This window comes from Opisthocomus hoazin, chromosome 4 (genome assembly GCF_030867145.1).
Source record: "Opisthocomus hoazin isolate bOpiHoa1 chromosome 4, bOpiHoa1.hap1, whole genome shotgun sequence".
Lineage (NCBI taxonomy): Eukaryota > Metazoa > Chordata > Aves > Opisthocomiformes > Opisthocomidae > Opisthocomus > Opisthocomus hoazin.
The window spans coordinates 3,538,529-4,105,238 of NC_134417.1; the positions used below are offsets into that span (position 1 = coordinate 3,538,529).

The 566,710-nt window shown below is 44.5% G+C and overlaps 18 protein-coding genes, 2 long non-coding RNA genes and 2 other non-coding genes across 67 annotated transcripts in view; 7 read left to right on the forward strand and 15 right to left on the reverse strand.

The window, feature by feature from the left end:
• Nucleotides 1–17,224: 17,224 nt before the first annotated feature.
• Nucleotides 17,225–64,574, reverse strand: UGGT1 (UDP-glucose glycoprotein glucosyltransferase 1). The gene is given in 42 exon segments (XM_075417582.1): nt 17,225–20,748; nt 21,193–21,352; nt 21,695–21,811; nt 22,446–22,560; nt 23,037–23,197; nt 24,396–24,578; nt 25,896–25,980; nt 26,589–26,693; nt 27,168–27,256; nt 28,263–28,347; nt 28,684–28,769; nt 30,542–30,700; nt 33,013–33,202; nt 33,689–33,768; nt 34,258–34,360; nt 34,699–34,794; nt 37,175–37,305; nt 38,224–38,355; nt 38,972–39,178; nt 39,841–39,935; nt 40,461–40,484; nt 41,844–41,942; nt 42,735–42,855; nt 43,086–43,250; nt 44,979–45,110; nt 45,986–46,121; nt 46,568–46,653; nt 47,760–47,879; nt 48,144–48,294; nt 48,965–49,056; nt 52,125–52,185; nt 53,288–53,387; nt 54,260–54,360; nt 54,561–54,639; nt 56,335–56,431; nt 57,712–57,886; nt 59,036–59,148; nt 60,030–60,160; nt 60,698–60,780; nt 62,463–62,601; nt 64,476–64,553; nt 64,556–64,574. Coding segments are annotated over 42 exon segments (4,707 nt in total). The 3' UTR covers nt 17,225–20,722.
• An 805-nt stretch (nt 64,575–65,379) lies between these two features.
• SAP130 (Sin3A associated protein 130) lies at nt 65,380–85,550 on the forward strand. Of its 5 annotated transcripts, none has more exons than XM_075417583.1 (21): nt 65,380–65,469; nt 66,168–66,267; nt 66,561–66,796; nt 67,420–67,578; nt 68,669–68,780; nt 70,290–70,414; nt 71,265–71,389; nt 71,980–72,130; nt 72,333–72,423; nt 72,715–72,819; nt 73,931–74,072; nt 74,345–74,466; nt 76,418–76,720; nt 77,747–77,924; nt 79,189–79,293; nt 80,048–80,409; nt 81,838–82,086; nt 82,387–82,512; nt 83,449–83,552; nt 84,239–84,352; nt 84,576–85,550. In XM_075417583.1, exons 2-21 carry the CDS (start codon nt 66,174–66,176, stop codon nt 84,732–84,734), a joined length of 3,162 nt encoding a protein of 1,053 aa, XP_075273698.1. In that variant the 5' UTR covers nt 65,380–65,469; nt 66,168–66,173; the 3' UTR covers nt 84,735–85,550. The 5 variants fall into 5 exon arrangements, with proteins under 5 accessions (XP_075273698.1, XP_075273700.1, XP_075273699.1 ...); XM_075417585.1 differs by having other exon boundaries at nt 81,841–82,086; XM_075417584.1 differs by having other exon boundaries at nt 77,750–77,924.
• A 2,430-nt stretch (nt 85,551–87,980) lies between these two features.
• On the forward strand, nt 87,981–102,283 carry AMMECR1L (AMMECR1 like). 2 transcript variants are annotated; one of them, XR_012763612.1, is made up of 8 exons: nt 87,981–88,294; nt 90,303–90,747; nt 96,139–96,249; nt 96,736–96,850; nt 97,596–97,686; nt 98,185–98,231; nt 98,674–98,770; nt 99,982–100,069. XR_012763612.1 is itself a non-coding variant. In XM_075417588.1 (7 exons), exons 2-7 carry the CDS (start codon nt 90,341–90,343, stop codon nt 100,091–100,093), a joined length of 933 nt encoding a protein of 310 aa, XP_075273703.1. In that variant the 5' UTR covers nt 87,982–88,294; nt 90,303–90,340; the 3' UTR covers nt 100,094–102,283. The 2 variants fall into 2 exon arrangements, 1 of the variants encoding a protein (XP_075273703.1); XM_075417588.1 differs by lacking the exon at nt 98,185–98,231 and having other exon boundaries at nt 87,982–88,294; nt 99,982–102,283.
• Nucleotides 96,671–107,626, reverse strand: LOC142361081 (uncharacterized). The gene is made up of 4 exons (XR_012763613.1): nt 107,452–107,626; nt 104,562–104,797; nt 98,768–98,883; nt 96,671–97,489 (listed from the first exon to the last, which is right to left on the reverse strand). It is a non-coding gene; the product is annotated as an uncharacterized LOC142361081 (long non-coding RNA).
• Nucleotides 107,627–107,655: 29 nt separating this feature from the next.
• POLR2D (RNA polymerase II subunit D) lies at nt 107,656–110,806 on the forward strand. The gene is made up of 4 exons (XM_075417589.1): nt 107,656–107,755; nt 108,861–109,041; nt 109,490–109,585; nt 110,198–110,806. The coding sequence occupies exons 1-4, from the start codon at nt 107,683–107,685 to the stop codon at nt 110,274–110,276; spliced, it is 429 nt and encodes a 142-aa protein (XP_075273704.1). The 5' UTR covers nt 107,656–107,682; the 3' UTR covers nt 110,277–110,806.
• Nucleotides 110,807–112,779: 1,973 nt separating this feature from the next.
• Nucleotides 112,780–183,699, forward strand: WDR33 (WD repeat domain 33). Of its 7 annotated transcripts, XM_075417597.1 has the most exons (23): nt 112,780–112,938; nt 130,612–130,836; nt 132,699–132,767; nt 133,206–133,310; nt 133,979–134,074; nt 134,562–134,713; nt 136,477–136,574; nt 164,003–164,129; nt 164,718–164,872; nt 165,006–165,084; nt 165,605–165,715; nt 166,549–166,643; nt 166,862–166,870; nt 167,518–167,604; nt 167,857–167,996; nt 168,356–168,508; nt 168,863–169,885; nt 174,422–174,524; nt 174,809–175,271; nt 178,841–179,007; nt 179,138–179,230; nt 180,100–180,285; nt 183,047–183,699. In XM_075417597.1, exons 2-23 carry the CDS (start codon nt 130,633–130,635, stop codon nt 183,277–183,279), a joined length of 3,948 nt encoding a protein of 1,315 aa, XP_075273712.1. In that variant the 5' UTR covers nt 112,780–112,938; nt 130,612–130,632; the 3' UTR covers nt 183,280–183,699. The 7 variants fall into 7 exon arrangements, with proteins under 7 accessions (XP_075273712.1, XP_075273710.1, XP_075273708.1 ...); XM_075417595.1 differs by lacking the exons at nt 164,003–164,129; nt 164,718–164,872; nt 165,006–165,084; ... (11 more) ...; nt 180,100–180,285; nt 183,047–183,699 and adding exons at nt 153,715–153,736; nt 154,039–154,854; XM_075417593.1 differs by lacking the exons at nt 164,003–164,129; nt 164,718–164,872; nt 165,006–165,084; ... (11 more) ...; nt 180,100–180,285; nt 183,047–183,699 and adding an exon at nt 156,532–156,769.
• LOC142361082 (uncharacterized) lies at nt 179,131–187,055 on the reverse strand. The gene is made up of 3 exons (XR_012763614.1): nt 186,735–187,055; nt 183,866–183,955; nt 179,131–179,207 (listed from the first exon to the last, which is right to left on the reverse strand). It is a non-coding gene; the product is annotated as an uncharacterized LOC142361082 (long non-coding RNA).
• Nucleotides 187,056–187,078: 23 nt separating this feature from the next.
• Nucleotides 187,079–187,827, reverse strand: SFT2D3 (SFT2 domain containing 3). The gene has a single exon (XM_075417604.1). The coding sequence runs from the start codon at nt 187,757–187,759 to the stop codon at nt 187,079–187,081; it is 681 nt and encodes a 226-aa protein (XP_075273719.1). The 5' UTR covers nt 187,760–187,827.
• On the forward strand, nt 187,597–219,715 carry LIMS2 (LIM zinc finger domain containing 2). Of its 3 annotated transcripts, none has more exons than XM_075417603.1 (11): nt 187,597–187,726; nt 188,808–188,892; nt 201,922–202,081; nt 202,911–202,977; nt 203,279–203,399; nt 212,550–212,699; nt 213,572–213,722; nt 214,846–214,938; nt 215,816–215,864; nt 216,051–216,126; nt 216,919–219,715. In XM_075417603.1, the coding sequence occupies exons 3-11, from the start codon at nt 201,926–201,928 to the stop codon at nt 217,064–217,066; spliced, it is 1,011 nt and encodes a 336-aa protein (XP_075273718.1). In that variant the 5' UTR covers nt 187,597–187,726; nt 188,808–188,892; nt 201,922–201,925; the 3' UTR covers nt 217,067–219,715. The 3 variants fall into 3 exon arrangements, with proteins under 3 accessions (XP_075273718.1, XP_075273717.1, XP_075273716.1); XM_075417602.1 differs by lacking the exon at nt 187,597–187,726 and adding an exon at nt 187,983–188,344; XM_075417601.1 differs by lacking the exons at nt 187,597–187,726; nt 188,808–188,892 and adding an exon at nt 189,504–189,628.
• Nucleotides 203,910–210,708, reverse strand: GPR17 (G protein-coupled receptor 17). Its single transcript, XM_075417284.1, has 2 exons — nt 210,378–210,708; nt 203,910–206,293 (listed from the first exon to the last, which is right to left on the reverse strand). Exon 2 carries the CDS (start codon nt 206,253–206,255, stop codon nt 205,221–205,223), a length of 1,035 nt encoding a protein of 344 aa, XP_075273399.1. The 5' UTR covers nt 206,256–206,293; nt 210,378–210,708; the 3' UTR covers nt 203,910–205,220.
• A 374-nt stretch (nt 219,716–220,089) lies between the features above and the next one.
• On the reverse strand, nt 220,090–267,869 carry MYO7B (myosin VIIB). Its single transcript, XM_075417605.1, has 48 exons — nt 267,852–267,869; nt 266,224–266,337; nt 265,460–265,612; nt 264,061–264,245; nt 263,110–263,231; nt 262,278–262,420; nt 262,073–262,186; nt 261,705–261,858; nt 260,684–260,760; nt 260,248–260,367; nt 259,888–260,030; nt 258,384–258,594; nt 256,951–257,086; nt 256,626–256,723; nt 253,580–253,726; nt 252,450–252,602; nt 251,830–251,922; nt 251,185–251,283; nt 249,510–249,590; nt 248,234–248,452; nt 247,490–247,597; nt 246,730–246,906; nt 245,781–245,990; nt 244,699–244,861; nt 244,335–244,411; nt 243,642–243,769; nt 242,239–242,365; nt 240,731–240,850; nt 239,735–239,908; nt 238,556–238,783; nt 237,945–238,109; nt 237,246–237,363; nt 237,024–237,150; nt 236,269–236,438; nt 235,372–235,553; nt 234,440–234,567; nt 233,731–233,888; nt 233,110–233,263; nt 230,982–231,137; nt 228,157–228,262; nt 227,926–228,039; nt 226,966–227,053; nt 225,766–225,872; nt 225,121–225,306; nt 224,167–224,283; nt 223,400–223,483; nt 222,570–222,689; nt 220,090–221,795 (listed from the first exon to the last, which is right to left on the reverse strand). Exons 1-48 carry the CDS (start codon nt 267,867–267,869, stop codon nt 221,691–221,693), a joined length of 6,477 nt encoding a protein of 2,158 aa, XP_075273720.1. The 3' UTR covers nt 220,090–221,690.
• Nucleotides 267,870–277,942: 10,073 nt separating this feature from the next.
• IWS1 (interacts with SUPT6H, CTD assembly factor 1) lies at nt 277,943–295,537 on the forward strand. Of its 2 annotated transcripts, XM_075417599.1 has the most exons (15): nt 277,943–278,102; nt 278,402–278,517; nt 284,374–285,400; nt 285,978–286,173; nt 286,417–286,474; nt 286,827–286,927; nt 287,665–287,815; nt 289,459–289,541; nt 289,818–289,947; nt 291,110–291,227; nt 291,994–292,105; nt 292,319–292,375; nt 292,575–292,686; nt 293,308–293,468; nt 295,119–295,207. In XM_075417599.1, exons 1-14 carry the CDS (start codon nt 278,069–278,071, stop codon nt 293,434–293,436), a joined length of 2,424 nt encoding a protein of 807 aa, XP_075273714.1. In that variant the 5' UTR covers nt 277,943–278,068; the 3' UTR covers nt 293,437–293,468; nt 295,119–295,207. The 2 variants fall into 2 exon arrangements, with proteins under 2 accessions (XP_075273714.1, XP_075273713.1); XM_075417598.1 differs by lacking the exon at nt 293,308–293,468 and having other exon boundaries at nt 277,944–278,102; nt 295,119–295,537.
• A 2,563-nt stretch (nt 295,538–298,100) lies between these two features.
• LOC104327848 (coagulation factor IX-like) lies at nt 298,101–310,116 on the reverse strand. Of its 9 annotated transcripts, none has more exons than XM_075417607.1 (11): nt 309,681–310,116; nt 307,687–309,234; nt 307,438–307,557; nt 306,922–307,101; nt 305,496–305,656; nt 304,825–304,849; nt 304,585–304,698; nt 302,886–303,020; nt 301,552–302,204; nt 299,776–299,893; nt 298,101–298,880 (listed from the first exon to the last, which is right to left on the reverse strand). In XM_075417607.1, the coding sequence occupies exons 3-11, from the start codon at nt 307,514–307,516 to the stop codon at nt 298,303–298,305; spliced, it is 2,043 nt and encodes a 680-aa protein (XP_075273722.1). In that variant the 5' UTR covers nt 307,517–307,557; nt 307,687–309,234; nt 309,681–310,116; the 3' UTR covers nt 298,101–298,302. The 9 variants fall into 9 exon arrangements, with proteins under 9 accessions (XP_075273722.1, XP_075273725.1, XP_075273724.1 ...); XM_075417610.1 differs by lacking the exon at nt 309,681–310,116 and having other exon boundaries at nt 307,687–309,052; nt 309,153–309,662; XM_075417609.1 differs by lacking the exon at nt 309,681–310,116 and having other exon boundaries at nt 307,687–309,068; nt 309,153–309,662.
• Nucleotides 310,117–310,213: 97 nt separating this feature from the next.
• On the reverse strand, nt 310,214–320,308 carry LOC104327835 (vitamin K-dependent protein C). The gene is made up of 9 exons (XM_009932782.2): nt 320,203–320,308; nt 319,749–319,832; nt 319,204–319,364; nt 318,248–318,272; nt 317,583–317,693; nt 316,744–316,884; nt 316,272–316,381; nt 315,281–315,398; nt 310,214–310,884 (listed from the first exon to the last, which is right to left on the reverse strand). Exons 2-9 carry the CDS (start codon nt 319,813–319,815, stop codon nt 310,316–310,318), a joined length of 1,302 nt encoding a protein of 433 aa, XP_009931084.2. The 5' UTR covers nt 319,816–319,832; nt 320,203–320,308; the 3' UTR covers nt 310,214–310,315.
• Nucleotides 320,309–323,598: 3,290 nt separating this feature from the next.
• Nucleotides 323,599–385,917, reverse strand: DGKD (diacylglycerol kinase delta). 5 transcript variants are annotated; one of them, XM_075417615.1, is made up of 30 exons: nt 385,767–385,917; nt 370,061–370,171; nt 369,284–369,364; nt 353,624–353,728; nt 352,649–352,781; nt 351,669–351,775; nt 350,995–351,120; nt 349,810–349,912; nt 349,133–349,295; nt 347,357–347,465; nt 346,454–346,593; nt 345,621–345,705; nt 345,010–345,104; nt 344,811–344,910; nt 344,388–344,661; nt 342,374–342,535; nt 341,462–341,590; nt 340,391–340,487; nt 339,853–339,963; nt 339,027–339,123; nt 338,152–338,259; nt 337,413–337,526; nt 336,871–337,005; nt 333,894–334,045; nt 332,998–333,109; nt 332,739–332,831; nt 332,257–332,376; nt 331,803–331,920; nt 330,429–330,559; nt 323,599–329,264 (listed from the first exon to the last, which is right to left on the reverse strand). In XM_075417615.1, the coding sequence occupies exons 2-30, from the start codon at nt 370,151–370,153 to the stop codon at nt 329,175–329,177; spliced, it is 3,483 nt and encodes a 1,160-aa protein (XP_075273730.1). In that variant the 5' UTR covers nt 370,154–370,171; nt 385,767–385,917; the 3' UTR covers nt 323,599–329,174. The 5 variants fall into 5 exon arrangements, with proteins under 5 accessions (XP_075273730.1, XP_075273731.1, XP_075273732.1 ...); XM_075417616.1 differs by lacking the exon at nt 385,767–385,917 and adding an exon at nt 377,702–377,763; XM_075417617.1 differs by lacking the exon at nt 385,767–385,917 and adding an exon at nt 377,407–377,475.
• A 2,621-nt stretch (nt 385,918–388,538) lies between these two features.
• On the reverse strand, nt 388,539–406,020 carry SAG (S-antigen visual arrestin). The gene is made up of 15 exons (XM_075417285.1): nt 405,885–406,020; nt 405,247–405,307; nt 405,113–405,157; nt 404,623–404,816; nt 403,404–403,463; nt 402,174–402,241; nt 401,843–401,978; nt 401,413–401,497; nt 400,115–400,187; nt 399,058–399,195; nt 398,683–398,760; nt 396,746–396,769; nt 396,255–396,319; nt 390,246–390,255; nt 388,539–389,581 (listed from the first exon to the last, which is right to left on the reverse strand). Exons 1-15 carry the CDS (start codon nt 405,981–405,983, stop codon nt 389,488–389,490), a joined length of 1,230 nt encoding a protein of 409 aa, XP_075273400.1. The 5' UTR covers nt 405,984–406,020; the 3' UTR covers nt 388,539–389,487.
• A 4,781-nt stretch (nt 406,021–410,801) lies between these two features.
• On the reverse strand, nt 410,802–432,545 carry ATG16L1 (autophagy related 16 like 1). 7 transcript variants are annotated; one of them, XM_075417621.1, is made up of 19 exons: nt 432,354–432,544; nt 431,184–431,277; nt 428,694–428,799; nt 427,053–427,126; nt 426,598–426,849; nt 425,643–425,708; nt 423,327–423,413; nt 422,782–422,838; nt 422,536–422,583; nt 421,717–421,819; nt 419,100–419,205; nt 418,909–418,979; nt 417,297–417,368; nt 415,224–415,344; nt 414,280–414,385; nt 413,602–413,751; nt 413,155–413,202; nt 412,704–412,805; nt 410,802–412,308 (listed from the first exon to the last, which is right to left on the reverse strand). In XM_075417621.1, exons 1-19 carry the CDS (start codon nt 432,466–432,468, stop codon nt 412,215–412,217), a joined length of 1,872 nt encoding a protein of 623 aa, XP_075273736.1. In that variant the 5' UTR covers nt 432,469–432,544; the 3' UTR covers nt 410,802–412,214. The 7 variants fall into 7 exon arrangements, with proteins under 7 accessions (XP_075273736.1, XP_075273735.1, XP_075273738.1 ...); XM_075417620.1 differs by having other exon boundaries at nt 423,327–423,416; XM_075417623.1 differs by lacking the exon at nt 422,536–422,583 and having other exon boundaries at nt 432,354–432,545.
• Nucleotides 418,239–418,500, reverse strand: LOC142361276 (small Cajal body-specific RNA 6). Its single transcript, XR_012763871.1, has one exon.
• LOC142361275 (small Cajal body-specific RNA 6) lies at nt 421,240–421,510 on the reverse strand. The gene has a single exon (XR_012763870.1).
• Nucleotides 432,546–442,037: 9,492 nt separating the features above from the next.
• Nucleotides 442,038–497,379, reverse strand: INPP5D (inositol polyphosphate-5-phosphatase D). Of its 3 annotated transcripts, XM_075417656.1 has the most exons (28): nt 497,194–497,379; nt 492,167–492,230; nt 470,107–470,257; nt 467,852–468,023; nt 466,434–466,574; nt 461,562–461,649; nt 460,708–460,788; nt 460,459–460,530; nt 460,059–460,182; nt 458,844–458,950; nt 458,202–458,304; nt 457,175–457,371; nt 456,257–456,374; nt 455,660–455,756; nt 454,191–454,329; nt 453,394–453,502; nt 453,150–453,238; nt 452,854–452,935; nt 451,574–451,663; nt 451,299–451,412; nt 450,103–450,185; nt 448,976–449,063; nt 448,075–448,224; nt 447,190–447,280; nt 446,850–446,957; nt 445,958–446,227; nt 443,821–444,397; nt 442,038–443,079 (listed from the first exon to the last, which is right to left on the reverse strand). In XM_075417656.1, exons 1-28 carry the CDS (start codon nt 497,325–497,327, stop codon nt 443,077–443,079), a joined length of 3,642 nt encoding a protein of 1,213 aa, XP_075273771.1. In that variant the 5' UTR covers nt 497,328–497,379; the 3' UTR covers nt 442,038–443,076. The 3 variants fall into 3 exon arrangements, with proteins under 3 accessions (XP_075273771.1, XP_075273770.1, XP_075273772.1); XM_075417655.1 differs by lacking the exon at nt 442,038–443,079 and having other exon boundaries at nt 443,800–444,397; XM_075417657.1 differs by lacking the exons at nt 442,038–443,079; nt 497,194–497,379 and adding an exon at nt 492,412–492,478 and having other exon boundaries at nt 443,800–444,397.
• A 5,097-nt stretch (nt 497,380–502,476) lies between these two features.
• NEU2 (neuraminidase 2) lies at nt 502,477–518,949 on the reverse strand. 6 transcript variants are annotated; one of them, XM_075417671.1, is made up of 4 exons: nt 518,819–518,872; nt 511,508–511,647; nt 505,206–505,410; nt 502,477–503,503 (listed from the first exon to the last, which is right to left on the reverse strand). In XM_075417671.1, exons 3-4 carry the CDS (start codon nt 505,407–505,409, stop codon nt 502,565–502,567), a joined length of 1,143 nt encoding a protein of 380 aa, XP_075273786.1. In that variant the 5' UTR covers nt 505,410; nt 511,508–511,647; nt 518,819–518,872; the 3' UTR covers nt 502,477–502,564. The 6 variants fall into 6 exon arrangements, with proteins under 6 accessions (XP_075273786.1, XP_075273784.1, XP_075273787.1 ...); XM_075417669.1 differs by lacking the exon at nt 518,819–518,872 and adding an exon at nt 511,894–511,958; XM_075417672.1 differs by lacking the exon at nt 511,508–511,647 and having other exon boundaries at nt 518,819–518,949.
• Nucleotides 515,914–566,710, forward strand: part of NGEF (neuronal guanine nucleotide exchange factor) — a 53,254-nt gene continuing 2,457 nt past the window's right edge. The window contains exons 1-17 of one of the 7 annotated variants that reach the window (XM_075417659.1): nt 515,914–516,089; nt 523,882–523,939; nt 527,751–528,123; nt 531,546–531,660; nt 541,804–541,980; nt 542,114–542,226; nt 547,011–547,285; nt 554,590–554,750; nt 554,972–555,124; nt 557,127–557,256; nt 558,027–558,101; nt 560,044–560,133; nt 561,813–561,976; nt 563,039–563,194; nt 565,388–565,467; nt 565,901–566,005; nt 566,626–566,710. The exon at nt 566,626–566,710 is cut by the window's right edge and continues 2,457 nt beyond it. In XM_075417659.1, coding sequence (XP_075273774.1) covers nt 527,856–528,123; nt 531,546–531,660; nt 541,804–541,980; nt 542,114–542,226; nt 547,011–547,285; nt 554,590–554,750; nt 554,972–555,124; nt 557,127–557,256; nt 558,027–558,101; nt 560,044–560,133; nt 561,813–561,976; nt 563,039–563,194; nt 565,388–565,467; nt 565,901–566,005; nt 566,626–566,710 — 2,147 coding nt within the window. In that variant the 5' untranslated portion in view covers nt 515,914–516,089; nt 523,882–523,939; nt 527,751–527,855. The other 6 variants (XM_075417660.1, XM_075417662.1, XM_075417663.1 and 3 more) reach the window with 6 other exon arrangements.

The following is a 566,710-nucleotide window of genomic DNA, read 5'->3' on the forward strand; positions in this document are numbered from 1 at the left end:
TACCCTGTTAATCTATCGTGCTTTCCTGATCTACAGAACAGGGAATGAGCCATAATTTTTGAGGGGACAATGATTTGATGACACTGATGGGGAAGACTGAACTCTCAAACTCCATTAGGGTGCATGAATCACAAGATTTTTTTCTCACAAGTAGTCATTTTTCCTAATATAATGAAGTTCTGTCTTCGGTCCCCGAATTTCTGTCTCTTGTCAGATTTATTATTATCTCCAGATGGGCTGTTCTTTCTCCTCTCCCAAAACTTTCTCGTTATGAGGTGAGGTTTTTAGAAGTGTACAAAATACTAGTTTCTTTTCTTTGAGTAAAAACTCTCCAAGGTTATACTCTATTTCACACAAGTAGAGTTGAAACTACAGCTTGGAGTTTCACAGGCAGTTACAGACAGAAAATTATGAGTTCTGCTTTATGCTCTAGATTGAGGATATTAGAACCTGACTGAGTATCAGTTAGTGACTTCAAAGCAGAAGGCAATTTTGACCACAACTGATTGCAGCTCTCTGAGCGGTGCTGCAGTGCGGGAGCCGTGGCGGGCTGGACCACGTGTGCTCCTGACGTGCCCTGCCGAGCAAGGGGCACAGGGCTTATCGAGAGGCGGGGGACTGGGGTATTTTGTGGAGAGCCCCGCTGCTGTCTCCTGCCTGTGCTGCTGCTTGCTGGAGGTGCTGTGGGGGCTCTTCTGCTGCCATGGAGCAGCCCCACCGATGCTCTGGGATCTTCCACTCGGGAAAGCCCCTTTGTGCTGTGAATGAGCTTGACTACATCGAAGGGGCCAGGTTATGCTCTCTGACTGTGCTGTTGGAGCACAGGAAAATCTGGGGAAGGATGGCCAAGATTTTTCTTGGCAGTTGGTGGGAGAGCAGAGCTAAAGTGTTGGAAGTCATCTGCATTACTGGCAGACTCCCTGGATCCGAGGCTTCTGTCTGTGGGGACATCCACTCTTTGTTCTGGTAGCGTCGGAGGGGAATTTTCATTATTTTGAAAGAGTCATCTTAAAAATGTGGGATGCCTCAGGAAATGAACTTCTTGTAGCAGCTTCTCTCTGTGGTGTAATCTTCCTTCCAAGTCTGCAAAGGCTCACCCCATCTCCCTGTCCTGCATCCAGCTGGAAAATACTGACTCACTTAACAACCATAGGATTGTCTTGGTGTGCATCTCCAGATCTCCTCTCAGTGCTGGATCAGGCCAGGTCTGAGGAACGAGCACAAGTATGATGTAAAAACTTAATGAGAGGTAAGGGGCAACTGTGCTCTTCACAGTGCTGCTGGCCTTTTTTATCGCAGGAGTTTGTGTCTTTGGTTTTTTGTTTTGGTTTTTTTTTCCCCTTCTACTTCTTAATGTTCAGTATGTGGAAGCATATGATAAAAAAGGAAGTTGAAATAATAATCTACCTAGAGTAGAACAGGTTTGGGGGGTGTTTGGTTTGGGGGGGGGGGTTGGGATTTACATCCTTAGGTTACAGAGGGTTTCTTACACCCTAAGGATGCAAAACTTGCAAGGGTGGTGAAGAATGTGAAGGTTTAATTTTTTTTAATTTTTTTTTTTTTAAGTAATTTTAAAGTTCTCTGCTTGAAAGTACTGGAGGTAGTTGGATTTCGGGTACTAGTCTAACTGCTTTGTAAGCATTATGGTGTGGTGTTAGTAAGCTGTTACACAGCTTTCTTGTTGACCATCTCTAAAAATGCATCTGGATTGCTTTCTGCAAGACAGGGGGAGGCCTGGGTGACTGTAAGGAAGGTGGATATTGTTAGCTGGGCAGAGGGTGGGATGTGGCAGAGGACAGTTTGAGTGTGGTAGAATTATGCTTGGTCCTGGGATGTGGAGCAGCACGTTTGAATATGGTACAGTGCAGGAGGAAAAGAGAGTTAAGGAAAGAGGAAGGAGGAGAAATGGTCTGGTGAGAGCCCGAGGAAGCTGTGGGCAGCAGCAATCCCTGCAGATGGGAGTAGGCAGCATGGGCGTGAGAGAGCCTGGGCAGGGGGGCTGCAGTAGTCAGGCTGGGAAGTCCTGATGGCCCCAGCAGCAAGATTTTTAGTTCTGAAGCTGCAGAAAAACAGATTGTTTCCACTTTTGTATTCAAGAACTGGTCTATGTTCAGACATTGACTGTTTGCAGTAGTCACATTGGTTTGGGGCTACTGATAAAAGGTGTGGGGAGCCAGACCTGTGTAGCTCTTGAAATGCGAGTGAAGAAGTGACAGAGAGGACATCAGTCTGTTCTGATATGTGCACGTTCTTGGTGAGGACTGCGAAGCTACCTTAGCTATCAGCACACCATGCACGGTAACCAGCGTATTCAACAGCACGTTATCCAGTGGCAAGCTACCTGCTTATTTTGAGTTTCTTATCACAGCAGAGCTGCTTACAAGTGAACCCTTCCTTGCTCCTTTCGCAGTTGAGGTTTCATTGCCTTTCCGTCCAAATTCTCTGCTTCTTTTAATTACCCCATGCTTTACTGAACTCAACTTGGCACAGCATGCAGTATTGAAGGAGTTACCCATCCAGAAGTCAGGGGAATAAGTACATTTTCTGACAGGTAAAGTGAGCCTGCATCCTGTGGGAGAGGAAGGGAGACAGGGTTTAAGTAAGGATTAGGCAGTACCAGCTCTCAAAGGCGACAGTTCAGTAGGGACTACTCCTTCCATAGTCCCTTGGTAGCAGACGCTGTCTTGTCTGATTGCCTCTCCCTTTTGCGCTGCTCTGTGCAATACCTGCCAGGTTTGTATCTCATCACTGAAACAGTGACAGAAGTGCTCGTGCACATAGGTGTTTTGTGGGAGTCTGTAATATATTTCTGAGGGCATTTCCAGTGGCTTCACATGAGGCTGTTCCTGCTGAAGGCTTACAGAGGCCACCAGTGCATCAGGGCTTCTCCCTGGGAGCCCTGAGGAAGTATCAGTACCTGCTAGCTGTTGCCAGACTTGAAGACAGAGGCTTGTGTTCAGTCCTCAAAGCGTTTTGCCCAACTGGGGCCCTAGTAAGTATACTCAAAAAGGGAAAGAGATCCGAGAAATTACTCATGCTTCCCTGTTCAGAAGTGTGCTAGTGAGAAGGAAAGAGATCTGCTCTGGTTGGAGCTCCAAGGAGTAATGATCTTTCTAGATCAGGGAATTTCCCACAGTAGTGCTAAGAAGGAGTTCGTAGACTGCTGCTCCAGCACAGCAGTTAAGCTGTGTGTTTTCCGAGGCCAGGGAGAGGTGATGCACTTTGATGCAGGATTTGAATGGTTTTTTTTTTCATAAATCCTTGAGAAATCTGCATGTGATCTTGCAGAAGACCAGGCTCAACTGTTATCTTTGTCTTGTCTCAAAAAAAAAACACCTCACCCAGGAGAGAGAAGAGGAGAGGCTTTTGATTTGTAATGACTATTTCTTGGTGTTGAATTTTGAAGGAGCTCAGTACAGGTGTAAGAACCTTTCCCAGAGTGACATCACGTTCGGAAAAATGCTGAGGTCCTGACAGGGCTGCCAGAGGGAATCACGCACAGTTAGCTGCTAGATGTGTGCATGCATGGCTGCCTCCCTGCCCTTCACTCCGACGGGGAGAAAAACAGCTCTGCTCTGGAAGAAGAGGGAGGGGGAAGACGGGAAAGAATGTTTAAAAGTAGATTGAGTATTAACCTGTGTGGAAGCCTGTCTGCCCATCCGTAAGCCGCTGAGCAACTGTGACGCTGCTCTGAAAGTACTCAAGTGCTAGAGCTGTGTGAACTTGGCCTGACAGTAACGGAATAAAGTGCAAGTCCAGTACTGAAAATTAGATCCTAAATCCATCTATATACTGAAGGTCTGAGAAGATCTTTGTGTAGTCTGATGCTTAGGTATACAGCAAAGTACCTGGCATAAAGCCTGAGTAAACCCTTTTGATTTCATGCTTTGCATAGCAAGATACAGTTCAACTTGGAGTCAGTGACATAAAGGGGCCTTAGATACTGTGCACAGGATAGCGCAAAATTGGGTTGTTTCCTCCATAGGTTTGTTGGAAAAGTTACTGTCTCTGTACAGCACGTGAGCATTGCTTCAGGTCTTGCGGACTAGGCTTTAGGAAGCTTTTCTTTCCCATTCACTGAATTTTGGGTTCTGCTCTTTCGAATAGTCTGAGGCAAGTGTTTGTGTTTCTTGGCAACTGAGGTCCTGATCCAAAAGCTGTCTGAATTGCCAGGAATGGTTTCACTCTGTGCAAAACCTGCCTCTCCATGCCTCTGGGGTGGAACAGAACAGTTCACAAATGTCTCCCGTGGTGGGAGGTGCAGGTCTCCTGGCCGTTCCATATGTCAGGCTGTGCCTGAAAGCTTGGCTCTTGGGGTCACCTTTTCTGCTCCTGGAGCCAAATCCCGTGCTGTGGAGATTATAGCATTTGCAAGAAAATGGGTGAGGGCCTCCAAAGCGCCCGTCTGTGGTGGGTGGGCAGAGGCTGGAAATAGCAAAGCCTCTCTCTTGGCTTGAGCCTGGGGTTTTTGCTGGTGCCCAGAATGCCGTGACTTCCCTCCTTGTTGTCATGGAATAGCTTGATGTCTGTAGGAGTCTGACCAAAAGTGTGGCTTTAGACTTGCTGCACTAGATTTTAAGACGTAATAGAGTGTCAGTGTTACAGAGACAAGCTAGAACTACAGCCAGTTTTCAGGGAATTTGCTGCGCATCTTTTTTTCTGGATACTGCCAGTGGTTTTGGATATGAATATAGGCAAAGCCACAACTCGGCTGCTGCCTCTGGTATGAAAAAGGTCCAGAGCAGTAGTATTTAATTTTTATTTTTGCAGGCTAATAATGCTTATTTTGCAGGATAGTTGTGTACCACTGTATGGCATGCTTTAACTGTAAGAGGAACAGACTTGTGTTGGTTAGGTTTGTGCACCTCAGAGTGTGTGGATTCTGCGTATACCGCGGGCTGTCAGATCAGAATAACCAGAGCGGGATATTTCCATTTCAGTATAGCTGTTCACGTGGTGGTACATGCTGTGTGGCGTTACCATGACTGAGCTGCAGCATGCAACTCTTTGCAGGATTGAATTTTTGTAATTTGCATCTTTTTATTTGAGAAGCTTGTTTTGTGTTAGAGTGGCAACCCCACCCGTGGTCTGTTTAAATGTGACTGGTTTAGATCTAAATAAAAATAATTTTAGAAAATCACTGCTGAGAGCTGTAGGGATCAAGGAGCTGTAATGATTTTATGGAAGGCTGTGGCTAACTGAACCATTTTCAGACCAGGCCACGCTTCCCCATGCTCTTTGCCAAGGCAGTGGTGGCAGGAGTTGGTATCCCTGCACGTTAGAGCAGTTCACATGGAGTTTCCTAACCTGCCCCTACCTGAACTGAGTGATTCAAACCTCCCAACCAGGCAGGCTTTACCTGCAGTGTTTGATGTGAGCATCTTTATGCTGGTTGAACTGCAGAAAAAACAAACACAGGATCGGGATGTTTTCAGGTAGCACAGCTGTTAGCGAGGTGTCTCTGTGCCTGCTGTGTGAGATGCAGCCTATCAGAGGTAACCCAGGCTTTTTATTTGCAGTGTCAGAGCTGAACACACACTCCATTTATGGTGCGCAGGCCATATATATGTGCTGTATTAATAACATACGTACACAGGCTGTTATGCATAATGATGTATTCTAGTGTCTTGCAGAGCACTGATGAGTGAAAGTGAGAATTGGTAGTCACTGGGCAGTGTGAGTGGTGAGCTCCATGATGAAATCCTTTCCTCTGCATGGCCTAGAATCTTCACTCGTGGAACAGAAATTCATTTAGGACAAAAAATAAATTTTTCCGCTTACTACCTGATGAGCTGTGAAGTTCTGCTTCAGCTGAGCGGTGTGAAATGATTACCTTGAAACCGCTGATTAGACTGAGCTCTGTTTTTCTGTACAGGCTCTTTGATGACAGAGAAAATGGACATCTGTTCTGGATCTGTTCTCAGAAAATGCTTGGAAGCTGATGCCTGTTGATGTAACACTCTTCTTGCAGGTAGGCAACGTTTAGCTCAGTCACAAATTGTTTCTCTGTTGACCTTAAATCAGCAGCAGGGCCCTGGACCTCTGTTAAGTTACTTTCCTTTGCTTTTTAACAGTCCAGATAAACACTGGTTCTGCACACCCATGCACATGTGTTGTAACTGTTAAGTTTGAAATTCGCTGGCAGTCTTGTGCTTCATCTTATTGGCTCCTCTCCTCATTAATTAACTCACAGGTCAATGACAGTTAGCTTAGGAGTCTTTCTCTGTGCATTTCGTAGCAGGCAGTTGATGCATTTCTGGAATGTGATCATACTTTGCTGTACTATATTCAAACGTGTTTAAATGATAGGTGGGGACTGCTCAGTAAATGCTTAGAATGTGAATATATCACATGGCCCCTGAGCAATACGTAGGGGTTTTGTTCTAGACTGCTTATTTACAGCCTTAATGGAACTAACAGTTGTTAATGCAGTGACTTGGCTCAGGCATCAAGAAGTTCATTTGTATTCTCAGTAAGATCTACAGGCTTGCTTAATTTAAATCCTTGTTTTTACTTTAAAGGCATTGCATCTAATTTTACGTAATTTTCAGCAGCTGTGGAAAATAAGCTTAGTCCCATCCCACCACTGCCCCTCTGCCCTTCTACTACAGATAGGGGTTTGTGTTTTTTTTTGTTTTTTTTTTAATTCATGTGGTCCTGCTGCTTTTCTTTCTGTTGTATGTAGCGATGATGTGGCCTGTTTGGAAAGTTGGCCTGGTAAAAAACAACCCCACCAAAAAAAACCCCAAACATTTATTTTCATCGGATTGGCTTGGCGAATTTGTTTGCTTTCAAGGTGTGTACTTAATTCTGTGGCAGAAAGGAAGGGGGCTGGGACCAGCCCTCTCTGGGACTGCACTTGAGCTAGAGGCAGGTCAGACTGTTCCCATGTTGCTCCGTCCTGCAGTTTGCTCACAATGAGATGTTCAGAAGGGATTGATTTACAACTGTGCTAATAATAATAAAAAGCATTGGTGCAGTGCTAGGTTGATAGGGATTTTTTTTAAATCTGAATTTCACCTTCTGAAGCTAGGCTGTCTCTATTTTGTGTTCTTATTGTACATGTAACTTCTTTTTTGGCTCTGGACATGTAAGTATGGTCACATGGTGGTGTTTTTATATGAATGAATGTGATATTCTCCGTATTGTATTTTGTCTTCTCCTATACAAATGGTGAGGAATCCTGAGCCACTTGGGAGTTAAGCGTGTGCTGTTGTCACTCTAGCATGACCTTGGGCTATGTTTTGGGGGGTTCTTCCCCTCCCCCCAGCTTCACAATGAAGCTGGATGGTATTGTGTGGAACAAGTCTTTAAATGAATGGCACTTCTTGCATTCCCGAGAAGCAATTTGCTTTTGTGAAACTCCGTTTCAAGTGCAGGAGAAGATGGGGGTTGGTAGATTGTATGGTTTGTGTGGGTGCTCATTTTTTGTCATAAATCCAAACAGTTGAAAATGTTCTTGCAAGTTGTGCCTCCAAAAGACTGTTTGAACGACAGAGGAGTTATTCTGAATGGGACTTTCTAACCCAAGCTTTGGTGCATTGATTGCTGCCTCCTGGTAGCTGTCTGAACTGAAATCAGTAACTGACTACTTCCATGTTTGATGTTTCTCTGGAAATCGCTCAAAATATTATTTCTTTTATAGGTTTGAACTAGTCTCTGTATAGAGGTCTTGGCTACCATTCAGAAGAAGCCCCAAGTATGATAAACTTAGATACTCACTGGGCCATACAGACAGACAAAATTCAGTTGGTGTGTTATTCATTGCTGTGCGATGTTATTAATAATCTTGTAACTCGCCAGTGACAGCAAATCGGAGCCAACAGGGAATCAAAAAGGAAATAAATAGTTGAAATAAATAATGTATCTGCTTTCAGGTTGTGGGTCCATCATTTAAACAATAGTGGTTTTCCTTGCATCATTTTTGTATCTCTGCTGTTCAGTACTGCTTGTTTTTATTTGCTCACTTTGCCTCCTGCCACTAGGTTAGTTAAAGTTGTGTGTTGTTTTCTAATTAGATAATGAATTAATTATTTCCCTTCCCTTCTGGTTGTGCTTTGGATTTCTGTTACCAGAGTACCCTGGCAACTGATTTCAGTAAGACTTTAGTTATTTACTTGTAGTTCTCCTGTGACACATAAACTGAGAGCATGCAGAGCACTGGCTTTGGAGTGAGTCTGACATCTCTGAACTCTTGCTGGAGAAGGCATGGGATAGAGTTTGTGAAACCTCTCTCCTCTTCTCCATGGGCATGCCTGGGTATGTTCTAGATGGCTGAGTGAACGATGTCTTGGAAAGACAATGAATAGTAGGTTCCTGCTGTGTGCCAGGCATATGACCCCTTGCCCCCTTCCACCCAAGCTCAGGAGGCTGTAGGTCCAAACAGAAGGGAGTTTGGGTCTGAGTTTCAATGTGATGGTCGTGCCAGGGTTACATGGAAGTGCGGTAGCTTGGATGCATCTTTGTATCATGCTCAGATGTGAAGAAAGTAAGAAAATAAAAGGAAATCAAAAAGAAGTTGAAAAACATTTCTTTTTAGGACCTGGCTTGCTATGGCTTCTCTAGGGTAGTGACTATTTCTTGCTCTTCAAGTTTTTATGGAAAATTCTGTCTTGTTTCAAGAGAAAATGGGTGCTCATAATGACTACATTAATTAGCAGTCCTGGGTGCAATTTTTTTTGGAAGGTGCCCCTCCCCTTTCCAATCCCTAGGGGCCTGTAGATGCACAGCCACCGTTTCAGAGTTCAGTTGCCTCAGTCGCAGTGCTAGATTGGGCTATACGTACCTGCAGCTGTTCTTCAGTCCCTGCAGCTGTGTGTCGTCTCCTGTTGCGCTGCTGGTCTGGCAGACGTCTGCATCCGCTGGGGTTGGACACTTCAGAGGGGTGAGTGGCGGGACATGTGTACCTCTCCCTTTTCCTTCACACTCTCTGCTACTGGTAGGAATCTGTTTAGAGACCCTCCTGAGCTCCAGGAAGGCATCTTCTCCAGCACCATGCCTGCCTTCCTGGCACCATTCCTCCCTTCCTTCCCCAGGGCAGGGCTGGATGAAGGTGGGAAGTGCAGAGATATTGGGCTCGTTAGTTCTGTGCTGAGAACAGGTGAGGAAAGGTGTGCGTGTCGCTTCTCTGGATGTGTTAAAAGAGGATGCAGGAGAGTCAGAGCCTGGGCATCTGTGGTGTCAGCAGGCAGCGTGGATTCTCTTGAACTTGTGTGGCCTCCATCTTCTGTACTTGTTCTCATCTCAGTACTGGCTGCAGGACACTGGGACACGTCTGCATGTACATCTGCGCTGTTTGACCTCTCCATGTTAGAGTTTACCCAATTTAGCAAAACAGATGTAAGGTATGATGAGTTATTTAGGTAGAGCTGTCCATCTGAGGGACATCTTTTAATGTTAAATGGGCTGGAAAATTTTTCCCTGCCTAGAAATGGCGTTTTCTCAGTTTTATGAATCCTGTTTTAGTACTGGAAGCTGAGGAGTCTTGCCTGTAGTAAGGTTGGTATGTGGAGAGGGGGACTTCCTTGTCATTCCTGAGTGTAACTTGAGATAAGAAAGAGATAACAAACAAAAAATGTGCCTATTTTGAGGGTTTTTCAAATCAGTTAGTGATGGTTTAAGATACTGAGAAGTAGCTAAAGCAATCGCTTAATTTCCTCCTGAAATGCTGTGCTGTTTGCTGGCAGCAGATGGATCTCTTGGAGCATCTCTGTTCCATATGCAGTGGTCAGTGCTTTGGTTAACGCGCTGAGCAGCTACTGACTTGTAAGAGCAGTTTCCCTCTTGTTTTCTGCTACATGGGCGTTAAGCTTTACAGCTTACAGTAAATGAATGAATGAGCAAACAAGTTGGACAGCTTTTAGGTGGTTGCAAGGTTCGGTCCCTATAGGGAGAGCTCTGATATCTCATTCCGTGAGACCTTCATCCCTAAAATACCTGGGCTTCACTGAAGAGCTTTTAAAATCAACTTCCAGCTGTTAAAATATTCAGCTTACGCTCGATGGGGCTGATGCTGGCTTCGGATCACATTTCTGCTTTTAGACTGCAGTTCTTGCTTTGATCAGCAACACAAAGTGATCAGGTACATTTATTATTCTGCAGGTATGAGCTGGCAGTAGGTTTCTTGTGCATCAGCTGTCTGACAGAGGGAAAGCAAAACAAGTCGGGAGCTTTAATGATGAGGAAGAGAAGAATTACATCTTGTTCCCCAGTAGGTATGTCCAAAAGAAGTAAGCAGAAAGGCACTTGGAAACTTTGGACAGAAAGAGTTGCTTCAAAATGTAGACAGAGCATAGCTTGAGCTCTCCTGTACCACTCGGAGGATAGCATGTACTGCTATGATGAAGCTCAATCACTGCATGCTTTTGGTTGCTTTACAGAAACAAAGGGGGGGTGCATTCATGACACACACTGTATTTCCAGTGCTCACCCTTCAAAAAGAAAGTAAATTTGTCACTTATATCAGTGAATAGAATGAAAATCTTGAAAATATATATCTGATTTAAAGTCTTACTGAGTCTTTAGGTGTTAATGTTATCCAGGCACAAGTGTTTCTCTGAATGACAGGTGAAACCACAGCTTCTCTCAGAAATACAATCTTTGTGTAAGAAGTACAAACTTCTGCCCTTACATCCGAGTCCTTTCTGCCATAGTGGGAGGTAGAAAGATGATTCTCAAACTGTGCAGGGCTTTCCATGTTACATTAAGTCTTTTTGCCTGCTCTCACCAAAGAGCTTCTGATAGTAACGATCAGCTACAAGACAGTGGACCAAATAAACCTGGTTCAATGTAGTGTAAAGATTTCTGTGTTTCCAGCTCATTTCTCCTAGAACCAGTCCATTTCTGTAGAAGAAGTGTCCTAATTCTAGTGTGGTACTGAGAGGGGATGATAGTCTTCATTTGAATGAATAAATTGGCTCTTGATTTGCACTAGAAGGTTGATGGTAAGTGAAATAAAAGCGGTTCTACAGGATTTTATTCTTAATAAATAGTAAAAAAAACCCCAACCCTAACAAACCAGCCAAACAAATAAACAAAATCCCACGCACAAAAGATGCAGAAGTGGATCTGTTTGGCTGCTCCTTTTCCTGGAAGCAGTTGACCTTTTCAAGGCCAACTGTATCTGAACTTCACTGAAAAGCCTTATAACTTCATAGGAGCAAGTCTAGCAAATGTGTCGGTACTTCACAGAGACGGTATTCATTGCGTGCCTTAACATGCGTGTAACACAGCCAGCGTGCAGCTGCGGAGCATGAGAATGAGTGCTTCCTACCCAAATCAGTCCAAGTAGAGCTTGTCAAGCTCCAGTTCGCTGTCTTTGGGCTTTGGTGCTTCCCCCCCGCCTTTTTTTTTAATAGAATGCCATTGTAGACCACATGGGGCAGATATTTCCCAATTTAAATATTGCTGGAAATTGCTGGGAAGGGGTCGGCAGGCACTTGTGGATCTCTTTTAGCAGTGCACATGCTCCATCTACAGGTCGAAACACTTGGTAAGCTCATTGATTGCCATGGTCAGCGTGCTTTCCTTCAGGTATACTGATTAAAGGACAATGTGGCTAAAAAGCTACTCTGCAGAGTCCTCCAGTGTGATTTGGCGTAACCAGCATCCGACAGAGAATTGTGAACCGTAAGTTCACCTTCCAAAGGGTAGTTTCTTTCTGAAAAAATCTTGGCTTGTGTGTTCCGTCAGAAAGGGTCAGGTTGCTGCATGTGAAGTGGGGTGGCGGCAGGGAGTTAAAAAAGTGCTGTAGAAGTTAAAAGCAAACGTTGGCGTGAGGGGGGAAAATGAATGTGAGGTTGCCATGTGTAAGTTTAGGTGGGCAACTGGAAGACGATTTCCATCGCTGTCAATGTAGTGAGATTTGAACAGTTTCCCAGCAGTGAGATGGAGGACTAAGAAGCCCAACTCATTTAAAGCAATCTGGATAAACTGGGGCATGGGATCACACCGTAGTAGTTGTGGTATCAAGGTACTGGGTTTGGTGACTCGGGCGGCACCTTTCAAGCCAGCAGTCAACAGTGTTGTTAGGACAAACAATTGAAACGTTGAAGAGGAGGGCAGAAGCCTCTTACTTATAAGACTTAGTCTCTTACTTATTTTTGAGGGTTTTTTGAAAGTCCTGAGTCAAGTGGCCTCTGAAAACAAAACAGTGTGTTCTTACGGAGATCTGGACAGACCAACAGCAGCGGGGAGTTTCCCCATACAAGCCTGCCAGCGTGCCTCCATTTGGGGTTAGAGACACATTCCTGGGTAGGAGCATAATTCGGTCAGCATGTCTGCTAATTGGCCTCCGTGGCTGCCAGTATAGCAACAGATAAAGCCTTATTTACCCAAGAGAGAGTAAATCACAATCTTGAACACATCTTAAATACAGTTCAATTTAAGGACAAGAAGTAGAATGTTAGGAAGAATTTTCTTAACTTGTTTAGCTTTGTTCCTAGGTGAAGATGGCAAAATAGTTTCATACAAAGCAGGATTCTTACTAAGGGGGTGTGTGCCATAGGTGGAAACACAATGGTGTGCACTTGTTTATTTATGGTACTGGGATATCTTCATCAGTGTGATGCACTGCACGCTAAGCAGCTGATGTTTTAGGATGTTTCTAAAGGGACAACTCAATACCTGGTACTTAGAAGAGTCTGAAGAGCTGACTGGGGACCTCACTGGCCCAGTGACATTAGTTTTTGATGAACTGCAGAAGATAAGGCACGTGTTCTATAAAATGCAGCAAAGAGTTACTTGTCCAGACATCTGTCTGAAGCAGAACTGAGGGGAAGCTCCTGGGACATCAGTGGTGCCTTGAGAGCTGCAATTACTCATGAGAGGGTTTTATGGGACATAATTCTTGTCAAACAAGTGTGACTTTGAGGAATTCCAGGTTTCGGTGTAATAGCAACACTGATTGTATGCATAAATGCTTCATAAAAACATTCCATCTTGCTCCAAAATGATGTTACTATATAGCATATCCTTAGAGCATGTGTTAAAAGGATTAAGAACCAGTTAGCAAAGTTTTAGTAGTAAGAGTTAGTGGGAATCACTATCAAATAGGTTTTGGAGATTCTTTTCCTCTGCAGTGGTCTGCGCTGTTCAGAGCTCTCATAGAGGTCTGGAAGCAATTGCGGTGACAGCTGCTGAGCAGCACTGAATCATGCACGGCAATGCAGATTTCTTGGGGCCTCTCTCTGGAGGGGAACAACAAAAGCATTTCGGTAAGGCAAATTTGAAATTGCACATCCAGGAATAAGAAACATAAGGGACTGAATACTTGAGTCGAAAAACAGCTTTTAGTGATTGTAGTGGACAGGCAGTTCAAAAGAAATGCTCAGTGGGATGGGTAGAAGGTCTCCTGTGCTTCTTGATGGTAGAAAAGGCAAATACTCAGTAGAGTGAGTGTGGATGTGTAGAAATACACATGCATGGAAACATTTTTTTCTTTATACGGTGTTGATGAAATCGGTCCTGGAACACTTGGAGTAATGTATCCAGTTTTGGTGCCAAGATTTCCTTTTCTTTATTTAAAAAAAAAATTAAAAAAACCCACCCAACCAAGCGAACCAGAAAATGTCAGATGACAGTCTAAAGGCTGAAGGAAATACTTTGAGCTCTGAAAGTCCTTACTGTGTATTTATTGTAGTAAATAAACACCTACAGGTAGAGAAAAGGTTGGAGATGAAGACTCTAAGATCTGAGACCTGTTCTTTTCAGCAGAGAAAGGAGATGTAGTAAGTACGAATGGCAGAACCTTTCCCCAGAAAAGGGGAAAAGATTTTTTTTTTTTTTTTTTTTTTTTAAAGAAAGCATGTCTTTAGTGTTGGGGATTAATTTTAAGCAGACAAAGCAGTTGGTTCTCCGTTCTGTGGTATGTTTTAGGAGGAAGCCAAGAGGGTGTGCTGTATACAAGGTGACTGCGCTCAGTAGCGGTGGAATGGTGAGAAATGCAGGGGCCTCTGATGAACAGGCGGTGAGACCGGTGACCTCCGAACCGGTAACACAGTGCATGACATGCAGCACTCCCCCACCCCCTGTTCAGCTGAGCTACCAGTGGCCCTCTCTTGAAGGGAATGTATGTCCAGTCCTTCCCCTCCCATCTCTAGGGACTGGAAATGGTCGGTCATGAGGATTTTCGGCTTTCTCAGTGGAGTCTTGGGGGTTGCTGGGGTGCTTCCCCATGCCTGCAGGCTCAGCAGCTCCCCAGCAGATCGACAGCCCTGGAGTCAGGCAGGTCCTGCATCTCTAGGTGCGTCAGTGCTCAGGTGTAGGAGCAGCGTTAGCTGAGGAAGCAGAACACTGGATTGGTTAGCGTGTGTTTCCTGGGCTGCCTAGGAGCAGAGGAGGATCCCGCTGTGCAATAATCAGTTATATTTCTGAGTTCTTTATTCCAGATCTTCACACAGAAGAAACACTGTTCTCATTCCTCATCGAGCCCCAAGCTGGCTAATAAGGAACAAGTTCGATATATTCCAAGCACAAGGCAATCTGTCTTAGCAATGATCTTAATAAAGTCTAGTCAGCAATAAACCCTGGTAGTCAGAAGTGATTTTCCTTGAGTTTCCTGATTAGGGAATGCTGTTCAATTATCTGGATTCCAGCGAGCAGCTGGCACACATGCAGCAGACAGAAAGGGAGAGTGGAGGGAGAGGTCTTTAATTATCTTCAAGTCAGTAAAGATCAGTGTGCTGAATCAAAACAGATGGAGTGTGTAATCCACTAGCAATACTCGTGATTGGGTAAATATAGTAATATGGCAAAGAGGAGGAAGGCAAAGCAAATGGAGAGGAATTTCCTTCTGGGCAGGCTTTGGACCTTGGTGTATTTACAGTGTTGCTGCTAGCCAAGGTGGAAGCGTGCAGTGTAAATACAGCACCAGAGTCAACCTTTGTGTGGTGACTTGCAAGGCTGCCCTGGGGAAGCAGCAGGGTTTGGGAAAGGCAGTTCTGTGAGGAAGCTTGTGCTTTGTGTTCTGCGGGCAGTGCCTGTGTTACACAGGTGGTAGATGCGTGAGTCCCTTGGTTCCAGAAGGCACAGGTTTAACTCCTGTCCTGGGGTGCACTTCTGCAGTGACTGCAAATCAGTCCGGACTTGTTGGACAAGGTAATGGGAGACATTTCTGGACAGTTGTGAGCTGGTGAGATGTGTGACTGAGGCACTGCACAGCTGCTGGATGGAGTTATGATACTGGTAGGAGCTCTGTGTTCTTTGTGGTGCCCAGCTGTGAGGTTTGCAGTTGTGCTCCCAGCATCTCCACTCACCACCATGTAGTAATGGGAGGACTGACCTGACAAGCTCATCAGAGGCCAGCAAGGACTCGAGCCAGAAGCCTCTGTGGTTGCTGTCACTGATTGATGGTGTTTTCTGTTGTGCTGCAGACTGCAGGTGCCTGCTAGGGACAGGACTAAATCCAGTGGCCCTTTCTACGGGGGGTGCTGGCTGGTGATTAGGACGACATAGAGCTGTGTGCAGGCAAGAGCTCGGTGATGGTGGGACAGGTGAGCCTCTTGCACCCGAGCACAGCTGAGGTGCTGGTGTGTGTGCCACACTGCAGGGATGCTGCAGTGGCAGCTGTTCCTTGTTGTAACATCCCTGTATTAGTCCCCCATCCCTGCTGCCATCCCCGCCCCAAGATCTTCTGAATTCTGTTAGCTACTACATAGGATGACTGAGCAGACAGTTAGGTGTGATGTGTTCGCAGTGAAGGACACATCAGGCTGAAGAAAGGCTGAGTGGCAGGAACTTGCTCTGATGCTGTAAGAGCACATCCGTAGGTGATGCGCAGCAGGTGGTGATACCCGTGGGTATGGGGCTGCCTTGCAGACATGCTGGTACCTGCCTGTAGCGTAGGCGATGGGGTGGGCTCGACAGTCCCCGCGTGAGCCTCTGTGTTACAGTGCACTGCGATGACCGAGTCTCCCCAGGCTGTTAATTCACAGCAGGGCAGCAAGTCTTGCACTGGAAAAGCTGGCTTTGCTTATCGATGAGAGCTAGACACAGGTGCTGGGCATTACTTTTAAGATGGCTGTCCAGAAAGTGAAGGGGCAGGTTGGACACCCCCAAGTAGTGCCTTGCACATGTGGGAAGCAGGCCGGAGACAAGCCAGAACACCGTGGGCTTCTACAGCAGCTGCCCTTGGTGCGTCCCAGCAGGGCAGGAGCCAGCCTGCACCATGTGGCACAGCAGGTCCAGCCGCAGGAACGCACTTCCCGACACGTTTACGTTGAGCTGTATGGTGTGCGGCTGCAGGTACAGGTGTGTAGCAGCAGAGTTGGCAGGGTGTAGGTGGAGGGGAACAGGACAGTTTGCCCATCAAAAAAGTCTGTTGTACTCAGGCTAATACAATTTTAAGAATTGGGGTTTGTGGGAAAAGCCTCAAAACTACTTTCTCCATTCCCCCTGCAGCCATCAGAGCTCCTCTCATTTAAGCCAGTTCCTTTAGGGTGGGGGGGAAATCGGTCTTGGACATCAAACCATGTATCAATGTACAGTCACATGCTTAAATATATACTTTGGAAATTAAAGGGGGGGGGGGGGGGGTTGCAAACCCCCTTATTGGCTGAGGAGGCGAGAGGCATATGGCATGTGTTTATTCTCTCTGGCTGCTTCCTTTTCCCTTCTAGTTGTCTCCTAGGATTTGTTCTCATTTTCCAAACCTGAGCAAGTTCAAACAGCCAACTGCAGGAAACCAAATACATATTTCTATGGCATTCAAGTGAGCTGTCTGTGTAAAACTGTCTATTTCATAGCTCTTTGAATAATAAAGATGCTGTGGTTGAGAGCCTTTTCTCAGAGTCCCATAGGAGTTTGGAATTCAGTCCCGACTCTGAAAGAGACCCAGACACAGCTTTGTAGTTGCAAGCACTATTTGAGCAATACTAACTTTTCTGAGTGCTTACTATGAATGTGTTAGTGTAAAACTGAATTAAAAGACGAGAACTGACATAGAAGCACTTTTTTTTACTAGTAATGGGTAGAGTTGAAAAAAAAATCTACCTTAAATGTAAAATATTTCTGTTGTTTCTTTAAGAGATGTGTCTCAGTTTAGGGGTTACTGTAATACCATGATTAACAAGATCGGCTTGGAGGAGGAACTCTTTACTTTTCCATTCTAGAAGCTTTTCAACAGTATCCCCACACTTGAATAAAAGAACAAGTGAAAAATGTACTCTGAGCAACTCCGTTAAACGTCAGGTATCAGACCCAAAGTAACTGACATGAGAGGCAAGGGTAAAGAACAGAAAAGGCTTTATTATGTTAGACAGAACATGTTGTTGCCACTGTACTGGGAAACTCACTGTAATCTCAGTTCAGGTAACATTCAGTAGAGAACAACTCCTGATATCTTGGGTCAGTCGCATCAGTGCCACACAGTGATGGCGTATTCTTGAACAGATTACAGAAGATTCAGATATGCAAAACAGTTTATATATAAAAAAAAAGTTTTGGTTCCTAAGATTGTGACTGGATATTTACTGCTTTGTACATGTCCCATCCCTTTCATTTCCTTTACATCCCAATAGCTAAATGAAAGAGAAATCTTAAAAACATATTTCTATGCTATTTGCTTTCTAGTAAGGCAGTGAAATCTTTCTTTTAAAATAAAGTACTGGGCATTTTTCAATGTGAGCTTCTGGCAAAGAGGACAAGCTGCTGTATCCAGAGGTTGGGAACAGCATCATCATTTTGCCACAGAAGTGGCCTTTCTAGTACGAGGGATCCAAAATTATGTTGTGACCTCTGTAATCCCCATTTTCTATTTTCTCTTGTCAGTCTTACTAGTTTACAGGAACAGGCCATCAGTAGTGTGATCAGAAGCAGCTCTATCTCAGTAATCATTTCACTCTGAGATTCTTTCTAGATGGAGCTGTCAGAGGTTTTTCTTTTAAGGCCCAGCTGAGCACTATGAGCAAGTGTATGCACAGATCCAAAATCAGTGACTGTTCTCCTCTACGATTGTTATTCTTGTGTGCAAATATATAGTGGCTTCCCAGGAAAAGCTGGAGTAGTTCACATTCAGAATAATTAGTACCATGTGCATTGTATAGTGTACTTGAGAACAGGTACCCCGGACTCTTAAGAGTACTGCAAAAGGTACAGAATCTCACAAGACCTGTTTCTGGTTTCTTTCTACATCAGTTGTGAGCTGGATTTTTTTTTTCTTCTTAGGAGCTGAATATAAGAGCATGGTCTCTGTTAACCAGAGGGAGGAAAAATACTCTCCATAGCTTGCTAGATTTTACAACTAAAAAAAAAGGTATACAATGTGGGTGTTTAAGTGCATATGTTAACTATTAGAATGGAGGAGCATAATTTTAAAAACCTAATTCTGTAACTGACATTTAATTTTAAAATATTTTCTCCTTATTCAACTCCAAGGCATTGTAAATATTGTGCTGAATTTAAGAGGCTACTTTATCTTCTGGCTTCTGATAATATTTGAAAAAAAATGAAGCCAAATATGGTTCTGGACAGGAGAGGGCCTTGTTTTGCAGAAAGTTTGCACTGTTTGTGTTCTGAGGGCTTGGGCAGATTGCCCACCCACAGATCGTCGTCCATCGTAAGCGATCCTCCTCTGCTGCCCCAGACCACCCCAGGGTGAAACCGTGGTGTGCAGCTGCTGCCCACCCGATCCTGTGCCCCAGCGAGGCCTGCGTGGTGTGTGGCTGCACACAGAAAGGGTCATCTTACATGTGCTGTATTATCTGTTTAAAATAGGCTAGTTAACATAGTATGTAATTAATTGGTTGGCAGGCATATTACTGTTTTTTACACTAGACAAAAGTCGTTCTAGTGTAAGTTGACTTAACTGGAACAGTTTTGATGGGAAGCATAAGTCACTTATAACTTACAGAGCATCAGGGAGACTTATCTGAATTTAAAACCCCACAAAGTGGACAACACCCAAGCTGATAACTCTTTAAGTTCATGGTTTGATATCCAGCCCCCCACGTTTGCATAGCTTTCCCTCTGGAGAGGGGGAGAATATCAACTGTCCTGTCCAGTACCTTTCTAGAATGGCCTACTTCTGGTACCCACCAGAAGCATATCTGCACTGTCACGGACCAGTTTACTGACCTTGTCGACAGTACCAGCAATGTGCATTTGAGGGACCCCAGCTACTTCTTTTAACATGTTTTTTTAAGAGTTTGGGTGAGTGATTTGGGCCTTTTCTTGAGCTGGCTGGAGAAGAGCTGCTTTTCTGTTCAGTTGCCCCATTGAACAGATTAACCACTACAGCTGCTGTTTCTCAGATTCCTCCAAAACATTGATAGGATGTATAATGCAATAATGCTAGAAGAATATCTTAAGTCAGGATTATCTCTAGTGTGAAGCTTTTATGGCACAGAACATTTACATGTATAAAAACATGGGAGGCAGAAATAATCCCAGTGTGGATTTCTAAAGAAACAGTGCATAGGGAACTATATTTTATTACTAGAAGTAATACTTTAGTTCCTGTATTTCAACTCTTGAATTTCTCAGTGTTCTGAGGAGCAGACAGTAATCCTATAGAATGAGGGAAGTGGGGTTTGAGGATCTTTTTTAATTGGTATGTTCATAACATTGAGCTACGGCAGTATCATTTTTAAAAATCAAGTCATTACTTTGAATGATAAAAGTAGCCCAGGGTAGTTAATCCTTGGAGGAAAATATTTTCTTGTCTGTGCATAGAATGAAAACAAATGCAGGTAAAATACTCAGAAACCCCAAAATCAAATTAGGACTGTAATGGGTGCAAGCCAAAAGGCTGATCAAAGGGCTGAGTGTGAACTAAAGCTTCAGAGCTAAAAGAACTCCAAAGTTTTTTTTTATTGACATGACAACATCTCTGAAGAAAAATAAAGTTAATGAAATTTACATGATGAAAAACTTCCAAGCTTCCACAGATTTTTCATAAACAAAAAACATTCATGAATCAGTGAACCACAGCAAAAGTTAAGGCCCTACCAGTTTTGCAGACTGATTTAAACTTTGAGCAGGAAGGAAGGGAGGGAACTTTGATTCAAGTCAGATGGGCTAGGATGAACTGAGCTGTCAAATTCAATGTTCTGCTCACTTTGTAAGCTTAGGCATTTGTATTTGGGTGGGCATTTAAATAGATTGTGGTAGCTTTACATTAAGCCTTCAAAAGTTGGGCAGTAAATGAAGATAGGAAATAGAAAATCTAAATAATGCTGGATTTGTTACAAAATCAAGGGCATACTGAACAAATCCAAGAAGCATTTCTGACCATTTGAAAACCTGCAGATAAAACGGTATCCCAAATTCAAGGCGTGATTCTGAGCCTTTTAATGTTGCCTGGAAAAATTATCTCCATCAGTTGAGGTCAGGACTTATGTTCTAGCCAACGGCTGAATGGGTCTGCGATTTCCAAGCCCTCAAGTTAGATCTGAGGCTATCAGGATCTTCATCAGTGGTGGAGGTAGCAACAGCTGAAGGAACAGGCTGTGGCTTTTCCAGTGGAGTTTGAAGTTTTTGTTCCTGAAATGCTAAATTCCGTCATGGGCTCTTTCATCTCCACCACAGGTGCAAAAAAACCCCACAATGCTAATTCCAGCAATCCAGATCCTATTTCATATGCAGACATTAACCCAGAGGCAAGTAATAAAAATGCATACATCATCCCATTCAATTATTCAGCAGTTTCGCAGACATACCGGAAAAAACTAGCTTTCAATATAAAAATTGTCTATGAAACAGTCCAACTTGAGTTTTTCTGCGTGGATCATAATTCCACATGTGCTGCTGGATCTGTAGGAAGAGGAGAGAAAAATGAGCACTCCATTTCCAGCTGCCTCAGCTGGCAGATTGGTTTGAAAATTCATATACAGACCCTAAAGATCTGTTCTTTGCAAGGTTACCAGTGACTGAAGAACAATTCATACCCATTGTGTATAGCAGCACTTTAATTAAGGGTTAAGATAAGGCCAAGCTCATCATATTTCAGGAACAGTGAGGGTCTTTAACAGAACTGGAAAAAGTGTGCAATATAGCTGTTTAAATTTTAGTATCAGGTTAAGTTATACCAGCCTCTCTCAGCAAGGCCTTTCTGTCCCGTTAAAATATATAGATTATTTAACAGATCCTCCATGCAAGCCTTTGTGTGGTGCAAGCTGACACGAGTATGCAACTTAACCCCAGTCAAGACAGGCAGGAAGAAAGTCACAGAAGTAGGGAAATGGTCAGAAAGATTACCGCCCGTGTGCTGTACTGGCGTCTTCGCTTGTATCCCTGTTTCTTTTTCTTTCTGGAAAAGACCCTGGAGCAGTTTGATTTCTTGATCATAGTCCTGCCATTCTGGAACTATTCGCATCGCTGCTTGCAACTTGGGCTCTTTGGTCATTGGGTTATTACACTGCAAACGACACACACAAACTGTTCAGGCACTTAATGCGTAGAAAAGGTTTATTTACTGAATAGAGGTATGCTTCCCCCTGGTGGAATTAATCTGTTGTTGGTGAACACCGCATGCCTGGATTTTTGCCAGAGTGCAGTGTAAAGTCTCCTTCCAAATTCGTAATAATGCCACTGCTCCAGGTAAAAGAAATCCAGAAGCTAAAGGAAAAAACTGAAGTGCTGAAATCCTGTAGGTATCAATACAGGATGCAGTGCCTAGATCTGAGGTGGAGAGGCGCCGCTAAAACTGGGCACTGTATTTTATTGTGACATAAGAATGAGGGAGCCATGCTGCACTTACCAGATCAATGGTTTTTGCTCTCTTCTTTGAGGAGTCATCACACCATGTTTCACACCACAGCCACTCCTGGGGGAGGGATTTAATTGGCACCTGGTGGATCATGTTGTTAGGCAAATCCTGTTGTGAAGAAGGAGAGTGAGTAGCAGTTTCTGCACGGTGCGAGGAACGAGCCCCCCAACCAGACGGTGTTGAGAAGTTTAACTTTTTTGTAAAAAGGTTTTTTTCCAGTGCAAATAAGAAGTCATGAATCAATCTTTCATTCCATTCCAAAGTCCTTTAAAAAAAAAAACACCTGCATACTACAACTGTTGATCTTATTTTGTTGAAAATGAGTTACTTCGCAAAAAGTATTGAAGCAGTACTATGACTCCAGTATCAAACCTGTACTGGACCAGTTTGGAAGACTAATCTTAATAGATTCCGCCACAGTATAAGCCATATTTCCATGTTTGTAAGTCAGTGCACAGTAAGGCACTCGGAGCTCAACAGCTCAAGAAACAAGTACCCAGTTGTGTATTTGTCTTGGAGCATACTGGAAAATTTGATAGTCTTAAGACATTTAAGGGGAAGGTGTTGTTTCTACCCACCAGTTATATTTGATGCTATCAATACCTGCCTCATTTGAAGGCAGGGCTTAATGGGACTGCCACTGGCATCTGGCTGTGATTGAAGTTTGGCCAGGAAAGGAGAGGTCCCAACCTGCCATCACACACCAGTAACACAAAACAAACCAAACACAATAAAAACACACCTGATCAAGGTTGGACAGACTGTTAGGATCCTGACTGAGACCCTGATATTGTCCTCTGAGTCGATCTCCAGCTGCTATCTTTCTGAACTTCTTCAGATCCACCACATACAGAGCGCTACATGGAGAAGATGCAATTAGTAATGACATTTGGCTGATGGGTAACTTACTGCAGCCCCAGCAGACCCTGAGATAGAATGTGCTGAAACAATCTTTTGGTGGCAGTACATCAAATCATCTAACAGAAAGCAGGAAAGCAGTTCGAACAAGGTCATGGCACGTACGAAAAGAAATTTTCAACAAATCTTAGCTTTGCTGTCATGCAGTCCCTTCCTCCAGCACTTGCTATTAACAAATGAAGATGGCTGGTTAGTTAACGCTTCAGTTCTTCATCTGTACAAGTTGTGGCACATGGAAAGTGACTTCCCTGTCCCTAGTGCTTCAAATGGACCACAGCAGTGGAAGCTTGAAGAGGCAACACTAAGCAAAAAGTAGTTCACTGCTGCGTTGTCTGCCTCAGCTAGTTGTCTGCTAATTCTGAGCAGCAGAAAAAGCTTTCCCCCTCTATTTTGAGAAAACTGAATTCTTCAGTACCTGATGTGGTATTTTCTTCCAGCTAAATGACTCGCCCAGTATCCCGATTTCCAGAACCTGTAGCCATCCATTTCTCTTCGACTGTCACAGAACGGGGTATATCCATAAGGAGCACCATCAAGATTGAAATCTCTTAATTCCTTGAGATCTGTACGCACAATCTGAAGGGAAAGGACATTTTATTTGTAGAAGCCTGCCATGGGTTATTTTGAAATGCTGGTCAGAATTTAATTCAAACTGAGCAAACAGAGGAAGCATTATCTGTTATATGCTGCAGTCTTTTGCATTATGTATTCATAGTACAAAAACACAGCACAAAAGGTGCTGTCTCCCCTGCCCTTAGAGCTGGAGCAACTAAAATAGAGCTTAAAATACTCTGATAGGGATTGGTTTGGCAGCCGAAGCGCCAAATTGTTGCTTAATAAGCAGCAAGCGTTCTCACTATAGGTGAACTCTGCTGTGATCCTTTGTATCCCTTCCTCTGGAAAGTCTGCAAACCCTTCAGGGATGAAGGCTTTTTAATGTCTTTTTGACACAGATGTGGCAGTAATACTACTATAAAAAAACCACTCTGGTGGGGGGGGGGGGGGGGAAAGCATTAATATCTCTGTTAGAGCATGAACTGCCTAAAATGGGAACAGCATAGCAGCAAATTTATCCTGGGTGATACTTCAGCCTAAGTTGTAATGGTCTTAACTGACACGGGGTCATACTGTACACATGCCAAAACACCTAAGGTATTTCTTACGTGTTGATAATCTGTGCTTCTCAGTTTCATATATGTTTTTGAAGGAGTTCTTTTGGCAGTTCTCACTGCGCACGTATGCTGTGCTTTCGAACCGTTCAGGCAGTAAGCCCAAACGAAGCCTTACAGACACCGTTTGCTTTGCAGCAGGACATGGCTTCGTGCACAAGGGATCTGCCTTCTCACTCCTCTGAAAGCCACTCTGCTCTGGCCAAGTTAAAAGCAGGGGCGTGACAGGTGTTTGGTGACTTCGGAAAATACCATGTGTGGTAAGTGATCTGCAGACTGGGAGAACCGGTGGAACTGGAAAAATGGAGGGGTGAAACAAGAATCTTATCTGGTAAACTAGCTGGAATCACAGTGAGGGAACAAGGAACCAGAGAAAAGTAAAAGGCCAATAAAACCAATCTTTGTGGGAATGGGCAGAAAAAACAGCACTCACTGCAGCGTGCTGTAGTTACAGAATCAGCCTTCAGTCATGCCTGCGAAAGGCTCAGACTTGCAACCTTTCCAGTAACACAGAAATTGTATTCAACTACATACTATTCTTAGAGAAAACAGAAAAAAAAAGGAGAAAAAAGGAAAAGATCAAGTAATTCCAACCTCTGTGTTACCTGGTCAGCATCCACAAACAGGATTTTATCAACAGCTAATGGGAAGAGCACATCTAGAAAGAGGATCTTGTAACCCCAGATGATACGCTGTTTCTCTGTTTGCTGATGAAGCCAGCGTGGCCATTTATACTGGACAAGCTCATACTGGAAATTATACTTCTCTGCCATGTATGGGATGAACTCCTGCAGAGGGAGGGGGAAAAAAGTAGCTTATCTCAGTTCTTTGTTCCTCTGCAGGAAAAAGAAAAGTGCATTACAAGAGATAAGACTTCAGTCCTGCAATAAAGCATAGAACATTAGAAAATGAAATGCCACAAAGAATAACTACAGTTTCATTGTTACTCCAGACAAAGACATAACCCCACACTGAACAACCAGTACAAACTGTAAAGCCGACTATCGTAAGACAACTAAATATTTTGGCATTTTTCCCCACACAGTTACTCATGAGCCGTTTTATAGTGATCCACGGATCCATTTAAAAAAACGCATTACTCAAGTCATAAAATTCTACAGATGGGAGAATTATTATTTAGGGCTGTACAAAGCAGTGTAAATGGGAATAATAAAATGAGAGAGAAGAATTGGGAGAAATGCAGTACTAGAACAACTTGGCCCACTGTCGAATCAGTTGACGTTCCCATCCGTGAGGCTTCCCCTGACACAGGAGAGTGCAGGTTCGCCCAGGGGCTGCTGGCACGGCACGGCTGTTGGCTGTTGACACACTCTGTCACACCACCCGAGCAGAGACTGACAATGGTGGAGTCACAGCACAGCCCAAGGCTGCAGCAGTGGAGACACTGCCAATTATCTCCCTTTGAGTTCATGCTGAACAGGCAAGATTCTCTAAGAAATGCTACTTCCTAATATTAAATGTTAGAATTTGCAAATTCCTGAAGGTTTTGACATCCATTTACCTCTGGGTGCTGTTCTGAATCCTGCTGTTTGTTTTACAATGTATCACATGTAACTGATAGGTATTTCCAGGTATGCTCATCTAGGGCCCGCATCACTCTACCGTGCACCATCCATGAACTCTAGCCAGTCTGAAACATGGTTTTAATGTCTCCTCTTAAGAAGCTCTCTCCGTACCTAGTCATAGGCGTGGCTTCTCTGGTAGTTTTTTGCTATAATCTTTCAACCCTTATGTATCAGATGTACATTCACAGCCCTGAATTTCATCTTAAAATCTACATCTTTATTGCGCGAGTCACAAAAGCAAAGTTGAGATTCTTTCAAGTATGATTTTCCTAATATGTGCTGTTCTCTTAAATATCTACCTTCAGCATGTGTCCACTCTCAACCTGTCTCTTACTGCTCAAAGCTTTCTAGGCAGAACCACCAGCTTATACCAATCTGATGCTTTGTCAGAATAGAAGATATACAGACAGCTGTAACTATACATAGGTTTACACAATAGTATGATGCACAGCTTACAACTTCTTTTTTTTTAATAAAACTTCCCCCCCCAGTAGATTAAATTTCTAATTAGTAACAAACCTTGAATGTAGGCGATAAGTAGTTCTTCAGAAACCAAAACTTTAAAGGAGTCTTGGTATGTTTCAGCACAGACAACATCATTATGCTATCAAAAGAAAAAAAAAATAAAGCATTTACAGGAACAACAGCCACCCACTAGAGATCAGCTGCGTACCAGATTACAGATTGTTGTTTTACATTATTAGACAAACTGCAGTCATGTGTCAGGTAACTGATCTTCAGGCATGAAGAAAAAGTGGGTAGCTTCAGCCTGTTGCAAATTGCTCAATTTTATCTACAAAATTACCAAACCCAAAAATATCAATGTACTTTGAACTAGTCAGAGAATAGGCAACCTGTTGGCTTTCACAGCCCTTTGCGAACAGAAGTTCAGATTGTTTTCCAAAGCAACTATGACATTCTGTAACTTCTAAACAATACATTTATATTTGGTTATATTGTAGTGAGAAGATTCTAGGACAGCAACGTACCAGCTATTAAACTAAGTTTATTTTCAACATATGAATGTTATGCAGACAAAAGTTCCTATAAGACAGTAGATGCAAAATCTAGAGGATATCTGAGCTGTTGAATTCTTACAGATATAGATATATACATATATATATATATTCTTGAAAATTCTAACATTTTTCCTTGTGGAAAGCAGGGCACCTCTACCATTTGAGACCCCCAGATTATAAATTCTGAACTAACCGTAGGAATCTTTCATATAGGTGTCCTGAAGCCACAGAGAATATATTTAGCACGTCATCTTTATCCTGTTTCACATCTTCATTCTTTTGTCCTCCTGTGAATCCCCTGAAAGGTCAAAGGTGTTTATATAATGGACAAGATAGTAAGGCCCAGCTTTATAGGAAAGAGTGCAACAGATTATAAACTGCTAGTGTTGGTTTAATATAGCACAACTGTGGGGTTTGGTGTCGTCCCCCCCCTGCTGGTCAGGGTATCCTTCACGAGGCAGAGCGCTGCAGACACAGAAGACCCAATAGCTTATATATGAACACCTATTCAACTGAAAGATTGCTGGCTGAGGTCCAGCTCCTGCAAAGTTCTCAGGCTCCCAAGCAGCACTGGGGTAAGGGAAGGTCAGCAGGTGCAAAGCAGTAGCTCAGTTCTCTAGAAACAGAGGGGTCCTATGAAAGAGAAGGAGTTAGCAAGACCTAGATCCAAGCAGTCTTAATAGATGGCTGTGGAATATCACAGACCTAACTGTATCATGAAATAGTTTTCCAGTTTCAAGAGACTTGCGGGTTATTAATGAATTAGTTTTACCATTTGAGAGATTCCCAAAATCCAGATTCGTTCTCACTGGTACCATCACTTAGCAGATCTTCATTCATCATATCTAGTTTTTTCTGAACCTGTAAGGCATAACATTGCTTTAGGGAGTGGAACCACATATCGGGCAAACAGCTGTGGAGCGTTATTTTGACACTGGCTCTGTTTGTATCCATTTGAATTATGTCCAGTGAGCTGATAGGTAACCTACGCTGTCTGGAGAAACAGCTCAGGAGTGAACTGACATTTTCAGAAGAGATTCCAAAGCTGCTTTCAGACACCAAGGGCATGTTAGTCTAGATGGTTAAAATGCTTTGCCAGCAGGTTTTGAGTGACCCTCCTTGACGAGGGAGACTGGCAAAGACAAAACCCTCAAACAAACCGACCACCTCCCCCACAAAACCCAACACAACACCACTTTCTAAGAGGTATTCTTGGCCACTGAAACTCCAAAGCAGACACACAGACAAAGCAGCAAATCGGGAGGATGTCCCAGAATTAACTCTAGCACAAGTAAATCCTGCAAGGAAGTGTGAACCAGGTGTGTTATAACCATCACTTATCTATCAGTTGTCCTCCTTAAATTTTTCAGCTATGTTTTTATCTGATAGGCAACCCTAAGGCACATAGTAGATTATTAATTTCCCTTTTTTTAAAATTTATTCGTACCTACTCTGTATCAGATTGATAGAAAATTTATTACCAGATGAGTCAAATTTGTCTGTAACAGACAAAACAATGACTGAATGGATACACTGAACGTTTATTACTAGACATATACAGGACACACCAAACTGGCTGTTTTTTTCTTAAGTCATAAGCACAGCTGAGGCTGTAAAATGGGAGCGTAATTGTCTCTCATGGGCATACAAAAGGAGCAGCAGTCACCTGTCATTCTCACTTGGGTGAAAAGAACCACCACCAAGTCCAGAGATCATTCTCTCCATTACAGATACTGTGATGTGAACTTTGTGCAAACTGCCTCAGATGTTTGTGTGTAGCAAGGGACCGTCAGGCCTTAATCAAAGTTTGTTCCCCACTATTGGTCAAACAGTCATTTTTCAGAGCAACTGTATTTTTTAAACTCACCTTCACTTTAATAATTTTGCTCTTGAAGTTGTTGAGAACAACAATAACTTCGCTAGCTTCAGGTGGAGAGTCTGTGCCATCATGGCTGAAAATACAGTAAAATGCTGACCTTTACTACAAAGTAGAAATGTGTTCTTTACTTCTTCAACACATTTTTCTACGTGGTATTAAACCTTAGCACGGCAAAACAGGTTTGAGACATGCAGCAATGTAACAATACATGTATGTGAACACATACTTACTGGGTTTTTTTAAATGGATCCATTTATTTCATCTCACATAACTCATGTTTGGTACGAAATGTAATTTGCTGTTCAGTTCACTACACTTTAGCAAGGGAACTGTTAGGTCCACACATTACAATGCCTACCTACTTCAAAAGTTTCACAAGAAAAATACTGAAGTACTTTCACTGTCCTACCTGTAGATCCTGTAGATGTCCTCAGATCGACCCTTTCTGAGTCTTAGGGTCCATGCACCAGGATTGGCTTTTAACTGGAAGTAACCCTGTAAACCAAGAAGCGTATTTGTCACTTCCCAGAAAATGCAAATGTAGAAAAACAAGTTTTTAAGTCGTGTATTTTGATGGACTGGTTTATATCTGAAAATAGTTATTTGTAAGACAGCTGATTAACATAACCATTAAGCCTTAAAAAACCCAGATAACAGGAGAAAAAACCCAGAACTTCTACTCAAAACCGTTGGGTTTTTTTTTTTCGTAAGAAACAGGAGTATGAAAAGGTCTAGCGTTATTTGTTAGATGACAGGGAGTCTTCAGAGTGTCCTGACCGAACAGTGCAATCCCAAAGTTTCTACTGCAGAAGTTTGCCTTCATGAAGGAGTGAGTGAATTTCAAAACACCAGCTGGTAACTACGCAGCAGCTCACGAAAGTTCTGTCTACAGAACAAAGTTTCAATCAATTTTGAAGCATTACGTCCTTCAGCTACTGCAGAAAATAGTAACATCATTTATGTGTTACAAAAGACCTCTTCTACAGAACTTTAAAAATTACAATGTGAATTTCAAATATTGTGTACAAGTCTTGATGAATTTTCAGGTCCCAGACCTGAATATTTTCTTCTGTGATTTAGATTACACCTCTAGAAGATACAGACATGTGTAGTGGTGCTTCAGTGTCCCATCCAGTTTTGTTCAGTGACCCCAAAAGCATGCAGTTCCATATGTGAACCAGTCTGCTTTAAAAAAAAATATAACAAAAATGTAAAAAAAAAAAGCACAGAGCATGTTCCTGCTCCCTTCACAGTGTAGACACTGAGCTGAGGAAGAGGATTCCCAGATACAGCATTGTATACTGTAGTACAGACATTAGAAGGAAGACACCTCCAAGCCATTAAGCTTTATTCCCCAACACATATATGCCCGATGTGATCACACGTAAAATAAGGGTCATCATCTTTTTTACAATAAGAAATACTACATCATGATAGGATATACTTTGGCTAAGAAAAGGCGCAGAGAAATAGAAAATGAGTGTAAGAACTTTAAAATAAATATTCAGCATCAGTGAATATTTTTCCTTGCTTCTTCTGTAATACATTTAAAGATTCCAAAAACCAAAATGGCAATTTATTCCAATTTTTCACTAACATTACATAGCACGAAAATATTCCAGTGGCCAGCTTCCCTTGCCATAAATTCAGTCCATTACCTTTCTCATTGCCCAGTGTGAACACTCAAAACAGACTGATCCCTCGTGCAGTAACCTTATAAAGGCAGCTGCAGGGAACAATCATATGCTTGGACTTCCATCACCTTTTCTCAACTAAATTAAGCAATTCCCATTCTTTCATACTTCCTTTGTTGTCTAGAATGCCAGTTCTGCTGACTCTCTCCATTTATTCCACAGATCTCCTGAAGACACGCGTCCCAGAACAAGACAACTGTCCACCTAGGCTTACAGTACCAGAGCGGATGGTCTAAGGAGCACCCTGTCTAGATAAAGCAGAACTGTCTGACCTTCCCTGGAAAGAGGTTGCTGAAGAATACCGGCATCATATTAAGATATTGCAGAAGACCCTTCTCAGCAAGTTGAAGGGAGAGGAGTGCATCTTGAAAGAGGTAAGAGACAAATACGCACACTGCAAGGTTTCAGACATCATGTTAGGAATGATGTGGTTCTGATATATTTGCAAGCAACTGTGGAGTGTAACATCACAGATCTATAGCCTGCATACTAGAAAATACTCACTGGTTTATGCAAATGATTGTACTGACTGTAGGACCAGTAATTTGTTGCCAGTTTCCATTGAATGCTTACCAAGTTGGCCATAACAATGGTATCAACGATAACGGGACTGGTTGAAGTTCCCAGTGTAAACTGGAGTCCCCGAGGCGGCTGTCCAGTAGTAATATCATAGCAGTGTCCTTCCAGAAGCAGGTACTCCAATTCATATTCTGCAGCTACAACACTGTCCACCTGTAAGGAGAAGATACTGCTGAGTTCAGCACTAGCTCTAAAGCACTACATTTTTAGTGATTCAGTTACTCTCTAAAATAGCCATAGTTATTAAATAACACTTAATTTTACCACAGTAATTTTTTTAGTAATTTACCTAGAAAGCTTCAAAGAGGTGAGCTCCTTCAGGTGATGAGCTTCACACACATATGGGTACGAGCATCCCTGACGAAAAAGATTTGAATCTCAACTGGTAAGATGCTAGGGTAAGAAAAGGGAAGCACTGTTGCTCCATTTCCATCTTATTTTTTTAACACTTACTGGAGATTGTTGCCAAGTGATCAGTCTGGCATCTCATAAAAGGTATATGATGGGCTTCGGAATTTTGAATCTAAACCTGTTTAAAGCTAGTCTCCTCTAATATTTACTATCTGAAATAAACATTTAGTTTTGCTCTGCATTACTCCTACCTAGGGTACTGTCAGAAAGACCAATGCCTTCTTCCTACACCAAACAAAAGCGCCAAGAAAAGAAAAGAAAAAACAACCCTAAAACCCTTGGGTCCCTGCCAGGCTAAATTCAGATGTAGCCTGAGGACACTACATAAGCAAAACGTTAGTCTGATCTCACAGAGCATCTTGTCTCATTGCACATCCAAAACAACAGTTTAATTGCTATAGCACCAACAGACTGCGTATCAGGAATTGAGAATTGTGCACCTGCAAAAGCAAAGCTGCTATTTATTTGGAGGCTCAGGATGGTGCTTCCAGTGCCTGAAGCACTTGATCCCCCTCTCTCTCTGGTTTTCAGTTAATCTAAGGGGCAGTGTTGCAATCAGAGGCTCAAAATGCGTACGAGTATCAGCCATTTGGTCGTTCATTTATGGCTTTACAGTTCAGTTAAGAGATGAAAAGCAAAATAACCCCAGACAAAACAAAGCAAACAACAAAAAAACCCCACCCACCACCAACAAACACCCAGTTTCTTAGATTTGTGAATAACTAGTACAGGATTAGCAATATCAGACTCTACCACTATACTGCATCACATTCCCAAACAGCATCAGCGAGATGCAAAAGCAAGAGGAGACTCACAACATAACATTCAGTGAGAAAGCAACCCGCGTGTGTAACGACCGCAAGGTTGTACAGACTGTTGCTTTCCAGAGGCCTGTTTGTAAAGGGTTTGACAATGGCATTGCACGCAGCGAACAGTTTCTGCACTGCAGGAGTCACCTGCGCAGCTGTGGGCCCGTCTCAGCAGACAAGGCCCAGGGCTGGCAGGTTTTGGAGCCTGAACATCCTTCTCCCCTCTAGAGGTGGTTCCTCCAGGTCAGGGCTACCAGAGCGTATCGGTGGGGAAGCCTGTCCTGCCACGCCCAGTCTGCAAATGGATAGAGGACTGCAGCCTCCAGAGCTGCCAGCCTGGTATCTTCTGCATAGGCTGGGATTATACATCTGAAATTACCAGGTTTAATACATATCTGCAGTTCTTCAAGGCCAACTAAATAATGGCTTATTTCAAGGGAAAAGACTATTTGACCACCTCATTTAATTTTTACTATTTAACATTGCACCTTGAAGTCCAAAATTTTCTACTGTGCATCACACATAGATTTTCTGACTTCTAATGTATGTGTTTTAGAGCCCACCCAAACATGTTAGTGTAGTGCATTTTGTAACCACTTAGTAGCTCACCATTTCTAGATCTTCTGAAAACTATTAAAGCTAACTGTTAACAGCAAGAGGTTAATAATTAGCCACAGGAGTCTTTGCCGGTAACAAAAGCTGTGAAAATGAACAGGTAGCTAAAGCTAGCTGGGTGGCTTCTCCGAGCACGGGAAGCAAGTAGAATTTACTTACTGGAACAGGACCTGGATCTTACTTCAAAATTTCTAAACAGAGGTTTAAAAAATACCAAGCTTATTTTCAGTTCTGACATTAGCTGTAGGGAGCTCTAATCTGAAAGAATTTTTCAACTAAAAAAATTGAAAAAGTTATTTAATGTCAAACAAAGAGTTTCTTTGTTTCTAGCTCAGGACACTTGGAAATGTTACACGTACACACTCAAAGCATCTCTAGGCTCTGCTTCAAGCCTACAGTATTTTTCAAATTGTAGTTGAGGCATCCATGAGCGAGAACAGCAGTCTTACTGTCTCTGAGCTTAGGTTTACCTGCGTCCCTCCTAGAAAATGTTTAGGGGTCTGCAAACATAAAAGGCGTCAATATCCACAGTTCTATGTTTATTAGCATTTTAAAATTCTACATTTCTTTCCCATTAGAAAAATAAACCCTGGAAGACCAACACCATTTAAACACATTGATTTCTCTTACCTCCTCTAAGTAAATATTATCAAGGTCATACGGGGTTCTGACAGATTCCACCATCCAGCTCTCAGGAGTATTTAGGTTCAGAGTGAACAGTGGAGAATGGGGCATATCCAGAAACTTGGCAATTGGTCCTGGAGCAAATTTATTATCTGCTGTGAAAGAAATCTCTGGCTCCAAAACATAGCGATAAAAGCTGAAATTTCAGAAGGAAAAAGTTAGAACATATTTCTGCCAAACTTTGCAAATGTTTCACTCTTGTTGAACTTGCTGACAGCATCAGCTTTCCCAGACCTCCGGCGTCTCTAAAAGCCTGATACAACATTTGTATTCCCTCTTCCACACAGGAGCCTTTGTGCAAAGCAACAGGTTGTGTTGACCTTAGAACAGATCAGAATTTTCATCTTGAAGGACCAACCAGAATGTGCAAGGCTCAACCGTAATGATTAGTAAGTTATTCAACTTACATAAATAAAAATGCGTCCAACTTGTAAACCAGCAGAATCACCTCATGCTATCCACCAATTCCCAGATTCTCTGTGGGATATCGTGCTATTATATAAACAAGCTCAAAGCAGTTCTTGAGACTTCTAGAGGACATTTGAGCGTGTTTCTGTGCTTGCACATTCCAGCGGGTTCTTCTTTCTCTCTCTTTTTTTAACCCTGGCATGGTATTGCTTACCTTTTCAGTGGCATGTCAGAAAGTTTGGATTGGCAGTTCATAAACACTCGTAGGTTCATATTTATCAACTGATGCAAAACCTAAAGGATTGAGAAAAAGACATCCCTTAAAATGCTAGCTAGGAAAGCTGACCACTGTTCTTACAGACAAGACCTCAAGTAGGCATATGACCTGCTCATTCTCAGTCCTCCCTTCTCATTACTTGCTTTACCACAACCACCTTTTAATATGTGGTTTTAAGAAGAACAGTTACTTGCCCCCTCACACTGCAGGCATTCTTCTTGAGATGCGGACCCTTTCTTCCTCAAGAACTTCATCAGGGCATTGCAAACTAAACCATTAAAATGGTGAAACTAAAAGCTATGTAGGCAATACCTAAGCGAGATCTTGTTAGTGTGCAGTATAGCGTAATTAGTTTTTCCACTAATAAATGTATTGTGCAACGGATGCATTCTCAGAAGGTCACTGGTCACCATCCAGTCAAAGCTGAAGACAAACATTCCAAAATTACAGAACTGAGGCAATTGTTTGAAATTGCCATAAAATGCGTTACAACATTGTATACGTACCAAAAGTAACGGAGCAAGTCTTTGAGCATCTCTGGTCACAGGATCAACAATAGCCACAACATCAAAGTACGTCTCCCCCTCCTTTGGTCTCAGTTTAACTGCACTAAACACAAGAGAAAACAATTTTAAAGTATCAAACATGTGGATAAACATAGGAGAAACACTGTCCATCTCATTGCGAAGTCAGATTACTTCCTAAATGCTATGCGCCTTCTGAAACTAAACAGAGGAAGAAAAATACATATACACATACATGGGTATAGCTATATGTAGACAAAATTAATTTCTGGAATCTCACTGTGCCCTGAAGACTGTTGGGGACTTCCCTATTGCTACTTGGATTTTTTTTTTTTCTTTTAAAGTTAAATGCAACTTAAAACCATTGGGACGTTAAAAGACAAGGAAAAGCATATTGCTCAGTAAATGCCAGCAATCTTATACCTGTATCGTTCTTCAAAAAAATGATATTCAATCCTTGCCTCTCCTTTTGGCTGAGCAGAAAGAAGAGCATCCACTTTCATTACCAAGTCACTTGCACTGGAAAGAAAAAAGGGAAAGGGAAAAAAAAAAAGGTTTATAGATACTCAGAAAATATGTGTACTTATCACATTTCTACCAGTTAGCAGCCAAAGAGAAGACAGACAGAATTCAGATACACAAACTTACACTTTTACTACCTCTCTACTCTACTAGCTCTGAAGAATTAAGCATATTTAAGGGTTAATGTGCTATTAATTTAAACAGGTTGCAGCCTAGGTACTGAGGGTACCAAAGAGTTTAACTCTGTAACAAATACAGAACAGCTGGTATTTTAGGGGTCAGCCCTGCTACAGGCACTGACTGCATTCCTGGACTTCACCAACCTCTCTTAGACCTGCAAGCTATTCAGATCAAACCTTTGTTTCACAGCAGTCTTCCCCTTCTACACTGCAACACTAAAAACTAGGAAGCCATCCTGTATATGGAGAGACTCAAGAGAGAGGAGTCCTTATCATTAAAAGAGAATTACTTCTGACAACTTCTTCCTTTTTATTATTCCCATAAATTTTCAGTCTAGTATCTTAAGGATATATTTAATGTTGAAAATGTATAACCTCTTGAAAGTTCAATGAAAACTGATTTGTACATCATAGCTTTGCCAAGAAGCAATACTGTAACTTAAAGGTCTGTCAGCTTTTCACAGATTAAGTAAGTCTCATAGATTTATAGTGACAGCTGTTTGAACTGTTAATACCAAAACCACAAGCCTGGTGCAGTCTGCCAAGTTCTACAGTGTTTTCCAATGCAGCAGATCATTTCAAAAGCTTTCAAAAACCTTTGGCAGCATTCAAACCAAAAAACCCACTGCTCTGTGCAAAACTAGCCTATGTTCAAATTGTACCCTCTTCCCTTATTTCTCTTCTGATTCCCAACACAGCAATGGATGCAGAAGTGTTTGGAATGCTGTGAGAGCCTGTCCTCCTAGGATTCAGAATCACACAAGATTTCTGCACAGAAGACCTTACGCTTAACTTACTTGACCAGCCTTTAACAGTCAAGCAGCATGATGGAAAAATGTAACGCGAAATATGAGAGGAACTATCTTCTTAGCTATGAGGTCCAACAGACAAACGCATGCCTACAGACTTCAGTTCTAACCCGAAGATGACTTTATTTTGATTAGCTCACCTCTATGCTTTCTGCAATAATTATCTAGAACTATGATTTTCATTTTCTTATCTACCTCTTTTCCTGTTGTTTGTTTTTAATTTGTTTTTAAAAAGTAAAAAGCAGTTTACATCATTCCATAGTACTGACAGTGAAAAATATTACTAAAGTAATATTTATATTGATATGCCAAGCAGGACTTAACTGCAAACGGATTCAGAAAGTGTACTCCAGTGTCTCATTTTCTTCCCTTCTTTCTGCTTTTAAATCAGTACTGCAGTAATCCTACATGAGTTGTGAAACCCTGACATATTGGAGGTAAATGGTTTAAAACACCATGCCCATTAAGATTTTGCTGGGGAAAAACCCACAGGAAGTCTGAAGGCCTTAATATTAATGAAAAGTTAGGCTTCTCTTCCGTTTAGAGGAGCAGAAAGGTAAAGCGGTACAGAAAACATTTTCAAGAATAAATGTAATCACGTGCAGCAATTTGTACCACTTGGTAACACATCCCACAGCAGCAAGCATCTCTTCTCTGCATACAGACATCACCAACCAGAGTCAACTAAACCATGAAAAAAACTTCATCTAGCTGAGCACAGCAGTGAATGTAGCCAGCCCCTGCAGAATGCATCACCACGCTCATTCTGCGTTTTTTCAGTCCACCTGCATCCCTCCCCGCCCCAAATCCAAGAAAGCACTTCCTGAACTCCTGTTGCCGGCCACATTGCTGTGACTGTCTCAGTGAGTACCATCACATTTCCTGTTTCATGTTCACTTGAACGCTTCTGTAGTAAATTCCTACAAACTTGGGCATTTTCCCAGTTTCTTGCTGCTTGTCAGTGAGGCTCCTGCCAACACAACTCCTCCAACTTCCATTATAAAGTAACGGCCCAGCTCTGGCAGGTTGCTGCTGGATGCAGAAAACGAATCAAGAACGAGGAACGCTGAGCACGGTACCATAGGAGGGGCTGCCAGTATGTTCAGAACTGCCCCCTCAGTCTGGGAGATACATTTAGAGCTCCATACCTCCAGCAGACTGTGAGCTACAAAAAAGCCACTAAAGCACTTTAAACAAAAAAAAGATAATTTACATCTTTTTCCTTTCTCACTCTCCCCTCTGAGCAGCTGAGCCTTGACCGTTTGAACACATGCCTATTTGTTCATAGCACCTATCCAGAGTGCACTTGATACAGCTTTCTCCAGGCTGCAGAAAGTCACATCAGCAGAGTACCACCACTTTTTTGTAAGCTTCTTGATGTTTACTTACAGATCTTCTTCGAATCCCAGCTGTTGAATCTGTGATTTAATTTTCTGTCCTGATGTCTTAAGTATGATATTCTCAAGGAGATGAAAATCATCCTGATTGAACATCTCACCATCTTCTAATGGGCCAATAATCTACAAAAAAAGCAGGATCAGCATTATTAGGTTAAAGCTACACTGGAACTAAATTCAAAGATGTATTAAATATTCCAGCCCAGTCTCGGTGGGTATCAGCTGTTTACGCTGGTATTAATGTTAACAGCAGCAGAGTTTAACACATCAGTCTCACTATTTAGACCCAAGAGTCCCAGACCAAGGCATAAAATGCATGCTTAAAACTTTCAGTAGGTGCTTGGTTTGCAAAAATCAGGCATATTAAATTACACACGCAATACTAGATCTTGAAGGGGCAAGAGAGTACCAGGCCAATTCCAGTAGTCCAACAAATCTCACTCCTCTAGCCTGCAGAAGTCTAAAAGCTACCTAGATGAGTCTTGCTATTTTGCTAATGAGAGAAATAGAATACCACAACTCACCACTTGAAATCTTTAACCCATTAAAGTATACAGTAAGCACTGGTGCTTGTGGGGTTTTTTCCTAACTAAGAAGCAGACAACAAAAGAAAACTGAATGCTGTACACAGCTGGGTTTCATTGCTTGCAGTGAAATACTACTGTAACATCATTTGCCCAATCTGAGTGGCTCTTGTAAAAAGAGCTGCTGGAAGAGACCAAGGTACCTTGGTCAGGGCCAGATACAGCAGCATTTTGCGCACGGTCTTTCACGTGTATCATCCCTTTCCACCCCTGGACTCTGAAAGCAGCTCTGCTACTGACAGATCTGAATTTGTACAAAACACCAACACCTAACTGCACACAGTACAAAGAAAAGGTTGCTGCAGGTCGGAGTAAATCAAACTGGAAGCGGTCCTAAAGACTGCTGAGACCTAAAGAAGGCTGAGGCTCTGTGTCTGATCCCGAGACTCTGCTGCTCCAGGTCTGCTTCCTTCCCATGTGTGGAATATCTCTTTTACTGTCTGCCAGTTGATCTCACCCTTCCGTTGCTGATCACAGCTCTCTGCCCCTTCTTCAGCTTTAGAACGTCTCTGCAATATACAGCATGGGACAGAATAAAATCCACCCTGGGAGATTCAAAGGCTTCTTTGAAAATATTGGTATCCATACCCTGAAAGAAAAGAATACTTAACATTGAAATGGGAAGTACAGCTCTGCACACTTTTTTTAAATGCACCTTCTTTGTTTCCATTCAAGACCGTATCTTGCTAACATTTGTCCCCAGGCCTCTTTCCTTTGTGATCTTTAACCTAGTTCTTGCCTGTTACCATCATACATTATCCCAGCTTATGATGTGAAGGGCCACAGCCCTAGTAGTTGTTGCTGCCTAGACCAGTTGTTCCATTCTTCTGTTCTGAAGTGATTCTTGCCTAACTTTTATAAACTTACTTTGAGAAATGTGATTATTATTTTTTTTCTCAGGTTTTTAGAAAGATTATAGTTCTCTTAACCCCCCAAGAAACAACTGGAGTCACTGAATCTGCATTCCTTTTGACTTCTCCAAGTTATGTAGCTTTGATGTGTATGAAGATTTATTTTGTTTTTAGATGGACTGTTATATTTAGGTAAGTTTACCTTTCAGATCAAAAAAAACCAACAGCACCAGAACCAACAGGGTTACTTGCCATTGTTACTGCATCTTTTGCATATGAACATACTACACTAAAAATGTCACTAGGAGAACAGGCGAAGCACCCTCCTTCATAGATACCAGCAAACATGCTTACCCCAACAGCAAATTCTAAGATGTCGGCTCCTGCCTCTAGTGCCTTTGCAATTTCTTCTTTTGCCATTTTGGTGATGAAGTTCTTGGCGTTATTTGACGTTTGTGTCTGGAGAGCTGCCCATATGGCTTTAGCGACAAGTGTATTCTGGCTATTTGGATCTTCACTGGGATTATTAATCATGCTAATTCGAACATTATTGCTGGATTTCTGTGTTTAACAAAACATGCAGTAGGAAGATTTTAGATTTCAGGTATGTTTTAACTGAGAAGAATAAATCTATCTTAATAAACACTGTATCAAAAGCTTTGTATTTCTTAACCAGAAAAACAGATTCCAAATCCGGTAAATAACAGCACAACGTTAAAAGTTAAATGAACTAATTTAGCATCAAGTATTTAGTTTATGTATAGGCACCGCTGTGTCAGGAATCAAGATAATACTGTGCTTTATAAGAGACACGGGACCACGGCCACTGCTCAGACGTCTGGCAAAACAGGGATTGCAGAGTAAGCTATCAATTATTATGATTCCGTCATCTTCCTGGAACAAATGAGACAGAGCAGAGAGCAACGCTCATGTTCATCTCCAAACCAAAACTGAGACAGCTTCAAATTTAGAACCGTGGGCTTAAAAGTACATCTTTTCTTTACTGTATTAGCATAGCGCCAAGAGGGGATTCTGTCCTGGTACAGGAAGGCCAGCGGTACTCCAGCCCCCTACAAACACGACGAGGCTGGATACTGGAGACCCTGCAGGAGAACCAGTCTCCCGAGGTCATGCAACAGGAGGAAGCACAGCCGGTGTTTTTCCAGCCTCTACCTGCTGCTTTGCTGGCACTGCTAACCCGTTCAAATGAAAATATTACCTACCTGGTGTTTAATTGCATCATACAACAATTGCCTCCCTGAAGGTTTATCAAAATCGCCAACAATCCAAAAAGTAACCGGTCTAACAAAGGAATCATCTGCAATTAAAAAAAAAGAGTGGGAGAAATTTGAGGGTGAAGGGAAGAAAATCTTCAGTTTTTCCTCATTTGGAGGAGAAATACGATGCACATGCAAAGGATTCGAAAAAAGTAAAATTACATAGGGAAGACACGGATGAAGCCAAGCTATGAAGTCTGGCAAGACAAGAATAAGAATGTTGGTATTACCTTAGCTTTCATTTATCTCATTCGGAAAACCCATATGGGACAGCATGCATCACTGTTTCTAAGCTGCATTTTGGGGTTTTTTTCCCCCCTACTTTTTTAATTGAGAAATTATTAAGGAACCTATAAATAACAGATTCCAGCTAGGGTACAGACATACCGCTTGTTCATACTGAAGCTGTTAGATCACAAAATCAGTTTTGTATAGAGAAAAAAGTGCTGAAGCAAGCATGCATTTAAAGAGCTTTCTTCATTTCCTGATGGTTCTAAAGCCAGTGTTACAAAGGAACCAGAAAATTCCCAGAACAAAAACATACGAAATGCTAAAGCATGAGTTACCATAGATCTCCTTGGAAGACATTCCTGGTCAAAAAGCAGAAAGGAAAGGGGGAAAGGAGAGAGACATTAATAATTTTATAGTAATCCCAGTGTGTATCAAGAAGCTGCAGCACTGTACGGGGCATAACTGAATAACTGAAGTTCGAGTCCAACAAGCAACAAGTTTGTGATAATTTTATTAGAATAAGCTTCGACTTTTTCTTCCCCTCAAATGGACTGATGCTTCATTTTCATGCTGCAGCACTAATTATACTTCGTATTACCAGTTTCATACCATACCTTGAAGGCATCATTCTGAAGACACTTTGCAAAAACTGCCGTGCCATTACGACTTGGATGTTAGTTTCTGTTACCTTCCCTCTTTAAAACTAGCATGACAATGCTATTTCAGTACTGTTGCTGAGCCAGCAATATGTATAACTTTCCTATTATTTCAGAAAATGTGCTACAGCGTTACTGTAATACATACTAGTTATTAAATACCTTAAGTGACAGAAGGGATAGTGACCCAAAACTGTCAAGCCATGAGATTGCAAATTAATGCACGCTTTCAAATGAGCATGCAGAGGCGTAGGTTTAATTAATACTCTACAAAGGGAATGCAAGAAACTTTTTCAGATCTAAGTGAGTGAACCTTAACCAAGGACAAACACAAGACAGCAGGGGCAACGGGAACTTTTAAGGCAGTGCATGCAGGTGGCGGCGGCTGGAGAGGGTACCGGGGAAACTTGTAAGAGTCCAGTAAAGACGACAGACAGGAACAAGAGCAATTGGTTCAAATGACAGCAGCTGCTTTGTGATTCCTAACAGAAATGGGCACAGGAAGGGCCTGATTAAGCTCTGTGTTATGTTTGTGCATGCATTTCTTACATGGAGAAGTACAGCTGCGTTTTAACGCTAACAAGAGACTTTAGGTATAACTGTGATATAACAATACCATCACTGAAAAAGCAGCACACGCACTGGAGCAGTGAACCCGGAACAGACCACGTTAGGTGTTGTCTTACGTGATCATCAATAACAATTTTCTCCTGAATCCAAGTAACTTGAGTGTTGAATTACAAGACAAGAGCTAGAACTACTTTTGTATTTTTCTAGCGAGGATCAGAGCTTATGCTGCTGCATTTCTGGTGGTCCTTTGCAATACAGCAAGGGCAGGTTGGGGGTACTTCATTATTCACTGAGGGCTGTATTTAAAGAGGGGAATGTTCTTGTTCCATGTAGATGCCATGCCTTATTAAAAAAATCTTTCTTTTTAACGCTTAGATTGCACCATTACCCACAAGCCTGAACAAGGCTCAATCTGTTGTGTTGAATACTGTCTATACGCTTGGAAACACACGTAAGATTAGGTTTGGGTTCACGATCCACTGCAGATGTTACCTTTCTTTGTTAAGTAGGTCATGCTGTTTGCGACAGCAGCTGTCTTATCCTTGGAATCCAACGTGGTAAATCGAGCAAAGTCATCCACATAAAAGTTATCTGAGGAAGAGAAAAACTATTAGATGCCAAAGCAAACTATTACGTGTAAAATGAAAGAAAAATCACTACTGCTACCAGAACATTGGGAGTACATCCCATTTTGTTCCTCGTGATACTGCTTTTGATGTCTCCTTTCCACTGTTAATACATACTAAGCTGAGGAATATATTTTTGTGGTTTCATAAGTTACACTGATGTCTCGTAAGTTACATTAATAACTACATTGCATATTGTATACGCAAAAGTCAGTTGAAAGAATTGTTCAAGTCTCACTTAGTTGATGTTAATTGACGTAAATAATATACATTTTAAAATCCACTGTGTTACAACTCAAAAAAAGGTAGTTTTTGCAATACTGTCATTATACTGCAGAGTCGCTGCATTGGCTGTTAATGCATTCAGCCATGAAAAGTTCTGCTGAAATATATGGCACAGCAGATCTTAAGTAATTCCAGAGAGAATTGTCAATCTCTGCTCACAAGAAGGTTAGAAATAAGAAAGAAGCTGTTGCTTTATACGTTGTATCACTGTTCTTGGCTTTTGCTAGCATTGCTGATATCTCAACTTCATGAGTCATATTCCCCCAAAGGTTTGTATAAAATCAAAACAAATCCCTGTTTTGAAAAATCTGTAGACATTCATGTTGTTATTGTACATAACATCTCCCCCAGCACCAGGGCTAGAACAGCACTTGGGGTGCTGTTAATACTTTGCCACTAGAGCTATCCGTTGGGACAGCAAAAGTCTTTGACTCGGGTACTCAGGTTTGATGCAATTAAAAGCATCCCTTACTCATTCCTGTCAGATCTAGGTACTCTCTCTCAGACATTAAGATCCTTGAGTTAATTCTTGGAACAACGTTCGGCTGGTTCATGATATACTCAACCACATCTTGGTCATTGGATAATTCACCCTGAAGGAAAGAAGAAAGAAGCAATATTTGTTATTTCACATGTATATTTGCCTTAGATAACTTTAAAAAAACAAAACAAACCCCCAAAAAAACGCCACCAGCAACAAAAAAAACAAACTAAGAAACTATGCCAGTTAAGTTGTCTTGTGTATTACACATTCAGGGACTTCTGAGTCAGTTTTTCCAAATCTTGTTTGTCTCTTCACGTCACAGCTGCACTCAGCACCTACCAGGTAGACGGCTCGCTGGAAGATGCTCGTGGTTTCCAAGATCTTGTGCATTGTCACAGTTTCTAGGTCATCAGGATCCAGCTGATCTTTTTGAAAAGGCATTCCATTGAACAGCACGACGGGGAGCGGGCCTACACCTGTCTGCTCGTAGTAACCTCTTGCTGCCTACACACAGGGAGAGAAGTAGCTTTACCATGTCAGCCCATTACCACAGGGGTTCGTAATGTTTCCATGCAATACCCACACAAGGCTATTCTAAACACACTGAGATGTCCTTCCAGCTTTTCAGTGATACAGAGAATATTAACTTTATGCAGTGCCTAAGACACTTTCTTTACCTTGCATGGCACAAGATATCCCTGTCTACACAGTTTCAAAGCAAAAAAAGTTACTTCATAATACAGGATTGCAAAATACTTCATTGAGTTTGTACTGTAAATAAATAAATTCCAATGAGCACTTTTGGTAATAGCAAAAAATGCACAACAGGAAATCTGACTTTGCATATGGAAGCAAATGCAATGCAGGCAGTGACAGTTGTAATGTAAGACAGAGTAGAGGTTTTTTCTTATTATTTTTAAGAATACGTTTCTTAATTCATGAAAAAACATTTACTTGTGGGGGAGGGGATTATTACATCAAAACAAATTTCCCCTTTTTGTGTAACCACTGCAAAATGCACCATCATTGCTTATACTCTGTTATGGACAAAAGTTAATCAGGTTCTGCTCTTCAGAGGTTCTGCTTGAGGGCTTCCAAGACCTTTTAAGGACACAATTATCACAAAGCTCAGATCTCATGAGAGAGTGCTCAGTGTTGTTTCAGCTTGTTCTTTACATGGAGACAAGCTCTTTCTGAAGGCTTCCTTCCTTAGGCGCGGGCATTGCCATGTTTTAAGCCCTGGTTGTGCTGAATGGTGTTAGGTACACCAGTTGCGACAAGGCCTCCAGAACGGCCCCTCAAGTCTTCTGGAGCAGAGCACTTTGCAGATGTTTGGAGTTTTTTTTGGAGGGGATTGTTGCTTTTGTTTTGTTTGGGTTTGACTTTGTGTCTAGTATGTAAACTGAAAAGGCCTCTCCTGTCATACAAAAATGCCTGTCTGTTATGGGTTTTGATTCCCTCAAAATGCTTTTCCCTTCACTTTCTACATTGGAAGATGGACAGCATGTGTGCATATATATAACCCCGACTGCATTCCTTACGTTTACAGATGAAGGCAGTATCATCTGTCTTACAGAGCTATTATAGACAGGATTTTCATTCTTTCTTTTAGAATATTCAACAGAAATATAAACATCCCCTTACAGAACCTCAAATAAAATTTGCGTCTTCTCACATGTAAGTGATCCAGTAGTGATTTGCTCGCCCAATTTTCTCCATGCAGAGAAGTATCAACCCTAAAAATAACTTAAGAATTTATTTGAGGAAGATTGTTGAATGCCTTACTATAGGAAAGGCATTTTGAATCCATCATCGTTACTTTATCTCACACAGTATTCAAACACTGATAAAGAAAACTCACACCAATCCCTCGCGGACATTAAGCCCCTTGGTTTTCTTATGAACCACTCCATCACCTTGACTTTTTTCAAGCAATTTTAAACTCTACTGAAGTCTGCACACCAGAATGAAAGCACGACTTACGTGTCACAAGAAAGTTAGCTGGCTATACATATGGATTGCTAAAAATATGTATTACAATGTATTATCTATATTATGTTTATTACATAAGGCTTTGTGCTGACCACAAATAATTACTAGAAGTCATCCAATGTGATAAAATAGTTACCTGGTTAGTAAGAAAACTGGATCAAGAAATTGTACGTAACTATATTTTCAAAACGGTGTTGGAGCCAAAAAAAGGGAAAAAAACTCTATTTCATGAATTCTTACCTTTCTGTTTTGATCATAGGCAGAATCAATTCCCAGAACGCTGCCGACTTCCACGTACGGGTACTGCTTCTCAAGAACACTAACCACATGCTCCACCTTCAGCCGACCTCCTGTTTTTACTTTGTTGTATATCTGAAAGGGGGATACAAATACAAGTTTCCAGCGGCAACTGTAAAGCTTCTGTCCTTATCAAAGGTAAGCTGACCTGTCACCTGTATTCCAGTAATTACAATAAGGCATTAACAGCCAGACTGCAAAACATATTTGCATATTTATTAGCTGCAATAACAGCTCCTAAGCACTTGTAGCTCCTATAATTATCTTGCTTTACCTCGTAGTCATTCCAGTGAGACTGGAAGAAGGTAAATATCATTTATTTCTTTAAGTAATAACTTGCCTCTAATTAGAAAAGGTATTTGAAGGGGAAGAGTAGTGCTTAGGGAAAAAAGGCTGAAGTAAAGCAGATCAAAAGAGCTACAACACAACAGACCTCACATGTAAAGTATGTAACTGTTTCCCTCTTGAAGGCACAAGATTTTACTTCAGCTTACAAATGCACACCCCAAAAAATGTAAAAGGCATTGTCTTCAAATCGCCAGCAGTTTAATGTTACTGTATGCCCCAGCTGCTCGATTTGTACAACGATGTCAAACCACAAGTGAAAGTGCATTTACTAGCACCTACGTTATCCTTTGATGTGGCAGAAGTATGCAGCAGGAACTGCTCAAAACAAATTACGGTGTTGAAGGGATACAGCAGTTTAGAACTCATTGGCAGAATGAGCAAAGAGGCAGGATCAGAAAACCGTGCCAAAGTGTTGTCACATTTAAATCTGTTACAGTTAGGTCAGAAGCACTTTACAAAGAAACATTTGTTGTGTGGTACTAGTATTCGGAGATACTCTGAATACTAACAGAGTCAAATTAAAATTTCTTCCATTATCTACATATTAGCACGTTAACATAATCTTATTAAAACATTAATTTGCCTTTTAAATGAATACTTACAGACATGACAGTCTGGAAAGCGTAATTATTGTCTGTTTCTTGTGCCACATAATTGTATGTCCTAAGGAGGGCAACACCAGGATCCTGAAGTCCATCAACATCCTCCGAGTCATTAACCACAAAGACTAGTCCTATCCTGCAACCGAACAAATCCCCAGATCATGAATCTATTATACTAATAAATAATCAACTCTTCTTACAGCTGTCAGCTATGATCGTCATCGTAGACAGTGGCTTTTTCTGGAACAGACTGGTAAGATTTTGAGCAGAGTGGCCAGAAATCAAACTGAAGACGTATAATCTCTAATGGTGAGTCCATCAGAATCTTGATTTTCATCTCTCTCTTATCCAAAGTACTTGCTTTTAAGTTTCTTTTGGACTGTTAAAGAAACTGAGCTCTGTTTTGCTAGTAGCAAAAGTTATATTCAAAAAAACCTTAAGTAAGAAGTAAATGCCCTTCCCAACCACCCATACAAGATATCTAACATTTCTACAGCATCCTAGCAATGAGAATTTTGCAATTTCAGAAGTCACAAAAATCAAACTGATGTAAAAAAAATCCTGTTAAAACGTAGCAATTACCTCAGTGGGATGTGATTACTGAAGAACATCTCTGCCACGTTCAGTAATTCTGCTGTGGTCTCGTGAGTAGGATCCACTATCAGCACCTGCACATAAATTGCAAGTGAAAAGTTTCTGTTCCCTTAAGAAGTCAAGATATGAGTTTTTGATTAGCGATAGCTTCATTGATGTCTCAGTGCGGAATTACCATCAGTCCTATTTTATGCACTGCCAGGGAGATGAGGTCCACTAAATAATAGTTTCTTCTGAAGTCATCCTGTCTAAACCACTCCTTTCACCAGATGAGACCAGACTCCTTACATACTTCATCTTTACCTCAGTATCCCCTAGCATCCAGGCTTCCGCCTCTGGATGTACACAAATCCACCCATTAGGATGTGCATGGGAGATCGGCATTTGTCAGAACTGAGGAACACAGCATTGCTCTGCTCAGCCCCCTGGACAGCCAATGCTGCTAAGGCATTCGCAGAGCAAGCCCAAACCCAGACAGAACTGGGCCATTCAGAATGAATTTAGTGCCCTTTATTTATGCCAAGAGTTGCCTTTTAGTAATTTAAATGTTAGAAGTACTGAACTCCAGAGAAAAAGAGAACACACGAAAGCTCCCACAGCTTCAGGTGGTTCAGGTCCCTATTTGCCACTAGTCAGAGGAGTTGTTTTTGCTACAGGGCCAGCCTGCCACATGACAAGCGTACAGTACAGAATTTACCAACTCCATGTGACTAAGTTTAAATAGTTTACCTAGAGACTATAAGGACACCTAGGATGAAGCTGAGAGCTGTTGATCATCTTTTGAAGTCTCGGTGCAAGAATGCTTTCTAACTGAAACAACTGCAGTTGGTCTTAATCCTGTTAAGAAGATACTAATTAACAAATTTGAGGGATTTCATTAACCAACTTCAGGTATTACCACAAGGTTGAAATGCACCAAATTCTCACTCATCAGATGATAGTTTTTTTCCACTGATGAAGCAATTTTTGGTGTCCAATAGATGCCAGAGAATCATGCTCAGTAATTTCTGAATGTCAGCCATAACTCACAAGTAGAACAAAACCTTTTAGAAAAGCATCCAGTCTCAAGGTATTTAAGTGACAGGGAATGCAGCATATATGTAGGTGAGCTGCAAACACTAATGTCCCTGCTGTTAAAAAACAACATGCACATTTCATTCCTAGTCAGATTACTACTTACAAAATTATGGAAGTTTTTTCTGATCTGCCTGATCACGCCTGGAAACGTGGGACGCAGCAGTTCTTGCACACTGGAAGGCCAGGAGTTATACCGACTGTCAACTTCAAGATTGTTGATCCACTAAGGAAAAATAAAGGCATTTGAAGTCCTCCTGCTCGAGTGTGAGACTGTGAAACATTTTCAAATCAGACAACTGTATAGAGAACTGTATGAATAAGTTAAAAAAAGCTTTTCAAAAAGAGCTAATTATATTTGTAACCTTACTTTTTTTCTCCACTGCAGTTTCAGAGCTCGTTGTGAGAGAAGAACAAAACTTCCCCTGGCAGTTTAAGAACGCGCTGCCCAATGGCAGATAAAGTGTCTCTCACACAAAACCATACGCACTGAAATAGCAGGGCTTCTGATGTCCACAGCGTAGTCGGAATCTGATGGCTGGATGTTCAACTTCAGAACATTGTGCAAGGAAAGACCCTCAATTCCTAAGCTGTGCAGGCCTTCCATAACGCGAGCTTCATTGCGTAGCACATCAATCAAGCTGGAAGGAAAAGAAAAAATGTTGAATCTTGAAGACACAGCAAATAACTTGCTCTTACCCTGAGTGGTAACAGATGAAAGGTATGAACAAGCCTGCTGTGTCTCTGCATTAGTTCTTATTTATCATCTATTTCTAACTGTCCTATGAAACCAGAGATAACTTACACCTATTCAACTATATTACATTTCTAGGAGAAACTATATGAAGTCAAGATAACTAAAGCATGATACACATATCAATTCCACATTACTGAAACAAATCTTGACGTGATACAGGCTGGTTTTCAGATGAAAAATTTACAGCGGTTTATCCTTTGAGAATCAGTCTGCTGTCTTCAGAATAAGATCTGTACGTTGACAGTCTTGGAGACAAAAATCCTGCTAGTCACAGCACAGATCAAAAGAACAGTACAAAGGTGACTTCCTATTTCATATTCTAGAATATTCCAGTTTTCACATCAGCTTTTTTGTTAGAAATGCACTTGCCAAAGAGAAGGAACCACGATTTGCTCTCTGCAGTACTTACCAATTAAACTTAGTCTAGATAGAGACTTTGTGAAGAAGGTTCGGAACTGTCTAAGTGACTTTACCATCCGTGCACAAGCAGGATGCCAGCTTCTAAACAGGATACAATTAGTCTGAAAAAAAACACCAAAACCAAACATTCCTACCTAAATATGTCCTGAGTGTCTAAATCAATAAGTAGTCCATTGATGAACAGGGCAGAGTCTCCTGGTTGTAATCCTAATGTTCCTTTGAAATACTGAAAGAAAGTAGAAGGCCATTAGAAGAATGCTCTGCACAAGAAAAATTACTAGAGTTTAATGTGTCGAAAGTGTAGATTTTATCTCCCTTATTACATTACAAATTGCATTACATTACTTGTCAACTACAGTCTTTGCCAACTTTGTGTGAATCTGTATCAGAGGAAAAAACAACAGAAGCTATTCAGTGCACAGATACATAAATGGGACTTCTGTTTGTCTTGACATGATGCAGTCCCTGAGTAGGCTCTTTAAATATACTCAGATTAAATAATTAGAAATGCTTGAGGGAAGATTAAATAATTAGAAATGCTTGAGGGAAGCAAATTATTTTTTTTTTTTTTTAGCTGACAGCCCATAAAGTAGATGGACAAATAGCACCCAGTCACCTGCCTTAGCTCTTTAACATGCAGTTTTGGGCAGAACAGACTTAAACTGCTGGATATTGCGTGCACTCACTAGTGGAACTAACTGCTGTGTTTAAGGTGCAAGTTAAGTCCTGACCTAGTGGATGTGTCATCAATGAAAAGCAGGTGAGCTGCCACTGTAATCTGATCTCCCCAAAATCAGACAGCACGCAAGACTTAGCAATGTTTTGGATTTTTTTCCAGGTACCTCTAAGCAGTACTCCTTTTGAATGGATACTTGCCACCACTGGAGAGAACAATTCTGAATCGGGGGAGGCGAATAAAACACAGTCCTCCTGGAGCAAATTTCCTAACTCTAGCATGAAAATTTCTGTTTAAAACCTGAAAAATGGCATTGCTTTCTTGCAATACCTTTTATCTTGCAGTACCAGTTACAAAATTCTGTTAAGAGGCATGATGAACACTGAAGGAGAAACATAGTATTTGGGCATTTAAAAACACTTAATATTGTGAAGAATGCGAGCAAAGCAAACAGAGGAATAGCGGAGTACCATGTGAAGCACAAAGAACAGGAAAGCAGCATCTAATCAGGAAGAATTTATATATTTTATTAAATAAAAAAAAGCTCCAGAGAAGAGCTAAGTACATGCAGTGCTAAATTGTTTCTTTTAGTGGATAATTATATAGTGAACTATAACTTTCCAATAGCAGTGAACTTCACTATCGAATAATATCCACACAGAGTCATGCAAAGAATAGCTTCAAAGGGCAGGGTTAGATCTAGCCAGATCTGGATCTAGCAGCCTAGACATACTTTGAACAAAAACGAATCCACAAAATCACAGGTTTACCTGTGGACCAGTCTGATCTACCACGTAACAGAAAAGCCACCAGGTAGCTGTAGCTTGCACTTACATTCTATACTTTGTCCCTTCCAGAACCACACGGGACAACAATGTCAAACCGCATCCCTTCTTTTTGGATTTTATCGCTATTGAACAACAAAGGATTTCTCTTTCAGAACAGGAATCTCAGGGGACTTGTAAGTAGATGTCAGGTAACTTTGCATTTACTAGTATACTAGCCAAATATCATTGATTAGATTTTGAACAAAGACATGAGTGTGTACTTAACATACTCTGTATTTTTCCTGTTAATATTAGGTGAGACTGAAATGCATAAATAGATCAGCATAGATCATAGAACAAAAGTTCTTTGGCTTTGTTTTTATTACCGTCTTGAACTTTTATTTTGCAGTCTATCCAGACTGCACTACCAGGTGTGTTTTAATTGCACGAAATTCTGTACAAAAGCCTGTACAAAATTCCCAAGTGGCTACTGTTTCTTTCAGTACTTTGCTGATGCCAGGTACACAACAGAGCTGTTGAAACATTTTTCTGCAAACACCTGAGCCCACTCAGTGACCTCCTGAAGTCCCTCACAACCTGGGGTGGGGTTTTTTTTTAGTGATTCTGTTTCAAAGCACATGTAGACTTACTTGGATAGCTGTTCAACTTTGTTCGTTCCCTAGTTTCACTCTCAAAACACCAACATTGGAACCATTTCCTCCACACAGCATGATTCATTCTAAGCTGTGGCAGAAAGTTTTGAGCTTATTCTGTGACCTCCTTGTAAACGCTGATGAATTCAGGTATCTTAGCACCATCTCAGACTGCGTAATGAGAACTAAATTTCTTCTGCATCCTTAAAACTGTAAGAAGGTGCTTAATATATTTGCTTTTCAAGCAATAGTTTTCTAACAAGCTACGTTCCATCCAGCTCAGACATTTTAAAATAATCTAAAAATATTAACTACATTTTGACTCTAGTCACTTCTGCTAAAAAACACACTTTTAATACCTAGTTACTTTTGAGAAGTTCAGAATACAATCAAAACCTAAAATCAGTAACTCGATGCCAGTCTCTTTTAACTGTTACCCAGGATGAGTAGTGCTATGACGTTCCAACTTAGACATCTGCTATACTGCTCAAATTAAGAACTAGGTCAGAGACTGAAAGGCGGCCAGCCGGCAGGCACAGTCCTACAAGAAACATACTGACCATCTCTATACAACTTTAGCAGGCAAGCCATCACTACAAACGTGTAACTCGGAAACTAAAGGCAGATGTGACACAGTCCTGTCCTGTAGGTCAAATTGAGACAGTCTGCATGGAAATCCTAAGAACACCTATGCTGTGTTTTCTGTAAATTAACATTTTCTGCCAGGGTTAACAACATAGTACTTTCATTGTATTTAAAATTAATTTTGTAAAGATAAATAAACACAGTTAACAGATTCTGACTTCAGATACCGAGCAGAATGTCGCTTTCATATACGTTAACAAGTGCTTGTCAAATAACTGTCAGAACACTTGACTACTAGAAACAACCACTGCAGGGGCAGCTCTGTGAACAAAATCCCATATCATCCTTCCCCAACACAGTGATCTCACTCAAAGAGTTTCTGACCAGTATTTTCATATTTGAGCAAACAAGCTAAATTATGTTCCTAATCCATGTTTGAAAATCCACCACTTCTTTACTTCCCAGATGCATACAAAGTTGTGTGTGAATACTGATGCAGGTCATTATTTTTGAGCAAAAAGGAAACTTATTAATAGAATCACTACTTTCAAAGCTTGAATTTATATTAAAAAGTAAGTGCAAAAGCACTACGTTACTTGCTTAGAAGCATTACCTTTTGGTTCTCTTCAATTTCTGCTCGGAGTTCCGAAGAAACAACTGTTTTTGTTATGGCTCTACAGAAATAAAAACATCATTCTGTCAATCATCTTTCTATTTATTTAATGGATAGAGTAGATGTCTACTTATCCTACTTTTTGTGCCTTACATATAAATATATTTAGTCTCCTAGTATAAGGAGTTGCAATCAAAAGCACTTGTACTTTGTGGTACCATTAAACAGTAGGATGCACCATTTTTTCTTATACTGTATAACTCAACAGAACATAAAAATGGTAACCACATGCCAGCTCTCAGTGTCTAATTTCACCTTAGCCATAATCAAAGTGGGCAGCTGCCAGAAAGGTAGAGGTGGAGGCTGGCAGCAGGAAGCAGGGGGATTTCACTCCTTGTGGGTTCCCATTCCCTTCCTTCCACTCGATCTAGTGACTGGCGAGTACAGCTCACTGATCTGACTGAAAACGCAATGAGAACGCAATGCCTACCTTAAGCAGCTACAAATAGCACAATCTTAACTTCAGGTAGTGGGAAGTACGACCAAAATTCAGGTTGTTTTTAGTCTCAGGTAACTTACTCAAAAAGAAGGAGCTCCTATAATATCATCTTCACAACCCAGGTCATGGAATGTACCAAAAGAAATGTATTTCTAGACTGGTTGGGCAAGCCAGATTGTGACTGAATTTCTTGAAATTAATTTGAGTATCCTCAAGACAGTCATTGACAAAGTGGAAAAAACAGTGGAATTGCACGTAAGTCTCTGACATGAGACTGGCTGGGCTGTTTGCCAAAGCAGATCCCAGAAGAAAGGTGGGATCCAGTGAGTAGATAAAGCTTAAAGCACCAAACAGAAATCCTATCTAGTAAATTCTTGAGGACTTGATGCAAAAGGTTCAGAAGCATTTCACAACAAAATAGCACGGAGGATTCTGTCAAATTTTCCAACAGTCCACATCAACTGCCATCCAAGAGAAACACTGCAAGATCCTCTTTGTAACCATAGGCTGAAGAACTTCTCTGCGTAAACATTCCCCAGTGTTTGCTTCCAGCTAAATGGAAGCTCGGACATTAACCCAGCCAATGCTGCCTGTCTCAGGTTCTGCTCAGGAAAAAAAAAAAAAAGACAGTAAGAAAACTTCTAGAACCCATAATTAAAGTTACCTGGCCTTTGTAGGAAAGTTCTGACTGATATATTTCATGACCATCAAAGCATCCACAGGCGGAGCAGTCAAAATGCGAGCAGCTGTTTGAAAACTTAAATCTGGAAGTGAAGAAACAGAAGTCAAAAACTCTAAACTGAAAACAAGCCAACGCAGAGTCCTCTTAGCTGTAGCTTTCAGCTTTTTTTCCTTGTTACCCATGAAAATTCATTTTCTATCTGTGCCTTTAGATACTTTTATTTTTAATCTTCTTCCTTGTATTCAACTTCTGTTTGTTGCCTTGAAGTAAGCAAGCCTTTTGAAATGAAGCAATGTATCCTGTCTACAGGTTGCCTCAATGAGTCCGGACCGTCGCCCTTTTTTTTGGCTGAGGTGGGGGGATATGCCCTTCCGAAGGGGTCTGGGTACGTTTCACAAGCTGGAAACATCAACAGCCATCTCCTGGACATAGGCAGGTACATCTCTGTGGCTACAACACATGTTCAGCATTTCAAATTACTCTTTTTTTCAGAGGATGAAAAGCCTTTCCACAGGCCTCCACAGACTGTTTCCAGAGAGACAAGTCAGAGTTGCATGCAGATGCTTTTGAAATACCCATTTCCTTTGCTCTTGAGAAATCTCGGCTTTCCACACCAAGAATGTGACCGTGGAAAGAAACTTTACGTTTCCTTTGCTTTTCTGCCTCTAGCAGATCATACAAGTAGTCAGTTTAAGAGCAAGTGGCCTACTGTGCTGCCCAATACAGAAAGCAAACCTCATTTCAGAAGTCCGGTGAAACTCTCTTTCTGACAGCTATTTCAACAGGACACTACAAAGGCGCTTTAGAAAATCCATTATTTTGCAGTGCAGGAATTTACAGGCAAACTCTCTCAACTGTACACAGCCCCTAGCAACCTCATCTGTGTAGAGCACATCAAGATATGTTCACATTAAGTTTTTGCAGTACAGTCCTGAAAGTCTTCCTAGAGATTACCTTGTAACTGCCATACTTTCAGAGGCGCCATTTCATTGGTACTTTCCACAAGGTGTTTCCTGAGATCTTTCAGCTCTTCTGTCAAGTCAGGATACAGCTGCCTGAAAGGGTATGAGGGTAAAACAGCTTCTGTGATTTCCTATAAGCAAGTCTGCTGCTAATTCAAAGAAAGTAAGATGCAAAAAAGTGTGCTGCCAACACATACGGATAACTCAGGCATTTAAAAAATAATAACAAAGCAAAAGATCTGCATCAAGTTTTTCAATATGACAAAGACCAACAACTTACGACTGAGTTTTACCTTAGTCTTCCAAACAGAAATCCTTGCACTTCATCAATGGGATCATTTTCACCTATTACTGTAGCATTCACATCTGTGCCTGTGAACACACAGAGAACAAGACTATCACCAAGTTTTTCAGAAACAGTTCTCACACTCATCTTCATTAGTGAAAACTACACTGCCGTTAACCAAAAAGAAGAAAGAAAGTGCAAGTTTCAGGTTTTAATTTTAAACCTGCATCCAAGAGATGTTACCTGTACAAACGAACACAGCAACAGCTGAAATAAAACCAAGTTGGAGTATTGAGAAGGAAGAGCCTAAGATGAGTGGAAATCGCAGAGACCTAGGCACTGCAGAGGAGTTCATTAGGGCTTAGGAGCTTTCAGGACACGCCAGCTATGTACAGTGAAGTGCTAAACTTGAGTTGTGAAAACAACCCTGATTTTAGCCCCTAAATACGTGATAAAAAATAATATCCGAGTGAAGTCCAACTCTGGACTTAAACGTCAACAAGAAATGCGTGCAGAAGACTCACACAATCTCCTAACTAGCTGGACGCAAGTCAGCTCCAATCGAGATGCTTTATGCTCAGGTCTAACTAAAGGACCTGACCTTTTCGATGAGTGTTTGCTTTGGGACATCCCAAAACAGCACAGGCGTCAATAAAAGACTGCGCGGTGGGAACATTCCCAGAATCAGACGGGGGCTGGATGAGAACCATGTACCTCTCATGTGGGGCTTGCTGTTTATGAGCTATTTGCACCTCACAGCAATGCAAGTACAGTTTGTCCATTCTGTAAAACATTTTAGATTACTGCATCAATACTGGTATAAAACTTCACAAGTTTACAAATAACAAATCTTCCCCAGAATTTTTTTTTTCTCCACCTGCAGAGACAAAGGCCTCCAACGTCCTATTCTACAAACAATATCAGGGCTTTTGTATGACTTTTTGATGACAAATTAATGGAAATTGTCACACAGTCATAAAAATTTTAAGTTGGATCACCTCATCTAGTATGTTAGTTGCTCTTAAAATTAAATACTTTTACAAATTAAGACCAAAGGGTTTATGTGTCTAGATGGTGGCAAAATATTCTGAGTCAGAGTTTAAATCTGTATCTAGAAGCCGATAAAACTGCAAAATCCTGAAGAACCCAACTCAAAATCCAAGTTCTGTTCTCCAGAACTGGTATCTTGGGGAAAAAAAAACCAAAAACCATCAACAACAACCAAAAAAGCAGGAAATTCTAGGGTTTTATATATGTGCATGTCTATATAAATAAAAAGTATATACGTGCACAGATTAACCTAACAAAATCATTTTGGCAGGTGCATGAGAGTTTGCAAAACAGAGATCAGTGCTCTAAAGAAAGCAGCAAAAGCAAAAAAATCATGCAGGATTCTGCTTTCCCAAAGAACAAGAACAGAAAACACATTCTGCTCTGAGGATGGATAAGCTGAGGCAAATTAAGGTAGAGGAATTACTTTACATCTGCAGAGAATCTGGTTATCTGGTAAAAAATCAGCTGCGTTAGTAGTGCCTTTACTAAGATCTAGTCCAGAGTCGTGACTCCACTGTGCCCAGCATTCCACAAAGACAGAAGACAAGTGCCATGGCAAGGATATATTTCATAAAGGACATAATCCCAAAAGAGAGAGGAAGAGAAGCGATTTCAGAGCCAAAGAAAGAATATGTGCAATTCAGACAGTCATTCGTATTAAAAGAGGTATAAAATTATCTTTGCAAAATTTAAATGTTCACATTAAAATAGCTAAAATAATAATTCACCTTTCACCTGTGTATCGTCCTTGGCCTTGTATTCTGTACTTTTAATAGCCAGTTCCACACCATAGCCAGAGAGGTAGACTTTTTGTTTACTGGGATTCTGTAAGGAAAAGCAACAAGTCCAGTATTGCCACTCTTTGTTTTGATGTACAAATTTAAAGCTGCCATTTCCCAAAGCGCAGAAATCTCAGGCTGGTACACATTTCACACACAACTGGTGGTGCATGAGAAGTGCACACAGTGAGTGATTCTGCAGTAACATACTGTAATAATTACACTTCCTATTTTATTTCAACAAAACTTTTTGAAGTTCAGAGACCAAATACATCTCTGTGAACCAAAAAAACACTGAAAACCACAAAGCAAGAAGGAACACAAAACAATGTTTTCGGAATTCAGCGTGGAAGCCAAGTAGAGCGGGATAGACTCAGTCATCAAATCAGATAGAGGGGGGGAAAGGAACTTCAACTGTGACGTTCAAAAATGAAACATTCACTGAAGAGTTACAACAGAGAATTACAAAACAACTGGATAAATCAGTGACTCAAGAGAGACGCATAATGCGTTCTGATTTTAATGGGAAACAAAAACGAGCAGTTGTTAGAAGTATTTTGAAGTATACAGGAGTCACACAACTGTGTCAAAATTTACTGTGTAATACACTTAATTTTGAATGTAAATACTCCTCCCAACACTGATAAACAAATTCCTTTTCAAAAGGAAAATGGTGCACGCAATGTGTGACTATCAAAAGTGCAAATGTCACTAGAAGTGAACCAGCTGATGCTTTGTTCGCGTTCAAGTCTGGCCACTACCTGCTACGCTGCAGGTTTTAGGAACCTTAAGCAATATTCAGGAAGAAAGTAAACTCGGATTTCTCAGAGCTTTTGAGATGTAAACGGTAATCCAGTGGCTATGGGCAATTTAGGGGAGGGAGATGGAAACCAGAATAAACCGCACTAGGACTGGTCAGCGGTTCTCTAAAAAAACTGCTACAGAAACGCCTTTCACTTGAAAATGGTACCTTCAGGTTAATCCCCACTTTTCATATCAAGTAACTAACTGGCCTGACCATGGAAAGATGTAATATAGGTAAAGCAACACTTTTTTAGATCAAACTCTGTAATTTATCTGGAGTTTAGGTCTGCATTTGTAAAGTCAAGTGATCCTCCTATTTAAAGAATCATGAGATTTTAAATATTCTGAATTCTTCAGCTACATGCAATAAAAAATAAACTTCCGAATCACTACCAAGGAGCAACATATTATGCAAATATCAGTTTAAAGGGAACAAACTTAGGCCGGTTTTCTGTTTTGAAACCCAGGCAAGGTACTCTCTCCATGCCAGATACCTCTGTTGCAATGCACAAATATACTTACAGCAATATAGTGTCTGAGGACGTAAGTGATTTCTCCTGCCTTGGCCTTTAAAACAAGCCTCCTGTGGTAGCTGTAGAACTCCGCTGAGCCAATCTCAGCGTAAAAGATGATGACAGGGCTTTCGGGGTTGGACACTGGGTACTTGTGGTCCCCTTTGAACAAAAATGGCTTTGGCCTAAGAGTAAACATTGAAGATTATCAGATACACTGTGATTCATAGCATTTCCTCACTCGATGCAAGATGCAGAATTTCCTTTTCTCCAGTTCAATCACTGTTCCTGTCTTCACTGAGCACATAGGTCAGGCTATTCCCACATACTATCAAGGTCGGCAGCACTTCATGCGTGTTGAAAAAGCTTTGTTAAAAATGGATGTATGAAAAGTAAACAAGTAGCTAGGTGCTATTTTGAATCTAATGTGATCCTTATTTTAAAATTGTGACCACTTCCCTTAAATTTTCAGTCAACTTTTTTTCCTCCCCAACAGCGAATCATAAATTCTGTATAGAAAAAATAAAAGGCTAACAGACAAAAAGATCCAGGAGCTCAGATTCAAGGGAACCCTGTCCTTGGCTTAGTATACAAACAAGAAAGTGAAGGAGAAGACTGTTTCCAACTTCTGCTTTTAAATTTTGACTCAAATACAATGAAATATTTAAAATATTCCCAGTGAATCAGAAGAACAGTATGTGAGTTATAGATGCCATATGTCTGCACACTGACAAAAAAAACCCCTTACGCTTACAAAAACCAAAACTACCAAGATTACTATGAAGACAAACTGAAATGGAAAAAAGGTATTAGATTTTTATAGTTTATTACTAAAAGTTACAGTCAAGTTCTGTTCTTATAAAGAAAGCTGAATTTGAAATACATTGTGTGCTAATAGTTTTCTTTGTTAACGCTGAGAAAATTATGTAGGGAAAAAATTCTACGCATGCTTCAAGCCATCCACGAAACGATCTCTGTTATACTAACTGCCATTTTAATATGCAGCCCAGCTCTTTTCTCCCTGCATGCTAAAGGCTTTACATATTCCTGCGAATTCCTACCATCCTTCAGCAAAGTGTTTCCAGCTTTTCCCATGCACTTTCAAAGCATTCCTTCTCCTAGCAGAGTAACAAAGAGCAAGGGATAAGAAAACAATCGCTCCCATCTGGATTAATAAGAAATAAGAGACCGCCACTTCTGGGCAAGCAATGGACAGTATAAATCAACACTGAAGAACGTCGCAGCTAATGGTTTATTACAGTCTCTTCACAGCAGTAGGTCTGTCTAGGTTCCATTTTAAGAGCTAATCCAATGATAGGAAGTGAAGCCAATACCTTTCTGCAGCTGCCTGTAAAAGGCTTCCAAGAGAGTCAAATTCACACGTCTTCTCCCCATGCACAGCAAAAAACAGGGCACAGCCCTTCGGTGGAGGTTCATCTGCTGCTATCTGTATTAAAATGTTTGTAATAAAGTAGGTTGAATGTTTGACCTTAGAACAAGTGAAAATGATAACAGTGTAGCTCTGTAGCAGTTGCTCTTCTTCCATTTCCTAATTCTAAACTAATACGTCTTCCCTGTTTATTACATAATTTAAATACAAGGTAAAAAATGCAAAATTGAGAGTTAAGTCTTAACTGATTACAAATAGTTTTCCAGTCTATTACTATTAACTGTAATATTAGTTCAGGTACAAGAAGTGAGGCTTGTGATTGTGGGGGTTTTGGTTGGGCTTTTTTTTTTTTTTTTTGCATTACACATCAGAAACCTCTGTATTTGGTAAAAATCAAATGACAGAATTATTCCAGACAAAAAAGGAAGATGTCTCCTAGTATTATTGAAGTAAAGCAGTAAAGCACGTTATAATGCGAGGCAATTTGCAGTCAACTGTATGATACCCTGAGTTTAAAAAAGAACAGAGAGTGCAACGAACTTCCCTTTGGGGGTTCTAATCATTAGAGCTATGTATTCATGAATTCCTGTCTTGAAGTAAGTACAGCTGAGTAACGGGAACAGCAGCACCATCACAAGCACCAACGGAGGCAGAGGAATTTTCCTCATAAAAATCTTCACACGTTTTAGTGCAGCGGGCATCAAAGACATGCAGGCATTTTGAAATCCCAGTTCTTTAGTCTACTCTAGACAGATGGACTGAAATGTGGCAGCCAGTGAAATCAGAATATCGTATGCTCTTTAGCTCAGACGTATGAAACACTTCATCAGTTCAAGATTTTCGATATCCTCAGCTGTCTCCTTACAGAGCTCGCTCCTTCCTGGGCCTTGAGTAATGCTCTACAAATCACCTGAGGAGCTCCCCTGTGCCATACTAACCTGTTGGAAGGCTTGAACTGTTGCAGAATAAGAGCGTAATGACAAGGAAAATTTCAGTAAATTCTGCTGCAGAGGTGACAGAGTCTGGCAGGCTACTTTCAGCATTTCCTGGTAAGAAGAGTAATCGCTACCTGCAGAGTCAAAGGACAGGCAGTTACCTTTCTATACCGCATCCTCATTGAAGAGGGGCTTTTCATCTCAGCTGCGACTGATACTAACAGAAGCCCCTGACATTAAAGGTAAATATGCACATGACTGCTCCTCCTCGATTTTCATTGCAGCCAGTTCTACAGATGGATGAGAGCGGACTTCAGTAGAGATCCACAAGAGTACAGTTCCATACATTCCTGAGGGTGCAAACACAGGCTCGGGGAGACGGGAAACAGCTGAAAGCTCCCCGTTCATTTCAGATCAGAAAGAAACACAGAGAAAAAGCACTGATAATATTTTATACCTCATGTTGAAACAGAAACTGGCAAGTAAAACATGTTTCATGCATTAGTCAGACAGATACCCAAAAGCCTTGAGCACTTTGCAGTAAAAACATCGATGAAATCAGTGCTCATTCGACTTTTGCGATACTAACAACGGAAGGCAAAACATTTTAGCTTAGTTTTCAACCATGTCGACCATCAGTCATCATCAAGAAAAAGGTTATGAAAACTTACCATCGTGTTCAGAGGTCTTAATATTTTGACTAGCTTCAACAAAGTTCCAGAATTTTTCTTGACCCTCTTCTGATAAAAATTCACTGAGGAAGGAGAGAAGAGTTAGCTAGATCTCCGAATTTTCTCTGAAGTCACAATTCTAATACTTTGTAAAGCTTTACAGAAAGTTAGCTCCTACCATGTCTTTACCTATATCCTATCAGATAACAATCTGTTACTAGAAAAAGCAGACCAGGAGAGCTAGACCAACTAACCCAAACAAATAAAAATCGCAGGCCAGGACAAACACACAGTCCATGGCAGCAGCTTGTCAAGCACCTGTTCATCTCTTAGACCACTGGCAGACAGCAGTGAACGTGCTGGGAGCTCTCCTCCCTAGCGCATTTCTTTGCTGGCTGTCTTTTCTGAGAAACATACGTTTTTGTTTGCTTTGCTGTAACAAAGGAGTTTGTTGGAACTGCTAGCTTTGGTGGGGTTTTTGTTTGTTTGCTTGTTTTTAAATGAGCAAAAGGAGAAGTCACAGGTTCAAATCATCATGGAGTAACAATTCACTATATATTGAGCATGCGATTAGGTAGGCATACAGCGTTAGATAGTAAAATAACTCTAAACCTCGCTAGCAACAGACACTTCATCAGGTCTAAACCCGTAACGTGCTTCGTATGCGGAAGGATGCTGCAGCACAAGGCTGGGAGCCTGCTAGCTGCCACGATAGCTCGTGGGTTCGATTCAGCCTGTTCCAGCCCAAGGCGATGGGTACTTCCTGAACCACTGGGTAATGAACTGCAGCGCTGGGCTGAGCAACTGGAACAGCAGGAGTGATTTTACACTGCAGTGCTGTATCATTCTGCAGTTCACTCCAGACGAACAATCCTGAGTACCCAAAATCTTTGGGTACAATGATGAGGTTATATATCAAGGTCTCCTTTGGCACACAGTTTTAATTATTTGCTTACTATTTCACGGTCTCCTAGGATGAGCTTTTCCCCTGCAGATGTCTTGCACTGTCAGGGTATTTAAATCCTGGCACTAACATCTGAGCTTTGCATTATACTGCTTAAGAATTTTTCACCCTTAAGCGATGGAAAATTAAACACACACAATTACACAAATAAAAGTCCTGTTTTGCATAGACATCTCCAAATTAGAATACCGCAGCATGAAATGATGGGGACTTCTGAAGTGCTAAGTGGACTGGCAGAAGCATTATGCTTCCTTTTTCATTTTTAGATAGCGTCTTTAAAAAGTCTTTAATACCATAGAAGAAATCTCCCCAGGCTGACTTGCACAACTCTTAACAAAGCAGTTGACTTCAGACAGTCGATGCACAACTCGCATGAACAAAGTTAAACTCAAGCCTAACCAAGCTAAACATACGTGAGCAACAGATACGTTTCAAAACCTACAGTTGTCACTGAAGTAAAAAATCGTCTGCTTTGGAATCTTACAAAACCATGCTAAACCTCTCCATCTAGGGCTTTGCGTACAACTTCATAAGGCAAAAAATACTTACTACAGAATTATTGTTATGCTTGTTCTAATGCACAATGGAAGAATTTACCATGCAAAAAACTACTACTGTCACCTTTACAATACTCATCCCATCTCCCCAAGCACAGCAGCCATCATGTGCAGCTGTTACTACTCTCCACCAATTAGTGGTGAGCAGAATCCAAAGCACCACGAAACAAATGAAAAAGAGAACTCACGACTCTATCCTCTAAGCATGTTGTGATTTGTCACTGAAAAACCACAATGCACTTGCCTTGTTTCAAGTAATAAAGGAGTTGAAAACCACTTTGTAGTTAGAGACGTTGTCACAGCCTTAGAATCTCCTTTTACAAGTGAAGAGCTGAACCAGATTCCAAGAACTGCAATAAGTATTCCCATTTTATAGAAGCAGCCTAAAAAAGACGAAGAAAAAAGTTAGTTTTACATTGTCTCTTTTCATAAATGCAGCATCTCACATATCCAGATATATTAAGGCATGTTTTAAGATTCTGTGACCCACTGAAGGCAGCACATCAGTGAGATAATCACAGTCTCACCTAGGCTTAGAAAATCAAAAATACTATGAAAACATGAAGAGAGACGAGGATTTTAAGATCTGACTCCTGAGCCGCAATTAAACCTAAATCAGTTCCAGCCTCCTCCACATTTGTCCTTCCAAATAATCTGGCTTCTGTTGTGGGACACCCCCGTCACGCACTGCTCGCGTTAAGCAGAGGTACTGCAGACAGCACGTATTTCAGATGAGGTGGAAACCCATCCCCCCGTTCCTCGTGCGGGAGGCACAGCGCAGTCCGTGTTTGCACGGACCCCTCCGCGGGGGCACTGACCAGCGTCAGGAGGGCCCGGCAAGGTTCAGGCTCCCCGTCAGCCCTTCACGTTCTGCTGGCTGCAGCCGACGACTTCGCTGGGGAACGAAGAAACGAGCATCTCCTGGGTGCACCAAGCACCGCCAGCTTCACAAGCTGAAAAATGAACGAATGAAGATGGACTCAGATGATACAACTTACTGTGAGAAATGAGCCCCAAAAAAACAGAAAAAGCACCATTTCTGTATCGTCCTTCGTGTGTACTTTCATGGCCATATACTCTCTGACCTACTCACCGTAACTCAGCTGAGTGGAGTTCCCTGGCCCACAGCCCTTCGGCTTACGGAAGGCGTGAATTCTCCTGGTAGCTTTCCATCGTAATCTCCAAAAAGTCAAGCTTTATTCCGCCCTCTCTGCCTGGACTGTAATACACATCCAGGCGCTCTCTCGCTTTGTAATCCTTATTTTTCTAAGTCATTTTCCATTCGCCCCGCAACTGGAAGAACAGCCCACTCAAATTCCAGGTCTGTCACGCCCGACGGCCTGTCAGGATCTGACTCGTGTCTCTTTCTCATGGCGATCTCAATGTAAAAAACGGTCTTTGCCTACGTGTTACGTACCGGTAGTTACAGCTCTGCCTGTCTGTGTGTACATACACAACAAAACCACCTGCCCCAGCTGAGTTTCAAAATTCCCACTGCTCCAGCAATCACTCGCCCGCTGCTCTCTCTGTAGCTCAGCACCCTTCCAGAGTAACACCCGAGACGCCCTGCGGTAGCGTGCGAAGGGACACGTGCTCAGCAGCACGCGACGTTTGTTCCACGCCGCCCCGGGAAGCGGCCAGGTGGCCTTGCGCGCCGCTTCCCGGCTACCGCCACCGCTGCTCACGGAGGAGGAGGCTGGGTCGATATTCGTGGAACGAAACCACGGCTTCCGCCACGGCGTTGGCGGTCCCTCCAGCATCGATCGGGCCCTTCGCGGCCACCGCGGTGGCTGGGACAGCGCGGCAATGCACAGTGGTGCGCTCTGCGGCCGCAGCGCCTGCGCCGCCCGCTCGGGCCTGCCTTCCCGTTCCGCGGGAGACGGGAACGAAGCCCTGGTTCTGTGTGAAATGGGGAGGGGAAAGCCCAGCGCGGCCGCGCCGCGGGGAGCGGCGGAGGCACGGGGCGAGGGGGCCCGGCGGCGTCCCGCTGCCGCGCCGCCCCGGCTTTGCGGGGGTTCTCCCCCCGCTCCTCAGCTCAGGGGACAGCCGCGTCCCGCCCCGCGGAGCCGAGTCACCCGGCCCGGCGCCTGCCCGGTGCGGCGGCAGCCGGCCCGCTGGCTGAGCGGCCCCGGCTGCGGGCGCAGAGGCCGCACGCCCCTCCCGGGCCCCGCCGCAGGGCCGAGGGGCCGCGGCCCAGCCCCCGTCCCGGGCCCCACCGCCGCCGCCACCCGCGCCCGGGTCGCCGTGGTAACCGCACCTGGCACCGGCCGCCACGCGCCCTTCCGGCTCCCAGCGCCGCTGCCGCCGCTTCCGGGCACGCCGCTTCCGCTGCCGGCGAGAGGGGCCGCGCCGCCATCGAGTCGCGGTGCCAGAGCGTCACCCGGCCGCCATCTTGGGGGCGGTGGGTCCGCCCTCCGCGCCCGCCAATGGGTCCCTCAGCCGCCCCCAGAGCCCCGGCCCCGGGTGCTGCCCCGCTCCCGGCCGCCGTGTGGGAGCAGAGCCCAGCCAGGCGCGGGGGCCGCGGCGGGGTGAGGGCGGGGGCCGGGGCGCGGGACCGACGGCCGCCCCGCAGAGCGCTGAACCGCGCCCGGACCCTCCCCGGCCGCTGCTGGCGGGGCTGGGCGCGACCCGAGGGGCGGGCGCGGCCCGCTGGGGTAACGCGGGCGCGGCTGTGTCACCGCCAGGTTTCCTCGGGTTTCACTTTAAAAGACCACTGTAACGCCGGCTTCCCGCCCGCCCGGCGGCGCCCCGGGGCAGAACCCGGCCGAGCCCGGCGCCGCGGGCAGCAGCGGAACCCCGGGGGGCTCGGGGCCGCCGTGCAGTGACTGGCAGAGCCCCTTCCCCTCCGCGCGCCCCGTGAGGCAGCTCGAGGCGTCAGGGCGGCCCCTCGCCGGGCCCTGAGAGCGGGGGCGCGGGACCGGCCCGGGCGGGAGGCGGGGCCCGCCGCCGGGGGGCGTGGCTAATACCTGGTCCCGCCCACGCCGCGTTTCCTAGGAAACCGCACGGGTACCGGCCAATCGCGTGCCGGGGCAGGGCACCGCCCCTCCGGCGTCTCGCGAGGGCTTTGCGCGCGGACTACAGCTCCCAGCGGGCCGGCGGGGCGCGCTGTCGCAGCCAATGGGGCGGGGGAGCGCGAGAGGGGCGGGGCGCACCGGGGCCAATCCGCCGTGGGCAGCGGCGGCGGCGGAAGCGGAGCTCGGTTCTCGGCAGCGGCGACTCAGCGGCGGTTGCCGCCGGCGCCCCGGGCACAGGTAACGCCGCGGGTAGCGCCAGGCACCTCCCCGCTCCGGCGGCTGAGGGAGGCACCGGGGAAGTGCGGCGGGAGGCGGCCGCCGCTTCAGTGCGCGGCGGCGGGGGGGGGGGGGGGGGGGAGAGAGCCCGTGCCCGGCGGCAGCGCTGCGGGGCGGGGCGAGCGGCTGAGGCGGCGGGGAGGAGAGAGGGGAGGGGCGGGGCCTTGCTCGGCGGCGGGACCGGGGCGGGAGGGCGGGAAGGGACGGTACGGGCCGGGCCAGGGCGGGGCGGGGCAGGGCAGGGCCGGGCCGGGGGGGGCCGGGCCGGACGCTGCGGGACGCGCTCGGTGCGGGGGGGGTGGCCGCGGGCCCCGCCGCGCTCCCGGGAACATCCGGGCCCTGCGGCCCCTCACGGCGGCACGGCGGGGCGGGCCCGGGCGGCACGGCCGGCCCTCATTGGCCAGCGCTGTGCTCCCCGCCATTGGCTCGCCGCCCCGTGAGGTCAGTAGTACGGTCGCTCCTCACTGGCCGGGGAGGCCGGCGCTGGATTGGTTGCCGTGGTGAGGGCGCGCCGCATTGGCGCAGGGCTGGCCGTGCCGCTAGCGCCGCGCCCAATGAGTGGGGCGGGAGCGGGGGGCGGTGCCCCCGGGGAGGAGGCAGGGGGGGTGCCGGTACTGTGACGCGCTGTGACGCACCGTAACGGTCGGCGGTGCCCGCAGGCGGAGATGAGCTCGCAGCAGTTCCCCCGCTCGGGCGCGCCGCCCGCCGCCCTGGGATCAGCGCCGCCGCCCGGCCCCACCAGCGCCGCCGCCTCTGCAGGTAAGCGGGCTCCGGGCGCCCTCCGGGGCCGCCGGCGGTCGGTGCCGGCCGGCCGAGGGGGGCTTCGCGGCGGTCCCGGCGGTGGGTGGGCGGGTGAGGCCGAGCCGGTCGCTGTCCGAGCGGACTCCGCGGTTTCCCGGCGTCACAGGCCCGCAGCCCCGAGGGGGCCCGGCAGAGGCGGTGCCGGGGGTCGCAGGGCTGCCGCCCCTGGGTGGATCGCCGTTATTTGGCCGGTTGCTGAGAGCGTGGCTCGGACCTGGCCCTCAGAGCTCCCTCCTTCCTCTCTTCCCTAGGGAGTGACGAGTCCAGCCGCGACTCGGACGTGGCCTCCAGGGAGCACCTGGGCCCCGGCGGCTCCATGCAGCCCCGCGAGGAGAAGCAGGAGCCCGTGGTGGTTCGGCCGTACCCGCAGGTGCAGATGCTGGCGCAGCACCACCCCGTGCAGTCCGGCGCCCCGGTGACAGTGACGGCGCCGGCGGCGCACCTGACGCCCGCCGTGCCGCTCTCCTTCTCGGACGGGCTGATGAAGGTGAGGGGGGTTCACGGGGGGAGGACAGACGATCGATGCCGCGAGTGTTGAGCGAGAATAAATTCCACCAGAAGCTTCCCCGCTTTTGCTTCTGAAGCTTTGCTGGCGCGCCGCTACTGAGAGTGCGCTGCTGGTCCCCGTGGCGCACGCGGGACGTCACCGCGTCGCAGCGCTGGTGCTGGGGGGTGGGTTGGGTTTGTCTCGTAACAGTAGGGCAACTTCAGTCGCTTTCTGAAATCTCCCCCTCTCAGCGCAGGAGCAGATGAGGATATTGAATTAGCGGTGAGCGCCTCTTGTCTGTAGGGGAATGCCGTGGCCCCAGCAGGTTCCGCTCGTGCCGTATCACAGAATCACAGAATGGTCGGGGTTGGAAGGGACCTCTGTGGGTCATCCAGTCCAACCCTCCTGCGCGTTCCCGGTACACAGGACACCCTTGCCCTGTCTGAAATGGAAATGGAATGTCCCTAAATGACCGGTATCCTTCCTCTCCAGATACTTCACCGTCATTATCCTTGTGCAAAGCGGACTTTCTCTCCAGGCTTTGACCCCCCAGAATGAGTTCTGCTTCAACACTGAGCTCTGATCTGGAATTGCCAACATTTCTGTCTCTGTATTTCTTGCAGCCTCCCTTGAAGCCCACCATGCCCAGCCGGCCCATTGCTCCTGCTCCACCCTCTACTCTCTCGGCTCCAGCAAAGGTTCCTGGGCAAGTTACTGTGACCATGGAAAGCAGCATACCACAGGCCCCAACAATTCCCGTGGCAACAATCAGTGGGCAACAGGTCTGGTTTTGGGGGGTTTTCTGGTTGTTTTTTTTCCTGTCCCAGCTCACTGCGTGATTAGCTCGGTGCTAATATTGGTATGGCTGAGGTGGGCCCTTGCAGCAGGAGGGAAGGAGGGAGAGCAGGCTTCCCCATTCAGTGGCCGCTGGTTGTTGGAGCGTTAAACCTCAGGCCCAGTCATCACTTGCTCTTCAGAAAGCTGCCGATTTGTTGTAATCATCCCACTGGTGTGGCACAGGGAGGCTGCGACAGCAGAGCCGTAGCCAAAAGCCGCTGTGCGGCTCGGTCTCGCCTTAAGACCTCCTGCTGTTTCAGCATCACTTGGAGGATTTCTGGTGCAGACAAACTGCCAGGATTCATCGCAGCAGTGTTCTTTAGCTCTCCTGGGGGCAGATCAGAAGAGACTGGTGAACAGTTTGTGGTTATTCAACCACTAGTGACAAAATTTGAGGGGGGGAGGCATAGATACTGCTTTAGAACTTTTTTTTCTCCCCCTCTAACTTTGACTGCAGAGCCCCGGTCCTTGTGATTTGAAACTAATTTGCCAGAGCACTCATCACAAAACCTCTGAAGTCTCGGGGCTTTGATGTAACGTGCTTTGAGGTGGATCTGAGTTAGGCTGGCTATGGACATGCAGCAGTTTCAGTGGATTTTCATCTTCATTAATAGCCCTGAGAAGTCCGGAATTATAAGAAAATAGAATTGGTTTGTTGCAGCGTTTGCCAGGTTCCCACCATTCTCTGGACTTAACTGGGGAGGTGGTGCGGATCTGTGCCTTGGAATTCGCTAGTGGCAGAAGGGCCATCTCGCTGGGTGACATGTGGGTGGCTGCGGGCGGACTGTCACCGTGTACCAACGAGAAAATATAGATTGGTGATATAGATAAATGTTCACATCTTCCACACGCAATGTCAGCAGGCTCTGTAGCTTTATCCTGTAGAAACTCAGCTTGTAATGTACCTTTGTACACCAAGAATTTCTACAAGATCCCTGTCTTTGGGGCTTAGGTATGGTCATAGTGTGGCCATTCGTTCTTGTCAACACAGCTCATAGTTCATTTGGGGTTTTGTTATTTCTTTTAATTGCACAGGGGCATCCTAGTAACTTGCATCATATCATGGCTACCAACGTGCAGATGTCTATCATCAGAAGCAGCGCTCCTGGGCCCCCGCTGCACATCGGAGCTTCTCACCTGCCCCGAGGTAAAGCTGTGGCTGCGCTGTCCCTGCCTTCTGCTCACAGCCGCTCAGGGGAGGTGCATCGAGCCTTCGCCTCCAAAATTCTGCAGCTCATGCAGCCAACGCTTCGGCTGTCAAAACTGCTAGCACAGCTAGGCGACTGCTGGCCTTTTAAGCATGACATTGCCTTCAGCCGCTCAGGGCAGGGCTGTGTGACGGCGTTTAAAGTGCTGGCAGACACCAGCACGTCTGTTAGTTTGATTCTGTCCTGTTAAAACAGTGAACACTTTTGAGAAGAAACACTCTGCTGGTGTAGGCTGACCTGTCCTGCGCAATGTCACGCACATCCTCGGTAGCAAGCGTTGCTCCCCTATGACAGTGGCACCTGAGCAGCTGGGGGGCATATTCTTGTACCCCCCTGTCACAGGATCACGCGTGCATTTTTGTGCATGCTGATGTACCCTATGGTGTGCGTTTGCATTTACCCTTGAGTTAAATGCTGCTGATAACTGCTGGCTCTGGTCTCCCAGGGTTTTGGTTGCTGCAGCTTACAAAACAGGAGATCAGCACCTTAAAAGGAGCCTTGTGCTCAGCACGGCCTGTCTGGCTCCTGACTGCAGTTTTACTTTCAAAAAGCTGTGGGTTGGGTTTCTAGTTCAACTTTAAGCTGATCTGAATCCAGAGTACCACTTGTATTTGTATTTCCGTTCATATTCAGTGTTGTTGGTCACTCAAGAAAAACAAACTGCCATGAGCAAAGACCTAATTTTCTTTTACTAGGGCAGGTGAAAGGACTGTGCAGCTTTATTTGCAGCTGAAGTGAAACGTAGTGTTGTTCACTCGATTCTTGTAGGACAGCTGCCACAAACTTTGTATTGTCACTTAGCGCCTGTTTTCTTTTTTGCTTCCTGCTCCTTTTCTCTCAGCTTGAATATTAATTTTTGAGGTAATAATTTTGGCTGGGGACAGCTACGGAAGCTGCGCAGTCTAGTCCGTCAAATGACTTCAAGGCTACTTGCCTTCTACAGTGGTGTCTTACGAGCAGGACACAGCAAACAGTAGACCAGTTAATCAAATTGCAGGTTTAAAAGGGTGGGCTTTTATTTGTTTTGGGTTTTCTTTTATTGCATGTGTATTTTTTTCTTCCGAACTTAATCAGGTGCAGTGAGATTATTGCTGGTATCAGGCAAATTTACACATTAGCCTGGTAATCAAACTGAGTTATTTCTACTGATTTCCATAGCTTGGAATAGAAAATGATTGGATTTGCAATATAAGGTTATTGCAGGGGAATAAGAAATATCAATAAAGCCAATTAATTTAAAATAGTACCTACCCTTCCCCACGTACTTCTGTGAACCTTACATATATTTGCTGCAAGCCTTACTTTTAAACCAGTGTCGCCCGAGCTGACAGACATATGGAAAACATGAAAACTGAAATACGTACCAGCTAACGCAGGAGTCAGTCTCTGCGGCCACGACGGAGCCGTGTGGCTGCGCGGTATTTTAACGCGCTCGCTTTGTTTCCCAGGTGCAGCGGCTGCTGCGGTGATGTCCAGTTCTAAAGTAACGACGGTCCTGAGGCCAGCGTCGCAGCTGCCGAACGCCGCCGCGGCTCAGCCGGCAGTGCAGCACATCATTCACCAGCCGATCCAGGCAGGTAGCAGCCGGGTGGCTCCGCGCAGCGCTGGCCACCGGCTCCCCATCCGGCCGGGCACGCGCTTGTGATGTGTGACCTGTAACGTTTGCTGGGCTGAGGCTGCTGTCTGCTCTCCTCCAGTTGGGTTGCTCGGGTGCCAGTTTCTAATAGCCAGTAGTGATCCAGTTGCATTCGTCCTGTGGCTGTATTCCCTTTGGGGACTTGGTGCCAGAAATTGGGGTTTTAACTGTCTGCAGAGTGCTTGGAAGCTGGGAGGAGGATTTAGTTCAGATATACTCAAGTTTTAAAGTCTGGAAAGTCTGGTACAATGTGGTCATGTTGATTCATTCTTAGATATATGTGTTGATGTAGAATTTAAAAAAAAAATCTCATCTTAATATGCTTCTGTATATCTCAGCTTATGTACAGATATGAGGAGAAGAGGAGAAGATTGTAGATACCGTCTCCCTGCAGCAGTACTAGTGTTCAGTGTTAGCAGAAAGGGTTAAACATTTTTACTCTGTGCTTTCAGTTAGGATCCCAGTGTAACCACCTTTGACTTCCTGTGTGTTCTTGGATCGGGGTTCCTTTTCATTCCAAAGGGAACTGACCTTTGGGGTTTTCCCTAAAAACCTTCAGGGGATCCAGGGTTGTTAACTTTGTTCGTTACTGATTCCTGTGATGCACCTGCATTGAAAACCAGGACAGCTCTGCGTAAGATCGAGTCAGAAAGACTGGAAACATCTTAGAATGCCGAAACTTAGCGATGAGAGCTAGGAAAAAACAGTTTTAGCTGATTGATTCCTACTTATTGTCTAAGTAGTGGAATTTCTTTTCTGAATGTGTCTCTCCAACTCGTTTTTGTAGTCTCGTCCTCCCGTGACGACTTCAAGCACTATTCCTCCGGCTGTGGTGGCAACTGTCTCGGCCACAAGAGCTCAGTCCCCTGTTATAACCACAACAGCGGCACATGCTACGGAGTCAACCCTCAGGTAACGACGCTTTGAAGTGTACAGCGCTCCGACTTTACGGAGGCTGCAGGAAGGGGAAACGGGTGTCAATCATCCAGAGCTGGTAATCCTCTGGAGGTGGGGTGGGATCATACAGAAATAGTAATGCTTGCACAGTGCAGATGCTTGCAGTTCGATGAATGAAAATTACTGTCAACGTGAACTGTTGCTCTGTGCGCTGCGAAAGAAAGAGCTTAATGAATCAGCTGTGATCTCCCGCTTCCTGGAAAGCAGGGTTTCTGTTGCGGGAACTTGTGGCTAATTGAGCCCATCTTTTTTATGAAGACATGGTGAAAAAAAGACACGTGAATGTTGGCCAGCATGCCCTACAGAAAGTCTGTTTTGTGGACCGATACGTGTTGTTGATAAGTCTGCCCCCCTGGCTGGGTACTTGTGGAAGGTGAGGACAGAACCGTGTAGGTGAAGCAGCGTAAGGAACGTGGCCATATATTTGATAGCAGTGCCTGCTTTCAAAGAGAAAGACGCCGAGGCCTGATGCGTGTCCCTGCATCGCATCTTTCACGTTTAGTATCCACGTGGCTGTCTTCATCACCGCTTCTCTTTCTCTCCAGTCGACCCACCCTGTCTATCCAGCAGCACCCGCCTTCTGCAGCTATTAGCATTCAGCGGCCGGCGCAGCCCAGGGACGCGGCCACGCGGATTACACTACCGTCTCACCCAGCTATAGGAACACAGAAGCCACAGCTCCACACCATGGCTCAGGTAAACTGCGAGCAGAAAAAAATCCTCTTGCTTCGTCTAGACGTCTCTTTTGTTCCGATCTTTAGTGCTATGATTACATTTGGGAGAAGGTTAGTACTAGGTTGGCAAGTCGTGTTTTTTACAGTCAATGCAGGATGATTCCATACTAAGTTAGTGTACTCGTCTTCTAACTCGAAGGTTTTATTTCGTTTTCTTTTCCTAGAAAACCATTTTCAGTACTGGTACTCCGGTGGCAGCAGCAACAGTGGCACCTATTTTGGCAACAAATACGATCGCTTCAGCGACCACAGCTGGTGAGTATTCGTAACGCTGTTGTGGGGGAGTTGTGGGCTGTGGTTTCTGTTGTTGCTTTCTGTCGGGTTTCCTCCTTGAAGATGGAACCTGATTACTTTTGAGGAATTATTTATGGTAAAGACTGCATTTGGAAGTGCATGAGCAGGCTTCAGGAGAGAAATTACTGGGTTCTTCAGGGAGGTTGTCTGAGTTGGGGTTTTTGCCCTCTTCATTTGGCTACAGATATGCTGGTGTGATAGGGCTCTGCAGAAAGATCTCATACGAGGGGTGGGTTTTTTTTTTCCCTTTAGGTTCTGTGTCTCACACCCAAGCGCCTACAAGCACCATTGTCACCATGACAATGCCCTCCCATTCTTCCCATGCTACAGCTGTCACGACCTCAAACATCCCAGTTGGTGAGTGATTTCAGCTCTAAGAAGAGTGTCTGACTGATGCTTCGGTTTGCTGTTTATGCTAGCAGTGTTTGTGCGTACTAGCGAATTAAGGCGGGGAATAAAATCAGTTCAAGCTGGGAGAAACCAATTAACAGATCTGCTGTGGCATAGCTTTTTTAATAGCAGGAAGAAATAGATGTTCTAGGAGGAATAAGTAATAAAATGGCCCATTAACTGACTCAATTGAATTTTCAGACGAAGTTGGGCTTTTTGGCTTTTCAGAGCCTGCACTGTATATACTAGGAGTTGTAACTTTTGCAAGTTCCTTCCTGTGCTTCTCGAGGCGTTAGGTGTAGCCAAGTCGAGTTTGGTTGGTGTGTTCATCTGGAGGTAAACCACTGAGGCCTAGAAGTGGGGAACGTATTTGCCTGGATGTGGAATCTGCGGGAGATGTTTCCAACAGAGCTGCCTAGCTTTCCTTTTGTTCATCTCTCTCTTCCTGCTGACCTCCTTCTGGTTCTTTTGAAATCTTGCAATGTCTTTTCCTGCCATAAATTTCCAAGCAGTGAAGTTATACAACTCATATATCATCATCACATGAAGTTATACAACTCATATATCATCAACTCATATATCATGTATCATCAGTTATACATCAGTGTTTCCTGTAAAGCTTTTGTAGGTGTTTTCTTTCTTTTCTTGGCCACTGTCTGTGTATACTTGACTGCCTTCATCCCATTTCCCTTGGTCTCTGGCAAGTTCTGCTCTGAAAACTTGGATAAATAAGTTCTTGACAGCAGAAAGGATCGAGCTGATCCAAAGGAAAAAAAAAATTAACTTCATTTGAGCACTGGAATAACTGAATCTGTTAGCAAGTATAATTTATATATGCATTTATAATGTCCTTCTATTCTGGTACAAATTGATGAAAAATGCTTTTCCCTTGTTCTTTCTTCCTGTTGAGAAAACTGTCGTCACTGTGGGTAGGAAGTCATCTGGGGATGGGATGCTCTTTCTGGCTGGAGGGGAGGAGGTTGTAGGGAGGTGTTTGCCAGGAGAATTATTCTTCCTTTGCAGCATCTACCAACTTTTCCTTTGACTGTCAACTGATTACACGTCTGTCTTTATGCAGCTAAAGTGGTTCCTCAGCAGATCACGCATACTTCTCCCCGGATCCAGTCCGATTACACAGCCGAGAGGAGTAATCTCATACCCCTCTCCAGTCACCGGGCGTCTCCAAACCCGGTAGCAATGGAAACCAGGAATGACAACAGGTAGGGAGACAACAGCTCTATGAATGAGAGCGTGCATGAGTTGGTTTTGACTGCCTTGCTGCTTTTCTGGGTTCTGATATGCTGGAAGTAACGTGTTTTGAAAAAATGGGGAGGGGGGGGATTTGGGAGTTTTGAATTAGTCGTGGTAGTTGAGATGCTTGATAGCTTATGATATTTGAGATTACAAAACTCAGGGAGTGGCCCAGAGGCAGGGGTTGAAGATGAACTGCTGAAATGGTGTGTGTAATACTTGCTCTTTCTGATGCCTGCAGGCAGTCGGTGCCTGTCCAGTTCCAGTATTTCTTGCCAACATACCCGCCCTCTGCCTATCCTTTGACTGCACACACCTACACCCCCATCACCAGCTCGGTGTCCACCATTCGCCAGTATCCAGGTAAGACAGGCTTTGGGGCGAGGTGACGTGGACGCTTTGTTCGGTCCTTAGCTTCCGTATGAGCTTTAGTGGTGGCAGAAGCGAAGAGGCTTTTGTGCTTGACTCTGGCTTTTTGTCACACAGAGTCTTTGATAACTCGTGGGCTGAAGGAAAAACTCGTGGGCAAGGGGTGCTGAACTACTTCGGCGGCCTACAAAGCCCAGCTAGTAACAGCTTGCTCAGGAGTTTCACGTTTGACATCCAAGGGTTTGCATCTCTATAAGTAAAAGTTTTGGATTCTGCAAATCAAAGCAGTTAAACTCCTCCAAACCAAACCAGTTCTTTGATGCGTCTTCATTCCCTGGTGTTCTGACAAGCCCATTTTCATCTCTTTCCACATGAGTGTACAGTTTGAGAGAGAAACCTGTCAGGAGTTTCAGTTTTTGTAGCATATTGGGGTGATGGTAGGCTAATGCTAATTTTTAAAAAAGCAGATACGTGTTTTTCAGCAGAAACTTGCCGAGAAACATTTTGCTTGTTAAATTGACTTGAGGCATCATCCAAAGGTCCCAGTTGTGGCAGCAGCTGGTGACAACTCAAAGCGGAGGATTCACAGTATCTGGAGGAACACGAACCTGTGCTGAGCACAGCCAGGTCAGGGCTTCTGTAAAAGTGCAGAGGAGACTTTTTAAAAGGTCACTGAGATAAGGAGCATTAGTATGGAATTTTGGGGAAGAACGTTGGCTTTGGCTCTCCAAATGCTGGTTTTGTTTGTGCAGTCTCCCAGGAGGATTTTGTTGGATAGGAAGTTCTGCAACAGGAGCGCTTTGCCTAAGGTGTTCCACTGAGAGAATCAACGTGCCGTGCATTATACAGCCGCCGTTTTCAGGGACCTGCTGCCGGATTTAAGCTTTTTGACAGCTGTTTTCAGCGTGTCTTGTCAGCAGAACTTAATCGAAACCCTGTGACAATGACAAACCCAGCTTGTTCTGCGGTAAGAGGGCTCCCCATTGTTAGCGAGCAAGTCCGCTGTTGGCGAGTCCGCGCTTGCGTTCTGCGTGTGGCTACAGAAATCGTGGTGCTGTGCTGTGAAGGCTGGAGATCCAGGAGCTGCGGGGATCCGAACGGCGTCGTTAAATGCTGCCTGGGAGAAGTGTAACACACGGCATGGTGGATCTGGAAAGATGGAATCGTAGTTGCTCAGAGCTGTAAATTCGAATAAATGAACTTCTTAGTAAGAACAGGTGCTTCGTTGGGAACATTGTTCTGCCACAGGAAGACTTTGTGCTCGTTTGAGCCGTGGAATCCAGCCTATAATTGCGAGCCCCATTCCGAACCAGATAAGATTGTGCTCAGCTTCAGGACAGTTTGTCCGCTTGTGCCAAGAAAAACTGGTTTTCTTTATGATCATGTGGCTGGGGAGAGGGGTAAGGAAGTAAGCCCTCTTTTAAAGTACTCACACTTGAGTCTCTGCTTGCCTTGGTACAGTCAGAGGTTTGGAGGTTTTTAATTGATGTAATGATAAACTCTGTGGAAAGACTGTCTTTTGAAAAGAAATGGCTTAGACTTCTGATTTTTTAAATTTACTTTTTTTAAGCAGGTAAAATGCCAAGTGTTGGTGCTTACAAGCATTGTAAAATAAGACAGCAAAAATAGCATGCAGCTTTCTGAGACTGGAAGCTGAGGACAGAAGCGTAATTTGAGTCTAAAAGCGGAGTTAAAACTTGATCTTTTCTCTCGTTGCAATTTGAGATAGAAAATGGGATGGAAATAAGCAGTAACGCGTAATTCCTCTGGCAGACAATCTGGCCTCTCCACTCTCAAATTTACTACTGCAACAAGCAGGCTGCCAAATCAATTTGTCAAAGCAAAATAGTCTTTGAAAGCGAGTGCTTGAGCGAGAGGTGCCGGGGGGGCCGGAGGCGACCGGCAGGGTCGGTGTGACGCGCTCTGTGTGTGTTGCTGCTCGCAGTGTCGGCCCAGGCGCCCAACTCGGCCATCACAGCTCAGACCGGCGTCGGCGTGGCCTCCACCGTCCACCTCAACCCCATGCAGCTGATGACCGTCGACGCCTCTCACGCCCGGCACATCCAGGGCATCCAGCCGGCGCCCATCAGCGCGCAGGGGATCCAGCCGGCGCCAATCGGCGCCCAGGGCATTCAGCCGGCGCCAATCGGGACGCAAGGGCTCCATCCCGCCGCACCCATCGGCACGCCGGGGCTGCAGCCGGCGCCCATCGGCGCGCAGCAGCCGCAGGCCGACACCAAGACTTCGGGTAAGGGCAACCGGCCAAGCCCGGGCTGTGGACCTGGGTGGAGCAACCGAGCTCCTGTCCTACGCATCTGGCTTGGTTTTTTCTGTACTCTGATTAATGATCTTGTTGTAGTCCCTGTGGTCCAGTAGTGGATGCTAAATACACTCAAACACATATTCTCCCAGCAAATATTTTTTACCTATTTCTTTATTTTTTTAAGCATACCGGGTGGAGTGTGCGGGTAGCCCTGAATGGGTCGCTTCAGTGGAAAAGACTGGTAGTGCCTGAGCTTAAACAAGGCACTACCAGTGCCTTGCCTCCCTTCAGTGAGGCCTTGAGGGAAAAATCATTTACAAGTAAACGATGTTCTCTGGACTGTTCCGGCTACGTGTTAGGTCACAGTAGCAATTAAAATACGGCCAGGTACCTTCAGCAGGTGGTAACCTGATGTTGGACTGTGATGCAAACCATGCTTCATTAAAAATTACTGGTCTGATGAAGCCCTGACAGCTTTCTGAGGAAATGGGGTATGGCAACCAAGAGAATACGCTGTTGCAGAGCTGGCAGAGGTGCTGCGCGGTGACTTCCTGACTCTCTGACCGCTCTGCATCGGCTAGTTGGCCAAACAGGCTCTGGCAGAAGGTCAGAACATAAACAGAGCTGACGGTGCTTACTTGCAAGTGGCATGTCTTGCCACGCAGACACGACCGGGAGTGTTATTCTGTTGACCCAGTTGTGTTGGTGATCTCCCTAGCGATTTCTGCGTTTTCCACTTCTTCGGAGAAGATTATTTCCCTAGCAGCAGTTGTTAGGCAGGAGGTGGTTTCCATCTTCCCTGCAGAAGGCTCGGTGATCAGATTGCTTATAGCAAAGGTATTGCTTACAAAACAGTCTGAAAGCACTGCAGCCAAAGATTGAGAGAGTCAAGGGAGCATGGGCAACACATGCTCTGCAAACACCCACTTTGTCATCAGATTTCTTTAGGTAACTGCTGCTTTTCCCTCTCTCTGTTCTTCTCTCTGCTGTGTCGATGTCCATCCTTCCCAGCAGTAGTCTTGGCAGATGGAGCCACCATCGTAGCCAATCCTATTAGCAACACATTCAACACGGCTTCTGCAGCAACGACAGTTGTGCAAACCCACAGCCAGAGTGCCAGTGCCAGCGCGCCGGCCCAGGGCTCTTCCCCGCGCCCAAGCATCCTCCGGAAGAAGCCAACCACAGACGGGTGAGTAGAACTGAAGGTGGCACATGAATGACGCCTCTGTGCAGTCCAGCCTGGCTAAACGGAGTCGTTTCAGTGGAGATAAGAACAGTTCTGGCAGGTGATTCAGTCCGCAGTGGTTGTGAGTAACTGCTGATCTGCGAAGCACGCTCCTTTTCCTCCCCCGGGCAGGCTATAGTTTCCTTACTGTCGGTAATAAAATGAGAAGGACAGTTTGTCTCCCAGCTCTTGAAAATGACCTTTTGAGGGAAAGTGGATTTGAGGCTTTCTTGCTTAGTGTAATAAAAACAAAGAGTTCAGAATCTACTAAAATTAGAATTCTGTGCTTTGTCTTCGGTGCTTTTCTTGGAAGAAATGTGGAATGAGTAGAAAGGATAGGATTAGTACCCTGCTGTGAAATCTGATTAGGAAAAGGGAGGGAGTAACTTAAACTCCTAAAATATTTTATGTTGCCTGTCTAATTTTAAGTGCCCGAATAAAGAGGCAAGAGAGAGCTTTAGAATTAACAATGCATTTCCTCCTGACTGACAACTGAAAACATTTGGAACTGTTGTGTCCTATGAGACTAAATTGTATTTTTTTTTACTTGGATGGAAACCTTTTTTTAAGGCAGAGAAGCTGCAGGCTGTAAAACTGAAACAAATGAGCGAAGCAGAGGTAGATCGTAAAGCATGCTTCCACGTGAGAGGTTGATTATTTTGGACAACAGTTTGTCTTCCAGCCCCTCGGGAGACTGAATAGTCTCTCAGATACTTTCCCGTATTCAGCCCTGTGCTGCCTAACATCCACATTCAGGGCTGGAGGTCTTGGACTCGGGCTTTGACACAGTCTAGTCCAGCTTAACAAAGCAGGTGCCTGTCTGAGCACTGTTCAGTTCCAGATGATTTGCTCAGTCTTGAAGTAGCAGTGGAGGACAGTGGCCTGGCCAGAGCTCCCTTTGTCCGATGCTGGAGCCTGGCAGTCTCAGGAAGATGCTCTGACCGGTGGGATGAACGTAAAGCTGGCATTCTTGGAGGAGCCCTAAATGGGGGTGAGACTAGGCCAGAGCAACTAATCTATCTTTAAAGAAAATAAAGCATAACATCTAATTTGAAAAGTAAAATGAGGCTCTTTCTGTAGCAAGTCGGTTATACTGAAGACAGAGTGCAGTGATACGGCTGTGACTCCTGTCCTGGTTGGGGCAAGAGAGGGCCGATTCCTGTGCTCTCAGAGGTGCCTGTCTTCGCCTCAGGGAGGGGGGAACCTTAGCTCTGTCTGTCTCTTACAGGCTGGCAGTCCGGAAAAGCTTAATTCCACCTCAGCCACCTGAGGTAGCCAGCACGCGTGTCGAGAGCGCTATGCGAAGCACATCTGGATCGCCAAGGCCTGCCGGGTAAGGCTTTAGGAAACGACCAGCTGCATCATAACAGTTTGATTGTACGTGTTTGATTTATGTTCTTTGGCTATCGGAGCATTTTCCTTTCTTCTGGGAAACGTAATCTATTTTGAATTTGTCAGTGTGACAACTCTGAAGAGGCTTGACTAGTTCTGCTTTTGTGAAGCTGAGGCGGTAGCCTGCTAAAAGATGTGGTTGTGAGCTTTCGGTAGAAACAAACAAAAAGCTATTGTAAAGGATAGGCCTCAAAACTTTTTTCTATAATACGTGGAAATTAATGCCGAAGAAAGGTAAATAGAGCTTCTGCCTGGCTTCAGCTGAGTTCAGTGGCTTCACAATTTATTATTTTATAACTACTGCCCACAGTGGGAGCTCTTGCAAACAGAGCTGGGGGGAGGAAGTACAGCTTTGGGTAAAAATTCCTCTTGTCCATAGTGTGAAACTGTCTTGCTCCTTGTACACATACTTTGAAGTTACCTGGAATTAGTCACGAGATTTGCTTGTTACAGTGAGTGGAAGAAAACAGCATAAATACAGAGGACCTATAATAAATATGAAGGATTAGAAAGGGGGTGGAGGGGGAAGTATAACCGAGATGACAGCTCCTGTTGTTAAACACGTTACTGAGCGATGTGTTGCTGACTGGTACAGGAAGAACTGGACAGCCTGAATCCAGCTCGGCTCATTCCCTTGCTAGGTGGTCACGACTGGGATGCACCTAATGTCAGTTTTTGCTTTTTTTGTGCTACAGTGCCAAGCCAAAACCTGAAATTCACGTGTCCATGGCCACTCCAGTCACTGTGTCTATGGAAGCAGTGTCCAGTCAAGGCGGCGAGCAGCCCACCATCGCGGTCCCCCCTACCTCCCAGCAGCCCCCCTCTGCCATTCCAGCAATCATCGCGGCAGCCAGCCCCACTTCGCAGCCCGCAGCAGCGCTCTCCACCATTCCAGGAGCTGTCCCGGCCGCTCCACCAACCTCCACCGCAATCGTGGCAGCACCGGCTCCTCCATCAACCATGAGCGGTGCGCTCTCAGCAGTGCTGGGTCCTGCCGTACCAGAGATCAAAATCAAAGAGGAGGTGGAGCCTATGGACATAATGCGACCAGTATCTGGTAGGTGGTTGTTAATCATCAGGTTGGTTCTTTTGTTGTTCAGACAGTGTAGAAACTAGGACGATTTCAACACCTGCATCCTGAAAATGAAATGGCATCTCTTTCATAGTAGCACAGAACACCAGTCAAAGGGTCCCCATAGGCCTTATTATTCACAAAGTGCTTTGCCTTCTCTCTGATCTCCCATGAAATCACTTCTTGTTGGGACTGCTTTGTTCGTGTTCAAATGATCCAATTCCAAAGAGTCTGAGCGAACTCCTTGCTTAAAGCACACACTCAGCAGCAGTGCCAATATATTATGGGTGGATCAGTAGAGTTTATTTCAGTTTTCTCACAAATTCTACTGTCCAGGTCCAAGGGCCTTTCTTTTATGTGAAGAAGTAGTGATCAGAGGAGGCCTTAGCAGGGCCCTCCTGTGACTGATGCATATTTTTCTCTAGAACTTTATTGAAAGTATTCATTATATTGCCTTACTTATCCAGCACGGCCATAGTTGCTATCGGATGGTACGATCCGTAGAATTCAGATCCTTACGGATCTCGGATCAGGCACCATACAGTGGCAGAATGATACGAGCGAGTCCCACGTTCATGGGTTACATGGCATCAGAGTTCTGTTTTGGCTGTTGGTTTCATCACTCTCCTGAAAGCTGTATGTTGCCCTGTGGTGGGAGAAGCTGCTTGCTACAGCTGTCTCTGGAGCGCAGGCAGATAGCTCTAGGCTCTTCAGCGTTCTTCTGTCTCTTGCTGGCAGTTCTGGGTATGCCAAGTTGTCGAGAGATCCCACCCCAGAAGTTTTTTGTTGCAGCCTTAGTCATGGCTGACTGAGCTTTCCCTCCGAATGTCGAGGAGCATTCCCCACACTGCCTGCCGCTGAGCTGCCCAGCTTCGGAGGTGTGTTGACTGGGGCAGGAACCTGTTGGCATGGTGCTGTTCACTTGGCAGTACAAGTAGACTCTTGCAAGGCATACCGCAGTCCCGACTGGATTGCGTGAGAGTCTCTACGTACATTACAAGGAGGAAGGAAGGGGGACTTGCTTGCTATCGACTGCGATCCATGCTGGCAGATGTGCAAAGATTTTTTTACAGTAACACAAGACAGACGTTAGCGTGGATTCCTTTTTGTACAACATAAGCTTTAAATATGAAGGAATTGAATTCAGGGACAGTTGTCTCTGCTATCGTTCTTTATGCTCTTGTACATGAGACAGTAAAGGTCTTAGGGCATAGGCTTGTCCTAGCAGTTGCTGCTGGCTTAGTATCTGGCTGTCTACACACATGGAGCTGAAGTGCACACACAGTGGCGTCCGCGCTCCTCGCAGTGCACTGAAACAGCAGCTGCTGTTGGGAGGTGGTGTTCAGACAGCGCTAGTGTGTTGCCCTGACACTACTGATGGTCTGGGTTCTTCTCCTCTCTTCTTCCTCTCAGCAGTCCCTCCTCTGACTACAAGTACTGTGTCTCCGTCTCTGGCGTTGCTGGCCAACAACCTTTCAATGCCTCCAAGTGATTTGCCACCTGGTGCCTCCCCGAGGAAGAAACCCCGTAAGCAGCAGCATGTCATCTCCACAGAGGAAGGGGACATGATGGAAACAAACAGCACTGATGATGAGAAATCCACTGCCAAAAGTTTGCTGGTGAAGGCAGAGAAGCGGAAGTCTCCTCCAAAGGAGTATATAGGTACTGTCATCTCTAGTGTCTTTTCTCCTATTCAGGTGCCTGTATTCCATTTGTTTCTTGGAGAAGGTGCTCTGTCATTCCCCTGCTTCCTAAATATAAATAATACAGCATGCAAGCACCTGTTGCTCAGCACTTTGGGTATAGTCATGTTCAGGCAAAACGACCTTTCTCGACACACAGAGCATCATTTTGTCTGAGGCGGTGCTTAGTGCTCTGCTGCCGCAGTGCCTGTGTCATGCTGATCTCCTCCCTTCACCTCCTTGATGATAATGACAGAGTTCTCCCTGGATGCTTTTCTAGATGAAGAAGGTGTACGATACGTCCCTGTGCGTCCAAGGCCGCCTATCACGTTGCTCCGTCATTATCGCAACCCTTGGAAAGCTGCTTACCACCACTTCCAGAGATACAGCGATGTCCGGGTGAAAGGTCAGTCTGCTGCTCAGTCTGCTGCTCGTAGCCTCGCAGCTCCATTCAGCTGGGAGGAGGCGCTTCAGCGTGCCTCCTCAGGGGGTCTCAGCATGCCTCCTCGGGGGGTCTTAGGAGCGCTTAGCTACCTGGTGTTGATGCGCAATCCCACGTAAAGGTTTGGATGGCAATCTGGACAACAAGGGTTGAGCAAGTCAGCTAATGACTTTCGTTAGCTAGATGATACCTAAATCTCTTCTGCTCTCAAGGTAGAGGAGAAAAGAAGGGAAGGACGTTGCATAGAGTTAGCCGTAATTCTGTAAAAGAAAAAATCATATAGTTATTGAGAAATGTATTTACATACAGTGACAGAAACTTATTAAAGAAAGCAATCCTTAAAGAAGTGATGTGCTATGGTGATATGCTACAGTTCAGTTTTCAGATTTTCTTGCTACCTAACAAGCTACCAGATTTAATAAAAAACATTCTAGATTTAGTGTAACTAGTCTTGTCAACTAACAAATGAAGATTCTTTTCTAAGATGAGGAAAATAGAGATCCCATACTGGGTTTTAGGGTTTTTTAGATAATCTCTTAGAATTTTTAAGCAGACTGGGTTTTCACAACTGTGTAAATACGTCAGGGATACAATACATGTACAACACGTATGTATTTCAGTGGTTCACTTTTTCATGCAGGGCACTTAAAATACTAAGCGCTACTTTTTAAAGGGGAGGGGGGGAAGAGGATATAATTCTTCTGGGAATACAGGTAACTGTTAATAAGTGAGAGCAGGGGCAGATGGGTAGCTGTTTTCCTGTCCAGATCAAAACGTGGCTCATTCCCGTTTGTTGGGACGTGTGGAGAGCAGGATTTGGGTTCATGGTTTTGTTTGAGAAGAGAGGCCTGGTGAACTCTTGAAATTTGAGTAATGTGTCTTTGCATTTCCTGGCCACAGAAGAGAAGAAGGCTATGCTACAGGAGATTGCCAATCAGAAGGGTGTATCCTGCCGTGCACAAGGGTGGAAGGTCCATCTCTGTGCAGCGCAGCTACTACAGCTGGTAGGTGAATGGGGCTTGCCAGCTTCTTACGACGTGGGGGAACACAGAGCTGTGTAAGACAGGAGGATGTTTTTACAAACTCAGTACGTGCTCATCTGACACTGGGATGCCATAAAGGAGCTGGTGTGTAGTGCCCAAAGGGAGTGGGACACGCTTTCCCCTTTCTCAGGAATGTGGCGTAAGTGGCTTGGAAACTTGGAGTGTTGGTTTTGATCCAGACATAAGAGCTGATGTATTTTGTACAGATGATCAAAATTGGCAACTCCCTCCCGCTGATGCACAGGTCTGAAGAAGCGTCTGTTTGGGATGGTGCGGCTGATCTGAGGAGGCAGCACTGATCCACATTCCTGGATGCTTCTGTTTCAGGTTGGGGGTGAGGTAGGTGCTCTGCATTCTAGCACCAAACTCCCCAAAACCTCTGCATTCCTGGAATAGCATTGTGAGAATCAGGGGAAACAGTTCTGGTTAGGATCCATGTTTGTTCAGAAGTGGAGCGATCCTGTAAATAGGATGTTAGTAAGAATGATAGCGCCACACTCTACGTCAGAGGCTCCATCTTCTGAATCACTAACATGAGCAGCTGAGAGGGGAACGGATTATCATCTTCTCTGTGTAGCTGTCGTAATGCGGGCGAACGTTCTCTGGCCTAGCAGTGAGCCTTCTCATGAAGGGCTGATGTCTTTTAGACAAACCTGGAGCACGACGTGTACGAGAGACTGACCGCCCTGCAGGAGGGACTCATTCCCAAGAAAAAGGCAGCGACCGATGACGACTTGCATCGAATCAATGAACTGATACAGGTAGGTTCCTGTGGCCTCTCAACCCGGCAGAACTGCTCTACGTGTAGTTACAAAATACCCTCCTGCAGTTAGTAAGTGCTAAAGCTGGCTTAAAAAAACCCCACGTAGGTACACGTCCTGCGTTTCCAGCCTCATCCACGTGGTATTAGTGGTATTGGGAAGGGTGCAGCGGTTGCCTCAGACTAGATGGCCTGCTGTCACTCACAACAGCGTTTCATTTCAGGGGAATATGCAGAGGTGTAAACTTGTGATGGATCAAATCAGTGAAGCTCGAGACTCCATGCTAAAGGTCTTGGATCACAAGGACCGTGTTTTGAAGCTTCTAAACAAGAATGGAACTGTCAAGAAGGTATCCAAACTAAAGCGAAAGGAGAAGGTCTAAAGCCAGAACAATGACTCTGGAAGTGGAGAACGTGTACAGAATGGAGTTGAACCTTTTTGTAGTTTGGGTTTATTTTTAAGCAGAGCATCTGAATAAAAAGGATGAGTTTAGGGAACAGATGGCAACAGATGGACGTCTGAAGCCTGGTGACCTGAAGGGATTGTCGCTGATCTCTCATGATGAACAAAGATTTCTCTCAGGCTCATCCCTTTTTAAAGTCTTTCCAGTCCCATTTGTTTAACCCTCCTGATGTGTCAGTGCCTACTAATTGGAACTAGCGATGCAACGTGTGGTGGACAGTGCTCTCCTGTTCTGCAGCTTAGGGGTAAACGCACGCAAGGCGTGTACACACCCATAACGCAGGAGACTCTGCAGGGGACACCAGGAGGCTGACGTACAGGTATCGACTCAGCCGTGCTTCAAAGCGTTGGAAATGACAACACCACTTTCAGTTACCCCATTCAGTTCTTGTTCTTGTGACCTTCCAGTGTCTGAAGTAGCCTTCTTATACCAGTGCCACTGCACGAGGAGATCTGCCACATTCAGAATGTCCAATGGCTCAGAAGTCCCAGCTGTCAATTAAAAAAAAAAAAAAAGGAGGGAAAAAAAACAAAAAAAGAAAAAAAAAAAAGTTGGGGGGGAAATCATTTCAAAGTGATTTTGTAGTGTCTGTGTGTGTGTGTCTATGTTGGTGCTCTGGGATCCTTGTTTTGAAGCCCCTCTTGCAACAGAGGACTTCCTGTAGCTGGTGTAATGTTAATTGTATGTACCACATACATCCTGGAAACGTTAATAAAGGACTTGGAGGTTTTTGTATGTGAGCTGTTTGTATACCTTTATACTAGTGAAACTATTCAACTTCTAAACTCAGAACCAAGTCAAAGCCGTGAAAGCAGCCTTCTGGGGAGAAGAAATGGCATGGTGGAAAGCAGTCAGCTTCTTGTGCTGCAGAGGGAGGGATGACAATTCACGTTTCGGCTCTGAAAGAGGCAATATGGATTGCCCCCCACGCGCCTGTGCAATGAACCTTATTTTTTTATAAAGGTTGCCAAATGGGTTCATTTTTAGCCTCCTCACAAGGAGACTTCAGATTCATTAACTAATTCCGTTTTAAGAATACTTTTTTTTTCTTTCATCCAGTTACAGGGCTGTTATCTTGACTTTATTCTGAACTGTGTTCTTCCAGAAGTTAGATTAGAAAAAAACAGTATTTAATTCCTTATTTCTAATTCTTTAACGAGAGGAGTGAGTAGAATATCCATGTTCACACTGTTCTTGTGTTTTAACACATGCAGAAAACCCAACTTGTTTCAGATTTGTCTGGATGGCACTTGTTTTCATATCCGCTGGATTTTACTTTTTAAAATAAAACCACTTTCATGGTAAGATACAATTCTAGTATAATTGTAACTTTGGTAATAGGAAAGTTATGGTAATTGTTTGCTAATTACCTTGGTTAGAAGAAAGAAAAGATCACAATATCCCTACAGTTTTTTACAAGCCCACAAGGAGTCTGTGCATATACATGCATACGTTGAAATGCAAGAGACTGTGGCATAGCACAAATTAAAATGCGAGAGGTGAGAGGAAAAGATGAGACTGAAACTGCTGCTTATCACCTTGTATTTCTTGTGCTTCAAGAACAGAACATGCACAACTGGTCAACGATTCGTTGAGAAGCCTGCTCACGATTATAAAGTTGCCTTTTGTAGGGCCAAGAACTGTTCTGCATCATTGGCAAAGGCCTTTTGGAGAAACCCAAGGCATTACCAGCAAACATCGAGGTATTTCTGGGGGAGCATTACAATACTTGAAAGGATTAAGAGCAAGTGTTTAATTGCTTCTAGGCTATTCTCATCTGATTCTTTTGAAAGACTTAAGTTTTCACAAGCTGGTATTCAAGGCTGTCATCTAGACTAATAGGATCATGACCTTGGCATGGTAGTAATTCCAGTGTTGCCTTGGTGCTGCAGAAACCGTACAGATTCTGTAGGAAAAAGTAAGATTTCCTGACATTCAGCGGGGTTTCTCCAGCTGATGTTTTCTTGGCTCTTACTTATTATGCTTTGATCAGGAATGATACACATAAATTCCATTTTATGATCCTGAAGAGTTAACGCTGACTTGTCTGTCTCCCGAGGCTGAGCGTATCATGCCGACACTGGGCTCTGCACAATCTGTCCTTCAGCTTCCTGCAGCGCTTTGCCCGCGTTCCCAGCAGGGAACTCGGAAGCAGCGCTGGGGTTTGCTGCCACGCACAGAGAACACCTCGCGCAGCCGGAGCGCCCCGAGCTTCACCGCAACGCTCACCCCGGAGACCGCACCCCTCCCGTTCCTCCTTCGGGAGCGTGCGCTGAGCCGCTGCTCTCAGCACACGACGGAACAGCCGCTTCCCTGCGGCAGCTGTGACAGGGTTGAGTAGCGGGGGGGGATCTGGGGGTAGGAGAAGCCGTTAGAAATACGAAGAGAATAACGAAAAATAAGATTTCTGCTCTGTGAGGCCGTGACGGTTGGCACCTCCGCGCCGCCCTGCATCTCACCGTGATAAAACCCGTTTTTACCGCCGTCTGCGCAGGCAGAAGCCACAGCGACCGACGGGGCCGCCGGGCCGCAGACGAGCGAGGGTCCGCCCTTGCTCCCGCCCCGCCCCGGGGCCGGGACCCGCGTCGGTATCCACGCTCCCGCGACATCCCCCCCTCGGCGGAGCAGGCCTCGGCGCCGCCCTCGCCCCCGTCCCCTCCGCGGGAAGCTCCTACCCGCGGCGAGGGAGCGGGGAGCGGGTCACACCGCCCGGGCAGCCCGCGCTTCCCCTCACGGAGTGGCGGGAGGGACCAAGGCCGCCAGAACCGGGGGGGGGGGGGGGGGGGGGGGGAAGGAGGGGGTACCCCCCGTCCCGAGCCGCGGAATGGATGTTTCCGACCGCGCGCCCCTCCTCCGGGGTGCCGTCACTGCGCCTGCTGGCCAATGGGAGAGCGGCGCGCCCGCCACGTGAGGGTGTCTGCCCGCCCCGCCCCGCGGGTCAGCGCGCGGCTGGGGGAACCTCGCGCGCGAGCGGTCCCTCCCGCCCCCGAGACTGTTTGTCCTCGCACGTGCGGCCGCGTCACGTGACGAGGAGGGAACCCGGCCCCGCGCGGCCTCCGGCGGGGAGCGGAAGTCCCCGGTATCTATGGTTCCGAGGAGGGGGGAAAGAGCGTCCTCCCTTCTCTATGGTCGCGCCGGCACCGCGGGGCCGACGGGAGCCTGGCGGACTATGTACATTTTTCCCTCATTACCTCACGAGCAGGGAGGAGGCTGCCGGGATAGCGGAGGACCTTCCCTCGGCCTCGCTCCGGTCCTCCAGCTCCCCTCGCTGCCCGGCGGCCCCGGGGAAGCCCGGTTCCCGGCCCGGCCGCGGCGGGCCCTGCCTCCCCCCCCCCCCGCCCGCCGGGCCCGCTTCTCTGGGAAGCCTCACCCAGGCCCATGGCTCCATGAGGCGGGAGAAGGAGGCGGCGGGGCAGCAGCGGCGGCGGCTGGGCTGAGGCGGAGGAGAAGCCGCGGGCGGCCCGGGACGGGAGCAGGAGGTGGGCGAGCCTGGGCCGGGGGGGGGGGGGGGGGGGTTAGGCGCCGGCGTCCGCCCGCCCCGCGGCAGGGAACCGGTTAAAGAGGGGGGCGGGGGGGGGGGCGACTCCCGCTCCCTGGCGCCCCCTGGCGGCGCCGGTTTTGCCCCCGGGCCGAGGCGCGGGGTCTGGCGGGGGGGGGTCGGCCCCGGCGCTCCGCGTTCGCTGCCAAACCGAACCGAGGGTGAGCGCGGCGGCGAGCGGCCGGCCGGGGCCTCCCGCGGCGGGCAGCGGGGCCCGGCGCCGAGCGCCGCCCGGGGCAGCCGCCTCCGGTAGGCCCCTTCGGCCGGGCGCGGAGGGCGGTGTACGGAGCGGGCCGGCGCTCGGCCCCCGGCCCCGACCCGGAGAGCTGCGGTGCAGAGCAGTGAGTGGTCTCCATGGTCTCCCCCCAGCGCGGTGAGAGCCTCCGGTAGCACCGGAGAAGGCTCCCCTACCCCAGCCCCCTCGCCGAGCCACGGCGGGCAACTTCCAGTGGGCGCTGAGAAAAATTCACCAGTCACTTTGTCAAAGTTATACTTTTTCCTTTTTTTTTTTTTCTTTATTACAAAGGTAGGGATCGAAGGAAAAAAGGACAATTTCTGTTAGGTCTCGTAAACTGTTCCTTACGCAGACGGTGGTTCTGACACCTTGAGGCGAGGGTTTGTGGAGCGGCGCGTCTGTCACCGCGCCTGAAACCCGTCCTGCTTCAGTTCGGGGCCACGCGGCTCTCCCCACAGCGGATGGAGTTCACGCTGACTGCACCCACAGAGTAGGAAGGGAGTTGTCACACCCTGACTTTCGGCGTGTCACCCTCCCCTGCCGCGAGTGCAGCAGTCGGTTCCGTGGCAGGAGGACCCGGAGGGATGCTCGGCCGGTTAGAGATGCAGCCTGGTACTCGTGGCCTCCAGGTCGCCGCAGCGTTCCCTGTGACACGCGCGTCTCTGCTTTTAGCCCCGCTTGACCGCCGGGGAGCGGTTTTTTCCCCTCCCTTTGTGGGTTTAGCTCTCATGGTGATGCCGGTATTGCACTTGATGAAGTTCCTACCCTTGACGTGGGCCCTTGCCTGTCATCTTCGTTCATTTTCGCCTGCATAGTCTTTCCTCCCTGTATTTGTTCCACCCCTTCTTGTGATGCAAGAGCTAGCGTTTCATTCCTTCCCAGCGAAACACTGTTCTGGATTTTTTTGTACCGTATCTGTTCCCTGCCGTTACTGCTCCGCTCTGTTCGGGCCGTGCTCACTCCTCAGCTCTCCCTCTCCTGCCTATCCTGATGGTACACCCTAGACCTTTACTCATAAGCACTACAGATTTACTTCAACTGAGAAAGTAAATGCAGATTCTAGCTCATGGGCTCTGGAAGATAATCTGTTGTTTAGAAAATGGTGGTTCAACGCTTGTAGCTTCTCTCTGTGTCCCGCTCAGGCTAGCGCTAAATCAAGGGCAGCACCCCTGGGAGTCCAGCCCTGGAGGAGTCATTTGGAGTTGTTGTCACTCGTCTGTTGCGAATGGGGAAGGGAAATGCACTGGTGGTTTCGAGATAGTGGTTTGCCACTGGCGCAGGCGTTGACCGAAAGGGAGCGGGTGATCTGGAAAAGCAGTGGATGGGGTGTATCTGTGTCCCAGTCTTTTTTCCTTCTGTTCTCCCGTGGTTTAATTCCGTTATGGGAAGGCTGGTAATGGTTGGGTTTTTTTTTTTGCAACGCACTGGCTATTACAGTGTTCAGTGCATCTCATCAGAAACTTTAAAAGTGTGATTCCATCCATGTTGTGTACACACTCTTTCAATTTGTATGTGAAAACACCCGTGCTGCTTGCTGAACCGATTTTAGTTCTGTATTTACTTGTGCATAGCGAGGCCTCTCTTCCTCTTTTTGTTGCAAAAGCAAACCTCTCTGTCACCTTAGCAGAAGCGGGGAAGCAGCTGTTGGTTTTTCACCTGTAACTGTTTGTGTATTGCTTTTTTTTTTCCCTGCCCCCCCCCCCCTCCTTGCCAGGGTTCTGCAGTGCTCCAGGCAGCGAGTTTTGAAGCAGGATGGGAAAAAGACGCTGTGTTCCTCCACTTGAGCCCAAGCTGGCAGCTGGCTGTTGTGGGGTGAAGAAGCCCAAATTGTCTGGGAGTGGAACGCACAGTCATGGGAATCAGGCCACAACTGTACCCGGCTCCAGTTCAGGTCCTCTTCAGAACCACCAGCATACAGACGGGAATAATGGAAGGGAGAACGTATCGGACTTGACTTTGGGCCCAGGAAATTCCCCCATTACTCGAATGAATCCCACTTCAGGAGCTCTGAGCCCACTTACTCGGCCCAATGGAACTGCCAACAGCACCAAGAACCTGGTGGTGACAGCGGAGATGTGCTGCTACTGCTTTGATGTACTCTACTGTCATCTCTATGGTTTCCCTCAGCCACGACTCCCTCGATTTACCAATGACCCCTAGTGAGTAAATCCATGTGCGGGAGGAAAGCTGCGAAACCAGGATCCAGAGCTGCGGCGTGGTTGGGGAGGGATGAAGGGTTTCCTCTGGGGAGCGGGAGAACTGGTATGCGGGTGGCGGGGGGGCATTCTGCCGCTCGCGTTGTCTCCCAGAAACAAAAACCGATGCGCTCTAAGTGCAGCAAAGAGTAAAAACGTTCTGTTATGCTTGTCGGTGGAGATGAGTAGAGCTTTGGAGAGTGGCCTGCAAGGGAGAACATGCTTAGCTCTACAGACAGAGCTAGGCAAAATACGAGGAAGGGTGGGGCTTCTTCAGCGCGCAGTCTAACGTGTTGCGTGAGACGTTGCATACTTTATCGAGGAGTGCAAACCCACTTCGTGATAACGTTCTCTTAAAGTTTGCTCCCTTCTTTGTAAATAGACTCCTCTGCAAAAAATTAACTGCACTGTGCCTCCCATAAAATTGTGCTAAAAGAATGAGTGGAACTGAAATGAAGAGTTTTCAGAAAACAGTAAAATAACTCCATTAATTTGAAGAGGATCCTGCTTCTAATGTCAGGCACTAACTCGGTGAAGGGGCAAGGAGAGAGGCTTCCTTCGGTGCAGTAGGTGGAAGGAAATAAAGTAAGAAGTTGAGACAAGTTCCCGGCTCATCCTGAAACAAGTGCTGAGCTGGTGAGAATTGGACCAGGACACTCACAAGGGGTTCAGCTGTCCAACTTAATGGGTTTAGCAGGGAGGGGAACCAAAAATTTGCCAGTCGTGGAACTGAGAAACTGTGTTGTGGTGACAGTGCTAGCTGGGCAATATGGGAAGAAATGGAGAGTTAACTTTCAAGGATGATACCAAGGTTAAGAAGAAAGGAGGTGTGCTTGAGAAGAAGTGAGGAGAAGGATTTATGAAGGTATTTTGCTTTGGTGAAATTTCACTAATGTTTGTCTGGAGGTTGAATGCGTAGGTGTGGAAATGTTAATGTTGTTAAAATGTTTGATGGAAGAATTATATGGGAAAGATCAATGACAGATACACCTTCTGACACTCCTCCAGGGGCCACCTCCAGAACAACAGACAAAATAAAAAGTTGTTGACATCCTTAATTCAAGTTAATGAATTTTAAATTGATGTAAAGGAACAATGGCTTAGGCAGGTCAAGGACTTTGCGTGCATCGAATGTCTCCCCACCTTATTGGCTGTCAGCGTAGATGTAGGCTGTGCATCCCTGCAGTTATTATCCGAGCGGGATTATGGATACACGTTCCGAATGCTACGGCAGACTAAGCTGTTTAATACTGTAAATACAAGTCAATGGAGAAATACTCTGGACTGGAATATAGAATAGTTCCAGGGACTCCCCGAACTGAAATATTTCTGTTGTTGTTTTTCATACCTAAGCTAAGTGGGCCCCTTTTAGAAAATGATACCTTAGTCTGATTATTAGTTTGTCGCTTGAAATGCAAAGGGGTTTTTTGTTGTTTTGTTCTTAAGTCAATAAGAGAGATTCTTTTATACAGATTCATTATTTTGGCATTGAAAGACATTTCTAGCTGGATTTTGTTGCTATTTCTGTTGACTAGTTTCAAAAAGGGCGTTCCTTCAGGAATCTCAGCTGTGTGAATTTTATGCGCAAATTTGAAAAGGTAAAAGTAATTCACTGAGCATTTCTGTGCTGATAATTTAAAAGTCTTTTAGATCAGCACTCCAAAGTAAAATTTGCTCTTCTCCTGTGTTCCCCTCCAGGCAAATGCCTACCTGAATTTTCTTGCGTTTCAGGATTTATGCTGTTGCTTCTAGCAAATAGTTGTGTGTACCCCAGGGAAAAGCATGGGGTTTGCTCTCTTGTAGAGCCACACACAGGGATGATCCGTCACACGCGAGACGGTACTGCAATCAACTTCAAGCCAAATGTTATCAAATATAAGAGTAAACTAAGTGAAAATACATAAATAATTTGTGTTCTTGTCCTTTGTAACATAATTAATGCCAATGTAAGAGATCTTTGAACAGAACAAAGGTATATACCAGAAGTGCCTCCGGACAGACAGAAAAGAGACTGTTGATGGAAGGAGTAGAAAGATGCACAGGTTTGTCCCAACCTATTTCTCAGATAGGAGACCTTTTAAATGGGTGCTGAACGCAAACGTAACGATAGATGTAGTCGTGAAGGTCAGGATTCTGCATAAACAGGGTAATAACATACAAGCTACAGAGTTATGACTTGAAAAACAGCGTGAATTCCAATTTCCAGCTTGAGAGGATATGCACATGGACAACAACCTTGATGGGAATTATGGAGCTGGTAGATACCTACAGAGTAAGGGAACCTTACCTACATGTTAGCAGCAACGTTCACACATCAGTGCAGAGAAGGTGGCATTGCAAGACTCGTATTTACATCTGAATTAACTTGGTAAATGAAGAAAACATCCCGTTTGCTATTCAGGTTACTGAAAATATTACAATTTGGAATCTGTATGGCATGCAAATAGTGAATTGGTTACTTCTTCCAATTCTGTACTTTGGTCTATGATTTTTTTAATGGTAGGTATTACAAACTGGTACTGAAACTACACCATGCAAGTTTCTAGTTGCCACGCAAGCCAAATAATAAGATACTTGCAGCATAAAAATCTGTACCATAACAGGTTTTTTCCTAGTACAAGCTAAATTCTGATTTGAACAGACTATATTTTGCTACTTTAAAATTCCCTACGTAGTTGCAATTGGAGAAGCTAGTTTTCAGTTGCTGAAATTCCCCTCTCCTAAGCCTAGCCAGCTCTCATCAAACACATCTAAATAGGATGTTGTGGCTGGGGGAGAAATGGTTGCCATAATCTGCTCGGGATATGACTGCAAAGTACCGGTGAGTGCTCCTGGGTGAATGTGGGCAAAAGATTGTCGTGACTTCTCTCAGTACATCTGGGAAGTACGCTTTTCAGGGAAGGTCTATGGAACAATTGGCTCATTGTCAGCTGCACCTGCAATTTGCCAAGTGCATTTATTCTTCAGATAAAGAAACAACATCTTTTCTGCAGTGAAAAACTTGATAATAGTGAAATTTTATATACTTGTACGACATCATAATCTCTTTTTTTTTATGCCGCAGTTGTTATGACCACAGTGAAAAATTGTTAAAGATGTGCTTTAAGATCTTTTAAAATATGACAGCCTTTTGAATATAATTATCCTGTCCTTTCTGGTAATATGTCTTCTATTACAGACGCAGAAAGCTGCGTCACAGCTCAGTGGAAACTTTTTTTTTTTTTTTTGAAGGGGAAAGAGGTGAATTGGAAATGTGAATCTGTAATTTGAATCCAAGAAGAGAAGGAACTTACTTAGATTTGTATTCTGTCAGTGATGCTTTTCATTGTCTCCCTTCCCTTTTCTGTTTGGGGTGAGTGTCACATGGGCTAAGTAATGGTTTCAGAACTTTAATTAGATTAAGATAAATTTCCACTGAGCTTGTGACAGTAATGTTTCTCAGAAATCTCCTTTGTAAGTTTAGTATCTTGTTTTCGTAAGCTTTCTCATGTGTTTTCTTATGCTCCATTTCTGTTTTCTGTTTCAACATGCGGGAGCTAGATGAAAATGTAGAGGACTGATATCCTGAAAGTGCCTTGAAGTGTTGTTGGAAGACTAGAACAGTGAATCCTCTGTCTTGGTGAAGGAACCATAAGGTGGCTGATGGTTGTGGAAGAATGTTTCCGCTTCCTCTGTGGGCAAAGTACTTCACAATTATCACTTAAAGGCTATTTGCTATTTTGGGTAGCACTTCTGCCAATGGTCACAGCTAGTAACTAGATCCTGAATGATGCATTTATACTGCGGTAGAGGTTTTTAATCCCATTGTTGCTCTCGAGAACATAACTGGGCATTGCTTTGTCACTACAATTTAAACAAGGTTCTGACTGCTTAGACGGAGGAAGCTCTGTTACCTGTATTTGAGAAGTCATCCGCTCTCCGTGCCGGTTTTGTTGACCAAACAGAATCCCTTCATATTTCTTGTAATGTTTGCTGCAAAGACATATTGCTCACAAGAGCTTCAAGAGTTTGAGGAAAGCAAGTGTCTGCGCCCTGATGTGGAATCAGTTACTCTGTTTCCACGTTTTAGAACTCCTGCCAATGTTTGTTTAGTGTCAGAAAATTATTTTCTTAACACTGCCTGTTTTCTATCCTGTTACCTTTCAAAGTTGAATAGAAACCCACAGATTGATGTTTGGAGTCACTAACGACTAACTTTTTCACTTATGCTTGGGTTTGAAGTGACCACATTTTGTGTTCAGTACTCTGTAATCTGAAAAAGTAAGATCAGTCATGCTGGTTTTATAATTAGGTCAGCACCATCAGTTGCCTTGCAGAATTTTCCAGATGTTTGGACATTCTTGTAGAGCTGCAGCCACCACTGTCCTTTCTTTACTGTTTCTCTCTAGAGCTGTTTGCAACTTCACTCACTTCTGTGGAAGCAAACTTTTTGTATTTAGTATTCACAGCTGTCTTTACCTGTTTACCTCTTCACAGAGCTCTTCTGAATGCTACTGTTCTGAACTTTTTGCTTTCTGGGGCTTAATCATGGCTTCTAGTTTAACAGACTGAAACAAGCCTGCTGAATTTGAGAATGTACTGTTATGCCTGTAAATTCATGGTAGTAGACAGGAAAATGAAAATCCATGTGATGTTTGAATAGGAACAATATAGTGATTTAGGTGTGTATTCAACAGGAAAGAATCTGTGTAAATATAATTCAATGTAAGGTAAGCAAAAGAAGTGAACATAAACTGTTTGAGCACTAGGGATGGACCCAGAAGTCAGATCCTCATGGAAATAACAGGAATAAAACCTTTAGGTTTGCCTTTTTTTATCTTAAAAAAAAAATCAAAACAAAACACAAAACAACAAATAAAAGCTTTTATCGTAAACCTGAATTATAGATGGTTTGTAGAATGCTTGGGGATATTTCAGGTTCAATGGTACGATAAATAAGTAATCTTACTTGCTTCACCTATATTAATTTTTATATGGGTTGTCATGTAAACTAGTGGATGCTACTAAGTGAGGCCATTACTCACAGTAGTAATCAGTGGGGTCAAAGAACCATATCACTCGTTAGAAGACAGCGCAGAGTCAGGCCAGGATGGTGTCGGTGGAGAGCGGACAGAGTACTGGTGGAGAGGAAGGAGGATGCTGAAAAGGTAGGGGGAGATGTTGGGTTTTGCATTTGGGGGGGGGCGGGCTTTCACATTATGGCTAGATAGCAGGTGAGAAAACACACCTGTCTGAGGTTTACTGGAGGGAGAGAAAGCAAGTGCATGCAGACATGATCTTTGACACCTTTTTGGTCTCCCCTTAGAAACCAAATATCTCCAGATGCTGGAGTATTTCTCTTTTTTGCCTTTTCAGTCCACTCTTTGTGACGTGGAAGACGGGGCGAGACAAGCGGCTTCGTGGCTGCATTGGGACCTTTTCAGCCATGAATCTTCACTCAGGACTCAGGGAATACACATTAACCAGGTAATTATGTTGAAAATGAAATGAATCAGATATTAGTTTCATTTGCGGAAGATCTATAAGGATTAAAGGTTAAGAAGTTGAATCAATAGTTCAGTTTAACATGCTTCACAACAAAATAAACATGAGAAATGTAGGAGAGTTAGGGTGAGGTAATGTATCAGGATTTAGGGGAACATCTTTGCAATGGGTGAATTTTGGTTGACATTTGAAGGCTCATGTCGAATCTATCTTGCATACTAACATTTTCGACATCTTACACAGCACATCATTTCTCTCCAGCTGCAGTAAGTGGAGGACAGTGTCGGGAACCTTGCACTAGTGTTTGCATATTACAGTTCATTAGATTAGGAAGAGATGCAAATCACTTCCTCTGCAGTAGCAAAGAGAAACGTGTTTCACAGAGGAATAATCAAGAAGGGAATAACTAAGCATCTGACACTTTAATTTGGTGCTTGTATTAGGCGATGTATCGTCTCTTTCCTTCAGTGCACTTAAGGACAGCCGATTTCCCCCCCTGACCCGCGAGGAGCTGCCCAAACTCTTCTGCTCTGTCTCCCTCCTCACTAACTTTGAGGATGCCAGTGACTACCTGGACTGGGAGGTGAGAACAGGTGCATTTGGAACTCTGCATCACTCTCTCGTTCCGTTCGGGTTCGGGTTAGTACATGGTGATGTGTCTCCTTCGTTACAGGGGTGTACGGGTATTGAAACTGGGAACAGAAGAAACGGGGCTGGAAAAATAGAAGGGAGGAAGAGGATGGGCTAGCAGTGTGCTTTTGGTTGGGAGGGGATCTGAATGGGAGTAAGAGAGACATGAAAGTGTTTCATGGATTTGACCCAGTAGCAGATGGGTGTAAATACATATGTAAAAACCTGGGAAGTATGGTGATGCTGTGAATAGAAACTGCGAATAAAAGTAGTTAAGACCGAAGGTATTAATCATTCTTAGGACCTTGTACATGTATTTAGTTCAAGAAGGATTAAATAGACTTTGTGGTTGGGCTATTTTAAGCATGGTTCTTGTGTAGAGGTCTTGCCTTTCTTGCCTAACTTAAGAGACGGAAAACTGTCAGACTTCTGACGAGACTTGCTTCAGGAGGAGCGGCAGGGAGACTGGTTAGGCTTGTCTGCGAAAGGTGGCGGAGGTCCTTTAGCTCTGCTAAGAGATCTGCTTGTGAGACCTGTCTGGCGAGGACAGAGAGTCGGGAAGAGAAATGTCCTTGTCCAGGCAAAAGCCAAGCTAGCCAGAGAGAGAGAGAGATACACAGTGTTGTGGGAGTGGCAACTCGATCATGGACTCAGTGCTAGCAAACACCTCTTATTTGGCTATTCATTTCCATCTGTAGGTTGGGATCCATGGGATCAGAATAGAGTTCATCAATGAGAAAGGCGTGAAACGCACAGCCACGTATTTACCTGAGGTTGCTAAGGAACAAGGTGGGTTTGAGACGGCAGCCAAACATATCAACACAATGTGTCACAGAATTGGGTAACATAAATCTGGAATTTGGGTTTGGATTGCAATGCTATCCTCGTAGTAGTGCCATGGAGCCACCAGGCTTAATCTGGATAACTGACACCTGATACAGCTGCTGCTGGGTTTTCATCTGGCCTTTCTCTCATCCCACATCTGCGCACAGCTGTATCTTAGCGTAAAAATGTTTTAGGGCTTAAGAAATAGAGGATCTCAAAGTATGGATCTTCCAGCTTCATTCAGCGTTGCATCTTTCCTCTTCTATGTTTCTCCCACCAACTAGGATAACTGCAGGCTGCACAGCACCAACAGGAGAGTCCCTTTCCTCCTCATTCTTGCTAAAGTAGCATCCTCCAGATGAGGGCAGGAAACAGGGCCCCTCTGGAGCACACTTCCCACTCAGATATAGTAGTGGTCACCATGGTAACTGCTCAAAATATTGCCTCCTTTCCTCCACCTAGCAGAGTGGAGTGGTCGCATCCTCCTGGCTCTGGGGCAAAAGACTAAGGTAGGAATTTTAACTCTGATCTCTCACATAGCAGTGCACTGTGCTATCACTAGAGCATCAGGTTGATCCCAGTTTGTCTATGTAAAGAGCTAAGTATTACCTTATTTTAAGGCTTAGGGAGCTAAACTTGAGTGGCACGTGACAAAACTGTTTGGGGTCCCTGCAACAGAAGCAAGGCACGGACCTTTATAAGAAGAGAGGTCACATGGAAAATGGAATTACTGTCTTATAGACCAGTTCCAATATGAGTTAAAAGGGGTTGGCATGTGCCGATAGTGTGCATGCATAAGACCACGTATGTCCAGTTCAACACTGGTATTTCTAAAGCTCAAAGTTTCATGTTTAGTTGTTTGCTTTTCTAGAGGCCTTTTAATGCATCTTTTATCTTTTTGAAACATCATTTTCATACTGAAAAATTCCCCTTGCTTCTATTTTTCAATAGACTGGGATCAGATCCAGACCATAGACTCCTTACTCAGGAAAGGTGGCTTTAAGGCTCCAATTACCAATGATTTTAGGAAAACAATTAAACTCACCAGGTAAGTCGATGTATTTGTCGTCTTTTAATTTTACTTTATAATGTTTTGTGGGTAATTTAAAGTATTTGTGCTTGATGTAAGCCTTCATGCTTCTTTCAGGTGAGAGATGTAGTCTGAAAAACAAAATCATAAATGCCACGTTAGGCATATAATGTGTATAGAACGAAACACAACATGCTCAGTCTGTGCAGGATTGAAGCTGGCATTTTTTAAGAGAAGTGCCACTGCTTTTAATACTATCATCCACATGAACGATCAAAAGAAGCAGAACCTCTGAAAGTTTAAAAAGGTTGATTTTTGTGTATCTTTACAATGGACTTCCTTTTCTCAGTGTACTCATCTGCGGATGGTGTAGCTATTTGGAGATGACAGCTGTCTTCAAACCACACTCAAATTTGGCTGGTTTTCAGAATCTGCTTGCTTTTCTATACCCCCAGCTGTCCTATTGGTTTCAGCTCCCTTTGTGTTAGTAAAAATTGGGACATTCTGGTTTTGTATAGAAACACTGATTTATCAGGTTGTTCCTTACCTCTGGAGAAATGAGGTGGATGTGTGGGGGTTTTTTTAACAGGAGAGGACAGGATGAAGATTTTCATTAAAATCTGGTGTGACATGGACTTAGTGCAATTCACGACCACTTTGAAGTTATCTGTTGTGTAGCACGCTTTACCTGGAAATCTCTGGTGTCTCAGAAGGGACTTCATGTTTTGTGAATTCTGATTGTACAACGTGGACTAAGTCACGTATATGCTATAATAAACCTCCCTTTACCCAACTTTCCATCGTTTTCTTTCAGTACCTTTCAAATGTGAAGATAACTACAAAAGCAAATAATAGTGAAATACTGGTTATTTAGTCTCTGAAGCACAGTCTTCTTCCAGGAAACTTTTCATGCCCTTTTTTTTTCCACAGCAAGTGGATAAAAAGAATACAAACGGATCCTTTGTCTCCTGTGCGCTACTTCAGGAGTCCCCTTAATTACGATTGCCTTGAACAGGGCTCAACTTTTGGGACACTGAAGCTAATTCAGGCTTAGATGGGTTATTCAGACTACTGCATGAGGCAATATCAAAGTAGTTTACGAAGTTAGTGGGTTCCTCTTGGTCGTTATTGGCTGTGAGCTAAAAGGTGATCTGGGATGAATGTTTTTGTCTAGTCCTTTCCTAGTGCATAGCCTGTTTACGTTATTTTTTCTTACGCTGTTCCCATAGGTACCGCAGTGAGAAGGTGACAATCAGTTATGCAGAATACATGGCTTCCCGTCAGCATTGTTTCCAGAACGGCACTCTTCATGCCCCCCCCCTCTACAATCATTACTCCTGACACACGGCTGCATGACCAGTCCCACTCCCCAGTTGCTGCCAACGGTTACGACATCATTGGGGCAGATGCCTCCTCGTCCTGGTCCAGTTACTTCTATTACTGCACCATTTTATGATGCTAGCTTCCGTTGCCAAGTCTGCCTTCCAGCTGACCTGGGGGGAGGATGAGAGCGTGACAGAACTTCAGGGGCCCAAGCCTTATCTCAGCCTTCCCTCCGAACGGGGGTTCAGTTGGATTGGGGCTCCATGCCTACGAACTGTCGTGAGGTGCAGAAGACCTCTAGGAGTGAAAGCGCCGCTTCGGACTGATCCGTTCTTGTGTGTTACCGACACTCTGGAAACTGGAGTTGTTCGTTATGGAAGCCCCCCCAGATCAAGTAGGAGCATTCCCCTGGCAGCCTGGGCAACGGAGTCCAACAAAACATTTTTTAGGTTCTTTTTAATTTTTTTTAACCTCTGGTATCTGTTGTGTACCGAGAGCTGATTGCAGTCCCTGCACATCACAGGCGGACATTATGATATCGGGGAGGGTTGAACATCCGGGTAGCACCCCATCCTCACGGACAGAAAACACTGAAAGATGTGAAAAACCTTTGGATGGTATTGCAGATTAATCCATTATTTAAATAAAGCCTAGAAGGCTTTAATTATCGGACCCCACTGTAGTCTGTATTCTCTACAAGTTCTCTTGGTTTACAGTTTCCTGGGTTTTTAGACAGTGCTTTGTAATGTAGCCTGCTATGACACAGAATGCTGTTATGCCTGTAAGAGAGCAGCATGGCACATGCCGTGTATGCAAAGGGCAAGGTACTCGAGTGTCCCTGGACAGTCTTCTCTGTTACAGCCAAGTTTTGTGTCCAGACAGAGTATGACTGGATTAGGGATGGGGAGGGATTTGCAGGGCATTGACTGTAGTCGTGTAAGTGAGACTAGTGACTGAAATTTTTTTAACTTAAGCTAACAGTCTCGGGGACCTTCCTTTTGATAGGACAGCCACTTTCTCTGGTGTGACTATCGATCTTGAGAACTGTGAGTATGCCAGTTTACAGCAGGCCTATGGAATAGAGCTATGTAGTTTCACTGTGAAGTTAGTATCTTACGCAGTTTAGTCATTGCCACATCAAGGCAACGAGTGGGGAAACCTGTGTTACCCAAACTGTGTGAGACTCGTGCGTTCTGTGTTTCTTCGCTCATCGTTGATGATTACAAGAAATACTCTCATCTCAGAGGAAGATGAGTTATCCAGTGTTTGTTCTGCAGCATCATTGAGGGATGTCATAAACTCTAAATTATGACACTCGGTGAGGTCACTGGACTTCAAAATATAATTTTGGGTTGGTTTTTTGTTGTTTTCTTTTCCAGGTTTCTGGAGGGTCAACAATGATCAGGAAAGAAAATACAAGTGCATAGCAGAGCAAAGGCTATTTGGTTGTCTATATCTTTAAAGTTTGCTTGTGTGTGGTAATGATGGCTTTTAAAAGTGGCTGGTGCTTCAAGCCTGAAATTCTCTCCTGGTATGGCAGGGAATAGGGCTGGTAGAAAGCTCAGAACTGCGTGCTGCTGCTCCTTCTGGTCCTAGAGAAGCAAACAGAATTGTGGAATTGTGCAGTTTTGCTTCATGTTGGTGTAATGTTCAGCTGGAGGAGAGAGACGTGAGGGAAAGGAGGGGGTCCTATCCTGGATAACGGTGCAATATCAACCCAGCTGTCCTCCTGTACTGGGTCATTCTTATAAATTGCCACTTTTCCCTTGTGATGTTGTTGAAAAGCAATTGAAGATCAAGGGATTGTTTCATGGTTTCCTGCTGCTGAGAATAAATTGGTCTTGTTACAAACTCGAGTGGTTTGTAATTACTCTCCCAGGTGCCGCGTAGTGATGGGGGAGGGCGGGGTCAGCTCTGGACATACCGTTCACCTTTCAGCTGTCAAACAGTATGATACATAGGGCTACACTCATCACTGTTCAAGTGTTCTATGTTAGAATTTAATTTCTAAAAGGTTTAAAAAAAGCAAAAAAATGGTGCTAAAACTTCACCCCTGAGCACGCTCAGTGAGACTGGTCATGCAGGCATATAGTGCCAGGCTTTTCAACAATACTGTTTCTTTTTCAAATGTTTGCCCTGTTCTGTGTCTTCAGCAGTGTATAGTGTTTTCCTGATTTTATTTTATTTGAATAGGGGATGACTAAGGGGTAGGGTGGGGAGGGTTAGCTGTCATTTTTAAAGAACAGAATTTTAGGATTGAGTGACTTGGTTTAAGCCTGAAGTGGGCTAGATGGTTTGGGACTGGGGAAGCCTCATCCTCTCCCACTTCCATTTCCCCACTCAGACTGTTTAAAGAAAAACAAAAATGCCTCTAAATATGTACTGTGTTCTTGTCTTGTTGCAGTGAGAAGATAGCAAATCAGAAACACTGGTCTGCTGCCTAAGAAACAGGCCCTCTCAGCTTTAGTCCCATAAGGGTCCAGCTATAAAATCGGTTGAAAAGTGTGTCAGTAGTTAAGTTGGCTCAGAAAAATGTATGGCAAGGACAGGTGGTCTCAGGAAATAATCCCACTTCTAGATCATTACATGGCAGCTATGCGTAAGGATGAAAGAGGTGAACTAGAAACCAAAACGTATTCTGAGTTGCCTCAAGATGGAGACAACCAAAGTCAGTGGCCAATTGATTTAGTAATTTATCCATGGTTACTTGGCTGGGACTCTAGCAACTGTTACCTGGTTTGATCTGGACTTAACTCATCCTTAGAAGCAAGTGCCTTTTGGTCTAGAAGGGCTTATTCTCATGACAACCACAACTGAGAAATAATCTCACTGCAATTACGAATTGTCTTTGTTTTACAGTAACTACAGGAGAATGTCTTTGATCACTGGAGTCTGTCAGTGTTGGAATGTTTCCACTGTGAGGTTCTTAATTTTCTTTTTATAATGTTCAACAGTCAAACCTCAGATGAGGCCATTTCAGTTTGGAAGGCTTTATGGTCAAAATATCACATATCTACAATTTATCAGAACAAAAACAAAAAATCTCTAAGAAAATCTAAGAGTTCATTTTAACCTTTGCACAGAATAATGTGTTTTCATAGTACATTAATAAACATTGCAATCTTCACTGACTATTAGTGCTGTTTTCTGTTTGTATTCTGGAAACTATATGTTGTTTTGTTGGGTTTTTTTGGTTAATTTATTTCCTTAAAGCAGGAGACCTCTTTTGACCGTCAGTGCGGAGATGTCAGACCAATTCTTTGTATTACACTTGGTTGCCTCCTACCTATATAATAACTTCTGAGTGTAAATAACTGAACTCTATCCTCTAATGAAGTATTGTAGAGAATAAACCATAATGGATAAAGATTACTTGTATTGTCCTCTTTATATGGTTTCTCACCGCCTTTATGGGAGAGAAGATGAAATCTTTCTCATCTAGAAAGATGAACAATATACTACATGTATGAATACCAAACCTCTAAATTACATTAAACATTCAGAACCAGGGAGGGTGCCAGAACGGGATGACAGCTGTCTGGAAGCATAGAAATAATCAAGACAGTTTTGCGAGAAGAATGTGAGGAGAAACAGTAGAAAAATTAAAAACAGGGATTAAATATGTTTCATTAATAATAGTATAGCAAAGTATCTTTGTATCCTGAAATAATGTTTGCTTGACAATAACTCTCTATTAGTTGTCATGCTGGTGAAACATCTAAAGCACATACATGCAGAATTCTGTATCATACTGAAAATCCTGAATTTGTAAATCTGGCTTAAGCTACCAAAACTGTTACTTGGGTTTTTTTGTCTTTTAAAATGAACTAATGAAAACAGATTGTATGTACTTCACATGTTGTAGCCTTCAGGTGATCTAAAACTGTTACTGCAGAAAAAAGAAACACTCATCTTTCTAGATTGTTACTACCTATTTTAATGTTTGCTTTGGGACAGGATCAATTGATTTGTGCAGTAGTTCTGATGTGCATACCTCTGGCTTAAATGTTTTTTTTCCATACACTTTCAGGTTATTGCTCATTTTTTATTTACAGCAGATGCATAGTTAAAGATCCTACATTTCCTCTTTGTGGTTCTTCGGAAGGGCAGCCTTGGGTATCAGTAAACAACAGGTGTAAGACCCCAAAAAAAACCCCAGCCAAACCAAGGGGGAGGGTAGTTTTGACTTAAATATGCCTGAGAAGCTCATTGACTTCAGTGCAACTACAAAGCAAAAACCTATTTTCAGAAAGTATGCTTCTGGTACTAAGTAAAGCTCGAAAATAAGTCCCCTATGGGATATGAGGAGTGGGTTGAGGAGGACTCCTGTGGCTAACCTGATTTCCAGGTGACTCATGGTAAATTCTAAACTGAAAAACTAGCATCCACTGCTGTCATGTGCCCAGGTAAGTTACAAAGTGTATTCTCCCAGCTTCTTTGTTGGCTAGAATACAGAGACTTACTTATGGCATATGTTTCTCCTTACTTGATGTTTTTGGTTTCACATTGAATCGGTCAGACGTAAAATCTTTGTCCGGTGTCTTTCATCAGAGGTTCTTTCATGCATGTTGCTTTCTGTAACTGCAGTAACACTCAGCAGCTCACAGTGAAGACAGGGCCAGGGAGAAGGGTGTACGTATGACTGCACACTGAAATAGTTCCATCTAGACTAAATATAAATCAGGATAATTCTCCAGAAAACGCTTTCCTCTGGTTTTACTTCTGTCCGAAATAAGAAACAAAATTAGTCATTTAGCACTCACTTCCTACTAAAAACAAATTACAGAAGGTTAGGAGAAATCTCTACAAGAGACTTCAAATGAAGAATACTTGAGCATTTTTATTCGAAACACAAAAAAAAAAATTATTTTTTGGACAAAATTTGTATTATAAGCTACCAAATTGTGATTGAGAAATGCCAGTTCTTGAGGATAAAAATTACAACCAGAACACTTTCCCATGCGACTCAGTAAGTTTATTTATACTGACCTACGTATTATGAGGACTGCTCTCAAACTGAATTGTAGTACATGGAGCAGTAGCACAGAAAAGTTTCTAAACTGGTTTTGCTACAATCTGGGAAAAGATGACCTCTGAATATGTTTGATGATCACTCCCAAAACACAGAAATCCCAGAAGACTATTGTTTCCACGTTCCTTAAAACAAGTATTTAATTCTACAAATTGACCAATATCCAGATTACTGAACCATAATTTTTTTCCTTTTTTATAGTCAGCTAGACTACTCTTATAATCAGATGAATTCTGACATAAATTATGCATTATGCAACCAGCTGATAGTATGTTTAGCTGCATCATATATGCATTTAAAAACTTAACAGGTCATGCAAGAGCCAGTTTTGCATTCAGACGCTTGTGATCACTTTATTACTGGGTATTACTCTATATTGCTCATTCATTATAGTTTTGGCTATGTAATTTTAAATGGAGTAAAAATAAATGGAGGTACAATAGCATGAAAACCTAAATTTGAAGAGTTATACTTTAAGAACACAGATGAAAAAGCATGCGTCTTGTGCAGTAATTGCCATTATGGCACATGGTATTCTGAGTGGGTGATGCTGTAGCCACAAGGATTTTGACCTATTCCTACAATGTACTAGAAATGTTAACGATAATAAAAATAGATTAAGGTCTCAAAATCCTTATCACTTTTAATCCATCAAAATCTTTGCATTTTTATGTGGGGGGTTTTGACGCTCCACACAAACTGCATAATTACTGCTAGAAAGCTTAAAAACTGCTAGGAAGAAAACATTCCTTCTGCTGGCAAATTAGAAGGAAAGCATACTACAAAATATGGTTATACTAATAATAGAACATCCTTGTTATTCATTCTTCCTTCATTTTATTATGTGGAGGTATTTAGCCAAGCTTTTCTTAAGATCTGTGTTGGTGTCATTAGTTGTTTGCTAGGTCCGTTTTTAAACTGTGGCAACATAGAAATTACGATAGTATGTCTGTCTAATAATCCACTACCTAATAACCTATGTCCAGTAAGAGTCAATACTTTTTCTGTCCTGGAATATGGAATACTAGAGGCTGTGTTCTCAATAAATTAGATTTGGCCAAATATTTTTTTTTAATCAGTTCATTTTAGGATATGACCAGTAAATATGCCTGAACCTACAGTCATTCACTTTATTTTAATCTAGCTCATCTTCCTTTTTTATGCACATTTTGCCATCAAATGGATAAATGCTGAAACAGTCATTATTAGTGAGGAAGAAGCCACTGCATTCTAAAAATAACAAGGAAAAAATCAGGTGCTCTTATGGTTGGTTTGTTGCAGTAGCTGAACAATATTTACTGTGTTTTTTTAAGTGCATTTTTAATATTCTTAAAAAAAGGGGGGGGGGGAGGGGAAGCAGGTTCCATTCAGCAATATTCTTATTTGTCTCTTATTTGACTCTTGAGATCTTCACCAAACACGTCAGTGATAATGAACCTTTATCTTCCATGATAGTGTCTTTAGCTGTACCTAAAACTCTTGCAAGTATCTGGCTTTCTCTTAACTGTTTTCGTCTTTGTACACTTAAGTAGAACGGATCCTTCGGGAAAAACAGAAGTGAAATTAATAACTTAAAGCTCTGCAAGCTACCTATTGCCCTGAGAATCATGATCTGAGTAGATGGGTTATTTCAGCAGCCATCAGGATTCCCAGTGCTTTTAAATGCTTCTCTCGTCAATCTGTCATGGATTTCCTTGTTTTCTTGTAAACCTAATTGAAATGGTTTCATTTGCCATATGTTCCCTAAGATACCCTCATTCCATCTTTCTGAGGAAATCAGTTCTCAACCAGTTTCTCTGCCATGCTCGTTTATCCAGATCACAAACGTTAAAAATCTATGACTGGACCCCTTCATATTGTTGTAGTTTACTCTTAACGCGTTCCTTTCCCCAGCATGCAGGAAACAATTCACCTAGGCACGGACGCGAAGTTCATGCAAACATGAGTGGTTTCACCATAAATCCTCCAACAACCTATTTTTGCCGTTCTTTATGGCGCAGGATGACATATGAAGGTCTGATTAAGATGATTACTTTAAGACTCTTAGGCTGGTTAGGCACTTACATGTGAGCTCTCCAAGGAAAATACTAGTCCCTAAATTATTCTGCTGGCAGCGTTCCCCTGACTTAGCATCGAGAGAGCTTTCATCGTTTTTCAGCCTGCCTATGCCTTTCAGGGGTCTGCAGGCTACTTCTGGAGAGTCTGCAAAAGTAACCTCCCTTTTGAAGCGTGTTATTTACAGCGTCAAGACTCTGTCCTCACAGAATGAGGTGTATTAATCTCAGGGTGCTAGACAGAAGCTCCGCTACCGACAGCTGCGTTTTCCTAAGGGAGGGTTTGCTACCTGATTTCCTAAACGGCCGAGCTGAAGGAGCCTTCCTCCGGGTTTGCTCCCTCCCGGTTCCCTCCACGGCCTGCTCTCTCAGGCAAAACCTTGGGCCCGCAACGCCTCGCCCTCTCACGGCGATCTGGCCGGTCTCCACAGACGTGCACACCGCCCCTCCTTCCCGCCCCGCCTCAGCGCTGAGGCGGCGCGCGCTTCCGGGCGGCGGCGCTTCCGGTGCCGGCTGAGGCGATGGCGGCGGGCGGCAGCGACCCGCGGGCGGCGGACGTGGAGGAGGACGCCTCGCAGCTCGTCTTCCCCAAAGGTGCGACCGGCCGGGGACGGCGAGGGGGGGGGGGTGGCTGGGGCCGCCGGGCTGGACGCGGGCTCCTCTGAGGCAACGAGCTCTCCCCTCCCCGCGGTGCCGGCCTCGCCGAGCGGCGGCTTGGACCGGAGCGCTGCTCGGCCCCCGCCCCGCCCCGCCGGTCACAGAGCCCCAGGGGCTAAAAACCGGGGCGGATAAATCGTAGATGTATTTAAGGAAGCCGTGATGGCTAAAATACGGCTGTTCTTACGTGGGTGGAGCACTGCGTGTACAGGAATAAAAAATTCTTTGTGTGAGGTTATAGCAAGAAGGTGTTTGGTTTTTGATGTAGCCGTTGCTTTTAAATCGATGTTTCTTGAGAGTGATACAGCGCAGCATTGTTGGAAGCCAGCTGTCCAGAGCCCGAGTTGTAAGGAGGGACACGAACAGGCTGTGCTGAAGGGCACCCCGGGGTGCCATCTTGGCTCTCGCTGCGTTGAACAGCTCCTGCTGCTGATGTTGAAAGACCTTCTTGTTATTGGAGCAAGTACAGTGATGATGATAACGAACAAAAATAAAGAGTTTGGCTAAAAAGTGTGGGGAAAAATCTGTTAAGATTGGTTAAAGCTTTTTTTCTGATAATAAAATTTCAGTGGGTCAGTTAACCTTTCAAGTAAATGAAGCCTTTTTTAATATGTTCAGCAGCATCCACATTTACTTTAAGAACTCGCAGGCTTCCAAAGACCATAGGCGCCGCCTCTGAATTTTTTTAATATTATGGCTCTAAATGTTTTTTCTAAAACAAGTCATGCATTACTTAAGGTCTGACAAAAACGAGTGAAGAAAACATACTGCAAAAATGTGACAAATCAGAAGGTTAGGGCTGCAAATGTCAAGTGCGTGGTCAAAGAGACAGACGCATTGGGTTGTCACTCCAAATGGTGTAATTTTGATCAGCATTTTCAGCATGAAATGCTGCCCGGTCATTGGTGAACAGGCTTGCAGTGAAGCACGTCGTTCATTTCCTTATTGCCCAAAGCTAAATTTACACGCAGAACTTCTGTAAGTGCACTTTTTCATGCATACTTCACCTTTTTATATGCTGTGTTCGCTCATTCAAATGTAGAATTCGAAACTGCGGAAACCCTTCTAAATTCAGAAGTACATATGCTTCTTGAGCATCGTAAGCAACAGAACGAGAGTGCGGAAGATGAGCAGGAGCTTTCAGAAGTCTTCATGAAAACCTTGAACTACACGGCGCGCTTCAGCCGCTTCAAGAACCGAGAAACCATTGCCAGTGTCCGTAGGTGAGTGGAGAAGTTGGGGTGTTAGACTATGCTGGAGGATTTGGTGTGTAATGTTGATGTTGCTGTTTGAAAGTACAGTTTAGTGGTGTTTCCTGATTTGTATCATAATTCTGAATCTTGTCTTTCTGAAGAGGCGAGAAATTTGATCGTAATTCTTCATGGAGGGTTGTACTTTGTCAAGATCAAGCTTTCTGAACTGCTTTGTTTTCAGTATTTGAAGGGCCTCCGATTGCAGTAAATGGGAAGATTTTCTAGACTTTGTAGAGTAATTCAGGGGAAGTGCAGTTAATGTGACTTTTTTTTCCTCTATGCAGTTGTATAATGAGTCTTTCCTCCTGAAAAAAAAAACATTGACTGCAGTGTAAAAAAAAAGATACCTGTTTGGTTTACACCCTTTCATATTTCTAGCTTACTTGTAATTTCACTAAGTTACTGTCTTTACTTATAGTTTGCTGCTCCAGAAAAAGCTCCATAAATTTGAACTGGCATGTTTGGCTAACTTGTGTCCTGAGACAGCTGAGGAAGCAAAAGCCTTGATTCCTAGGTGAGCATTTATATGTCGTAAAAGGACTGCTTTATACTTTGCTGTGATCTGAAGCCACCTATGGGCACATGCCCTCTCTTCAGTCTGGCTCTGTTGGTGGAAAAACTTTTGGTCTCTGTTTTTTTTCACATACCCATTGATCTGACAGCAAGGAAATCTTTTTAAGTGTCCCTCAGGCATGTCAACAATTCTGTTAACCGTATCTTGATTTGTTACCTCATGGCCCGAGGCAGAAGAAGGAACGAAACACTTGCCTGAATTAGTTTCTTCCCTGTGTGCTAAGATTTCTCAGCAAGACTGGATTGGCTTACGAGCATGAGGCTACATGGACTTCACTTAGAGGTCTATTTAAACATGCACCTGCCTTGCCTTTCTGATAAAACGTTTTGAAATTACTCAGCAGAAAGTTCTGGGAAGGATGGGGTTTTGTGCACCACACAGGGATTAGAGTGGTATTTGTACAGTAATGTCACAGCCGGTTCCTGGTGGCACCATACGGGTGGGCGATGGTGGTGTGAGACTGACGGGAGAGAACGACGGCTCTCTGAAATGAATCTGGGGGGAGGTTATTTCTAAAATCGTTCATGTACCCTCATTGTCCTTACCTTGCAGCCTGGAGGGCCGATTTGAAGACGAGGAATTACAGCAGATTCTTGACGACATTCAGACTAAACGCAGCTTCCAGTATTAAGTTTAACCCTCAGCCCCTTTATCTGAACCGAAAAACCTGGGAACTCTGTTTCTCAGCCTTTGGGACCACTCCAGCTCCCGGCTGAGTAAGGGGAGTTGTGGACGCAGGGTGCTCCAGCACTGTGTCGTCCACAGGTCGGCCTGGAGAGGAGTTTCGTCCTTGTGATTTGTTCCACGTGTGTGTTGGTAGGGACACCTGTATTTTGTGAGAGCCAAAGAACCTGAAAAGCCTTTTCCACTGGCTGAAGTGTTTGTTTCTTCCAAATCCCTCTCCCCGATCTGGAAATTTTCAACATGTTTCTGCTTTTCAGCAGAAATGTAGATGTGAATTCTTTTTTTTTTTTCTTTTGGTGGACTTCTAGAAGAGATGGAGAAACTTGTTCTTGACTCTCAGAAGGTTTAGTGATGAGCAGCATCAATTTCTGTGGGTTTTGTTTTGGTTTTTTTCAATTGTGTGATCAGACTGGATTTTTACAGCTTCAGTATTTTTCTATTGTTGATTAGTGTAAATTAAAAGGTATTTCTAATTAAGGCTGTGTGTTTTATAAACATTCGGTGCATTTTATGATTTTATTAACAAGGACCTTTTTGATAAACAGACCCTGTGATTATTAACCTGTGTTGGAGTTCAGGGACTCCCAAGTGTGTAATAACACAAGTCCAGTTTAGGACAGGTCAGGCAGAGGCGTTATTAACTACGATCATAGCGAGAGAACATCTGGGACGCACTTGCCTCCCTGCTCCCCTGTTCTCTGCCGAGTGATCCCAGAGACCCAAGCTATATACTGTTTCAGAAAAGAAAAACAATCATTTCGAAGTTAGCAAAGGGCAGGTATCCATCCTGGGAAGGACGGACTCCTTTAGCAGCTTTCTAACTACCACAAGTGTAAGAAGGAATCAAGCAGTAAGTAACGCCATGCTGTGGAGAGATGGCTCTTGGCGGAGCCGATGGGAGTGGCACACCTTGTGTGATCTTGGCTCAGAAGTGGGGAGTTGGCTACAATCACAGGCTGCTAGCTGTTAGTCGAAAGGAATGTTCTTTGAGTCAGGATAAACTTCTTAGCCAGCCCTCTCAAGTATTAATAATTTTACCACCACACTGGGAAGAAGGAAAGTTTTGCAGGAAAGAACAGCTGGGACAAGGAAGACAACAGGTGTGTTAAGGCACTGCTTGTGATGATAAGCAATAGAGTTTCACTGGTGTTGCAAAAGGGAGAGAAATAACGCTGTTATTTCAGCTTTTACTGGAAACTTAACGCTGCTGCTATGCTGGATGGCTAAGCTGGCTTATGGCACCTGGTTGGGCTACCTCAGCTGAGGCACGTTCCCTCAAATAGCATTTATTTCTGTGCTTCAGTGGCATTACATCTCCTGCGAGCCAACAAACCAGAGGTGCCTTTCTGATTAACCACAGGAGCTTTAACTGGATCACAATAATTGTAACTAAGGAACAAAGATAAAAGCGAGGTGGCGTGGTGAATCTCTGCCTTACAAAGCTCAGTGGCCCCTTTTGGTACGGGGTAAGCTTTCCAGTAGCGCTGCCACTGTAACTCGGTTTGCCCTGTAAAATGTTTCTGCTCAAGCAGCTTTTAAGACCTTTTCATCTTTTAAATACACAGTCTCTTGTATCTGAAAATCGTATCTTAAAAACTCATTAAAAAACCTAACACTTAAGACTGCTTTAGCTACACGTCTGGGTAAAAGGCCATAACAATTATAATTGGGAGGCTTTACTACTTGTTGATGCCTTTGTCAGCTAAGGGAAGGCTCCCCAGGAGGAGCGTAACAGACCTGGCGCTCTGAAAGCGGCCCCAGGAGATCGGCACCGTCTTCCACACACAGAGATAATTACGAGCACTGAGATTCATCGCTCCCGATTGTGGCGCTTCGAAACCTGCTGCTCAGGACTGGGAAGCCGTCCCAGGGAACTGGGTGAGGTGTGCTTCTGCGGCAGCACCCGGCCGTTTGGCGACCAGGCAGCGTGCTGACGGGAGGCTGGAGAGGCGCAGAGCTGGGCGGTGCGGTTTGAAGCAGCGCCTTGTCCCGCAGCCTCTACCGCCCGTTCTGAGGAGACTGGAGCCCGCGGGCACGGCGGCGGGGGCCTCGTTGCCCGCAGCGCTGCCGGAGCGGGGGCCCGGGAAGCAGCAGGGGGGCCCGGGGGCGCAGCTTCCTCGCCGCGGCGGATTCGTGGGCTGCGTTTCGGCCACCCTTTTCTCCCAACAAAACGCGAGAGCAACACCAGCCGCGGCCCGCCGCCGCCGCCCGCCACCTCCCAGCGCGCATGCGCGCACCCCTTCGCGCCTCCAGCTGTGAGGGGAGAGGTCGGGGGGGGCGGGGAGCGCCGGGCTTCCGACAGCGCAGGCGCAGGCCGTGGCACGGCGGGAGGCTCGCGGAAGCAGCGCGCGCCCTTCCCCCGCGCGCCTGCGCGCTGGCCGCAGTCTTCCGGCCGCCGTGCCGCCGCGGGCGCTGGGACCGCCTCTCGCGCCGCCGAGCGCGTTGACGTCGGGCGCGTGCGCCGCCCAGTCGCTGGTGGGGGAAGGAAGATGGCGGCGGGCCGCGGCGGGGGCTCGTGAGGCGGCCGCGGCTGCTTCCGGGGCCGGAGGGACGAGGCGAGCGGTGAGGCGGCAGGGCGCGGCGTCGGGGTACGAGAGACCGGCTGGACGGTGAGTGCGGCCGGGTGCTGGGCCGCCGGCGGGGCGGGTGCGGCGGTGAGCGGCCTGGGAAGCGCGGCTGCCTCCGCCATTTTTAGGCCGCGGCCCAAAAGTGGCGCGGCCGGTGCCGGGAAGAGGCCGAGCCCCGGCTGCCAGCGGCGGGGGGTGGAGGGTGCAGCAGTGAGTGGCTACGGGGCCGTCTGGGCTGGGGCGCCCTCGGCAGCGCGGCGCCCAGGCCTTGTCCGTGGGGTGAGCTGAGCGCAGGGCCCAGCTCCGCGGCGCCGGGCTCACGGGGTGGGGTGTGCCGGAGGGCTGAGGTGGCGGCGAAAGCTGGGGCTGCGAGCAGGCGGCTGGTCCCCATTCCTGCCTGCTGCGTAGGTGTCTAGTGTGGCCTCGCCGAGTCTCTCAATCCTGCCGCCTTCTACGTTTTTTTAGTTTTTTTGTTAACGCTATCGATTTTCTGTCCGACTTGGATTTGGGCGGAGATAGGGTTGTGACAGCTTGAAGATACAGCTTGGGAAGCCCTGGCCGTTAAGGGTAGATACAGCTGTGTGCAGCAGGCACTTGCTTATTCTGGAAGGGTGGATGGCTTTAATGACAATGTGGTGGCACATTCCACTGACTGAGACTCACCAGTCTACGACTATGACGTGAGTAGGAAACTTGGGTGGCCTGTTAAATTTGAGAAAATACTCCACCATTTTTCCGTTGGAGAGAACTCGTTAAACTTCATGCCTTCTTGAAGATGGGTGTTATTTCTCTCTTGCTGACTGTGAGCTTTTTCGTTATAAGTAGGTAGCTGTGTGGTTTCAAATACAGCATTTTGAAATATTGGTACTTATTTGAACACATCTGTTTGTCTTACAAAAGTTGTCATAGGTAAGTAGCTCTGTACTCTACTGGTTTTGTACCTCATTATATCCTTAATAGTAATTTGTGATTAGTATTTGGGAATCTGTTCTCCTATGTCGACATTAGTCCCTCATCCTTCTCCTTGCAACAGATGTTTATTCTTTTATGCTTTTCCTATCTCAAACTGTTCTATCTTTAAGAAAGGCGGTGGTGTGTACATATTTGTCAGAAGGTTTATAGTATGCAGAAGGTTTATAGTATGCAAGCAATATTGCGTCAAAATACTTTGGGGTTCCCTCTTCCTGAATTCTTCATCAGCTAAATTGACTTTTACTTCTCAGCAGTTTGCTGCAATATTCTACATCATCTTTAATGATAAGAATATATACTCATAGAGCATATTTCAAAATCTGGTTCTTAACAGCTTGTTCAGTTATGCTGTAGTATTTCTAATGGGAAAATCTGAAAATGTAGTTAAAAGACATTTAAATGCTCAGCATGATAAGAAAAATCTGCTGTGTCTTTTAATTGCTTTGGTATTAGTATTTTTGGAGTTCTCTGCCCAAGTGCTCTACGGTTTAGAAGGTAAGCTTTACACAACCTTCCTGTGTTTGACTGTTTCAGAAGTGGATGGAACTATCAAATTAAGAACATGAATTTTGAGAAATAAGTACTGAAAGATGGAAAAAAAAATCTCGATGAGCTACAGAGAATGTTAGATGCTAGTTACTAGTGTATGTTTAATTTAATACTCTACTCCTAGAGCTGTTAAAACCTTTTAGCTTAAATGTCAGCCACTGTGAACAGTTAAAGTCTTTCCCTGCTACCTGAAGTGTTGGTCCTCCATTGAATCCTTGCAGCAGTAACCATTAGACTGTTCAGACCGTTGGAACTGAAAATTTCTCATCAGTTTTGTATTCCTGTTAGCGGCACAGGAAGTAATAACTTAGGGATCCTATATTACGCTTGAGATAGAGGTACTAGAATTGCTTTTTTTTTTTTCAGCAAAAAGAGGCCTTGATCCGAAGAGGGAATGAGAAAGCTTCTGTTTTGTTCCCACCCCTAGCAGATGTCTTAGTCTTCTGACTCACCTGAAAAAAAATATTGTGGAGAAGACTTTTGATTGAGTGGGAATATGGAAAGAATGCAGTTTGACTTTTATTGAGATGATTCCATGCAAAATATTTCACTTTTTGCATCAGCTAGCCACAGGGTTGATACCTAGGGAATTTCCATAGTTGGTTCACTAACACTGGAAATGGAATTGATAGATGTTACTCTGGCTTGTAATTTAGAAAACTACTCATGTCTTTGTGCAGGAAAATTGTAAAAACAAGCTGAAAACTTTCTATAGTGTGTGTTTGTGAATTTTACAAAATTTGTTCTTTATTTGCTGTATTTTCATTCCCAATATTATATCATTTTGTTATTGATAGTTTTTATACAAACTAAAAATGCAGATATGCAAGATTTGGTTGGTATAGTTAGTGAAGAAATGTCATTGAAAAGTAAATCTCAGGTAAACTGAACATTGTTAGAGCTTAATGGTGGGGATATGGTAAAGATCTTTCAAAAAATTAAAACCTTAAAATAACCTTAGTTTTCTTCTCTTACAGATAATCTCTGAAAGTATCGGAGAAGTAGACGTTTTGACAGCTAAATAGTTCTTTGTTGTTTGTATTTTGTTATTATTATTTTTGCTTCAATTTAGAGCATCCATAATCCCATATTTTTAAAGTGGTGCTAAATTTACGAGCAATCCATTCTTGCTCACTAGCATTTAAAAAAAACTACTCAGCATTTAATAGAACGTCATTTCTGGTTCAGCCAGCTCTCCACATTCAGGCTGGGTGTACCAATCATTTTATTGTGAAATATGAGGTGTGATGTGGGGTATATATTTGCCAGGAAAGAAAGTAAGTTAGTTTCTCTTCTGTTGTGCAATAGTACTTTTGATAACACATTTAGTATAGAGACAGTGCTTGCACAGTGATGTGAAACACTTGGTAAAATTGTTCTTCAGTTTGTGGTAATGTAGATTGAAGTTTATGGTGGGAAAAGGTAAGGCCTGAATGTATAACAGCACAGTAGAAACTTGCGTTTTTGTGGAGGTTGTAATTAGAAAAGTGACCAAGTATTCCAGTCCTTCATTGCTTGCTTATTTTAAAAGGTGTTATTTCAAGCTTTCGCTTGTCTAAAGGGGACTTGATTTAAAGAAGAAAAAGAAAAAAAACTCCAAAAACTAACCCAGGAAGAAACATGAAAACTGTAGTACTTTTTAATAGCTTAAGCACAAGTCAGAACATCTGAGTAAATCTCCTACTAGCTTGATACTTTCCCTTGAGCTTTTTTAGTACAGTTCCTTCCTATTTGCTTAGAGTGATCACAGTTACGATTTTTAAGTCGTTCTCTGAATGTGGCAGGATACTAGAGACAAAATTATTTTACACTTTGAAACTAAGCTAAACGATATGTACTAGTTTTGCACCTGCACCAAATTATGAAATGGAAGAGGTGTGTTTCTGTGTAGCAAGAATGGCCATGCTAAACAGATCCCAGGTTATCTAGGAAGTTAGGTACCTGGTTTTCACTTGGGGGGGGGGGGAATGCAAAGCTGTTCATGAAGATACCTTGTTGAGCAGGAAGACTGAGTGCCAACTTTTATGATAACGGGATAATATTTAATACTGAAAATCCATGTAAATACACTTTAAGGATTGAAAAAATGTACCAAGTCTAATAATGAATTGAACTAAGTTGCAATGAAGTCTTATTAGGAGTTGGGCGTTCTGTTCTAAGCAGTTTCACAAGCCGTTGCTTTTATCACAATTTCCCTGTTGTAGGAAGAAAGCCTTGCTCTGTGGTATTAAACTTTGCTGTTTACTCACTCTGATAAAACTTTTGTGTTGTACACAAGTGTTGTTTTAAACAATTGCGTGGAAATGTACTTACACATATATAGAGTATAAAGTGTATAAGCAATTCTTCACATTCTTCAGACACGAATGAAAACATGTCTTCCTCTCTGGGCGCTCATGTCCTGCAACTAGTAACCCTGCTACCTTTGTTTTCTATCAAAAAAGGAGTTAGTTTATTTTTAATTTCATTTTTCATTTAAATAGAATTTTTTCTCATACACTGTTGTTCACAAAATCACAGAATGGTAGGGGTTGGAAGGGACCTCTGGAGATCACCCAGTCCAACCCCCTGCCAAAGCACGGTTACCTAGAGCAGGCTGCACAGCACCGCGGCCAGGCGGGGCTGGAATATCTCCAGAGAAGGAGACTCCACAACCTCGCTGGGCAGCCTGGGCCAGTGCTCCGTCACCCTCAGAGGGAAGAAGTTCTTCCTCAAGTTCAGACGGAACTTCCTCTGCTTCAGTTTGTGCCCGTTGCCCCTTGTCCTGTCGCTGGGCACCACTGAACAGAGTCTGGCCCCGTCCTCCTGACACCCACCCTGCAGATATTTATAAGCATTGATAAGATCCCATCTCAGCCTGCTCCAGGCTGAAGAAGCCCAGCTCCCTCAGCCTTTCCTCATAGGACGGGTGCTCCAGTCCCCTTACCATCTTCATAGCCCTCCTGGACTCTCTCCACTAGTTCTTTGTCTTTGTTGAACTGGAAAGCCCAGAACTGGATGCAAACATTGTTAAATGTGAACATTTCTCATTTTCTGTTTACTTTTAATTAGTGAGTTAATTTTGATACGAAGAACAATAACATGCTTGTCATGAGCTCACTGCTGTTATTTAGTCTTCACCATAATGAAATGTGCTGGTTCAAAAAAACCAAATTCTGTTAACCTTTGAAGCTCTGAAAATGTTATCAGTGGAGTTGTAAATTTAATGTAACCTAGAATTTTTAGTTCTTTTAAATAATTAAAATCGTAATATTCTGCTGCTTGTCTTTTCTTGGTACCAGAGTTCATACGTTGGTGCAGGCAGCTGTACAGGGGGACCCCTTCTGTGAGCGGAAGTACGATGTTGGTCTGGTTTTGGTCTAGCTTAGTTTTCTGTTTTGGCCTGTGTCTTAGAAACACTAGTTCTGGAACCGGTGAGGCAATAGGGAAAGAGGAGATGATGGGAACTATTTCTGCCACTGCATTGACTTACGCTGCACTGGTGACTGTAACCACGTGTTGAGAAGCGGTATATTCTGTTCTTACTTAATATGGCAGATATATCGGCTCTTTATAAAATATATCCCTAAATGTTTGATACCATGTCTGTTTAGTACCAAGTTTTAATTTAAGGCGGTTGGTCATGAAGCTTCAATTTCGATTCCTCTTAGTCACTCACCTGTAGCTTTACCCCAAGTGAGTACCCCTGAGTTGAACAGTGTGGCAGGATAGGCCAAAGGTAGTTTTGCAACTGAAAGTACAGATGTGCTGACACTGAGCAGTTCTGTGTATTAGTGTTTTATACACTTCAGCGTGAGCACACAGACGCTTGAAATAATCCGTGTTTCTTGGGTTTAAACATCTGAGAGTACCTTTAAATCATTTCCCAAATCCAAAAGAATCATGATACGAAAGAGTATGTTAATGTGTCCTTTTTTTAGAGGAAGGGCAGAAGCTGGATAACAAGGAGTCTGTAGTATTTTGTGTGTTTGGTGTAGTTTTTGTGTTCATTATGAAGTTTTGGCAACACAGTGATTTGTATTTTACCATGGGTATGTGACTATTCATCTGCCAATTTGAGTCTGTCAGGAGCTGCATTTTGAGTTGAAGTAGGGCCACAGCTCCAGCTGATGCAAGTGCTTGACTTACAGCCTGAGGACTATGTAATGGTGTAGCTCTGCCCTGTCCCCATTCTCATGGGGAGCTTGACTCTTCCTGCAATTGGGGAAAAACCTCATACTGAACCCTTGCTCTTTGAAAGGCTTTTCACGGGATTGGTGTGTGTGAACTTGAATTTCCTTTACTGGCAAATATATTGATAGAGGAGACAAACACATGCTTTTATTTAACAGTACTAAATGGTAAATGTGAAGGCTGTTTACTAAAGAAGCTTAAATGTGGTTGTTGCCCAGTGTGTATATATATCTGCAGGTATTTGTACAGGTATTTGCATGGCTCATAATTCATGAGGAAAGAGCAGAAAACTTATACTCCTGGAAGAGTTGACTGTGTGATTCCAGTTAAAAGCAAGTGTATTTCTAATCATTTTCGGTTGTGTGAGCAAGTGGTACATACATCAGCCATCAATTTAGAAAGAGTTCTAGTGTTGAAAGTTCTTTTACATAGAAGATTCTTTACACTGGCTCTTTTAAAATAGGCATGTTTCTGACAAAACGTTTAGAACTGCTAGAGTGATGTTATGCAGACTTTTAAACACTGAGAGCTTAAAATTACAGTAGTTACCAGTATATTTTTTCCTGTTGTAAATTTGTTCCTCATTGGAGTTTCTAGCCTAACCAGTAGCAAACAGGGATCATGCATCGATCTTCCACACCAAACTGGCAAAAGGGTAGTTTACATATACACTAGACTTCAGTATCTGTTCCAGTTAATATTTAGAAGCTACGTTTTTTAATTCTGTCTTTATCCACATAAGTAACCAGAGTCAGAACTTTACTTGATCAAACTAATTTGAAGTGCTGTTTTCTTTCACTAATTCCATAGTTTAGGGGGTGTTTGGTTGATGGGGTTTTGTTGTTGGTGGTTTTTTTTTTTTAACTTCTCTGATGCACCAGTAAGTCAATGATGGCAAGCATTGTTAATGTTAAGTATGGTTTGAATTTCTCTAGCAGGGTCCATAAGGCTTGTTTAGCGGCATTGTGTGATTTGATGAAGTTTGGATTGTTCTCTTCAATTCCACTACTCTTGCTTAAGGGTGTCTCTGTATTAGCTATGTATAGCAACTGTAGGTATTAATTTGTATCTTTTGCTATAAGCATAGCTGCTAATTTAACTGCGTGAAAACCTTGAATTTTGGTTGAGGGGGGTAACAAAAAAATCTGTCTTGGGTAAATCTTTCTTTGTGCATCTGCTAACATCTTTTTATCAAAAGAGAATCAAAAACCCTTGAGGAAAAAAATTCCTTGGGTATTGCTAGGAAAATACTGTGGAGCATTATAGAGCATTTGTTCTGCAGTGTGGCTGTAAAAGGGTTTAGTATCTGCTTTTCTTATATTGAATACATGAAGTATGTAAATAACCTTGATGCATCCAGAAGATGGAGGCTCTGTGGCACAAAGCCTCCACTTCTGGATTGCGAGTTAGCCAGGGTGTAGACATGGGTGGTGAATGGATTTTACCGTTAAAATATGCAGTTAAATAAAAAGTTCTTTTAAAGTGTTGTTTTATCGTCTGAACATGAGGAAGAATTTCTTCCCTATGAGGGTGACAGAGCACTGGAACAGGCTGCCCAGGCAGGCTGTGGAGTCTCCTTCTCTGGAGATATTCAAGACCCGCCTGGACAAGGTCCTCTACAGCCTACTGTAGGTGACCCTGCTTCGGCAGGAGGGTTGATCTAGATGACCCACAGAGGTCCCTTCCAACCCCTTACCATTCTGTGATTCTGTTCTACTGAAGGATGAAATCTCTTTTTTGAGAGAGAAGTGGAATCTTTGAAATACCGAAACTGAAAAAAACATTCCTTTTAGTTGTGGGAGTCTTTTTACCTCCTTACACATCTCACCATATAAAGGCAGGTTTTTTCACATGATCACACATGATAGCGCTATTTCCCTTCCTCCTGCTCCCCCTTCTGGACTTTAGTTTCTTAGTTATGGAAACTCAAGACACTATTCTACCTTTATTTGGCCCAGAAGCTGGTATGGCAAAAGTCATTGCTTTATCAGAAGACTGGCCCAAGTAACCCCAGGGAGGGGGGAAGCATTCGTTGGGTCACAAAGTGGAGATTTTCTTACTTTTTCTCTTTTGACACTTTCAACATTTGCTTTTACATAGAGGTTGTGACAGTTCTGTATAATTTTGTTAAGCATTCAGTTTTACGAAAAAGACATTGATGTCTTCTTGTCAGCATTGAATTTGCAACTCTTAGAGACTCGGGAACTCAACTTTAATATATTAAAATATGTTTCTGTTCCACAGTGTGAAGAAAATCAAACTGTTAGGTTGTGTGGACTTTATTCTCTTTATCATCAGAATCTCAATAGCTTGTTTCTGAAACAAAGATACTGGTTGCTGTGTTTCCATACTGAAGTTTTGTCCTGCAAACTGCTGTAGTCCTTCTAGTCATTTTCCGTTCCACTGATCATAAAGTTCTGTGAAGACTTCTTGTAGGATTTGTTGCTACTCTGTTTTTTTTCCTACTTTCCCTCCTGTTTGTGTGTTTTGGACAAATGAGGGCTTGATTCTGCTAAGGAGTTGTCTGCTGTCGGGGGCCACGTATAGACAAATGAAAGCAAAACATCTGTGTTTCTTTTGTGTAGTACCTAAATAATAGTTTGTGTTGAGTCCAGTAAAGTTCCAGTTCAATCATCAGCGAGGTTAGGAGGAAAGATGATGGTAGTCTGGTGATTTGGGGTTTATGTAGTCAAGTGGGACCTAGGTACGCTTGAGGAATGGGTCAGTAGAAAGCTACATTGGCAAGGAGACTTGCAGAGTTCTCCACGTGCAGACATAGCCTCATGGATTTGTAACAGGCTGCAGAGTGACTGGCTGAATAGCAGTCTCACTGAAGAGGACCTGAGAGTTACAGCGAATGCCAAGTTGAATATGAACCAACAATATGTTCTTATAAATAAGATGAACTGCATGTTGGGTGAAACTGGGAGTATCCCAAGCAGATCCAGCTGTGATTCCCCCCCTGCCAAGATTAGTGTTAGTTTAGCAGGTCCTGATACAATAACCAGCTGTAGAATGGTGTCTTGGTATTTAGGATTACCAAGCACGAGAGGTCTTTTTTGCTTTCAGACTGCTTTTCCTTTGTTGTTTTTTTTAGCATTTGTCATCCTATGTTATGTGTTTTGTTTCTTGACAAAATGGTAGATCCAAAGTAAAGTAGTGTCAGTCATCACTTGATCAGGAAAACTAAGCTGGATGCATTTCAGTCAGTTGAGTCGCTGTTATCATAGTGACTCACAGTAACAATAGACAGTCTGGGTTGGTTATAGACTAGATGCAGGTTTTGACAAATGCGAAGCAGGAGTCAAGATGAAGGAATAGACTGGTGATTTAGAGGGAGGAAGAATATTGTTTTATTACTAAAAATTTATTAAAATATTGCAAGTAAATTTTAAGCAAAACCACTGAAATCATGGCAGCAAAACAAATCCTGTGCATCTTCTAAGTGAGGTTTAGATGCAGTCTGCCAAACATCTGCTTAGTGCAGTTGGTTGCTTCCTTGTTTGTTTTGAAGTACGCTTCAAGAAACTTGCTGTACAAGTTGCTTTTGTGAGGTGCAGAAAGGGAATCGTTCTAGGCTGTTTTACTTGTGAAAGCAGTTTTCTCTACTGTGACCGAAGTGGTAAAGCAGGACCAGTCTCCTGAGTCCCATGAACTAAAGTATTTTGCCTTTTTTATGATGTGCATAAGCACCTGTCTTCTATGTATAGGTCTGTTTTGGAATGAGTCAAGGGTTTGTTTCAGCATAAAATGAGAAATGTTTGAGATTTGATTATTAGCACTAGAAGTCAAAAATTTGAAGAGAGTGTTAAATGTAGGTGTAATTTGTGTGCAGCTAAGCAGAGTCAGCTGTTAAAGAGCGTCCCCCAGGCTCCGTAACCTGAGTCTTTCAGAGGGGCTGTTTGAAGTTTTTTCCCTGATAGCCTGTTCTCCCTTGGTCTTTTAGGTGTCTTCATTTGCCAGTATGCTTTGTCTGCTGGTTCTTGGGCATAGTGTGTTTGTATGTGAAACTTCAAAGGTGTAGGGCTTTTGTCAGTTAAATATCAATGCTGCTTCTCTTCCTGCAGAGAATAAACCTTTTGAATCAAAACCTGAGTCAAAGTGGTCACATTTTGCAAGGTCTTGCTGTACAGTGAAAGATGGTTTTCTTCTTGATAGATATGTTGGAAGTGTTACATGTTCTTTCAGACTCCATATCGTGTGTGTGTTTGTGTTTAGGTTGTGTTAAAAATGTGAAAGTTTAAACTTCGTGGTGAAACTGGGCATAGTGAAAGTACAGAACTGAAGTTAAAGGGGAAGATAACACTACTGCATTTTTAGGTCCTTGATCATGCCAGTGTAGTAGATTCAAGGCTGTGTATGAAACAAAAATCTTTGAAGTGTCTCCAAATAAAAAGAGGTCATTGAACCTTTTGGGCAGAGTAGTTTATTTAACTTAGCCAATGATTAATTTAAGTATCTCTGTGTTTTCGATGAAGACATAGGAGTTTGCTCTGTGGGGTTTTTTTGGGGTTTTTTGTTTGTTCTTTTTTTTGTATTGGAATAGAATGTCTGCAGTGGGGAAAGCTGCCAAATTCTTTTACCTCTGCTTTGCATGGTCAGAATTTAAAACCTATTTCTAGGAAAGTTTTGTTCACAAATAGAATATGATAGAGAATAGATGGTAATGTCTATTGGGAGTATAGCAGTAAACCCGGGGGAAATGTGCTTGTTGCAGGGAGTGGTAATGTTGCTTACTAGTAGTCTTATATAATACAGGTCAGTATTTTTGTCTTGACTTCTGTGATTTGGTGTGTTATGGACCTCCAGCACCTCTGGAAAAATAAGGAGCCTATTCTCAGATTGTAAGAATGGTCTCATTGTCTTACATTTAAACTTACTATACTCATATCCGTATGTCTTCTGGAACATTTTTGGTAATCTGCATACCACAGTGTAGAAAAAGACATACTATTGCTGTGCCTTATGTAATTAAAAAGTGGGAATAAGATTTTTAAATACTCGAAGGACAAGAACCTTACGAATTTTTTTTAGTGTTACAAGGGGGTTTTGTCTGCTTTTGGCAAAAATACATAATTTCATAACCAGAGGGCTAAAGTTGGGCAACTTAGCACTTCATTGTTGCATCTCCCTAACCGATGCAAACTTCCCTTATCGCTGGGATATATGCTGGTTCTTGCAAAAAGTGACATTCTGTTAACTCAGTTCAAAGTCAAAACAGGTCACAGAGTGGCTTTGAAGATGAGAATGTATTTTTTTAACTGCTTTTATATTCCTGCTTAATACAGCCATTATCTTTCGTTACTAGTGGAAAAGATATCATCTGGTTGTAGAACTGTAAATTGGTAATCTGTATCGTTCTTTCTGGACTAAATTTGTCTAGATGTTGCACTTTCTATGAAGAAGATTTATCTGTCCAAAATCTATGATCTTAAAAAGGACTGTTTAAAAAAAAGTGAAATAATATGAGATTCTTGAGTGCCTCAGAGATGTACAATTTTCAGACTTCAGGTGATCTTCTTTTCTAGATCTGATCAAATGTTTTTCCAATACAATGGGAAATTGAAACACAAAACAATTCAAGGAATTGGCCAAATTAATATATTCTTCACTAGATTGGCAAATCTGCATAATTTTTTGGTTTTCATAATTTCTCTGTGTTTGCAGAGTGGAATTATCTAATTACTGTGAAGGAAGCTTATGATCAATCTTCAGAAAAATGGTAACGTGCATAGAGCAGAAGCAGTCACCTCTGCTGTGAGAGTTTAATTCACTGGCAGACATGCAAATTAGTTTCAGCGGATTTCAAATGTGTCTTCAGAAAAATGTTGTGGAAGCATGCTGCTGCTGTTTTTGTAGTAATAGGAGTTTCTAATATTTGTAGATTATAACCATGTTTGCTTCACAGAATGAAGCAGAGGAGATGCAGAAACACCAATTCAAAACTAATCTTTTGCTTAGGTTCATCTCCTGTTTGAAATGGGAATTATTTTGGGAATACCTAATTTAGACAGCTTAAAATATTAGGAATACCATTTACTTAAGATTGCGTGGTTTGCAAAAATGAAGAATCCTTTGTCTCTGTAACCCTCTACCTGGTGATTTTATGCGTTCAAAAATGCCTGCGAGTCCAACAGTCTCTCGCTCTTTTCAGCTCTTAACCAGGATGTCTCGCTCTGTTCCTGTGTAATAGAGAAATGATGTGTGTACGTGCATATTTATTTCTTTTTTTCTAAGACATGAATAAAATTGCTGAAGATGGCAAAATTAGAATATCTGTGTTTGGAATATATCCTTCCAAATTCTTTTGCACTGGGAAGAGGTACGATTCCAAGGTAAGGAAAAAGGCTGGATGATGAGACCAAGAAAGAGCCTTCCTGAAAATAGTGAGAATGTTTCAGGAAGGAGAAGCCATGGAAGGATCCACTGCTGGTCTCCAGAGCAGAGATGCACATTCTTCCAAAGGACGAAAGAAAGGAGAACTTTTTGGAACTCAGTGTTGATACTCCATAAAAGAGGGAAAGGAATAACTTTAAATTGTATTTGGTCTGATTTCTCTTTTAGAACAGGTGTGTTTATTCAGATGTGCTTACAGATTTCTTAATATACAAATTTAAAAAATGCAGAGGCACATTTTTTGAGGTGATTATTTACAGTAGGATTTTGAATTTAGTGAAATGCTACTAAAAGGAAATTAAGCAGTGTCGATACCTTTTAGATGTAAAGGTGCTTGTCTAATCAAAGGTGGTGTTTGCTACTGATGTGCTGAAGAATAAACTTGTTATGCTAACTTGCATTGTGGTGTTCTTATCTTGTACTTCTGCCTCAGAAAACTCAGGTGGTTCTACTCAGTAGTGCTATTTTCACTGAATGTCCTGAACCATGTTTTGGACTCCTGTGTGCTATTGCAATGCAAATAATTAGTAATAATTTTCACTGTTTCTGTTACACTGTATAAGTGCTTGCTTTAAAGCCTACATGTACTTTGTTTAACTGTCTAATATGCATTTGAAGTAGTAGTATACAGGTACTCTCGGGGAAACTTCTAGCACCTGTTTTCCTTTGGTGGTTTAGCCATTTCAGAGGAATGTCTGTTCAACTGCAGCATGTTGTGTTGTAGTGGGCAGCATAGGGTTTGCAAAGTAACTGGCTGCTTGCACTCCCCAGGAGAATAGCCTTCTATTCTGCCGTTTGGAAACATACTTTTCTTTTGACGTGTTCAGGTTATTGCACCAAGATTGCTTTCACTTCAGTGAAAAATAACTGTTAAATAGGCAAGCAGATTTTAGTTATCAGTTACTGCACTTCATTAATGGTGATCTTTACTTTTTGAGTAAACCATATAAAAATTTGTCAAGATTACACATAAATTTTTTTTCTTCTGGTATTGAACTATCTGTAAGAAGTGACTGATTTAATATAAGTCGTGACTCTCTTTTTCTTCAAACTTTATCTCATTAAACCAGTGTAGAAGGATGCTTTAGTGTTTTTTGTTTGTTTTAGTTTTTGTTGTTGTTTGATTAGCCTGATTTGTTTTATTTTGACTTAATGACATTGTGTGTGGATTTCTTTGGTTGCATGGTTTCAGGCAGCAAAGTCCATATCTGTCTGTTTTCAACACTTACTGCAAGATTCATTTTGATATTAAAGAAACAGCCATATCCAAATGAGATGCTAAAGTAACAATGTTAGTAAGTGAAGTGCTAGTGTTATCTTTTTAGCCTCATTTGAGTACACGAGCTAAGTGGTAACTGTTTTCTGTAATGGACTAATACTGTATGTGATTTTTGTTTCTGTCTTGTGGCACCATGCTGCCCTGAGTGTAAGGTCATCCTTATTTATTGTGGTTTTTTTCATTTTTTAAGTGTTGTGTAGCCATGTCCCTCTCTGATCACTCGATAGCATTAGTAAACCTGCCATCCTTATGGCACTGCTAGAAATTAATAAAAGGCTTGCTCTGTTGCAAGTGTGTTTGTTGACAGTTAAGGAACAGCGGTTGACATTTCGGGTCCTATCACAAGCTCCTTGAGTTCTGTTGTGCAGTTTCTTGTACCCAATTCTCTCTCGACTAAATTATTTTAATTTCTCTTCTTTTTTTGTTTTTAAACCTGTGTCTATCTGTCAGGTTTCACTCCCTTTTCTTGACTGACCTTGCTCCTCAGTTATTTTTTTTGCTTCTATAGTTACTCCCACTCTTACTGTGTTTCTTTCCAACCAGTTTTGTGTCAGATGTTGCCTTCATTTATTCCCCAATTTGATTGCATTTTCAAGGCTTTCTTTTGTCATCTTAGCTGAAAGGTAGGCCCAATTACATATCTTCTTGTGTTTCTCGATGGCCTTATCTTTGCTCAGTGAATTCATTATATGTTCTCTCTGTATCCCCAAATACATTTACCCCGCGAATGCGTGAAAGCTAGTTAGCTTTGAAGGGGTATTTGTGGGGATGGGAAGGGGGAAACTGACAGTCAGCTCTCTGAAAAGTCATGTTTCTGCTGCAAACAATAAGGGTGTGTGGAAGAATGGCATACAAAAATTCAATTCATGGTTCAAATTGTGATAAAATTATGATGAACTAGAACAGAATAGCAATTAATTGGTAACACTACTAGCCAGAAACAATAAAATGAGCTGACCTGTTCTTGGTGGAAAAAATTCTGCTGTTGCTTCTAATTCTGTGTCTTAAGGAAAAAATTGAGTCTTCTATTTAAACCCTTGTTGATGGATTCTAAAATAAAAACATTGTTTGGTACTTCGCTTAAAATAGAAATTTGGATGTTACTACTCTGGATTACACATTGCCCTCTAATATTTGTTCACATTTCTACTCTCTCTCCCAGTACAGTAGGAGCTTTAGTTATAGACGCACTGAATTCAGACACTATTTTAGTCAATACAAAAAAAATCTAAAGGCGAGCCTGTTGAGGCATTGGTTTGTCCCAACAAAAGACGACGTAGGATACTATAACTTGAATGTTAAATGGGTATATTTGTCTGACTGGAGTAGCGGTCTTTGGAAATAAATGCTCCAGTTTCATCTGATAACTGAATCTGTACCAAATCCCCCCTTCTTTTCTAAACCTTCTTTGTTTGGAAGCTTCATTTGGTGTCTACATACACACATCTTATATGCATGTGCACACACTCTTTTTTATTTATATGTATTCATGCATATGGTCTGCAAACATGATTTGGGCATAAGGATATTATGTGGATAAAAGCATGATATTTGAGGCATTATTAGAAGAAAATGATCATGAGTAGGTGGGTAAACATTTTTTTGCAAAGTTTGTGACTGCAAGTAGGAGGCTTTGTGTGATAGAGGCGGGGACTGCAAAAGTTGGACAAAAAGCTTAGAACATAAATAGAACAGAAACCCTTCATTTTCCTAACCCTGTGTCATTTCGCTTGTCATGTTGTAGTTTGTGATGTCACATTGTCTTGTCATAATCATGAACTTGGAAGGGTCTGTAGTGTGAAGAGGTGTAATTAACATGTTTATGCCTTTGATCACCTTTTAAACAGCAGTGTTTGCTCTTGATTGCATATTAAGTGAATGTTGTTCATGCTAATCTAAGTTAGACCCTGCTTGCGATACTTTTGGGTATGTCCAATCTAAGTTGATCCATATCATAGCTAATTCTTTATTTACCTATGTTTGTAGTTGAAAAATTTTCTTTGGGAGGTATTGTGTTCTGTAAATGATGAATTAACTTGTTCCTTTAGAGTGTTTCTCCAAAAAGGCATTTTTTTGCAATGTTTTCTTGCAAGTATGTATGAGCAAAGGTTTTTGGAAGCCCCAGCATATATCTTTGCCTTCTTGGTCTTGGTTCTTGAAATTTCTTTTTGCATTGCCTGTAAGAGAGTATAGATGTGTGGCTTAGAAAAAAAGATCTTCTTCCTTCTGGTTAACACACTGGTTGGCATAGGAGTGCGTATCTTTAGACTTGAGAGAGATTAGTACTGGAAATTTTCTCTAGTGTTTTTCCTGAGTAATGCATAAACTTTAAAACTAAATTAAAAAGACTTCATTAATGCACTTGCATGTTAAATACCAGCTTGCTTTGCTTGAAGAAGCTGCTTTCTCTTTTTTCAGATAAAACCACTACTATCCTTTTAGTTTTACCTTTGAGATTTAACACCTGAAACTTTGTGTACAAGTTAGCTGCCTTCTGACAAGTTGTAGGAGAATCTGAGATAGTGTTAAGGATACTTGACATAACTTCCTGCATGAGAAAGTTTTGATACCTTTCTCTTGTTTCAGATGAGCTTAATATTGTAATAATTGTGTTGTTACTGTGGTATGGATGTGGCAGTATTTGGAGCTAGACATGGTGTCTTACTAGAACAGTTGGGATTGGGAAGCTCTTGGGCAAATGAGCCTTTCAGCCACATGAAGATTTATTTTAAAGTTAGTCTCTTTTTCCAGTTGCAAGAGTTAGTCTAATAAAAGATGCTACTCCTGCCAGAGGTCTTAAATTTCCTTACCTCGTTTAAGGAAGCATGCTGTTTTAGTCTGGACTTGTTTGTCCGGAATGGAGAATAGTTGTAATGGCTTTAGTTTGTTTTTGAACCTGAGAGTTGTTTGTGTAGCTGACAGCCAGGTGTCATAGCTTGTTTTGCAGCTGGCCTGACACGCAGTCAGTTAGCAGTGGAAAGGAGTGTGTGGCTTCTAGGTTTGCAAAGCCTGTGAAAAAGGGTAATCCCTGCCCTGTGCCAACAAACTGTTACTTAATGGCAGCCTGCTCCATGTAGTTATAAAGAACATTTTTAAGAGCCAGATTATGCACTACTTTTAGACCCTCTTTTGTCTGGGATTTTTATCTTAGCTTTATTTTGCTGTTTAAAAAATGGAAGTATCTTCCAATTATTTCAATAAAAAAAGTGAGATAAAATTTTAAGAGTGGCAGTTGAAAGAACTTTCCAAATCTTTCAAATTGAGGATATTAATATTTTAACTAGATAGGAAAGTACATTCATGAATTAACAAACAGATTATTTCAACTTTTTTAAAGAAACTTTATTTCCATTGTACTTTGACTCTGTGTAAACACTTCAACGTTCAGGCAAGGGAGGGTTTTTCAGCCTTTTTGCTTTCCCTTGGTGACCGTGCCAGTTTATTTTGGTTTAAAATTTTTGTCAAACTATGAGTTCAGGATGGGGGGAGAGTACAAGTTGAAGATTAAGTTTCAGAATTCACTGATTCAGCATGTGTCACTGCTTAGTCTGAAGTTAGTATACATTTTAAGGATAGTGTATATTGTAGTTTTCAGCTGTGAAGATGTTGCTATGTTCTCATCTTTCAAGGATTTAATGGACTGAAAAATAAGGTTTTAGACTCATTTCCCTTTGTCAGAAAAAATCTGAAAATTGAAAAGTTTTTCCCTGCCCTTCACATTTTCTTAACATTCTCAGTGGATCTTGTTGTGAGGAAGGTATATTCAGTTACACTTATCAAGCTTTGATAAATATGTAGTTCATTTATTTTGCAATAATGGAATTGAAAGTATACCTGCAGGTAGAGCGTGGTCTGTGGTGTATTTACTATAAGTTATGCAAAGGGAATGTAATTTTATTTTCTAGCCCTAGAATAAGGTTTTGAGGTAGCCCTTTAAAACTTCCTTGTTAATAGTTAAATTGACTAATATGGTGTTTTCCGTTGTATATGGAATCTGAAATATCATCTTCTGTTGAAGGATCTTACCATTTCTTGCCTTTGCTTGTGCTATTTTTACTGAGGACGTTCTTGCATAGTTCCAGTTTAGGAATGGTAATGCAAACTTGCATAGCGATCTGTTTCAATATAAAATGCCTCTTGATAGCGAACAAAGTATTAAACCACTGTAATGTCAGTGCTAAGTGGCACAGGGTAAGAATAATAATTGTTCAGAGGAGCCTGCAAATATTTCTTCCCAATAATCAGTGCTTTATGAAGTTGCTATTCGTACTTGTGAACTTACGAAAGATACTGATGTGGGATTTATGTCATTATTATGTATTAACCTAGTGTTTTGCTTTTTGCAGTCTTTCAGATACAAGATAGCCATGGCCACAGAAATTGGCTCCCCGCCCCGATTTTTCCATATGCCGAGGTTCCAGCACCAGGCGCCTCGGCAGTTGTTCTACAAAAGACCTGATTTTGCACAGCAGCAAGCAATGCAACAGCTTACTTTCGATGGAAAGCGGATGAGAAAAGCTGTGAACCGAAAGACCATAGACTACAATCCCTCTGTAATTAAGTATTTGGAGGTTAGTTAATTTTCTGGTTTTGTCTGAAAAACCTTTTTCCTTCCTGAAATTAGTGATTGTGCTTTTCAGTGTCCATAGAGCAGTTTGGAGTACAGGAGATCTACCGCAGCATTTTCAAACTGAGTGACAAATGCTTGTGAATTTGGTGTAGTATGAATACAAAGGGGTTTGGTCCTTGGTAATAAAACTGCACATATACACAGCCGATTTTATAGTTTATGTAAACGCCAGTTCTTGCATTCTGTCATGGAATTCCAACTTGGAGTGCAATTGAGCATCTTGTGTGATGTTCTGACTTTTGAGTGAACGTAAAAATTCATTATAAATAATGTAATTGTTCTTATTTTTGTTTTGAAATAGAAATTTCCCAAAATGGGAAATAAACCATTACCTCTTCCCCTCCAAAATGAGGGGGCCATAAAAATGTTTTCTCATCATTTTACTAAATAACACTACAGTTTGTACTGTGGTCTCTGAGAATCCCTTTCTGTGCAGTTAATAGATACAGAACACCATAAATGAGGTTTTGTTGAGGAAAGGTTTCTGTAAAAATGCTTATTTAGCTTTCCTAATGGGGTGGTATTCATTTCTTAAGAAATACAATTTTGTGATCAAGATTTACTATACAAGTACTGAGTATTAGCTCAGAAGAAATAGAATCAAATCTGTAAATACAGGAATTGTTGGAATCTCAACAGCAACATTGCAAAAACATAAAGAAATGGATTCAGTCTGCTGTGGCCAGTGCACGATTATAGCTTGTAGGTGTTAACAGTTGAAAGGTTTTCTTCTTACTAAGTTTAAATTATCCTCTAACATCTATTTAAACACCAAACATTTAAAACATGTTTGTATACTTTAGGAATGCCCCCCAAAAGATTCTATTAGTAGTGGGCTAAATCTAAAAAAATAATTTTAGTAGTTCAGAACCTTGTTTACTGTGGCAGAAATAAGCACCCTCAAACTTCTGTTTATTAAAACAAAAAAAATCAGATCTGTATGTTTTGGACACTTACACAAAATTAGGATATACCAGAATTCCCTTTCAGTCCTAACTTCAATACCACTAATTTAATTTGCTGTGGTTCTGTAAAAAATGAGAAAAATGGTTTATATGTAATTTGCTTTTGGCTTAAAAAATTATATCAAACTGTAGTAGTGTATGCTGGAAATGTTTGAGCTAGAATTTTAGCTTCTGTTTCTGATATGTTCATAGATCCAAATTGGCACAATCTACAGCATAAAGCTGAAATAATTTCATTCTTAATTTATGTGAAGTGTTTTGAAAAGGTGGTGTTTGAAAGCTCACGAAATTTAACTAATTGAAGGCATTTTTATCCCTTGGTCTTGTTGTATTCATTTAAATGCTTTATTATCTTGCAGTTCAGCCACAGAAGCTTCCTTTCTGGCTTATGCCACTGTGTGGAATTTCATTTAGAGTTCATCAGCACAGCTCCTGGTGGTGTAAATGCTTATCCTGAGAGTGCAGCTTTTGAAATGATTGAACATGCTTCTTGTAGAATACCTGTTAGCCTGGGCAACAAAGTACCAGTCGTCTTTGTTACAATAATGTAACATAGGACTTACACATAGGACTGCTCCTTTCATATTGCTAAGCTGCAATTTTAAATGAGATGCTTTAGTCTCATGAAATTAAAACATCAGACATTCTTGAATATTTTGCTTATGCTGTACAAATTTTACAGTGTTCCTGAAGCCAAAGTGTCTTTTGACTGAGTTTATTCTAAAATCTTTGGAGTGCTTTGCGATTTCCTGAGAGGGCTGTCAACGTGTTCCTTATTTTCTGTTGTTTGACAATGCAGTATAGTGGTGGTATGAACTAGTTGTTCTCTTCTTTCCAGAATAGAGTATGGCAAAGAGACCAGCGAGATATGCGAGCAATCCAGCCTGATGCAGGATATTATAATGACGTAAGTAAAATCTTTCTATTTGTTGATGAAGTTCTGTGGATGAGACTTATCCAGAAAATCAGGATTCTGCCTGTTGGTAGATGTTATCTTTTTGTCCACAAAAGGCCTTAAAGATAGGAAGCGATATCTTCATTCTACATTGTCTTGTTCTGTTGGGATCCATATCTACGAAGAGAATCTGAAATTGGATAAGCTTTTAATTTTTGGACATAAGAACTCTCATAATGCAAGAGCTTGCAAAGCTGCTCTTGAAGATGTTGGTTCTGGATGTTTGAGACAGTAAATTGTGCAGACTATTGAACATTTCTACTGACTTCTGATAATATACCTGCAAATGAAAAACTTCCTTTTCCAGAAATAGGTGTTCAGAATGTATGTTTTTCCTGCAGTGTCTGGTTAGAAGTGTCATTACTAAATCTTTTGTTTCTTCTCCCATAGTTGGTCCCTCCTATAGGAATGCTGAACAACCCTATGAATGCTGTGACAACAAAATTTGTTCGGACATCTACTAATAAAGTAAAATGCCCAGTGTTTGTTGTCAGGGTGAGTATAGTGTTGGATTTACTTAGTTGTATTGTCTTAATTTAAATTAGAGTAATATTTTTAACTGAAGAAAGGAAACAAGACAACATTTAAAGCATTTACAAATAAAACTAGCATGTGGTATACATGGACTACTTCTGTGTCTAGTCTTTCTGTGGAGGGATTTAGAAAGTTAAGTGGTGAGGTCTGAGTACAAAATAATTCTTTCTTAGAGTTTGAGGTGCACTTCCCACACTTCAACTTTGTGTGTTTTTTTTTTTTTTGTCCATTTGATGGGGACTTATATATCTTGACTCACAGAAGAAAAGGCAATTTGGTCTCTGCTGTTTGGCTCTTGTAGCACCTTTTAACAGCTTTTCCATGATGTCAGCAGTATTGTTTAGTATGGATATTTTGTGCTAGAAATGTATTGGTGCCAATAAGCTGTTTCTTCTCTACAACTAGTTTTTTTTTGTTGCTTTTGCAGTGGTCTATGCGCTGCTGTTACAAAAGTCAGAAGCCTTCTGGCACAGTTCTTCATTTTTGTCTATCTTGCATCCTCTAGAAAGTCATTCAGTAAATTCCAGTTCTGCACATTCCCTGCAAGAAGCTTATGATTTATTTGGAGGATTGTGAAGAAACATTTGAGTGTTATATTTGCACAGTTTAGTTAAATTATTCTTTTGCAGTGGACTCCTGAGGGGAGACGCTTGGTCACTGGTGCATCTAGTGGAGAGTTCACTTTATGGAATGGACTGACTTTCAATTTTGAAACAATATTGCAGGTAAATTAATCTGTCAAGATTTCTGTGTATTTCCTTGAGGTTTCGGAGCATGTTTTAGGGACACATCTTCACCCTGCTCATCATGGGTCTGTGGTCTAAGTGCGGTAATGGGAAGCTTAGAGGTCTCTTTTATTTTTTTTATTGGGCTTTGACCCAATGTCAGACCATGGTTGTAGGCAGTTCATTTAATCCTTCTCATTCCATCTCCATGTGTCTCCTATACTAACTGTTCTCAAGAACATTCTATGAATATTCATAATCATAAAGAAACAAAATGGAAATACTCTTCATTTATTATTTAGGAGACCATTGTGTTCAAAAGAAGGGATTTTTTTTTTCCACAAAAACATCTTGATTCTAACTAGATCATCGTTGTTTTTATTTCTTTGTTGCAGCTGTTGAGTAGGATCTTTACTAACTTTTGTGTTTGTGTGGGTCAGACAGTATTTGAACAAGTTTGCTAGAAGTTTTGTTTCTGAATTTACAGGCTCACGACAGCCCTGTAAGGGCTATGACTTGGTCACACAATGATATGTGGATGCTGACAGCAGACCACGGGGGATATGTGAAATACTGGCAGTCCAACATGAACAACGTCAAGATGTTCCAGGCACATAAGGAGGCGATTAGAGAGGCCAGGTTTATACACAATATACCATTTTCTGTAGTACCTATTGCCATGATTAGACTGTTCTCTAAGTGTATTCTGGGTGCAGAAATGCATGGGTTCTGTCAGATTCTGGGAAACTTCCTGCACCACATAAACACAATATTTTCTTTTGTTTCCACATTCTCACCGTTTTGCTGGCACCTTTCTGAGTTAGTATTGTCCCAATATCCGCCTCTGCAATATATTAGAGATGTATTTGTCTGCCGCATTTTGCACTGGTATTCTTTTCATTTTTATATGGTGACGATGTGTATCAGTTATTCCTTTTTATACGCACTGTGTAAGACAACAATTTCATTCCAAATAAAGAATTCAGTCTTTAATAATCTAACTGAATAAAATATAAAGCCTTCAGAAATAAAACACCTGCATAGTTCTCACAGAATAATGAAACACTAAATAAAGTGAAGAACTGCTTGGCTTGGCAAAGCCAAGACTTCCAGTAATACTAAATACCCACGCAGACTGGCACATACAGAAGTCTAATGTTAATACTGAATGGGTTCTTCAAGCTTGAAAGTGTAAGCAAGCCATTGAAAAGAAGACTGTAGGATATTCTCTTGGTTCAGTGTTGATGCCTCAGTTGTGCAAATGTCTATTTATATAAAAGATGGAATCTAAAGTGATACTATCAGTAAGATGTAAATGATGTTTCTAAAGCAAACCTGCACATAATCTTTAGTAAGGTATGGAAATGTTTTTCAAGTAAGTCTGAAGAGAAGCTGCAGATCCAAACTGAAGCTAAAGCAGTGTTTCTTCGGGTTCAGGTGCTGGCCCTTGGCGATAAAGGTTCACTGCCACAAAACCACTTTCCACTAAAGTCACCATTTTTCATTGATAGGGTGCAACATTTTCTGCCAGAGTTTGGTTATGAGAAGTGCTTACATTGGATTCAGTTACTGTCTATCATGGCCATACGCTGAATTTCTCTGCTATTTTAAGCCCTTTCCTGATCAGAAGGATCTAGGATTTCACAAGGGCTCCCTCATGGTCTTTCACTGCACCAGAAAGGAAGTCAGTGCCTGCCAGTTGCTGAAGATATTCTGGCCCTAATCACATAGCTCAGTAACTCCTTGCTTTTCCAGTGACTTTCATCAAGTAATACTGACTGCTCAGTCTGGAAGCTGCTTCTGTGTCTGTAGGATTCTTTTCATGGTGTTGATGGGGTATAATAAGAGGGGTTTGGTTTTTTTTTTTTCAAATTACTGTGATATGCTTGTTTTGTATACAATTTTTTCAACAATTAATCCAACTAGCATTTTCCTGTGACCAGCTTTCCCTTATTTTTGCTTCTCTGCTGCAAAGCACCTGTGCCTGAAGAGGAATTTTTTCCTAAGAACTGTTCTCCTGTGCTTCTACACAGTGTCACTTTGTTATGGTATTACCAAACATGAAAATCTAGGGTGACAGTTACCAAATCACATTGGTGTTGCTTCTTCTTCTGCAGAGAAGGCGCTACCGTGTGCAGTCATAGGTAGGAAGGTGCTAAGAATAAATTCCGGATTTTTTCCTCATTTCACAGGGGAGTGCAATGCCATAGTAATCCTATGCTAAATTTGTGTCCTGTGATGAAGTGTCATTTGGCAGGCACTGTATTCACTTAAAAGTCCCTATGTTCAAATGTATCCTTCAGTGTATAACACATTACAGTATAATTTTGCCCTGTCTGAGAAGCATAGATAATCTGTTAAATGCTGACTTCTTTCCCCTGCTGTGTGTCTTCATGTAACAGTTTCTCACCCACGGATAATAAATTTGCTACATGCTCTGACGACGGCACTGTTAGAATCTGGGACTTTCTACGTTGCCATGAGGAGAGAATTCTTCGAGGTATGTGTACCAAAAGTACTGATTGGGGTATTTCAGGAGGGGGAAAACCTTTTTTTAACTAGGTGTTCACAATACAGAAGTATCAGCTTGTCTACATTTTTGTATTACATCCCTGTCTTAAATCCTCCAAACAAGTTTTTGTTTGGCTGCTCTAATAGGTGCCTTATAATATTCAGATCAGCTGCAGTTCACGATGGCGTTACTCTGTTTACTGCCCACTTAAGCTCTAAACAATGGAGGTGGATATAAGGACATTTCTACAACTAATGTTAATAGAAACATCTGTTTCTGGATCAAGAGTACATTCATCTTTCTCCCAAGCTTAATCTTTGTGACCACTTTTACTTCAGAACACGCATCTTCATGCAGAGGATTCCATTCTTTTCATGGGAGTGCCTTCTGTTCCGTCTTCCTCAGAGGCAAAGTAGTTACTTTTTCTCAGTCCTAAAGAGGAGGAGAGCATTTATGTAGAGGAAACAAATAAATTTTGATCACATCATAGAGAACACATGCAAATAATCCTGGCTTGGGTTCGATAGTTTTCTGTCTACCATCTGTGTATGCTAACTTCTGGTGCCTTTCCACTGGCCTTGTTGAGCTTTCTTCCTCTCTTATTTCAGTCTTACTGAGCAATAACAACAGCTTCTGACAACTATTCCTTTCTTGCAGAAGATGTCAAAGGTACATAATTCAATAGGAGAATAATTAAAGATTGCCATGAGGCTGGGGATCGTAGGCATGCAGATAAATTGCAGAGAAGGTATGCAATAAAAACACAGAATTTCAGTTTCAGGGGTGTGAGCTTGTTCAGCGTAGTCCTAAACTAAGGATTTCTCTTTTTTAAAATCATGCTTCCAGCTTGGAACTGCATTTTGTATTTTATGAAGTAGAGCTCTCCATGTTTCTCTTGATTCTTAAGCTCTCTTCTTGTTTTACTAATGCATTACTTATAAACATCACTAATTCGAAAAGATGTTGGGCTCCAGTGTTCTTGCCGTGATGATATTCTAACAGAATCTGTGTGTAGGCATTATGGTAGATGTGTTCTTTGCAGGAGCAGGCAAGCAAATTTCTAGGCTGTCATTTACACCTGTTATTCTGGAAGGATCCAAGTAGATTTGGGACCGTTTTGCTTGACGCATTACAAAAGAAATGATTCTGCATTAAACGTATTCTGTACCCTTCTCCAGGTTTGTACTAACTACTTATTAAGCCTTGTAGAGAAAATGGGGATTGCCTCCATGCAGAGTTGTCAAGATTATAAAAACCTCACCAATTCTTCTACATTCTTTTAACATTCTGCATAAAGTAGGAGTAAAGCATTTAATTTAGGCCATAAAGAACAGAACTTGTGTTACATTTCCTTCTGTTACCTTGCGTACTTGAACATTGTGACTATATCTCAAATAGAATTACGTTTTAATTTCTTATAGTTTATACATCTCAGTATACACTCTTTAGTTGGCAGAATAGCTCTGTAAAGATTATCTTTGCTTCTGCTTATATGATGTACCCACAATACACTTCATCTTTTAAGTAAGTTGGAAATATTTGGAAAACTACGTCTCTGGACAAAATTGGACACGGCAGATTATTCCTTGTTTCTGCTGTCAGATAAGAAAAAAACAAACAAACAAAAAAAGCAAAAACGGAAAGCCAAACACTGCCACCAAAACATCCCCCACAACAACAAAAATAATACACAAACCCCTGAGTGTTGGGGGTGGGAGAATGTTTCTGCAAACCATGCAAGTTTGATTTGGTTTTGGCCCCTAGCACTATTGTTAAATGTGATCAGAAGACATATTTGGGAGAGCTGCATGGATAACACTTAGGTAGCTTTCTTGGTGGAAAATACAAGCTTTCATTTTGTTACTAGGAGTTTAGAGCTTATGGTGTTAGGAAACTGATCTTCAGCTTTTTGCTTCTCCACATGCATTCTGCTTTTACATATTTAGGAGTGCGACCTGTAAAACTTTGCCTAGTACAGCCTTCAAAATGTGTAAATACTCATGCCAGCGCCATTCCAAAGTTAGTGATCTATAAATTAAAATTCTGGTGGAATTTCATTAGAAATATATTTCATTATGTACAAAAAGTGTTTAGATCAAATACTGTGCTAAAGAAAGTTTTTTGTTTCCTGCTTTCACACACCATGCCTTAGCTGTTCTGGTTAATATTGGTGGTGTGAAGTTGAAGGGATTCCACAGTGTAGTTTAGATCCAACGCTTCCCTTAGTGTGTTGAGGTATTCTTCACATTACCACACTGAATTATAAAAAAAACAAACAAAACTATCAGTTTACAGACATAGGTGTTTGTAAAATAGATTATCACTCCCAGGGATACAATATCAATATATCACTGTTCCTACTTATTTTTCAGTAACAAATCAAGGAACACTTTAAAAAAGCAGACTGGAGGACTTTAATACTAAGGAATGCTTTTAAAGCAATTCTGTAAAGAGCATTAAAGGTACTGGGGTAAGCTTGCTGATATATAGAAAGGGCAAAAATCTATAGACTTGTTACAGATGCTTTTGTTTGCACTGGAATGAACTAATATAACTTATTCCTGTTATTTGATGAAATGATTCCTTTTCCTTCAGACCAGTTTCAAGTAACAATTCCAGTCTTACCTTCCAAAGAGGATTAGAAAAACAGATTGGAAGTGGTGAATTACATAGGACTACTTTTTAAGGTTTTGCTGGAGTTCTTTACCTGTCTACAGTAGGCTACACAATTTTTTCAATAAAGCCATGAATACTTGGACTGCGTGAGAAACACTTATTAACTGTGTCCAGCTTCATTTTAATTTGTCAGAATGAAAATAAACAGGACACCCTGTTTTGTTCTTCATACGTAATGCCGGAAGTTCTGGATCTTTTTTTGATTAATCTGGCTCAGAGTCACTTTGCTGTCTAGCTTATCACTAATTTATGTTACTTTGCTGCTGTTTCTACCATCGTGGCTTTCCAGGGCATAGTAAGTGGAGTTTGGGCGTTTTGTTAGAAATATGTGCAAATTTATCAGGCTCCTTTTTAATATCGTAAAGAAATAAATAGGATTAAAATATTCCGTTTCTTGGGGAACCAGCTTTAAGTAATTCATCTTCAAGTGAATTATCTTGGAAGAACTTGAAGGCAGGGGAAAGGCATTGTTGTAGTCACTTATTTGCTTGCTTCCCCTCAGCCCAATTATTGTCTGTGAAGTAAAGGTGCTGTACTCCCAATTCTGCTCTGGTAGTTTTTGCCTACGTTAATTTCTGTAATGCTGCCATCTTGGTGATGATAACAAGTGCAGTTTGGTGCACTTGCTAAAATACACTGCTAGGAATAAAACTGATGTTAAAATAAAAATGTTTTTGTTAAAATAACAAGACATGGAAAATGGTCTATAGTATAGCAATATGTTGTTTTTGTGTCAATCTGTTACTTTGAAAGGCATTTCCAATAATGGCATTTATAACAAAACACTATCAGGTCTTTAGTGTATAAACGGTTGCAGTGAAGTTAATTCCAGGACTTATGGAAACAGTCCCCATTTGCAGAAGAACATACACACTGATGGCTTTTAATACTGCTAATTACATCTAGTGAAAAAATGTATGCAGTAAAAGCTTGATATGCCTGTAAAGAAATCAACATTATCAATTATTCGACTGGCAACTGTGAATCTTTGGGTATTGGGTCTGTGCTAATGTATCCCTGAGAAGATTTCTGGTAGATCGTTAGTAAACACGCGATTCCTTAATTATTCCCAGCGTGAAATCATGGGTTAGGAGGCTACAAACACATTTCATTGTCAGTTCCACCGTCCGCCCTTCTCCTTCCTTTCAGCCACACACACAAAATCCAGTAGAAATGTGTGCTTGGGAGGATGTGAGGTTTTCCTTCAGAAGCCTACATGAGCTGTACGTTCCCGGGATTTCACAGGTTGCCTGGCTTAAATAGGTCTTTTAGGGAGGATGAGTCTACCCAGCTCTCTGAAGGATGGTAACCCAGGATTTGCCAAGATATTTTGTACAGAAGTTTTTCTGTTTTCTGGCTGTAAAAGACAGTAATACACTAAATGATCTTCTAGGTAACCTGGTAGATTTGGCAAAAGATTTTTCTCATCCTAACTTGAACAATTAAAAGCAACCGTGATTCCTTTACATTCTGTCTGGATTTAAAATCTGCAATTTGTAACAACATGTCGTTTCTTATGAGTACCTGGTTTATTCTAAGGAGGGTATTTTGCCTGTCTTGAATAACGTTGTTCTGCCTGGAATTTCCTGTTCAGGCATAACACTGATGCTGAAACTCATCACCTAGAAAATAACGTGTATGTGTGTACATGCATGCAGAAGTGACAGCAATCATAGTAACCTTGTTTTTCATCTGCTTACAAGTTCTGAAAAAGTGTTTCCACACTTAGTCATAGTGAAATAACTGGGGAATTTTTTATTTCTTCCTTCCTTCCACTCCATTTCTGGATCTTTGTTAGCAAATAAAATACCATGAAGTGTCTGTAGTTATTTAAATCTGTTGTATGGTTTGTATACTCTGCGCTTTCTGCCTGAAAGTGAAGGATCTCTTCAGAGTTTTTGACATCTACTTCGTCAGTCAAATAGCAAATCCTGTACTTAAGTTTAGAGATTGATGTGTTCAGTAGTTAAAAGGAACCTGAGAACCAGAACTACATCTTCAGTTTGGTCCTTCACTTTTAAACATTTATTAGTAGCTAGCTCGTAGCCTTTGCAGCAGGTAGCTTCTAAAACTGTTACCTTTTCCTGGAATGTAATTTAAAAAAAAAAAAAAAAATCCTGATCTTGCCGTTTCCATCTTTCTTCCCTTTATGTGAGAGAGAGAAAACCCAGCAAATTCAAGAAAAGCATGTACGTTGATACTGTGTTTCTTGTAAACAGATGTAGTGTTTAAACCTTCAGGTTTTTTGCAGGGACTTGCTGCTTTGTGCTGTTTAGGATTTCAGGTATATCTGATATGTCTTTTAGTCTACTGCTGCATCCCTACATGAGTGAATATTAGAAGGATTTTTCCTTGGAACAAAAGCCCAAGATGAGATAAGACCTGGCTGATAGTGGCACCAACCATATCAATCTAGAGAAGGCAAGTCCTTGTATTATTGAACTTAAAAAAGATGAGCTGTTTTGAAATGCTTGTATTAAATCAGTTAATTATGTTTGGTAGATTTTAGTATGGCAGCTTATGTTGCAGGTCTGTGAGCTTCATGAATCTTCATTGCCAAAGCAAAATTTGGGGTGAAGCAGAGGGATAAGTTGCAGCTAAGTCTTTGGAGGTACAGTTGCACTCTGAATGGCTGTGCATCAAACTTCTCCTGTGTGTTGGACACAAAAAAGTTTTAGGGAACTCACTTGGATGTTAATAGTGAATCTGTGAGGGTTTTTTTTCTTCACAAACAGTTCAGATCACTTGTACAGTCAGTGATGCAGGAGCCCTTTTGTTCCGCTGTACGTGTTGGCGCCAGCCCTGATGCAGCTGCTTTGGGGTTGCACGCATAGAGGAGTCTGCACAGTCTCATTCACTTTTTCTTTTCATTAGGGAAGCTCACTGTTGCCCTTGTGAGATCAAGAGTTAGAAATACTGTATACAATTTCATAAATGGAAGTTCTCGTGGAACATATATTTTCCTAGTATCTTTACGCTTTTTCCATAGTTAAGTAACACCAAGGACTTGAAGTGTGAATACATACATATCTTCCTGAGTTCATAGATAACCTCAGTCATTGCTGCTTGCTAGCGTGGTGTGTATAACCTACACTAGATGGGAAGAATCCAGTCTCTTCTTGCTTGAGACTACTATTGTTCAGGTTTTCCTGAATACGACTTTCAAGGCTATGGTGTCTTAGTTTTCTCTGTGTTGGAAACTTTACTAGAGGTAGGGTTGTTAAAATATCCAATTCTATTTGTGTTAAATGTAAAAATCCATCTGAGAGTTGAGAGAGAAACTTCCTGCTATGTTGAATTATATCAGGTTTCTATCTGAAGTGTACTGGATTGCACAAAAATTTGATCAACTATACTTGAGGTCCTTGGTTTGTGTGATTAAAAGGAGGTAGCTTCACGATGCCTTTGCTCTCCTCCCTAAAACAAAGCCAGGAGAATAGAGGGTATTGAAGACTGTTCGTGGAACTTTTTGCATCTGATATGCCTGAAAGCATTTGGTTTATACTGCAGTTCAGTTCTGAGTAACATTGAAGCTCAACATACTAAGTCTTAGAGTTCTAACTCTCATCTAGAATCTCGTGTTTTAAAAATCCTGAAAAGTTATTAACTAAGAATACATAGAATTCTCGAAGAATGAATGAAACAGATCGTGAGAGATGAGCCACAGCATCATGCTATAAGAGGAAGATATACCAGAGACTTCTGTCGACGCTTTTCATGAGACAAGAATGAAGAGGCTCAGTGTGAGAATGAGGTTATTTCAGATTCAATTTTTAAATCTTTTTTCTCCCTGAAAACTATCCTGAAGCTGAAAGTTAGATAATCTCTCGTGTTGAGTCTAAGGGCAAATTTTACACTGAAAAGTCTAATACTTGCAAGAAATAAATGTTTTTAAGCTTGGAAGAATATTGAGAAACCCAGTTGTTTCACAGGACAGCCAACTCTTAGCACTGCTGATATACACAATACTTCCTTAAGAAGTTTTATGGTTGCATCGTTAGGATTTCTTGCATCTGCTTCCTTTTTGTGTTTGATAATGGCAAGTGGTGGATAAATACGGGACTAGGTGAAACCATTTTTTTTAATGGTTTGTTAGTCTAAATACTTCAGTGGTGAGTGGTGGGTACCATACTCCGCATGGTAGCCAGGATTTCACCTAAAGGGAGAATCGTTGATGCAGCAGTGAGCTTTGTCCTCAAGCTCTGCATTGTCGTTGAGACAAAAAAAAAATACTATTTTAAGTGGATTACATTGATACTAATGAAAAAAGTCCCGAACTACAGTGTCATTTAAATACTGATGCTAAGAGAATACCCATCTTGCATTCTCAGCACAAGTGTAATTGTTGAAAAGGATGCAGGTTGTATGCATCAAGGATGGTGGCTTCCTGGTATCCACTCACCAGTATTTGTCATATCAAAGGTTCTCAACAGATACAGAATCGTTTGGAGTTAGTCTTAACACAAGTTATGTTAGTAACTCATCTTCTCTGATAAAATCTTCTGTGCATAAATACTCAGAATTGGGAACTTCCTTTTTTTTTTTTTATGGACTCTTTTGTCTGACACACCATTTCCTACTACAGTGTAACTACAGAAATACGCTATATTCAGAATGAATGGTAGAAGTCTTGAAGGAACAAAACCCACAATTCTTTGGCGAAAATAATCTGTGTCAATCCTTGGAAACTTTCCTTACAGGCTTCTTGACTCCACTTTACTTTTGTGCGTGGATTAAACAGACCACTTTTTTTGGTCTTTTTGTACTCTGTAGTTACTGTACTAAAAGCTTTTGTGCACCTAGGTAAGCGTAGACTTTGCAAAGGATTTGATGTTTTCTTTTGCAGCATTTCAATTCTGCATACTCAAATTTTATTTCCTGTTATAGTACATTTAGCTTTGAGTGATATTCTGGCTTTAGTAGTGAGACACTTTGCATCAAGTTTTACCATATGAATGACATTGCAGTTCTCATTACGCATTCATGTGGACAGTCAGGCACTGGGAGATGGGGAGACAGCTTGCAAATGTTTTCTCTAAAATATGGTGGTATTTTTTCCTCTCTTCCATACCTGCCTGGCCTTAACGTTCTCATGAATAACCTAGACCTGCTCATCACATGTTGCGTTTGTAGGAAGACACAGAGTCAAAAGAGAAACTGGGGAATGTGCTGAAATGGGATTGTACAGCAGACCAGGAGAACGGGATAACTAAGAATCCTGAAAAAAAAACCTGAGTGAAAGGTGCGTGGAAATGAGAAGGATAGCAAATGGGAGGAAGGTGTGGAGGCAGTGTCAGTATGAAAAATCTTAATAAAACAATAGCTGGTGTAGCGTTTAAGAAAAGATAACGGCAGTGTGAGCAAGGAGATGAGAATGAGGTGGAAACTAACGGATGTTACACATTGTGGGGAATAAATCGAGGCAAACTCAGTTGCCAGAGCAGCCAAAGAGGCTGGGTGGTTATTGCTGAATGACAGACTTGGACACAAACGGACAGCATATAAGAGTGTGGCTATATATGCTATAATGTGTGTGTGGAAATGTGTAAGAATAGTACTGATACACATACACATTTTTTTCCACTAATCACTTTTAAATTTTATGTTCTATGTCATGACTCTGAGACTTAAGTTGATGAGTTTGAGTACAGTTAGGAACAAGTTCTGTATTCATTTGGAAAATGAGTGTGGAGTGTTATGTTAGTGAGTGAATGACGCCATCATTCCTACTATAACTAGGAGAGAGCCGTCTGTACCAGCTGATTAAAACTCCTTATGTTTTTTATTAGTCCTTAAGCAGTAATGTGGATCTTTTTTTTTTCTTCAAATTTTAACAGCTCTAAAACTGAAATAACTAATAATTGATCTTCAGAGCTAAGGCTAGCTCTGGGTTACTTCAGTTGAGAATATAATCAAGGCACAAACATCCTGCATGCTTCTGCAGAAAGCAATTGATGAGATTAAACATGCAGACATGTGATCAACGTTAATTTTCACAGTACAGTGCCAGAACTTTCCAAGTGACTGAGAGATTGATTTCACAGTGAAAAGGCAAACTGTCATTTAATTTTGCTACTTTCGGATAAAGGTTTTTTATTGAAAACAGAATACTTTTCAAGGGAAGACATTCTGGTTTTTATTGCTGCAAGTACATATGTGTATTGCAGGTAAAGTAACTGTTTTGGGAGTTTTATAAATTTGTGTTTTATAGAGGAAAATATTTTTACAGTTTTTAATTAAAACATGATAGGGCTCTTAAGTGTCATAGCTTCAAAGTAGTACAGCTGTAAGCATCAGAAGTACAGCTATATAGGAGAAAACTACAACTTTTATACGTTAAAAATAATCTAAAGAAGTTTCACAGACTGTTCAACATTTCTTCCATCCCAGACAGTTTGGATTACTATTTGTAATTATTATGTCAGCAGAAGCATCTGATACTTCTAGTTCTGCAAGACATTATTTTGAACATTACACAATCCATCAAGTTCTGGCATGTGTTCAACAATTTAAAGCCTGAGTTAGTTACATACCTTTTTTTTTAAAATGCAGTATTTTCTTAGGATTTGTCATATTGTATATAAATTGATTTTCCTCCAATAAAGATACGTAGGTAGGCAGAACTATTCCAGTTATAACTACAGCCACATAAAGAAGTGGTTGTATCCCTTCGGTATTACTTTCTGTTGTAGACAAGGCAAGGACTGGAACTATCTTGCATATATTGTCTTTGAAGAAGTTATCTGTAATTGGTTTTGACCATTCATAGAAATTGTGTGTGTGTACCTTTTTGCTTACCAAAGTAAGCTTTTAAAGGGAAGGTATCATTGCTATTTAAGTATGAGCCTGAGCTCATACTGAGAAACTGAAAGTTAGCTGTAGCAGGTCTGGAATAGGTGCTTCTACCAAGTCCCCAAGATCTCAGAAAGTAAACTTGAAAGTTCTGTTCAAAAAAGCTGAGGAATGCGTTCCCTTGGCTGCTTAAAATTGGGAAAACCAATTAAGTTTAGTAAAAAGCAAACCCAGCTTTCTGGTGTGTTCTGGCAGATGCATATTTTCTACCATATATGCAATAGCTTTTTTCTTTGCCTTTTTATTGAGGATGATGGAGCATGAAAATATTTTAAATGTTATATTAAAATCTTGCTTTTTAAACTTCCATCACTTTAAAAAACCTTCCTCTGAAAAGAGTCGTAACACCTGATAAATGAAGAGCTTAACTGTAGCTATTCTAGCCCTCGAACAAAGAGTAGTATGAACTGGTGAAAAAACGTAGTTCAGGATCCGATCTATTATTACTATTATTATATCTGAGGGAGAATCAAGTCTAAATATTTACACAGTACTTCTACATTTGAAATTCTCTTTGTAGTTAACTTCTTTCTTCTCTAAGATCCTATTCTGCTTAATTTTTTCCGTGTGTGTTAAGATTTAAGGAAGCAGTAGCTCTGATAAGTATTTACTGTCCTCAGATTGAGAATTTGCAGTCTTCCTTGCTTAACACAAGGCCTAATGGTCATTTAGAACTATTTTTTCATCAAAAATTGAGGTTCTTCCTAGCTTAATAAGTGATTGGTACACTTAAAGATTAAAAAAAACTGAGTATCTTCTGTCAATTCAGTGAAGTGCTGATTCCTGCCCCTCCTTTTCAAACTTTCCACGGAAGAAACTCTTCCTGAGATGGGGTGTAGAGTTTCGGATGAAAGTAAAACATTTTCCTTTGAAAAGAGAATTTTCATGATTCTTTAATATTTGGAAATACATAGCACACACTGATGTAAAAATGGTATTCACAGGTAAGTCATTTCCCACTGAAGTACAAGTCTAATGGGAATCCCCAGAAGTTTGAGTTCAAACTCATTTGGTGTTACAGATATGTTGCCATTAGGAAAATAAGTATTAACAGTAAATTTAAAAGTTCTAAACAAGAAAATATTTTCGTTTCTTTCCTTCCCTAGTCCAATGGAAAACACATTTAAAATGCCATTTTCACTGGGGAGATGGAGGGTCTCATTTTCAGTTTGGTTTGGTTTTTTTAGCTATTCTTTTACCAGTGTGGTAGAACAGTGTGAGAGTTTTGCTTAATTTTAGATATTGTGCAGTCTCTGTCCTTGGAGGTTTTCAAATAAAACTGGATAAACCCATGAGCAACCTGGTCTGACCCAGTAGCTTTGAGCAGGAGGTTGAACAAGTGGATTCTGAGGTTTCTTCCACCCTGGCTTATCCGGTGATCTTAGGATACTGAATTTCCCTGTGTTGCCGAAGGGCATACAAAGGAACAAAAAATCCTAATGATTTAGTTACCTTCAGCTGTACATCAGCATATATGACAAAAGGATCTGACCTTCAAAAGACTGTATCAAAAATTCATTATTTTCTTAGTTTGTTTTTCTTCCAGCTTTTAACATGCCTGAGGAAATACACACTATCTGTTTGGATTGGAAAGATTTCTCAGTGTTTAGTGGAACTTTTTCCTGAGATAAATGCTTGGTCATTCCTCAGCGATTAACAGTTTAACTTATTCATTACTGAAGTTTAAGTATTGCTTAGAGTCCTCCTATAAGCAATGAAAATTTGTTGTAAAGGGGGTGGAAGATAGGATGGCATGCTGTCAGCGTCTTTGAAGCTTTTTCTGATACTATGTGATAACAGTGAGATAAAAAGATATCTGTAGATTTACAGATATATATATATATGCAAATATTATATATGCATATGTATTTTCAGTCAGTCTCTGTAAGTATACAGCTTTTTATAATGGTACCCAGTGGCACATTTTATGGCCTTAGTTTGCTGCTTTCTTGTTTCAAAATTATGCAGTCCTGAAATAGATTGTGCAGGCAGTGATGTAAAGCTCTAAAGCACATGCACAGTTAAATTAGATTGAAAATGTTTGCTTTAAAAGAAAAAAGAAAAGTAATTTAGGTAACTGCTTTACTCCTTAAACTAAAGCAGTTTCTAAGTTCTCTAAAGGAGCCGTAAGTAGACCTGGTGTGTTTGCAAACATCAGCCTTTATGTCTAGATGAAATGGGCGTTAAGAGAATTTATTTCTTTTTTCTACTAAGCAAAAGCTGGCCTACATGGTGTATTTGATTGTTCAAGCCCAAACCTGTCCCAAGTCTTGACTAACCTTTGTGTTTAAAAACAAATTATTTAATTAAATTTCAAGTTTAACCATATTAACAGAAGACCACACAATATTAAATATAATTGAGACTGCAATTATTTTGGGGGAAAAAAAAAAAACAAACCAAAAACAAAAAAAAACGAAAAGAAGTTGCTTTGTCTTGAAACATGCTACTTTCAAGCACTTGAAAAGTCCAAGCCAGATTTGTTCTAGTGTTTCTGCTACAGATGGAATAACAACACACATTAGAATCTGTGGACAAAATTTCCTGTTCTGAATTGTAATTCATCAGTAGCAAGGAACAGTTGCACACAGAAAACACTACCTGGACAGCTATGAAGCATATTTATATATAGCATACTTACAAGATCTAAACATTTTTAGCAAGATGTCTCTATTTTCTAGAAGTTGCCTAGGTCTGCAGCTTGATACAGTGCAGTGTGTTACTGTGTGCTGTTTTGTGCCTGGTCAAGAATCCTGCCTTCTCTTTACATCTGCCTTCTGCTCTTTATTATCCATGCATAATTCATGGAGGGAAATAATGTTTTTAATTAAACTAGGAATTAGGAAAAAGGTTTGGGTTTTGTTGGGGTGGGGTTGTTTTTTTTTTTTAAAGCCACACCAGCCTGTCTTAAGGACACAGAAACTTGCTTATTTTAGGTCAGCTGATACAGTTGGATAATAAGGTGTCTCTTCCCTACAGATCTTGCTGTATGCTCTTAAATCCTCAGACAGCAATGAGTCTTTGCTGCTTCCCTAGCAGTAACTCCACCTACTTAAAATCAGTGTATAAGGTGTGTTCTCTCTGGCAATACCCGCATTCTCAAAATTGTTATTCTCTTGGCTAGTTTGCAAAATGTAGTGATCAGGAATATTGATGATGTTGACAAATACGGATTTCTGTGGATCACCATTCTCGTTCTGGAAGTCCCTGTTCTCCAGAGACTTACAAGTAAGCGTATGGTATTAAGATTAGGAACGTAAAAAGCTAAATTCACTCAGAGAGTTCTTCTATTACATTAAATTGATTTGTACTCTGCAGTTGTATTCTGGAGATCTTTGGGCACAGGTAGGTTCACTCTTTCACACTGTTCCCAGCTTATCAGGAATATCCTTTCCTTTGCTTCCAAAGGAATGGAGGGAAAAAGTGATCATTCCAGTCACCTACGTAAGCATGTTAGATTGGTCATTTCTGTGTTTGCATTTGCTGACAATTTCAAACAGGGCTTTCATAAAAATGCAATCAGAAGTTTTAATGCTAGTATTAAACTTTAGAATTTCTGTGTTCGTGTTATAAAGCTGGAATGGGGGAGGCTTCACATAGCAGGTGCAATCCTGCTGGCCATTTTTGTAGAGATGTAACTGCTGCTTCCTGTCTGAAAAAAGCATCCTGCTTGCTCCAAGGCTTCTTCACATGCTGCCTGCTTCTCTGCCACTTTGCTATTTTCTTTTCCCTGCGTCATGGAATTCTTCAAGGAATATACAGTCTTTCTCCCTAAGAGCACTTACTGTGTATGTCTCAGCCTACAGTTTCACCATCAGGATTGTTCCCAGTAAGTCGGGATGGAAATGCTGGCGATTAAGTCTGTGTTGTGCACAGTGGCTGAAGTTGCATTAGTTTCTGCAGAACTCTGTCCTATACTGGGTATCGTCACTGCAACATGTAGCAAGCCATAGCACTTCGCTGAAATTCAAAGAGGGTTCTAAATAGTGGTGGTTTATTCCACAGAAATTATTTACTGGAAATACCAGAAGTTACTTTCAACCTATTGCAAATTATTTTATTGACCAAATTAATAACTCCTGTTTCACTAGAATGTTGCTATTTGGTTTTTAAAAGGTTTTTAACTTTTTTTGCAAGATGTGAAAATGCAGGTAAGGAGTAGGCGTGAGACAGGTTTTCCTGAAAAATACTGAAAGGATTTGTTAGAACAGCAATTATCACAAGTATCTAACAATCATAGTTTAGTAGTGGTATTTGAAAATTAACCATTTGGGGGATTTTAATTAGAATTTAATCTGACTTTTAATTTGAAGTCCCATATTAAAAATCGTAGAAATCAATGTTGCATTTACTAGACATGAAGAATATGAGAATATTTTTCCTGATGTGTCTGCTCTTTGGCATCCTTGCACAGAAAGGAGGACTCGAGCTTAGGCATGAAAAGTGAATTCATTTTTCAGTTTATTACAGTCCGTGGCTCTTTGATGCCAGTTACTGTGAATTGGACATCTGCACGGTAGCAACCGGTAACCCTGCTGATGTAGGTAACATCTATTGACCAGATGTGTGATATTTCTAGTTCCAATCAGTCTGAATAAGTTACCTTGTAGTGAAAGGGGGTAAATTGCACCAATCTTCTAGAAAATCTACCCCTCACCAAAAAAAAAAAAATTTAATTCACTCAGTAGCAAAAAAGACTATTCATAAAACTGTGTGACAGATAGATAAATCAAGCTTTTATTTAAAAACTGCTATAACTTTTGTAAAAGTTTGTATGTGATGGCAGGAATAAAGGGTTTTGCTGCTTATTTTGCCATAGGATGTATCTGTCATGCATACTGCATCTCACTGTAGACGTCATGTAAAAGACCTTAAAAGCCCCACTGTTCTGTTTCGTGTGAAAGATGCATTGATAAAAAGGCACAACCAGCCTCATTGATGTGCCCTCTTGGGGAGATTAGGATACTGCTGATGGAGTACAAATGGTTAATGCCCAATCTCCACTAGGTGAAGAATCTGTTACTCTTGAAGCCAGGTGTTTCTCAGCCTGCTGTACCCTTTTCTCCAATGTAGTGCTTGTGTCGCAGTCGATCACATTCATGACACACTGACGCTTGTAAAACTGCATCTTCTAGGAGCACCTAATTCACAAGGGAATATGTATTCCAAAAATAGAGACTAGTCTGATGAAGGTGTATTCTGTGTACTTAAGCAATAACTGTATTTTAACTTGCACTGAAAATAAACTGTTAACATGGGATTATACCTGTTAAAGCTTCCTTTTTTTTTTTGTTAACTTTTTAAGGTTAAAAATGCACTTTGGTCCCCGATACAGGGTTGCCGTATTAACAAAAATATTAGACAACAAAATGTAAATTTGGCAGAACTGTTATCCTGCGTCATTTTGCCAACAAATGGATTTTTGTTTACGCATTTTCCTCAGTGGGTTACTTCAGTAGCAATGACACGCTCTTACATAGCCTTTTCTGAAACAGAAATGACGCCCTCTTCTTTCATGAAAGTGATCTTTTTTTGGTCTCTGCTTCTGTTAGTATTTGAGTGAGACTATGTATGGAGATTTATCTGTGCAAGTGAAGAGGAAACTACTACCTCCCCCACAGTCACTGATCAAATTTATCAGTAATTTTATTTTACAGAATATTTCTAAAGTCCAACTTCCTAGAAGAGAAATACTGCCATTTTCCACTCCTCAGCTATTTCTACACAGTACAGACAGCGATGGCTTTTCCCTCACTATTTATGTGCCTAACCTACTTACATTGCTTCTCCTGTTATTTTGCGAGCGTGTGCCATTTTCCCGAAAGCACTGCTTTTTGGCTGCTCTCTCCTATCTCTGTAGGTTCATACATGGACCCAGCTCATTGTTGTTAGGTGGGCTGGTTTGTGCATTTCTGAGACTGGGAAGATATTTTCTATTTCTTTTGGTACCATTAAAAACTTTAAAAGGTGCTACAGAAAGCACTGAGAGAAGTCTAAAGATTCCTTAGGGAAGAGCTTTTTTCTGAATCACGTCTGCCCAGTAAACACTTGTTCTCCTTTGCCTTTTGTTTTCAATGGATGATCTAATTAGCATTTTCTTCTGGTGGTTTGAGCCCACATTTTTTGCATGGCTGCCGATCATTTGCATGACTGAAGTTTAGCAGGTACCTTTAGCGGTGCTGTTTTCATAGAACAAATGCTACAAAAGCCAGGAAAAAAAGTCCCATATCTAACTTGTTTATATCTTCAATTTTTATTTCCAGAATAGTAATGATTAAAATCTTTGGTATTCATATTACTGCTTTTGTGCTAGTCTTGTAACAAGAAGACTGAATTAAAATACTTCAGGCAAGATCATTGTTTCAGAAAAATTTAGAACTTTTTTTTCCTCGGTATGGCTGAGGAGATGGTCTGAATTGTTCTTTTTCTGCTATGCAGGCACTTACAAACAGATGGACGTTCTCTGTCCTGGATTCTTTTGACCATGTTGTTTGGCTTTTTATGTATTTTCTAGAACTTTGGCTTTACGTATTTTCTAGACTTTTGTAAAAACTTTTTTTAAAAGCTTTTTTAAAACTTTATTGTAGAGTTCAAAAACTATTTCATACTAAGTCTTTTTATCCTGGGCATGTAAGGTTTTTGACTAACAAAGTTTCTGTCTATCCTTTAATTGGAAAACTGGAAAATTTTCATTTTGAAATATTAGCCAATGTTTCTGATGCCGACATGGAGGGGTATGCAATAACATCCAGGAGTTATTTGCTCCAGGTGTAGATGTGGCATTTGACTGAATATTTTTCTGCTTCTAGGGAGAAAATTTTCCTGTTCTAATCCACTTCTTTTTTTCCATGAAAGTTCCACTTAATCCATGAGAACATACACTGCGGTTATAATTGCAATATGCTTTTAGGATGCTTTTCTGCAAAGCTCCGCATCGTTCCTTTGTGCTTGTTGTGTAAATTTGTAACACGCTGCTGAATGCGTGTACCTGCAGATTCAAATACAAATTCCGTCATAGACTGCATCACAGAGGGAAACACCCCACTTAAGTGCCAGTACAATGCTCATCTCTTGTCTGATGGTTGTATTCCTTTGAAGTCAGCAGTGAAAAAAATAAAATTAAGTGGTAGTCATTTCAAGAAGCACAGGGTTCAAAGAAGTATTTATCTGTAATGCGGTGTGGTAGGGTCTGTTTAGTTCTTGTATCCTCTATTCTGATATTTGAAAGAACAGTCCCTCATATTTTTGTCATACGAAACCTGTTTCACACCTTTTTTGTTTTTACATGAAGAAAAAATAGTATTTTTTCCCCCTGCACTTTAAATCATACCACTTGTTTTGTTTACATCTACTTGTGACGTTAGTAAATTAATCCGAGAACAGCATTTTCCACAGCCTGTGACCAGCACTCTTTGGTTGGAACCCCACTTAAGCTGGTGATGGGCCCCTTTGCCTTTCTTCTTCTCATAACCATGAATGTTGTCGTTTACATGTTCTCCATATTTTTTCCCCTGGTTTTGATACATCAGAGTTACTTAAGTACTCTTTTGATTGTTTTATCCCATTTCTTCTTGTTGACATCTCTCCCTTTCTTTGTTAGGTTTTATCGCACAAAATCCTTGGTAAGTTTTCAACACCATCTTTCTCCCTGTCTCTCTGTTCGATCACATGTGAAGAGCTTTACTATTTGACCATTCATGTGCTTGTGGAACTCAAAATGATCCATGGGGATGCATGGTATTGTAGAGAGCTCCATAGGTATTTATACAGCCACAATCTACAAAACAGTTGCTTAATAGGGGACCTATTTGTAGATTTGAAACAGAAATTAAAAGTATTTGGGTTCCTCTACTTAAATAGGGACTTTGGTATTATCTTCAGATCTGAAAGAGGGCAAGATTTTCTTAAATGTCAAAATTAATAGGTGGCAGGGAAGAGGACTGAGTCCACAGATGTGGTGATGGCAATACAGGAAAGCACAGGAAAATAAGAGGAAAAAAGAGCACTGATGGTGCAGAAATTTGAAGTAAGACTGTGATAAAACATTCCTTGTTTCTGTCTCGTGCCTGAGCTCAGCTTTTCTTTGCTGCTTGATTGAAATTTGAGTGGAAGGTATTATCTGTATTATGTTTCTGTAACACTATTCAAATCATTGTTTTGCTGCTGCATTTTAATTACATTTTTGCACTGATTTTTTTTTAATTTTGCCGTGTTTCTTCTTATTAGCCCCAAGATCACCACTAGATTAGACATGTTCATAAGTTACTGTATGATATTACATGCTGGCGTTCTTTCTGTTGTAGTTCATGGCACTCTGCTCATTCTATGTGTTTGTCTGTCCTTGTAATTCACAGCCCTTTCATATTTCAGTTGCTTGAAAATTGGTCCCTTGTGCTCAATGAAAATTCTCCTGTCTGTTCAGCTTCACCTACACAGAAAGAGTAGTGCTGTGTAGCTTAGGCCACTGTTACGTGCTCTGCTTTCTGCCACCGGTTTACTGCAATAGACCTGCTGCTTCCTAGTTTGCTCAGTCTTGGTGGTGGTGTAAAATCCCTTTTTGGACCTGTCATCCTTGGTAATTGTCTGGATTATCGACTGACGCAAATAAATATTTTCCTAGAGCCTATACAAAGTTTGCTAATTTCTCTGTTGTCCCCCCACCTCACCCCTGGGCCAATCGCTGTTCACTTACTACTGAGAGCAGGTGCTCTGGTAGTGTTTGCCCTAGAACAAAAAAAGATAGTTTTCCTAACTTCTGTGTGCCTAAACTCATTATTTCTCTGCTTAAAATGATAATGGATTCATACTTATGAGATGTTCTGTATTGGTAAACTGGCTATCAAAAGTAGCTTATATGGCTTTTTTAGTTGGGAAGAAGGAAAACAGTTTTCCTGTAACCTTGCTGTCCCATAAAATGAGAAGCTGGCTGGAGAAGTGTTCTTCTGTGGCTGGCCAGATGGACATGGCTGTCTTTAAATGCAGTTAACTCGTCTGGTGGAGAAGAGCGCTGATAGTACCTCCCCTCTCAATGGGATGGAAAAAAGCAGCATCCTGCCCTGTAATCTTAAGCATAAAAACACATTGAGACTTATTATTTCAGTGAAGGAAGATCAAGTTGTCTGAAAGATCTTGGTAATCCTGTGTTAAGTGTTTTAGTAAAAAGATTCCAGGTTCACTTGGGAGTAAAAGTATATCAAGTTACATAAAAGACTTCTTATAACTTCTTTTGCCAGGATCTACAAAACTTTTTCTTAGGTTTTAGCAGCGTGTTGAGAGTGGTGTCTGCTCATGTGGCCAGACAACAGCTTGAAGCTTGGATTAACCTCTAAAGTAGATGTTTGGACTATGCTTTTCTCTTGCAACAGCCATAATCACCAGCAGAAGCTTAATGAGCATCCAAGAGGATGTTAAAGGAAATAAGTACTGAAAATTATTAACCATGGTTACTCTTGGCTTTTGCAGGAGTACTTCTTTCTCTTCCGTGAGTTGGGAACTTAAGTATTCCGACTCTACTAGTTACAGCCTTGACTGAAATTAGTCAGAGCGCAGGGCTTGAGGCAGGCTGGTACACAGTTTGGCAGTGTCCCCTGCTTTCCTTCCTCTTCCATCCTTTCACTAAATTGCCATGCTGAATTTTAGGACGCACTGAAGTTTCTTTATTAGCTTCAAATTAATTTACAAATAGGTCTAAATCAGTACTGTGGTTCTGATGTGCCTTCTTTCCGTTAGCTATTGTAGTAATCAGTCAAAATAATGAAACTTTGTCTGGGTTGGCTTTGTGGTGTGCTTCACACAGGTGTTACAGGCAAAGGCTTGGCAAAGGTCTGCAGGTGGAAAGGCTGGGGATTTTGACACCTTGAGGGCAGCAAGTGAACACACCAGTCAATGTTTTCAATAACTAGTGAATAAAACTAGTTTCTTAAGTATGCATTTGAAAAACCTCACTGAAGCTAGTCTAGGATCAGTGCATCTGAGCATTACATCACTTGCTAGAAGCTTAGCTTCAGGCTCCCGTTTTTAACACATGGCCCACTTTGTTCTGACTGAGCAGTCATTTAACATAGTTAAATAGTTACTTTTGAGATAAACTGTCATTGTGAGGCTTCAGATTATTTAACAGATCAGATTCATGGTGTTGCCTAATTTTTTGTTTTTAAGTTGATGGTACAGACTATGAGCAGACTCCAAAACACTCGTTTGGTTGATGTTTGGAGGACTTGACTAGGAACACTTTAACATGAAAGTTCACGCTTTCCAGGGATATTTTCTGTTTTGTTTTTACAAAAAACCACACCGCCCAGCAAACTGACTCTGTACCCAAATATAAAGCCACAGATCTATGGGAACTGCAGACTAATGATTGACAAAATAATTGAATTTCTCGTCTTTCAAGTTCCCGCGTTTTCTTCCCTTGAAGGACCACCGGCTGTTCTATTCCTGGACGCAGCTGTACTCTCCCCTTTTCTGTACGGCATTGTGTAGTAATTGCCACGTCACATTAGACTAGAGATCAGTCTTGTCTGATGGCTTAAGACGGTAAACACACCTTAGCTGCAGTGCAGGCCCTCTCCAGTCCAGTGGCTGGTACCAGCTACTTGAAAGGAAGGCGCCAGAAAGCAAGCAACAGAAAACTGTGGGACAGTTTCTCTCTGAGGGAGTGGGGTTTTGCCTCCCGTCAGCTGTTTTATCGTATGAAGCATGACAATTTTTCTTACAATTGCTGTTCATTTCTAATATTTCTTGTACAACATTTATTTTTAATATCATTAAATGTAAATGCCATTGTAAATAAATCTTTTCTATCAATGAAAAGCAAGTGTGTTGCTGCTTTCAAAGTAGGCTGGCTAATTTTTTAATAGAGAAGAACATCTAGTCCCAGCTACTTTATAGATAACGCAACCAGCAAAAAAAAGGATGTTGTTCTAGCTTTTGCATTTTGAAACAGCCCTCTTAATGCCTTTGCAGATATTAATCAATTATAAGGAATATGCCATGAGAATTTTAATAGATAACTGTTCTTAAGTGCAAAGTAGAATCCAGTCTGCTTTTCATAAAGAAGTTCACTCTAACTGTGATGAAAACCTGCCTTTGTCCTCAAATTCTGCTGCCATTACTAAGCGCTAGCATATATATTGGAAAAAAAAGGTGTTGAACAGTTTTAATTCGGTGTATCTTCCGCTTTTACACTTTCTGCCCTGTTTTTCCTGTCATTTCTCTGGAGCTAGCTTTGAGCTTCATGATGGCTTTCTGATTAAGATTAATAATGACTTCCTAATTAGAAATAATGACTACTGTGTTGCACTGAGCATTATGCTCTCTTTTAAAGCATTATCACATAGGTGAACTCTGTGACAGAGATGCACTTCATGTTATACATAAGGGGTTTTTAATTAAGCGCTTAAAAGTGGTAAGTTAGAAAATCTGAACACTGATTAAGGAAAATTAGTGAAAAATTTATAGTATTTTTACATAAAAATAACTTTCTGTTGATAATTGTGATTAACCTAGATATAACTTAACTATGTCTTATGATTAGAAATTGTGAAGCATGCGTACTTAATGGATTTTCATATAGTTCTCTCTTCTAAGAGACTGTTAAACAGCTCTTTGCATGTTACAGGTGCTGTTTTCATTACTGTGCTGTTGCACATCCTGCTGTCAAGGTTTCTTTGCCTCTGTTTTACAACATCTATGGAAAATAACCTGACTGGGTGTAGATAGTGATAATGCTCAAAAATTCAGGAGTTAGGAAAAAGCAAATATGTCTAAAAGCAAAGGTGTCTCTGTAGTCTTTGTAGACTTTAGCGGGAACATAATAATAAAAAAACCAAACAGCTTGACACCGTGAATCTAAAACAGTAGACACTTTCAGTTGTGTAATTTTTGTTTCTGTTCAAAGCAATGCATTTCGGGTTTGAAAGTTGCTCAGCATTCTGCCTTCAGTTCACTGGAGAATTTAAACATTCACTTTAAGTTTAATAAGTGAGTAGTCCCATTATTTAAAGACTGAACCCTGCATGGCTCGGTTCCCACATACACTGGGACCCAACTGGATTTCTTCCCCTTGCTATAAATCCTTACAGAAGAGATTGTCATTGAATTTCAACAGATGTAAAGAATTCAGACCGCTGCATGCAATTACTGGTAATTATGTGTAATATAAGATTTTTTCATGATTCTTGGCAGTGCATTTGCTGTTACGCAAGCTGTGCAAGCATGCAACTAGCATTAATTCGAACTTTTTTTTTTGCTAGTGTTTTAGGATTTTAAAGAATTCAGACTATTCACTGAGTGGTGTAGGTTCTTTGGGACTAGCGCACACAAATTCTAAACTCATTTATGGAAATGCAGTTTGGGGGCTGACTACCTGTTCTGGATAATCTTGGGAAAAATCACTTGTTTACCCAGACCTGTTCCATTACTGTTTACTGATCATTATTTTTTTGACCTTCTGATTTCACAGATGATAAAAATAAAACTGTCCTGTTATAAGAGCTTTTGTCTAGGAAGAAAACTTAGTATGATTATAGACCTGTTAAAAAAAAAACAAACCAACCCCCAAAACCTACAGATTTGTAAACAAGGCTTAATTATGTCCCATTCTGCTGCTGGTTTAGAGGAATACTGATGATCTAGGAAACTTTCCTGTAGGTAGATTAAAATTCTAGCAGTCTCTCTAGATACCATGTTTAATAAACTAGCAAAGAGATAGAAGGAGATGGTGAGCAAATAAAGGAAAATGAACCTTGAGTTTATGGGACAGAGATCTGAAAGTATGGTGGGAGGCACTGTTCTTAAGCTGCTGAAGACCGAAAGGAGTTTTTCCCTTAATTTCTTATTCACCAGCCACCTACATTATGCTAAAAGAAAACACATACCGTGTATCTGTAGACGAGGGGTTTCTGAGCTGTTCATTCTTGGAGTGGAGAATAGGAAATGAAAGAGGTCATAGGACAGCTTTCAGGAGTTGTACAGTTCACACAATGCGCTAGGGCAAAGAACACTAAGTTACTGGAGTTAAAATATGCTTTTACCCTTATTGCTAACCCAGTCGGTGTTATCAAAACAGTACCTAGGTTCTTGCAGATTTGAGATACTCAGTTCCTAAGTGGGCTTTACATAGAAGCAGGGGATTGCTGGGGGAATGGATATATGACGGAAAACGTGTTAAAAGCCTTCCCTAAAAATGGAACAAGCAGAATAATCCAATTTGCCTAGTAGGCTGGAAGGAACTAACAAAGTCTAAGGGAATTAGTAGAAAATATTTCTGTTAACACGGTTGTTTTCCATTGTCTTTGACATGTAGGTACTTTTTTCTTTCATGAGTGGAGAACCTTAGCTTGGACGGTAGTAAGACCTGATGTCTCTTTGCACATCCCTTGGATCCCTCTACAAAGGGCCTGCTCTTCTGAGGTGTTCTGGGGAGGTGTTACAGGAGGGTGAACATTACTGTGTGGTGATGAAAAGGCTTTGAGTCTGACGAAGTGGAGGATACACAGTGCTATTCACTCCCTATTTAAAACAGCATAAGAGAATTATGAGTCTTTAAAAAAAAAAAATCCAAGAAAACAGATTTCTCTCTAAAGGAGAAAGAAACAGTATTGTTGCAGTTAAATGATAATGTTCATTCTTTAAAACATATACTGCTACAAATACCTGTTTTCTTTGGAACGTGGATGTTAAAAAGTACAAGAAGATGTGCTAATAGAGTGTCACCTCAGTGTGTGTATATACATCCAAAAAATGCTGAGAAGGATCTAGAAATCCTAGAATACAATCTATAAAATTATCTTTCCAATTTATGTGCCTTCAGAATGGGGCTCATTCCTAGCAGGAAGGATATAATAGAAAAAAATTAGCTACAGCAATAAACCTGATATATTTATAATTGATAGTTTATACACAGTTGTATTAGAAAATACATAGATATGTTATAGACCGTAATAAAAAGACAATGAACCAAACCAACTGTTCTTGCACCATATATTATGTTCACTAGGTCATATATGCAGAAATTACTGAGGGGGAAAAATCCACTTCTTAATTTATGTATACTTTTCCAGACTTGTGACGTGCTGGAATTGATCAAACGCTATTACACATAATCTTACTATAGCTTGTTATTCCTTTCACCCGTCAGTATTGCTGCTCAGTGGCTTCTAAAGAGCAACCCCTCACATCAGTTCGCTATAAGTATTAACAATAAGTATTTTAATTAACAGGATTGTGACTACAGTCAGGTCAAAAATGTGTTATGCATATGAAAAGTATTATTAGATAAATACTTCTGTGTCTGAACTTTTTAAAGAATCTACACACACATGTTTTTAATTTCTTTCCTGCAGGTTTTTAAAAGTTTATAGAAATTTGTAGTAAGTAAACTGACAAGCGCTAGTGTATTGGTTTATGCTTAGACATTAGCTTGTGATTTTAAACAAGTTCGGTTTATCAAAAATCTTTACTTTCAGTCTTTCAGTGTGTTCACAGGCCTTCCAGTGCCAGGATTTCTAAACAATTTGCACGTTTCAATTCATTGATCCGCAGCGTGTCCCTACAAGGCAGGGAAATGATGCAACATCTGTGCCTTTCACAGACAGGGACTCGGGGCAGAAAAGGTGCAAGCCTTCTTCAGGGAGGAATTCCCGTCCGGGCTTTCCGAGCTCACAGAGATGTCTCTGTGACTGTTGAAGTTACGGAGTAAAAGCTGTTCAGAGTCAGCAGATAAGGAGTGTAAACTACAGAGATTTGCGTGAATTAAGGTTTTCCGAGTGTGGTGCTTGGTGACAGGGGTTCTGTACCAGAGGAGGGTCCAATCCTCAGGTCTTAACCTAGAACTAAGAACTGAAAACAGCTATGAAGTAAAATCTGCCAGGCTCCTTTTTCTCTGGAGTTTTATTTTAAATGTATTTTCTGCATCATCTGTCTCATTACAGATAGTAGTACATACCTCTATCAGCAGAAAGAAGGAAAAGCAATATGCAATTGCTCCAATTAGAAAAATGAGAGAAAAAAGGAAATTAAAAAAGGTTTGATTAGGTGATGCTGTTCAGTTATCTTGGTTATCTTACAGAAGTCTTCCAAGTTAGTTAGTCCCTTGGGAATAGTATATTTACAGCATATTTGTTGTAGGAAACAATTTATTTTCTCTCGAGAAAGCTTCATTGCATTGGGAACCTGTGGCTAAGTATAAGTGATGATCCCATTTAGTGCAGGACTTCGTCAAGGAGATGCCTTTGTCTAAGAGAGGGCAGGCTAGATCATTTTGATTAGATTACAAAGGAGGGTTCTGGTTTTCCCCCACTATTGTTGTATTGTGCACACTGGTTGAAAGATTGCTCTCGACAGAAAATGCCCATTATGTATCTTTATAATGGTTATGTTTTTAAATTTCATGAATTTCTTCTGATACCTATGGTCAATTTGAATGTGCTGATGGTGGTCGAAAGCCTGCTGATCAGTATCTAGTGATTTAGCTGCTCTGGCTACAAGTTCTGATGTCCTGGCATCTTTCACTGCCTCTCGGCTTTGTGGTGTGGGGCTAGTGGCTAGCGGTGGTCAAACCTGGCTTCTGAGGAGCCCATCAGCCCGCCGCTGCCCTGTCACTGTCGCTCCCTTTTCCAGTCTTTTAGAGGATGGGTGCTTCGGTTGCTCTGTTTCGGAGCGTGGCTCTGAACGTGAGCTGGATTGCTTGCTCTAAGCCTTTTTCCCCTACGGTACATATTTGGGCTGGTTTAACTCGGGTTAGATCTCCAAAGAAAAACCAAAATTGGGCCTGGCAGGGGATGAGCTGTCGTCCAGAGATGGCCTCTCACCAGCGTAACTCGCTTTCCGGATGCAGCGTTACCGACCAAACAGAGGAGCCCTTTGTCTCTCAGCGCTCTTCTGTTACTAATCGTCTTTATTCCAGAAGCAGCAAGGCCAAAGTAATTCCTGTCTGTGTGGGTAATTTTTTTTATGGTTTTGCTGGGCTTTGGTTTTTTCATATTTATGATAGTACTCAAGTATTCAAATCTGAACACATTTTCATACAGTTCAACCAGTTATTAACTGTAATGGAACGTTTCTCTGTAAGGGCCTATTGTTGCCCTTGAATTCAAATCCCCTGTCTTTCCCTGGGGAGGCTGCAGGATAGCAAGTACCTACAGAATATCATCAACTGAAAATCTGCAAGCATGAATTGCTTTTCACTGTGGAGGGGGAGCATTTTCTCTCTTAATACCTGCAGAATCGTTTCTCCCAAATAAGCACTCGGAAGCAGGACTTGCTCAGTGCTCAGCTTCACGTTTCAGTTGAGAGAGAGAGAGATATGTAGTCAGACCAAATGCAGACAGATGGTGCCTTTCATTTCTTTCTGCATCAGAAGAGCCAGAGAGAAGGGAAACAACTCGCCTCAAAGTGCCCAGGGCTGTTGGCAGGGCAGACCGACCCCTGGAGCGGTCGCTTGTGAGCACTTTCGTAGTCTTTGCAGTCTGAGGATCCTGCTCTTCCCTGAGAGCCCGCAGATTCCAAGGGCAATTCTGCCTGCTGTGGCTGGGGGAGGAGACTTGGGTTCCTTCATCTGTATCGTCAGTCAAGCCTTACAGTTGTTCCCCATATACTTACCAAAGCTGTATTCATTTCTGCTTGGGTCAAGAATCCCTTCCCTGTCTGTCCTTTCCTCCGGAGAGGAGGAAAGTTGCACTCAGTTGATGGAGAGAGTGCTCTCTATATGTTAACGTTTTGCTTTTATTTTAAGATATAATTATATTGCTTATTCGAATTTGATTTTTCTGTGGCCTCAGGAAGATTTCAGCTGATACTCATTTTTCAGGTCTTGTCGAATTGAGGCCTTATTAAGACAGCTGGTGCTGCTGAAGCTATGTGTTCCACCATGTAGCGAAGCGGTACTTGTGGGAGCTGTCTGACTTTGGCAACTCTTTGTCTTTGACAGAACATGCTACCATTCTTCCATGCCATTTTATAACTTCAGTGCCTTTATGTTGCAGGCAGCCCTTCCTTTCTCATCTTGCTTTTTTCTTTAGTTACTGCATGCTGCCTCATTTTCTGGCATTGACTGTTACCGTCGGCTTCCCCTTGAAGTGGACTGGCATGGACAGAGATTGGAGAAAGAAATTATCGTTTGTCATTTCTTCTCTAAATCCCTGTAGTTCAGCTCAGAAACCTCATTTTGTTGTGTAGAAGGAACAGGCATTTCTTCTTGACAGATTTTTAGATCCTCTGGGCAGCACTGATTCTCTGTCAAGGTCAGTCAGTCTGAAATGAAATGGCATCACAAGGGTTTTTCTCTCCTGACACTTGAGCGTTAGAAAAAACAGAGTCCCTCCGACCTGATAAGAGATTACATTGCATAAGATTTCTTTTCATCATATGCTAATTTGGTTTTCAGATCCATAATTTAATTTCTTTGCATGTTTTCTGACAGGGCAGCAAAAGGGTAGTACTGGTAGGATAGGAACAAATATGTATTTGGCTTTCATTTCTACAGTATTTCACAGAAAGTGAAGTGTCACTGTTATTTTCCCTTACCACCTCCATACAAACTCTTCATCAGTGTTACATTTAAAATATTGTGCAATAGTACAGGGCCAAAGCCTAAAGAAAAGTACAGTTGGAGCAGAAACATCTTAGAGAATTTTTATGTTGGTGGAGCGAGCTTGGTTTGAGGGCGTAATCCAAGGAGAAGGTGCTTCAAGTGATTAGTGAGGAGGAATGCAACCTAAATAACTCGGAGTTTGCATTTAGTTTGATTTTATGTTTTGTGACCTGCGCTCTGTGATGTTTTTCATCCAGTTTTACATCACAGTTAAAAGGCATGCACCCTTTAATTTTTCAGTGTCTTTTCAGTGGCTGTGAAATCTCAAAATAAACAATTTTTATCTTCTTGCCAGGACATGGAGCAGATGTGAAATGTGTTGACTGGCATCCAACAAAGGGATTAGTTGTATCAGGAAGTAAAGATAGCCAACAGCCCATCAAGTTCTGGGATCCAAAGACTGGCCAGAGCCTTGCCACACTGTAAGTTCTTGCCCACAGTCTTTCATTTGCTCAAGTATAAGCTAACTTCATAAAATATTTTTTTCCTTTTTTTTATTTATCTTCTTAGCTTTTTGCCCTACATCTTTTCAGCCATGCACAATTGCTTCAAATATAAAGCTAGCTCTTTAGCTGTGCCAGAAAATGTAGAGGTTAGATGAAGTCAAGTCTATACTTGGAAAATTGTGGCTTTAATATTCCTGATTTAAATTTACTTTGTCGTTCTCCGTAGAACCTCCTAGTCACACAGTTCTCATTTGGAAAACAGACCTGAGATATGGAAACTCAAATGAGATGTTTCCTCTGGCTGATGAAAAATTTCTTATGCTGCAGTAGCAATGTGCACAGTACCTGAATGCTGTCTCAATGAGCACTGCCAGTTGCTCTGAAGTACAAAAGAACAGGATTAAGGCACAGGGCCTTTGCACAGAAAGCCACAGTATTCTGGTTTAGCGGCCTGAACTACTTTGTTGTTGACCTGAATATTTGGGACTGGTAAATGATCACGTTTTACTTGTGGCTGAGAAATCGGTAGCTGGAGAAACAGTCGTCGTCTTTCTCTGCTTGCAGACATGCTCATAAAAACACCGTGATGGAGGTGAAACTCAACCTGAATGGCAACTGGCTGCTAACAGCTTCGCGTGACCATCTCTGTAAGCTCTTTGACATTCGTAATCTGAAAGAAGAACTTCAGGTCTTCAGGGGTCATAAGAAGGAGGCCACAGGTCAGAATTTGTTACATTTTTGTAGATTTTTATTAGTAAATTTGAATTAAAAATGAAAGTTTGAGATCTTCATTTACATTAATTAGAAATACTAGTTTTATACTTTCTGACTCTGGCTTATTTCGTATTTCAGCTGTGGCCTGGCATCCTGTTCATGAGGGGCTGTTTGCCAGTGGGGGATCTGATGGCTCGCTGTTGTTCTGGCACGTTGGGTATGTGACATTTTCAACAGCACGCTGGAAAGATGTTGGTCAGATGTGCAAGTTATTATATGAAATACAAAATATACTTTTCACCTTTGAATCTGTTTTTAACACACGCATGTTCATGGTATAGTTTTTCTCTCTACCTGTTTGTGAACATTCTTCACTTATGAAGGAGTTTTCCTGTGCAGATGTATTTTAAAGGATACAGTTGCTTGCACAGAAAGTAGTCTTTTGTTGAGAGGGTGATGAATGGTTGAAGCTCCTAGTTTCTCAGAGCTGCTTCTGAGATGTTTTAATTATTTTGCTTCTAAATGTGCAGTTTAAAAATCCCTACATGACTGAATTCCCTATTAAGAACAACTGGGAAAAATCAATTCACCCAGCAGAAAAATAACAGAGGCTTAAGTTTAGTAAAATATGGGACAGCGTAAGAGGAACAACTGAATAGCAAAATTTTTGTCGTCTCTAGCAGATATTCACCTGTGTGATGACAGATTTTTTTTTTTTTTTTTTTTTACTGAGTCAGGGTTGAGAAGGAGGTTGGTGGAATGGAAATGGCCCATGAGGGAATGATCTGGAGTCTGGCGTGGCATCCCCTTGGACACATTCTCTGTTCGGGCTCAAATGATCACACCAGGTATTTTCAAGTATTTCAGGAAAAGACATTTAGAAACTAGAAAGGTGCATGGTATCAGTGGCCAAAGAATAGATTGGGATGATTCTGATACACAGCCAGTGGGCGAAGCAGAGAGACAAGCTTCCCTAAATGGGAAGGCACTGACATTTTAGATTCAAAGGTAGAGTCTAACCTCTTGTTCTTCATCTAAGGAAACTATAAAAAATACTAGGGTTTTGTGTGTGTGTGAGCTTTGAAATCTCCTGAAAAAATTTTTAGAAAAGAATCGTTGTAGTTTCTTGCTGAAGAAATGTTCTTGTCTCCACAGAGTTATTTCCCCACAGATCATCTGCTGGTCATGTCTGTCTTTTCACGTTGCAGACACACACATAGTTAGTGCTTTGCATCCTTTCAGTTGAACGTGCTGTTAACATGCAGCATCTTCTAAATGGAGTAAACTTCTGCATGTGTGTGTTGACAAGTTCAGTTATATATGACAAGTGTATTTGAACTGAGCGAGAAGTTTTCAGAATGGACTAGAAATGTATCTGTTCAGGGTTCGATGTTGATGCCTTGTACTTATACCCCTTACACTTTTTGAAGTATCTTCTACCCCTCACACTTTTTGAAGTATCTTCTGAATCGCAAGTATATAACTCAATATGGAAATTGTTGGGTTTTATTTTTTATTTGAACCTCACACCTAACGTTCAGATCTAGCACTGAACTTGATTTAGTAAGAGTTGAATCCTTATATGATCAAGATAGCACGCCAAAAATTAAAGAACTAATTAGATTAAAAGTAGTTAATACTCTTGACCTGGTACTGAGATCATATAACTTCCTTTTGACAGCAAGTTTTGGACTAGAAACCGTCCTGGAGATAAAATGCGAGATCGTTACAACTTGAATCTACTGCCTGGGATGTCAGAGGATGGTGTGGAATATGGTAAGGCAATTTCTCTGTGTGGAAGACGGAGGGTTGGGCTCAGGAACAAGCCTAGGGCGTTTAGCTGACACTAGAGTGCAGCTTCTGGGTAAGAAGATCAGACAGTATTATAGCATTGGTGACTACCTAGACAAAGATATTTTCTTACGAGGATGATTTTACTCTCCATATTATCAGCAATCACCATTCTAACAATGACTTTTCTTTTGTTTCCACAGCTCCGGGAGGTAAGACCTGCTCTGTCAATCACAGGAAGGAGGTTTGGCTTTCCCTCTGGCAATATCTCCAGTTTACTTTGCTTCCTGAAAAATTCATGTGACTTTAAGACTTCCCACAGTCCTGAACTACAGCAGGAAAATCTTTCAAATTACTGAACCTGACTAAAATCTTAAAACTCTGCCCCCCTCTTAAGGATTTATCTTGGTAATTTCAGGCTGCTCAGGGTTGCCCAGCTCTGTGGCATGCCTCAGCAGCCTTTTCACCTCTGGGGTTGCATCTGTTCAGATTTTTGATAAGTTGCTCTTTTGTGTTTAGGAATGTTAATTAAAATGCAGCCCTTTAATCCAATTTGTTTTAAAATATATAGATTTGTTATAACAAAAATGGGAATGGGCATGAGTTGTTATTTCCTTTTTTGAACTTCTATCCTAAATGTAACTCCTGAAAGGACATATTTCTGACCTTTTGGGGTATATTTATGAATCTGAATTTGCAGTTCTTTTAATACCCTCTAATTCATATATGGAATTAAAAAATGGCCCGACCAGTTGTGAAATATGTAATGATACCAATGGTAAAAGCATGTGAGAATCCAAAAAGATAATATAATAATGTGAAGAAAATTGTAAGTATAAAACTTACTGGTTTTGTCTAGATGATTTGGAACCCAACAGCCTAGCAGTTATTCCTGGGATGGGAATACCTGAACAATTGAAAATAGCCATGGAGCAAGAGCAGATGGGTAAGTAGTAGCTATGGGGAAGCATTTTCCTGAGCCATCCCGATGCCGTGTGACTTCTCTTTCATTCCTTTCATGTCTTTTGATAGCACAGACACTGTTTTATAAAGTTCTATATTGTGCGTATTTTCCATGTAAAGAGGAGGAGTGTTGAAAACCTCTTGGTATCTTTTGCTAAATAAGCTGTGAAGAGAGTAGCAGGATTTCTCTGTAAACCTGCATTGCTCTGACTGTTTTGTCTCCCTGGCACTAAAGGGAAAGATGAGTCCAACGATATTGAAATGACAATCCCGGGACTGGACTGGGGAATGGAGGAAGTAATGCAAAAGGACCAAAAGAAGGTGCCGCAGAAGAAAGTGCCCTATGCAAAACCAATACCAGCACAGTTTCAGCAGGTAAGTACCTGATACACAGTGAACAGGAGAGCGGCTTGTTATTTTGCAAACTTCAAAAGGTGCGTGGCTGTTGAAGTGTTTCGGATTTCCAGTGTCAACTCTTTCATATCAACACCCAGTGCAAAATAATTTACCCCAGTAGTTAGTTTAATTACTATTCAAGCAGGAAATATTTGGTTAAATCCCTTCTGTCTTGTATCTGTACCTGGAAAACAGGATGTTACAAGATACAGAAGTTTTATTCAGCATTGTTTTTAGCTTCTGAACATCCATACTACACAGTGTTCCAGCATATCCTTACCCAGTGCTGTATACGTGTTGTTCTACAGAATTCATCTGATGTTTACTATTCTGTATAGGCATGGATGCAGAATAAAGTTCCTTTGCCTCCCCCACCCGAGCCACTGAATGACAGAAAGGAAGACCTTAAGCTGGAGGAGAAAAAGAAGACGCAGGCGGAGATTGAGCAGGAAATGGCAGCACTTCAGTACACAAACCCACAGCTCCTGGAGGTACGTATGCCAAAACGGTTATTAGCAAATGGGTTTTAGTGCTCTGTGATGCATTTGGACCTCAACACTAAAATGGGTCGCTTGCTTTTGCAGTACTTTTTTCACCTTTTTTCACAACCCATCTGATCTAACAGGACATTGGACTTCATGCATGCTATGGTACCTTCAGCAGGTTGCCACGTTTCAGTTAACTAATACCAATTTATGGATCTCTTTAGCTGTATTTCCATTAGTTAAGAGAAAAGCACTAAATCTTTTTAAACTACCGAGAAATGAGATGGTTGCTTCTGATATTTGGTTGTTACGTATACTTCCATGCGTAGTTGATTTTCTGGGTCTCTTTTTTTCGGACAGCAATTGAAAATCGAGAGACTTGCACAAAAGCAAGCGGAGCAAGTGCAGCCGCCACCTCCAGGAGGCTCTCTTCATGGACCCCAGCCTTTTCCAGGGCAAGGCCCAATGTCACAGATGCCTCAAGGATTTCAGCAGCCCCTTCCACCTCAGCAGATGCCAATGAATATGCCTCAGATGGGACCTCCTGGTCCACAAGGACAGTTCAGACCTCCAGGACCTCAAGGTCCTCCATTACACCAAGGAGCTGCAGGTCCACAAGGGTTCATGGGACCACAAGGACCTCCGGGCCCCCAAGGACCTCCACAAGGAATGCCCCGGCCTCAGGATTTACATGGACATCAAGGAATGCAGAGACATGCTGGCCCTCATGGGCCAATGGGGCCTCCAGGTCCACAGGGTAACGCTGGCCCACAAGGCCACTTAGGACCCCAGGGTCTACCTGGGTCTCAGACTCATTTAGGACCACAGGGTCCACCTGGCCCACAAGGTCACCTGGGTCCTCAAGGTCCGCCTGGTGGTCAAGGAATGCAAGGGCCACCTGGTCCCCGAGGAATGCAAGGACCTCTTCCTCATGGCATGCAAGGAGCTCCAGGATCTCAAGGAATGCAGGGCCCTATATCTCAAGGGCCTTTGATGGGACTTAATCCAAGAGGGATGCAGGGTCCACCAGGACCCAGAGACAACCAGGGACCTACTCCACAAGGGATGATGATGGGTCATCCACAAGAAATGAGAGGTCCTCATATGCAAAGTGGTTTACTAGGACATGGTCCCCAGGAGATGAGGGGCCTCCAGGGACCCCCGCCTCAAGGTACAATGTTAGGACCGCCACAAGAACTGCGTGGGCCACAAGGCCAGCAGGGACCTCCACAAGGCTCTTTAGTAGGGCCTCAAGGAAACATGCAAGGACCTCAGGGACAACCGAACCCTTCAAGGGGGCCGCACCCTTCCCAGGGCCCTCTGCCTTTCCAGCAGCAGAAAACGCCTCTGTTGGGTGATGGGCCTCGCCCCCCATTTAATCAGGTACGTGTTGGTCTGTGCAACAAGAAGAGTGTCAAGAATGTGGGAATGGTAACGGCACGCAATAGAAATGCAGAGCAAGAGCTGAGAGACTGGAGGTTCGGTGCGCTTGCGAGACTGAGGCCTCAGGAAAACCTAAATGATAATGAAAAATTGAGTTATGTAGTCATGAAACAGCAGAGGTAACTGTAGAAAAGAGATTATTGGAAATACTGGTACAGAAAACATGTAACCTTAAGAGAAACTCCAGGTTTTTAACTGAAAGGCACTGAACTGGCTTAAGTGGGGAATTTCCTGGAGAGTAGGAAGCACTAAGAAGTGTTGAATTTAAGCAAACTGGACATAAAACTCCTCTGTATTAATTAAAGCAAGTTACTGCCAACTCTCAGTTGTCCCAGAGTAGTTTATCCAAACTATGGGATGAATTTACCATGGGTGCTGACACACCTGGAGTCAGCGTAGGTCTGGTTGAACTTCCCAGTTCAAACTAAGCGCACAGAAACACAGCTATCCTGCTTCCTACCTCGGTGCAGAAATCCTTTAGCCACCTTGGTACTTTCTGGAGCACGAGTTAAGGGATTGGCGTTGTGCACTGTTAACTCGTTACCGCATCATCTGCCAAGAAGCACAAGAAGGAGCAACTGTATCAGGCAGGTTTGAGTAGGGCCAGCCCAAGTCTGGAACTGCTGAGCGGGGCCTGGGTGCGAGCTGGCTGCTGCGTTGCCTTGGCCCTCGGCTCCAAGGGGGTCTGCCAGCTCGGCAATACGCTTGCACGTAGCTGACCTGCAATGCTGGAGAGTGTCGCTTATAGGCACGCCAATTAATTCTGCAGGAATCAAGTCAGGTTTTGATTAAGCCTCGCTCAGTACCAGCTGTGACCTGCTCTGCCCTTTCCAGCATCTCTCGTAATGGGCTCATTCCATCTTCTGGTCTACCGCAGATGACGCAGAGCTTTCAGTATTTACTGGGCCTTACAAGTTCCTATTTGTATGGCACTGATTCTGTACTTAAAATTTCTCTTGATTGCCTGCAGCGTTAAGGTGAATTTTGAAGGGGACATTTGGGGGGGGGGGGGGGAATCTACTTACTCAATTTTAAGAAATGTGGGCGGTTTTTTTAAAAAAAAGAATGAACTTTTAGACTTGCACTCTGTAGTTAAAGCTTTAGACAGGTGCGCGTATAGTCCTTCGTGTGTGTAGTGTAGTACCGATCGCAATGTGTGACGAGCTATCAAAGTGAGCTTTAGCTCAGTGATTCATTTCAAATTGAGGCAGAGTGGCCTACAAATTGTGGGTTTCTCTGAATATTTTTTTCTTATAAATCAGCAATAATTCCCTCCAGAAATCTACTAACGCAACACTGTTGCTGATATCTCGAAAGTGTGAAGGTTAAGTCAATGAGCGCTGGTTCCACAACTATTACTCGTCTAACTTCAACTAGCATAGTGTTCTCGTTGTTACCCCATGGAGACTTCTCTGCTTTGAGAATAGTTACCAAGCTTGTGTGTGTGTCTGGAAGTTTGTGTATGTTTGCGTATATGTGTTGGCTGTCCTTGTCTGACCCTGCTGTTAACGCTCCGGTCAGAATTGAGTAAGGTGCTTGTGACAGGTGGCCGGTTGTTTTCAATGAACACTGCTATCTTGGAGTCTTACAGATGCTAAAATAGGACAAAGCAACGTATTTTTGACCATTTTTCCTTCCTTGTGCAGCTTTAGTGTGGTAATGTCTTTTTTAAATACACAGATTTTAAATTTCATAATGTCAGTTGCTTCTGTGTAATATAAATGTTATAGTAGTTCCTATTTAAAAAGGCCCTAGCTGTGATTGGTTTTGGTTTTTTTTAAACAACAGGCTTTAGCTTGTTTTTTGTTCTGAATTTGATATTTATCATGTGTAAACTTGTACAAATCACTTGCCTTCCTTTTCAGTAGCAGGAGGGTATGACTATATATCTGCTTTATCAAGGGCTTGTGACATTAATACCGACCGCTTATACACATTTGTAAAGGTTAATCTCCATATCAGACACCACGTTACCTGCACCCGCTGTGTATCAGGAAGCAGAAGTTTCCTGCAGAGCGTGTGGGCGAGATGCACGTCTCTTCCAGAGCGTGAGATCTGCTACCTTCTGCAGACGTGAAACGGAACCGTGAACTGTTTGTGCGAAGGGAGTTGCGCGAGATACGATTGTCGGAATCTTACTCTGGAGATAGGCGTGTTGATATTAAAATGCAGATGGGTAAACAGAGTATTCCCAAGTTAGCACTGGTACGCTGGAGCTCTTTTGCTACTGCTAATTTAGATTGGATCTCCTCGCATTCCTTTTAGATAGATGTGCTGAATTTCATCTCATTTACTGCTTGAGTGAAGCACGAACACTTCAGACCAAGTCTCTTGTCCGTGTAGAGACAAACTTCAGGAGCTTGTGCAGTATTTTGGAAGAAAAGCAGATTTTTCTTATGGGTGATTAGAAAGAGTTCTCCCCCACTCCAGTGCATAGTTTTAATTAACACAGACGGCTGCCGTAACGCGGCTGTGCCGTTTGCATAGCTAGGGCAGATACACCAGTAGCGTGGAGCCGCGGCGTTGCTGCACCAGCACGTGAGCGGTGCAGAACCCCGGGGTGCGGGGCATGCAGGGCCATGCACGGCTTTCCGGGCGGTTCCTCCCTCGAAGCTGGAGAGTCATTTTTCAGTTCTGAGCCCAGTGTGGGGCCCTGAATGTGTTTTGAAATGAAAAGCACGTGCAAATGCAGCATTACGGCTCTGTCTTCTATCTTGTCAAAGCATGATTTGTTTGGAATAGAGGTTTTTGCTAAATGCTAAGGAAACTCAATTTAGTGAGTGCAAAAAACTGCTGCTTTGGCATAAATTTAAGAAGTTCAGTAAAGTTTATTGTAGGTAAGCATATCCTAAATATATGAGAAATCATGGAACTCCAGCACGGTTTTGTTCAAGGATGGCAGAAGCACTGCGATAGCTGGATCTTTCCTAGTCAGGCAATTTATTTGTTCTGGACTCAAATCAACATTCAGTCACTAGGAAAGTATTTTTTTAGTTTTTTTAATAGTCATTGGACCAGGCCTTTTATTTTGCCTTTTTTTCAAAGTTCTTGCAGAATTACTCGATGCAAATGTGATGTCTGTAGTATATATTTGTGTGCTTTTTTGTGTTTGTCACCCGTATTGCAGCTGAATGTAAATGTCTCATTTAAAAGCAGTGTTTCGAGATGTGATGCGAAAACTGCACAAGTCAACTTATTGCTTCTCTGGAACCAGGATGAAAAAAAAACAACAGCATTTCACAAGAATAAATTCAGAGCATGAAAATGATTTGATTGAGGGAGAGATTGAGCAGTGCAATTATGAGCACAATGACAGCAACGGAGTGTAGGTTTTGAAGTATTTACCACCTACCTACAGTCTGGGGAGCTTTTTACAAGGCAATATGAAGGCCAAGTCTAACTCTTACATATTAGACATGTCTAGGAGCAAAATACAACATGTTTAGAGTTTTCTGGTATGGGTTTTGAGGGGATTTTTTTTTTGTGATGTCCACATAAAAAGGTTTTGTACCGCAACCTTGCAAGTTTCAACTCAGTCTTGTTCACCATGATATATGTTATTGTGGGATCTCATAGTTCCGGTAATGTTATCATAACGGGTCCAGTGTAAATATGGTAATCGTAGAAATCTCTCATGGGTTTCTGACAGTAGCTGAAAGAACATTATTTTATCCTTTAAAATGCACCAAAAAAAAGAGAAAGATAACAAAAGACTTCTATATCCTTTATTTTTTCTTTGGGATCACATAACTTGCACAAACTTCGCTCGCTCTACTGTTCCTGCCTGAGAAAAGCAGGTGACTGCAGCTTCTGCCTTTAGCCCTGTCAGTGCTTAATAACCCATTAACAATGTGTCTCTTGGTGCTTAGCCAAGCCTTAGTACTTTCTTTTGATCGTGGAACTAGAATTAAGAAAAACAAACCTTGCCAGCATGTTAAATATGAAACTCGTGTTTCTGTGTTAACAGTTCAGAGGTTTACAGGAGAGGTTCTCTTCTGGCCCTGTTGTTGTCCCCCCTGTCCTGACATGCTTGATATTTTTGTTTTTTCATGGTTTCAGTTTTTTGTTCATTTCCAAAGGAGGTCTTTGGTCTATGCAGCTCTTTAAGTGCTGTATGCACATAAATCAGTACCTGACGCTTTTCAAACAAATATGCACAGTTTCCTTATCTTCTCCCACAGGCAGCTAGAATATGAGCTTTATCATCTTTGGTTGTTACGGGTAAAATATTAGTCCTTGAAATGCTAACTTTCCTATAGAATTATGTGTTTCTCAGACAGTTACTGAAAAGCATTACTGATGTGAATGTCTGAAAAACTGGGTTGAAACTATTGGAAAATCAGCTGTTTCTCTTGTAAGACCTGCGAAGACCCTGTCTTTATGTAGTGAAAATTGCTTTGCCCCCTTACAAAATGGTTAAAAGCAAAAACACTCAGCACTGCAATTCACGTGGCTTTTCTTATTATATGCTCACAGGACGGCCAGAACCCAGGTCCTCCACCACTGATACCAGGACTGGGGCAGCAGGGAGGACAAGGTCGTCTTGGCCCTCACAACCAAGGACCTGGTCTTAATAAAGGTAACTAAATCCATTTTCAGTTCCTCTGTGAGTGATTCTCCTAGGAGAGGCTGTTGCAGTGCAGTGCCTCTAGACAGAAAAGGCTACAGCAGAGTGCAGGGCCTTGGCTGAGAGGAAAGCTTCTGTAGACTTGGGCTGGAATATAGAGGAAAAGTTCCCCCCCCCCCCCCAAATTATCGAATGTGAAATGTATGGTGTATGCTTTGTAGAACTGTACAAACTAGAGCATCCTAAAGCGTTTTTAGAAAACGTTACAGAAATCTGCTATGATTTTTTCCCTCAAGGTGACTCCCGTGGTCCACCAAACCATCACATGGGCCCTCTCTCAGATAGAAGGCACGACCAGAACAGTGGTGGTCCTGATCATGGGCCTGAGAGAGGGTTGTTTCGAGGTGGCCAGGAGTGGGGTGATGGTAGAGACAGCAGGGGCATGCCAGATAGACGAGGACCTCACCCAGATTTCCATGATGACTTTGATCGACCAGATGACTTCCGTGACGACTTCCATCCAGATAAGAGATTTGGCCATCGATTACGGGAATTTGAGGGGAGAGGAGGCCCACCATTGCAAGACGAGAAATGGAGACGAGGTGGACCTGGGCCTCCCTTTCCTCCTGATCACAGGGAATTTGAAGGAGGGGGTTCAAACCGTGGGCCTCCTGGTGCTTGGGAAGGACGGAGACCTTCAGATGACAGATATCCACGGGATCCTGAGGATGCACGATTCCGCGGAAGACGAGATGAGAGGTAAGAATAAATCTACTCATCTTTTTTGGGTTGAAGGGTAAATGGAGGGAACTCTTTCTTCCTGGTTTCCTTTTCATTAAGGAGTCTATCTGTTTCAGATTTATAAACTGGAAACCAATAAGGAAATGAAAACTCTAATATACCTGAGTATAGAGTCCGTAAAAATCATTCAGTAATAGAAGAAAACTTGAAAAATGGTCATTGTACACAGCAGCTTCCGTGTCTTTAAACAGTAAGTAAAGAGAAGGGAGGAAATTTGTAGAGAAGATCCAGTGACAGAGGATGAAGATTTGAGACTGTTTTGATGAAAATTGAGAGGAAACTTGAAGGTTAAAGTGACAAGCTTTTGAACACTAGAAGTGGATTTTGAGACTTTGTCTCCAGTCACAAACTACAGCTCGACTGTAGAGACCGTAGAGTGAGATGTGATAGACTTGTAAGGAGCAGGAACAGTGATCCTACTATCAAACATCAGGGGCAGAGCTACAGCATCTGTTGGACCGTTGAGACTATTTTCTCATGTTTTTGCTTGTAGAAATTTTATTTCGCTTTCTGACTTATTTCTTAATGCCAAGCGAAGAACTCAGAAGTACCCCAATTTACAGCAATGCCCATGTCATTGCTCACTATTTCCAAATAAATCACAAAGGGATGAATTTGCTTCTAGTTACCCATGTAAATATGGAGGAATTTCGCTAAGTCAGCAAGATGAACTGCCATCGAAACTGCTCCAGGTTGATGCTAGTTTAACCGAGTTAAATTTGGCCTCCAAGGTCTAAGCCTCTCACTGACCACCAACTCTATATGTATAAGAACGTGTACTTGTACAGATATATTGTGGTCTCCACATAATGTGAATTTTGTGTGTTTTAGTTGCCTTTTTAATTGTTTTCTTACATTCCTTTTACTTTGCATCTATACAGCTCTTCTTTTAGCTATTTTCTACCTAGCTCTGTAAAGATGTACCTTCCTTTTGTGTGAAGAGTATGAAAAGAAATGAACAGTAACTAAAAGAAGGTAACAATTAAAGCCATTTTAAAAAAGTAAAAGTAGAGAGAATCCACGCAGAATGGTCTGCATTCTAGAATTCTAAAAGACACAGCAGATGCCACTTTTAGAAGCTCAGCAGAGATTCTTCAAATCTGATATTGGAAATGCATAGGGACTGGAAAATACTATGATCATGATTTTTAAAAAGGTTTCAGGAAGAGAGTCCAAGAACCCTCTGACCTGTAAACGTGACTCCTGAGCCAAGAGTCATCCCTTTGTCAGAGCACGAATGTTTTTACACAGAGTTTGGTTTACAAGGAATCAGCACAGGGCTATAAAAAGGCTTATCGTGCTGGCGAAGGTGGATTAGGTGCCCTTTACTGCAGATGCTGAGGTGAACTTAAGAATCCCAACCGCTGGTTTAGCTGACTTGGTTTGGCATTTAGATTGTAACTTGTTTGATCAAGCATGAGAGGGAAGTGTGTGTATGTGTGTTTTCTCTCTAATTTCCCGTCCTTTTCATCCCTGTCCTGTTCTTACTCTACCTGTGCATATCAACATGATGCTTCTACCGCAGAGACCTGCCTCTTCCTGCCTGCTAATCTGCACAGTGTCTAGTTCTGTACGTTAAGGTCCTAGGCCTCAAGGAAGAAGATCTGAGAGCAGTCAAACAGGAACTGAGCCCTATGCAAGGCAGGGTTTTACATGTGACTGAGACGAAAAAGTGAAAAAGGATACACATAACACAATATTAGGGGCTGTGGCTGTGTCAGGCATAGGTATGATAGGTTTCAAAACTAAACGGTGTCTGTGACATTGCCTGGGAACAGAGGACAAGGCCCTGTTCCTGCTAGCCATAGGACCTTGGGTTGCAAGTCTTGGTAATTCACAAGCTAAGCAGAACCACACCATGTCAGTATTAAAATGGGAGGCCCTCTAAAGAACATCTAGAGGACTGTGCTGTTTCAAGGCTAAACAATATTGCTATGTGATTATTTGAACCATTTGTACCTGAAACTGTTAAGTTTGTTTGCCCAGATCATCCAGGTTAATGTGAAATGGTTCACTGTCCATGCACAGCACTCCCTCCATCCACTGTTGTACCTATACAGGCACAGCAGCCTCCTCTCTGTATTGTGTTTGTTTTCTGGGAGGTGGAGACAGACCTATTGTTTTTAATTAAAAAAAAAAAATGTAAAAGTTTAAAAATATTGTATTGTGTTATGACTACTGTTAAAATATTTAAATTTGTAATTAAAAGGTTAATGTTGTTAAAATTCTAAATAAAAGTATCTAAAGTTTTGCTTGTAATAGGATGCACTGTGTCGTTAATGAGCTGGGGAAGGGGCTGTTGCACAAAGCCATCACCATCTGAGCAGTGCGGTGGCTGCGGTGTGGCCAGTGTGGAACTGGGAAGAGAAGGGAGGCGGGGGGCACCAGCGTGAGCGGGCAGAGCGCTCCGCATTACCCACCCCGTCACCGAGGGGCGGGCAGGAGCGGTGCGGGGTCACACCGCGAGGACTCCTGGACCCCTGTGCCTGCACCACCTAAACATCTCGCCTGTGCTTGCACAGAAACCGGGCCGTAAGCCGAGGCAATCCTCACCACCGGTGCCAGTGCGTGCTTTTGGAGTTGCAGTGATGCACAGAACATGGACTCCAAGCATTTACACTGCTCATGTAAAAAACAAAGCTGCTCATATTCATGCAGCCATCCATAGGCTTACCCGAAACGGCACTGACAGTTCATTAAGAACCATCCTTCTCTCTGAAGATCTCTGTTAAAACCCCAGTGTGATACTGGAGGAGGTGTACTCATTTAAGACGAGATGCAGAACCCAATCATACCAAATTACTCAAGATGCCGTGGAACTTAACTAGAAGGAAATTATCAACTTTAGTGTCATAACTACATTTTGCACAACAAAGTTGTTCATTATTGCAGTTGGATAAGGTGCTCTTCAGGTCGTAGGATGCCGCTGGGCACGCAGTTGAGCAATCATCATCCCTACAGAGCCAAGTGCAGTCCAGATTCATTTGCTAAAATTGTAAACTTAGAAGAATGGAAGGAGACAAAGAGAATGTTCCAGGAAAAGAATCCCAAATTGACAGGAATGAGATGCTGGAATGTTTTGTTGTAGCCGTGATTCTCATTGCTTGTATTTTTTCAGTTTGTTTTTATTACTAAAACCGAAGGGAAAAAAGGGAAGGGGAAAGTAACACCACCACAGTTAAGGGAAATTCACATATGCTTTTCCTTACCTTACCTTGTATCTATCATCACTCGCTGACTTTTCTTCCTTTTCATTAAATGGATGCAGTATATTTCACATTATTTTTCCTGTATGAAAAACCAATGCAATCAACAGAAGGAAATGTGAGGGGAAAACTATAAAAATAAATAAACGAAGTGCTTAAAGCAGAAAATGAGCACCTACAGATCCTGTTCTAGTAACTGTATGTGCTGCAGTGTGAAGTAAACAGTTCAGAAATGCGTTGACTATTAAGCTGAAGCTGACTCAAGTTTATCAGTCTCAATTGTGCCTAAAAACCACCTTTGTACCATGTTCTTTCTTGTAGCTTCAGAAGAGGAGGACCCTCGAGACATGAGGGCCGGGGACCCAGGGGGAGAGATGGCTTTCCTGGCCCTGAAGAGTTTGGGCCAGATGACACTTTTGATTCTCCGGATGAAAACTCCAGAGGAAGGGACCATGGTGTTCGGGGGCGAGGTCGTGGTGCTCTTAGAGGTGAGGGGAACGTTCTTCCACACTCAAACGCAAGGCTAAGGAAGCAAAGACATTTCTTGGGCAAATTACAGTATTTTCATGAATAGAATGTCTCTTCTCACTGCTGTCCCCTGCATCTCTTACTGCTCAGGAGGCCGGAAGGGTTTGCTTCCTACTCCAGATGAATTTCCACGCTTTGAAGGAGGGCGGAAACCAGAATCCTGGGATGGAAACAGAGAACCAGGTAAAAATCTTGGTGAGGTTTGCTTTAGGTCATAGACACTAGAGTTCTACAGTATAACCACTTAACAAAAATTTTCCAAATCACTTCTTTTTCCTGTACCTCATATGCTCATTAACCACTCTCTTACCACCAGAAAAGCAAAACATAGTTCTTTGGACTTCTAATGTCCGGGGAAGAAAAGCACAAACCTATACAGAATTCAGCTGGCTCTGAATGCAGCTGTCTCACTCTGAACAAATGATTCTTGTGGCCTCAAAGACTGGATTTTTTTAAAGTTGAATTCTTGTAGAGCCCAGAGCTGCCTGTTGTTGTCACCTGGGCATGACTGAAGCATACTTTGTGGGGTTTTTTTGAAATGCATATTAATGCCAATAGTAATCTTTCTCTTTTATGGCATCTTCTCTGTTGTTTGCAAAAATAATGTTTTCAGCTGCAATGTGTGACAGCTTATTGGTATTTCCATTTGTGTTTCTAATGGAAACCCCATGTGGGGCAAAACTTGAGTTTTAGAATGCCATGGAAAAATGAGCACAAATGACACATAAACAAGTAACAATGAAGATGTGGTTGTCTCTAAAATACATGAAAATATTTTATAGGGAGACAGACACTTTGTGTATGTCACTTCTTTATTTCCCATCGTCTTTTAAACCTCTTTTACCTTCAGCTTTCTAACAACTTGTTCATCTAATGTTTGCTTGTTTGCCTGTTGAGAAGGGGCTGGGGAGAGAGCTTTATGCAATTTTAACTTTAAATTACGTGCCAAATAGCATGGAAAGTATGTATATTTATGCGACTTGCCTCCAGAAATGAGAAGCAACGATCAGATGAACATTACTTCTTATCCTGTTTTTTCTCTTCACGCTCAGGTCCTCATCCAGATCACCCTCCTCATGACAGGCATTCTCCAGCTAACAGAGAACGTTCTTCTTCGCTCCAGGGCATGGACATGGCCTCGTTGCCACCACGTAAACGTCCCTGGCATGATGGACCAGGGACCTCTGACCACAGAGAAATGGATGCTCCAGGCGGACCTCCAGAGGAGAGGGGCAAAGGTAAAAAGCCCCTTGTATTGAAAACCTTCGGTAACACCAGCACATTTTTCAGCTGTGGGCTTATCCAGAATTCCTTGTCTGTTCAGAGGGGATAAAGCTGAACTAGTACATATTTGATCTTAGCAGATGTGAAGCTGAGGACTAGTCTTACAGGAACGTAACAGAGGGATCTTCTGGGACACCAAACCCAAATCTTCTCTCCAGCATTATACAGTCCTCTTCTTTAGTGCCCTGTTCCAAAGCGGTTAGCTTTTGGCTCCCTGTTACTCCAGTTGGAAAACTCTTCTTAAGAGCTTTTCTTCTCTAGTTTTCAGAATACTTATTTGTTAGTATTCACACGTGTGCCAGCATCCTTTAACTCAGGTATCTTTCCTGTCTCAGCCTTCATTCTGTTGGACTTAAAGAACCCTGACTTTTTTTAAGTCTTTTGAGTTCTCTACTAGTAACAGTGTAAGCACGGCCACCCGTGACTGGACCAGAAGTCCATAAAGATCAGTAACTTTTCTTCAGCAACAGCCAGTAGCAGGTACTGAGGGAACAGTGTTAAGAACACTGTAAGTCTGTAGCGATTATGTCCCCGAAAAGCTCTCTACACCTATGAACAGCTGTAGTTCAGTGACTGAGTGAAATACTATTTTTATATTTAATAGCTTTTGACAGTTACCTCAGAATCATATAAACTTTTAACATCAACAACCACGGACAGAGCTCTAAAACTTAAATTGCAGTAGACTGTGCTTTTAAAAAAAAAAGGAAGGAAAATGTTCTTCTCTTGTTTCAAGCCTGTCGTTCACTAATTTCATTCAATGACATCTTGTGTTTTGATTGGAACAGCTGAAAGTTGATCCCAGTTATTTCTGAATGCCACTTCTAGTTGCATCAAACTCTCTTCCAACCTGAACTAGCTCTTCTCCAAGTCAGAGCTCTGATCTGTTTAGTTTTTCTCTCTGATAGATTGTTCTGTGTCTTTTACTATCCTTATTGCTTTGTATGTATTATTTTCAATTTTAATTTATCCTTTTGTAAATGAAACAGAGTAACTAACCAGGAATTGCACACACTATTTAAGATGTGGTTTAACCATGGATTTCTACAGTTCACTTGGTTTTGTTCTGTTTTCTCCAGTCTTTCCTAATAGGTCCCAATGTCGTAGTTCCCTCCTTGACTAACTAGTCACGTGGCACCGTCACACAACTCGCTACTGTAACCCACAAAATACATCCTTTTGGAGTTAGTAGCCGGTTCAGAGCGGATTACTGTGTATGCCATTTCCACAGTCATCCTATTAGCCTTGCACCAGGTTTTGATCCTCCTTCTTACAGATCTCAGGATTGCTGCTGTCTTCTTCTTTTTTGGTGTCCTGGTATTGAGTACCCACTGTTAGATCATGATCAGTGACAGAAATCCTTCTCAGCTGCTTCCACATGCTGCACGGCCAGCCTGTAGTTGAATCTTCTGTTGTTAGACCTCTACTGCACAGCTTTTTCTTTGCCACTGAATTTCTTTCCACTTCACTTACTGTTGTCCTGAAGCTCATTTAGTTTTGACTGTATGACAGTCCTCCTCTGCGTGGACTGTACTTCCACATGGTGTATTAACAGCAGGTTTTATCATTCGTTCACAGATGTTTTTAATAAAACTCCACTGGTGAACTCCCTCTGTATCAATATTTTTCCTTTCAAAACTGTATGTCATCTTTCTTATTTAGCCAGCATCTGATCAAATCTGTAAGGATTCCTTCTCCAGCTTCAATAATTTGTGATAGCTCTTACCAAATTCTTTCCTGAAGTCAAAACATTTGTTAACTACCACACTTCTGGTGCCTAGACAACCCATTAATGTACCAAAGACAGCTTAGAACAATGGGAGAAAGCCTGATAAATAAAACATGAACAATACTTTTTCATACATGGGCTGTGTTGCCTCCAGTTGTACTGGCAAAGTAATTTGAAGATTAAAACTTCATGAATTATAAACTCTGTGGAACAATTTGGTCTCTATTTTACACAGAACTAGAGTCAACAAAACTCACTTGCTGAAGCGGAGCAAAAGTATCCTAATTTAGCTGTAGCACGTGTCCATAAAGCACTGTTACCATTAATTTTTTTCTTTTTTTCCAGAATACTGCTTGTTATTTTGAGCTAATAACTTCAGGGTTTTTTATGTTAATTTACTTATCAATATTAAAAAGGTACATGAGAAATAGAAAATCCTATGCCTGGCAGTAAGAGCTCATGTAATTTATGTGACTGGTTAGTAGTAGAGCATTTTTCTGTTATTTCTAGCAAAAAATGGAACGCAACAGTAATGTTACTCACTGTCTTCACCACCAACCTCAACTGATCCATCAGTGCAATGTCTGTCTTTAGGGCAGGAAAAAAAAAGTATTTTGCAATAAAAATATAGAGAGAACCACAGATGGTTAAAGCATAAGAATCAGGTATGCCTGGCAGTTTTGAGGACGCCATGACTATCACTGTTCTAACTCACTTCATTCAGGTGACTGCTGACTGTATCAGATACAGTCTCCTTTAGTTCCCAAGGAATTGCTTGACTGCTGTCCGTCTTCTGGACCGCAGCGGAGACACTAAATCTATGTAAGGAAAATCATATAGAGTGAGGAGGCATAAAATTACAGGTCTTGGCTACATTTGGTCTGTGAATGATTATACCACAGAAGAACTCGCTATACGTATGGCGTGTCTGAGAAGAGGCATGGCTCAGACTTCAGCATCACTAATTGATTGTGCTTCGTTTTTAGGACGAGGAAATTCAGGACCTTCACAGAGAGCGCCAAAATCTGGGAGGTCTAGTTCTTTAGATGGAGACCATCACGATGGATTCCACAGGGATGAAGCTTTTGGTGGTGGCCCTGCAGGAGGCAGTAACCCTTCTCGAGGAGGAAGGAGTGGAAGTAATTGGGGACGAGGAAATAACATGAACTCTGGCCAGTCAAGAAGAGGAGCATCTAGGGGTGGTGGAAGAGGCCGATAGAAGAGGCTTTGACTGGGTCACACCCAGTCCTTGCTGGACAATATTTAAATGGACTGCTACTCTGGACTCATAAAGTAACCCTGCAACACCACAAACCTGGATTCTTAACTGGGATAACTGAATGTGCATTAGTTCCTAACAAGGGTCTTTTCCTACATCAATCAGACGCTACTAGCTGCAGTACTGTAGCTAGCTTTCTGTTTTGTCCTCTCCACCCGTTCTCCTCGCCCTCTTTTACCTACTTTGTTTTGTGAAGAGCTGGAATTTTTTTTAAGTGTTATGAGACATGGAGCACCTCCACAGATTTCAGTTCGCCTTCAGACAGAAACTTGTTTCTATATGTACAGTTTGTTGGAAAAGTTACGTTGTTTTTGTATGAATACAGAATGTAATTTGCGCAAAAAACTAACAAAAAATCAACACAGTGTGTGATTCATTACTCACCTATTACTATAGAGAGCTGTCTTTAGACAAACATGTATCAGATGAGCAACAGAACTATCTCCTGAAATCTCAACCGTTTACAACACTACTAGCTGATTCCTAGTTTTTTGGTTTATGACATACAGAGAACTTTCATTTTCACCTGTAGCCACAGCTGTCTACAGATTACAAGTGGTGCTGGCGTTAGAGTTCCAAAATATGGGAAATCACCGCTGCTTGCTAGTCTACCATCCTGAAAGAGAAAAACATGGAACATCTTTTAGAAAAAGTTGCCACAGACATAGTGCAAGTTATAACCTGGACTGCTAGCCAAACAGACATCATGACAAATACTGTCATTCGACGCCTCACCTGGGCGAGTCAAAGATTTTTGTTCAAAACAGCATCTGTTTATGGAAATTGAGGGAGAGAGTATAGCAGCTTGATTAACATGGAGGCACATGTTTACAATGGCTGTAGGATGCATTGCTTAAAGTTATGGGTGGTCAGTAGACTCTGGCGCATTCAGATGCTGAAGCGCAAACCTCAAGAATTGATCATTTTCATCGTAACATTTTTTAAGTATTTTTCTTTAGGACATTGTTTCCTAGTTTTACTAGGCAAGGGAAATGAGGAGGAGGGGTTATTCCCATTTCCCACATTTCATAATAAAAGTGCTTGCCAACCATGAGTTTCTGTTTTCCCCATAAATCATTCATACTGGTCATCCCCAGTCGCCAGGTTATCAAAAGGCTCCTTTAATACTGAAAGCCTCCATGAAAATTTTATCATATAAGTACAGATTCTAAAGCCAGCTCTCAGGAAGGTCCTACATTAAGAGTATAGGACGTAATGTATAATGAAAGATATCGCTACCAGGCTTCCCGCTCCCCTACCTTGAATTTCATGTTACAATATTCAGGATAATACAGCACCGTAGCTCCATTGTTGACAAGGCTGCTGCAACAACCCGGCAATACACAGCAGCGATTTTATCCGAGATCTTGTACAGTCAATCTGCTACAGACTGGCATTAGTCCTGATCACCCACCTTATTTAAGAGATCAAAGCATAGATGCTTAACTGCTGTTCTCTTCGTTCAGTCAGTCACAAGCAGGGTGTTTTTTTTTCCTTAGTTTTTAATTTGTAGTGTATAAAATGGTATTTGAAAATTACAGTAATTAACTCTGATCGTTAGCCTATAAAATCCCTGTCATGGGGCTCCAGAGAGGCAGAACTGTCTTAAAGGAATTAACTGGGAAACAGCTGAGATGCACCTGATATGAGACAGTTTCTCCTTTGAGGGGAGAAAAAAAAAGATGGATTTTTATCTCCATCTGAAGAAGGGCTTTGGTCACTCTTGGCATAGGTCTGGGAGTTAGGACCTATCCTGAAGTTTGTAATGATACATACCAATGATTTTATCATTAGCAAAGGGGAAAGCTTGCCCTCTTTTTTTTTTTTTAAACAAGCTCTACATTATTTTTAAGGGGCTGAAAGTGACTTTAGTCTAATAGTTAGAATATGTGATTTAGAGGATGAGCTTCAGTCCTTAATTAAAGCACCATCCTCTACCAAAAACAGTTAAGAGTGCACCTAACAACAGGAAACCCAGCTTTCTCTATCCAGACAAAGCGGAGTGTGCTTATTTTTCCTCTGATGGTTGGTTAACTCCTTAAACCACTATGGTACTTGGTGTTCAGTAATATTCTTCATCAAGGGGCAGCTTGTTTAATTAAGTTTTTAAATATTCCACAATTGTGGAATATGCACAAAAAGTCCTAAGAAAACTAGGTAATTGGCTTTTGTAAAAAAGTCTTAGAAGGTGACAGCATAGCAGAAGAGACAGAAGCAGCTTCCCGGTCTGCAATACCATGACCCACTGTTACTGGAAAATGGAAAAAATTACTTAATGGGAATACACTTCTGTACTCTTCAGGTCAAGTTCTTTTACCAGTGCTGTACGTAGAGCCCTTATGCTCTACCTGCTAGTTTACAGCTCCACCTTGTCTAAGATTTGTTTAATTTGGTACTGCTGTTAGGCATAAAACTAATTTTATATACTACAGAAGTTGTAAAACTGAGAGAACTAATTTAATGCTATTCAGATAGCTCTGATCTACATTTTTAGGGGAAAAAAGTGACCATTAGTGGAATGTCTATACTGACATTTGGTACAGAAATAGTTTTATTAAAGCAATCTATGTACATTTAAGAACCCCCATTTAACAATTTTGGTTTAATTCGGAGCAAGTATTAGGCGAATACACTAAACCCCAAGTAGTGACGGCAGATCAATATCGCAGCACTTGGCTTTATGTTGTATGAGGCACATATACTCGACGAGGTACTCGCTGGGGCTGTGAGCGGGTTAGGCCTGGTGGTCCCCCTGCTCTGCAGCAGCGCAGCTCTCAGCAGGGACCGCCGGCCTGAATTCAGCACCTGCCTAAGGCTCCTTCGCTCCGCACCCAAGCGCAGCCTGGCTAGCCGGTGACGAGCAAATCTGTTTTTCTGAAGGTCACGCTGTGACAAGTAAGCAATTCCCGCTCAAGTTGAGAGAGTAAAAAAGGTACATATATATAAAAAAAGACTTATAAAAGCTGAAGCTACCCTTTTAGAGGCCAAGTATTTACTACCTTACAGCAGCTGTGAGGCAGCGGTACCTGCACAGGCCAAGGCTCTTCATTAAGACTAGCCCCTTCCATCCTACCATTGTCATGCAAGACTACTGCTACGCTGCCCTTACAAGGACGGGTAGGTCCCTGCCACCCACAGCGCCAGGAAAGTTTGTTTCGCTCGCTGGCTCGTATTTTAAAGGTGGTTTTTAGAGAGAAACGCCGTTCAGCGGACGCGGCAGTCCAGTCCACCACTGGTCGGAGGTGGCCGACGGCAACCGAACCGGCGTGTCCGGAGCTCTGGGGCTGCCACAAAGACGAGTCAACCGCAGTTAACCGCTTTCCAACGTCCATCCCGACGCCTGACCGGATTTTGCTGCACGTCTCCGTGCCTCGCCACCAGCCCGCCCCACGCACCTCAGCCTCTCGGGCCAGTCAGTAGCCGCGGCTCCGTCATCCCACTCACGGTTCCAAGCAGGCTGCCCCGGAGGCGGGGGAGCGGGGTGCCTCCAGGCCGCGGCTCTGCAGCCCGGCACAGCGCCCGCGCTGAGGGGCGGCTCGGCCGGCCGGCCCCGACACCGCCGGCCCGGAACGCGGCGCAACGAGTTCGGAGAGCCGCCGGCGCTGCTGCTTCTTCTTGCTCGAAGAACGGCGAGCGGAGCCCAGCCGGAATGCGACGGAGCCGTCCTCACCCTGCCCGGCCGCGGCGTCTTCGCGCCCCGCCCGGCGCCAGCCCCGGCCTCCCGGCCCGGCCGCGCGGCTCACAGCGGCAGCGCCTTCCCGCGGCGGCGCAGCGCGGCGCTGAGGAGGCCGCCCAGGCGGCGCAGGCCGGCGGCGCCCCCGGGCAGCGCGGCCAGCAGCGCGCCGGCGGCGACGGCCAGCTGCGCGGCGGCCCCCAGCGCCGTCAGCGGGGCGCTGCGCAGCCCCAGCGCCGCGTACAGGGTGCCGCCGAGGGCGCCCAGGTAGAGGAGCGAGCCACGGCCGGGCTCCCGCAGCAGGCGGGCGGGCCCGCGCAGCAGGGCGGCGGCGCTCAGGGCGCAGAGCGAGCCGAGGGACCAGAGAAGCGCGAACTTGCGGGCGCGGAGCAGCAGCAGCGGCGCGTACAGCGCGGCCAGCCCGAAGCAGAGGGCGGCCAGCAGCAGGCACAGCCCGCTCCCCGCCAGCCGCTGCCAGCGCGACAGACCCGGCAGGCACGGGTCCGCCTCGGCCGCCCACGGCCACCCCGAGCCTGAGCCCGAGCCGGCCGCTGCGGGGGGGGGGTGGCCGCCGCTGCCCGGCGGGAAGGGGTTCAGCGGGCCCAGCCAGGCCCCCAGTCCGCCGCTCCCCGCCTCCTCCTGCGAGCAGCCGGCGGGCGGCGACGCGGGGGCCGCGCTGGAACCACCGGCGGCGGCGGCCTTCGACTGCGCCAGGTACTCCTGCAACTGCCGGCCCAGGTCCGCCATGGCGGGGCCGGGAACCCGCTCGCCGGCGCTACAACACCCGGCCCGCCTGCCCCGCCGCCATCTTGCGCCGTAGCTGCATCCGGGTTACCGGCCGTCTCCGGCGGCCCGCCCTCGCGCGGGGCGGTGCGCGTGCGCGCGGGGCCGGGAGGGGGCTGAGGCGGGCGGCTGCGCGGTCCCTTAAGGGCGATGTGGGGCCGTGAGGGGCTGAGGCGGGCGGTTGTGTGGTCCCTTAAGGGCGATGTGGGGCCATGAGGGGCTGAGGCGGGCGGCTGCGCGGTCCCTTAAGGGCGATGTGGGGCCGTGAGGGGCTGAGGCGGGCGGCTGCGCGGTCCCTTAAGGGCGATGTGGGGCCGTGAGGCGGGCTGTGAGGGGCGGCTTCTCGCCTGCCGGTCGCTTCGAAGGAAAGGGAGATGCGTCTGGCAGAAGGTGCGGGGAGGCCTCTCAGGCAGGGGGTGCCGGGGTTCTGCTGCTGGAGGGAGAGCCTGCTTCAGCTGCTCCTCGTTGAGGCTTGGTGGCTGCGAGCAGTCGCAGTTTACCGTTTCAGCAGCTGGAAAGAAGGCTGTGTCACCTTCAGAATGTGGATTGGTAAGAGAAAGATGGTATTCGGTGTGGGTGCTGCTCCCGAGTAGCCCCAGGGGACGCAGCAGGCGAGAGGAGGGATGGCCCGGGCTGGTGGGCCCGTGGCTGGGAGAGAGCCCTGCTCTTCCCGGGACCGCTGGCAGCACCCGGAGTTGTCTCCTCACGCACTCGGTCCAAGTGCTCTCGGCTTCTGTCTAAAGGGAGAACTGTAAGAGTGGAGATGTTGCATGTTGGCCCCCAGAAACCATCCCAACAGGAGAGACTGGAGATGACTGAGCTTGCCTGTTTGTTACTGTGTGCTCAGCCACATCTGTTGAATTGGTAGTTCTTTATTAGTAAGATTACCCATTACCCTTAGCCAACCGTTAAACCAAAATAAGAACAACTAACTCAATTCTTCACCCTAGTTTAGGTGCTTAAAAATATCAAATACTAATTTAACCTGTATGATTCTAAATGTTTACTGCAGGGCTGAAAAATGAGGTGTTTGGATACCACGAAACAGCACAGTTTCCTTCACCAGTCCCGAGCTTGCAACAACGCCTGTAGCAATGGTGAGTCACGTCGCACTGGGCAGCCTTGCAAGATGCGAATAAAATTTGAAATCGGCTTTGGGCAGAAGCTCCCTGTCCTGTGTGGTGGATCGCTGTAGCGTCGCATTACTGTGTTGGAGAACACAAAACTCTTTTAGGTGCTCGGGACAAAGTTCGAGGAGGGATTAGACGTTATCGAAAATGTCGGACATGGAGGGGTCCTCGTTGGGGAGCGTGATCCCTCGAAGTGAGGACGCCTTCCAGATGTGTCTTCTGCTGCCCCGAGGGTAAAAGATGCCCCAAAGCTGTTTGCCCCTCACCTTGGGGGTGTGTGAGGGGTGTCGCAGCGGGCAGGAACTGTGGCCGCTTTGTTAAAAAAATAAATTGTCACGCCAGCGAGGTGTATGTCAGATAGAACTGTGTGCCAGGTAACGGCCTGGGGACAAAACCGTACCGTGCGCGTTGCCCCTCTCCCTCCCGGGCTCACGGCGGCTGCCGAGGTGGGAGCGGGCCCGGTCCCCGGGGCCCCGCTCTGCCGCCTCGTTGCTCAATATTTCTTTCCCTTTATAGGAAAAGTATGCGCGGGGCCCGGGGGGGGCTGCCCTGAGTCACCGGGGGCCGCGGCTCCCGCCCACGCCCAGGGGGCCCGGGACGGCCCGGGGCGGGGTTTGTGCCGCCGCCGGGGCTGGAGCCGCCGAGCCGAGCCCCGTGTCCCGGCCTCGCAACCCCTCCGTTGCCGCGCCGCCATGACGGGCAGGTAAGGCCGGGGAGCCCCGGGTTCTCGTGGCTCTCCTCCCGGGAGGCCGGCTCCCGTACCGGAGCGGGCGGCTGCGGGCCGTGCGGGGTCGGGAACTGGACCTCGTGGAAGGGCAGAGTCGGGGCTGCCCCGCTGTGCCGCACCCTGCGCGGGGCCGTGGCGGCGGGAAGAGCAGAAACAGAGCTGGGAAGGAGCAGCTGCGGGTCTGAGCGGTGTCTGCCCGGCGGCCGGGCTCCCTGCAGCCCGGTGCTGAGGCTCGGGCGCTGTGCCCCGCCTCGGGGCCCTGCGGGCTGGCCTGCCCCTCTGCCCGCACGGTCCCGGGCTGCGCTTGGGGTTACGTGTTCCGAGAGCTGTTTAAATCGGGAGCCTGATTCTCCTCCCACGCTGTCTGACACTGGAGAACTCCGTAAAGCCACATAACTGACAGATGTAAATGAGAAAAGCAGCGGGGAAAGCGTTTACTGGCATCTTCCGAGGGCTTGCATAAATGCTTTGGTGTCTCTGATCACTTTGTTCTCCCGTCTGTGAAATAAAACCCAGACTTACAAAGCAGTTTGAGAAAATAACCTTCTTTTGTAAAATGTCTTGAAGATGAAAAGCGTGAAGAAGTAGTATTAAAATAGTAGGGTGCCTTTTTTTAGGATAGTCATCCTCAATCCTATCATTACTGTAATTCTGAAGCATTGCTCTTCGTGACTGGGAGTACAGAAGTAGATCTGGAGTAGTTTGTGTATAAGTATTTGTTTTTCTTTTGTGTAAGGTCTCTGTGTTTATGTTATGCAGCTTCTTATCGTTATTCGGTGTAAATCACATTTGGTGGGGTGTTAGATGTGAGAACATGTTGAATAATTGTTAGATGCTCATCTATGATGTGGGTGAGTGTTACTTTTGCGCTCGGTGGTGATGACATTGATGAGTGATTGTACATGCTCAGAACACTGTTTTTTGCCTTCGGTCTTCAGATTACTTTGTCTTCCCTGTTTTCATGGTCCCTTTTTTGTTCTTCTGATGTGTGAAATTAGGTGTGGATTTATAAGTTTACATTCTTTTCCTTTACAACTAGAGGAAGACTCAAGAGTCCTAAATGTTCACAGGTCATGGGTACCCATGCATGTCCTAAAAGGGGACAAGATGGGGAGGACCTGGGAAGAATTGCAGCTGTGTGAACCCAGGTGATTTTATTTCTGTAGGACTGCGATGTAGGGCTGTTTGAAGTGACCTATTTACCTTGGGTGAGATCACTCAGGTAAAGAAGACAATGGGAAGTGACTGTGGACAGTAATTCTTGTCATCTTCTCTCCCATGCTTCCTCAGAAGTCTGACTGTTAAGGTACCACGCTGTATTCAGTGAGAAGCTCTGACGTGAAGCATGAGGCTTAGCGGAAAGTTGAGACACTGCAGAGTGTGCAGTTCTCCAAAGTAATGCAGGATTTCTCTCTTTTTTTTCCCTTAGGTGCACTTCAGAGGGTTGTTAAAATGAGCAGGCTTCAGCTTTTGAAAAGTGAATGCAAGTGTTACTTAATGGTTTCGGAAATGTTTATCCTGGGAAGCTGGTCAGCTATGAATATCTCTAAATTTCTATCTGTTGTGGTTCCTAGGACAAAGTGATTAACTGTTGTATCAGAGACGTTTATCATAGCTGTAATCCACCTGACTTTTTCCTCGGCAGTAGTACAATCCGTTTAGGGTAGCAGTTTCACAGCAGAACAAACCCTGTGCTTCTTGGTGTCTGTGAAACATTGTACTGCTCAGCGCCTTGTCTGACCCACGCCGTTTGACAAGCACTGTGTTTAGTGTTGTTTTCAGGCTGGGACTGACTCCTGAGTCATTAGAAAAAATTCAGCATGGAGAACGTGTTTCCTTAGATCCACCTGCAGGTCACTCTACTGAACTGTGGCCAGGTGTCGTGCGATGTTTGTTACGTGGTGGTTCTTAAAAATCTGTCGACATTAGGTAGTCAAATGTTCTCCAGATTTTGAGACTCTGGGTTTTCAGGGTTCCGGAAGATGAACCGTTTCACAGCTGGAGCATCCCTACAATATCGATCCATGGGAGCCTTCCAGAGCCAGCAATGTGACATAAATGTGTCTCTGGTCTTGAAACTGTTGACACAGGGAAGGGGATGATTTTGTTGTTTTACAGTGTGTTAGAGCAAGGAAAACTGGAGAACAGGCAGTGCTGTCACATTATTCTTTTTCACCTCACCTTTCTTGTCAAATAGAAGCACAAAAGGACTCGCTTTTAAGTACTATGATTACTGATGCATTGTTAGTAATTAAAGGAGATGAAAAATAACTCCATTTTCATTTTTAAATGTTCTGTCCCATTTAGCTGCAGAGGATGTTTCCTGAATTTAAATAGCCGCAGTAATTTGATTTACTGATTTTTAGCATTAGGGAAAAATACAATTTCAGAAAATGAAAAGAAAGATGTGCACCTCTCTGTGTTCATAGTAGAAAATTACTCAAAATAGGTGACTGTTTAACAAATGAAATTCAAATATGACACATATCATGAGTTACAATGTGAGGATTATTGTGTTTTGTTGGAGAAAAGGGATAAGTAGATCATTGGAATTCCCAAATAACAATTCTGACTGCCACGTCTTGGCTGAGCAATTTTGTTTCTCTGTGTCTTGACTGTAAAGTGGCTGTTAGTAGTCCCCAATTTCAAGAGTAGTCTGTGGTTTAAAGTAATGCTGTTAACTTAAAAAGAACCCAGAAATCACCCTTTCTTTGAATACATCTGTAGCAACTAAGATCCAAAGATAACAAGACAGAAAGAAATGAGAGTGGTGGATGTATTTTAGTTTTATTGAGTTACATGTTGTTTAACTACATTTGGAAATAAACTCTGTATAAGAGATTATGTGTTACATATAAAAATAGTATGTTTCTAAGCAGCCTTTCTATATTTTGCAATGCTGAGAAATACAATTTATGTGATTTTGGGTACCTTTAGAAATACGCTATGGTACTTTCTTACCAAGAAACAAGTGAAGAGTGCTCCTAGAATTTGTATTTGATGTATTTGCTCCATCTGTCCATTTTGATTTTTGCTTTTTGGAGTATTATTTGGGCTTAGGGTTTTTTTGGGGGAGGGAGGGTTGCTACTGTGTTTTCCCGTATTTTCTTTGTTGTTTGTGATGGGCTTATTCCTAAGAAAGAAGATCAGTGAATGACCAGTGAACAAAACGTTGTCAAAAACCCAGAGTAGAAAATATACCAGAACTGAAGATAATTTCCTTTAAGACTTTATTGCTGTGGTGTTGATTAGAAAATGTAAAGGTAAAAAATGCCTGTGCTGTTTTATATTGCCTTTAGAAATTTACCTAATACAAAGCCCAAGGAAAAATGTTTCCTAAGTGTGTGTTTCAGGGCATAATTATTTTTGTAAGAAATTTTTGTTATCTCTATACTTGGTCTAATTGGGATCTGGATACGCCTATGTACTTCCTGCAGTCAACAAAAGAAGAACAGCTGCATTTACAGATACGCTTATTGATTGTTCCTAATCCAGTTGAGGTAAGAAATAAGAGTATATTATTTTTGATTAGGCTAGCATTTGAGTAGATGCATTTTAATTAGAGAGCTGCTGCTGTGCATGTGCTCCATTTTATGAAGCAATTGCAAGTAAAATGGTTTGAAAGAGGAGAAGGGAGTATAAAGGTCGATAATATTAAGCAACGTTCTTGGCACTGACTAGAAAGTACCTGCATCAAACTAAGAGATGTCTCCTCTCTCTGACTTACGAGCAGCTATTTCTACTCTTCTGGGTTGAAAAATGTGTTTTTTATCGTATTATCTTTCCATCTGAATCTGTTCTCTGAGGCTCTTTAGGTAAATTTTAACTCGTTGGAAGGTCTTTCGTAGTTTGTTCTGGGGTCATAGAGGTGCTTCTCTGAGGAGAACTGCTTGTTAATGCCTGAAAGAAGTCTAGCTGCTTTCTTCTCTGCTTTGGCCCAGAAAGTAACCAGCTGCAAGATTTTGGCATCGACTGTCTCTTAAAAGTGATCTGTCAAGAGGGAAAGAAAAACCATGCATTTTCACTCTTTATATGCAAGGCAGCAAGAGAGTGAGTGAGCGAGCTTGTGTTGAGGGACGGCAAGATGGGATGGTTACTGTTCTGATTTTTTTTCCCCCTTCAATCCCCCGATCTTACCTTTTGAAGAAGAGAGTCACACTTTTTCTGTGGAAGAGTGGTTATTTGAAAACCAATAAAATCATGTTGTATGAGTCAGAAGAGTAAAAGCTTAGGTGTTTGAGAGAGGAGATTTTGAGCTAGATTGCTTAAGGTTAAGGGAGGTTAATGTCGCAGTGATTTAATATTTTACTTTGTGCTAAAAGTAAAAAGATGATTTAATATTACATTTTAAAAGTGTTTTGTTGCTCTAAAATGTAAAAGGTCGGCAAAAACACCCAGTACGGAGGATATTTTTCTTCTTCTGTTCCATTGCCGTCATAAAGTAGAAATGGATAAAGCACATACGCAGTCTGAAAGAAATGATAGTGGCAGATTGCTGTCAGAGGTCAGGAGCTTGAAACTCCCAATGAAATGTGGGGTGAGTTGTAGATTTTGAGGTTACTGACTTCTGTTTTGAAAGCATGATATTCTTTATCTGTGCCTGTTCTGCTGGGTCCCAGCAAACCCTTCTGGTTTTCTTTAAAGGACAGAAGGGATCTGTGCTGGTTAATACTCATTTAGTACTGATGAAGTCATCACTTCTCTCGTGTTTGGTTTTTTTTTTTTTTTTCCCTCTATAGCTTGCCAAACTTTAGTCACGGAATATATTTCACTCTCATGCTACAAAAATCCTCCTTTTTTTTTTGTAATTTTATAAAAGTTAAATTGTTGGTAATGACTCTTGAGATGTTTCTTGTGGTGATGCTGGTCGAATGACACTGACTCAGACACTCCCATCCTCCACTCCTTTCCTTTTGTTCTGTTAAAAACTGACTTCTGCATTCTCAGATTTTTATTCTTTCTCCCCCACACACACCAGGCCTGAGCCATTTGTGCTGTGTGATCCTCTTTCTCTCTTCCAGCGGTGGGTGGAGGGGAGGGGGAGAGTGGTAGAAAGGGCAAACTCCTGTTAGAAGTCCCTGTTCAGTTCCCGGCAGAGAGCTCTGGAAGCTGGAATGCCAAGTATGTTCCTCCTGCCTGCTTCCTGACTCTCCACTGTGTGCTGGAGAGCAAAAATCTTCATGGCTCTGTGTCTTGGAATACGCTGTATCCAAATGGAAGGAGCAGCTCTGCTGTTTGCAGTATCCTTAAGACATTGTGTGAGGCAACAGCCTGCAGCGAACCGTCTGAGAGGTGCCAGGGTCGGGTACTGATCTGCAGTAAACTCAAGCGTTTGTTGTCAAGAGATCTAGTAACCCATTTGCTTTTCTGTTTTCCTCTGTTGCTTTGATCAGAGAGTCTTCGTGAATTAAGTGGATTAATTATGTGATGACTCCGGATTTTTTTAAAATCACATTTATGAAATTTATACAGATCCATTATGCAAGTCTAACGCAGAGTGAGTTGCTGATGTAGACTCCTGGTGTGCTGGCTTAAATAGGTAATTAGTGGAATACAGGAAAGAGGTGTCTGATCTTTGAGACTGTAGCAGAATGGGAGACGAATTGTAAGAAACAATGCTCTAGCAGGGGTCTATGCATCCTGCTTTAGCTCTTCTAAAATGTAAAGGCAACTCCCAAAAGGAAGGTGACTCATTGAGCATCGGTGTTGCTAGCACTCGCTCCAGTTGTCTCTCTGTGTTCCCCTTCACAGTGGCACTGGGTGCCATGGCTGGCCTCAGACTTCGGGGGCTGGCATCCTCCAAACTTTATCAACGCCGGCAGGATCGGCTAAGTGGCACAGGGTCCCTCCTGAGCAGCAGGACAGATACGGCAGCTGGGATACGTGGGTATGTCTCTGAGGCGAAGGGGATGGTACTGTTGAAGCGTTTTCCAGGATTTGATAGACGTTCAGTTTTGGTGGTGGGGCTTTTTTGTTTAAAGCGTGTATTGTCTGCACACAGCCAGAGGGGATGAAGTCTGTTTATTTTCATTTTCAAGTAGATTACGAAGGAAAGGACTTTCCTGATGAGAAAGCTTTCAGTTTTTAACAATAACAGGAAAGCAACAATGGAGAACCTTTCCCGTTTCGAAGCACTGTACTAGACTGTTCAGAACCAACGTTAGTGCTGTTAGTGGTGAAGTATTTGGGCACTATGGGAATAAAGAAATGATGAAATGCAATAATTCTTTAAAATGCTGATTAAATTCTGCTGTTCCTTCATTTTTAGGGCTCAGTAGTCCATTTCTTCACCTATACTGTTAATGGCAAGCTAGCTGATTTCAGTTTTTGTAAATAACTCTAGTCCAGCAGAAACTGAAGTTTCCAGTGTAGCGACTTCTTGAGATTGTTTCGAACACGTCAACCAAAGCTTCTTAAATCTGTCCAGACAATTCCATTGCTTGATTTGATTGTTACTTTTCCCGTGCTTCAGATGAAAATTTTACTTTACTTCTCAGTTTTCATTAAAGTTAATTTTGGGCAGGAGAGAAATTAACATGACTTAAATAAAACTTGTTTTCTTGCATTTTGGGAGAACTGTGAGCTGCAGCAGCAGTATGGCATCTGAAGTCTGTGTTGCTGGGGAGAGCAGTGAGCACGCAGGAGGGGAGGTTTTTTTTCTATCAGAAGTTTTGAATTTCAGTCTTTTCCTAGCAGGAGACAGATGTGATGCTTATCGGTAATTGAGCAACTGGTTTGTCTTCTCAGTTTGGACTGTGATCCCTCACAAGAACCCTACTTCTCCCACTATTTTCCTTTGAGCATATAGGTATTAGTTGGTAATCTTTCAAGTTTTCCTACATGAAATTGTGGATGTGAATATATGAGAATTTAGTGAGGTGGTGAGTGAGAAGGTAGTGGAAGAAATTTTGATGCCATTGAGTGGGCAGGATGCTGTTCAGGAAGAGTAGGAAGCATAGAAGGGACTGGTGAGCGAAAAAAAGGAAAAAGCATTGAAAAAGCAGCAATGGAACACGAACAGCAGTGTGACCTGGAGATAGGAAGGATGAGGAGATAAATGCCCAGACATAGTCATGTCACGTTGTCAAAATGTAATTTCCTTTCAGCTACTTAACTGTGTTTCATTGTAACCTGTCAGAGCCTTCCAGAAAGAAGGTGAAGGCACAATGTTTTTTTTCCCGTGATTTCCTATTATAATTTCTAATAATTTTTTTCCGAATTTGTAAACATGACAGATTTTTTTTAAGCTTTGATATTTTTTTTTAGTTACAGTTTAGAACTGCCTTCAAGTAGATGTACTTAATTCGCTATGCAGAAAGAATGGCCTTTTCTGAACAGCGTGTTTATAGTACTCAGCTATACACTAGTATGGTTTTGCAGGCAGACAAGGTTAGTTCTCATTTACCTTCTATGTCAGCTAGATTTTAGAGGCTGGAGCTTGGTGTTTGGAAAATGCTTATCTGTGCGAGACCTCTCTTTTTAAACCTATGCTGTGAAGCATGCTGTGTGAGGCTGCTGGAGGAGGTGACCTGGGAAGCATTGGTGTAGCAGTGCTGACAGTGATGGCTCTCTGAAGGTGCTTGGGCAGGTTGGAAGGTCTGGGGAGGGTGGAGCGAGGCTGGGAGCTGTCTCTGAAGCTGAGCACAGGTAGGACTGACTACAGGGATATGGTGCTGGGCGGCAGAATGCCCAGGGGCCGGTGTTGCGCTGTGCTGAAGGCGAGAAGGCTGTGCCTGTAGTGCTGTGGTGACACGTGTATAGAGCAAGGCAGGCCATGCTTGCACATAAACTATATGCTGGCATAATTTTTAATAAGGCCAAGTGAGTTCACAAGACAGATTTTTTGCAGCTGCCGGAGTGATTTATGGGGGAAATGTCTAGCTAGGTAAATTGAACACATTTTTCACGTCGTTCTTGAAGCAGAGTAAACATAAAGCCATGTGTTTTGGTTTTGCTCAGCAGATGACAGTATTGAAGATTATAATCTGTTTTGGAATTTTGTCTCCTGGATTATTGGCATTTTATCAGTAGTTTTTGAGCTACTGCTAACTATCATAGGTCCTGATAGTTTATGTCCTTTCTTCAGGCAAATGAGAGTAATCCCAAAGTAGTGTTGCTGCTAGTTGATGATAACTGATAAACACATTTGAGAGTGATCTGTCCTATCGATGCGGTAAACAAACCGCATTTTAGCTCCTTTGAGATAATGGAAGTGAAAGAAGAGATGCTGATACTTTATAGTAAATACTTCTGAGAAGTGAAAGCATGAGAAACACACACATAATTATAAAGGTAAATAACTAATTTCTGTGAATTAGGTACTTTAACAAAGATAATTTGTTAAAGATGTGGCATATAATGGTGAAAGATTAGAAAAAGCATTGTTTAAGCACTGGTATTTTTGGAGTTTGCACAGGACAGGATAACTTCAGGATGTTGAGCTGGTCGTGTTTTAATAGCCTTTCCTGTCTTTGTGTCACCAGCTTATTGTTAAAACAGAGGAAGATTCTGTATTTTACTAAATTGCAAAAAATCAGTGAGCAAACAGAATACAAGAAGCACTCTGTATTGGGGACTGTCCTTTGTGGGAAAGATTCAGATCAAGATACCTTGTGATTGACACAGCAAGTCAAACGTTTGTGGTAACATAATGGTAGCACCATTAAAAAGATGGTTTTGGCATTGCTCTTGCTCTCCCCATGCTGCTGGCAGAAGTGTTCTTGCCGCAGTGTAGTAAACTGAATTATAAAACTGGTCAGAGTTAGAACTATTCTCCCTCCCCGTTCCAGCGTTGGTTAATTTTAGCCTTGAACTAGTTGAATAAATGCTTGGTTTTGTGCAAGGAAGAGGGCACACAGGGTTGTGTAGTTGGGGGAGGTTAAGAAACTATGGGATATGTGAAAGTAAAACTGCTGAATAAATGCAAAGTTATACTTCTAGGGTAATGCTGATGTTGCAAATTTTAGCTTGAGAGTAAAAGAATAACGCATCTTAGGTAAAAATGGATGCAAAGCTATGAATGAAAAGAGAGCAGAGAGGTAGAACTCGAGCTATGATTATCAGAGAGCCACAGCTACTGGTTTGTATTGCAAGAGACACATTGGTCAGGAGCTGATCTGTGATTTATTTGTCTTCTATACGCCTCTTCCCCAACGTACTTCAGCTGGGTTATAGTTGAGGCAGAGATCTGTGTTATTTTCTGTACAGGTTCTTTTTTTTTCCTGGACTAACAGTTTCTTTCGTATATGAGTAACAAGTCACAATCATTAGCTCATTTGCGTTGTGGCATTTCTTGAGCCGCTCGGGCTGCATCACGGTCATCTTGCTTAAGCCTTTAAGGAAATCTTGTCAGCATCAACCAAGTGGTTCTAGCTCAAACATTTTGAAAATTTTTTAATATTTTGCATTTCTGAGTCTTTGAAGTGCTTATTCTATGCCGTTTTGCAAAATCACTAGTGATTTTTTGCTGCATATCATTTTCTGTTGTTAAAACAGTACTGGAATGTCTTGAGCAAAATGCTGTGGCTAGGAGTTGGACTTTTTGCATCATCATGCATCAGCAACAGTAAATAAACTCTTGAGACTCTTGATATTCCCTTGCTTTTGTAAATGAATGAGGTAAATTATTTTCTTGAGATTTAAAAATTGAATCCAAGGTTACACTTCATGTAAGGGAAGATAGAACACAGAACAATAGCACGTTTGACTTTACCTAGAAATTTCAATTTTCCGATGGAGTTTATATTGTTTAGAAGTTAGGGTTTACTATGAGGTTAGTCTGCCTTGACAGCCATCAAATGCTGGCTTTGGAATGGAGGCTCCCGAAAGCCTTATTCTTATGAGTGAGTCCCTACGTCTTTGTGATCTTTCTCGCCAGCGCAACCATGGCCCTTGTGTCAGAATCTCTCCTGGGATAAGAATATTCGACAGTGTTTGGCATGAGCTATCACGCTCATGAACTTGCACTGTGTTTCGTACAGGAATGTGGCTGTGCAGGTTGCAGGCTGAAATTGTTGCATGCTGCTGTTGTCTTGGTGGCAGCTCTGTTCTTGCAGAGTTCAGGCAGCAGGTCGTTGGTAGTGGCGGCGGTGGGTACTGTTTCTTCCCTAGGGTGCTGTTGAAGTGCGTCTACAGAAAGAAGAAAAAAATCAGGATTTTTCTGAAAGTTGATTTCATGTTTGTGAAGCAAAAAAAACCAACAGACACAACCTTAGATCATGCTTTGTGGTTAGTGTGTAGGGTGTAACACTTGCCGTTGTGTGGGAAACTGAGACACGCTGGAACACTGTCATGCTTGATTTTCTTCTATATCTCAAAGGAGCTTTTTCAATGATGTTGACATGAGGCTTTCTTAATCATGGCTAGCTCAAGTTTTTGGAATTCTGGCATCACATTCTTCAGGAGGGACAGAATACTTTGTGGGGACATAATATTTTCAAGTCCTGGTACCCATTTGCCTGATTTAACTGAAAGAGTGGCGACTGAACACTAAGCCAATTAGGTTTCTCAGCTTTGCTGCAAACACTGGTGTTTTTGTGTTGACCTATTGCTGTGGTGCTCTGTCAGGATAAAAATGTTTTTTTAACCTATGATCTCTAGTTTTTAAAATCACAGGATTTCCGGCTCGTCCATAATTCTGGTCCATGTCTGTTTTTTAAAGCTCCTTCCTATGGCAATAAGGAAACAAGTCACAACAAATTTCTGCTAAATCAGTACTCCATTCTTGAAATTATTACCAGCTCCCTTGGTCTTTGCCACTCTTGGAATGGCAGTGGCAAAAAGAAAGTATATTTTTATGGAGGGGTCACTCCAGGTCACAGCGTAGGACATTAGTACAGGCTGCAGATGCGGTGCGTTTGGCTCAGCTGAGCCAGCTGGAGCACGAGGCTGATTTTGTTGCCTTGGGAGTATGAGGCTGCTGGCTGCGCTGCTGCCTGCTCATTCTAGTTGCGCTCAGAGCACAACGCCCCGGAATACAAATGTTGGTGTGTTTTTGTAGGGGTGTCTCTGATCAGAGGATGGAGAATCTTCTACTACTGGTACATACTTAATGAATTACTGCTCTTTATGAAGAGGTGTGGAAAGTAGAATGTCAGGATGTAGAATAACACCAGCAATGGAAATTCGGTTCAAAGTAACTTTGAATATGAAAGAAAGAAACCTTTTAAACCAAGCTATCTTTTATTCTATGTATATGTTATGTGCTTTGGGAAAACTACTACACAAATATTTTTTAACATGCTGGAAATTTTTTGTACTCCCTCCCATAAAACTGCTGTCTTTCCAATCATAGAATTCAGAAGGTGCCCAGAAGGCATAAAATAGTTTTTCCATATCTCAAAGTGTAATAATATTGAATTATTATATTATTGGATAGTCTGGTGGTTGAAAGAAAGATCGCATTGCAGCAAGAAACTGAGACTCTTTCCATATCTTTTTTCCCTCCCTGTTTGGACATGTGATATACGATTTAAAAACTGCATTCTGTTAGTATATAGAGAATTTCGATTACAATGATGGCAAGTGTTAAAGTTTTGGTGAAAGAGGTTGGGGTCATTCCATGTTCTAGGGGAGACAGAGGGAACATCCTTTACATGATTTGAGAGTGCTTTGGGGTTTTTTAGCCTCACTTTCTGAGGAAATGAAGCCGATGTACTTGCCAAGCCAGCTGGGGAGACTTCTCTCTTCCCATACCTTTTTAACCCTGTGACAGTTTCAATTAATTTGTCAGGAAGACAGAGGCATTGTATGTAATTATTTTCCAATGAATCCTGTGCACATAAGCTGCTGGGCAGAGGGAGCAATGCCCTGTTAGTTCCTACAGTGAAGGGGAGACTGCAGTGGGATATCAGTGCTAATTACATGTCAGAAAATCCTCGGAGGTGCACATCCTGACTCCAGAAGTCCCAGGAAGTCGGGATCATTGTGTATGCTGCTTTCCGAACTACTGGTTTATTTAAAATTGTGGATATTTGGTATGAGCTATTAGCAGGGTGACAGAATGGGATGAAAGTCTGGTGAAGCAGCCACAAGTGTCCGATAGGTAGGTCTGCTACATGAGCTCATTCTGCCACATGTGAGTTGAAGAGTGTTATTTCCAGCTGATGTCAGTGCTGAATTGGCTCACTGGACCTTTTTTTTTTTGTGAAAGGGAGTTTAAAGCAATGGAAATGTTGTGTTCATAGATGCTGGGGAAACTTGGGTGATATGAAAATACTTGTGTAATTGGCTGTGATGTTGCTCACATTCTAACTCTTGTCTTATTCTAGTAATATGTCTGATGCTCTTGCAAATGCAGTATGTGAACGCTGCCAGACTCGATTTGATCCTGCAGAGAGGATTGTGAACAGCAATGGGGAGCTCTATCATGAAAATTGCTTTGTCTGTGCTCAGTGTTTTCGTCAGTTCCCAGACGGACTTTTTTATGAGGTGAGGTCTCATACTGTGTGTAAGAGGAGAGAAATACCTCCATTAAAAGGCAAGGAATTAGATGAAAATTCTGGCAGAAACACGTATTTTCATCTTTCTTGCATGTTTAATTTCTTAGCCCTAAACCTTTATTGCTGGTTTTTTTGAGGGGCTTCCAACTTATTTTCTTTTTTTTTCTCTCACATACTCCTTCCTGTACATCCATAACAACAAAAACTATGTGCTTGCTCTTTGGGTAAACGGCATTTCAAAAAGATAACAGAAAATGTTTTATAATATTTCATTAGTCATAAGTGAATTTTTATGTTTACGTTTAGATATTTTGTACCAAACTTTTCCAATTGGGCAACTGAAATTGAACCCATTTAAAAGTGAGGTTAAAATATTTTTACAGAATATGTGTGAGCACATATTTTGAATAACACATTACTTTAAATGTGCTGCGTTCTTAATTTACTGTGAGTTTTAATCTCGTGTAGGAGAAGTAGTTCTGAATTAAATGAGTAAAAAAAATTAAAGGCAAAAAGAAATTAAAGCCAAGTATAGAAAAAGGGCTTTGGGACGCTTCAGGAATTTTGCTATCTTGTAGCAGCATTGCTGTTGATTTAACTGTTGTTATGCAAGTTTACCGTAAGGCTGAAGCCATATCTTGATATTTCTTTAAGAAAAATCCTTAGGAGTTTGAAAGCAGGTGAGATGAAGCTAGAACTGGAAACCTTGACTGACCTTGACTAATTAGTCATTTCCATGGAAAATCATGCTGAACTATACAAATGTAAGAGTAGCCGAGTTTTTCACGAGGACTCACCCTCTGTTGTTTTGTTCGCAGTTTGAAGGTCGGAAGTACTGTGAGCATGACTTTCAGATGCTGTTTGCTCCTTGCTGCGGGGAATGTGGTAAGACATGGTGCATGTCAGCACTGTGGGGTAACAGTTACAGGGCTGTGCAGACGTCCCACCATTGCAGTGACATCCTGCACTGGGATTGTCTGGGATGGGCTGGGATTGTTCAGGAGGGAAACAAGGCATGATACCGGCAGTGATTTGGGGTATCCTGGCTGTAGGAAGAATTAGGTTTTTTTCCAAGTTAGACAGTTAGAATTCTTGTGGAATTAAAGTGGCAGGATTATGAAGGGTGATAGACTTTTGATGAGATGGTTTTCTGCATGCCTCTCAAGGTGTTGCTTTCCTTTTGCAGGTGAGTTCATTATTGGGCGTGTTATCAAGGCAATGAACAATAACTGGCACCCTGAGTGTTTCCGCTGTGAGCTCTGCGATGTGGCACTTGCTGACCTGGGTTTTGTGAAGAATGCTGGCAGGTAAGATAGAGCAGGAGCTCTGAAAGTTTTATCAATTTGTCACTGATACAATAGTGAGATGTTGAGAGTGGTCACTTGGTTGTACAATGCAAGGTAAAGCTTGAAAAGGTACAGAAGCTTTAAGGAATAGCCTGTTAGGAGATGGGAAATGGAATGAAGAACAGTGTTCTTCATCTGATGAAACATGTAGAAAGCAGAAACTCAAATTTTAGTAACTGGTGGATGGGTGCTGCAAAGGAAAGGGATTTCAGGCAAAAGTCTGAATAGCAAGTGAGAAAAAGGGGTTACGTGATCCTGGGAGGGTATTTACCAAGTAAGCTGCTGCGCAGGAAGTGAAGATATAGTAAAAGGCCAAGAGAATAACGGGAGGGTTACAGGAAAGCTTGTTCAGCATGTGATTCCCCTGGTCTTTGGAAATCATTCATTTTGTATACAGAAATATAAAAATGAGTCCTAAAGGGTGATTAATGCATTTAATTAAGAAGTAAGAAATAAAAACATAAACGGGAACTTTTACAAAAGCATACTATGATAAGAAAATAAAAAAATCCAGTGGTTAGCAGACAGTGTTGCACAATTCGTGGTGAATTTCAGGCTTTCGTATGTCTTGAGCAAAGCCTTGTAGTTTCATAGAGCTTATATTTTCACCGAGTGGTGAAGAAGGGAAGGAAAGGTAGTATACTTGTACCCTGTCCAGCAGGGAGTCCTCTCAGCTCCCTCTTCCATCCTGCATGCAACTTGTGTGCCTTAGTTTTTGGAGCTGGGCATAATTGATTTTCCTTTGATACCTAAGCTTGTTAGAATGGGCTTTTATGATAGCATCTAGGGTGTTTTGGGAAAGCAGTCAGGACTAAAGCAGTTCAAGCAAGATAAAGTATGTTTCACTTCATAATTTGTGGACCAAATCTAAAAAGGTAAAGGCCCATTCCCAAAAGCATAGAAAAGGATATGTATCTGTACATAAAAAATACAATTCACCTGTCATGTCATTTCCTATAATATTTATCTCCATAGCATAGAAGCAGTCTTCTCCTAAGTGTTACTGGAAATCCTTGGGTTCTGACTATTTGCAGGGAACTACGTAAAAGAGACAGTGTGGTAAATGTTGTCCAACCTCCATGTGCAGCTTAGAGACAATGGCAGTGGGCAGATAGAAAAGGTAGTATGAAGTTTAGTGCTCATCTTCAGCTCTGAATGCTGGGAAGAACTAAAAAATTTTAAGTCCTATCTTAATTTCTGTCCAAGTTGGGTGCTTTGCAGCATTTTTGTCTTTTTTTTTTTTTTTTTTGCCACCATTTAATACCAATTTTCTGTCTACTATGTGTAAATGTTTTGAAATTTGAGACTTGCTCAAGATGTGCAAGCATGCTGTCTTTTCATCAGGCAGGTCTGTCTCAGGAGTGGGTCTCTACTGCTGGCACAATATAAAATTTTAAAGGAGGCTGTATGCATTGCGCAGAGGAAGAGTTGTTGCTGAATGCTTTGGGAATTGTTTTCTTTTTTTTTTTTTTTTTTAAAAAAAAAAAAAAGTCCGTTTGATAGCATCTTTGCTCCCTTCCCTATTCCTAAGTGTTCAGCCCTCAGTTTCACATCTTGGAAATCAGTAGAACTGTACTTCTGTTTGCAGTTTCAGTAAGACAAGAACGTGTGATCTCTGTTGTCAGAGGGGTTCTTGCTAGTTGCAGTCCCGTAAAAACAACAGAACTTCTCTTCTCAGGATGAGTTTGACTCTGGGTGGGTTGTCTCGCTGCATATTTGCGCTCTCAGCTGATTTTGGTGGAATAGAGTGTTCTTCAGTTGAAGTAGTGACAAAAGTCATGTTCACAGTTCCGATTTAGCACTTAATGAGCTTTCATTTGTCTTACCCTCGTACGTTTGAGGCAACATTACAGTCTTCTTAACACAAAAGAGATTGCACAAAGCCTCACGGAATTTCTCAGCCACAAAGAAATACATGACTGGGTCAAAGGCACCGTTTAGACTCGTGAGGCAGGAAGTGATGCGGTTACTGAGAGCTAGAATACGCTGTGTTTCACAGGACGTTTGGGTTCCATTGTAATGGAGAATATAAATGTAGCGATTGACATGATAAGGTACAAAGCAAACCAGAAAGATCATCAGGACCATGATGATCATTTTGATAGCTTTTTCCTTCAGGTGTTTCTCAATTCTGTTCCCACTCTTCAGGCTCTGGATGATTAATAAGTAACAAGTCACAGTAGTAACAAATGGGAAGGTGAATGCCACTGCTAAGGACACAAGAGCATGACGTGATGCCTTTTCTCTGTAGAGCTGCAGGCAGATGGTTGTGTTGTTCATCTCGACTGTCTGCACACTGAGCAGCAGAGGTGCCATCGCAACCCCAACAATAACCCATAGGAAGGCACAAGCCAAATGGGCATAAAGGGACCTGCGGAGCTTGATGGACTTTACAGGGTGCACAATGGCTAGGAAACGGTCCACGCTGATACACATGAGGAAGTAGATGCTGGCATACATGTTAAGGTAAAAAAGGAAGCCAGTGAGTCTGCATGGAATCTCACCAAATGGCCAGTGATTACCAGAAAAATGGTACACCAGCCGGGTGGGAAGTACCAGCACAAAGGACAGGTCAGCCACAGCAAGGTGCATCAGGAAAATGTTGGCAGGTGTGCCTGACTTTTGGTCCCGGATGAAGAGCCAAAGAGCCAGGGCATTACCAACAACTGCCAGGATGAAGTCCAGGAAGTAGAAAGTGGCAAAAAGGATGTTCTCGAGGTGTGTCTCTTTGCCACATCGCTCTGAAGTTTCCAAAGAGAAATTTGATGGGTTTGAGCAATTGAAGAGTGGGTTTGAGGGATCAGCTGGGCCATTCATTTTTCACCACAGTTTTGAAGAAAAAAACCTGAAAAAAACTGAAATAATTGAGATAGTATATTACAAAAGAGCCTGGTTTTGTGAAGAAACAAACCAACCCACCCAAAAGCCACTCATGGAAATCAGTGAAGTCTCCTGTTTGCTAATATTGGTATTTAATACGACAGGTCAGTCTGAGTTTAAACCCTAAAATTACAATTCTGAATACCTCCTGCTCAGCTGGATTTTCCAGACGATAAATTCTGTTGAAGGAACCACTATAAAGAGCTAGCTAGCTGATAATCAGCCTGTCTCCAACCTGTGCTGAGATCAGTTGAATAAGAGCAGTGAAATGTTAATGGAAGAGTGGAAGTGGGTTGTGTATGTCTAGCTAGAAAGTTATTTGCTATGTTTAATTTGAAAGCCTGATTCGGGACTGAAGAGCCTCCAATGAGTCAGCTTTTCTGAGCATAGGTATCTGTTGTAAAGTGACCTAGCTTAGAATATCTGTCTTGTTCCTCAAAGAGGTGGACGACCCATCAGGTATTGCTGTTATTAAAAAAACTGCAGGGTTCCTGAAAATCTTTGAGAATTACTTTAGTCTAAAGTCCTGAGTTTAAGGCAAAGGCATCTAGTTCCAGTATAGGAGGAAACTTCTCAGATGGGTAGCAGCATCTCATTTGAACAGCAAAAAGCACTGAACTGACTCAGAAAAGATTATTAGTAGTGCCCATGCTGTTGGTTACTTGTCAAAGTGTCATCTTTCCTGCAGCTTTCTTCTCCAGGCATAACTCTCTTCCTCCCTCAAAAGCCTGAGCTTCACTCTAGCTTATCCAGGACCTTTTCCAAGTAGCAGCTTAGTAAAACTGAGTTTAGCTTTGCCGGTCTCTCTGTTTTCTGCAGGGTCCTGAGCAGCATCAACAAAAAGCAGCAAGATGTTCTGGGCACCTACCCATGGCTTTTCATACATTTCTCATCTGTGGGTACAGGTGGTAGGGAAACACGGGGAGTCTGAGTTTCCAGCATTGTCTCTGTTTCTTGGATTCCTGCATCCATTTTCCTCTACTGAGACTAAAATTTTAAGGTGGTTGCTGGCATTGTTAGATGAAACTTTTAGTCTTGGGCAGAATCTATGCTATATGCTGAAATCTTACATCATTAGACAGTTGATCCAAGCGTGATGCAATGCATCCAGCTTCCCAACAGAACTGCTTATTCAGATGTCTAAAAATACTGGTGGCTAATCGAGAAACTGAAATGGGATTAAGAACAGACCAATATATTGGAAAATGTAAACAGAATTCCAAGGTAATTAACGTCTTCTGTTTGGCTGCTGTCACTTTCCGGTGGACAGAAAACTATAATAGCTAGAGATTAATATGCTGGACCACTTCTGTTTAGTTCACAGTTGAAGAGACGAGTCAACAGAATGGAGACGGAATGAAATTCAGAAACTGAAATTTCTTCATGTAGCCACAGAGGGGCCTTCTCACTCCATGCATTGCCTGGATACCCTGCATGTTTATGGCACAAAAAACACTCGAAGTTTGAGTGTGTAGGTACTCACTGCCTACTGCCAACTGCATGCTTCTTCGTAGTCCTAGAGATGGCAACAAATTATTGTCTTGGAATTACTAGAAGTGCGTGTGCAAGGAAGATTGTACAGCCCTTTTTTCCAGGGGGCGCTTTATCTATAAAAATACGTGTGAAATCTTGCTTTCATGTACAAAAGGCAAATTCCCTGTTGGAGGTTTCCATGTGAGTTTTTGCAAGTATTCTTGAAATCAAGATTTTGAAGTTTGTATGTGGTAGTAATGTTGAATGCTCAAGTGCTTGTCCTCCCTGGATGGAATTAGTTTAAATATGTGTTTTTCTGTTGCATACCAAAGGAGAAGTGTGAGGAGACCATGCTTTTTTACCGGCTGTTAATTTACACCATTTACAGTGGTACCTATCACTTGATGTTCTGGCTAGGTACCTTTTTTTTTTTGTGTCAGGCACTTTGTTTAAATATGCTTTTCATCTGTGAAAAATGTAATCAGGTGATCTTTGTGTACACACCTGCCGGTGATTGGGTGGTCTGATGGCTAAGAGTTACTCTATACATGGTTGTGACACCACTGAGAAAGCAGTAAATGCTGGCTTCGACTAGCTGAAAAAGCAGAAGCAAGGGTTGTCTGATGGAACAGACAGGGATGTCTCTTGTCTTAATGATTTAAATCAGTTCAGGAAGCAAAGCAGTTTACAAGCTAAATACTAGGGGTTTAGCAGCATGATAGATTGGACTGATTCTGTTTGAGCTGATTTCCTAAGAAGGATCTTTGGGGTTCTGGTTCAGCTGAGTGTCAGTGCCAGACTTGGAATAGCCAAGACTCAAAAGTTGACGGTTTTGTCATGACTGATGGCAGCGTTGAGTCTGCTTTTGACTTCTATCTGGACATGCTTTCACTGCAAAACACTGTGGGGTGGAGTAGAAAGGAGAATGTCAGAGCTGTTGAGAAGCCCAGTATGTCAGTGTCAGGAAGGGAGAGGCTTAGAACTAATGATAAAATTGAAGTAGATTCAGTCTTTTTAAATGAGTGCCTTCGTAGGAGAGCTACTGTTAACCTAATTTACTTTTTGGAGCAAGGTGAAGGGAGGTATTTTTCATTGCATGGTCAGAAACCATAGAAAAGGGAAGTAGGCCTTTTTCTAATTTTTCTTAAGTTTTAAATTAGAAGGGAATTTTAGGTGGGTTTTTTTTACCATTCTGTTTGTTGACATGAAAATTGTGGTGTAGCACTTGAGTAAGTTAGGAAAAAAAGCTGACATGTCACTAGAATTAATTGTTGAGCTTATTTTTAGAATTTATATTTTTTCAACCAAATGCTACAACTTTACAAAAGTAGTAGTTCTTTGACACTGTGTTCTGTAGACAGTGTGGAAACCCTTTTGCTGTCATTTACAGTTCCACTTCTATTTTGCTTCTATTTTCCTAGCAATTTAGAATAAATGTGTTTAATTTTTTTCTTTCTTTCTTTTTGGTTTGTTTAGCTTACAAAAAAGCACTCACAGTCCTAGAAAACTTTTTGTACTGGTCTGTATGAATGCTAAGAGCAAACTAGAAACCTTCCCAAATGACCTACAATGTGTAGTTTGTACTAAGCTATATGGTGCAAGAGGCTTTGACTCCACAGACAAAAAACTCCTTTAGGAGTCTGGCTCATTGTCCCATAATTTCTGCTTGGTTTGCACTCTTGGTGTTGTGTGAATATGTGGTGATTTACGTATTCCTAAACAGAGCACTATTCTGGAATGAGCCATTATCCCAGGCCTCCCAGGGCTGGGCTGTAACTGGGATGTCACCGCTCATTTGAAATGCATGCACACTGACCATATTTTATGCCCTGTTTCTCTTCTGCTCAGAAGCAAGCAAGATAACAATGCATAAGGCTGTCAGTGAAGGTGCAACCGGATTAGTCTTTCAGCAGATGGTCTATCTATCGTTAATGAAACAACTATTAAGCAGAAATATTTAGCTCATCCTTAGTTACCTGGCTAGTTTGGAGCTTTTATTATAATGCCCACTGCAGATAAATTTGAACTTTATGTTAGGGTTTGTAGTGAATATCAGAAATTCCTGTTCTTGCTCTCAGCTAGAGCAGTTTCTGTTTTGGGATTATGCCCGTTTGTGGGGTTTTATGATTATGGTTGTAGTGTCTTGTCAAATGGGAGTGTCTCCTATCTTTCACTGAAAAGTACTCTTCTTTAGAAATAGTTCACTTCTGACTGAAATTACTTTCCTGAAAAATCACCACTCCCTGCTGAGCCTCCCACCCTTCAGCTGAAATGCTTATTTCTTGTCAGCATCAAAGCAGTGTCAGAGAGCACTGGACATACCATACAACTGTCCGTTTTCCTGGCGCAAATGGATGTACATTAGGTACAGAAGTTTGAGAACTTTTATGTTTTGGAGTGATGTAAAGAAGAGTGAGGAAATTATTCTTTGAAGTGCAATAACTGCTGCCTGTTCTTAGTTTCAAACATGTCCATTATATTCATCTGCCTCTGTGTGTGTGTCTTTCCACCTCACTGACAGCAGCTAAAACAAGTGCTATTAGGAAAGCTCCTTGATTATTCTTCTAACAGAAGTTTGTCTCTTACCTCTTTACAGTGCAGTCCTATGGGTGGAGTGTAGGGTCCTTTTGGGGAAAATCTCAAGGAAGTCCTGATGACAGCAAGCCAAACAGCAGCAGCAACGTTGAAAACAAGAAGATGATCCAAAACGAGCACACAGTTGCAGAGTTGCTGAGGGTGGAGAGGGGAGCCCCTCTATATAGTGTCCTTGTAGCTCTGATAGTGCATTATCAGCTCAGTCACACAACAGACCTGGGGAGAGGACACCCCAGCACTGAAGAGCAGTCTTCATCCCAGCTGAGCTCTTGGCACTGGGGTTGCTGCTGCTGTTATAGATATGAATATACTGTGTGAGTATTCCAGCGTTCATGGTGCATACTAAAGGCTGCTACTGAACTCCCAGCCCTGAACACAGACTGCTTGGAGTCCCCTGATTATTTTAGGAGGGTGGAGAGAAGCATTGTTTGGGGGAAGTCTGGTATTAATAGACACAACAGGACATTTCAGAATGGGATAATTCCATAGTGGTGGGAGTGGGGAGGGGGAGAGGGAGAGGGGCGGCTGCTATGGTAACAGCTTAGCCTGTCCAACACTTCCCTTTGCTTGCAATAGAGGAGGGTCTATGGGATGGCAGAGAGGGTTTGTGAGTGGGGAGGGATTGATAATGGTTTATCAGTGCAAATGGCTGAAGGCATCTTATTCAGCTGAATGAGAGGGGTCTCTTTCAGGACACTTGCTTCAGGGTCCCTGTGTCCTGCCCCGTATAATTACTCTGCATTTGACAGTGCCGAATAAAATTGATGCCTTTATGCTGAGATGAGCACAGCTGCATGTTTCCTTATAATGGGGTGCTGTCTGGTTTTTCTGGACTCCGTCTGGGCAGACAGTAGTTCCAGCTGTGGAGAGAGACACTTGCTGACAGGAGGACTCAGATTTGGAGAGAATAATAATGATACTTACCACTTAGACAGGCGCCTGCCAACTGGGGGTCATAAATGTTTGAGGTCTCATAACAACATCAGTGTTGTGCTCTTATCCCCATTTTACAGACCTAAGGGTGAGTGATTCATCACACCAGAGTGTTGGGAGGGCCCTTGCAAAGAACCCGCTACTTCAGCCATAAATCTATCCTTTCCATTTGAACTTTTCCTTTTGTCTGGTGACTTTGAGAATGACCTCTAAATCTCAGCGAGTGTTTCACATACCGATAGAATGAAATGAATTAAGCAGCCTGTTTTGCAACAGAAACCTAGAGAAGTCATTCCTCTATCGTTTTCGTTTTATCCTAAGTTCTTCCCAGCCTGCAGCATTGCAGCTGTAGGGGTAGGTAATAGGCAAGGAAACTGAACAGCTGCTCCTCAGAGCTCCTAAATATTGGCATAAAATGTGTAGATTCCATCGTCCTTTACAGAAGTTTTCTATGCCTTTGCCTAAGCTTTTCTACCAGAAGTTTGGCTTACCTGCCTGTTTAGAAATGTAATAAGTTCTAGAACAAGTCATGTGGTTTAGTTTTAGGTAGTGCTGCGAGGAACAGGGAGTTGGACTCGATGATCCTTATGGGTCCCTTCCAACTTGAGACAGTCCGTGATTCTATGTGATAGGAGCACAGTTATATTTACCACATAAAATTGCATAGTTCGTGATTTTCTTTAACTTATGACTAAAAGGAATTTGTAGGCAGAAGAGCTAGGGTTCAGTGGTCTCTTGTTTGTCCCAGCTATTGAAGACTAAGGAATCCAGCCATGGTAAAGGCATTTGAGCAATGTGCTTTGGTTTAATCATTTTTATTCTCTCTCCCTGCCCCCTGCCACCAGTGCTGTAATGCCTCTGTTATGGCTGGTTCCCATGGTTTTAACAGAGAGAGGGTGTTGCCACCTTTCCTTGCCCACCTCTGAAAAAGGATCTAGAAGGACTGGAAAGTATGCCTAGAAGAAGGACAGGGTGATATCACTGATGGCATATAAAAGCAGTGAATGCTGGAGCAGCATTCTAAGGAAGTACAACTCTGTGACTGTTCTGTCCACGTACTCTTTTCTGTGCAACTGATGTGAAAGACAGGGTGCTAAACTAAATGATATTTAGTCTGAGCTTGGAAGACACTTCTTCTGTTACATAAAGTACATCATACAGCATGCAATGTACGTTGTTTTAGGAGAAAGAATTTCTTAATGTTTTCCTTTCTTTCCTTTGTCCAACCAGGCATCTGTGCAGGCCATGCCATAACCGTGAAAAAGCTAAGGGTCTGGGCAAGTACATCTGTCAGAAGTGCCATCTGATCATTGATGAGCAGCCTCTGATGTTCAGGAATGATTCCTACCATCCAGATCACTTCAACTGCACCCACTGTGGGTATGTTCTCCTATTCTAAACTCTGGCGACAAAGGAGAGACACAAACAGTACAGTCAGCGGTGCAGTTCTTTCCCAGGCCTAAGCTATGCTGTCTTCACATTGTTGAACAAACAGAAATTATGTGAGGAGAAATCACACGAAATTTGGAAAGCCTACAGGAACTTTAGTTTTATTTTGCCTTTCAGTGTTCTTTTACTCTAAACTTGAATTGACCCTATTTTATACTGAAAATGAAACCAGTTCCTTGGTGTGAACTTACCTCAAAGGCTGTGTGCAGATTACAATAATAGTGTTGTCCAAAGATAGCTGTTACCAGGCTATTCGAAATAGTTTCAGTTTGCATTCCTGGCTGGGAAAAAAAGATGACTTGATGAGTTTTGTCAGTCTTCTGGCATGGTCCATTACCATGCTGATGCCTGTCTGACCTGAATTACTTACCATGAAGGCGGCGTAATTGGAGCACAGTACTGCCCTAGAATGGGTAACAGCGCTGAAGAATAAAGTAAATGGCTCAGTGTTGGGCACTACTAGGATGGTCCTTGCACCTGAGCTATCCCATTCAAAGATAGCTTGAGTCTGTGCATGACACTGCATTGTTCCATGTAAGCCCATCTCCTATTTCTGCCAGAGTATCTAGCCAAAGCCATGACATTCTACAGGTGTCCTCTTGTCTGGCAAACTGAGAAAGCAATCTTAGAGAAGTGAGTTGATGATAACTGTATTTCACTGGCTTAATGTAATGACTCTGCACTTGTAGCATGAATGTTGCCAAAGTATGTTAACTTTCAAGTTTAATCTTCCAAAACTTCATCTTGGGCATTAAAGAGCTTTATTTGATGCTCTTAATTCAGAGATATGTTTGTGTTTTCAGGAAGGAGCTGACTGCTGAGGCCCGGGAACTGAAGGGAGAACTGTACTGCCTGCCCTGCCACGACAAGATGGGAATCCCCATCTGCGGAGCCTGCCGCAGGCCCATTGAGGGACGAGTGGTCAATGCTCTGGGAAAACAGTGGCATGTTGAGGTGAGGCCTCTCTGAATCTGGAACTTCCTTCAGGAGCCATTTAGAAAGAGGACTAGTGCTAGTTGGAAGCTGTAGACATTTATGTGATCTGTAATATATTAGTTCAGGGAAAAAAAACAATTGCTAATGTTTCAGATTGTCTTCACCTTATGTGAGTGAATGAGTATAGCAGGGTCATCAGAGTTGCCTGAGAAAGCTATGCTTTCACAACAGTAATAACATTAATTTTAAAATGCCTGAGTTGCATTGTAAAGATTCTTGCAGAATATGGTTCACTGAACAGCATTTACTAACTAATAAATTTATGTATTTACTATGATGTGCTTAGATACATCTTCTCCAACCCCAGTTAACAGGTTGATAACAGTGTTAGAATTTGTAACGTAGGCAGAGACAGTGCAATTATTGCGTTTTAAGCCTTTTCAGATCATTGTTTCTACAACTTTCAGTGGAGTCGTCACAGCTTGCTCTGAAGATTTTTAGCTATTTATGTTTTTAGTGATTTAAGCCTCCTAGGGCTTGAACTGAAAGAGATGATGATGATTATCATCTGGGGTGGATTCATACCATGTTTTATGTTCCTGTTTCTTTTCTGAAACAAGCAAGATAATAGTCTGCAAGCCTATCAGTATAGACACAAGATGATTGCCCTGCCAGCAGGTCTTCTACCTATCTTTAAATATGATTCTATAGTAGAATTAATATTTCCTTTTTTCTTTTACTTCCGTAAAGATTTTTCTGTCTGAGTTTCATTAAAGCATCAAGGGGCCACAATTTTAAACTGAAAGAGGATAGATTTAGATGAGATATAAAGGAGGAAATTCTTTACTCTGAGGGTAGTGATGCACTGGCCCAGGTTGTCCAGAGAAGCTGTGGCTGCCCCCTAGCTGGCAGTGTTCAAGGCCAGGTTGGATGGGGCTGTGAGCACCCTGGGAAGGGGTCCCTGCCCATGGCAGGGGGGTTGGAACCAGGTGGTTTATAAGGTCCCTTCCAACCCAAACCATCCTATGATTCTGTGATTAAGTGTCCCATATTGAGCCATGATTTGTAGCCATTGAAGTTTTTCTCTGGTGATGGAAAAGTCGCTTTGCCTGCTGCTGAATGTCGTTTTTTTGTTTTACAGCATTTTGTTTGTGCCAAATGCGAGAAGCCATTCTTGGGGCACCGACACTATGAGAAAAAAGGACTGGCTTATTGTGAAACTCACTACAACCAGGTGAGTTTTGCCATCTATACTATAGGTACTTGCTCTGACTGGCAAATACTTTTTTTGCATTTTATATATGCAAACCTATGCAGATTTTGTGTAATCTGAATTTGTAGAGGCAATGCAGTATTATGAAATTAGTGAGATTTGACAGAAAAAACAGTTTTTCTTGGTAGGTATGAAAAGTGATACTGAGAACAGAATGGAAATGTCTTGGGGATATTGATTGTTCTTTGTGCCATTGACAGAAAAAAAACCACTTAACGTGGATTGTGATTAAAATCTCTGTAATTCTACTCCAAAACTATTTGTGTGGACTTTGATAATTACTTGCTTCCATGGGTGTAAGATAAATGTTGTGCCATCTAAAGCATAAGAAAAGTATGTTTCAAAAGCCAATCAAAGCCTATTTTTTCTGTATGGCTCTAGTGAACAGCTATGAGTTCAGTATTTTCTTCTGTCAGATAAATTAGTCTTTCATAAGAGATGAGTGTTACTGCTTTGAAAGTAGCTCTAGGTTTCATTTTGATGTTTATAGTTAAGCATCAGGAGATGTTTGTCTACAGTAAGCATCATACTCTACCAATCCTCTTTTCTCCAAATTGCCATGTGAACAGGACTTTGAGATCGCATAACAGTGGCAGAGTGTGAGGCACCAACAAAAAAGGGTTTGTAGTGTTTAGTGGTATGAGATCCAAAGGAACATAGACTATTTGGCAAGTGTATGAGAAGTTATTCAGAAGATTTAAATTGGGATATTTGGGGGCTACAACAATGTCTGGGAATTCTTTGATTGTTAGGATTTAATGTTCACACCAGCTGTGTGGTTGGGGAGCGTGAGCAGTCAGTAACATGAGTTGCTGTTCTTATTTCTTTTGCTGTGCAGCTTTTTGGAGATGTCTGCTACAACTGCAGCCACGTGATAGAGGGAGATGGTAAGATTTGTTCTCTCCTTGTTTTGGGTTGCTGTCCTTGTTCCATTTGTTAGTGCAGCTGTTGCAGTCCCACAGTTGCAAGGCACCAGTGTTTCTTTTCACATCTGGCCTCATTTGAATTTGGATACAAATACGAATTCAAATAATCCTTCAGTTTCCTCTTATTTTGTGTTTTTGCTTTTGCAGTGGTATCAGCTCTTAACAAGGCCTGGTGTGTGAATTGCTTCTCCTGCTCCACCTGCAACATCAAGCTTACACTGAAGTAAGTCAGTGTTTATATTTGGGAACATAGGAGACGTTTGCCCCGAAGGCAGAGTGTTGGCTTGGGGGAGCCATGAGCCAGTGCTTCTCTGAGGGGCAATGTACCTTTTCTCTGTGGGAGCAGGTCCTTAAAATTCCACTGATTTCAGAACTAAAAGGGAACTTGGATGTGCATCCTGTCTTAATTTATTTTCCTTCATTAATCTGTTCTGTAAGAAGGCTGGGTAAAAGGAGAACTCATTCAGCAATAGAGGGAAGGCTCTAAACTTCAGGTAACTGCCTGTCCTGAAATACCTACAGCCTCCATGTCTCTTTTAGTCTGGATGCTCCACTCAATGACAGTATTTGCAATTGCGTAGATTATTTTGAAAGAAAGTACTATGCTAGTTCCCTCAAATATGTAGAAGAGGGACAGAAAACAAAGCAATCCTACATTTTTCCTTTCTCAGGTTCAAACCTTTATCCTGTTATGCCAGAGTCGCCCCACTGGCCTTGTATATGAAGGAGCTCTGATTCATCAAAAGGGGACCTTTGAAGTGACACTATAACAACATTGTTATTCTAGACTGTTACATACAAACATATAGCAAAGTCTTACTCCTTATTTAACTAGCAATACTGAAGACCCTAGTTCCCTGCTAAGAACCCAGTCTCTGTACTTGAACAGACAAGGAAGTAAGTTGTTTTAGACATGCAGTAGAACACCAACAATGTAGATGCACGGAGACGTGATTTAGTGAAGCATACAGTTTGCAAATACTGCTTTAATAGCCTGCTGTTCTTTGTGTTAAAGGAATAAGTTTGTGGAGTTTGACATGAAGCCTGTATGCAAGAAGTGCTATGAGAAATTCCCTCTGGAGCTGAAGAAACGGCTGAAGAAGTTGTCAGAGCTGGCATCCAAGAAGGCCCATCCCAAAGCTCTGGATTTAAACTCTGCTTAAACAGGTCTGTCAGTCTACTGACTGCACTCGTATGGTCATAAGCTGCAGCTCACAGCAGCTGTTGATTACAGAGGCAGTTACTAAGAACAAGTGAAACCAAAGATAAGTAGCATCTTCCCCTGCTTCTGGTGATGTAGCTTGCATCTTGACTATCCCTTTTTTCAAGCAATTGTCTGTTAGCACTAGCAGAAAAAGGAATATGATTTCTGCTTAAGCAGTTTACAGGCTAGTTATTAATTTGCTAATAACTTATTCTGCCTTTGTGGAATTGTACACAGACTTTCCTTCCTCAGTTGAACTGTAGTTCTCTCCCCATTTCTCTATAGATTAAGGAATCTGGAAACAGTGATTGAGTGTAGGGGTGGAAGAAATGTGTGGTTTGCTCTTTTTCAGTTTAAGTATAAAAATTTCTCTTCTTAGACTGGGTGAAGACATTTTTATTTTTTCTAATATGTAGGCAAATGTTCTGAAAGCTGTTGCTCTTTGCGACATGCAAAATGTTCTGATCTTTCTCTGGATTCCTGTTGAGCATATATGGATGCTGTACAGTCCTGGTTCACAGGTTTACTGGGAACCGTGCTTGCTGTAGCTGCTCTCACAAAACTGCACCAGTGATACCACAGCAGTGGTGGAAAACCTCGGTTAACTGTGTGCAGATAAGAATCCCACATATGAGACAATCTCTTAGATACTTGCTGGCTTTGCTTTTTCAGTTTCCCTCAACTGCTTTGCTTGTTGTTGCCATAAGTTACCATAAACTTCTAATTGGGGTGTACTGCATCCCCTGTAACGCTGATGAGGGGATAGACCTAATTTTAACAGTGGAACTCTTCCATCCTCTTCTGACCAATATGCACTGTAGATTACAATAATAGTAGTTGCTTTTCTCACCGCTTTAGGAGAACACGTGGCTAGTTACCATTCTGTCACCAGCCTTTAAATGGCCTTTTAATTAAGGGCACAAAGAGCAGCATGTCTTTTGGTGCAGTAGTATGTAGCCACTGCAAGGACTGGTCTTGTAAGCCTGTTCTCTGGCATTTTTTTCACAGCACACAAGAACTACTGATCTAGATGCAGTTCAGTATGTTAAGCAGGTTCTTCTCAGCATAAAGTATTTGGGTCTGTTCCTATAATCTTAGTCACAGGCCATGTCTAATGCTGAATCTGAGCAGCTGTGTATCTTCAGTCTCCGGGGAAGACAGTGGAGGAACACAGGGCCGCACAGCTACTGGTAAATATGGAAAACCTATTGAACTAGCAGGCGGTAGGTAGTATTCTTTCAGTGGCCACTCTCAAGTTCAGCAATGGAAAATGCATGTATGTAGAGGTGGATGGAATGACTTTTGTACTGCAAGTAGAGATTTAGTTTGTGTTCCCACTTTGTCTTCTGTTAGAAATTCAGTAGACCTAGTAAACTTCAGTGTTCAGTGGACAGTTGATAACATTCTCTTTGATAAACTCTTCAGTTCTCTAGGATTTGGATTATGTCCTGATCTTCAGAGCATTTCCCAAAATTAGTGTGGGGAAAAAATAATCATAATCCATGATCTCTATATAAGTGGAGGGTGATGTTCTCTTAATATCTATTAAATTATTAATTTTTCACAATTATTTTTCTTGTACTCCTGCTGCCCATAGTCTGCAATGTGTAGAGTTATAATAGTGAATATTACTGACATACTTTTTGTGGGTCAGTGGAATTGAAGGAGTAGGAGAAATAACTATAAATAGTTTAAAGAAATGCATCTTCCTCTACTTCTTTGAGTCCACTTTTTAAAAATTAAGTAGGATATGATGGAATTCTCCTTCATGTGTTGATAGGTTGAGTTTTGGTGAGTGGTTTTTTTTTTTCTAAATAAAGTTAAGGTTTCAGTCAGAAATAAGGTGCATGCTTTTTTCCATTGCTGTAAATTGACATGCTGGCCAAATTCATCCTAGGTATCATACCACTGAAGAATATAGATTTATATCAAGGTTGAACTTGGCTCAGAAGTCTACACTTAGTAAAAGCTGTTGTCTCACTATATACATTTATAGTTTACATTCATATTTATACTTACTGAATTAAAATCACTAATATTCACTGAGTACACTTGAAAATGGTTTTGCTTTTAGAAACCACAGGAAGTGAAGCTTGTTTGTATTCAAAGGGTATATTAATCACTTGCAATATTTCTTTATGGCAACCTGATCTGCTCTCTAGGGTTTGCATCCTGGTCTGTATTTTTACAGCAGTCTGTGCAATGGAGGCAAATATTTTTCAACCTTCTCTACAGAGAGTTTCTAGATGTTGCATGTTTTGTATTAGATAGTGTGACTGACACTTTTTTAAAAAGTGGTTGGGTGGTGAAGGAATAGATTGCAGGCAAACATGTAATAAACACGGTTATACTAGTCTGTAAAGCACTAGTAAGTGCTGAGGATCGTATAGACTGAGTAAAGGAATTAGCAGCTACTTGCCTTGGTTCAGACCTCGATGAGCAGTGTGGATTGTGCACCGTGTGGAGCTCCCATTTTATCACACGTTACTTGTGCTGTCTAACCAAACTATGTGATTGTGGATTGAAATGTTGTAATACTGTACTTTTTTTAATGTTCATGTAATAAAGTTAACTCTAATACATTTTAAATCTTCACACAAAAAACAAATGTAAAAAGTTGTATATTGTACAGTAAAAGAAAAAAAAAAAATCACATTTGCAATGCCAAACCAGAGAGCATTACGCACTCTGAGGAACCCCGGGGATTGCCCGAATCTGATCCACTGTCATGGTGAATTCATGTTTTGGATCTGTGCTGCTGCTGTGGTGATGCGTTGGTTGATGAGGATGTGCAGAAAAGGGGTATCACCCTTTTAGAGGCTGTGCTGTACAAGTTGTGTTGTGTTTATGACGAGTAGATGGGATGCTGTGATCATTTACAGGCTGTAGTGGATGTTTGGTAGGTGTAGGTTACACAGATCTAGAGCGGATATTGAGTTTTCTTTTTAAAAAAGACATTGTGGTTGATTTTCTGCAGTCTTTATTTAAAAACCAGGAACAATACAGTTTGGCTGCAAAATTTCTTTTTGTACAGGTGAAGTATTGAATGCTTCTCACTTATAGCCAGTTAGATCACACATAGGATGACAAAACAACTCCAAGTCATTAGTCTCAAACATTTCCATTGCCAGCAATGGATATTACAGCAGGAATATCTAATTGCATGCAAAAGGATCAGCTATTCTGACAAGTGTGGCACTCATTTAGATGCACAAGAAGAGTGGGGCTCTTCCCTGCCACCCATGTACAAGACTCCCATTAGCGTTTGAATTTCACACACATGCATCTGAGGGAACAAGAGAACCATTGTGCATACATTGGCAAATTTGAGAGATCTAGCAGAGCTGCTTTTCCAGCACTGCCAGATTGTGTCTCAAGGAACTTGGTGTAAATGCTTTAAGACATGTCCGTGTTTCACTGTGAGCAAGGGAGGGCTCGTCGTTGAGGAAGGAGTACTTGTTCTCTGATGGGGTAAGCAATTAGGTTTACTACCACCACAGCGTGTACATGCTTTACACACTCTGAGCACACTGGTTCCTGTAGGGCCAAAGTTGTGTGTTTACAATGGTCTGAGATGACTAAGTGCTGAATTGAATTTTACTACTCAAAGTGCCTGCTAAACAGGAAATAGAAAAGATCAGGAGAAATTAAAGCTATTGCTGTTGCCTCATGAACGAACGTCTGCATAACTCCAAGCTGAGAACATTTTTATAGGGCAGAAAAGTCTTTTCAACAGAAGTCTGTTAGACTGAGTTCTTCGATTCTGATTTGCACTGAATAGCACGTCTATAACTTGAAACAGGAGCAGCTGAGTAAAAGTAATGGACCCAAAATCCAGACTCATTTCAGAGCTTTATGCTTACGAGAAACTGCATAGTAGAAACTAGTTGTTAGTTTCCAAGTGCATTATAAGATGTGGAAGAAAGAAAACTGTAATTTAACCAAGGCAATGGTAAACCAGTGTGCAGCCTGCTAATTTAGCAGCACACAGGAGTGACGGTTGTGTTCTGGCAGTAACTGGCTGTTATACTCTACTGTAACTTGTAGCATGTAACCTAGTGATAAAAGAATGAAAACTAGCATCTTACCTTTCACAGTGTCCAGCTGTCCTAGTCATAAAGGGCATTTCTCCACTCTTAATAGCAGGCAAAAATAACATTACCTTGGTTTGCAAAGACTCAAGGAGTTTATGCATTTGCTAAGAGCATACGCAACAAGGGGACATTTTCTTTCCGAAAGGAAGAGAACTATTAATGTGTATCTCTTTTTAAGAATGGTGGAGATTTAGAGTATCAGAAGAGCCTCTCATATGAGGGTTCCTCCCCTCCCTGCCCCCATATTACATTAAAATCCAGCTAAACTCTCTCTAAATCCAAGACCTGAATGGAATTCTGATACTACATCTAAGACAGACAAGTGTTACAGCTATTTGAAAGCACATGCTTACTTGAGCTGCTCTTGTAATATTTCAGCAACACAGTTCATTCAGTGTGTGATCAGAAGACTGATCATCAAGATTAATATTTTTTAAATGGCATTTCTTCTGGGAGATTAAATTATAGGTAGTTTGGCACAGATACAGGTCACGAGTTCTGTTTCTGCTCTCGGGCTGGGAGGTTCTTTTGCTTGTTTACAGCATTCATTAGCAGGCGTACATAGGATGTTAACAGGTCATCCATTTTGTAACCCTGTCAGAAAAGAAAAAAGTCTTAAGTGTCTCAAAGAGCTCCAGAAGCAAAAATAACTACCATTTCCTCCCTGTTTTATCTTCTTCTTGGATTCTTCCCTACATGGACATCTCCTCTTCCAACAGCTGTCACTGTTTTGATAATTATCTATTCCTCCCTCTGCTCTTCCCTTGATATATTTACAAAACTTTACAGAGCATAGTGCTACTGTCTCCTTGTCATTCGTTCTATAGATGGACACCTTGTACTTAAGAATCCAAGCTTTTCTGTGAGTGAATTTAGCCCTTAAATTTTTTTTATGTTATCTTTACAAATTTACCTGTAAGTATCAATAGAGTGATGCTTGTCTGGGTCTGTGGCCAATCTGAAACCAGTTCTTAAAAAAGTGGTATTGCTCACTGAAAAGAGGAAAAGCTTCCAAGGATGGCATTACTGCATAGATGGATGAAACCATGCAAGACAAAAAGCCTCTTGCATAGTTTTGTGGGTAAGTGCAGTCTTTTCTTAATGTCTCATATAGACAGAATTTTGATGTATGGGAAGAAGTTGGGAAATTACTGTTTTTCCTTGTGTCTGTGGCTTACGTCTTTGCATCAGATGGCATTATATAGCACTGAACCAGTTCTAAACTGCAATTTTATTGACATAGCAGTGAGTGGTTTTTTGTATCCACTGGTTTTAACATCTGTTTTGGCACCATTGTTTTGTAGCAATTCTGGATGTAAAGGAAAAATTAGGATTTTCTTGTGTATAAGTTGACAAAACTCTTCTTACCAGAGATGTCTCGCATAAGAGCCGGCTTCCTCGTACCAGGTTCCCTATTGTCATGTGAAAGTATGTGCTCCCACTGCTCCAGTTGGAGATTTTATTGAAGGGGTAGACTGTTAAAATATCCTGCAAGGGGAAACAAACTGAACTATAGAACATTTCTCAGATGAAAATGGGCTGTTATGTAAGAAAACCTGTAGAGTCAGAGCATTCTTTCTCACTTCGTTTATAAACACAGTGTATCAAGGTAGGTCTTGCATCCAGACTAGTGGTATATTGTATTTTCACCAAGCAGGTGAGTCTTTTAATCACTGTAATGAGACTTCTTTTCATTATATATTGATATTTGCCTTGGCACACTGCCATTGTATTTACAGTAATCTAAACCTCGTTGGATATTTCTTTCCTTATTAAAAGCAAATAGTGATATTCATAAACACTTCTGCCTGGGAACTTGGCAAGACCAGATTGTTTGGGTTAGAGAGCTGGTGAACAGTCATTCGATCTGATCTTTTAGACTGCTTGGGCTTCTTGCAAAGTATTTTTCTGAAGCAGGTTTCCTAAGTTCACTGTCCATCCATCTGCCTGATGCTATCACTTTGCCCAGGTCCGTCGTGTTACCACTTCTTCTTTCAGAGATGCTCTACACTGTTTCCAGTGTAGAAACTGGAAAGAAGTGATTTGAGGCAGTAATATTGTCTTTGATTTCACACAGAAAATGAATAGAGGGACTTTATCCTCTCCTGCCCTTCAGGGAGAAGGTCCTGTTGCTGTCCCTAAATTAACACGGTCAGTTAAATCCTTTCTTAGACAGACCCTTGAAAAGCAACTGTTACCTTTGTTTTCTGATGTATCAGTGAGACTCCTTGCTTGTTGATTGCAATCAGCACAATCTCTGGGAAATTTGGCTCCGAGGTTTGCTATAAATGAGTAACAGAGCAAGATTAGTAGAAAACAAAGAAATGATCCATATCAGGTGCATAGTGACCTGAACAGCATCCAGTGCTGCTTGTTTTCTTTACCAAATAAACACTGAAATGTAAAGCTCTTCAATATTCTGTAACTATTGCTAAGGATGACTTTTTTGGCCATATATTGATGACTTGAGCAGCTGCTACATAAAAGCACAATGAGGTCCATTATTTCCTAGGCTACCTGATAATAAATAGGCTTAATGGTTGGTTGCAAAGCAGTTAAGAGCCTAGCGAGGGGAAATTAAAGGTAGCAAGTGGGGAGTGATTCCTGGAGATATCCACTGCAAAATGAGAGGAGCAGTGCAGTTCTGTTCTGCGGGAAGAGTCCCCAGAGATTTGGCGTTTAGTTGTGGAGAACAATAACAGGACAACCAAGTACCTATGTAACTACATAGTTGTAAGATTAGGTATTAGAACTGGAACAACATCACCAGTAAATAACAGGCATAGTTCAGAATGGATAAAGAACCCATCTCCCTGCTTTTCAAGGAACTGAGTTTTCTTCAGTAGATGATGGGAAGCCAACTTTATAATATATTCTCACTTAGACCAATATGGAATTGTAGTCAGTCCATGTCCCCCAGTGCTGGTGTACTACCAAAGCCATTCATACAGGCCTTTAAACCTACCTTCACCTCAAAGAAGGCTGATCCAAACGTTGGCCACCGGTGTATCATTTTCAAGAAGGCAATCTTGGCCTCCTCCGCAGTTTTTCCTTCATGTTTACTATATGCTGCAGTAATGCTCTGTTCAGAAAAAAAGATACAAAGCCTATTGAGTTGGGCACAGGCAGGTTTCCAATGTCCATCATTAGCACTAAAGACAGCATCAGATCATCACCAAGATCAGTCTTTCGCCCACAGGAACAGAAGACTGAAAATGAAAATAGCCTACTGTGCCACAGGGCAAGCTGAATCCAGAACCTCCCCAGTGTTCCTTACCAGTGAGTTGGGTGAAGGAAGTCCAGGAGCCCGAGGGAATGGATTTCAGGGCAGAGAGGCAATATGGGATGAAACAAAATTCAGAAAGCCAGTGTTCAACACCCACAGACATGTATCGCATTTCTGCTGAAACATGTAGTGTGAGGTTTCCCTCTGTATTGGAAATAGTGTCCTGTGTCTTCCTCAGTGGACTAAGTGATAAGTACCAGCTGAAACTTTCTTGCATTGTGGTGGATAAAAGAGCCTTTTGCTGTCAGTAGCATGCATATGGTGCAAGGTGACTGATTTGCTGGCCAAACTGAAATATTTAGGGCCCATCTTAAATTTCTGTTTCTCTACAAGATCCTCAAATCCCCAGTCCCATCACTTTCCTATCTCTAACTCTTCTTCTGGGCACTGAGAATATATTAATAGCTCAAAGAAAGATGCACATCTCAAATCAATCGTCCAAGTCTCTAGCTATCTTTCAGAGCTTTGGTAGAGAGGATGCAAAATCTGTGTCGTAAGAGGCAAAACAGCAACACCCAATAGCATCCCTCTGTAGTGCTTTCAAGGACTGTCAGATCAGAAATGTAGTATGGCTCAATGTCTTTCATAAACTTCTGTGGAAGTACTTTGATTAATGAAAGCTGATGTTCTTACCTTCTTCCACTCATCTGCTGAGATTGCTCGGAGCAGATTGTCTGGCACCAGCTCCTTCAGGATTTTGGGGATGGTTGCCAGCTGTGTGCGGTCATTGTTGAAGCGCACTTTATAAATCAGCCCTGCCAGCTGGACAGCTTCATCCTTGGAACACTTGTGGTAGCCTCTGAGGTACTTCGGCAACTCCTGGAAGAGACCAGCTCTGAATCCAGACAGAATGGGCTGAAGCAAATACTGACTAAATGTGTGAGGTCAGGATGTGAGACTCGCCAGGCACAGTCCAAGGACATCGTAGTAACTTTTGACTCCTCCTGGAGGTTCTCCGGATGATCTTTAAAGGTACTTTCCAACCCAAACCATTCTATGATTCTCCATACAATCACGGAGGAAGATGAGCACCTCCAGGGAACAATTAGGTAAGGGAGCTGTGCTCCTAACATAAGCGGTGTAGCTAAGTTGTGAACACTGTGAGAAACAAATCTGCTCCTGAGGCTGAGCTGTGCGCTCCAGAGGCGTTCCTCTGGAGGCCCTATAATGCAGGCCTTGGTGAGGGAGATGGTAATACTGCAGCGGGATTACTTTCTCAGGAGTATTTCTTTGATCCCATTCCTTGATGTTATATTTATGCTTTAGGGAGCTGGTTACCTGGTGGTAATGAAAAATGGAATCGGCTTTCAGGTCCTTCCCAGGAGTTACATTCAGCCACAGCTTTCTCATGAAGTACACCTCATAAGCCACAGACATATTCACCCCTGAGGAAACAACATCTTGTTAGTATTCTCTGTATCACTGTAGACTTCGGCAGTTTTTAAATGGCTTGTGAGTTTCCTCAGAAATGTAATTCTGGCTTTAATAGTAACAAACAAAATTACTAACAAAAAAGTACAAAAGGACATTATAGATGACCAAGAAAGTGATTAGTTGTCAGTTCCTGGACACTGATCGTGCAGTGATCTAAGGTGCAGTCTCTTCAGAGATGGAGGGAGAAGTTGAGGACGCCTGCAATACCAGTGTTTGTTATTTCTTGGTGCTCATGACAGCTGCCTTCTGATGTGTGGCACACCCGAGTTCTGTTGTTCTAATGCAGGTACATTCCCTTGATGACTGTTTACAGAAATAGATTGTGATTTAGTGCACCCACATCTTTATGCTGTGATTTTCAGAGCTCCTAGCAGCTGCATCAGCTGTGGGGAGAAAAGGGAAGTTAGAAAGCCTTAGATATGTAGACAGTGCTTCAGGAAGCAGAACCTCAGGTGTCCTGAAATAAGCAAAGGTCAGGATAAATGAATGTGAAATTTGATGTAGATTTCAAAATGTTTGTTATACGTGGGGGTGAAGTGCAAAGAATTGTTGTCACTAGTGTTACATTGTTTTATTCTAACACGTGTTCCCCCTTTGGCATTACCAGGTAATAATCTAGACAACAAATTTCTAACAACCCAAGGAATGGGAGTGGCACTGTGTAAAGAACCTATTTACATGTGTTGGCTGGTACCTGATCTGGCAACGTGTGAGCCTTGGGCTGTAAAGAGGATCAAGCTAACTTGTGTGCAAACCACTGTGTGGTTTTGGATGTAACAGATCAAAAAATCTTTGGTACAATTTAAAATCTCTTGAGAGATCACCCCACAAAGATGTTTTGGTATTTCTGATAGCCAGTGCTTGACTGCATCGGGTCACTGGATCTTAGTGCTGGTGCAGGCAGTAATTGTGTATGTACCAACAAAAATGATATAATAAGGCTCTGCTACACACTTCCCAAGATGGAGTAAATCCTACTGGATAAATGTGCTGCTACCCCAGTTGAACACAGCATCTCATGCAGCTTCTTGTCATGCTCCTTACCGTCTTTCCCTGGTTTGTTCCTCCTGTTCCAGTCTGTCACCTGCCTTAGTGAGTCAAAGAAGTAGTCTGCTTCATTCTGACTGATCACCTGGAAGAGGCCAAGCAATGAAGGGGGGAAAGGAAGGGTTAGCACATCATAAAAAGTAGCGCCTGTACCAGCATACCCAAGTGTCAGGCTGAATTTTTTTTCCTTGTCCACAGTGAGAGAGCACAATTATGGCAGGAAAGACAGAGACAAGGGGAAAGAAGTAGCGAAACAGGAGGAGGAAGGCTCATATGATTTACATTTTGTATGGGGATTTTTATTGCATCTTCTGTTGCTTTTTCTTTCCAACCTGCTTATTGAAGTCAAGCTGAAGATGCCTACCTTACTCTTAGCCATCTCCTCTTTGTAAAATACTGGCACATAGCGGGTTCCTCTTTTCAGGAACACAGCACATCAGAAATTCCCTGTGCTTGGACTCAGTGCTGGTTTCGCCTTGATTCCAGTTCCAGAGAGGAAGGACCTCTCAGCAAGGCAGCCAACCCAAGCTTCAGCTCAGGCAAGGCAAGCTTCTGAGAAACCAGAGAGCAGTCAACTGGTGCTGGTCAGCCACTGCTCTCCCTAATACTAGTGGGTACTGTACATGTGCAGCACATCTCCTGGGCAAAGCCTGAGTGGAAAAGTGCTGAGTCCAGCAGTGTGCAACATTGCTACCATCCCAGCAGCTGCAAGAAAGACCATGTCTTCTCTGCTTTTAGTACCACCTGTGTACCAGTAGAGTGACAGAAGCTCCTTCAAGAGACTCAAAATAATGATCAGGTGCTAAAAGTTTGTGCCTAGGTTGTATCCCCTCAGTAAGACAGAAGCAGTAATGGCCTGCTCTGTTGCTTGGCTTCATATATGGTTGTTGAAGTGGTCTGGTAAACAAGTGAGAGAGGAGGGAGTCTGGCTACCCTGCCATAGTCCAGAGGAGTTACCTTGTCTGCGATCTTCACAAAGAGGCTGAAGCCTTCCCAGGAGCTCAGCTGCAATTTGGAGGCGATGTTCTGACATAGAGACCGGACTTTGGTGTTTGTTCCCACGACAAATGTCTATGGGATAACAAGACTCTTGTTACACGGAGGAGAGGAAGAAATGAGAACACCGAATGTCTTGAAACGTGCTTCTGCATGAACACATCATGGCTGGGAAAACAAGTAAGTTCTCACCTGTTCTGTTTCATTGGGGAAGTAAATCTTGTGTGAGATCTTAGTGTTGTTCTGTAAGATGGCCTCGACCTCCACAGGATGAGGTGCCCACTTCCTGGAGCCGCTCCTGGAAAATGCCACCACCATCATAAGAGAGATCAGTGCTGGATGTTTAATCTTTGTGGAGCTGAACAACAGTATTCCATTTGAAATGCTCGTACTGTGCGATGGGGCAGGCTCCAGTGGACCTTCACCCCAATGCAAATTCCATTTATTAACAGCAAGAAACTGAGAGTCTTATTAGCATGTATATTAAAAGTCTGTTCTACTATGCAAGGAGGTTGCATGAATAAGGCACCTTCCTAGCCAGTACTATTACCCCTTCTATGTATTCAGTAACATTTTTCCTTAGTGTTACTGAAGTGTGAAGATAGCAGCCCCAAGGAGAAATGCATTTTATTTAATTCTTGCAGCGGCAAAAAAGATACGCATTCAGATACAAAATGAGTTACAGCTCAGGAGGCAAAGACCAGAAAAGTATGGAGGGCCACTAGAAGCATTACATTTTATGTAAGAGCTGGCACGTAATCACTGACTCAAGAGGCGCTTAAGCTGTACAGTCCCAGTTCTTTAAAATGATACCTCAGAGCAGAGCTGCCTTTTAAAGCAAAGGAACTGGCCCTGAAGTCTGAATCATGCCAAAACCCTGATACAGTTAAGTGAAGACAAATCTAGCACATTACCTTCTGGGGCTGGTATTTTTCTGCCCTCAGTGGCTCAGAGCAGGCTGTTTGGAGATTTTGTACACCGTAGCTTATGGGCCAAATAAGCTCTCCTCTCTCGCACTGGGCCAGTCTCTCAGGAGGACAGCTTAGTCTGGCACCCAGCTTTTAGCTGTGTGGATTTGAAAACTAATTTTTTTTCCATTAAATAAAGTAGCAGTTCCATTTGGAGAAGGAAAACTTTACTGTAACCAAGTTGAACAGCATGTGCTTTGGTACTGTGCAGGCACTGTAAGCAGTATGGACCTGCCCTACTTATCTGTTCCTGGACTTGGAGCAGAGGGAGGCCACAGGAGACAAAGGAAGTGCAGCAGCTTGGCTGGAGGCACAGGACCATCTCTCCTTGCAGCCTCAGGTAGGAATTCATTGCCAAGGCAAGATCTGCTTAACACCCATCAGGGTGCTCACTCGTTCCCTGGCCAGGAGTCTGGGAATAAAGCTGTAAAGCTGTTTATGGAGGAAAAGGTGTACCCAAGGGCTCAGCTGGCTTCCACTCCGCATATTGGAGATCAGTCCTTTGATCTGCCTGCTCTTTCCTTCCAAAGACAGCAGGTTACTTACAGGGAGAAGTTGGACTGGATGATCATTGTAGGTCCCTTGCAACTGCAATATTCTATTCTATTCTATCCTGTTCTATTCTATCCTGTTCTAAAGAGCAGGTGCAGATTTAATCTTAGGAAAAGAAATACTCTTAGAAAACATCATTTGTCTTTGTTCCTCTTGCCATTCCCCAGGCTCCAGGTCTGGGGCAGTTTAGCAGATAGAATTATCCTCCCAAACAGCCCATTCTGCTTTCTCCTCCCTGTTTCCCCCCTCTAAAGAAGCTCTATACAGCTCAACAGGGCTTAGAGCATGAATAGCACATGATCTAGGGAGGCAGGAAATTTTCAGTCTTTTCCATAGAAAAGAACAATAAATAGCATTCCTCGGCATGCATTTTTCAGGCACTTCAAAGGCGAGTTCAATGTGCAGTGACATTTCCCCAGCAGTGCCAAAACCCACCCGCTGCAAGGGGGACAGCCAGTGTGTTAGCATTTCCCTGGAGCCTGACCCCCAGGGCTGCAGACCGAACACAGGGCCCAGCTAGGGGAAGGGGGAGGATGGAGAAATCACTGGGCAGCTCCTTTACTGAGGAGGTCTGTGGCAGGCAGGTGGCAACTCACAGCAGCATCAAAAGAGAGCTAACCTCGATGCCAAAGCACTGTGTTCTCACAGTGCCAAGCTGGGGAATTCCAGTGCCTGGAGAAATCTAGGGAAATCTTTCCCCTGCAGTTCAGTTGATCTTTGCTGAAATCCTGGTAGCCCTTTCACTCTGCTTGTGTCATGTTCATCACACCAACAAGTCATTCAGAAGCTTGGAAGCACTATGGTTTAGAGGCCTGGTTGCTTCAGCCCTTACCGGGACTGGGGTGATGCCTAGCAGACTGAGAAGTGCCTCGCTGTGAGCAGCTGTGTAAGTGTCAGGGCTTTGTTCATTCGGGTTTCTTCAAAGAACAGGAATTGATTGTGTTGATCCTCTCTTCCCAGCATGGATCTGCTTTGCTTCACCATCAGAAAACCAACAGAGCCACATCAGCACTCTGCACGTCAGTGACTTCAGTGGTGCCACCCCAGTATTTTTAGCTGCACATGTGCAGTTCTGTGCTGCTGCGATGCAACAGACTCAAGACTAATCCTTAGGCACATGTAAGGGGGACAAGAAGATGCTGCCTCACCAAAGGAAAGCAAGGTCGAGACCTCATCAGTGTCAATGCAGGATTTCATTTCAAGCTGCATGCCCTTGAGGATGTTTGAAATACCCAGCTCTGGGAGTCAAGTGATTATGTGTGATGCTTAGCTTTTTAAAACGTTGCTAACTCTGTGAAAGAAAAGTGAAACTGTGACGCAGGCCTCTCCTAGCGGGTCAAAGTCCATGAGAGAATTAAAAACAATGATCATTTAAAAGAAAAGGACGTAAAGAGAGGAGGGAAAGTAAGAGTCTCAATATTTTAGCCCATGTGATTTTTTGGCACCTGAGTAATGATTTTTTAACACATTGGGCTGGCTCTATGCCAGATCATTTACCTCATCACTGTCTGAATCCTCCGACTGCACTCCAGGGCCAGTGTCTCCTTCTGACGTGTCTCCATGAACTTCTGGGCATGTTTCAGCAGTGACTTGCTGGGTGGGAACAGGCCAGTGCAGAGCCAAAGGAGCTGCCAGCCCTTGGTCACGCTGTACCTGTGAACACAAAGCCAAGGTCTCTGCTACAGCCACATATGATTCTTTGTTTGACCACACAACAGCCACAGGGAAGAGAAACACGCTCCCGTCACGCTATGTTGTGCCACTCCGCAGAGAGCTGCAAATCAACAGAGCCTTCACAAAGGATCTGGCAGCCGTTTTCTGTGCAACAACCACAGCCCGTATGCGAAGGTAATGCTAAATCCTGGCTGATAAATATTCATGACAGTTGCAAATCTCATGAATAAATATAAGCTCCAGTTTAACAGCCATCTTGGCAGCAGTCGCCCTGGTGCCATCCCCTTGCAAAGCCACTGTCAGTTTGCTGTTCAAGCTCATGCGTATTTGGATTGTGCTTTATCAGCTGTTTGTATTCACCTGCCCTTTGTGCTAACCAACTTTGCTCAGGGCACGAGCACTTTGCATGCGGCTGTTTCCCTTACGCATGCTCCTGCTCTGAAAAAAGAGCATGTGGATGGCATTGTGTAATGAGGTAGTCACAGTTCTTAAACACTCCAGATGAAGTCTGCACAATTTTCAGGCAGAAAGCCAGTTCTTCCAGCCTCTGGACCTCTGAAATCTGCCACTCGAAGCTCTTCTGGCATCTCACCCTCACCTGTAAGAAAGGCTCTGCAGCTGGGAGGTGGTCAGTCATTCTACCTCCAAAGCCAGGAGCAGAACACGTTTCAGCTGTGTCCCAGCGATTGCTCCGAAACACTGAATGGTGTGAAGTGGTTTTGGCTGGGAGAGTCACCAGGTCTGCCTCTGAATGGGCACCAGGCCCTGCTGAACAAAGAGGTCATGGCTTCTTTATTCCCATTTACTTTTCTGATTTTGCAGATGAAGACACACTATTTTAATCCCATTTATACTCTATAGATCAGTGGTGTTTGTGTCTATATGAGAGCAGGACATGGTCCACAGCACAGTAGCCTGGGAAGGATGAAAGATTTGTTGCTCTGGCTGTTCTAATGAAAATATATGGAAATAGCCACCTTTCAGGCATTGTTTTTTCCACATCAGTGATCCCTCTCAAAACAGTGGATGGCCCACAGGACTAAATTGGTAGAGTACACCAGGCATGGCACTGGCACCATGGTTACAGACTATGTGTTAAATAGCCTGTAAGATTTACTGCATGCAAGCAAATTTACCATTTAATACACATGGTAAAAGCTCCATTAAGTTTAATATCTGTGGAACAGTAAGACAGAAAATAAACAAACAGAAGCTCCTTCCCTATCTTTTGCAGTGATGCAATGCAGCTAGAAACAGACAAACCATTTTGTTAATAATTAGTATTATTTTAAGCTTATTTTTGCAATTCGGTTCCCCTGGAAGTAGGTCAAATTATCATTTTATGAGCAGAGAAGAAAACACCAGCCTGTTTCAGAGACTTCGACATGGGCAGGGGCCCGTGTAACCAATCTGTTCTGCAAGGCAGTTGTGTAACCCAATTAATATAACTACTCCAAAGTATTCACTGGTGGTAAGAGATCTAGTGTGAACTATGTGCTTATAGGAGGGAAATACTGTTACTAGGAAATTTAAAACAAATGGAGGGCTGGCAGCACAGCCACTGACAGCATGCAAGAACTCTGTGCGGTGCCGTATTTTCTCCACACACTGCCTTGGGAGCAAGAGGGCTGCAGTAATACCTTGCCCACCTCCCGCCATGCTGCACAGAGGCGAGCACTGAATGCCGATGGGAGCAAAGCAGCAGCTCAGGGGAGACGGGTAACGATCCCACTCTGTGACCTGTCACTGCCAGTCAGCAGTCCCGAGTGCTCGGCAAAGCTGAGCCCACAGCGCTGCCTGGAAAAAGGGGGAAGGGAAGGTGTCACTCCAGGCTTTGGCCACCCTTCCCCTCTGCTCCCACCCCATCACAAGTGCAGCAGGGGCTCCTGCTCACCACCTGCATTGGAGCCCTGGCTCTGCAGAAGCAGGGTATTTGCACCCAGGTGAGTACCTGTTTCTGTTCTCAGTCAGTTGCTTCATAATCTGGCAGTAAATCTCATCCCGCAGGACCTCCTCCTGGATGGCTGCTACAAATATCTGGTCGGTGACTTCCGTGGAGGAGTGTGCCTGTTTTGAGGGATAGTCTCCCATGAATTTCATGATGGGTGAATGTGCTGTTAAGGACAAAAGCAGGCCTATTTTGGAAGGTAAATGGGAAGTCTCACCTGGGTCATAACATGTTAGTGACTCTGATGTCTAAGTGGCAAATACTGGGAGGAGGGTGTGGAACATGCTCCCTGCCTGTCCCCTACCCCTTTTCCCTGTGCAGCAGTCATTGCTTGGCTGTGATTTGTACTGTTGTAGCTGCTTGCTCTGGGCATATGCAGTAAATCTCACTCAGTCCTAAAGCCACAATCTGGGTTGAGTGAGCCATCAGGCACAGGGAGCACTGGCAGGGAAAAGGAACCTTCCCTCTGTAGACAAGGCAGTGTTGATACCCCCACCTTGATGTAAATGTATCCGCTGTAATGTGGATGTGGTATTATCTTAATGGAGGTCAGTTTAGTGGAGGTACCTAGCTCCTCCTTCCCCTGAATGTTCCCAGGTCCCAAAGAGAAGAGTGAAAGGATATCAATGAAGGCCTGACAGGCCAAATCCCGAAGATCAGGGTCTGTGCACGCTGTCTTCAGCAAGGGCTGTTTCAAGGGCTCCTTAGAGTGTGCCCACAGTTGACTCCGCCCACGGGATTTCTGGAGAACAGCTTTGCTGATGGATTCCTTATCAGGAGTCCTGAATGAAGACAAGTGCAGGCAATACAAAATTACTGGATCAGTAGTGCTATGAACATAGGAGGTCATTATCACAAAGACTTGTCTCTAGGCAGGTACTTTCCCAAGACAGTGATCTCATATATCCTTTGATTATGCAGGTCAATGAGAACAGGAAAATGTAGTTTCTTGTAGATCCAGAAGGGAGAAGGCTTGCAAAAAGAAGAGAAGTTTCAGGAGACTAATTTTTCTGTTAGTCTCCGAGGCTGGAGATGCTGTGTACCCTCACTAGCTGCTAAGTGCTGTAGAAGGGGTGAGAAGTAAGAACAGGGCCTGAGGGAAAGAAAGAAGTCCAGCTAGGGTTCTTCTACTCTTCCCTTTGCATTTCTGCAGACAAAAGATACAAGCAGGCCATGTGCCAGGATCTGCACATCCAAAGTCACACTTAATTACAGGGAACAACGAGAAGAAACCCAATCAGAAGTGGGAGGTGCTGCTACATCCTAGGCTTTAAGGATCACTGAAGATCAACAAGAACTTCCCTTAGGGTGCACACTACACAGAGAGCTTCACCTAAAGTGTTCGTAGGAGAACTCCTCCAGGGTGTAAGGCTTCACTTTGAGATCTTCTTCATCAGGTTCATCTGTGTAGGAGTTCAGTGAAGCTGTCCTCCTCTGGTCTGGAGACATCATCAGCAAACTCTGGAATGACACAGCCACGTAGAGATGTCATAAGGACACAGATGCCTTCACAGATTGTTAGGTGTTACTCAGCATATGTGGGCAGATGGTGTATACTTAACTTTAGCACTCTGTGCTGCAGGAGACCTTCTGTCCCCTAAGCAGCATCTTCACAGACTCAAAAAAGACTTGAGAATAGTCAAGGAATTAATTTCCATAGATCCAACAGTAGTGGCCATCAGAATGTATGTGATTATCCAAAGAACAACACTTGTTAAAAATGCACCTGCTCATCACTAGTGTATTTTCCCCCCACTTTTTCAGCTTTTTACTTGTTAGTACCATATCTAATATACTGAGTCTCCAAAACTGAGGATAAAATTGTTAGCAAACACAGTGGTCAATGGGAAACCTTGACTTCCTCAGAGAGCATACTCTTTTAAAGTAACCTGCTGCACTTAGACCTTCCCTTGAGACGTACTGTATGATCACCAGAGAAGCCCAGTGTGAATGCAGGAAAATTCAACTGCACCTCCATTTCCATTAATTGCTTCCAATTCCAGGCACTGAAACCCCTAACAGTGAACAGAATTTTTTTGCAAGTCGTTGCTTTTGTGCAACTGCAGTCTTCTCCTTAGAGTTTGGACTAGGTTTAGTTTTGTTTTCAGACAGGACAGAATGAAATGCTTTGCTTCAACAGGAGGTATGGAACTTGTCTGACTTTGGAGAAACAATTAAGTTCCAGTAATAAATTTAATCATATTTAACACTGTTATTATAATTTATCTTCCAGTCTCTTCAAAGAGAGTGCTCAGCTTTTCTTACCAGCACTTGACTAGAGGGTTTTGTGAGAGAAGGAATGATGTAGATCTCTTCCAAAAATACATTCCCTGTTTTGCCTGTCCTTTCATTCTGGGCACAGATCCAGCCAGAGTTTGCATCCAGCCTTTTGTCTTCAGTGAAGATTAGCAAGTCTCCCTTCTTGAAGGAGAGGATGGCAGGGTCATCTGGAAGACAGAATAAGGGAGTACTGTTCAGGCTTGACAGTCCAAGAAAATGCAAAGGGATTGCAATGTGAAAGACAAGAGAATTGTATTTTGAAGGCCTGAATTCAATTAGCAACAGAAAGCGATTTGTGTAAATATGGCTAATTATCCACCAGTACTTCAAAGAAATCACTTAAATTTCCTCTGACACTCTCATTTTGATCCAATGACGGCAACAGCAAAAATCCATTTGATTCAAATGGATGCTGACTGCATGTCTAGAACTGGCAGCAAATCATGGAAAGAAGCTCAGTAGTTGTAAGCAGGTGAAGTTAATGTTTACATTTTAATTCCGTCTTGTCTGTTCCAGCCAACAGAAAATTCTAGTTTACCAGTTTACCACCTCTGTGAAATTTTTCTGGAAAGTATTTCCAGGGAGCCCAGATCCAGCTTCCTACTATAAGCAGGCTGAGTTGTTAGACACTGTACTATCTAAATAAAATATGCAAAGAAGTAGAAGGGGGAAGGAAAGGTGATTTGTATGCAAAGGCATTGAATCACATTGCCTTCTGCTCTGTATTGCTGTGCTGATCGCTGTGCTGATCACTGTGCATCCCTCCTTGAGCAAATCAACTCTTGCTGAAGTTCTCCCTCTTCTCTTTGAGATCTTTCAAACAAGTGCTGTAGGTTCTCTCAAGAGTTCTTCCCCACCCTGTAGAATAGTTGTAAGGCTTACCTTGAGATTTTTTCTCATGCATTGCCATGGCAAATCGTGACCTCTTCTTCAGTCCTTCCAGGAACATGACCACCAGTTCAGCAATGACAACGCTGTTTACGGATGTCAGGACAAACTCCTCGGCACGAAGTGTGATGAGAGTGCAACTCTGTCCAAATGACTTCACTGCCCTAGGTATTATTGAACAGTTTGTTACCAGAGCATCTGAGAAACTTCTGGACCCATCTGCAATCACAGCCCAGGCACCTACATCTCCTTGCAGACAGCTCCCTTACAGTCAGTACTGGTAATTCTTAATTTGCCTTTTCATGAGTTGTTAGGTGTGAAGGTCCAAGGGGGTTCAGGCTCACTCTGGACTCCACTGTGTTTTGTACAAAAGTGCTTCGTTATAGACAAAAGAACACCCTTCCTTTGGAGAAACTGGGCAACTAATTATATCTGTGACAAACCTCCTGTGACATTTGGGCCATTCTTGTCTTGATGCATGTCTGTGCTTCCTTACACCTTTCTCACTGAGCAGGATCATCTTTCCTTCCACCAGCTGGGAAGATTCAGCCATTTCAGTATTTCCTTTACAGCCTGCTCAGACCTTGTCCCGTTCTGTTTCCCAGACGTAGGCTAAACCACCTTTCTAGACTCAAATCATATCACCTAGGAGGACAGCAGAGAAAGTACCACTCCTCCTTACATGGAAGACACTTTCTGAGTATGGGCAGAGATGCCTTCTTCAGATCTTGTCTTTCTGAGGCACTCACCTGTTGGTGTGGATGCCAGTTATCTCTGGGAAGGTCAGCTCAAGGAGACGCTTTTCTGACTCATCCAAGAAGCAGATACCTTTCCAATTTACGGCAACGATAAAGTGGGTCTTGGGTAGGCTAGGACCTGAAAATGCAGAAAAAAACCTCCTTATCCATGCTATACAAGTCCTTCTCTATTGATCTTATATCTGTCCTCTACTCTCAGGCTCTAGGTATTACCTGAAAACTTTGTGACTTCAAAGAATCGGGAAAAAAGCAAAGGCCACTGAAAGCGAGCAAAATCTACAAGTTGTTCCTTCACAGTCTGACGGGAGACACGGTCCTGTGTGTATGGGGCCTGCAATATAAAAAGATACCCAAGGTTTTCTCAGTAAAATCTGTTTTGCATGACCTGCAGACAGTAAAGAGCAGGCCTGATCCCAGAGGTTCCCAACAGCCCTTTGTGTCACTGATGTCAAGGGTACCTGGAGAAAGTCAAATCAGGAACAGCCTCCAAGGGCCCAAGCCATATGCAGCTGAGGCTGCCTACAGGCACTTGGATTCCAAATTTCCCTCAAATCCCCACCGACTGATTTGTTCGGAGTCTAACACACTTTGGGTGCCATGGAAGTAATTCAGGTAATCCATTTCCAGATCAAAACCAATATTCTATTCTGTCCTTATTCAATTGTCAGATGGGAGATAGAGGGCCTTACAAGATACTCTTTTCAGAGATTTAAACACACTTTTTTCATTCTGCCCCCCCCTGTTGAGCCCTATATGGGAGAGTGAGTGGAAAGGTTCTGCGCTCCCCCAGCCCTGATTAACTATTTGTGGTATACAAACTAAGATGTTTATCCTTCTTCCCCCAACACACTATTCATAAATGGAAATCGTGAAAGAAGCAGGAGATGGTGCTCAGGAGTGGTTACCTCTTACCTTAGCATGTGCGTAGGTTATAAGGCTCACCCACTTTTCCACAGCCTTGGACTTCAGCTGTTTCACTGGGATACAGTCTTGGAGCACCTTCTGTACAAGTTCATTGTGGATGGAATCTCCAAACTGGATGTAACAATATTTCGCACCTATCTCCACCAAATCCTCCTCCTGAAAAAAATAATCCATTAAAAGAGGCCTAGAAAGATGTCACAAAGTCCAGATAGCCTCATTCAACCTTGAAGCCAATTTAGGAATGGAGTTTTCTCCATTTTTGTCTGGATAACTCTTCACAGTCATCCAGCATAAGGAGCGATGAACTTCACACAATCATAATACCAAAGAGATTATTAACAAAGATATTTTAGAAAGACACAAATTGCCCCTTTGGACATGCCTCCAGCTGCTACATGAACTGAGAGTTGCAGGAAAAAAAAAGTATTAATTACAGCTGCCAGTGTGACAGCTGGCACAATCACCTGGACAGGAATTGTTCATTATGAAGGGAAGGGTTGTCACAGCCACTAGAAAAACTTCATTCATCTTCCTGCTTTTTAATGTGGGAAATGTTAATATAGTTTTGTCTCTTTAGGAGGATGAATAAGGAGACCCACCTTCTCACAACGGTACTCTCCAAACCGGATGCCACGAATGACTTGGTGGTAAATGAGATCAGTGCTGACAGGGTCCTCCTGGGAGTTGTGCCAGGGGGTGAAGATTTCCTTCCGGAAGTAGAGCCGCCAAGGCGCATTGCGCTCGTGTGTGCCCCGCTCCTTCACTAGCTGTTCAGACTGAGAGATGGCGTCAAGGACATGATCTCGTCCCCCACCCAGTGACCAGACCTAGAACAAGGGGACACTGCATTTACTGGCATGCCTGCTTTGGATCTGAGTGAAGGACAACAAACCCAAAGCTCCTGGTCTTCTGACAGCAAGAAAAACTCCAAAAAGGTAAGCAGATGGGTGTGCAAGTTGTACTTTGGTAAATGTGCGTATTTTTATGTGCAGGGATGGTATTGGAAAAAGAAGTTGGAAGTTAAGACAAAGCAGCTGTGGTTTGCAATCTTCTATTTGTCTCCTTGTACTTTGCTTATGCCCTGTATATCGCCTTAAGTGCATGTGCAAGCGTTGCTGTAATCTAAACAAAAATGCCATCTCTGAATTAATTACTTTGCTATTGATGCCTAACTCTGAGCACCAAGAAGTCACCCTGCTGTGTATGTCTGTTTTACAGCATTAGTGTAAAAAAAAAAAGCAAAGGGAAGGAGAGGCTGAAACACCAGCATGTGAGCTAACAGCAGCAGTCCTGGCAAGGACCTTGGCTTTCAATGCCACAGGATAGGGGCTGCATCAGCAGCACTGTAACACAGAACGAGAAAGTAATGTGCAGCAAAGCAGGTGGGAAACATATCTTTGAGCAGAGATCCCTAGCGTGTGAGACCTGCTAGCTTCAGCCTGCTCCAGCAGTTCTGCAGTGCTGCGTGCACGACGAGCAGGTGGGATCCCAGAACTTGGGGTGCTGCACTGTCCATGCATGGGAGCAGGGACACTAGTCAATTATGTGGCCTGGCAAAGAAAACCTTACAGGCCTGCAGCAGGGACTGCAAAGTGGATAGCAGAATAGGATTATCAGGTCCTGAGATTCAGCTGGGATTCAGAACTGGTTTGGTTTGAGTGTAGGACTGGGATGTGGATGCTTCCAGAAATCAGAGGGAGTCCTCAGTGAGGCTGGGTGGACAGCAGCAGCTCCACGGAAAGAGAAGGGAGCTTTCATTTGGTTTTGCTACACTTTACCTTATCAAACACAGCAATGTAGAGCGAAAAACCAAACACATCCTTCAGTTTGGTTTTATCTGCTATGAACTGACAGATCTCTTTGGCAATGGAAGCAGAGTCTGCAGGGACAGTGATGCTTTGGCCGTTCATCAGGGTGACATTAAACATAATGGGTTTCTTCTGCTTTGTTGCCTGTAAGTCAGAGTTAACAGAGAGAAACAAATTATAGGCAAACCTTACTTTTCTGTGAAGAATGAAAAAGGCCTTTAGATTTAAGAGTTCCACACACTGTATACCCTAGTCAACAGTCTTGAAGTGATGCTCCAATGCCCACACAGTTTCTTCAATGCGTGGTGAGTCTTAAATACAAATTACATCCCTGGAGAAGCACTGGACTCAAGTTCTCTCCTCCCCACAGCTCAGGGGAGCCGATTATCACATGATAGTGTGGACTGATAGAGTTTTCCTGAGTCTTATTTGGCCTGATGACTTTTGGGTACAGCCTTACATGCATCAGTGGAGAGAAGGCCTGCAGCAAGTACTTTGCCCAGGGAGATGTGTGTTAGGCAATAGGGTCACTCAGAAGGAATTGATCTGAGGCCTCCACTTGAAGGGAGAGGGGGTGTGTGTGTGACTTCTAATTACTAGGGTGACATTTAAAGGAAATGGGAGGGCGATATAGCCCTATCATACACACTTCCTCCCTCCACTTTAAAAGCATAAGCCCTGCTCAGTTCTTTTCACAAATGATGGTAAGAGCTTTGCTCAGGAGGTGGTTCTGGCCTGTGGCTCCTGAGTGGATGGAGGCATCCCCCTGCAAATCCTGTGTTGCAGCTTTTAACATACATCCTCCACTGGATTTAGGTTAGCTGAATAGCCAGAAGAGGTGTATCTAAGCAGCTGCCCAGACCAAGGCAGCTTGGACTTAGGAAGATCTGTTAGCACAGGTTAGTAAACACAATCCAGTATAAAATGACACAGATCAATATAATTGAGTAAAAAGGGAGTTGCTACCTGAAGTTCCAGCCAGCTCGGAGGTTCAGTCCGTGCTCCATTGACATAGGTACGTCTCAGACGTTCAGCACAATACGGTGCATAGCCTGTGGGCCCATGGTGGATGAAATTCAACAGGTACTATGTGCACAGAGCATAAGAAAGAGTTAGGAAACACTAATCCTCATAAAACATTAGAAATCTTCTGCAGCTGATAAACTACAGTGATCAATTGGCTCACAGTTCAACAGAAAGTATTAAAATTTAGGATGGAACTAGTGTTTTGAAAGAGGAGGTTTGAGACACCAAATTTTCCCTCATTCTGCAGAGCTTTTAGCCTAAAGAGGAAGACTTGTGTCAGTCTATTCACCATGTTTAACTACACGATAAATAGTAGATGGTGGAGACTTTATTCTTGTGATTAGGTTAGAGCAAGGGTTGTGTTTCAAACTGAAGAGCTTGAAGTCTTGTGACATTCTGTATGAACAAAAGTTCTGGGAAGAGGGCTAACTGCAGGTTAGGACTGATGATGCTGATTACTTCTAGTTTTACTAAGTTCTCTGGCAATATCAATAGTTGAAGTCCATGATTAAGATTGGACATCGGACGAGAAGGACTGGATAAACTGAGCTTTTGGAGTTTGTATGGTTCATACCTTGGATGACATGGTGTAAGCATGGACTTGTATTTATGTACTTGTATTTAGTGCAAGTGTGTGTCAGTCACCTGGTTATTTTAATGATTAAGAATATTCCTAGAGATAGGGTATGGTCGCATCTTTCACGTATTCTGCATGGTTCACAGTCTTTGGATGAAGACCTGAGTCAAAATATGTCTATGGCTTGTGTCTGGGTTTTTTTCCCAAGTTTTTCCATTTAGCAGCATTTATAATTAGATTAATCAATAAAGCAAGGCTGAAGAGTCAGGCACATCTACAGATTCTGTTTGCCTCTAAGATCTAGGAGGAAGGCTGATGTCAAGTTGGAACCACAGGTTGTTGAGGTTTTTTTTCCTGTGTTGACTGAAGTGGATTTATCATCCATTTAAATCTGGAAATTAATGAATGATGAATGGTGAAAAACTTCAGATCTCTACTGGATTATATAGGGCTTGGAGATGTAGTGTAAGAACTGGTAAAATATAGGGGCTGACTTTATACTGGCCTCCTGGGTGTATTTAATCGCTAGGACTGCAACTGGAGACACCTTTTAAATATTGGAAAGGGAGAACTGGAGAGGTTTAAATTGCCAGATTCTGTGCAGATCACAGATCTAAAGTGAGAGCTGTGATCAACAACGGAATCCAATTTGTATGAGATGTAATGAAAAGGAATGAAATGTTGGTACAGCAATCATTTATTTAAATTCCCAGATAAGCATATGATGTGAGATAGTTTCTGCTAAAATCACAGCACCAGCTGCTATGGCAGCCAAACAGTTCATGTGGCTCTCTGTATCACAAATCAAAATACACAAGAAACCAGATCAGCTAAAGCATTTAAGCTGCTGTAGGAAAGGTTGGTAGTGTACCTTCACAAACGTGTCTGAAGGAGGAAAGCAACCAAGGCAAAGTGACAGAAGGATCCAGCCTCGAGCATAGCTGCTCCTGTTGCTGTTTTCAGTGAGTTGTTTGCAAATCTGGCAATAAATCTCATCTCTGTAATAAAACATGTGAAAGCATCAGATAATGATTCACTGTCTGAACTGTCTTTGGCTATGTTTCCACTGCAAGCTTGGCATGATTGCAGCACGATGAAGTAGATCTGAGCTAGGTTTAACCCCATTAGCTAGGATAGCACCTGTAACGTACCACAGGAAATAAGTGAGTCATTGACTTTGGCAGGAAAAGGCTCAAGGTATACCTAATGAGCTTCTGAAAATGCAAGTTGCCTGCAGCAAGGATATATGGGAAACAGATGCAAAAATCTGCATACAAACACAACTACTATTTAAAAATCATCTTAAATTTTATGGACTCTTTGAGCACACATTTGGCAAGTCTGATGTGGGAGGAAACAAGGTGGATGAGGGTTTTGTTCCCATATAGGATACATGGTGAAACACAGACTGAGGGAGTAGACACTCAGCCTGTGGCTGTTATGTTACGTTGATTGCAAGCAATTTTTGCCAGCTGAGGATCTGCTTTGGGGAGCATCCTGACTGAAACAAAACAGCTATGTAGAGAGGAATGCAGCCCATGACTGAGCTCAAGGCAGAGCCTGTGCCTATGTGCTTTGTTACAGAAAATTGTTGCATAAGCTAAAATGGGCTAAAACGGAGGAGAGAATTCACGGGGTCAGGTCAGAACAAGCCAGCTTCTGTCTTATCCTCACACCATGCTTGGCCTAAGGTCCAGCCTCACACTGCTTGTGAGCAGGATTTCTTCTTCTAGGGGCTGATATACTTAGCAAGCCAGACCTTCAACCACCTCTGATTTGGGGACATTGCTTGAGGGCTCAACAACAAACTATTGGGAAACTGAGGTTATGAACACCTCTTATATATCTAGAGTACATTTACTCCATATTTCTTACTCTTCTGAGTGTTTCTTGTCTCTTGTACTAGGGCAGTATTCCACCTTCAGGTGTTATTGGGTTACAGCCCTGAGCTCTGCCCCATTGCATATCTGTGGGGTATTCAGAAAGCCATACATGGGGACAGCTGACCTGAACTACAACATGGAGATACCAGAAAAGGCAGTATGGGAGTCATTCTCTGTCCACTCTGATAAAGGTGAACCATCCTCCGAAGAGGTGTGTTACCCACAGTCTCAGTTCTATATGACTAGCTTGGGCTTTCAGTCAGGAATCCCCAGAGATAAATGCAAGACATTTCCAGAATTTGGAAAATGCCCCAGGACTGTGGAAAGGGGATGCAGGATTTCCTTGATGTAATGGGGGCCTGGTCCTAGCAAGTAGGTACAAATTTCCTACCTGATGGCAGGACGTAGAATTGCATTGCCAATAATGAAGTGCACTTTTTCTAGGTTGGACATAGGTCTCTCGGAGATCGAGCTGTCCTCTTGGAAAGCCTCTTCTCCACTTCTCAGCTGGTCTGTCACCTGAAAGAAACCAAGCAGAACCCCAGAGTGCTCTAGAAACCTCCCCTCTTACCAGGCAGCTCTCCCAGAAACGAGAGACATTCTTTCTCTTGTTTTTCTGGCTAAAACGTTTTTCTGCTCAGGAAACAGGCCCTATTTTCCCCCTTCCCTCTCAAGCTAACTCATAAAATGCAGTGTTACAGCACTGTTACTGGCTAGGAGAACTTTCTTGTACTGTCCTGTACAGCCCTAAGCACATGATGGTTCTCAGTTTGCTCAGGTCTTTGGGCAAACTATTCCATAATACCAGCAATTCTCAAGAATAAATTGTTCCCTGTGTTCAGGGTTCACTCTCCAGCATGAAAGGATGGAGTTAATCTGCCAGAGAACAAATGACAGCAGTGCACATAGGGATAGTTTCAACAGAAGAACAGTGCACCAGTTATCCCATATGCAGGGCAGCATTGACCTGGCAGGGGAACAAGTTCCCACCTGGGGGGCTGCTGTCACAGAACATCTGTCAGAAGGTGAGGACAGGGTTCCAGGCAAAAAGACTCAGGGGAAGCAATTTATTTCCACCTCTTACCTTCCCTGTCAATTTGGATGACCGTTTCAGCTTCAGGGAAGAGATCCCCTTGGAAATCTTGTTATTCTTTCTGCTTTCTCTCTACAACACATATTGCCATTATAGGAAATTAGTTTAATGCACAGCAAGAATGATTCATTAAGGAAGGAAAGATGCTCAAATGGAGATGGTTTTGTTTTGTCCCCTTCTGCCAGAAGGAGCTGCAAGTGTCCTGCCAGGACTGACAGGGACCCTTTTGCACTTCTGGCATTTCAAGTACAGTAGCATGAAAGGGTTCCTTTGCTTTTCTCACTCTTGGTAGAACAGCACAGAAGCCAAAGAAAGCAAATGAAAATACAAACATATCCCATTCCTCTCACCATACTTGGGCTGTCGTTCCTGAACTGGACCTGGTTTTTCCTCCCAAGTGTGTCATATATCTGTGTCATCACAGAGCTGCTCTTGGTGGTGGCATTCTTGGCAAACATTGCTGGCTCTGGCAGGTCCCCCATGAACCTCAGGATGATAACCCACACGACTAGAGAAGCCTGTAGTGGCAGAAAACACGGTCAGAAACTGCCAAGAGAACCAATGGCCTCATGCCATTTCTTCCTGTTTAGATGAGAGCATTTTCCTCCTTTACCCAGTCCAAGCTGTTAAAATTCCTGTTGCCTCCCACCATTTACACCAGGAGTTTACTGTCGTGTCAGACAACAGGAAAGCAACATTCATTACACTCTCATGCTAAAGGAAGAGGGTGCAGCTCTAGTGGGAATGTCAGATTTGCTCTGTGATTGCTGAGTCCTCACCATTCCCTTTATCGGCACCTGCAGGTGTGCTGTGGCTGGAGCGAGGCAGAGAAGCCTTGGCCGAACTACATGCTGCATTTACCCACCTGGACAGATGAGCAGTGGGGTGAACTCTTCCAGGAGCCCTCACGCCCAGAGCTAGAAAGCCAGGTCATAGCAAAGTTTTTGCAGCATGGGATCATCCGTTCAGCAAGGCTGCTTATCATCAAGAAAAACTCCCCTCCTCAATCCCTCTACAATCCGACAGGAAAATTGGAGGCCTGGGCCTCCCCCTTCTGTCCTAACCCACAGCCCAGCAACCCTAATAAGAGCAGAGAGATGGGTGGGCTCTGATGCTTCTTCTCTCCAGTCCATTTTTGCCCCCAAAGGGTATCTGGAGAAGTCAAAACAAGCCCCAGAGTTCCCTCTTTAGGCAGACTAAAGGTGACTGGAGATCTTGTGTTGGGCAGGTATCTGTGTGAAGTGCCTGACTGCAAAGTCCCAAAAAAATGGTGATGGTAACTACTGCTTTCATGGAAATGTTTAGGATTATCTGCTTGACTCTAAAGTCTCTGGTTCCCAGGGCTGTGCCAGAGGTGAGGGGACCCAAGGATGAGGGGAGCTGTAGAAGCCAGGGCTGTGGAGGGAGCAGGTTCAACAACAAAAAGCAGCAAGATACCAGAACATTGTCCTTGTCATCATGGTAGAGTAGTGGGTGCCGCAGCTGTCTCCGGATATGTGTATGTGTAGATGACCCCTGGAAATAAGTAGCTGCAAACTTTGGGAAAGTGTACTCTTCCAAGCCATCTGCTTCCTCTTCTAGCTCCACACTCATGGGAACCATGTCCAGGTCCACCTCATCCAGCTTGTTAGGCTTTGTTTCCAAGTCCTGTGCAGAATATGAGGAAGAAGCATATTTTCTTTCCCTGTACTCTGATATTCTCATTTTACGTTCTTTTTTTTCTTTTTTTCTTTCTTTCTTGGCCATAGGCCCTCCAGAATTTGGCCTTCCAGCTAACCCCAAAGTTATTTTCAGCTGCTACCAACAGATCATTGGGACTCAGAGCCTGTCCATCTGAGATGCACCCATTCCATATAACCTTCCTGTCTAGGGCTTGAGCAAGAACATTGCTGATGGAAAAGCCGGGTGCTATCTCATTGCTCACATCTTGCACTAACCCAGACCATTCTACTCTGCCTACCTCTCCCTACCCAATTCCATCCTCCATAGCTGTCAGGACCAGTATATCTCAAATGTTGCTTTTAAGAACATGGGATCTCTTGGCTCATGAACTTCCAGCTTGTTTCAGCTGGAAAATCACCGAGAGCACTGTCAGCAGAACATGTGATTAGTGCCAAAATGCAGAGAATGGCACTATTTGGTGAGGGTCTGCTGTGCCAAAGAAACTAATGTGCAGTAGCTTTTGAAGACACATAATGCCCAAACTGCATGTGACCAAAAACTTTGGGGAACTGACCTCTGAAAGCAGCTCCCAAAGAGACTGTCTGGATGACTAATTTGAGTGATTCTTTCACTGAACAGAATTGACCACCGATGGAATTCCAGCAGAGTCAATGGACTTACAAGAGGGATGAACATGACCCATTATCAGTCTGCAGCTCTGTACCTCAAAACCCAAAGGAGCCTGTCCTTCTTGGCCTCCGATCATAGAAGGTAAAAACCCGAAAATTTTGTCCACCATTTCTTGGTCACTGATAGCATCGTGATTTGTTGGTTTACTGGCAAGAGCATTCCTCCTTTGTCTTGCTTCTGCCTCCTGTCTCTCCAGAGCAGCCAGGTGTTCCTTTAAACATAGAAGCTGGTTAGGTATGACTGGAACATCATTCTGCTAGAATGAATGGGTGCGAGGATGAAACACTATTACAAAGGTGTTGTGGCAGTGAGGTCCAGCTTTGCTAGTGCAGTTTTGGAATGTGAAGTCAAATGTAGCTTGTGCTCGGCAGTCACAGAGACCTAGCACATCAGCAGCAGGGCCTTGCTGCTCTTATAGCTGTCCTTATAGGCTGTTGGCCTATTGGTAACGACATGCAACTTTTCAAGAACTTTATCAACAAGAGATAATACAGGAAAAACACAGCATTCCTAACAGAAGAAAAGCCCACACTATTTAATTGTTAAAAATGTCCTGTGTCTGGTGGCTCTAATACCATTGTGCATGTTTCGCTAGAGTGCCAGCTCACACTGCAAATAGAAATGTGCATGTGTTTGTCTTGCCCTATTTCTAAAGCATTGTTACAATGAGGTTTACAACTATGTCTGCTTGTTATTAAAACATAGCAGTGCTCACATCTCTGAGCAAGTTGGCAGGTGTGAGCTGGGCAAGTCAAAGAACAGAATATTCAGTGTTCCTCCGCCAACAAACCTACCCTTTCTAATCTCAGAGCTTCTTCCTTCGCTTTCACTGGTCCAAGGACTTGGATGAGACGTTTCTCTTCTTCCAAGCACATATTCCTGGCTTCCAGCTTGCACTTGTTCTGTGGACAACAGGACCATTCTGTGACTGTTTGCACACTGCTGAGCTGGCTCCTTTCTGCTGTTAACAAGCTGTCCACACCAGGACTTTATCCCAACAGGGACTCAGTTCTAGATTTGGCATTTTAGGAAATGGGACACAGCCAGAAATCTGCCAACTGGCTTTGTCTTGTTTATATAGCATTAATACAGAAAGGAAATCACAGAAAGGCCTCCCATGTGCTATGGACGCAAGGTAGCAAATACAGGATTTTCTCTGGCAGTGCATACCAAGATACACTGCAGCAGGATTCCCTTCTGAATGGATCCCTAAGTGACATTATCAGGACTTGCTGTAGAAATTGGTCTTCTCATGCAGCAGTGACTGATACGCATGCACATCTTTTCTCCTCCCTTCTGTCAAAAACATTTCAGCTCTGTCAGTGAAGTTTTGACCAGTGATAATGAACACAGAAAGCAAACGTGAACAAGATCAGTCCTCTTAAAACTCTTCTGTCATACTTGACAAGAGCTCAAAATAAAATATCCCAAAATAAATATCCACATCCAGTCCTATGCTATCGCAACACTTGCTGGTCATTAAATCTCTATCAGAACATCACAGAAACAACATGTTCACAAGGTATCTGTGAGCGTACCTCCCTCTTCATCCTCTGGTACATTTGGCGAGCAAACATGCCCCTTGCATATGCCTGTATAACACATACAGCCTTCTTCTGCTCTGCTATCTTTCTACGCATTAGATAGCCACGGCACATGGCTTGAAGCCTGATGATATGAGCCCGGGTTGCTTCATACTGCTTAGCAAGCTGCCGGCTCCGGTAGACGGCCTGCAGTCGCCCGAAACCCAGCATAACCTGTAGCAGGTGGCAAAAAAGAAGTCATTATGGTTCAAAGCCCTGGAGACTGGGAGTAAGCTGGTATGAGTAGAAGATAACAAAATTTAGTAACTGGATAAAGATACTGGAAGGGGCTAGTAAGATAATGCTTGATTTTCTGCCAGTAATAGGCTTGTAAAACTGGATTATATAGAGTTCCTTTGGGCGACCTATTCTAGGGAGTGGCTCCAGCAAGTGACAATGATAGCCTGGGATTATGACAAGGGAAGGAAGAGAGCAGAAATGAAACCAAGTGAATGGGAAAGAAAAGGCACACCCTTGGAGAGACGGGTGTGACGATCCCCAGAGATGCAGCAGAGGAGGATGGGGCAGAGTGCAGGGCAACAGCCTGGCTCTTCAGAGACAAATTGCATCTCTGATGCAAAACAGAAAATGTTTCTGAAACTGGCAGTTTCTCCTCCTGCCCCTTGCGAATGGGATGTATGGGATATATTAACAATAATCCCTGCCACACGAATACACAATATGTGAGTGCCCCCAATAAGCTGTAGCTTTCCTCACCCAGAAAACCCACCATCTATAGAAGATCAGCCAATATTTTTAATAATGTGAGATTGCTATAATGATTTTTCTCATAACTTTTTACAGATTCCCAGTTTTCCTCTTACAGTTGTGGAAGACACTTTGCTCATAGCATGGCGGTGATGCACAAATGCTAGCCTTGGAATCCTGACTAGAAGAAGTGTGGGATCACTCATGTGTCAGGTCGCCAGAGCCAGCTCTGCCAGAGGTTAGTTGGGTTACTGTTTCACCAGAAAGCCGAAATGTCAAAGGTTCAGCAAGCCCTAAGAGGTCTCAGAGCCCTCCTTGGACTTTACACCCTTCTTTACACCCTGCCATCTTGCCTCTCCTCCCTTCAGTTGTGAATATCTTAGTTTGTAATACTCCACTCAGTCTAGCAGGCCACAGTATATAAACACACACACACACACACACACAAATATATGTGTATGTGTGTGTGTGTATGTACATAAATACCTATATATATACATTTATATATACACCTGCATCTTACCATTCTGAAATTCTTCCGGCAGCAGTAGCCTCGCCAGGCTGACTGAATGGCTACAGCAGACTTCCTCTGTTTCAGAAACTGCTTCCTAAGCAGACAGACAGGTGAGGTGACAAACAATAGGTTACTTCTGCTGCTTCTTATGATAATAGTAAAGAATAAGGTGGCATTTTTTTCCTTTGTGAGATGTCTGCAGTGTGATCTCAGCCTTGTCTGCTGCCTGGGAACACTAGAGCCAGGGAAGCTATTGTTAAACTAACCAGCTCAATTATTAGTAGACATCTTGCCAGGGCAAGTTTGAAGCTCAGGGAGGGCTGTTCTTCCTGCTTCTGAGTAGCCCAAGAAAAGTATTATGTTGCAGCTGAAAGATTAGTCTGGTCAGATACTTTTGTGCCATGTGCTTCAAAATTATCCTCACTCACGTGTTTTGGCTGCTTACATGTTCTCCATGCTGATGGAAAGGCCAGAATAGGCTGTTTTGCCTGACCTTTTCTGTAAATAAAGGCCTTACGAGATTTCACCTACGCTCAGCTCATTCTGCAAGTGAAGCAGCACCATGAATCAGTTGCACTCACAAAGTGTTTTCCTATTTGCTTTGCTATCCATTTGCTAGTAGAAAGGATGAGATAAAAGTATTACTAATCCACATTGATACATCTGAGCTGACTTTGCCCTTAATGCTGCAAAAATGCTCATAGCAACTGCAGACCAAATTCACTGCTGTGGTAGGAGAGCTCTGTAAGAACTCAAAAAGCTCTCCCATCTAGCCTGCATAAGTTAACTCCCCCATCCGATGACCACTTGCTCCACAGTGTCCTAACTGCCAGGACTAGGAGCCCATCTGAGCAAGAGGAACTTCCCATGGTAAAACTCCTCACACTGCGGCTGTCAGAAGTGGCACATAGCTCTGATGGTTTAAAAATAAAAGCAAGGTGAGGCTTTTAGGGAGAGGTGATGCTCTGTTAGATAGCAGGCAGAGTCTGAAAAAAAGGGAGAAGTTTTGGGGCATTTGCGTCATGTTTTTTAGTTTTTCCTTCTCTCCTGTCAGGAATATTTCTAAACCAAACCAGGATTCAGTCCTATATCATGGTTCTGGTCGAGGGATATATGATTAATAAGGACAAATCACGATGTAAAGCATTTAATCAGGATAAACATTTACTAGACAGTGATTAAATTTCACTTCTGAAGATATTTCAACCTAGACCAGACAAAATACAAGAATTGTGCATCTTTGGCAAACAGAAGGACTAGTTAGTTTCTGTCTGATTTTTTTCTATGTCTTGTGTCAAAGAAGCATCCCAAAAAAGAGAGTTCTTGTAGCTCTGAGAAGGGCACAGATTCCATGGGGATTTCCTGCTTTCCGGATGCCTACTGTTTACTAGAAATGTTAAGTGGAAATCCTCCTTCCAGCCCTCCTTCTTCATAAAAGCTGCATCTGCCACAAAACTGCATTTTGAAAAGCATCATGAAAATAATGAAACTGAGCCAGGACAAATCTTTGTGCAAAATCTGTGTAGATGCACTGTGTACTGTTACATGACGAGCACTGAATTCAGGGCTAGTGGAAGGTATGGACTAACATATTTCATACTCAAAAATGCTTCACAGAGTGAGTCAAACTGCACCACAAAGATTACTGCTTCAAACCAAAGCACATTCCCTTCTGTAAGATCACTGACCTGTCCTTCAATCCTCTCATCACCCTCTGGATAAGAAGAACTTTATCTGTGAGTATATTTTGGCGTTGCAGCTCCAATACTGTATCGTGGTGATCCTGTTAAAAGAAAGTATGAATATGCCAGCTGAGCAGATACCCCCACAACTTCTGAAAACTGGACACATGGCTGAAAGAGGCCCCAAATCACCATGATGTACTGCCAGCTATGATTAAAATGCATTTGTGGAACTGCAGTAGGAAGAGTGCACACCACCTGACCACAGAATGTCTGGCTACAGCTATAAAGAAGCAGAGAATCTGCCTGCAGTGAGACTGTTTTTACCTGAGGGTATGCTATAGGCAAAGAGGTGCCCTGCAACAGTGTGCTGATCTTCAGTTCTTTTTTATGCTCAAGGCTTGAGCAGAGATCAATACATTGCACTGTGCTGTTTCAGCTGCAACACTGGAGCACAGGAACAGGATCAGCCTTGCCTACACCAAGCTGTGTCCACTAAACTACCTGGCCTTCAGGACAAAGATCCAGCCTCAGATTCAAAAGAGAACCAAGTCCTTCTGTGTCACCACTCTTGCACAAGCAAGTCAAGCTATACTGTGAAGCACCCAGTTTTTCAGAAGCGATAAGAAGAAGTCCTTTTTACTTACTTTAAGAAAAATCTTGGTCTTTCCAGCTTGCCAGCTTTCATCCTTGCCCAGCACTGCTTCAGAGATGCTGATACAGCTCTGTCGAGCATCATTCTTCAGCTGATGTGCAAAAGTATCGTCATGTTAGGGCTTGGTTGTGAAACACAGCAGCTGTATTATGTAAGGATCTATTGCCCTGCATTTCAAAGGGCAAAGAACAGAAACAGATGCAGTCTGACAGACCTCTGGGCTGACAGTGTAGCGAATGAAAGCGGTTCAGCTCAAATGGTCAAGAAAAGGAGGAACATGACTGCATGGCCAAAAATTCCAGAGTTCAAGTGCGAGGAGGATGTTAGAGACCTCAGAAGTGTGTGATTACAGAAAAGAAACATCTGAGGGCAATGGGGATGCCACCCTACCCGGGATGTCTGTGTGGAGCAGGTCAAGGACAGCTGGACCTAAAAGCACCTCTACCGTTTCAACTAAGGTCCACGTGGGTATGTAAGTATTTAGCTACAGTTCCTGTGATGACAGCTCTCGCAAATGTGCCAGCAATAATCCAAGAACTTTCTACTGTGGGAAAGACTAAAGCCTCATAAGGAAAAGTTAGATTAGCCTTAAGCCAAGTTTTGCTTACACACCTGTTTTCGAAGAGACCATGGCAGGAGAGTGCTGTATCTCTCAAAGAACTCCTCAAAGGTGTAGCGAACTGGGTAGCCAGCTTTTCTGATCTTAATGGTCTCCATCATCCCTGAATATCGCAGCTGTTTGATGCACAGCTCCCGGTCGAACAACTGAAAGGGAAAGCAGACAAGGAGGAGACTCAGCACTGAAGAAGCTACACATGCAGCATCCCTCAGAACATATCTATTAACCTCCAACCTCAGAGTGCCTGCAAAGTGGCCTGTTATGCTTTTTTAAATCGCACTTCTTATTTCTGTAGTGCACTAAATTAATTCATTACAGGCACAAACCAATCACCCCAGAGGGCCTTCAATTTTATGTTTGTCAGCAGTGGAAACAGCCCATTAACTTCAGATTGGCTTTAGCAACCATTTTCAATTCTAGAACTGCAATTTCAGATGAAAAATAAACTGTTCATATCATTTTGCAGATGCGAATAACTGCAGTAGCAACTTAGGCCCTTGGGGCATAGCCACGCAAAGCACAGTGTGTATGATGCTAGGGTCTTGTAATCAGATTAAAAATAGGCTCACTGAGCCACATGCAGTGCTATAACAATTATTAACTCACTTGACCTACACCATACAAGGTTTAAGTGTAGAACTGGGTCATGATCTCCCGAATTCCACCCAAGTGTCTTAACAACAAACTCACTCCTCTTCTCCTGTAGCGTCAAATTAAGCCACATCACCCCCTCTCTCCAACATCAACAGCTCTCCTATTCCCTCTCAGGCTATTTCATAGTATGGTCATTGTTGGATCCTAATGTTTTTCATTTGTCCCCTTGTTGAGAGGCTAGAACCTCTCCAGTTTTGTGTTTTCTTTATCTTTACAGCAAAGGCTTTTACAACTCCTCTCAGGAATACACCTCTGTGCGTTTTTTGCCATCTATTTCTCTATGATGCTTTTTAGAGATGTTTTTGTGAATTAACAATGCTGTATCCTACCACTCTTTTTATTGCAGTAATAGCCTGTACTCCAGCTCTTCTTGGCTGAAGTACAGATATAAAACGCTACACAGCAACAGACAGCTTTTTCTCATTAAAAAGTTTACTGAAGACAAGACCTCATATTGTTAAAACATTACCAGTGGTTTCTTGTAGTCATTTGGCTTGATGCAGCGGATGAAGTATGGCTGGCACTGCTCGAGGATTTTCATTAGTTTTTCCAGGGATTGCTTGAACTGTCCTCCGAGAGTAGAGACGCGTTTGGTGGTATCCAGACCCTGGGAAGAGTAAGCACATGCTGACTGCTACATCATTCACTGTCAGAGGGCCAATTAATAAATCTTTGTATTTTTGTACAGTGTAACAGTATCACACAACTGCCAGCAAAAAAATTTTTTACCTATATGGGAGCTAAATAAGCCATCTGCATCTTATTAATTTGGGATTATTCTTCTGAAAAAACTCCACCAAGCTCTTTCACCTCTTTGGGCACAAAGTCCTAGCAGCCAGTGTGGCTGTGGTGGGAGAAATTCCCCCCACGCGAGCCCACATAGGCCTGCCTCTTCCACCCAAGGCTGCGTTTAGCATAGGGCCTGGGTGCAACACTGTTATCTGTGGGTGTGTGCCTGCAAGCTTGGTGAGAAACAGCCACTCCCAAAGCAACAATAACCTCCAGGCGAGACATTCTGCTGCCATCTCAGAGCTAACTAGGAATGCTAAAGATCCAGAACAGCTCATTCCTCAGTGATTAGGATGACTGATCACCTTGCTCATTAATACTACAGTAAGCAGCAAAAAGCCAAACTTTTACTGGAGGAGAAGGTAAGAGCTACTCTATTTATGGCTGCACGTAACCTGTTCTATGTCTCACTGCTCCTGCTTGAATTTTGCTCCCAGTTGCAACAGCGTAACCCCAGAGGGATTGCATTTAGCTGCAGTTAGCTCCTGACTTCTCCAGCTTCTCTGAAAGCACCGTTCCACCTACGTCTTTTTCACACAGACCATCATAACAGACCTAAGCTTCTACCTCCTAGTACATTTTAAGGGCACATTAAATTATGGTAACACCAGTCCAGATTCCAAGTAACAAAAGGACTCCACTGGCCTTTTACATGCAGGCATGGAGCTAATAATTGCAGCACAATACAGCTAGTTGGTTTGTTTGGGGGATTTTGGCGGGTTGTGGGGTTTTCGTTTTTTTTTCAAGCACATCATTTAAAGTCCAGTGGCTCCCCTTACTTCCATGGTCTTCACGGTACCTCATTCTGCTGGTTCTTAACGTTTAAAGTGTCCTTTTTAACGGTCCAGTGGCCTCCTGCTTTGCTACAGGGCAATGCTGCCCTCCAGCGACCAACCCCTCGTGCTTTTGGAAAACAGTTCTGGGAAGGTCTCACAGCAGCTCTGATGCAGCTGAGGGCTAGCAAGCATCTGTTTGAAGTACGTATGATAACAGCATATACGTGTTTAAGCTGTGTAAGAGTTAAAAGCAATTTGCACTCCCAGATTTTAGAGGCTTTTCTGCTGTACCAGTAAATCAGTGGGATGGCCACAGAAGTCTGAAGCCCACGCTCTCATGATCTCCCACATATAACATTGGTAAAGCTAAATTTGTTGTTCAGATGGTGGTGGCTTTTCTCCCCTGGCGGGTGAAGAGAGCAGCCCTGAGACCTCAGGACAGCAGAGTTTTTTCTGGCACTTCATTCACTATTCTTTTCTGTAGCCTGCTGCTTAGGCTTCCCGATGGTGGCCCAACCTACTTGAAATTAATAGGGGTATTTCAGCTAGCTTCTGTGCTTTTTGAAATGGGCAGTAGCTCACATTTAATATCTCCTTTCTAAATGTAAGGAAAGGGTTTTTTCAATAACACCACCTTATTTATAGAGACAAAAACCATTAGAGCAATGTAGATAGACCTGATATTTAACCTGAAGGTATTAATAGCATTTGAGAGGTGCTAAGCCAGTTCTCTGTTGCTGCTTGTACCAATTCTGACATTATTCTCCCCCAGGATGTTTACCTGTCCATGGCCAGATGTTCTGGACAGCAGAAAGCCACATTGGGATAAAGACTGAGGAAGAAAGGACAGGATCAGAAAACAATGCCAGGAGAATAGATGGATAACAGGTAAGATAGCAATCTGACTTTGTTCGTTCTGTACCCTAACAGGAAAACTCAAAGATACAAACATTAAAAGCAAAAGGACCTTCACACAATGATGACATTGCATAGCTGAATGCTCAGAAATCGAGGTATGTGAAAGTTGCAGCAGGGCAGAGAGCTTGAACTCTGCCCCATTCTTTTCCCAGTCCACTGCGCTTTACAACCTCATATTCACTAGGCACAGACAAGGCTCCCTACATCACTAGGCACGGATGATTCTGTGATAATTAGCCATCATGAACTTTGTCACAAAGCCTCTGGGCCAGGAGGGAGAGATAAAGTTGTGGCAATATGCAGAGCAGTGAGACTGTGTCTATGGGTGTCAGTGCGAGCAGAAGACAGAGGATCTTTCTGTGACAGCACAGCTATTTGCTGCTTTGTGCGAGGCTGTCAGCCCTCTGCAAGAATGAAAAGGCCAGGACCCTCCTGCCAGTCGCCCAGTCAGACCCTTGCCCTGTGGTCCCAGCAGACATACATGTGCAGTATGGCAGCAGTTTAGCTGCAGGCTTCTGAACAGGTACCGGCTTTCCTGAGGGGTCCCTGGTTAGTGCTTTGTTCCACTCCAATGAACCTGTTGAACTACAGTTTCCTCCTACTAATTTACACCCATCCTGGCAATGTGGGTGCAGTACGGATGCCCGGGCAGGCACAGAGCAAACCTGTCCAGTTGATGACAACATGTGGGGAGGCAGCATCACTCCTGCTTCTGTGACAGCCTGCAGGCATGGCGACACAGATTTCCAGGGATGCCGTCCTGGGAGACAGGGCTGACATTACACTTGTTGACAGCATGAACCCCAGACCTTGACTTTTCCTGCAGACTCCTTTGCAGAAATGAGTTGAATGAAAGGGACAGGAATTCGCAGAGACAGTGCAAAAGAAAGAGGAGGTCAGGAGCAGCCAGAGCCTTGTGGAAGGGAGGAGAAATGAGTTGTTCCTGTAACCCAGTCCCAGAAAGCCAACCTTGTAGGCCTGGTCAACTCCAAGATGTCGGATGGTCCCACGTCCCAGACTAGGTGGGGTCATTTCCACCTGGAAAATCTCTCTCAGGAATTTGTTTTTGGAGGAATGAACCATTTGCATTACATTAGCACTCAGTGTGTCCCGATTTTTCTCCAGGAAATCTATAGGATGGAAACAAAATCAGCTTGTCACTTCTGCAGCCTGCTGGCTCTAGTGCCACTCTGTCTAGCTAAAATCCACTTCATTTACAGTAACTTGCAGATTAGTTTAGAGTAATCCTCCTGACCTTCTGATCTGACTTCAGATCAACACTACCCTGGAGTGCCACACATCCAGGGCAGGTCATGCCCTTCTCTTCACCCTCCGTATCCAGCAGAGATAGGCTCACCTTTTGATTCATAAAAGACAACCCCAGCAAAGTGATTGATGCCAAACTTGGTGTCATGGACACTTTTAGGTGGGATGTAGACTTTACTTTTGCCATGGAGGGAATTGATTTTGATGAGCATGGTGGCCTCTGTGCCCTAGAAACAAATACAGGCGAAAAAAGACAGTTAAGCAGATTCCCCCCAGCTCTGGCCTATGCTCAGTGAACAAATAGAAGCGGTGCTCAGAGACTGCAGAAGCTCAAATTCTGCCCCTTATTTGTGTAATAGATCCGGAAGCAGGTAGTGCCAAAAGTGTCTTCCCTTTCACACAGACCCTCCTCTCAAGCATCAGGACAGAACACACCACCAGAATGCAAGTCCTGGTATTTTGGGGCTGTATACAAGCCCCCATAACATTACTAACACCAACAGGCGTGCTGAGAATTTCCCAAGTCTTTGGACCTCACAAGCAGAGCCCCCCCCCAGCCTTCCAATGCCATCCTACCTAGTCATGCTCTAAGGGATGCATGCTCCTGCTTTCAGGCAGGCACGGTTCTTTCACTCCCCAACTGGTGCAAGACCTGGAGATCCCTGGAAGAAGGCTGCCCTGAGCAGATGCCAGTCAGCGTGCTCAGACTGTGACCTCCACAGGCAAGGCAGCCAGCTGGGTTCTTCTCTTCAAGGGGTGCCATCAGTCTCATCCCCTTGCTGTGCCTGTGAGGCTAGCTCTGCTCACTGGCCCGTGCCAGGGTAGCGTGCTGCACTGTCTGAGAAGTCATGTGCTCTGGGAATCATAGAAGAGACACTTTCTTGTCCTGACTGCAGGACCACCTCCTTCTTCAGGACAATGGGGAAAGCTGCCTGCCTGTACATGATCCGCTCAAATCGTTACCTGAGGACTACAAATGGGCTTGCGTTTCTGAACAAGCCCATATTGCCATCTGATTCCTGTACCAGCAGTCCCACTTAGCCTTACCATGCTCTGGAGACTATGAAAATACTCTGCAAGGGTGTCTGAGATCAGATGCTAGTTTCATCTCTGCTCTGCTGTTTGAGATGCCTGGCCTTTGCAGAATTACGTTTCCTCACAAGGGTGACATTGCTCAAATAGGACTGGCATCCAGGAGAAGAAAGAGGAAGCTGCAGCCCAGACCAACAGAAGAACAATACGCAAATTCAAAAATTTCCTAAGAAGCCTTTGTAAAATGATCCAGACTCCTCCTTTCTTTGTTTGCAACAGCCGTAAGAGTTACAGCAACAAGGTAGAGCACATTCCAGCAGAGAGTGAAGTATTTGTATGGCGAGATAATTTAAAAGAAACATCTATGGGGAGAACACATTGGCTCTCACAATGTATCCAAAAGCCACTTCTGCACTCTTCTGTGTGTAAAGCCAAGTGTTACCTGCCAGCTCTGTGCAAAGCCAGGCATTACAAGTGAAACTGGAAATTTACCTTTGGGAACTTGCTCTCTTCATCAATGAGGGAGATAATATTCATAGGCTTGAGTGCAATGACTTCCAGAGTCTGGCGGTTATCAGTGAAGTCAATGTTATTCCAGGTAATGTGCTCCGCAAGGTATTCCTCTTGCTCCTGCTTGAAGACATGGTGCACGAAGAACTGCTGAAGGTGCTCATTGGCAATGTTAATGCAGAGCTGCTCGAAGCTGTGAGGGGACAAGATGGCAACCCATGGTCATCCTTTGCTAGTGCTGCACTGCTCTATGGTATTTGTTTATTCTCTGTACTAAATACGTATCCAGATACACCAGTGCAATATTCCACAGTGTTAATGATCACCACCACTGCATGTTGCCAGTCTTAGCAGTATAAGGGATGTATCTTCTGCGATGGTAAAAATAAGTAGAAATGAGCCAACTGATGTTGAGTGTTGCTGAGTAAGCAAGCGAAGATCTTGTATGTATTTCAAGAAAGTAGTGATAAAGGGGAGCATATAACTGAAAATAGCGTGACTGTGTGAGCGTGTGACATGTTTTTACTTGCACTCGCACTACCAATTCTTTGGTTAGTTAGCCCTTAATGCTGCACCTGAGTTTCATTACTTGGTAATTGCTGTGGCACACTGTGTGTGCCTATGGAATGCTCACCCCAGTGAGGCTCTGTGTGGATTGCAGCCTTGGGGAATAGCATAAAATAATAGAAGACAACCAAAAGATAGAAGATGGGCTGAACAGTTGCTAGACCATGTTTCAAAAGTCAGTGAGGAATATTATCTTATTGAAAGCAAGAAAGATGCATCAGTTGTCATGGCTTGGAAAAGACTGCAGAGTAAGTGCTGATGGTTTGTGGAGTACTGATGATGGTACCATACAACTGAGAGAACTGCTGCCCCCATAGAGAAGGGCAAACAGAAATGGTGCTTTGTGACTGAAACCACCAGTAGGAGAAGTAGCAGTGGGACAATGGTACCGACCAGGTATTTTGCTGACCCCTCCTTAAGAGTAGAGAAATGAAGCAGCCCCAAAAAAGGGACAGGAGAACACTGAGCAAGAGGAAAGCATAAGCAGAAATGGGAAACGCAACATGGCCTCCTTTGTACTGTATGCAAAATTTATCCCAAGAGACAGTGTAAAAATGCTATGAACAAGAAAGTTTGGTACAGAAACATGGGGACATACTACATTCTTACATAGCGGCTGCCTGCTCATAGCAGCTTCATAGCCATCTCCTCTGAGAAATTCCTGAGGTCTTGGAATAGACATGTGCAATGGCTGCACCAAAATGAAGGCTGGATGAGGAGGCAGAAATATGACCAAGGTGGCAGAAAAACGGAATCTGTGCATGATCATCATTGGGAAAATTCAGTGATGGAAATGTCACTGCTTTTCTGAGAATCAGGATGATAATGAAAAAGCACATTTCTGTCTGGTTTTTCATTCTTTCCCTTTACATCAGCTGCTTTTCAGCTTCCCAGTGGAAATGAATTTAGAGCCTCCTACCTGTTGTTGCTGAAGTTTTCAAACCCAAAAATGTCCAAAAGCCCAATGGACTGACGTCTGTCTCTAGACTTCTGAGAAGTTGGATTGAAAATGACTGAGTTGATCTTGTTCACTATCCACAGGAAAATCCGTCCATATATACCCTGAGAAAAAAATTCAAGAGGAATTAGAGCCCATCATTACAGTCTTTGGACATAGCTTAGCGCCTGCTATCATGCTGCTACAATGCTGTCAAGCCATGCCTGAAAACTAAGAGGGACTGGAGCCCTCTGGGTTAATGTTTGCGCTCCTCAACCAGTAAGACTGTCAGCTCTGAAATCATCCCCAATCTTTAAGCAGAGGCGATGTAAGCACCAGTACCTTCACAAAGGCATCCCTCCCATCTGCAGCTTGAAATATGTTCAGAGGCCTGGACACACTTTCTCCTCGGACAATGATGGAGAGGTTTGTGAGACTGTTCTGGAGTTCACTGGAGTCCACCTGGAGGAACAGTCACAGCAACCTGGTCATTCTAGGCGGATAAAGGAGATCCAGCAAAGAAAGTCTGTCTCAGGAAAAGAGCCGTGACAAACTGCCTGCCCAGCAGCATTCACTGGCGGCCTGCTGTCCCAGTTAAAGTTCTCCTAGCTCAGACAGCCATCTGCAACAGCATCAGTGGAGTGTCAGCAGGAAGAAGGGGGCATGCCTGCTATATGTGCATCCATACAGAAACACTCCACAGAGGCGTGCTTTGTCAGTGTGCTCAGGGAGCAAGGGTGAAGGAGAGAACTGGTAGGAGAAGATGAGAGTCCGTTACCTCAAGCAATTTGCTTGCGATTGAAAAGTGTGGTGAGTCCATCACATCAGAGCAGTCCAAGTTGTCATACACAGCCGCTACAATGAGGAAACAGTCAATGTCAGGGTGAATCATTTCTGCTACAGCTGGGGTCTGTGCTGTTATTGCAGCTGTATTTCTGTAACCCTGCAGCTCTTGGAATGTGGCAAGGCAGTAAGTTCCCTGACAAAGCTCCCAGGTTTGATGATTTTACGAAGGAAGGTCCTGATTCACCCAGGGATCCTGGGATGTACGGGGACCTCATAACCCCAGAACATCAGGCTAAAAATAGAAGCAAAACTGATCAGGTTATTAATTTTAAATAGTAGCTATTGGGCATCTGGGGAAGTGATATCTGACTTCAGAAAATGTGTTTCTGAAAACATTTATTTCCATGTATCTGTCTTGTAGGAAATCTCGGCAATGAAAGGGAATAAGGGAAATCCCTCATTTTAGCAGCCAGTATTACTGCAAAGAATCCAGCGGGCATCACTGTGCTGGATCCTCTGTATCACTAAGGGAGAAGAAGTAATTTTCTAAAATGTGAGAGCTTCTGTCATCCTGCTGCTGGGTGTCTCAGACTGTGCCATACCAGAAGTGCACTGATGCAGGTGAGTGTTCACTGAACCCAGCCAGGATAATGACTGCTATCATCTCCACAGCAAGAATCACTCCATTGCTCCTGTGTCCTCTGGCTTGCATAGCACAACAATCAGCAAATGTAACATGGCATTATATTATCTGTTGTTTCAGTTTGTATGATAAGGGCCTATTTATAACCATGGAAACCTGATGGCGTGACAATATAATAATAAATGATGTTTTTCAAAACACTAGGCAGCAGAATCACAAATCAGAATTTCATGGTGCTTATCTGCCTGCCCCTCCAACCCTGTCCACCCAGAGAAGCACAACCTTTTCTGTACAGATGGAAGTGGCAGCACCCTTAGGCCTTTACCGGCGAGTCTGAGAAAAGGCCAAGCACAGACAATGCTGAGTTTACCTTCGAACTCTACATTCCCCAGGTGCAGGATTGCAGCCAGCAGCTTGCTGATGTCCCAGTGCTCAGAATCTGAGAACATGAGGATCTTCATAGCCGAGCGGATGTGGGCATAATCCTTCGCGTCGTTCCGACCGTCGCAGGACATGCAGTTGCCCTGCCAGACACCACACCCACAGGTAAGGAAAATCCTCCCGGTACCCATACAAAGAAGAAAGGACCTGCAGGCTGACAAACCCTTGTACACACTGTGTAAGGAAAGGGCTGTTCAGATTTGGTAACAACCCATCTGCAGCTCCTGTTGAGTGCAGTTGCTCACTGGGAGAAGCAAATGGCAGTGGGATAATGGAGAAGAAAGCAGAGACTGTTACCGTAGTGAGATAAGTGTACTCTGAAGCAGTGCCCAGATTCAGCATCTTTTTCTGCTCTGTATTCATCCCCATTAGCATGCAGTAGAAGACGTGATAATTCCTCTCCTCTGGAGCCTAAATGAAAGAAACAGGCCAATGGGCAGCCTTGTCAGCATAGGCTTGCAACACAGGAGCAGGCAGAAGGGACATCTGCCGGTGCTCTCACCTGCCGGCAAACCCGGGACTTCTCCAGAAGAAACTGTTCTATCCGGGCTCCTTCTATCACACCATTTTGGCTGAAATGGATATCAATGTATTTCCCGAAGCGGCTTGAATTGTCATTTCGAATTGTCTTGGCATTTCCAAAAGCTGATGGGCAAGGGACAGAGACAGTATCTGGATTATTGCAGTTAATGAACATCAAGTCTATTTTTTATGCCCTTCTTTTTTGCTGCTGGTATTTTACATGTTGTGGTCCAAATCACAGTGCGGACAAGCACTGAAGAATGTCTGGTCTCAGGCTGCTTCTAAAGAGAGAGGTAGGCATACTGTGCATTCAGATAAAGGGTCCTAAAAGTCATATTCAAATGATCCAAATATGGCCTATATCTGGCCAGCCAAAAGAGCTGGGCAAGTCTGAAGACCTCCAGAATGACTTACTGGGAACACACTTGATCTCTCTACAGAGAAAGATGGGTGTCTCAGGGAGCTCCCCTATAGATACATCTATGCTCGGCCAGCCACTTTGCCATTATGTGGTGCAAATGTTAAACCAGGGGTCTTTACCTGGGGCTCTGCATTCCCAAGGACTCTTCTTTTCCTGGCAGTTCTGGGTTACATACTATAGTGGCATCTTCTACAGCCAGGGAGCTGCTGCGGACCTCATGGGGACATGGCAGAAAAGTATAGAGAACTGCTACTCTGCATCACCAGTGTTTCAGCGTTCTTAGCAATTATGCAAATGCAATGGTTCAAAGATCTGTTTCTGAATTTTTTATCCTGATAGAAAAATCCTGAGATAAAGCTGGTAAATCAGGCTTGTTTGCTAAATAACCCACCTTCCAGAATGGGGTTGGCCTCTAGGATTTGCTGCTCTATCCAGGAATGCTGGCCACTGACAGCTGCTAAAAACTGTAGTATTAGTTTTGTGCTTTCAGTCTTCCCAGCTCCAGATTCTCCACTGCAGTAAGAAACAAGATCATTACAGGTTTCCTTTCTTCTTTCTTGGCTAGAGTGGCAAAATGGCAGACCAAGTGAAAAAACAGAAAAATCCCACTTATATGTACCCTGTGAATGGCAGATTAGACCGCCTTTCATAGAGAGTGGGAGAAATTTAGTCTTTTGTCATTTTATCTCCTAAAATTTGTTTTTTAGACTTAGGCTGAGGACTAAATTCTCCCACTCATTAAAAACAATCAAATCCATGGAAGACTTTCTGTACCAGTGCACTTACTTTTCTTTTTTAGTGTATTACCGGATTTTCAATGCTAGTCTTAGCACATCAGATGACTTGCCTCAGCTATAATCAGATACTATTGCAATGAGACTATCTGGTTCTTCACACTGGTGATTAACAGAAAATGGATACATGTTACGTGTTTTTAGGGTGAAGAAAGCTTCCCTCCATCTTCAGGTTAGCAGAGGTTGTTTCCCTCCAGGAAATCTCTATTCTCAGAAAATACATGTAACATAAGTATCATGTCCCCAAGGTAAAAGATAGCCTTACATCACACAGGCTCATATTTTATGGTTCTATACGTGCTGACCATGTGCAGAATGTATCACCCCATTCTAAGATTCTGTGGGAAAACAATGGACTTCAGGAATCCCTTGTTCTACATTTTGCAGCCCTAACCGAAAATGAAGTAGCAGGTGATCAAATATTTCCTTCCTGTAGTCTTTAGTCTTATCTGTGCCTTTCTGTTTGGAAGATCTCCTATGCTCACAAAGGTGCCCCAAAAACAAGCCCGACTTGGTTTCTGCTACTCATCCTCTCTAAGTCCAGTCACCTGATCACACAGCACTGGTCTCTCTTATTCCTCTTCATGTTGAAATAACAGTGGTCTGCAATGGCGAAGACATGGGGTGGGAGCTCTCCTATCCTCTTGTTACAGTACAGTCTGATCTGATCAACTGTGTACAGGGGCAGCAGCTGGTATGGATTCACTGCTACCAGGATTGATCCTGTGTAAGTCTGAAAAACAGTTATGAGCATTACCTCTAGCAGCAAACCTGCAAACAAGAATGCAACCAAAGCTACTTGCAATATAAATCTAAACAGAGGCAGGAGGGAAGCCTGGGAGATCCATAGCAGTTCTTAGGTGAGAGTGAGAGCCTGATTCCTGACTACAAGCTGCTATTCAATATTCCAGGGTAGGGAGGTTTTTGCAAAAGGAAGAATGTTAGCTATGATCTCCTTGCCAAATCACAGCTCAGTTCACTGTCTCAAGCTACAGCACAAGAAAGCCCAATTTGACGTGGAATTTTTGTGTGTTATCATAAGCTGTTCTGTAGTGTTTTGTTAAGCTGCCTTTGTGTTGCAGTTCAGATGTAGACGAACTTTGCTAATGGGCAAAGTTATGGTTGTGTTATTCATGCAGTCATTTAGTAATGTTTGTAGACAACACCACCGTTGAAATGAAAGAGACTGTTGAAGGCTGTGGAAATGCAAGGCAATAATATTGTCCAAGAACTTGTACATAAGACAACTGCAGACTGCTAGAGTCTAATATAGCAGGTCTATACACACATCTCGGCAGATACAACTGCAGCATCTATAAAATCAGTCCTTGTTTACACTAAACATCACCACATCTGTGTCGTAAGACACAGTCCTCTCCTATGAAGGTAGTAGTATATAGAACATGGGAGGCAAAGCATGCAAAACCCTGAATATTATTATCATATTACAAACTGGGAACTAAGGAACAAAGAAACTAAAAATGTCAAGTTGCTCAAAGTCACAGATAAAACCTGTAATGGACAGGAAATGAAACCAGGTGTCCTAAATATCCAGATTTATTCTTTATCTATTTTATTACATCAAAATCAAGTAACATATGACTTGGACTGGAAGACAATCCAAATCCTGTCACTGCGCACTAGTTAGGTTGATCCTGTGTCACGGATGCAGGTAATAGCAGCACTAAGCTGTAACATGGCTTACTGTTAGATTATCTGTCAGTCACTGGTGGAAATGGTCACTCTAGGAGAAAGTAAGCAGGGTCACTACCTATGCATCTCTCTGTGATTTCAGAGACTGCTAACCCGCTCCTTCACAGCCAAAGTCCTCAAAAGAAAGAAGAAACTATGTTGTGTCTCCTTGGCACCCTCCAGAGGGCCCCATGTATGAAAGGCTTGCAGGCTGTTTAGGTCTACAGTACTATGCCTGGTGACCTTGGCACTCACATAGATTTTGTGCTCCTGGTGACGGATGAGGAGGTTGTGCACCATGCCTGCTTCGTGAAGATCCCCAAGGCAGATCATGTCTTCCACCCCTTGGGCAGAGGAGGGGTGCATCAGGTGCACCATGTGCATGTTCCGAGCCGTGATCCAGTGCTCCTGAAAAAGGCAAGGCAGCAGTTTTAATGTGTTATGCTGTTGCTCAGGAGCAAGCAAAGGAGAGCCACGTTAGACCAGAATGAGCTTCAGTATAATCGACACTCAAACAATATGTTCTAACAAACAGTTGACTGAACTACAGAAATTATCTGGTTTGCTGTTCCCCGGGACCAGGTGATTTAAAACACTGGATGAAGCCATTCAGGTGGGTTCTGGACATCACTGCTCAAAGCACAGTTGTATCAGGTCATCACAGCCACATCATGTACAAGGTATGGATTGAAAGCCCGCCCAACTGACTTTAGTGTGATCATGATTTCACCCAAAGCTCAACCAAATTTAGAGATTGGAGCCTGTCCATTTCATTTTTTTAACTACGTAGATATAATCTCTGGCTTAGGAAGCTTTAAATCTTCAGAGTGTTGGGACCTGGGGATACTAGAGTATCACTCTATACTTGCCTTATTTTTATATTCTTTCTTTCAGCCATCATCAAAGGCAGACCATTTGGCTAGATGGAGCTTTGGTCTGGGCCAACAGGGCCATTCTTTTGTATTTTGCACTTTTAAATTTTATATTCATCTTTCACAAAAAGTTATAGCGGAGCCCACCTTGCCTTCATCATCCTCCAGCAAGATCCGTCCTGAGTCAGAGTCCTTCACAACTGCCCCAATAGGGACATTAAATTCACTGTTCGGTTGTGTTTCCAGCCACACATGATCACCCTGAGGAGAAGAAAAGCTATCGTCAAGTACAGTGACACACTTATGCCATGTAGCTCACAGGTATGCATCTCTTGATCTTCATGTTTTTTGTGATTTTATTTCTTTAGCAGTGTTTAACTGGATAAGTTCTTACTGCTTGCAGGCAGTACAGTCTGAGTTCTACTCCCAGCTCCACAGCTGACCTGGAACATGACTTGGGACAAGTCATCAAGTAAAAGGAAATGAGGCAGCACCTTTTACAAGGACAGCAACTACTCAGGTCCACTACCTCCCAGAGACTGGCGGGAGACACATTGAATCCCGGTAAAGCGCCTTGGCAGCCTCACATCAGCTAGGGTATTCTTTGAGAAGAGACACTTGAAAACATAGACATTACAGCAAAAAGAAAAACAAACAAACAGATGTATAGACTAGATGCCTGGAAATGTAGACGGCTCTGTTGCAAGGGTTTTTAGATGTATATGCTTTCTGCTATAGCCGAAATGTCTTAGAAATGTGAGTGCATCCATGATCTCTCTTCGGGGAAAAAAAACAAAAGCATTCTGTAAATCAGCCCAGCTCCTCTCTTCACATTTGTAGATGCATGGCGAGACACTGGCGCAGGTTGCTCAGAGAAGTTGTGGCTGCCCCCTCCCTGGCAGTGTTCAAGGCCAGGCTGGATGGAGCTCTGAGCACCCTGCTCTAGTGGAAGGTGTCCCTGCCCATGGCAGGGGGTTTGGAACCAGATATCTGTAAGGTCCCTTCCAACCCAAACCATTCTATGATTCTGTGAACATCCTGTCTCTCTGTAGAGCAAGCAAGCAAGCAGAACTGCTCTGCTGTCACTGGAGGAAAGGTGTGAGCTATGGCTGCCCTTTCCTAGGAATGAGCATCATCTTGGTGTCACCTGGTTATGCTCCCCAGCTCCAAGTCCCTGGAAAGGCCTTTTCTTGCTCCAGGCACTAATACAGATTCAAACAGAAAGCTTTACTGTCATGGCTGGAATGAAAATTGAACAAAGCTGTAGGTCAGATCTTCAGTCGGTAGTCCACACCTGCTGAGGAACTGGCTTTCTAGCTGAGTGTCTTGTCTTGTACAACTTTTATTACATACTGTAGGATTTACAGTCAAAGTTTCAAGTTTTTTACTGAAAAATTTTTTTGTTTTCCTCTCAAAATACTTTATGGACTTACATTTTAAACCAAACAACTGTAGTGTAAAGCATCTATAAACATCGCACAAGGTTATAAAGAATGTGACAGACTAACAGCTCTCATTCGCGTTGGATGAAACTCCATAGGTAATCTGCGTATTTTCAGGGCCACACCTTGTGACAGAGGTCACCAGCTCAGCATGAGCACAGCCAGGCTAGGCAAGACACCTCTGCATCTCTACTCTAGATTGGTATTATTTTGTACCTTGTTGATACTAGATTATTGCTACTTTCTTTCTGAGACAGACCATGATGTTAAGCTTATTTTCTCCTCTTTGGTCCTCAGGCTAGTCAGTAAATCACAGCAAAGAATAGGACTTACCTTTCTGAAAACCACCATTATGTTTCAGATCACTGTATGTAACCTGCAGTGCCAAGAAGAACATAACATTAGGCCAGAAAAGGGCTCATGCTTTGATCAGAACAGACAGTGGTGTGGAGATGTTTCCTTGTAAAAATAGCACCAAAGTGCCTTAAACAATTATGTTTACAGATTTCATTAAAGCAAGAGATCATAATAAGCCCCACCCAATGCAGAAACAATGAAACCATCGACCTAAAGCAAAGGTCTGCAGCACTGCTAGGGTGGTGGTCTGCTTCAGGTTCTACCACAAAAACCTGGGGATGCTCTCAGCCCTGAAGATGTCACTGTGCACATTTTCATACTGAATAGTTCCCTCAGTCAAATGCTAGGCACATTTGTTGGCTGAACTTTCAGGTTGGGCTCACAAATAAAAAGACCCCACAATGCAATGTAATTCAATGCACAGTAGAGTTATGTTTGGCTTGTCCATTGACCCAGCAGCTCAGCTCCTACAAGTGGCTAGCCCAGTGACACATGGAATTCATACTGTCCTAAGATGCCCAGTTACCTCAGACCCTCACAGCTTGAATCTACCACCATACAGAAACTGTGATCTAGAGTTCACCTTTCTTGGCTGGAATGGGAGCGGTTGCAATGAAGGCATGAGCAGCAAAATAAGGAATAGGAAGGAACAACAATAAAATTAGGAGCTCGCTATCAAGAATATAATAGTGCAAAGATTGGTGGCCAGAAATCTACACCAGTGCTTAGATTAAGGGATGATGGTGTTTAGGCTATGATCCTTGGAACAACCAAAGAACCAAAGTCTTCAGAAGCCGCTTCCTGTCCCATAGGCTACCGCAGCTGGATTTTGGGAGTGACTCCAAGACCTGGTGTCATTTGCTGGCTCCCACTCTTGCTACAGCAGCAAGGCCTTTTATGCCTTTTATTTATTTTAAGCCTGTATGCCTTTTATTGCGAGTGGGAAATCACAGGCAAAGACTCCACAAAGTTCCCTTTAGATATTTCCAGAGTTCCTGACAGTTTTCTCCCTGTTATCTCTGCCTACTAGCAGGAGTGATCCCTGCATGTTAAGGCTGTTGAGTAACCTGTGATTCAGTAGTTGCTGTGTTCAGCAGCCATCAGTTATCAGCCCAGGTCTCCACAGCCTCGTATTCACAAACTTCTCATGGCTGTGTGACCCATTCTGCTCCCTCCATTTCTCTGAAGGATCTCTCTCTCTATACATTGTTCCCACACACCCAGAGAAAAGACTCAGCTCAAAGTTGATAATAAGAATGAAGTGCTTGCAATAAGCATAATGCTCTGTAAAATGCTAACCTTGGACCAAAAACTAGTTCTATTTTTACCCTTTTATGACCTATTACCAATGACGTTGTCTGAGTATTATCTCAGATTTTACAGCTCATGCTCAGTGAGGACGTATTGAATCATCTGCTTCCCTTCTGTACATTCCTGTTTGACAGCAGACCGCTTGCAAATTACTTTATGAGGAGATGAGTGGACACTATGGGACCAGAAACTGATCTTTGGCACTTATTCCAGGTAAGTCTGTGACCTCTCAGAACATCCCCCATGAAAAAGAGAGATGCCTGCTCCAGTTTTATCTCGACACTCAAATGCAGATTTCTTATTTTCTCATAGCCTTTTGAGAAGTTATTTTATTCTGGCCCTAAATTATGCTTGTCTGGGTTTTGGATGGTTTCTCTGGAAAGTTTGAGCAAAATAAGAAAACCAGACATTAACTGAGTTGAAAATTCAATTTTCCACCTATGCTATACAGATATTCATCAAAATCACAGTTTGCAGTACCAAAAATATTAGTGATTAGTGGGATACTTTGTCAATAATTTCACTGAAATCCTTCAGATTTCTTCTATTGTGTAAAGGATTTAAAATATTACGTTTAAAATTTCTGACAATTATTGACAATTCTGTGTAATATGGATGGTATATATTTTTGAGAGGTACCCAGATTTCACTACTTTTCTGATTTAATCAATTTAAATCATTTTATCATAGAAATCCTAGAAAGTTTTGGGTCAGAAGGGACCCCTAGAGGTCATCTAGTCCAACCCCCCCACAGCGAGCAGGGACACCGCTAACTAGATCAGGTTGCTCAGAGCCCTGTCCAACCTGGTCCTGAACGTTTCCAGGGATGGGGCCTCCACTACCTCTCTGGGCAACCCGTTCCAGTGTTTCACAACCCTAATTGTAAAGAATTTCTTCCTTATATCCAGCCTAAACCTACCCTGTTTTAGTTTAAAACCATTACCCCTCATCCTGTCACTGCTGTCTCTACTAAAAAGATTGTCCCCATCTTTCCTATAGGCTCCCTTTAAGTACTGAAAGGCTGCAATCAGATCTCCCTGCAGCCTTCTCTTCTCCAGGCTGAACAAGCCCAACTCTCTCAGCCTGTCCTCACGGGAGAGGTGCTTCAGCCCTCGGATCATTTTTGTAGCCCTCCTTTGGACCCGCTCCAACAGTTCCATGTCCTTCTTGTGCTGAGGGCTCCAGAGCTGAACACAGTACTCCAGGTGAGGTCTCACCAGAGCAGAGGGGCAGAATCACCTCTCTCGCCCTGCTGGCCACGCTGCTCTTGATGCAGCCCAGGACACGGTTGGCCCTCTGGGCTGCCAGCGCACATTGCTGGCTCATGTCCAGCCTTTCGTCTATCAGTACCCCCAAGTCCCTCTCAGCAGAGCTGCTCTCGATCCTTTCATCCCCCAACCTGTATTGATACCAGGGATTACCCCGACCCAGGTGTAGGACCTTGCACTTGGCCGTGTTGAACCTCATGAGGTTCACATAGGCCCACCTCTCCAGCTTGTCCAGGTCCCTCTGGATGGCATCCCGTCCTTCTGGTGTCTCGACCGTACCACTCAGCTTGGTGTCATCTGCAAACTTCCTGAGGGTACACTCGATGTTATCTTCATTTTATAGTGGAGCTATACAAGCTTCTGAGGTTTAGAAATTTGCAACTAAATTACCAGAAAGGTGTCTGAAGTCCCCATTTTATTTTTGGAAATTCATGCTTTTGAAAAATGAAGATTACCATTAAGAAAAACTCAAGGTGAAGTTTGGGGATGCCACTGTTTTCTCCCTCTTGTTTTAATAAACGTCAGTGTTAGAAGAAAACATTGCAGTAAGAGAAGTAGAGCTCATTTTTTCACTTGCTTTCCTATAGCTGCCCACTTCTTTTTTATCCATGTTATTTGGGAAGGTATAAATAGCTTCCATAAATCATGGTCTTCCTTAAAATCGATGAGTGCATAAACAACGTTTTATTCAGATTCAATGGAAGGAGCAATGATACTCCTGTATGCAAGATACCGCCCCTGTTGTGGGTCACGCCAATGTCCTAACCATAAGGAGAGCTGTTACGGTAGCAAAATGGAAACTAGGAAGTGCTTGACAAGCTACAAGATCTTTGTGCCCTATTTGTGGTTATAAAGGGCTACACAGTAGCATGGATAGAAGAGGGTTTCTAAGCAAGCCCAGAATGATTTACCACTTTAAAGTCATCATAAGATATGCTGAAAACAACTAATTATCAAAATTACAAAATGTATTGTGATCCCAAAGAATAGAAACATCAAGAGATGACAGACTGCTGATGTAAAAGTCCAATGCTAATGCACATTTTAAAGCAGGAATTTTAAATATAATTTTCACATAGGTGACCCAACAACAAGAAGAGAAGTGGAATGTCACACTTAATAACAAAAGCTGGCACATGCAGAAACTGCAAATGCTGTGTCCCCAGCATACCACCTGCTGACTATATTAAGAATTGATTTTCCCTGTGAGACTAGGGCAACATCCAGATCTCATTTGTAACTAAGACAATTCTCAATTTTGTAGCACAACATCTACGAAAAGTTAGCAATGCAACATGAGTGTATTCTTTCTGGCTGCTTGGGGTTTTTCTGTCTTTTTTTACACTGTCTCAAAAAGAAACTTCTGTCTTTCATTATCAGTGATTCTCATGGCGAATTCCTCATTCTTATTCAGGACTCAGGAAGTGGATCTGCGTATTAGCTTCAATAATATGATGACCTGTTACTGTGAGCGGTGCAAGGTGGTACAGAAGCATGGTAAATAGCAAACACAGGCCAAAGATGGGCCATGGTCAGCGACAGTGACTCACAACTGAGGGATACCTTTTCACCTGTGCCAGGAAACAGAATACTGCAGCAGAGCAGAAATGTCTACCCAGAACAAAGAGGGAGTGGTACGTACAAACATGAAGCCCAGCCATGCTGCGTCACATCAAAGGTATAGCTAGCCCTGGATCTAGTCTACAAGAGCAGCCAAGAATGGACATGTAGAGAGGAGATCCTGTATAATCCCAGGATACACAGTTTCAACATTTAAAATGCTATTCCCAGTTAAGTCACAAGTGGCCAGCCTCCCACCTGCTCGAATGGCCGCTTTCTGACACAGCCTGGCTCGCTCTGTTGCTTTGCTTTCCAAAGTAATGCAGCACCATAAACAAAACTGCAGCCCACAGGATGAGAAATTACCTCTCCAGAAGAAATCTTCACTGTCTCGCTTCTGCAGCTTAGTTCCCTCTTTTTCATAAGCATTGGAGTAAGAAGGAAAAGAAAGGTGAAACTGGTACTGGTGCCATTAAGGGATCCGTCACCAAGTGCCAGTTCTCCGCTGCACAAAGGAGGAAATGACTGAAGCACGGTTATTTATTACAGGACTTTGCTCCCAGTTCAGCATATATGTCATTTCCACGTCAGATGTTCCAGTAAGCAGGAAGGCTAATTCTTGCCTGGGTGAACCTTAAACTTCCATCTCACCACTGTGCCTGAATCCTTTCATATTTCTGGAAAGCACTCCTGGAAGAAAACCCTTTAGCATCTTGTCTCATGCTGCTCCAACACCACTGACTTCCCTGGGGTTCTCTTGGAGTCACCCTCTTAGCTACAGGGAAAACCAAGTCCTCATCTCTCATCTCTCCCTGTGGTTTTGCACAGCTCTTTCTGCAAGCTCAGAAAACGCACATCAGTCTGTCCTGTGTGGACTGTGTTTCACAGTACCAAGAGCGGAAGGCAAAATAAACTCAGGACACTTAACTGGAATTGATAGTCTCACACACACATATAAAGGGACTGGGATTTCTAGTCAATTTGTTTAAAACTTCCTGGGTTTGTTATCATTAATTTATCTCCCAACAAACAATCTGTCCCTGTGTTCCAGCATCTAGATGCAGGTGAACTCCCTATCTGCCCACTGCTCTCTTTTGAAATCAGGACAGGATGGCCAAGAGCTTCCCTCCTTCTGGTTGCTCCACATGTACTCTCACTAATTGTGTCCTTCTTGCCTACCCTGATAAATTTCAGCACTAGATGTGATGTCTGGGAAAGAAACAGAAGTGTAATATTACCTGTAGTAAGGCAGATACAGGGTTTCTCTAGCCAGAGCAAGGACCCAGGGGCCAGGCACAGATCAACCCTAACGGCGAGCCCAAACGACGAGGACGGGGTTTTTTCCATCTACCTTAACCCAGCTGTATAACCTTCCTCCAGAGTGCTGTACACAGCAGGTGGCTTGCCTCGCTATGCACTCTTCTGTACACCCTTTATTAAACAAGCAAACGCAAATGTGCAATAATTGTGAACATGTGCTAGAACACCTAATACCTTAATTCTTATTTTCTTGTTTCCTAGGTTCAGTGTAGCTGCACTGTATGATGGGAAAGACAACAAAAAGCCTCTGTGTCTGAGACAGATTCTTGGGGCTCCTGCTGTAGTTCCATATCCAAATCAGAGGTAAGCATTCATGCACAGCAATAAATGGTTGGGATTAATGTGTGTTTATCCATGTTACATATTGGTGTTCTAATATTAGCCCCCTTACCTGACGTTTTTAAGTTTTACAGCAGAAATGAAGATATAGGTGCAGAAATAGAGCAAAGGTCCTTCAGGGCTCGGAGACTTTTGGAGAGAGGCAGGAAACCACAAGGCAGAGAGGGGAGCTTTCTTTAAGTTTCTACCTGTGCAATTCATTCTTACTTGAGGATTTTGCCTCAAAGTACTTCTTTAGCAGACTTTTATTTCCGATAGAACATTCTTTAGAAGAGGTCTATATGCTGCATGTGATTAACAAAATTTCAAGTACTGATTTTATTAGATGGGGGTCAATTATTGGTAAATAAAACGAAGTCCATACCTTTATGCTACCAAGGCAGATATCTAAACCCACGGCTTTTTGTGTAATTAGACTGCAGGGGAAAAAAAGTGACATGCATATTTCTTGAGCAAATGAAACATACCTGCTGAAATTTCAAAGGAGGTGTGTTTTGGGGCAGAAAATCTCATTCTAAAAATATATACATTTTAACACTTGTGGCTAAGACACACTGGGGGTGCTAATACGGAGAGAAGTACAGTATTTCTGTCCTAGTATAGTATATGAACTGTATGAGATGGAAACACAGGGAACTCAAGGCAGTCTGAAAGAAAAGCGAAACTCATTGTAGGACTGAAATACGTATTGGAAGGGAGATGGACTTCCACCATTAAGGCTAGACATACTCAAGAGCCGGAAAACATGAGCTGAAGGAGACTCAATATGCCAAGCGGCAGCAGCCTAGATGCTTTGTAAAGCACACGTATTTAATGAGGTTCTCATCTTTGGAGAAGTGCCTGTGAGTGAATATGGGGAGCTTGGGTCTGGGAAGTCACTGAGCTGTGCGAATGGGGAAAGACAGGAGCTTGCCAGGGGTGAGCAGCTCTGCTTACTGCTGGATACAGGGTTTGGTGAGGGACTGTGCTGTGCACAGACACATTTGTAGTTGTAATTAGGGGCAATTTCTAGTCTGGTCTACACTGATGAATAGTGCACTGAGAAATACAACAAATTAAAATTGGATAATCCTGATGGATTTAATCCTGCTGTTGTTCAGAGCAATAGGTCTGTCCAGATAGACATGTGTTAACAGAACTGTCTCTTCCTGACAGCTTCCTAATTAAGAGATTGATGTCAGGATCAAAAGGTTTAATTTGCACATGGCACTACCTCTCACATTTCCTCTCCAGCTAAAGCAAAGTGGCCTTGTCATTTCTGCATCACCGAGTCCTAGATGCCAAGCATCATTTGATGTTAAACTAGTTTTTTTTCTGAGGTTTCTGAGGCGAGGTGGATCGGATATAACAATTCGCAATTTAAACTGCTCATTCAGAAGCCCTCCTGTCTACACTAGCCTCCTTCCTTCCTCTAAGCAGATTTGTAGCTTTAAGTCACTGATGTCTGTTAACTCTGAAAGGCGTACTGCGGAGGGAATAAAGCAAACTAAAGAAGAAGTACATACCAGTAAAGGATTTCCAAGTGCATCCCTTGGTTGTCTGGAGCATTCTGTACCTCAGGGAAAGGCTTATTTCATTCCAGCCAGTTCCTGCTGTTGTGCAGAGAGGCAGACTGGCGGGGCTCTGGGATCTGTGTCATTACACACCTTCACACACGCCAAGCAGGCGCTGCTTACTCTGCTTGCTAGAAGGCAGGTCACTCTCCCCCACTGTGCAATCCCATTATGGTCTGAGTGTCGCTCCATCCTTCCTTTTGGGATGCAGCCAAGGTGGTATTACAAGAGTATGTTACAGGCCGGATAGCGCCAAGTTCTGGCTCATCAGGGACAAAGACATGTGCACGCAAGCGTGCACACTAGCGTACACATGCACCTTCCCTGCAGAATAGCTGTCAGAACTGGTGCCCAGTTATTCAGCATTGCTGAGGTGAGGGTGCAGGCGGACCCTCTGCTGTGCGGTGCGTGTGGGATGTCACAACGCCAGGCTCAGGGTTAGGAGGTTTCGTTTCAAAAAGACGGGAATTCATAACTGTTAGGAAGGAACCTCTATGCCTCCTTCCACTTTCAGTAAATGCAGAAATCCTCTCATCAGTGCAGCCTCGGTGCATTTGGGACTGTGGCTTGCCATCACTGCAGAACATGACACATATTTATAGCTTAATAATTTCCAAGGAAGGCTACCATCATACTCCTGCTTGGAACTTTAGTATGTGATAGACTTCCACAGTTTCTGGGCACCTTGGTACAGCTTCCAGGTACCTTGGTACACATTATTCAATCTCTTTTTTTTTTTTTGTTAGTTTCTATTTATGTTTCCCCTTGTCCCTTCTTTCTGTTACATTACTCCCAATTTGTTATTTCGTACCTTAGTGCTTTGTCTACAGAGAACTTTATTTGTTGTGTTGTAATGAGTCACATTAAAGTTGTCATACTGCCTTCTATTTAGTCAGCTGTAGAGAGCCATTAAATTTCTTTATGGAAGTCAGATAAGAGAAACACCAGGAGCCTCCCATCACATACTGGACATGTGCCTGCTCCTTCCAGAAAAGATACAAGTGAAACTACACAGTGCAAAGAGCTGAAGGCACTAAAAGTCATATAGGAGCAGGAAAAAAGGACATGATACCATTAAGAGTGTGGTCCTGAGGATCACGAAGAGACCTTTAGGGCTATCTGGAAAAGACCTACAGAGCTGTAAACAGAGACATTCCCTATATTTTTGATGTATGCTGCTTTCAGGGGTAAAAAATGGGTTGTCTGCTTTTTTGCTATGAATATAGGATTGTATCCAAGAAACATCGACTTCACTGCCAATTTCTCCTTGTAAGTGAAACACTGTAGAAGATGTTGAGTAATGACTGGGTTCAGGGAGTTCAGCTGTATCTAACCTGGCACACTGAGCTCAGTGCATTGTAATTGTTCTTGCTGCTGGAGTGTGCTACTTAATAAGGGCTTAACTTCTCTGCCATCCAGTCTAAAACACCTCTAGCACAGAAGAAATAATGACTTATTTTGCCCAGAGCTCTCAACTTACGAAATTTTGATGTCCCTGAAAAAGTGTAGCATGTAGGATTATAAAAGTCACTGTTGTTTAGAAATATCCCAAATAAACCTCAACAGTTTTCCATTTGTCACGCATTAACCTGTGCCCTCTTAGAAAATGAAGATGTTTTGTTTGCCCCAGAAGAGAGGCAGGAGACCAGCACCGTGTGCATTTACTAGGCTTTCCATTTCAAAATGACGCACCAATGACAGAAGTCATCCTTGGTAATCCTCTACTGGCACACCGTAGGCGTGCCAAATAATTGAATAATGCAGCTGCTCAGAGGCTAGAGGTTACTAAAACGGACCACAGCAATTCCTGAAAGAGACAGGGATCGTCCTGCCCCTGTGTTTACTGCGGAAGTCAGCAGTTATGGGGGAGGCCGGGGCTAACTTTCAGTCGATTCTGAGGGCTAAATCTGGAGGAGCCACCCACGCATGAACTAGATTGAACCGCAGCGTCAGCTGGGACGCGCAGACCTCTGTTCGTTGGGACAGCTGGCCCTCGGTTTCCAGGGCCGGCTGCGGGTCCCCTCCTCGGCCGGCAGCCCCGTCAGACCTGCTGGGGCCCATCATGGCCGTCAGACCTGCTGGGACCCATTGCGGCACCCAGAGCCCCGCTCCCACCTGCGCCCCAACTCCGATTTCGCTCAGCTGCCGTCTGGTGGAGAGTCACATTAATTCCTGCTCGCTCGGTTGGTAGGGAGCAGGTGAACCCACCTGTTGCTTAAATCATAAAGTCTTTTCTGTTCGAGGCAGTAGATGAAACTTTTGCCCTCCCCCGTCAGCGCTGGGAGCGCTGTCGCCAGCCGAGCCTTGGGCGGGAGGGAGGTGTTGGGTGGCTCTGGCGGGGCTCTGGGCCGTGGGTTCAAGCAGTCGCTTGACGCCTCCCGGGGTTTCCTCTCCTCCAAGCTCCCGCACGGCTTGTACAAGGGAACACCTTTATTAAAGTGACACCCGCTTTACACTTCCGCACCGCTTTTCCCGTGTTGAGGGAAGGGCTCTAAGCAGCCATTTTTCGCAAAGGCTCCTCCGGTTCCCTCAGCGCGTCCCCAAACCGCCATCACGCCTGGGCGGGGCGGCGCCCCCTGGCGGTCGCTCCCCCCCCCCCCCCCCCCCCCGAAGCCTCGCGAGAGCCGCTACCTGCCGGGGCGCGCGGGGGCAGGGGCGGCCGTTCTTCGCGCATGCGCAGGGGTGGTTGCCGGCCTTTCGGAAGGGAGGCGCCATTTTGGGGCCTGTGTGAGGCGGGCGGCGTCAGTGGCGCCCGGAGGCGGCGAGCCCCGGCGGGGAGAGCTGCGCTGGGGGCTGCGCCCCGCCGCCAGCCCGCGGGCCTCGGCGGGGCCGTCGGCCCGCCATGGAGAGCGAGTACTACGGCGGGGAGCAGTCAGGTAGCGGGGCGGGAGGGGTCGCCCGGGGCGCCGGGCCCCGCGAGGGAGGGTGCGGGGATCGCCTTGACCGCGGCTAGCCCTGGGGCTGGGCTGGTGTCCGTGTCAGAGCGGCTTTGTGACGTCCCGGGGCTGACGGTGGTGGGTTCGTGGGCCAGGGCTCCCCAGCAGTCACCCTGTGTCCCTCCGCACGGGCGGGAGGCTGGTGGGGCACTGCCTGGCTCCCGCTCGTCAGGGCTGTCGGGGCTCTGCTAGACTCGGGGGGATGTCGCTGAGTTCTACTGTGCTGAACTTCCGAGCAGATGACGGTGGAGCTACTCCGGTGCAGGATGAACGAGATTCGGGATCTGATGTTGAAGATGAAGGGAATGAGCAGCATTCTGGATCTGAGAATGGAAGCGTAGGGCACCATTCAGAGGTACGACTGGAACCTTGGGTAAAGATTACTGTTCTACTAATAGGTTTTTGTTTGTTTATTTGTTTAAAGAGGCATTATTATCTTAGCTGAAACTTAAGTGTTTATTCAGTTGTTCTTCAGGGTCCCAGTTGGCCAAACTTCCAGTGTGTCAGATAATATCCTGACCAAGAAGTAGGATAGGATATTTTTTTATTCTTAATTGTTATAATAGCATTCATAGTTTTGTACTAGAAGAAGTTTAATATTCTTATACTCAATTGCTAGAAGTTAAACTTTTTGGATTTGAAGTTCTAAGGAGTGGATTATGAGGAATGTGGAATTTTACCTCAAATTCTGCATGGTAGTGTAAAACCAAAGATTTCCTTACTAAAGAATAAATGCTCTTCCATCTTTCCTCTCAGATGTGTGCGCTGACTCTCAAGTCTGTTTTGTGCTATGTTTTCATCTCATCATTCACAAAGGAGTAGGCCTTCATGTGGAGCAGGAGTAGGTTAGGGTTCCTAAGTAGGATCTGTTCTTACTCTGAAGAGGTTCTTGCTCCGAGAAGCCTACACCATGGAAAGGGTGGTAATGCTTTGATCCAGGGTTGTATCTGAGGGAGAGTCCCTTGACTTGTGGATTGACTGTTTTGGTTGAAAAGAGATTCTGATAGAAGTGTATGTTCCCTTTAGATTTCTAGGACAGTTTTGAAGTTAATCTTAATGTTGAGGAATTTTTTCTGACTTGAAAAAGAATTACATCAGGTCTTACTTGGAAGGAGTAATTTTGGCCTGGGAACTTGTCTTCCACCAGCAAAGTTATGTTACGGAGAACTTTTTGATACTGATAAAAACTGTAATCAAAGCCATTTCATTCTGTTCTGCGTATTTTTTTGCACTTTATGTAAAGATCAGAATTGACTCTGACTTGGTTTTCAGTGGTTATACATTTTGAAAATTGCTTAAATTGCATGATGTGATATACTGTAGCAGGCTGATGTGTCAAAAGGCTCAACTCTGCTGTGGCATAACTTGCAGTCTTTTATCTCTCCCTTCCCCCTTTACTGAAGTCATACTTCCTTCAGAGTTAGAACGTAGATGAAGATGTTATATTTGTATAAAATTAAAGTTATTCCCATATATTTGAATTTGAGTGTAAAGCAGATTTGGAATTTATTCTCTTTTTTTAGACATACTGATATTTATAATGGAAGAAATATATTTGATGTGAGGCAGCATCTCTTGTGACAATCAAGATTTCAGTGTGGGAGAAACTATGTGTGGAGTTTTAATTTTACTTACTGGGGCAGAGTAGTTGGAAATCTGGCCTAAAGAACAGGTAGTTGGCTATTACTTCCATCTTCAGCATGTCTTTTTCAGATTTAAATATCCAGAAGGTACTAGGACCTGTTATCATTGTTAACTGATCCTCTTCATCTGCCTGCCTTTAAGGGCTTTGTTCTGTGATGGCTGTCGAATATTCCTCTGTAGATAAAATACTTCAGAAAGTCCATTAAAAAGAAACCCAAAGAAAAAAATTGAACTAAAATACCTTTCTGTCCAGTAGTAAATGTGAACCTTCAAGCTTTCGTGGTCTGTTTGATTCGGTTCAAATCATAAGCATTTGAGTATTTTGTTTTGTTATGAAGTCTTACATGCTTTATTTTCCCTACATCAATTCAAAATCCAACTCAAAAAGTGCAGCAGCTGTTTCTGAAAGAGGTAGCTTTCAGTGATTTGTCGTGTTATTTGCCCTAAACACTCTCTCATCCTCTTATTTCCTTCACCTTTAGGAATATGTGGGAGGAATGACACTCAAAGGTAATAAAACCTTTGAGACAGCCTAATCAGTTAAGTTTATTTAATTACTATTTCGTCTCTAATTTAGAACTCAGATGTAAAGAACTGAAGTTTTAAACTGTCAAACTTTTTTTCCAGGTTCTTAACTTTAAAGAAAAGGGGAATCCTGAGGAATTACTTATGTAGGTCTCAGGTATGTGGGTTTTTGTTTTCCACAATTCTTTTCTGGCTTTCCTTCCCCCAGTCCCACTTTATCTATAAATGTTCTCCTTGATGTCCTTACCAATTCTGCTTTAGACAAACAGAATTAGATAACACATAGTTTTAGTACAGTAATGAACATTAAATCATTTTTACAGTGTTTGTACAGGTCAGGCTCATATGGAAATCTTTAATGACTGAGGTTCTTACACTTTCACCAAGTCCCTGCTGCCTTCATGAATTAAGTTATGGTTTGACTGTGACTGTTAACAAACATATTATACAGATATCTTGCATTTCTGAAAAAAGAGAAACTTGCTGATCTGCCTACGATAGTTATGTATGCCTTAGTTTAACAATTGTCATTCATGAGATTGTAGTGGATGGGTCAATTTTGTTGAACTTACTAAATTATCAAAGTAATACCTCTTAAAAGTGGCTGCATGCTGATCCAATAAACTACTTGCTAACTGAAATTTTTATGTAGAAGGATAACACTGTAAACTTGATGTATTCCTTATTTTATACTGTACTAAAGCCTCATGTTATAGAATTCTTTCAGTTAAAAAAAATTAAGGACATCTCAGTTAAAATGTTTATAGATAAAGAGGAGGAAGAAAAGAAAGCAAAGGAATTAGAGAAAAATGCATTAGCAATTACCTGAGACCTACTTGTTTTTGAGGATGTCTGATCTTTTAATTAGGTATTTGGAAAAGGAAGAATAGAAAACTCCAAAATTGCATACTTGATTTCTTTGAAAACATCCTTTTAGAGACGAACTAGTAAAAAAAAAAAAGAAAGGGGAGGGGTGGAGGGGAGACTATCCTACAGTTTAGTCATACTGCTGTAAAGTTACATGCACTTTTTATATCAAGTATATTCCAAAACATTCACAGATCCATTAATTGTGTTCAGAAGACCTTTGCGCTGATGGGTGCGGTTGGGGCGGCTCTGTGCTGTGCAGGCACTGAGCGAGTCAGCTCTGCTGTAGAAGCTGCTCAGTAATGTTAACGTGCCGAGTGTGAGGTAGTGTGTGTTGTCTCTCTGCTGGGCTTACTGACGTGACTGATGGACCTGTGTGCTTTTGGGGTGAGGGCTGGGTGTGCGGGACTGGAGTAGGTGGTGCCTGTCTGCCCAGTCTGTGCAGGGGCACCTGTATTACCCACATGGTTCTTCTGTAGGTGATTATATCACAGTAGAGCTCGGCTGCTGTAACTGCTGGGATTCTGTGATGAGAGCACTGTATCATCACAGTGTGAGCTAGTCAGGATGCGTGTCTGCTCCCCCTGCCCATACATCTTCGTTCTCAAGAGTGAGTGTCACTTTGCGGTAGCAGATTGGAGACTCAGTATGCTGTAAAGTGCTTCAGTAATAATGCTGTGTAATTGCAGTGACTTCTTATGGAGTATTTTGCATAGGAAGTTCCTTGTAATTTAGTAATGTATTCTGAATAGGTGGATATATGACCTGCAGCCACTCTTCTGACCTTAGAAACATTTAAGAATCATTGTGGATTCCAGTTGCTTTTTAGTTTTGTTTACTTGTTTGCCAAAGACTTCTAGACCGGCAGTCAGGAAGGTGATGAGCCTGATAGTTTAAACAGGAGTACTTGTATTGTTTTCCTTGGATTTGTTTTGCAAAATCCCTTATTACTGCTGACGTAATTATCAGTACCTATTCAGCATTAGCCATCTGAAATCCAGAGAAGATAGACCAACCCACCAAAAACTAAATGGTAGGAAAATAAGGATTAAAGAATTTCTGTTATTATAAACATCAATTTCAGGGTAGACCGCTGCATTTTAGTGCTTCTCAATGACCTTACCTGTAACACTGCTGTAAAATGTGTGTTTCGTGTTCCGTTTGCAGCTGCAGTTGTCTTAAATAATACAGGCAGAGAAAATACATCACATACACGTTTTTAGTTTGTTATGTGGGAGATACTGGGCCGGAGTGGGCACTTTTTTTTTTGTAAGAAAAAAAAGAAGTAAATAAAATGCCATAACACACAGAGAGCAGTTGAGTGTGTGTATGGTCGTCCTCAGCTGTGCGTCCTCAATTCGGTAACTCTTAGTCTTCATATTTAATTCTTTAAAATTCCAAATTCAGGTTTTAACAGAACTGTGTTTCCTTTCTGTAAGGAGAAATGAGAAATAATACCAGAGGTGTGATTCAAAAGACTAGCATTGCTGTAGAGACAGGGAGCAGCAGCAGACAGATAACTGCTCACTGAGGTTATCACAGCAGCTGTTTTGTAGCTAGCATGAAGTAACGTGGAAATCGTGAAGTTGTATTTGAAGTGCGTGTTTTAAAATTTTATAGTCTTGATCTTTTTGCCATCGTGCAGTAACTTTCTGTTAGTGATTCTGCAGTAATGTAGAAGTTGTTATTTTGTCAAGTGCTAGACAAAGGAATAAATGCGTAAGGTCAAAAATGTTAAAAAGCGGTGAGTTACCACATAGTATAGTTCTGGAGTGAGTAGTTCCTAAAAGCAATTAAAAGTTTAATTTTATTTAAAATTCCTTCTTAATCATACTTTTTAAAAACTAGTAGTATTGTTTGTTGTAGGTGGAAGATAGAAACACCTGCATTATTGTGTATGGCTCTGAATGTGGGAATAGAATGACTACATCAAATAAAAATAGATAGAAGGTGTGTCTTTCCAAGGAAATTAAATTGCTGACAAAAAATTTGGAACCTCCAGGATCTTGAAGTGTCTCCTAGGACAATAAATACTCGGTTTGCAAATACGCTAGTGGAAGGAGTCTATAGCTGAGACAAAATCACCCTTGAGGAAAGCCTGGCCGAAGGGTGGGGAAGGATGTGTAGAAAAGAAGTTCCTTCGACAGTGTTGTTCTTTTCGGTTGAAATCGGGATTAGTGTGATAGTGGCTGTGAGAGGTGTACCGAGTTAATGAAATGAGTGTTTGAGAGTCGAATTTTGTTTTCTCAGGTAAATGCAATTGAGATTTCTTCTTCAAGTAGAAATTGGATGTTGTAGGAGAGATAAAACAAGATGTTGTCAGCAGTGATGTTGACAGGTGGCTTGTGAAAGGTTTTCCCAAAAATGGGGTGTGTGGCTTGGTATTTTTTGCTGTGTAGAAAAAGGCGTAAAGGATTGTGTTTCAATTCTAAGGTTTTGAGACCGGTGTATGTGTGCATAGATTATCTCAGGTGCCTGGCTAGGTGTGGGAGCTGTCAGCTTAAGGGAGAGAAGCGTTGAATCTGTTCTTGCATTCTTACACGTTGAAACACAAAACTTGTTAACAGTAATACTCTGAAAGGTCTGACTAAAACTTTATTCCTGTTTTTTAGTACACTTTTGGTCTTGGTGTGTTCTTAAATAAGTTTCCTTGGCAAAGAAGGAAAGGGCACAAGCTCTCTTGAGCTTCACTTGGAAAGTAATGCATGTGCAGTTACGGTAAAATGTATTTCATACGAAAAAAGTCTGTTTGAGATCTTAAGAAAAGAAAATGACAGGTGTGAGACACTGTTTCTTGCCTTACTGCTGGGAATTTGGACTAAACCACTTTGAAGGCCTGACTTTTTAAAGTAAAAGCACTAAGCACTGGACCCTTCTTAGACATGTTTATTTGAGTGTGGTTTAAATTCTGTTAGCATTTCCAAAATATGATTGAGCTTCAGGGTGGACAGACTTCCACTGATCACTTAATTTTTTTCTTGATCTGATACTTGGTAGTCCTTTGGTGCAAATTATCTAATGATTATTTCTATATAGAAGGTGTTTCAGTTTGCAGTACCTTGGGTAATCAAATTGGAGGAAAGACAAGCAAAAATTCAGTATGTTTTTTTGTTTCCTTTTGAAGGTTGTTTTTTTTTTCTTTGCTTAGTTGCCTGAGATTATTTTTCTCTTTCAGAATGAACACAGTGATGGAGAAGATGATGGGCACATGGGAGAGCCTCATATGACAGACTCTGAAAATGAAGATATCCCAAGGCAAAAAGACAGTGACTCAGATAATGAGGAACCTCCAAATCACAATGTAAGTGATTCAGACAATGAAGCAACTCATGGAGGGAAAGACAGTGACTCTGATACTGAGGACCATCCAAATCGGCATTTAAGTGACTCTGAAAATGAAGATGCCTTAAATCATCGAGCAAGTGACTCTGAAAATGGAGAACCTCACAGGGATCACAGTAGTGATTTTGAAAATGAGGAATCGCACAAGCAGCCGGCCAGCGACTCGGAGAGCGAGGAGCTCCGCAAGCAGCCGGCCAGCGACTCGGAGAGCGAGGAGCTCCGCAAGCAGCCGGCCAGCGACTCGGAGAGCGAGGAGCTCCGCAAGCAGCCGGCCAGCGACTCGGAGAGCGAGGAGCTCCGCAAGCAGCCGGCCAGCGACTCGGAGAGCGAGGAGCTCCGCAAGCAGCCGGCCAGCGACTCAGAAAGTGAGGAGCTCCGCAAGCAGCCGGCCAGTGACTCGGAGAGCGAGGAGCTCCGCAAGCAGCCGGCCAGCGACTCGGAGAGCGAGGAGCTCCGCAAGCAGCCGGCCAGCGACTCGGAGAGCGAGGAGCTCCGCAAGCAGCCAGCCAGTGACTCAGAAAGTGAGGAGCTCCGCAAGCAGCCGGCCAGCGACTCGGAGAGCGAGGAGCTCCGCAAGCAGCCGGCCAGCGACTCGGAGAGCGAGAAGGTTTCCAGACGCAAACGAGGAATAGAGTCTGAGGATAGCGATGGGGAGGACAGGAAGGAGGAGGTGCAGAATGATTCTCATCATTCAGATAACGAACCTGTAAGGGAAGGATTTCATGGCTCTGACAGTGAAGAGGAAGCTCCTAAGAGACGGAAAATATCGGACAGTGATGAAGAAGAGAAAGAGGAGGAGAAAACAATGAAGAGGAAAACAGCTATCCTTTCTGACAGTGAGGATGACACTGAAAAGACACGTAAGGAACTATAGTGTGAAAATGTGAGGTGACAAACAGCAGTGTTAGAGTTAAATCATTGGTTTTATGTGAAGAAAGCATTTCGGATAAATATGAAACCATAAAGCAAATTTGTTTGTAGAGCACAGCTGCATTTGTAGAGGCTCTTGTTCTAACTGCTTTTCTCCATGGATGGATATGTAATACTTTTGAGTAGTAAGTAAGTCTGATAGAAGTAAAAGAGAAGACCGCAGTGATCTTGCTTTGTACTGGCATCTGTTGTCATGTTGGTTATTCCTGTTGGTCATTTCTCTACTTTGTTGTCATTTCTGTAGTCATTTTTTCATATATGGAGGGTGAAGTCAGTTGCGAATTCACAGGTTTTTATGAATAGATGTGATGTATGGAAACTTCCATTACTGATTGAATAAAACAGATTTTAGAATGGGTGTGTCTTCTAAGAAGTGGCAATGATTTTGTGTAGGAAGGCTAGTCAGCTTCCCTCTTGTCCAAACTGAATTTGAAAATATGTTTTTTGAGGGTACCAGTTGTCACCTCTGTTACTAGGACATGCAGTAATGCTCCTTTCTGTTGGCAGCTGCAAAAAAAGTCCGAATCCTTTCCGATGTTGAAGAATCAGACAGTGATGCTGCTTCAGACAAATCTGACAAAAGGAAGAAAAATATCGTGTCAGATAGTGAGGAAGAAGAAGAAGAAAGAAAAGAGAGTGCTGGGAAGAAAAAAGAAGAGAAAGATCTGTTTGGCAGTGACAGTGAATCTGGAAACGAACAAGAGTAAGTGCTTGTGGGAGTATGTATTCATTCAGGGTAGCAGATAGTGAGACTGATTGTGAATGGAGAATGGATGAATCCCAACCAGAGAATGATTATCCACCTTCATTGGTGGTGTGAAGAGGAAGGTCAGTAGTAGGTGGCAGAGTGAAAGGTGGATCTCCACACAGTCATTAGAAATTCCGCAGAAAATGCACTTCTCCCTGTTGCAGTCTAAATAGATAAATGCTACTGTTACCTTCACAGGAACCTGATTGCAGATATATTTGGAGAATCTGGTGATGAGGAAGAAGAGGAATTTACGGTAAGTGTTATTGTGGATGTCTCTTGTTCACTTGCTGGATCTAATACTCGTGGGAATATACTCCAGAATGACTGTTTGGGTTTGAACTCAAATTTGAGGATATGCTGTAGAAGGAGGGAAGCTTTGTATCTGCTGGACTCACTGAGGTGGTGTTTGGATGAAATAACATTTACAGCTCTCTTCTGTTGTGAGAGTTAGTGGTGTGGAAGTCACAAGTGGAATTGGGAAGCCTTTGTTCCTCTTCTGGATCCTCTGCAGACTTTTCTGAAGCTTTTCGAGTATCGATGTCAGGTGCCTGAGCAGATGTTCAGTCTTAATCCATGCACTGATTTGCACTGCCTTTACCCATCAGGGTTTTAACCAGGAAGATCTGGAGGAAGAGAAGGGTGATGCAGACATGAAGGAGACAGCAGATGAATCGGACTCTGATGATAACATCAAAAGAGGGAAGCAGTAAGTCAGTGTGTTACATACTCATTTGGTAATATCAAATGGAAGGTTTTGATGAAAGGGCTCCTCCAAAGACTGCATAGGCTTCTTGGTTTAGAAAGGCGAGGGACTATGCTTCTACAGAAAGCTTGTTCTCATAAACTGCGACAGAAGGTCCTCACTCAGCTTGTGTGGTTTAGTCACTTGGCAGCCCATAGCAGATTACCTGCGCTGCTTCAGAGAACAGTATTTCGTGGTTTGCATCAAAACCTAAGTGAAATTAATATCTAACCAAACATGTAACTCTACTTTTAGCAGTTCAGCACTGGAGTCACAGGGTGTTTCTCTGCTGGTGTTAAGGGATAAGGTGTGGCAAGACTTGCTATCAGCACGCCTCCTGTTTCCTTTCTGTCCGCTCCAGTAGTGTCCAAGCAGTGTATTGCAGGTACAGGAAAGCTAAATCCCTGCCAGCTTCAGTGGCAGCTTTAGCACATGTGGAACACTGGGTATTACACGTGTGCCTGTTGTTAGCTATTTCAGCAAGGTCCTGCAGACTTCTGAGGGCATCTCGGAGCCACTGAAGCCCTTTGCTAGTTTCTGAGGTTAACTAATTCTCATACAGGGACATTGAGACGTAATGCTTGTAGGTTTATTCAAGATGTCTTGAAAGGTTATGCTACAGAAACACAAAATTATTTCCTTCAAAGACAGTAAGATCAGCCCTCTTCTGACCATCAGCAATCTCTCTTCTTGCATTTCAGTATGGACTTCATGTCAGATTTTGACATGATGCTGCAGCGAAAGAAGAGTATGAGTGGCAAGCGTAGACGAAACCGTGATGGTGGAACTTTTATTAGTGATGCAGATGATGTGGTCAGTGCTATGATTGTGAAGATGAATGAAGCTGCTGAGGTGAGTTTTCTAGGCTCCAGAGACACCTTAAAATCCAGTTCCCTTCTATGGGAAAATCTTGTGATCAGTACAATGCAGAAATCTGGCTGGTACTCATGAGGAGTAATCTGTACAGTATGGAAAGCTTCTAATATCTAAACAGCTCTTTAAATGTTATTTTGCTATTCTGAATTTAAAACATTTCTTCCATTAAAACTTGGAGAATGTACTCATTTTAAAGATGAAAATGAGTTGACTTGGTAGACTTTGGTCAGCTGAGATCAACTGTCCTATAAAAAGGGGATGAATACATGTTCTACAAAATATATGAACAAGTATATCAAACACCGAGAAAAGGAATATGCTGTAATTTCATCATACAATTACTAGCATATGTAGTACTTCAGTGTCTGTTCTGGAGAAGAACCCTTTTTCTAAATTGTTTGAATGACAATACTGTGGTAAGTGAGGGTAGAGCAACAGAATTACGGGAAGTTCTGCCTTGGCATACTGCCTTTCTCAAGGAGTCGTGTTTAGTACTTGACTGTGCAAGGTTTATTCGGGTCTTGCCTTTCGTCAGGTATCTGCTGTTGCACTAGCAATCAAGTTAATGAACAGCACTGCAAAACTCATTAAAAGCAGTTAGGGGGAATATACAGGGGACTTTAGAAAGAGGAATCTTACAAATAACAACAACAAATAATCTTCCGGAGAACAAGACAAGAAGGATAATGTGTCCGGGAAGGAAGGGGAGAGTGAGATAGTGATCTGGGAGACAACTGAGAGTTTCTTGGTCTTTGAGATGATTGCCAGGTGTTGCAAGTGAAGCTGTAAAGTCTGAGATACTGGAGAGAAGGAAGAGCTGAGCTCCAGTACTGTGGTGTCTTTAGTTCTCTGGCATATGCCTGTCAAACCATTCTGGAGCATGAGGAGGAGCGGAAGCGCATGAGAATAATCTCCTCCCTTGCAATAAAAAAACGTTGTGCAGAAAGAGCCTTCAGTGGGTGTAGAGGGGTGGAAAGGAATTCCCACAGGAGGGCACAAATCTGTTGCTTATAGAGGGTCTTTTTGGTGTGGGAGCCCACGTACTGAACAGGCAGTGGCATTGTGGCCTTGGATGGCAGTCCCTTTGAAAGCCAGGCTTTGTTCTAGCGCGTGGTGCACATTCGTGTGCTCGTATGTTAATTGCACCATGCTTCATCCTAAAGCTCTAGGTAATCCGCTTCTGTTCTGAGGGGAAATGAGTATACGTATTCTCACTTCTCGTTGTTCTGGTTAGCTATTTTTCTGTTGTTCAGGTGAGATTTTACTGATAAAGTGTGTAGGTTAGCTATGCATAGCTAGTGTGGAGGACTCTGCAGACCTCCAGTTTATTGCAATAGACCAGTCATGAAATGGAAAACCATGTAATTTTAGGGGAAATCTCCTAATATGATGCTTTTAAGGAAGATGTTGGCTAAGGTGGGGTCCCATTTAAGAGAAGTCATTGTATAATGTGTTTTGGGGCTGTAAGAAGATGGAGCAGAGTACAAAGTTAGTGTAATCCTGCCAAAGTTGCACTTCTTGTTGGATAGACTAGTCTTTTTCCTGTAAGTGTTGTAAGGGATGAGAGTTGCTGATTTCTGCTTTTGACTGACTTGCACTGATTCTTCAACTCCCTACAGGAGGATCGGCAGCTGAATACACAAAAGAAACCAGCACTAAAGAAATTAACTTTGCTACCAACTGTAGTTATGCATCTTAAAAAGTGAGTTGTCCTTCTCCTAGTTAATTGTCAGCTTGGGGAATATTGGGAATTTGGTAGAGTTCATAGAGTGACATTACAGTTGTATGCAGTGAAACACTTTTCTTTCCTCCAAGTAAATGACAGAGCTGATTGGTCTCAAAAACCTATAAATTCTACCTAATTTTACCTGTTAATTTACATGGAACAAACTCAAATGCACTGTTGTGCTGAAGAAACATCACATCTTTAGATTTTGATGCATTACGTGACTTTGTGGCTTCTCTTTAAACCTTCTAGGCAGGACCTCAAAGAAACTTTCATTGATAGTGGTGTTATGTCTGCCATCAAAGAGTGGCTTTCTCCTCTCCCAGACCGAAGCCTGCCAGCACTAAAGATACGAGAGGAGCTTCTAAAGATCCTGCAAGAGGTTTGAAACTGAGCTTTTAATATCGTACTTGATTTGTGGCTGCTCCATGGTTTTGAAATCGCATGCTTTAGGGAAACGTTTGGTGGAAAATGTAGTGTAGCTGCTACCAATGGACCATGCAGTGAAATACAGAAGGAAGCAAACTGCAAATAGAGAAGTTTGTTTAAAAGTTGCATCATTTAAAGTCTTTCTCCTGTTGTTGCTGTGCTGTCTAGCTGAACAAATTTTGGCTAGGGAACTTCAGGCGATTAATTGTTGTTAGAAAAATTTTGCCCTTTTTCGCAGCAAAGCGAATAGCTCTTCCAGCAGCAGGCCAGCAGACGTTTCCGAGAGTCTCAGGTGAACTACACACATGAGGTTCTCTGCCCTCTCTCAGTGAGTTATGTGCTATGGCATGTCTAGATTCTTGATAAATCTAAACTGCTCAGTCACCGTCGCTCGTTCTCAGTGGCTCATTCATTGTGATGGGTCACTTTAATTTGTCTTTGCTGCTTTCGTTAAAATAAGCGTGGCATAATCTTGATAGTGAAGTAGAAGTGAGATTTTTCTTGCAGCACCGCTAGCTGGCTTTATTTGACCGAAGCTGTAGAAGTACTTCTGGCTAAGAAATTGCAAGAGTTCTGCCTGAATTTAGATCACTTGGCCGTGCCTGCCTGTTTCAGGTTTAAATGCAAAGTGTGCAGTTCCCTGTCAGCTGTTTGTTAGTTGGTTTAGTGAAGTCATTTGCTGTGTGTCCCTGAGTTTTTCTCTCTGGTGGTCTCTTCTCTTTACTGGCCCGTTGAAGTGTAGAAAGCCCATTCTACTCAGCGCAGACTTTTAGCATTTGTAGCAAAGCTGGTTATTTGAATGCATTTGCCACTGATGTTTTTATGTCTATGAAATGAACGCTTTGAAGGCAGTAACTCAATTCTTGGGTAATAGAAGCAAAAGAGCATTTGGATTAAATGGAAATTTAATTTTGTGTACAAAACCGAAGATTGTTAAGGAAAATTTCTAGGTTTTGGTGTTTGATACTTTAGTGAATTCCTAGTGGACAAGGAAAAATACTGATTTTTTCAAGCTTATTGTGAATGTGGGTTTTGGTCACCTTGCAAAGTTCAGTGACACCGTTAATGTTCAGACACCGTTTCTTGCTATTTTCTGACTTCCCTTTATCCCACAGCTGCCCAGTGTGAGCCAAGAGACGCTGAAGCACAGTGGCATTGGACGAGCTGTGATGTACCTCTACAAACACCCCAAAGAGTCAAGGCCTAACAAGGATATGGCAGGGAAGCTCATCAGTACGTAAACCTCCCTTTGCCTTGCGTCAGTGAGATTTCACTGACAATCTCATTCCTGCATCAGTCTTTCCGTTGCCTTTTTTTTGCTGTTGTCTGTAGCAGAACTAATTCTGCAGAGTAGGAATCTCACTAACGTATCTCATCGCTTTGTTCATAGAGCTCTTAACAAATGCTGTTACATTAATTTCTGCATGCACCTTTTCCTGTTTCTTTCCTGCTTGTTCTAAACCAGAGGATGGCATTTATTTTGCCCAAATTCCCTCTTGGCTAGTTGTCCAGCCCTCATGTATATGCTACAAAGGCCGGAAGATTGCTGCCAGGAGACTGTTTATTCCATGGACCTCAGAGAGATCTTAAAGATGTCTGAAAGTTTACTACTTCTTGAGCAGCTGTAGGCTTACATGTAGCGCCTTCCGTCATGAATAAACTTGTTCTGTTCTTTAGGAACTATTTTGCACGTTTCTAAAATAACACTGACTGTGGTGTGCGGGAGTTCCTGACACTGAGTATTTTAAGAGCTGAGAGATGTTCTAAAAGAGCAGGCAACAGCAAGAGACTTCATGGATGAAAGCTCTTGCTTGCTGTCCCCAAGGCTGGATTTGCGTGAAATATAAAGAGCTTGAAAATCATTTGTTCTGTTGAAAGGAAGCATAAATACTTGCCGCAGACTTTGAAAGCTGTAGCTGATCACCAGAATGGTTTGGAGATAAACTTCAGAGGCCTAGCATTCATTAACCTATATATATATATTTTTTTTTTTTAATAGATGAATGGTCTCGACCCATTTTTGGCCTTACCTCAAACTACAAAGGCATGACAAGAGAAGAGAGGGAACAGAGAGATTTGGAACAGATGCCTCAGCGAAGGAGATTGAGCAGGTAGGAGCAGCAGGCAGAAACATGACATCCTTTGTTTTTCTCGATGGAATCACAGAGAGAAAGAAGTGGTGTGTCAGTATTAAGGGAAATAAAAGGATAGTAAGTTCTGACCTCTCTCTTTTATCACACTTGACTGTCTTTTAAAAGCACTGTCTTTCTCTGTGTATAAAATTTTAAATTCTCTGTGCCTATAAAATTTTATTTTTCTTGCAGCTCTGGTGGTCAGACGCCCCGCAGGGACCTGGAGAAAGTGTTGACTGGAGAGGAAAAGTAGGTTGGATATTTTGTTGGTTTTTTTTTTAATTTTTATTAGAAAAAAGGATTTTACTGTTATTAACAATATGCAGTGTGTTTCGAGGCTTTAGAGGCAACGGTTAGGCAGTGTGTTTCAGAGGCAGAACACGCTATGTTGCTTGTACTGCTTTCTGTGTGAAATTTGTCTCTAACAGTCACATCTTTTTTTCTGCAGGGCTCTTAGACCCGGAGACCCCGGGTTCTGTGCCCGTGCGAGGGTGCCAATGCCCTCCAACAAGGACTACGTGGTCAGGCCAAAGTGGAACGTGGAGATGGAGTCCTCCAGGGTAAGCGCTGCCGTGTGTGGGGATAGCTTAGGGACCCTGCGCCTGCGCGGTCTCTGATGAAGCCTGGGGATCTGTCGCCTTGTGGCTGTCGTTAGTGTACACCACTATATTCCCCCTAACTGCTTTTAATGAGTTTTGCAATGAAGAGTTCTTCTAACTGGAGTAGACAGTACGTTCTGCTATAAAGAGGGCTGTTTTAAGCTCATCAAATGCTTTCACTCAGGTATCGTTGCTTCTCTAACCAAGAAGAGATTTTCATGTTAACTGTTCTAGAGTTTCTCTCTAGGGTAAGAATCTGATTGCAGGCCTCTTATTTTAGAGCATTTTGAACTAAAGCTGCAATTCAGTAAGCATGTCGCTGATGTTTTTGTGCCTCTCCCAGCTTTTGTATCGTGTTCTTCTGATAATGTTCCAGTTTGGGAAAACTTCAAGGTTTTGGTGTACGTTAACAGTTTCAGTAGAGGCCTTCGCCTTGCTTTATTTGGTTCATCCATCTACCTTGTACAGTTTAATTTAAAAGCAGAGTACACGGTAGAACACATGTAAATGGATGAAGTAACAATTACTGTGCTTTCTGCTGTTATCTTTCCTTCTGTGCATTAATTGAGATATTGTTTCTAGCCCGGGACTATTAAAAGAGGTATTAGTCGCTTGGAAAAACACAAGAGACGGTTTGCTGAACAGAAACGACTCAGCAAAGTGCATCGGGCCATCAAGTTCAGCATTGAAGGCAACAGGATGCCCCTGTAGCCATGACACTCTGCCTTCCCCGAGTTTGAGAGGTATCCCTCAAGGGAGGTGTGAACAGTGCATGTGCTTCAGCTGTTGACAGTTTGCACATACAGGAAAGGAGTCTGTACACCCTAACGTAGACTTGGAAAGCTCTCCTTGTGTTCTCTCACGTCCGTACTGTGACCTAAAAAGGGAACTTGTACACGAAAAAATAGGCTCTAGCACACAACGTCTGCCACGATACCTGCCTCGACGGCTTCAGGGTACCCAAGTGACAGGTACTGAATGAGAGTACCTGCACTCGGAAACAGCTGTGTGCCACCGGGGGTTTGGATGCTGTTCTGGCTGAGTGAGGTTCTCCGGTTTACCTGAACTGACGCACAGGAATGCTCAGTCCTTAACGCAGGACCTCACGTCACGGCACGCTTAACATCCGTGGCCAGTCTTTTACTGGTACACCTCCTCCTTCAGGAAGTGGAGTGATGTGAGACTTAAGGCGTTGTTGGCAGGAGGCAGAGAATGAGACCTCTGCAGCCCGGGGGGCGCAGAATCCCCCGCTGTGCATGCGGGGTGGAGTGAGATCGGTCAATGACACACATCAACCTGGGAAATGTTTTGACAATTTCTAGTCTGCATTTCAGTTCTGTGAGCAGGGCTGCCACACACTAACGGTCGCAGGAAGAGGCTCCCACGAATGCTAGATAACGATTGAGTTTAAGCTTCATATTTATTTGTTGAAAAAAAAATTATTTTTTTAAAAATCGCTGTGAAATTCCAGATATAACTTCAGTGAATAGTTTTATGAATAAAGTTTATTTAGAATCAGTGTGTCAGGAGCACCTTCCTCAGTGATGGGAACAAGTGGTGCAGTTTCTAATAGGTGTTTTTTGTCAGATATGAAGTAGCATATTCTGGATATCTCTCTTTCTCCTAGATTTTAAAGGTGTGAAGTTTCCATCGTTTATTGTTTCTGTTGTCTAGTTAGGGGAAATTGCTTTCTACTAATTAATTGCTGTGGACTGGAAGCTCCTTGCTGTTTGTCTTCAGTGGCGTTTCTTGAAGAGAATCACAGTATTTAATCTGTGTGAAATAAATGCTGCGTCATCTCAGTTTTTCATTGGCAGTTAAAATACAGAGATGAAATGCAATATCTCTTCTAATAACTTGTATGGTCAGCTTAGGTATTTCTTTTGCTTTGTCCTGCACCCCCTTTTTCCCCAGTAATCTCTGGCTTTAGAAGCACTAATCGGTGACCTTTGGAATAAATTGTGGTTTGGAATTGATGTGTCAGCTGAGTCCACCTCAGTGACCGTGTATTTGTATCTAAAGCCTTCCCCCCACAGGAAGCCTGTACGCGCGACACCGTAGCGCGGTGTGTTTCCGGCGCTGAACTCAGCCCGTGTAGACCCAGAGCTGTTCCAGACTGTCTGTGCACGGCTAACAGGGTCATTAATCCCTGTGATGTGAAAGCTTTACTGTGAGGCGTGTGAGCACGACTGCCTCCGTCGTATGAATATAGTGGGGGAACCACCTTATCCACTGTGCGGGGAGAGGATGCGCGCGTGCACACACACCCCCAGCTGGAACCGGCGGCTTTGTCAGCTCCCTCCTGCAGGCTTAACCTTGCATGCATCGCTTTTCTTCAACCTCTGGGACGTCTGCTTTTTTTTCAGCGGTAATTATTAGTTTTATTTTTTAAGTTCCAGGGGACCTCTAAGAAAGGGGTGAGTCGACTGGACAAACAGATGCGGAAATTCACAGATATCAGGAAAAAAAGCAGATCGGCCCATGCAGTGAAAATCAGCATTGAGGGTAATAAGATGCCATTGTGACCCTTCCCAGAACACCCCATGATCTCTGCTGTAAGACACCCATAGACTCTGTGGAGACCTTGACATTTTTTTAACAAATTGTTTGGGTTTTTTTAGTGAAATCTTTAAATTGTTGGTTCACGTTCTGGTATAAGATGTTGTATGAGGACTGTGAATATGAGGACTTCTTTCTCCTGATTGTATTTAAACTGGCTCTGTTGTGCCCTTTGTACAGATCACGTATTTGTTGTATCGCAACACTTTAGACAATAAAACATCTTCTGTTTTTTGGGGGGGCTGTCTGTTGATTGCTGAACAGAACGTATGCGGGGACTGCCTGGTATGTGGAAAAGCTGCTAATTGTTAATTTTCTGTTTACCATTGTCCATTTCCTCTTTATCAGTGCTTTATTAATCAGTTGCTCTGTCTTTGGAGAGCTACATGTGTTGGTTTTGATTAGAAGTACTGACCGTCTTCCACTTGAAGGATTTCATTTTCCACGGAAGCAGGATGTAAAGTTTGGGAGACCAGCAGCCCAACCACTCGACATTCCAGCGGCTTCCAGCGAAAACGCGTGACGTCAGACAGCGGGATTTCCCTACTGCCGATCTGCAAGCGAGCGGCAAAGCCGCCAACGGTGACTGCTCCTGGGGAGCAGAGGGCTGCAGCTAAGGGCGTCACTGTGACGTGTGGTGGCACAGGTTATTTTGAAGCAAGCCAGACTTTGGAGTCGGGGTTAGTGAGACTGCTCAGGCAGACTGAGTATCAGATCGCTGGACACTTCTCTTCCGGGCGCTTTATCCAGCGCTTGGAGGGGCTGGCTGGAGCCTTCGCTGCAGGGCTTGATCCTGATGTGACTTCGTTTTGTAGAGCTGAAAGCCATGTGAATTTTTTTTGGTTTGATTTGCTTTGGTGTTTGGGTAGCTCACATGTGTGGTGCTCGGTAGCCCACTAGTGACTTTCTGCAAGGTTTACTGTGCCAGTGGCAAGGAGGAGGTTTCTGTCTCAGCACTGGGGAGATAGTGCTGCTGTTTCTGTCTCCCTGGTGCTACAGAGAAGCAGCAGAGTGGCATTTTGTACCTCTGCTTCTTCACCCCTACCTCCGAAAATGTTTGTGTCTGCTGAGCGTGCCTACAGGAGAGGGGATAACTGGCAGTTGGGATTTCAGTGACAGGTGCCCATGTTCTGTAATTCTGTGAACCTCAGGGTAGAGTTCGTGGTGTTGGCTGAGAGGCACGGGTAATGGAGAGAGTGTAAGTATGGGGATGGTCACAGTTTAAACATGCTCCTGTGGGACCAGAGGGAAGTGATGGGAAAAAGCTGTGCGCTGGGATGCAAAAATCGGAGGAGGCTGCCTGCGCTGGGTGGAGGCGTTCTGCTCCTGAGACCACTTCACCTGCTCTGGCCAGGTATGCTTATGACACAGTAACCAGCCCCAGGCGTGTGTGCTTTTTGCCTGCCGAGCGTTTCAAGGGTCTGGGGCTTTTTCCCTGGGTTGAATGAAGAATTTGTTGAAAGCCAGGGAATTCTGTACTGCCATGTTGGCAGGTGCAGCTGTGTGAAAAACAAGTGCATGGTGTCGAGCCGCTCATACCCAGGTTCCCTTTGGCCCTGAAGGCCCATGGTCAGGATGGGCTTCCCCCTTTCACGCCTTGTTTTGTAGCTGGGGGGAGGCTCTGGGCTGCTGCTAAATCCTGATGGATGGTTCCTTCGGGTGCTGACCCTGGTGGGCTTGCGCAGTCCTCACATAGCGTCTTACCATCAAAATTAATCATCATAGCAGCGTGTTCGCTAGAGGCAAAAAGGTTCTGGCTGTTGTGGCATGTAACAATGGATTTTTTTTACAGGGCTTTGAACAAAGCTGAGGAGGAAGACCACTCATCTGTGTGAGTATTTTTTTTTTTTTTATTAATAAAACTGAATTGTAAGAAAGATCACAAAATCAAAACTTTTGTCACGGGTCAGAAAGACCACCTAGTAATTGTAGCAGAGGCGGGTGATGCTACAAAGCTGGCAATGTGAGTACTCAAAGGGGATAGCTAGTTGTGGGGATACTAGTCACCGGTGTCAGGTCACTGGCAGTGTTGGCATTGACACTGTGTGGGGTGGGGGCAGCTGACCTCTTGGCAGGATGACTGGGCACACAGGGTCAAGCATCATGTTTTAGGATGACAGAAAAGGGTGTGGTTTTTTTTTCCCCCATCAAGTGTGTTCACAAGCATTTCGTGTCTCAATTACTGGTTTTCATCAAAAACTGGGAGTGGTAAATTGTGTACGTGAGGGCATGGGGGGTGTTGTCAGAATAAAGCAAAGGGTTTTCTTGGGGGGGGTGAAATGTAGAAAAGGGGCAGTTCTGCTATTTGCTGCTTCTGCAGCGCTGTGTTTTGCAGTTCCACGTCTGTAGTACGCGGCCCGGAGCGGGCAGCCCGTCTCCTCGCTGCTGCTGGTGCAGAGCTGTGCCCCGCACTAACGGCTTTCTGCCGGCAGCCTGCCATCCACGCCTTCCATGCTTCTCCAGCTGCAGCCCGGTGGATTCCCTCGGGGTTTATCCGGTGCAGGTGGGACTACATGATGCCATATGGATGTTGGCTTTGTGTCAGAAAACAGGAGTATTTTAGCAAACTGAATCATTCTTGAGGTAACAGTTGTACTCTGTGACAAAAAGCTGACAGCTCCCTCCCGGCTGTGTCCAGCTGCAGGACTGGCAGCACTACACCCGTGCCTGCCTTTGGAGCGGGTGACTCACAGAGAGGACTGTTTGCCTGGTTCAGTGATACATGTGCCGACTTGGGGAACGGGAAGGTTTTTCTTTCCCTAAAAAAACCCTCACCTTTATGATAGGAATTTACATTAAGAAAAGTTGTAGTCCTCTCCTTTATTATTTGCAGAATAGGTCTTTATTGTGCACAAGTATTTTACTCAGCAGTACTTGAATGAACAATGTAACCATTTATGGTAAACAGACTCAGAATTTCTTTGCCAATAAGCTTGATTTTGCACCATTAACAACAGGCACGGTCTTGGACTAAACCACTCCGTAATAGTAGAATTGTCCCTGCTTTTAAAGATGGCATTAAGAAAAAGTAATGGAAAAGTTTTCTGAATCTGCTACACTTTCGACAGTCTCTTTAATCCAGGGGATGTAGTTGGATACCCTGGTGTAGACACCGTATTTCCCTCTTTCAGCACAGCCCTCGCCCCAGCTTACGATCCCCAGGAGAAACCAAGTGTTGTGGTAGGACACCACGAAGGGGCCGCCGCTGTCCCCCTTGCAGGCATCTGTGGCCTGAGCGTGGTGACCGGCGCAGAACATGTTGTCGGTGATGAGTCTGTCCATGGAGCGCTGACACGTCTGCAGGTTCACAATGGGCAGCCGGACCTTCATGAGGAAGCGCAGAGTCGGGCCGCGGGCGTGAGTGGCCCCCCAGCCGCTGACCGTCCCTATTCTTCCTTCCTCCAACAGCAGGGTGGCGAGGTTAGGGCTTGGGAGGCAGATGGGAACGGCGTACTCGTTAAAAACGACATCGCTGCTCAGGTACAGCAAGGCGATGTCACCGTTGTAGTCATTGGAGTCATAGTGGGGGTGCGTCCAGCTCCGTTCCACAGCAATCTTCTGTTCTTTGAATTCTCTTTGGTACTTGTCGAAGTCTCCTGGAGTCGGGACAAATTAAAGTGTTAAGCGAACTGTGCCCAGCCTGCACGGTGCCGTCACGGGGCGACGGGAAGGGGCGCGAAGGCGCGCTCTGCCCCTGTGTCCCCAGGCGGCACAGCCCGTACTCGGCAGGGTCACTTCTCGGGCTCCAGCTGTGGTCCTGCAAGTCAGGCTTAGCCCTCCAAGGGCAAACACAGCTGCTGACTGGAGGCATACAGAGATTGTGGTTTCTGGGGTGGGGATTTGCACTGAATTTTGAATATTTTGTTTAGGCTTCCATGGGCCTTTGTGTTTTTCCCCTGGGGAGTGTGACATAAGCATTAAGCTCCAGCCATGCATAAGGCTGAAAAATTGGTTCCTGTCAGTTACCCAGCGCTGTACTGTTCGCTCCTCGCGCCTGCCTCGCTTCTGGAGGTTTCAAGCACAAGACTGTGGTTATGGCAGCGTTTGTGCTGCAAGGAGTTCCAGTTCCTGCTGCTGTAACCGGTGCTGTAGCGGAGCCTTCTGCTCTGAGGCAGCAGCAGGCACCACAGTGGGAAACTAACCTTAAGGCTGATTAATAAATAAAACCAACTTGAGAGCAGACTCTCCCCTCCAGGACTCCCCCTTCCTCCCGAGGCGTGCCCTGAGCTGGGCACAGTCTCCATGCGCAATCACTTTGCCAAAATGGTGACAGAAGCAGCTGAATCTGTGCCTTATGCTCCCACGTTCTCCATGAAAATAAAAGGGACCAGTGGGCCCCCCCCCCCCCCTTAACTGTTGCCAAGATAACGAATGGAGTCGGGCTGGCTGTCTGGGTCTCAGCCACACCTCGCTGTGCTCAGGCCCACTGCAACGCGTGGCTGAAGTGAAGAGGCTGCCCCTGCGGTTACACAAGGCCCAGGCTGCACTCACCGACGGTAACGTGGTGGGGCCTGACGAGATCCAGGCAGTGAGCAGCAGTGACCACCCAGCGGCTGCTGATTAAACTCCCTCCGCAGAAGCCAACATCGTCGCCATTCCGGATCAAAACCTGTGTGAAAGGCGAGGCAGGCCGCGTCACCAGGGCTGGGGGGGGAGGGATGCACGCTGCCGGGCGTGCTCTGCTCCCCTGCAGGCTCTGGATCGTGAAAAAAAGAACGGTTCTGGCAATAACTACAGGGCACCACGCAAAGATGGGGGTGTTAGTAATAAAATGACTGCACATCTGTGACAGTGGGGTAGAGCATGAGGACGAACGCAGCTTGGCAAAAGCAAATACGATGACAACTGCAGCGACTGGCGTTCTGCTAAGGTACCAGGTAGGGGTGTGAGGTTTCATGGGACTTGACATTTTTGGGGGTTGGGGGAGAACAGTAACACAAGGTGTATTTCATTAATTAAAAGAAGAGAGTGATGTTTGTCTACCGGAACAAGGCACAGAAAAGAGTTTTTTCACTTCCCTGTTGTCAAGTGAAAGTGCAACTAAGGGTGGGGATTCAGAAACTTTGTTATTTTTCTTCTTATTAGTAATAAAATTCGGAATTACCTACAGAGTAAAAAATAGAGAAGTAGCAACATACTGCTCAGTCTTAGCTGTTTGTCTTGCCTGCTCAGAATTACAGGCCCCATTATTGCCTCAGCAGCTCTTCAATGAAGTCCTCTCTGAACTAGACTGGAAGGGGTTTGCAAAACACTTCAAAAAAAATTTAATACAAGATTCAATGACAAATTGCCTGAGGTAACGAAAATTTAAAACCTCTTGACACTTTATTTCAAGGAGAAAGTGCAGAGGTTGGCAGCATTCCGACCCCATATCAGGTGGCAGCTGACGAAAAGCAGAGCTGCTGGTGCTTCTCCTCAGCGCGTGCCGGGGGCAGAAACCCAGACGCTCTACTGGGCAGTGGCATTCCAGCCTGCAGTGGTGCACAGGGGCAGGTTCAGCCTGCTGGTTTGGCACCTGTGAAACGCCTCCCCGTGTGTGGGGTGGGAAAAGCTTTCTGCGTGACAGCAGTGGGACAGCCTGACAGCAGCCCCAGGGGTTTTGGCTTGCTCCGTTAACTTTCTGTGCACAAGCCCTTGAGCAGTAACAGGACACTGAGGGAAAAGAGAAAATAAATGAAAAATAGGAACAAATAAGGACATGGACACACACACACACACACACACACACACACACACACAAAAAGCCCAAAACCAAGATGAAAAAACCCTAAAACATGATAGTGGAAATAAAAGAAACACTTTAGGGAGGTTCTCCCCCTCGCCAGCTGCCATGCGCCTTCACATTTGAGCCCTCTGCGGTTTTCTCTTCCTTACCGTAACAAGTATGAAAAGCTCAGCATTCTCACGCAGAACCTCACCTGGTCATAGAAAAACTTTTGTGAAAAACATCCAAAAGGAGTCAGAAGCACAGCTTTTCCCCAAGAACATTTAGAAACGAAGCACCTGAACAACAGAGCAGGAGAAGATCTGATCGATGTAGTTAAGAGACAAAGTATTAAGCTGAGGTCGCAAAAGCGCAAATATCTAGGACGGGGGAAGAATGCTAAACAAGGCAAGATATGTATCATCAAAAAGGAGAAATACATGTGGCTGGATTGCTCTTGACCTGAAAAAACCCCTTTATAGTGGCTTGATGAACTCTGCTCCAGCTGGAACCGGTGATGCTAAAGCCAGAAAGGCCCCAGGTGTGGTATTAATGGCCATTACCTGCCAGGGGCAATGTCCACGCTGACACAAGGTTCCTCCCGTCACCCTGGAGTCACTGTGTGCTGAAGAAGCAGCGACGCTCGCCTGGGCGCCTGAAACGTTCCCCCCGTCGCGGCTCTGCGGCAGCCCGTCACGCGCGGCTTGGCTGGCCCCGGTCCCGTCCCCGGCAGCAGGTCCCACTGTTTCTTCCTGGCTGGCAGCGGGTGCTGCGCTCTCGTCCTGCCCCACAGCGCCTGGGGTGGGCTCGCTCCACGCAGCCGGGCCTCGCTGGGACGCGCCAGGGCGGGTGGGCCCCTCCGCTGCCTCGCCAAGCTCGGGGACCCCCGCGCCCTGCCCCACAGCACCGTCCCCCAGCTGCTGCTGGGTCGCAGAGCCCACCAGTGTCTTGTTCCCACTGGAGGCATCCTCTGCCATCCCGGTTTGCCCAGCGTTGCCTTCCATGCGCCTGCTCCACCCGGAGGTATCCTTTAAGGTCTCGTTTTCCCCAGCCGTGCTTTGCTCCAGCTCCGTTGGCCGGACTGTGCCGGCCGTGCTCGCATCACGCTGGGCCACATCAGCCCCGCGCTCACGCCGTCCCCTCGGGGGCCTTTGCTGCCCCGGCCGCTCTTCCTCCAGAGCCTGCCTGGCTTTAATCAGGCCACACGGAAACGGTGCTGGGGGGCAGAAAGGCAGAAGTAAAGATTTGAATTTTGGGCACACGGTGTCGTGCCATGGTCTGACACAAAAGCAGCGCTCTTCCTGTCCAGGAATGGGATTCGACCCTCCCCTAAGAGCCCAGGAGTGACTCTGACATCTTGATGTCAAACTCCGCTTTCGCCGCCCACCTCCACCATCATCTGAGCAAGGTGGATGCAGCCAATTACCGAGAAACCCAGCACACGGCTCTGCCTTTCTGAACCACCGCCATCAGCCACGGCCGGCTGCTCAGGACAGAACCCAAACCCACCGCTCCCCTTGCGACAGGGTTGAAGACCCTTGTCCTGTCCCCTCGCCTCCTAACACTGCGGTTTCGCTTCGGAACGCGGTTAAGTTGGTCTAAGTCTGCGTGGTGGTCAGAAGGAACAGGCCCACCCCAGACTGCACGGCTGCTCCTTTGCTGAGTACGTGCTCACGGGGGCACTGGATTAGAGAGAGAGACCGGACTGCGGAGAACCTTAAAATTTTAAATAATTAAACAACACATTATTAATAAGACCGATCTTTTCCATACACTAAACGCAAGCTGCAGTGGCTACAGCGTGCTCTTCTGCACCTCCTCTTCTGCAACTAATGAAAAGATGGTGCCTGCAATTCTGCTCTGCACCTGAAGTAACCCCGAGGTGCCCGCGCTTTACCTGCTTGCACGCATTTCTTCCCGTCCTCGTGCAGGCTGTAACCCTCCGCGCAGGAACACGCCACGTGGAAGGCGCTGCTGCTGTCCCTGCAGTACTGCCAGCACCCGCCGTTCTTATACCAGCATTCAAGCTTTTCTGCGATGGAAACACCCGGGGATTCACTCGGTTATTGCTGCGCAGGGACCCCTGAGCCGCGCACGGCTGCTAGCACTATCCTTAGAGGAAAGAAAGTAGGAAAAAAAATCTGCTGGAATCTGGCAGGGCAACAGGAGAAACTACTTCTTGCAGTTCCAGAAAACCACGCTGATTTGTAGCAAACCAAACACGTTGCCTGATGTCTACTGTTGTTTGCCTGCTTCTACCATTTTCTTATTTGCCAGCTTCGGCTGGAGGCCACAGCTGGGCTCTTGGCCTTTCTGCCTGTGGAGCAGGGGCAAGAAAGTGCCTGCAAGAGCAAACACGTCTGAACGCATCCGTTTCTGATCTGTCTCTGTATCTGAGCTTTTCCACCGTGACAGGTTTAAAGAACGAGGCATTTTGGTGGGGGATAAGTCTGTGAGGAATTGACGGAGCTTTTTTATGCATCGTTATATTTAAAAAAAAATAATGTTTAAGTGCTTCACTGTAAAAAGAAAAGGTCAACAAAAGCACACAGGAGGAAAAAAGAAATTACTTATGATTCATAGTTTCCAGGTCAGTTTGGCTTTTGCTGTATTTTCATGTCTCAGTCATTTGCAAACCAGATACAGCATTTCAGAGGACAAAAAAATTTGGTAAGAGAAAGGCAGCTTTTCCACTTCATTTTCATCAGTTGTATATTACAAAATAAATACAATTTCTGGGGGGTTTATGCTCAGCTAATTGGTTTGATTCTTTTACTCAATAAAATTAAAAAGAGAATCGGGCGTCACCGTGCATGCTCTCGAGCGCAGGCGTCGATGGCAGGACTCACGAGACTTCTCAGCGCTCTAAAGTGATGAAAAGAGGAGATTCCCTACGCTTCCTTGGGGGAGGACGGGAGATGGCCACGAGCCTTCCTCGGGGCTCGCACAGATGACAGGAGGTGGTGCTACCCCCTGCTTCCGCACCGCAGAGCAAGAAGTGGCTGCAGCTGCTGTCACACCACGATTCCCCTCCTAGGGTGGCGGTGCCCCAACGTGTCACGTACAAAAACACTGTTCTAACGTAGGAATCTTAAACACCGATCTGTATCGGACAGATAAAGTCACCACTGATAACCTCAGGGAGAAGCCTGTGCAAACCTTCAGCTCAGGTATTCAAGGAGCAAATTCCAGCCTTAATCACAGAATCATAGAATGGGTTGGGTTGGAAGGGACCTTAAAGATCATCTGGTTCCAACCCCCCTGCCACGAGCAGGGACATCTTCCACCAGCCCAGGGTGCTCAGAGCTCCATCCAACCTGGCCTTGAACCCTGCCAGGGAGGGGGCAGCTACAGCTTCTCTGGGCAACCTGGGCCAGTGTTTCACCACCCTCATGGTGAAGAATTTCTTCCCAATATCTAATCTAAAACTGCCCTCTTTTAGTTTAGAGCCGTTCCCCCGTGTCCTATCCCTACACACCCTTGTGAAAAGCCCTTCTCCATCCTTCCTGTCGGCCCCTCCAGGCACTGGCAGCTGCTCTAAGGTCACCAAATCCTTCCTTCACAATGAGCGTCAATGTGTCAGGTCCTCTACTCACCTTTTTCACAGTTGTCTCCTCCAAATTTTGGGGGGCAGATGCAAAAATAATTGTAGTGTCTGATTTTGCAGACTCCACCATTGTTACAGGGATTTGTACTACATGGATTTAAGCCTAAGAAGAAGAAACAAGGCACAGTGTAATTCCGGGAATTAAGAGAAGCCTAGGTTTAAAATGCCACATAATTCTCTGTACCCGGAAGGGACACAAGAAACAGAAAAAATTCCTTTTTTTACTTACCTTTGTAATTGAACCAAAACTCCATCTGCAAGAAGAAATCAGAAATTAAGAAAACGGTCAATAAGTGGTTGTATTGGTTATTGAAGATATAATTTAGAAACTGAGTTTCAGTTGATGCCCCCCCATCCCCTCCCCACAAAACGTGTCGGTGCAAGGCCCTCAGCACCAGCTGCTGCTCTCCAAGGAGCCGTTTCTCCTGCGCCGCAGCACCTGCTACAGAAGACATCGCCTCGGCAACTCGGACTAGACACAAGAGAAGCGAGGCACCTCTGTGTAGAGCTGCAGCCCAAACTCCTGCGTCAGCAGAAGGTGCCCGGCAGAACGCCGTCAGCCCTGCTTCCCAGCTGGACGCTACTGGGACCAGGCGCTGCTCCCCTCGATCCAGGGGGCTCTGGTCAAGCAAGTGGCCCCTGGAAAGGTCAGAACTGCGCTGCTGGATCAAGGCTCCCGCAGAAACAGGATCTGGATACTTTCAAGGGATTGCGTTCAACATTTACACAACAAATGGAGCATTGGCTCAGGGAGCGGGATCCCACAGGTGCCTCGAGCGGCCCATCCTGACCCCCACACTGCAGGATCCCTCGGCACAGGCCCGTCAGGGCCACGCCAGGCGGCTTGGGAAGCATCACTTACAGCTCACTGTCAACTTTCCTCTTCCTGAAGCTGCTTACCGTTTTCTCCTGCGAATGGAAGATCTCCTTAGCCTCCTCAAAGGAGCACTTTTCCTCATTGCATTCTCTCTCCAAGTTCCCTGGACGAATCTCTTCTAGAAAATAGTTGGCACGTTTATGGACTTTCAGCACCTCATGTGCTTTGTCTTTTCGCATAAACACTAGAAAAACAAAATTGAAGAGTTGTTGGTACTGGAAGACCACAAACCGGCATCGTTACAGTAACATGCTTTCAGGTTGGTAAACAATATAAAGAAGGGGAGGAATCAACGTAAACAGTCTAAAGGAAAATAAAATCAGTCTGTGTCCCAACAAGATGCTAGTAGTTTAAATTTTCTTTTAGCGGACCAAAAGACCCATCACTGAGACTTGCAGATTAGCGCAGAAATAGTTTTTCATTCCACCAGCCTCGAGTATTGCAGCTGCTTCTTTGGAGGCTGGCTGCACTGTTCTGTCTAACCCTCCGACTCACAGTGGTTGTCACTGCCTGGCTACGTGTGCACGGGGAAACAGAGCTCAAAGGAGAGCTTGGTTTGTGTTCGGCATCAGCTTTGTCAGACGCTCAGTAACGGAGACCCAGTGCTTTCCAGGTAGCTGCTGTGGCCACAACAGGACAGACACTGCTCCTGCCCTAGAAGGAATATGGAAAGTGTCCAGTTTGTGCTTCTGTCTCGTTCCTCTCAACTTCCCTTCACTAAGCTATCGGCCCTCCCACCACAACACCTTAAGAGCTATTACTGCCTACAGATTAAGGGAGAAGCGCCCAGAAGAGGGGCCAGGGCAGTAAGATCCTCCCCACACAGCCCCTGCTGCTCCGCAGCAAGTCTTTGCTACGACAGCTCTACCTCGAGCACGGCGCTCCCAGGATTTTCCAGCCCGGATGCTCTGAAGGAAAATGAGGGCTTGCACAGCGCTTCCAGATGTACTGATACCACGGGCCACCACTGTTTGGAGCAGGTGGAGCTTTCTGCCTTTTTGTTAAACCTCCAGAAGCGTGGCCCTATGTCCAAACCCCATCTGACAGACTGAAAAACTTCTGCTGAGCAGTGTTTTAAGAAGCAAGCTCACTGTGTAATCCTGACACAGCCTACTGAAACTCACACCGCCCTCCACTTAACAGTACTCTGTTTTCATGGCTTAGTGTCCTAGAGAAGTCAAAGCCCTCTGACAAAGAACCCAGTTGTGGAGATGGACACACATTTCTTGGCAGTTGCAGGATCGGTATCTACAGCAATGACTGAAATTCTGAGATAATATTAAATTGCTTCATTTCTAGGCAATTAAAAATAGCACACAAAACCTCTGAGCTGAGAAAAGCTTTGGGCAGATCCTGCTGTCTGGCAACAGGGAAAATGTCTTCCACTTACATCAGCGAAACTGCCCTTCAGCACCCCTTGAGTTCTGGGGTCATCTTGAAAGGATTTACCTATTGTAAGGAGGGATCCCACACAGAGGATATGCCCGTTGTAAAGCCGCCTGATCTGCAGATACCACTTCTGCTTCTGCTCTTCCTCCTCCGCAAGGCCAGCCACACCGATTCCTGAGGTCTCAGGCATTCTCACACCTGTTCTAAAGCTCTCTGAAGCCATTTCCAAGCCTCGTGTAGCTGTAGTAAAATCAACATGAGGCCCGAGAACACACAGTCAAAGGACCTAATTTTAGTTTCCCAAATTTGAAAACACTGTCATGCAAAAATAATTCAGATTTTGGGTTCAACATGACATGGAGAATACTCTTCAACTAAGCAGGAAGTTCAGAAAGCCTGATTTCTCTTGGAAATATATATATATATATGAATATTTCTTTCTCTCCTGTGCATTTCAGGAAGTGCTTCTTCAACCCACAGGACTTTGTGTTCAGAAAAGGAATGTTGCTTCAGTTCAGATGCCAAGATCATCACAATAGGCTGATTAAGTTAAAAACACAATTCAGAAGTACCTACCTGAATATGAAAATGGACAGCTGGTGTTGATGGAGCACATCACTAGGAGAAACATCGCAAGGGAAGAACCGCTCTCCATGTTAGTGAGCGTTCAGAATACTCTGACTTCCTGCTGACTTCCTTCAGAGAGAAAAGAAGAATGAAATTGGTATATTGTCACAAAACTGATGAGGCTGAATTAGCCTGCAAAATAAGACAAAGAAATAGAAGCAAGAGGACAAAAGAAGGGAGAAAGCAAGCCAATTCTACCGAGTTCATTTTGATCTGATTCCCATTGTCTCTCCAGGTCAGGCCGACGCTGCACACTACCACAGAATCCCAACCGCTCGCAAGGCAGTGCGCAGAGATTGACCTAGCCCGGGATGTGGTGCAGGGGCTGATCCAAAGCCCACAGAAGGAATAAAACCTCTGCGATGAACACGGGAGGCATGGATCAGGCCCGAACTGAGCAGAAGCCAGTTCCAGCAAGAGCCTTTTTGAACTTGCAAGGACCCGGGCCGAGGTCTGAGCTGCTCTCTTCAGCCAGCAGTTGCTAACAACGGCAGCTGCTGTGTAATTACTGATCGTCCTGTGAAGTAAGACGGTATGTGCAAACCCCAGTGAGGAAACCATCCACCACGGACCTGGCAGTAAAGGTTAGAAGACAGAAGTTTGTATTTGTTCATATTACCTCCCCAGGCTGAATAATTAACCAGGATTCGACAGCACGTACCTCTCAGCTATCCGTGTCATTTTCCGAAAACATGGGATCCAGAATGCATTCGCTTTAGACAGAACCATGCAATTATACTCACTTTTTTCTTTATTTTTTTAGGGGAAGACAGGAGAGAGATTTGGATGTACACCAGGAACAGCCACGAGGTCAAGAGATTGATCATTAACCAGTCACAAATATTGACAGAGGAGAGACAACCTTCTGGATTCTATGAAACACATCTGCAACCTCAAATCAGAAGAAAATTGTGTTTCTACACACATACACGTGTGTATAAAAAAAAAAAAGTCCTTACAAACGTCCTCCAACAACGAAAGCCACTTCTTTGCAACAATTTTCTTCAGGAACGTTTGGAATTTTTAAGAGAAGGTTTCTGACACTCCATCACCTTTCAGCAGGTAAGACCAGCTGATCCGGAAAATGCACCAGCTGCTCTGTAAACATCTGTTGAAATACGCAGAGCTGCCAGCACGTAGGAGGATCCACGGCATCACCTGCAGGCAGGCAAATACTGCCCTGTAGCAGTCACAGCTATTCACTGACACTACGGTTTCTGCCTTTAATTAGACCCACGGTTTGCTGCCTTGGAACACAATGATGTTTTTTCCTTGTAATTTCATGTCTAGCAGCCCCCGCCGTCTCAGAGCACGCGTTCTTGGTGCAGGCCCTGGCTGGAAGGCTCCTGCTCAAAGCATTATTCTTTGACATTCGTTGCTCCTTAAATTCAGTCCCAAATATAAAAAAGGAGAGGGGAAAAAAGAGAAGGAGAGAGACAGAGACAGCGACGCAGAGAGATGGCCGGCTTCGGTCTCAGCTTACCTCCAACATGAAGCCCTCAGCCTGTTGCTTCTTCTATGCACGAACCGACTTCAGCACTTGCTTAACAAGCATGCAAGCAGCCTGTAAGTCAACAAGACTAAGTCCACATGTTTGAGGTGTTAAACCTCTTTGCTGATAGCGTATTACATTTCTTATAAATTCTATTACAATTTTGTTGTACCTGAGGGTTGTTTTGTTTAACAATCTCATCACAAGAGCAGACTGATGTTCTTCACTGATCCACACATGGGTCCAAATCCTGACTGAGATATTGGAAACACACATCGCTACAGCAGAGTTGGTTTCACTTTTTTTTTCTATAAGATTAATTATATTTAGCAGGCTTAAGTGCTAAGATTAAAAACAATCATAAATTGTGATTCTATTAAACTTCATTTTGACTACTGCTACTTCCTATGAACTTATTGGTGCTACGTGTCTTTATCTGCTGATATACACACAGACATACCGATACAGATGCAAACACACGTGCACACACATCTATTTATCAGTAAGCATTAGTAATGCTAATATAGCCTGCAGCTGATTGCATTCACTAGAATAGGAATGAACAAAAGTGTTTGCTTAGCTTGCTAATTAGAAGAGATTTACAGACCATAGGATAAATATGGTTCCAAGCAGGCGAAAGCTTGGAATTAAACCTCTTTTTTTTTTTTTTTTTTTTAATAGCAGCAGAATTCCCACTGACTTTTAAGGAGCTCACGGGGGGGGCGGGTAAAATCAGGCACCGAGTGCGCAAGGAACAGAAACCACAGAGAGGTTCTAGTCGACCTGCTGAATCAACTTCATCTGTGAGCAATGGACCAAGATGTGAATGAGTGGAGGCAGTGATGATACTATAAACATTTCATTGCGTGGAAAGAAAAATTATACAAACACAGAACAAGCCAAAACACTCACTGTGGATAATATGTTACAGTAAAGCTGAAATGACAGAACTGCCCCACCGTGTCGATGTGTAAAACACTTTTCTCTGTCCCGTCCTGCCCCCCGCCCCAACCAACTCAGTCATTTCAACCCTTCAAAGATGGAGTCATCTGACCACGGGCTATCTTGTTTTCTACAATGCTGTCCAGCATCTCAGCGTAACGGGGTATTATTTCGTGCCAATAAGGCCTAAGTAGGACCATACTACACATTAACTACATCAGCTGGAAACTAACCAACGTAAAAAAGAAAAAAAAAATTTAAAAAAGGTACCAAGGAAAACAGTACACAAGGTTAACATATACTCAATATTTAATACTGAAGATCTGACAGTACATTACACTGCATACTGTCACTAGCACGTCGCCGCAGTATTCCAGACTCTCGGTATCAGAATCAACCCTTCCAGGAAGCTGACATCTCATCTATGTGGTGCTGGATCCACTCAAGATACTGACTAACTTTGGTGTAGACTCCAAATTTCTCCTTTCTTCCACAGCCTTCGCCCCAGCTCACCAGTCCCACCAAAAACCAAGTTTCCTTGTACTTAGTGATCATAGGGCCTCCACTGTCCCCACTGCAGGAATCTTTTCTGTCTCCTGAGCTCCCAGCACACAGCATGTTGTCAGAGATGGCAAATCTCATCGCCCGGGCACACTCGTTCCGGGGAACCATGGGGATCTCAATGTAACTGAGGAAAGTAGAGTAATTATTGTTACCATCACTTGTGCTGCCCCAGCCAGTGACCACCATCAAGTTCCCACTTCTCGTCAGCTCCTGTTCTGCCAGGTCGCGGGTGGGAAGGCAGATAGGGAGCGTGTATTTGTTATACATCACGGGCTCAGCCAAGTGCAGCATGGCTATATCATTATCGGAGGTGGTCTTGGTGTAATTTTCGTGGGTTACACACTTATCAACCCAAATGGTTTGCTCGTCTGCCTCAATACGGAGACGGTGGAATTTACCTGGAAGAGCAAACAAGAAGATGACAGATGCTACCGAACCTTCCTTCACCTTGAACACCAAAGCATCTGGATTACATTGGGCTTTAGGACTCTACTTCGCATTTTTAGTTCCCTTCTAATATAGACAATTGCTTCTTTTATGTTATAGGTTGACAGTGTTCTTACTAGATGGACAAATCTGTAAACTCTCCATATCTACCTAAATCACGACTACATAAAGTACTAAATGAATTAGTACCCTAGATTTATGGTAATTAGTTAAGAAACTGAAATGTCTGTGTATTGCCCTGTTGTTGATATTACAGTACACTTGTGCAACTTGAGAGATCTTCTTTGGGAGGAAAACAACCTTCCTGGAGTCAGTGTTAAAAGCCGGGAGAGCAAGCATACAGCAAAGCAAGACATTTACAACAGCACATGAGCTTTATGCTGTCTAACCGGTGCCTGAATGACTGAACTTCAGGATTTATAAGATGAAGATGACTGACTGGTAAGGCTGTTCCTTTCTGAAATCTTGCATCTGTATTTTAAGGAATTTTTGACTACTTAAGACTTCTCAGTTGCTATTTGTGCTACATGATCACGGCCGCTTTGTGGGCCAAGCCGTTATGGAACAGTAAGCAGGAAACTAAGCTGAAAAGGGCCAGAAAGGCAAGAACGAGTCATCTGTGATACAGTGGAAAAGGAAAGACAGAAACAGATCTCTCGACTGATTATCAGTGGCTGTCACATTTCTGAAGCGTGCTGTCGATTCATTGAAGCTTCACAACAAGGCTGACTTCAGTCTGTACTCAATAAAAACACTTCTTCAGAGAACTGTCCCCTCTGCACCTTCGAGCTGCAGGCAGGCACACATCCGAGCGCATGCGGCGCAGGACACCCAGGCTGGCACCTCACCCCTGCCCATGCTGCAGGGGTACAACCCAAGTGCCCTCTCCTTCTCGCTCTCTCTGTAAGCGAGCTGGAAGTTGCTCTTTATCTCCTTCTTTTTAAATGTGTGCTTCACAAAACCATCCTTCAAATTTGCACCCCCACCCTCCCGTTAACTTTTGCCTTCTTTCAGTCTTATTTGAATTCCTCCAGATACAAACTCTAAAGCCGAGCTGCTCCAACTTTGCGTGACCGAGGTCTTCCGAAGTCACTTGCTTCAGTGTAAGCTCCCCTGCGCTTGAGCCTGTCAATGATGGGTTGCAGCTGCTTGGGTTTTTTCCTGTAAAAGAGTTGGAGTCTCCAAGCGTAGGGACCTTATGATCCACAGTAGTTCCAGAAACAGATTCTCAAAGGACTCCAGAAGTCCAGCTTTGAATCTTGGACTTTTAACCAATTATTTCCGAGTCTCTCCTCTTGCTCCTCTGCAGACAGCCAACGGACATTTCGTACACGGCCACAGCCAACAGCACAGATGGCTGCAACTGCTCTGATGGGCAACTGTATTAAGCAGTACCAGAAGGACTTGCTCTTACCAGGTCACCACTACCAAATCTGTGTTTTCTTGCCATCGTGACCTCTCTTCTTCGTGGCGACGGTGTCGGTAGCACCCTTGGAGCACATTTCCCTGCCACCCACCCTGCAGCTGCTGTGGCTGGGGGCTGACTGGCAAATAAGGGCAGGGATTTATTCCTGTCTTCACAGAAGCAAAACTCTGCTTTAGGCCTCAGAAATGACTCTGGACTCAAACACTGTCAGATCATCTCCTCTGAGGAAGGCAGTTTAGCTGGGTAGGAGCATACTTTCTGCCAGGCTTCACAGGCTCTGCATACAAGCATGGCCATGAACTGCCTGTATCCTGGGACATCTCTGAGCAAGCACGTGACAGCGTTCGCACCAGCGCTACTGCAGCAAAGGCTCACCCCGCCCCAGCCCAGGAGAAGACCCTTTTGACCTCTGGTCATGAATACTTCCTTTCTCAGTTGAGTTATCCACCCCAGGAGTTTCAAATTCCAGATGTCTCATCCACACCTGGATGTACGGAACCTAGAGGCTGGGTGAAATGCATCTAGTCCTTTCTACACAACAGGGAGCATCATGATCTTGTTGCTGGCACAAAAATATTAACTATGAAGTTCTGCATAAACAAGGAAGTGCGAGACCTGTTCTCTGAAGGGAGAGACAGTATTTTGAATTGAATCATTACATTCACCTATCTGCTCGATTTTTTTGGAGCTCCAAACACACAACTGGATGCTTTTAAGCTGGAGATGCAGGAACAAGGCCACAAACAGAAAAACTGGGTTGTTCTCAAATCCATCTTCCAAAACTTCAGCTACTCCGAGATCTAACTTTTCACTTCAGACACTAAAAAAGCCACGCGAGTCCTGCTGCAAGACGACTCCCCAAGCTCCTGAGTGCAAACCCAGACGTGAGCTTCCCCTCCAGTTTTGCTCTCACGGACGGCGAGCAGAGCGCTGCAGCGGGACGAGTCCGGAACAGCGCTGGGTATCCCAGCCTGGCAGAAGCAGGTCGAGTATCACCTCTGCAGTCTCAGTACCAACACCCTCATCACTGCCGTGCAGCTCACACCCACCCCCCAGACACAGCAATGTCTCTATTCAAAACTCACTACACCTCTCGAAGGCTTAGAGCATGCATTTTGCCGAGAACTGCTTTTCTGGTGGCAGTAAAATGCCCAGAAGACACATGTAAAAGGGCAACCATGTGATGTGAGGCTGGGTCTTAGTAAAGGACCCTTCTGTGGTTTCCATCTCATCACAACATCGCTCAAGACTGAAACAGAAGGGTTCTCCTCTCGTGTCACAACTCTTAGTCCATGACCACACACTTGCTTCTTCCTCTGTTAATAAGGAAGGTCTTTGGGCAGCTAGGAGAAGGAGAGAAATTCGAGCTCCTATTGCCGATCATCCTTACACTATAAATTACTCTGTATACTCACCCCAAATTTCTGTGTGGGATGTCTCTGCAGTTTCATTTAAGCTGCCCCCCACCCCCTAATCTTCTCAAATCAGGGTTCTCAAGTGCCAACACTTTTCTTCACTCGCTGAAAATCACTTCTTACTTGGACAGCACAGGACTCTCTTGACAGATCCCATCCCTTCTTTCTTTGCTGCGGAGAGATCTCTGGGCATGGCTATCACAGCTGAAAGCTGATTAGACTGCACAGATCTCTACCAAGACCTGCAGTACGAGGCCAGGGTGGAGTAATTTATGTGCAGCCTCAATACTTCCCCTAGTTACCATTCTCCCACTGACCTATCCCCTTCAAGTTACACTCCAAGCTACACTGAGCACTGCAGAGAATTCAAACACCGCATCTGACAGTTGCTTTTTCCCTAAAACACTCCAAGATCCTTTACCAAGCAAACTGCACAGGTTTCTTCTTCTTGGACCTCACTAAAACCAAATATACATATTGGGGATCACTTAAAAGGGAAGAAAATGACTTACTAGTAACTGGAAGTGCTTGGAGATGTGTAGTCTGTATGCATATTTCCAAACATGCCCTTCTACTTTGATGTCCCTCAGTGGCAAAGGTGGATATTCTGGCACTAAGAGGACCCAAGGCTGTATCACATGCTTTTCCATTCATCCTTTATGTTGAAAAACAGAGGATGTACATAAACACATCCATCCGTACGTGCCTTATTGTCTCTGTTCTCAAACATCTGCACACCCACAGTGTATTCGGAACATGCATACAGACGATATATTTCCAAGGCTACGTATACAGATAATATATTTGCAAGACTTTCCACAATTACTGGAAACAACCTATTTTTTCACTAACAGAGAAAGCAAGCAGTCGAGTTGTTATGCCTCTGTCACCGACGGTAGACAGAAAACACTAATGTAAAAAAAAAAAAAAATCTACTTAAGTGTGAATGGAACGCTAATTATTTTGGTCTGTTAATTCAGGAGCAGTACTGTACTTGACAGATTTTCTCATGCTTAAGAGCAGCACTGCCAGCAAAGGCAGTGTTGCCATTCTGCTGCACCTCTCCTCCTCCTCCTCTACTGAAACTCTCTTAAGTAATCATGTTCAAATGTATTGAAAAGGCAGGAAGAGGCACTGTGACATTCTCCTCCTGGGATCAAGATTTTTTTTTTTCCAGTATTGGGATGACCTTGAACATTTTCATCACCAGAAAAACACAAGCAGAGGAGACCAAGTCTCTCCACTTTACAGACAAGCAGCAGTGCTCAAAAGACGTCAGCTCACTTCCATAGTAAGGCTGATAGTGGCTCAAAGGAAATCAGATTTTTACTAAACTATTTTTTTTTTTTGTGCTAAGGTGCATATTAAGTACTTCCTAGACAACCTACTCCTACAACCAAGTAGGACTTCTGTCTTCATAACCTGCTAGTCTTTCTCCTGAGATGATAAACCTTGGGAATGAAACAGTTATATTTGAAAAGACAGGGACAGACATTTTTTCCATACCAAGTCTTACTTTGAGCCCCTCTTCTGCCTCAGTGCAGTGTGCTGCTGTTAGGACCCAAGATGGATGGATGAGAACACCCCCACACAGAAATTTCCCTTTGCTATTTTGCAGCATAATCTGAAACAAAAAAAGAGAAGTCTGACACCTTGAAGCCAAAGCTACAGTGGGACAAAAGCACTATGAATAAGGTCTCTGTGGAACACCTGCAAAGAAGTTTTGAATATTCTTCCTGAATGAGGGCTGGCTTCATCCAAATCAGCATGGGACGATGCTGGTCACTGCAAAGAAGCACTTTGGTACTTCAAAGCTTTCAAACACAGAGCTCAAATGACAGGATTATTCTTGTGTCCAGAGCACACCAGAGACAGTGCGTCATCTCAGGCTGCAACTCTCATGCTACGGTGTAAAAGGGCCTTTAATGTCAAAGAAAACCAGGTCCTAATTATACGCATTCATTAGTTCCACGATAAGCTCTGCGAGGTCTCCCCTTTCTCTGTGATGTCCCACCTGCTCTGTAAAGCTGTGGCATGCTTTGCTGATTAAATCTGCTAACTTGAACTTCTGACTGATGAGGCGGCTAAGAACAGATCCATGCAGAAAAGGGGAGAAGATCACCTCCCACTCCCACCGCAAGCCTGTTACGGTAGCTGGAGCATGCATCATGCGCACGAGCTGCAGTGATTAAGTGGCCTTCCCCAGGACAGAGCAACAGAGTAGGGAAGTGCCATCACTATCCTCTCTCGACATTGTTGGCAAGGTAAGGTAAAAAACTTGGCAAGAGTGACAAGGTCAAGAGTCCTCACAGATAATAAACTATTATTTCCTGTTACTCCAACATTTGGGCTGCTACGAAAAAGCTAAGCTAAAGGAATTTTGGCTTCATGTGACACCACCAGTAGTAATGTAGGAGCTTTTCTAGAGTAGCTAGGCAGGAAGAGCTGTTTGGCAAGAGCTTACACTATTCATGGTGAAAAACTCTTTTCTCCTTACCTGCCATGGGCTGCCTCCCCTTCTTCCTACTTTTCCCTCAATGAGCCGAATCTTGGGTACTGCGTTGGCTTCAGTGTAGTCCATTTTCACTCTTCCACAGGGGAACTCCACTACAGGAGATGCAGAGAAGTTAACTAGCAAAGACCAGATTACCCAGTGCAAAACCTCCTGCTAAAGCATCACCTCTGTGTCTCTAACCTAGGCAATACTACTCAGCGGCTTCATGGAAGTCCCTGCTTTGCAGAGGGGTCAGTTTCCTGATTCCCCTGTATGTCTCCATGAGGCAAACACAGGTTAAAGGTCACGCAGTGGGTATGGTGCTGGGAAATGCAGACACAGAGTTACTCCGCATGGAACTGATGTTTTGAGAACTAGCACAAAGTGCACTGCAGACAATTTTTCCATAAAACTCTCTTACTTAATGTTTGAATAATCCTCTGTCAAATCTGGATTACGAACATCCTGCTCTTACCTACAGACTTGCACATGGCATGGTCATTCATCAGCTGGTACCCGGATGCACAGCTGCAAAAGCGGCACCGGTTGGCAGGGTCATCTGTGCAGAAATGCTCACACCCTCCATTATTGACAGAACAGTTGGTGTATTTGACCTCTGTGGAAAAAACGAACAGCAAGAGAGACACGAGAAGCTGAAAAGTCAAAGAGTCATAGGAAGGTAAAGTGGCAAAATGTCATCGTGATTCAAGTGAGCAACAGCTGACAACGGATTTGGGATGACAGCTGTGGGCTTTAATGGCACTCAGGCCCGGAGACAGCAAACAGAGCTTGGTCCAGAATCAGGCAGTGGGGAGACGGAGAATACAGAGATTGCTGTCAGGGCAGGAAGAGTGGAGAACAGAAAATCCACCATCACTGAGTGCAAGTCAGAGAGTGCAAAGTGTTGCTGATATATGACGTTTACGCTCATCCCTACATGTGCTATCCAGCTTTTGTCCAGGAAGAAGTTGTCACAGTAGCGACAACTAAATATTTGCAGTGGCTTGTTTCTTCCCCTGTACTGTAAAAAACCCACCATCATCCCCATGCTAAGGGTTCTAAAGTAACTGAAACCTTGCCTTACAGAACTGAGTATTTTGGTAAAATTTAGATATCTCGGATCTCCAAACCTCTCCCATGGCAACACACAGTTCATTTTGCTTTAGATAAGCGCATCTAATGCTTTTATCACACTGTGAAGCAAAAGAGAAATCACATTAGTAAAGAAAGCATTGACAAAAGTGTCGATTGCTATTACACAGGGATCCCTGTCACAGAGAACGTTATTTTATAGTGGATCAAAGGCAGCATTACCATAATTGCACAAAGCCCCCTCCCAGCCTTTGTTACAGATGCAGGAAAATTTTCCAATATTGTCCTTGCAGATCCCATTGGAACAGGGCTGTGGATCACACTGATCTCCATCTGAAACAGAGGCAGGAAAACACAGGCCCTGAATCATACAGAGCTCACAGACCACACATCAACACGACCAGACCCTCCCCAGACTCCCAAGCATCATCCATGGTTTCTGCCACTGAACGGTGACACCTCCGTGGTGCTGGCCCACAGACAAGGGGGTTTGTTTGGGTTCTGAATTGCAGCTGCAGAGCGAGTGGAGCGGGCGGAAGGGGAAGAAAGAACAAAACCTGAGGCAGGCAGGGCAGAGGCAGGTTACTGCCGAAGCGAAGTGCAGGGCTGGGGCAACTCTTTGGACCACGCCAGGCAGGGTTAGAGTATCAGAGAGCCCTTCTGACCGGTGCCTTAGCTCTGGGGAGGTGACTGATGATAGGCACAGATGCACCTCAAGTTTTTTAGGAAGGTTGCTTGTATGATAGGACAGGAAAACATTCTTTGCACACCCCATACAGGAGAGAATAAGAATTCGAATCAGTACATGATACGTGGCAGCAGGAAGGCTGAGTACTAGTTACTCTTGAGGAAACACAGAGAAATTATTAGGAAAGTCTTTTACATACCTACGTACTTGCTCCAAAAATCCCGCTGTGGAGAAACAAAACTTACATTAAGGCTAGAAGCAGAGTTTTCACAAGCAAGAGGTTTAAAGTGTATCATGGTCTTGACCAATAGAGCACAGCACAAGTCTCATTCTTCTTGACAGTGTAGTGACTAGCACTACAAATCAGCACAACTGGCCAACTCGGACATTCACGCGTTGCCTGTACTCAACACAGATCCCCCTGCCCTGCTGGCAGACCCACCAGCACCACAACCCCTCAATACCCCCACAGGTTCTCTGTTTCCTTGTCACTTACTGCCAGGTTAAGTCACCAGTGTTGTTGAGCACACAATTCATTTGTGCCCAGTTAGACAAAATGTGGGCATTGTGAAGAAAGACCCCACTCGACACTGGGGTCTGAAGGAGAGCAGGGACTGGGTCATCCTAGGGGGTAAGCCTACGCTGCTCAATGCGGAAAGAAAAAGTCCAAGCCAACACGACTGGGTGTGGAAAGGGGCAGGAATCAGTGATGTTGACAATAAATCATGTTGAAAATACGAGGTCTGGAGGAGAGAGGACCTAGTGACAAGAGAAATGTTTGTCAGGCACAGGTGGGAGACTGGGGAGCCAGAGCTGGTGAATGGACAACAGAGGGCAAAGGACTGGGAAAAATTCAGTGGCAGCAAGAAGAGCCAATGGGGTCAAGCAGGGACTGGCATTACTGGTGGGACCTAAACCTCACAGTGAGGTCGGGTGGGACATGCATGAGCAGCCAAGTTTTGTGCCCCATCCAGGTGGTAACTTGACAATAACTGTAACACAATTACATTCAAAACCATGCCTACACCTTAGGAGTCAGGAGTGATGCATGTTCAGTGCCGACAGCAAGACTCCTATGCCCTGGATTGCAATAATTCGAGAAAACAAACAATTGATTAGTTAAATCCCACATTCATCCTTAAAAAAACAACTTACCGTTGCTTCCTTGGTTTCAAATATCTCACTGGCCTCCTCAAAGTCACACCGCTCTTCAATGCACTCACGCTCCATAGAGCCCGGTTTGAGTTCCTCAAGAAAAGTGTTCGCCCGCTTCTGGATTTTCAGGACTCGGTTTGCATCTTTACTGCTGTAAAATACTGGAAGCAAAAACGCGAAAGCACAAGCCGGGAAAAGACCTGGCTGAAAACTGGTAGTGGTCCTTCACGAAGGACACTGGTCAGAGCAACAGCCCCTCTCCAGCACAGCAAGACAGCCTGCCCTAGGAACCGTGAGCTGGCAGTGCTGTGCTGCAGAAGCAAGCTCCAGCCTCTGCCTGCTCTGTGATACTCGGAGAGCTCACGGGGGGCTGCGAGCAGGCAGCCACCACGGCCCAGCACTGTGTCTGCGCACCTCTGCTAGAGGAATTCAAAACCCCCCTCACGGGAAGGCTTCCAGCCACTCCCCGTGCCGGACAGAGGAGGAGGAAATGCACTTGCAGCGACTGGAAAAGGGTGAAGGGTGTCTCTAAAACGAAAACTTACTTGAGGTACTAGAGACTCGTAAAGAGCCGGCAGCCAGCAGCACCCCTATGGTGACGAGCTTCCACATACTGCAGCGGGACTCACCTAGAGAAGAGAAGGTCGGCGTGCAGGGGAGCGCACCGGTGGGCTGCAGCATGACCCCCACACTGCAGACAGTTTCTATTCTGACAGCTCAGCGAGCTCCTGTGCTTGTTTTTCCTCAGAGCAGCTCCCTTGCTGAATGCTGTGTTGTGCCATGACTTTCTCTCTGATTCCAGCTCCAAAGCAGCCGCTCATTAGAGGCCCTCCAGACTGGTTTGCTGGTTCCCTTTAACCCATCGGCAGCTGCCCCAGAGCACTTCTTGTCTGCCCCGACTGCCTCCCTTTGTCAGCACGTTTTTGACAAGCTCTATGCTTCATTAAAGCAAGCTATACTTTGAAATCCCGAAGGATACAATACTTTTGAAGCACTTACTGCTTTATTCAGTGTGAATCAGCGTGATCTATTCTTCCGCCATGAGCTCTGCTGGAACTTAGTTAATCCATAACTTCAGATATTTACTCTTTGGAGTGACATGAAGTGCTTTCTTTTTAGTCATTAAACAAACAGTGCTCAGGGGGAGCCTGACAATTTACCTGCATACAGGAAAAAAGTGAAATGGCTGAGGCATCCACTCTGCCTTTTTCAAATCTGTTTTTTTTTTTTTCTTCTGCTTCTCTGGCAAGTAGTTATATTTAGTTTGCAAGCATGACCACACCAGTGCTGAGGTGTCTTGAGAGACCCTACCACCTTCTCACTGCATGCAATCACCCAAAAGGGGCACATACTGCTGTTTTGGAGTCCTCCCACTTTACTTTCTCATCAAAGTTTCCACCACAAACAGCCAAGGCAACTAACCCCCTTTAAGAGGCACAAGCGGGGAGTGCCTGCCCCACCAGCTGTCTGCTGTGAGGAAGCAGGACAAGAAGCTCGTACCAGCATGCTGCATCTTGTGGTGTAGTAGATTAGCTCTCACCAGCACAAAATCTTCTATTGAATTTTAAATGGTAAACATCTTAGAAAAAAACCTTCAATCCTTTCCAGAAGTTTTCATGGATCAGAGATGGTACGAACCGGTGCGTTCCCTTCTCTGAAGGCAGTTCTTGCAGCCTTACAGCATGTGACTTCTTCGTGCAAACTACCTGCGTGACCATGTGTCCTCGGGGGTCCTGCACCAGAGAAAGTGCCACCGGGGGCCAGGAGAAGGTAGGGCTCCCCAGGATCTCCGCTCACGTCCAGTGATGCTGTTTAGGAGGGCTCTGACTGCTTATAAAACTTTTTTGTTTTTCTTTTTCTCTTACAAATTTGGCCACGGACTTCCTTGAAAACAAGCTCACTTTAAACACACAAAGGTTTATGTTTCAAAGTTCATCCATTTTGGACTTGTGCAAAAAAAAAAAAAAAAAGAAAAAAGATTGTGGCATCCAAAAGTACAGTTGGGGAAGACGTGTGCGCACTGCGAAGTTCTACTGATATATTCTTTATCCTCACTTCAGCCATACAACAGGAAAATTTCAGCTGACATTCGTAACACATTTTTTCTGAAAATAAAGATTATGAAACACACTTGAAGACAGGGGAATAGGAAATCTAAGAAGAAACAGGCACAGTACCACATACTCCATGTATTACTCCTATATTTGTAGCTGACCTGGCTATCTAGAAATAGTGCTTTGCTACCTCATAGCTTACATGCTTTTGAAGACACTTCTAAGACTTAGTATAGGTTGGAAACTTAGGACACGTACATCAGCTGCCAACCTAAAACATCTGAACCAACGCATCAGCTCCTAAGACTTTTTTTTTTTTTTTTAAATCTATACCAATACTAAGAAAGAATGCATTTAGTTTTTCATCAACCCTTGTGTTTTGGGGGCTTTATATTCCTGCTTTCCCATTTCTCTTGGTACCACAGTGCAGAAATACATACTTTAAAAGCCAGCACATGGGCGCTCAGGTACTCATATGACTCCAGAGCAGGGGATGCAAGAGAAGGTGCTCCAGGATGCTTCAAGATCTGCTCAGTTTCGCATGCCAGGGAACCAGTTCAATCTAAACAATTACGATGTTGGGCTCCCTATTTTCTAGTTCACCTTCATGAAAAGAACAGTAATTTTTCTGAGAAGGGTAAAGGGAAGAAAACAGAAAAACGTCACGAGAGTTTGGCAAGAGGAGGCTCCACAGAATTTTAATTAACATTGTAGAGAGTTCTGATTCACAGAGTGTTTCCAACAAGCATTAATAACCAAAGGAAATCACCACCCTGAAGTAAAAATGTATCACAGATCTTTCAAATTTCACAGCTTAAAGATATCTCTCCTTACAGCCTGAAGGGAAAGAGCACGCCAGACTGCATGCTTGGTTCTTCTTGGCTCGCCTGTGTATAAAACAGCCAAAAGCTTTGGTTTTGCCTCTTGTACAGGAAAGCTTCTGGAAAATCTCAGATGTGTTCTGAGCCTTCAGCTTCTACGCTACAAGTGCTGAATCACTCATCTCAATTTTTTCCAAATTGAAACTGTAATTTAGAATTTAAATTTCCGTGAATTGGATAAATTGCAGACAGATGTAAGTTTTGATAGAGGAGGGAACTGAGGCAGCAAAGCTACAAGGCCTCAGAATCACAGCTCTTCAGCAATCAATCTTGTGTGTCATCCATCAGTTCTTCCTACTTCACCGTAACAGCTTTTAATTTGTAACAAGCCCAGATCCGAATAATTCACTGAGCAATCAAAGCACTCGGCCTACTTCCTACACGCACACTGGAGCCTCTCCCTGCAAAAGAGCACTGCCAAGGTCCCTCTTTCATCCTGGGTGCTGATCTCTTGCAAGACTTGCAGAAACGTAATGTTCCGTCAGCCATCTCTCACAGACTGCTCCTGCTTCCCTTGGAAACCAAGCTCACGGAACCCCAGTCTCCTGGGGCTGGTCTTCTGAAAAAGAAAAGCTGCTTGGAGGTTTTGCACAGCTCGCACATAAGGAACACAGAAATACCTCTCTGTGGAGAGCCTACATGGCGGAGAAGCAGCTCGGAGCAGGTCCTTGGCAGGCTGCTGGGAGGACCTGCTGTGCATCCAGTTTCCAGCCTGGGAGCAAGAGAAATTTGACAACCTGTGCAGAGAGTAAGCTGTTCCCATGACAGTTCCTCCTAGCCTGGTACTTCCCTGGCTGGTGTCTGCTCGCACCCGCCTGTGCACAGCCTTTAACAAAAGGGAGACCCGCCGCTCGCTCCAACTCCCCTCCGTCGGCAGCACAGCCCATCCGAAAACCTGCTCCTACGGAAGGACCAGAGGCCTGAAGCCGCCCCCTTCCCTGCCGCCCCGAGGAAAAGCCCCAGCTGACTCGTATTTTACCCAGAAGTCGAGAGAAGGGCTGTGTCTTTTAGGTCGTATGCAAATGCCCCGACTCATTCCTTTCTTGTGAAGACATGAAGACTTACTACCTCTGAGGTCATCTGGCAAGCCAGCAAAATGCTGGACCTCTTCAGACAGCAGTCACTAGAGAACTGCAACGTATCTTTGAGCTGTTGCTAACATGCAGTGTTACCTTCCATGGTCTCAGAACCTCTTCATTCTGCCCACGTGAGAATTAAACACCTCAAGCTGCCCAGGGCCCACCTGGTGGCTGCACAGTTACTCATCCCAACAAGGAATTTACCTTACGACTCTGAAGCTGCTTTACAGATAAGGAATGACCAGGCTTCTTCTAAACCTGTTCATTTCTGGTGCTGCCCATTCAGTGGGACCAGATTTCCTTGACTTCTCCTCAACTCTCCTGATGCCTTACATTGTATTAACCCCCCCCCCCCCCCCCTTAAAAAGCCCACCCCAACAACACATAGGACAAGTGGAACAGCAGCAGAATATATTTTAAAAAACCCCAAACTGATTGGTACTTCATGACCTTTACAGCATGCCTCTCTCCAAATCCACTCCACCCTCCCAAGATCCATTAGGTAATTAGCAACCAAACCAAGAGGATGGCAGCCCTGAGCAAGAGGCCTGACATCCCAGTAATGACACACTGAGTGGGGCAAAGAGTTTCTTGCTATTCCCTTCTGCCACATAAGCATAAAAAAGACCAAAATTAATTACCTGCATCAGAGGAGTAAGCATATCTTCTGTCTGCCCGCTGCTGCTTTCTTTGCGTGTTTCCTGTAGTGCTACATAACGCAGAGCCTGACGCTCGGGTCCAGTGCATGTGTGAGCAATGGCAGTCATGTTTGGTTTTTTCCTTATTGCTAGAACTAGGTAACTAACATTTTAATGATCAGTTTTACCATTTTCATCTTGCAACAGTATATATAACATTACCACAGTTTCTTATGTTCCTGTCATATAGCCTACTCCCTCCACACAAAGCAATTCCTCCAGTTTAACTATCAAGTACAAAGGTCTTTGTCACATAGAAAATACTCACCACCATTACAAGTTACTTTCCATTTACTTTGCAACAGTACTATGAAACATCATGACCATCCTCTCAGTTTAATCTGCTGAAAGTTTCTTGTCAGCATCTTACGAACACATCAATCAGTACAGATGAAAGAGAACGCTCATCATAATGCGATCCCTGGACTGCTCACCCAAACATCTCCAAATCTTTTAGTTTCAAGTTCACAGGCATCATTTTATGGCAATCAATTTCTACATTTCATGAGAAAACCAATTTCTCCCACATTTTTGTAAATGCTCTTGTACTTACTCCAGTTACTGTATATACTCCCTGCAAGAAACTGAATGCACAGAGGCCCAAACAGAGCAGAGAAACAACTGCTCCTCTCTCCTCATGGCACTGCACCACCATGACCAGGAAGACATGGTCACTCCACACTACCCGATGAGAGGTCTACAAGCACAAGGAGGTAACGAACAAACACCCTGCTGAGTTTCTGAGAGTGTCTTCCCATCTAGCTGTGGGTTAGCAGAGCGTGGAGCTATGAGCAGGGTGAGCAGCAGCAGAACCACCTTTTTTAAAACATCTTTTTTTTTGTTCACTGCAGAGATACAGCTAATAAAAATAGACTACATGATGTCTTCTACTCCATGCCAATTAAACCAACACAAAGAAATGCTACAAAACTCATCTACAACAATCACATTTACCATTTCAGTCCTCTCTAAGGAACATCTCTTCACTTCTGATGCAACTCAGGAGAAAGCCATTTCACCACAGCACTGATTTTTATTAGCTAGTTCCCACCAGACGGGCACTGCAGCCCTCTCACACAATGAAATCAGTAACAGAGAATCTTTACTGGAAGCTCAGAAACATGTTTACTTTATATACAAGAAAACCTTATTTACAACAACCAACAGTAAACTATGTACAAAAAAATACAAGAGACATTTCCATGGTAATCACTGTATAAATTAACACAATAAATAGGAGGGAAGCAGGTCCCATTCTTAAGGCACAAAACCTTCTTCCCAAGACTGTACAGGGATTCACTTGCTTCCCTATGCTTTTGACAGGATCACAGAAATGGCGGGGAGACCCCTGAGGAACAACGGGCGGTGGACGGCGATATAGACATGTAGTCACTGCGGACAGTTGTAGAAAAAAAAATCATTTTTCATCCTTTTCTTTTTTCTTTTTACAGTACACGCATCTTAAGATACAAAATATTTCGTGTAAACAGTCTTTTTTTAAATCACATAGATAGTATGCACATTTTTAAATAATACTAAAACAATGAACTAAGCTTTCCATACGATTGGGGTGCAGAAACATTCCCAGGACTGGCACTGACGGCCGCGGCAGAGCTGGAGGCTCGCCGGTGCCCGGCTCTTGCACGGCCCGGCCAGGCTGGCACGTCCAAGCGGCACAGCTCCCCTCTGCTGCCACGAGCCGGCTCCTGCCGCAGCGGGGACGCGTGCTCTCAGCACTGAGATCCCACCAGCAAAACCACAGAGACTGCATTAGCACTAACAGCCCTCTCAAAGGTAGCCCAGAGCAGGACGCTGCCGATCGCTGCGTCACGGGCCAAACCCCCCTTGAGTCTCCACTGTGTGCGCTCCCAAAGAGCCGAAACAGCGTAACACAGGGTATGTTACCCACCAGAGTCTGCCATTAAACATCCAGGGCAGTGCCAGAACGTGAGCTAACGTACTGAAACCTCTTCCTAGCAGAGGTAACCGCACGCCCAGCTCCCTGCTGACACTGCCCCGGCATCACTGCCAAGGGTGAGGGACGATAAGCAGAAGGTGCCGCACGGCCTTCACACGAGTAGCATTTTTTAAGAGACTAAACATACGTGCGACATGTGCAGTTCTAGCTTCTCTCCAGCTGGTGTTCTACCTGAGACTGCAGGAGAGTCTCTTTTTTGGCAAAGCAGCAGATTTTTTTACTGTCTAATTGCCTTTCCCGAGTTTCTCTCCCACAAAAAATTATCAAATGCCAGAAAAGGAACTCGGAGTAACACAGCCAGAAGTTCAGCCTGGCTTCCTGCTGTGCAGATAGCTCTCACTGCCATTTGGTACAAATTGTCCTCATCTATTCACAAAATCTCTGCAACAGAAACCTGCATTATTCCCAGTGAGACACGCAGAGCTATCACCCTTTTGTTAGATACAAACCTTAACACCTATTCAAAGGCACACAGGTTAAATGTGGATCCCATTTTCTAGCTCTTAGAAGAAGGCAGAACTCCCTCCCCACCTCTGGTAAGCAACAGACAGGAACATACTGGCTATGAAACCTTTGATAAAATGTGCATCAACATGACAGATCATAAAAGAAATGAAGATTGGTCCATGCAGGCATCATCACTCATAGCAGATGGCTAATGGCTGGCAGGCCTCTACACATATGGCAAGAATTAAGGAACACGCCTGAATCTATAAACTGTTTGGATTCCCCTGGTACTCTGAGCAGGAAAAGCAGAGAGGAGCTGTTTCTACTGAAGCAAGAATTTAATCCCCCAGGAATTATGCAAGCAAGGCAAGTGCATATTGTTTACGCACCTTTAACCATGATGTTGCCCAGAGAAATGTCTCAGCAAGAACAGGTCCTCCACCATGCACGGGAACACACACAGATCTCACCTCTTCCCCAGAGTCATCACCTGCCTCGTGCTCCCTGCTGCGCTCCCTGGGGCAGGCGCACCGATGTCCTAACCACGCACACTCCTGGGGACAGGCTGCACCTTACTGTGACCAGCGAGGACAGCTGCGTCCTGGAGCTCTCCTTAGCAGAAGCTTCTCCTCGTTCCCATGCAGATGCTGCTCTGCTGATTCTCAACAGGCAAGTGGGAAAATACAGGATGTCTACAGTTCTTGCACATCTGATACCTCATGAATTCAATACAGTGAGGGGCGCTGCACTGATAAAGAAAAAATATGGCTATGGAAGCAACTGCCAATGTATAGATAGGAGAAACAAATTCAGGGAAAGCTGGACATATTTCTTGCTCAGTCCCCACAGTATTTACACCAGACATGTTGCTAGCTGGATTAAGCAGGTTTAGTCTTCTATTAACTTCTCATAAGCAAACCCCATCACTCACTAGGGCTGAGAGGAGACATGCAGGTGAATAACAACTAGTTAAAAGCAGACAGAGAGAGTCAGAACAATACTTGGTGAAATCTTAAAGAATGCAATGGAGTCTACCTGGCATGAAATCCGCCCATAACCTTTCTAAGCCGACAAGTCTTCACCATAAAACAACTTGAATGACTGTTGTTAGACTAGAGAGCTGACGCCAATTTGATAAAATCCTGATAAATAACAAAGAACAACAAGGTCCTCAGGAAATTATCTTTTATGCCACTGTTTATGTGGCCATTTTTCTGTCTGCAGCCATAGCCAGACAGATGCCACTCTGTAATAATACTAAAAAAACCAATACATACAAAACCACAAAGTAATTAAAAACTCCTGTGGTCTCTCCAGCTTTACAGCACTGAATGTTCCCAATTTCCCTTCGCAGTGATAAACATGGCAATACAGCTATGCACGTTGGTCTTCAGGCTTTAACAGTCACCCGATTGGGGGGTCAGGCAATACAGTGGAAATTTGAAGGCCATCTAGGAACTCTGATTCAGAGGCACTATTTTTTCCACGCTCCACTGCTGGTGGTACCAAAGGCAATTTGCCAACATACTCCAGTTTTCAATAGAAAGCCCATCTGCTCAGTAACAATCCTCCTTCTCTCAGTGCTCTTACAGGAGCCCTGACGTTTGACAGCACACAGTATTTCTCACAGGTACAACACGGGAGGACTGAGCCACCCTAATCTTTTGGTATCCACCTTGGAGTGAAGGAGCAAGGCAGCAACAGAGAGAAACAAGGTCGAGAAGCCACTAGAACAAAGACAGGTGAAAAGATGCAAGTGCTACAGATCAATCATATCTTTTGTGACAGAAATAGTTTTCTGCACCGCAAGTTGAAGTAAAGAAACAGCTCTATTGTCTGTGGCTGCGAAGGTGGCACTGAAGGGGCAGGAAGCTGCTCCTGGCTGTTGCCAGTCATGCTGCTCCCCCAACAAAGACAGAGCAAATTGTTCCATATCTCACTCCATTACACCACATTTCTCGCAGAGCCCAAACAGCTAGTTAGCATTCCTCTCTCTTTCATCTGGTCTCCTGAAGATGCATTCAGAAGGGGGAATGTCAGAGCTGATCTCCTGTAATATTTTGGGTCTCCAGAATTTTATCTTTTCTTACTGCCAGGAATTTCTGAATAACTGTTTGTGATGCCTGAAAACCTAAAGGTTGCACCATTGCCACTGGCTGGAAGAGGAGAGCCAGGCCCTGCAGAAGACCCCGCAAGCTGGCACGAACTGCTGTCTGAACCACATGCATTGTTTGTTGCACGGCATAAGTGGGTGAGAATCACTGGGTATTCATCGGCAAGAGGTCTGTACTGGCTTTGAATTTCTGATGCAAATCGCATGCAACTACAGGTGCATTAAAAGGGGATTAGTAAGACACAAGGACAAGCATTGTCCTACTTAAATGCTCGAAGATACAGGTGTGACACACACACACACGAGCAGGAAAGTTTTGGGTCTGAAATGACTGTCAGATACTCCTGAACTAAGACTGGCCAATATATCTTTTGCCCTGAATAATTCTACTGTGATGAAGTTATCCAGTAAAGGTAGCTGTGTTGCAACTCTCAGGAGTCCTGCACTGTCACTGGAACGAGAACTTCCCATGTCGGAGGACATGGTTCTTCAAACAGCAAGTGAGTTTTCTTCCGGGAGGCTCTGCCTGACTGCAGACAAGGTGCCTCTCGACTGGATGCAGCCGTACCCCACAGGAAAAAAGGTAGCACCATGCTTGGTTGATATGAGCTCTGAACAGCTACAGTGTGGCTGTTCAGTAGAGACAGTCGTGAGCACATCTGCTCTGTGAGGTGACTGCTGTGCAGTTAGCGGGAATAGACACAGGCTGTGAAAACAGAGGCTAAACCTCGCTGGCAGGAGTACTCCGGCTCAGTTCCTTGATCCCGTGCAGTATCCTCTTCATGTGACCCACTTTGGTCACACCCAGGTCCTGGAAGAAGAGAGAAAAACCTTAGGAGAAAGGCAGGGGGGAAATTCCAGGGGGCCAAGCAATGGTTACAAACTAGTCAGTCAGTGACAGAGAGAGGAGGAAACCAACCAGAAAGATTACAAACCTGACGGTTATATATGGAACCTCAAACCACGTGTCAAAAAGCTATCAGAGCATGACAGGCTAACGAACACAGAGCAGGCACAGAGCAACAGAGAGAAACAACTGCGGACCATTAGCCAGAAATGCAAATTGCTTTGACTGTTAAAAGCCAAAGCAAGAGAACAGAAAGAGCATACAGACCACAAGGACCTAAGCTAGCAGCCAAAACACGCAGGAAGAACCAGCCCATCACTGATCATATCAAATAGATGTGTGAACACTTGGGTACCATGCAACAAAACACAGGCTGAAGCTGGATGGCATGCAGAGGAATCAGCTACACAGACTACAGCAAACCTCAGAACACAAAGATGGTCAAAATCACAAAATGAAGGGGCATTCAACAAATGCCATGTGCTACTTTACAATGAAGTATTTTTCTGCTACATGCAAGTCACCTGAGCGACGACACAAGTCTCTTGCACATGCAAAGAACCACCACTTTCAATTTTTCTCTATAGAGAAAGCATCTCCCAGTGAGGAGATGCAAAGTTGTGCAACGTGGTTACTAAGCCCTATTTAAAAAGACTTTCCCCATCTAGCAGCCTCATCAAAGCAAAGACCACGGTGATTTTTTTCTTGTACCAAAGAAATGTGATGATCTATTTGTCCAGTGACTACAACATAAGAACCAAATTTTCCCAATCACAGCACGTTCTGCAAAGATTGTATGGGAGCCAAGAAGTCGAAAACTTCTTTTCCATCATTAAGATCAGAGACTCTCAAGAACACTATCCGCAATCTGTGTGCTGGGCTGTATTACATCTCCAGGAAGCTGTGGCAGAATCAGACAGCTGGTCCCTCAGCTAGCTGTTCTACCTTCCTGCTATTAAAAATCAGGTGATCTGAAAGCGTGACAAAATAAAATGAGACCACAATGCACCCGTTCATCTTGCTAAGGCACGTGGAATGAACAGCAGGCAGGCCACTTCCAAGCACATTCAGCACAGAAGGTCATGCAGATGCAGCTGGCTATTTCTCATGAGCCAATCATGAAAGTACCTTGAGGTCCCTCCGTTCGAGGTGCAGGAGCTCAGAGCCCCGGACGTCATGTCGGATGAAGATATCCTTATACTCACAAAGACTGAGATGCTCAAGCCAGGCCGCAACCTCCTCCGTTCCCCAGAGGTGAACTGTTAGAGATGGAAAAGCAGGAGTGCATTGAGTACCCAGAATCCCAGAAGACAGTGAGAGATGAGGACACCATCAGCACTCGGTGGCAGAGAAGGAGGGCAAGCAGTACCACAGCCTCAAACCAAGGGGAGGGCAAGGACTGGTAACACGACGTACAGTCTCAAAAAAAGGAGGCAGGGCAGAGAAAGGGAAGAGGTGTTCTCTTAAGCAGAGGCTAGCTACAGTAGAGCCAGGAGGAAGTGCACGTTTGTTTTCATGGGATTAGATGTGCTTTTTAAAGTTTACCCTCGTGTTTTAGCAGAGTAAGTTCATTGATACTCCTCTGCTTACAAAACAACAGGTTCATAAAACATATCATGAAGAATCAAGCACAGATTAGTTTGCTATCATGGAAAAGCACCTGTGCTCAGTAAACAAAATGGTAACCTCTCTCCCCCAAGCCTGAGGGAGAGAGGAAGAGCTTAGACTTCCACCTTCTTGCACAGCCTCTGAATAAGAGAATCATAAAGGTCCCAAGTTCTGGGAGGCAAAGAATGAGCACCAGCCTGTCAGACAGAAGGAGACTGTACCCACAACTCCGTGGCAGAGGACAGGACCCAGGAGCTCACAGAGCAGGTAGTACTTCTGAATCTTAGAAGAAAATCTTCATAAGGAGAGTATAAACCAAAAATCAGCTATCCCAATTGGAGAGAAAGTGTCTTGAATGGCAATTTGTCAATTTATGGCCAGTTTTTATCTACTGACCAGTAGGATTAAAGGTCAGGGTGCACCTGCAGTGATGCTGATCCCCAGCCAATTAGACATGAAACTTGATTAAAGCCTGAGGGTGAATCAATGAGGAAAAACATCATTAACCATATCACAGAGAATTAGCAGTGAAAAGACTGGAGTTATGCGGACTTGGGCTCCACAGTCGTTCTGATACCTAAAAATGCCCAAAACCTCAAATTCACTTCACTAAGCACCCCTAAAATATCCCTGAAAATGCCTGGATGTAGGCAGAATTCTTCAGAGGGCACCTCCCGTTTCTGCTCAGGAATATTTGCGTGGTACTGGGGGATCATGACTTAGACAGGAGCAACAAGCTGCTTGGCCACATGAAAAAGACAGACTAGACCTCCAAGAAAAGGCAGATGCACGTGAAACAGAGGAAGAAGAGAATGTGAGAGGAAAAAGACAGAGAACGGGTAGCGGTGTGACCATGCTGATGTGACAGACACAATGACTGAGCAGACTTGGTACCCGGCAATCCCATGCTACTATGAGTCTCCTTATTTTTGTTGTTCTTCTCCTTTTTAAACTTGGTCACCAGCCGGAATTTGCCACTGCGGCTGCGTTTAGAGTAATCCAGCATCTGGTTCTGTAAAAACAAAAAAGTGACAATCAGGCAGTCATAAATCGATTGGGACAGACCAAGAGCAACAAGTACCATCAAACTCAGCTACATGACCTTGTAAGACAGGAAAAAAAATTCTAAACTCATTCTGATCAAGATAGGAAGGGAAACAGAGAAAGTTGCTCCGATGTCAGGCAAGGGACCTTAGCAGGAAATCGCTTTCTTTAGCCCTAGGGTGTCAAGTTTCCCTCTTAATGATTTTTTTCTAACATCAGTCGTATATCTACAGGAAGTCAAACACTCACAGTCAACTAGTGAAAAAGAGAACAGCTAGGGAAATATAGCCTTGGTCCTCCTCACCTCCTCATCACAGGGCTCCATAAGCTGCCACAGCCAAGGGATGTCTGCGAGTTTCCTCAGCTGGAGGTCCATGTCTGCCAGGGCTGCTTGGAGCTGCTCCTTCTGCGGAGGATCTAATTGCTGGATCAGAAATGAAAGCAAAGCAGAGTTAAAAGCCATATGGTGGAACACACAGTCTGGCCCTTGCCTTGAAATTCCTAGCTAACAAAGCAGTTCCTTGTTTCAAAAGGAAGTGCACAGCCTGCCCAGACCTTACCAAGTTAATGATTTTCATCTTTTCTGAGGTCTAAATTCTGCGCAAGGTAGCTTGACTGCTCATCATGCCTATGTAGCAACACCATCCTAATTCTTCAGTGACAACATTTAAATTGATTTGTTACAAAGGCAAAGAAGACCAAGACCAGCAAAATCTTGCTTGCCAAGGCAACAGTAGGAGAGGAGACAAGTGAAAGGCTGCTTTACTCCTGCTTTGTGCTTCTTACCAGCGCCATCTTGCCCGCCAGCAGCAGCTCTGTTTCATTATGCAGGGCTTTGACATTATTCACCATCTCTACAACAAGGCTGCAGTTCAGACCCTGCAGGGAAGCAATTCATGCGCAGATTAAGCCTGGAAATGCAGAGGTCTGAGCAGTCAAAAGGAAGAAGTCTTAGACAAGCAAGGCCTACTTTTGGTCATTCAGAAAGGAAAACCAAGAGCTATGGAACAAAGACAAAATGGGAGATGCCAAGTGAGTGAAGTACCTCTGAAGACTTGGATTTAGCGTAGACTTTGTCCATAGACTTGGAGCTGGCATTGACAGCATGGGCAAGCTCCTGTTCCATGTCCTGATAGGATTGGGCTATTTCCCGAATGCTAAAGAGAGAATTACAGATTGCATCAGCATATGCTCAAAGCACGAGATCTTTTCCGACTGGGTATCTCCTTTCAATACCCATCTGAGTGACAAGAGCAGGGATAAAGCATGGAAGGGGCACAGCCTCTGGCAAAGCAGGGCAATTCTCCCTGCTACAGTGAGCATGCACAGGCAAAGCAAGGCAGATTCCACATGCACATCTCCAGGTGCATATTCGGTTCTGCACACAAGTTGGGGTCAGTTTGAAATATAACCTAGACATTTTAGTATGGCCATAGTGATGTGAATGGCAGCCGCACACATGGCACTTTATTTAACACCTCTCCAATGTGACTCTGGGAATTTTCTCAGAGGACCAGACCAAGGAGCTGAATGTCCAAGTAAAGGATGAGCAGGTGAGCACACAGTGACTTCCTCCAGAAATCTCTGCTGGGCATCAGGGTCCTAAGAACCCAACTTGTCATCTGAGCTCCTAGAGAGGCCTTTGTTTAATATCTGATAAAAATCACTGATATTCAAAGATAATGGGTTCTTTCAGCATTAAAGGATCCATGTTTGCTCATGGAAGTTAACATTTTTTGTTCAGAATGACCTAAGAAAGTTTATTCGACTTCAGTCCTCATGCAGATGGGACACTGCATAATGAACGATGTTACCCCCAGTGACATGGACCAGCACTGCAGAAGATAAGAGTGAACAGAAACAACTCCAGGAACAGGAGTAGGACAAGAACTTCAGGCACCAAAGGAGGGCTCTATTCACCAAAAGCAAACTGAGGCCCACCTGTGGATCAGAGCACCTGCAGCTTGACCAAACTGGTTGATCTGAGTGGATTCTTCTTCGGACATGATCTCTGGTTGCAGAGAGAAAGATGAGGGTCGGGACAACTCACACTTCTGTTTGTCCTCCCAGGACTTCAGGGTGCTCTCAAATGCCTGAAAACACAGCAAGCAAACTGTAAGATACCTTATGAAGTTCCTATAAAAACCAATGGCTGTGCCTATGCCTGTAAAACATGCAAATCTGGTATAGACACTTTTCATTGCAGGACACAGTTGTTCAGCTGCTTATGACTTTGCTAACTAGCTGTCTGGGCTGAAGTTTTCCATGCCACATGCTTGCCTTGGCTTAATTTTTGCTTAAGACTAGTTTTGGTAAATATTGCTAGGCCATTTCTGAGAGCCAGACGAGCAACACCTCTTCAACTGACATCTCAGAGCCGGAAACTAAAAAACACTCAAGGCTCCTCCTTATCTTGAAGTCAAATGGGCTTCCCCGGTAATTGGTGGGACAAGCAGCTGAACTCAGAGCTAGGACCTCTCCCACTTGCACCCATACTGATATGCCTGCTGGCATCAGCTAGCAGTACAGGAAGAAGTAAAAAACACCCAATGCAGAAGGATCAAAATTGGGTATGGTGAGAATGAAAACTGAAACACAGAGCCTCAGGGCAAGGAGAGATGGATCAACAAGTGCAAGAAATGGCAAGAGAGAAGGTTAGACAAGAGAAGGGATTATGAGAGGGGAAGACTGAAACAGAAAGAATAATTCAGAGAGGAAGATGAGGATACTAAGCAGGGGTGCAAAGCTTTCATGGGAAAAAAAAATCCCAGCATTTGGGGAGCTAGAAAAGGAAAGGAGATTGAGCACGATGGGTGGATGGGAAAGGGGGGAAAAATGGTAGTCATGGATCCTGGGCCTGGGAAGTCAAATGAGATGAGTACAGACTAGTTAAGGAGCACAGGACTAAGGGCAGAGAGAGCAGATGGATGGAGCAGAAAAGCCAGTGTCCACTAGAACACAACTAATTTTGGGACAGTCCAAGGTTCTGGGGACACACCATTCTCCTGTATCTGCAAATACCCGTGAAGCCCTGTGGTAAAGCATTCCCTTGCCCTGTTGCTCCTCATACAGGACAAAACCAGGCTCTGTCAGCTCAGTGAAAGCTATCTGCTGATCTCAACCTTGCTGATGACTCTTCAGTGGTCCAGATGGGGCTACATGAAGAATTTGAATTTTTCCACCTTCAGTTTAGGAAACTAAATATCCCAAATCACATTTGAAAAATGCTACCAAAGGTACAGGGTCACACACATGAAGAGAGGACCCCACTTCATCTACTGCATAGGACAGATTTGCTCTATGAAGGAAGGGCTGTGCAGCGATAATCAAAAGGACAGCAGGAAAAATAAGGATAAGCCCACAGTCAAGACAAAAGCTGAAAGCTGCTCTGCAAAACTGGAACCTCTTCCTCAGCAGCAATTCCATGCCTGTAAAACCAGGTTTGCAGGCAACGAGGAGTGGGATGGCACAATCATAGCCATGGCTTCAGATGGCCCAACACACACATCACACCCACTAGGGACTTGTGTGTCCTCTCTACCTCTTGTGCTTCACTCCACCTTTCCCACCATACCCCACATGCAGGCTGCCTCTCCTTTTCTCCCTCCCACCTTTCCAGCAGGAATCCTGCTCCCCCTTGGTCTCTGTGCTGTCTGCTTCAGTCACTCCCTCTCCAAGTCTCAGTGTGACACTGCAGAAGCTCTCTTACCCTCCAGGAAAGACTGTACGCAGTATTCCTGTCCCCTCCTCTCCATAACATTCACATCAAGGAGTGACAGGACAAGGGGCAATGGTTTTAAACTAAAAGAGGGTGGATTTAGAAAGGAAGAAATTTTTTACAATGAGGGTGGTGAAACACTGGAACAAGTTGCCCAGAGAGGCTGTATATGTCCCACCCCGGAAACATTCAAGGTTAGGCTGGATGGAGCTCTGAGCAAACTGATCTATCTAAAGATGTCCCTGCAGGGGGGTTGGACTGGATGGCCTTTAAAGGACCTTGCCAATCCAAACCATTCTATGATTGTATGATCAATATCCACTGTTCTCTCCCAGCTCAAAGGGTCTTAGGTATTGCCCTGTCCTCCAATGACAGGGGGTTTGTACGCCCACCTTTGCTTTCTTTTCATCCCATCATACTCATAACCTCCTGCCAGGCAATGTGCCTCAGGCCTGTATCAGGCTGCTTTCCCTTTTTCCTCTCGGTTGTTCTCTCTCTTCTTGTTATTCAGCAGATGAGTCCTTTGCAAAGGAGTTCAATTTGCTCTGGAAGCTGGGTAAAGGGGCATTAAGCTGGGAAGTATTAAGAGCTGCTATCAACCAAACTGTTTACACATGGAGAGCTACAGAGTTGGGAGGAACCACGAAGACTGTTTGTGCCACAGCAGGCCTTTATCCTTTCCTTTGGCTTACCACCATTCAGTAATACAGTAAACTGGCAAGGATGCTTCCTTATCTGCTGGTACTCGTCAGATATATTTGAAAATTATGAGATGAGACAGACACACGCTGCTGAACAAGGCATAAGACACTGCTTTACTTGGTCAATGAGGTATAAGCTGCATATTGAACAATACCGAGAAATTAAAATATTGAACAGCTGAATCTAGACAATCCGCAGCACCCAGTGAGGCAGGCATCCTGTGGGAAAAACAGCATGCAAGCATGTTAAGAAATGCTGTCACAAGGCACCTATAAAAGGAAGCAAAAGAAGCTTGCATAAACAACCTTATTCATGCGATTTCCCGACTGGGGAATGCAAGTTTAATCATGTTCTCTCCAAAAGGTTTTATGGTGTGTAGCAAAATATGCTTCCTACATTCACAAAGATAAGCTTTCACGTTTGGCCACTGCCACGCTCTCCAGGAGTATGAGACATTGAAACATGTGTACCACACAGTGGATGCAAGGCTGCTCTTACCCTGTCCCGGGTGAGGGTCTGTGCTCTGTTCTTATGAACAATCCAGATGTAACCCGGAGGCTGGATCCAGGCTTCCCCATCCACTTGCACGGGAACTCCCTCTTCTCCCAGGATTGCTATCTTCACTGTCCGACACTGCAAGGAGTGATTGCATCAGAGAAACTCTAAAATGTTAGTTTTCTAAAAGCATGAGATGTTCTCTTTCTTTCCAAAGCACTTCCCCAGGTACTGTAGCTTTGGTGCTACCAGAGGCACAGGTGCCTGGGTGGCAGGGCACCTCGCCCTTGTGCAGCAGGGACCGCTTGCTTGGTCTTTGGACTACAAACCTATATATGAATTGCTGGTCTAACTCCTACCTCAATGAACACTAGCAAACAATTCCATGCTCAAATTTCCCCTGGACATGCCAATCTTCAGCCCTGGTGGATGCTCTTTCCAAGGACAAGAGACAGCACAAAGCAGGGCTTTACTGACTGAAACTGGCAAAACCATGACAAGCTGGAGACGGGAAGAGAAGAAGAGCTCACAAAAGTAACTGATACCTGCGCAATCCGATGATGCTGTAGGTTTATCACTCGTGACACTGCCATTTGCATGCTACCAAACACTGCCACCACCTCCAAAATCTTGTCATCAAAGGAGGGGGCTGTAAATGTCTAGCCAGATACAAGGGAGAGAGAATTCAGTTGACATACAGCTCTGTTGGAGAGGTTTCCTTTACCCCCCATTGGTGAAAATTTTGGGGTCAGCTTTCAATTGTGCTTTTTAATCTGTATAAAATTAACAATGAGGCTAAAAGGTCAAGATCTGCAGTGAGCTAGGAGGGAGAAAGACAAGCCTTGATATTCCCACTGTGCTTCCAATGGCAGCTAAAGCATAATTCAAACACAAAGGCATAGGCCACAAGGCTAAAATTACTCGTATGAGAGCAGACACTTTTTCATCTCAAACAATACACTGTTTCTTACTGGATCTAACTCTATTTGCCTTCAAAGGGCTTTACTTCTCAGGCAGCCTGAGGGGAGAAGGTCAATCTAAAGCACTTCTTGGAAGTCCAGATGCCCAGGACAGCATCTGTTGGGTTTTTTGTCTGAATCACTACAGACTGCTTGGGTGTGAAGCCGCGGAAGATTGGATTTCAGTATTATATCCACTTCACAGTGAAAGTACATGCAGACAGGCCCCTTGCCCTCTTCTTTCCAAGCACTATTCTCAGGGGCTATGACTTCAAAAGCAACAGCGAGTAAAACACTTCCAATGTTGCCTTAAGAGAATACTCACATCATCTTCCTTGGTCCCTCCCCAGAAGTTGGTGCCTCCTGCATAGCTAGGAATGTTGAGTACGGCGATTCCCTGGAGACTGGGCAAAGGGATTGGCCTCCCATCGCACTGCACAGAAAAGCAGGTAACATCACTCTCCGCACAGCAGGAGACAGCCCCTCCTGCCACAGCACATGCTCTAAGAACAGAAAACAGCCTGCACAGCTTAGTAATAAATTAATTCAGGTTTCTTCCATTTATTCTTGGCCTATCAGAGTAGAACACATCCACTCACACCTCACGAACCACCTCTCCCTTAGTAGACATGGATTGTAGAGATATACTGTTGCTTCTTTTCGCCCAACAGGAACAGGGCACACCTGAGAGGCATGGCAAAGCCTCTGGGTTTATTCCTCCAGAAAGCGGAATAAAACTTCTGAAACACCTATGCAGTCTGCTGTGATGAGGGTCTTCCACTGAAAGCTACCTGTTCATGCTGTATGTGTCCCATACAGGAATATTTCTTTTCCAGTTTGATGCACATTACAGTGTAGTTATAGTACAGAGTTTTCTGCTGCACCTACTACCTAAAATATGTTCACATGAGATACCAGATATAACATAACAATCTCATCTACGTTGAATACCGAGTTGGGGACAGCTAATACTTTCCAGCAGGATGACACTTCCCCTACAGGCTGGGAATACAAGTTATCTTCCAGAACCAGGAAAAGCTACTTTTAGCTAGGTCAGGGTGAGATACAGCAAGCACACTGTATCAAGCAGGCAAGGGAAAACACCCCAATGTCACCAAACAGAATCAAAGCCACAGCGTCTGAAGGAGATGCAATTAGGCATCCCAGTTTAAGCAACAGAAGGGCATGCTAATTCCTCACCTCCAGCAAGACTTTCTGCTCCAGGTTTTTATATGTTCTGTGTAGCAGCTCCTTGGTCCCCAATACTCCGTACCACATCATGTTTTTAGTACGACTTCTAAGGCGGCAAATCAAAAGAGAAAAAGTTGGCATAAGCATTTACCTTTTCCCTTAGAGGGAGAAAAACCCCACATTGAAATGGTACCTCCTGTGTCCTAAAACACAAAGGTGCTTTGCTTCCAAAAGGGTCAAGCATTCAAAATGGTCCTTGCTTGTGCTAGGAAATTACTCCCCTTTAAACTAATGTCAGGTACAAACTGAGCATGACTGAGTAACACACAGATTCCTCTGGAACAGAACTTGTCAATCTCACACACCAGAACATTAACAGCATTTTGCCCTATTAGCTCAAGTGTAGCAAATGTACCAAACCCAGGCTACCCAAAGCATCCTGTCGTTGCGCAGGTGTTCAAAAGGCCAAAACCTGTGGTTTATTTTAAGTTAGATCAAGGCCTCTGCAGCATTGAGAGCTGGGATGTGATTCTCTCGTAGCTAAATAGCAAGACCAGGAGAAAAAAACTGAGTGAGATCACGAAGTGAATAGAACCAATGCACTAAATCCACACCGACGTAGCTACTCAAAGGGCTCATACTAGCCACAAAAGCATAACAAATCAGTAATAACTCAGTAATCATGATTTCAGGCTTTGAAGGAGGATTATGCACACAAGATTGACAATATCTATTCAGCACGCTTGTGCACAATCGGCTTCAAAACTGCACAGAAGCATAAAGTGGTTTCAGTCACTTCTGGAAGTAGCCAAAGGTCAGCCAAAGCCAAACCCACCTGCATTTCTCTGGGTGCTCATCACGTTTGTTGTTGAAGTCCAAAGAAATCTTTGCATCCAGTCCAATTCCAAAGTAATTATTCATGACACACTTCTCCGTGTAACATTCACTGCCAAAAAAAGAACAAAACTCCCATTCCTAAGTCCACGTACCATTCGGTATACATCTCACATGCCCCCTCTGGCCACCTTGCAACTCTCTTGCATAAATGCGTGAAGAACAAGAAGGCTGTATGCCAACGTGCTCTGATGAGCACTGCCTAAAACCCACAAGGAATACCAGAATCACCTCCAAGTGTAGGGAGAAGACTGATCTAGATTTCATTCTCACCTAAAACCTACAAATCTTCTACTGTGAGTCCGATGTGCCACTGCATGTGTAACTAGATAAGCTGATCCTGACTGGCACCCAGCATATGAATTAATTTACATAACTCAAGGCCGCTCCATTATTTAGCTCTATAAATGAATTGCTTCTCTGATGAGGTCCATTTGGAAGCATCCACTCCCTCCCTTCAACTCGCTGGGCATACTCACAGATTTTCAGGCTCAGAGTTGAAGGGATCAGCATGGATCAACAATCGGCTGATGACAGAGCTCCCAGGCAAAGAACCAGACATGCCAGCACGGATATCTGTAGGAAAATTGACCACAGGGAAGAGTGTGATTAATAATAAGCAGAAAACAGGTAACTTCTATCTCAGAGATGAGACGAGAGGACAGACTATATTAACTCTTGTCATTCACTGTGGAAAGTAAATAGTGAACGTGCTTTCCTGCACTCCAGAATGCATAGCATACTCAATAAGAAGAAGGGTTTCCGGGGTGCCTGCAGGGGTTTGATCGACAGGGTATCACCCAAGGCCAGCAGACAGTTGTACAGACACATGGAAATGGGAAACAGGGGTGTATTCACTGCAGTAGCTTTTTTGCTCCAGGGTGAGACACGTAACATCCGATGAGCAGAGGGAGAGGAGTAGTACTGAAGTTATTCTCCAAGTTGCTCAAGAATTACTGCCTCCTGCTTTTTAAATTATTAGCTAGCAAACAATAGCTTCGTCAGAGAGACAGGAAACTGCCTGCTTCCAGAAGAAACAATTTTAACAAGTAATTTAGGGGAAGAGGTGGAAGGACAGCACCATGGTGATGGGGAGAAGCTGCTATACAAGATGTGCGAGGTGGGAATTCTGCTGGGTCTGTGCAACTCCAGTGACTGCAGCCTTCACGTGAAGGGACTGCGGCTCCCAGTCCATGGCTGACACTCTTCAGAAACCTCTCTCAGCAGCATCATATCAGCCTTCTCGAGGTTACTTTGAGCTCAGTATCTCCCTGTAATTGGTACCTAAATTCTGCCGCTGTACTGCGTTAATAAAAATCGGTGTTTGGGTCTCAGCTACAAACTGAAAACTATTAACATTCCCTCCAAGTCTTCACTTTTCAGCCCTAGTGGGAAGTTATCCACAAAGAGGTTTCTCTCCATGTGGACCCTGCACAAAAGGACATCAGACAGGACAATTTCATGTTTTCATGTGGTGACTGCAGCCTGTGTTGCTGTCACTCATACTCCAGTTGGCTGCCTCAATGGGAAGTGGTGGGTGTTCCACGTACTTGGGTAGAGGATTTTTGTGTTCAGCATTGGCAAATTGTCCCGGTTTCCTGTCTGGGGAGGAAGAGATGCAGAGCTGCCCAGCGACAAACTTCCTTTGTTTATTAGTCTTTCACAAGGAGATTTGGATGCTGTAAAACACAACACAGACATGGCTATTGACAAACATAATGGTGTGATTCAGACCAGCACACAGCAGCACAGCCCAAGCAGCAAGACTGGGTTAGGCATCACTCAACTGCAAAACACTCTTGCCACCATAAAACAAAGAGGTGACAGGAGTAGTCATTAAAAGACAGAGATGTGGCATATGTGCAGCCAGGAAATGTCACAGATTGGAGGCACCAAAATGCCACATGCAAATATTAGAAACGGAGATGAGAAAAAGCTGGTGCCAGCAGCAGAACATACAGGGTATTTGGCTCCCAATCAATACTCAGATAAGTTCCAAATACATTTGCAGTGATCAGGGGTCTCTAACAGATTACTCACATAACACAGTTATTTAAGCAAACTGGCTTCCGTTCTCTGTCATCTTCAAAGGATGGTAGGAGCTTACAGGGAAATGTCATCAGGTAGATGACATGAAAAATGCTCAAGACCGTCCTTGTCCAAGCACTGAAAGCCAAGAGAGCCCACATTACTGGCTAAGGTGCAAGAAAATTTCTGAATCCTAGGCTCCATATGCTAAGATCATAGACCAGCCATCAGAGATGTAGCAAAAAGTGGGGTGTATGATGCACAGGCTAGAGCATAGAAACATGCAAGGCCTGGCATCTGAAGAGGAATCATTCAAAAATCAGAGAAAAATAGAACTTGGAAGGTAATACAGATAACACCTCCCTCACTTTTTACAACTAACAGACTTGTAATTCACAGGAAAGATCTGCATGGTGGCAGCCCTGGAGCAGTACCTTTCCGCTGGCTCCTCCCTTTGGACACTCCATAGCTGCTGCTGTGTGACGACTGCAGTGAGATTTTATCCTCGTTCCTCAGCTCCTTGCCCTCTTCAGAGGCTGACAGACTCAGGAGGAAGCCCTCTTGCTCCTGGGTCTGGGCATTCTGCTCATCTACAGCTGTAAGGAGAGAGAAAAGTAGCTGAGTGCCTCACAGCTCTTCTAGCAAGGAACACCTCCCACTGACGTACATAACAATAGGATGGGACTTGAACAGCCCTAAGTCCTTAAAGGAAAGAACAGGAATAAGAAAAAGCTTTCCTATACCATTTGTCTCAGTTAAGCTCTGTTCTGGAGAGACTGTGGAACTGGGCTGGCTTAGCCTCCTGTTTTCTTTGCTAAGCTATTTAGCAGTGAGGCTCTAAATAGAAGCGTCCACCTTTAATGTCACAGGTCCTCAGGATTCCTGAAATGTAAACTGTGCTACAGGTGATGGGTTTCAATTTATTTGCATTTAGATGTTGCCAGAAATTCTAACCAGATGGACATTAAATGATAAGTTTAATGAGTTTTCTGTTTGCTTAATTTATACTGGGACAATAGGATAAGCCACTTGAAAAGGGCCCTTAGACATATGTAATCAGGAGGAAGAAAACAGCAGTTGGTAAAACCAATACGAACAGAGGAAAGAATCATATTTCATACTTTGGAAGAAGAAAGACAGTTTGGAGAAGCTGAACAATTACATTTGAAACGCAACTGGAGTTTGCCCAAGAGCTGGTAAGAATTAAATGCTAGCTTGTTGCCTAAAGCAATCAAAACTTCGTTTGCATGTAATCAACAGGCCTTCCTCCCCAGCAACGCCTCACAGGGCACAGCTCTGGGAGAAGCCCTGAGATGATCTACCAGCTCACTGCCTCTGCAGGGCGACAAGACCCCCTTCCTTCAGTCTCTTCCCCTCTCTTGTGCTGACCCTGGAGTTCACCAAACGCAAACGGCAATCGAACCCGCTAATCCAGCAGAAATACAAACTCCTACTGCTGGACTAAGCGAATTGGTCGAGCTCCAAACGAACTCCAACAAGCATCTAATCAGCATTAGGTAAGCAACAGCAAAGTGAGGCAGCAGTGAGGCCAAGACCTCCACTTCACTGGAATCAGGCTGTTTGCTCAGCTTCCACCATCTCATACAACTTCACCTGCAGGACAGGTTGCATAGAATATTGCAGCGCTGGAAACACTGCGGTGATCTGTAACCGACTACATAATTGTTCACAGTGCACATTTCGGTGTGCATGGATGTCACATCTGCAACTTCAATGCTTTTATCTCCAGTAATAAACTGTTAAGTACTTCCTTCGGTCTAAGTTAAACTTCTGAGTTTATGACTAACATCTGGGAGACTGCTGCCTTTCAAAGGAAATGAAACATTGAGCGGCTGGACAGAGACAAGGGTCAAGATACGGAGAAGAGGGTCACCTGCCTAGGAAGTTAACATTGGAATAGAACTGATTTGCATCAAGGTGGGTATCATCACGCATTCCCGGTAACAAAGCTAGTTTAAGCAGTTCCTGCCCTCTCTTGCAGCTGTACCACTGCACTGTTTTGCCGGGCTGTACTATAAAGAGGTTTCTGAAACAATCCAAGTTAAAATACTTAAAATACTTTCTCCTCAAGTATTTTCAGATCTGTTTTACAGCAAAGCCACACAAACAGTTGTGCTGACACAATTGTGGTATGGGTGGGGACAGAGAGGAAATGCAAATGAGCAGCGCGGGAGGGCAGTTAACTTCCCAAACCAGCTCTGTGGGACAGAACATACCTCGAACTTCAGGCTCATTTACCAAGCAGTGTTTCAGACAGGTGGGCTTGGCAGGGATGATGCTGAAACTAAACAGCCAGGCTCATTGAATAGCTCCTCTAGCTCAGGAAAGCTGTTTTTAATAAAGAACCCTACTCCCCTCTGGAATAAAGGAAATTTATACTTCTCAAAAGCCTGTCACAAGTCACAAGCAGGACTCCAAAGAAGTTACCTTTTTCTGCGTGCTCTATTATCTGACGAATCGCTTTTTTCAAGCTGTTGGCTCTCAACATGAGCTGTTCTCGGGGACGAAATATCTGGGGCCGTGCGGTACACGACGAGCCCACTGACCGGTCGCTAGAAGAATCACAAGCACCGCCTGACCCATCACCATCTTCAGTTTCCTCTGCAATGGTGGGAGGAGGGTTTGGCAGAGATGAAGATGCTTGAGATTCATCATTCAGTGTCTTCAGCAATGAATCCAGCTTCTCCTTCAGGACAGAGCACTGTAAGACGAAGAAGAACATCTGAATAGAACAGTAGACTGGGTAGCTCATTCTTTAGTTCTTGCTGAACTGCTGCTGTCCTAGTTCTCTGAAAAGAGAGCAGTTTTCCACTTCAGAAGTAGAAACACAAACAGTTTTTCCAATTTTACCTTCCTGGCCATAACCTCTGACTCCTCCGAGCTTTCCGTTGCCTTCTCATAGGCTTTTCCTACTCGAGCCACAAAATCCTTCACTGTCTCACAAAGCACCCTAGACAAAAAAGGTAGTGAAAACAAAGTCATGCAAGCATTGTCTCAGGATTTTCACAGTCCATTTTCCACTTAGAGCAGCTGTCCTCTAAGTACTCACTTGGCTGAGGAGATGACCACTGAGTGTTGGTCAGAAGTCAGTATTTTGGACAAATGAGCAGCCACAGAGTCTTCATAGAAGAGAATCTTCTGCACCTGGTGACAGTCAGAAACAAGCCACTGGGGTGCTGCTCCCCAACGTTACAAGATACGCTGTGTATCCCTGGCTCCCCAGAGAGTTCCTATCATTCTATAGGCTCTTTTTGCCCTGGAAAAATTCTGCGGTCCAGGGCTCACTCACTCGCTGAAGACCTCAATCTGACGAAGAAACTAATTCCAAGTCTCTGATCAACTATGTATCGAAAACTTCTTTTGTGTGACTGTTATGCAGCTTTCCAGAATTTTAACAACTTGATGTCATGACAGCAAATAGAAGTCTACTATTTCCTCTCTGTCCTGTTCCAAAGCATCTCCTCCTCATCCCCCACTATGGTCGTTGAGTCTGGTAACCCAAACTCCATCCTTCTCCACAGTACTTCACTGACCTGAAGCCCCTGCTAAGCCCCAGTCATGGCTCAGGCCTGCTTCATTTTGAGCTCAACCACTGCCTCCTATCTCATCCGTTTGGAGGCTGTTGCTCCCAGTCCCCTCCCTCTACATCTTGCTAGGTACCTCGGAATCCTCACTGAAATCTTCAGTGACTGTGGAAGTGGAGGCCTGGCGAGGGAGTTTGGTTTCATACACCATGATGCTCCACCTGTTGAAAAGGAGGCATCGTACTTGTCACTATAAGGCAGATGATTTCCTCCTTTATCCAAAAGATGTAACAGATTAGAATCTCAAAGCAGAACAAATTGCGCTTTGGCAGGGGCGTGACTGATGTAAGGAAGCCACAGAGTGGCAACGGAACTGCAGAGGGGCTGAACTGGGAGAAGAGAGAAGGATGACACAATGAGCAAGTATCCAACAGCACAAGGAACTTCTCTGTACTTCTTCCCCCGTCCCCGTCACAGAAATTCTATGGGCATTATTTGACTCAACATAACAGATGCCAAGATGCAACTCTAAAGACAAGCAGCATTTTATAATACACAAAGCTGTACAGGCAATATTAATACTAGAGGTAAAGATGTCCACTTCTGCATTCAGTTTTCATTTCTAAGCCAAACTCAAGATAAATTGGTTCAAATTTACCAAGAAAAAAATTAGCTTAAAAAAATAAATCATGACTGTAAGGCTAACATATTCAATGGACGAGAACTCTGGACACAAGTGAGGATACTGGACATCAGACAATTTCCCTCAGTACTGTTCTGCAGCAGTGACACAGAAAGCCAGACTACCTTTTGTCACTAAAGGGCGACAGAGGATTAGCAAAGAAAAAACGTTAACTGGCATTAGTAAGAAGTCCAGCAGCTGGGCAGAATAAAGAACTCCACAGTTCTCCTGCAGGATATTTTCACACAACTCCTGAGCAGGGGAGGATGTTAGTGATGGTTACTCACCTGTCCAGCATTTTGGTACTGGCTCTCTCCAGTTTCTCCAGGATCTGTGGAAGCTGGGTATCATCATCACAAGCAGACCCCCAGCCTAAGACACGGGCAAGGTCATTCCCTGTACCCAACGGCAGCACTCCCAGCTGGCACTGCATCAGAGAATAGGAAACCAAAACTGACATTCAAATGGGAAAACACAAGCCACAAACAGCCACAAGTCAGATGACCGATTCCTTACACAGACCAGTCATCGAGCAACAGCTAGTCCCAGGGCGAGAAGAAAGTAACTGGATGGGGAAAACAGCCAGAAGAGCATGCAAGTAAGGAGAAATTTCCTCTATTTTTAAGATGTTAATCGAGAGAGGAGCGTATTACAGCTCCCATCTCGAGGAGCACCTTGGAGATGTAATTATTTAACCATCAGGTGGTGCTATTGCTTTTTCTGTAATATTAGCATAGACCTCTCCAAGACAAAATGGAAACTAACACTATCATAACACTGTATGATACCTCAACTGCAGTGAAGTTTCTGTCTGTCCCAAGACTGAGAAACAACACCACGAGAATTAAAGGGAATAGATGAGGAGCACTACCCTTGTGGAACTCCCAGCTTTCTAACTGCAGCCCTTTCTGAGTGTAGTCTCTGCTGGCAACAGAGCAGGAGTAACTCAGAGCTACTCCAAAAGCTGGATCTTGTAAAAGGGAGTTGTGGAGGAGCACTGGAGATAGGAATAATGGATTAGTCCAGTACTGCTTCTTGCAGAAAACTACTTCAAGAACACTGTTGTGGTAAGCTTTCAGCAGCTTCAGTCCTGGGGCAAACTAGATCTGTATGATCAAAGAAAGTCCTCTTCAACCGTGCTGTCGTTATTACCCCATTCCTTCATCCAGCCAAGCTCGTTGGGCAGGTACCTGCTTGTGAAGATTGAGGCTATCAATTTCGGAGAGAACCCAGCCAACACTTCCATCCCCACCGCAAACTAAAATCCGGAAAGTGTCAAATTTCTGGAATAAGCGTAAACTACAGAGAAAGGAAAGAAAAAAGCAAGAGGGAAGAACAATCAGCTGTTATAGAAAGAAACGATACACAATTACAATCTAGATAATAAACATGGCAGATTTGCATAAAGTAGGCTCTCATTTTGCAGTGAATATGGGTCACTCTCATTACAGATGAATTAAAATTATTATAAATAAGGAATTATAAATACAGCCAAGCAATTTACAATGGTTATTCACAACAGAAATGTGTCCCAGAAATGAGGAAATTCACTACAGAAATGAGCCAACAGTGCCCTGGTTGCCAAGAAGGCCAATGGGATCCTGGGGTGCATTAAGAAGAGTGTGGCCAGCAGGTCGAGGGAGGTTCTCCTTCCCCTCTGCTCTGCCCTAGTGAGGCCCCATCTGGAGTACTCTGTCCAGTGCTGGGCTCCCCAGTTCAAGAAAGATGAGGAGCTACTGGAGAGAGTCCAGCGGAGGGCTACGAGGATGATGAGGGGACTGGAGCACCTCTCCTACGAGGAAAGGCTGAGGGAGCTGGGCTTGTTCAGCCTGAAGAAGAGAAGGCTGAGATGGGACCTTAGAAATGCCTACAAATATCTGAAGGGTGGGTGTCAGGAGAACGGGGCCAAGCTCTTTCCAGGGGTGCCCAGCGACAGGACAAGGGGCAACGGGCACAAACTGAAGCAGAGGAAGTTCCGTCTGAACATGAGGAAGAACTTCTTCCCTCTGAGGGTGACGGAGCCCTGGCCCAGGCTGCCCAGGGGGGCTGTGGAGTCTTCTTCTCTGGAGATATTCCAGCCCCGCCTGGACACAGTCCTGTGCAGCCTGCTCTGGGTGACCCTGCTTCGGCAGGGGGGTTGGACTGGATGACCCACAGAGGTACCTTCCAACCCCTACCATTCACCTTGTGTTGGCTCTTATTGTAAGAAGCACCCATTCATGACAAAAGTTGCTCAAATACAATGCAACAGAGAAACATTTGGAAGGGGGCAAACTAGAGACCAAACTTCTTTTTTTAAACAGAGCTGCAGAAATACACTCAAGGAATTTATTCCACAGCGCTCACTTTTTTTTTGTCCACAGGTATTCTAGTGTAATTTGGTAAACAAGCCTGAAGTGCCATCTATATCCCAGGGCAGAACCAACTTTACCAAAGGCACTCATAAGAGATGTTTTCCTAGTATCACCGTAAAATCTTTCAGGGATGGAATTTTCACATACTTCGCAGGTAAGTTATTTCTGGATAAATCTCATTTTGACAATATGCATTTGCTATCTATGACATTCATCTGTTCAACTGACTTCATTCAAGTTAACTCTTGTTAACTGTACATCAGAATGCCTGCTACAAGTCTGTTTGCTGACAAGTTTTCTTCTGGATTCAAGCTTCCCATGCTTGGTCTTCTTCCAGGGGAGTGTTTCTGGAATTCCTCCAAAACCCCACAAGCTGTCCTGCTGTTACTGATGAACGGAAATAATAACCTTTTTCAACAACATTTTTGGTTTTAGCTAATCAATAACACTAAACACAGAGAGGGGAAAACCCCTCCAGACTGCATATGCGTTCAATCTTCTCGGAGGAATAGGTTCCTTGTTATGCTTGAGGATGAGCTTATAATCAAATAAATCACGTGTACTTTTCCAGTATTTACAAGGAATGTGTGCTTCCACAGAGTATCTGCTTACCCAAGGTGAGGTCCTCCATTCATGAGGTCAAAGACCTGGGCTGGATTCAGTAGCTGTTTGAATCTTCGTAGAAATTTGACGCCTTGGTTGTCTCCACTTTTTGAGTTGACAAAGACCAACAAAGGGCTTGTGCAAGAAGGGGGACAAGTAGCTTTCCAGAAACCTGTCAGGGAAAAGGAAGGGAAAGCCAAGAGATGTGAATTTGCCCATGGAGGTGGGGTGAGAAAAAACCCAACACTCCACACCCCATCACAGCTATGAAGAAGCTAATACTTTCCTTGTGCTTATGGCACTCACTGGGTAAATGCCAAATGTGTGCAGCCCTGAATCCAGCATGAACCACACCTCATGCTGCCAAATGTCACACTTATCTCCTAGCAGTATGCCAAAATTTTTAGCTTCCTCAACCTTCCCAAACTGCTTCTGCAATATAGCTGTTCTCAATAAATTTTAACAGCTGCAGCTCAGCAAATACTGACGTTACAGGGTAATAAACTGAATGCAAAAGCAAAGCAAACAGTTCACTGCCATTTCAGCAACATCTTGCAGTTTGGAATTTCAGCAACACAAGCAGCGGAATTTTCAGCTGACAGAGTCTGGCATTAATAGTGTTAGCTGAAGGGACTGCAACTGAGAGGAAGAGAAAGCAGGCACTACGCACCCTAAGTGATACTTACCATCTGAATCAATGCTGTTAAGTGCAGTAGGAGGAATGACAGATACTTTGCACAGCCCAAGAGGGCACTTGTTTGGCAACAGCTCTTTGCATGCTGTGTGTACCTGAAAACATCATGGGAAAGAAAAAAAAAACCTTTTTGGGCACCGCGGTATAACTCCTAAAGCCACCCAATAAGATGCTGTAAAGGAAGAGAAAGAAAGGAAGATGGGACAAATGCAAGGATATGTCAATCAATAAAGTTATTTTAAGAATGATCTAATAAGAGTCTGCTACTAATTCTCCTCCTTCCATTAGTATGTACTTTTTCTGCCATTTGAATTTATGAGACTAGCACTTTGAGTGCTGAGAGGACCAGGTAACACATTCTGCGGCTTTAAGAGCCTTCAGGCATTCTGCTTTCAAAATCCTAGCCTCAATTGAACGATCAAAAGTGGCAGCAAAAGAAAAAGCTGGGAATTCAAGAAAACAAGAAAGTGAAAAACAAAGCAAGAAGACATGATGGACATAAGAGGTAAGAGAAAGTGGCATTAATAAAGCCACTCAAAAAAGGAAATACAGAGTAGGGCACTTCAGTCATTTCTGGCACATGACGACTGCAACAGAGAGGGTCCGCTTGGGGTTTGAGCCCCCGCCCCCTACATTCTAAACACGTATTTTGTGATACTTCTCTTACTAAATAGACAGCTGGAATCACAGCAAGATCTGCATCACTGCAGCAGTTAGGCAAGAGAAACCTATTGCAACGGGAAGGGAAATTGCTATTATTAAATTAGCTTAGTAATCTTTATCGTCGTTTTTTGTTGTACCTTTTCGACTTTTAGAAATGACAATAATGGCTCCTTAAAATCCAACATTTCCCATACCTGAGGCACAGATTCATATCTAGTGTAATTAAATTCTTCAATGAAAGCTCACTATCGAAAGAAAGTGAGCTTGCAGAGAAGCCAGATACTTATTTCAGGTCTCACTCTTACGCATCACAGTGATAACTTTTCAGCACAGATTTAAATTTCTCTCTTGTGGGCTGTTTATCATTTGGAGAAAGAACAATAAAGTCCTTCGTGGCAAATACTGACAGCACGGTTAAGCGATTTCATTTTAAGTAAATGTCATTAAAATAACACACCACAGAGCTGACCAAAGACTATCCTTTTACCGAAATGATCATGTTCATTCAACTCACCATGGCTTTGCACCAAAGGCAGCGCCAGTCTTGCAAACGTAGGACACTGCCACAGGTTTTATCACACACAGTGCATTTGGCACTCACGGGCAGGTTTCCTTCCAACCACTGATGTGGCATCGAGATCTGCAGATGGTACAGAGGGAGAGAAGCAATAATGGACTTTCCAGAGTGCAACTCCAGGGCACAGGATGCGCTGTGGCATTGACACATACAGAGAGGCAAGTCTCTATATGCACTGTTTAAGGACAGCAAAGGCCATTTCCAGAAAACACCCGAGGACCTCTTTTGGCATTTTACACCACACTCAAACAGAAAGAGAACCAGGTGACTCGCCCCAGGCTACCCAGGAAACACTGACTTGCATCAGACATGCCCTATGCTAAGGTACTGTTCCAACCACTCGTTTAGCTTTCTGTTGCCAAAAGACAGATCAGGTTCCCCATGCCTCCAACTGTTTAACCTCAACTTCCCCGGTCCGTACCAGGAGCCTCTTCCTATTAAGGAGTCCTCGCTACCCTGGCCGGACTTTTCATACAAAATCTCATGCTCTGACAGTACCTCGCTAACACATAAAGGCAGAATCTAGTATTTGTACAGTGAAGAAAGCTGTACAGCACATGCCAGTGCTACCACATCAAGATAAGGCCAGAAGAGTAAAGACTAAGACCTACCCCATCTTCATCCTCAATGATATCCTTCCCGATGGAGGCCAGAGTTGTCCACTTGCAATTATTGGTTGCTCGCACAGCACACCGCTTGTGGGCTTTAAACTTGCACACTAGAGAGGAAGAGAAGAATATATTAATCCTGCCTCAGAACATGTAATGTGGCAGTCTGTGCAAAAGCTTTCTCAAGCAACCATATTTGGCTCCAGAAGAAAGCATGGGCACACACTATGCTTGTTAGCACTGCCAAAACTATCAGCTCTAAGCATACCGAGTAAGACGAGCTAGCTATTAATTCTTGCCTTGTCACTTTTGCCAGTTGCTTGTACAAAGCTTAGTTATCACCTTGTTAAATTTGACATGATTTACACAGTTACACACTCCTGCATCCTTTTGCACAGTGCGGGTGTAACCTCATTCATGCTAAAGTATGAGCTGTGCCCAGCCAGGCATGTCTGCTATGTCAAAGCTGAAAACGAATAACCTCCTGGCATTCAAACATTTAACAAGGATTTTCTTATAAATACGATCATTCTAATGAACAGGAGTATTCTTATGAATATTCTAACTGATACCTCAGAAGTACATACCTGTTCACTTCAGAAGCATGATTTTAATAAGGGATGGCAGTATTTGGGTATATGGGGGAAAAAACCAATCAGCTATATTACTATCAGATGCAACACTAAAACCAGCATGAAAACATCATCACATCTATTATTCTTTTACAAAATGCCAAGATCCTGATCTTGACTTCTGCACAAAAAATCTCTGTGAAGCCAAAGGGGATCAGCAGCAAAGGGTTTCAGCATCAGGTCCAGAGAAGGCCTCCAGTCTCACACAGAGCTCTCTCAAGTTTATTATGCAGCATTTTTCCACATATTTTTGCAGACTGTTATCAGCATTCCTCTTAAATTATCTCTGGAACACGGCATTAAGCTATAAAAACGATGCTCCCAAAACAGGAGACAAGAGAGCACGCTCACCTTCACACGAGAGCCCATGTGACGTGACTCCAGATAATGCCTCCCGACACACGTTGCAGTACGTTGGCCGAGCATGTGAGCAGGCGTACCAGTTATGCATCCCTGAGAAATGGTCCATGCTGTACTGGGTAGACTAATAAAATAAACGTATTACAGCAAAGCCTAAAGTAGAGCAACAAGGCTTTTTTTCCTTGAAACAAAAACTTGCACATAGCAGCCAGGAAAGGCAGAAGCAGAACACTTTGACTAGGGAAGAGCAGGCCACGTGCTGTTTATACACACTAGCTGTAACTCAAGAAGGTCTTTAAGCCAGAAGTGACTACTTGGAAGAAGAAGTCACACCTTCATTCCTGCTCCTGTCCTACCTCCCGTCCTTGTCTCACTACAAGTGTGTGTAGGGAAATGAACTGGAGAATTTGTCTGCTGGAGAGTTGATCCTTCTCTTCCCTGTTTTTTGTTGGATTAAGTTTTCAGCAAAATCAGTTCGTTCCCCAACCTGGTTTATTGTGTAACAGAGGAACGCTTGTGCCAACATAAGGGAGGAGACAACAGGGAGACAAGCATCAGAGTGGGGAAAACACAAGATTGCTTCTTTTCGTGTCAGTGCTGGCCTAACTACAGCCCCGGAAAGCAAACATGCACTGAAGCAGGCAGAATATCAAGCAGCAAAGATGTGAATTAGGATGGGGAGGGTAACTGAAAAGACAAGTGCAGGAGAACTGTGTTTCACAACCTACCTACACTCTGAAAAGTGCTCTCAAAGTTACCAAGGGAGACTACACAAAGCCACGAGCATTCTTTGGAGAATCGCTTGAGTGTATTTGGGATAGTTTTTACAGAAGGCCTAACACCATACCCATTGCAGTCAATAAAAATTACTTCTATTGGCTTCACTGGAAGCTGACTCAAATCTCAAAACAAGCTGCTATTTAGAAGAGGAGGCACAGAGTGCAAATGAACACATTTTTCTATTACCTCAAAATGTTCACGGTTTTGTACAGTCCTCAGTGCTGCAATCCAATCTTCCATCTCTTTTCTGTTATCAGCACAAAGGATGAGCTTCCGACATGGAGTGATAATCTGAAGAGTGAGAGAAAATTAACTGTGTGTATTCTGGGCATGTTGGTGAGAGACAGCAAGAGAACACATCATCACTAGTGTAGTCTACTGAAGCAATTTGCAGAGGCAACGAGCTGCACAACAGAAGAGAAGTTGTTTGCACCTTTCAACCATGTTTCTCTTCTACCATAACATACCTTAATTCCTTCATAAATGTACAGAACCACAGAGATTTTAGCTGTCATTCCCAATACTGAACTCAGTAAAGAAATCTCAGACCCAAATAACAGCAGAACGACAATCAAGCACAGAGCAGTAGAAGTTAATATTTTTACAGGTGCAGAACTTGTTTTTCTAAGTACTTAATGACTTTTTAAATTTGCAACATTAAAACATTTTCTTAACTTCATAATATATCTGTTTCTAGCAATTAATAAATTAGATAACATGCTCTGTAACATCATACTAAAAACTTGTTTAGAGTTATGACAAGCGGGGAGGGAGGAGGGGAGAAATCAAACCAAATAAGCAATCTAGAAGAGAAATCTCTGCATTTTGAACTCTCGTGTTTCCTGAGGGCTTGTTCTACGTTTATTACATAAAAGATACTCCAACAAGTGTTGCTGCACTAGCAGCCTGAGGTTGCGGTGATTTGCCTTCCTCTAAGAAGCGTTTCCTCCTCTGTGCGTTTCTGCTCTGGGCTAGGTCCCGTGCGTTAGTTGCCCTGCGTTAAATACACAGCCCGGTGTTTTAACAAGCCAGAAGACGACACGCAGGGCAGTCGAGGGTCCCCCCTGCCCGGGCAGGCGGACAGGGCTCCGGGTGGCCTGCCACCAACGCTCCCTCCTCTGGCCAGCTGGCGGCAGCAGAGAGAAATAAAAGCTCCGGGCTCTTCAGGGACCAGGTCCGCTGTCCGCAGGGCTGCCCATCCAGCTGGGGTCCAGACTCGACTTTAAATCAACATTCATTCTTCCTAAGACAAAAGTCTTTCTTCCCCACACTGTAATTATATTACCTTACTAACACTGTCTCCCTGTGCACACCTCTGCACCGATTTCCATCCAACTGACTTCTTAAATCAGACCGATACTGAAACGTTTGCCAGATCTGGATTTAAGAAGAGCTGCATTAAGATTGAGAACCTTCAACGAAAATCAAAAGGCTCCCCTTTACATTAACTCCAAAAACTTCCAGTGGTCCAGACTCTCCTGCACCCCTCTACATTTTGTACATGAAAAAAATTGTCTACATCACCTGCTTTTCCAGAGAACTGTACCCTAACATCTGAAATAACAGATTAAAACAAACCAGGATCGTGTCAGGTTGATGAAGCCCGCATGGCTCTCGCAAGCACGCAGCCAAAGTTGTGTTAATGAGCACTGAAAAACCACACACATCACCACTATACAGGACCCCTCTTAACTACTGTTTTCCAGTCTTTTTCTTGCTTCCCTCATCATGATTCATAGAACAGATTAAAAATAAAAACCTCTGAAAATGAACACGAAACTTATAGCTGATACTGAAGTGCATCAGAGCATCCACTAAGAAATGGGCTTCTAATGTCAACGGCAGAGACACACTTGTAAATTCCGGCTTTATTTTAAGCTCTTCAATTTTCAACTTACACTCCTTTCCACAGGAGAGACTGTAGCATTCACCTGCAGTAACACTAACTTTACCCAGAGGTATTACCAATACCCAGAAACGGGTGCTACAGCCACATTAAGTAGCCAACGAATGGGGCTAAATACCTTTTTAAAGCAAGAACTGGCCATTCATATTAGAAACACAGTTTTGGCACAGAGCATTCTATCTTGGACAAAATGACCTGATCTGTATCAATTGTAAGCAAACAGAAATAAATATTTATAATTTGCTAAAAATAAGACTTTGAAGAACTCCTTCCCTCTTCCCTGACTTTTCCTTTAAACAATTCCAGCTCTGATAGAATTTATTCCCAAAGAAGGTAACCACAGGAGTCTTTCTTTTTCCTTGGGAAAGTAGAAAAGCGGGTGGTTAACTCTATTTCCATCAATAACTCTGCTATGTAAGAAAGGCTACCCTAGAGAAGCATTTTACTGAGCATGAAACACTATTGCAAAAATCAGCGTGAAGTCAGAGAAGAATGAGCAGTATCTCTGAAGTCCTACTAAGAGGAAGCAGCTTTTTCCCTGGAAGTAAAACCAAATTCGAATAATTTGTTCAGACAGCGCAGGCTCCCCCTTTTTTCTGACGGCAAAGCCAAGAACATCTATAATTGCATATGTACAACAGTACATTATGTAAGGTCCAAACACCCTAGGACGAAGCATCCAAGGACCTTTCATCGGTTTAAAACCAGACAGTTTTTATAAGGAACCGCCAGTTCATTCAACAAGCCACTGGCACGCTCTTGGGCAGTGGGGAAAAATAATTTACAACAGTTGCTAGAATTAATTTATTATCATTATGGTCCCATTTCATAACACTCCTATTTTCCTCTCTTTTTTTTTTTTTTTTGGGGGGGGGGGGGAGGTGGGTGGGAAGGCAAATGCAAAGCACATAGTAAATCACCTTGGAAGACATGAAATCTAAAATGTTGGCACAAAATACAGAAACGCAGACGCTCCTTTGATAAGAATTAATTTCTGAGGCTACTGACTTCCTGGATCCCTGGAAAGAGTGTCCAATATACAAAATCTCTAATTCCTTCTTAAGTTACCCACTGCGTCATCTTAAAAATCCCCACATTCAGTGTCGGACAATCCTCTGTTCAAAGAACAAAGTTACATTTTATAAGACAAGAGAACAAATAAAGAGATCAAGAAGATTTTCATACTTCGAACTTCCCGACAGAGAGTCACAGAATTAAAACAAAGGATCTGTTGTGTAACTACAAAATGGCAAATGAAATGTAACTTCGTGCAAGATAAATTCATGAAGAGCATTCCCCATTAGTCAGTTCTAAAGCAACATTTGCATTGGGATTCAGTGGTATCATCAGAGATGGGAAATGAAAGAACACAATCTCAAACCTCACTCCTCTTCTAAAGAGGACAAATTGGGACAATTCAGGCTTCACTGTAAAGGACAGATAAGATTTTAATGTAACTAGTGTAACAGCTCTTGGGGGAAATTAAGAAACCATACAAACCTGTTTTTCCGATTAACACGCGGCGGTGTCACAGTTAAACATTTCAGTGAGGATAATTAGGAATCCAGAGCCTCACGCACACAACGCCGGGTACTCAGGCACTCCCGCTTTCCCGGAACGGCAGGCAGCCGCTCGTCTCCTACCCACGCTGGCTGATGTGCCACAGGCACGCCGCAACACTTCCGGAGTAACGGCAGAACTGAGATTAGCAGAAACACGCTCTCACTCCCAGGGAAAGAAAAACACTCATCCTACCACTTGTACCTCCTCCTACTTGAGCCAGTAATTTCAGCTGCGGACGTCCACCTGTTGCAGGATACCAACAGAGGCAGAAAGGCTATTACATACACTGCACCGCCTAGACGAGACCGACGATCAACCTATGTCTCACACCCCCCAAAAAAAAAGAAAAAAACCAACAAACATTCTTCTCATCTCCAAATGCAGCCACTGCAATCTTCCTCCTGAAAAGCTGTCCTTTCCCAGCCCGGGGTGTTTGCTCTCAGCTACAGCCGCGACGCCAATGCTCTGGAACACCAGGCTTGGTTATCCCTGTTGGCAAACGTGGCTAGAAATGAGCATGGTCTGGCTATTTTTTATGTTCCGGCTACAGCTTTTGACTAACATCCTGGAACAGTATATTCCACAGGATGACGACGCATTAGGTGAAGTAGCATTTCCTTTTATTTGTTCTAAATTTACAAAGCAGTAATGTCATCCAGTGACCTCTTGTTCTCATATAAATGGAGAGCACAAAAACAACGATCTGATTGCTTCTGAGTTAGGATGGGGGCTGCCTTGTTAGGAGTTAAAAAAAACACAATAAAAACTTTTAAGATTTATTTATAATCTCATACATTTTTGGCCTTTCTGGGGACTGGCAGAACTCTGGGTGTTCCTGCCCTGAAACAGCTCAGAATTTCACCTAGATATGAGCAAATTACATAAATTAAAAGTGCTTGTTCTTCCTAAAAAGGGAATATTAAATACTAACATACCTTTTTGATCCTAAATGCTATTGAACTTCTGGGTGTGGTTGCTTAGATTTCACTCCTTGCTAGGAACTGGATGCCCAGAGACCCATGTGCCCAGAGCTCACCACATGGTGACTTCATTGAGCCCTAACACTGCCCAGCAAAAGACGTCAACAACAGTCATAGGGAAAAAAAAAGCTGCCAATCCCTCTAATCAATCCTGAAGAGCCGTAAGGACAGATGGGAACAGCAGCAAGGCTTAGAGACATTTCAAATCAGGACACAGCTTAATTTACCAACTCCTCACTGCATATGAAACCCCAGAAATACCTTTTGCCGGAATTACGGTGACAATCAGCTGCCCTTTGCAGACAGCTACATGCCCTCTATGCAGCTGAGCCATCTCAAGTCTAGCAGAGAAACTCTCAACTTTCAAGTTTGCTCACTATAAACCTAAAAAAATCTAAATCTAAAAAAAGCCATGCCTTCATTGGCCGTCTTGTGCAAATAATGATGCTCCCCTGACACTCTGCCAAAAGGTAGCTCCATCTCCTCTGTCTCTTCCCCATATAACAGATGCCCTCTTACCAGCTGTTAACCCCCACCCCTCATGTTGACCCCACACTCCCCTGTCCAAAACTAAAACCAGTTTACTGACATGTCAAATCCGGCCAGCTGGCAAACAACAGAGCCAACTAAAGAAAATTTCTCATTTCACATTCTAAAAACGGACTGGATGTCCCTGGATGTCCTTCCCCAATGAACAGCTGTGAATAATTGAATTAGAAAGGCGGTCCAAAAAAAGACTTAATATTAGAGCAAATTTTAAATAGAAATCTGCCATACTTTGGTGTTTTGCTGTACTGAGCAATCTTCCTCCACCCAACAGCCAGAGTACAAACTACTTTCTCTGGTCTTGCTGCCATGAAAGACAACTTTATCATGTCTGCTCACTTCCTCCTTCAGCATTTTCTGGCTGCCCAGAAACATCTCAGTAAAAAAATGACAGTCTGGTCAAACATGCGTTGGGACTGTTTGTTATCAGAGTAGATCTGGTGAGCTCAGCGACCACAAAAGATGGCAAAACAAGTTAAGCTCACACTGGCCCAATCACGGAGCTGGCTGAAAAAAACGCTGTGGGGAAGATGGGTTGGGGGGGGACATACAGTTTTGCTAAATATAGTTTTTCTGATGTGACACATTTCTCAGAGTGGCCAAAAGCGGGTGTATGAGAACACCTGCCCATTCTGACTGCTTCCTTTTACTCACATCCTGTTCAAATATAGTTTTACGTTCAAAGGTGCTAGCCACAAATCCCCCAAAGACATCCTGGATGATTCCAAACAGTTGATGACTTGGGTACAGGGACAACAGGAATTTCTGGAGCTCAAAAGACCTAGGAACTGCAGCTAGGAAAAATAAAATAGCTGCGAGAATGGTGCCAATGGCATTCTGGGATGCATCAAGAGGAGTGTGGCCAGCAGGACGAGGGAGGTTCTCCTTCCCCTCTACACTGCCCTAGTGAGGCACCATCTGGAGTACTCTGTCCAGTTCTGGGCTCCCCAGTTCAAGAAAGATGAAGAGCTACTGGAGAGAGTCCAGCAGAGGGCTACGAGGATGGTGACGGGACTGGAACATCTCTCCTACGAGGAGAGGCTGAGGGAGCTGGGCTTGTTCAGCCTGAAGAAGAGAAGGCTGAGAGGGGACCTTAGAAATGCCTACAAATATCTGAAGGGTGGGTGTCAGGAGGATGGGGCCAAGCTCTTTTCAGTGGTGCCCAGTGACAGGACAAGGGGCAATGGGCACAAACTGAAGCACAGGAAGTTCCGTCTGAATATGAGGAAGAACTTCTTCCCTCTGAGGGTGACAGAGCCCTGGCCCAGGCTGCCCAGGGAGGTTGTGAAGTCTCCTTCTCTGGAGATATTCAAGACCCGCCTGGACAAGGTCCTCTACAACCTGCTGTAGGTGACCCTGCTTCGGCAGGGGGGTTGGACTAGATGACCCACAGAGGTCCCTTCCAACCCCTACCATTCTGTGATTCTGTGATTCTGTGGTGCAAGCAAACATTTCAGCTTGATCAGATACGGCAAAGGCGGGGAAAATGTCCATCTGTAGCTAACTGCTACATCTGCTTTTGTATTGTGGAGTAATATCTAGGTATCCTATGAACCCAAAAGCTCAGGAAGAGCTTGGATGAGATTGTAACGAGGACCCAGCCGTTTTATCCACTCCAGATCCTGCTCCAGCAACAGCGGTAGTGAAATGAACACTGCTATACGTTAAAGCACCTCGCCTGTGTTCATCAGCAGGACTCACAAACCAGCAAAGTCACTATACATTTCAAATCTGATTGCTGAAGTCACAGCAATTGGCAAAACGGACTAAGTGTGGATTAAGCAAGTGCTACTCCCTCAGCAAATACGCAAGGTTAAAAAGACAACTGTGAAAAAGGGAGAAGGAAAATGAAAGTATGAGTTTCAGACTCCAACCAGTCCTTCACACTTCAAAATCTTAAAAGCCTGTCTCATTGATGTCAGCTTCTGAAACAATCCGGAGTGCAGCATCAGGCCAACAAAGCCTTAAACAGCAAGTTGGCATGATTTTAGTAGGTCTCCATAGTTTGGAAGAGAGAAATAATAGGAGCATCAATGCTTAGACTCATGGGGAACTGAAAGGGGGCCTTCCTCCACCGACAACATCCCTCTTCTGATTTGCAATTCAGCTTTCACCCAGATTTGCCAATAAATTCAGTCCCATTAACTCACCGCAGAGGTCAGTTAGAGCTCTCTAGAATTGTACTGATTCTCTTTCCTCAAAACCTGGACGCTACCCTGAAGGGTAAAGAAAAAAGAAGCTTTTCATATGACACTGGAGAAACGCACCAGCTTTATATTTATTTTTATAGTGCAAGATCTTTATTTCCTGCCAAAATGACCATCTTCCACCTATGGAAACTGCAATTTCCACCAAATAAAACAAGTCGTTAATGTTCTTACAGTTGTGCCAAATTCTGCCTTTTCTCTTTTTTTAAATAGCAATAACAAGACTTTCCTCAAAGCCTTAAGTGCTCAAATCTCTTTTCCCACTATATGGGGTATTTTATCCCCAACTTCCACGTGGCTGTTTTACGTTAATTTTCAATCTGTAAAATCCAATACAGCTTGCGTCCATCGGAAAACAGGTACAGCATCTGGTGTGATCTCTTTAGGACCATTTTCACATTATTAGGTTTTTTACGTTATTAGGTTCATTCATCTCGCAGTATGTATGTTGTCTGCCAGGGGGTTGCACATTACAAGCTCGTCTTCTCTGAGCACTGTCATTGGCACTTACTGCCACTACGCTGTGCCCACAGATCAAGTTCAACTCCTGCTGACCTTTCATCTGTGCTTTCTCCCAGTCCCTATCTTCCCCGATGCTGCAGCGGGAAAGCAGACCAGACAGAGCGTTCCCTGGGAAAATTATCATCTCTCATACCAGGGTCACATTCCTACATGCTTCTGGAAACTCTGTTCCTAAACAAGGCAAATTCCTGCTCTTGGCAATTGGTAAGAGGAGCACAGGCAAGGAGAGGATTTTAGAACTTCTGCAGCCACTTAACAGATGTCAAAACCTAGAGTATGCAAGAAGGTCTTGGCCACTGTCAGCAGGTATAAATGCAGACAATCCTGGTAATTCATGCATATTAATCACCAGAGATCCACACGGATGGAGCGGCACCAAATGGGAACCGACAGGGCTGCCATGCCAAGTGTCAGAGCGTCTTAGCACAGCTCCGTTACCCACCCACTCTCCACGTCATGCAGCAGATGCACACACACATCCCTTCTTCATCTGTTTTCCAAAAGATGCAGTCCTGCCAGGAAAAGAGTTCCCAAACAGAACCACACTGTTCAGAAAGAGCAGCACACTTGGGAAGGTAAAGGTTATTTCAGAGAAACCTTCCTACTCGCTCAAACAGAAGCAAAACTGTGAGGAACAGAGGGGCAGGTCAATGTTCTCCAGTGGTAGAGCTGCTGTCTCAGTGGGCTCATACACATCAAGGCTAGTAGCTAACAAATCACAAGATTGAGCAATAAAAGTCCTTGTCCACGGTAGGAAAATGACCTGTTACTGACAGCTTATTGTTAGTAACAGCTCCTCACAGGCCCCTAACCTCACTGCTGCAAAGGGGCTGGTAGCTAGCACAAGAGGAAATGAATAGCTTTCAACAGCCTGAAGAACCCAGCGGCTCTCCACATCGTCGGTCACCGGGCAAAGACCAGTCCTGTTTCAGGCACTGCAACACTGAACACTCACATCACAAGCACCACAGCTGGAAAGACCTCATTTCTGTGAATGTTATTAGCAAGCCTCTCCCTGCCTGTCAAAATGACCAGAGTAAAGACGCGCATAACAAGAAATCTTTCTCTTCTACAGCAGCTCCCACGTAAAACCAAACCCATCATGTTCTCAGATGACCTCCTGTTTACCACAAGTTGTTCTGCCTTTGCGTCTTCACCTGGACGGGGGAGAAGACACTGGAATCTGCAGCCTTGCTCAGGAAGGTAGATAAGACATCAAACGTGGCACAAAGGTGACAAAGAGCAAAGAGATTATGAAACAAAAGCTCCTAGGGTTCAGGCAGGAGGGTAAAAACTAATTTCAAACTTCCCTCTAGGGAAACAAAAGCTCTTCCCAAACAGACGCCTTCACTTTCCTGCTATCTATCCTGTCTCACAGTAAAATTCATAAAGCTCAGTCTGACCTCTTCCTCCTACAGTAGCTACATCTTTCTCAAAAACTCCTAGCATATTTTGGGGTCGTTCTGTAACACACAGTAGCAATCACCAGATCTCTTCACTCACAGCGACTTCTTCCAGACTCTCTAACTATTCTTCCACGTTTACATTCTCTTCAATGGCTTTTCTCCAGATTTTTTCCTTCTTTTATCCAGGCAGACTAATGACCAGCTCCTGCAGGAGACTGGATTAAGAGTCCTAAAAATCCTTGACATGAAAGGATTTTAAATGACTATTTTCACTGACTAACAGTGACTCAGAACGGTCTGTTTACCAAAGGGCCTTCTCTCAAGCAGAAAAACTGCACTGAAGTCTGGATTACAAATTACTAAAATAGCAAAGTATTTTGAAACTGCAGCGGTTCTGACAGGAAATGGGGACCAAACTGCACTTAATGAAGGGAGGGAGGGAAAACAGCAGAGCAATTCTGGACGTAGCAATTCACGGCTCTACCAGTATTTTCAGTTGCTTATAAAGGAAATTCTGACAGCTGCCAATACAAACAGAGTAAGAACACTAGCAGAGTGTACAATTCCTGAACGTGTACACACGTGGGTGTGGAAGAGACAACAACCCCCAGCAAAGCCTGACTTTCCAACATGCACTCTAACGCTGTCCCGTTTAGAGAAGAGAGTTTAAAAAGGAGGGGGGAAGAACCACGCCCTTCACGAGATGCCCCTTTTCTAATCTCTCCCTTCTCCACACCTTACCAAGGCAATCCACGACGGCGTACACAGGAGCAAGGCAAGGAACCAGGACGCCTGATGACTCCCCTGTGTAACTATGTCCCCAGATTAATAAGTCTTTTTGCCTGCTTCTGAGAGGTGATGTCTTCCCTCTGGGCTCCTCACCCCCGTGCTGAGGAAGCAGGGGAGGAAGATCCCCTCCTTTGCTAGGAAGCCCAGTGACACTCTGCAGCGTACGTTCAAGCCCACCTTTTTCGAAGGGCTGAGGCCATATGGGGAAGTTTGGGGAATCTGTGCAAGTGACAAATCACGCAGATTTCCCTGATCTCTATCAGCCCAAGCTCGAAGTCCAAGTCTGACTTTCTGCAAACAGCTTGTAACAAAAGTTCTTATATTCTGTCTCCTCATAAGAAGAAGTCATGTGCTCTTTCTCGAAGCTTGTATTTCAAACCAGCACAAGTAGCCTCTGATCCGGGTTCCTCTTCAGCTTCACTGGGCCACTTCAACAGTGCCCTACAGGCACACAGCTTGGGCGCCAGACGCGAGCAGCAGACTTGCTGCCTGACAGGTAGCTTCAGCAGCTCTACTCACTCTTTCAAAACCAAACTCTTCAGAGAAGAGTTCACTGCCTCCTCTGCTAAAAAGGATATATTTTCCAGACTAAAAGCATTAATACAAAGATTTTAACTTGACACAAAATCACAGAAAAGTCAAACGCACTTTCACTCCACTGTCAAATGAATTTGCAGACATCAACAACATACTCTCCTCATCAGGAAGCACCCTCAGCACTTTTATCTTTTGTTAAAGTTCAAGCGCTCTGCCCTACCTTTTTAGAAAAGGTTAATTACCCCTAAATGAAGATTCATGCTATTTCCCCACAGCGTCAACAAGCCCTGAGACAATACAGCAAAAAATGAAGTCTGAAGGAGGATCAGAGAGTCACAGAAAACTTCACAAGACAGAAACCAGCATCTTTGCTGCTGAGGAAGGTCCGTACTAAGTAACAAGAAGGTAATAACAGAAAATGTAGCACACCTCAGGCTTCCATATGGCTGGAGAATGACATCCATACTGCTTCTCAGAGACGACAACATGCTCTCACTCAGGAGCACCGGCAATTCCCTGTTCCTCAACCTACCACTACCATCGTTGCCTCCAGTCATGCAAGTGCTCCGAAAGAGAGGTATCCCTCTAATCTCACTACTTCCTCTCTCCTGTGACATTGGTTAGAGTGAATCATCAGTTAATGAACAGTATTTCTTAACTGATGGGTGCAGCATTTCCAACAGCACCACAGGCACATTTCCCTTTGCCCCCATTCTGGAGAATTTATAAATCCACACAGGAGAGAACGCCTGAACAGTAAGAGCTTGTAGCAAACTTATTCCAAAGAATCTGAGCTCCTGATGATCTGTTATGCTGGCACAGGTGCCATATTGCCAAAATTATCAGTTCAGAAAACTTGGACTGCTGCTCTTACCTTTCACGTTCAATCTTCCTCTAAGCTAGTGTCCAGAGCAGCCTACTCCCTCGGAAAAAAACCTAAACAGATTGCTTGACTTGCGATTAATAGGATTAGTCTCCTCTGTGGCCAGCCTTTCTGAGCTATGTTCCACTTGCCACAAGCTGATGAGCTGTCTGCCTCAGGAGGAGCTGGGCTAAGTTTCCTTCTGATGGCAGTGAAGTGGGGAGGCAGGCGCTGACTGTAATAACATGCTGCTTCCTGTCTGCGGCCGAGCTGAGAGGTACTTCCCAACTAAAAAGGGTTTACAGGAGCTCAGGAGTCCAAGCTCCACCTCTTCCAGTGAAGAGCCTTTAACTACAGAGGAGGGGTCAACTGCATGGCTTCTGGCGCTCAACAACATGCTCTGGCCAAGCTTCACTTCCACTGAAACATCAGCAAGAAGAAATCAAACTACACGCATCTCTCTCCACAGAGAGGAGCTTTCTCCTATGGGATTTCAAAGCTGTGAATAAGCAGGGATGGGAAGTGAATGTTGTAATCCATGTTATGTGAATGAGGGTGAAAGTCCACACCACCACACCACAATTTGCTGCAATAATTGGGAAACATTCACAAAAACACCCTGCGAGAATCGTACTGAAACACAAAATATGTACCTGGAAAGATCTGATGACCTTCCTAGGCCCTCTCCTGTTGATGAGAGGTGGTGTTTATTAGTATCAAAGCACACATATTTTAGGGTATTTTTTCCCCCTTTAGCTTTATACAAATCCTGCACAAGGGAGGAAAGGGTCAATGAACTGATAAGGACTCACTCTATCAGCTGTGCCAATTGCACTGAAGGCAGCAGGCTTAATTCAGTTGGCACCTTCTAGAAAAGACTAAATCTTCAGCCAACACACCAACCTGAGGCATAAGAATTTGTTCACCACACAAACATTTACAAAAATGGGCCTACGGAGATGACCCAAAGCCCTTTCAAAGACACTTGAGGCAATAGCTACGGTGGCAAAGTGTTGGCCTGAGCAACAAATGATAGAGCAATTGGTGCCCCCCAAACCTTGCAGTAGGGGAGAATGGGTGTGCTGGATAGTTCAGGTCCACGACACAGGTAAAGCAGTCACTTTGAGAGAAGTATCTCCAAAACCCAGGCTTCCTGGCACGATCTAGAGAAAAAAAAACTATTCCAGGTTCAAAGTATGGAACTCATCCTCATCACATATTTTGTTATAATACTCCTGGAGCAACTGCAGGCTAATGCATTAGACAGGTTCGTCAACCAATCAAAGTTACTGCGAAATTGTGCTGTCCAAGAAAAAACTGTTCATGGAAACAGCTGAAGTCTCACTGGGAAGACCCAATGTGCCCAGGGTGATCACAAATTACCTGCTTTTTTAGAAATCAAAAGAGGTTTTGAGGGTACAGCTGGGAAAGCTCTCGTCAGAAGTTAGGGTCAGGCTTTGACCTCACCCATCCAATGCTGCTGATCTCTATTTCATAAGGAGTAAAAACGTAGGCACACACTGACGGCAAGAACCCAGGCTAAAAGATGATCACCCTCTTTGAAATAAATGGGTCTGAAGTACCACAACAACATGGGTATCATTAAGTTTGTACCACAGCAGATCCCCTCTAAGGCCCTGTGAAAGACAGCAGCCCCAGGAAAATCCACTGCAGATAGATCCATAAACCAGGTACTAACAGATCATACAAGGAAAGAACCAGTCACTTGCAGCCCAGACATCCGAAAAGAACTAACCTTGTAGACACATGACTTAGAAGGACAGAGACGGCAGGGATGTGACAGAAGAGAGGCCTGGCATGGGGCTGCTACATGATTTGTTCCCAGAGGCTTCCTGCAAAATAACTGCAGCCAAACTGCCTGACCTAAAGGAACAGTAGCTAAACATAAAGCTTTTCCTTACACCTCTCTGGGGACGGAGCTGTACAACATCTTCAGCTCCAAGATGCCCCTAGTCACATGCTCCCAGCCCATCCTGTAGTCACATACCCATTAACTCTGGGTGGCAATCCTGAAAACTGTCCCCATAGCAAACAGGACATACTGAAGAGATCTATGCAAGACCAAGCAAACAACAGCAGAACTTGTATTACACACTCTTCTTTTTAAAGGAAGAGGTCTGCATCTTAATATTCACTTTTCTCGCTCTCCTGCCTGCTGACAGCAAACAAATTAGCTATCAGACTTCTGTCCTATGTAAAAGGTTTACTGGAAGCTCTATTTTTTTAACCTTATTCCTTTATTTGTGCAAAACAGCCTTTGTTGGCGCTGAGCTGTGGTTTTCTTGTCTCATGGTGCTGCCTCCCCGCACTCCTCACTGCCCTTTCTCCTCTGACTGGTCACCCCTTATTACCTCTTTGCTTTGGATCCACATTACTCCTCTAAGTGGTTTATCTAGTGATTTTGCTTCCCGGCTCCTTTGTTAGTACCTTAGGTGGGTCACAGACCTGCAGAATCTGTACATAAAGTAGCACAGATGCCTGGACGAAGATGAGTTTCCTCAGAAAAGAAACCACTCTTCCATAAATCCAGAGCTACCAGTCTCCATTGAAGAGAACACAACCAAAAAGAAAACCAGAACATCTAAAACTCCAAAATAACTGTCTCTGCTACATAACACCAAATGTGAGTCCCACTGCTTTGAAACAGGAAAAAAAATGCATGAAAGAACTCTGAATTTTAGAAAGGAATCGAGCTGGGGAGATACAGGGGGGAAACAGAGTGCTCTCAAAGAAAATCAAGAGAAAATTGCAAGACAGTAAGGAATCCAAAGCACTGATGGCAGTGGTGTGGCAGACCAAACAGCAGCAAGACTACGCAACCTTCTGATTTTCTAACGATTTTTATAGCTCATGGTAAACCACAGTCAAACCCCTCTGTAAGCCATGATAGAAAGAGTAGATAGAAATTAAGAGAAGAGATGTTTTTCTTGACGTTTACCTGAGCCTCACGACACAGCGATCAGAACGAGACAGCGCAAACTGGATCTGCTGCTTGAGTGTCAGCGTAATTCTACACTTTTTATCCCCTAGGGAAGAGAAGGCAGGGACTGGCAGAGCCTGATACCACAGTCATGGAAGTAACTCTTCACTGTTGCACTCAGATGGGGCAATCCGAGAGAGCAAACACACTACTTCCTCCTATCCCTACACAGCGTTCCTGATGGAGATTAGATCTCTCCCAACTAGAATAGTAGGCTAAATAGTAACAGTACATTTGCTTACCTGAAAAATCAGTCTTTATTTACATACGGAAAAACTGAAGCGAGACCCAAGAAAAAATGCTTTATTAACAGCTAAACAACTTCACATTCTTGAAAATGTATCCCCTGCTGAAATCCCTGCAGAATCCTTCTCTCTGTGCACACACACTGACACCTGACACCAGTATTGACTATCAGACCCAGATGTGCCTCCTACTCGTCCAGTTATGGATGCAGAAAGTGTTTTCAAACCTTGAGAAAGTGTTGGGGTTTCCTCTGGACAGAGGGTGGGCACCACAGCTGCTTTGCGCAGGTACTGTGAAGCAAGAAGCTGCAGCTGCGTAACAGGAACACCCTTTGCGATAAGTTTGAAGCGGCGGGTCACTACTGCTGCGGCACAAGGCACGCTGCTCAGTCTTGGTCACCACCTGCAGGTCACCATCCTGCAGGACCAGCTTCCTCCCTCCACCTGGACTGCTCCCCTCTTCACCTTGCCTTAGACCAACACTGCCTTCTTTCTCCACACCCTCCTCTCTCCTCCGTTTTGAGCCCTTCGGAGACCGCACGCAGGTTATTGCTGTTAGCCAACTCCAGAGCTCACACTGCTGCTTGACACGGGCCCTGCACGCCTGCCATTAATGGCTTTTTTCTGCATACCAGGCGTTCCCCCCAAAATGGAGCTTGGAGAACACCTGCATCTCAGAAATACAATCATTTCTCTCCCAGTTACTAAGCCTGGAGAAAATGACGCAGTGGCACCACCACGTCTCCCGACTGCAAATATTTAGCACATATTCCACATCTAACAAGTATCCTAAAGCAATTCCACAGTTATTTCTGTGCAACTCTTTTTTGTTCCTCCTTTTGCTTTGCCACGATATACAGTGTGCATGTATAAACACACGTATAACCACATACAAAGTCAGAGAAAAAAGTTTACATATTTTAAAGCCTGAAGGGAAAACTAAATTCCTTTGGCAAGACCTCCAGCATAAACATCAACATCACCCCTAACTCCCGCAGCAGAACAAATTTTTCTGTCCCACTGTGTAAATGGATTCTGTCAAACTCTCCTAGCTTCTAGGTAAGAAAATCCCTGAACGCAAAGTTTTAGCACTATACATAGCAACCTAAGGTATTTCCCATGTGCATGGAGATGAGTTATGATTACTGTAAGAAAAAATAAATTTGTATTTTTAATTTTTTTTTTTTAGTGAAAGATTGTTCAAATGTTTTTAAACTCTGCAAAATAGAAGGGATGTGTAGAAAGATGCAAGAAGAATGGGAAATAATGCAAAAAATCCTACCGTGAAGCTGTTGTTGACATTCTTCGTGCTGGATTCTGCCACACTGGCATCTGTCAGATCCACCTCATCAAAAATAATGGACTGGAAAGAAAAAATTCAAAACCCTAATGAATTATTGAATCCAGTGTATAAGCAGCAGACCCAAAGGGACATGCCCATACACCTGCCTAGCACACTCCATCACAGACTTCTGTGATCTGAAGGAAAGGCCCAGCAGCAACAACACAAAGGACTCAAAAGCCTAGTTCCATACAGTGGGGCTCACACTTACCTGTCTTCAGCCAGTGAACGCAATGACTTTATTTTTCTTAAGGGATTATTTTAAAAAAAAGTAATAATCGTAGGCTTTGTTCTTGTGGAAGGAGACAGATTTATATCCACCTGACTATCAATGTACTAAACCAGATGCATGAGCAGCTCTGATCTGATAAATTCTAGCCTTTCTTGTCTCCTCCTTTTCCTATTTGCATTCATATTTTCTCCCTTCTTTTTCAGCTTCTATTGATTCAGAGCCCATTCCCTACTAAAACTTACCAAGGTGGGAAAAAATGGAGAAATCAGTATCACAGGTCCACGTGATGCTTTACTTAAAAAACATGGATTTCCATGTGTGAGGTAAAACAGAGAGATCTTCTAGTAGCTACAAAACCTCAGACAGGTGCTTTCAGAGCATGTGCTCTTTACTGAGGGCTGCTTTCTCACAGACGCCCATCTGCCTCCAAAAGCTCCACCACTGACTTTCTTCCCTTGGATTCATATGTATTGTCAAGACCTCACCTTAGCAGTTTTTGCATAGTAGAGCGTTCGTCCTCGCAGCTTAAAATATCGTCTCTTCCAGCGCTGGAAGGAGCTGGTCTGTTTCATCAGCATCCCCTCTTTTATGATAGTCTACAAAACAAGGAGGGGAGAGGGGTGAAGCATACATTTCACAGGCGTTTTCGATGCTCTCCCGCTATACACCCGCACCCAGAAGGACTGGAGTTTGAGACCAACAATCTTAGTGCCCTCTGCTGGAAGTGCTTAACAAATTCATTCAACGTTAACGAGTAAATTTAACAAGATCAAACCGTCACAAAGCACACTCCATACCGGGGTGCGGTTTAAACTTTGTCTCCAGCTCTGTCGTGATACCAAGAAAGATAAATAACTTATGACTGAACGAGCATTTCAAAGTCTAAAAATGACGCGGGGAGCTTAACAGTTAAACTCACTGAGGTCAGATTTCAGTCGCGGGTAATTGCGCCTTTCATTTAATTGGCATTTGATTACAAACACATATACACCACAGTATACCTGCCCCCGTCTCCAGCTCTGCCCTGTGTAATTATCAGCATCTACCTGGCACAGAGCTGGCAAGCTGCAGGCCCACAGGGTGAAGGGTGAAACCAGAGCAAAGAAGGAGCTATATCCAGCTTCAGCATTTGGTATTCTTCACATAGTCTTGGCCCTGCCTCAGTACTCTCTGGCTGGCTGCCATTTCCCAGGGCTGGAGTGCCAAAACTGTCTACGCACACTGCCTTTTTTTTTTTTCTTTAACTGCTTTATTACTAGACTGACATACCAGCATACACAGTCCCATATGCTCGCTCACATACTACACATACATAGGGTACATATTTAATCCACATATTTAATCCACATGCACTTCATTCTACTTCGTCAAATACATTTGACTCCTTCACTGAGGACAGATTTTGAGCACCAACAGCTACCTGAAAATAATCTCAAAAACTGCAAAAAGTCAGAAAAGTCAGAGCTGAGGGTTTGGCCTCAAATAAGTGATTGAAGATACTGCCCAGGAGCTGCAAATGGTGCTGTCACACCTCGGTACCAGGAGAAACCTACTTCTCGAGAAACAGCCCCCAGGAACCCACTGCTTGCCGAGAGAGCCCGATGGGATAAACACACAGTTAAAACACAGGAAACAAATGGTCCGGCAATCTTGTAAGACAGGTTATTCTGTATCTTGATGCCAGGAAAATGACAGAGCTTTGACATACCAGAGGTCTCAGTGTAACTCAGGTTACAGAGTCAGGTCACTGATGAGTATCAATTAATTAGAAACACAGTATTACACGTACACTTCCAGGCTACTACAAAGCACAAAATAAATACTCTTACTGATCCACAGGGTTTACTTCACTTCAGAAATCCTTTCCAGGGCACTAAACTTGGTCTTAAAATGCTATATATATTTCTAATGTGGGTCTTTCCTTTTTGAAACAGCTGCAGATTTTAATACTTTCCACACACGCTGGCCCTTGCCAAGCTCAAAGTTTCCTCAAAAAGCACTTGGAAAAAAATGCTGACTATAAGAAGAAACATCCGTCTGACAATACACGCTCCTCTCTTGCTAGACCGAGCCATCCTCAAACCGGCCCAAGAGATCACAGGGCCTGGACCACCACGGTGATGCCACTACTCACAATCAGCTGGGGAGGAGCGGGCTCCCACGTACCCCCAGATCTGAGAGAGAGCCACCAGCCACAGAAGCCACTACATACTTTTCTCCACTCCGCTGGGAAAGAGAACAGGGCGAGAGCTCCCCCATCTCCTCCAAAAGAAACATCATCTACCTTGCAGCCTGGGACCTGGCCGACTCTGATGCTAGGGAACCCCAAAACTCACTGTTTCCCAGTGCGCTGTCTCACAAAGCCAGCTGCACACTGGCAGAAATACCTGTCAGCGCTCAGGCAAACACCAACTCAGTGTGCCTGGTTCAATCAGGAATCTCCAAACTCCAGGGTATTTCCAGCAGAACGCGAAGACATAGTGCAAACGCACGATCGAAAACTCAGCTCATATCAAAAAATGGCCGTCTGCCACATCAGCTCCCCACACCTCCAAAGCGGTCACTGAAAGACATCTTGGCACCCATTTTCCACACGTTACAGCAGGGACACGGCAGTAAGAATACACTCTAAGAAACCATAAGGCATGTGGGAGCAGCTTTCGTGTCTGGAAGTTAAACACAATATAGTGATACACAGAAACAAGGTTTTAAACTAACTTAAGGCTGGTGCAACGCAAAGAGTCTGAAACTCAGCCATGATCTTAATCTGAAGTTTTGACATCAGAGAAAATGGAGTTCAAAGGCTGACCCAACAGCATCCCTTGCTGAAACGACCCCGAAGCTGAGCCCAGAGCTGAAGCCACTCATCTGGAGCCAGGAAAGGTGCATTCAGGCTCCTAGTTTGCCACAGACTTCTTACGAGATCCCAATAAAGTAATTATCACTCTGCATGTCTCCATCTCCCAGCTGCCAAGCGGAACAAACAGCACTGCCCAGCTCTGCAGAGTCCTCCAAGAATATACATACATGTCTATCTGATGAGTTACTTGAACCTCCAGCACCTGAGTATCAATGAGAAATGTAAAGCAACAGTATCTAAATCACCATGCTAAATAAACCACACATTTCTGCAGTTCACTTCCTACAGGGAAGAAAACGGGAGAGTGGCAAGACATTTTCCAGATTAAGACAGAAACATGGAGGGATCTTTTGCATTCCTTGGACAAAACCACATATAATTAAAAAAGGAGACAGAGCAAGGAGCTACTGAACTCTGCAAAGCCCTGAACCGAAGTCAGAGAGGAATTTAAAATCCTGGGGAAGACTCCCAGGATGCAAAGCCCAAAGATATCAGTTCAGCCAGCAGTCTGATCAACAAATAGCAACTTGCAGGAGATTTCAGAGCTCTGCTGCTACACTTACTCACAGATATGCTGAAGCTGGGGTCAGCCAGAGCCCCGCAGTCCCCAGGTTTGGCCAGCAGCACTCTGGCCGCTCAAACTCCTGCCCAGCCCACCAGAACAGTAACTCACAGTGAAACAACGCCTCTGCTTTCCCTCAGCTCCACAGCTCCGAGTGCCGCACGTCGGGCGGCTCCCCTCACCTCGGCAGGGCTCACTCACCTCTGCACGAGGCGTGCATTCCTCCATTCCTCTTTTAAACAGAACCCTCCTTTTTTTTTTTTTTGGTAACAAAAAAGCAACAATCCCAGAGGTCACCTTGCCCCTCCCTAAGCAGCAGTTTATGTCATTCGCCAGCCTCTATCTATAAAACACCTCGCTGCTACATAAGTCAGACATGAAAGGCCAGCAAGAAGCGAGCTCTCGCATGCACACGCTGCTCGGAGAAAACAAGCCTCTGGTTCAGAGCTGCCCATCTCTGCACGAGAGCAGCTGTGCTATTTATAGGCACACGGCTCAGTAAAGTTTGGTGGGTTTGGGCGGAAAGGGCTGGAGATAAGATCAAGATGACTTTATAAAACGATTCAGACACTGCTGCCTTTCTCCTCCTCTATTTTAATTTTACAGCCAAAGGACTTGCTACTTGCAGAGGAATGCAGCTGCAGAAAATTAACTGGGGAAAGGACCTGACAGCAAAGTGACACTGAATGAAATAAAATGGGGGAGCTGAACAGTTAGTTCTGCTCACCAGCCTCTCTGTAGCTTTTTTTAATTGAAGATCTACTCTGATCAGATTACTAGGCATGTAATTCATCAAGACAAAAGCGAAATTGCTTCTCCTGTAACAAAAAAAGAGAGTTAAATCTATTTTTAGAGACATGTATCGGATTCTATGGGAAAAGCTACTGCCCTGAAACATCACGAGGTTTGATTACAAGCATCCTATCAAGGATAAACATAAAAATTGTTTGTGATAGCACCATCTAGACTGCTTTCTGTCCAGTTGGGTTTCTCTCCAGCCTGCTGTCCTGTGGCATGGCACTCCACAGGCAGACAACACTGAAAAAATGCAGTATCTTCTTGGATCAAGCCTACAATGATGTGCTACTAGTTTCAGCAGTGACCCCCTTTTATCGTATTACAAGATGGTGTAAATAAGGTTACTGAACAAACTGTCAATTTAAAGCAGCACTGCACACAGCAGAGAGTTAAGTGCCTCTGCAAAGAACACAGACAGCTGAAAGGCAGGGCCCAGGAAATTTCTAGCATTTCACTATTTATCTTTGGCCTTGAAGAAAAGCGACTTCCTGTAGAAAAAAATTCAGTTCACAGCAAGCAATACACAACCCTCTCCCCAACTCATCCCCCTTTTAAAACTTGAAATTTAGGCAGAGAAATAATATGTTCTCAGCTTTCTCCTGTCGAAATGGGTGCAGGGCTTAGGCCTAATACTGAACCGACAAAAGAAAAGTTTTGCCACTGATCTCAATAGGAATGTTTTCAAACAACTCAGAGGACTTGAGTTAAGGACTTCAGACAGGGAGAACCTTGTGCTTCAGTGTTTCCCCTTCATGCAGTCCCACCTCGTAAGAACAAGAAGCCAAACGATTCACAGCAGTCATTCACAAAACCAGCAAGACACGGTTGTGTTTTTTGCAGCATTACTTGTCTGAGGCATCTCTGTATCCAGCAACCCACATCAGGAGATCAGAGAGCCAGCCTACACAGATGAAATGCCTTCTATACTGATAACGTGAATGATTCTTGTAAAAAGCTAAGAACGACCACGTCAGATTTCAGCTGCTTTCAGAGCGCATCCCTTTTTCTCCTGCTCACTACAAGAAACACAGGAGCAGCCCGTCCTTTGCTGAAGCTTAAGCCTCTTTCCCCATTTGGAAGTCGGGCCCTTGATACAACTAATTTCCTAATCTGGAAAACAAGACCCTATTAGCCAGATTGAAGGCAACTCTCAACCGTACCCAGCTGTCAGGCTGGCAAATGTCCTCTGGCACAGGCAGGCTCCAAACTGTGTTCGACATAGACAGTGGCAGAACAATGCAACCTATTTTATAGCTGAGATCATGACATATTCTTAGGGGCAGTTATCCAGTGCAGCATATCTAAAACAAGAATTTTACTCCACTGATATTCCTTTCCAATGCAGAAAAAGAACACACAAGGTAAAAGCAAAATCATTCAAAACTATCTAAACAGCAACTAAAGAATCCCCAAGTCCTCAGCATCTGGATTTCTCCGTTTTCCATGTGTCTTCAGAATGTAAAAGCTTCAGGGCACAGACTGTTTTTATTTGTATGTACTATAAAACTTCGAGCAGGGTGCTGATGCCAAACAACGAATAATTGACTAAAGAAAGCACCAAATGCACAGAGAAGGAGAAAACAAAATGCAATATGTGGAACTGACAGGCTATGTTTGTGCATGCTTACTAAGGAATTCCACAGGCAGCTGATCCCCAGGGACCAAGCAACCTCATCTTGTCACTGACTTTGGGTGAACTGTGGCAAAAAAGATGGGAATAGATCTGCAGTCACTTAAACATGGCCAGATGGTCTTGTCTCGCCAGGGCAGGTACAAATCTAGAGTGCTGTACCTTGCATGGGTAAAACAGTTTTAGCAGCTGGTTCCATAAAAGCTCTTTGTGGTCATAAATACGGAACTAATAATTATTTAGAAATCAAATAAAACAGAGTACATCCGACAAAGAAACTACAGGAATAAATCTAACCAACCCTGTAGAGTAAGACATGAAAGGTCAAAAGGCTAGGGGTTAACAAGCTAATCCGAGAGCAACATCCTTCCACCAGACAGTGGTCACACCCTGCAAATTAACTCCAGGAAGTTTGGAGGGGGGGAAATCTGGATCCGTCAAGCAATTCTAAGCATGGGACAGACCGAGACCTATACAGATCTATAGGAGAGCGCAAGGAATTTACAGGTTGCCTATGTCCTGTTTAGGAATTCTACATGAAATGCATTTGGCTCTTGCAAAAATTGAAAACCGCATGAAGATTTCTTCCACTGGTACGGAAAAGACAAGACATTATCTGAACTCAGTGCAACAAAAGACTCCAGAAGACGGGGAAAAGAAAAGAAAATCAGAGGTCAGCTGCAGGAATCAAATGTCAAAATAGAAGCTAGGGCTGTGAGTCAGAGATCCAGCAACAGAAGTCGAGCTCTCCTCTGATGAAGGGGGTACTGTCTAGGCTTTTAGTGTACGTTGTTTAATACCATTTTGTTTTAACAACCTACACTTTATAAACTGGGAAGTGCCCATGTCAGGTTGTAGCACAGGCCTCTATATACCCACCTGGGAGAGCCTGCAAAATCCTCCCTGACAACCGTCCTCCCAATCCTCCCTCTTTTCTAACCTCCAGCTCTGCTGTATTAGTTGAACTCTGCATACCCAGTAACAGACTAGGGGAGAGCTTGGCCGACAGCTCTCAGCACATCCTCTCTGCAACTTCTAAGACAAGCAGAATTCAGAGTGGCGTGCAGCGACCCATCGACAGTGCAGCTGAGATGTCACTGCAACAGGAAACGCAAGCTTATTCTCCGGATCAGCAGTGAAAACCAGGAGTTTGTTTCAAATAAAATACTGAAACCAGGCTTGAGTTAGAATCTGCCTTGGCACAGACAAACAAATGTTTAAACATCTCCTTCTTCATCAGTCAGTGCTGCAGCCAGTAAACAAAGAATAGCTCTTTGAACCAGCTTCTTTTCAATACCACGTTCAGCTGCTACTTTCTGTGAATGATTCTCTTCTAAAATGGACGAGCACTCATGGACCTAAAGTGAACAAATTAACAAAGAAAAACAAATATGAAAGCACGCAGAAGGGTTGCATGTATATGGGAAAGGAAATACAACATACCAGCATATCATCACGCAGCTCCCTGGTCAAATGAGCTCAGTCAGAGCGCTCCAAGAGAAGTACTTAAAATAGATGAATACTTTGGTCAGCTACTTAGAAGAGAGAATGAAAAACACACCAGTACACTCTAATTCAGGATAAGTTAGTAGCTGGACAACTCCTGGCACGCTAACTGCTTAAGCCCTCAGTATGCTTTCCATAGGCTCCAGGCATCCTTCCCAAACACATTTATCAAAAGAGGGGAATTGAGCATGAAGCTCAAGTCATCCCAGCGAACTACAACAAAGCTGAAAGATACGGGCTCAAATCCATCCACAGAGATAACCAAAGCCAAGAATGCTACAGTTTAAAAGCTACCTGAAAACTTTGGAATGGAATCAAATTTTAAAGGGTACTAATTCAACACAAACTTTATACGTTTAAGGACAAACACGAAAAATACGCTGTTATTTTGTACCATCTTAAATTACACATACACAAATACATCCCTTCCTTATGGCATTTTCACCACACACAAAAAAATGTCAAAATAAGTTACCTGCTGTGAAACCTTCAGCTCCGAGATATGCCTGTCACACAGCTATGCACCAGCACCAAGGCTCCCCTGTATTAACCCCGCAGCACACCGCTCTGCTGCCGAAACGCAGCAGCATAACCTCATCGTGAATCACAGCGCTGAACGCCGAACCCTCTAACGTGACAGCCTGTATCACTAGAGCTTAAATAACGTGTTTATTCACTTTGAGAGAGGCAAGTTATTACCAAAAAGGGCTGTTGCCCATCTAAGCCCACCCATCCACTTCACCAGCAGGTAGAATGAGGCAGGCACTTACCATAGCGGCATGTCAGGGCCATTTGATATAAGAGTACCAGGCTGCGGAGGCACGATCGGTGCTGTTATAAGAACAGTGAACATAAGGGAAAGCACATCCAGAATACAGCTGCGGATCTCATCCTCGCAATCACAACCACCCCATCCTTCCCCGACTGCTAAATGTCATGGAGATCTTGGCCAAGCAGGAAGGAAAAGCCAGCAGAAAGTACTGGTATGAGAACTTCAGGACATGGGAAAGTGAAAGTTACACCTTGAGGAAGCAAACTGAATCCTTTGCCCTTCTGTTGAGGAGGCTGAGAGAACGACAGCTTCCTCCCACTGTGTCTGGATTCCCATCAACTGTGCTACTGAATTCTGCAAGGAGCCTTATTTGGTAGTGGCTGGTAGATGTAGGGCCAAATCCTGATCTTTTTACTCCAACTGGTATTCCAATGGGATTACGCTGTTGAGAGCAGAAAGCAGCTTTTGGCCTTCAGCCATTTAATTAATACTTAAGGTATCTCAGAATTTATTTTTATCTCATCTGTAACAATTGTCGTTATCAGATTTTCCATATTTATGTATTAAACAACCTGTGCTTTTAAGTTTTTTTTTCCTCATCCATTTAACCTAGTTTTTAAAGGATACTCCAAAGTTTTTAATTTGTTTTTCCATTTTCCCTGTTTTAATGTCCTGCAAATACCTTTGACCATGCCAAGACATCTTGATCAGCACCAGTAACAACAAGGAAGATCAGCACAGCCCTGGGAACACCGTTTTGTTAACTTTCAGCTAAACAGAACAGAAAGCGCTGGCGTTGAGTTCCCAGAACACTGATTTTTAATAAAATGTCAGCAATAGATCCACACGTCCTAAAAAAGTGCTCGAACCTGCCTCGGCGAGAGCAGTTTGAGAAGAGGCAAATTTTATCAGCCACACTTCTGTCTTTCAAGAGCCAGCGAAGGCGGCTGTCCCACGGGGCAAGACATTACCCCAGGGCTTGCAACACCTGCCTTGGTTCCCAGCTCCCCTGGGGATGCCCAGTGTGATTTGGTGCATTTGATACAAGAAGTATGTATCTCAACTCCCCATACAAGAAATTGAGGTGGTATCACCTCTCCCCGCTATAGTATTACACGTCTAAACTTATTAAAACTTGCAAGACTCCAATAGAATGGCTTGATGCAAACATTATGCAATCAAGACGGCATTTCCTTTTTTAAAAAAAGCAAACCACAACATTAGAATAGGTATCAGATGTAAAGCCTTCCACAGCAACGAGACTGTGAGGAGATAAACCCAAATGGAGCAATCATGTATTAATCAATTACCTAACTCCACAGTGGTCATCTTTTAGCCAGGCAAGACACCTTTTTCCTCTCTGGATGAAAGGAGGGCAGCTGGCTTCGGACTCCTCCTCTGCCCACGCGTAGCCCAGGGGCTGCAGACAGTAAGCGCCGTACCCCACGGAAGCGCTGGGCTGCTTCTGCCGAGGTGCGGCACGACCGAACCGGGCACGCACAATGAGCTCATTGCTTTCTGGAGTGCTTTATATACAGCGCGGGAGAAGGGACCACGAAAGCCGGCAGCTGATGTGGATCACCGCTGCTGCCTCGGGGATTTGTCTGCCTGAAGCTCAGCTGCCCCTCAGTAATTGCTCCTCAGGACCAAACAGAAGCACCATCTTTCTTTAAAAGACACTTATGTAAATTCTTAGCGAAATAAGAAGCAATAACCACTTTGTGGGGAAAAAGTAGGGAGCAAATGGTTTCATTGGAGAGTTAATAAAAATCCCTTTAAATAATGGTTTGTGCATTTGAAATCTTGAAAAAACATATTCCTAGAGGAAGATGCTTTTCACTTGGACAGTATTTCGCCCTGAAATTCCCAATGCTGCGGTGACGCTATCTAGAGTAAACCTTAAGCTTTCAATGAAGTAGGGAATACAAAACCTCTCTTTATCTCACTTCTGCTTTCTCTTAAGTATGCACGTATATCTGCTATTTTAGGAAGAATTACACTGGATTTGTAATTAAAAAACTAAAGTTATGCAGTGTCTTACACTGTATACTGGATTTTCTAATCAGGTAGAGATAGACATTTTACAGTTTTCGTTTATAATCCAGCACTCCTCCAAAGTAAAATACCAGTGAGTTTTCTGTAACATCAGATTTTGGGTAGGGGGAAATACTCTAAATATTTGATTTAGTTTTATTTTAAAAAAGATAAAAACTCTTTAATACCTGATTTATTTTGTCTCAGATTTTATTTGACAGAACAATTACTAGCCTGGCAATGTACTTGTTAGCAATGTGGTCTAAGTAAATCCATGTTCTCAAAACACGCAAACATTTAATGTTAGCTCTTTAGTTCCTGGAACCTGAACTATAGTTAGAAGGAATGAGAAAAGCTACAAGTGTGTGTGGTTTAGTGCTTTGTTTTGTGTTGTGTTTTTTTTTTCTTTACAAAAGGAAGTAACAGCTGTTACTTTCACATAGCATCCAAAACTCTCCAGCAGCCAGGCAAACTTACAGTGCACCAGTGGCAACACAGCGCTGGGAGGCTTCACAAATTTTGCCAGAATGGATGAGTCTGAAGAGCCCGCAAAACATAACGTAGATTGAGCTAAGGGACAGAAACTTTCTTACAGCCATGTACCGTCGCCTAAAATCCTACCTTTTTCCTTAATGCTCAGAAAAAGAAGTCTGACGGAGTCTGTTCGCAGTGTCAATCCAACAAAATCCGTGTCCTTAAAACCTGTGCTCAAGATGTTCAGCTTCAATTCAATCACAAGAACTTGTCTTTGGCAACAATCATCTCTCTTTTTAAGTGAAGAGTTTCTACCTGGACTAAAGCATGAGCCACTACAATTTACGACATGTGAAGCTCCTAAAATGTCCTCTTTTAGACACCTTGTTACAAGGCAGCATAACAAAACCAGACAGATATTTTAATACATTTTAGTGGAAGATGCCACCGACAGAATGTGAAGTAAGCCACAAATTCCTGAAAATTCCCTCCTCATTTGTTGCATATTTCTTTTACATTGCCTCTTTACTGACATGCATTACTTCTTAATACTTCTTTCAATACTTGTTTCAAACTAATAAAATTCTCCATTTCCTCACTCTCATCTCAGAAAACCTTAAAACATTTGCCCTCCAGAAATAAAAATAACACCTCTTTACATATAAAAAGAACGTTTTATCTATTAGGCAATACAAGAAGAAACAAAATGAGCTTTCTTCAGTTGCTCACGCTGCCTACCATATCTTTCAGAACTCCGTTTAGTCTGCTCTGGAAACTTGCATGAAAATGAGGAGAAACATTTTGCTTCCTCTTGTTTTTTCTTGCTTGTATGCTTCAGGGTGGCTCCTAGACCTCAAAGCTACTAATCAGAAAGAGAATCACAGCCTCCCATAGTGCAAAAGTTATCTATACCACAGACTGCTACACAGCACAGACATCGGAAGCTCGCTCGTTCAGATACCGAATGAAGTCTGTCCACTGCAGCATAAAGCTTAGTACCAGTTAATTTATCCTGCTTTTCGTGGTATAAATTAACCTGACACATCTCTGCTACTGGTGCTAGTCAACTTCCAGTATCCCAGCAAGGCTGGAGAGCTACTCACTCTGTTTGCTACTCTGTTGAAATACATACTGCAAACTTGTCTTAAAAAGTTCAAGGCGATGCTAAATGGTTATAAAAACTAAAATATTACTGAGAAATTGCTCACAAAAGTAAACAGAAGTTAGACTGGATTAGTCTAAACAAGAAGTCCTCCTGATGCCACCCAAGGACGTTGCTGAAATCCTGTCTGGTAAACAAACTGAGGTCTCAACATACCAAAGATGGCACGCTGGAAATCACACCTAACTGATGAATGAAACGAGAAGATGGCCTGTTCATTCACTTTCCTGCTTTCTGAGGCTTGTAACGTGACGATTGCAACGAAAGGTCAAGTGCAAATAAAGAAACACGCTTCACTGTCAGAGCCCATAAAAGGTTCGGTGCTCCTCCCTCTCACGCCCTCATCTCCCGGGACCACTTTTGATATCGCTGTGCCTTCATCCACGCCAGGTGACAACCAAGATGGTATTGCCACTTCAGCTGACTCCACCCTAGCCCTCAGCTCTGCCTGCTTACTAGGTGGGAGCAAGGCTCCTGCTGTTGCCTCTCCTCACACACATCATCCTTCTCTTACTTTATTTCATCTCTTTCCTAATTCCCATTTGTTACAAAAATACTTTATCTCAGTTGATCAGCGGTTTCTCTAGCTGCACCAATGCCAGCCTGAGACCAGGAGAGGGGCTAAAAGCAGTGTGCTACGAAGCCTGACGCCAGTACGAGTCCGACAGGTCCCAAAATGGCTGATCAAGCACTCTATGCAGCCTCTACTTCTCTGCCAGCTGAGACAACAGCAGTTACACTACCAGCTACACCTGATCCTAGGAAGTTTTCCTCCCTTCCCAGAATAACAATCTTTAAGAGACTGCTAAACTTACTTTTCTTACACCTTCTTCTCTTCCTCAAAACATCTTATTAGCTAAAAACCAATAAGCACATTGACATATAGTACTTCACTTTCCAAACAGGTAGCTTTCCGCTCCTCCTTCCCCTGCCCTGTACCTTCACAAGGGACAGATCTTTCAGCTAAACATGTATCAGCGATCGTTTGCCGTCAGACACTGCATGTCGAAGTCACGGTACCTACACATCCAAACAATTCCATCTGCCCCACAGTACCACCGCGCCGATGTATTTCAGTCAAACGCAGCTGGGCAACCTGTGGGCTCAGAAACAAGTTCACTGCAGTTTTATGGTCTTGTAAGCAAGAAGCTTTATTTTACAGCGTTTCTTGGGAAAACAGATGACAGGACCAGAGGAAGGAAAACATGTCTTCAAAGTGTTTGTGACTCTGACAAACAAGTAAATTCTGGGGAACTCCATGGCTACAGCAGACTTTGGAACTGAAGCTGATAACAGTAAGCTTCCACGGTGATTTAACTGTACTTACAGGCACGGTCTTAAACTAGCTACAGCACAAGATGTGGTTAGAAGAGATTTATATCCTCAGGGTGCAGTAAAAGTCCGCCTGCATCTCTTACTGTCACTCTGACAGACCTGTCCAACAGCTTCTACAGCTCACGGCAGTATGCTCTCTGTCATTCAACACACAAATTCAGAATTGGGTCTGCCTTTACAAAGGCAGCAAGCTCCTCAAAGTCTCATCAGAACTATGATGACAGGCAAAGTTGTCTTTGCTCCTTGTCCTCAAGGCAAGGAAAAAGTACACACGCAGCAGCATGCAGAAAAGATGATGACACAACAAAGACACCAAGAAGCAACAGAACAAATCGATCCTTGGTATCATACTACCTGGGCTTACGTGGAAAATTTGACACTGTTTAGTTGAAGGTCTTCCACAGATTAACACACAGGAGGCTTAATGGCTGTAGGCAATATCTGTTTATAATCCCTGTTCCTCACATGTTTATGTTCACATAGTACAAGTGGCTGGTTTAAGCTTTTTCCAGCCATGCTGACGCAGGAAGTGACGTAAAACAGGGCAAATGATTAAGTAGGTACACGGGGATGTGTTCTGCTGTACTCAAACAAAAGCAAAACCCAACGCACCTCTGAACTGAGCATCTCTAACACTCTGCTGTAAGCAAGGTTTGCCACTCCAGCACTAAGAAAGTCAATGTCCTAGCTCTTACCACAGACACCACCATGTAAATACCGAAGTCTGACCATGGCATCCTTCCTCTCTTCCCACATGGCACCCCTGCCACAGGGTTCATAGAAGAAATCACAAGGTTCATCCAATCTCCAGCAAGTCAAATTTCTGAAATTCAGTACCCTGCGTGCGGGAAAAGATCTCAAAAGGCTTATTTTGCTCACAGCAGATTAACAAACTAGATCAGGTCACCTGGTGCCACAGCATGGCTGAGATCTGCTTGGTGCACTGAACATCAACCCATTTAGAGGGCTTCACCGTTTCTTGTTGTGGCCAAAAGAACCACCTCACTCACACAGCCCAGACCCTCAGTGCCTTAACTCAAGCAGCGAGTGACAGCGTCGGCAGTAGTTCGCAGATGGAGGAACCGGCCCCGTCATGCGTAATGAAACGAGTGCGTGGTCCTCACGTACTTTGTCACGGGGGTTTTCGGAACTGGGACCAACATATCAAAACGATGACGAGCAGCAGAACGATGACACGTTATGTGTTTGAAAGCTGGGCAAACCAGCCAGCAGAAAAAAGGTCCCTATGAATAACGCTTCAGACACCGCATCGTGCAGAGACGTTTGCTCTCCTTCATTACTAATACAAGACAAGCAACATTGAGCTAGCAGCCTCAGCACTGAGCAAGCCTTCTGCATCCATGCAGTGGCAACCGTGCTTGCCCACGCTTCAGAGACAACAGGAAGGTGATGGCAGAACAATAACTAACCTGGTATGTCTAAGCAGAAACATATCACGCAACAATTCAAGAGTTACACAGGACTTTAACGGCTACAAAGAAAAATCATGCAGCTATAGTAAAAATAGTACAGAAGAGGGCAACTCCCTGTGGGTGGTTCCTAGCCTAAGGCTGAAGGAAATCGTTGCATCTTGTCTTACAGTAACAATACAGAGGAACTACAGTTGTAGTTGTAGAATACTGTTACTGCCCCTAAAATCGGCTTTGTTGTTCCAGAACGAGCCACAGAGGGGTAAAACCTAACTGGGCTCAGGGTAGAAAGGATTGTTACCTGACCAGGGAGGCGAAGCAGGGCAGAAAAAGCTGGGAACAAAGACTAACCAGCCATAAGATCACCGTTTGACCAGGAAGGAGGCTAAACATCGCTGTACGGCTACAGAAAGGAACAACAGCACGGTACAAGATGGGGAAAATTGCGATGCAACCATGAAAAGGATGGCAAGATGCTGAGCCAGGCACACACTGACTGCAGGAGATAAGAGCGAGGGCTGCACCTTTCAGAGAACGCTGAACATGAGACGATGACTTGTGCCATGTCCAACAGGGCTACAGGAGGGTGGTTAGGAAAGCGATAACAGGGAAGGGCACAATGTGACAGGGAGATAAAGCTGCGCAAGGGCCCTCAGGCAAGGCACAAGGAGGTGAGGAGGGAGCCCCTAGCAACTCTGATATGGGGAAAAAAGGGGAGATGCAGCTTCAGGGGATGGGAGAGGGACAGGGTGTCCTTAAAAGCTCAAATATCAGATAACGGGGAGCAGCACTAGGGAGCAGGAGCTCAAATCTGACTTCCACGGCTCCAAGAAAATAGCACAGGGGGACAGAGCAAGGAAGCAAAGCAGAAAGACGGGCTCGAGCTGAGCCTGGGCGCGCTGATCACCGTTGGGACAGAGAAGACAGGTCCCTGGCAGGCCTGAACCTGGGCACGGGGAGGAAGGCAACCTAAGCTGGGCTACCAGGGAGGGTGAGCTGGGGAGGCTCCAGAGAGGTGGTTTGGGGATGGTACCTGCTGGGTGGCTGGGGGCAATGGGGGGTGGTCGGCAGACCCTGAAGGGCGTTTAGGGGACAGCCGTTGACAGGCACCTGGGAAACAGTTTGTTCTGGGGATCCCTGAGGAGCGTTTTGGGGTCTGCAAGTCTACGAAAAGCTGCTGGGGGAGGAGAGGGCGGGGGTCCCAGCGGGTCTCTGAGGGGCGGTTTGGGGGTCGCCGGCACGTCCCTGAGGGGGGGCGGAAACAGCCGAGTCCCTGAGGGCGATTTGGGGGGGGGGGGGGGAGGTGCGGGGTCGCCGACAAGCCCGCGGGGGGGGAGGTTGGGGTGCTCGCCGGCAGGTCCCGAGGAGCAGGGGGGTGTGTGGGGAATGGCCGGCGGCTCCCCGAGGGGTGGGCTGGAGCGCGTCCCTGGCAGGCCCCCGAGGGAGGCCTGCGGCAGCTGCCAGAGGGGCGGCCTGGGGTCGCCGGCGGGCGCGCCCCGCGGCGGCAGCGCAGGCCGTGCCGGCCGGGAGGGGGAGGCGGCGGCGCTGAGGGAGACGGGGAGGCAGAGCCGGCCGCGGCGCTGCCGGAGCCCGAGGCCCTGCCCGCGGCCCCCGCCCGCCGCACGCACCTTCTGGCGGATCTGCCCGGACGTGGAGACTTTGCGGATGAGTTTCTGCGGGGAGCCCGGCTCCTGCTCCGGCTCGCTGTCCGACGATTCCTCCGCCGCGGCGCTGGCGGCGGAGCCCGCCCCGGCCTGGGGCTGCGCGGCGCCCGCCGCCGCCATGCTGCACGCTGCGGGGCGGCGCGGCCGGCGCCCCCTCCCGCCCCGCGCCGCGCACTGCAGCCGCCCGCTCCGCCGCTGCGGCGCCCCCTGGCGGCGCACGCCGGAGGGGAAGCGCTGAGGCGAGGCGGGGCGGGCAGGCGCCTGCCCCGGCCCGGCCCACGGGCCCCCGCTCACCTCTCGCTGCGAACCCACCCGGGTCCTCCCACCCGAGCAGGGTTCACGCTTGCCCTCAGCCGGGTCCGAGCGCTCCCGTGGCTGTTTGGGGCCAGAGAAAAGGGTTTCGGCTCAGACCTCTCTGTGAGGTGAGCCCAAAAGCTCGAACCTCGGCCCCGCTGCGTGCGGCTATTTCCAGCCCCGCTCCAATCATTCCACCAGGTTTAATCAAATACTGTGGGTACGTGATGCAGGTCCTCCTCCCCCCAGGTACGAGCCCTTGTACCAACCTCCTCCCCGGGCAGCTACTTTGCACCTGCTCCATCCCACACGTCCTTTCAGCCGCCCAGGGACCTGCTGCTCTCCGCTTTGTGTTTCCCTCTCCGGCCTGACCCAGCCTTTCCCCGCACCCTTCCTCATGGGCTCCATCAGCATGAGGCGACTCGGCCCCAAAGCACTTCTTTCGCTGATGCCCCCTCAGCCGCAGCTGAGGACGGGTACAGAGCGTTTCAGCTGGGGTTTCGTGAAGATGCACGAGGGGAAAGCGTCTGTCACCAAACCAGCGCCGTCAGCAGACAGCTAAAGCACGAGGGCCGCGCATTCGATACAAGCGGCGTTCGAAAGCGGCAGTTTCAGAGATGCTATCGCTACCGGAGCGCATCCCTTCTCCCTGGAGCTGGCAGGCTTTCTGTAAATGGAGTCCCACCACATCAAAGGCACCGGGTCAGGAAACGGGATCGCTCCTCCCCAGCTGTAAATACGAGTAGCAGGCTACAGGCCTGACTTGGGGGAAGATCAGCTTAATACCAGAACCAGAAGAAAGGAAAGATAACAGGCGAGCGGTTCCAGCTAGAGACCTGTTTTTCTGCTGACACAGGTCAGCATCTGCTGTCTGGAGGGCAGAAGAATAAAAGTCCGGCCTGGCCTGCAGGACAGGGAGCTGAAGGGACCGGCAGAAACCCCTTGCTCTCCCAGCAAACGCCCAGCATGGGCTAAACAAACGGTCAACGTCTGAAAGCGCTTTCCTAAGCCCAGATTTAATAACCATTTCGACTCCTCCCCCTCGCACGGCAAAGCGCACTGTGATTTTGTTACACAGACAGCTTAGAGAAGTCACCACCACGGACAAATCTGAGAGGAAAGGCAGGCAGTGACAGAGGCGCCTCGCAAGGCTGACACACAAGAAGAAAAAAAGAAAAAAAATGAGAAAAAAGTAGTAATCAGGCCTCTAAGTTTCTCAGTCCCATACTTACAGGTCCAGTAGCCGGGAAACACCTCTGTCAAGGAAGACGCATTGGAGGAAGCAAGACAGGACGATTGTCACACACTGTCCCCCTCCTCCTCCTCTTTGCACCTTTAAAGGATTTGCCAAATACCAGCTCTCCCAGACCAGCATATTCGCTGCCAGCAACTTGCTCAGCTTCACCTTATCAGTGTGTTCTTCTCGAGCCAGCACAAAATTAGCAATAAAAATACCAGGGCAATGATTAGAAAAGCCTTCTCAGAAATCCAGGTGCAAATGCCTAACCCTCCCCAAACCCAAAGCTGAAATCACACAGAAATTATACTGACCAGAAACACCTGAAAGCAGCCCCAGGGTTTCTTCAGCAGCAAGGCACACTGCTTAGAAAGAGCAGAGCAAACCTAGCGCCTCTTGCAATTCCATCTTAGGTGAGACAGCTGTGACTAAGGGAGCCAAGCACCTGGACAGGCCATATCAGGTGAGAGCACTGATGGAACTGTGAAATCAGCTGTGGTCTCAATTCATTGCTTTCAGCATCTTAATCAAGACCAGTTTACTGAAGAAAACAGGAGAAGGCTTTACGTTTAACCCAAGCCATTTGCACGTGTTAGAGGCCACATACAAAGCTGTTTGTTTAAAGCCTTTGGACCATCTGTAAAAGCAGGGCTTGTAACCATGATGGTGTCACTAAGAAAAACCAACCAAGCAAGCGAGCCAACAAGCTCTGCTCCAAAAGCGAGGCCTGTATATAGAACCATTCTGCAGAAATGCCAGAGCACAGCCCACGCTTTTCTCCAAAGCAGGCTGCTTTGGCTTGTTGCAGTTATCAATAGTAACCTAAGCCTAAGTCTGAAGCAGGACGGAAGGGCAACGCGCTCGCAGCAGTCCCACTCCCACTGGGAGAAAACGGACGTCTCAGAAATGCCTCCCTCGTTTTCTTCTCTGTTAAAAGCACATCGTTGTTAACCAAGATATGAGTGGAAAGCTCTTGATTCCATTTTCCGGTGCGTAGGGTGGGAAACAGAAGTTTATATTAATAAATGTATGCCCTGCATTCCGACTTTCCAGGAGAATTTAAACCAGGGACATTGAAAAGCAGATTTAGAGAAAAATGAGAAAAACACACCAGTCATTTTACATGCAAAATGTAATTAGCTGATGCAGCTCACTTCAGCTAAAATCTAAGTGAGATTCAGGAAAGGATTAGACATTTACACGGATAACGAGAACATCCAGATCAACAAGAAAGAACAAAGTTTGCAGAATACAATCTCATTTCTTAGAGCATAAACCGACCTCCGGCAGACGGATGGCAGAAAAGGCTCCTCAGGGCAGGCTGCCCCATAATTTCCCCTTTAATGTTGCTGCACCCTCTTTTGAAACACTGTTGCATACAGGAAACTAGATTAAATATAGGACCAGTCTGCGTTAGCAGTTCTCTGTTTGGGGTTGTGTACAGGGAGCTTTGTTAAGGAATTAACAGACAGTGCACGTTTCTCTCATCTTTAATAACATGGTTGTTCAGAATATTGCTAGAAAGCTAACATAGCAACTCAGCATTCTAGCCGCTGTGGAAGATGACTTGCAAGACATTTAATGGTACAGAAAGTGGATGTGAGCCACACAGGGGGACAGTGCAAGCACTGAGAATATCCACTAGACGAGTTTGGTAAAGCATAAACACAAAAACAACCAAAAGGAAACAAAATCAGTTTTGTACAGTCCGCTAAGAAACTTCATTGAATCACCACAGGCTGCAAGCCAGCCTTCCAGACTAGAATTTGGCTCGCTAGCATTTCAGAGTCAGAGACTCTCTGACACCAAGTCAGTCTCGGCAGGCTGCACAAACCATCATTTAAGCTCTCATCAATGGTGAAAGCAACCCACATTTTTATTAGATAGCGCTGAAAGCAGAAGTCATGGCATGGCAGCCTTTCTTGCCCTCCTCTGGTAGCTCAAGTAAGCATCAGGTTTTGAGTTCGCTACGTTCTTCTAGAGCTGAAACTTTTAATCAGCAATGGAGATTCATGATTTTATGTCCACTTATCTCAGGGTTAATCCCTGGGAGCCCAAGCATGCACTGAGAACGGGCAGCTTACTAGAAACCTAGGTCCTAAATTTCTAATTGACGCCAGACTACATAGCTTCTCTGGCAGCTTGTTCTTTTAGTCACTCATCAGTTGAGGACATATTCTTGTCTTCATCATCAAGCATATCTTTTAGCTGTTGACGAGCAAAATCCTCAAATACCAGCTCTGCTTCACTGAAATGGAAGAAACACAGGTCTTTCAAAATTATGTTAGCAATTTTTTTATACCAGCAGACTACACGTAACATATAGGAGGAAGAAGAGAAGCCCGGAGCAGACTCTGGTAATGTTTCCTTTGTCTTCAGAGGGATTTGGATCACATTCCCACAGGTACCATCTTCATTGGTGGTATTCTAGCTAGTATGAAAAGCAGTTGATTGAGCAAGTCAGGACACAAACTGAGGAGGTTTTCATCTGTACTGAATCATGTCCATTCCAGCTAAATATTTATCAGCTAACTGAACAGTCTGCAGCCTGAAAGGGTCTTTGTCTAGAAATAAAGTGTGAAAACTTTCATCCTTATTCCTTCTGTACTAAAATATGGGCACGTGGTCAAACCTATGGAGGTCCTGAGACTCAGAGCTACAGAGCACTGGCTGACCACAAACACATCCCTCCCTCCAACTGGGAGGCAAAACATGTTCTCTTAAACTAGTTTCACATGGTCAGTTATTGCTGTTCAACTGATAGCAGTAATGTGTCAAGCCACAGTATCTTACTCACTTTGGATTTAAGCTGGTACTCCATGAGCCCTGTGGATTTTCAGACAATTTTGAGGCGTTTTGAAAGAGTCAACGCACAACTGCAGCTAGAATGTGAAATATCAAAAGAAACTTACCCATCCTTCCCTGCAGTCATCAGCATGCAGTAAAGGAGGAAAAAAGACACACCAACCAGTTAGCACAGCGGATGCTAAAACCAGCAAAAATTTATAAACGGGCAAGACAAAACAGTGACAAGCACTATGATTTGCAACAATACAAGGAGAATTCCAGGAAGTCTCAAAATGTGCATACATGCACCTGATGAAGCAAAACTCAATCTCCCAAACGGAAAAGCACTCTAGCAACGTTGCTGAACACATCAGGAGGGCTGAGAAACAAAGACAGATTTTCCCGTTTATGCTTGCTAGTGGTCACAGATGTGAGAGACATCTGTGCACACACTTCTACTCAGAGATGACAGTGTTTGCGTGACATGATGTTAGTCTTAATTGGTCTGTCACTGCGATTTCAGTAGTCAGCTGATGAGAAGACGATGTTCTTGTTCAATAAACATGAAGGTATTAAAATCAAACAGAGGTCAGAACGCAGAAAGGCCTAGGTGGTCTCTCACTAGATGGGTTATGCACTTGAGGCAATAGTCCTCATTTCATTCTCGCCTAAACACAACCCTGAGACCTTTGGCACTTGTGTTTCTTCAATGGGATCTTTGCTAACCACGCTGTAACAAATCCTGCTTGTTAGCAGGATGCCTTGAAAGCTGTTTCAGCACAGCCTAAAATAAGCAGAACAGACTGTATTGCAGTGATGAAATGGGGGCAGGGATTTTTTTTGTTCTCACAGTTACTTTATCTTTAGCAAGCAACAGTCACTTTACTGGCTTACTTCTCACAAATTTAAGTCAGGGAGCAAAGCGGACCTAGGCCATCGCTCTACAGAAGTCCTTAGGGATCTCGGATGCTCCAGTGACCAGGTAACTTGCTACCTGGAGAATTGCAACCCATGACGCACACTGAAACCAAGGGCAACAAGTGGTGACTAGCACTGCTGGAAAAGTCAGCATTAAAAGTGTGCCAAATGGGGCCTCTCTAGCCAAAATGCCTCAAAGGATGGATCACGTGAAGACACTCATGATGGTGACTATCCAGAATCTGAAAGGATGGTTTCCTCTACTCACAGAAGTCAAGACGAAGTCTGGAAAGTCTCAGGGCATGCATGCTTGATTGAAATGGATTTAAAATGAAACATTTAGAACTTTTAAAATTTCCAACACATAAAGCATCGTTCTCATTTCATTTTTCCTCCAATTTTTCTTCTTTAAATAGTCTGCTGTCTTTCCCCACTTTGAGTTGCATTCGTTACTGTGGGAACAAGGACATTATCATGTGGGTGAAGTTGGGCGAGATACCCACCAACACGGTTTGGAGGCAATTTTACAAAATGGTTTCGGGGGGAAAATAGGTATTGTTTCAGTTGGGCATACACTTTACTGTCAGCTAAATGGTTACTGAATCAACACAGAGGTAGTGTGTCAGCAGAGCAGTGCGTATCATACACCTCAGATGTAAGATTACGCCCAAAGATGCGCTATTTTACCTTCAGGCTGCTATACGACATCCCATATGCTTGTTAAATGCTACCCTAGCTGGAGTTGGGCCCACTCCACATAGTTCCCTTGCTGTCTTGTGGCTTATTTAACATCATAACACTGAAAAATTCTCAGGAGCCTGAAAATGGGTAGCCTTTGTCTTTTCTTGACTGGCATGCCAGCAATGATTTTGAGGGTTGAGATGGGAGGGGACTGTGCTCGAGGACGAACTAGGCTCCAGAATGTCATCATACTCTCTGCAGAGGGTTTTCCGTAAGCTTTTATTATGCAGCCACAGAAATTATTCCATATAATTAAAGTTGTGGTATACGATAATTTTCATTATAAGCTTGCTTTTAACCTCTCTTAACTTTATGGGGGGAAGAAAAAAAAAGGGAGCAGGCTGTGCTATTTTTCAAGACATTCAAGTGCTTTAAAAATTCACCAATTTCTGAAAGCTACCATGCCAACATAGGGCAGGTATAGCTTTACTATTACAGGGACAAAGCATTTGTGGGTTTCTTGAAACCAGCCTTTTCATGCAAGTTTAACAAGGGAGCAGATAAATGATCATTTGTTGAACAACAGCCAAAACGAAGGTCAGTGTCCAAGACACAGGCCCACAAAATGTAAAACATCAGGAGAAGGGCAGGAAAACCCCAGACCAAAGAACTCGCGTCAAGACCACAGCCTTGAGAAAAACCCAGCGGGAGGTTTTGGGCTAACTGCTGACTGGGAAAGGTCTTGGAAGCATGAAGAGACACAGCCCAGTTTGAATCTATCTTTAAAAGAAACAGATCTCTATACATTTTTGTCAAGGGGCGGAAAAGACAGACTGCCAATGCAACAGGAGCTGCTTTGCCTAAAAATAACCACCTGTGAACCACATGGGTCCAAAAACAGTTGCAAAACCAGCACACATGGAACATGCAAATGCTGGCCCACAAGAAGTCCAAGACGAGGAAGCTATAAATAAACATGGGAAAGGAAAGGTAGCAAGCCGTTCCTTTTCTGTCTCCTCCAGGCACAGAAAAGAAAGATCAAGGAATCTGGAATAGCCACGCACTCTGACAGACCTGCTTTTTACTGAGTGATGAATGCTTCAGAGCTCGCTCACAGACAAATAAAAAGGGCAAAGCAATCTGCTGTGAAATAAAGCACACAGCAGTTGATCACACTTGCTCCAGTTTGGCCCTAAAAAAAAAAAAAATCAAACCATGTTCTTGAGAGGCTTATCTTTCTGAGGTTCTCTACGCTCAGATCAGCCCTGCCTGATTAAATATACTGATGCTACACATGTTTTATTTACTTTTGCCATAAATCACCTTGGCCAGAGAAGGGAAATGGATATTACCCCACTGCAAGGAATAAATCTTAATACATGGCATTTTTTAATCCCGCTTTAGCTTTGCCTCTGTGAGGTGGTTGCTTTGATTTTCTTCCTTTCAGCTGTGCCTTAAGATGAAGTGACAGTCAAGTAAGCAGGGAGGTGCAATAGGCAAACTGCTTCCTACTGACTCATCGGTAAAAACAAAAGGGAATGGAAAAAGAAGATAAGGAGTGATGACAAAATTCCCTGTACATGCACCCCTGTGCCTACACCCACTGCAGAGGCTGCCGAACAAGCCAAAGAAAAATTCCATCTTTTGAGGCCTTTGAGAGTCTAAACACTGTTCGCTGAAGCTCCATCTCTGCAATTAAGTCTTGATTCACTTGTTTCCAAATTAGATGGTATTTCACTAATGAAACACATTTTATTTCTCAGAGTTTATGAACTAAGGTGGTAGAACAAAAATTTAAAAAGCATGAACTCCCAATTGGGAAGAGTGATTAGGCACAGAGCATGGAAAACTACCAGCAAATAAAGCCAGAAACAGTTTTAGTTTACCAGCTTCATATGGGAGGCTGTTTTATTCCCTGTAATGAGCTCAGACACCACATTCCAGCGCAGTTTTCAAGTCAGCTATGCAGGCTTCAGCGGAATTTTCTGTTGTGCTACAGTATCTTTTTTTAAGAGCAAGCATTTCTTTCTCGGGTTAACCATTTGTAAGGCTTTCCCATGAGACAGCTCCTGAAACTACCTGTCTTTTTTTCAGTTTGTAAGAAACCTGCAATTTCCATCTGTGCAAAACACATGAAGCATAGCTGTCTTCTGACAGCGAGCTCCTAGAAGACTTTGATGTAGCAAACAATACGTGGGCTGTGCCTTTGGTTAGAGGATGTGTTGGGGGAAGCGATCTGAGAAATATTGCAGTTCTCCATTTCCCTTGTAAAGTCTTCTGCCCACATCCTTTTGAGCGTACTACATAAAGGAGTGTATCAGCCCTCCTTTGAAATTATCTTAAGACGGGAGAACTGACTGACTTCCATTTTTCCTCATATTACAAATGCTTCTGCCAGAATTATCTGCCCGAAGCATAAGCCGTGAAAAGGAGGTTGCAGCATTGTTAACACCAAAACATGTCATGTAAAAAAAAAAAAATCACATCATTCTAAAAAAGTAAAATTCTTTACAGTTGCCTAAGCCTTTGGATGATCCTTGTCTGCAGTTTTCAAGCTTTCCTCCATATCTGTGAAAGCTCCAGGTTTTGCAGCCCTGTGTGTCTCCCCACGGACACCTGATGGCCCTCACCAGCCACCGCTCTGGGGCCACAGGTGCCAGCCCCAGCCCCTCACCAAGGCTCTGGGCAGGGGGATTGCTGCAGCAAAGTCCGAGGGAAATGCTTCAGCATGGACAAGCTACCAGAGGAGACAGAAGACCCTTGCCAAAGCAGCTCTCCCGCAACAAGTCACCCACTTGAGATCGTGGTCAAGTGTGCAGCAATGCCAGTGTTTTGCTGGCAGAGCTTTGCTGGCCTGCAGCATGAAAGTGAAACCCACAGCACAGGCACAGCTACGCCAGCCAAAGCACTTGCTCTAGAGCAGCTTCTCCAAGGTGAACCAACATGGTTGGTCCTACAGACCAGCCCTGAGGACCCGATGTCCACCTCACAGGCGGGCTGGCGGCAGCTCTGGGCTGCATGCTGCTGTGGGGTGTCCTGTGCTACTCCTCGGTGACGTGGCTGTCTCCTTTGGGGCCACAGCAGAAAGGAGGTGAGAGGGAAAGAGGCCTGGTGGGTTTGTCCTGAAGGTGCTTCCTAGACTCACTGTGCTACTCTGATGGGGGTGTAGCACGCACAAAAAACTTCTCCTGTGAGCACGTTCTGTGCCTGTGCCAAGAGAGGCTGCTGGCACAGCTCACAGCAGGCGTTTTCCCAGTGAAAGTGAGTTTCCTATAGCACAATTCTCAGAGAGCAGTGAGGAAACCTCCCTTTGCCCATTCCAGCACATCCGTAATTAGCAAATACCAATTTCCAACCAGAGCAGCTGAGTGTGGAGAGGATCACCAGTCTCTCTTCTCATCACTCACATTTGATTCCTCCAACAATTAGATACACAGTGAGGACTCAAGTCACCCCTCCCTAATGCTTCCAGTATAGAACATGCCATCTGTCTTGGGATAACACCTTTCATAGCCTCCTCCACCTTCTTCCAGTGGCCATGTTCTTAAATATAGCACCTTTAGGGAGGTTTGGGCCCAAAGAAAACAGAAAGAAAAAAGCAAAGCAGTGCAGAAGCAGCCATGGGTTTTTGTTTGAAGCCCATGCAACTTTGTCTAAATACAGAGGGCAGGACAAGATGACTGATCTATAACAGCTCCAGCATCGAAAGGCTGACATACTGTTTTGTGTTCAATAGGCACTTCAGATGCTGCACAGGAGCTTCTGACACAGTGCAAGCACCCTGTGCGTTCTGTGTGTCCACCACTAGAGAACAGATCCAGCCAGGGCCTGAGGAAGCGGGGGGACAGCGTGGATGCTCAACCTAGCCTGCAGCTTTGGCATCTGATCCCAAGCCTCAACATGCCTGGGGAAGGCTAGCTCCTTACGCTGCTTTAAAGCATCCACACTTCAATTTACTGACCTGACTGAAGAGACATTCCTCTCAGATACCCACTGAACATGAAGGCCAAATCACAGACACCGTGGCCAAGGCCACATCAAGATAATGAGGGCTCTCAAATCGTGAACAGCTTTATCACCTCTTAACTTTGCTTAAAAGTATTTTGCTATTTACAATGCTCATGTGTCTTACGTGTTTTCTGTAACAGATACTGGTGTGCCCTATTGGAATCTGGCTGAGAATTGCTGACAGCTTCATTCAGAAGATTTTGCACAGCAGTCATGAGATTCAACTGTGCAGTGCTTCCTCAAGCCCCTGTGCTTTGAATTGATTCCACAGATGAAAGACAAAAAGGGAACATGACCCACTTCCACCTTCTCCCATCTTAGCATCCCTTCTTCTCTCTGCTATTTTGTGCCTTGAGGTTGAGATATACATACACACACATATGTACATACACACACAAAGCAGCCCCCATACTGGAGTCTTGTAGACTCTAGAGGCTTCCTCTAGAACAAATCACTATAAACCTTGCAATGGTAAGATCTCACGTCAGTCTGTTAACAAAGCAAGGCAAAAAGCAGGCATAACTGACCTGCTGGGCTCTTTTCCTCAGGTTTGGGGTGCATGAGACGAAACGGCAGTTCTGTTCCCACTTCACTTTGGGGAGAAGAGAGAATGCGTCAGATCCACAGCTCTGTTCATGCCTGCTTCAGTCCCCTTCCCACCTCAGGCCCGCCTAAGCCCCGAACTCCAGCTTCACTCATTCTTTCATACTTTCTAATCATAATTTTCCCCTCAAAAAGAGTTAAACTGATTTCTCCACAAATGTTCCAGACATATCCCCTTTAATAAACTGGGTTTAATTATGTGATGAATATACTTGCACGTACACAAAATCAGAGGTATATTTTTGTAATGGCTTCATTTTCACAGCTGAATGCACAGACTTCTTATTTCTATCAGCTTAAGGGGTAGTTGTTTTGGTGGGTTTTTTTTGGGAGGCGGGAAAGGGAATAGGAAAGAGGGTAAAAACTAAAAATAACAACTACGACTGCATGGTCTGAAAAGGAAGATGACATTTACCTAGAGGTGAGGTCTCCCAGCATGCTACAGAAGAAAACAAGGAGAAAAACACAAGCATATTTAGTGCCTTTACATTCCAGTGCTCTACCAAATGCTGTTTTATTGGTGGACTACTGAAATCATCTTCCTCATATACTCTACTCTACTTGCCACAAAGCATAATATCCAAACAAACTTATAAAAGCTAATTTTTATTTTTCATGTCCTTCCCATGGAGAAAGAGTCTAAGTTTTTCAACTCCTGATCAAATGCCGGGCATGGCTCCTTTTTCTGGGAGCCAAAGGACAGGGGCAATCAGAGGACCACAGAAGGCAACAGTCACTTTATCGCACTTGAGGCAAATCAGTGACTCATTTTTATACTAGAAAAAAGGACAAATGAAACACAAATGGAAACAGTGACTGTCACTGAGAGTTATCCTTGTCCCCTTTTGCACTGTATGCTGGGAACTAGCTCATGCTGATAACATCAGTTTCTCCCAGAAAGCTGGCTCGGTACAGAACCTGAGCGATAGAATTTCTGACTCTCAGGCAGAGGCAGACGTCTCTACCTTCTGCTCTGGGAGAACAAGAACATCTTCAACCCGTAGACCATGGACACAGGCCATGCCAGATACATCAACTGCGAGCTCCAGGTGCAGTGTGCGACAGTCGAACACTACACACCATCCTCCTGCTGTGCCCAATGTCATCTGCCCGCAGCATCGCACCAAAGCCTGGTCCTGCTCTGCTGACTGAGTAGACATTACACTACCTCTCTTGCCCTGAAAGGCTGTTATGACAGACAGATCCCAAAGTTATGGACTATATGAACTCAACGGACATTTTAGAGGGATGGCCCACAGACTAAGGGAACGATATCTGTGTGTAGATATCAAAAGACAGGAAAACCGGTGGTAATTCATTGGAAAGTGTGGGCATAATGTAGATATGAGAATAACGTAGATGGTATAGAATAAGGGGTGGATAATGTCCTGGTTTGGGTTGGGATGGAGTTAATTTTCTTCTCAGTAGCTTCTGTGTTTTAGATTTAGTACCAGAAGAATGTTGATTAAACTGATGTTTTTAGTTGTTGCTAAGAAATCAGCGACTTTCTTCAGTTTCCCATATTCAGCTAATGAGCAGGTACACAGGAGCCGGGAGGGAGCACAGCCAGACAGCTAGGCCAAATTGGGCAATGGAAATATTCCATACCATGGACATCACACTCAGTTTATAAAGGGGGGGTGGCTGGGAGGCAGGGAGCTCTTCTCTTTTCCATGAGTTTGAATCTTCTCTGATCTGGGAGTTTGGTCTTTTTTGGGAATTTTGTGAAATTTGCGAAATCTGCAAGTTCCAGCTTCCACGATTGCTACTCAGGGACTGGCTGCGAATCAGTGATTGGGCAGTGAGAAAACTGTCTTGTATATAGTTTGTTTTGCATATTCATTATTATCATTATTAGTAGTAGTATCAGTATTTCCTTTGTTGTCTTATTAAACTGTCTTTATCTCAACCCATGACCTTCCCTTTTTGTCCCCTTCTCCTCACCATCCCACTGAGGAGGAAGAGGAGGGGTGAGCGAGCAGCTGTCTGGCACTTAGTTGCTGGCTGCCAGTTAAACCACAGCACCAACATAAAGGCTCACACAAAGTTACACTTCAGTTCTCACAAAATAAGTTATGGGTTTGAAACAAAAAATTAGAATGGAAACGAGAGGTTTATACTTCAGCCGTAAAATCATATGGTGTCTAAGGAAGGTAATCCAACCCTCTGGCTTGGGACAAGTTCTTTGGCTAGGTCAAGATTGATTTCCAGGCAATTTATGCTTTAGAGGGAGCCTGATGTCCTACAATGTGTGCCCTTTCTCTTAGGGTGGACTGTCCTGTCCTCTCCCCACCCATCAATGAAGTACTCACTCTCTTTATGCAGATGTACCAAAAAGTCTGTTACTCTTACCCTGGAACAGTGAGCTTCACTTTGACCTTGTAGGAAACCAGAATCCCCATCACTGTCTTGTCTATTCCATCCTTAACACTACCAGAGAAAACAAACAGCAGTGTTAGGCGGCGCAGCAACAATATACAGCGGGAGCAAGAACTAGGTGAGCATCCTACTCTCCTGCAAGTGACAGAGCAGCCAAGCCTCAGGGACAGCTAATACCTCTCCAGATCTCTGGTCGCTATTTACCCTGAATGAATATAAACATTGCACCTTCTATGTACCCATCTGGACACAAATTTACAGATACAAACTTCCCATATGAGCGTTTCCCCCATCCTCCCCTCTTCTTTATAACCTTCCACTACCTGGGTCCATTAAAACTCTACTCACATAGTACTGGAAGCCAAGTTGGTGTCCTCATCCTTTAGCTTTCCATCCAGAGCTATTTCCCGGGTCTGCCGGTTGTTTGCTAGCAAGGGCAAAAGCGTCAGTGTCTTGGTCAGGCTGCTGTTTGGCTGCACCTTTTCCCTGAAAATAAGCAGCAGGTGAGAGAGGCAAAGTGATAGACTCTGATTTGCATTACACTCCCAACCAAGAGAATTTCAAATCAGATTACAAAGCCATCCAACAGGAGTGGAATTTATCTGTCCAAATTTAGTTGTCTATGATGCAGATGTCTACATCTAAACTAGTCAGAAAAGTTCCCTTTATAATCAGCAGAGAGGAAAGGCACTTACGGAAAATTACTAATTTCACATTAAGGCAGACTTCTAAAGCAGGTCAAACTACGCTGCAGACGTCTACATCTGGACAAAATGAACTGTAGAAGACCAGTACTCAATGGAAACCCTGTCCCTAAGCTACGGAGCAAAAAACCCCCAAAATATAAAATGTCTTGGTGCGTCCAACCCTCCTCACAAGGCAAAGTCCAATGCTGCACTGCCAGTGCGGTGCAAAAGAGTAAGTGGTTCTCCACACTGTCAATAGGCTTAAAGCTTTCATGGGCTTTCCAAAGCCAGAAGAAACCAAATGGAATGGTGTGAAAAAGACTGACCTCAAGCTAGAGCATCCGGGACTTCCACTCAACAGGAGCACCTTTCAGAAAAACGTTGCGTCTCTATGTAAGGATTTCAAGCAATGGGGAGCCTTCCACAGCTCGTGCTAAGTTTTTCTGGTAGCTAATTACTCATCACACAAAACCCCTCTTTTGCAACCTCCCCCTGTTCTCTGATAAAAGGTGCAGGGTACCTGCTGACTGTGTGAAAAGGAGACCAGCTGCATCCAGAGAGTACAGGTGGTGTGGAGGACACACGCAAGGCGAGAGGATAAAGCACTGTAACCGCAGGCAACTGCCAGCCTACAGCCAGGAGTACCTCCCGTTACTGAGGAGGAGGGTAGTTAAAAGGGCGTAAAGGAGCGAGAAGGGACAAGCAGAAGATTTACTCACTGTACTTCCTCAGCAGCTACCACTTTGGTATAGTAGTCACTGGAGTACAAAACCACATTGGCAACCTGCTCCACTGAGTGAGCAAGGAGAAAGAGGACAATCAGTTGTGCATACGCATCAGAAGCAACATAGCTGCCCCTCGCTCCCCCGAGTCTCAGGAATGGAAGACATGACGAGGACAGCAGGAAAACACACTCAGAGCCTGAAGGGCCCACCAGGTCAGACAGTCTGACCTAGACAGAGACCAACAGCACACAAATGGCTAAAGCCTATCGTCCATGAAAGGCATCCAGCCTTTATTTGGAGACGTCAAAAATTCAATAATCCACAGGTTCCCTTGGGAGCCTGCTCTTTCCATTACAAAGATCTCTTTCTAAGTGTGTCTGCTTGTATCTCTTGCGTACCTATAGCCAATGCATGTGCATTAAGGAGACACTATCATCAAGCAGACTGGATAATAAATAGCTTATATCCTCGATTCAAACACCAAAAAAACCATAGGGTAATTCCGACAAACACTGATGAGGAGAGAATCTGGTGACGAACAAGTTCTTTTTAAGCCTGACAGAGGCACGTCAGCCTAAAAATATTTGGGAATCACTAGACAGTGAAAACATTGAAAACCAGCACTGAATTGTCTTTCTCTGCTATAGAGTTTTGTGAAAACCTTCATTCCCTCCCTGCCTTCTCTTCTCTTTCTCGCCCTTTGTGTCTCAGACTGTCTTCCACAGGTCCAAGTGCAATGGGGCTTGTGGGATGAAAACATGCAGTGCCACAAATAAAACACAGGCGCACTACTGAAGAGCCTCTGAAACTCAGCCCCTGCCCTCAGCTTCCTCAGGAGGAATGACACCATCGCTGGCAGAGCGGCTGTTTCTCGCACTGCCAGACTTTTCTGAAACCCCAGGCAAAACTGTGTGCAATGTAGGCACATTCCCAGTTAGCAGGAGCGTCACGTTGACAAGCGAGCCCTTCCCACCAGCCTCCCAAAAGAGGTGGATTTCTCCCACAGCACCTGCCTCGCCCACCGCAGGTGCCAGACCCTTTCTGTTTACTAGAGGGGACATACTGGTGCCTAAACTAAGCCATACAAGTAACCATGAGAGCCAGGAAAAAGGCTGCAGTGTTTCACTTGATGAACAGCGAAGAAACAGCGACAGGGTGGAGGGACAAATTCCTGCCTTGTCCCATGCTGCCTGCTTAAGCTGTTGCAAGCACTAAATTCTGGCTCTCTTTCAGCCCTCCCACCATTCAGTCTTCCAGCCCTCAAACAATCCCAAGCAACAGTAAAAACATACCCTGGACTTTGATCTTCTTCACTGTTTTATCTGTGCTGTTGTTGATGGTGACAGTGACTGGAATGGGCTCGCCATGGTAGTACACCTAGAAGGAATCTGATGCTCAGAAATCCAGCCAGGAGGTTTCGGCCAAGCCCTGAGCCCCTCTAGTCCCCCCAGACTAAACCTCCTCCCAGAGGCCAGATAAGGCAAGGTGACCCTTCCCAACGATTCACGACTCTTCTTTCAATGACTTATTTAGCCTCAAATGCAGCAGGGTCTCAGCCTCTCCCAGCAGCAGCTACTGACAGATTAGAGCCCCTGCGTGCTGGGCCAAGTCAGTCTCAGCTGAGACCGCCTGAGTAACACACAAAGTAGCTGCTTTGGGCAGCAAAACGCATATTGGCGTGCCAATACTATGATGTCCACGGCCCAGGGGCAAACTCCTCACCTCTTTACTGAGGCAGGCTTTCAAGTGTAATGGCTTGTTGGACATGAAGAACTGCCAGGTGGTTTCTGCACAAGGCTGGGGTCCTGGCTTTTCTGGAGCATATTGCACCTTACGGATCAGCAGGCGTGCAGAGTTCCTGGGAAGCAGCAGAGGACAACATGGTGGTGCTTTGTGCTTGTCAGAGGCAGGAGTTCTACATTCACATGTGCTTACACCCAAGAAGTCCACTGGCCAGTGGGGCAAAGCTGAACAGTCAGCCAAGGTGCATTACTGAACCACCCACGTCCTTTAAGGCGGGCAAAGCTGCAGACAGACACACACGTTCTGTTACCTCTTATGAATTCTCTCTTCCACATTCTCTGTTGAGAAAGCTTTCACCTCGAAGTCCACCCCACAGGTCTGCCAGAGAGAGAGAAGACAGCTGTGAAACTGGTGTCAGTAGCCAAGAACATCTGCAGATGTTTAAATATCATTCCATACACCAGAAATTGGCAGATTCCTGCCAGCTGCAAAATTCTTCTGGCCTCCTCCTGTTGTAATGGAGAACCCTGGCAACTGGTGTGGCAGCATCCACCTGTTCCACGCTGCTTCTGATAAATGAGGCTTAATTCCCAGCCTTTGACAGATGACATCCCTACTCCCAAAGGGCTTTCTGTGAGAGCAGTGCTGTAGAGGTCTCAGCATGCTACAGGTAAGACTGAGCAGCCTACGAGGCTCCCCAGTCCACCTTGGGTTTCTGAACTGAGTTTCTGAATTGGCTTTCTAATGCCAATGCCTGACTCGGTGTCAATCTTCTTACTTCCCAGCGTCTAAGGGCTGGTCAGGCCAAGCTGACCCTCGCTTTAATGGGTTTATACTGCCATGGGACATCTGCGTGAGCTCCAGGTAACTCTCTACAGAACAATATGGGAATTTTTGCTGGAATATCACTCCATGGCAAAAACACAGCTTGCCTGTGTGGCACTGGATTCTACAACCGGCATCCCATCTTGCCCAGTTGTTAGTCAGCGCACCTGTTCACAGAAGCGTCCAGTGAAGGGTAAAAGGACTATTACAAATAGCACCAGAAACCTTGCAGAACATCTCATTAACTGGTGACTTTTATTCCAGGGTTTTTGTTTTATTTACAGACATGTGCAAGCCAGCCCTTCTCTGCATTTGTTTTAATTCAGAAGCAGGTCTTAACACATGCTATTTATAGCGACCGATGAGATTTTAGGCACTCGGTCTCCTTTTCTCTCACGTAGCCTGAACAGCTACAATTATTTTATGTGCAGCCAACCCACAAATCATGTGGTACCCTTAAGGAAACTACAAGCATTGCAGATTTCGTAGTCTTGCTGCTATTTGACTAGATTCCCTTTCTTATTCTGAGGACTTAAATTCCAACTCTGTGACACACAGTTGTAGCTCTTCAGTCGCGTTCCTAACATTTGTGGCATAGCACAGTAAACCCCAGCATCACCTTACTCAACCCTCAAGCTAACCAAATAAATTCATATGACTTTTTCTGTATGACTTTCCTCAACCATGATAAGCACAAATGTCCCACTGGTCTCACCTTATCAACGTCACGAGGTGCAGGCTGCAGGCAGACTGAACAAGGCAGGTAATCTGGAAACTGTGGGCGGAAGAAGAGAAAAATACCCCAAAGCAGTATTACAAAGATTTCCAACTCTGCGATACTCTAATTAACATAATGCTGACAACAGGTACAAAGCAATCCTGAAGACAACAGGTCACTCGCTGTAAGGTAGTAACTCTTTCAAGTTCTGGCCAAGATAAGGGCCTTAACATACTGATCTTTATACTCGCCATGTATGAACAAGTCCCTCTCTTCCAAAATAGTTTTTAAGAGCCATGGAAGCAAAGGAGAAAAGAAAAAAAAAAAGGGAGAGAGAAAATAGAACAAGTCCAGGCACTTGAAGCACCTGGCTCCCCATCCAATACAACCAAAAGAGCTCACAGCATCACCACTCACTGTTCACACGGGCGTGAAGCTTGAGCAAAGCATCCCTGTGACAGAACACAGCTGAGGCCGTGCAGACCAGCCAGCTGCCAGCCAGTGCCCATTCGCTCCAGGGCCAGCAGCTCCCGACATCAACTGGGAAGGCTGCAGAGTAGCTCATGGAGACTGAGTGCTAACACCCCACTAGAGATTCCAGCAGTCTGAAGATCAGTAGATGGTATCTGAGCGGTCAATAACATTACAACAGGTACCAACCCATTTAGCAGAACCATTCAAAGACTGATTTGTTGCTATATGAGAGCCTAGATCTTCTTAGGGAATGCTGAGGCAGCCATGTCACTGACAGTACTGGAGGCACATCCTGTCAGAATCCAAACTTGGCAATGAACTGTTATTTGTTGACAACATCTGGTAAAGAGCTTTTTATCCGCTTGTTTGATCCGTAAAGTTTTTAAAAGAGAAAGGATTTGACATTTCCTCTGTGAGCACAGGGGCAATGGTATAAAGTATTTCAGCCCCTTGGGAATGGGGCAGACAAGGATATATGGGGTTGTTGCAAGCCTAAAGCCATCGCATGTTTCCTTGCCTTTTCACGGAAAGTGCTCTTCACATGCAGTTAGGATCTTCTTGCACTTCACCATGTAGGATGGTAAGAAAAAAAGTAATTGGTACATTGCCTGTCACTCAAAATTGGAACTTTGCATAACACGAAGTCGCTATTAATCCCTGTCTTCAGTCCATCACTGGGTCTCAGCAGCCTGGTAATAACAGACAAGGAGAAGAGGGTCAGAGGCTCTTACGAGGTACTTACCGTAAAGAAAAAGGGATAAGCATTTTTCCCCAGCTTCTTTAGCAAAGATTCCTGCAAGTGGGAGAGAGAGTCTGGCTTGTCAGCAGGCGGATACACTTGGACCCTAGAGAAGAACAGGTCCCGTCGGAAGGTGAGGCCAATCACATCAATGTCTTCCTGGCCATACCGGAAAGCACAGGTCAGGGACACGTACACTGAAAAGAAGCACATGATGGATAAAACACGCAGCAGGTTAACAATGCAGCCAGCGTGGGATGTAAAATCCTCCTGCAACAGAGAGTCAGGGAAACCCATTTCAACACTGTTGTATAACCCGGTAAGTATTCATACCATATGTAAGAACATAGACTACATTGAGTAAGAAGCCCATTCACTGGGGAAAAGAGTTACATTGGTACCCATAAAACAATAAAAAAAGGTTCTGTCTCAGCATCTCACTTCAAAAGAGGACTAACAACCTCTGAAACACATGTTGCATAAAACCTCAAACCTTTTTTCCCCTTGATCATTGCAGGATCAACCAACACAACACCATCTGAAAGAAAGGAAAAAATAAAAAAGATTAACAGAGGATAATCAGAGTTGAGAGAGCAGGAAGGGCAGCACATCACCTTGTGGACTTACCTACAGGTTCCACGTTCCCTACGTTGTCAATGAAGTCCCGCTTTCCCAGGTAGATGGTCAGCTGTAGGGAGATGATGACCATGGTTGAACACAGTGTGCTGATGGTTGTGTGGTTGTGTGTTGCAGGGGGGACACAGCAGAGAGATATAAATCTTGTGGAGATCAGAACAATTCCATTTTAAATGGAATACTTTCTTTTTTTCCCCAGCAAACATGCAGTCCCCACCAGACTCAACATCCTTCAGGACATCAGAGTTGAAGACCTGATGTACACCAGCTCCAGCTGTATTTCTGTACAACATAAATACTTGTGTATGTGAGAAAGAACTATTGATTTAAAGACTTTTGGTGCTATCAGGTTGGAAAGACAGCGAATCAGCTTTGTTTTAAACATTTACCAGGAGGAGTACAAACCCAGGAGGGGTGAGAGGAAAGTTGCCTTACTCTTCCATGATAATATATGAGAAGGTTGCCATACAATCTCTGTTTACATCACCTCCTCAAACTTAGTGCTAAATACAGGTCATGGTCCTTCCTCAGAAAAAAATGAAGGGGACAGGAAAGTGCTTTCTAATAAGTCTCCAGTCCAACTACAAGTAAAACACATAGCTATATAAACCCATTGTTATGGTACTTACAGCTTTATCACGGGTGCTTTTTTTGAAGATAACTTGTTTAGGAGGAGAATTCGCATTCTTCCCACTCATCCCCGTCTTTTGAGACTCAGGGCAGCTCATGGTCAAAGATGGGTATGTGATTGTTCGTCAGTGAAGCTCTTCTGCCCCAAAAGGTCCTGGGAAAGACATCAGAACAAAATAGGTGGATGAGATAAAAGCAGAATTGTAATTGGCGGGTAGAGCATGCTATTCCCATCTATAGTTTCGCAAAGACTATTTCAATAGACACTCAGATGCAGCCCAGAAAGTGGGTTTCTTTGTAGCAGTTCCTCATTCAAAAAAACCCATAAAAACATCTATTTGAAAAAAGCTCCTCAGAAACATTACAAAAGACCAAGAACTCTTTTTAATTCACATTAAAAAATGAGTAGACTAATAGAAAAATCGGGAGGAGAAGGGATAGCTTGGCCTTTGCAGAGAGTAATTTTGTGAAGAAATCTGTAAGAGTACAGATTAAGGCAATCTGATCAAGGTATTTCACTTACCTCACAAGGTATTTCAGTTTTCAAAAGTACCTCAACATTTGTCATCAGAGGCTCTAAATTCTCATGAGATAAGAAGGAAGTTCATCTCACTCATTAATAATGGGATAAAAATATAGGGAATAAAGGATATCAATACATATGGGTTTTGGCTATTTTCAGGGCTTGGTTTGTTGGAGGGGGAGTTGTTTGTTTTGTTTTTTTACCACTGCAAGTATACAGCAGCGCAGTACCATCTGTCCTGGGACACTTGCTGTTGAACATATCCTTGAATGAGTGGAAAGCAGCCTAGACAAGGAGCAAATAGGCTGCCCACAGACACAAAGCTATTCTGGATTCCCAAAAATAACGCTGTCTACGTTAAGTTGGAGGAGTTCTTCACGATGCAGACTGGATAGGTGATGAAATACCATATATTCTATGATGGTAAGTGAAAAGCATTGCACTCAAAGAAAATACAGCTATAGTCTGACATGCACAGTTCTACCTGGTGTCACTTAGGAAGAAGGTCTTGACATAAGCAAAGAAGTCATTGGGAAATAAATCAAGAATACAACACAGAACGCCATTTATACCATTTTAGAACCCCTCACATCTCCGCATCTTGGATACGGCACGCTCAGTCTAAGACCTAGAAAAGTGGTACGTATTGGTCAGGAGTCAGAGCAAACCCAAAACAAGAACTCACCTGTCCTACTGTATTTTCCTAAGTTAGAACCAAATGCAACTCATTATTTGCAGGGCATCACTGAACTCAAAACAGAATGGTTCTTAAGAATGTAACAGTCTAGCTACCTGCCCAGAAAGCTCACAGGTATAACCACGGGAAGGGAACAGCTTGCAGCCAAGGAAAAAACAGATGGAATAAGATTTTTCAGGTGAAAAAGAAGTGTGTGGGGGGAAAAGGACCAAAAGGACACAAGAGATATCGAGAGAGAGATGCCCAGAAAGCCCGAGTGGTACAAAGCAGAGGGAGATTAGTTTCTCACTTTGTTGTCAGCCATAAAATAGCAGTAACCAATTAAGCGATCAGACAGCAATTTAAAAATGAAGTGAAGCATTTCCCCACGCAACACGAGAGTCAAAAGTACAGTGTGTTGCTGCAGAATGCTCTGGAAATCACCGGTATGAACTGATTCACAGGATTAGATGCATTCACAGGGAAAAGGCGTTTGGCAGATGTTGGACAGGATGACCCAGGTACAACCTTAACCCCGTCAGACTCTGAAGCTGAGGAGCAGCATCAGGAAAGGATGATGCTACAGGTGCCCTTGTTCTTACACATCTCCCTGGTGGACTTGTGTGAAGGAGCATACTGTCTTAGACCGTTGCTCTGGCAGCGCATCACTGTCCTTGTGTTTTTCTTCCATTCTATCTCCGCGCTTGCTTTCCCATTTTAAAACTGTTTCAAGAGCAGAAACAGCTTCTAGGCCCCATTTGCACCCAGCAAACTGTAGAAAAAGGAAATATCGCCCTTCTCAGAAAGCTAGAAAAAATGTAAGGTAGAGATTAGAGACAGACCTCACACGTGGTCATTTCTATTTTTATGAACTATAGGTAGGTTTTCCAAGTCCGTAATAGTATTAGTTGCTGAACAGACACCCTACTCATGCTGTAGACTCAAATAAACAAACCAGCAAATACCATTAAATACCTTGCCGTGTTCCAAAGGCCACAGGAGCTGCCACGGGACAAAGACGTGAACTCCTAGACCACTGAAGAAAGATGAATCTTCCAAGCAGTCGTGTCCTGTGCTTCTTTGCATCTACCAGAGGGACTCACCAACCTCTTAGCAAACAAGGAAGACAATTTGTAGGGGATTTGAAAGCGCGTCTCTAGTTGCGTCTATCTAGGATTTCAAGAATTAATCCCCCTCCAAGAGCAAATATTGTACCTGTGCTAAGATTCAACTGGAAAGTGGTGAAGTCAGCAACACAAAGCATTACCTAAGGAAGCTCGGATCGTCAATGAAAATGTCGACAATGTCACGCTCGCATGCTTGGTAAAGGACTGCAGACATACATCGAACAGGGCGGTTACTGAAAGCAGCTTTAATCTAAAGCTCTTTCTTTATCTTCTCCTTCCAAGGGTTGCAAGCTATCCAGCCTGACACGAAACTGAACAGACAAGAGCCATTTATGAAAAACGGAGTTTATAAAACACCAAATCATGTCTCTATAAATAGATGTCATTATGAAGGACTACCAAACATTGAGAACAATGTCTTACTCTCACAATCCCTAAGCAGTTTACGTATTATTGCCCCACCAACATCCCACTGGCATGCTGATGCAAAACAGCGTGTTGCTAGCTAGTACACCTCCCCTCCTAAATTTACTTACAAAGCAGGGCACAATATCCAAGATGTAAGACACAGGACCAGAGATTTCAATCAGTTTAGCTTTTCTCTTCATGAATGCCCCAAGAATAGCTTCCCGCCCTGCCATGAATTTGGTCTTGACATTATGCACAACAATACGTGTAATTTCTGGCTTGCAAGCTGCATAAACAGCTGTAGCTCTCCTCTGGGCTGCGTCTGCTAGTTTGATCAGAAAAATCCCATGATACCCACTCCACTTGCCAGCCTGAACAGCACCCTTCTTGCAAGTCACAAATCAAGCTTGCTTCTTGCAAACAATCACCAACACTTGCTTGAATATAGCAGTCCGGGTACACAAATTATTCCAAAAAATGAACACACAAACAGTGTTCCTCAGCTCTTTCAGTGTTCTCAAATTCCAGCAACATTTTATTAACTGGAGGTGGATTATTTGGAGAGCTTAATCACTACTCTGTTTAATCAACTCTGGCAAACACAAACCAGCCAGCCCCAAACCATGGAAATTCGCTTGTGCCTGGGTTGCTGAAGGAAAGCCAGATGCTGGTTGCAGGAAGCAGGGAAGAGACCCCCACAAATTAACCCACAAAATCAACACCTTTATTCAGTCACACAGCACAGAAGCTAACAGGAGAAAGCTGGTTTTGTTCAAAGTTTGTGCTGCTGCCGCTGCAGAATTCTTAGTCTTTCAGGAGAGGAACGAGCATTCCTGTTATTCCTGCTGCTCCCGAGAGGTGTGGGTACATGTGCCACTGCAAACACCTTCCGAGGAGCTCGGAAGCAGCTTCTCCGTAACACACGCTTCCTAACGCAGCCTTACGCCTGCAGAAAGATGCCCACCCACCCCATCCCTAAACTGCTCGAAGGGCAGCTCCACAGTCAGCAGAGGAACCTGCTGTGCAGAGGTGGCTGCCGCACTGTACCTTGGTTTTCTCTTCTTCCCTTTGCAGGTTGAAGCAGAAAAGGGTGCAATAGAAGTAAATAAATCAACTACAGCAAAAAAAGCTAAAATTGGTGACTAGAATTTCCTACATACCTTGCTCCTAAGGAATTTTAATCTAAAATGCTTAAGGTCTTAGCTAGCTAGCCATTATCCTTCAGTATTCTTAGCCTACTTCGCAACAGCACCAACAGGCAAAACAAAGCCCTTTGTGTAAGAATCTGTGTCCATCTTCTAGGAAACCACAAGTGTAGCAGCCTAAATTATAAACATCCTAAACCCACTCTGATCCTCCTCAGCAGAGCCTGCGGAGTTATCATTATGTTAATCTCCCAATAATCTTTCATCATGCTGACCTGTCATTTAGTGACCTGCTTCTTCTCCACTGTAACCAAGGTCACCTGGACTCCTGGCAGGTGCCTTTTCAAGCAGCACCTCCTGCCACAGCAACAGGCAGAAGGAAAATCACCTTGCCTTTAGAAAAGCTTCAGAACGCCAACACGAATCTTTTCATTTTTGCTTTAGTTCTTAATTCCAAGAGCTGGACAAAAGGCTTCTTTTCTATGAAAATGTGAGGGTGGTCAGTGATGGCTCTTAGTTACATACGAAATTTGTACGTTGAACAGCTGAAGGCTTTGCTTCGTTACTCTAAAGTTCTGAACAAGTGTTTTCAGTTTTTGAAGAGACATGCAACTCCTGCTACTGTCTTAAAAACTTAGGAAGGCAGCAGTCGAAATATCACAAGAGAAAAAGCCTTCTATTTTCAGCAGTGTCTGAAATAGAGATACTAGTTTCCTCAGTTCAGTAACTTATCCAAAGCATCCAAGAATACATCAACCTTCCAAGGACAGAGGCAGTTGTTCAGCGTGGTAAGACTCCTTCAGTCTCCAAACGGTATTTCTGAGGCAGGGTGTATCTGCAGGACGTCCAGCTTCGAGCTAAGAGCATTATCTTCCTTCCCTCTCTACGCCAAATCCCACAATGCGGCTGAACACAAATCCACAATTCATCAGGAACACAGAGTACAGAAAAAACACATTTCAGGTTCCCCTCTTCACTCATTCAGAACAAGATCTCACACACAGACACACAAATAAATGAATCAGAGCATTGTGGGGTTTTAAAAGCAGAACACAGGTTTATTTACAATCAAGTTCTTATGGGCAGCTGAATAAATAAAAACTTTGCCCCATATACTCTAATTCCCCTCTGCAGAAAGTGTCTGAACAAAACGCTAGGTTAGAGAGATGCCTGTTGTGGTGGCTGCCCCCTAATCCAGCCCCTCCAAAGAACACACTTCCTTAGTAAAACACTATGAGGAAAGAAGAAAATAAAGTGCAAATAAAAAGGCAATAAAACGCTGGTGGCTTGTCTTGAGGCCCAGACGATGTGGAAAGGTTTGACTGGATCAAGTCATGCCAGGTAACTCACACCCAGCCACACCACGGTTTTGGATGCTTCAACAGGGACAGAGCCAAGACGCTGCTCTGTAGCAGAGAGAGGGCTCCAGCGCAAACAGGAATATTGCACGTGTGCTCAAGAAGGGGGCAAGTGGCCTGGAACTGCCAGCACCAAAACAATGGATTTGGGATTTAACCCCGCTGCTCCCCTGTGTTCTACTGACAGCCGCCAGGACAGGATGGATGAACAGAAAAAGGGACCAAACACCTATATTCTGGTACCGACATCACAGTATGCCTACACTCCTTATCACAGCAGCACAGCAGAAGTTGAACTTCTCTCTCCTCGCACCCAGTAACCAAACTGCTTGTGGAATAAAAAGATTAAAAGTCTCCTCTTCTGTGATACCCAAGCTGCTGAAGGGCATTTTAACAAAAGGGTGCAGAAGTCCTGAGGAACGGACCGTTTCCCTACAGACAGATGAAACTGACACAAAGAGTTCTCCCGACAGCGCTGGAGAACCTGTGTCAGGATCAGAGCAGATCTGAATTGAGCTGGTAACTCAACGGCAGAGCTGCCAGAGCCACGGGAGACTCTCTTGAAAAGCTGTTCCAACACTTCAGACTGCCTAGGACCTGTCCACTTTCCAAGATCTTCTCACCCCAAGCCTGAACTAGGCCACAAGAACAGGACACAGGAGACAGGACACGTATTAAGTCAGCATACACAGTAACTTCTTCCCAACATCTCCACCTCAGAAGTGCTGTAGATACATTTGTGTGACAGGGTATTTGGCACAGCTGTCTGGTGAGGAATCCCGCTAGTTATCTTCAGCTCCACTTGGTGCATAGATACCGCATGTAAAGGCAGGACTAAGTGGCATTTGCCACCCAGAACAGCCAATCCCTTGCTGAGTCCGAGTGCCACAGCGTAGTTATGGCCATAAGAAGTCTCTGACTCAGGCTCCTTCTCCATTGCTTTTGAACTTTCCTCTGGAAAGTGAAGCCCATGCGCTTGTTAACATCCCCGCTCCGGACGGATCTGGGCTTGGGTCTCCATTCTGTTCAGCCACGGACCAGTACCACCACACACAGAGGCGCTGGACGCTCTGCCTTTCACCCGCCGGCCAGTCAGAACTCAGACCACAGGACAGCCTTGTTGCCTTTGTCCACACTCACCACGTGGGCACCCGCTGGCGACCACGCGACTGCATTGATAGAAGAACTGAAATGGAAGCCAGGTGTAAGTTTACAAAAAAGCTGAATTCCACAACAGCACTTAACATCGGAATGAAATTCTATAGTAGTCTGACTATCAGAGAAAAAGCACCTTCTCAGCTCTCGAGAGATTCCTGCTTTTAATGAGCCTGAGATAGTTTCTTCAGATACAATTCTAATGAAGTACACTTAAAGTATCTCAGTTTCAGAAGTTGAACAATAACAAACCTAACCTTATTTCAATCTAGAGAATACTGTCGTGAATCCACAAATAATCCGCGTATTAAAAATTCTCATGCACCAATATAAGTTGCAAAGCTGTACGACCACAATTCTTTCATGGCTCAGCAAGATTCACAACCCAGATCCCTGCTTCAGACTGTATGGCCGGCTTCCCCTCACCTGTGATGCTTCGCAAGCGTCCGTTCCAATTTCCCAGTGAGCACATTCCAAATGTAGAGGGCCCCATCAGCTGAACCCGCAGCCACATAGTTACCGTCAGGGCTATGAGATCAGAGAAGGTGCAGCAGGCAGAGAGCAATTTTAAAGTCAGCAAAGTACCAGCACACATCATCACTCCACCCGCAACTTCCTAAGCAAGCAACTTGGCATTGAACAGGCTTTTAAGCTAACACTAAAAGGTGAAAGCACTTTGAAATCAGAAAGTTTCCAAGACATTGGATCAACATTTACATATGTACTCTGTCTTGACCAAGAGGTAGCCTTGGGCAAATCACAAACTCTGCCCCAGTTTTTCTAGCTGTAAATGGGGACAATGCAGCCAAGCATCACGCATCACTCACTTTCACTGGGGAAAGTTTTATCCGGATATCTTGCTTATATCTGACCTTACCTGAACACAACTCTTGTCCAGTCAGAGCCACATTTGAATCCCTGCGCACTGAAAAGTTAAAATCAGATAATTGTAAAGTCCTTTGTAAGAAGATGGACTTCCAGGTTCTCACTAAAGAGCACGGTAAGGATTTCTAAATGGTTTGGCATAAGCTCCAGTAACCCTTAATCACAATTTGCATTTCTCTCACACCCTCCCCTCAATTGCATCTGAAGAAATTCTTTCCTTTAGGCCAAAGACTTCTAAGCCAAGCTATCTTTTCTAAAGAGGCAAATGAAAAGATCCACCAGAGCAGATCCTCGCTGTCAGGCTCCAGAGAAGTTTGGTGCCCGTGCAGGGAAAAAGTTAGGAGACTGCTCTGTCCAAGGAGACACTGAAAAACACTCCAACACTGAGGGCAATCCAAAGGTCTGAAATGTGTAATGTTCTTGTGGAGAACACACTCACCTGAACGTCTGCTTCACAGCAGCAACCCGCAGATCAATGATCTTTAATAGATCATCTCGGGAGCAGGTCAAAAGCTCTGTTCGCTCTGAGTTCAGATCCAGAGCTGTGATTCTCCCAAGCAGCTCCAGTTCTTTTACTATGCTTTCAGTCCTAAGAATAGAAAAAAAAAAAAAAAGGAGGGAAAGAAAATAGTAAACCAGAATCCAGAAGCCAAACCACTGCGTCAAAAAACTTTGACTCGTCCCAATGTGGAAGAACAAGAGAAAAAGGATTACTGGCTTATTCTCACATTTCGATTCTTTCTCAAGCTAGATCTCACTTTGTGGATAACACTTCCAGCCAATAGTTAGATACTACCTTACTCACCCCCCCACCCCCCAAAAAAAACCTAGGTAACATCTGGAATGGCAAGTACTGACCAATGCAAAATATTTACAAGAAAGCAGACTGCCTTTCCAGAAAGGAAAGGGCATCCCTTCTCCCACAAAAAAAATCCCAAACCCAAACCAAACAGTAATAACAGTCGTAACAAAAGTCTCTTTCAATGGCCTTCTGCAACTCTTGTAACAGTCTCATTAACTTCCAGTCTCATGAAGAAAAGTTCCATAGTTCAGATTATACTCAGGCAGCAATCCCATAACCACTCCTACACTACAAATTCTCTTACAATAGTTTTACCTGATGTCCCAGAAACGGATTTTCTTATCAAAATGTCCACTCATTACACATTGCTCGGTACACACGATGTCGTTGCAGCTAGATCCTGCAAACACTGTTTTTATACCTGAAAAGGATAAACCAATGGTGACACACTGAAATTTACACTGTGCAAGCTGATGAAAACAGAGACAGAAAATAGTCACTATGCCACACAAACACACACATAGTGGCCACACAGAGCAGTGTCCAAGGAGTGCCACAGGGCAGACAAACTCTGTCTTAGAATAATCCTGACTTAAGTCTTCAACAACCTCTCTGCCCTTCTCAATCGCCTTTGCTGTGGCTTATATCCCTTTAAACGCTTCCATAACAGCTGCTTTACTTCCACTTCATATTTAGACAGCTATAATTTGCTACTGCTAAACAACATGAAACTGCCTCCTTGACCTATGTTTGTGGTCCAGGTATCAAGGTATCTTGGCTTCTCCCTCAGTGCAAGCAGGTTTAAGAGCCATCAATAGGAAAAAAGCCAAGGAAATAAGGTGTTTCTCCCAGAGAAAAGTCTGGATCCTAGCATTTCCTTCATTTGAGATGTAGAAATTTCTGGTACATTTCCAAGAGACGTTTCCATCCAACTTGGGGTTAAAAACTCTGACCTGGTTCCAAGTTTTTAGTGGAAGACTAAAATACCCACCCCCATACCGGTAAACAAAGAAGGCTCACAGAACGCAGCTGCTGTTCGTGTAATAGCATTAACAGTGCTTCCTGCACACACTTGATTTCTTATTCTTATTTCAGGTAACAGGCAGAAAGAATCCAATTACTTGCGTAACAACAGAAGATGGCATGGCTGCTAGTTTTTGCTTTTTCAGACTAGCAAGATGATGAAACAATCTGGCTGATGTCCTACTTCCATTTACATTCAGTAGAAGCACAGAAAGACAGAAGTCAGGTTTCCTTACAAACTTTGCTGCGGAGGTCCCAGAGCTTGAGGGTCCGGTCATGACTTCCCGAAACAATGCGTGCATTGTCCAGCAAGAACTTGGCCGACAGAACTTTACCACTGTGACCTGTCAGGGTGTGCTGAGGACGAGAGATTTATATGGTAAAACTGCACAGTTCCACTTACTCCCTTTCCTCCTAGCTTACTAGTTCTGCTATTTAATAATTCAAATACAAGCTCAAATCATAATTGGCTTACCTACTGCACTGCCTGGAGGAAAAAAAAAATCTATTATAGTTAAACAGAGCTTAACACAGGGTAGGAGTGTTCAGCACCACAGAGTTCAGCCTGAAGCTGGGAGACACAGGTCACCTTTGGCTGCAGTTTCTCTAGCTACTCGGGGAACCTGCAAGCTCTGTTCCTCAACACTCCACACACCTATGTTTCACGGACAGATGGCAACTGCAACACAGCCTTGCAGAAGCAATGAGGAGAACAGGCTAACGCATGCTGAAAGTAGAAATCGTGCCTTCAGGTTTTTATAATGAGCTTCTCTCAAGAATACAACAGGGTAGTCTCAAATGTTGCCACATCCTCAAGCCTGAAAGCTGAGACAACCAGAGGTTTCAGAAAAACTCCCTGCAGCAGTTTCTGCAAATGCAGGGGGAGGCTCTGTGAGGCTAAGAACATGAACCACATTCACTTCAAACTGCTGAATATTTACATACTAAATCACAAAACAGATAATGACTGACTGAAGCAAGAACTGTGAAAAGCAAGAGAGAAATCTTTGCTATATAGTTAGGTTTTTTAAAAAAATACTCAAAGGACTATCAAATTACAAAGCAATCTGGGCTTGGGAAATACAAAAGAAAAACCCTTAAGAATGGAAAGGAATGAGAGCAAAGTTTGGAAAAAAGCAAACTTGATACACAACACAAACTCTGAAAGAATGAATCACCCCATAAAGACCACTTCGTCTTAAGAAAGGCCACAAACTCCAGAGAGAAGGATGTAAACTTTCCCTCTGCATCTCTCTCCTGCTCCTCCTGCACAGTCATTACGTACAGGTATTTGCTTTAAGTGGGGAGCTTGTGGCAAAATTTACTGCGATTTCAGCTTCAGTGCCTCCAGCTCATGTGCAAGCCATGACCAATCTGTACCACACGCACTTGAAACGAAGAATGCACTATTTTACCTCAGCACTGAATGCACTCACCCAAAGCTGGTAGTGAGCCAGGACACCAAAAAATTACAGGAAGATACTGTGAAGCCAGGATGTTTGCAGGGATAACTCACTTTTTTTTGTAGTGAGTAATCTACAGTCTGCTAAACTTTTATTCACTATAATTCATATCCAATAGTAGGTTTTGCAGCCAAGCAGAAGCTGCAAAAGAACTAGTATTCTTCACTTTCCTAAATGAGACCTGACATCTCCACACTGAGAACTACACAGTGAATTACAACACAATTGTAGGTTATAACTGACACATGAAATGTCAGAAGATTCACAACATCGAAGTAGCATCTTCCTCATATAAAAAGTTGAGAAAAAGTGTACATAGGAAGGAGAAAATAAAACCTCTCAAAGCTGAAAAGCAACTTCTGGCCACTCAAAGGTGAATCCTTCTTCAAACTAGAGCTAAGTGTTGGAGAAGAATGTGAGCACAAAGGAGTTGGGAGAAGAGAAGGAATCTCTCAAAGAACGTTTAGACTGAAGGCAAGCACTTTTAGGCTCACTACCTTTAACAGCTTGGCAAGGGACTCCTTTTCAAGAATGCTGCTCCTGACTTGAAACAAAAATCCCTCTCTGTCTCCTGCAAACCCTTCTTCAACAGTCCTTTCCTTGGACTGAGGCTAACACATTGAACTATTCCTCCATAAACCGTAAGAAGCATTTAAATTTCCCCAAAAGGGGATTTTAGGTCTTGCTGTGAAGACCTTTAAGAGAAATAAAGATCCTGTTAACAGAAATAACCATTGAAAGCATCTGTAAATGCCCAACTTTCAAAACTGTCATGTCCCCATTAGACAAAACTGGAAATACAAGGCAGAAACAGCCCGAGCACTGCTTTGCCTTCAAGCGACTCACCCGTAATCGATTGTCATCAACCGTCCAGATTCTGCTGGCAAAGTCATTTGAAGCTGCTAAGAGGTAAGAACCCTGTGAACACAAGATTAATTTAAAACTACTTCTGCAAGTCAAGATGCAAATTAAACTCAAAACTATTTCCAGTAAATTATTAAAACCATATTAGTGATATATTGGTAAGGGGAAAAAAACAAAACCAACAACACAGTAGCATATACCAATAAGGAAAGCTAGTGTAACAACTTTCAAAAAGGCTATCGCGTTTTCTTCTCAAAATATGACAGTGCTTTGTAGAATTATGACTACAGATAAAAGGAGTAACAATAACCAGACCAGAGCGGACATTTGTCCTTCCCTTCTGCTGCAGTGAGGAAACAGGTTCTAGTTTACCCTCATCTACTGCAGGTTTTTTCCCCCTCTGACTTTTCACAGGGAAAAAGCCCTGTGTCATCTACTACCACTGCTTAGATAGGCCTCAGAGTGGAATTGGCCCAATTCTTGCAATTTTTATTACAATTCTAGCATTTTAAAAGGAGATGCCAAAAAATAAATCTGTCCAAGGAGAGAGCAATTGACCTGTTCATGGCTTTAGGCTTAGGGCTCTTCCAAGTCATCCATAGCAGAGAGTGTAAACGTGATCCACAAGGCTCATGCTTACACTGCTATCCATCTCAACAGACCTTCCTCAATCCTTAAAGCTCATTAGCATCTCACCTCAGGCAGTTCTCACCTCAAATGTGTTCAAGCAGCTTGCCAAAATCAGAACTAGTTTCTCCTGCTGATTAACAGCGCCAGCAAGCCTCTGATGTGCTGGTCAGTGTCCAAAGGAAGGATCCTTTTGGGCGTGTATCAATAAAGTTTAGCACATAGAATCACCAAATGGAAGAAATTATGCCAGCTTTGCTCTACTGTCTATACAGTAAAGCACTGTGTCATGGGAGAGGTCTCAGCAGAAAAGTCAGATCACACATCCAGCTACAACAATCCAGACCCCAAACTCCTTCAAGTCAGACTGTCGGACGCTGATCCCAGTCATGTCTCCGATACTTCAGGTTAACATGAACTGAACACGCCCCAAGCTGTCAGCAAACACTCTGCCAGCCACATCATTACTGTGCTGTGACTGGTGAGAAACTGCTGGGAGAAAAGGTCATGGAAGTGCAAGTCTCAGGATAATCAGACCTTTTACTATTCATCACAGACCTCAGCATAGCACATAGGGAAAGAAACTTCACAGAAATCAAGCCTCAGTGTATTTGCTTCTTTTGAGCTGTTATGACAGCTTTAGTGGGAAGCTGAAGACTAATTTCTTACATTCAAAAAAGCCTAGTGTATTTTACTGCAATTTTATCGTAATAACCCATAATAGCCAATGTCTGAGCTACATATCATCTTCTGAATTGTAAACCAAAGATGAAAATTACAGACTGTAGCATATCAAATAAAGATCTTTTGTACCATTTTTAACTATTTGAAGTTACTCTCATAAGTATTTTAACTCATTTCTTGGGTAACTTTTCAAAATGTTAGAATGGAGATTGATAGCAGAGCACAACATAATTCAATTAATTTATTCCCAATCACAAACAGCAGATATTGCACTGATACTCACAGCACTATCAAATTCTATGCTTGTAATCCCAGCATTACTACCAGAGAGGGAACCTTTGGGCTCACACCTATCTGCACAGAGAAAGACAAACGAAACTTAAGCAAAGGATTATAGAACAGAAACCGACACAAAGTAAACTATAATATGAGTTTGTTTAGCGTCCCACCATACCCCAGAGCAAGAAAGTTTACCTCCCAAGACTTCCCAAAGCTTAACCCTCCGGTCCATGCCTCCTGTCGCTAGTAACCGGGAACCAGGGCTGAACTGCACTGCATTCACCTCCCCATCATGTGCATCCTGAGGAGGGGGAGGAACAGAACAGCCACCCAAAATGGAATTAGCAAAGACCCAAAAAACCACAGATTAGAAAGCTATAGAACTTCAAGGTCATACAGAACCACAGTTGTAGATCTTTCAGTAGTATATAGGAAACAAAGCCGCAGATTAAAACTCTACAATGGTTGACAGTGTACAAACAGAACAAAAAGGCTCATCCTTATCTAAAGGAAAAAACAAAAGCACAAAGAAAAACAGTAGCAAAGACTCAACAGTGATAAACTGCCAGAAGCCTTACAGTGATTCGTAAGTTAAAAGCCTTGTCTTATAAAGCCTAAATTTACACCAGAAAAAAATTAAGGAAAGGACAGGACAAAAACCAGTAACAGGCGATATATTGTAGAAGGAAACTAACTTTTCATTTCTCCATCTAGAGCCAGCCACGGAACATGATCTAATCAGTTCACACAACCACAGAACACTGAAGTCAGGCTTGAGTTAGGAAAGTCTGCTAGAAAACAGCATAACAGATTAACTGCATTCATTTAGTGTATTGGTGATAATGCTACTTTATATTAGTGATTAAGTAGTACCAGGACAGTTGCGACAGCACCTTCTCTCACAGAGAACTTGGGCTTAAGCTGTGGTTCCTATCTGCAGGCGCAGCGACACCCCTGCTTTCTCACAGCTTAACGTTTTGAAGCTGGTGTTGGCCACCTAATAGTCATTCTGAACCTTTTAAAAACTATGAGAATTTTAAGCTTCCTTCCTTTTTTTACCCCTGCTAATGTCAGAGCTTTATACTACTTACCCACACAGCACCAGTACCACATTCTTAATTCATTTTCTGCATTCCCTTTTAAGGATTTTCATTAACTGCTCTTTCAAAATCAGTTTTTCTTGAAACTTGTATTTTTCTGGAACTCGTTGCTTGAACTTGGTCTGCCAGCTCATATTTAGGGGTCATCACATTTCATATCTGATCTTTCTAGAAGTGCAGGAAAGCCATTCAGAACAAAACCGGTCAAAGGTCTTGCCTAGACACTATGCCCAAGAATGCCAGCTGAAGCAGCTGCCCTCTCCACCTTCCAAAGACTGTTCTACTCATCTCTCCCGAAGTAAGCCCGGTCTGCTCCATGTATCTGCCAAATCCCTGGCACAGAGTGCTTGCATTCATTCCTGGAATGCTCTGCTGGACCTAGACACATCCTCACACTCCACCTGGGCTCCAAACACAGGAACTAAAACATAACATAGATCATCTCCAGAAGGAACATACGGATTCCCACAAAATGAGTAGGGACTTGTTCCTTCTAGTAGTGCAGCGCTAACCATACATCACTTCCACACTGCCACAGTCCGACAGGCTTACTACTGCAGCTCTTCCTACTCCTGTGGCAAGACAGGAAATTGGAACAGGGTGGCACAGTATACTGTGGTTTGCCCCTCCATATTGGGAAGACAGGGTCCACTGCTCTTGGAAGTTCAAATGACACTACAGAAGATCAAGAGAAAGGTGAAAACATAACCTCTCATGTGGTTCTTGAAAACCTCACACATATAGCTTTGCAATACCTTTTATGATGAAATGAGCCAGGATTATACCTGTCGATCAACTGTGCTTGCTGCACATAGCCAGAGGAGGAGAGAGGCTGCAACACACACTGCAGCCATGAACATCTCCTCTGATGCTCCCCATTGAAGCCAGCTCCAGACTGTCACCAAAGTTATGACTCGATTCTCACTTCAGATAACATTGCTACTCCCTCCACCCCATGATTTCCACTACAGAAGACGGTAACAGAGCAGTCTAGGAATGCACAAGCCTTCATGCTGCAATGAGCCACTCTGTTACTCTGGATGAAAAAAATAAGTAATGTTATATCCATGAAATATCCACATAAAGCATTGGAGTGCCTGAGAAAGCTCAAGAGGAACATTCAAACAAGCAGCTGCGTTACAAGACAATTTACCACGGTATCTTTCATTCAGAAGGCAATGCCCCTCACAGAAATCTAAGTTTGGCCTTGTGAGGCCAAAACAACACATGAAGGAGGTCTCAGCTTGAAAACTTCAGATCACACACAATAAATGAAGACACCCCACTACCACAAGCTCCTCTTAACCAGTTCTGTTGGACTACACTCAGTGCCACAACTCCCTTCACTGTGGAGAACTGGAACTGAATTAATCCCCAACTGTCAGCAATCTCTTCCTCCATCATAGCTCTACTACGGCATGACAGAACGAGGACTGCTGGGAGCCAAGAGGGTAATGGAGTGCAATTCCCCTGTGCCCTCAGACCTTTTACTAGTCATCATCGACCTCAGCAAGACAGACATCAAGCACACTGGCTCTGAGGAGCATTTGGGCTAAGAATTAAGCAGTATGAACTATGGTACCAAATCAAGAATTCCTTCTTGTTTGGCAGTGTTAACGGAAGGAGGTTCAGGAGATCAGTTCCCACACAGACAGGATTCCTCCTAAGGCAGTAAAAGGAATGGCAGAACCGGGAATTCCTTTTATACTTACAAAGACACATATGGCAGTAGTGGGCACTCTCACTTCTTTACTGGCACCTGGATGTGGCTCTACATTATCCTGGGGAGCAGGGAACGAGGACAAAGAACGCCTCCTGAGATGAAACAAAGTAGAAATATTTTAAAAGGAGAAGTGAATGCTGTTTCTCTTGAGTTCATCCAGATCGGTACCTGTCACTCAGCTACACTGCACAGTGACTAAAAAAACGGGGCAAGGAGTTTTTAACTTTCTTTTATCCCATCTTTCTAAAACTACATTTGTCATATAACACTACATCCAGTTGTGGCTTTACCTATTTCATAGTATGCCAGATAAGTTACCTGAACTGATTACTGACCTCATTTTGGAGCACTTTGTTTTAACAGGAAAGAGAAACATGGGAATGGCTGCAGCTGAGTTCAGCTGGAAACACCACAACTCCATCATTATGTCTAGGGAGACTCAACTCTATTGCAACGCTATATCCCAGGCAGCAAAATGCTCCATTCAAAAGCTCAGGCTGCACCATTTAAGCAAAGACCGTCCAGCTAATGCAGAACTTGACTTAGAAGGACTGGCTCCACTCTGGATACCAGGCACAGAACCCAACGACTTATTTTAAGTAACCCTATTAGAGGGGCAAAGTGCAGTGGAAAGTAAGAGCAAACCCCGTGAATTCTCTCCACAAAGAGGGGCTCATTGCCTCTCTAACTGTAGACAGTTTCTAGCCAGTGTTATCATGATATTTCAAATCTAAGCAGGATAATGCAGCTGGGTTCCATGTTACTTCAACGGAATACATGCTGGACTAAGAGCGGATAACGTTTTCACCTGGCAGCATCAGAAGATTGATGTCCCAAAAGGGGAGACTCAGACAGACTGGAGGGAAAGGTCAGAGGTCAGCACACGGCAAGATGGAAGAAACAGGAAGTTGAGGAGAACAAAAAAAGAAAAAAAAAAGAAAGGCAGAAGCTAGAAGAAAGCCTGAAATTATGTTTGTATTCCCTGCATCACCAAGATTTTGGTGTACATTGAAACCAATATACAAAACAAAGAGGTGAAAGTGTTCTAACCTACCCAAAGATATTAGTGATAGAGTCCAGAAGGCCTCCAGCTGGCTGGGAGAGTCGCTTACTGAAGGAGGGGAGGACAGGTTTAAACCTTGTGAATAGCTTCTCCACATAAAGATCAATACAAACACATTTCATAGCGACAAGTCTCTGGAAAGACTCCCTCCCCTGCAGACCCAGTCCGAAGACAGAAAACACCAGAGGCACGCATCAGTTCAAAAGTCACCAGTAACTACAACTCGGAACATCATTTGTGAGTGAAGTTTCTTCAGTTTCCCTCAACCTCCACCCTGTGAATTACTGGGTTTAGCTACAACCGTCTGCCAAGTCTGAAGTTTCAACCAAATTAATCCATGCTTTCATGTAACTACCTCTTACTTTCCACTCACTGCAATTTTAGAGGAAGAAAACGATGCATTTAAGCTAGGTGAAGCTATTTTCAGCATTTCTGCTAAATCAATAAATGTCGGTAACACTCCCAGCATTGTTCCAACTCTTCCATCCCTTGTGCTTCCTCAATGACATGACACAAAAATCTCTCAGTCTACAAACCTCGATGTTCGGCTGACAGCTCGCACTGGAGATGTTTCCTCAGCTGTGTCAGAGGTTTCATCTGCAAGCACTTCAATATCATCATCCCTGCTGAAATGAGAGAAAACACTTTGTTTTCAATCAGCCAGAGCTTCCTATGGAAGCCACCCACTGATGAACTGAGCAGATGACGGTGTTCCGGGGTCTGTCGGTGTCTGCACCCAACCTGCATCTGGGTTTTCTCAGCTGTAGTAACATGCAGGTAGATCCAGACTACACAGACACTGATCCAGCTGTCACTGCTTGAGATACTACATTCACCATACAACATCCAAAACCAAGTACATGCAGAACCTAAATCTCAGTTTTTTCTTTCCAGCTGACACCTACACTCTTCACTGACAAGAGGGTTCAGTTTCCTCCCTCCCCCCATATTTATGTCGACGGGCACCCTTTCCAGATTGTCTTTATTACAGGCATTATATTTCAGCTTGCAGCACTACACACAGCAGCATAAGGATCTATCACATCTGAGCAAGATTTTGCTACAGAGTGAACTGTATTTGTTGGAATAATTACAGAACAGCAAAACCATGAGTTCTTGCAAGCCCAAATATAGGTGATATCCTATTTTCACAGCACCTTTTTTGCTGTTCCAAAACTAGGAAGGTATTGAAAAAATGCACAAGTGTTTGAATTTTCCTTCTTCATCCACACACATATTTGGATACTTTCTCTACTGTTGTACTTCGGGTGCTGCTCCAGTAAGTACAGGGGATGCTTTGGTACACTTCATTAAAGTGTTGGTGTACAACTGCACAGAAGTGTGAGGTTCCAGTACATATACCATGAACTAAACTACTCAGCTAATGCGAAAAGGTTTTTCCTTATTAGTCATCACGGGCTCTGACAGTGTAGTATTTTTTCCTCCAGTGATGATTTTTCCTCCACAGCTGATTTTGCAGGACAAACTATTTTTAAACACACTCTACCAATCTGATGCCATTTGACTGAACAGGAAGCTTAAATTCATCATTTAAAGTAGGAATAAACCAATTCCTGACACCAGATAACACTCATCTGCAAAAGAATTGAAGACGATGGCACCGTTTTTAATCCCTCATTTCAGAATATAGCTGTACTTTAAGTTCTAAGATTTTGCAGGACAGTATATATGAAAAGGCTATGGAAAATATATACTCTGACAGGATCAGGGTGATGTTTCAATAAAACACTATCAAGTTCTGCTGATATTTCTTTTTTAAAATCTAAAGTTTGAGTTATTAAAACTGTATGTAGCAAAAAAAATTCCATGTTAACATTATTTTCGAAGTGAATATAAACAGCGGGCATAATCCTTGAAATGGTGCAATTTTCTCCTTCAGTAAGCAGCACATTTATACAACACAAATGCTCTACAATTACAAAATCAGAAAGAAGTAATCAAAAACATCTGTGAAGCAGAATTTGAGACATTTACAGAAGTAATTATTTTCTATTTTTTTTTTTTTTAAACAGGCTTCTTCATAACTTCAGTGTCTTGTATCAAATTACTCACGAAACACCAAGACCACCATTCCCACCGCAACAGGAAGTAAAATATTCAAGCTGTTGCAATACAGCTGCTTCTGAGCTCAGGTCTAAGATAAGAAGGTCTCAGTTTGGGTAACGAAGACAAAGAAGCTTAGAGGGAAAGTGGCCACAGACATTACACGTGGATTTCCCCTCTCAGTGCAACATTATTTATTGAAGAGTTTAATATTCTAAGATATTCCACATGTGTTTACATCAAATAACGTGGACAAAAGGGATATCACTGTTCTTACGAGCTGGGAAGACTGTCCTCCGGCTTGGAACTGTCCGCTGGCCTGTGACACAGAGCTCAGCAGTGATCCTGTCATGGAGAGTCACACCTCAACAAGCTGTACCTACAGGTACTCAAGTACCTGTTCCTACAGGAAATCCTTGATCATAGCTATTTGTAGTCTAACACTTAAAAATGTTGGCATCTCAGGACTATACTGCTCCATGATTAGAGAACTTCTGTAAGATCAAAGGCACCACATGACAGATGTTTTTATGCTGAGATAATGCTTCACCTTGTGAACTGTTCTTAGCACTTTCAGTCCAAGCATCTATTTTCAGTCATAACAGAGCTCCATCTTCTGGAAGTTCAGCTAGGGAGAGTTACTGTACATTTTTGACTCTGCACCAAAATTTAAACACTCCTTTACATCACCAAATTTAGAAGTAAGAGATATTATTTATCATGCATCTGTATGAAATTGAAGCATGAAGTTATGAAGGAGACCCTGTAAATCAATCAAGACTGCTTACGGTTCAACAGGCAGGGGTTCTTTGGCAGCTTCTGCTAGCTCCTTCTGCAGCCTCGCTTGTCGTCTCCTGAGATGAGGAAAAGAAGGTTATTTAAAAAAAAAAAACCAAAACCAAACAACAAACTTCCTTAATCCAATTCCAAAGGTTACCCTTGCATAGTTTTGAAGGGCTTCATAAGATTTCAAAATAAATCAGACCACTGCTCTAATTTTATCCTGCGTTTCAAAATACTCAGTGCATTTTTCTTACTGCGAATAGCAAAGGACAAGATCAACTGAGTGAGGCATAAGGTGAAGTGCACCTACAGCCCTTTATGACCCACAAGAATGTGGATTTGTGCAAAGTGCAAAAACTTGAAAAAATAATGATTATGTTAGTAAAGATAATACAAAACTGCCAAGTACTACGAGACTTGTCTTACAATTCTTAGTCTCCAAGTATTGTTAGTTGGCATGTAAGCTGAAACAATTCAGAAGAAAAATTACTATTTCACACAGGAAAAAAAGCACAAACTTATTTTTGCAAGTTATAGATAGTTCAGTCTCACGGCAGCTTCTCCTTTTAGCAGAATGCACAATACACTTAAATTGGTTACGTCAACAAAAGGATAAACTTGTAGTAGTATCAAGATGCAATACAAGCAAGAAAAGATCAAATCTAATACCAGCAGAAAAAAAAAAGTTTCTATCTGATATATGATTGTTAGGCCATAGTTAAATGTTGCTCAAGAAACAAAAGAACATGTTTTATTCATTTAAAAGACAGGAATGTTTTCACAAAGCATTCGTCTGTGTTGGCCAGAAGAAGGAACACAAAGTTCTGGACTCTCATTGTGTTGTGCAAGAATAGAGAGATCTCAGAGATCAAAACTAAATCTGGTTTTATCCTATGCACTCGTAAGTATCCAAAAAGTACACTGGGATGTAGTTTATCAAATAGAGGGCCTCAGTTTCACCTTGAATCCTTTTCATTTTCTGCATTCAAACGATTGGCTTCTTGTGCTTTCTCTGCCATCCAGCGTGAGACCAGCTCCTGGTTGTCTTCAGTAGTTTTCCTCAGCTTCTCCTCCAAGGCATTGAAGGTGATCTGGAGAGCATCATATTCATCTTTCAGTGTCTGATTAGCTCGCTCGAGATCCTGCAGTTTGCTACGCAATTCCTGGCACTCTGTTTCCAGTTCAGAGATCTTTTGCAAATACTCTGCAATCCTGGAACGGCAACAAAACATAGAAAACAATGAGGATCTCCTTTGGGACCTATACCATCCACCACTGAGCTATCTGTACAAAGCCTAACAAAGGAATTTTAGCCCACGGCTAGGACTCCTAGAGAATATTATAACATTAATAAGTAACTCAACCAGAAGTCTGGGTCTCATACCAATCACACAGATGCAACAGTTCCTACTCACTTTGCTTCATTCATCTGCATCTCTTTGTCCTTCTGCTGCATTTGGTTATTCAGATCAATTACAGACTGGGCCAACTAGGGAGAGGAGAAAATTACATTACAAACCGCAGGGATGCCAGCTGGATAACACACACTGAGCAGCAGCCAGTGCGAGCACAGACCAGTCTAACACCACAGGCAGGAGGTATACCTGTCAGGTCTTCTTTCACAGCTTTCTATACAGATCTGTCTACTGCCCCTGTCACACAGGTCATTAAATCAGGGAATCTACTTTCAAGTATGAGGGGTCAAAAAGTTGATGTCCTTTAACATCTCACTCCCTTCCCTCAAACCTTCAACATCTCACTCCCTTCCCTCAAAAAGTTTCTTTAATAAAGTCACATCAAACAGAATGCATATTAGGAAGAATTTTTTATTTTTTGAAGTCGTGGAAAAAAATCAATACAGAAACTAAAAACTGCCAAGTAAACAAACCTACACATGAGTACTAACAACCATGCAACAAATCTTCCTGTTACAGCCAGGACAGCCGTTACAGGAGACATGTAGCTCACATATTATAAGCACAGGTTTCACAAAGAGTTTTCCCACAAAGGAAGTTGCTGGTGGAGTCTCTGCAGCACAGAGGAAATAGACGGGCAGACGTCAACACTAACAAGCTGCTGCCACCAGCTCACAGCTACCCAGGCAGCAAGCAGCAGCAAGCCCCACAGCGTACAGAGCCTTGGCTGCTCAGGCAGAAGGAAGACAGAGGTTTGAGAAGGGCGCCTGCCCGGGCAGACGGCTTAGGATACCAGGTTGGAGGAAAAGAAGGAATTTTCACCGCTCTGACTAGTCAGTGCACATCTCCTGTAGCAAGCTGTCTCCCCTTTGAAAAGCTCAAAATTACTGATATTGGAGCTTCTCCACAACTCCAGTGAGGTGTGATCAATGGAGCATGAGAACATTTTCCAGGTCACTCCCACCTTCTCCCTATAAAAGTCTGCAGTACCATTCAGGTTACCAGCTTCTGGACTCATTCAATCCACTGCTGTGGTTTTTAAAAACCCAATTCTGCCAATGAAGCCTCCACATGCTCCCATTAAAAAAAAAAAAAAAAAAGAAAAAAAAAAGTGGCTTCTCCTCTCTTCCAGGCTCCCTACTGCACCTACACGGCAGAACCAGTACTCCCTTTTCAGTCTAACAGCACAGCACTTTCAGCCTTTGCTTGTGCTTGTTTATTTTGTCCATTCTTTTATAGCAGTGGTCCTGCAATGTGAGAGACACAAAGGAAACCATACACAGCCACCTATTCTCTCACTCATTCAAAGTCTTTTCAATGTCAAACTAGTGGTCATGTGCAGCTCTAAACTGGATCAATTCCTTTCTCCTCTAATAAATACAGTCAAAAAAACACTCATGAAACAAAATCAAGCACTTCTTAAAAATCATGTTATGCTGACAATGTATCTCTTATCTCCTGTCTGTCAGTTTTTAAAGACGAACCACCTCTGGTTTATTTTAATCATCAACATGGGAAACTTCAAAAAGGCTGCATGTGAAGTGAGGAAAAAATGATGATGAATAAGCTTGGTAAAGTTGAGGTCATGTTCACAAAGGGCCACGCACAGATCATGCAGAACACAAAAGAACTTTTCCTAACCTCGCCACGTTTCTTATGCAGCTCTGTCAGCTCCTCTTGATGCTTTATCTTCAGCTGTGCCAGTTCCTGCAACTGAGCATCATTCCATGTGCCATCATGTCCTGGACTGGAGTTTGAGAGAGAGGAAGAAGGGATGTCACAAACTAGAACCCAACTGCTCCTGTGCCTTTGACCAGTTTGTCTCAGGGCAAACTCCCTTGGATTTCCTATACTACATCAGAGATACAGATCATTCATAACAAACTAAACCACAGCTAGCTCCCCCACAACACACTTCTCGCCAACCAAAATGACATTATATAGTACTCAAAAATTAAACTTACTGAGGACTTACTTCACCTTTATGTACATTTCTAAAACAGAATTCAAACACAAATGAAAGATAACTAGCATTTGCTCGAATTTGCACGAAGGCAATTGAGTTTTATAAGTACATACTCCAAACTCTGGAAGAACTACAAATATTTTACCACCTCAAATTTGTTTTGGAGGGAGCTAGTGGACCTTGAAGATGCTCAGCTTTATAGTCCCAGGTGTTACAAGTCGCTTCTCCATTGTCTTAACTACCTTCTAGCCTCTTATTGTGTAAAGGTTTTGGGGTGTTTTTTAATCGGGTTTTACAACACAGCAGTACCGTGACATAATCTGGAATTTCTATACACCAGAACAACACACATACCACCCTCCAAACAACTATGATTGTAATGTTTATCACTTTTGTCTTTGAAAGCACAGAGACAGGAACAGAAACTATTTTTTTAAAAGCATATACACACATTACTCATCACACACACAGCCTTTGAGTGAGTTAGCAGCTATACTATAAATTACAGCTGTTAAAAATAATCATAGAATGGTTTGGGTTGGAAGGGACCTTAAAGATCATCTAGTTCCAACCCCCCTGCCATGAACAGGGACATCTTCCACTAGACCAGGTTAATAATTTTATTTAAAATTTGTAACAATAATTTTAAGTTGGTCATTTCTGCATCAGACAAACAGAACAAGGTAGTTGCAAGCATCTGTTTCTGCAGTCATTCTGCATTGTAACAGTCCAGTGGGAAACAGATAACGCATTCAGAAGCTGAAAGGTCTCCCAGCGATACCAGTAACCTTACACCCTTCTCAAAAAAACAGATGAAAAAACCAAACACACAACACTTCACTGAACTGATGCTGCACTAGAAGACACTGCATTTCCAAAACAGTGTCCACACAGACAGGAAGCCAAGTCCAGTGGTAATATCCAACACGTCCTATAACTCTGGCCATGCTCACATCTATAGCCAGAACTAGACACTTCTCCTTAGCCTTGAGCTAAGCAAAAGCTTTTTTCCTCAGCTATCTAGGATCAGGGAATTCATTCCGCTTCAAAAAACTCTCATATACTGAGGACAGTATCAGAGTTCATCTTAGTATTTAGTCTGAAGATGCTGTTTCTGTGCATTTCTTTTCATCCTTGTCTACTCGAGCCTCACCTCTTAGAGCAGTTGTTCAACCAGGATCAGATTCGCATAAACTAAAGATGGTTCAAGACAATGGCAGTCATCAGAAAGCTTTTGAGAACATTCACATGGGTGTTAACTACAGCCTGCTGGCCAAACGCTGATGTTTTGCCTTTAATTCCTGTAAAATCAGGACCACTTCTTTCCTTACTAGTAATAGTACACAATAGTCTTAACTATACTTATTTGTTGTATATCCCAATTAGACGTGCATTTACCGTTTGCATTACACAGTCAAAAGAAGCAGCAAATCCTACAGAAGCAGGAAATTCCGAGCTACCGCCCTGCCTTTTCTTCAGTTACACCAATAGCAGAACCCATCAGCCTTTACCTGCTGGGATTTACACGCTGTCCAGACAAAGGACACACTGCTCTCAAATGGCTTTGCTTTGAATTCAAACGCCAACAGAATGAGCAGCGTGACCTTTGTCTGTCCAGGTTAGAGAGGAAGTTTCCTGAAAAAAACCCTGCTAAAAGCAGGCAGAAGACACTTTCTTCTTAGCATATAGTCCTTATTTAAGAGTGACACTTCACAATCACAATTTTCTCCATTCTCCCCTTCTACGTGGTAACACAGACTGAAAGAAATTCAGCCGTTGGCTTCTCCCTGCAATGCTTACAAATTCAGACAATTTCAGGAGTCAGATGATAACCATTAGGCACTAATACCAGGCAAACATTATAAGCATTACAAGGCAGACCAGAAACAGAAGCGCATTCTGGTACACCTCCATACCTTGAGTTTGTGATAAATTGCGTCCAAAATTTGGTCAGATCTTTCTCACTGTATACTGTAAACATATTGCAACTTTATAACATGCTTAGAGTTGGTTGTAATTTATTTTTAGCTCAACAGATTGCCCAGCTTGTTTTATTCCAAGTTACTGTAGTAACCTAGAAGTTGTTTACGTAATGCATGACACAATGGTTTAGGTCACAGTACGCATGACAGACACCTGACTGACAGAAAAGGAATTTTAAATACCTGATCTCATGTCTGCTCTGCATGTCATATTTTTCTGCTTGAAGCTTATCAGCCAGCACAGCATGAAGGTCCGACTTCTCTAATAGCTTGTTATCTGAAAGGGCAAGAAGTGCAATTAAGAAGATAACCAAAAAGCAAAACCAGATTCCACCACGGCTACCAGCTAAGATCGACCTTTAATTATTCTGACACAACCAAACGCTATGTATGCCTCCACCACATTAGTGTGCACTCCTCTGATGTCAGCCGGCCAAGGCAGTATTCAGCACTAAGTCTAAGAATTCCTCATTAATCCAGACGCTGCACGGGGCCGGTCTTATGAAAGTTTGATAGGGAGGCTGCTCAAGTGTATGGCTATCTGCTAAAACACAAGGGGTTCAAAGCTCAGACTCTTTATTGGCCCTCAGCTGACAGCAGCAAGGAGAGCAGACCTGCCAGGGGACTGGTCGCAGCCAACACCGCACACAGCCCTGCTGAGGTCTGGCTGTTTTTCCCCCCTCGGCGTGTGGGCCAGCAGCGCTGGGTGACCATGAGGAAGAACTTCTTCCCTCTGAGGGTGACGGAGCCCTGGCCCAGGCTGCCCAGGGAGGTTGTGGAGTCTCCTTCTCTGGAGATATTCAAGACCTGCCTGGACAAGGTCCTGTGCAGCCTGCTCTAGGTGACCCTGCTTCGGCAGGGGGGTTGGACTAGATGACCCACACAGGTCCCTTCCAACCCCTACTATTCTGTGATTCTGTGACCCTCACTGCCATTCGCTCCTGTCACCGCTGAGGCAGGACAGGGACGGGCAAGCACGCGCCGGGTAGAAAGCGCTGGCCCCGGAATCGCTCCAAATTTAACAACAGACCACGAGCGTGGTCAATAGCACTGCTGTTCTCAACTCCACAAGCGTCTGAGCGGGAACTGCGCGCACAATTCAACAACTCGGTCTCTGTCCACAGCACAAACTCGCTGTAGCCTGTGAGGGAACGGAGAGCAGCAGCCGCTCGCTGCCCTTCAGCACGCGGAAACCCCGGCTTCCCTCAGCCCAGCTTCTCCCGGCTCTAGCAAACGCCTCCCAGCCAGCCCTCCAAGAGCGATGCCCGCCAGGCCTCGTGGGCCCTTCGCCACCGCCGTCCTCCCCCTCCCCGAAGGGGTGGGGGGAAGGAGCGCGCCCCGCGGCCCGCTCACACTGCCCGATGATCTCCTCGAAGGCCTGCCGCTGCAGCCGGTCCCGCCGCCGCAGCTCCGCCGCGATGTGCCGCTTCCAGGGCGGGAACCCGGCGGCGCGCAGCCCCGACGCCATCTCCGCGGCGCGGCGGGAAGGGGCAGCGGGGGCGGGCGGCCGAGGGGAGCGGGAGGCGGGCAGCAGCGCCGGGAGGCGGCGGGAGGCCGGGGCCGGGCGGCGGGGAGCGCCCTCCTCACAGCCCGGGCTCGGCCGGCGCGGCCCGCGGCCGCCGCCCCACGCCCGCCATGGCGCTGCGGCCGCGCTCTGTCAGGGGCCCTCGTTCCTCAGCGGCGCAGCGCGATGGCGACAGCGGCTGCCCCGCCACCGCCTGGCTCCGCCCCTCCCGTCCGCCCGCCCTCCGTCCGTCCCGCCCGCCTCCGGCGCCGCTGACCCCACCGCCCTCGCCGAGGTCGCACTGCGAGCGCGGAGTCGGCCGCCACCGCCGGGCGGGCAGGCAGGCGGATGGACGAACACCTTTCTGAGGAGAAGGGGGGGCCTCGCACGGCGCCATTTTGTGCCTCCTCCCGGAAGCGCGTCGCTGCGCTGCCGCCATCTTGAGAGCGGCGAGCTCCGCCGTCCAGCCCGTGCCGCCATCTTAGGAGGGCTCTGCCCGCCCCTGCAGAGGCGCATGCGCGGGGACCAGGTCGCCCCTCAGGCGGCTGCTCCGGGGGGCGTCGATCCCCTCTGGGCCGGGGTGGGTCGTTTGAGGCCTTGGATGCTCGGGCCCTTTGAGGCGACCCGAGAGGAGGTGAGGACGCCTGGCGCTGCGAGACCTCTCCCGGCTGAGGTCACCCGTCAGGGAGAAGCCCTGGCTGGCTCGCCGGAGGCTGCCTGGCTGGCCTTCCTCCCCTCTGCGGCTGAGGGGAGGACTGTGGGAATTCAGGTGGACCCAGAGAAGTTGACTTGATTAATACACGGTGTCTTATCAACCGATCAGAGTGCCATGCGTTCACTAGGGTCTTCTGATACTTCTAACTTTTAAAAGAGGGGGTAAAAGCACACACCGTTTCAGAAAGCATGGCTCATAATGTACATTACCTTCCCGAAAAGAACCAGAGGAGCTTTTGTAATGGTGTCACCTAGCAGAGCTGAGAAGTGTGTGGACACTTCCACGGAGCTTTGGTGAGCTGAATGACCGGTCCGTGACCAGCCCTGAGCCCAATGTTCATGCCTTCGCCTTTTTGAAGTAGGACTATTACTGGGAATGAACATTAAATATTTACTAAAAGCTATACAGCTAGCAGAACAGAGACCTGCGATACTCGGTGTTGGGTGTTTTTGTAGCCTTTCTCCCAAACCTCCCCCAGACGACGGCCCGCGGCTGCGGCAGGGCGTGCGAGGCATCGGCGCGAAGCTTCTCCGAGTGGCGCGGCTGTTCCGGGAGAAATGAAGTGCAGCTTGGAGGGGGGGTTAGATAGGATTACTTCGAAAAATTAATTGGAGCACAGCATAAACTCCAAGGGCAGCCTTCACTGCACTAGCGCATCCTGTCCAGTGTCATGAAGAAACCACGCGTTCCTCAGCAGATGTGAAAATCCATAACAGCTTGCTTCCTTGCTTTGCTTTTAACTGCTTAACTTAAGTAATGTGTTAGGTAACCATATTATTGTAATTTAATTTGAAACTGGGCTGGATTCATGAAGCTTTTTGTCTTGGGCTACCTAAATCATTTTGTTTTTCTTTTGAGTAAATGCATCAAGATGCAATTATTAAATTGTAACAGAATAAAACAGGTGATTCACTAGATTATTACACTGGAGGAGAGAGCGCTGCTGACTGAGATAATAGTTCATGCACAGCTCTGTCTTATCAAGTACACAATACACAAGGTTATGCATGTTCTCTACAAAACTAATTTGGCCGAGTGAGAGCACACAGCCCACTTTTTTCTGCTTATACATCATAAAATCAAATTAGATGTTTACAAACGTAAAATTACTTGTAACTGTAAGCTTAAGTCCTAATTCTACGGATACAGTTACTGAACTGATGAAGGGCAGTGCTGAGAGAAATTCATACTTGCAGATCTTCTTCTCTACACCTTAACCCTCTGCAGAGAAAGAGGAAACCAAACACAAAGCATGAGAAAAGGGAGAAGACAAAAACAGAGGGATCAGACTCAGTTACTCCTCCCCCGAGGCTTTCACCTTGCCCTTAATATATAATCAGCCCCAAAGTCTCTCACTACCTTTGAATCAACCACCTGCTTTCCTGCAGCCTCTACAACAAAAATCCTTCAGCTCATTTTTGAGAGCAGGCTTTTCTCACCAAAACTGGGAGAGAAAATAATTGTCTGCTATTTCTTTCAGCGCGGCAGGAAAATGAGTAAGTGTGAGCAGAAATGGCATGGAAAATAAAAAAAAAGAAAAAGTGTGTGCTCAAGCATTAGATAAATCACTGGAAACACTCTATGTGTTTTACTGTTTACAATAAGCGCTAGACTGTTCCAAGGGAAGGATTTCAATTAATTGAATCTTAGACAAATCACACTATGTTAAAGATGTACACCTTTCTGTAATCTATGATTTCCATAGTAGGCAGGATATCCTGATTTTGTTTTTTTTACAATACCTGCCAACGATGCTTTTTCCACTGCAATACAAAGTTCCTCTTTCTTCTTAAATTCAGCTTGAGCTTCTGGCAGTCTTTCCAGTAACACATGCCTGTTCCACGTCATCATCTGTCATCATCTGTCATCTTGCTCTCCTTTTATATCAACAAGAGTTACAAGAACATGTGATAAAATAGCTCATTCAGACTGCAAGTGGCTTATTTTTCCATTTGAAGCGCCTTCCTGCTACCACCATCATCAAAGTCTGCCAATTTGTTCAACAGCCTAACTGAGGAATAAAAGCTTAAGATAGCTAACAAATCTAATGATTTTCAGAAAACTCATACCGCAGTGAAAAAGTAAAATGTGTATGTCCAATGCGAGTATGTTGTATTCTACATCTACAGAAGCTGAAACTTTGCTTCCCATAGGAAGCTTACTGTGGGTTTGGTAGTTGTGCATCTGGGGGAAAAAAGGCAAACGAGAAAAAACCCTCTTCAGCAGATACAAGTAGAGGGAAACACAGGGAGGCAATTTCAGATGTTAGCAGCTGCAAAGGAAGAGATACTTGCACCAAGCATGCAAGATTGTGTAGGGACAAAGAAAAGGCTAATATGAAAATACTTTATTGATCTACCTACCATGAGGGCCAGTTCTTTACCAGGTGATGGGCCAGACATTAAGTGCCTGTCAGAGAGGTTCATAGTGGAGCCAGGCAGAACAGACGTGCACTGTGTTGGTCACAGACTCTTGGATAAAAAGAAAAAATGCTGGGACAACTTCCTTCTGTGCCCAGGTGTGCCTACGTGTGGGGCCATGCCACATCTTCACCAGCTTTCCTAGCACACAAGCTGGTGCAGTCTGTGCATCCTACCTGTGAGGTTAAACCCCCTGCCAGGTGGGGCATAGCATCCTTGTAGAGGTGTAATCTTACCCCCAGATTACACCCATTTGTACTGAACTACTTACAAATGAACAGGGAGTTGGAGAAGAAGCAGTATCTAAAGGTAGTCCAACACTGCGTGAAGTCAGCCAGAAAATGCCACTAAAGACAAAAGCTGTATGCTACAGTCCGTGTTTAAAAAGGATTTCACTCAGAGTCTTTGTGCCTGCCCTTCGTGCAACGCCAGCACTCCTGGAAGGTGCTGTCCATTGCGTGAGCTCTCTGTCGTGTTCCTGAATCCACTTCTGCTTCTGATGGCAAGCTCCACTCTTAACACCCGCAGCAGCTGCACTCTCCCCTGCAGACGCTGCAGACTGAAGACTGCAAGTATGCCAGAGAGCAGGTTTCCAGTTCAAAATTCTCTTGACAAAAAGGATGCTGTTCAGTTGTAATAAAGGCAAGGTACTAGCTCAGGCAGGGGGAACCGAGCATGCGAATGCAGAAAGATCTGTAGGAAAGGACCTAGGGGCTGCTTTGGTTCACCAGCTGACAGCATACTATCACAAAAAAGGCAAACTTCATCTCAGAGATAAACAGGGCTGTCATCAGCAAGACACACGAAATGATCCTTCCCCTTCAGTCGGCAAAAGCAAGCTGATAACTGTAAATGTAACAAATGTAACATGTGGGGGATGTTATCACTTCAGGTGGTCAGAAACAAGTCTTGGTTCTTTGTGAATAATTCGGACGGTTGCAAGACAAGGGACTCCTGAATAATCCCTTTAGGCGCCTGGGCCTTGGGAGAACAGGTATGCAAACTACAGAGATAAGGAGGCTGCAGGATGATCTGAAGACCCCCGCCGAGAGACGCCAAACGAACATGTTCGACGGACATTACCATATATTAATGAGTTCTCGGAAAAGCCATTACTATGATAAACATTTCTTGGAAATGTAATTAATATGTATGTTAACATAGCATAAATACCTAGTAACTGTGTCTCTTCGGTGCACACGTTTGGAGGAGAGATCCCCCGTGTGCCCGGCGCTGCAATAAAGAATACCTGCTTAATAGTCTGCCGACTATTGAGTCTTCAATTCCGGCTTTTCACGGCATCAAAGCCTTCTGGTGGAGACGTGTCCAGCTTTAGCCAGCACATTTCAAGACAAATCGAGAGTGTTGAAGTAGCCTAGCAGGAATGACCAGTACGCGCAGAAGAATTGACCCAGAGGAAAGATTTGGGCAATTGGGATTGTTTACTCGAAAGAGGAGAAGGCTGATGGGAAGCACAAGAGCAGTACGTAAACACGGTGTGTCAGAAAATTAAGACAACAACCTGATCTGCTTGTTCATGGGGGACCAGACTAGACTAAAAGGGCTTAAAGTCCACCAAAAAATACCCAGTAGAGATGTGGAAGGGCTGGTAAGGCTAGTGAAGCTCTGAAATGGACTGCGTGAGGAAGATGAGAAACTCCCATGCTGGAGATATGTAAGGCCAGTTAGAAACATTCCTCTCTGAAGAATTTTGTAGTTTACCCTTTGCTGGTATAGTGAATGGATTGCACAGGTCCCTTCCAGCCTAATTTTTCTGAGATTCTGTGCTGTGTTGCAATTGATGCTCAGGTGGTGAAATGGATCCTTGCTCAAGGGTGAGTGGAAGAGTTTCTGATGTGATGTTTCCCTTTAGACCCACTGCGAGGTCAGGCTGAATCTCGGTGCTTGGATCCAGTTATTTCCTTTACTGCTTTCGGACTTAGAACCAGAAATGTTCGTTTTCTGGGAAGATGCTGATCACCAGTGTCCTTCCCAAAGGCTCAGTTAAATTCAAAGCTCCATTTTCAAATTAGGCTTTGTTTTGGATCTTCGAGTTTACATTCGAAAAGAGGGAACATTTCCCACATCTGGTCGTTTTCTTTGTGCTTATAAGCTGTAACTGTGAAGATGCAAATTGCTGTAAAGTATGCAGCAGACATAATTTCCGTGCTAACTCTTCATCCTTTCTGTTGCAAAGGTCTCTTGTTTCTTTTCCAATTTATTTGCTGTCTTTCCTTCTTCCTTTCTGTGGGTTGACCTGTTTCTGTTGGAGACAGCTTTTACCCACCTCTCTTCTGCTGGACTCTCTCATTCCACGAAGTCTCTACTGGCTTTTCTGCAACCTTTCTGCTTGTTACTGGACCCCATCTCCTTCATCCATTCCCATTCATTCGTTCCTTCCTGAGCCCAACATTTACTAGCCTGTTGTTTGCCATATTTATCTCTATTAGTTATGATATAATTTAATGCTTTATGAGATGAGAGACTAATTTATTCTGTACATAATCTAGTCCAGACCTTGGAAAAAAATGCAATAAAGTGTTAATAATAACTGTAATGTGTAGCAGATTGCCATGCCTGGCACAGAATGTTTCATTTAAATAGAACCACAGAAGCCGAGCATAGTTGAGGCTGGAAGGGCCTCTGGAGGTCGTCGAGTCCAACCCCAAATCTCAGCAAATGCTCATGGCTAGTCTCCGTGATGTCTCCTGCAATACTGGGTTTTTGAGAATACAGTTCTGATTACCGTTCTCTGAACGCTACAGAAGCACATCAGTTGTTTTTGATCTAAAAGGATGTGCTGAAGCCCTTCCACATGTTTGTGGCAACTGAGTCTTTTTGGGGAAAACTTGTATTCACCTCTAGAAGCTGAAATCAAATAAAGAAGAATTGTCACAAAAATAAACCATGGCTGCAGTGAAGACTGGATTCATACATATGACTTTGTGAACCAACAGATGGTTCTGCAGAACTGAATTTATCTCTGCGTGTCTAACGTACCTTTTGTTTAGCTGACTTAGGAGCTAGTACAGAGATGATCTGTAAATAAAATTAACAAAACAGGATAATGGTAATGAACTGAGAACAGAAGTTCAGGGAAATTTGGTGATGCATAATGAGATAAAGTATTATCTCATTATGCATGAGAAAAAATATAGCAAATTACAGTAGGCAAAAAGAAATCTCTCTTCTGTCAACCTCGGATTCAACTGTGAAAGAATTCGAGAGACTTCAGAAGCTGTAACACAAATGCAATCCTAAAATACTTCTTATTAAGAGCCACATTTGGAACAACATCGCGTGCACACTGTGGGATTAGAAAGGAGATCTTTTTTCCTATTCATGTGAATGTAAACCTGATGTTTGCTTATATTTATAGAAAGAACATCTTGTACCTCTACAGCTAACACCTTTTCTACATGAGGGAAACCTGCCACGTTGAAATGACGATTTGGATTCTGTAGCACTTGCAGAAGGAGCCCCTCCACCAGTGCTTGCAGGAACGCACTGGTGACCGCAGCACCTCGTGGGTGGCAGATGTGAGCAGCTGCGTGAGACAGTTCCAGCTCTACTTGCCTCTTGCTTCAGCTGTGTCCAGAAAATAGGGAAAGTCATTGACTCCTTCATCAAATCCTTCAGCCTCAGCAAAAGAAGCATCCTGCAGATGCAGCTGACACATCTTATGGCACCAAACTGTCAATTGTTACTGCAGATCAAAAGAAGCCTTCACCATCACCTAAACTATCCTAATGTGCAGTCCACCTGCTGCATCGCTGATTTATGCTATCATCAAGGATGCAACAAATCAGGGTAGGCATGGAGTCTCTTTGGCTAATGTCCTAGGGGGGAAACTGCAGATTTCTCTCAGGCAGAGCTTAGGGAAATAAATATGTATTTGGATATTGTGCATTTCCAACCAAACTGTTGCCATCTGGGGCCGTTGTTTCGGAGATCGCTGGGAATTACCCTGGGTCACCTTGGTCAGTTAGCTAGTCCTGACACTCACAATGCAGTCATACACAAATATCTGAGCCTTGAAAAGGTTATAAAAATTAGGAGCTTTGTTGGGGGGGATCACTTAATGTTTGGACAACACGTCCCTTCAATCACAATACAGACTAAATTAATTGTGCTATCACAAAGACAACAGAAAAATGTGGTAACGATTTCATAAAAACTTTCATTTTAAAAACAGATGGAAGGATAATGACTATATTATTAGTTTTAAGCTGCATGAAAACATAGTGCTTGGCCCTAGCAGACTAGAGGTATAAGCAACATAATTTCTAAGAATGTCAAAATTATCCCCTCGCTATTTTGGAGCGACTAACTCATCTTCGTTTTGTTTGTTTTCCTTCTATTTTCCCTCCTCCTTGAGCCATTTTCTGTAAGATCCTACACCTTTGCCAGGAAGGAAACATGTAGCCCACTACAACGTTTTAGGGAGAGCTTTAACAGCGTCCTGCAATAGTTTTGCAGTTGAGAGGAGAAGTGAGCTTGCGTTAGATGCATCAGGTGCAGGCAGGAAACGGGGTTTTAAAATGTTACTGTGTTCTACAACATTACATCCTGCAGCTGGGAGCATAAAGCAGTTTTGACAGCTGGGTCTCCATGGAAATAAGTACACTAAGACTGCAGCTATTTTAAGAACTTAAAGGATGCCGGAAGGTTACAGATAGGTACTACATCTGGGGGAAATCAGTAGAGTTTTGGACAATTCATACCCTTCACTTCAGGTCTTCTGCTTGTACTGCCTGTACTAACTTGGACAGTAAGAGACTGCAGAAAAATGTGACTGGTTTGGCAAGAGAGCCATAGGCCCAGGGATGTAAGAGAAAGCAGCAGCTTGTGTTCAGAACCGGTTTCATCTAATTCAGAATGCAGGCAGTAAAGCCCGTAGAGATCATCATAAAGGCTTTATGACAGAAAGTGAAAACGAAACATAAGCACAAGACTTCTTTGTTAACTTCAGTTTTCTAATATTCACATCTGGCAAGTACCCATCTGGTAACACCAGCTGTGGTGGGTGTTACCAACTCTACTGGCCGAAGGTACAGCTCTTACCATAAGGACAAGTATTGTGCAGCGTCCCACTACTCTTTTTGCACCGGCCTGTCTCTACCAGTCTATGTCTAAGCTGCTCACCTGAGAACTCTCTCTTCTGCAGAGGCTTCAGAAAGCTCTTTACGGAGCCTTCTTTTGAACGTCTTCCACTTGCAAAAAGGGTGGTGGCGTTTGCCATCATTCCTGTCATAGAGAATAACTCAGATTCTCCTTGGAGCCACAAGTGATAATTCTTACCCAGTTCCCAAGCTGGGTAAGTAATGCATTTTTAGCACAGGAATAGTAATGCATTTTTTTCTGCCGGAAACTTGGCAGAGAGCTGCTCTTCTCCCCCAGCAGTACGCCTTTCTAAAGGACAGGCCAGATCAAGTACCTGGATGTTATATTATGCCTTAGTAAGTCCACTGTTCTCAAACTCCGCTCATTTGCAAATCGGTGCTGAATTTAAGCAGTATTCCCAATTACGAGAATATTCTTGCAAGAAGATATCCTTGCTTTATATCAAGCTTTTATTTTGCAAACTTTGGGGAATATACTTTCTTTTATACAGCTTAGGAAGTCAGTGGATAAACACAGAAAATGTGAGCCTGTCTCATTGCTGAGAAGTTAAAAACTTTTTGTAGAAATCCTGTCACGTTTCTGTCTCCGAGCATACAAGAACACACCACAGAATTGGTAGGAACTGATCCAACTGTCCATATTGGGCAGAAAGCTCACCTGCTCCAGGAAGATTTTACTCTGTGGCTGTATGAGTTTTTGCAATCTGGAAGAGAGAAGTGAAACGCTCCCCAGGCCCAGGGAAATACCACAGCTATCGAATTTTGGGGATTACGCAGAGAGGGTTCTGTTGAATAAAGCAAGAGGAATGTAAGCTCATGGCCTGCCTTGCTGACTTCTAGGTTAGAGAGCCAGGTGTTTCAGTAATGATGCCTTGAAACTCCAACTTGCACAGCAGAAAAACCTCTCTTTTTGAAAGATTTCTACCTTACAGATTGTCCTCTTCCACCCATTCTCACAAGCCTGTGCTTGGCCTCTTCTGCTCCAGTAAAATTACTGTGCATTTTCTGTACTCATACAGTTAGTAACTGTACCTGCTAACAGGTGCTAGAATTTTTAAACCAGTTGTATCCACGAAGGGCCTCTGCACACAGACAAGTGTGTCCTCCATCACAATATCGCAGCAGCGTTGTTGTGTCTTCCCTGCACTCCTTGGTGCCTTTGGTATTTCATCTGGGCAGGGACTACTGTCACTGAGCAAGCTGGTGCAACACCCAACTAAAGCTGAATCATGTGGCAGGCAGTTCTGAATTTTCAGAAAAGAATGATCAGAAAGGTGACTATTTTATTATTTTTAAGTAAACAACATGGAAACAATAGTAAAAATTAAGTCACAAACAGGCATAGCCTAAGTGTAACCACAGCGTTAATACTTAACATGAATATAACAGAAATTACAAGTATGTTAACATTATTCATTCTCAGTCAATGAACAAAAGTGTACAGTAAGGTCAGCATCAATCTATTAAGAATGCTACAAAACCAGCCGGCCAGTGTCCTTCAAAAGCAGAGTGCTTGCTGCAAGCCAGGCCGGAATGACTGCTGCCCATCCCTTCAGGCAGCTATACTCCTAGGCTGGCTACGGACCATGCCTGTTCTCCCATTTCTGCACGTAGTTCTGACATTTCCCTTTGTTTGTGAGGGTTACAAAAGCACTACCTGCCAGGAAAAAAAAAAAAAGAGCCACAGTGCCAAGGGCCAGCCCTCACACGCTGCATGAATAACACGTGTGTGCAGCCTGGGAGCTCACACTAGAGGCAAAGCTGGCTCCGTTGACAGTGTGTGACATTCATCAGTATCTGCTATTCAACCTCCTTTCCCACCCTCCCCTAGCTCCTTGCTCCACGGATAGGACATGCTTTTGGAGCTGTACCGCTTTCAAAACGCTTTCTTTTACACATCATTCTTTAATAGGAACTCTGTAACACAAAATAAAAATTTTGCTTTTGTAGAAAGGGGGTTCTTTAAATACACCCCTTCCATCTCCTAGTCCTTATACCGTACCTTCCTCCTTTTCAAAACATTTACTAATGCATGTATTTAACCACCTGCCTCTTAACAGAAGTACCAAAATGACACTACGAAAGGCTGACTTGCATTTGGTATTGTGGTCCTGGCTCCACTTGGTCTGAGCCACGTAGGATCAACTTCTCAGCTGGAACACTTTCATAATCATAGAGGGGGATACTCCCTCAAAAATAAAAATCCCCAGTCTTTTTAGAACCAGACCGGAGGACATCAGTGAACAAAGCAGTAATCTCCATCTCTCTTCCCATCAGGATTCCTCCTAGGGTGCCATCTTCTGCCGTACCATTTTCACTGGGGAGACAAGAGAAGACATCAGCTCGTCTATTGTCAATTCTAAAAGTTTTGATGGAGAAGGAAGAAAAATCCTACAGCCTGCTCAAGCGGGCTCTCTTTTTCTCCCAAACCTATTTACTAAGACCTCCCCTACTCCTTTCTCATCCAGCTCATGATGTTTCAGGAAAAAAAAAAAAAAAAAAAATCCCCACAACAAAAAAGCCACCAGCCCAGAAAAGCAGATGTGTGATTATTTCTGTGGAAGGCTCAGTAGCGTTTTTGGACACCACTGTTCCAAGTTGCTAAGTGTTCCCCATAAATAACTACTTTTAATCATCTCTCTATTAATTACAGCACAGCAAATCTATTAGCCAATACTGTAGATTTGTGCTGTCAGGCCAAGTCTGGACATTCTCAGAAACAAGGCAGCGTGCGCCAAACGAGCAGTAACAAAGTAGCTGACTATTTGCATTCCTCTTCTGGCCATCAAGCTTAAACAGTCCAGATGTTAAAACTTCATGCAAAACTAAAGCCATGGTTTCCCAGTATGGCATCTTCCGCAGCAATATGGCTTTAAGATGCTCCCTTGCATCCCCTGCCCTGCAAAACCTGCAGGTTTGTGGGACAGCGCTCTGAGCTTCGTTAGGAAATACAGAGCGAGGGCGCAGCAATTAAGCCAGTACTGCAGTCGTCGTATTCTGCTGTGACACCACAGTCGAACAAAACTTCCACCCTGCCTTATTCCCACAAGTAACACACCGGTGTCGTCGTCCTGCCGAGCGGGCCCTCTTCTGTCCGGTGCTTCCCGGCGTGCGGCAGCTCTGAACTGTCCCGGTAGTCTCGGCCCTTGGAGTTCTGCATGTCCAGCACTGCCCGGCTCTTCGAGGGAAGCGGTGGCTTGTTCTGCTGCCCCTGGATGCTTGGGCTGACTTCAGACCTCGATGGCTTGACTAGTTTTTTGAGCGGTGCTGAGTTTTCCGATGGTGCTGTCATCTTCGGTTTGCCTTGAGTCTTTTCACCTGTATTCTTTTCTTCAGATTGACCAGAGCAGGTATAGGACCGAAATCGCTGTGTGGGGACCAGGAAAGGTGGTGATGGTTGTTTGCCAGAGGTCTTGCTGCTCTCGAGCTCCTGCATCTTAGTGAGATGAAAGCTCTGGTCAGGCAGTGGCGGCTGCTCTTTTCGCGGGGCCTTGGAGTAGTCCTGTTCTTTCTTTGATGCCACCTTGCCCTTAGAACCCATAGAGCCATACAGTGGGTTCTCAAACATCTCTGGCTTTTGCTGTCCCTCCTCCTGAAGCAAAGGCTCCGCTGTGGTTTTCCCCGGTTCAGGTGGCCTACAGTCACCAAAGCAGTGTAAAAAAGAGACTTGTAAGGAGCAGGCAAGAGACACTAACTGATTTAAAGAGAAAATGAATAGGAAATGAGCATGATAAAATTAAACTGACTGTGCAAAAGGGTAACAGGATAACAATTAAACTCGGGGGAGATAACAGAATTGTGTCTTGTTTTTACATTGTTTAATCACTATTAACATGACAGCTGAGAGCAGATATGCATGGAACTGTATAAACTCCCTGCTGGACTGGAGTCTTGTCAGAGTGATACTTGGCTTCTCTTTAAACAGAGATAAGTTAATGAGCCAAACAGCGCAAGTGCTTTGATGGCTCTGCAACATGCACAAATCTGAATTTAAATATTAATAAGAATCCTCAGATCTGGCAGAGAGGGTTGAAGTGGCTGTCCGGACGGTAAACATAAGAGCTCACATCACTCTGTAGCATTTTACAACTAGGTCAGTCCTCTTGCTACCAATGCCACATGGTATTGGTAGGAAGGGATAACCTCCGTAACGCACCCAAATGCACAACGTGTAAGTAATATCTATACACTGTGGAGTGAGACAATCTTTGTGTGTTCACAGCTGAGCCCTTTGTATTGAGGCTCAGACTTGAATGACAGCACAGCTGTGCCATGGGACAAGGGAGGTTTCGTGGTTTCTGTATGACTCGACCTGATTTGGCAAGGCTTTCATCTGGAGAACCGCCACGATACTTAAAAGATCAGCCACAATATCACTGAGCAGAATGGAATAGGGGTGAGTGGCACATGTTCTTTGGGTGTCTTCAAATGAGTTGTGTTAGTTACTTTCTGAAAGTCATTACACGCAGGAGCAAAGAGCTGAGAGCACGATGAAGCGTTGTCAGGTACATGACAGATCGAGGCAGTGCTTGCAGCTCTGACATCTGCAAGTTCTGGCTTATCGTGCCACATACATTTACACCAGTGAACTCTGCCCCAGACTCAGAAAGCAGCAGTCGCAGTGAAAAAGAGGTCTAGAACGAGGACACCGATTGCTAGGTTGGAGTAGCCTCATCACCTTACTAAGCTGGGTAGGGACAGGATATTTTCAATTGCTCGATGGAAATTCTGCATTGAGACTTGTGACAGATCCATCACACGGATGCTAACTTCTCTAGCAAGCTGGACATTTGTATAGTAGTGTAAGCAGAAATTCGGTTAAAGTACTTCACACATGACGTGAAGGAGCTCTCCTTCCCATCCAGTGGAAAGATCTGTGCCACACTCTTCCCCTGTCTTCTTTATTACCACAGTCAACTCTGTAGTCTTCTCCTTCTCTTCTCTGGGTAGAGAATTAAATGTATACATATATTTTTGGCTTTCCTTTCACAGAAGCCTGAGGAACTACTGCACTAGTTTTCTTTGAGTATGCGATGTCTGCACTTGTGACCTTGACTTATCTTTTTCTAAATCTAGAGATAAAGGATGGAAAGAATACGCTGCACCTCGAGCTCTCTGTACAGAGAATGAAATAGTGACTGTGCAGAATGGCAGGAGAGAGGGGGCTGGCCCCCGTGCAAAACTCAAAGACTCACAGGTACTCTTGACTCCGACTACAAATGCTTCTGTTTACTGTAGGCTGGAGGGAAGTTTTTGGAGACAGAGGCGACAAGGAGGGTGATGTGGAGGCCGACTGACTCTGTCCCATCACGGAGGTAGTCTCTTTGGGCTGCTGCTCGTAGATCCAGAGAGCAGGTGGCTGGTCTGGTGAAGGTATCTGCTTAAGCTGGCTGGTTGCAGAGGGTTGCTGAGAAAAAGCAGCCACCCCCAGGTAGCTGGGGTTGCTGATGTCTGTGGGAGCAGAGCTGCTGAAGAGAAGAAATATTGTTAGGAAAATACATGCACAAATACTTTTTTTTTTGTCTCCCTGCCAGCTACAAAGGAGCTGGTGCCCACTGACGGCTTAGATTCCATACCACCTACTTTCTTTTTTATTTTTTGTCACTGTTGCTTCAGAATCAGAGAGTAAGTGGGAGTCCTGCTAGCACGTCCCTCCCTTGGGTCACCAGAGAGGAACCAGCTGGGTCAAGGCCACCTCCCCCAGCCCCAAACAGTTCCTCTGGCTGTGGCAGACACTTCCATTTCCAGGCTGCAGAGAGCACTCGGCTTCTGCAGCCACGTACAGGGGCTTTTACAGGTTTCTGGGCCCGGCAGTTCAGGACAGCTCCAAGCTGGAGGAGAACGGCAGCGCTGGGCAGCATTGCGCAGCACAGCGATGTGCTGCTGGAACAAGAGAAGAGACATTTGGCCCGCTGAGGTGTACCCATGCAGAAGGCAGGAAGCTGCCCGCAAAGAAGGGCACCTGTGAAACGGGAGTGAAAGGACGGCCTTACCCAGCCGCGTCCGGTGACTCGTGGCAAGGAAAAGACAGGCATTTTGAACACAGCTTCCCACCCCAAGCCGGCAGAGGTGAGGCACCAGGGTTACCGTAACATATCCTCCTTTCCCGGGTTGTCTGGAGAAGAGGAAGCACTCCCCCAATAGCGAGCAATGGCCGCTGCCTCTCTGGCCATCAGATGAGTGGATTTTGACTTTCTGTTGGAAATAAAAGGGAAATGTAAGTGGGGTGCAGGGATCCAGACTGACTAATGCATTCTCAGCTTTTGAGGCTTTGGGCTCAGAAGCGTTGACCGGCCCTGACAGAGGGCCACAAAGGCAGCTTCCCAGCGCTCGCCATGCCCAGTAACACTGCTCCCACAGCAAGCCCACCTTTGCGTTTACTGAGCCAAATAGTTTTTTGTAACTAACTTACCCGCTTGCCCTTTACCTGTTAGTCTGATCCCAGTCTTTGCTAGGCTCTAAGTTGCTGATCTTTGGTTTCTGCCCAGTGATTTCATCGCGTTCAATCTTGACAAAATCTGAACAAAAGAAAAGGCATAAAAGAGTGTTTTAGCAGCTTCAGAGTCTGAGTCCCTAAGTTTTCTGTGTTACTGCTTGTATTAAGGCATCTCTGTCTATCAGAATGAAAGTGAGACAATTTTAAACAGTTGTTGGTATTATGTTTTCAGCGGCCCACTAATACATGTCATGTCTTGTTGGCGTAGGAAAAAATGCGTATCTTGAACTACAAAGGTCACGATCCCCCAAACAGTCAGATACAGGTCATTGCACCACTGAAAAAAATAGTAAATGTCACGAGGCTGCTTTTCTGCTCTGAAAGAGAACAACAGGCAGCAAGGTGAAAATAAGCAATGTTTGTGGTCTTTTAGCTGAGGATCTGCTCCTTGAGAGCCTCACGTGCTCTTTGCAGATGGCTCCCAGCCTGACTGGAGCAGGGAGAGCTTCGGCACCTTGTCATATAGCTACTGCAAGCGGAGATAAGGTATCACCCCCATTCAATAAAATCAGAATCAGTGACAGACAGGGGGCTCTCTCAGTCTGCCGAATTTACTGGAGTGATGAAAAAGAAAAACCCAAATGGAATTGCTGTGTCTTTCTGAAAGAGTACAGGTACACTCCTGAGAGCTAACGATACTCACAGCTCCTTGCAGTCAGCATCAAAAGCCCTTGCCTCTTTGGGACTAAAAGTACTGCAAGGATAATTTTCAGTTCCTTGACAGTTATGAGAAATCGTTTGAGAATGATATTCTCTAGAGTGAGCATTGCAGAGATGATCTCCTTACCATACAGTTCCTTACATATGGTTCCTTACCATACAGTTTCTCTCTCTGTTTTCCTTGTGAAGTTTGTAACTTGATTTCACCTTGGAAGACCCCTGTTTTCTCACCATGGTGTGTCAGCACAGTATGGATAGGAACTAAGGATTCTGTTGCTTCTATTCGCAGGGCAATGCAGCCTTCCCCTAGAGCACAAAAAGGAGACAACGAGCCTGGGACTGAGAAAAAAAGCATTGAAATCTTATTCTCCTGTCAGTCTTCTACTATCACTGTGCTGACAGGGCTGAGATTACTGGAGAGGATCTGCTTTGGATCACAGTAAGGAGTGTAATACCTCTTGAGAAGTCAGGGGCATTCATTTCACTTCTTCACATACGTGAAGGATTTGGGCATTGGAGACAACCGCAGGTGACTACGGGGTTCTGAGCTTCCATTACTGGTAAGGAAAACATGAGCCTGTGACTGCCATTTCAGTTAATGGGATTTTGGCAAAGAGCCCTCTGTGGACAAGGATTCCAGTCTCTGGCTGGTTAGAATTTGGGAGCAAGCAGCACTGACAGTGACTTTTCTGTAGCCAGGAGAAATGCATCAAGTAAGTGCAAGTGAAACAGGGCTTGTATGTTCTGAATAAACCCATTTAAACAGACTGACTCCTGATTTAATTTCTGTAAAGTACTTTCTTTTTAAGTCGCTCCTCTTTTAGGGCTGGTAAAGCTTACACAGATTGCTGCTTCTAGTTCATATTCCTTTAATCACCATTACATCACGAAATATTGCCCACAATGTATTTTTGTATGTATTCAGTTCTAAATCAGAAGTCAGAGCATCATAGATGTTCAGTCTATAAGTTACTGCTGTTCTCTCCCACTCTTTCAGCGGTTTGGAAAAATCTAAGTAGATTTTGACTCATCCAGAACTTTAAGGCTGAGCACTTACCATAAGATTCATCACTGTCTGATGACTTAATGCTGATGAGGATGTGTTGGTCCAGTAGGTATTCTGGGTCTGAAATAATTGGAGTCAGCTGCAAAGATGAGTTAATGTGGGTCAATGCAATAGGTGGTGTACACAAACACAGTTCTCCCCGTGCCTCAGTCCCAAATGAGCAAAACTGGGCTGGACAGACCCCTGAGGGTCTCATGTCACCCCCAGGATCAGCCTCTGATGATGTCTGGAGTTCTGCAGTAGAAGGCCACACACTTTTAGAGTCCCCCCCTTCTCGCTCCCAGCACAGCAGACGGAATGCTACAAATCAAACACTCATGGGATGAGCTGCAGTTTCCTCCTGCAGTGCGGGACTGAAAATCGCTGGCAGGAAGCGATCTGGACTCTGATTACAGTCTGTTCCCAAAAATCTGTTTGGCTGTTGTTACAATCACTTATTGTGGAGTCTTCCCCCAGTCTCGCAGTGTAAGGCACTCTTTCCACAGTCAGCACTTCTTCTGGGCTATTCAGAAGGGTACTGACATGCCTGTTTGCTCCAAATCCAGGAGCTCTGATAGTTCTTCCAGCTCCCACCGTGCCAGGAAATGGAGAACAGATCTGATCTAGAGGACAGGACTTGTCTCAGACACTGACGCACAGAACAGCGCTTCTGGCCATTGATGGTCTTTTTAACACAGGTAAAAAATAGTCAACTCTTCTAAAAAATAGCAAGAAAAACCTTTGTCAGACAGGACAGAGAAACTCTAGGGCAGAGTTACTCTTTAAGATGTTTAGTCTTCCATCTAAAACTAAAAAATGGGCCTGCTTAAAAGACTTGTCAGCATAATTGTGGTCACTATAAAGGAGGAAAAAGTCACGCTCCTGAGTGACACAGTCATGACAGCGAAATTCCCAATACAGATGAAAGCACACTGGCAAGGAAGGCCTTTCCTGCTTGCAACGTATTCTGTTTAGCTGAAGCCCATCCTGCATTCTTACAATCTCTTTTGAGTGTAAACAAGATCACAACCATGTTCCTGAAAACAACATTTGTAGAAGTGAAACACTTAATGTTGTTTATGGGATGCGAGTGGAAGGCTTCTCTTTCCATACCACATGGAAACATAGTCCCAGTTTACCTTTGGAAGCGCATCAGCGAACTTTACCACAAGCTCCCCTTCATTCCCATCCTCATTTTCTCCTTCCTGGCTCTTTACAAAACCTGCAAAGGGATGAGAAAAGAGTTCACCAGAAGAAAGACAGCAAGAACTTGGCTACAAATCCTTTTCAGATGCTAGATCTCCAAAAGGTCTACAATTATTTTCCCCCTTGGACACAAGTTTTAAAAGTATTGAGAAGCTTCAAGTCTGAGCTTTGGGTGAATGTTTACACAGTAATTTTACAAGTGATTTTACTGGAGCATTGTTAAATGGTTTTATTTTACAGTTAAACTTGGCACTGAAAAGCTCAGTGCATACATGGACTGGAGGATAGGAACATGACAGCTCTTCCTACGCCACTCAAGATAGCACACTTTTGAAATTCTAATTTAAGATTCGTAATACACTGTTTCCATAGAAATTTATGCAAATTTTGATACAGCCAAAAAATAATCTTTTATGGAACTGTCTTTGACACAGCGCTCTGACATGCGATAATGTGATGAAGCATACACCGAAGGCATGCTGTCCCACTTACAGGAGCAGTCCTGTGATGGGGAACCGCTTAAAAAAACCCGCAGCAAGGGCACGTAGGCTCGCATTACATAAACAGCTGAGCCTCAGCCCTGCAGCACAGGGACAGGGAGTAAAATCTGCAGCACTGGTGGGTACACGGTCCCGTTTACAGAGTCAAATCACTATCTTTCCTTTCACTTCAAGTTCATCCCCTGACTTAGTCTTTTTTTAAACCAGGGTAATTAAATTATTTCTATTAGCATAACGCCGATGAGTTATTTTGAAAGCACCTGATCATTTGTAGCAGGCCCGATTAGAAATGTAAACAATCATGTGTTTGCTAAGTAGAGATTTTGTGTGATAAGCAAGAACAACACGTGTTTCTCTTCAAGGAAGAGACGATCAGATTGCCAAACCAAGAAATGGTGGAAGGCTACATGTCTAAGCATGGGTTACGACTAAATGGCTGTGGGTTTTGGATTGTACTGCTGACAGTATCGGATGACTTGGAAACTACAACAAATCTGTAGGACATCCCTTTTTTGCACTAGAACATGCAATCCACACAGGTATTTATTTGGATCAAAGCAAGAGAAAGGGGGACAATCCAAACAAGCAGAAAACTTTGACAGAAAGAATAAAGATGGGCAAACCCATACTTTCTAAGCAGCTAGAGTGAAACTCGATGTAGAACTTGGTCTGGGACTTGGTCTTCAGAGTAGCGTAGCAGTGCAGGAACTCTATCTCCCCTTGGGAATCCGTGTACTTGGAGTCTAGGAAAGAGGAAGGGAAAATAATGCCATTTTCAGTAGGAGATATAGAAGACATTTCTGAGTGGTCTCTTTAAGAATCAGCCTTTTCTTTCAACATATACAAAGCACTGCATTTTGTATCCAAAGATGAAGACAGCACACGTGCAGCCAGCCTCACTAACCGTTCTTTGAAACAAACTGTGAGGTGACTCCCACTTCAAAGGTGGCAAAGACAGGACTGTGGTCACTGGTCATGATGTCAGTAGCGCAGCCTGCCAACGAGAACAGGAGGAGAGTTACTGCCCTGCGTCTGCCCTGCTCCAGCGAGATCGCTGCGATAGAAATATTATTCGGTAATTTTCCAGAAAACGTAACTGTCGCTGTGGTAACTGTCTCTAGTCAAAGGTGTTTCTACATAATCTCATGTTAGTATATAGGAATATAACTCTTTTGTCAAAATACATGAAGATTTGATGAACGGACACAACTTTACCGTATCATTTCGCAAGCGACTGTCAGTGTTTGATTCCCCCAGTACAAAAGCGCTTGCGGGCTTCCTGGTTGCCTCTGCAACGTGCACAGCTAATTAAAGCTCTAACACGGCAGGAAATCACGTAAGAATACACTGGTGCTGCTTCAGCGCTACAGAGCGGCTCATGGCCCAAGATTAACAGTGAGTGAGCAAGGTCTTGACTTGACTTAAGCACACACCGAGTTCCAGCAAGCCCAGTCCACTGAACAGAGCAGTGTACAAAAGCAGATGCCAGACTTTCTAGACGTACTTATTTGACCGCACACCTCATCGTCATAAGCTCTGTGCCCCCCTTATCCCCCAAGAGACTTCTACGGCCTTCTTCTCAATCCCACACATAGGAAACCATTGACATCATACTCGGATGCTTGGTCCTACATATAGTTGATGAAATTTCAGCAACTAGTAGCTAAGTCTTTTTCTAACCAAGTGTTGTGGGCTCCCTCCCTTCCCTGCACTGCACTTCTGTGACATTTCTCAGCAGGAAAGGGAAGAGGCTCTTGGTACCACACAGTCCTTCTGGAACACGATTTGATAGAACAGAGGTGTTCGCAGCTTCGGCCTCTGCAGACTGTGTGCACAGGGCCCGCCCTGCTGGCACCATCAAGTAAGGAGCTCCTGGTGGTAACTCCACAGGGAAAGTGGTTGTTGTTGCCAAGAAATAACTGGTGTAAAGTGATCCTACAGCATGGCCTAAAGCTGGACAGCTGCAGCTGTCTGAGCAGTATTCTGCATATAAAAGAGTAACAGAATTAATTCCCAACCTTGCAAGGCTACAGGCAGGGACATTTGGCTCCACTCAGCCTGGTTTAACATCAGGAACCTCTATGCTGAGTGCCTGGCAGTGCAGGGAGATCCTACAGACTCTGTTCTGAATCATTTCCGTTTCAGACTGATTGCTTTGCTATCTACAATCTGTTAGCTACCCACCATAGGACTGACACACAACGTGCACCATGGGGTATGATTTCCAGAGCACTCGATCACACCAGGATGGCAAATTGTACTTCATCTGCAAACCGAAGGAGAAGCGATGTCAAGAAGAAGGGAAAGGACCAGTTCACAAAAGAACAGGAAATTCATTTGCCCAAGCACCACATATTTGTGTCAAATCTTTTTGTATTGACTCCTTTCAAAACACTACAAGGGCAGAAAATGCACAGATTGGTTCTGGCCACTTTCTTCTGTAGGAGCTGCTTTCCAAAGGGAAATCAGTTTTCACCTACCCCTGTAGCTTTTTGCTTGGTGTAAGCATACTTCTCCCGGGTACCTCTTTCAAAACGGTAGGTTGGAGCGAAAGTAATCTCTTCTTCCTCTAAAACAGAGAGACAGCTCTGTTAAGTTTGGCCCATCGAGAACCCTCACTTGGGCATGACAGCAGCTGCTCCGTACACCCTGCCCCACGCCAAGTCTGGCAGAGAAAGGTGCTGGAAACGGGAGAGGAACCTGCCGACAAGCTCCGAATCTTACCGAACTGCAGAAACACCTTTTGGTCCTTTCTCTCTATGAGAAGCTGGTCGAAAGCCAGCAGCTCCGGATACTGCTGCTGCCTGATCTTCTGGATAATATTCTCTGCTTCCTGCCAACAGGGAAACAGCAGAGCTGCAGATGATGCACAACCTGCTTATAAATACCCCCTTCGCTGGTGAGCCGGCAAGTGCTTCTGTACCATTTCACAGAGCCATAACCCCGTCACTTCCCCACCTTTCCCTCCACTGAAAGGCCCTCATCCCTACTGTGTGGCTGAACATTTATCTACTGAAACAGGCATCAAAATGCCCACACATCCCCTGCACAAGCATACACACACACACACACGCAACCAGATGCACATCAACACCAGGCTTGCTGTTACCTCCCGCCTACTGAAACCTATCCAACATTTATTATGGCTTGCCTGCTTCCGAGGGCCTGTTCTGAGCCATTAGAAGCTAACCAAATAGAGCAGAAAGGCAATCTCTGGATCAAGCTGTTCAGGGACAGATGCTTGCTCGCAGTGGGAAGGAGAGCTGGGCGGTTTGGGGAAGCGATCCTGCCTGGAGCAGCAAAGTGTGCCAGGCGGCATTCCCGACATGCGCTGGGTCCATTAATCCTTGGAGAGGGCAAAGGGGGTTTCCTTAGTCTCCCTCAACTGGTGCCATGCTCGTGCCCTGGGGATCCCTTCTGCCTCCCCTCTTTCTGCCATGTTGCCCTAGATTAGCTGAAGATAGTGCTTCTGTAGCAACACAGTATTTTGTCTCTCCAGGGATTCACACAGAGTCCCTAACCGTTGGGGGCTGTTCCACGCGGTAGTTCAAGTCTCCCAGCCAGAAAAGATGAGTAAAGCGATGAGTGATGTTAAACGGACTCAGTTTCTTATCTCCCAGTGTCAGGAAGCGCAGGATGTTCGTGTAGTTCTGGTTGCGTCTGTCAAGACAAGAAACATCTGCCTGACATACTAAATTGCCATGGAATTTCTGAATGCCTGGGCTGGCAGAGACTGCCGCTTCACCAGGCACGGACCAGTCTGGCTCAGCATGCAGACAGGAGCAGATCGGGAGCCGAGAACTTGCCAGCCCTGCCTCGCACTGCGCCTCAGCAGACAGGCCCGGACAACGTGCTCAGTGTCTCCTGGTCAGCCAGCCTACCTCACGCAACCGGCAGCGCAGCTCTCACGCTGCAGCTCTCATTGCCTGTGGCTGGGGAGCAGGAGGGCAGCCCGCTGTGAAGAGGCGGCAGTGGCATTTACAGCAGCTCCGGGCTGCTCCACCTCGGGCGTCGGGCTGTTTCCACCTGAACTGAACGGCTGGAAAGCTGTCCTAAAGCTGCTTTTGTTGCCTCCTGGGGCTGTGCTTTTCTGAGCTGCATGTCCTAGAAACCCAGCATTAGATTGTTGCCTGCAGATTTCAGCAGCAAACACATAACTAGATTTTGGCAGCTATTCCAGGCCCTGGGGAACCCTTCCATACAAGTTAACTCCATTAGTGGCAAAGACCCTGTGCAGAAATCCCACACCGTCTGTTTTCTGGGTTCTGGACTGGGAAAAATGGCAAAGACAACATATTCATTTCAAGTTCTCTTTGCTTTCAACTGCTCTAGCTCCTCCCAGTGTGGGCACAGGTCTCCCACCAGCATTGGGATCTTTGCCTTCCAGTCCCGTGCTGCACAGAACCTGCCTAGCCCACGGAAACTCATTTCACAGCTGGGTATAGAGAATTAGCCACCATGGAGATGCTCCTGTGCTACACGCCTCCCTCGTGGCACTCCTGACAGCGTGCTCTGCCTCGCGGGATCCTTCTCAGCTGTGCCCCAGGGTGCACCACAGCTCCCGTGCTCGCAGTACTGCCTACAGCGAGGAGGCAGACAGTCCCCTTCAGCACGTTATTCTGGGGTGGGAAAAGCCTTCCCACATCTCTCCAAAACACTGTAGATTAGGGAACTGTCTTCCTCGTGTATTGGGCTTGCGTAACGGGCTGCACAAGTGTTGTGCGAGACATTTACACTTGGCTCTGAAATCATTTTGCTGTCCGTTTCACCTGCACCTATGTGGTATTGCCATACAGCAGAAGTCCCTCGCTTAAATGGTGACACAGTGGGCAGTCTTTTGCACAGTTTGCCCTCCCAGGAGACATTTAACAAATTTTTATAGTCAGGAAAACATGGTTGCAACTGTCTGGTGGGCCCTCCTTCCAAGCATGGCCCAGAGAATTTCACGCTGGGTCAAGATCCATTTTTGAGAGGGGAGGATGTATCTTACCTGTGTTTCTTTTCGCTTCCTGAAGTCAGATGGCTGTTAACAAACCCAAAGGAGGTTCCATTAAACATGAATGACACCCCCACAGCTCCTTTATTACCTGGAAAAGAGAAGCCAAAACTGTCAAGAAATCAATCCACCTCCAGGCTGAGTCTAGCAAAGATAATAAAGCACCTAGCACATCTAAAGTGGAGCGGAGGACGGAGAAGAGAAATAAGTTGACTTAATCAGCACAGAAAGAATTTGTACATACAGCACAGATTGTGGTAACAAATTTTCTAAGGATGCTAAAAAGATTAGTTGAAGGGATAGGAGTGCAATTTCCTTGTGAAACCCAAGAAAGAGCAACCCAATAGCCAGTCAAAGGTGTTTGCTGGGAATGTAAAGATATATATATATGCGCTAAGTATACACACAAATAGATTTCCTCTCTTACAAGGTAAGATATAATCAGTGCTAGTGGGATATAACTTTTAGCTAGTGTCCCATAAATGTAGTCAAAGGGGCCTTGTGGAGATAGAGCTGTTCCATTTCAAGGACAGCATTGGCATGGACTGAACAGATCTCAGTGCTTTGGACAAGAGCAGGTCTGTTCCTCACCCAGTGTGTTTGCGATGCCCGTCTTCACGTTGTCTGTGCAGATGTGGCTGATGCGGTTCTCATGTTCTGGCTTGGCCAGTACAACAATCCTGATGTTCCAGAGGGTGTGGATTGCTATCTGCAGGGATGGGAAGGTTAGAGGTTATATTCCTGCACATACCTGCGGAGCTCTGCTGTAGCTGCAGCCTTCCTGGCTCCTTCTGTAGTACTTCTCCTACACAAATTTTCTTCCTGTGCTCAGGATATGCTTTCAGTCATTTTAATCAAAGGTGGGAGGAAGGACCTAGCTATTTTCTAGCGCTATTTTCTAGTTAATTATTGGATTGCCTTGCTTCCACAAAATACAGTTTCCCAAACGCCATGAGAGTCATAAGCCTGCTCTCCCGTGGCCTTCCAGATAAGCTTAGATTTGTTTCTTGACATCACTGAAAATCAGGAGTGTCCAAACTTGGTCTTAATAAGGTTCAGTTACGTTTATGATTGTGCCTGTGTGCTGTTACATCCTATTTTGAAAATGCAATAGCCTAGGATGAGATCTGGGCTACAGCTGGCTCAGAAAGTTTTTGTCTCCTCCTTTATGAAGGTCAAAATGTCACCACCACGTGACTCAGGTGCTCAGCATCTACCCCTTACTCCCAGGCTGGCAGGCAGAGGAGCTTCACGGCAGGGTCCCTGCTTTGACAGCGGGGGGGTCACTGTCTACAGCGATACGCCCATCTGCCCAGCTCCTGGGGAGGATCTTGTGGAGTTCACAGATGGATGCAGTTCACACTCTCTCATCCAAATGCAACGACAATAAAGGGAGGGAAGGGGAGGAGGTGTAGGCAGAATGCCACTTATTCCTCGTCTCTTTTATTTGCACAACATGTACTCTCCTCGTACGCCTGAGTTCTGTGGATAGCTGGAACAACCCCTCACCACTTTGAAGCTGATACTGGTAATTTCCTGCAGGGATTGCCTCAGGGTCTCCAGCCATTCCTTCTCCCCTTGTGGGTCCTCCTGGGTGCCGATCACGTAGATGTCATGAGGAATGTAGTCAGCAGTGTCATCACGGGTCTTCCCCTGCCCCTTGGAGAGAAACCAGGAGGTGATCTTCTTTGGGGGAGGTGCAGCACCTTTTATTAACAAAGCAAACACCAAGTAAGTGGAAGTGTGTTCTGTCAAACCCAGGATACGGACAACTCATGGGGACAGAAATAACAGACTTCACGTTCACTCTGTCCCATATCAGTTTCGTATCAGCCAGGCACGCTATTCTGAGATGACAAAGATGTTAACCCCACCTGACTCACTGATGAAGGAGTGGCTCTGCTTTGACCACCTTCCTCTGTTTCATTAGCTCGCCAAGGCCAAGACTAGCCAAGTGTGAAGGTACGGAGCTGTACTCCTGGCCTGCCCCTGCCTTTACCTTACCCCTTAAAATAAGAACGAGTGCAGACAGCTTGGCTTACAGCACTTGAACCAGGCATTTCTCCCAAAATGGGAAAAATAACTTAAATTCCACTATCCTAAAATATACCCTGTCCCCTTCTCTAAGTATCGCAGATACTCAGCTCTCTTCCCAGGTTGGACACGAACAGTCCCTAGTCAGGTTCAGAAGCAGCTGACGTGAAGTTACTGGAATTGCTCCTGCCCTTTCAGCAAGGTGGAGGATAGCATGCACTGCTGCACCAGCTTTGTGCCAGCCACAATTCCCTGTCACTGGAGGAATCCTTCAGTACCTGTCAGGGCCAACTTTATGGTCCTTTGACTGGAACCATGAAAAGTGTCAAACCGCCTGCAAGAATAAGCCTAGAGATCAGCTCTTCCCCTGTCCCAGTGGAAGACAACCCTGCTGTCCAGATCTGCTACAGAACAGACAGCGTGCCTGGAGCTCATCTTGGCACGTGAGCACACATTTTGGCAAGTGTCTGAAGAAACGCCCGTGTCAGAAGGGAGCCCATACCCATATTCCAGGTCCCAATGAAGATGGTGATCATATCAGGCTCTGGTTGCTCCGAGTGTTTATTCTTCATCTGCTGCAGAAGTTGGCAGAACCCTTCTCTCTTCTGGATAGGGAGGAGCAGAGATAATTAACGAGATGCTTAACTCCTCCAACACAACCTCTTGCAAAATTAGCTGAACCAGGAAATTCCCAGCACACTTGAAGGGCAGATTAGTTCTCCACTATCCCGAAACCTTCAAAGAGGCTGTCTTTCCTGTAGTACTGTTTTAGGCACTTAGCTTGTGCATTACTTATCAAGTGCTGAGCTGGTCAGAAGAAGGCCTAGATTTCCCTCTTGTTTGTCTATATGAACCTTTTTGCATCTACCCTCACATGACTCCTTGCCCCTTCTCACTGCTTGCTGACACTCTGTTCTCCTGCCTCAGCGACAGCACCTAGGGATGGTTGCTTTCTCCAGTATCTCCCTTTGCGCAGTACACTTGTTCATTTTCTGGAGGTTTCCAGAAAAAAGGAGAAATTTCATTTTTGCAAAGCCAACCACCATCCTTCAGCAGTTCCTCTTTCTGCCAGGGAATGCCCTCTGTACCACTCCCACTCCGGTACCTGCTCCAGGCTGGCAGGAACGCAACATTGCACACGTACCTTGGAATCCGAAAATACATATTCCTTCCGCTGCGTTTTTTCTTTTTCTGTTTCCAGCACAATCACAAGTTTGTTAGGGACCTTCTGGGACTTGATAAGCTGCAAGACTAAACAGAGACTGGGTGTCATGAGCCGCAGTCACTGAAACTAGAATTCCACCAAAATTAACAGGACCCTGCCGGCAGGCTCAGAACTTGCATGGTCTTTCATGTCCGAGGCTCACTCTGCCTCACATAACTACATTTTCACGTTGCTTAATCCTGTTCGCTATAGGGATAGGCTGGACTCAGAGAGGGCCCCCAGAACTCATTCTGCCTGGAGCTCTTGTCCATACCAAGCCCTGCAGTCTGAAGTGAAGCCTTGGCCTCCTGCAGGCAATGTCTCTGCATCCTGAGCCAGCCTACATATATTCCCTCCTCATGTGTGAAAGAGGAGGTAAAACATCATTTGGTGGTAAAGGTGATTACTCCCCATCTAAAACAGCAGCTGAGTAATTATGAACACCAGCTGGAGAAAGCCATAGGTGAAAGCTAATCTTTTCGATCACTGCCAGCAACAGGTTGATTTTCTAGCAGGAGAGAGCCCAAGGGCATTGTTTACGCTCTGATAAACCCTACCCTGTTTGGCTCAATCTCAATGAGCTGCCTGTCCAGAAACACAACAGAGAAAAAGGGAGGTTGTTTGAATTGGGCCTTCACAGATCAAACTGGCATTGCTCATCGTACAGATATTAATTCACGTTAAAAAAAAAAAGAAAAGTCAAGGGGAAATGCAATGAAAAATGTTACTGAAACAGAGTATCTGGCTTTTTACCATCAAAAATCATCACAGAAGTCAATATGTTCCTGCAGAATGTTGTTTTTTCCAGTAATATTGCTTTTCAGTAGAAAATAGGTCTATTGCACCCAGCTCTACAGGGAATCTTCTGTCAAAACCTGGCCCCTTGCAATCCTGCTGACACTGTATCCATTTAGACCAGGAGGCCAGGTCTAAATCAATCTGTGAAAGCTGGTTACCCCAGTAACCTGCTCTCTGCAGGCCGCCTTGGGGACAGGCAGTCTGGACTGACCGGACCCTTGCACAACACCCAGGACTTAGCAGAAATATCTGCACCCCGGGGCCAAACCTTGCCCTCAGTGGGGCCAGAGGGAACCCCTCCCCATCATCCAAGGGCCCGAGAGTCTAGTCCAGCACTTGTAACCTTAAGCATCTTACTTTTCTTGTGGGTATAAAACTTGTCTTCTGGACCGTCCTTAGCTCTCTTGATAATCAGTTTTCCCATTTCCACATCAACCTTGAGATGTATTTTTGAGAAAATTCCTAGGGAGTCAGCTTTCACCTATTGGAAAACAGAGAGATTTTTCATAAGCGATCTTCTGCGCTTCAGTCACGTGTACTACAAATGCAACACTTGCCTGAATTCGTGGACACATACTGTCGTTATGCCAATCTCACTAGACATCTCTTAAGCATTTGCATGGTGCTAAACAGCATCCAGGAATAGCTGTTATCTCTGTGGCAGCACAGCAAAGTTCCCAGGAACAGAGATAGCGACATAAATCTGCATTACTGGCCTTCCACATTGTGATCAGCGTTGTTAAGGAAGCACGTTTACCTCGAAAATGACAGGGGGGATAAGGGAGCGCCGGTGCGTGGAATCAGGACCTTCAATCAACAGTGTTTTCACCTATGAAAGAATTAATGTGTACAAAATTGCATTTGTTATTCCGCACTACGTTGAGAGAAATGAAGTCAGAGCAAAGAAACCTTAGAGGAGCAGAGGATTGTACTGATGATGAACAAGAAGCATAACTAGAGGCAAAAGATGACGAGAAGATAATATAAAAGAGCTGTAAAACTCTACCTTTTCTTCGATGGAAGACAGCAAAGAAATCAGCTGATTGAGTTTCAATACAATATTGACTGGACTAGCTTCACCGAGCATCTGATAACCACAACATAGAAACAAAAAGAGAGAGATGCATAATTAGCAAACCCACAGAGCATGGCCTGGAAGCGCAGCAGCCTCGCCCCAGGAACACCTTGCGCACAGGCTGAGGAGTAGCACTTGTGCCTCTGCCACTCTAATCCATAACGGGCAGCACGAGAGCACAGGGTTTGGCTGAACATGCAGAAGTATGGGAGGGTGGAAGGACAAATTTGCAAACCTTGTCCAAAGGTTGGAGGCAGCTGGGCATGCAAGGGAGTCAGCTTGCTGCTGGGGGACAGGTTTGCGTGACCAGGTCCAGGGCTGGACCTGGAAGTCCAGGGGCTGGACCTACAGAATTCCTGGCCTTTTGGTTTTCTGGGCTACGGGCAGGGAGAGGAAGATCATGGGACATAAGAGGGCTGGTGGAAGGAAAGGATTTGGCAGTGAAACATCCTGGAGTGAAGTTTATGGACAGAGAAACGTGCAGCCCTAGCCCACAGGCTGAGGGAGGATGGGAAGATGGAAGTCCTCAAGCAGTTCACTGCATTTTCTTCTGGGGCACAAGGGAGAGCAGGCAGAGGGACTACGGGAGAAGTGAAACTGTGGGGATATAACTCACTGTGCGCCTCTGCACCGCAGGCAGAAAGTGGCTACAGAGAGCAGAAGTGGTAACCGATCACCCGAATCCCACCGGTCCTTGCTGTGCAACCAGAACCCTTCCCTCCCCCATGCTGACAGCCACCCGCGCTCCTCTCTCCTCTCCTTTTCCCACTTTCCAGCAGACTTACTTGTGAGCGCTGATGGATCCCAGGGTGCAGCTGCTGCTCGAACACCTTCTGGATGGATTCCAGAGACGGGAGAGTCCTAGAGGCTTCGCTGGGAACAGAACACGGTAGAGGTCTAAGGCTGCGGTGGGGTGCCTGGGTAGGTTAGCACTAGATCTCCCTGGACAAAGCCATGCAGCAGGGACTACGAGCACACGTTCACGCTATGCCTGCTGTCACCACGTGCCATGCTCTTGTCCTCTGCTGCTTACTGCCCTCGGGGTTGGTGAGATGGGCGCCGAGAGCATTTCTCAGCTGCCTTGGTGACACTGCCAGCGAAGGCAGCTTAGAGTTCGGCAGCTGATTTTGCCTTGCAACGGCTGAGGCACGGGCGTACCGGCGGTTCCTTGGGTTTTGCTTCAGGGGTGGTAACTTCCTAAATCTCCCCAGAAAGATGTCCCAGTCTGGGCCAGACCTGAGTACGCTGTGTAAAACCTGCATCAACCCAACTATGCCAGCTCATAGATCAAAGTGAGCTCAAAAATCTCAAAGCCCAGCGAAGTCTGGTGCCTCTGAATGCCGCAGCGGCAGGAGCAGTTCGGTTTTGCACTGGCCTTGCGCAGCTGCTGAGGCTGGTGCAGGATGCTGGGGACACTGCACGAAGAGGAAAGTCACTTTTTGATTTTTCAGCTCCCATGACGAAGAGGGGCCGGGCACAGCGAGGGGGTAGAAGCACCAGCCTTGCGGGTTACAATGAGATTCCTTCAGCGTTTCCCAATTGGATGCGACAGGATGCTCATTTGTCCAAACGCTGTTGTATGAATCCGGCACAGAAATCATGCTCCTATAATGACAAGACTTATGGAAAGAGCAGACAGGGAGCACAGGTGAAGAGGAAGGTGATGGTGGGGAGCAGTGCTAGGATGCTTGCATTGTGCCTAGTCAACAATGGATATTAATGATTTCCCTCGCTTTCCTGAGTCTGAATGGACTGGATTTTACTCCCTGTTTGTTGGGGAAGGTGCTCCAAAGTGAAGGTATGCCTGACTCTGAAGATTAGATATTTGTCTAGGTGCTGAGCCATGGATGATTAATTGCCTAAATTAAGCACTCCTGTTTGAAATTTCCATCTGAAAGACTTGCCATGGGGCACACAGAAGTAAAAGACACTTACAGGAATCTGGACCTGCTAAACTTTGTCCTCCAACACCACCACTCAGCTTCAGATCACCTAGGGCCAGTGTCACCGCAAATGGCTCTGGCCCCAGACCCAAGACTCCCACTGATTTCTGCAGCCATGGAGTCAGGCCCCAGGAGGCTGCAGGGAGTTGCAGGAGCATTGGGTGAAGTTCAGTTTGAAAAGAATGAAAGGATATTTACTGCGTCTGAGAGTGAAGGACATGTAGGCCATCTCTCGAAAACACAGAGGAGAAGCTGCTTGAAGCAGTTCAGAAATGATTTCCCAGGGGAAAACTGTTCTCTGTTTGCTGTATGATGCAACGTGTAGCACGCGTGTGAGGATGGGCGAAGAGCATCTGCAGGCGTTCAAATTCAACAAAACCACAAAGTGGTTTTAACTGCACTTATAACTCCTTTTTGTTTTCTTCTCTTGACAGTATAATGGAAATATATGTACTGATCTCCACTGCAGTGTCAGAAGCCTGCGTGTCCACATACAGCTGCTCAAGTGCTGCTATCACAAGTGCTTGAAAGCTGCCTTAAAAGCTCTATGTGCAAATTATCCGGTGAGGGAGAATAAACAGGAGCATGCAGAGCAGTGACCGATGACCGAATGATGGCTTCAGACAGTAGCAGGCTGAATAGGCCACTATTAGTGTTTTTCACTTAAAGCTGATAGGAAACTGTGACAAAGTCCACTCGCATGGGTAGTCCCCACTCTGCTGCACTGGTACCAAGCTCTCCATGAGTCAGCGTTCCAGCCCCTGGAGGATTCCTCTGACTAAGCAAACCCTTGTATGCCGATTTCTTTTAGCACTGAATGCTTCACAAAAGTAGCCATCAGCCTCACAAGTCTCTGTTTTGTCTCATTTTCAGTATATGAGTCACCAGAGTGAACAGCCTCTCCCAGAGCGGTTGCCCCATTGTCCCCTGGGCTCTGATAAGAAGGTGTGCCATGGCTGCCCTAACCCCCTTGGCCACAGCTAGCCCTAGAAGGCAGCAGCAGCAGCTTCCAGGAAAATTAAAACCAGCTTTCAATATCGCTAATGCACATTGGGGTCTGGGCCTTGCTAAATTAATCAGGCATCAGCGGTGAGGAGGATGATGGGAAGAGATGGCAAACTCTGAACTCCTGGTCTGCTCTGGCCCAGCTCTGCTTGGTCAGAAATGGGTCCCACATCTGTCTGTGGATAATGCACGAACTGCAAAAGCCACAGACTCTTCACAAACAGTTGGCCCAACTCCTCTCCCAACCCTATGGTTCATTATAAGCTTTTTTCTTCTCCTAATCACTGAGGAGCTCCAGTATGCATCCCCTCTACCTTGCTAACCCTGGCAGTCGCTGCTTACCCACAGCCCAGTATCAGAACACAGAGGTGAGTCAGCCAAAGGGCATCGGGATGCTCCTTTTGCACAGTGATGGCAGTGTATCTGAGAGTGACCCTGCAGGATGGCACAGCTGGGCTCTGGGAGGCTGGAAGAAGCCAGAACGCAGCATTGCAAAAACCTCAGATTCACGGTAGATCAGTGTGGTGCACAAACAGCTGGGGTCAGCTCAGCCACAGCCAGTGTCTGCCTGCACACTCTTAACCCTCCGCCGTCCTAGGAAATTCAAAAGTGCTTCAGCTCCAGTGAAAGAGCTCAAGCTGTGCCAATTAACATTTCTTCTTTTTGTTTGTTTGGGGTTTTTTAACCTATTCTCAAATATGGTGACAATAATGAAATTTAACATTATTAAGAAAAAGAGGACACAACCACTGAGAAGCAGCCCAGGAATTACCTGTGCATTCAGCTGGAAGCTCTGTGCAGCTGAAGAAAGCTGGGGTAAATAAAAACTACATTTAGATAATTCTACTGATTAAATTTGAGTTCAGAAGTATGATAAGGGAAGTAAGCTAAAACCTCAGACAACCTCAGAGATTAAGACTGCAGAAAACAATAAGATATGCAAGCATCTGCCTACTAGCCAGCTGAAGCTAAGCAAATAGTTTGGTTGGATGGTGGAGATTCATGGGACATTTCAAACAGACGGGGAGAGATTGCTCAAAGAGATCTGACTGGGAGTGAAATCAGCCTGCAGCTCTGGACCTTCACAAAAAAATTGAGAAGGCAGCTCCACCTAACTGAAATAATGCAGGTGTGGGGAGAAAAAGCTGGGGAAGGGGGGGAAGAACTGCATGAGGACATACATTTCCATAGCTCCATGCAGCCACGAGAAGGACAGAGGGCAAGCAGCTTGCCCTTTGCCGTGTTTGCGGTGGTGCATTGCCCCTGTGCTCAGCAGGCTTCCAGCAGCCGAAGAAGTCACCCAGCTCTGTTCTAAGATGATGCTTTGCAAAGTTCTGTAGGTTTTTTTGTGACTGACAATCTGGAAATGTAAAAGGTGTCCTGGTACTTGAGAGGCTGCATCTCCTTTCTCGCCATCCCATGTACATTTATGAGGAGTAGGCTTGTGAAGCCCAGATGAAGGTGAAGTAGAATAAGAAGTTGGAACTGGAAAAAGCCAGCCATCATCTGAACAGCATTACTGGAGGTATTTCAGTAACACACAAAACTCTCACTTGTGATTTCATTAGATTTTACTTTCCATTGTTCAGGTTTATTCTTAGCTAGCCACCTGGGTCTCCCCCTCTGTGGGCGTAGAGAAGCAAAACCCTCAGGCAGGGCGCAGAAGAAGGGCAGCTCTTTCCACAACCCATCCTCAGTCCTGCCAGGGGCTTGTCTGTGGGCGGCTGGCTTGTGGCAGAAGGAGCAGGGCTGCACATTCCTCTCCCTTTGCCTGGTAAAAGGTGCACAGTGCCCTCCGCTTCAGAGTAGTAATCGCGGCCCCAAGCAGCTGAGCACCTCCCTCGCTCCCTGCCTTCCTTCCTTCCGTAAGTTAAAGCTGAGCAAACCAGCGGTATTCACCCCTCATTTTAGCCCTTTCTTCTGCCGTAGTTAGCTCTGGGAGTACAAGACCAGGCCACCCTCACCTCTAAGCAGACTGGAAAGAAGGGTATTGCAAGCCACAGATACAAGCGTGGAAGTATGTGCCCTCTGCCATAGAGAGCTCTAAGATCTCTGCAGAAGTGTGGGCTCATCTCCTCATTTGCTTACAAGCAGCAACAGGGGAAATCGCATCCTTCCATCAGAGAAATAGGGAGCTCTGCAAGGTTTTAGTTCTCTATTGAGGTTTTCCTATTTGGGACCTGGAAGGTCTATAAATAGGCAAGGTAAAATTCGCAGAGTCTAGGCTTGTTCCTCTCTTCGTTTGAGCTGGACTTTACTGACATCAGTGGAATCACTCCAGGTTCACAGTGCATTAGTGGGAAGGAACATCCGTGTTTAAAACATAGCTATACACCAATATGGGCTTGTTTCCATAAACGACTTGTGCTTGACAATTCTGTGGGTGTCATTTATGCATTACCAAATTATGCAGTTAATCAGTTAGTGCATTTTTTGTTTTGTTTCTTTCTAAACAAAGCATAAAAAAAACCAACTTCACTGACTGAAACCGCCTACAGGGAAACTTCACTGTCAGAGCTATGTCTTTCATATAGATTTCACATCTTTGGACCAGAATCACAGGTCATGGGGTCTAAATATAATGTTTTTGAGGGTAAGCCAATTTCCCACGCCAGAAATGCAGGATCTGAATGCACGCACGTGGAAGCTACGTTAGACTACGGTATTACAGCACCATACCGCGATCTCGGAAAGCCAGCCTCTAGTTACCTGAAGAGTCCTTTGCAAACAAGCGTAAGTAGTTTCTTCAGCTGAGGCAGATTGCTTGAGCCAGTCTGCACCATCTCAAAGTCACTGATGATGTGTACTCGCAGGTAGTCCTGGATGAGTTTAAGATGCTCATCGGAGACACTGTGAAAGAAACAGATGGGTCAAAAGCCAGCTCTTCTCTCTGCTCTTAAATATCAGACAGCTTTACTATCTTTCTGAAGCTTCCGCTGCCAGCAGAGACAGAAGGGGGGCCATTTGCCTTGGATTTCAGTGTAAATACGTAGTTCTCAGAATGGGACCACAGATCCCCCACCACACTGCTGACACATCCTCCTCTTCCTCCTTCCCGGCCCCAAATCCTCTCCTCCCTGACTGCTGAGCTGCCCTGTCAGGGGAAGCCTTGTGATGCCTGGCTGTGCTAAAGCCATGGTGGGATGGCCAGCCTTGGCAGGTAAAGCCAGGCTGCTGTCAGGTCGCTAACAGCCAGCAGCTCAGGGGCTCTGGGATATGAAGGCTCCCTTCTACCTCACCAAGTCCCACTTTGAAGGTTTTATTCCAAACAGTCCAAAACAGTCTGGGATGGGGGCTGAGACCACAGAGCTGTATGGGACGCTCCCCTCCTCCCTGTCTCTGTGGTGCCTGGACTCCAGCACCACAAGGAAGGATGAACCAGGCAGACTTTGTGGGCTGTCTTTTGCCCTGACGAATGCAGAAAGTCCCAGTTGGCTGCTTAGCAGGTGAAATGGTGCAGGCAGCTGAACAAAACTGGGTTTCTCCCAGTCAGCCAGCTGCTACATGGCCACCACAACAGGACCTGTACTGCCAGGCATGACCACTGTTTGCTCACAGCCTCCCACTGCCCTGCCAACAGGCATGCCTTCTGGCTTTATTTTTATTTTATTTTTAAACTTTGCAGATCTGGTCATTAAATGTCATGTAGCTTCCTCTAAGGCTTCTGTGCACGTCCAGATTTGACACAGCTAGCACGTGGGACAGTGTGAGTCAGACCTGGAGCTGGAGTAAATCAGTAAGTATGGGTACCTGGAAATCCACACGCAAGGTTATTCTTTCTGAGGACTGGCTAGTGCTTTCCGATACAATCTGCAGCTTAGACACATGGCTAATACACCAAGTTCTCTCAGATATTACCATCCTTTATATTAGAAAACTATAGCTCAGTGGAGGAAGTCTATTGGTGATTTTAATACTTCAGAAAAGTATTTTTTTCTAGATGACAGCTGGACAGTAGAGAGTGGCCAACACACTGTAGATCTGATTCTGTTCTTCATTTGGTACTATAAACAAGGAGTAGTTTTGATGAATCAAATAGGTCCTCAGCTGTCCCAAACAGAGCGCCCCAGAAAGAACAGAGCTGGGCTGAAGGCTGATTCTGCAGCCCTGTGACTTGCCGTCCTCACCTGCTTGTGTCCTGGTACTGCAGTCGCTGGAGTAGTGTCTCAGAAAGGGACAGTTTATTAACGTCTGCCACCCTGGAGTTTTCAGGGAGAGAAGACACCTCCTTTGTCTCGCTGCTCGGCAGTGCCATGAGGATGTTGCGTGGGGGCAGGATAGGCGGCGTGGGTACCAGATCTGGCGAGGAGGAAGGGAAAGGCACGGTCATCCCAGCATGGCAATTTGTCCTCCTCCCCCTTACCCACAGGCAGGGCAGAGTCTGCACCACAGTGGCAGGCACTGCAGAAACCGTCCTTTCTGAAGGGCCTCTGATTGCAGAGCTGGAAAGCCCGGGGCTCCCTGCTGCACTATTCTCAGGGATGTCAGCGGTGTGAGACCAGCGGGCTGAGCTGCCAGGCTTGGACCTCATGTGCAGGCAGCGTATGCCGCTGCCTGGCAGCGTAACCTCACCCGAGCCAGTTTGACTGTCCCACTTGCACAGCAGATATGAAGGTTAATTAGTTACTTTGAATATAACGCGTAGAGAACACAGTTGTACCTCATCCATATCATTACCATTATCATGGAGATCTGCTGCTGGGGCAGAAAGGGCAGAGAGGCATGGTGGAAAGAAGTGAACAGCTAAAGTAAGCAAACACAGGTGGAGAAAATAGACCCCATAATCCAATACAGCAGGGCTGAGTATCCCGCCTTGTCTTGTGGGCATCAGGCTGGAAACACAAAGGGTTTTCCTGCTCTGCCATCCTGCTGCTCAGCGTACCCCCCTCTCCAGGGAGAAGAGTGGGTTCATCTCCATGTATCCCAACCACGGTTGCCTTTCTTTTCATACCAATGGCTCCAACACTTTGTTACACCTGTTGTACGTAGCTGGTTGAGTCGTGAGGTTTTGTTCAGTTATTACCTAATGGTGTAATTTTTGTTGCAAAAAGATAACCAAAACTGATCCACTGCTCCTGGGCAGAAGCTGTGATTCACAGAGCCACCACAGCACAGTTGGGTGGTACATCTGCAGGGTATCTGGGTGCTCAGCTTCCACCTCTGCAATTCTACGTGTAAGATGGCCGGACACCCATAGGCTCTATATGGCTCCAGCACGATGGCACAAAAGTGCCTTAACAAAATTAAATTCTGTACGTGAACAGCCCAGTCCAAGTGCTAATATCTCTTCATCTAAAGGCTCTTATTCTTGGCTAGAACTTCATTCCCTGCTGCTCGCCTCTCTGTGTATTATTTTTGCTGTAGTTCCCTCCCCCGCCCTGAGAGCTGGAGACTCAGTGCAGCTGGCCAAAAAACAGGAACATCTTTCCTGAGCAGCTTTACAAAATTTTGTTCAGTTTCTTCATGAGAATTGCATACCAAAATCTTCCAGCTCCTACCAGAGATCCATTGGATTGCATAAATGTACACAGGCACATCAATCTGCTTCAGTGCACATGCCTGCCTGTCTGTCACAGGACTATGTCCTTCAGACAAGTTTTATTGTAATGCTCATCATTTCCGGACAGACGTCAGAAAGGACAGGAAGGATGGCTCTGTGGGCATAACCTTCCCCTCGGATCCAGGGGAACAATGACAGATCCAAGGGATGATCCAGGAAAAAACCAAGGAACGATCCAACACCAGTGAGTTTCAGGAACCCACAGTGACATTTCAGATGAAATAGTTGGGATGATGCCAATCACACCTCTTCATCATACATCTGCCTCTATGCACAGAGTTAGACCGTCTGCCACTGCAGGATCTGTGCCCTCTGGTTATGACTGTTAGAAACATCCTCTAGATCAGTGCAGATAAGGGGCCCTGAGTTTCAGATGACCCAAGGCCCACAGCAGCTGTAGGTGTGTGGCACTGTAGAGAGATGTGCTCCAGGTCTCTAGCAGAGCATCTCTGCTGCTGAGATGGTGGCCTTACACATGCAGTACAGGGAGAGGGCTGCAGAGACATGGGAGATGGCTGGACATAAGCCAGCTTGAGTCCAGATGAAGGACAACAGATTAGTCAGCCCTGCACCTGATACAAAATCCTTCTGCAGAAAGCCTCAATGTGTTCCCTCAGGTGAGCTAAAATGGTGCTCCAGATGTGGCACTGCCCCAGAGCCATGACGACTCACTGCCTTGGGGTCTTGCCAGCTCAGGTGTCTCCATGCCCTGCTCCATTTCATTGCATGACATGCTCTAATTCCCCTGCCTGCACTGCGTATCTCCACTCCAGAGTAAGCATCAAGGGTCTACATCACCAAGCCACCTCATGGCTTTCTTACCAGCATCCTCCTCCGGTTCATCTGCAGGCTCCTCTTCTTCCCGCGGCACTGGATATTTGAGGTGCCATACCAGACCCATGTTCTCCTTCTTGTAAAATTCTATCAGTTCCTCCAAGTTATCGAAATACTTCACGGGAACACCCTCTGATGCCTGAAACAAAACACAGAGGCTGTCATGGTCTGGGATTTCCTACCACAGACACACTGCTCCCCACAGAAGGAAAAACAAAGTCATAGAGAGAGAAAAACCCACTACTGCTGTCCAGAGAAAGCCAGCCCAGCTCTCACTGCCCACCCGACCACAGGCTCTGTGCGGAACGACTCCTGCAGTGCAAACAGAAACAGATACGCACACACGTTCCAGCCAGAGTCAGCGAAAATGGCAACCTCAGAGACTCACTGGAGCCAAATGGAAGAGCGCTCTCATTTGATTCAGTGTGCTTGGTTTCAAAGCAAAGGAAGACTTTAAAAACAAAGAATTCTCCCAGATTAATTTTTGCATTCCCTCTTTTACTGAGCACAAAATCCCTGGAGTATGCTACATTTTGTGGTATCCAGGAAGAATTTTTCTGTGAAATTGCAGGACAAACATGTCTAAATCTAGACATCCGCATCCCTTCCAGGATTCAAAGGCTCAGAACTAGGTTCAGATGAAACAAGCTAGTAAGGTACTGTCACACAAAAAAATGCTCAGATGAAGGTTTAGAAAGCCGAGGCTCAGCACACGACTAGGACTGCGAATGCACCAGGCATGACACCGAGCTTGCCAGCTGAATTTTAACTGTGAATAAACCTGTTTCTAGCACAGCCCTGGCCACTAATCTCAGGAAACGGGTGCTTGCAGATGGCAAACACCGGGATAAGGTTTTAGAGGTCTTCAGAGGCAAAGCTTCAGAGCAATTATATCTACGCATTGGCGTGAACGGTCAATCTGCTGAGTTCACCAGGCAGGAACAGCTGCCACTCCTGCAGCTCTGCCCTGTTGCTTCAACCAAGGGCCCTACCAGGGACAGAGAAATCATTTGTCACGGCTCGGCACAGACCTCCCGACCAAACCAAAGAGCTCTGCGTTACCCCCAGGACTGCGCTCATCTACCATCCGAACGCAAGGCAACAGCAGCACGTAGCAGAAGCTCTGATCGCTGTTCACGACGGGTGCTCTTCCTGGCAGGGTGCTCTCGTTCTGGACGAGAGGTCTTCCCAGAGAAACCAGCGCAAGAAGGCCCTGTCTACACATGCAGCGAAACATCAAGGAGCAGGGGCAGAACGGTGCGGAGCAGATGTTTTCCAGCCCCATGAGACTGTTGTTCTTGACTTAAAAGAGCAACGCTGGAAACTGGTCATATCTGGGGATACAGCAGCAGCGGGCAATCAAAAGGAAGAGCTGATCACCCTAATGGCAGACTTGACTCGCGCTGTTTTACATGCATAAAGCCAGATTTTGCACAGGAAACATGGTTATTTAATGAATTAAAGCTTTGCCTCCAATTTGAAATAACTTGTTATGCAGCCAAACTTTCGACATTCTGCCTCTGACTAACAGGCAGGACGTTTTAATTTCTTTTTGGATTGCAATGATCGGCTGCAAAAATTAACACACACAAAGTTTTAATACAAGTTTGAACAAGCTTATTTACCTGCCATTTGTGTTTGCCTAGTTTCTTATTATCTGTGAACTTTTTTGTTTAAAAGGCAAATGCAGCAAAACCAAGAGATCAAATAGGAGAAATGCCAGCATAAACCACAGTAAGCAGAACACAGAAAAATGTCTTCAGTGAGTCCTGGCCACAGCAAGATTTCTTTTTAATTTTTCTAAAGAATAAAATCTCAGGCCAGAAATTAGGACAGTGCTTTCAATATGGAACCACATTTGAAGCCTTCAGTGCCCTCAGGCCTGCCATCAAAAATACCTTTCATTTTTAACTACACCTGCATATCTTTAAAGGCACAGTAAGACACATTTCGATAACATATGTATGATGCATCTGAGAGCGCTGCCTGTACAGCCTCCTGTTCTGTCTCCCAGGTGTTCCTGCATTTATCAAGAGTTATTATTCTCGTACGCTGGAAAACGTCGCGTTCAGCATGAAAGCAGTGCTTAGGCAAACACTGGATTATATTTTTGTGAGGCCAGAGGTGTTGAAACAAATTGCTGGTTAAAACTTCACAGGACTGTAACAGCGTAGGCCAGATCCCGCTCTGCCAGGTTAATCAGAATGACTTCTGAGCTACACCAGTTAATGTAAATAGCGTCTTGGTCCTCCCAGACTCTTCTGCATCTTGATGCTAACTGTGAAGGATGGCAATCGGGGAAAACCTTCAAGAGAAGAAAGCACTCAACTCTAATCCATCATACGAAAGGATCCTGAAGTCACAGTGCTGAACTGGGACACATCTGGAATAGTTCAGCCAGTTGCTTTTGTGTTTCTCTGGTCATCTTCCCTGCAGTACCTTCCTCCTCTCCGAAATCCCAGTTTTTGTGGTTAGTTATGCAGCTGTGACCAGCAGTCCCCCGGCAGCCCCCGAGCGCACTGTTGGCAGCGCTGACTGCGGGATGGCAGCACGCTCAGCCTTCCCGCCCAGCCCACAGCAGTGTTCATCCCCTAGACTTTATCTGCCTGGACTGCCTTCTGCCCACCACCTACAGCACCCATAGGTGGGCTGGAGCTCATGAGAGATGAGGCTTGCGATGGCTTGCTACCTCAAAGGCCACCTGGAAAAACGCAGCAGCCCCTCCAAGTGCATGCTCAGACTCTAAAACACATCAAGGGTAAATAAGATGGTCAGGGTTTGCCACCTTCATCTTTGCAGGAGGAAAGCTTTGCTAGCAGTGATCTCTCCCACCTCTCGAATTACTGCAGCCTACCCTGCTCCTCCTCTTTCCAAAGTCGGCCTCACACTCCTACTTCACTTTCCAAAGACCTCGCTGTCTGCTTCCCCAGAACCCCCTGACTGATGACTGTCCCCGCAGCCCTCCGTCCTACCCCCGCACAGCATCCCTCCCACCTCCAGCACCGAAACACTGCCTTCTCAACCTTGTTTTGCCTCTATGGCTCCTGCTCTCCCAGGACTCCTGCAAGAAGATGGATTGCCCTGCACAGCTTTTTTCAGGCCAAATGGAGCCTTGATGTAAGTGGGAGGAAAGGCTGAATTAGCACTTTTTGCTGCCAAGGATAGTTCAGTCTCTGAAACCGTGCTGGTCTCTGTGGTAACTAGAAGAAGCAGCATTTTGTAACAGGCCTCCTTCCTCTAACTCATTGCACTGCATTTCAAGAGTGGACTGAAACCTGTGGTCCAGCTCAAATTCCCTGGAGTGGCCATAAGCCCCGGCTCACGTGCAGGCTGGCGGGATACATACGCCGAGGGGCCTCACCGCTACGCGCCCCTTCTACCCTGGCAGCTCGGCTGGCTGGTCAGGCAGCCAGCCCACCACCTCCAGCCACCCTTCTCAGTGTACCCCTCCATCTCCTCTTTCAAGGGTAACTGGGATTTGCGGCCATGTGGAGGAGCTGGACTTCGCATGCATCCGAATCCAGCCGCTTACTCCCAAGGAGAGGCAGTCTCCATCCCAGCGGTGCCTGCTCCTCTGACAGCCGACCTTCCCCAAGCCCATTCAGGACAAAAAGCACCAACTCCCCACGGCAGACAGGAAAAATAATAAACAACGGCGCTTTCATGTTTTAAGGCAGAATTCATCAGGGACCTGAACATGTGTCCCGAGCAGCTGCACAGAGACCGCGAGAGCCGCAATAAAGAGATGGGGAACTGGCGGGGCCAGGAGCTCCGGCCAAGCCATGGCCAAGCACAGAGGGAAGGATGGAGGAACCTCAAACCTGCTCAGCGCCCGCTCACGGCAGGGGAGCTCCAGGGCCCTCCCCCATGCCACGAAAGCCACAGCGGTGGCACCGCCTCGCTCCACATCAGCTTTGCCATCACGAGAGCCTGAAAGCAAAGATCGCTGGATTATTCTCACTCATTTTCTTTTGTATTATAATTGTTATTACTTGCAAGGACCTCAACAGAGGAAGCGTGCGGGAAGGGCTGTGCCCCTCCAGCACAAAGCAGCGCCCAACAACCCTCTCCACCTCTTTGCCTGCGCTATGAAATGAGCTCCTCTCTGTTCACGGCACTCCCCAAATTTCCCCACTCCCCCCAAAAGAGTAGGGCACGCTGCTTTGCGCTGCCTTCCTCTGCGCAGAGGCACAGCACAAACTGTGTGTTGTTTGAAATGGGAGAGAGAACGATAAAATCAAGACCTCGCTGCACTTGCTTCTCCCCTTGGGGAAAGGATGAGAACAAAGCCTGTGTGACAGACGGTAGTCACGTCGTTCGACACACAACTGCAAGGTGCTCGGGTACCACCCGTGACGAGTGCCGTGTGAGCCCCTCCACGTCCAACAGCCCGTAACTTTGCTACCGGCGGCGGGTGAATAGGACCGCTCCCCCAGCTGCAGGGTGCTCCCAGCCCAGCGGTGCCCAGGACGGCAGGGATGATGCCCACGTAGCATCAGTTTAATACACAAAACATGGTCCAGTAATGTTGCAGCTAGCGCTGATGTTACTCGATGGACCTACCTGAAGGCTGGTCAAACAATTTCCACTGCCAGCGAGCAAGGAAAGCAGCATGTAGCTGGGACATATATTTTCTTCACACTTGAACTTGTGGCAAAGATTTATAGCTCGGGAAGGAAAAGCAGTGGTGGATAGTAAGATACTGGCATTGAGTTGGTCCGCACCTGGCTGCGGAGAGTGTTAGCAAAGGCTGGACTGATGGTGCTCTCTGAATAAATGTCCTCGAGATAAACACACTGGATGAGGCAAAAAAGAGTCTGAACTTTATGCAAACTTGCTCTGTTTTTTGAGACAGGGAGCAGACATGGAACGGGGCACTGCAAATAAAACCCAGCGGGACGGGGCAGCGCAGGGCAAGCTGGAGCCACCCAAGCAACAATGAAATCCACTTCCCACCCCCCCGCCCCGTCTTCTTTTAGTAAGTAACTGTTTCCTCGGGGTTATCACAGGATAGATCTTGTTTTAATTGTGGATTGTTTCAAGTCACTAGAAACGTGGATGGCAAGTGTCATCTCCACAGCAACACACCACATCCCCAGAAGCGTGCTCACACAGCTCACAGGACACCAGAGCAGCATGGAGGGCAGGCTCCCCTTCCACGGGCCACTCCTCCGGCATCACCGCTGGTACCTCAGCCTTGTGCTGACCACAGCCGTAGCGTACAGAAAGGAAACGCCGAGTGAACGGGTGCAATGTAGGGAACAGCCCGTAAAACAGCAGAATTGCACAGAGGAGTCTGGGTAACAGTGAATCGGAGACTGCACAGCGATTTTACAGCAGGGAACTGCATCAGAGAAAGCCTATGTCTTTCCAAGATCTATTAATGGGAGCGTCAGATGAGATGCAGGAAGAAATTATTCCACCATAATTATTGCTGTAAGGCCTTAGCTGGACTGCTGTGTCCAGCCTGGGGCACCGCTTTTTAAGGAACGTGTTAAAATATCAGAGAGTCCCCAGGAAAAATTACGAGGACAACGGAAGATTTGGAAAATGTGATTTACAAGGAAAGCTCCGAAGAAAGGGACTGGTACCATCTGGCAAAGGGACAGCCTGGAGAAATCACAGCAGCAGTCTTACAAGTTTTAAAGTCTCCCATAAAGACGACAGCAACCAGCTGTACTGCAAAGCCCCCAGGGACAGCAGACGTGGCTGGCTTGCTTTGCAGCAGAGGGGTTCAGATTAGATCTGAAGGAACCTTGGCAGGCAGAGACGGTAAGGTCAGGCTCTGCAGGGAGCGTGTGCCCACGTCCCTGGAAGCGTCGCAGTGCAGAGTACCCAGGCGTTCCTCGCAGCTGGCTAGCGAGCACCTGATCCGTCTTCAGCCTGGAAACAGTGCAAATGCTGGGCTCGGAGATCTCACAAGACCTCCTGCTGCCCCTAATTCTGCGACTGGAGGAAGCCCTCTGCAATCTGCCTGCTGCCTCTTCATCCAGACCTATATCCTGCTATATCCTTGAAGATGACAGGTAAAACTAAACACACCCATGCTTGTCACGACCAGCCCAGCCGTTTCACGCCTGCATCCCAAACCACGGACCCTCAGGTCTTCCACATGTCCTTCTGACTCCAGCCCTTTGGGCTGGAAACTTCTTGTCCCACGGGATGTCTTGGTGTCTCCGGTCCTCCAGAAACTGCCCTCAATTCCACAGGTTCCTCCTGTTATCCATTTCCCTTCCATCTTCCGTACATTCACTGTACAACGCTTTAACATGACTGGCTACAACTTGTTCCTGCCTTCATGCTGACTAGGCTTCTGGTTCTTCATTTCATGAAAACAGGTATGACTAAAGCCTTTAATCACTGGTCTTTGGTTAAATCTTGTGATCCTCTTTCCAAATTCATCCACCTAAACTTTTTATCGGGTTTTTGTATGGCTGAGATCATCTAATCTTCCTTTGGATGGTGTAAAAAGGCCAACAGGGCCCAGCCTAAGTCTCCTCCTCTTCATCATCTCCAAACAATGTCATCTGGCCAACAGAACAGCTTGACAAAGACACTCTAAATAGGGGTTTGTGGCGAAGCAGCTCTGAACATACCTTTCAGAGAAGTTACAAGTGGAGTACAAAGACATCAAGCGAAAAGAGATTTAAAAGATGTAACGCCGATGCTAAGCCGGGCAAGGAAGTGGTTAACTTGGGGTTCATTACAACAACCGTATAAATAGATGGCACAGGAAGTCTGGGGCCCTCAGAAGGAAGAGGAAGTGTTTTCTTTTCCTGAGCCAAGGCGCAAGGAGGAACTAGGAAACTGGTCATCTGGTTATATTGCTTAAGGGCAATCTTTTCTAACCAGAGTGCCTTAAACCAGGTATTTAAACCCATGTTTAGGCATTTCAGTAGCAGTCAATAAATTTTCAAAGTTATAAAATTCTTGCAATACCCACCAGCTTAAACGGAAGCTGAAAATCAGGTCACTTCTTCTTGGTGCGAAAGGCTGGCAGGAACTTTTTCCCTTTCAGATTTGAAAAAAAATTTCTTAGGCTTCCTGGCTTGGAAAAAAAGTCCTCGAGATTGTCTGTTAGCTAGGAACTCTAGGTGGCATTTTTAAATTTACTTTTGGCTCTCATGTAGGCAAGCTTTTTTATTTTGCTGAAGAGATGAACCTAAGAGCTAAGAAATTCCTGGTAAATTATTTTTCAAAGCATTTTAAAGCGACCTGGTTGTGTTTCAGTTTTGTTTGGGTAAAAAATATTTCCTATTTTTAGATCAAATCTTGTGCTAAGAAATTTGAGGAGCATTTCACAGGAATGGGATCATAGACAGGAATCACAGCTGGGAGAAACAGCTACTTCCCAAAATACAAGCCACCCAGAAACATACTCTATGTCAAATAGAACACCCAGGGCTGGGAAGAGATGGGGCTGACTCGGAGTGTGAAGGGAGAGGAGCAAGTGGGTGGCTGAGGAAGAGCGGGATGCTGCGGCATGGAGGGTCAGTAGGGGAACGGACTTTAATAAGTGGTGGGAACCTGCAAGCTGGCAGGGGAGTTTGGATGCTGGGTAAGGCTCAGCGAGAGGGTCTCCGGCGGGGAAGGGAGCATGAGAGAAGATGCAAGGGGAGGAATCCAGGGAACCTGGGCAGAGGATGCCGGTGGGTGGCCGGAGCAGCGCCTCCTCACCTGGAAAAAACCATATGAATTTTTGGGAGAATGGCACAGTGTATGTGCAGTTGTAAATCATATAACTTGAATAACTTTGGAGAGAATGGATGGTGAATAGCCCCTGTCTCCTCTCAGACAAGAGGTGATGAAGGCTTTCTTGTCTCATTCCTCATACAGTTTGGTCCCAATGCTCAAGTTTGCTTATTCATGTCACTTTTGCCACAGTGGCCTTTTGCATTTAAGACTTTGGGTGAAAATCATGGAAATCAGAGAGTTCTGGGAAAGAGGGCTTCAGAATTTCTGAAAGAGATGGTTCATGGAAGGAAACAAGGAACTGCAGCAATTAAGTATGTATTACTTCTAGCTTGTGTTCCTGGCTGAAAATCAGACGTCCAAACAAAGAAAAGTAAGTTAAAAGAAGAAAAAAGAAGGAAAATTACTGTGTTGTCAATCCTATAAATTTCCCTCTGTTCCTCAAACACAAACTGAAGGATACCATTCCATACTGCCTCTACCACAAGCTCCATTTCTTTAAGCATAATACTGACTTAAGAGACACCGTATATGAATTACTGGCAGTGCATCACAGGTCCTTTCTTATTATACGTGTTAAAAGAAGGGAACGCTAAACGATTTTCACTCTTTCACACTACTGTGCACAGAACGTTTGTTGAAATTCAGCGCCTACTTCCTTGCTCGCTCGCAATATGTGCATGAAATATGAATCCTATAGCTGCTGGCTGGAAACAAGTCAACCAGGTGCAAATAAGCATTCTTGCCTCCACTGCTAATCGAGCAGGAGGGCACATCGTGACTTCACTTCCAAATTGTCCGGTACAGCGCAAATCTAGATTAAACCCTGAACTTCCTCCTGATCCAATTTTGGCCAAAATTGCCATCTCACTTTTTCCTATCCGCCATGTCATGGAAAAGACTTGGGAAGCGCAGTGCATTTTGCTGATGCTTGGTTTCAAATGCTTAACATGTTCTACGCGTGGAATGTGAGCCCAGTTTGAGTTAATCTTAAAAAGATCCTGGATGTCATATCTGCCACCTCTGATCTCTTCTGGCCTTGCAAGAGCTTTCCTCTGTGTGATCCCACTCAGGCTTCGTTCTGGCAGCCTGAAGATTGGTCATGTTCACAGGTAGGAAGCGCTCCCATGGCAGAACTGGGACACTTGCAAATTAAAAGAGTCTGTTGAAGTGAAGGAAAATTGAAAGGAGTTTTCAGTAGAGTATATCTGGCTGCCAAATTTTTATCTCAAGTTCCTTGTTAAAATTCTACATCCTAAAGAAAAGCACAGAAGAAGTTCTGGAAAGTGAAGGACCTTTTGAACCGGTGTTCTCCCACAAGATAAAGACACAGGTCATAAAAATAATGCACTCGGATCCTGCTTAAGGACCCCATTCCACTCTGCTCCGGCACTCCACAATTCACACAAAAAGTATGTTAATTGCCAAATATCTATCTAATATAGTTAGATACAAGCTAGTAAGAACACCAAACAGTTGTAGGAAGCATCAACACTGTACTTGAGGTAGTCCTTCGCACTAAATAAAACATTCAAACTCTAGCCATCAGAAAAGACTTCAGCAACAAAGGATATTATGAGCCAACTCACAGCACCAAGAGAAACCTCCTGAGCAAATGACCCTTTCAGCATTTCTCTGTGTTATAATAAATAAGATTTACATCAACAAGAAGCAAACAACAGTATGGTTCCATGACAGAACATGAGGGACGGGTGTTAAATTTAGCTACAGGGTGCAAGTCAGATGAGTTGGTGATGAATGAGCAAGGACTGCAGATCCATGGGGATCTGATGCAATTTTCTTAGCACTTCTCTAGTGTGTGGGTAGAATTTAAGTAAAAGTTTTGGAGTACGCTACTGCTAACAACTTTTGTAATTTTATCACAAGCCTTGCGCTTTTTGGTTTTCCACTGAAAAGCTTCAGCGCTTGAAGTCAAATGAAAATTTCCATTTTCATTTCTTCATAAAGTATCTAGCTCTAGCGATCACCAAGACAAGCTTGAACCCTCAAGAGCTAGCAAGGCAACCAAGGCAGCAAATGTAACATAGTCATCATCTCTGAAGGCAGTTTGTGGAGGTCATCGTTCTGATTTTGTCAGCACTCACTGCTGACAGTAACTGAGCTGGGGAAACTATTGCAGGTCACTGGTACGTGCTTCTTGGTGGGAATTCCCAAGCGCCTTTCAGCTTTTCTCTCTGTAGAAGGCTACAAATAACATCCTCAGGCAACAGTGTGAGGGGTTTGAAGTCCCACGAGAAAGAACTTTTCCCCAAGACAGCTGGAGGTGTGCCTACACTGGCTCTACGTGCAGAGCAGGGCAGGGCTGCTCAGCTCAGATCAGTCCTACGCTACATTTCTAGGGGTTTCCTCTAACCTGCGCAGGCAGACAGTGGAGGATCAGTCACCAGCTCTCTGCTTTCCCAATTGTCTTCTGTGCTGAATGAATCCCAGTTTCAACAGACACCAAGCACTCAATATGCATGAACTATGTAAAATATCCAGTGGAAAAGAGAAAATGTAAGATTAAAGAAGTTATTGAAGAGACTGCTGAAGCAAAGCAGTGCTGGCAGAAGGTTCATGTAAAACAGCTGCATTCACCACATTATATTGCATAACTTTCTGGGACTGCATAATTAAAAACCATAAGCAATACACAGATAAGGGTGAGCACCTTAGCGTTGCAATTTCCTGTCTTCAGCCTGCAAAATTTCTCAGGCTTTAAGCTACAGCAACTGTTTTCTATTATTGTGACACTAAAGGTGACCACTTGTCCTTTCTTTCAAGGGACTGTCCCTTATTTCATTCATTTACTGCAGGAGTAAGACAAACCCTTAATTAGAAGTAAGCACTGAGCCATATCTGCTAATTGAACAGATTCCAGCCTGAAGCAGCACCATCATTTAACAGAACTAACCACAAAACTAAAACCAAGCAAAAAACACCCTTCAAACCTTTTCCTTTCATGTTCTCCCCTGAACTGCATCTCTGGAGTAAAAATAGCGGATGTGGTGTGACAAATTTTTTGTTAAACTTTGCCCCCTAAAATTGGATGCAACCCAAGGTTTCTGGTTTTGCATGTACAGGGATGTGGTATGCAATGAAGACAAGCTTCTGGAAAGGCTGTCTAGTGCCTCTGTCAACAACCAGTGCTTGCTGCACGTGGGCTCTGCCGTGTTTGATCACAAAGAATACTTTATACCAAGACTTTTAAACAACACAGAGCACTACATCCCTGTTAAGTTTTGGAGAATGAGGTCTAGGTCTAAACCAGAGTTATCTGGAAATTTTGATTGGGGCTTAACAGCCTGCTACCACAGAGCAACCCCAGCCCCCAGAGAGCTCTGCTATGCTTTGCCCGTGGGGTTCGCTGAACCCAGCTGTGCTGGGTGTTATCTTTTAAAATACCAGAAAAGGAGAGCTTTAGAGCCCTGGGATGGAACAGAAGGGAACCAGCTTAGACTTCCAGAGGAGAACCAAGATGGAAAACTCTGTCAGAAGTTACGAATTGAAGACAAAAGAAGCCAGACAGCAGGGCAAAGACCTGGGAGCAACCAACAGCCGCGTTGTAACTTCATGCTCTCCGAGAGACTCTGAAATGACTGAATCTGAGCTATCTTTGCTAAAGTCTGTTTCGTTTCCCTAAACCATTTTGTAATTTGAAATGAAGTCCTGTGTGCTTTGCATTTATGCAGCAATTTGAAAATGAAAGGATTCTAAATTTCTTTTAAAACTTCACAAAATAGTTTCAACCACCAAAAGGTAAATTTGAAAAGTATTGGTGGAGCAGACTTCGTTTACCTAAAACAAGTGCAACCAGGAGTTTGAATTGAACATGTTATTTAAAAGTGATTGTATCTTTATATTTTATATTTATATCAGCAATAAGCTGCAGCGTACGCAGGGTCTGTTGGTCTCATTCCCTAAAGCTGCAGAGCAGATTGAGCGTGCAAGATCTAACCGGAGCCTAAGCATTACTTGTGACCTGCCGGGTGAGTTACATCTCTGCACGGGGACGCAGCCTGCAATGATACATCTCATCAGCAAATCAAGATACATCTCTAAAGAAGAAAGCGCATGACCCTGTCAGTAACAAGTGCAGAAACGGCTTTGTACAGATGGCGATATTTGCCATAAGGCTCATTGTAAACAAATTCAATAGCAATGTTTTCCAAGACTCATTCCTATCTTAAGTGATCAGGACAAAAAGCCTCATATAGCACCAACAATGTATCAGCTTCTCTTACTTTGAGTAAACAGCTTGAGAGTTGCCTGAAAATGAGTACTTTTCTCTCTGACCCATTGCACAGAAGCAATAAAACACACTGCTTCATTACCACACAGCTGAAAGGGAAATAATCTGTTGTCTCCCTCAATACTTTAAATTCAGTTATGAAGCTTCATCAGAAGTCTTTGGAAATATAAAAAGGATAAGACAATCAAATGGTTTAAACACTACGTGACTGATACTGTTAAAGGTACCATTCATCAAATTACTGAAAAACGAGAATATAACGTTGGTTGTGTAAGTTTTCAATTATTTTTCCTCATCTGCCAGAAGACGTTTAGAATTTCAGAAAAATTTTCACTTTGCTAGTCCTGGAGATGTTGAGGTGTATCCCCCCAGAGTCAATTAGGATTATTCATTTGGCCTCTCAAGCACAGACTATAGCTAATTTGAAATGCCTATTTAAAAAAAAGCAAACCAAAACTTCTTACAGTTCTCAGTCCACGAGCAGAGGTTACTACCCCTTCCTTTAAAACATGCCCACAGAAACGGTTGATTGGGGATGGAAACATCTGCAGGGGGTGTGAGGGAAGAGCAAGAATTTCCTAAAGTATATTTGCTGCTGGAGAAAGTGTCTGTGCCACTGGAGGCTGAGGCTCCCACCACCGCCCAGCTGCTCGTTCCGGTCCCCAGCCAACGTCTCTGCCCCACTTCTGTGCCCAGAGTAAGCTCGATTGTGCACTCGAGCTCTCACAGCGGGAACTGAAAGGTCCCTTCAGGTCCCGTGGGGTAGGGAAGAGCTGCTGGGTATCTGGTTGTGGGTCGTCAAAGCCTTTTGAAAGGATAATATGGCGAAACGATTATTCTTCTAAAACAATAATTGTTGAACTGGTTACTGTCAAACAGCTCTAATCTTTATCTTCTGAATCTTACAGTATTTTGCAGCGCCTGGAAGCTGCTTTTGTATGATCAGTGGGGATTGCCTATTTGCAATTTTCAATTGTTTAAGCATGATGAAGGCTTTATGACATATCATGTTTACTGGAGGGCAGACTGCAACTGAAATTGATGACGTTCTTTGGCTTTTCCCTCTCTGGAGTGAAATTTTGTCTGAAAGCACATCCAGATAAAAGGAAAACGGATTTCACTTCATGGCATGCATCAGCTTTCAAATACCTGATTTCATGTTTTGAAGCTTGAAAAACAAAATGATAATATCACTTTAACCTGATCTAAGTAATTTTCTCTGAATGCTTTTTTTTTTTTACATTTTTCAGGAAACTGGAAACATTCTGGAAGGGTTCAAACTAGACAAAAGCTGGATATGGTTTGTTTGTATGAATAATTTTGTATACCCAGAGATTCAGCAGCAGGAATGTGCATGTTTCAGGAAATACCTAGCTCTTTTATTAAATGCTGCTTCTTTCAGTTTTTCAAAACCTGTGAAATGCATTATGTTTATTCCTACCTCAGCTGCAACAGCGGAAAAAAATATTTTCCTTGTATAAACAGATTTGGATAGTTTGCATGAACATGAAGTACACAGATTTTGCGAAGCCCTGACTGCAAATAATCATACCTCAGCCCTCGAGTGCCAACAGAGTAACGCAAACACGGCAAGTTTTCTCTGGTAATAACTAACTTGGGTGAAATCAATTCCATCCTTGGCATTAACTCTTCTTGAAATTTGCTGTTATGCATAAAATCCCACTTTCCCAAGGAGAATGGAGAGGGAGGCCAACAGTGCCCAACATCCCTCGGCTGCAAGCAGACCGCAGGTGATATTTTGGGCAGGCTCTGTGCTCATCAGAGACCTTGAGGTTTTGACACCAATTTGAGTGAGTACAAAATCCTTACGCAGCTGTCTGACAGAAGGTGTAAGTGGCTACAACGTTGTGAATGGGTGACCCAAAGGGTTTTGCTTTTCATTATCTCCCACCGAAACCAGCTTAAGGGCAACTTCCTAGCGGAAAAGTTTTGATCAGATATAGATAGATCCAAATCAAACCACAAAATCCTTACTACAGAAAACCTTTTTGCAGCCACGTGTGTCAGAGCGGCACAGCAAATGAGGATTACAGTGCAGTATCAAAAGGAAGGACAAAAAACTTTGCATCTCTCCGCAAAGGGCTCACAAGAGACTTGGTACTTGCTACAGGACAAGTGGCAACGGGCACAAACTGAAGCAGAGGAAGTTCTGTCTGAACATGAGGAAGAACTTCTTCACTCTGAGGGTGATGGAGCCCTGGCCCAGGCTGCCCAGGGAGGTTGTGGAGTCTCCTTCTCTGGAGATATTCAAGACCCGCCTGGACAAAAGGTCCTGTGCAGCCTGCTCTAGGTGACCGTGGCAGGGGGGTTGGACTAGATGACCCACAGAGGTCCCTTCCAACCCCAACCATTCTGTGATTCTGTGATACTGCACGCACCACAGCCAGACACTGCCTCTGACGTTGGTGACAACAGCAGTGACACTGGGAATGCAGGAACTGACCTAAACTCACGATGTTATCAGATCATGCTGGCAGGATGGGCAGCCGTACATCTGCTCCGAGAGCAGGTTAACACGCCGGATGAAGCTTTTACGCTGAGCTCCACCCTGGAGGACTCAAACAGAAGCCAGCACAAACTCTGCCTAGAAGCAGGGAGAGTCCTGCCGACCGGCTGACGTGAACAGGCAGCCCTTTCATTGTATGTCTTGCCTGTTCCAGGATAGAGGATTTCGGTCTTTCTAGCGTATTTAGCCAAGCCATACAGAGACAGAGTACAAATCTGGATGTTTTACCCAAAATGTGTTTCTCAAAGTGTGCTGGCAAGGGAGGGTTTTGGCGAGAAAACCTATACGCAAAATTCATCGGCTCTCCTACCTTCAGGGAGCCAGTGCTGCAAGTACACTGGTAACCTGCAGCTTCGGTGTCAGTTGACGCAGTGAGTCACAGCCGCTGGCCTGCTTTCTAACTGCTCGCGTCGCACCATTTGTTTCCTGTTGCACACAACCTCATTATCAGGCGAGAAAGTTACCAGAAAAAAAAAAAAAATGCTAGATGATCACTCAATGTAAAACACTGCTGCCAAGGCATCCTTAATTTTCACTGAAGTCAGCAAAAGCAACAAGTAAATAGGGCCAGACCCTCCCTTTGCAACAAGTAATAAGTCTGAATAGAAGTAATTTTGAAAAAGTGCTCGCTGCAATGGCGAACTTCAGCACGAATGCAAGGAGTGCTCGTGCTCGCAGAAATGATGATCTGGCACTAGAACTGCAAAACAACTGTCTCCCACGTTTACACACGGAGCAGAGCACGGGAAGGTGCACGCACACCACTGCTTTCTGTCAAGGAGCCTGGCAGCTAGGACAGTCCGGGAAGTGAAGCGGAAAGAAAAAGACAGGCAGTAACTTTAAAAACACTAATGTTTTCCATACTGTAATACAGTCTCTTATGCAGTGTGAGAAGGAGGCACCTTTTCACAATCCCTGCTCACAACAAGGTAATCTACTGAAATTGCCAGACCCTGGAGCTGGACAAACAGTTTTGCTTAAAAAAAAAAAAAATTTAAAAAAATGAAGAGGGTTGGAGCATGTGCTATGCAAGGCATGGCCTCCATTCAACCCCCTCTGCCCTCCATCAATGCAAAAATAATATTTTTTTTTAAAAAAAAGGTGAGTTCGAAATTGCTTATCTGGACTTTTTCAAAAGGATGATCCAGTTTTTCTATCTGAAATGACATTTTTTCTCAACATCCTGCCAACAGTGTGACAGTTTCTGAAAAGCTCAAAATCAAACCTAAACATTTCACCTGAACGCATTTTTTCAAATTTTCCAGTTTGCCTGAAAATGTAAACTGGTTCCTACTCCTGCTCAAGTCAAGCTCTACTCCTGCCCTCTCGCATGCGGCAGCCAAAAGATGCAAACACCATTCAAGGCATTGCGGGTGACTGAAGCCTTGATCTTTGGCAACATTTCAAGGCAGGTACTCAACTTGAGGCAAGAGCTGCGACCGTGGCACAAATGGGAGAGCAGACTTAGGGGTCATGCAAGAGGAAAAAAAAAAACAACAGGTTGGCAAGAGGGAGGAGGAGAGAGCACTCTTGCCAGCAGGAAGCAGCAGTGGTCGGCAAGGCCTGAGCCCTGAGGTGGTGGACAAACGTGTCTGGTTCAAGTCCTGGGTTGCAGAACGGGACCGTTGCATGACGGAGCTAAAGCACCAGGTCATGCCCACGGGAAAGCAGTGGGAGGCTGTGCCTTCCTCACACTCAGAGGCCAGGCTGTGCTGCACAGCGCAGGAGGATACAGCGCACGATTATGAAACCTGACCATGGCACTGAGCTACCAAAAGCTTGCTCTGCAGGTGCCCCAGTTTCTTAAGGAGACTCCACCTTTAGCAAGAAGCTAAAGCCGTTTCCGTAACTACTAGGTTGACTCTCTCTCGGGTGGCTTTTACCAAGGGCATCTTTGGTGACAGCCCCATTTGTGCAATGTTGACATCTGTCCATCAGGATACCTCCCCCCAGCCTTCACACAGAGTGGCATGAGGTGCTTGAACCTGCAAACAACCTGAAAAGTGTTATCTGATAGACTATGAGCATAAACTAAGATGCAATCTAGCTGCCACTGAGAAATGACGGATTGCGCTGCAGCAAGATTGCCGAACAGCCATCAGATAACATAAGCTGCGAACTCCTATTTGAGATGAACCAGAAATCTAGAGATGAAACTCCAGAGGGTTTTAGCAATGGTACCACACTATCCTGTACCAATCCATATTCACTGACCAGCCAACGCCAGTGTCTTCTTCCTTCTCACCACCTCTTTCAAGCATCCTCACTCAGGAGGCAGGCTATACTCTTGACAGCGACCTTTTAAAATTGCAGTATATAAAGGCAATGCAAGGTGAAGCACTAGGCAAAGGCAGTACCACAGGTTTTCAACAGCAGCTTTTGACCTCAGTGTCTTCTCACGCTGAACAAGTCAGCTGTAGTGGGAATCTCCCTGCCTGACTGCAGCCTGCCAAGGCTGGCAGTTTAAGGGGGTTCCCCAGGCTCTTTAGGCAACAGAGACAGAACCTGCCAAGGAGAGTGTAGCTCACCCCAGTCAGAAACCTGTTTCTTCTCCACTGACTACAGAGATACAGCTCAGCTTTGACTATGTGACAGCCTTGAGTGCACATCTAAAATGAGGGGGGAAGAACACTGATGAATCACACACACCCTCTGATCCTGGTAAGGTCAGAAAAGGACATCTTATTATTTTTGGTAACTCAATCCTCAGACTGGGACTGATTTCCCTGTTTGTAAAATGGGATCAAGAGCACTTCCCCTTGTTGAGGAGATGCTAAGATCACAAGGAATTCAGAACGTGCGGTGATGATGGTCTTACTGGCACCTCAGCTAGCTGTATAAATGAGATACTCTAAGTGACAGCATAGGAAAGTTTTATCTTCTGTGCGTGTGGATGGCAAGAGCTGACCATAGACACCTGTCTTAGAAAAACACTTTTAGTGTCTTCAGTTTGTCTCTAGTGTTTAGTGTGATCTTGTGATTCCCAAGGACTCCTTTGCTGCTCTGCCCCTCTTTGCACAAACATGATTACACTCAGCTAGTCCCCAGACTTTCAACAACTCCACATTAAATATGCCTCCCCATCTGAGCACGGGAAAATGGCATTTGATTTGTTTTTACAGAGAAGAAAGCTAAGAACCCCAGCTGTGACTCGCCCGACAGGCAGGCAGCAGCGAAGCTGACTCGGGGGCAGTTGATTTCCACCTCGTGCCTGTGCTCCTGGATCTCTGTGTAACTGTCTTCTGGTCTCTTCCTGTCTCAGCTTCCCAGTGCTCAGTGTTTTACTACAGTGAGAGTCTCTAAAAGAGATATCTTTATGACTAATTGTTCTCAGCATAAGGACAAAGATCTCTACTCACTGTTACAGATCCTGTGTTTCAAGGGGTTTTTGTTACTCCTCCCCCTCTTCCTTAAATATGTTTTCATCAGCAGGATGCAAGTTTGATTCATCCAAGCCATGGATTTCTTTGCCTGTATTTTGAAGTTTCAAGTAATGGAAGGGGAAAATTCAGCAGTCCCAGAAAACAAGGGAAAGAATTTCTATTTGTATTTAAAGGAAAAAAGTCTATGAGTGTAACCACTATGGCCTGGTATGGTTTGGGGGGATATCAGTTTGATTCCAGATACGGCAGGCAAGAAGGGTTCCTGACTATGCTAACTGCTGCAGCGCTGCTGCAGATGCAGAAACCCAATGGCAGATCACACAGCATGCCACAAAATGCTGGAAGGACACATGCAAATAGTTTTTCTTCAGCCTGAATGCAAAAATGTGCACCTCAGTGCAAACACATGCACCTCCCTTTCTGCCACCTGTACTTGAACAGTTAATTTAACCATACAAAAAATGACACTGAGTATCATTCCACTAATGCCAGATCAGGCTCTAATTAGAAAAATGAAATCTACCCTACAAGACTCAAAAAAATGTAAAGCAACTTGCAGCTTTAAAGGTGAAAGAACTCCCCAGAGTGGCAGAGGGATAGCTGTCATGTCAGAAGTGCTGTGTATGTAGCTGTGATATTACACATCTTCTGAAGCTGCTGTCACCATGAAAAACGCCTGACAGACAACAGACCAGATCTGGGCAAGCAGACAACTTTGCTAGCTTCAGGAAAGAGCACTGTGCAGGCAAAAAAGGTCCCACTGCACTATCAGGGCCCATATTTGTAACTAATATAGGCTAATCTCAGGATTTAGTGCTGAATCTTTCCTATGCCTTTTTTTTTTTTTTAAACCCAGAACTGAGAAGCATCTACTGATTGCTGTATTAATTTAAAACCTGATCTAATTCCATAGGATTAGTAGACTTTCCTTTTTAACGGGATTTTTAAAAAAGTCAAAACTCCTTTCTATTCAACAGCTTTTACATCCTTGTGCAGGAGAACTATTCTTTTCAAAAATCTGATCTCTTAATACACATGAAGCAGTTTTTGTTTTATCCAGAAGTCAACACACAAGCCACCAAGAAAGCCTGGTCCAGCTGGAACAACGTACCAAAACCAGCAGCCAACAACATGAAACTGTTTTGCTCTGAGCCTCGATTACAACTCTCACTGCGTCTCTCTCTTCCCAGAAGCAGCCAGCCCCCTTCTTCTGCCTCTCCCACAGAACTGGAATAAAGCAGCACAGAACGGGAGGTGGTGTGTCTTCAAAACACGCGCTAACAACATGCTTTATTTAGCCTACTCCTGATACTCAACCTACAGCTCCTGGCAAGCCAGCACACAAAGGTATTCCACCACAGTCCCTCTGCATCCCACAACACACAAGCAAGAGAAATCCCTCACAACCATAACACGTATCCCAAGAGAATCATACAAATCAGTTCAGGTGTACTTCTAGTAGATCATATTTCCTTAACAGATTTAGTAGGTTTCAAAAAGTCTCATTCAGAAAGATCCCATAGAGTCCTAACAACACTGTCGGGATCCAGCAGTCGTCTGATAATCCCTCCCCAAAGAGGATGATGATATATTCATTTATAAACAATACCCTGCAGAATTCTCTGGGGAGAACTAGAAGGTGAGGAGGTGAAGGTGTGCGTGGTGGGGAAAACCTGAGCTGATGGACATCAGTCACATCTTCTGCCTGTTCATAAACCTTGATCGAGCATAAGAGCTGCCCATTGCTACAGCAGAGAGAAGTACTGACTTCTTACAGCATCAGTGCTCTGATCTGTGGACAAATGGAGTAGTTGTGCACGCAAACAGGCCCTTTGCCATGGCAGAAACAATTACAGACCCACTACAAACTGGGAGAAGTAACTCACATCTGCCCAGGTTGTAACGTACAGAACTACATGCCAAGCCTGCACCATACCGTAGCGGGGGGGTCCTGGGAGCAGCCTACAGTCCAGCATACTCTGAAGAGCTGCCTGCACATGCGCACGTTGCTCTGCACTCAAATTTCAAACCCTTTTGTAACTTGTGGTGTCTGTGCTTTTCTAGAAGAGGCTGCAGGCCAGGCTGCATGCTCAGCACCACTCGGACAACGTGCCAGCAGGGCAGCTGAGGTACGAGGAGGGGGGCCAGGGCTTGCCCCCGGTGCCAAGACCTATCCAGGGCACAAAAGGCAAAGCGTGGGGCTGTGTAGCTGCCTTTGCAGGTAACCTCTGGCCGTTGTTTCCTCCTCTCCCTCAGGTGAAAAGCCAACATATGATAATTTCTGTGCTTGTTTTGCAAAAGACAAAGCAGCTGCCAAACTCATACCCCAAACCCATTCAGAGTTAGGGTTCCACAAGTTCCCTTCCTTGTCACAGCGCCAGTGCAAAGAGCAAGAACATCATTAGCAGGACCTGGGCCCCATCCTGGCTCTGCCACAGAGCAGCTGCAGGACTTGGATAGTCGTACCCATTCCCTGGGCCTCGGGTCTCCCCAAAACTCTCCCTGCCTGGGGTGCTTCACTTGTGAGCTATCTGGCACAATGAGATCTCAGCAGCTGCTCTAGGTACTATAAATAATGATAAACACCGCATCACCTTCTGGACATCGATCTTACCATCACAACACGTCATCACACCAGCACAACAAGCCAGAAGACATTATTTCGGACAATAAGGCTGAGATAGATCAGATGATGAGGAAAAATCAAGTATTCCTACAAACAGCCTGCAGCACGCTGTGCAGACCCAGATCAGAATGACAGGTTATTGGCCCCAGCTGAGTGCTGGCCCCGTGCTAGCAGCCTGCAGAGCCTGCACAGGTTCCTCTGCACAGTGTTGCCTGGTGCTCTGAGAAGATGGATTAGCTTTGGTGACATGCCATCGTAATGCATACAGACCCAGGTCAAGACCTGCATTGTGTCCTGCTGCCAGCTCCTCTCTGAGGAGGACAAGAGTGCTGTAGCAAGTGACACAGAGGTATCTCAATGGCTCTGGGGACACCAGCTGTAGCTGGCAAGGCCAACTGGGACACCACGCTGATGCTGGTGACTGTCCACGGGCACACAGTCCTCTGGAGCACAGCACCAAGAGCCTGGAATTGGCCCTGGTGGCAATACAGCTGGGTGCATGCAGAGCTGCGTCTGAGTGGGGCTCCTAAGAACAGCCCGAGCCACCCAAAAGTGGCTCTCAAGGGAGCCAGGCTGGGTGTGCGCACCCAGGACACACAATCACAGTTCCTATCAACAGCCCACAGCTGAAAGCAAGCTGCCAGCACCCAACTGTCCTCACTAACCTGATCACTCTAGTTTCTGATATGCTGCCTCTCTGGTGCAGATCTCAAAGAAAAACCGATGTCCCTGAAGCACATCAGGAACTACGTAAGTAACATGGTGCATGTGAACTGCGCATGGAGTTGGCAGAAATCTGTATTTCTAGTGTGGGAAACTAATTGTCATCTGAACTAGGAAAGAAAAAAAGTAGGAACCCCCCTCTAAATAGCAGGGCAGACCGGGGCACATGGGTAGGACAGGCATTTCCATTTCATTGTACAGGGAATCCCAATGCAGCACTGGCTGTGCTAAGAGGATGGGTAGGCTGCAGCCCCTACCGCCTCCTCGTAAACCCATGCCCACTGCTTAGGGCTGCAAGAGACCATGCCTCCCTCCCCACCCAAAGTTTCATGATCTATATCGAGAAAGCAAGGACTGAAAGGTGGTACAGGAAGGGAAAGTGGCTTGTTCAGGATCCTAAAGCAGAATAGGAATAAACAGAAGGCCTGAAACTCCTACCCTCAATCCTGGTACTTTCTGGGTCCTGAGACCACAACTCAATTTACATTCTCTGGGTGTAGGTAAATCGTGAAGCAGTTTTGGATTGAAAAGATCCATGATGTATTGTTAAGAAGCTGGCTTCCAAGGAAAAGGTATTCCCTGGGCTGAGGTTCTCAGTTACATAAAACATGGCAGTGCCACTAAACTGAAGGCACGCATGTTAAACAGTGTGCCAACGGCCACAGCAGTGCACCAGACACTAAAATCTCCGTAGCAGTGGACTGGAGATTAGCACTGTACTAGCTGGGGGCATCAGTTTAACTCCTTGTATCCTTCTTCTCTTGGTGTTAGAACTTCTATGAAGAAAGCAGTGAGCAGTCTTAGGTGCATATTTGTAGGACCGAATGGTACACTGCATGGCTTACCTGGACAATTAGCTTATTGTCTTTACCGGGCAGAATTCGGTAGGTATAAACGCAATTCCGGAACCTGGAACAGATCAGAGGAGATATGGTTAGACCATCTCCAGAAGGCAATCACACCATGGCACCCCTCCCCATGAGAAAAAGTATTGGAAGATCCCGAGACACATAGATGGCTTCATGCAGAAGGGTTTTAAACAGTTTGCTTTTTCTTTCTTTCTTTCCCTGGAGACTGAACTAACACAAACCTGAAGTGTTCTCGGTCACTGAGACATGTTTGCAGATGTCACTGCAGAAAGTGAAATCAGCCTTAGCCTCAGAGTGAGTTATTCAACTCTTCTTCTGGCTGGAAAGAAAAAAAACACCAAATGGCTCTAGCTGTCAGTAGAGTGGGCGTCTCAGGAAGGAAAGAAAAAGCAGAAATCCAAAAGACACAGGGCCAAAATCAGGAATGAATGAGTAAATTGAAGCACTAGTATGTGCATTGACTTGTATTGGAAAAAACAAATAATAGATTTCAGCTAAATCACAGTAAGACAGCTGATTGCTAGGCACATTTTCATGCACAAATCTTAAACAACAGCCTAAATGAAAACCATCTCGCTGTCCTGGTGCGGACGCACACTGTACATATATGACTGTAGATCAGCCATAATGAACGTTTTGTCACAGCTGAATTAAATCAGATTCTTCTTTAAGGGGGGATGCAGGAGTCTTTTGCCCCGTGGAGGGCCACATTAATGTACAAGACCCCAAGCGAGCCTGAGCAGTGCCGTAACGTGGTAAGCATGAACTTCCTCAGCAGCTGCTGAGCTTTGTGGAGACTGCCCAAGAAGTGTTGACTTCAAAAAAACATAAAGTATATTTTTAGCTTTCTCCCAGGTGAGTAACAGGTTGATCAAATCTTTTAAGTCACCTGCAAAAAAACATACAATATGGCCTTAAGCCAGCAAATGATGCTGGTTTCAACCATCTTACTCTCAAAGGAAAAAATGAAATCCACTCTCAGAGCTTCCACTGCATTATCTGTGGAATCATCATGAAATGGGGGCTGAGGTCAGCCCCTCCAACTGGGGAGATCAGGCAGGTCAATAAAACATCCTCATCTCTTCCACAATTATGTTGTGAGTCTATTCATCATATGCCTTTCAGAATCACTCCGTGCAGGAGAGAGAAAGAGAGATCACCAGGATTTTAGACAGCCTTATACAAGGAATCACAAAGAGCAATTGGAAATGAAATTACTCCTAAATCATAGCGATGTTTTTCCAGGGTGTTTGGAGGATTTTGTCATGTATCCACATGAACCTGTATGTTTTGATGGCATTAACACAAAGCACACAGAAGAATTAGAACGGCTCCCAGAGCTCAGTAACACTTCACTAAGCAATGTAAGCCCATTTCACATTCATGCATCTGAGGATCTGGTACAGAGCTGGAAGTCACAGACATGATCCCCAGACTCTTTGGATCGCTACAACACTGCTTATTTCACCAAGCCCAGGGCAATTGACACCAGATGAGGATATGTCCCGAGGAAGGGTACGGGTTTTGTTTTTATCTGTCAATGCAGTTGTCTTACACCATTTCCTCCTGCTGATACGCAAACAGGGCTAAGTAGAACTGCTCGTACAGCTGATGAGAGAAAAGTTGTGTGTGTGGAGATTATGAAACTGATAAACAAACCAGCTCAATGGCTCTTGCGTCACAAGAGGACCCTCCTTGTTACCTTCACAGAAGGTGCCCCATTACACAGGCCTTACAAGGCTGCTGTCATAATACTCATAAAGAGGTTTTTAGCTGAGGACAGGTAAGATCTATGGAAGAGTAAGCAAAGAAGGGCTGTTGGGCAAGACAGCAGGGAGAAGCACTTCCTAAGATCAGAAGCAGGAATCCTCTTTAGAAGTCCCTTAATTTAGGGCATGTGGATGGAGAAGACTAGGACTCTTACTCCATTTCTACCCTTAGGCTTTCTCTCGTCAGCATCCTGACTGTCAAGTTATGTGGCCCCAATTACTGTCACATTCCAGGTCCTCCCTAAAAACTGGGTATGAGTTCAGAATTGCCAAACCACTGTTCAGGCTGGTTTTGTGGGGGGTAAATACAACATCAGCCTCAACTTAAACATGTCTCCAAGTACTTTGTCATCTCTCCGCCCTCTCAACCAGCCAGAGGAGGAAAGGGGATAAGGCTTGTATTTTCTCTTTCTTCTCCTGCTGTACGTGTTTTTACGCATAGGTGATAATGTGCATATTGGGAGCACCTGGAAATCCTCAACAGGACTGCCACGCTAGGCATGGTGCTATGTGCACCCTGAGAGAGGCCGTCCCCCCAGGGGGTTGGAAATGGCATGTCACAGGCAGTGTCCTCCGAGAGGGATCCCAAAGCTGCAGCTAGCCTTTGAGAGCTTCCCTAGAAGCACTAATCCTGCAGCCATTCACACACAGCCACCAACAGAAGATCCCCCCGAGAAACGGTACCAGTTCCCGTGCAGCACTGTGAACGCTAAGCAGGCTCTCTTTGATTTTGGGAGCTAGAGAGCCCTTTTCTTGTCAAAAAACTGGCAGATCAAATGATCCAGGCACAGAGAAAGGAGGAGGAAAATGGCTTTGCTTCTTGCCTTTTATGGGGCAGGGTGGCCAGTGGAGCAGAGGACAGCAGTGCAGGGGGAGGAGCGTTCCTTCTGCATTTGCCGTTTCACCTCACTGCTAAGTTAAAGGCAGCTGCTGTAAGTTTCAGAAAAAGAGGGAAGGCATGCTTAAAAGGCCCTACAAATACACCTCCCTTACTTGTCTATATTTATACAAACCCTATTTTCCTAAAGCAGCTCTTCAAGAAAATCACTATTTTATTCCATGATATAATAATAAGTGCTTTTGCTGGATTTTGACTGATCTGCCCAATAAATATTAGAGCTTTGTATAATACGACACTTCTTTTTCAGAGCAAATTTCATGGTTTTTTGTTTTCCTTATCTATACACAGTTGACACTTTCTCACTTTCAACAGAATTCTTTTTTTGTGAAAACCTTTTGCAGTCAGGCTTTCAATTCCCCCCTCTCCATTCTTTGTCTCCAGCCTCTCTGTTTTTCGAACAGAAGGGACTGAAGAGCTCAAACTTCAAACACTTTCCAGTCAATAACACAGCTGAAACTGATACATCTCTGAGGAAGTTTTCAGCTTCAGCAAAGCTGCCCATTTTGTCAAGATGACATTCAGAGGGAAAGACTTATTCACCACCTTTAACCCTTTCTCTTCACAAACTAACTACAAACCAGCATAAGCTGAAAGCTTGTTAGGTACTTTGACAGACATTTGTGTGACATTTCTTGGGCTAATTAATGCCAGCCCTTTGCACCACAGATCTGGCTGCTCCTGGCTGACCAGGCGGGGAGCTCCCCATTTCTTTAATCAAGCCATTCATGTTAGTCACCTCAGAATGGATTTAAGAACCTTTGGCTCCCGGTTCAGAAAATCCTGGTCATGATATTGTTTCTGTTTCCTGATCCCATGTCTCTCAAGTCACAAAAGGCTTTCAAAGTTGGCTGCGTTAACATTTACAATGGAAAAACTTATGCAAATGCATGTTAGTAGACATTTTTACAGCACCTTCTCTTTCTAGAATCCCCACCATCACTCTGTAAAAAATATTTTGTGCACATACTGGTTACAAGGCAAATCAAAGCAGTCATACTAAAAACACTCAGTGGAAGCAACAGTCTTCTAGTAAAATGTTGCCTGACTTGCAACTTGGGCTCTCAGCCCGTGCTACGTGATTGCCCCTCCTTCCTGCTGCTTGTCCTGGCTATTCATCTGCAGCCGCCCTTCTTTCTCTGCTTGCTCCAGAAAGACAAAACTCTTCCCCACGTTACACAAACATCTCAACAGGCAGGCACAGAGGCTCTCTGCACTTTGTGAACACCCCCATCACCCAACCACCGATCTCTGACAGTCCAACACCTATGCTTACAGGGCAGTTACCCAGCCCTATGCTGTTCTGCAGATGAATCCTCTGCAGCAGACTGTGCTGTCACCAGAAGTCTGACCTCAGAGACAAGCAGTTAGACCAGAGCTATATACAGCAGCACCACCTTTACCACTGCAAGAAATATACTTTCAGAAGGAAACTACACTGAGGAACCTGCTTGTAATTTAATGTGGGGGAAGGATGAAGTAAGTTTTATTAATCTGCTGCACAATGGCAGCAAAGATGATCTGACAGGCAGAACAGGGTCCCACAGAGGCTCTCTTCATCTTTCCTAAGCAGAGAGCAACTGTCTTCTCTCTCTGCAGTGTAAAGTCAAATGCTTCAGACTTCACCTACTGACTTCAGTCTCCTCTTGCCCCTGCACTCCTGCCACCAGGAATAACACCTGCCCCTCACAAACCCAGGGCAGGAGGCCTTGCTTTCTGCTCCCAACCAGAATGGCAGGGTCAGGGCTGCCAGCAATTCTCTCGCTGTTTCCCACATGAAATATTTACCCCATGAGCCACATTAATGATGCAGGTAGAATCACCGCTGTGCCGGGTGTATCATGCACAGCTCCAGGAATTATTCAAGTCTTTTGCTGAACGGGACACGGCATTGTACAAGCAGGTGGGTCAAACACACACTGAACCAGAGCAGGAAAAGTCCCTGGGAGGGTACCAAGGTCAGTACTTGAGTTGTTAAGTGTAAAAGCCTGACCCAAGTTGTTAATAGGCTCAAAGAGGTGAAGAGGTTGTTTTCTCTCATAGCACAGCCACAGTAGTATCTTCGATTATTCTCTCCTTTTGAATCAGGGGCAAGAGCAGCGTGAGCAGTATAGCAGTAGAATAATATGGGTTTGTTCAGCCTGGCCCTGTTCCCAACCCTTCCCTACCCTGTGGCCCAGTCAGGTGAAACCAGCCATGCCCCGATGCGGGCTGCACCTTCCCAGTGGGTACAGCGGCTCTTTGCCTCTGTGCTGGAGAGGACGCAGCGGGTAACACCCTGCACAAGCGGGGACAAAAGTGTCTGCGTGAAGCGCGAGGTTGAAAGCTGTACTTACAGCACGCAGAGCGCATATGCCGAAGCAATTGACTCACTGGCCCGCACAAGGAAGCTGCCATCCTTGCCTACTTTGGAGAGCAGGTCTTCGGCTCTGGAGCGAGTGATGTTGCCGTGGTACCAGCACTGATCCATCGCTGGAACTGGAGGAAACCTGAATGCCAATCCAGGAGCTGCCAGAGCTGCCTGTGTGTCTGTGTGTAACGATCAGGCAGCTTCAGCTCACCAGCTTCCTGTTTCAATAGTACAGAGAGGGAAAGGAAACTCAGCCGCGGACAACTTCCTCAACTCAAACAGCTCAGAGAGTGAGCGTGACATGTTCCTGCAGCCCCCGCTCTCCCTCTTCATGCTGCAGCTGAAGTGACTAGCAAGCCCATGTTCCCTGCCTTTCCCTCCCCCTTTCTGTCCTAATACTCTGTATCAAAAAGTCCCAGCCGGGGATCCCTTCTGCTCCCGCACCAATTCAGTCCCCCAGGCTTTGGTGGCCTGCCACCCCATTTATGATCACTCGCCAGACCCCTTGAGTTGCCATCTTTTTCCTGTCTGTCTGCCCTACCACAGGTCTCCATGGGGAATAAATAAATCCCAGACTGATCAGAAACACATTGTGCATTAGGATACTTAGCACTGACTGCCCCATTCCTGCCTTGTCTAGTCCAAATCTAGCTAGGTGTGAGGAAGAGACTTTAAAGAACTGAAAGAAAACTATCCCTGCATGTTTCCATGCAGAGAAACAGACTTAGAGGCTGATTTTCTCTGTGTGTATGTGACCGAAGATCCCTGTCAGCTACTGTGAGATGGATTCAAAGATCTTTACTACTCTAAATCCCCAAAGGTGGGATGGAGCCAAAGCCATTTCTGGCAACCTGCGTCAGAGAGGGGAGAACTGGAGCTTTCACTTCCCTTTTCTTTGTCTGTACATCTGCCCCTTGTCTGTGCTGTGTTGCATGCTTGGTGCTGGATCTCCAAGGCAGAGCAACGAGGGGCACATTTGCAGCAAGGGCATTGCTACAGGGGCACTGCCTGCATGGCAAATTTGGTTGCCTACCCCGTAACTCCAAGCACTCTGCCTTCAAAGGCAGCACTTCTGCACATCCACGTTTGAGCTACACCTAAAAGCAGCAGTGGAGCTGGAACTCTGCCTGGGACTCCGAGTACAGGGGGAGGGTCCCCAGGAAAGGCACAGGCACTGCTAGCCCTGCGCAACCCTCATCTCCCAGAACCAGGGGAAGAGCTGGAACCACAGTACCCGGATCACACACGGAACGCTGCCCTGTGCGCAGCACGGACAGCAAGGCAGGAGAGAGCAGCCTATCATCGAGTTGGGAGAGACTAGAATTTGTGGGCATGGAGAGGGAGACTGAACCAGTACAGCCCAGTATTCATCCCTGCCTGCCTTCCTGGTGCTTGCCGTTATCCAGACATCTGCTCTGCAGTGACCAGCTTAATGTCTGCCATTGAAATTAAACTGTGGGCACCAGCAATTCAAATTTGTGCGGCCAGCATGGTACCCTGCTAAATGGGCGGAACGGCAACGTACAGGGCTTCCTGTCCACGCTGAGCAAGCACTGACCAAAATCAGCTCAGCTGAACCTGCCCTTCAGCATCACCCCAGACCCACACAGGAGTCAGGCTCCCATGGGTTCAGGTGCCTAAGTGGCATCAGATGCCGAATGCCACGAAGTGGCTCTGCATGGACAGCAGCTGTAAGCTCTTGTAAGCTACTGGGTGGTTACAAATCCTATTCTCCCCATAGAGAAGAGTGTCTGCGTATGGCAAAGGGACTGTGCAGCTCCTTTGATGGGCCTGCCTGGCCATAGTGTGCTGCTAGCCTCACCTGTACCAGCTCCTTGGGATTTCCAATACTTGCAGTAGCTTCTCTGGAGCACAGCTGCGGCAGAAAGCAGAACAGCTCTGAACGTCAAATCACTGCTTGACCTCACAGTCCTCTTCAAGCAATGGACCCACACGTGGATGCAGAGTGGACAGAGCTGCTGCACAACATGGGTTTTGCTTGAATGAAACTGTGTTTGGAGAGCTTCTCCTCATCTACTGCAAGTTAGCACAAGGTAACAGAGAGGTACAAGCCCTAGTTAGATATCTGAGACTGATTACCTGTATACTTAATTCCTATCCATCCTGCCACCAACTTCAGTTTTTAGCAAGCTGCTGCTATTTCCTTCAAATCTGTGAATCCCCTGTCCAGCCAAACACAACTCCTTGACTTGGAGACAAACAGGGGATGAGATCCAAAACCAGGTGATGATTGTGGCAATAAGATGTGCAGGCTGGCTTCTGTGTGTATTTCTTGGTTCCAGTAAAGCACAGCACAGGTCTGGCTGCTGAAGAGGTGAATCCTGATCCCCTAACATCAATAGCAGTGTGATCCCTCATGGCTCATTCGCATCTCTGGCTGAAGAGGAAATGGCATCTGTTTTACTTCTGATGGTGCTGGTCTGCAAACTCCGGAGCGCTGGAGAAAGACCGATCCCTGCGTGGTCAGCACACGAGTGCGCAAATATCCTGAACTACCTCATTCCCAAAGGACAGCAGTAACTTCTGTCCTGCACAGAGACAAGTGGCTGTCCTGCAGCAGATACTTAAACAATTCGTTTTCTTTCCATTTGTGCCTGTGTCAGAGAAGGCTGGTGAGTAGATCTGAGGAAGAAGAGATTAGAGAAGTTATCTAGAGGGGATCTGGAGTGTTTGCCGTAGAGGGGGAATGCAGTGATCAGCCTGCACCAGTTACATGCCAGGTGATACGGTGCTACTACAAACGTAGCCAGCACAGCCCTAAGGTCTCCGTAAGAAACAGGACACGCTTTGAATAGTCTATATTCTTGTCCCACGGTTGGGACAAAGCACTGTGCAAGACCTTCCCTCAAAACTAAAGAGTAATAGGTACATCTGTCAGACAAATCCAGCTCAGACTCAACAGAAGCTTTTAGATAACTGCAGCAGCAGCAGTATTTCATTTAGAGTTGCTTGAGAGAATGAGGCCACAGACCAAGAACTGGGACATGTTTTGACGATGGGTAATCAAAAATTGCAGCCTTGGCAGTCTATGGCCAGAGCAAACATTATTTTTCCCCACGTTAGGGTATTACTCCAACCCATCTCTCATACGTTGCAATAAACACTTTATCTAAACTAGGTTTGCTACAGATGTCCAGGTAGTATTGTACCAGCTGGCTGTGAACTCTCCAGGCTGTCAAGGACCGGTGGATAAATACTGCCTGCAGCATCATTCAAGATGCACAGAGGTCACCCAAAACCCCCACATATATCCAGCGTGCACAGCGCATCAGCAAGAGCACTGCCAGACTTGGGCAGATGAAAAGTTCTCGAATATATTGTTTTCATGTCATGAAACAAAAGTATTCCATAGCGTGCCTGATGAGGGAAGTTAACTCTACAGGACAGCAGCTAGCTTTGCTGAAGTCTAAATATAACATTCCCTCATTAGGCATCAGTAACAAGCTATTGGCCACAAAGGTGTATTTAGACTCTGGCCTGCATCTCAAGAGCACATGACTAATACCCACAAAGTACTGGTTAGCCGAGCCACTCTGCGCTACTCCAGCCCAGCACGTTACTGACTTGCGAAAGGCTCGGCAATCTACAGGTGTATTTGTGAAGGCCATGAGATCTCTTCACTCCCCTGATACTTGCAGCCTCCAGGTGCCCTGAAACAAACTTAGACAGTGAGAAAAATCAGGGCCCCTTCTCCCACTGCTCCTGAAAGCTCTCAGAAATAAAAGGCAAGGGTGGGGATGCTGAGCAAGCAGAGACTCGCAGATCTGAGCGGTGACGGTACAAGGGATCCTATGGGACCTGTTAGCACTCCCCAAAGGGCATGCATTCCGAGTATGTTCTGGAAAGCAGGTATTTTTCTTCACCAATAGAGCAAATGAGCGTATTTTCCTTGGAGCCATTCCACGTGTGCACACACACAAAATGCAGCACACATCAAACAAGCACAGACTGGTTCATAAAGCAGAATTTTGTCCAGAGTCATGGGTAAAGCTTTCCTACCTCCATCTGCTCTGACACGTCTCCCTTGTTACCCATTCATTTCTGGTCACTCCCAGCATAATGCCTCCTTTCAAATCACACTGTAGCCTCAGAATAGTCTCTCCCTCACCAAAACTGGGGCTGTTTCCTTCAGAGACCTGCTGAAAATCTGTCTACTTTAGCAAGCCTTCCAGCTTGAGCACTCTCATGCTGCTCTGGGCTCGGTCAGGTCCCCTTCCTCTGACAGCTGTGCCTTTGCAATTTGCTAAAAGTGGGGCAATGTTATTTGTTTGACACACTGCCTCATGTCCCAATAATACTCTGTAATAACAACAGCCATGCTTGCAAGACACTGGGTTGTCAGCGATAAGAGCAGTTGCTGTGTGGATCATAGCTCAGCACTTGTGTTAGAAAGACCAGCCAGCATTTCCCCTCCTGACTATAAATTGGGAGCTCCCTCTGCAGACCTGTCCCGATCCTGCAGTTTCGATACTGGCAAAATGCCATTCCTGCCACCTGCCCTGTCCCCAAACGTTCCTGGTGTCCTGCCATGGGTCCTGCTGTCACTGTCCATGAAGATGGAATAGCTGGAACAGATGAGGCTGTGGTTTTCTTGCAGTGAGAAACTGCGGCTTCTCAGTGCAGTGTAAGCAAAAGGGCAAATCAGCAAGAACATACAGCGTGGGAAGCAGGGAGAAGGCCAAGTTAGACAGAAGTCCCTGGAACACCTGGAACTCAGCAAGGCAACCCCAAATCCACTGCAGAAGGGGGTAAGGAATATCCCAAGAGCAAGGCATCCCATGGCCTTGCTTGAAATGAGAAGACAGCAAGCCCTGAAAACTAGAGTGGCCAGCAAGTCCTACACTGACTGGAAGAAGTGAACCTAGCCAGAGCCAAAGCAGTTTTCTGAAGAAGGCAACTGCAGATATAGCGCAGTAAGCCCAGCGTCCCATCTAACACTTTATCCACAGCTCACTAAATACAGCTCAGCATCAGTTTGCTGCCCTCTGTTCCCACACAGTCCCTATGCTGCCAGCACACGTGTCCCTAATCAAGTCTATTGGAGGCCTCAAGGCGAGAGGCCTTATACAAAGGTCATGCTTGTTTTGAACACATGATGTTTAAGATGACAACCAAAGGGAAAAGTGACAAGGGAGAACAGGCGACAGAAAACTAAACACATGTTTGGTTTTAGTACGTTTAATGGACTTCGTAATCTACAGACACCACAAGCCAACGCCAAACTGAGGGCGCAGGAGGAGTACAAAAAACCCTTTGCTGAAAGATGAGAAGTGACAGCGAAAAGAAGTATCAGCAAAGGTGGTTTTCAGAGGGATGCTGATGGAAAGGCTCAAGACTCAGCACTCCGATGGAAAGGCTTGCTTCAAAGTGAACATTACAAAGATTATCTCTTCACACTGTTGGTGGGTCCCATATTCAAAGAGGCAGGAGAACAAGGGTGAGCCATCTGGCCCAACCCCCATGTACTGCAGATCCGAATAAGCACATAGGCCCTTGAAGAGGATGCTCGGTTTTGTCCAGTGTGCTGGATTTAAAGGGCTTTTGTTGAGGTAAATTCCTAAATCTCTTCGACCCTTTGGGTCTGTGGGATGAGCGTAGAGCAACCAACTGTCTTGGCATCTGGCATCAGCGGGAGGTGGGAATGCAGTAACACTTCCATGACATCCAGAGGGAGGTTCTACTAGCATTTCAACCCGCTGACCTCCCTCAAAGTCCACCCCGTGGTTGTAGCTGACAGCCTGGATTCTGGCTCCCCTGCTGCTCCGTGCATTGCAGTAGAGGACCTTCCTGCCACAGGTGTGCACCTCTGCTACCTGGCACTCCACCGCGCTCTCCTCCCCCACAAAGTTCCCCATTTTCCACGTTATCCCATGGTCGGAGCTGATGAAGCAGAAGGCATGAGGGGTGGGGTGTTGCTTAGGGTCCAAGATACGATAGGCATAGGCAGGAATCACAAGGCTCCGAGCCTCGTTGAGCAACTGTAATCCATGACCTGGCCCCACTGCAAAAGTGGCCCAGTTCTTGTACTCGGTGCTGATGGTACCATTGGTGACATCCTGGGCAGTGCTCCAGGTGCGTCCTTGGTCCATGCTAGTGACGTAGCAGAGACGTACCAGGTTGATCTTTGTCCTGAGCTGGTGCTGCTCAGAGATCTTTCCTGGGATGGCTATGAAGAATAGGATCAGTTTCCCTGAGACCTCATCGTAAACAGGACAGGGGTTCATAGACCGGTGGCCGTTCAGCTGCGCACTGACAATGGTCTCCATGCTATTCCACTGCCAGGGCCCGTGTGAAGGGAGACAAGAATGAAACACACTGTTACGTATAGATACACATTACAGTGTAAAGATGCCTGGATAAGAGTTACAGAAGAGAAGCAAGTTAGTGGATAGAGCAAGAAACAGCAAGACAATATACTGGCATCGCCAGACACAAGTGAAAATTATTTGGATGACACAATGCACTTCAAACAGGTGGGCTATGTCCTTTTTAACTACTACTCACTGAGGAGCTGATAGCTCTGTGTCTCAATGCAGCTAATGTTTGATAACACTCCAAAAAACTGCAGTAGCTGAATTTTCAGAAATTCTCACAAATATATATGTATGTGACACACACACACATGCTCAGTGGTCAGCGTGCTGGTACAGACAGGGTGCTATGACAGTGTTTCTTAGGAAGTCAGCTAGATAACTGAGCCATTTTCAAGTATCCTGGATGCTGACAAATTCCTTTCCAGTCAGACTCCTATTCCTCCATTTTGATTTGTGTGTGAATGGGCTTCCCAGCCTACACTGAGGCACCTTGCTAGAGCTGATTGCGTGGCTTGACACAGTCTGGTGTGGAAATTTGAACCTTGAGTTGTCCAATGCAGAAAATAGGTCACGGAGCAGGTATAACTACCCTCCAAGCCCTGCCTTTCTTTAAATTAATAGCACATAACACAGTCATATTTCCACCACTAACACTGCAATTGGAAAATTATTCCTACATAGTGTTACTGGCTTGGTGAAAGAAGCAACGCTTTCCAGTAAGATTGTACTAATTAGCTTTTCTACCCTGACTTGCTGATTACCCTTTTTGGTTATGTCTTATCTTTGTCTATTCAACCAGTATTAACTTTTTTGGAATATTTAATATTTCCATTTTAAGAAACTCCAGCACATGAACACAAATTATTAAGTTTATGACCAACCGAGCCCTACTTAACTGAATTACAGGGGGTTACACAAGACATTACCTGAATGGTATGACACTGCAGGTGCGCTGAGAGGCTGCTTCTGCTAAGCAGACTCCAGCTCTTAAGAGTCTATAATCTAAGACAACCAGTCACCAATGAAGGATTGGAACAGAAAAATATAATTTTATATACTTTTTTTCCCCTGAGACACTAATGCATTTTCAAATTCAAAAAATTATTATAAATAGAGTATCCACCACCCCCAGTCACCCAGCAAAATAACTGTTAATAATAACTCGTAGATTAATAAGGTAGCCAATTCACTGGCACAGACAAGCCAGATGACACCTTTTTTGCGTGGGGAGACTAGCTGTTCTCAGTTGTTTTTTAAACCAGAAATTAGTCCTAAGAAGATGAGGTTTTAAAAAAATAGTCACCAAGTGCTAATTCACTCCTCCCTGTCCTTGTGCCACTCCCCACTTGTGCCTCTCCTCCACACCTCTGCTGTTGCAACAGGACTTTTGTCCCATCTCTCTATCTGCTTCCACAGCTCTGCAACGATGGGTCAAAGCCACCCCCAGAAAAGCTGCTGCACCTGCCTGCTTCAGTCCCCCTAACAGCTGCCCAGTCCTGGGGTTGCATCTCAGCAGTTACGACACATGCACTACTTATAAGCAGATTTGTCTCCCATAACTGGGGAGGAGAAGCTGCCCTCTCCCTATGTCGAGAGGGCAACCACACTCAACTCATCTGGGGACAAGGAGGCAGTCTCCCCCACTTTCTCCCCACACGGGTACCTGAACGTTGTGCGTGGTTGGGTCATACACGCCTCTGCGCATTGCGATCAGCTTGGCATGTTCATCCACCACATCCTCTCGTTCCTCAGCAAAAGCCAGGATGATGCTGAAACGCGGCAGGTAGAGCAGGGCTGGAATTCGATAGCTCCAGGTACCGTTCTGGAACAACGTCTCTTGCTTCAAGACAGGAAATGAAGCCATCATGCTAGGGAGAAGACGACACAAGGCATTGCATTTTGACCCATCCTTAGCCCTGCAAAATGTGACATGGCACATTCCACTACATTTTGCCCTCCTTGCTCAGCGGAACCTGTCCTGCATTGAAACACAATTTCTGCTGCTTTCAGCTTTGTCTTTTTCTTGTGCTTTTCCAACGAGAACCCACGTGTTGCATACTAGCAGGCAACACAGACCAGACTTACCCCAGGAACAGCCTGGCTGATCTTACTGGAATGACGTCAGGTAAGTACACTAAATACAGCTAATGAAAAAGCTGTCTGTGGTTTGTTTTTTTTTCTTTTTAATTAAATTCACAGGCTGGAATTTTTGTGGGTTTGCTTTGTAACTCAGAAGATTGTTGATAATCAAACGTTATAGTATTTTCCCTCAGAAGACCATTACCGACTTTGTTGATGGTGTTTCCAAAACCCAGCACAGAATACTGCTTTGCCAAATATGAGCTTAAAATCTCATACAAATGACACAGGCAATCCCTGACCCCAGCTGTGCCCCTATTTGAGGATGTTAAGCACTGAGCATGAGAAGAGAAAGAAAGAGAACATCCCTTCCCCCATAAGATTAAAGAACAGTCTGAATGATGTCCTACCGCACTGGGTGGGACTTCTGGCCAGGCAGAAATCTTGTCATCTGTACAGTGACTTAAAAGTAACATTAAGAAGGCAAATGTGAAGGGCCATTTAGGGAAGCTGCCTCTATGTAACTGGTCTGTGCTATGCCCCCACATAGTCTGTCTGGCTCTACTCAGACCCACTCTGCCCTCTGTCCTTTTGCACCAAGCCTCTCCTGTGAGCTCATTTACCCTGGTAAAAACCCACTGGCTCGGGGGAACTATGTCTGAGCAGATGCAGGTTGGGGGGGGAATAAAAAAAAAAAGGAAAGAATGAAAAAGGATCTCTGACATGATGCACTGAAGGCCTGAATATCCTCTGCTTAGCAAGAGGAGGGGAATTTAAAAACAACAACACAAAAAATCAAGCCTGAGATCTCTGACGCATTGAGTGGGTAGGATGGCAGGGAGAAGATGACAATACACTATGAGTAAGAAATTAAAATGCCTCCTACCTCAGCTGAGGCAAGACTTGCTGCGCTCTTCGTTGAGGATTCTCCTATTTACCTAAAGCTTGGAAAGCGCTAGAGTGGCTATTGGCCATGTATTGGATCCTTGTGTTTTTGAGGGCTGTCTTGATAATTCAGGACCAGATGGAGGCAAACTGAAGATTGCTTATGCAGCTGAAAAGCGCGTGGACCTACCTGGAGAATAGCTTCCACTCTTCCATATTACAAGAGAAAAGATTATATCAGCCAGCATAACTAACTTAGACTTGGTTAACCATTGTTTTTTTTAAAAACAGTGCTGATTGCCAAGTTATGACAGCACAGATAAGCTGAATTCATCCTCGTCAGACAGGACCATCACATTGTTCTCTATCCAGATCCATAGCCAGGCAGCAAGTATTCAAATATCCCTTGCTTTCACCTTCCAGATGCTATAAATATCAGTGAGGCTTTTGAACTCGCTGCACTGGTCAAAACGGTCTGAACTGCACTGTTTTAGCTAAAGCCAGCTGTACAGACCCCAGCAAGCCACAGCCCCATTGCCACTCAAATGCAAAGCCACTGGAGACAGAAGTCTTTCTCCAAAGGGCAGCAGCTCCCTCCTCACTGTCACTGACGATACGGCAGTCTGAGCAACGGCAGCAGCACTGCTACTACACAGAAATGTTACCACAATTCGATCACAGCTATCCATGCAACAACGTGAAGAAAATAGGAAGACCTTCCTAGAACAAATAACTGTGCTGTTCACTACTTACCATCACAGATTTGGCTATTTATACCAACCACAGCCGTGGCTGTGTTCTCATGCCTCCTGAAACAGAAGCTCGCTAGAGTGCTTCCAGACTATTTAAAGGGAGATTATTTAAAGGGAGATTAGTCAGCCTGCCTAGTGCAGCACAGGTTCCCTAGCATTCCTGCTCATGATGCCGTTCTGATATTACAATCCTGCTTCAGGGCAGGACAAGGAGGAGGCCAAAAAAGAAAAGAAAAAAGAAAATGAACGAGAGAGAGGTCTGGGCTGCCCCACAAAGCCCCCGATACAATGACAAGACACCAATGCCACGGGAGGCTGTGCTGCAGCCTACTGCACCCAAGTCCCTCCTGTATGACCTGGTCATCTGCAGACATCTCTGTCCATGCTCCCAGCCCCGCCGTGAGACGCTCAGTGTGGGTGTCACAACATTCTTCTTTTCCTCTTAGTGCCACATGGCACTGAGGGAAGGTGGGGTGTTAAAAGGCTGGGAATAGCTGCCATAGAAACAAGCCTGAGGTTCCCGGACACAGCACCCAAAACTATAATCAAGGAAAATACTAGAACCAAATGACACTTCCACCTATTCAGACACTAAACAGGGATACATGTGACTATGTGTGTATACACTTATACACACATTTGTATATATACTCCTTACAAACAGTGTGGGTATTATGTCTGTATGCATATATATACACATACACACTATGTATCCATCTGCATAGAAACTCTTCCATCCTTTTTTAAACACACTTACAGTCAGTATTCAGCTGCTTCTACCTTCTCTCTCATGGGTCCTCAAGCAGAGACTGAGTCACAACAGTTTGAGTTTCACACAGAATCAAAAATGCAGAATCTTTAAAAAAGCTTAAAGTTCTTAATATATGTATAAGTGCTGCTTTAAATACTTCTCCAACCAACTGAAAGGAACCCATTTTTCTCTTGATCTCTACCCATTTTCAAAGGCAAGAGCGCTAGCTACACCCTCCTCCATAAGAGAGAAGTAAAATTAGCAAACCATCGACAGGACAGCAAATCGTCAACAGTACAGTCACACAATGAGTGTTCAAAAGCTCATAGTCTAGCACTGCAGGAATTCAAATCATATACACCAGTCCCTCCAAGATTAAATTGCCAAGGGATGCATGTGTCCATGATGCTACTTTGTTCCTAAACCCTTCTGAAATCGCTCTGTCTGGCCTGCAAGGAAGAAGAAGGTGGCAATGTTTCAACCAGCATGATCTAAGGACATTGGCCAGACAAAGTCTGTAGGCCACGACAATATCTTTTGAAAGACCAAGAGCTATAAGTGGGGAAAAAAAGACAAACTTCTGGGGACCAAAGGCCTGAAATACAAGCAGGAGACTGAAGAGATGTACACAAACCGGTAACAATTGCTCAGACCTGTATCAATTCAATCACCTCGGAGAGAAAGTTAGCTATTCTTTTGTGAGGTAAAGGGGTGAGATAGGGAAAGCAGAGTTGATGTAGTAATTTTTTCCTAGGAGAAGAAGATGTAGCTGGTAACCTGTTTCCAGATGACAGAGATGCTAGTAAGGAAAAGTGAAATCTATCATCAGCCATTAAGCCAGTACTCCCTTCTGCGTTTGCTATTTACTGGAGTTTTGAGTTATTTCCCAGGCTTATCCTTGCAGAGTGTCCTGTTCAGGGAGACTGATGTTTACCTGCAATTCCTCTCCAAGGCACCAGGGAAGCTGTGGCACTGAGATCCAGTACCTCTCCTCCAGGCAGAGATGGGCAGACAGGGAGAAAGACGGGCACAGTGAAAACACATAAGGGAAGGGGGGAGTTAAACTGGAGGAAACCATTACTCACAGTCTGCAAGTTAGACAGCTGTAATGATTTCCAAAGCAGAGACTCTTTCCAGCACACCAGAAGAGTCAAAAGAAATAACAGTTGTCAACAAATGAATCTATGATGGATCAGATGCCTGGAAGGAGCCCACGTTGCAGCAAGGCATAGGTGCCAGTAGACACCAAGAGACAGTACTTGTTCCTTCCACTTCTGCCCTTCAAGGCAGCTCACATGGACACGTCTACAGAGCAGGATGAGCCCTTGCACGTTTATTTGCTTTAAGCCTCTCCAAGAAAAGTGACTAAAAAAGATAACATTTCCACTGGCCTCAGCTTTGTGAAAACCTGTCCTTAACATGTTCAGATCCAAACTGAAATAACAGCATGTCTTTAAAAACAAACCAGCAGAAATGAGGTAATATACTGAACTCTATCCCTTTGTCCCCATCAGATTGCTCTGCACGCTGTGCAGGAGCCAGCTTGTTCTTGAAGGAATTCAGATAGATCCCAAACTCACCCATTCAGGGAGGTTTGGGGGGCAAAACAGAAATGAAAAAACCCTAAGAGTCACTTGCAAAACCCAGCTAAAATTCTGCTTTTCAGGGCAAGCACAAGAATCCAGGTCTGGTTGTGCTCTACTCAACATCAGACCTGGACTTCTAGTGTATTCCAAACTTACAAAAGTCAGCTAAGTGCTATGCTGATATACATTTCATGTTTCACTTACAGAAGACACTTCCATTGGGATATTGCACAGAGGTGGGCTAGGAGTAGCCACGTTCCAGTTGTACAGGGCTAAGAAACAAGAGACCCAGTTTGCTTCTAAAATACTTGCTATACAGCGTCTTCCTAAGTGCAAGCCTTCCCTCCTAGCTAAACAGCATGACTGTGCCCATTTCTGCCAAAGCCCAGCATCAGAGCGCTCCACCTCCAGCCTCCTTATGCCCCTAGACCAGATCCTGCACTAAATCTAGGCCATAGGATTTCTTAACAAGCCAGACAACACACATTTATTTAGTTCAATAAATCACGCTTACTGTAAAGTCAGAGAGGAGAGCTATCAGCAAGACCTGCCAAACAATAAACTTTAAACAATCTAAAACATTCCAAATTCAGAAGGCACAAAACTGGAATTACTTTAATGCTGCAGCCAATTGGAATAAACTTTTTAACCACACTAGAAACAGAAAGCTTTTCTTGTGGTAGAAGCTTCACACCGCACTTACAAGGGGATTTTCAGCCTCCCCAGTACATGCTTTCCTAAACAATCAATCAAGTTCTGCTTTTAAAATGTAGTGGCTCCTGTGCCTTAAAGTGCAGGTTTTCTTAGCTCTAGAGAGGAATTACATGAAGCAGCAATATTTTTCTTAGCATGTGTTTAGTGGAGGAATACATAAGCTGCACTTGTACTTGAACCTACAAAATTTTGTATTTGCCCTTTTTAGTTCCAAGCAACGTCCATCGTTATGAAAAAGTTTTTTTTAAAAACAAAAAAAAAAAAAAAGAGAAAGGAAAAAAAAAAGAAAAATAAATACCTCTTTCACTCTGTGTCTCCTGGAAGTCACGTCAAAGGAAAAAAATAAAAACAACAAACCAAAAAGCACTCCTACTGGATTAGATAAAAGGGAGGCTCTCCACACTCTCTACCAACTAGAGCCCAACCTGAAAAATTATTTGTATTGGCAGCAATGTCGGCTGTCTCAGATCCCCAAGAAAAGCTAGCGTGTATACACAAGCTGACATTTAAATAGCAAACCTGTTTTGCATATAAGGGGAGGTTCCATGTGAGTTGGACAAGCACTAGGGAAAGACTTTTAAATTATCATAGTAATTAAACAGCATATTTCTACCTGCATGGAGAGCACTGTGGAACAGCTGTTGTTTCTAATAGTTATACAGTTCAGCGTGGCGTCTTATTTCTTGGTCCTTTTGTCCCCCTGTGCTGAGAAGGGGAAAGTTCCTCTGGTCTCAGCATGCGGACTGCCAGTGCTTCCTCTCAGAGTGCTCCTGAGCTCTGGGAAAGTTTGCCAAAAGAACTCAGAAAATAGTTACAACCAGCAGGTGACGGTGCTGTGATAATCTGACATACTCTTCTGCTGGCTCCACACACCTCCAGTCCATCAGCATGCTCCTTCTGGATGAAGAAATGGGTTAACCCAGGAGTCCCCAGGCAGGGGTACAGGAACGACATGCTGGTGCACACAGATACAGCTCCCAGCAGCCTCTGTGGAGGTGTTACCAGGGCCAAACTATCCTGGCAGCTGCAGTCAATGAGCTAATGGGGAGCGCCAGGCAGAGGAAGAGAGGAGAGAGCAGGAGCCTAGGGTCCCAGCTGCGGGAGAAGAGGAGGGCATGACCACTTCTCCCAGCTGTGCCCTGGCTGGCTTAGAGGCAGCACCTGCTAGGAGTACCCAGGCAAATGATTTCACAACTACCTTGTGCTACTGAGCTAATGTGCTGCTGCTGCTGCCAGAGATGACCTTTCCTATCCCATTCCTTGCTGTTTCTCTTGCTTTCTCCTCTTCTCCACTGCGTTTCCATTGCTGCCATTAATGCTTCTTGTCTTTGAAGTGATCTGAAAAAAAATGAACATAACAATCCTGCAAACAGATCTTGCTAGTAACAAAAAAGGAGGAAGAAAAGTCTCATTTGCTGGCAGTTGTGGTTTCTCTGTGCAAGCCAAATAGGGAGTTGCAAAGGTGTGGATTTAGAACCAATCAACCAACCAACCAAATTAATGTAATGCTTATGTATTACTATCTTTCCTCTCTCTCGAGAAATTGTGTATCCCTTCTTGTGCCAGCACTGATGCTCATCTTACCTTGGCAAGCCATCAGAGGATGTCAGTCTGGCAGAAAAAAAAAAAGCGAAGAGATTTGTGCTAGCTCATTGTCCTGGACTGTGTCAGCAAGAGTCAAACAAGCAGCAGGATCTGCAGTAGAAGAGGAAGTGGGAGCATGAACCTGTTGACAGGAGAAACAGACTCACCTCTGACTGGCAGCTAGGCATTATATCAAATTAGCTGTATTGTAAAACCACACCCCATGTTTACAAACCTTGCCTAACTGGGCAGGTAAAGTACTGCCTTAACTAAGACACACAAGACAATCCTGAGAGCTTTTGTATCTCACTGCTTTACCTGGAATCTAACAATAGTCAACATGAGGAAAAGTCGCTCTAGCGACAATGGCGTTGATATCCACCGGACATTAACTTTTAACAGTGACTCCTGGAGAAAATCCAAAGTCAATTAAAACAGAAGCAATTAAGGAAGTAAGAGAGACACTGATGAGGCTGCTAAGGCGCAGTGTGCCAGAAAGCCAGACATGAACGATTGCCTTCTAGATTTCTTCACCTTTTTTCTGCTCCCTGGCTAACAGCACTGTTACTCAGGTGGTGTTCTGAGTCACACACTTTGCTTCTGCAGCCAGAAACCAATAAATGCTCATTTGTTTAATAGAAATCGCCTTGCCCAGCTGCAGCTTAAAACTGGTTGTCCATCTCAGAGTAGAAAGTCCCAAACATGGCTTGCTGTAGTGGCAATGGTTTCCTGCTCTACATTGGCAGCATGCACATGGCAGAGTGGCCGTGCCTCTGGCCACTTCCCATCTCTCCTTATCATCTTCTCCTCCCCAGGCAAGGCCCCCACCTTCCTCTGCAGCCCGCTGGGGTGCCCTGCCTTCGGCCCACACCCCAGAGCAGGTATCAGACATGGCTGTGCACAGGGTAACAGCCTAGAATGGCTAAAACTACTCCCAAAACGAAGAATGCACCGCCTAGTCCTGTTGTGAGGTTAACCCGGGTGAACCCCAGTGCCTGTGTGGGACAACCACGCAGTCAACACATGGGCACCCTGCGGTGCTTCCCCTGCGTGGCCACCGCCGAGCACTGCCAGCACCCAGGCCTCCAGCACTGCTCTTCAGACGCTAGCCCACACCACAGTCCTCTGTCTGCAAAACAGCCTCCTTCCTGATAAAGTGCTTTTTCCAAACAACATGTTGTGTGCTGCAGCTGTTTTACAAAACCATTCCTTGCTAACTATCAAAAATGGATGTCTCAGTGTAGACATTCTAGGTTTGTTCCTCCCTCTTTCCTTTTGGCGTAAATCAAAATCAGTGTCACCGGTGAAGTTTAAAATGTGCACAGGTCTGCAGAGAATCAAGCTCTTCATTTCTATTGTTCCACGCTTACTTCATTGCCCTTATATCTGATTGTTGTAATGAAAACATTTTTTAAAAGGTTAAAAAATGCAAATGGGGTGTGTGGGTGCATTAATAAGAGGATATAAAAATAATGCAGAAGATAATATAACGACAGAATACTGAACAATGGAGCATTTGCATTTGGAGAACCGTGTTCAATTTCGGGTGCCACCTCTTAGGAAAGATATAGCAATAGCTGCAAATGAAGGCTAAGAAAAAGAATTCAGAAGCTAATGCTGTGAGCATATGTGAAAGGAAATCAGCAGGAAAACAAGAAAGTTACACTTTATGAGTGATAGCTAGTCCGTCACAAATGATCAATGTCTACTTCCCGTGCAAAATGTTCAAACTTGAATCCATTGATTCCTTAAACTATTTGAAATGCAAGGCCGGCTCAGGTAATTCAGTATTTTTGCTATGCTATACAGTGTAGCAGCTGTCATCACGCAGCTATAGTTAAAATCTTCCTCTATGGAGTCAGCCCGTGAGAGAAAGCAATTACACCATTTTGCAAATTTTCAGTTAAAACGCTATGGGCTGCTCTCCAGACATTGGGGAATACGGCATCATTTGTAAAGCACATAAATCCTTTAGACCTGGGGTCTGACTGAAAGTCTTCTCTGTCAGGGGAAGAAAAAGAACCAACAAGAAAAAGCCAAAGCAATAATAATAATGAAAGTAACCTGCAAATGCTAATGGCTGAGCTCTTTGGGAAACAGGCTTCACTGGACACGGAAACACCCACCATTTCTGTTTTTATTCCAATTCTAGTTAAGTAAATGAGCCTTTGTGCACATTTGAAACCAGCACTTCACCATCCATATCAGCTGTAAGAGCAACAGGGATGAGGAGCAGGTATTCTTTGGGTTCATACCATTTCACGCTCCATTGACTCCAGTTAAGTTACTTTTGATTTCCATCAGGAGGAGTAAGCAAAGAATCATGCTGCCAGTGTTTCTTTCCCGGTAAACAATAGGCTTTTACAATTTATTTCCTCTCCTTGTGGAACAAATTGGCCAAAGTCCAGAAAATACTTCCTCAACCCAAAGGGCAACAACATTACCCCATAGTGGACCTGCAAGCCTTCTGACACTCCATGGTGAGTTGTGGGTTTGTCACAGGGAAGTGTCCTTACTCTGTGAGAGAGAATGTCCAATAAACAGCCTGCCTATGATACACATTACACCATTTTTCCATTTACTTTGCCCATTTGGAACAGAAAAAAAATAAATATACCTTATTTTTGTAACAAAATGAATGGCACGATCTATGGGAAGCAAAAGAAGAGAGGTGGTGAGATTTACATACAAAAAGGGGATTGCAGAAGCAGGATTTATTTAGCCCTCAAAATAGCAACACTGGGAAGGAGTCACTGGAGCAGTTTAATGACTGGAAAATGCAATAAACCTGGAGTCTCTTGCTTCACGTACTCTGCCAGTGCGAGGACACTCAGATAAGCAAGTCTGAAGCACAAGGCTAGCTAGGTTCACCCTGGAGTAACTCCTGCGACAGAAAGGAGCCCAAATTCCAGTGCATCCCTCATTCCTGTGTTCTGTTAGCTCACAGACCTTGAGTGCGCAGGTCTGATGGTGACCTTGATTAATCATTATAGGATTAATTGCTGACAGCCCTCTGTGCCCAGGCCAGGCCCTCAGCTGATGTAAGGGGACACTGACACTGGTGACCATGAAGCTATGATGACTGACCTCAGATTAACCAAAGATTTACTCAATGAACATTTGGTCTTCCACAGAGTAGGCTGGGCATACAAATGCATTTGAAAAGGAATAGGGTGATGTTGTGACCAATTAAACTATTTTGAGATGAATAAGGCACTTGGCAAGTTCAGTGAACTTCAAAAAGAAAAAAAAATCAAAGGAAAGACTATCATCAAATTCAGCAGGCGACATGATGCTTTTTGTAAGTCATTCAAACTGCAGGCTTAAAAATACCAAGTGAGTTATCCAAGAATGGGGGAAAACTTCTTTCCTAAGCATGGCACTGCATAGGCGTCTATAGGAATTACAGGATTATTTGTCTTCCTTTGAAGCATTGGGCCCTAAACTGCCTGCAGAAGGGGGACATTCAAAGAACAGCAAGCAAGCCCAGTGGAGAGAACAGCAAATGTAAACGCAATGTGAATAAGAAATCAAATTATTTCAAGGAAGAGAATTATAACAGGTGTTTGGATGAACAGATACAAAAAGCCTTAAAACCAGGCTGCCTCTGCTATATCCACTCCAGCGCCCAGGTATGTGAACACACCTGAAATTAAAAAACGGCAACCTAAAAATACTCCTAAACATTTATGTCTTTTCATCTCAAATGGCTGTCAGTAATGCAAAGCAAGAGCAGTTCCTCAGCCAGTGGGCCTTAAAAGTGTAAGCAAATACCATTTACTGTTTCCACTTATTTGAGTTTGCAGATTTGGACCAAAGTTTCACCCAGTTGTTAAAGATTTATATGGGAGGTTTAACAATGCGCTGTCATTAAGCCTTTGGCACAAGCAGTGCAAAGGACATTCAGGGCATGTTTGTACTAACTTATCTGGGTAAAGGGAAAGCTGTTCCTTTAAATTATGTTTGCTGTGACTTTGGAAACTGAGCAAACAAACTCTGAGGGAAACTTTACTCTCAAGCAGAACTGACAGAAGGTATGAGGACTGAAGGACAGGGATCTTCTGTAGGACACACCTGCCACTGGATTCACAACTGAGTTGCAAATCTCTAACAGCTTGGGGGAGTTTAGTCCAGACTTGTTGGACATACCTCATCCTGATGGCAAATGAGAGACTGGTTCAGCCCCAAACTGTCAGGTGAGTAAAATCCTATTCCGGGCGGATGCTAGCAGAGGAACGATCTGAGGAAAAAACCTCAGGCCACAAACAAAGGCACAAGTCCAGTGCCCGAGAAAGAACCGACTTTGCTCTACCAGCGAAGTCACACTGAAGGAGTCCTGTGCAACCCAGACAGAGCACAGCCGCGACACTGTTGAAATACTGGCTGGCGGAGGGGAAAGACACCATTGGCACAGCTTGATAGGCATAAAAACCACCACAGGGAGGAAGCCTAGTCAGAGAGGAGACCCAGCCGGCACAGAACAGGCATTAATATGACCAACTAAACAGCAAACATCCCCAAAACCAACCAACCAAACTGCGTGTCTTTTTCCAGGGGCAGAACAAGTTGTGATTTTTCCTGGCAAATGTTTATGTGAGATCTTGCTTTAAAAAAATTTATAAATAAAATAAAGACAGGAGATGTGAAAACCAGCCTGTTTTCCTCCTAACGCCAGGCTGATCCTCCCCCTTAGCCGATCTTTCGTTTCACTCTCAGGAGACCAGTTGCTGTGTATCCAGTATAGCTGTGAACTCCGTCCCAGCAATTAGGTGTATTTTTAAATGCACAAACAGGGACTCAAATCTCATAAAAACAAACTAGCTCTTGAGATATTATGCTATCAACAGATTCAACCATTACGAAAGAGCTGCCACTTCCAGGTCTAAGTTGAAAGTAGGAAATTGCACTAAAATAAAAAAAAGATTTTCAAATATTTCGCTGAACTTGCAAAAAGGACTAATTGGCTGACATTCATTTTAAGGGATGGACAGAAATTTTATTCAAGTCTGATTTTCTCCAGACTCCAGTTGGGACTGATAAATCCAATCCATTTTAAGACCAACTGTAAATATAGGAGTATGTGTGAAATGCCACAGCAATTGCCAGAAAAGAAGCGCCCAGAGACAAAAAACTCGTTGTCCCACAATGTCATAATTTGGAGAGGACATTTGCAAGACAATGTAAAATGCTTTAACTATATAATTACTACTATCTGTGCCTGAGTATGTGGCCAATGCCTGGGGTTTTCACTCAAATTCTCCTCTTGGAAGTAGCTTGTTCTGTGATTTCCGTAGGTGATTATATCATCATCATTTTTACCAGAATAGTGCCTGGAGGCAGTACTTCATGCTTCCAAGCAACACCCCATGGACGTAGCCCCATTAGATCTCAAATAAGAAAAACTGACAAGACTCAGTAAAGCCTAAAACAACCTAGAAACCTCGTCTCCTCCCTGCCTTCTCTTTCCTAGCCAAAATCACCTTAGAAACAGATGTCTATGAAAAAAATAGGTCTAGCAGGTTACTCAGTAAGCAAAACTTGGACTTCGCTGTTCCAAAAGGGAGCATTTCCTGAAACAATGACCCTTTCTCAGGAGAAATTGCAACCAGCTCAAATAAAACTTAGGGTGAGCAACAGGGAGACCGGGGAACTAGAAATCTAAACAAAATGCCTGCTTTTCCCTCAGGGACAGAAATGTAGGAAATATCAAATGAAAAATAACCAAAAAAAGAGAGAATACCCAAACAGGTTCATTTTTTCTTTAATTACAAAGCTCGTATGAACCTGTCAAGCCATTACATGTCATGCTCTTGTACTTATACTTAGTTCCTGCTCAAGTAACTCAGAAGAAAAAAAGACTACTGGAGAAACAGAGGAGTATTCATAAACTATAGTATACCACTCCCAGTCTAGAGATGGGAACTAAGACCCAGGAAAATCCCCGATGTGCTCAAGATTGCCCAGGGAACTGCAGCAGAGCTGAGAAATGAAATCTACTCTCACAGGATCCGATTCAGTGCCACAGCCGTGAGATTCACCACCCTCATCCCAGCCTTGTTCTTTCCACCCTTAAAAACTGGGGATGAAGAGGGGAGTAACAACTGCTGTTAGAAGGAAAGGTCTGAAAGGGAGAGGTCTGACAATCTTTCACAGCACTTGGGTGAAGTGAGCTACAAAGTTATGGTTGAGGAGACCATGTCAGTTGTTTGACAAAAAAAATTGAGACTTACTGTGGATGTACACGCAGCCAGAGAGCACTGCACGTGTGCCTGTTTTTCTGCAGTGCAACGCAGTCTAGTGCTGGAGCTGGCAAACTGGAGGCAAGTGGGAGGGGGCTTCTGGGTGTGATTGCCTAAGCCCTGAGCTAGTGCCTCAGTCCTAGGAGAGAAGAGACTGCTCTGCACCGGGAGCAGTTGTCCTGTAATCTTCCCCTCCTACCAGGGTCCTCCCCTGGAGTGAAAAACAGCCTTTCTGGAGGGAAAGTTTGCATGGCTGATGCTGTTTGCTGCACAGTTTCCAGAGTTGTCTATCAAGTATTTTTCCTGAGTTACTAAAGACACGTGCGATCAGTAGAACAGGCTATAAGAATAGTATCAGCTCATGTCAGGTTTGAAATTAGCTGAAATTAGCTTGATGCAGTTGACAAGGCTAGCATGGCACAGCAGCACTCCAAACCTGCCTGGCATTTCAAACCAGTAGAAACCAGTCTAACAGGATTCTGGTGTCTTACTGACTTCTGGCTCCCTTGAAGCTATGAATTTGCAAGGAAATTCACCAAACAGGCACTCCTTGGACACTCTCCACCCAATAACCACTGAGGGAGGAAAAACTGAGAGCTCTACTATTCCTTGATCCACTAAATCAGCCCTCTTCTTTCCCTGTTCTATATAGAAGCTTTCAAATAAAAACCCCTTTGAGTTCTTACCTCTCTGCAGTTCAGATAACCACCCATGCTCGTTTCTTCCGTAACAAGTGTCTCATATGCAACCAGCAAATCTAGAAATAGAAGTGGATATCATTATATTTTTCCTCAAGAGGAGCACAGGTGTTGTCTGCCCCAGGGACACTGGGCCTGTCTGCTTACTAATGAGTCCAGCTTGAAAAGCTTCAACCAAGACATCTGCTAACTTCCTCTTCAAAGTATCTTGACATTACTAACCCCCCCTGCTTTCAGCAAGGCATTATGCTCAGGACATTATTTCTCATACCACGTTCTTGACGAAACCATTTCATCGCAGACTAAACTTTCTATACTTGAGTCCTTCAATTTTTTACGTGTAAACGTTATGTTGCATATTCTTTCCATGGCTAGAAGGCTTCACATGATCCAAAGAGAAGAGAACAAACAGAAAGGAACAAGGACTCATAACTCTCATGTGCAATCCTGTAAAGTTGCAGAGATCATCAGGCAGGCTGCTGAGGGTCTTCTCGTACGCTCGCATAGTACATTGGTATCTTGTGCTTTGAGGCTACATCCTGTGAATTGCACCTAGCCCTGAGCTGAGTCATGTACTCCCCCCAGTCTAGGAGATGCAGTGATCTGGTTTTTAATTATTCACCTACCTTCCAGGGATAAGCCTGGAAAACCTCATGAGTTTTAGACCACAGCTACTTAGCAACAGTTTCACTAGTATCTTCTGAGCAGAAATAAGGAATGGGATGGCATCAGGAGCAACAACGTTTCATGATCACCATGACCCCCCAAAGGGGGCTTCCGGTAGAGGGCGTAGTTCTTGTTAGTCTATAGACATATACCAGTGATGTCAGAAGAAAAGATGAGTTTTATACCTTTTACTTCTTCAGATTCTCCCAAAATCTTCAAACAGGGATGTACTTTTACCACTGCATGTGCGCTAATTTAAGAAAATGAATAAAAATAAGCTCAGGTTTTTGTTTAATTAGTTTTAAGAGCTTATAATGAAAACCAGAAGGGCTAGTAGATTTCCGTTTTTGCTCTTCTGTACACTTTAAAAATTAGGTTGACTCCCCCTACAGAGCTGGAGAGCATGTGTGTGTTTATATATGCATATATATGTGTACATATACACATATGTAGAATAGCTCCAGAGGGGGAATTCTCTAACATCTTAGCTATAGCCCATAGCTATGTCTACTACACGAGGCCCAGGAGATGAAGCATGGAACGCAGTCAGATAGGGCTGGACCACTCTGAGATACCTAGATTGAAAAAGTACATCCATGAGCAGAGATGAAAATTGTTAGCGGTATACAAGAAAGCACATATTTTTAATCATTATTTTTGACTCATAAAGAATTGGTAAACAGTCAAAAAGATAAATCATCCCAGCAGCAGAAAAATATGCAGTTATTTAGTATTATTTGTTCAGTATGTATTGATATATTTTAGTTAATTAACACAGAGTAGCTGCTATAAATACTTGGTGTTTCATGCAGAGGGAATTGTGTGAAGGCATGTATCCATTTCTGTTATATGTAAGTAACCATTTATAGGATACACTCATTTTGTGTCTATGCTTACACATGTATGCTTACTTCTACCCACAGAAGGTCGCACAATGCCAGACTTAACTCTGGAAGCATTTTTATATCTACCAAGACCATTTGAGTAATTTTTAACTGTTTTAAATGTACTGGTTTCTCTCTCCAAGCCCCATTCGCCTGGTCTCATGGTGTGTAAAGCACATGGCTTTGAAGGCTATATTAAATGAATCCAATGTATTTATTTTTAGTCTCTGAAGCGTTTCTAAAACAGGTTCTCTGTAACATATGTGCAAGACATAAAGGTTTTATTGTCACAAACATGTAACGAACTACATAATTCTTTCTTGGTTTTGCTTGCTATAAATAAGGTACCATCACCAAACCACGGCAACAAAACCATTCTGTTACCTTTCTCAGCTGAAAGACTATCTCAAAATTGAAGTAGTTGTAGTTTAATTCTGTTAGGACTGGTGATAGAATTCAATCTTATTTACAAAATAAGTACACAATGTTTGTTTTCTGGAAACACGTGGGATGAAACAATTTGATATTCTTTCAGGCAGACCCAAACATATTGTCTACTTTTCTCTGGCTTCTGCTGTGAGCATCTTTGGTCTGTGTCTTACTTTCTGGTTGGTCTGTTCTCATGCTCCTCCTGGTCTCTCCACCCCTGTGCCTTAATCAAATAATACTTTGGCCTTGCACCTAAATAGTTCAAATTCCTTTCTGAAATGTCATGTACCTTTGCTTTGGACAGGGACATGTGCTTAACTGTCTCTTGGCACCACTGAAAAGAAAGGGTAGGGACTGTTAACAGTTCCAAGGAAGGTTATCCCAACCAGCTACAATGAAAACATAAATACATGTACAGTCAGGCAGCTCAGGCCCCGAGGGCTTTAGGTTAAGGTGCTGCCATGCCCAGCTGCCTGTGCATCATTCTGCTGGGAGTTAGTCCCCCTGTAATAGGGGTGGCTCAACAGGACACGTGAAAGTACCTCACTTACACCATCTTAAAGTCTGTGCATTAGCTTAAACCACTGATGAGGCTAAATGAATTCATAGCTACATCTGCTCAGAGCTAAATCTGACAGAGCCTAGGGCTGAGTCTGTGCGTGTTACTATTCCCCTGACTCAGACAGAAATATCTCCCGATGCAAATGCAGGCTCCTGTGCGGAGCCCCAGAGCCTTCAGCGGGGCCCACCCGCGCGTGGCACTCCTTAAGGGATTGGCACCCACGTGAGCAAGAACGGCAGCGGATGAGTAAGGCCTGCTGCTGGATTTTGGACCGTGCCCCATCCCTACTGAGCTGTTTTCGCCGTGTTATGATGCAGAGTGAAATCGTTCAGAGATGGCATTCCACTCCACTTAAAACAGAGGAAGAGGGGAAGAAAATCAATGCCTAATATACGACCAGGGAGGTAATGTAGAATGACTGACGGCAATGGGAGACAGAGGTTTGTTTTCAGTTTGCACAAGACTTTCAAAATAATTGAAGCATTTTAGAAATAAACTGATAGATGCAGCAAAATCAGCATTTGCATGTACATTCAGATTGCATTTAAAGAAGAACTATTAAAGGAGCCACGTTAACTATGAGGGCTTGAAGACAAAATATTGTCTTAAAAGAGCTCCATCTGGGTCATCAAATATACATGAAAGGTGCATCCCTACATTCAGTGTGCAAAACCTTCCAGATGAGTCATTAATAGGGCTTACACTTGAAACAAATTCAATACATAAAAAGGAAGAAAAGATTACATGACCTTCTGCCTTTCTACAGCACAAAAACCCTACAGCCAAGGCAGTAATTTCTGCATTGAGCCCCGAAACTTTCCGTTGAGCTTTACTTAATTTAAAGGGGCATTTAGTCATGGAAGGATTTAAGGTGATGGCAAACCTAACACACCACTAGACAACTCAGTGAAGAGGTTCATTGCCCTCGGGGCTGAAAGCACCTGCTTGCCTTCTGGTAGGACACAATCCTTGCATATTTTGTGTGGCCACTGAGGCACATCAATACTGTTATCTTCTCCCTGGTGGTGGTAGGGATACGTTACACAATCAGACAAGGGCAATTCATCTTCCGTGACTCCATGTCCCTATACAGAACCACCACACAGTCAAGTTGTATTTATACCTGTTATTTCCTCCTTTGAAACGTTCCTGCATTGCATAGCTGGAGATTTCAGCCTGTCTCTAGTATTAATTAAGCAATCTCCATTACCCTTCCAGACTAAGCAACAACACTGTACAACATTGGCAAACTGACCATTTTTCATTTCAAAATCATTACGCATTCTTTAAAGATATACTTACTGACTGCCGTACTTTACACTTTTCAGTCAGACAACACACTTCCCCATTTTAAATGGGAATTAGGGAGTTAACGAAGCACTGGATCCACCAGCGAGCAGAGCCACTAGTCTCATCCTACCGCACCCCTTCTGTCACAGGGAAGGCTGAGTGCAGGGAGCCAGCCAAGTCCCACGCAAACCTTTGCCTCGTGGTAGTGAAAGGGAGCGTGTGGAAGAAATCCTCCCAGAGACAGAGGCTGCCAGCTCAGGGCCAGCACCAGGCATAATAAAATAGCTCATTACCCAGGGAGGCAAATTAGCAGCGATGGCAATGCAGCCCTGATCCAGCTGCCTGCTCTGCTCTGCTGCTGAGAGAGGAGTCAGGGCATGGAGCAGCAGGTTCAGCGGGGAAGGGAGGTGGCTCTTCCCAGCAGCCAAGGCACTGCTTGCACCCCTCCTGTTCCAGCAGCAGCTGAGGCAGCCACCTCGACTCTCCAGGGCTCCCTCTGCTACCCCTGCCCACTGGGGCTGCCACCAGTGACAGACCACACAGCCTGCCTCTCCCACAGCCTGCCTGACACGTTGTGGGGTGAGCAAAAAGGGAGAGATGATCACCCAGTGCTAGAACAAACCTCCTGCTCCAGAGTCCCGGATCAAACTCCGCCCAGACTAAACCCACTTGAAATACCTGCAGGTCTACACAGCTGCAATTTCAGCTTTCAGGGTGCAGCTTCTGCTACTAAAAACATTCTTGTCTTTGATTAGATCTAACTGACTAAAAGGAGTTGCTCTTTTGATACACCTGATACCCCTGGAATCCCTGTCAGCCCACTCTCTTTGTACAGTAGGGACCAGCAGTTAGTTGTTGGCATCTGCAGCCAGACCATGCCTTGCAAACACACCCAGTCCCACCCTCCCAGAAGCAGCAGTGGTCCCTGTTTCCCACACACATCCATGTGTCCAGGTCGGTCCACACTGCTCTAGAAACTTTAGTCTCTTTTACAATTTTCATTATCATTTTACCTAGCGTCCCTGAGTCCAACTGCTTTTGTTAAAAATTCATGGCATTTGCTAGTAAATGCCATTTTTTAACATTGGCAAGTAAAATTTCTATACAGTCAAATTCCTGGAGGCTGAATTATGTGTGAGTCAAAATGCATATCTCTAGTGTTGCTATCTGTGCATCTCTTGCTGGTTTTACTGTTGTCATCTTTCTCGTTTTCCCTACAGACTGCTACTTTGGTCTTCTTGAACTACGTCTGTATGTTTGCCTGCAAAGCACATTCAGGTAGGTGGTGACGCTACAGCAAGGCATGCGATCTCAAGCTGGCATGTGAATATACTTGGGATGGGTTACTCCTGACGCAAGACCTGACACTCACATACCTGTGACTATCAGAAGTGAATAACTTGTTCAAAAATCCACTACAGCCACTCAGACAGGTAGAGTTATGGTCCACGCCTGCTTGAATCACTCATTTTCTGTCACTGAATAGCTTGACGGCTACCAGAATAATTCAATACTAATTTTGAATGTGTCCTTTAAACTCATCCCTAAAGCAACTGTGAAAGCCAGGACTATTTGATTGACACATCAGTAAATGGTTTCTCAACTATTTTGTAGAGTATCAATATTGGAATCAGAGGCATTGCATTCAGAAAGCATTCTGTTCTTGAACTCTTCATTGAAGAAAGTAAAAAAAAAATTTCTTTATGAGCAGCACAGTAAATAATTGCCCCCTCACCCCTGCCTCTCCCAGAAAACAGAATCACAGATCACAGAATGGTAGGGGTTGGAAGGGACCTCTGTGGGTCATCCAGTCCAACCCCCTGCCAAAGCAGGGTCACCCAGAGCAGGCTGCACAGGACCTTGTCCAGGCGGGGCTAGAATATCTCCAGAGAAGGAGACTCCACAACCTCCCTGGGCAGCCTGGGCCAGCGCTCCATCACCCTCAGAGGGAAGAAGTTCTTCCTCATGTTCAGACGGAACTTCCTCTGCTTCAGTTTGTGCCCATTGCCCCTTGTCCTGTCGCTGGGCACCACTGAAAAGAGTCTGGCCCCATCCTCCTGACACCTGCCCTTAAGATATTTATAGGCATTTATAAGATCCCCTCTCAGCCTTCTCTTCTTCAGGCTGAACAAGCCCAGCTCCCTCAGCCTTTCCTTATAGATGTTCCAGTCCCCTCATCATCCTCGTAGCCCTTCGCTGCACTCTCTCCAGTAGCTCCTCATCTTTCTTGAAGTGGGGAGCCCAGAACTGGACACAGTACTCCAGATGAGGCCTCACTAGGGCAGAGTAGAGGGGGAGGAGAACCTCGACCTGCTCTCCACACTCTTCTTCATGCACCCCAGGATCTCATTGGCCTTCTTGGCAACCAGGGCACACTGCTGGCTCATGGTCAACCTGTCGTCCACCAGCACTCCCAGGTCCCTCTCTGCAGAGCTGCTCTCCAGCAGGTCCGCCCTGAGCCTGAACTGGTGCATAGGGTTGTTCCTCCCCAGGTGCAGGACCCTGCACTTGCCCTTGTTGAATTTCATCAGATTCCTCTGTTCCCAACTCTCCAGCCTGTCCAGGTCTTGCTGAATGGCAGCACAGCCTTCTGGTGTACAAAACATGGAAAATGGGAAAAAAAAAAAGGAAAAAATGGAAAACATGGAAGTCTTCATCTCATCCACTGCTATATTCACTTCTGGTCAAATATCTTGTATGTTAGGGACTGTCTGGTAGCCTAACAGTGAGGCAGCTGTTCTGGAAGGACAGCATTCATTGTTCTGAAGGACCAAAAATAGTGTGTCTGACAAAAATAGCTACATTGGGTCGGTAGGGCTACTGAACACACGGTTACGCCTTTGGGCAGCCCAGCTGAGTGAGTTTCACATGGCCATGCAGAAGGCTCCTTTTCTACCAAGTATTTTTGTAAAAGCCAAACAATATTCATGTACTTTCTTATTCATCAGGTAAGTAAAAGGCTTAGTATGCATGCACTCCCCCACACATGCGCGCACGCATCTATTTGTCTAACGATTCCTTTGGAGATTTACATGGTTTTGAAATTACTCCTGACTGGAGAGCAGCTCCTGTGAAAACTTTTAACTTATTTTTCAAGAAAAAAGCAGCAGCAATTTGGTGAGCATTGCAAACTATGTTGGCATTGTAAAGGCCACAAAAAAGAGACAGGGCTCTGCCCCAGTCTGAGTAACATGGATACGGGCTGGCCACTTGAAGCACATAGGAACTTTGATACAGAGGAGATTGCTACAGGTTCATCTCCTCGAGTGGTGAGGCATAAAACAGTTCATAGAAGAGAAATAAATAAAAAACAAGCAATTTGTTAGAGTTTAGGGTTAGGAAGGATTACAGGTGCAATACCAGTTATGGTCCAGTTAATAGAAATGCTTTCATCACAGCTGCAAGGATCAAGCCTTGGGGGTTTTAGTCTTGGGACAGTAAGAACGGCACAGGAAAAGAAAATAGCCTCTTCTTTCTTTTCAAACTGTCTCCAACAGCAGCTGTTTTTATTTCGCTGTTCCAGTGAGCCACAGAAACAGAAACAGGCTTAGTGAGTCTCTATACCTCAGAGCAATTTACAATCCAAACTTAACACCACAACCAACAAACGGGTCCTTTATACACTTCCAGTAACACTGGAAACAGTCCCAGAGCAACCACCAGTTCCAAACCATTCAAAAGCCTTGGCAGAACTCAAGTCAGGATCCGAATTTAGGAGCTATGAGCTGCACGCTGTGGTTCAGGTTATGAAAGGAGAAAGCAGACTTTCTCATCTGTAGAGCCAGGAAGCAGAATGACTCCGGCCCAGCACATGGCTGCAGGTAATGACCCTCCCTTTGTCAACACAGGGCCCTTAAAAATTCTGGAAAGCAGAGGATTCACAGATGATGATGTCCCAGCTGTCACTGATGCCCCAGGGTCAGTCGGAGTGACCCTGAGGGTAAGCAAGGAAAAGGTTTTGGCACAAATGGGTTCATAGAGATTATTGCAAAAGACCCAGAACAAAAATTGAGATGCTTACGTTCTAGAGTCTCTTGTATATTGGATACACCGTAATGTAACAAACCAGTGATACGTGTAACTTCTCAAAACAGCATCTAATGACTAATCCATAGCACTATTTTATGCCCATCTCTCCATGAACTGTCAATTTTATATTCACATTCCCTTTAGAGCAGCTCTTTCTACTATTTGTGATAGCCCCATCAGTCACAAAATCACGTTATGTACTTAGAAAGGCTTTGACAGCTGTAAGAATTCAACAAGACAAAGCCAGCAGCGAATGCTTAAGTAATCAGTTCGCATTTTACTCAGTCTTGCAAAGGCTGAAGGATCAACTGCTGTTTTACTGTTGTAGTGATTCGCCTCCTAAGAATGGTTGGGAGTGCTGGCATTGTCCATGTAGTGACACACAGAGAAGCGGGACGGATCCCTCTGCTAAAGTCCCCATGCCACCTGGGGGGTACACTGGCACTTGAGGGCAACTCTGGGAAATAAAATGAAGTCTCTGAGCTTTCCATTGATACATAATCTTGTCTCTTCTATCTTTGTTTCTCGACAATAATGGATTTTTCTTCACTTAGCTGCACCGCAGGAGTGAGTGCTGTTAATAAGTGTTAGAAGGCACCCAGCCCTGTAAAAGGCTTTAATTCTTCTATTACAGGGAGAAGTACACAGATAATAGACAGATTAACAGAGCTTTCTCTTCAGCTTTCACTTTCTATTCCATAACACCTTCACCCTCAAAAACAAGGACATGGCCACTACCTGTATCTCCTCTAAATCAACTAGTAATCTATTGCTCACAAGTGACAAAAGAGAGCAGTCATCAACTGAGTAAATACGGTCATTTTTCCAATCACATCTGTAGCACTACCACGTGTCATGGCAGGACAACCATGAGCACGTCAAAGCAACGTTCAGGACGTTAGAACAAGGCTTGTAAGGAAATGATCTCAGAGTGATCTCAGAGAAAAAAACTTGGGAAGTCCCCATCATCGTAAACAGATGATGCACTACAACCTTGGAACTAACCAGAACTTTGTCCTCTCTTTTCCTATTTTGTTGTGTTTTGTTTGTCTGTCTCCAGCTCTAAATTCAGATAAAGGTGATGGAGTTGTGGAGGCTACCTGTCTTCTGCTGCTCTGCTGCTGATCCATCGTCTCAGTTGCCATAGAGACAAGATCTGAAAGCCATGGATGGGCACCGGGGAGAAGCTGCTGGCAGGCTCTCCACTGGTGGGCTCCGGCAGGGCCTTTCTCAGCAGGTACGGAGAGAGTCAGGTTCAGTCTCTGAAGGGGAGGAAGAGTCAGAAGCTGCTAACCCGGTGACCCACGAGAGGGACTCGCACACACAGTACATTGCCATTCAAAGAAATTCCAGGTATTACCGGTCCATGAGGCTGCCAAGCAGAGAGAAAAGAAAGACTTCGAGAGAAGCAATGCACATCGGGCGTGCTACAGGTGAGTACTCACCCAAACAGCATCACGCTTCCTTTTTCCAGTGAGATTAGGAACCACAGGAGTCGATGAGATTAGAAAAGGGACAGGGAAGGTAGAAAGCAGCCTCAGCGATGAGCACATTACAGAACACCCCTGCCCCATGGCACAGCTGGCAGACAGGTGCCATCCTTCTTTGCTCAGCTTGGAAATGCAAAATGGTCGGATCGTTAAACATGCTTCACGGCGGAGAATCTAAACAAACGTGGGTCTCTGCTCTGCCACCCTCTGCTCTCTAAGAGAAAAATAATTTGAACAGGGAAAGATGTGAAGCTGTCAACGAAGCAGGAACTTCTTTAGCATACAGAAAGGACATATTCAAAAGCAGTGAGATCTATATAAGTAACTGTATGGCAAGCGGTGTATAGAGGAAACAGTCAGCAAAAACAGAGCAGTACATTTAGGGAACAAGCCTGTGCAAATTGCAATGGACTGTTATGAGAGGGGAGCAAGACTTCTCTGAAAATGCAGTTGCTGCCACCTTGCATTGAATACAGCTCTAAGAAACACCTAAGCTCCCTTTGAACTAGGAGGCTGAAATAACAGGAATACCATCCAGAACATACATGCCCTCAGCCGTGGCTTCAGTAGAAATGGAACGAGTTGGCTTTCTCTGAGTATGAACAGCACAGAGCATGACTGCAAGGCCAGGCTTTCAGTGAGCTGGCACCTCGACTGAGCAGCTGTCTGTGAAAGGCTTCAAAAGAGAAAGATATGAGAAGCTGAAGAGAGAGCCAGGAAAGGAGCTATTGCAGCACACTCAGAAGCACTGGAAACAGGGCTGCGAGAAAAAAAATGGAAGAGGTTTTAACCTAAATGCTAAATGAGAGAGACCTGGAACTGTGAACACAGAAAATGCCCTTTGCTTCAGCGCCCAGGTGTTCAGAGAAACTGAATTTTATAACTGTTTGTAAATAAAAGGAATCGCAGCAAAGATACCTGTGCTATCTTCAGACTGTAATCTAACAGAAACAATGCACTGGACTCTCAACTTTGGCTAGCTGCATGGGTCAAAACGATACAGCCCTACTCCTGATGTCTGAGTGCTACCAAAGCCACTGAAAGCTATTGCTTTGTTATGCAGTGGTACAGCACACCGCTCTAGACCCTGAAAGCAGACCAAGTTCTCTAAGAAAACACAGAACAGACATACTCCACCCCAAAATAAAGGAGGTCTGGGAAATGTCCTCAAGAAAATAGGTGTCTCCTGCCTGCCTCACCCAGAGTGTCATGCTATTTCAGCAGTATAAAGGCCCATTCAACCCCGTGGCATGGACAGCAGGAAAATTCCCTGCCTTCTCCAAGTTTCCAAGCAGACAGCAGCAGAGCAAAGAGCTCCTGTTTAATATTCTGCTACTGTTGTCAGTGAGGTTTGTGGATAAACTGAGCATCGCCTATGCCAGAGCAGAGCTGCTCTCCACCCTGCCAGTGCAGCAGCAGGACCAGAGCAGAGCCGTCCTCTCACTGCCTTCCCAGAGCGCTGCTGCAGAGCAAGCACAGAAGAGACTCACCCTTTCTCCTGCTCCCCGAGCGTCACCGCATCCAGACCACTGCTGAGGAGGCCCTCTCCCCTGTCACCTGCTGGTGCCACTGCAGCAGGACCAGCACAGAAGGACGCACCTTCTTCATACATCTGCATTATCACAGCATCAGGACAATGGCACAGGAGGACATTCCTCCTGTCTAGCCAGTGTCATTGAAGAAGGACAAGCTGAAAGAAAGGCATCTCTCTTAGCAGCTCATTAGAGCATCCACAGAAGCTGACCTGCTCTTCTCTTGCACACACACACCCCCCAGCTCTGTGTCACCACTGCTGAAACAGGACCTATTCCAAACAGGGCTTTGTCTCCCATATCTGCAATTGTTCAGCAGGACTCACTGGGAACGTTTTTTTTCTCCAGTCTGTACAGCAACACCTGGGCTAGGAGCAACAGCTCTTTCTCCAGTATGACTGTAGTAAGTCCAGCTCAGAGCTACAGCTTTTAAATTCAGCTAGGATTGTGTAAGCAGCTCTTCTGCCCTTTCCCTCTACTCCACTGATTCCATCCCCTCTCCCCGAAACTGGACAGCGAGTGCTTCTACATCGGCCTCATTTGTAGCAGGAACTTCTTCTGACAGCTTTTGCTGACGTGCATGGAAGCAAGGGATGGGTGAGCTCTTTTATCTTGACTTCAAACCCATTTGAACAGCAGCTATCCAAGAGTCTGACTCCAGCTCAGATGTTAACTTGTTCTCATTTTGCTTAAGGAATGAATGAGGGGGAGGAGGGGGGAAGGAAAGAAGAAAGGAAGAGAGCGAAAGATACAGGGGAAAATACAGAGTAGGATACAAAATGTGAAAAATGAAGACTTGATAAATGAGAACACAAAAAATAACTTCAAAGAATGTAAATTCAGCAGAGAGAAAGGCTTTTATATAGGCACCCTTTGCTCCAGCCTAGCTTTGGCTTATAGCCAAGGAGCTGTAAAACATAATAGATGCTTTCCTTTAACTGGAAAAAGAGTTTGTTTTTTTAAGCTATCTCCTCTGACAGAAGGATAAAGTGTTTAAACTATTCAAAAGGCAAAGAGAATAACTCAAGCTAGTGTTTCATAAGCCTTCAGCACTGTTTTAGGGAGTTTTGAAAGTCTGTATTTCACCCTTTCCCTCTGAAAATCTGCAGCATTGATTAAAAGGGTATGTCAGAAACCGGCTTCAGTCAGAGCACTGACCCGCCTGTGCTGTCACCAGTTTAAAATGCAAACAGAATTATAACTTAGACCAAAATATTTCTAATAAAAAACAGCAAGGCCATTTATCAACAAGCTTCAAACAACGGGAGGCTTCATTTGAAAAGCGAGATGCATCCTCTCCTGCCAAGCACTGCAGTAGTAAGCCATGGACTTAATACAACTTTGGCTCCCTGTGAAAGGATCAGAGGTTCATCTGAAGGAAATTGGAGAAGCAATTAAAAGTAAAGCTCCTGTCTCACCCAAATCTAGCCTTGATTTATCCAGAAAACTGAACATCTACTGTGTGCCTGCAAGCAGAGCAGTAACGAAGCCCTGACTTGAGAAAGCAAATATTGGCATGCACAGGCACACACAGCTCAACCTTTTCTGCTTAAAGAATCGCACTGAAAATCACTAACGTTGAGACCAAATTTTCAGTGGCGAGAGTGCTGTTCACATATATAGGAACTGATATCATATATCTACCTTCACCTTTTCTCAATTGCATTCGCAGCTGTGGCAAAGGCTGCACAATCTTGCACTATGCAAGCTGATGACACTTCAATCTTGTTTGCAAATCCAAGCTAAAATGCAAGCACTTTCTACAGTAAATGTAAAGAGGACCCTTAATAAAAAAACTGTTTCAACACCTCTTGGCTTTCTCTTCTGTCACAGGTTCACTCAAAAACAATGAGCCTGTCAAAGAGCCTCTGAACATTTTATCTCATAAAGGATCGCCACCTCCAGTAACCTCTGACAAGACAACTTTAGACGAACTATGGATCCAAAGGTAAGGAAATGCACACGCAGGGCATTCAGTGTGCCTCTGCTGAAGAATATAGGCAGAGTGGTGTCAGAGCAAGAATGCTTGCTTTGGGAAGGACAGCTGGACTAAGCCATAGCTCTGACCCATGCCTTCTCACCTTGACTTGTAGTGCTCTTTTCAGTCTTAATGATATAAAGAGTCTTAGTGATATAAAGAATCTTGTCAGCATGAGGTTGGAGAAGACAAGGAAAAAAGGGGAACAAGAAGGCAGAGGGAAGACGGAAAAAGGGCAATGTGATGTAGGATCGCCCAGTGGCACAAGCAAAGTGGGCAGACTGCCTGAAGCAGCTTGCTGAGAGAATAAGGAGAGCCTGCGGGCATTTTCTTATGGAACATACCAACATAAGGGTGATCTCATTCTCGGCCTTCCCAGAGGGCTCTCCTGAAGCCTGTTATACAATCCCATGTGGAAAACAGGATTTTAGAGCTGAAGAACTAGCTACAAAGATGCTTTCTAAAGTATTCTGACTTTCTGTTTGCTGTTTACTTTGAAGAAGAACTGATAGGCAAGAGAGGCTTTCAGAGAGGTAGCCTTTTTTAGCTTAAACCCCTCAATGGCCAAGGTCCAGCAAAAGGCCCTGATCCCACAATCCATAAATTTACATACATCCCATAAATTTACCCTCATCCCTGCTCTCTTGCCACTGCAGCCAGGCAGAGAGAGGAGCAGTCACCCAGCCTTACATTTTCTAATATATGAGTGAGGTATTCTCCCAAACCACCTCTCCAGCTCCTCGTCCCTTGTGTGTATTAACTAACAGAGAGTCCCTACTCGTACCGTAGAAGATCAAGCTGAAAGTGCTGCATACTTGCCCTCATGCGAAGTGCATGCATTATACAGCACTGCATGGTCCTAATTACGGAGCCTAGCTTGCTGGTGTAGTGCATAGTGCCTTTCCAGTCACCCTTCCTTATGGAGAGGACTCCAGTAAAAATATTTTTAGCTAAACCGTCAAGTTGGATTTAAATAAATTAACTGCCCTGGCTAAAATTGATTGCCCTTTGGCATTAAACTGAGCATATGAAACTAGACAGCTACAGTCTGCTGCAATGTCAAACCCATCTGTCTTCCTCCCCTTGTGGCATAATCATCACTGTCAGTCTCTGACATCCTGACACTGCCACTTAGGCAGCTCTGAAACGTGCAAATTCTGATTCTCCCTGGAGCTGGAAACAATGAGCCTGTGCTGGGAGTCAGTTTTATCAAAGCTGCCGCTGTGCACAGAGCTTGACAGGTCAGTACAGGTTCGAAGGCATGTGTCTGTGAAAAGCAGGCAATGGTGCTGAGCAGCATCGTATCTTGCAACTGAGCAGAGAAATTTGGCAGAGAACGAGACCAGAGCTCCAGCTCAAATTGAGCCCATGTCCTCCTCTTCCCTTCTCCAAAAGATCAGCTGTAATTTATAAGAGAACCACTAGAAATCTGCACTGTGAAAAGCCTGCAGGAGGATATTGCCATTATTTGCAGTAATCACTATTCTCCTCCTTTTATTGGGAAAACAGGCAATTTTGCAGATAAGACATCTAAAATACTATCACTGGTCTCAAGAAATGCATTTAGTCTCTCCCTAAGAGAATAAAAATGGTAACTGTCAGCTAAGAGTTCTTCCAAAAGCAGAAGCCAGCAGTTCTGCAGGAAGGACAGTACAGGCACCTCTGCCCAGCACTGAGAAGGTCCGTGGGGTTCTCAGGAGCGAATCACCACAGTAAGAAGGGCAGGTGGGGCATCCGTACTGCTTCTCTTCACATTCAGCAGTGTCCTGCAGCAACTATATAAATGCTATGGCTTGGTAGGCACAATTCCTTCTCCTTGCATGAAGACAACCAGCAGGTCTGACATGAATGTGTTCTTGATAGATAGTGATGTCATTTCACATACAGCCATGCTACATCATTTAGGACAAGAAGTAAACACAACTGGAGAATGTAATAAACAGCTCAGGAAAAGGAATAATTATCTGAATTGTACTCAGCTGGGATATATTCTTTAACACTCTGATTAAGGAAAAGCACCATTCAAACCACCTTTCAAACCTACTGATAACTTGAATCTATGTGCCATTCAAAGCTCTGAGAATAGTAGAGTAGTTCATTGATCTCAGAACATTGATGTCTGAAAACAAGATGACCTCAAACATTATTGCTGGTGTTCCAAAATCTGCCTTATGCCCTCCACAAGATACATCTTAAGAGCATTTTTATGTCTAATTATACTCGAAATATTTTTCCTATGACCTTTCTCCTCTGCGATCCCCAGGCTCCCCCTAAACACTCTAGAGTTCACAAGATCACGTGGCTCCCTCCCAGCCTTCCGCATAGTACAAAGATCCAAACCCCTAGCATGACGAGCCGCTTCCTGACAACTCGGCTGAATTGCCCTGAACATTTTAGTGCTGAGCTTTTAGCACAACTTCTGTTTTTCAGAGTAACCAGAGGCAAAGACCTGGAAGGAACTGAACTCAGCAAAAGCTTCTCTATCCCACTGTGATCAGTCCTTCCAGCTTCAGAGTGACAACAGTTGTGCAGACTGAGATCATAAAAAGCCATCACAGAAAAACATCCACCCAGGGTGTCCATCCACAACTGTCAGCCTCAGCTGAAAACAGCTCCCACAGAGACCAGAAAATTAGTAATTTCAAACTCTAGAAAGGAGATTCACTAATCAGTGTCTACGCTATATTAATAGCTAATAGGATGTTGACTTCTCTTCATTTCTAATACAATACAGATGCTTTAGCAGCATGACTGTATTATTTACCTACCATTTCCCGCTGAGTCAGATTCCAAAAATGATGTCTTTATTGTGGGCCACTAGATACAGTGGAAGAGAAACTCAGTGTGAAATTTCATGTTGCAAAGCTCACTGCGAGGTCATTGGTCTACCAGTGCAGAGCAAACTATTGCTTGAGGCTGGTTATGAAAGCTCTAATTCAGAGAAATGGGGATTATCTAAAAATCACCTGATTGTGTTTGATCTAAGATCACAGAACAGAAGTACTACAACTCTGAACTGTCACCTTCAGCAGCAAGTGACAATCTAACTGGTTTGAATTCATGCGAACACGTGCCTTAGAAAGAAACACTCTGCATGTAAAACAGCGTAGCACTCAGAAGGATGTTTGTGCGAATTCGGGTTAGGTCAGGTTCCCACGGCACAGCACTATTTGTCCTGGGCAGCAGAGGGCACTGCTTTTGCAGCCTGAATTAACCAGAAAAGCAGGGAAAGCCTCCAGACAGGCTGGGAGCTGTATTGCAAGAGGTCATATACCATACTCGAGCAGTTTCTTCCTACTTCTGAAATAAATTTCTTATAATCAACTCTTCCCTCTGCTGCCAATGGTGCTTCAATTTGCAAGTGCTGAAGTCAGGAACAGCTGGTGCAAACGCATGTTGACCAAACTTTTACATTCTGTCACACTACAACAATTCTATGATCTTTTAGAGATAGATAGATAGATAGATAGATAGATAGATAGATAGATAGATAGATACATACATACATACATACATACATACATAGACAGATAGATAATTTTTTTCTTATCCCTCTTTCTGTACAATCTGAATCTTAAGTCTAAAAGCAACAGTGTTTTCAGGGAGAAGAATTTTAAAAACTAATAAATTTTCAGTAAAAATAGCCACTGTAGGTATTAAAATGTTATTACTGTCAAAATCTCGTATTTCAGAGGATCATCCAGAATAGCGAGCAATAACACGCACGATTCTAATCAAGTATCCTTCCAGCATGCAGCCAGTGGGGATCCCAATCCCTGTCTGCCCACCTGTTCCACCCAGTCTCTCCTCATTGGGTTTTTCAGCCCAGTCATGATTTCATTACCACCAAGTCATAGGCTTTGCCTTCCAGCTCCCCCAGTCTGATCTGCTTTGTCTGGACATAACCTGTGACCCTCAGGTCCTCAACCAATCTCTTTGTTTCACTCCTCCTCTATCAGCTTCAACTTGTAATTCCCCACATGATTTCCTCAGCCTGCTGTTTCCCAGACACGTTATTCCTCTCTCTTCCCTCCTGTGGCTCATATCTCAGTGTCCTGCTGTTCCTCAGGCTCTTCACCCTTTGGCTCCTCGTACAATCTTAGTCTTCCATGCTACATTTTACAGCTGTTTTCCAACACACCATTTCCTGAAGCACCCAGCCATGGGCGAGTTCCTCTCTTCATAGCAGTCTCCCAGTCCAGAAGCAGACCCCTCCCTCTCCATGCTGGAGTCTTGCTCCCTCAGTTTTCCAGTCAAGTAGTTTTCTCATCGTGCTGCCTGGACCCAGTACCAGGATCACAGAGGATACGGCAGAAACGGCCTCTATTCCCAGTGCCTAGAACGGGACCAGGCAGAGTTTATAGCTGCAGCATCAGAAATGTTTCTCTCAGCCCTGAGCGGGGCACGTGTCCTCTCCATGAGTAGCACCTCAGAGATTTTATATGCTATGATCTAAGTCCATTGCAGAGAGTAGAAAAGGGCCTATAATCTCTATGGTTTTTCAATAGTGTGGCAAAGTCAAAGCTCTGGCAACCCCCAAATTTCAACTCGTATTTCAACAGAAACCAAAGCCTCTCAAAAGACAGAACAACAGGTTTTCTGTTTTCTTTTAATAGGGATCCAATAATATTTTCCTAAGCCTAAGAAATTGTTAAGCCTTTTTTTTTATTATATAAAAAATAACCAGTCTATGGCAGATGGTCTGTAAGTAAAGATGTAACCCTGATGATTATGAGCACCAAAAGGTTAGAAGCACCTAAAGGCAAGGATCTCATATAGGAAGTTCTGAACATTTTTAGTTATCTCTAAGGCTGCCAGTCCCAACAGATATAATTAAGGTATTTTGCTGAAAGCTTAAAGAGATTCAGGAGAACAGATGTACTATTGGCCTTTATGATCTAAAAATATTAGAGATGAGGAGTTCCACTTATCTCCCACTAAAAAGTCAAAAACAGGAATAAAAATTGCCCAGACACCTGTTGTCAAAAACACTGCTAAAAACCACACGTGAACAGAGAGAACCTGAATGAACCTGAAGTATGAAAATACACTTGACTAGGTATAACATTATTCAAATCTATTACTAACTTTACACTTCTCTACAAATTTGGTTAGCTCAGATTAAAACAGTGCTTCTTACGTCATTTTGTGGCCTTTCTTGGTGTGAAACTCCCACTGACTAGAAGGGTTTGGGGAATTTTTCATAAATAAGATATGCTGGACTGCATCTTCGCTTTTTAGTTTCTGGAAGAGGAGGTCTAATTTCTAAAACCTGCTATAAGAGGACATTAAAAAAAATGTATTTCAGCGTTGTTTGAAAACAAGCTCTTTGCACAGCTTTATTCTAAGGATTGCTTTTGAGTTTAGATGCACATAAGAAATCTTTCATAATCTCACATAAGAAATCTCACATAAGAAATTCAAATTAATAGTCCCTGAAAATACAGGCCAAGACTGGAAATTCATCCTGTACACATAACCTAAATGAGATAATTCTAATAGACTAATTATAAACTCGCACCAATTATCACATTTTTAATTCAACCATGGACCAAGTCAGCCAACATTTAAAATCCTTTCCAATGGCAGTATAGCGAAGCTAGGAACAGTCTACCACCACACAAAACCCTTCTTTGCAGAACATACGCAAGCTCAAACCCACTCTCCTTTGCCCACAGGGAGCTGAACCATGGTCATGCTCCATGGCACCAGAGCATGGCCATCCAATGATGGCCATGAGGACCATTTCCAGTGTCTGTGTGCTTGGGGATCCTAAGAATTCCTGAGAGAAAACTGGGCTTTGATCTGTCATGGAGTTGCACGACTTCTGTCACCAACAAGAGCATGAGGCACACAGCACCACTTGTGTGATGCTGGGGTAGGATTTTTAGCTATTTGCTTTAATGAACGTTGTTCTAGCAGTCAGATTCTTTCTTCCCCCCTATGAGGAATTTTAGACTGAAATACAGGGATTTTGGTCAGAAAACTGTTTTCTGAACATCCTGAGATTTTACTGATTTTGATGATACGGGGGGAAGATTTTTCGGCTCCAGATCAAATTTGTTGTTGATACAGTGAGAGAGAAAAGAAAACCTCCTCCAGACTCCTACCCAGATGGTTAAGACTGGGTGGAGTGGGAACTTCTGCCTGAGCCTGCAGTTCCGCAGCAGTGTAAAATAATCCAAGGTGGCACTGCCATGGCCCTGCCATCCATCTGCATGTCTGCCACCTCCACTGTGCTGGCACTCGCATTGAGCTCACCCTGTAGTGAAACAATCCAGACACACACAAAGCTAGTTCTACCAAAAAAATGAATCAGTTTCCACCAGTTTAGCTGCCCAAACCTGCTCACCAAGAATGAGATCAGCATGAGTGCTGGCATAAAATTGGAGGTAGAAATCTGCCTCAGGAAGTCGAGTGAAAAGTGGAATTGAAGTGGTAGTACAGCCCAAACTGCACACAAAGTCCTAACAATTGTGGAAGTAGGGAGGGAGAAAGAGGCAGCTATGCCAGAGCTACTCTACTTAGCAGAAATAGTCCAGTATTGGCTGACCTAACACGGTATCTGGTGAATGTGACATGCAGCAGGTTCAAGCACGTTTCCCAATGACCAGAGAAAGCGGAGCAGCTCTGGCAGGAGAGGCAGACCCACCCTGGAACAGGCACTAACATGTGGGATGTGAGGGAATGACACAGCTGTGACTCCGACCTGGATCCCCCACACCCCAGCCACCAGACTGCTGTGAGGGAACTGCTTGTTTGCCTGCCTTCGTTTTTCATGACAAACTTGGAAAGCTCTCTGTTTTGTCCCCAAACAAGCTTTGGAAAACCTCGACAATTTTTGCAAAAATACCTCCTTCTTGCTATATATAATTTTTTACTGCAGTCCCAGAGTGCTGGGAACACTGTCACCTCACCTGAGAGAAAAAGTGTTTCTCAGGCACTTGTTCTGTTTAACGGACATTCCCTGTATGTCAACATGAAGTATGAGAATAAGCCTGGAAAGGAAGAAAGAGCAACATTTTTGAAAGACCAAATTACAATTAAAAAAGAAAAAAGTTCTAAAGGAAGGAAATTTAGACTATTAGTCATTGCTACACAGTGGAACAGATCTCGAGACGCAAAAATACAAGCCGTGGCCTCCCATGGCCACAGGGGGCATTTCACTCTCAGCTGGTGTTCTCACCTCTTCACAGCTTCCAACGTTTTTATTTTCCTTATTACTTTTAGTGACATTTTTCAAGTTTTCATCTCAGACCAAAAGTGAAATTATTTTGGAAAATTTGAAGGAAAAAGGAAGACAGGCAAGATCAAATTACCAGGGAGTTACGGGATCCTGAAAAGATACTTTCTATTTCTGAATGTTTTTCATACCACGACCCAGACACTTTTTCTAAAATGAAATTTCAGTTTGCAACAGATTTAAGCCTTGGGAGTGAAGCAACGTGAAGGGCTAGAATCTGTTAAACTCCTAATGCATGTCTCTGAAAGATTTTTTTTTTTTTTAGTAGATACACCCAAAAGTTATATTTAGACATATATCCACTCTAGCAGAGTCAGTAAGAGCTCCTGCACAGGCTTCCCTTTGCATGCGAGGGAGAACTCTGCACTGCTCTCGGTCCTTTCCTTTGGAAAATAGAAAACAGCATTCATTGCTCTTCCAGAATTCAAGATAACAAAGAGGCTCAGCACGGTTAATGTCCTCCCACCCCTTTTCTAAGAAAGAAGTTTTTTAGCATCCCACCCACTTACTAAAACCCTTGACAATATTCTTGCCCTGGCAGCAAGCCACCAAGCATCAGTCATCAGGCAGAGCTTCAGCTAGTCCCTGCCGCTTTATCCCTTCTACAAGGTTTTGGCTGCCTCCTCACTCACCTGCCTCCCCAAACCCCCTAGCCCCCGGTGTTTAATGACTGATAACCCACTTCCATCCCGTACTGACCATCTAGCCCGTGACAATCTCCGCCGTACAGCCCCAGCTCTCAGGCTGTCCTCCTCCTCCTCCTCCTCTTTAAGCGTAACACGGGTTCTAGCTCTCACCCTGATTTTTCCTATCGGTTGTCTGGTCCTTCTGACCTTCCAGTCTGGGACTGGACCCGGACTGACAGTCTTCTCTGAGTCCTTACTGACATTTCCAACTGTTTGTTTCTCCCATTCTGCATCTTAATTACTTAAGGACTGAGCTCTCCAGTGTGCCAGATCAAGATCTAGTTCACATCAGCTGCAGGAGTTTTTCTGAATGTATAGCTATGTGCTGATCGGGAGCTATCCTGATATATCATTTAGCAAATACAATATCAAAATGACAAAAAGGAAACCATTTTACACATACAGACCAACACACAGATTTTATGTTGTTGCATAAATTACGTTATCACGTACAGAAAAAAAACACAGTTATTTCTGCAACAGGAAGAAAGCAAATGGGAGGAATAGCTGAGCGTTTTGCGATTGTTAACTCCTCAATTGCAATGCGGTGCAGATGACGTTTTTTTTGCTGAGGGTTACTAACGTGTAGGGAAGAGCTGCACCCAACCTGCCCGCAAGCACTCAAACCCATCCGAGGGTGTAACCGTTACTCCGGAGCTCAAGAGGATTTATCCCCGAGGCGGAAAAACAATTACCTGAACGAAGACAGATGTAGATCATTGAGTACTGAGATGCTTACTGCCTAAACGAGACAATATATCCTTATGGAAGTAGCGACGCTAAGGAAGGGGAGTCGGGGGAAATGACCGAGCGGGTGCGAAGCCCTGCCGGAGGAGGAGAGGAAGATAGCGGTCAATGCTGTGGGGTAATCAGGGGTGCTGTTCCCGGCAGGAGGGATTAGGCTGAGTTTCCCAGTTACATTCCTCCATCTCAGGGTTTCTTTCCCGGAGAAGAAACGCACCATATGCACCAGATCTGGAAGCGGTTCAGGAGAGCCCCCCTCTCCCACCCCCTTTTCTCCCTCCAAGCCGGTGCCAGCCGCACATAGGCAAGAGAGGTGCAGGGGACGGGGGACAGCGCTGTGCCCCGGGTCTGAGGGGGGACAGGTCAGTGCCAGGGCTGTGAGGTGGCTGCGCATGGAGGAGAGGGGCCGGTGCGTGGGGTGGGATGGGGTGTGGGGGTGCTTGCTGGAGGAGGGTGCCTTGCTGGGAAGGGAGGGAGGGAGGGAATGGAGAAGGGGCTTCCCTGCCTCTGAGGAAGGAGCCTCTCTGCAGGAGAGCAGGGGGGATGGAGGTAGGGGTGCCTGTGAAGGTGGGGGGCCGCAAGGGCAGGGATCGCTGCTTTTTGGGGGGGCCCTTGGGGAGGAGGGAGTCAGCCTCCCGGCGGAGGAGGGACCTGCGTCGGAGAGCTGGAAGGGAGCCGGGGGGCTCAGGAGGTCTCTGCGGGCAGGGGTGGCGGGCACGGGGTGGGGGGCTGCAGGGGGTCAGGGACTCTGAGAGGGGAGTTGGGAGGGGGGGAGCTGAGGGGTCTGTGGAGGCTCGGAAAGGATTTTGCAGGCTCTGAGAGGGGCTGTGGGAGGACTCAGGGGTGGGTGGGAGCTCTGGGGGTCGAGTCTGGGGGGCTCCGAAGGGGCTGGGTGGGCTCCAAGTGAGCGGGATTGGGGAACTCTAACGAGCTCCGAGGGGTCTGGGGAGGGATTCGGGGAAGGCTGAGGGGGCTCCGTGGGCATTTAGCAGAGCTGTGTGGGGGCTCGGAGAAGATCTGGGAACATGGAGAGGGGCTGCGAGGGGCTGGAGGGCCCCCGAGGGGAGGCTCTGAGGGGATCTGGAGGGGACTCTGTGGGGGGAAACTGTGGGGTGCCTGAGGGGTGGCTCTGAGGGGAGGCTCTGAGGGGGTGCTCTGTGGGGATTTTGGGGGGAGAGCCTGAGGGGGGTTCGGAGGAGGTTTGGGAAGGCTCTGAGGGGATTCGGGAGGAGACCCCCTGGGGACGCCTGACGCGGGGGGGGGGGGGGGGTCTGAGGGGATTTGAGGGGGCTCTCTGGAGATTTCGGGGGGAGAGCCATGGGAACGCCTGGGGGGGTGTCTGAGGAGAGGCTCCGAGAGGATCGAGGAGGCTCCAAGGGGGTTTGGGGGCTGCGGGGGCGCCCCGGGGGCGGCCGCATCTCCCCTCTCCCTCCCGCGCAGGCTGCTGCCTTCCTACCCCCGTTACCGTGGCAACCGCCCGGGCTCCCCCAGCCCCGCGCCGCCGCCGCCGGAGCTGCTCGGCAGCCGCCTGCCGCCGCCGGCCATGGAGCTGCTGGCCGCGGCGCTCAGCGCCGCCTGCGCCCTCGACCAGGACGGCTCGGCGGGACAGCCCGGCAGGTGAGCGGGAAGGGAAGGGAAGGGAAGGGAAGGGGGGGGGGGGTGTGGATACCGGCGGGGCCGCGCCCGGGCGCGGAGGGGGCGCGCAGCCGCTGCCCCGCCGCGCGGCTGAGGGTGCGCCCGCCCGCCGCAGGGAGCCCCCCGCCGCCGCCGCCGCCGCTGAGGAGAGCGCGAACGCCGCCGCCGCCGAGCCGCCCGCCCACCCCATGACGGCCGACTCCTGGAGGAACCTCATCGAGCACATCGGTAAGGAGCCGTCCCCCGCCTCCGGCACACGGCGGGGCGGATCGGGGCCGGGGGGGCCGGCGGGGCTGGCGGCCGCGCTCTCCCACAACTTCGCCGCTCAGTCCGTTCCCCGCGCTGGCGGCAACACAGCAGCCCCTAGAGGTGCCGCCGCAGCGGGCCGGGCCCCGCACCCGGGCCGGGACCCCCGCTCCCCCGTCCCCTGGAACCCCCGGGCCCCTCACCCGGGCCAAGCCCCTCACCAGTCCCCCTGAACCCCCATCCCCCCCACCCGGGCCCCCCGCTCCCCTGAACCCCCAGACCCGCAGAGTTCAGCGGGTGAAACCCAGATCTAAACCCGAGCGGTGCCTGAAAGGACCCAGCTCGGTCCTGGCCGGGCAGACCTCTCGCTGTTGGTGTAAAACAGAAGAAACCACAGCCTTAGCAGAGACTTTTAGCTGTCTTAAGGGATATCAGGTTCACATGCTGCCTGGCAGGAGGTTTAATGCTGTCGCTGAGCAGCTTCACCTCCATTCATAAAGAATTACTTCTTGTAATTACGAAGCAGTCAATTGTTAAGGCTACAGCCAACTTTCTGCTAAAATTTGATTTTGCATACTCAGAAAGGTGTGAGACTAAAGTACTGGGTCAGGTGTCCTGCTGGAAGTTAGCTGCATGCACCAGGGTCAGCTACTGGTGTAGCTTTTGCAACAGAAAAGTAAGTTATTTTATCATTTGCGGTCTCTTTGTAAAGGCAGAGTTGAGGTTATCTGGGTAGTTGTGGAGAAGAGAACTGTTACGCTTTTGCTTTTGTGGTATTTTTGTATTTGGTGGGGTGCGGAGAGGAGGGCTTGTTTCTTGGTTTCCCACATCTGAATTGTGACATTCCTCCGAGAGATTTGGGCAGCCGTGGAGTTAACTCCCATCCTGAGGCAGGTTTTATGATGGGAAGATAGAAGCTTCATTTTTAAACAGTTCTGTTCAGTTTCAGGAAACGAAACTGCAAGATACTTGAATCTAGAGGGCAGGAACGTAGGACTTTGCATGGGAAAACTGGATAGATAACTCTCCTGGGCAGCAAGGCAAACCTCCCTGGCAGGAGCGGGGAGGCTTCTCACGCTGTCGCTGTGAGAGGAGGGCAGCTGCAGTTTGGTGTCAGGTCGTGGTGGGCAGGGCTGATGCTTGGAGCGCTTGATGCCACTGGGACACTGCCGGGGAAAGATGCTGATGTGAAACCAGCAGCCTGCCAGCGTCTGTCAGACAGAACAGCTGAGTTCAGGGCCTTCTGGAGGAAAGTGGCGAACAATTTGCATGGGTGTTGCCAGATCTGTTACTTGCTTTTGGCTGTGTAGCTACTAATTCCCCCAGGCCCATGTGCCAATACCTTAGCAGCACAATCCCAGTAAACTGACAAGAGGCATGATAAAAATGCTAAAACCAGCAGGACTTCAACCCAGTTGCTGTATTCATATCTATTTTTACGTGCTGTATATCAGAGGGAAGCCGTGCCATAGCTTTGCATGTGTAACGGCAAGTAGGTCTGTTGCACCTTGATGGAGGAGACAGGGTTTTGACAACCAGAGATGCTATGCTAATCCTCAACAGAGAGGTCATTTCAAATGGCTGGAGCATACTTGCTCCCTTCTCTCCCTCCTGCCTTTGAGGCGTTAATGGACTTTTTTCTGAAGTCTGAAATCTGAAACTGGAGCAGAGAATTTCAGAGAAAACGTCTCTGGACCTCCTGAGATTTTTACATAGCTTTCGGTGTAATAACATTTACTTTAAGAGCACTGCAGACTCTCTAAGGCGAGCATTTGCCACAATTAGCAACTCGTTTTTCAATTCCCCTCCCTGTTTTTGAGAGCACTAGGAAGGGAGACTGTGACAGCGAAATTAAATGGAATAAACACAAAGGGAAAAAGTCTATTATGTACTATACAAACTATGTAAACACCCCTTAGGAAGATCAGCCTTAACAACTTCAGATAACTGAAACTCATGCTCTGACCACATGAGTAACCTTTAGCCAGGTCACAGTAGGGACAAGTGGGACATTAAGCAATGAATGGAGCTGGTACAGGTCTCTGACTTTTTGTACTTGTTCACTTACTAAATACGAGCATTTACTAAATCATCGTATCTTCCAAGTCACATTCAGCTGCTAATCTTGGCTTCTTTCTACACGTTCACTAGTTCCCAGATGTATTGCTGTCCTTTCAACACGTCAAAACCCTGTTCCCTGACCTTGCATGTGTTAACACAACCCATCCTGTGCCGTGACCATCTCCTGCTTCATCTAAAGCAGGCTTTTGCATGGCTTCTCTCCCTCTCTCTCTCTAACCTAAGCCTTTGTTCTACCCATTGTAACCACTTTACCAACATACAGACAGACCTTTTACACCAAGATAGTGATGACATATTTTACCCTTGCTAGCACAACCCTCTTTGTTTCTTCCTGCCCTCCTTCTGCCTAAACGTCTACCTGTCTTTTGTCTTTTGGCATCACCTTTCTGCTTCCTCCCCCTATTGCTGTCTGTGGTGGTGCTTCAGCCAGTCTCCAGCTCCCTCCTTAAAACAAGTTACCTTGCTGTCACATCTGAATGAGTTCTGGCAGTAGATGCCTTCAGTCACTCGGATCTCCCCGTGTTTGTATTTGCCTTTGCCTGCCGCTGAAGCCTCCGTAGGTCTTATCTGTTTGGTTGGTCAGGCAGGAAACCTGGAAACAAAATCAAGTTTCATTGTCTGGATTTTATATCCTTAAAAGTAAGGGGGAAATTTGTCTTGAGGATCTTTTTTAAAGGGCTGCTCTCCAGATCTGCACAAGGGATGCTACAGCTCCCTTATATAAAATATCCTTAATTGCCTCTGACTTGCAGGGCCGACCCACCAGCACAACATGGCTGTACAATCAGACACTACAAGTATGATTATCTCCAGTATGAGTAAAATAGATAGATCACGCTTCAGATTCCCAGTGTGTTTTCCCTTCAGTCAAGCACTGCCTGTACTGCTGCAGGGTGTTACTTCCCAGCCTGTCGTGGTCTCCCGTGCGCGGTTCGGTCAGCAGAAGGTACCCAGTGCCCTGCCGCACCAGAGCCTTTGAGCACAGGCTGAGCTTGTGGATCAGTACCCCTGAAAGCAGCGCCAATTTAGCAGGCTCTCTGCTCCAGTCCTGAAGGCACCTTCCCACCCCACTACATCCTCAGCACCCTCACTGATGCTGAATAACAGGCAGAAATGCTCAGGAAAGCCATATAAGCCTAGCTGATGCAGAGAGAAATTATGTAAGTAGCAGCAGCATGCAAAAACTTCAGGGGAAGTCTCCTCTCTTCGGTTATCGTGTAGGAAGCTAACAGAAGACTGTATGGTTTCCTAGGCACAGCTAGCCTTATTGCTATTTTAATCTGACGTTGAACATCTTTCCAGGGAGAACAGATACCAAGATACGCTCGCAGACTGCGGTAATGCTGTCCTTGTGCCTGCGCGTTTCTCGAGCATATTTCTGATATAGTTTTAACAGTGACTGGTACAGAGCCTCGTGAAAACTGACCCAGAGATTTAACAGGCAGTAACATCTACATTTCTGCCCTCTGTAGACAAACTCCTGACGCAGTAGTCTCTCACCTTATTACACACAGAATCTGCTTCTGAGATCCAATATCGTGATTGCATGTGACCGGATAGATTTTTAAACCCTAATGATGCATTTATTTATTTTTTTAACAGCAAGGACTTTTTTCTATTCGTTCATGTTACACTTTGCAATTCAAGCATAAATCAAGGGAGATAATGTAAATCGCGCTCCTTCAGTTTGAGTGACTCAGAGCAGTCTCACGCTCTCTTGTCTTTTCGTATCTCCTAAATTACATTTTATATTCGAGCAATTAATATTCTAGGTCCTATAGATGACTTAGAAAGAGAAATGGGACAGTTAAAAAGCCCTGGGAGAGACAAAGGATATTCTAAAGATGGCCAAGGAATTTCAGGATTCCTACCTTTTTCATGTTGTGAGTTGAAATCAGGTTGTGGAGGCAAATGCTGTGCAATTTCATCTGCTCCAGAACTTAGTAATTGAAACTCAGAAGACACCTCGTGTGATTGATGTGCCGCGAGATGGTGTGAATTCAGAGCCTTTTCCTTAGTGCTGTGGCATTCAGGTACCTTTTGAATGTTAATTTTGTATCTTCAATCATCATAGAAACTGAGAAAGAAAACAGAAGGAAATTAAGCGATGTGTCCAAGGCTGACCACGAAGTCAATACCAAAATAAGCTAGCAACTGTAGCTTGCTTTCCCAGTGCCTGACCTGTCCAGTGCCTTAGCAGGAGCTCAGTGTTTCCTCCTGAAGGATACACATGGCCATCAAATTGCTTCTGTAAAGCGGTTTCAGTATATGCAGTATTACTTTTCCAGACATGCACTCACACATACCTATCAAGCTATAAACTTGTAACATAATAATATTGCAGAGAAAATCAAGGTTTAAAAGAAACATTTAAAAACCTTGCAAATAACAAACTGCTTCTTTTATATCTTCCGATTGATCATGGCTTCATCTGACTGCATTGCTAAATGTTTTGTGAGAGCAGATTGTTGACAACACTTTAGATTTAGAAATGGTCTTCCATTTATAGTTTCCATTTCTGGCTGAAATAGGAATGCTGTAATTGGCTTTTGCGCTCAGCATGGAAGGGATCTCTCTCACCTCTGCTGGGGTGAACTAATGCAAAACAAACAACCTTTCCCACAGTACATTTCTACTCTTTTGCTAAGCTGCAACCTCTCAGACCTGTTACTGTTGCCTCCTAGGGCTCTTGTATCAGGAATATCGAGATAAATCTACACGCCAGGAGATTGAAACCAGACGACTGCAGGACTCACAGACAGACCCTGAGGAGAGTTCACCCACTGAGGAAGCCCCATCCGAAGCAGAACCTACAAGTACAACCGAAAGCAAAGCTCCACCACAAATCAGTTTGCTGAGGAACTCCAACTCCAGGTTCAACTTATGGCAGGATCTTCCTGAGATCCGAAGCAGCGGGGTCCTCAGCATCCTCCAGCCAGATGAGATCAAGCTGCAGGAGGTAATGGGGGAAGGTGGAGTGTTTCTTAACTAGTTTGCTGCTTAAAAAGAGTGAGAGTGAATTAAGTCAAACAATGAAGATTTAAAAATGAAAAGCTTCATAACAGTCACAGACAAGCCTTGCCCTGCCAAGTACTTCCCTGTGTTGCACTGGTTAGCGCCACTTGCTCTTTTTTTTGAAACTACAATTGTCATTCTATGTGCTATTACTGCTGGACATTTCTGTAGCAAAAAAAACTCAATTTATTTTCCCTTTTCTGATTCAGCATTAGGAACAATTTACAAAGGAAGGGAGGGATAACGAAGAGGATCTTGTGATAGAGGTTTTGGTTCCCAGTGCAGTTACTAGCAGGATACATACTTTCCCCCAGAAATCTTAGAAGAATTCAGTCATTAACTGTAATCTGTTTTAAATATGATGGCATTAACAGAAGAGATGGTGATTGATAAGTTTCCTTATTTTTAAGTGTTGTTACTTGGAGTCTTATGCAAAGCAGTAAAAAATAGTGGCAGGTATACATGCATTTTAGCCATACAGTGCAGTGACATCACTGTGTAAGAGTCATATGCTGTTAATTTATAGGGCTGCATCAAATGGTGAGAGGAGTAGGTGGGGGTAGCTGCTGTAATTAATGAAAACAGTCACACAACAATTTACAACTGGTTGCTATTTTGGGTAGCATGAGGAGCGTGAGTGCTCTTTGTCAGGGCATAGCACTGCATTTGTAGCCAGCAGTGGAGACAAACAAGCCTTGTTTAGCATGTGGTGTGCGTTGTAATACGAGCAGTGGGGCCTTCAAAGGCTCAATCCTGTCAGTCCTGCTGTACTCCTGCGCAGGATTGCTTCTGGTGAGATCGTTGTGGCAGTGTATCTGTTCAGCCCTGGCTCCTGAGATTGTACCCAAAGTGCTGAGGAACATCTCAGGGTGTGAGCAGTTCCACCTAAGTTTACTTGGATTTTCAGAATCAACATTTATGAATCCCTTGTGTATCCAGTGCCACCCCAGTCCTGGCCAAGGCTGTAACTTCCCTGCTTCACTAGAAAGGCTCCTCTTGTGAGCTGCAGGGGTGTGGTGGGCAGGGCTGTGTTACACCCTGAGTGGAAGGGACCAGTGTTTACACAGGGTAGCTAGGGCTGGCAAGCGCAGGCTGTCAGTGTGTCAGCGTTATGGCTGAAGGTGACTAAAATGATTTGTTGCTTTTCCATGTTCTTCTTCTGCGCTGGTTATTTCTATATCAGATCTGTTCTGTTTACCTGGCAAAACACGGTACTTCTAACTGCCAGCATTACAAACACAATCTGGCATCTGAAAAATTACAAGCTTTTCTTTTTCTTTCTGCTTCAAAATGAAGAGTCTTTTACTTAGAAACATTTGCTTATAAGTTTGCATTATAGATTTCAAAACCTGCCATTTCTGTTGCATTACATTCATTACCTGTAGGTGTTTTAAGGAAAAAAATCTCTGTGCTGCTAAACCCCAGCATTAAGTGTGCTGAATTTTCTTCTCTCTGCTTAAATAACAAGAGAAATGAAGCAGATGGAGATGGGACAGTGCTAGTGCTGCTTTAAAGAAGTGCTGTGCTTTCCCCTGATGTTAGTTTGTCAGAGCTGAAATTTTCTTCCTGTTTGTTCTGGGATTAGCACAGTAAGAGATTATAAAATTGCTCAAAGCCAGAAAGCTGTGAAATTGGCTGAACATTGAATAGATAAAGTGGAGAATTTGCTTTGTGAGGAGAGTCAAGGACAGAAAACAAGGAGGGCTGGAGAAATCACAGAGGCAATTAAAGAGATGATGTTGAATTCAGCCTTGCTATAAGCAAACACTGCTTGCTCCTGCAGTGCTGGAACTGTACATGGGATATGGACTGGGAATGTGAGCTGTACATGAGGGCTTGATTCAGTGAATGTGAAGTGTTTAGCTTCATGAAGGAGAATTGGAGGAATTTACCTGAAGTACAGGGCAGAAGAAATACTGGAGTAAATGTCTTAAGAACAAAATCATACCCTTCTGACCCATTTTATCTTCAAAGCTGGAGTAAACACAGGGACTAGAAGAGCTTGCAGCTCTTCAGACAGTAAAGGTAGAACAAAAGTATTATTTAGACCACAGGGAGGAATACCAGTACACAAACAGAAAGAAAGTTGAAGCAAACACCCCTGTTCATAGCTGAGGAAGGGAACACCACCGTAGCTGTGATGGAGCAGGGCTTAAACAGTCAGAGAAAAAGTTGCTCATGTGCAACAATCTGCAAAATGAAAGAGACAAGAATAAGAAGAGGAGACTGGTCTTCGTTGTTGGCGATGACAGAAAATGACTCAGCAGGTTATCAATACAAGATAAAAAACAAGACACAGGTGTTTTTCAAGCATCAGAACAAAAAACTTGACTGGGAGAGCAATAGATGCTTGAAAAGTGTTGTAGAAGGCAATTTGTCATAGTCCCCATTGGAACAAATGAGCCAGAAAATGGAGTTTCAAGAAGGAAAAACAAAAATAAAAAACCACCTCCACACCCACTCCCCTATCTCCCCCCCCCCCCAGCAATTTCAGCAAAAAAATGTTGCAGCGTGGCCCATTAGCCCTGGGAACTCAAATCAAAACAGACTTCAGACAGTGATGGCCTCTGTCAACCAGACTTTTTCATCTGAAGTGAATGCGAGAGCAGCAAGATGTAAAACAGCAACTGGAAGTGCCACAAAAATGTGAGTACAAATGCAGAAAAAGGAAGAACAAGAGAAAAAGCAAAAGACATGTCGCAGACCACAGAGGTCAGGGAAATACGAAAATTATGTGCTACTGGAATAATTATCAGAAATGACTAAGTCATTGGTTGGGTAGTTTTAATTATCTAGACATCTGTTGAGCATCAAACACAGCAAAACACGAATCACCAAGGGCTTTCTTTTAGCTGTCTGGCAAATGTAGTGATGCAAGAAGAACAAGTCAAGTGAAGTGCTGTTTGGGCTCTGACATGGAGTTAACATGGAGGAAATGACAGGCAACATGTATGTAGCAGGAGGAACAAGTGACTAGAGAGAAAACAGACCCCCTGTATTACATGTGATTTAGGCTAAAGCAAATTCTGTCACCAAGGTACTAGGCTCTGGAGAGGTAGTGATCCAGAGATGAGAAGAAACAACATTTAATCAGTGAAACGTCTTTCAGCATGAACCTTAAATTAGATATTGGTACTGCCTTTTTGTGGAGTGGCTCTGGTTTATTCCTTTTCCAGTTTTGTTCTCCACCTTTCATTTTGTCCTTGTTTTATTTACTGTATAGTTTCTTCATTTTGTCCTTTTCTGCTTGCTAACTGTACTGATTTTCCTACACTGTGTTAATCGTCTGTGTTTTAGGACATTCTAAGCTGAGTGGAACTCGCTCAAGACAGTTTACTAATAAAAATAGTTTAGCAAAGTATTTTCAATCTTTGAACTGAGCCATTTTTGCTGAGATATGTGAGCTTTAGTAAAGTTTTTGCCAGGGATTATTTGGATTCAGGTCGCTTGAGTGTTAGAAAAAGGAGCAGAGACAGACTAATCTGCACCATGTGTCATGGTGTGAATTTAGATCAGAGAGCTGCTGCTCTGAAAATACTCCTTGCTCAAGCAAAAGAGGGACTTGAACCAGGTTGTGCACACTGGTGACATGGCCTCTGTGTGGAAGAGCGCGTTTGACATGTAGGCAGTCTTTCTCTCTTGTTCCGTTTTCACAAAAAAGTCCAGAAAATATTAAACTTCCTTTCCTTCTTCTTTGAGCAAACCTTAGATTTCAAACGTGCAGAGAGCTCTCGTGCTGGACTTCCTGCACTTATTGAAGGTGGATGTCAGACTGGCCCTACAAAGACAATCAGGTCTGAGAGCTGTCGCAGCCAATGCTGTGGCATCGGGTCAGAACAACATCCCTCCTAAACTAGACGAGAATTCCCCCTTCTTCCCTGGTGGTTTACGTGCAGAAAAGGGCCGTTGGGAACAAGTATTTCCCATCTATGCAATAAAACACCATGTTGTCTCAATAGGAATTTAGCCTGTAGGGTTACTTAGTCTTGTCTTCAGCAACTCTTAATTTTTCTCCTTTTTATCTTCTACGTTTCCATCTTCCCTAGGCTCCACTTCTCTTTTCCTTTCTCAGTCTCTCTGCCAAAACATAAGCAATGAAAACTATTAGTGTAGCTTTTACATGTCTATGAAATTTCATGAAGTTAATGACCCAGCGGACTGATGGAACAGTGTTAGTCATGTTTCCAAGAGATAGCTTCAGACTATTTGTAGGCTCAGGAAGATAGTATTACATCGACTGAGATTTAGTTCAAATTTTTTTCTGGTTATTTTTGCAATTCTGAGACCAGAAGCTGATGCTCTTTTTTCTAGTGTCTGCTTAGAGCTAGCTAAGTTCAGTTATTCCACAGAAATCACATCACCGCATCGGCATGGTTGGATGTTTGGTGTCAGTTTAGGAGCTTTGCTGTTCATATTTACCATTCAAAAGAGGAATGGCAGTTGGGCTGCTTGGAGTAGGTACTTTGGGTCTGCAGAGACCCAGCTGGATCTCCAGAGTAAGTTAAACTTGTGCCTTGCATTCGCTGTGAACGCTTCCAGAAGCTTGTCCCAGTCGGTGGAAATGTTCTTTACTTTCCTAGTGTCCCATTTAAATCAGAACCCTGTGCATTGATATTTTCACTATGGATTTCATTGTTTCTTTAGTAGGGCTTGCACTCTGCATGTGCCCATGCAGGTCTAGCACGCCCCACTATGGTGAACAGCAAACATGCACAAATTAATTTCTCCAGACGTAGGCAGAGGGGCTTCTGCAGATCGGGAAGCAGCCTTCTAGATGAAGCAAGTTGTCTGACAGTTTAAAGGCTGTGGCAGAGTGACAGGTCTCGATCTTGGCTCTCACGGCCATCCTACAACTAAACCTGGCAGAAAAAACATCCTGGGTTGGAGCAGCTGGAAAGCTGCAGTGCAAAATGACTGGTGGTATCAATCCTCAGGGTATCTGGAAGGGACAGGCTGTCCCGTCTCATTATTTGTTGTATCTTTACCTATTTTTACTACTTCTCTCATTTATCAAACAAAAAGGCACAGCTAAAGCTGCAAGAGGTGCGTTTAGGACCTAGCCAGTCATGCCAGGAGAGAGAGAGAGGTTCTCTCAGGTTCACCGGGTGCCCTGGTGAAGCTGTGCAGAGAAGTCAAGCTGATACTCCTCCACTTTTCTCATTTGAGATCTGGCCTTGAAAAAAATAAAACATCCTCCTATTCCTTAAACATGAGCTGTTCCACACACACTGACCAAGTACCTTCATTTCTACCCACACCCTTCTCTCCAGCTCCCTTCTGGGGGCTGTGCAGGCATAGCCGCCTCCTCTGGTGCAGAAAACGACCACCTATTTGACTTCACTGCCCACCGGGAATATTTCTGAGGCTGCCAACCCCACAAAGAGCCGAAACATCACTTCAGCTGATATTTTAGCATCTCTGGATTGAGTAAGAGATATCCTTGAGTAACAGTAATCCTTGCTGTGCCTGTTCTCCCAGATCTTGGACTGCAGCACAGTGTCAGGAATACAACCCAAGTCTCTGTACCTCAGGTTCTTCTGTAATGCCTAGCGATATTGCCAGGAAAAGGCCAAAAACTGATCAGTGGAGAATTTGAAATCATTTCTTTAAAAAGAAGAAGAAAAAAATTTAAAACCAACTCAAAAAAAGAACAGCCAGGCCACAAGACAGACCCCCAGCTAATTTGGAAGGTATTTTCCCATATGCACAGCACAAAAAACACTGCACGTACCTGCTGCTCCCCTGGATCTCCCCGACTCTTGCTGAGCCCCTGCAGCCTCGGAGAGCCAGCAGAGCTGAGGGACTTGCACCTATGCTGTGTGGCCACCTCCCACCCTCACCAGGGTGCAGCAGAGGAGCCGCGGGCAGCTGGGGAGCTTGGTCTCGGGGGTCAAAGCAACTTCAGGTTCAAGGAAACAAGACTTTCACTGAGCTACCAAAAGGTTCCTCTTCCAGTAGTGGCAGCGTGGGTCAGCCCCAGGACAAGGAGCCCAAGGCACACCTTCATCAAGAGATATCTGAAGGATCTAATGATTTTTCAGCATGTTGAAGCCCTTGTGAGAATCCTCAGTTAATCCTACTTCAACTAAGGATTCAGTAGTTATGTAAATAATCACCTTTTTTATCTACCTCTGAATAAAGACAACAAAGACTTGCCTGGAGAGTAAGGGAGCTCTGTGAGGTAACAGTGGACTGTCCCTGCGGCTCCTGCTGTAGGCAGAAGGCTTTATATCCTCATCCCATTAAATTGTTCTTTATCTCTGAACCAGACCATCAATTTGTCTTTCTGCCTCCCCGGACCACATCCCTGGCCTGAGGAAGCCAGGCTTTGCTCCAGAGTTTTCTCTTCTAATAGAAGAAGCAAGGGCTGAAATTTGGAGATCATTTATGACTTATGGTAATAGTTAGGGACTACCGTGTCTTGTCCCAGGTCTTGGTGAATTGGGTCAGAAAACTGTATGGCCAGGGTTGACCAGGGAGCCTCACTTGGACAGTAACAGCTGTATTTCCTTTGGAGCAGGGGAGACACAGGGGCTTGGAGCACCACGGCTGTGTATTAGCTCTGCCCCAAGGAGCACACGTCACACGCTGGGCCTGCAGCATGCTGGGTGCTGTACATCCCAGCCCCTACACCATGGCTTTTCTGAAACAAGAGCGTAGATGGTGCAAGGAGACCCTCCTGGGTAGCACAATAAGCCACAACGAGCAGAGCGACAAGCCAGCACTGTTGTGATCAGCAGGGGGCTGGAGTGTGCATGGGACTGCTGAGGGGAACTTGCCCGAAACAGAGACAAAAGTGCAGGACGGTGGCAAGTGGGCACAGGGGGGTCCGGTGCCTGGGGCAGCCTCAGGTCAAGACTAAGTGACACTTAGAAGGGAGGGGAGAGCCCATAAAGTGCTCTTATGTGTGCATGTTCACAAAGTCAGACTGCTTGTATATAATGAGAAAAAGAGATAGTTCTGCTGGAGAGATTCAGTAGAAGGAAATGAGGTCAGACAACTTAGGAGAGAGGCAGAAGGAGCCAGGGCTGATGGCTGAGGGAGGAAATCTTCCCCGTTCAAGTCGCTATCCTACGTAATGCATGGCAAATGCCGTCGCGTGCTTACCTCTCCCTGTACTCTTGGCCAGGAGGGTGGGTGCAAGGTCCATGACTGTGTGGAGCACAGATATTCTAATTAACGCTGTAGGCACCTCTCTATAAAAGTAGAGGGTACCTGCTGATTTTCTTCTTTGGCATTCTCCTCCAGGCCATGTTTGAGCTGGTTACTTCCGAAGCCTCGTACTACAAGAGTCTCAATCTGCTGGTGTCTCACTTCATGGAGAATGAACGTCTGAAAAAGATCTTACACCAGTCTGAGGCACACATCCTCTTCTCCAATGTCCTGGATGTCATGGCTGTTAGTGAGCGGTAAGCCGACTGCTGCTGGATGTTTGTCCAGCTGAACGGCATCGCTTTAGCTAACCTCATTTGTAGAGGGATGGAGGTGCTGACTAGGGCCAGTCTGTTACCCACTGTCTTTTCAAAGAGCCTGTGGACACATTGATTGCTTTGAACCCCAAGGGCTTCTTCTGGGAATTGCCTGGAATAGACAGGTCACAATTAATAGGAGCACTGGGTTTCTCATCTAGCTTCCTGTTGGACCTCGAGCAGCGGGTGGAGGAGAATATTGTGATCTCGGATGTGTGCGATATCGTCTACCAGCATACAGTTAATCACTTCTCTGTGTACATCACCTACGTCTCCAACCAGACCTACCAGGAGAGAGCTTACAAGCAGCTTCTGTGAGTTCCACTGCTTGATGCTACATTATTTTGCAAAATTGTATAGGCCACGGATTTACCTGTAATTTTGATATTTATGAGAAGGGGCTAGATACTATCGAAACAGGGTTTCCCACTTCACTGATTTTTCACTGCACCTATAAAAAGAAAACACGATTAAAAGGCTTTATAGCAGCGGTGGGGTACTATAGTATGCAGGTAACATGCCAAGTAAATGCAGAGCCAGCAGTCCCCAACTGTGGGAAATATTTATGATGTGTATGGGGACACATGCTTGTGAAATGTATGTATTTTTAAACTGCACGTAGAGGTAAGAGAGTGAAAGGCCAAGAATATAATAGAGATCTCTGATGACAAGAACAGCCACTGCTTTTCCCAAGCTTCTCAACAAGGCATTTGGCCTTCCCAAAATTGGGAATTCGTTGGTTTTTTTTTTTCAGAACAGCAGAATTTTCTGAAAAGGAAAAATAAAAGCTATTTTCTTCACATTCTGGTGTTAGACATGCAGACATTACCTAGACCTGAGGATATAATCCAAGATATTTTTGCAGTATTTTTCAAGTTTAGCAAGTCTTTTGGTCCAGTAGGAAATCTTTTATGCCAGCTTAAAACAAAGAGTGCCCTACAAGTTTGTCTCTGAGCAGGAGAATTAATTTTCCTTTAGTTACAACATCATGGATTCTTTCAGGACAGCCCACTGCACATGCTGTGGGCTGTATTTCCTTGCTATAGCAGCAGTTGTGTAACGAGCCCTAATCCTTTTCTTTCTCTGCTCTCCAGCTTTTGAGGCAAAAAAAAAACCACTTTAAGGGGCCTCTGTTGAGCTTGGCCAACTGTTCTCTCCTGAAGGAGGGTACCGCAGGGTTTCCTTCAGTCAGAGGTGAGCAATATAGCTGCAGAATATAAACAGTTTGCCTAGAGCCATTAAACTAAACACTCAGAAGCAAGGCAGCAATAGGCTGGATTACTTCAGCTTGAAAAGGGCCTGTTGGAGATAGTGGTATACCTAGATACAAATTTAAAGGGCAGCATTTTTTTCATCTGTGGGAGAACATAAAGCAAATTGGAAAGAATAAAATCCCTTCCGCAAGCTCCTAGCGAGCACGGAAATTTTGCAGCCCTCGGCTGAACTCGAAGCTTGAGGCATGTCACAGTTCCCCCCCATTTAGCTGTTCCTCAGGTGCACGCAGGTCCGTTCTGCTGCAGCTCACACCGGTGAGTGACACCGTCACACAAGTACCTGCTGCAGCGGGGAGAAACACAACGGCTTCTCATGGATGTTGCGAGTCACACGCAGCAAAGACAGGTTTTGTGCAGTTAGCAATCGCTTCACATCCGTGCTGTTTCTGCTAGCCAGGACTCCAGCAGCGTAAGTCTTCCTCGGGGACCTGCAGCTGCCAGAAAGCATTGTCTTTGACCATGGCAGCTGGGGCTTGTGAGGCTGCTCTGTGCAGCTGAGTCCATGACCCAGCAGTGCCCTCATCTGCTGCAAACAGCACCAGGGCAGGCCTGGGCACAGCCCATGTCCTTCTCAGGCCAGATAATGATCTCCATCCTCCAGCGAAGCAGCCAGGAGTAGCCAAGCTTGAGCTGTTTTGTGGCTTGTCTTGTTCTTACGGCTGCGTGAATTTCACCTTGTCACAGAGTTCCAACTGTGTAAAAATATATAATTATGCCTCTGACTCATCTACTTGGACACACACCCCATTCACACACACCTACGCACACAGCGTATGCCGCTGAGCTAGATGTGCTAACACATGTGAACACTACCATGGCTTGTACATAAAAAGTCTATTTTTTCCATCCCCCAGCACTATAAATATCTCTAGATTTAAACTGAAATACACCTAGAAGCATTCAGTCCCCTCCTCCCCTCTTTTCTCTTACGGCAGAGATGCTGTCTCTAGGACCAAGCTGCTTTTGGGTCACCAGCTACATAACAGAGTTGCAGGCTGGGTAGCGCTCGGAGCCCTCACCTTGTCTCTCTCTCTCCTCTCAGCCAAGACAAGCCAGCTTTCCGGGAGGTGATCTCACAGCTGGAGCTGGATCCCAAGTGCAAAGGCCTGTCCTTTTCTTCCTTCCTGATTCTGCCATTTCAAAGGATCACTCGGCTCAAGCTGCTGGTGCAGGTAGAGTTTTGCTTTTCTCTCTCTCCCAAAGGCCTTCTGGATCGCTCCTGGATTTTTCCATTCCAGCAGTAGTGAATGAGACTTAGATACAGCCATGATCAACCCTAGAGCTGGATGAAGCCTTTCCATAGAATCAGGCATTCTCAACAGCTATAGAAAAAAGATTTTAGTCACACAGAAACCATTCCCAAGTTGGTGCTGAATTTGCCAGATAGCTTTTACTGAGCAGAAGAGTTGAAAAGGAACTTTGTTGAGCTGCTAGAAGGGGTCGCAACAGTCCATCAGCCCAGCTGCCTGGTGGTTAGGATGCTGACACACAGATGCACAGTGCAGAATGTGGAAATGCCCCGTGTATGATACCCTACATCATGGTGGCTTGGACCAGACTGTCAGCCATCTTCCTGCTGTGCTTTGCCAGCTTGTCTAAACACTGCTGGAGGACACGCTTCTAGGGATGAGGAAAGAGCTCAGTCCCAAATGGTCTTGTCCCACTGGGATTACCAGTAACGCTGTCTGCTAGTGTCAGCTCTAGCTATTTTTATTTATTAATTTATTTTTATAAAATAGGAGCCTGCCTGTGTTTCTTTTAGATGTAAGGTCAGATGGAAGCAGGTTTTAATGAGAAAGAGGAACTACGAGGTGAGAGTCACTGCATTCTGTCACCTATCCTGTAATTAGGCTGATGGCCAGAAATAACTCAGAAGCTAGCAAAGACCTTCCTGTGCTGTCAGATTGGGATCAGAGTTAACACAGCCTTTCCTCCCCTGCAGAATATTTTGAAGAAAGTGGAAGAGAAGTCTGACAGGGAAACCACTGCCCTGGATGCGCATAAAGAACTGGAAACAGTAAGTTTGAATGAGCTAACTGAAGGCCATTAACATTAAACCATCGTGCTCATTCCCTGCCCCCCCCACCCCCCAAAAAAAAGACCTGCAAACTACATTCGCTTCTGGAGCGGTCCCTTTGGATCCTGTCACTGTGTTTCAAGAGTAATTTTTTTTCCTTAAGTCTTCCTTGCTCTCGAAGATGGACTAATCTAGCAGCACTTAGATGTCAGTGATGAAGAATCCCTTGCTAAGAACAGATGTGTATGTTTCTGCTGTAAGAAAGGGCAGACAGAATGTTTTCCCTTGAGGTCTTCAAGAATACAAATTGTTTTTGCAGATACCTGAAGGTGATGGGTCCCAGCAAGAGATATAATTAGCTGCCACAGGCAGCAGAGTACAACTGTGTCAGGTTTCCTCCAATACAGCACACTTCTTCCTCTGACCTAGAATAACAGTTTCTTAATTAAGTACTCAGGGCTGGTTTTATCCCTCTTCCCTGAAGCTGGTAGGGAGGTGTGGTGTTCAGTTGTGCTAGTTTCTGCTGTGTACAAAACACCAGGAAGGCATTGGGATGGTTTCCCTCTGGGCTGTTCCCAACATGGTCAGACAGGGCGATCCCACCTCCAGGGTACATAGCTGAATGGTCTGGACGCAGCTGGCAGCTATGTGGGCTGGGACAGAGTGTTTGAACCCTTCTCCCTCAGAAGCTTGGAACATCTCTTGAATCCTGCAGTTCAATAAAAGTATTGGAAGTTGAAAACTGTGCTAGAGATAGAGTTGCAGTTTCTGACTGAAATACTGGAACAAAATGGGTTCTTGGATTTGCCCTGAGCTAGCCTAGGAAGTGTACACTTTGGAGATCGCTAGGGATAAAGAGAGAGACCTTAGCAATGAAGAATGTTCTGCATTAGTATTTGCAGAATCCCTCATGATGTGTCTGGTAGCCAGTTGTTTTTCCATAGGTCAAAAGCCTGAGGAAGGCTGTTTCTGTAGTATGCAGATGACTACAACTGCTGATGGAAAAAATGCTCTTTTTATATTCAGCTGTCAGGGACTCTATCAATTTCATAACTCCCTTTGCACGGTTACTTACCTGTAAGTGTTTAAGTTTAGATGCCTGATGTCCAGCTGGGTACAGGCACCACAACATAGATCATCTGATGCTTATTTTCCCTGTAGGAATCCTATTTGAGAGGTAAGAGCTGAGCACTGTGTCAGTTACTGGTATTCTGGTGGATTTTGAGGAGCAGAAACAGAGCACACTTGTTCTCCAGCGTAATTTTTCTGTCTAGCCAGTTCTCAAGAGAGTTGCTCCTTATGAAACAGGCAGTGGCATCTAGGTTAAGGTCCCTGTAATAGGGTAGTGCCTGCGCATTGATTGTGGTTTTTAAGTTAAAAGTTGCTACTCAGAATGCAGCTGGGCTCTGTATGATGAACATCTGTTTCCCTGGGACATTTTGTAGCCTCGGCATCTGGTGCTGCTTGGCAGAACCACAGCATTTGCATCTTTCAAGTGAAGGTCTTTGGCTTCATTCTCTTCCTGAAGATGCTACTGCACATGTGCCTCGTTTGAAGTGTTGGGGACAAGGAAGATGAGATGTGTGGTGTGTCAGGAACTGCAAATTGAGCTGCTCCCTTTGCTGTGCAACCAGGAGTATTGCTTAATACTGTCTGGTTCAGTAACTGAATGCAGCCATCTAAAATGTCCTCTGATACTCGGCTTCTAGCTATAACATCATCTGGGTGTTTGGGGGGTTTTCAGTTTGTTTTCTGGGGTGGGTTTGTTTGTTTGTTCCTGTCCCCCACCCGCAAATACAGTGCTGATAGAAGAGCTTGGCTTGGTCAATTCCTGTTACAGCAGGACACTTACCCTGTCACGGTCAGGCATTTCTGTGCTGCCCGTCATCACTTACCCGCTTCAGGCTGGTGGAAGCAAATCTTTATACTCTCTTTTTCCCAGGTGGTGAAAGCATGTAATGAAGGTGTCAGGAAGATGAGCCGAACAGAGCAGATGATCAGCATCCAGAAAAAGCTGGAATTCAAGATCAAGGTATAAGTACAGGCTGGTAACCGTCTACAGACAGTGAGCCAACAGCATCCAGGTGTTGTGTGCACATACACGGCAGTAGTAACCTACTTGCACGCCTTTTAGTGAGTGTCCAGTGGTGACCTAGTCCACACTGTCCCCCTCCAAACCTTCGAAGGAGATGCTGCTGCAGGCACTGCATCCGTGCGCGTGGTCTCCGTGCCTGCGTGCTGCAGAGGCCGGGGCAGCCCTGAGGCCAGCACGTTGTGTGTGTACACAGATGTGACACGCTGGCAGCAGACTGCCTGTGTGCAGCGGGCAGCTCCCGCTCCAGCACTCAGTTCTGGCTCTTCCCCCTCACCTCTCTTCAAAATGCAGGTCAGCTTTCAGCTATTACTTTACATTACAAGATATGTTAAAGGGAGATGAAAGCTACAAAACAAAACACTTTAAAGTCGAAAAATACCAAAATGAAGACTGTTCCACTGTTTTCATTCATCCCTGCGTTTATGCATTACATATGAGTCTCTAATTACCTGCTAATGATCTGTTTTGGCTCCAGTCATGGGATGAATGAATCAATATTTAGTGATGTGTGACCAGATCTCATTATATACGCCGTGAAACTCCAGTACAGAGTTGTCAATTCTTTGCTTGAGTGCTGTGGAGACGCTTCTCAGATCTTTCTGCTTCGCAAACTTTGAGGAGCGTATTTAGCTTCCCAGCAACCTTTTTATGTACCTGAACAACCAAAGCAAAAAAATGTGAAACCATTTGTTTGGAAAGCCACACTGGGCACTCAAGAATTTGATTTTCCAGAGCACTTTAACAGTGTGTCAAGCCTAGACCATAGTCCTCAGGACAGCACTAGATTGGGGTAGCTACAAGGCTGCCTTCATCTCTTGTAGAACTGAGGCCGTAATGGCAGGCAGGAGCTGCTTCATCCCTGGAGCAGGTCTGCCTTGGGCGCTGGCGCAGGCAGGGCTCCTCTGGTAATAAGAATGCAAGAGTGTGGAAGGAAGGACTGTGCCACCACGCATGTGACAAACACAAGGAGGGAGTGAAGGTGGAAAGAGTAGCAGTTACACAGATATTTTCCAGTCTTTCAGTCATTTGACTAGAAGCATAGCATTCTTCTAATACAAGATGTGCTTTGTTCTGGACTTCTTGTTTTTAACTCCACATATGGTAAAGCTTTAGCAGAAGTGCTGTTGTGGCTGCTTGGACAGTGTCTCCTCCTGTCTGGGATAGACCCAACCAATGAGAACCTGTTGAACGTGTTTCTTGCAGCCAAATGGCCAAATAAACATTTTTGAAAGTCCTTCTCCCTGGCCAGGAAGGCTCAGCCCAGGTGATGAGACACGGGATCCCCAGAGGCAGATCAGGATGTGCAGGGCCTAGCCTGGTGTTCAGATCTGGCACTTGGCACTGCAACATGGCTGTCCTTCAGTGTTTGCTCATCCTCGGGCCCCTGTCGCGTCCCCGTCTGAGCTCTGTTACGCTCTGTGCCGGGCTGCGGTGTGGCTGGCAGAGCACGCTGCCCTCTCTGCCCGGCTCTGCTCCATCCTCTGCAGTGCAAGCTGGGGCAATGGGAGCTCACCGCCCTGCCTTCTGCATCTCTTGTTGCTTGCAGCATCCTGACCACATAAGCCCATGGGTTTTTGCTGCTCTCCTGATCTTTGCCATCTTTTCCTCCCTTCTAGTCTGTGCCCATCATCTCTCACTCCCGCTGGCTGCTGAAGCAGGGTGAACTGCAGCAAATGAATGGTCCAAAGACATCACGAACACTTCGCACCAAGAAACTCTTCAGAGAAATCTACTTGTTCCTTTTCAATGATCTGCTGGTAATTTGCCGGCAGATTCCTGGGTGAGTGCAAAGTTGGAGTAGTACGCCGGGCACTTCATTAGTCCTGTTCGCCCCTGGCTTCATCCAAGCCGCGATGCTGGGCCCCCGTCCTGTCCCCCAGGCACCGGGAGGGCATCCTGGCCCGACCCGTACGCCTCCCTCCAGCAGTCACCTTGCCTCTGAGCACAACTGACTCTTCATGACATCTTCAGCTCTCTCCAGCTGACAATTTACGGCGAACAGGACTTAAACAGATTCCAGGTCAGGTCTCCCATCAGGGTAAGCGAGCATGTAATCCACCAGTTTCTGCAGAGCGGCAAGGAGTTACATCAACTGGCAGGATGACCCAGGAGGCCTGTCTTCCTGTCAAGAGGTGATTTTTGACTCGTCGCTGCCTGAAGAACAGCTCAGATTTTGTCAGTTAAACTTCTAAGAAAGCAGGCTAGAAACTGTGAGCTGCAAGGAGGGGTATAATTTTTGGCCGGAGGCTAGCGGTTACGTTTGACGTGGAGTAAGCTGCCTTGGGAGAAGGAGGAGGAGAGCGTTGTGCTTAGGACTAGGTCTTGTGTGACGAGACACTAGTGAAATGCAGCAGCACAGACGGGTCCCGGGGAACAGCGTGTTCTTTGTAGCACTAACGAGACCCACCGGTAGGGAGCATCTCGCCAGTCCAACGTTTCTAATAAACGTGTCGCCGCAGTGTCTGTACGCCTGGAAATATTTTGCTTCTGTGGCAGCTTGTAACCAGAAAACACAGAGGCATTTTACAAATAGGAATGAATTAAGTCTCACAGTCCGCTTTGATGGAGCACCCTCTGTGTTTTGTACACGGGGAGCTCAGGCAGAGCCAGCAACTTGTTCTAGGCCATGTGGCGTGCCTAAGGCAGGGCAAGGGCAGGGTTTCTTGCTTTGAGGTGGGTTTTCGTAGATACCCACTCATCCCTTACCACAGCAGGACATCTTTTTTCCTCCTGCCATGCTGTGGTTCCTGGTCTGTGTCCTCTGTACAGTTCTGGGCGGCTGAAGCCAAAGTCTGCTGGGATAACTGCAGTTTTTCCTAATCTCCTCTCTGACCTTTCACAGGGACAAGTACCAAGTGTTTGACTCTGCTCCCCGGGGACTTCTTCGGGTAGAAGAGTTAGAAGATCAGGGGCAGAGTTTGGCCAACGTCTTCATCTTGAGGCTGCTGGAAAACGCAGATGACCGGGAGGCCAGCTACATGCTGAAGGCATCGTCCCAGTGAGTACACCAGTCACCCCACCAGCACTCAGCGCTGCTCTCCCCCTACACCGGTGCAAGGGCAGCACCCTGCCTGCATGGGGACCAGCTCCCCGGGCTCACCGGCGTCAGGCAGGCAGAGAACGCGCTGCTGCAGCTGGCCTGGCCCCGCAGACCTCTCTGCCCAGCGTCCCTCTCCCATGGCCACCTTTGTCCTCTCCTACTGAAAGGCACCAGCGAAGTAGGCAGGTTTCTCTCCTGTACGGTGTATCTGTAACACCCAGGGTGGAGGACAGACAGGCCCTTTGGTCAGAAATCAGCCCCAGCACAGGAGCTCAACCGATTTGCAGCCCACAGCATATTCAGAAAGTAAAAGCAGGTAGGACATAACGCTGTGCACGCTCCAGCAGCTCAGCTGGCTCACTCGCAAAGGTCAAGGCCGTGCCTGACCAGCCGTGTGAAGCAAAGTGGCTCCTGCTTGTAGGGAAAGGTAGGAGAAGAGGCCGCTTCCTCGGCGCCTTCCACAGCCGAAGCTGAGCTTGCACAGCCCTTCTGCTGCTCGGGGCCTCCTTGTCTCCCTGGATGCAGGTTTTTTAGCTCGCTGATTTTTCACTTCAGGCTCCAACAAGCTCAGACTGGACAAACGATTCAGCTGCGTGCTAACACAGACCTGACTGTTTTGGAGCTCAGGGCATGGATTTCTCATTGACCCGAGCCTTACCAGGCCCATGTTTTCTAGGCACAACGCCTGTGCTATTGTAGGTGTACGTCTACCACCAGCTAAACAGCTACTAGAGATGATGCACACCCCTGTCAGTAGGCCAGCATTTGACATCCATGTCTCTTAATGAACACCAGCCACAGACGGGACCAGAGGCTGCACCCCGACGAGCCCAGTGCAGTGCCCCCAGCACAGTGAGCAGCCACACCTTCTCCCCAGACCCGTGACTGCAGCTTTGCTGTACCAAAAATAGAGATGTCAGTCACGTTATGCAGGGCAAACGCACATTTGACGTCTGTGAGACCGAGCTGAGCGGAGAACAATAAACCAGGCCAGGGCTTGCCTCAGCTCAGGGGAGGCAATGACAGTTCTGTGCTTCTGCATCCTGTCCCATCTTCTAGATGGCCACAGCAAGCGTGTCATCCAGCGCACGGCTTGCCAGCAGTTCTGGTGCGCCGAAAGACGGTGCAGCAGGCTGAGAGGAGCTGGGGGGCAGGATCCAGAGAGCCCTGCAGGGAGCTGTGTGCAAGGCCAGTCTGTAGACAGGGCCGCAAGCACGGCTCTGTGTGCCAGCCTCTTACTCTGCCCGTCTTCATGGCGTGAGGGGCTGCACTCGACCTGCAGATGCAGATGTTTTCACTGGTCCTTGGCATTCCACTTCAGCCCTGAAGCACATGGTTTTCCCTGCAGGTCAGCCTCCCGACACTCGTCCTTCACATCTCCCTTTTAGGCCTCTCTCCTCCCAGGAAACGCTCTGGTGGCTTTAGATGTGTGTCAAGTTCAGGCTTTAAAACCGTTGTCTGAGAAGGTAGAAAGTTGTGGCTCCCTCGGGGCTGGCGGCCCAGCTGCTGCTCCAGGCAGGAGCTGGAACCCCTGAAGATGAGCTGCCCCGTGTCCACGCGGGGCTGAGGGAAGCCTCGAGCGAGCGCCGGGCCTGGGGCTTCTCCAGCGCTTGTGAGATCGTCACCCTCCTGCTGCAGGGCCAGGTTTTGCACAACAGCGTGCTGGATCTGGCGACGTGCTCACGTGGGTCTCATCCGCTGCCGAGCGAGCGGTACCCTTGGTGTGCCGCAGCGTTCGTCTGCAAGCGAATTAATCAGCTCTGCCCTTTAAACATTCCTGCACAGCAGCCACAGGAATAAATGGTTCCTCTGACTGTTTTTCTCCGGGAAGAACTGTTCCTATTGACCCAGCTGAGCCAGGAGCTGCCTTCCCTGGTTAGAGCTGAGAGGATGCCAGGCCCCCCACTCTGCTGCTGGCTCCCTGAAGCCGTGCTGCTCCCCAAAGGAGACCCTGTGCTTGTGGGCGCAGTCAGCGACATCCCAACCGGTGTGTGCGAGAGGGGAGCTCAGCATCACCAGCGAGTCCAGGACCCCGGGGGGCGGGCAGGAAAGGGCTGCGAGAGGAGGAGCGAGGAGGGCTGGCTGGGCAGGAGAGCTGGGGTGCCTAGGGCTGTCTCGCGCTCACGGCCTCGATTTGTCTCCCGTGTCCAGGAGCGAAATGAAGCGCTGGATGATTTCGCTGGCCCCAAACCGGAGAACCAAGTTCGTTTCATTTACATCCAGACTTGTTGGTAAGTGACACAGCGTGGGAGCAAGGAGCGCTTCACCCTTACCCCATGGCACCTTCTTCTGCCCTGTCTCAGTCTGGCCCCAGGCCTGGGGTCTCTGCCAAAGCCGAACCCTCTCCCTGGGCTCCCCTTGTGTTTCCACCATCGACACCCACTTGTCTCCGGGCCTGGTCCAGACCTTGCTCCCCTCCAACCTGGGCTGGGCTGCACCAGCACTCTTCCTCCCACCCAAGCATGGGTAGCAGTGCAGTGGTGATCCCCACAGAGATGCTCCCGCAGTCCCCGTGGCTGGGGCACCCCGTGGCCTCCGCAGTGTTTCCCACCAGATCGGAGAGACCATTTGCAGCGCTCGCGGTGGTGCACTCACCTGAGCCGTGCTGTCCTGCAGTGGGCTCTGTCCCAGACCATCGCTCACTCTCACCCTGTTCCCTGGCAGACTGCCCGCAGATCCAGTGCGTCCACCCGTACGTGGCCCAGCAGCCGGATGAGCTCTCCTTGGAACTGGCTGATGTCCTCAACATCCTGGACAAGACAGACGATGGTATGGGGGATGGGGTGGGCCTGGGGTCCCTGTGTAAGGGTGGGCAATGCTCTAGGTAGGTACCCATCAAACAGACAGGAGGGGGTCCTCCAGCAGGGAAGAAACCCCAGCACTGGCATCGCAGCTGCCTCCTCCCAAAGCTCAGCAAATCCAGGCTGCCCCGAGCTGCGGCGGTGCTGGCACAGACACCTTGGCACTGGCTGTGGGCCATGGCGGGGCTGGCAGAGCCACCCTAGACGTAACCTGGAGCTGTTCTGACCTTGGTGATGCTTCACAGCCACCTGGTCCTGCTCTCTGGGGCACGCTTGTAGCTGGTGAACTCGGTTGCGTCGGGTCTCTGCTGTGAACCACTCCTGTGGCGGCGGGGCAGCAGAGAGCACTCGGTGGCGGTGGTGCCTGCTTTCTGCTGGCATCCATCGAGCCAGCTGTCCAAACAGAGTGCTGCTCGGGGGAGTGGGCCTCCTTGGCCAGGTCTACAAACTGGGGCCGCTCCAGCTCGGGCCTCTGAGCAGCTTCCAGAAAGCACTGCCGGCTCCGTAGGCTTGTTCCAGCACAACCGTCCCAGCGCAGGAGCAAGGGCCAGTCCTTCCCCGTTGATGCCTGTCTCTGTCTCTGCTCAGGCTGGATATTTGGGGAGCGCCTGCACGACCAGGAGAGGGGCTGGTTCCCCAGTTCTATGGGGGAGGAGATCCTGAACCCCAAAAT

What these genes read in the sequence shown, in the direction of transcription:
- SAP130 (XM_075417583.1), top strand. Translation starts at nt 66,174, where the DNA reads ATGAGCTCGCAGCAGTTCCCCCGCTCGGGCGCGCCGCCCGCCGCCCTG. An exon ending in AGCTTCTCACCTGCCCCGAG is followed by an intron (nt 68,781 to 70,289) that starts GTAAAGCTGTGG and finishes TTTGTTTCCCAG; the next exon opens with GTGCAGCGGCTGCTGCGGTG. An exon ending in CAGCGCAGCTACTACAGCTG is followed by an intron (nt 83,553 to 84,238) that starts GTAGGTGAATGG and finishes GATGTCTTTTAG; the next exon opens with ACAAACCTGGAGCACGACGT.
- AMMECR1L (XM_075417588.1), top strand. Translation starts at nt 90,341, where the DNA reads ATGGGAAAAAGACGCTGTGTTCCTCCACTTGAGCCCAAGCTGGCAGCT. An exon ending in CGATTTACCAATGACCCCTA is followed by an intron (nt 90,748 to 96,138) that starts GTGAGTAAATCC and finishes TTGCCTTTTCAG; the next exon opens with TCCACTCTTTGTGACGTGGA. An exon ending in AGGGAATACACATTAACCAG is followed by an intron (nt 96,250 to 96,735) that starts GTAATTATGTTG and finishes TCTTTCCTTCAG; the next exon opens with TGCACTTAAGGACAGCCGAT.
- POLR2D (XM_075417589.1), top strand. Translation starts at nt 107,683, where the DNA reads ATGGCGGCGGGCGGCAGCGACCCGCGGGCGGCGGACGTGGAGGAGGAC. An exon ending in GCAGCTCGTCTTCCCCAAAG is followed by an intron (nt 107,756 to 108,860) that starts GTGCGACCGGCC and finishes ATTCAAATGTAG; the next exon opens with AATTCGAAACTGCGGAAACC. An exon ending in ACCATTGCCAGTGTCCGTAG is followed by an intron (nt 109,042 to 109,489) that starts GTGAGTGGAGAA and finishes CTTTACTTATAG; the next exon opens with TTTGCTGCTCCAGAAAAAGC.
- WDR33 (XM_075417597.1), top strand. Translation starts at nt 130,633, where the DNA reads ATGGCCACAGAAATTGGCTCCCCGCCCCGATTTTTCCATATGCCGAGG. An exon ending in TCATAAGAAGGAGGCCACAG is followed by an intron (nt 164,873 to 165,005) that starts GTCAGAATTTGT and finishes TTCGTATTTCAG; the next exon opens with CTGTGGCCTGGCATCCTGTT. An exon ending in TACCAGCACAGTTTCAGCAG is followed by an intron (nt 167,997 to 168,355) that starts GTAAGTACCTGA and finishes TATTCTGTATAG; the next exon opens with GCATGGATGCAGAATAAAGT.
- SFT2D3 (XM_075417604.1), bottom strand. Translation starts at nt 187,759, where the DNA reads ATGGCGGACCTGGGCCGGCAGTTGCAGGAGTACCTGGCGCAGTCGAAG.
- LIMS2 (XM_075417601.1), top strand. An exon ending in TTTGTGAAGAATGCTGGCAG is followed by an intron (nt 203,400 to 212,549) that starts GTAAGATAGAGC and finishes TTGTCCAACCAG; the next exon opens with GCATCTGTGCAGGCCATGCC. An exon ending in GTGAAACTCACTACAACCAG is followed by an intron (nt 214,939 to 215,815) that starts GTGAGTTTTGCC and finishes TTTGCTGTGCAG; the next exon opens with CTTTTTGGAGATGTCTGCTA.
- GPR17 (XM_075417284.1), bottom strand. Translation starts at nt 206,255, where the DNA reads ATGAATGGCCCAGCTGATCCCTCAAACCCACTCTTCAATTGCTCAAAC.
- MYO7B (XM_075417605.1), bottom strand. An exon ending in AGACCAAGATTTTTCTTAAA is followed by an intron (nt 251,284 to 251,829) that starts GTAAGTAAAAAG and finishes TTCTTTTAACAG; the next exon opens with GATCACCACGATACAGTATT. An exon ending in GCCGGAAGAATTTCAGAATG is followed by an intron (nt 248,453 to 249,509) that starts GTAAGATGCAGG and finishes CACCTGCTACAG; the next exon opens with GTTATGCTGGGTTTCGGGCG.
- IWS1 (XM_075417598.1), top strand. Translation starts at nt 278,069, where the DNA reads ATGGAGAGCGAGTACTACGGCGGGGAGCAGTCAG. An exon ending in TTCTAAAGATCCTGCAAGAG is followed by an intron (nt 289,948 to 291,109) that starts GTTTGAAACTGA and finishes TTTATCCCACAG; the next exon opens with CTGCCCAGTGTGAGCCAAGA. An exon ending in GTGTTGACTGGAGAGGAAAA is followed by an intron (nt 292,376 to 292,574) that starts GTAGGTTGGATA and finishes TTTTTTCTGCAG; the next exon opens with GGCTCTTAGACCCGGAGACC.
- LOC104327848 (XM_075417607.1), bottom strand. Translation starts at nt 307,516, where the DNA reads ATGGAGAGCGGTTCTTCCCTTGCGATGTTTCTCCTAGTGATGTGCTCC. An exon ending in TCCATTCGCAGGAGAAAACG is followed by an intron (nt 304,850 to 305,495) that starts GTAAGCAGCTTC and finishes TTCTTCTTGCAG; the next exon opens with ATGGAGTTTTGGTTCAATTA. An exon ending in GTGGACATTGCCCCTGGCAG is followed by an intron (nt 299,894 to 301,551) that starts GTAATGGCCATT and finishes CCTTTCACACAG; the next exon opens with GTTTTGATCCGGAATGGCGA.
- LOC104327835 (XM_009932782.2), bottom strand. Translation starts at nt 319,815, where the DNA reads ATGTGGAAGCTCGTCACCATAGGGGTGCTGCTGGCTGCCGGCTCTTTA. An exon ending in ACGAGTCTCTAGTACCTCAA is followed by an intron (nt 319,365 to 319,748) that starts GTAAGTTTTCGT and finishes TTTTGCTTCCAG; the next exon opens with TATTTTACAGCAGTAAAGAT. An exon ending in TTGAAACCAAGGAAGCAACG is followed by an intron (nt 318,273 to 319,203) that starts GTAAGTTGTTTT and finishes GTTTCTCCACAG; the next exon opens with CGGGATTTTTGGAGCAAGTA.
- DGKD (XM_075417616.1), bottom strand. An exon ending in ACTATGCAAAAACTGCTAAG is followed by an intron (nt 369,365 to 370,060) that starts GTGAGGTCTTGA and finishes TTTTCTTTCCAG; the next exon opens with TCCATTATTTTTGATGAGGT. An exon ending in AGCATCATCGGATTGCGCAG is followed by an intron (nt 337,006 to 337,412) that starts GTATCAGTTACT and finishes CACTCCTTGCAG; the next exon opens with TGTCGGACAGTGAAGATAGC.
- SAG (XM_075417285.1), bottom strand. Translation starts at nt 405,983, where the DNA reads ATGAGCTGCCCTGAGTCTCAAAAGACGGGGATGAGTGGGAAGAATGCG. An exon ending in AAGCCTGCCTCAGTAAAGAG is followed by an intron (nt 401,498 to 401,842) that starts GTGAGGAGTTTG and finishes GATTCCTTCTAG; the next exon opens with GTGTACTACCATGGCGAGCC. An exon ending in AACTTGGCTTCCAGTACTAT is followed by an intron (nt 398,761 to 399,057) that starts GTGAGTAGAGTT and finishes TTTCTCTGGTAG; the next exon opens with TGTTAAGGATGGAATAGACA.
- ATG16L1 (XM_075417620.1), bottom strand. Translation starts at nt 432,468, where the DNA reads ATGGCGTCGGGGCTGCGCGCCGCCGGGTTCCCGCCCTGGAAGCGGCAC. An exon ending in CAGAGCAGACATGAGATCAG is followed by an intron (nt 428,800 to 431,183) that starts GTATTTAAAATT and finishes CTCAAACTCCAG; the next exon opens with TCCAGGACATGATGGCACAT. An exon ending in GCTTTGGGAAGTCTTGGGAG is followed by an intron (nt 418,980 to 419,099) that starts GTAAACTTTCTT and finishes TTCTCTGTGCAG; the next exon opens with ATAGGTGTGAGCCCAAAGGT.
- INPP5D (XM_075417655.1), bottom strand. Translation starts at nt 497,327, where the DNA reads ATGGATCAGTGCTGGTACCACGGCAACATCACTCGCTCCAGAGCCGAA. An exon ending in GGATCCATCAGCGCTCACAA is followed by an intron (nt 460,789 to 461,561) that starts GTAAGTCTGCTG and finishes TGTGGTTATCAG; the next exon opens with ATGCTCGGTGAAGCTAGTCC. An exon ending in TCACTCTAGCTGCTTAGAAA is followed by an intron (nt 450,186 to 451,298) that starts GTATGGGTTTGC and finishes ATCCCTTTGCAG; the next exon opens with GTTTTGTAAAGAGCCAGGAA.
- NEU2 (XM_075417667.1), bottom strand. Translation starts at nt 506,722, where the DNA reads ATGGAAGAGTGGAAGCTATTCTCCAG. An exon ending in GAGTGGAAGCTATTCTCCAG is followed by an intron (nt 505,411 to 506,696) that starts GTAGGTCCACGC and finishes TCTTCTCCCTAG; the next exon opens with CATGATGGCTTCATTTCCTG. An exon ending in CAACCACGCACAACGTTCAG is followed by an intron (nt 503,504 to 505,205) that starts GTACCCGTGTGG and finishes GGGCCCTGGCAG; the next exon opens with TGGAATAGCATGGAGACCAT.